The 576,716-nt window shown below is 36.5% G+C and overlaps 2 protein-coding genes and 2 long non-coding RNA genes across 11 annotated transcripts in view; 3 read left to right on the top strand and 1 right to left on the bottom strand.

Annotated features, from left to right (window-relative positions):
* Nucleotides 1-22,695: 22,695 nt before the first annotated feature.
* FER (FER tyrosine kinase) lies at nucleotides 22,696-181,874 on the bottom strand. 7 transcript variants are annotated; one of them, XM_039733403.1, is made up of 21 exons: nucleotides 181,556-181,874; nucleotides 171,743-171,856; nucleotides 169,197-169,305; nucleotides 163,743-164,001; nucleotides 160,118-160,291; nucleotides 156,704-156,803; nucleotides 142,461-142,644; nucleotides 139,407-139,544; nucleotides 138,447-138,566; nucleotides 132,659-132,781; nucleotides 129,147-129,336; nucleotides 106,183-106,275; nucleotides 99,558-99,761; nucleotides 95,975-96,097; nucleotides 75,355-75,411; nucleotides 72,266-72,381; nucleotides 70,003-70,097; nucleotides 56,157-56,280; nucleotides 36,661-36,815; nucleotides 32,843-32,965; nucleotides 30,583-30,725 (listed from the first exon to the last, which is right to left on the bottom strand). In XM_039733403.1, the coding sequence occupies exons 4-21, from the start codon at nucleotides 163,947-163,949 to the stop codon at nucleotides 30,583-30,585; spliced, it is 2,469 nt and encodes an 822-aa protein (XP_039589337.1). In that variant the 5' UTR covers nucleotides 163,950-164,001; nucleotides 169,197-169,305; nucleotides 171,743-171,856; nucleotides 181,556-181,874. The 7 variants fall into 7 exon arrangements, with proteins under 7 accessions (XP_039589338.1, XP_039589339.1, XP_039589337.1 ...); XM_039733399.1 differs by lacking the exon at nucleotides 171,743-171,856; XM_039733401.1 differs by lacking the exons at nucleotides 171,743-171,856; nucleotides 181,556-181,874 and adding an exon at nucleotides 177,284-181,533.
* Nucleotides 181,875-253,435: 71,561 nt separating this feature from the next.
* On the top strand, nucleotides 253,436-533,600 carry FBXL17 (F-box and leucine rich repeat protein 17). Of its 2 annotated transcripts, XM_039733406.1 has the most exons (9): nucleotides 253,436-254,297; nucleotides 268,344-268,466; nucleotides 270,960-271,217; nucleotides 271,931-272,062; nucleotides 343,459-343,566; nucleotides 352,011-352,141; nucleotides 438,281-438,357; nucleotides 518,880-519,022; nucleotides 531,697-533,600. In XM_039733406.1, exons 1-9 carry the CDS (start codon nucleotides 253,566-253,568, stop codon nucleotides 531,832-531,834), a joined length of 1,842 nt encoding a protein of 613 aa, XP_039589340.1. In that variant the 5' UTR covers nucleotides 253,436-253,565; the 3' UTR covers nucleotides 531,835-533,600. The 2 variants fall into 2 exon arrangements, with proteins under 2 accessions (XP_039589340.1, XP_039589341.1); XM_039733407.1 differs by lacking the exons at nucleotides 438,281-438,357; nucleotides 518,880-519,022; nucleotides 531,697-533,600 and adding an exon at nucleotides 369,709-370,425.
* A 20,679-nt stretch (nucleotides 533,601-554,279) lies between these two features.
* On the top strand, nucleotides 554,280-556,651 carry LOC120513743. The gene is made up of 2 exons (XR_005630346.1): nucleotides 554,280-554,455; nucleotides 556,452-556,651. It is a non-coding gene; the product is annotated as an uncharacterized LOC120513743 (long non-coding RNA).
* Nucleotides 556,652-571,412: 14,761 nt separating this feature from the next.
* LOC120513745 overlaps nucleotides 571,413-576,716 on the top strand; it is a 20,084-nt gene continuing 14,780 nt past the window's right edge. Inside the window, exon 1 of the long non-coding RNA XR_005630352.1 lies at nucleotides 571,413-571,534. This is a non-coding gene — a long non-coding RNA (uncharacterized LOC120513745). The remainder of the gene's footprint in view (nucleotides 571,535-576,716) is intronic.

The raw sequence follows: 576,716 nt of genomic DNA, 5'->3' as shown, positions 1-576,716 counted from the left end.
TTGAACAATATCAGCGGGCCACAAATAAAAACCCTGGCGTGGGTTCCTTCCCTAACACATGCACATACACACACACTATACACATTTCAGTATAAGTGGACCTTATATTGAAATGAAAAAATGCTGTGTTATTTTTGCATTAAGATTCAGGTCAAGTGACTTGCTGCATTCAGGCAGTTTCAGGTTTCTACATAATTGTAAACCACTCTGCTTTTAAAGACAAAACTAATCTAGGAACCTTGAGGTGCTATTTCTGGATTGGGTTTTTTTGGGGTTTTTTTGAGTGTTTTTTTTGTTGTTGTTGTTGTTTTGGTGGGGGTTTTTATTTGGTTTTTTTTGTTTTTTGGGTTTTTTTGTGGGTTTTTTATTTTGTTTTGGGGTGGTTTTTTTGTTGTTGTTTTTTTACTTATTTTTTTCATTACAGTTTCATAACAAGTGCTGGAAAATAAACACTTTTCTTCTTTCAATACTGAAGTTGCTGCTTAATGCTGCTGTCTAACAATAATTTAACCTTAAAAACAATCAAAACTTTCTGCTGTAATTTCATAGACTTCAACATACCCATCTGATCTCCAAGGACAGAAAGAATTATTACTATTCAAGGGAAAAAAAAGTCCACTCTTATTTTAATTAAAAAGATACTGTGTTTGTGCTGGAAATTACTTCAAAGTTTGAATTAAAGATGAAATTATTTTCTTTAATAGATGTTATAAAACATTTATGTTATTAGTGTGAATGCCTAAAAAATAATTTGTTTTGCTTGTTCCAAACCTTTGCTGAGGAGTGGAATGTCAGGTTTTTTTCCCTTATTGCTTTTGGTTATTTACAGTATATAAGTCACAGGTCCTGTAACATGAGTTCTACATTAAAAACACCTCAATCTCATACCACCAGCAGCTGGGAATTTCTACCTATTTTCTTTTTTAAACCTAATTTTGCAGAGGACTTTAGCTCTTGTCCTTGTTTTTTTCCTTGCAAGGAGACGCCTTGAAGCAATATCTGATGTAATATTGAGGTTTTGAAATCCTGAATATTTAGAGATTCTATCCAGGCCAGAGGGTCTAAAGATGGTTTGGTGCAGATGCTGCAGGGGTAGCCCCACTGGGCCTCCAAGGAGTGTTCAGGAGTGACAGCTCTTTTGCCTCATACATCATGCTCCTTAGCAACCACTGCAGTTCATTTTTCCCCACATGAGAGTCTTCAGTCAGAAGTTGCTCCATGCAATGACATGAGCTGTCACACAAACCTGGGCTCTGACTCAGATGTTGTCTCTGTCCCTGCAGTGATAACTCAGGCACATGTCACTTCAGCTCTTTCCTTGTCTGCCTTCTTCCTTGCTCTTGCCAATAATCTACCTCAGCCCTGAATGTCTGGCAGCTTCCACTATTCCACTGAACACCTGCAAATTCCAGAGAAGCATCCTCTGTGCAGGAGGGAGTAAGACCTGCACATACCACAGGTCCAGCACAGCATGGCAAATACTACATTTCTTACCAAGATCTTGAAAACTACAGGCAGTAACACCCTTGTTTAGCAATTCCAAACCTGCTGAAAGGCTTCACATACTTTTCTTTTACCAGTGATTAGCATGCTGTGGAAAGATCAGAGGAAAACACTTCTGAAAAACTGTCATTCCAATTTCAAACTGAGGAGGACTCAGTCATAGGAGAAACCATTTCTCCAAGCCTGTACACTGAATTGTGAAAGAATGAGAATTAAAATATCCTGCTTTTATTCTTCTCAAGTGTTGCTGTTGCCTTTCATCTGTATCTTTTCTACTTTCTGCACTGTTGCATATTTCCTTGACTTTGTGTTTCTTGGTGGTGTTCATTAAACCAATAATGCAAAACTCCTTCCTCCCTTCACTTATTGCCTCCAATTCTTTCAGGTCCCTTATCTCCCACCTCATATTAATTGAATCACTCGCTTCTCCAGAGTTTAGCGCTATCAAAACTAATTAATGTTGCAGAGCTCCCTGTTTGTTTTGGGCTGAAATTGTGACTTATTAATAATTGCACGTCTATTCTGATGAGAAAACTAAAATACTTGAAAAGCTGAAGCAAGGTGATTAACTTTTAAATAGATCTCCATTTCATCCTATCCAGATTTTTGAAGACACCGTGAAGTCTCACTAGATCATATTTTTTTCAGGCTGCTCAGAGAACTTGTGAGTAAGGATGCCCGTGAAAATACTTTTGAAGGTGCTGGAGTCTATTAGTGTTGGTCACTATTTAAGTACCACCTCCTAAGAGCAAAGGAACAGGTAATTCCAAAATGTTGGAAGTCAAGCAGGTGAGGTAGAAGGCTGGCTGACTGAGCAGGGATCTTTTGGAGCTAAAGCAAGAAAAAGATGTGTGGCCAAAATCAAGAGACATGGGAGGGAAACAGAGATATTCCTGTAAGGGAGAAAATTCATGCAGACAAAAATACTGGAGTTAAAGCTGCCAGAACTGTGTGGTACAATTAAAAGAGTTTTTTTTTTAAATAGCTCAAGAGCAAAAGGCAGTGCTGAGGTAACATTGTCCACCACAGGCTAAGGGTGGTCACCTCCTGAACAGGGACAGAGACAAGGCAGAGGGGTTTAATGCTGTCCTTGCCTCTGTCTCTGGCACTGCTGATGGGCTGAGGGGGTCTGAGTGCCCTGAGCTGGAGGACCATGACTGTGATAATGACAAACTCCCAGCTGACCCTGAGCCTGGGCAGGTTCCATTGCTCCAGCTGGATCTCTACAAATCTATGTCTGAGAATAATCAAAGAGCTTCTGATGTCATCATGAGCCTCTCTCAATGATTTTTGAACATTCCTGGGAATCCATAGAAATCTGAGTTGATTGGAAACTTCTGAAAATTGTCCCAGTTTTCAAGAAGGGCAAGAAGGATGACCCAGTAAACTGCAGGCCTGTCAGTCACACATTCAGTTGTGCCACTGGTAAAATTATGGAGAAAATTATTCCTGAAGGTATTGGAAAATGCCTGAAGGACAATGCAGCTCTTGGCCGCAGCTAGTACAGGTTCATGAGGGGAAAGTTCTGCTTGTCACACCTAATTTTGTTTTGTGACAAAGTAACCCACCTATGGGGATCAAGGGAAACCATGCAGTTTTGATGAAGTCTTTTGGATTTCAGCAGAGATTTCAATACTGTCTCTTCCAGGACCCTTCTGGACAAAACACCCAGCACACAAAACACCCAGCCCACAGCTGGATAAACAGATCGTATGGTGGGTGAGTAACTGGCTCATGGGTCAGGCACAAAGGGTGACAGTGAATGGAGTGAAATCACACTGGTGACCTGTAACTAGTGGGATTCCACAGCGCTCCCATCTGCACTTCAGATCTTCATAAACAACTTAGACACAGGATTCATAGGTAAATTAAAGAAGTTTGCTCCCATTAAACTGGGAGGTGCTGAAAGAGGCTGGAAAGCAGCACAGAAACAGACCTGGGAATCCCGGTCAATGGTAAGTTGGATCTGAGTCAGCAGTGGTGGTCAGGAGGGACAACCTTGTCCTGTGGACATCAGGCCCAGCATCACCAGCTGGGCAAGGAAGGAGATTGCCCAACTCTGCTCTGCTTTGGGGCAGCCTCATGTCAAGTGCTGGGGGCATTTTTGGATACCACCATGTTAGATATAAAGGTATTAGAGAATGTCTAAAGGAGGGCCATGAAGGTGGTAAAGGGCCTTGAGGGGAAGTCATACAAGGAGAGGCTGAGTGCACTTGATCTGTTCAGATTGGAGGAAAGGAGACTGAGTTACATTGCAGTTACAACTTCCTGTGAGTGGAAAAGGAGGGGCAGACTTTGATCTCTTCTTTGTAGTGACCAGTGACAGGACCCAAGGGAATGGCCTAAAGTTGAGTCAGGAGGGGTTTGACTAACTAATTATCAGGAAATTTTTTTTCATCCAGAGGTTATTTGGGCACTGGAACAGGCTCCCCTGGGCAGTGGTCACAGCACCAAGCCTGGCAGAATACAAGAAGTGTTTGGACAATGCTCTCAGACACATGGTGGGACTCTTGGGGATGGTGCTGTGTGGGGCCGGGAGTTGCATTTGATGGTCCTTGTGAGTCCCTTTCAGCTCAGAATATTCTATGACTGTGTGACTTTTTTTCTACATTTCCTTTTCCAAGCTAGACATACTCTTTTTCAAATGCTTTGGGACTGCTTTATAGCTTTTTTTTTTACATACTTCTAAATTATTTTAAAGAAGCAAAAATCCAGTGATACCACTTAAATGTTAGTTTGGATCTCTTGACCAGGTAGTGAAATTTTGTAAGGCATAGTGCTGGCTTTTACACTAATAATGTAGGATACCACATCCTCTCTAAAGCTTTCTGCTCACATCAGTCCTAGGTGGCACAGAATGAAATTGCAAGCCCAGAAACACACTACCCAAGAATTCTCAAATTCAGAGCAGTGCAGTCATTGAAATATTGAGTGGTAATGTAATGTGCCTTGTTTTTAAAACTTATCTGTGACTGATCAGCCTCTGTATGCCTTGTTCCACTAATGTTCTTGTCTAAAATCACAATGCTCTAAATGACCCTGGTGCACATGGCAGTGAGTGCTAAAGCTGTACCTCATGGTGCTTGCTAGTTCACATTTTGATCAAGTGTGGGTAATAAGTGACCTAAAGCTAACTAAACTTATTGTTTCTTACAGGTCCAGCTGAGTTACTGAAATGTGTCTGCATGCCTCAGGATACCAAATTTGTGACTTTTGTGAAATACAGGTTATTGATTATTGCTTTGGAAAAAGTAGCCAGAGGCAATTAAGGAGACATCATATAACTTCTAAACTAAATGATGGTTATCCATGATAATTTTCAGCTGAGATATTGGCAACTTATTAGAAGCAGCTTTGAGATAAAATAAAGTGTGTAGGATTTACATATCTGAATTTGTTTCTAATGCTGTCCTTCAGCCAAAGAACAACATACTCGTTTCAGGAAGAAGAGATTATTTCATGAGAAGTAAAATGGTAAATTTGTCTTGCACTTTATTTTTTAAGCTGGCTTTGAGGTCTTTTTGAGGATATGGATCCTCTTGTCTAAGCCCTGTAATATCCTTGCCTTGAACAATGTATGAGCCATCTGCCACAGTGACAGCAACCCTTTATCTTTTGGGTAGTCATGCTGAGATTGATGCTGGTATTGAATAAGGAAATCTGTGGGTTTTCTTAATTCTTTGGTTTTGTGTGAGGAATGAAAGCAGAAGGTGGTCCTTGCACTTGTGATAAGCACAATGCAATCCTACAATGGCAGTGAATAATCCTGCTTTGTCTGATCTCCTTCACCCAAAACCAAAACTGAAACCAAAATCAAACCAAACAGAAAATTAAACTTTCACCAAAGATGGCCCAAACTTAGGCCTTAGTGACAGATATTATTGTCCTCTACTTTGTACAGCCCACAATGCTGTAAGAAGCTTTTCTTTTCATGTGCTGACTGGCACACTCACTGCATAGTTTAAGTCCTAGGATATGTATACAGGGGTTGTTTTCCATAACAAAACAGTGCTAATGCCTTCATATTGTGGATTTTTTTTATTTTTCCCAGAATTCCAGTTAGCATCAAAATTTTATCAAAAAGTTCATTGATTAAAGTTAAACTATACTCAGGAGATGGGATGCTGTTAGTTATTGTATGCTCCCTGGAAGTGATATTTAGACCAGAAATTCTTCTGTACAGACTCCCTGTGCAGTGAACTCCAACAGACCTCCTGTTTGCTCTGGCTGATGATAGACTAGCCTTCATTTGAGGACAAGTTGATAAAAGCAATTTTTAAGAGGCAAAGAAAAGAAAAAGAGCTGCTGAGTTATTTGATACAACAAATTCCAGAACTGATGTAGCAAACCCTAGGCAGAAATAGTGCTTGAAATCCTAAATCAACACTTCTGATCTGTTGCTGGATGATGCAAATGCAGGAAAAAGGCTGTTTTACTATTCCTTTACAATCTAGGATCAATGGAAAACAAAAGTGGAGGACATCCATCACAGTCAGAGAAACCAGTACTACTTTTGGAGGAGGAGGAAAAACTGTGCATTAATTTTTCTCTAAACACCCTGTGCAGAACATTTGTCTTATATCTGGATCAAAGAATGGTATAAAGAGACAATGCAGAAGAGCATGTTAATTCACTAACTCATCCTTGCCCTCAGAAAAATGGTTGCTTACATACTCTTAGCCATATCTTCTAAAAATGCAGCTACAACTTTTAAAATAGGGTATTGACCTCTAGCATGAATAAAACATGCTGCCTTTCCTTAATATATTTGTCCTGCTGTAACAGTAGTAGTGCTGATGTGGCTAGAAGGGACAGCAAAGATCTAAGACAGCAAAACTTCATAGAAGCAGACAGTGCTACATGTTCTTTCAAGGTACATCTCTACTTCAGAGCAGTACTCACGGACCCTGAGAAAGTAGTATCACTGTATGATACACAGACAATATTTATGGTTGAATAAAGTTAAGAGGTTGTGCTTCTAGACCTAAAATTTACCTCTTCCAGCCCTCTAACTTCCCATGTCTCCTCTTGGTGTTGCCCTTTGCTGTAACCAAAGCAGGAAGTTCTTCTTCCAAGTGAGCTAGTGGTATATTATGCTTTTCAATCTTCCTTCTTATTTTGCACTTTAAAATATTAATGTTCCTTAATCCTCCATAGAATTGCTCATTTTACTGCAGAGCAAAAAATTTAGGCTGGCTATTAAGTGTAGTTGGAATGCTGCTTCTTACACAGGAAACAACTGGCAAAGAATTTCAGTTTTAGTAATAACTTTTGCTGCAGCTGGGAGGACATGAGCTACTTGATTAAAAGGCAGTTGTTTTTTTCAGGATGCTCCTGTGTGTTTCTGAGGAAGAATTGGTACCTTTGTCTACATTTTGTAGCAGAGTGAGAGATGCTGTAGATTTCAGGAAGGGATGAAGATTGCTCTTGGAACATTGTGTGGATACCAAGGATTGCACCTCTAGTTGTTTGGTATGGTTTTCAAGCAAGCAGCATTTTAATTAAGAGATAGTTCTGTGTGTAGTACAGTGCAATCTGTTTTATCCCTGGTGGAAATGTGGAAAGGCATGGGCAGGAAAGAGAACACTGAGGGATAACTGGCGAATCTCTTTGTCAACTAGAATGGAAACATCTTGATGCATGAAGTATTACTGATGATTTTCAGAAGCAACGACATGAGAACCAAAGTTTTGTGGGTTGCCAGAGTTGCCCTAAGAAAGCTGCAGAAGCAGGGAGACATGAAGTATGCTCTGGAAAACTTGTAGTGGGCTGTGGAAAAAAGTTGGGACTAATTTAAACATAGCAGGGGATGTTTTTCCTTTGTTCAAATACAGAGAGGTAAAAAAATCAACTTCTCTCTGTTCCTTCTTCACATAAACCAGACTTCTAGTAGGTCAGTTAGACTGTATTTACTGTAACATTGATTTCCAGCCTTTGCTTCCTGGAATTACTATCTCATGTTCTTGCAAGGATCATTCCAACTAACCATGTTGGAACAAAATTTATTCCAGCCTACTTATGCCAGGAATTAGATAACTTCTAATGTATGCAGCTTTTTTTTTTAATTTTTATTTTTTAAATATGTGGGATTTTTTTTTCTTCCTAATTCAATTCCCAGTGCTAATGCCCCACTATTCCGGACTGTGTTTGCATGTAGCTGGAGCCTTCTCAGTGACAACATAAGATGTTCTGGAGCAAACAAGGTGTTGAGGGTCCCAGGCAGAACACTGACATGGGAGAAATTAATATAAAAACAGTAAGAGCACGCAACTTCAATGTCTTTTCTATAACAAGGGCACCCCTAGCATTCACTTTTAAGTGCATCGGTGCTATTTACCAGGGGTGCAGAATATCTGACAGCCACCTTATTCCATATTTAAAAATTAACTTCAGCAGTTCAAGAGTGTTTCATTTTGGTTTTTTCTCCTTTTGAGTTTCATCTTTCATTGTGCAGGGTTTGCTGGCCCTTCTCCTAGATTACTCAAACTTTTCTCAAAGACTTACTGGCTTGAAATGTTCTTTGCTCCCTCACTACCTAAAAGTGTCTCACATTCTTTCCTGGAAATCTGTTAGCTATAATTCTAGAGTTCCTGGAGGCTTTAGGTGCCTGTGTTGTGCACTGGATACATTTAAATTTCAGTAGAGATGTTCAGTTCAGTATTAACTACCTTTGCCTCATCCTGCAGTCTGTGAATTTTGTCTGCAATATACCTGCATAACAGTGACTACAGTAAAGTTTTTATCCCTCATTCCCCATCTGGATTTGGCTGGTTGCTTCCTCCTCCTTAATTTGGTTTTTGTTGTTGTTGTTGTTGTTGGTTTTTGTTTTGTTTTGTTTTTTTTTGTTTTGTTTTGTTTTTCAGGGTTTTTTGTTTGTTTGTTTGGTTTGTTTTTTGTTTTGTTTTGTCTTGTTTTGTTTTGTTTTGTTTTGTTTTTTCCCCTAGCTCTTTGAACTTCCCATTTATTTTTTGGCCTCCACGGTTTATTTTCTCTGCCTTTGGTTTCCCCCTTGCTTTCTCCTTGGTTAGGCTTAGTCACTATTATGAGGTTCACTTCTCTTCCCTGAGAAAGGAAGCAAGAGATTTGGGACTGTAGAAAATGGGTTTTGTATTGGTTTGCATCCTCTACTTGGTTCTGCACATACAGCATACTCCTCTTCTCAGCAGTGGTAAGCAAATCCAGAGCAGTGGTAGCTCCTCTCCTTGTTGGTGTGTGGCCATAATCCTATGGCTGATATGGGGATCTGCAATTCCCAAATCATACAGAATCATTCCTTCAGTGTGCCCAGAAAAGATTATTAGAGCAGGAACGTGTCTTGGATTGGAGAGAGAAATGACAGATTTCTTAGGGTAGGCTTTTTTCCAGTTTCTGCTTTCTTTTCCCTCCTAACAGAAATGCAAAAATTCTGACCTTTTTAACCCAAAGAGAAAAAAAGCAATTAAAAGGTGTGAATCTAATTATTGCCTTGGCTTAGAGTGAGTTTCTACAGGGAATGAAACTAACCTGGCAGGAATTGGGATTATAAAATTTGCATAGGACAAAACCACTGCTGCTTTGAGTTTTGGAGGAGCTGATAGCATGCTTTTCTAGACTGCATGTGCTTCTCCAGTTTTGCGTATTGACCTTTTAGATTAGTCAACAGTGACTCATGATAATTTGCACTTTGAATGGTGGCATTTTATGCAGAACACTTGTTGTTTTTTTTTTCCTTTTCCTAAATTACTTGTCCATTATGGCCATAGACTGAGCAAAGGTTGGGTGAATATGGTCATTTAATACATTCCAGACAATTTCTATTTTACAATGCAAGAAACTAGAATGTCCATGTTCCTAACCCTCTCTTTCTTGCTTGTATTGGCTGTTGGATGCTACAGCAAAAGTCCAAGTAAAACCAGAGCTCCACATTTGTTAGCCAGATAGGTCTATAGATGCTGCTTTACAGGCAGCTTTGCAGAAGGACCTTTAGGTGTAGCTGGGAAAGGTGGTTGTGCAGCTCCCTGGAGTTCAGAAGTTTTCTTTCCCTCAAGGCTTTTGTAGTGTGGCATGCAATGATAGCAAAACTTCTTGAGGCTTTTGCATGTTTCATCATTTTGTTCTTTCAAAACTTAGATGCTCTTTCAAAAACTGCAGAGGAGATGTTACCAAGTATGCATACTGGAGTCATGCAGTACCCTAAAATACCATTCCATTTTGCTGTAAGTTTTGTGTCATGATGAGGAAGAAGACTCATTGGTAAGGGAGAAATATGTCAGAAACCTTCAATTTTACACTCATTTTGCTCCAGTCTTTTCACTGGACAATATTTGCCCCTGAAAAGCAACAGGGGTCTTGCTGTGGACCTTCAAAAACTCCATTTCAAAATGTCTGAAACAGTCTTTATTGTGTAAGATCTGTTTCAATTTGTTGTTATGTGAGGTGTTTGCACTAACATAAAATAATGTTTTTTCAGAAAAAAGACATAATGTAAAAGGAAAAGGGTTAGTTGATGAAATACAAAAGAATAAGGCAGGAATGCTGACTTACTGGCTTGCTCTTCTGTGTCCATTTAACCTGTAGAGGGGGGATTGGTTGGATGCTCAGCTGGGCTCTCAGGAGAAGACACCTCAGGCTCCCTGTGAAACATAGCAGGGAAGGGCCTGCTCTCTGTCCTGTCCATCACTGCAGCTCCACACAGTTTTCAGGGAGCAGATGTTCAAGACAGCCCAAGCCATTTATTCCCTCAGCCTGCACAATGTGTATACTGCAGAAATTTATCACCTATGTGGGAGCTTCAGCTACTGTTAAAATACTTTAAACTGCTGTTTAACTACTGTTCTCTGCTGTTCTTGGTTGGTGGTTTAATGATGCTGGATCAAACCCTGAAGGGAAACTGGCCAGGGTTGGAGGAAAGGGACTTTATGACATGAAAGACAATACCAGCACAAGAAAATGAGAGGATGAATTGGGGAATAGGTAAGAAGCACTGCCTAATCTGCACAGAAGGCTCAAAAACAAGTTTCCATGAATAGTGGGGTATTTAATGAATAGTGGGTTATTTAAGAGTATTTATTTTGTAAGACAGATCTTGAGCGGTTTATGACTCAAACTTGTTGAGTCATAAACTTGTGTCAAACTTATGACACATACATATTTCATGTATGTGGGTGCTGAAAGTCAGGATTCTTTTCTTCTTTTTTCGTTCAGTGCAAAGGTTTTAAGACTTAACGTGTCCTTTTAAAATTTCCAAATTGTGCACACAATATTTTGTTGGAGGGGTTAATATGGGACTTGATTATAGTGCAGGTGTATGTTTTATGATGTTATTGATGGATGTGTCCTAATTGTGCAGGACAATAAGGACATGACAATTTTCATAATGAATGACTAAACACTGTAAGAAGTGCTTGAATAAATAGTCAAAAAGAATTTTAATACCTTATCCATGGTAGCAGGAGCAACAGAGGAGCAAGGAAAGAGAGAGCATACTGTAGCGTGGGTGCTATTTTGTATTTTAACATATTTTTTTCAGTGGATTCTCTTTGCTCTCAGAAGAGTAGATTTGATTTTCAATGTGGTTATGGGGCATCTGAGAGCTTTTAAATGATGATGAAATATGGGAGAGTTGTAAAAATTGACACTTGCTGATGGTATCCACATCCCTTTAAGAAAATAAATTTAGAACTTCTGCGTCTTTCAGACACTTGTCGAAGTGCACATGGATGTGGGAAAGAAGAGGGTTCCTGTTTGCAAGGAAAATGTTTTGTGGTAATTGGTGGGTGCAAGGGGTATAGATGTATTCTGTAGGGAGTTACAAGCGTAGTGACAAATCAACAGCCTTGGAAGGTCCTTGACAAATCAATGCCAGGGCTTGACTGTGATCTAAGAGAAACATGTAATGTTCTTTCCAGTCTTGAAAACTGAGTCTGAAGGCTACAGAAAGGCTACACCTTGAAATAACTTTCTGTCATCAGCCAGGCCAATTCCACTTTCAGCAAGGGACAGTCAGAGGAACCTGGAGATGGAAGACCACTCAGTTACCAGATACACTGTGTTTTCATGTTCAGCCTGATACAAAGTGGATTTGTGGTGTAAATGAGCCTTTCGTAACTCTCCTGACCTCAGCAGCTCCATCAGCACCAGCAGCAGTGAGAGACACTTACTGAGACAGCCTGTCTGGGATCCCTGCTAAGGGCACAGCTTTCCCGAGAGCCAGCTTGGTGACAGCATTACTGGAGGGCGCACCCAAAACCTCCTTAATTCCTGGATGCTACCACATGTGAAGGTGATACAAAACTCTCTAAATTCAGAAGCAATCTAACCTTAACAGCATCTTTTGTGACAGAATTTTCTTTAGCTTACAGCATCAGAGGATGAATGCTATTTTCAAAGGGGGAACTAGCCCATATTTGAACTACTCCATGTGGATTTAATAGTGTCATAGTAGTGATAGCAGAATCACACCTTCTCTTCCCTCTGACTCTTTTGTAATGCATTTATGAAGCAAAGTTTACAAAGAAAGAAAAATGAAGTGCTTAATTTTGACCTCCATGAACAAGAAGGTAGAAAAAGGCAAGACGCTTAGGATACTTACAATAAAACGTCTTCCAGGTTATGTTTGCTTTTCTGCAAGCACTTTGCTGTTCTTTGAGGCTGCATTTTACTGCAGCTGACATTGGATTTCTATAAAACCCATACCCGCAGCTTTATGCATGAGTGAGGGGTGAGCAATGAAAGGTGATGGATGAAGCCATGGGACCATCTGGAGAGCAGCTGCCACCTCTCTGCTCTAAGCCTGGGTGGCCAGAGCTGGCTGCCCACTGCACCCACCTGCCCCAAGGGCTGGCCTCTCCTCCACAGGCCCTGGATAAGGCCCTTACCCAGGACAACCCTGCCTTGATTTGGTGTGTGGTGCTTGCCCAGTGGCATCACCCTTTGGCTGGACAGAAACACTAGCAGTTCATGCCTGGCTTAATTAAGGCAAAACCTACAAATTTACATGGAAGATAACATTTCTTTATTTTTCTCAACCTATATTGTTGCACTCTCTTTTTCCCATCTGTGCTCAGTATCACTGAAACATAGTCCTGTCATCTGAGCTGGACTTAAAGTGTTAGCATTTGAACAGGAGGGTATTAGAGAAGCTCTGACTCCTCCTGCTCACCTCTAATAATAATTTTCTCTATACCATTTTTTAAAAGTATGTATGGATATGTAGTAAGATAACAGCTGTGTTTTGTGACAATTAATTTCTCTCAGAAATAATCAGCTGTTGCATGGCTCAAGCACTGTAGCAGAGGTTGAAAGAGGAGTTTCAGGATAAAAATACATATAAAATAGATAAATTGATGAAATGAAATATCATTCTTTGAGAAACACAGTGCCTGTGTTTTGGAAAAGAAAAATAGAAAGAAATTGTTGCGTTTTGAGGTTTGACCAAACTTTTCTACTGAACTTCCATGTATTTTTTGACACTATGACAAGAAAGGGGTCAGTTGAGATGGGGAGGATTTGTGGAAGCATCACGGTAATGTTTCATGTATGATTCCAGACTTGTTCTGTTGCAGGCTTTGAGCAGGAGTGATCTTTGGGGGCCTGTGCTCTGTAACTCCACCCCACCTAGCATCAGGAAATTTAATTGCTTTCCTTTTCTGCTGGAGCAGTGACAGGGCTCACACCCATCAATTAAATGCCTTTGATGCATTGCCTACTGTGTAATCAATAGCAAGGAAATTCAATGTGCTCACAGTGCCAAGAGGCAAAGTAATAGTTATGGGAAGGGAAGGAAAGGTAACAGCAGTAACATCCCTGGCCTCCTCTCCCCCTGGCTTGCCTACAGGGTGACCACAGAAGAAAAATGCTTGATTGAATAATGTTTGCACAGAAACCAGCTGTGAATTCCTTGGGCAGCGCAGTTAGGATGCAGTTTGCAAGTGTGTCTTTTGTGATTGTAGCTCTAACAAGAGCTCTGCTGATGTGTTTTTCATCTAGCGAAAACTACATTGCCTTTATTTGCCCTCTGTTCAAAGACCAGCTGTGAGGATTGCACTGAATTATTGAATAATCTCTACCAATGCATAAGTAATACTTGCTGACTTATGTGAGAGTTGGTCCTATTTCTTACTGAAAAAACATTTCATTATTATTAGGTAAAGTAAAAAAATCCTAATAGTAAAGACTACAACTCAATACAGGTTTCACTTTCATTTTGCTGCTCTATTTCCTCTCATAATCATGTAAATTGGTGGCTACCTTCTTTTTAAAAAAAAAAAAAAGTAAAAACCAAACACTCAATAACAACAACAACAAAGAACTAATCCTACCAGGAACTTCTCACAAAAGATTAACTAATACTTGCAGCACAGAACTCCTGCTGATTGAGGAGGAAAAGATTTGTTGGTGGATACAGGCAGACTGCTGAGGAAAAGTCCTAAATATTAACACAAGCATCAAGATGCCATTTTGAAGAGGTGGCATGCAGGTCCTTATTGGAATACACATGTTTTTTCACATTGCTGGAACATTTTCCTCTAGCTTTTACTGCGAACATTTCCTATAGAGCCACTGAAATCCTGAGACACCGGTCGACATACCCGCTATCAAATGGAGTAGAGCACAGCTGACCTCCTGCATGCACGGGCAGGGTAATGAGGAAATTTGACTGGGCACTTAATTATGAGCTTCTTAATGAAATTGGTGCCAAATGGGTCTTCTGCCTTGGAAGGCAAGGCACCACAGGCAGGCTTTCCACCCCTCTGTCCTGCCCTCCCTACAACACAGACCAGTTGCACATGTGAAAACTGGGTTTGAGAAACAGCTCTTACCATGTGGCTCACAGTCCTAAGCATCACCCAGTTTGCTCATGCACTATAGGTTATTTACCCTATCAGCCTTTTTCCTTTATAGCTGTATTTGTGCCCAAGCTGCCTGGTTATAACCTGCTTCATCTACTTATGAAACTAAAATTGTATTTTAAAACTATCTGAACCTTAGAAAATTGATGGCCCTTTTTGATCCTCAGAATTTGCATAGGTGGGCAAATAAACAGCCATAGGTATGTAAAGAGTTCTTGTTCAAAAAAACCCAAAAACTCTAAATATCTCAAATATCTGAAAATTTAACATCTTTTTTGTCTTTTTGTGTGTGTGTGTGAGTAATAGCATGTACATAATCAGAGAAGAATCTGGTGACTACAGAGTCTTTTGTTCATGACATCAACTGCTGTCAGAGAGAGTGATAAAAGAGCAGCCTTTTAGATTTTATTGAGAAAGTAAGACTAGTGTTCCTTTTCAGGTCCTGCATAATGCCTCTTACTAGGTTACATTGGTTTCCCCCTAAATAAGAATTAAAGACTAGTGCCATCTATTCAGAGTTTTTGCTAAAGGGAGGAGCAAGAACCATACAGGAAAACATATTGTTCAGAATTACTAGTTTGTCCCTAGACTGCTTCTGTCCTTTCTTCTGAGGACTTGATCTCCTCTCTCCAGCTTGTGAAGTTCCAGATTTTCTGGAGAGCCACTCCCTCTGGCAGTCCTGCCACAGCCAAGACTCTGTGACATGACCTGATCCAAATGGCACACAATGTGTCATCCTTCTGTCATTTTTCCACTTGGCATGCTGCTGTGCACTGTTTATTCTTGAAAACAACAGCAAAAGAAGAAGACTTGTAAATGTGTTCTGACACACAAATTGGCCTCCCTTTGGAAAACAACCTTGCTATCAAAAGGGAGGTGCAGATAAGTCTGCTTGCTGCATGTGGGGTGTCAGTGCTACTGAAGTACTATAATGCCCTCCTCAGTCCTAGATTCTGGAGCATTTTTCCAGAAATGAGACAGAAACACAGAAAGAGCAGGCTCATTCTTAGTGAGGCTGTGGTAGTATTTTTGAGTCAGAGCAAGTTTCCCACATGAAGAAATATCTTGATTGTTTAGCAACAGATTGGTTCTTGTCTACAGCTGCCTTTAAAAATGTATTTTAAGACTAATTACTTAGTAGTCAGATAATTAACTTGTTTAGAAATTTAGAAAGAAAGTACTTCATGAAGTTTTTGTGAATTCATGATGTTAAAGAAATCAGTAGTTGATCTGAGGACAGAGGAAAAGCACAGTTGAGTACTCAAGAAGCAGAATGCAGAAGTGGAGGGGCTACCTGGCTGCTCTCAGTACAAGGCAAACAAGATCCAAGAGTTGCCTTGGATGTGCAGAACTGAGCTCTGGTGCCCTCTGAGAGGAGCAGCTGCCAAACCTCAGTTTGGACCTCAGATCCTTGTCTTCATACCTAGAACAGCAAGAGGAAGAGAAGGGATGCTCAGAGGTAAAAAGCAGGCCTTTTTATCCATGCCTGGCCTGGACATCTGCCAGCTGGAGAGCAGTGTTGCAGCAAAAGTCATTGCCGGTTTAGGAGCTGCCACTAAAACAGCTGCTGTGCTTGCTTGGGACAGCATCTGTTGGTGTGTCAGTAGCATGAAACTCTGTTTCCCAGCAGAGCCTTGCAAGCTTTTGGTAACAGCCAGGAGCATTAATTACATGCCTGGATTGTTGCTCAAACGTTGGGAGACCACACAGTGGTGTGTTATTCCATACAGGGCTTCCATCCTTGTCCTCATGGCTGGAAAGAGAACTTATGTGCCAAGGTGTCGGTATGGTTTTCTTTGGTTCATATAAAGGTGTGATGCTTCAAGTCTTGACTAAGTTTATTATATTCCATGTAGTGAAAAGAGGAAAGTCACCATATAAGCGGTGATGCAATGGGACCATTGGATGCTGCATTTAATTTTGCATCTCTCTAGCATCAGAAGCTGGAAGTGTCCAAAAAAGCAGTTGAATGTTAAAAGCTCTGCAGAGAGAATTATTGGTGTTTTGTTCAAGTCATTAGAAATTGCAGGGATGGAACAGGCCCACAGCAATGTCATGGGGCCTGGTGTTGTGTGCTGAATTCCTGCAGCACATAAGGAACATCAAGCCTAGAACTCTTTCTATGTGCTCCCATGGGTGTACTTTTTCTCCTGTCTTATATTGTTGCTGAATATAGTTTGCACAGCTTCCACCACTGTTGCCACGACTCTCTTAAAACACCAACACAATCAGAAAAAAAAAACAACCCACAGACATCTTGCAGCCAACTCTTAGCAATGATGACAATTCCCTTAGTGCTGTCTTACAAGTACATCTGGTAATAAGAAATTAAAATGTAATTGTCAGTGAAATCTCATGGGGCACGCCTAGGAATCTCAGGAAAGGCTTGGTGTGGAAAGGACAACATTTCCTAGGGGCTGGAGTAGGGCAGCTGAAGTCAGATTTATTCAGAGACTGTCTTGTCAGGAAAAAAAAGTATATCTGAGTATGAATGTGCCCCTGTAAAGATGGTCGGTGCTCTGTTTCTTACTTTCCACATTCTGTTGCTTTCCTTCCTGCTTGCTTTCTTGTGAGGAGCAGCAGGCCTGTCATGCCTGCCCATTTGAAGCATTGCAGTAGCCTATCTGACCTCAAAAGATGTGTCATGTTGCAGCTTTTGCTGGAGGCTATATAATGGATGGTTTATTCTCAATGGGAATATGAGAGTCACAAATCTTTTCCACACAGAGACCCAAGAAATCACATTATAGACTTAAAGGCCAGTGGAAAGTCAACAAAATGCCCTTGGGCCTGAGCAAACTTTTGTCCTGGATCACAGAGATCACTAAGTTTGAGAGAAATAGATGTGGCATTGGAAATTGTTTTCATGCTTCTGCAATTAAATATTTTTGTTCGATATAGAAATAAATACTTGCCATTTAGCTGAGATTATCAATTTGTTGGGCCAGCAAAAGGTAATGTCCAAGGCTGGAGCTCAGGCTTATTGATAGCTGTCTCCAGTGAAGGATTCACAGGGTCTGGGCAGACTGACATGCATGAGCTTTTGACCTGGGTGCCTGACCATGGCTCATGTCTGGGAGCCTCCTCCCAACACGGACTCTTTCTGGTGGTGTTTACCATGGCTACAACACAAAAAAGTTTGGTACACTAAGCAACAGCCAGGCATTAGTTTCTCTTTCAACAAGTGAAACAAACAAGACTTAGTCATATCAGTTTCTGAGAGGAAAGCCAATCTTAATGCAGAGTATATCCAATTCATTATTCATCTTTGGTAAAATGCAGAGTGCACCTTGCTGTGCAGGCCAGCTGCTCATTTATAAAAATGATTATGCATTCTCTAAAGCCATCTCTAGGGAGCAGTTAAATTGCATCCATTGCCACCAAAGTCTTTGATATCCTTGTGGCTGAAAAATATTATAATAACAAGGAATAAAAGAAAGATAGGCCATGTTCTGATTTTTGATGTTTGTCAGATTTTGCTTGCCTCAAAATGTTTCAGGAGAATGTGTTTCTGGCATAAAAGCTGCCCTTAACCTCACGGCAGGAGCACTCCAAGATATCTTGGAAATTGAAGGCTACTTTTATTATAAAAAATGGTAAGAATTTATCTGCTTTAAATTTTTCCCCATAATAATCAGGTGTGTGTTTCAGATAATAGCATATTGACTCCTTGATTTTGTTGCTTTAATCTGACTTCTCCATTACCTCTGTGATGAGTAAAAGAGAGAGAGAAAAAGGACTGTTGGTGATGACAACACTGCATGAAAAGATCTAGCAGTTTAGTATTCACTCTATATATCAAATAGCTGACCATAAAACTGCCTGAACTTTGACTTTTCTGTAATTTTCTGGCACACATTTTTTCCTGAAACTAATCCTTAATGAACTGTTCACCCTTCCCTCAATAAAAGCTTCCTTATACCAGTGTAGGTGAGCATCAGAATATAAACCAGATACTGCTTGCAAGTGGATCATGAAAAAAACTGCAAAAAAATTAAAAGGCTGCATGGGTTTTCCCATTTGCTAGTTTGAAATTCACTTAAACCTTGTATTTCAGTGATTTTGTAATTAGGCAAGTTATAGCTATAAACTTAATAATCCCTGAGTGACAGACTGTGGCATATGTTGTTTATGCTTTTCAAAGTAATCTATAGTCTCTGGCTTTCAGGAACTGCTTTAGGTGGTATTTTCAGCTCACAGGAGACAGGCTGTGGAAGAATGCAGGATGTGGGAGCTGCCAGGGTCCAAGACAGCTGTTGGCATACACACCAGTTTTGAAGGGGCAGATTGAACCCCTTGGGGGGAAGATCTGGTGCCACCTCCATGCTTAGCCAAGTGTCTCCCACACATTTCTGGATTAAGTACATCTGTGAGCCTCAAAATGGACATTTCCCCAGTTCAGTGGCCAGAGCCAGAACTGGGTCTGCAGGGAGGGAATTTAGTTTGCTCCAAGGCCTTTCTCTGCACCCCTAAAAGCTATGGTCACAAGTGCTGGACAAGGGCTTTACTCTCTACTCCTCCCTGTTGTACACACAGACTTCATGGGGTACTCCAGGGACTGATGTAAACACCTACAGGGTGCTTACATTGCTTATTTTATTTTGTCCCTCCACCCCTGCCCTAGGAACAGCCCTGACCACCTGCTTCTTTAAACCAGCACATCTGCAGCTCTTTCAAAAGAGACAATTTCAGACTTGTGGGGTCAGATTGTGAAATGTGACTGCTGCTGTGAGCTGCACCCTGAGGAGATGCATGCACATCCCCTCAGACCTAAAATTTTTCTGTGTGCTCTCTTGTGCTGGTTTGGCCTGGATAGAGATAATTCTCTTCACAGTAGCTGTGGTATTTATTTGTGGTGAAAACACTGTTGTTAACACAAGGATGTTTCAGTTATTGCTGAGAGGGCTTGCACTGAGGCAAGGGCTTTCCTGCCTCTCATTCCACCCCAGCAGTGATCAGGCTGGGAGTGCACAAGGACTTGGAAGGGTTTTTTCCATAGTTCTCCTGATTAAATATTCTTGCTGTATTTAAACAAACAAACAAACAAAAACCAAAACCAATCCACCAAAACAAACAAAAAAAGAACCCCAAAAAACAAACAAACAAAAAAGGCATTTTATCCTAAGGTTTACAGAGCTTGACAAAGCCCCTGGTCCACCGCAAGTATTGGGGAAAGTGGGAAAAACAGAAAGTCAAGGTATCTCTCTGTGAATCAGATGCATTGCACAAAAATGACCCCTGTTCAGGCTCAGATTTTACACCTGACCCTCTGGGTCCATAGCTGTGAGTGAAATAGTGCTGTCTATCTCCATCATATTTCAAGGTTCTCTATTATATTTAGCTAGATCTAGGTCACTGCATTATTTTCATTTCAGACACAGGGCAACAGAGTAGTGGAAAGGATTTTTGAATACACAGGGCTGTAGGTTTACTTGAGTGAAGGTCTTTATGACTCTTGGGGGTAAGGGCTTAGTATGTGTTTTTCTGACTTTATAGGGGCTGTGACTTCCATGTCTTAATGTTAACAGCATGGACTTTCACAACTACAGACTGCAGACTAAATTTTAGCAACTGGATTATCCTACTAACCCTTCTCTGTACTTTCTCTTTAGCGAATTGCACTTGCCACTGCAAGCTTTTAAGAAAGTATAAAAATATTTCAATATACTCCAGGTGTTTCTAATGCAATCTCATTTTTCTTTCAGCTGACAGAGAATTAATCCGTCATGAGTTGGAAATGTCTCTTGAAAATAAATGCTTCTTCCCATTACAGCGTGGTCAAATGCCAGCCTGTTCCTTTGAGAATTCTTTTGAAGATTCTAAGCTAGTTAGTCGCTTGATTTTTCTCTCCCCCAAGTTCTTTTGCAGCAGATTAGGTCATTGAAAGCTATGGGAGCTTAGTTATTAGAAAAATAGAGCAAAGTGTCTCATTATTCTGTATTCTCAAGACAGAGCTATTTCTTTAGTCCTGATGCATTTCTGCACACAGTTTAGCAGCCTTTAGTGCCTTTAATGTATCAGACCTGCAAGAAATGGAGGGTGATGGAGGAGGAGATGAATACTGATCAAATTACATCAAAGACCTCTGTGTGTTGTAGTGTCAGTGGTGTGTGCATGTGTCATTGACTTGGGTATTTTCTGATTTATCTGTATCATGTCCCTTGAGGTGTAAAGTTGTAATCTAGACCATATCAGTGAGGTTATGGTATTTTTGCATTTTTTAATGGCTGGAACAGGAGTTCAAGGAGGACTGAACAGTAGCTGCAGTGTGTGATGGAGACAATCCTTTAAACAGTTTTCATATCAGAAGCTTATCAGAAAATTCTGGACCTGGTGACAGTTCATACTCAGTGATCTGTATGACCCTCAAGCTCCACACTGAGTAAGTGCATCTTATTGCAGATTTCCTCAGACCTATTTTTAGGGGGTAGATTTACCAAAAATCTTAAATATGGCAATACTTGGCTTTTGATCTCTCTATGGTCCTTGGCTAAGTTAAGCTTCCAGAGTGTGGAGCTGGTGGAAACATAGGGATCTAGGAGAACATTTATGGAAGTCAGCAGACCTAGTGTGCCTCTAAACTGAATATGCTGAAAAAGAAAAAAAACCCACATCCCAAAACAACTCTCTCCCTCCCTGCTTTTCCACAAATTGCCCACATCGCCCGGCTGAAGGCAGGCACATTCTTCTGCTTGGAGTCTTCAGATGTGAACCTCTTCTGTGTCTCTGAGCAAGATTAATCTCTCCCTCATTCCACAAAAACTGCCAAACATCAAGAGAGGATTTGCATCCAAGTATCAAAACATCTTTGCATGCACAATATTTGGATCTAAAAGGGAGAAAAATAACTGATCCAGCTTTGACATGCAAATGCTGGCTGTCTAGAAAAAGAACCCCAAAACAGCATTGCTATCCAGGATCAAAACTTCTGTGCCCAAATGTCTTCTGTGAGGAGTTTTGCCAGCTGTACAGTACCAGCAATATTAGGGCTCACAAGTCAGCAAGACATAAAGAGCCCCAAGTGAAGAACTTCAGCTGAAATACAAAATAAGGTGCAATGGTCACCTGGGAGTATCTGCCTTGGAGCACTTTCTCACTGGAGGCCATGAGGTTTGTTAGGATAAGATGTGCCTACATGGCTAAATTTGGCATCTCAAGAATAGGGAAATGTTATGATCTGCCATTTAAAGTGGTCCTTGTGCACCAGGGTCCTTTGGGATCTGGTGAGAAGTCTTAATCAACTAAATCTTTTCAACAGCAAGTCTTTTAACTGTACTTCTAAACTGGAGAAACTGTAGGATTGTTCAATGGCCCTGATCTCCTTCAAGGCTCCTTTCTTTAGCCTCATTTCTACTTCACTGCAGTGACACTTCAAATGAGAAAATCTGATCATCCTGTGCTGCTCAGTTTGGTAGTCACAGGTTTTCAAACAACATATTTCTATTATTTGGAGGCCAGGCATTACTGAGCAGAACGGATTTAGCTGCAGTAGCTTTTTCTAAAATAATCCTAATAAATTAGTCTCAGCAGAATTGTACCAGACCTGTGTGCAATCCCATGTGCTGTCCCATGCAATCGCTGTGCTGTCTTCTGTTCCAACACACACTGGGGAAATTCAGTGGACAAGCTTTGGACTTACACTTAATCCATTCATGATTACTGGGAAATGGTGGGGAAAAACACCTCAAAGGCTTTGTAAAAGGGAACAACTCTATTCTATCAGAAAATAATCGACACAAACCCCAGGTACCTCAGTCCCACTTAAGAACCAGAGCTGTAAACTGCCTTATGTGCTATAAACTCCTTCACAGTCAGGCACTGAGTCTTTCAAATCACAGTGCTGTGCCAGTGTGCAGAGTGCTTAACAACACTGTGTAAGCTGCAGGTACCCAAAATCACATCTTTCTATATGGTTTTGGATCTTCACACAAGTTGCACCTGCAAGGAGCACTGGGCAGTGGAAGAAGGTCTTCATATAGGGGTATTCATACTTTCTGTTACCCACAGGATCTAAAAACATTTATTTTTTAAGGCATAATAATGTTCTCATAACAAAGTTCTCAGCTCATTTCAACATCTCCTTTCCTTTCTGTCCTCTAGGTTACCCCTTGCTTCAATTTCTTCTGATATGCAAAAGGTAAACAAAAGTAATGCAAAACTGTGAGAGAGGCTCATACAGAGATAATCTCCAGAAATTAAAAAAAATCAAATCAAATTTGGTCTCCCCCTGCTGTGTGAAATAGGGTATTTTGAATTGTGTCTATTCCCAAAGGCAATGTTACTAAAGTTGGTCTTCCACTTGATTACAGAAGCAAATGAAGAAACACAACTTGTAAATACCAAATAAAATGAGACCACTTGATACAAGTATTTTACATTTATTGGAAGAGTACAGTAAAATGGGGACTGCAGACTCATTAGTGGTAAGTGATCCAAAGGAGAAGAAAAAGGACTATTCAAAAAAGGTCTGCAGTTTACAAGAGTACTGAAAATCTCTTACATAACAGCCTAGGAAAAGAAACAGTTAGCTTGAATTGTAAAGTGTAACTTGAAGTATATAAAAAATTGGCAAATAAATAAAGTTAAAATGCAGATCTATTTAAAATTATAAAGGACTGAAAACTGGCAACTGTATAACATAGTTATAATTTTCAGACTTGATTAAAAGCCAGATAAACTCACAAAAGTTGTTTGGGTCTTTTTTAAATTTTATTTTATTTTACATGTACTTTAGGGAAGAAGGACCAATTTCCAGTGTTATGTATTATCGATCTGTTTCACAAATATATCACTTTTAAACAACAAAGAGCATAAAAGGTGCTTTACCTGGTATTGCTGGTGTGTATTTTGGCACAAAATTGAGAACTGGATACTTAAAGACATCTGCAAATGGCATCTGTGCCCACTCAAGGCTATTAGTGACAAAAGTCTGACTTGTGATGGCAGGCCAGTGACGTGAATTTCCCTCCTTCCCTAACACCCCTGTTCCATCTCCAGCTGCCAACAGTTACACAAAGGAAAAGCAACACATGCAATTTTAAAATCAGCAGTCCTGCAACCCCAGCCCAAATTTTATCACTGGAAGTCCTTTAACAGAATGTACAAGGCAGGTGCTTAATGCTGGCTTTCACTCCTCAGTATTTCTCTGTAGGAGTCTGCCTGCCTTTTGTGTCCTGTGTATGAACCTGTATCATGGATTTTTTTTCTTATTACATGTTTTCAGCATTTTAGTAAAAATTAAGTGGGAAGCTTGGTGGAAAAACAAATTAACTTGTGATTTACAAGTAATGGTACAATTAACACTGGAAACAGACGTAAAAAGACGTTTCAATTGATTGAGACATTTCAAAGATCAGTTCCCTGAACACAACAATAATGCTTATCTTCTGGAATTGCAGGTCTCAGCACTTCATAGTGGTGGGGGTGTATAATTATTTCTGTAAGTAAATGTTGTATGACATAGTGAATTCAAACTCCTGAAAGCAAAATTATGAAAATTAACACCGTCTGAAAAGGTCTTTTAAGAAGAAGGAAGTTCACAATAAGGCTTAGGTGGAATTAAGTAATTGCTGTTGATTTTGAAGATACTGTTCCAATCTGGCCTGACAGCAAAATGTCAAGGAACATATTTAGCTTTTTAATTCTCCCTGTGTGGAGCAGGATGTTCTGTACTGTAAACCAGACAGTAACCAATGTTGTTCCTCTGATGTAATTTGTGATGTGGACAATTTGTGACAGAGCTAGGGTCTGCAATTTCATTAAAAATGTGATTTGAACAATATGCTTCACACCTTGATTCATGGTTACTTCCATTTTTATACAAACACATTGCCCTAGGTTTTAAAGTATAACATTACCACAGTACTTCTGAATTAAACAAAAGCAGGAATGTATTTGGACTTTGCTGTCACCAGAATAACTTCATTTGATAAGTGAAAGGGTGCCATCTGTGGTACATGGAGCCTTCAGAATTAGGAAATATTTGAGAGATGCAACAGTACAGATTATTACAGCAGAGCTCAGAAGGAAGTGTAAGATTACTGCAATCCCCTTTACAGAGCAGAAAGATTCTTTGAGAATTGAGGCAACAGCTTACAGTCAATTGTTTACATATCAGTTACCCAAGAATTTTGCATTATTACTTCTATGTAACAACAATGGAATTCTTCATATGTTGAGAAAGACTGAGCTGATTGAAAAGAATACAGTGCATCTTTTTTTTTAGTAATGGGAAGTTCTGGCTCATACTTTCAACATCTGTAATGCAAAGGGAATCACTGATCTGATTTTTGTTTTAAAAAGTCTAATTTATTGATGAAGAGTTTCAATGGCTGGCTCACTTCCTGTATTCACAAAACTTATCAATAAACATTTGTGTTTCTAAAACTAGATGACAGAGCCAAATAGTAGCAATTCAAGATTTTTTTCCAAGTGTTCTCTGCTCAGTGTGAATCCTAGGTTACCATACTGGTTCAGAGGCTGTATCTATCTATAAACAATAAATCAATTAAGTTGCATTTACAAGGCATTCCACACTCTGAGACAGAGGAATAAAGAATCTAGTTCATGGCTCTTTTATGTTTTCAATTTTTGACCTCAGTCAACTAGATTTAAGGGTTTTATTTATCCATTTTTTCTAAGTATGCCTAACAGTTTTTTTGTTTGGACAAGGCATATGGATCTGAGATCTCTAAATGAACTACACTTCCATAGCTACAATCTCAAACACCTGCAAAACAACAATGTAGCTAGTGAACTAATTAGCTGTGTAGCTCACACCGCTGCCCCCAAATAAACCATCTAAAAATTCTAATTTAAGTCCTGCCTAGATGATGCCTGAGAAAATGGTGCTCTGAAATAGCCAATAATATACAACTGCCTGAAAATGAAACAAGTCTGAGTTAACACCCAAGCTCTATAGCTGGACATATATTCCAGCTGAAATTTTACATCAAAGAGAAGTGGACGTAGTAGTAACTTAGGGTTGTTGGTGGAGGTAGCATTCCTTGGGAGAGAACAGTAAATACATCTCTGAACCTTTCTGTTTTATAGAGTAGTGCTAAGGCTGAAAAACAGAAATTTCTTTTCCTCATGTGACAGAGAAGCAAAATCAAGGTGGATTCTAAGGTCAAAATTTTGAAAGTTTAAAGTCAGGGGCTTCCAGCCCTGTTCTATGTGGTACTTACTATAATGAACAATGACTCTGATAACTGGATGTGAAAATATGTAAAAATGCTGGAGCTACCAGGCAGATCTTGCTGGAATTTTCTATGAGAGAATCTTCCCTTCTTTGAAATTTCAGGTCTCAGCAAAGTAAAGTTGGGTACTAAACCACACTAATAGGCAATTCTGCAATGTGTATAGGAGTTGGAAATCACAATTCAGTACCACTTTGAGGAAAGAAATGGTAGTAATACTTGACTGTTCATAATGTGACATGTGGATTCTTCCACTGAAATTTGGAGCTTTCTACCTTTAAACTTTATTTGTTTCTAATGGGAAGCTACCCAGGGAATAGTTACTCTTAGAAAACCTTGATAGGCTCCTGAGGTTGATTCACTTTCTTAGTAAGTTGTTGCTCGTTGTTAAGCACTGCTTTTTTTGATGTGTTTTGTTTTTCAGTAAATCTGCAGAAGGGAACTGAAAAAAACCATTTTTAATAGAGCTGGTATTTCAAATTGACCAGATGTCTTAAAAACTAATGGTTGTCTGGAACTTCAGGAATACTGGACTTGCCCTGTACTTGCCATGCACCTTTTAATTACTAACTGAGGTCCTGTACTACTGTGAAGTGAAGGACGGCATGAAAACCATCCTAAGAAGAAAAAAAATGCATAACTTCATTGGTAGCAGGGCTGTTCTTCCCTGAGTTGTCCAGAAAGAAAGCTTCCAACAATATCTGAAGTAATTTTTGCTTTAGAAGAAGAAAAAATTAACTGTCAAACTCTTCCTTTAATAGCAAACTATTTTATGCTTAGCCGTAAAAATGTTACAAATCCAAGTGTACTGGCACAAACTAATGTTTCTAGTGCCTAAAAATAGGACAGCTGTTACAGAAAGAGGACTCTCAGCTTCTTTCTCTTTATTTAATCTTTATAATGAATTATTATTTGTGACAATCAATTATTCTCAGAACTGCTGAATACCATGTTTGATGACACTATTTACACACTAGCTTAGGTCTTCAAATATTGCACTCCCTCAAGTCTGTGAGTAGCACTGACATTTAGAGGATATGACAGCAAGAACACTGGAAACAGGGCTAGTATTTAATCACTGTTGTTAATATTTGTGCAGCAGCACATCTGAGAAAACTGGAGGGGAGACATTTGTAAATACTTCTGAGACTTGGTTACACTGTTACCTCAGAAAAATGTGGAGGATTTTTCTTCTTTTTTGTTTTCTTTATTACCTTTACATCAGGTGCAAAAAGGGTAACAAAATAGTTATAAAGAGATAACAAATAGGTAACTTCATATTCAATTTTAATGATGTGCTTGTAGGATTTAAGTAAGCATAACAGGTGGTCAAAAACATTAATGAAAAAATACTTGAGTATGAATACCCTAGTATTTCCTTAACCAGTTTTCTCTTTCCTGTCAGTGAGAATGGGCTTTACCAGCTGCAGTTCTCACTGATGGCCTTCTGGTGATGCACTGACCAATAACAATGTCCAAAAAAGTTTTTTTTTGGCAACTCTGAGGCAAAAGAGGCAACTCTGCAAAAGGAAATATTTTTGTTAAGAAGAAATGCAATATAACTGTAGTTGATAAACTAAAAGCTAGTTCATTGGTTTTCACAGAAACTAATGAAAATGCACATTTCAAAGATAATGCCTCCATGGGATGCTAACTCTACATCACCACTCTTTGCTGAAGAAAGGTTGTCTGGAACTTCAGGAATACTGGACTTGCCCTGTACTTGCCATGTACTTGCCCATGTACTTGCCATGTCTTGTTTCCAGACAAGATGGTTTTCACTATTTCACTTTTCATAAAATAAGGAAGCTTAGAAAACCACTGAGGACTGGACTTGGAAGCTAACAAGCGCTCATTTTCTACTAAAAACAAACTAAGGATGCACTTTTTGCCATCAAAGAAATTTTCTTAAAATAATGAATGCAATTCCTAGGAAAAACATGAAAATAAGAGATAACCTGTTGAATTCCCTCTCACATTACAAACTGAAGATAACAGTATTTAGAGTTTCCTACGTTTAACAATGTAAAATAATTCAGGATTCTCTCAGGGTCCCACTGGTTGTGACAATGCCAGTGTAACAATCTAATCTGAATTCCATGCTTGCAAAAGAGACTGAAGCTTAACTTCTTTTTAAGTTCTCTATGATAAACACAGTTCACAAGCCAAACGACCTGGCTAACCTGGTACGATTAACCTGACAAGATAAGTCATCAAAAGGCCACAGAGAAAAGATATTGCAGCTTTGCTTCTTTAGTGCCAGGTCTTTCTTTTAAATTGCATGGCATGGCAGGCTTGGTTGTGAATGCTCCTGTGAGAAGCCTGCAGTATCTATAGGTATGGATTCCACTTCCTAAATTGAACAGTTTTAACAATTACAAGTCAGACATGATGAACAAATTCTGCCACAAACTGTTGAATTAATGATATAAAAAGTTTAAATAATTGAAAAGACATGTACCTGTGTTGAAAATTATTCTATACTTATAAAGCCATTCTGGTATTCTCCCAAACTGTTACTAGTTTTCAACTGAACTGGTGCCTACTTCAATAATAGTAATAAATTTTCCTAATGCTGTAGTAATCCCCTGTTTTAAAAAGATTTCGAATTTAAACAGAAATGAGATATACATGTATGGAAGTTTACTATTCCAGAATAAAATGTTAGTACTGTTTTTATCCTTCTGTGAGAGTCAGGATGGTGACTGGTTAATTTATGACAAATACAACAGTATTTTATTTTATCTGAATAAAGCAGTATTTCTTGCTGTCAAGAGGGCACATGGCAAAGAAACAGCCCATCCCTCTAACAAAAGAATATTAACTCTCCAGAAAAGCTACGAATGCTGACACTGTTATCCTTCCTTGCAGTCTTCAGGAATGCATATGTAACAAAATGCAGTTGGATGGATTTTCCCAAATGACTGTGAAACATTTCTTAGATCTTAGTACACTTGCACTTGCATTAGCATACTAGCAAATTAAGGCACAGACTCTGTGTACTACTTAGAAGCATACAAGCTAACAAGAATGTTTCCTATTGCTCTTGAAAAATATCTCTGGGCTACTTGAAGTACAGAACTAAGTAAATAGATCCAGTACACTTACAATTAAGTTTTAATTTATGCCACCAAGTTTTCCAAGCACTACACTTTAATGGGTATGTGTATATAATTGCTTCCTTATCTCCAAGAAAAAAATTACTTAACAAAATGCAAGAAGCACTTACCATTCCTTACAGCTGGATACTGACAGTACCACCTCAAATGCACGTGATGTGATCCCACACAACCATTCACTGTTGTAGTTGGACACTAACTCCTATGTAACAGACAAATTCTTCTAGACTACACATATTTTGATCACACATAGCCCTAAACCACCACTCAGCACTACTGTAAATATACTTTAGAGAGCAAAAGATGATGTGGACAATAGAAAAGCCACCCTAAAAGAAATAAAAATGTAATGTAGCCACTGAATTCACTACATCTCAATCCCACTGTAACACTAAAATATAAGGCTAATTAACAATCCAGATGCTGTGTTACTTACAATCCCTGTTTCTTACTTGCATTAGCAGCAACTAGTATCCCTTGATCTGGATATTTTAGTAAATTCCTAGAAGTATTTAAAGCACCTTAATGCTGGAACTCAGACAGGGATACAGTAACTTGTTCCTATTTCTATTCAGAGCCCTAGAAAATTCCAGCTGCAAAGAGGACCCAGAGTCAAAGTAACAAATGGTGCACTTCCTCCCTCCCCTATCTAGTAAGGTTTTTATTCTTTCTGGCTTTTTTAATTTTTAATATATATTTATATGTATATATATACAAACACAAGGTTTATATTCTTGGTGCAGTTAAACCTTGTTTATCCCCAGTCTTTTGATATTTGATTGCAATAATGTAAGAAAAAGAGAAGGTTAGTATTTCTACTCTGCTGCTCCCTGTCAGAGGCTTTAAACATACTTCTTTCCTTTTGTTTGTTTGAACAACTTCCTAATGCCATACAGAAGTAGTATTTTCCTTTGGACACTATGCATAAAATGTTATTTTGTTCAGAATAAACTTTTGCATGCTCCAGTTGCATTCTGAGAATTTCTACCAATTTAAGGGAAAAAATCAGGGTTGAAAGCATATCTAGCAATATATTCTTTAGTGCCTCTAAGATCAATGATATTTGTCATCTGCTGCTATCATTAGTAAACCTCTTTTTCTTGGCCTAGTACTTTCACATATTTTTTGGAAGGCAGATAGTTGGCAGTATTTCTTAGCATGTGCTAAGAAATATACTTTATATTAGTATTTTTTTTTCTAAAATAAACATAGGTCACCATAAAAGAAACATGCTACTGAATTCTGATGGCATTGAAGAAGAAAAAAGGCATTCTTTAATGCCTTTTCACATAAAATGTGAAATGCCTAATCACATAAAAAGTCAGAAGTATTTCTACTGTATGGTAATAAATGTACAAGTAATTCAACGTCAAAAAAAATTCTGGATTTTTCAATTCAGTAAGCATGTTTGCATCTAGAATCTAACTGAGCTTCATGCTTACAACCAAATATCACCTAAATATATCAGATGTAGAAAGAATTTTAAAAAAATGTTGTAGTTTAAATACTTGTCAAAACTGTCTTCAGTATTAAGGCCAACATGTATGATAATCCCCACACTAATATGCTGACATACAGGACAGCGATAGCAGAGTGAGAGCACAGCTTAAAGTAGAATACCTCTGAAAAATGTCACTAGCAGTTATTTGCTGTAAAACAGATAGAAGCCACAGTCCCTTAAATTTATAGTATGTGCTTTCCTATGTACATGTAACCTAAATTACAGTACTACTGTGACTGTATATATAGCATTTTGTGGTACATATCTTTAATGCAGGTGTAAACACCATTCAAGATGGTACACCAGTTAATTTCAAAGTAATCCTAGAAGAGTATTGCAAATAATGCTATATAAATGCATAGTGTTTGAGGGAAACAATTACTTCACTGGAAAATAAAGTCCCAGACACTGAGTTTGGCACTTCTTTATCACTATGTCACTTTCTTTTTGATTGAAGACAGCTCTTTCTGAATCTCACTGAATTTTGGCCGGTTTTCTGGCTTGTAGTCCCAGCATCTCTGCATTATTTTATATATTTCTTCTGGACATTTTTGTGGTGCAGACATTCGGTACCCTGGTAGACACAAAAGGTGGAGAAAACTTTTAGTACTGAAAACTGATGCATATTGACAAATCTAAAAAGAAAAGAGCAAAGTTCAAGACCATTTCATTTATAAAGACCTTCAAGGCAATATGAGGAACATTTTAAATACATATCCTCTACATGAAAGATAACTATGAAACTAATTAAAGCTTGGGTACCAGTGACATTTAAGTTGGGCATGCTGAACTGTCTGTTTGCTGCTCATCCCTAATACCAGCAACTCGCAGAGATTTCTTTCCTGTATCTTAGGAAGTAGCTACCTTCTGGTTTTCAGTTGTATTTCCTCACTTCCCTGCAGTGAGGAAACTGATTATAAAAATGAAGATGTGAGTAAACTTATTTGCTCTTTTTGAATATGTATCCACTTTTATTCCCATATTTCTTCCCTTTTTTGTCTCCTTAAGGAAGTTCTTCCCCATTTGCACTTTAGTAATTAATTTTTCCTCCGTGTATTCTTAACTTTTCTATCTTTCCATCTTATCTCAAATCTCTTTCTCTTCTGGTTTGCTTTGATAGGCAGTGGCTTCCACACCTCTCTGCTGCCATCAGCCGGAGTTCTCTGACTTGACAATGCGCAGGAGAATGGACAATCAGTTAAGTAAATTAGCAGCTAATCATTCAAAAGTGACAGGTAAGTGGCTATTCATCCTGTGCCGCACCTTGGCTGAGGCTGTGGATGCGGGGCAGGGGCGCCCGGGCGATGGTGGCACAGCAGCAGGGGGCCCCTCGCCGGTGGCGCCTGGCCGTGAGGGGGCTGCTGCACCACAGGGCCGCGGCGCTGTCCGGGGGACCGCGACAGGCTCGAGAAAGGGGCTGACAGGAACCTCAGGCCGTTCAGCGTGGGAAGAACCGAGTCCTGCAGCTGGGAACAGCCCCAGGCACCAGCACGGGCGGGGAATGCCCCGCTGGGAAGCGGTTTGTCAGGAAAGGCCCTGGGGCTCCTGCTGGACACCAGCATGAGCTCTCCCAGCAAAGAATGCTAAAGGCACACTGGGCTGCACTAGAAGGAGCACTGCAGCAGGTTGAGGCAGATCATCTGCCCCCTTTTTTTAGTACCGGCTGAGGCCACATCTGGAGTGCTTCGTCTAGTGCTGGGCTCGCCAGTACAAGACAGACACAGGCAAATGACAGGCAGTGCACAGTCATGTGCAGTGGACTCTACAGCTAAATGCAACTCTGTGACTCCAGACTCACTGCACAGGTCTCTGTCTCTCCTCTTCTAAAGAATAGTGCCATCATAAAACAGGTAAATCTATGAAATATTTTTGCTATTTTTGTACTGCATGCATCTGCTCTAGGTACTAGATGAATGCATGTAAGTTCAAACAAATATGGCTTAGGCTCTAGGACTTGATTTGGCCTTTAAGGAGAAACTTTATTATCACCTACGGTGCTTTTAAAACTATAACAAACTGACAATGTGTAAATCAGCAAACCAGAGTTTTTTTGCTTGTCATTTGTTTTGTTTTAAATAATTTGGAAGTTTTACTAGCTTAGAACATATTTATAAATTATAAAGTAGTACTACGTAGGGAAGGAACACTTCTGAAATGCGATGAAAATAAATCAAACTCCTGAACTCCTACTCACAGTTATTTGCTATTTTAACGTTTCGATTATTTTATAAAAGAGAAATTCAGCTTGCAATGCAACTAGCTTACCATTCTCCACCATAATTGCTAAATCTTTCTGTGAAATGATTTAATAAAGAAGATGGAATGATAGAGATTTTTTCTGGCAGTTTAGAATATTTATACCTGCATTAGCATAATCTTAAATAATTCATTCTGTTCAGGCTTCTGCATAGCAGTAAATCCCTCCTTTCCATCTCACCTGTTCGTTCTGCAACAATGAAAGTCAGCATGCTGTAAATCTTCCAAACTTTAAGTTACTGGTCAGTGTATTCCTTTTTTTTCAGAAGGCCTATATATACCACCCTACTCCTCCCGAAGAGCTAGATTCAGTAATTTAGGAAACCTCATCTTGTTTTTGCTGAAGTTGCTACAAAACTTGTATGTTATTTCTTGGCTATTTTACATGGAATCCTTACAATTTATCCAGCATTTCTTCCACTCCTTAGAAATTACCTTTCTCAACTTGCTCTCGTGCTTGTTGGTTGGTCATTCCAGGGTATGGGCATACTCCTAAACTGAATGTCTCCCACAAAAGGATTCCAAAGCTCCATACATCACTCTCAGATGTGTATCTCCCTAAGAAAAGGAAAGCAAACCTTCAAATTAACATACAGAGAAATTGGTGTTTGATATAACTACGGCCCAAATTCCCTGTAAAGGTAAAAGTGTTACACTGGCAACCTTCAGGCAAAACAAAGCTGTAGCTACTAGTAAAACATTCTACAGATTTCACAGTCTCCAATATTTCAAAGAATGAACAAATTATATTAAAGCAAATACTCTGGAGTAACATAAGCTAACCTTAAGTTCTAGTTATACACAGACCACTCCAGTCTGTCAGGCAAGTTAAGAATTTCTTTCCTTCTTAATGCACAAAAATATTTTTCTTTTAATATAAAAGGACCAAAAAAAAAGTCAGGGTTTTCCTACTAATTTACAACTGCTTTCAATTCCAAATATTCTTTTAAATTTACCTTGTCCAGTTCTCCATTTTATCATGGCAGTGTTTATTCTGAGAGGAGCTACCACCAACACTGTTTCTAAGTGTGAAGAAGGCCTGGTTCTCATGCTTTGAGAAACTGATCTCTGAAAATCAAAGTAAGGCTGGATCCTGCAAAACTGACACACCCAATCAGTTTAAGAAAAAAAAAAAATCAGGCCTGCTAGTTCAATTACCTCCAACTATGCTTCAGAGATAGCAAAATAGATAATTGATAGACAACTAAATTCCAAGCCCCTCTGTGGAATTATAGCTTTCTATTACAGGGAGACGTTTTTGAGCAGATATTTTTATTGTCCCTGATGGATGCACATTAGAAAATTAAGACTCCTAGTCTTTTGCAGCAGAATCGGTGAAAATGTTATCTTAAAAATCCATTTTCAACTTCACTTTCAACATTTTTCATGACTGTTCTTCTTTGTTGCATACTATTACTTTGTATTTACATGTCTTTATTCTTAAAAACAACACTTGTGAATGTATTGTTTGTTTATCTCTAACCATCAAACAAGCCAAACTAAGCCACTTCTGACTAGGAAAAAAAGGAAACTACATGTAAATTATAGTGACAGTTGATGACAGTGACAACTGTTCTGACGTAAAAAATCTCAGTTTACTCTTAGACTAAATATCACTTACAGCTGTGCTGTGTTAGCTTGTGTGCCTCATAGTTGGCAATTATGGATATTCACTATGCTTTTTGGAGTAAGATTAGTTTTCTTGTCTGTGTATCAATTTCCCACAGTGGGGCATCCAGTAATTTAACACTTTTCACTGAAAGCATTCAGCAAATACAAGACAGATAATTAGCTGGGTTTTTTTTTTACAGAAAGTACAAGTTCTGTACAGTTAATTATATTTCATGCTATTATATTATCTGAGGGGAAAAAAAAGATCCATTTAGAAAAAAAACCCAAGTCCTCCCTACGTTACTATTAACATCACAACTCAAAATATTGTAGGGAGAAAACATACATATTAAATGTATTTTAATTTTCAAAGATCAGGAAGCAAAATTATCCCATAATCATCCAAAATATGTGCTGGTTTTGGTGGGGTTAATTCTATTCACAGTGGCAGGTACAGGGCACTGTTCTGGATTTGTGCTGAACCCAGGGCTGATAATTCAGAGATAGTTTTGTTATTGCTTTGATTGCACAGAGGCAAGGCTTTCCCTGCTTTTCACACTGCCATGCTGGTGAGGAAGCTGGGGGTCCTTGAGAGGGGACACAGCCAGGACAGATGACCCCAAACAGTCCAAAGGGATATTCCAGACCATGTGACATCAGGCTCAGTGTATAAAGTGGGGGGAAGAAGGAGGAAAGAGGAGACATTTGGGGTGACAGTGTTTGCCTTTCTTCCCAATAATGGTGTAGAATGGGTCTGAACAGCACCCACAAAACCAAAGCTTCCATTTCTCAAAAACTCCAGTGGCATCTGAATTTTGCTTCTGACTTCTGACACAACTTGCCCTAGTCTGGTTTCTAGCCTTCACTACTTGTGTTTTTTCTTAAATTAACATACTTTAGTGACTGCTCTTAATTTGTCATATACAGTGACTTCAGCAAAGACCAAAAAAAGAACTTTTTTGTAGCTTCTTAACCACATTAGCGTTCATGTAATGGCCAAATGACCCTATTTCTCATTTTCCTCCAACCTCTGAATCTTAATATTTAGGACTGACCCAGCCAGTGGTTACCAACTAGTTTTGAAATATGCAGATTTAGTTTTATTTTATTTTGATTATCTTAAAAACCTCCAATCTTATCTACACAATTCAATGCAAGTCTTACAACCTTATTATTAGAATGGAAAACAATAAAACATAATCCAGTAAGTTTTACTAATATCTTTCAAGGGAGTGGAAAAAATTATCCTTCAAAAATACACAGAAATCTTTCATGACATTCTGAAAGTTGAATATTGACTGCTGAACATATTAACATATTTGAGAGAGCTTATTTCCCAAACATTACAGAAATGACTTATAGCTGCTGGAATATGTATGTGCTTTAGGAAACACAAAGTAATCCCACGTTAATCAACAACCCCCTCTTCTCCAGTACTGTGCAGAAAAATCAGACTCAGCAGTACAAAGTGAAGGTGTTATCACAAGAGCCCGTTTCCTCCTAAAGGTAGCCAACTGGACCACATATGATTATAAGGATATCATCAAAAACATCAAGGATATAAGGATAACATCAAAAACACTGTATGTATTTCCAAAATAACAAAAATAAAAACGCAAAACACCTTTTATAGTGGATCAAACACCCAAAAGAGCAAAGCATTCACCAGTGAATGTTGGCAACACTAACACCTCTTAGAATAATTGGTAATACAGGATCAATTATTAAACTGAATTTACTGTCAAGCTTTTAAAGAGAAGATCTGCATTACTGTGTTATGTCATTAACTGCTGCAAAAGTGCTAATGAGAGGAAGCATTCTTCTATCAATCATAATTCACAAACTTATGATTTCCAATGCATGATTTCCAAAAAAGGCTAAATTTAAGAGATGGCAGAAATATTATAGACACTTCAAATGAAGAATTAAAAAATATTTTACTCTGCAAAATATTTTACTCTGCAAAACATGGCACAATATATTAAATGTGCTGCTTCTCCACAGCCCACTTTACCTAGAAAAACTTATTTTTATAGTTTCATATAAGCAAAAAAAGCTAAGAGCAGCAGCTTCTGTTTCTGTTCTGGAACTATTACCCATGTAGTGTGGACCACTTCCCTCAGTGATAAATAATGAACTTTTACCCCCAGTACAACAACCTAGTGATACACAAAAATGCACATAAATGAAAACTGTTGTTAAAAAAAACCCCCAAAATAAAACAATGACTGTATTTTTCACCAATGCAATGAATTATCTAACACAGTGTTCTAGTACATTAACATTTTCTACTGTTTTCAATGAGGGGCCATAAATATGCAGAACTTGCCTTTCATTTTGCTAACGATCATAATTTAGATGACTGACGAGGCTGTCTACAAGAATGAGTCAGCAACAGAACCAAAGCACTCTGCTCTTGCTGTATAATAGCAATTCTGATGTTGCTGCCCGATTGTTTTTCAGTGGCAAAACTGCATTTTTTACATAAATCAGACTGAAATATTAAAATTATTTTAAACATCATTAATTTGAACAGGGTGAAAATAATTGTATATATATACACTCAAATATTGTGGCTCTGGTGCTCTTTACTGTACTTTGGATTTTTTTTTTTTTGCAAGGAAATCCAGTTATGTTCTTACCATAGTTCAGAGCTTCTGGAGCAGTCCACTTGATTGGAATCTGCTTTAGGCCTGATGATGAGTACACGCCATCGTCCTCTTGCCGGGACATCCCAAAATCACTTATTTTCAAGATGTTGCTTTCACCTACCAAGCAGTTCCTTGCAGCCAGGTCTCTAAATTAGAAAAAAAAAAATAAACACCCACATTTTTACAGGTCTGAAAGTATTTGGAAGCCCTTTAAACTGACTGAGCCCCCACTTCTGACATAAGCCAAGAAGGTCGTGCCTCTCAGTGGCTTATTTACAAAAGAGTAAGAAATACTTCATGAAGTTGTGGGGAAACAGAAGTGAGGGAAGGGGGAAAAACAAGTCAGAAATAATCCTATGAAAAAGTGAGGGGAAGAGATGCTGGAGATGCTCCAAGTGCCTAAGCACAGAATCTCCTGCAGTCCACAGAGAGGAGCCACAGCTGAGCAGGGGAGGAATGTGAGGCTGAAGGACAAGAGCTAACAAGAGTTATGGACAGTTCAGAACCTCCATTCCCCACTCACCCCTCAGGGGAGAAGTGAAGACTTTCAGAATGAAGGAATGCCTCAGAAGAAGAGAAGGGGAAAAAGTATTTCAGTTTTTGTCTTTTATTTCTCACCATCCAACTCTATTTTAATTTGCAATACATTAAATTCATGTTACCTAAGTTCAGTCTGTTTTGCTATGATGGTAATTGGTAGGTGATTTCCTTGCCTTTATCTTGATCTCCAAGTTTTTCTGTCTTATTTTACTTCCCCGTCCTGTTGAGGATGGGGAGTGAGAAAGCATCTGTGTGGGTGTCTGGCAGCTATGCAAAGTTAATCCACCACAACTGCCCTCAATTTATTCCTCCACAAAAATAAATCCCAGATTAATGAATTGGATCCTATGTAAAACTAAACAGAATTTGAAGAAGCATCCTGAAATGTGTTCATGAAGTGTTTCAGTGAGAAAACTGAGAAGCAGCTCCATCTTCCCTCTGCCTGTTAAGAGTTTCAATCAAAAGTTAAAAGCTGCTCAGCATAGAAGAGGTATTTTGGCTCAGTGATGGATGAGAAGCTCAGAAAGTCAACTCCCTCCCTTCACCTCAAATTTATTTATTTTTCTAGATCATAAGACATGTAGTAATACCTGACAAAAGACCTACTGTGACTTCTCTACTTCTCTAATAATATACTACAGACATACTATATGTATATTAAATTTCAGTGTTTCGCAGTTTATTAAAATACAACATAATAAAATAATTATTATTCCCATTGTAATGCAAAAAAAAGGGAGAGATATGTCATGCAAAATGATTAATTCCATACCATTACAAACATCATGGGCAATATTTTTAAACTAAATTTACTGTGGTTCTGCTTACCTCAATAGCTAATATGCTCACAAATGGCTTACATGAATATTCCAGAGAAACTACATTAACTTTGATGTTTTGAATTGGACGTGTAACATAGTTCTGAAGTGAATCCCCTGAGCACTTAATGCACATTCATTGGTTTTTGAAGGATGAATTTGGTGCATGCAAAATACATTGCTCTTGGTAGAAACTAACATAGAATTCTGCTCATGATGATGTGCATGAAATTTGTTCCTCTAGCTACAGAATTTTCTTTTTATGGAATTTGTTTCTACAGCTAATGCAGAAAGGTCTGAACCAGTGGCAAACAGCTTCCAACATTACCCATGGTAATGACAAAGGACTGAACTACATTTAACCCAAACTAAAAGTCTTGAGCCACATTTAAGAATGCTGAAGCTCATACACCCACTTTAATTAGCTCATCCATATTGATACTGGGCTATGTCATTCAGTACGTAGACAGAGCCTAGGTATGATCCTAAATATCATAACTTAAGAATTTTAACGTATTTGACTCATGCAGCTTTTCTGCCACTAAGAACATTAATAACTCTAGAGCTTGAGTGATATAAACAAAGTTATTCGTGTGGTTTGAGAAGATGGACCACTAAAAAACAAATCTGAACTAACAGGCACCAGGTGAAGATGTGCACAAGTGCATAAAACAGCTCAGTATACACTGTGTTACAAAGCTTGATGTTAGCATGTGGTATCGTTATATACTGCTATATTGGTTAAAGCAAGTGAGCTGCAAAACAAAATCAAATTGTCATTGTTTATATTGTTTATATATACTTTATAATAAGTGTGTAAAAAGTATCACCATGGAACTCCAAGAATTTATGACTTAGGTTCCAACCATACTTCAGTAATTAGTTTTTTTATCATGTTACTCAATATAGTCTAGATTTTGCAACTGATGCACATAAGGAATGAAAAAAGCAACGAGGTTGTACCTCAAAGAAAATTTACAGTTAATTGAAAGCACAGGCATCTCCCTACCTGAAGTATGACCTAGCATTTAAAAATATTGAGTTGGGTTAAGCAAAATCTATATACTGAACTGCCTTAGGTTTATTCCTCATGCATAAGTCTGATTATTTGGGAAAGCAGATCATAAATAATATGCACAGTATGGTGCTTTTAATCAAAGACTACACTCAGTTTGCATAATTTTTGTCAGTCTTGTATACAGAATATATGAGTTTTCTTTTCCATTCAGAATCAACTAGAGAAAAAGCTTTTCATCCCTACTGAAAATTGACTACAACTTCCATGAAAATCAATGGGTATTCGTGGAAGTTCATAAAGACTGTGACACTCTGTTCAGAATATATGTAAATTAACACTACAAAGAACAAATTACGTGTTTGCGTGTTTTGAGTCTCACAGTATTAATACCTTTTTCCACTTTTAGCTAAAACTCCCCCATTTTTTATGCTATAATACTGTGTATTACATTCATCATTTCTGTTAATAAAGTCTTGTGAGCACTTCATATATTTACTTCTGACATAAGCAAATTTGCCTCCTTCTATCGTCCTGTGTATGATGTGCTCTTTCTGTCACTTATTTAGAAAATCCTTTAGGTGTGATAATTTCATTCCTCAGGCATGTCACAAAGTTATATTGTCTTGTTAGTATTTCTAATGTCATTTTACATCTAACTCATATCCTCAGTGATTTGTTGCTTAATTTTACAGATAATTTTTTCTATGTATTTTGCATGCTTAAAAGCATTTTTTAAACGGTTACACTGGAAGCTGTGGGTACCTCAGCTTTTGGTGGCTTTTTTACTATTATTCTGAGGGTTTGGTTAAGATTTTTGAGTATTTTAAAATAAACTCTTCACTGTTCCTCATTATATCTGATAGCTTCCTTTAAAAGGATGTTATTTTTCAATCTAGACATAAGAGAAAAACACAGAAGATGCTTTCGGTCAACATGATTTATTACAGAATTTATAGCCAGAATCTGGAAAAAAATGGCATCAGCAACTGCAACTCCCATTGCTTTAAAACAATAAATTATGACATTAATTTTCTTATAGTTTTCATAATTATAATTAATTTCTATTTTCTACAGACAGGAGTTCTAGTATAATAATCATAAGGGGTTTATAAAGACCCTTTACTTCTTAACCTTCCATAAGAAATCCACAATGGAGTTTCACTCCATATGTTAAGATAAACAACATAAGTTAGGGAAATAAGAAAATATAAATATAGAGATCTGATGACCAAAATTAACTACAAGAAGTCAGCATTGAAGATTACATCAGTTTTAAGTATTTATAGTGAATGACTTTTTCTACATGGACATTAAAAAACCAAACCAAATCAAACAAGTAAACAACAAAGCCCCCAAAAAACAACAACAAAACCCCTGCACACCAGCCCCCCCAAACAAAAAACTCCACCAAAATCAGCTACAGTCTATTTGTCTTCTTTCCCCTGAAAACCTGTGTGTTTATTTGCTTTCTCTTCCTTCTCCCTAATGTTCTCTAAAGCCAACATCATGAAGAAATACAGAGATAATTGCATGAAATTAGGTGTCTCTGTTTGGGATTTTTTTTTCTTATAAAGCATTTGCTACTCAAAGCAGTAATTTCATATAATCAGTATTTATTTTTAACACAGAAAGCAAGAATATGTTCTTTATTTACATTGTGAAAGCTCTACAACTTAGTCACACATTACACTGAGCTGCTATAGAGTAAATTCCTTAGTAAAAGAGAGGCTGACTCTCACTATATAATATCAAGATTATATAAGTTGTTACTACTGCTAGAAACAAAGTTTTTTTCCCCCAGCTACTAACAAGTAAAAACTGGTATGTAATTTGGAAATTTCCTTTTAAGTACTGCTCTGCAATCCCTGTAAATACAAACAGGACATCTAGGGATTTCAAACATGGGTCCAATCTGCTGAAACTGTAAGAGAGAGGTAATAGGACTTTTGCTAAAAATTCAACAGCCAGTTCAAGGAGGAAGTAGAGGCAATTTCTCTGTGCTGGCAGCTGTTACCACCTGGATGCACATCTGTCAGTAAAGACATAAAACTACTAAAGCTTTCTCTAAGGACATTGTTGCACTCCCTACCCACTTCCCCTCCACACCCCATAGGATCTACACCATAAGTACTACCTAGCATTGCAATGGAATTCCATGAGTTAAAGCAAATCAAAACTAGAAAGCAAACTCCTCATTACTAAACCAGCAGCACAGACTGCCTCACTGAACTAATTAGCCATTTTATATTCCATCACTGGATCCTGCAGTTAAAATACTCAAGGTGATAAAGGCAAGTAATTAATTAGTGAACAGGATTGGTTTATCTCCTTTGCACATTAAATTAAATGAAAATAGTCTATTACCTAAACACAAAAAAGGGCTGGGAAGTGAAACTACAAGATAAATTGCTGGGTTTTTGTGAACAGTAAGATACTACCTCACCTTCATACACCTGATGTAATTTCCAATAATGTCTAAATCAAAACACAGTAGTGCCTAAATCTATTTCAGAACTTTATCTCTTGATATGTATATGCTACTTTTGCTGTATATGGACGCTACAACAAATAACATGTGCCTAGTAAATATTAAAGGGTTAGAAGAACATCCTTTCATGCATTCAGTGTTTTCTTCCCCCTTTTTAACTTTGATTTAAATTATTTATTTACATTATTTTAACTACTATGAAAATATTGGAGCCATATTAACTACAATGCTAGTAACTGCTCTCAGCTCCTCATATATAATGCAAGTCCATCTACATCTCCACAGATAAACGGTGCTGGCAGAGAAACTCCAAGTTGGATACAGTGGATACAGTAGTGATTTTTCAATAATGTCAGGTGCTCTGCCTAACATCCACACTTTTGGATATTGCTCTGTTCCTCTCAACTAAAAAAATAAGCAACTTTACCCACCTCACAGCACTGGTGACCTTCAATTACTCTTTATAAAGCACTTTGCACTTAAGCGAAGGACTTGAAAATTTTGCAAAAGGAACTCAAAGGAGGAAAAGTAACTTGTATTCAGTAGCTGAACACAACTATCAACTTATTTATTGTCTGCCACCCAGATATGACTCAAGGGACTGTACAGATCTACTGACACATTAGGAAACTTTTATCTTTGAGTTTTATTTTGGTAGGCTACTATGTGCCCTCCATTTTCATAGCAGGGCAAATTTTCTGTACCAGCACTTTTAAGAAAGATAAAGAAGGGAAGAGAAGACAATGAGCACTTTCTGAGGAGAATCAAAGCAGTAGACTATGAAGATGGAAATGAAGCAGTAAATTGCGGCATCATCTATTCCTCCCTGCTTTTTCCTATTTCTGACATTGTCTTCACAATGCCTGCTCCTGGAAACAGAAACATTCCTATCAGCAGCATCTAAATGGTTTTTATCTGCATTGTTTCTCAACTGTTTTAGAACTTAATAGCCTGTATTCTTCTGAACAGTTATTTTGATGAAAATGGCATCACAGTCATTTTGGTCTATAACAGTCCTCTATGCATTGACATCGCTGCACATTTTTATAACCAATTTTTCCTGTGCACTGCTGATTATATGTAATATGCTGAACAAAATGTCTAATTATTCTTTTTCTTCCCCTTGTGCTATATCTTGAAACAAAGGTTTGCAATACAATTTCTTTTCTATGCCCATTTTAGTGAAAAACTAAGGGTCTGGACAGTCATTGGAGAGCAAGATCGGCAACTTCATGGAAATCCTACAATATTATAGTGACTGGAAAATGAAATATACCTTCTAGAAATCCTTAATAACAGGACAGACCCAGGAATAACACCTCTGCTGGGTTCCATGTAACCATTCCTAAGCTCTTGGATTTCAAGAGAAACATTACAGGACAGAGGACAAATATGGGTACATTTGAGAAACATATAAGGTTTGTAACAGTCCTGAAAAGTCTCTTTGATATTAACTGAATTACAGGGGAAACTAAGTGTCCAAAAATTAATTATCTGAGATGCACCAGAACACAAGTTTACATTTTGTGCTTGATAAAATTACAGTGGACTTAAATTACAATCACAATGCCATCCATTTCCATAACCAGTTATAAAAGTAGATTGTATTATTCATAGGAAAAAAAATACCACTTTCAAGCAAAAATTTTCACTGTATCATTCACAGAAGCAACTACAATGAAATACAACAGCAGAGCACAAAATTTTGCTACCAAGAGCATTTTTAATATAATATCATGGCTTTATTCAACCTGTGTGATAACATTAAGTCTAGTTATGATGAGTGGCCTCTTTCCCTTTTAGACCAGGAGGATGCCTCAATTTAGTTCTTAATTCTGAATTTAGTTTTGAATTAATCTCTTCCTTAGTCTACTAATTCTATAACAATTCTATTATTATATCTTATTATATAATATAATGTTGAAATGTAACTGATATCTCTGTACAGAAGTGTTAAATACTGGCTTAACTTGTTTACAAAACTGGAATCATCTGAAGAGGCAGACCAGATATGGTCAAAGGTCATATTCCCTTGTCCATTATATACCAGTAATAGAAAAGGTTGCATGCTGGATTTGAAGAAAATGTCTAAAAAGCAGAGTAGCTTCTATCACTGATTTTCTGATGAATAAGGTTTTTAGAAAATAAACTTTTCATTATATTTTCATTATATTAAACAAAGCCATTTGCTAGTGTTAATATCATAATGTATTAAGTACATTTAAGTACTTGCCACAGGTGAATATCAAAGTTCATCTCAGACAGGTAGCAACTCTACTGCTTTTTCAATAGCCAGAACCAATCATGTTGTATGCAACAGTAGCTGTAGTTTAAGTTATCTCTACACGCGTTTCCATCACTTAAATTTACTTTTGTTCCTACAGCAGGGAGGCATGGATTAACATCTTAAAAGTAACAGACAAGCATGGACTAATGTTAATGATTTTTCCAGTAGATAAAGTATTTTATAGGAACTAGGTCCTGAAACACTTTATTAATGAAGGTAAAAAACGGTAAAGATAATAATCAGGCTACAAAGAAATGAAGCACCCAGCATAATTAAGGTATAAGACACTACCTATTCATGAAAAGAATACACAAGGAATAAAAGAGAAACCAAATACATTAGGTCTAATTAGAAATCAGGGGGAAAAGACAGCAGAGAAGTAGCAGAACCAAGCAATGCTAGACAAGAGGATTGTGCTGCAGTCCTAAACTGAGTGGCTAGAAAGTGAAAAAAAAAAAGAATCTCCTGCATTTTTAAGAGACAGTCACAAAGAAAGCCAATAGGAAAGGGAGGAAAGTCAGCCACACTTTAACTATTCTTCTGGGGATGTTCCTTATTTAGGGAGAAAAGAATTTAAATGGATGGCACAGGTAGCATATGCCAGCTAAGCATTCTTAGCAATGGAAACCATTGACAAAGACATACAGTAATAACCTACTAATTCTTAATTTTCCAGTCAGAGAAAAAAAATTTCTAATTTGTACTTTACAATATTTCTTTACTTTTAATTAAGGATTGCCAACAAATACTTAGTGGCATCTTGAAATATTGCAGTATTATAAAAATAGCCTGTTTTGTAACTGTAATAAAATAAGATAAATGAAAATGAAGATGAGGAATACTAACTGTCCTAGATGTCTAAGAAAGATCTGCAGTTCGCTTACAGAAATTACAAAGGAAATTTCATGTGACTAATGCATTACAGAAAATTATTTATAGAAATTTAGAGGAATAAAATTACCTATTCACTTCCTGTAAATTACCAAGACAGTAAATAAACTGAACCTCCATCCTGTTTTTTTGTCACCATTACTTAAAATCCACAATAGTTTTCCCACTCAAAAATAAAACTTTTATGTGGAAGAAAGTATTTTGCACTTTTTTTATCACAAGAAAAAGAAGTCATGGAATCTTCATGGAATTACGGCGGGGTATTCAAAGTAGGAGATGCTGAAGAAAAAAAAGATGACAGTGCTGATTAAGGATCATGATTACATCTCATATTGATAGCAGGAGATAGGACTGGACTTCCACAGCTTTTAGGAGCTGGATGAACTCACATGTCACATGCATATTTACCATGGTAGAATTTCGCAGCTGGGCTGAGTCAAGGAAGAGATGTTAATAAGTCCAGGGGTTCCAAGTTCATAATATACTGAACTCTATCCTTTTTCTTCTATTAAACCGTTATGCTATCTTATGAAGTCATCTGTTTGTTACGACAATGTCATTGCCCTGGAAAATCCAGAGTTCTGTATTTAGAAACAGCCCCTCTGCCTCTGGTTGCTCTCTGTGGAAGCATGTTCATTCCTGTACAGGGTTGACTCCCTACGAATCTGAATGTAGCTTGTCCTACCAGGATTCAAAGTTTGTTGGAGGTGCACAAAACACTTTCCTGTGCTTAATCTAAAGACAGGAAGAGAAAACTATTAGAAAACTATTGCAAAGCTATGGATTTTCTGCATCTGGCTATTATTCTGAAATATTTCTGCACAAAAAACTATTCTACCACTATACTTCAGAAAGACAGGATCCTCTTTGCCATTTAATGTTACAGTCATTTTAGCATCTGTTGTGGGCAAAGGTTGTAAAATAACTGAAGTCCAGCTAGTCATCTGCTAAACATTTAAGATCTTCCTGCTTAAAGAATCATGGGTAAGAAATTTCTTAGAAGATGATATAATAGAGGGCAACAAACTGGAGTTGCCTGTTTTCATTTAACAGCTTTGTTAATGATCTAAGGGAAAAATCAAACAGGGATTTAATTACATTTCCAGATAATATCAAACTAAGAGCAGCTGCAAGCAACAATAAGTGCAAATAAATAAAAAGAAAGAAGGAAAGGAGAGAAGGAGAAAGAGAGGGAAGAGAAGGAGACGGAGGAAATATATCTGTTGAAATAAGCGCTAGACATAGCCTGTTAAACAGGAACTATTATATTTTTAAAAATTAAGCCTACACACAAACATTCAGTAAAAAACAAATACTACTAGGCAATCATGTAGAAAGAAAAGAGAACCTAACAAGATATGGATGCCAAAGAAATACAAGTAATGGAATTAAATTGAGCATTGGAAAAAAAATCATTATTTATTAGATTATGAGAAATCTGTCTAGGAAAATTAAGAAATTCTATTTTATTAATTAAGTTCCTTAATAAACCAAAAAACACAGACCACTGTCTGTTTTAAAGGGACACATTAAGTAAATATATCCAGAAAAGAGAAATAATTTTTTTTTTCTGGAAAACAATTTGGGAATTAATTATTTGTTACCACATACAGCATAAGAATTTCTCATTAAAAGAAAGTTGTTTCTAGTCTGAGATAACTGTGGTATAACTTCCTCTTTTGAATGTCAAGAATTAGTATCAGGAAGCCAATAAAATACTGAAGGAATATACAATATCTTAGTGCAATATACAGTATCTCAGACATACATCATCTTCCTTTCCAAAAACACTGATTGAAATTTTTTGCTGTAAGAAAGAGAACAGGAAAATACCTACACCACAAATAAAACAAATCAGTGCATGAAAGCGTATTTAGCTTCCCTGTACAGACACTGACACACCCTGTGGTCAATGACTTGTGCTCAAAGAGCCACCCTAAACCTCACTTCTGAAGCAACTGGTGTAGTTGACTGCCTTCTCCCCCTTTTCTTCCTCCCTTATTCTTCTGCTTTTGTCTTTTCCTATCATCTAATTTGTTGTTCATCATCCACTAATACCTCCTTTGCCCACTGCACCAATATATACTGAAGCCCATTTTTCTTAGAAAGTAATTACATTTCACCCACTGCTCACCACTGTACCAGGATTATGAGAGTAGAGAAAATATTATTTACACTATCCAGAAGAGCTATGTGACTTTATGGTCAGCACTATAGCTTCCACAAACACTAACAGCATGTTATTTTTATCTTAATTTCAATAGCCTGTAACTTTGATTTTTTTCCTTTTTGCTTTTTAATTAGAGAGAGCTTGTTGCTTTCATGGAGTGAGTAGACTTATTACACTAAAAATGTTATTCAAATTATTTTACTGAGTAATACTTGTAGATGCCTAATATTTATCACCAAGGAAGTGATACTGCAGTAAATAAAAACAAATACAGTACAATAACATTACACTCAAAATGTTAGTTTGTTAAACAGAATGAGAGAGTAAGAAAATTTGCTTTAAATTTTTTCAGCCTTATTTCCTTTATTCCTAGCAAAGGTTACTCATTTTTTAGTAGTAAGCTTTCTGTATCAGGGATATCTCATGAGAAATAGACTAATTCAACTCCAGTGGCAAGAAATAAATATTTTTCATACTATGCAACTTCTGTGACAAGAAAAAAAATCTGAATCTCCTCCTCTGACATTTCCTACAGATTGTTTACAACCTGAGAATTTATTCTGATATAAGCCTTTTTATAATTAGCTTTTAATATTTAATGTTTCTCCTCACCATCTATGAATACTAACTATTTAGTAACTATTCAATAGTTACTAAATTCTAATAATTTCATTTTGGTTTTACACAGAACAACTGCCTCCTCAGAAAAAAATAGATGCACTTCTAAAACAAGAGATCATGTAACAATATATTCATCACATACAATATTTTGTTACAGTATCTGGCAATATTTTGAACTTTGCGTTGGTTTTTTGGATTCTCTGATGATTTCTGAAACCCAAATAGGAATTCAGCATGGCAGAAAGACCAGACCATCATCTGATAATTCAGGGAACAGTTTTATTGCTTTTCACTTAAACATGTAACAGCAGAGGTATCAGCTAGTAAGTAATACAACCTTACCTAAACAATATGTACTTTACCTATGCAATAAGAAGAACAAAAATATTTTCTTCTTAACAAATTTTCCTTTTGCGTATTTTTTCCCTCACTCACTATCTTATCCAGTTGTGCAGTAAAATCTAGAAGGGCGGGAACAACATAAAGGAAAGGTGTGAAATCTCAGAAGGAAAAGCGCTGGAGAAACAGAAGGCAAAGGAACTTCAAAAAGTTTAGGGTTTAGGGTAATTTTTCTTAAAAATATTATCTTTAAAATGGTACATTTCTGCCCCTTTATATTTGTACACAACATATGCCCCTTAGCACGGATTTTTCATGCTCTTCTTTGTGAGACTAAGACCTCAGGTCACAATAAGTTATACATAAACGCTCAATATTCCTTAAAAATGTGATGACCAGAATGAAGAATCTGCCTTCTAATGGTAAATAACCAACCTCTAACTGCTAACTGACAGGTGAAATGTACAAAACAGAAAGAAAAAATAGAAGTCATTATAAATTTCTAGCTATTGTGGAAAGTAATAGATTTTCAGCTTCCCTTGTATTAGCAGTTATCAGTGAATTCTATCACCACATATATCTGAATTTTTACAGCTTAATGACAATATTGACACTATATTTTTAAGTACCTAGGTCTACAAAATAATTCTGCAATAACATGCCACCAATTTAACTATTACTATCTTTAAGTCTATGTGACATTTTAAATCACCATCCTAGAAAAACTGGAATACTGAAAGTTCAGAGGTCTGAAATAACTGGATATTTTCCCCATTTTATGGAGAACACACAAAAGATGATACTTACGCACATACTGAATAGGGACCACTAGGCAAACTTCGCAATAAAATGAAAATATCTGCCTTATTGAATATTTTAATATACATTTGAAAACATTAATATAAAGAACCATGCTTAACTGATCATACTGGATTATTCCTGATGCCATTCAGCTGATATACAGGCTGTGTTATCTTTAGACATAAAATGGAAGCTAAAGGAAATGTTAATTAGACAAAAATAAAGATGAAACATTCTAACAGCCTTTTCAAAAGAAAATACAAACATAGAAAGAAAAAGGTAATTTCCCTTTATTTATTTAATATGAAAAAATGTCCATTTGCCATTTGAAGCTAAGGAACAGCATAATCTAATGGAAACATTAACTATTAATATTAGCCCCAGAATGACCACAGTTGAACAAGAACTTTGTTTTCCACTAGTATGAATAGATGCCTTATTTTTTAATATTTTAAAAGAAGAGTAGTAAGTAGTAGAGATAAACAGTACTGGAAAATCCCCATGGCAAATAAAACCTGTCCTAATAGCAGCTGAATAAACTACCATGTTATTCCTAAAGAGGAAAAAAAAAGGAACCACAGATTCCAGTTCTATCATTAATGTAACAATCATTACATTAATGTAACAATCATTACGTTAATGTAATACTTTATGTAGTCTACTGCATGTTTATTTAACACGGTAACACAAAAAAGCCACAATTGTAATATGTATTTCCTGTACATTGTCACCACTAACTCCTCTGGTAACAGGACTACCTTGAGCATAAATCAGGAAGATAAGAAAGATAGCATGGTCTTCGGGAGACATAATGAGGTGGGGATTTACAATAAACAAAAACTTTCTTATATCACACTCTGGCCATCCAAACCCACACATGTTACTCTAATTACAAGCCTTGTGCCGCTATGGCAAAGATCAATCTGTGATGCTTAGTTTGCTTTTAACATAGCCTGGAGTGAATTTCAAATAAAGCACACAAGGGGAAGCAGTATCAACCAGCAGAACAATTGCACAGCGTCCACAAGGAAAAAACTGTATTTCTGTTCCTTTTAAATTCTTTTTTACCAGCCATGTCAAAATTCAATAGCTTAGGGATACAGATAATAGATTAGAAGAAAGTTCAATTTTTATTCAGAGGTAACTCTTCACCATAGCTCACAGGCACTTCCATTACAATCTACTTTGAATTCAATATTCACTCTGATTTATTATAATAAGTTTAAAGTATACAATATTCATGGGCTTAGATACTCATGTTTGCTGGTTTGTTGTTTTTTTTTCTCTAATGCTTTCAGAATAGATTCATTCAAGCTCACTAAAGAAAAAAATAATCACTCTGCTCGAATAAGATCTCAGACAACCAGAAGAACTAATTCAGAACTGATCCAAATTTAATTGTAAATGTAGTTCCCTAGGATCAAACCATACTAGCTAATGTGACTGCAGGAAAAAAAAAAAAAAGAGGCAGACATCTCTTAAAAATCTATTCTTAAAAGCTGAAACCTGGTATATAATACTCTATAATCTGTTCCTAAATGGAAAGCTTAGAGAAATCCAGCAGTGTTCAGCTGCCTTTCCTGGATGACAGCAGTTGGAGTGCCCTATATTAGTTATTTTAGGTTTGGAAACACCTCATTTTGAGTGAAAACTTTGACAAATAATTTCCTGCCACATTTGAAAGCAGTGACACATTTGTTTTTACCAATATTATGGTCTGAAATGCAGTTTTAACAGCCACTGATGAAAGAAGGATCATGGCAGACCAAGTGCCCCAACAGCATCCATAGAGTACTGGCATTAATGTGCTGAGAGGTGAGCAGCACCTCTGTTCTGGAAACAGTGCTTCCTTTATTTGTTTAGCAACAGCTGTGAGTCCCAAGAGCAGCTCTCTGAACTCAGTTTTTTTTGGAAAGAGTATGCAGACAGATCCTTTTTTACCCACAACAGAACCATGACAAGGAAGGTTTTTTTAATCTTATGGTTCTTTCATTAGTACATTTATGACCAACAGAACAAATAAAAAACAATAACATGTATAAAACTGGCAATGCTTTAATTGCACAGTATCTTTATAATCTAATAAAGTTAGTGGAAATACTCATTTTGGTGAAAAATCTTTACTGGTTAAAAGGCATGCATAAAGCATGCCTATATTAAGAAATAAAAGCTCAACACATGGTAATGTGCCAATCAAATTAAAAGTTTGATTAAAAATTATTTTATAAACATGGCAGAGTAAATTTTAGTGGATTTTTTTAAAACTAACAATATATCTTACACAAAGTGGCCTGTAGAAAGTAACAGTTCTTCATCAAAGTTTCCATTTGTTTTTATCTTTAGAGAGAAAAGAAATATTTCTAATATTTATATTGGGAAAAAATGCTTTGAAACCATTTTATATTAAGCAGAGACATCGTCTTACAAAAACGGATCAAAACTATGATTGTTCACTACATTTATAGGGTGTTTTAACTGTAGCACTCACCATAATGCTCTCAAAGACTTATTAATTGAAGCATTATCAACAGATATTATCAATACAGTAGTACATACTTTTTCATTCAGTCATAAATAAATTTTCTATGAAAGAAAGCTACAGCAATCTCAGATCATTGTTTTATACATGTAATTCTGAAGGGATCATAAAAAGATAATTAATAATGGCAAATTAATCCTTTCAATAAACCTTAGAGAGTTGAGGTGGTTTACCACCAAAATATTGCCTTTCTTTGTAAGCCATACATTAGCAGAGAAAATTACAGAAATTGCAATAAAGTCCTCAGGCATTGTAGTTGGCTGGGAGGAAATGCAATATTCAGAGAAACAAGTGCCCAAGCTGCTGCAGAACAGAACCAAAGCTGTCATTCCAAGGAGCACAGGGTTGTGTGGAGCCTCCCAAGGGCACGCACAGAGAAGTTTTAGCTACTGTCTTCCACGGGATTTAAGTAGAGAAATCAAGCAGACAGGTTTTTTCTCCTCCTTAGGAAGGAGACCTGTTCCATTTTGGAGCTAAACTGTCACTCTCCTGCTCCCAGGAGGCTCCAATCCCTCGTGAAACACACAGAACTGAGCAGCACCTTTGCTAAACTGAAAAGGATCACTTTTCATCCTCTTCATGGTAGCTGAACTGTTGTTCCAGGCAGAAACAGAAGATTCACAGGAAATGAAAGACCTCTTGACTATTTATTATAGTTCTTAAGTTCACGGTTATGAAAGGGTTCTGACACCCTTTTTCCAAAATTCTATACATTAGCAGTTACCAGACTTGAGAGGGGAAAAAAGCTCTCATAGCAGAGCAGTAGATTAGTAGCAGGGAAGCAAGAATGTTCCTAGCAATTTATATGTAGATAAATTAAATTATACATATCTAATGAAAAGTGTAGAAATCCTGAATTAATATCCACAGGGTCAGGATTTCATAACATGGAAGTAAACCAGATTTAACACAACACAGGGTTTTTCACAGGTACAAAACCAAGGCAAACAGAAGCAGTAGCAATATAACTAAAAACAGAAGAACTAGACTAGAGAACATGATCTTCTCACCAACTAACACATCTTTAATTCACAATACAGGAGACTTCCAGAAGGTAAATTCATTGACTAAAAGGAAAATTTGACACTGAATGCAAGAAACTTGGACCCTGTTTCCTCACACTCATAGTGCATCTACTGCAAATAAGTCAACCTCATCTTGTAGAAGACATCTCTCTACATCCAATAAAGTCCAACAGAAATTGTAGCTTCCCTCCCATAGCCCCCAAGACTGCTTTGAAAATTAAACATGAATTATGGACAAATGAAATCACCACATGCAAATCAAGTGCCGGAAAAGAAGGCCACTCCCAAATGCTTATTAAGCCAACTCAAATTATCACATTTTCAACCTTGTCTTCTGTTTCTAATTAACAGAAAAATTGAACTATCTAAACAATAGCATATGGTAAAAATGAAAGCAAGAAACAATTCTTCAACCTCATGTTAATTAAATGGAGATTAAATGACTACATTCTTCTGTGGATGTTCAACCACTCTTTTTATTTTTTCAATAACATCTTTTCAGGCAGCTTTTTGTCCCAATGAAAGTGCAGTCATCTCTGTTCTTTAAAGAGACAGAGCAAAGAACAAGTGATATCTGGATGCTAGAGAAAATGCAAATGTAGATCAAATAATCACTCAATAACCACTTACATGCCAATGTAAGCATTTTCATCTACTGAAATGGCTAACACATAAAAATTGGAAAACAAACAGCACATTAGTTGTGGCACTATCCCAACTACTGAAAGGGTAAGTTAAAGCGTAATTCAGACAATAATTTCCGAAATCCAATACAAATTTGGGTAGAATTTTAAAATATAAAGGCTATGTGTAGCTACTGCAGTTACAACTAAAGAGCAGCATCAAAAATAATGTGAATAAATTGATGAGTAGCCCTAATTTCCTTTAGCAGGTAGCCAAATATGCCTGGTACTAAATTAGTCACCTAAACTGCTAAAAATATATATGCAGGATTCTGAAAAAAATCCTTAAATAAAAGGACCTAAATTGAATACTGCAGAAAGACAACAGCAAAGCAAACCAATTTCATTTTCCTGCAATCTATATGACAGAAAATATTTCTAACTGTACATTACTGACCTTTAAGCAATATTAATCAATGCCTATGGACCTTTAAACAAATGAAAAAACTAAGGTTTTTTTAACCACTGCTAAGTCCATTAGTTAATTTTCTCTAGCTAATTTTCTCACCTCTTTTTTACCTGAGAACCACTTTCAGTAGATGAACTTTCTGACAAAAAAAGAACAAGTTTAACGTTCATTCAGAAAATCACCATTCTTTTTACAGTGTTAAAGCTTCTTCCTGCTATGAATTAAATTGTTCCATTCCCATTACCTCCTGTCAACATTAAAGTTGCACATGACTAATCTGTCCTACCTGACCTAAAGAGGAGGCAGCAAAGGCTCCCAGATTCCTTGTACAGACCATGAAGCCACATGGCTGGACTTCTAGTGCTTGGGAAATTCCAGTGGGCTTCTGAGTTAGAACACCCAAGAACTTGCTCAGGGAGCACAACACATCTTGACTTTTCCCTGCTTTCTGGGTTCCTGTGGCAGACAGGGGTTCTAGACTGATGCACCTCCAGTCACTCCCCAGGGTGCCCACAAATCCTGGATCAGTACTCAAACAGGGAACAGACCTAGCAAAATTCTTTGTATGCTAAGCCTACCAAATTGCAGTTTAGCCATTGGTCAAACACATTTTAAAACTTCATGAGCTACTTCCCCAGAGTAAGCATTTGTAATCAATCTGTGTTAGTAACTAAAAATAAAACCAGCCAACACAAGTTCCTTTATTGTTACTGCAAAAATCACTAAACTTGGTTGGTTGTTCGACCAATTCTGAAATTTTCATTAGGTTTACCTATTAAATTTAGAAGAATTAACTCACAAATAAAGTAAGCATATGCTATGACTAACCACAAAAAACAAAAAAGAATGTTGTATACCAAAGAAAATAAGACTGGTAAACTAATACTGGAAATGTGTATTTTGATTTATAAACCTGTGTGCTTCATAAAAGTAAGGACTTCTCCTGAACACATGGTTTGCTTGTTTGGTTACACTAAAACTCTATTCTTATTCAGTACAGGTTACCTAAAAATTCTGGTTTTTCCTTTAGGAAAGTGCTAGCTCTGTATGATAACCTTCTGTGACAATCTGTGATAACCAACAAATTTCATTAATATTTTACAAGTTAAAAAGTAAACAAGGGGGAAGAAGTTCTTTTCTCCTTGCACTACAGTAGGTGTAACCCAGCTGTGTGCATTGGCAAGTCTATGGCACTAACAAAATGTCAGATTTCATCTCTTTTTCCTGACTTGGGAACTACATGACGCATTTGTATTCAGAGTTCCAACTGAAAACTATGAAAAACTAAAATCTTAATATGATAAGACAACACTCCACATATCTTCTCTCTGAAACACATTCGCTAGATCACTATTAGCTTTGTAAACAGATTTTAGGAATAGCAGTTCCTATTCACCAACCAGCAGAGCAAATTTCTAGAGATACAGTGAAGCCACATTGTCATCTACAGCTACGAGAATAGTTCTATTTCACACATCTCTGCAGGCATACTCTTTTTCCAGTGTTAAAAATGAAGAAAAATAATAAAGCTATTTATATTTTAGGCAGCACAATACCATTTAATGAATAAATATTGCAATTTTTTTCAGTAATTGCCATAACAAACTTCAGTTATCCAGTTACTCTTTTTATCTTTGCTTTACTTAACTAAGAACACAAGAGCTTAAACAGCCACTTCAGATTTAACACTGATCTGAGTGTTACAGGAATTATTAAGCACTGCAGCATTTATGAGACTAGCGTAAATAACTAATGCTGTTACTTGCTCTGATTTTTATGCCATTATATTCTTGAAAAGCAGAGCCAGGTTGAAACACATTCTGTCATGACAGAATGCTTACAATCTCTTTCTTGGATTTCCCTAAGGGAATATTACATAGTTTTAGATAATGAGTTAGGATTTTTTTTTTTCACTGTTTCTTATACATCATGAACTTGCAGAATTGTTTTGATTAACCTGATGTGCAGGATTGCAACTGACCCATTCACTGCTGATGAAAATCTAAGAGAAATGCCACTCAGGTCTCTGATAAGAGCATTCAGCAGATAGGTGTTAAATCCTAAATGAACTGATTATGTAAATGAGGTGTCACACAGTTCATCTACAGATGTTCCACAAAGTGTAAGACATCAACATGAGAAATGAAAACTTGTTCTCCATAATTTTTCTGTGAAATAGATCATCATCATGCTTACATCTCATATTTCAGCTACAGCATTAAGCAGGGTATATATTGTGCTATTCTGAGAGAACAAAACAGGTGGAAACTAATTCCATCCCCTTTCATACAAATGGAGTATAAACAGCAATGGCAGTGTCAAACTGGAGAAGAAACAAGAAAAAGGAATGGTATGAACAGAAATAAGAAACTCCAACAGCATAATGCTCCATAATCTTCCATATTTCAGAGAGAGCAGTTCAGGCAATTAATATTTTAATATACAGAATTTTAGCTCTTAATACTTAAAATATTAATTTAATACCTTAATTTCTCTGTTGGCCCAGTGAATATCTGTAAATTTCAGACGTGACATAAGCCTCACAGACTGCTTCTTACTATGATTCATTCTCACTGTATCAATCAGGCTCCTTACAATGTATATCATTATGGTGAAAAAGAATTTTTAACTTCTATTAGTAGCACCAAACTATAGACATCAAATAATATAGCACTTATTTGTTACCCAAATTAGTATTTTTGAATTAGACAAGCAATAATGACCAACTCATCAGAAAAAGTATATTTTTTTGAAATCATAGAGTTCACTTCTGTAATAGTAAACACCATACACCTTTAAATATTTGCATTTCTACTGAGCAAAGGAGCAATAATGAGAAAAAAAAAAATCTTCCTTACCTATGTATACAGTTTTTAGATTCAAGATATGCCATACCAGAGGCAGCATCTAATGAAAATTTCACCAGCTGTTTGGTTTTCAGCTCATCCTTCTTTTTTCTTAGGAATGACAGGAAATCACCTCCTAAAAAATCAGACATATGGACAGTGAGACACACTTATAGGATATTCACATTTATCTCTCATTATGGATGCAAGGCCAAACAAAATGCAGGTTATTAGCTGTTCTCCTTATCCCAAGTTTGAGGCTAGTTCAAGAACAAGGAAGAAACTCATCTTTCAAAAATATGTTTTCTCTTAAATACTAGGTGCTTGAAAGTGAAAATTGCACAGCATGCTTTTGATACACCTAGTCTTCACTAGTGTACATTTAATACAGACTCACAAACTGTTGACAAAAAAACTGATAATCTATGTTACATATTCTTCTCTAATTACAGAACTACTAATTGTGAATTAAGAGATTAGGTCCTCTTAGCTACATGAAAGTAATTACTTTTTAATTGATCATTTGCAGTGATGTTTCTCTAATTCTACACTGATGTGTTGGAGGACTAACAAAGCGTTTTCTTCTTGGACTTTTGACCACGGCAAGTGGAAGGTGAACAGTTATTACTCTGCCTTCAGAAGAGCAAAGCCACTGTCCTCTTGTCTGAGAAACAGGAAAGGTCATGGTGGAGAATTTACAAAAAGAAAACTGTGTTAGCAAAAAAATTCTGAAAAACTGATTTAGGACAAAGGTAACCTGAAAGAATTTTATACCAACAGTGTGAAGCCATGTTCTAACTGATATAAATGTATTAAAAGACTTTTCCAAAATACATTTTATTATTTAAGGCAAAGAAAAAAATATATTTTATATTTTAAGGCAAAGACAAAAAAAACCACAGCAGACCATTTAATACTACACAATTCTTTGATAGTGAATAGCCAGTCATTGCCCCAATATTTGTTTCTGTTCATTAGGACTGAGCTATTAGAATTTGTTCTTACAATCTGTTACACGATTTTATATATTGCCTTTTCTTAGAAATAGGAAATGATGGTATTATATTAAAAGTTTCATATGTGATTTCTTTTAAGAGGCTATCTATATTTATATTTCATCGTGTAAGAAATAAAGTGAGACAAAATTAAAGAAAAAGTCAGATGTTATGAAGTGCAACTGTAATGTCTTCAGGCATTACGTTGGATCAGCCCTTTACTCCCAGACTGGGTGACACACAGATGGGAGAGCAAGAGATGACTGGATTGCCTTGATTCTAAAGCTAATCTGAATCATCCTATAGTGACTTTCAAACGACAGTGAAAAAGGACAGATGACTACTGCAAACTGGACTTGGCAATAATACCTTTCATTTAATCTGAGAAGTTACTGACATAGTCCAGTAACTGGTAAAAAGTAGGTATTGCCAGTGGAAAATAAGATAAACACTCCAATAAATAATGTGTCATTTCTTGTACATGTAAACAGAATTATTCTAGTTACAGCAGACAGCTAAAAAAAAACTTTTAAGTAACTCACTCCTCCAAGACACACACAACAAGCTGACAAAAATTTTGTTATTTATGTGCTGAGACCTTGCTACTCTCTACACAGGAGTCATCTTTGAATGAGAAAGTATGACTACAAGCCTCTATGAATATGAAGTCTTCCCCTCTTTACAAACCATGGCATTACTTGAATAAGAGCAGTAAATCAAGGCAGCTTATAAAAATGCATTTAAGACGTTAAAGACATTTAAGGTCTTAAAAAACACTCTACTGTCAATCAACCAATGTTTCAATATTGAAGATTAAGAATTGCTAGCAACTTCATTTAGGAAGAACTGAAAAGACAGATAAGCTCAGTGATATTCTGGGAAAATAAAATAGATAAAAGACCAAACAAACAAACAAAAAAGGACAAAACCCAAAAAAGAAAAAAAAAACCAAACAAAAACACACAGAAACAAATTCCCTCAAAATCTTGCAAAAATTCTCTATTTAAAAAAACTTGCTATAACATCAGCGTAAACTATAATTGTCACAATTCATATAAATTCTTCGTATAAATAAGTTAATGCTCTCCACATTCAACAGTGAAACTATCTGTTCTCAAGTAACAACAAGAAGGAAACTCAAACTTTAAACAATAGAAAACCCAACCATATCATTAAAAATTTTTAAAATAATACATGTTATAAATTCGTTTCCAATATGCTCAGGCAATCACACTAATATCCCAATTTTCAACAACTTGTTTCTGAATGATATTAAAAGCTGCTCAGTTCCTAACATGAGAACATGTCAAACTCACAAAGCACAAGCCCATTACTTGCCAGTGAAATTCACGACCATCAGAAAGTGATTTTCAGAGTGTGGCATGCAGTGTATGAAATTCTAGAGTTTCCAGGAAAAACAGCACCACACTTCAAGCTGTATACAGTGTACTAAATGCCTATCACCAAATTTTAATTACATTACTTTAATCAGTCGCAGGGTTTTCATGTTCTGTTTTGCTGTATCTGTCCTTGCATAGAAATGGCAAAAACATCTTCTAAATATTCTGTTTAATATTAATTTAAAAGCAGTGTTAGTAGCACTAACTAAAAGAGCCAAGTAACACCCATCTCACTCTGTACAATATATGTAATGTTTAGGGTAAATCTGATTATCCTCATCATTGTGATACTAAAATAGGCTTAAGTGTCTGTCTTTTAAGTAACAGGGTTACTCCTCAGTAAATTCTGACTTTTAGTGTGGTCAATGTTCCAACTATTCATCTTCACAGCAAAGCATCCACATGAATATCCCCAAGGCTGAATTGAAAGTATTTCTCTACAAACTCTTCAGTGCAGAACAGTGGTTAGGTAACATCTTTATGTACTTTTAAAAATAAGTTTTAATATGAAAGCCCTAATTCACTATTTGCAGCATGTAGTGTCAGAGCATTATTTCCAATTTAATAGCTGTTGACAAAAATGAAATAAACAGACCAATGAGACTAGGAAGACTACACAATAGTAAGCAACGATTTCTCTTTTATATGTAATTTCCATTGTATTCTGCACAGCTACCTGTTATTCCAGTAAATGGCCCACAACACCATTAGAAAATGAGGTACACTTTAACAGTGTTAAGAATTATAAAAAAAATTACAACAATATATGTATTTTATCACCTAGCAGAGATGGATTGCCTGTTTTTGGTTTACAGGAGGATAAATAACAGCATTGGAGTCCCTTCCTAGTACAACATAATTATTTTACTAAGTAGAGGACAAAATGAGATTCATAAGCAGAAGCTCCATGTGAGCAGCCTGTTATAAATGGGTTTCTGAACACAGCCCTTCATGTATTTTTCTGTGAATGGGAACTATGTCTTACTACATGCTGGAATTCTGCGAGTGTGAAAATACCACGCATCAGCATTTCCTAGTGTTGGCTGTGCTTTACAGCACAAACTTCTTGTTGTACAATAAGTGGCATATGGTAATAGAACAGTTCACTCCTCTGCACGCAAAAAAGCAAGCTGGTGCTTTGGAAGAGGAAAAAAAAAACCCTGTCATTTATGAGAAGAAACCAAGAAACAACAATGAAAAATGTTAAATGGGTTTATGAAGTATTAAGTTATGGTAATCTCTGATTTGACTGGCATTTATAATCAACTATGACCACATATTTCAGAGTTTTCCTGAGCCAGTGTCCACAGTGACACCTACCTACTTGCTCTAGGCACTCTTGGCATCATTCTGACAACCATTCTGACACTGAACACAACTAAAATATGTTTTGAAATGATGACGGGAAATCTCCCACTGAATTGGTATATAGATATACATTGTTTATATATTGTATCTCTATCTAGTACCCTAATAACATTATAAATAATTATACAAATATTAATAAATGTTCTATACAATACAAATTATTACAAATTATAGGAAGTTATATGTATTCTTATTCACATATAAATTTCAATAAAGTGGGGAAATTTCCTTTGTTAAACAGCCTTTTTAACTATGTTTGTTTAAAGTGGTTGCTTAATTCTTCTTATATTTATACACATATTCATCATGCAGATGCATCTTGCTTGTGGCCACATGTCCTAAAGGTCACCTAACCCAAGGGAGCTTTAGAACTCAGTATTCCTAATTGCTTTATGGGCCATTGCAATATTACTGAAATTACCTTTATCTGCATCTCTAAGTATTTATAAATTTGAGAATTTAAATGGTCAGTATTCCAAGTAGACTTAAAGCAATTTAGAATTTCCTTTATTGACCAGTATCTTAATCCTATATACATGGGATCAAAAACACAAGCCCAAATGGAGTTACTTCTATGAATTTAAAATAGTAAAAATGCATCTCTAGGGAATTCTAGGAGATATATTTTTTAAGTATGTAAGAAGCAATTTGACAAACTATTTAAAGTAAAAGGGTTTAAAAATGATAAAACACATTTTCAATAAAGTACTAGCCTTCACACTTCAATTAATGCATCACTTGTGTGCCATGCACTACTTACACCCTTTTTTTGTTCTTTTATTTTATATATGTAGTAACAGAAACTGTAAATAAACCCAAGGTTTATTTTTTCTAACTGCATACAGAGTACTATTGTGAAATTCAGTTAAAACTTTGTTCTTCCTGTAAAGCAAAGCAAACAGAAGTTGTTATGACAATGCCAAGTGCTGCCAATGTATTATTAACAATGGTAGTAATGAAGTATGAGTAGAAATATCTGTATGTTAAAACAAAATATGAAGAAAGAAAAAAAAATTAAACCAATAGTGTGCACTGAGAGCCAAGGACAGGAGCAGCAACAGCAAAGAAGTAAAGAGAAGAGAAAATGTGGCTTGTACCAGAACTGTGCTGTGGATGGCTTTTTAGCAGACAACCTGTGATGAGATCAGAACAGAGATGACTCATGAGCACAAAATAACTGCACTGTGATAAAATGAAGGTAAGAAGAAGGTTACAACACATTTATGCATGCTGTTTCACTTCCTTTCAACTGGATGACAGACCACAGACATATGATTATCAAAAAAAAAGGAAATATTGACAATGCTCAGCAGTCCTGCTTTAGATTTCAGGTGGATCAAATAAGGTAGAACATGAACTCAATATCCTATGTGATGTACGTGCCTGTCCAAAACAGAGTCTGCCATCACCTGTCAAGAAGAAACCAGAAATCATAGTGAGGCATCCAAAACTAGTATCCCTTGTCTTCTGTGCTGCCAAAACAACACTACCCAGACTACTTGGATTCTTTATGTTTTAGTATTGTGGCTGTAAGGATACCCACTGTGAGTGTAGAGATAAAACCTACTTCAGAAGCTACCTGAAAGGAAGACCTCCCCAGGAGGTCTTCCATTCTTCAATAAATAATTCCTGTAAACTGATTATGCTCAATAATCCATAATCAAAGGCCTTGAAAAGTACTGCAGATTACAGAGACATGATAATTGATGTGAAACAGAATGTACCTGAAGAACAGAAGATTTTTTTAATCTAAAGAAAAACTATGAACATTTTTTAAATGTAGACACATTAAATAGCTACTATAGTAAAAACTGCTCTAGGCAAAGTTGAAAAAAAGGGTGAATAACAACAAATAACAAGAAAGAAGTCAAATACAGAAGTTTTTGCAACTACCAAAACACTTCACTATTTTTTTATGTTTGGTTGTTTTTATTCAGTTTAAAAAATGAATTTTCTAGTTTAATCTACTTGCTGATTTGATTTTGTAGAATATTGGTAAAAAAATATAGTAACAGCAAAGCCTAGACCATGTGAAGAGATAAAAATTCAACTATAGCCTGAAATGCTACTATAAATGAGACCAGAGCTTTGGTCCTGTTTCACTAAACAGTAGCTCTGAGACAAAAGGAATTTTTAATCACCACCTACAAAGGAATCTGACTTTTCTTAATAATCTGGAATCCATGAAGCAAAGAGGGAGGAAGAGACACAGGAGCACCACAGGGTTATGAGCAAGGCAAGGAAGAAGAATCAGGGTCTGTGTGTGTACTGCAGGAGGCCTGGTGAGGAGAGGGAAAAGTTAGACACATGGAGAGAAGGAATCTATGGGAGGTGTCTGGCTCTCTGAGTGAAATGCCCAACAACAGGAGATGGCACAGGCAGAAGCACAGCCAGTTGCAGAGACACAGGGACAAATCAAAAGGGAAGCTGGAAACTTGAGAGGATAAAGTGAGAGAAAACCTAGACAGGAATCTGTGTGAAGAGAAACTGTAGGGTAGACAGAGGGTGGCTTCACTAACCAGTAATAATGAGAAGATAACGTATTTGACTAGAGAAAAATAGAAGAACAGAATAGAAAACAAAGCCAGACAATCACTATGACTGCACCTTATCTCTAATTGGAATTTGATGGACCCTTTTTTTTGTTGTTGTATTAATTTGACAGTGTACTCAGGATGTGACTGCAAGATAGGACTCAGATCCAAAATCTGCTCACAAAAGGCAGCTACAGAGGACGTACAACCAATACAACCAACAAGTGAGATCATGCAAAACTTTAATAAAGTTTAAGGGGCTCTCTAAAGAGAAGCAATTAGGAAAAAAACATTAATTATCTCTATAGAAATCTCTGCTTCCAAAAGTAGGAAAGAGAAAAAAAACACCAAAGTAGAAGACACAGCAGCTGAATCACACATTGTGATAGTAAAAGTTCACATATTTCCTAGCATCAAGCAGCATTCCTGATAGCTTCTGCCTGTGCCATCTCCTGTGCATAAAATCAGTGGCACTTCAGAGACAGGAGGTCTCATCTAAGGCTCAAGTAAGCCATGATATACATGTACTTCAGCTGGTCTTAGCATCTGCTCTCCTTTATCCAAGAAGATAATTAATTTAGCAAAAAGCTCAAGATAATAGGGATATTGCATTTCATATTAATAAATAAATTATACGTATCTCAGTCTCAGAACTGAATTTTTGGTTATAAATGGTTTTACTGGCTCCAGTGCAAGTAACAAGAGAAATGCATGAAGTCAGCTGTGATTTGGTGCTATGCTCAGAATTACCACTACATGCAGAAAATAAGAGCAGTTCCACAAAAGTAATTTAAGATTTAGTCAATTGTATCAGCTGCCCAGCACTACCTATAATGGACCTGTAGGAACTTGTACATTTTATGCCCTAGAGCCCTCCTTTCCAACAAAAGCCAAAAAGTGAGTCTGGTAGGTCAGGAAGACATCACGCTTTATTTGTACATGTTTCTGACATAACACACCCCATGGAAGTTAAAAAGTGCCTTAACATAGAAAATAGCAATGGAAGTCACATTTCAGAAGAAAGAGAGTGAATAAACTAAGCCAGGCCAAAGCCAACCACAGGTAGGACAGCATGAACAGGGTTCAGAGGTAACCCCACACTTGGGTTAAGTACCCCTTGGGTTGGAAAAGACTTCCAAGATCATCAAGTTCAACCTTCACACAAACACCACCATGCCCACTAAGCCATATCTTAAAGTGCCAGGTTTAGTCATTTTATGAACACTTCCAGGAGTGGTAACTCTGAGTACAGGCACGACAGAAATGGCTGTGCTCTTTCCAGGTGTGCCTGGGAGTCAGGGCACTTCACATCCAGCAGTGCCACACCTGAACTAATAAAACCTGTTGCCTCTGATTTGTTTCTGAATCAGCGGCACAGGCAATTTGCATCACAAATGATTCAGAACAGACCTCTACAGGTTACCTTGTCCAGCTGCAAAGACAGAACTTATGACCTTGCTGAACTCTCTCTTGGAAACTGGCTGCACATGTCTGGATATAAGCTGAGTACAGCTGAAACCTAATTCTGACAATCTTCCCACTAGACTACTGGATATATCCATAGCTGTTTACATGTACAGGAATAACTCTATCTCTTTCCAGCTGACAGCATTCAGAACATACCAACATGAGTTAGCTAAAACAACGAACACCAACTCCCTGTGAAGTTTGTTAAAAAGGAAGATGGTTTTTTTAAACCAGGTATCTATTATCAGAAGGAATTCTACAGTGGCATCAGGAAGGCACACTGGTACTCCAGTGAAATGCAATGCATTAGTAGGAGAATGAAAAATGTCCATGAACACATTGGGGAGAGGGGATGAGAATCAGATCAGAGCAGATCTCTGCTAGAAAAGGATAAATATGGTCTTTGGCCACAGAATGGATCAGGAGCCAAGAGACAGCTGCTGGGAAACTGTTTAGAACTGTCTGAAGCAAGGTCCTGGGACAGGAATATAATCTAGTTTTCATAATACCATAATATATAATATCCTCATCACGGATCATATTAGCATAATGCATATGCCAGAGGAAGCTATATTAAGACTCAACAGACACTTGAATTGCCTATATATGAATGCCTGACATAGCAGAAATAAAATTATTCCAAAATATTTTTGGGGTTTTAATTTTAACTATGTTGGTTATAAAAATATATATAGGTTTAAATATATAGAAACCCAAAACATAGAAAGCAAGCTACCAACTTGAGATTAAACATTTCAGCTTCGAAAAGGAGCAGGCCACAAAACATGTGACTTTAAGCTTCCATCTACTACCTTGAATCAAGCACTGAAACACACAAAGACGTTTGCATCTACTTTTAATTAGACAAATTTTTCAGATAGAGCTGGTGCAAGCACGATGATAGTGCTTGTTGTGCAGACTCTTTGCTGGAGGGACAGAGGTACCATAGAATAGCTATAAGATAAGATGGTGAAATAGTTGCATGAAGTAGTAACTGCACCACAGGATTCCACATCTATCCTCAAAATGCCCCGTTCTAGAACACATATTTCAGGGACACGCAAAGTTCCTACCTCTAAATTAAAATTCTCCTTTCAGGACTAACTAAGATTCAAGTAAATTGAAATTAACATAAAGAAGGAGAGGAAAGAATGCTGTAGCTTAGGATTGCTTTTTGCATCTTAGAGATTACATTTGATCTTGATTTGTTCTTCCCCTAAAGGAAGAGGAAAAAACACTCAATTTTTTAATGGGACTCCTGCAGTTCCTTTTTGATTACATGGGAGATTGAGTGATAAATTATAAGCAAATGAAAATGCAGTTAAATGATCCTGAGTACTGCAATTAATTAAAATGCATTTTGTCGCCCATGATCACTAAAAGAGAAGTTGGGGCCAGAAAGATAACAGTTAAAAAGGGTAAAAGATAAGGGGATTTTAGTTTCTTTTTTTTCCTGTTTTTTTTTTTTTCATGAACAGATGTTGAGTTCACTCTGAAAAGAACAGGAAGCAGCCCCTGCTGCAGCCCCTTCAGCATTTTCCTGATAAACCTTCTCCTCGCCCCAACAAAATTCAGCATCCATTTGTCTCAGTTGTCAGTCTGGACTCTGGCAGTATTCCAGGCAGTCTTTTCGATCATCATATAAATTTGCTAAAAATGAGCTGTTATGAAAACTCCTTATGCCCTGTGTGACATAAAGAGACAATGGCAAATAGTTCTTTCACTGTTCTGAATACCAAAGCAGCTCCTCGTAATTATTTCTCTTTCTTCAGTTTTAAGGTCAACAATGCAAGAAAAAGCACAGAAATTCCACTGGGACAACAGACACAGAGCAAAGAAAAATTAATAAATTAACACAGAAACTATGAGTATAATGCTCCGTTTTTCAGATTGACTTGGCATTACAGGAAAGTAATATTCTTTCTTACACAGCACTATAAACTCTTACACAAAGTTCTGCTCTTTTTCATGTAGGAAACAATCCCTAACAAATGATTATCTGCATTAGAAAATTCCAATGGTTGCAAATATGCATCAATTCCCCCTGAAAGCTTTAAGACTCATGTTGCACATTTACTACATCACTTTTCAGTCAGGTCAGTCAAGTGTACATAGGACAATACAAACTCATGGCTCTACACTATCATCAAGCATTTGGCAAGCCTCAACATACGGGGTTTCTTTCCCCAAAATTCATTAGCAATTCTCATTTTAACTTCCTCTATCTTTCTTAGGATAAATTACGTACTTAAAATGTATCACAACAGATTCAATTGTATTCAGTTATGAAACAGTGCAGTATTCCTATTTTTAGATCAGAAGATACCAGAAAAAAACTCCACCAAATGTGACCTTTGCAACACACCTTATCAAACCCATCCTAGAGAGTATTTACCTATAAAGCAGTAAAAATTAAGAGGAATATTACAAAGAAAATAACCTCTAGCAACCTATATGATGTTCAGAATCATACAAGACACTAACATGCTGCAACAGTCTGATTTATCTAAGCAGCATTCTTTTTAACAGTCCTAATATTTTCAAACTAGAAACAACACTTGTCATAGAGAAAGAGTCATAAGTCATAGAAGAAGAAGAAGGGGAAATCTCTATGCTAAATTCTCCACAAAATGTTTTAATAGAAGGATAATAATTTCCAAGTAGAGTTGTTTTTTGCATTTCTTAGTCTACTAAAAACTTCGCAGAAGAAAACCAGGCCACTGTAAAATTCAGGGGGTTTTATTATTACATGATAGTTGAAAAGCAACTACAGCATTGGGCCCTTATAAAGATCCACTCTGTCTATCCTTTCAGTTAGTATTTCAATGTCATTTAGGTAAAAAAGAATAAAATCAATTATTTGTAAGAGTGCCTTAAAGGTTATTGCAAATTTATCCATTATGCAACCATAGAAATTTATAAACCATCCGCTTAGCTAAATTCCCTTTTCATAGATGCTAGCTAGATAAAATTAAGCCTGCAAATCGGGTTCGTGTATAGATCTCAAATTACAAACACATAAAACATTAATAACAAAAATAGTAACAGTTTATTGATTTTTTTTTTCGATAGCTATCTTGGTAATTTTGGGAAGGTGAGGGGAGGAAAGGCAGGAAAATTTGTTTAGAATTTAAAAAAAAATTATCTCCTAGTAACTTGCAAATTCCTGAATGGTGGTTTTAGGTCACATTTCTTGCATACATGTAACTTTCCATATATACATGAAGGAAATTGCTGCTACATACAATTTAGCTTATGTTAGTATACGACAAAGAACATTTTACTTAATTTATTTCTTCAACAATTAAAAGAATAGCTTATAGAAAGCAATACTAAATCTGAATTCTACAATAAATAAACAGTGCACACATTCTGCTTACAAGATGTTCCTTCCCATTTGCAGAGGAACCTGCAGAAAGAGAAGAGACCTGGCCCTCTAAAAACCCAGCCAATGGCAGGGAGATCAGACACATTTTTCTGTCTGTGCATCCCTTAAAGTGAGATCTATATAACACACACATACAGTACATTAAGACCTTTCCCTAATTTCTTGATAGGTAGATTGTGAAAAGGACCAAGTCTCTCCTTCTGTACTGGACTAATCTATGATGGATTGACACTGGGAGGACATGTACAGTTGGTTCAGTATGGCAAATAGCCAGTGAACAGTAAGTAAAGGATGTTTTTTTCTTACAAGTATGTACTTAGTTGTGTTCAAGGCCAGGTAAGGTGGGGCTCTGAGCAACCTGTTGTAGCAGGAGGTGTTCCCTGCCCATGACAGGGGGGGTTGGAACTGGATGATCTTCAAGGCCCCTTCCAACCCAAACCATTCTATGATTCCGTGATTTGATATATCCATGATATGCTACATTGTTTATTATTTCAGTTAATCCTTCCTACATCACCCATCTTGCTATTTCTTTAGCACTATAAAGTGATTAAGTTCTTACTACAAGACATGTCACTTATGTTAACACCCCCTAAGAAAAGAGTTAACTGCAAAGAATAATTGTCTTTGACAACTTTGTTTCTCTGCTACTTGCTGGCAACATTTGGGCTATTTTTGCACGTAACAAAGAATGGACACATAATTAAAGATACATCTGCAACCCTTCTTCACTGTTTTCATTGATGCCTTTACCCATATGCACGGTTTTTAATCCCATTTGCACCTGCAACAAAGATATGTCTGCACAGCCAGTTCATAACAGAATCACTAACAGAGTAGCACCTCTCTATATATAAAGTGCTACGTTTCAATATACATTTCTAAGACCTGAATAAATTAAGACTGATTTTAAATCAGAATTTGCAATGCAAAGCAGAATTAGCTGCTATGGAACCACACCACAGGAGTCTCAAAAGACACAGTAGGTGTATTTGGGATACAAAAATGGCAGGAAATTTGGAAACAGTCAGAAGTCAGAAAACACAGGAAAAATCCATTGTTTTATGGAGATGCTTCTAATTTTATCTTCAGGGAAAAAACTGTCAGACATTTATAAATTACATGTGTTCTCAGCCATACATTCACAGAACACAATTTTAAGTTAAAACTTGACATTTTCAATTATTGAACAGAATGTCAGAGTTAAACTGCTTAAGCACGTTCAAGCATAAACACTTTTAAAACAAAACAATGAAGATACTGAGAAAGTTAGTGTCAAGTGGAAGACAAATTTACCACTATCCTGTTCCTCAAAGGGCAGCATTAAATACCAAGTCAGAGCACTATTAACTATCATTTTTTGTAATCTCATCCAAACTTGTCACTAGAAAAAGAGAAAAACAGTAACATCAGAATCTGCTTCTCTACTCATCTAAGTGATTTGACATTTCTCTGGCATCCTTATGTTTTCTGCTGATATGGTCAGTCTTTTGGTGTGCCAACATGTAAGAGCATGTGGGAAAGTGTGACAGCTTGAAGGCAGACACTTGTTTATCAGGGCTTGCAGGCAGAGCAGCCAGCCCAAGGGGTTTACAGACCATTGAATCAGGGCAACAATTCTCTTTGCAAGAGGCTTCTTTCTGAAGCAAATTCAATCCCAAGAATGTTTGGATAGACTTGAACTGCAAAATAGGCATAAGAATCAGAAGAAAGTTCTCACTCAATTCTTCCTCAATTGCGTTAGCCTGTTTCAACAACTTGTACAAGGCTCTGAAAAACCTGAACCAGAATGATGAAGGTGTCAAAAGATCAGGATTTACTTTTATCTTCAGAGATGTCTGGAGAAGCTGATTACTAAAGTACCCCTTAAAACTGAGGGCAATGCTTTCAGTTTCCATTTTAATAAAGTTAATTGTGCATACAAATATAACAATCTAGTATAATCTAATTTAATAAAGGCAGAAAACTCCACAAGGTCAAATATTTCATCTGTGCTCTCACTCTACAACCAGTATTCAAGAATTATAAGCAATCTAAGTCTTCCTGAATAAAATGGTTATTAAAGCAGCTTGCTGTATAATTTTGAAGATAAATTCAGTGATATAAAAACCAAATACAGTGTTGCATATTAAGCAGTACTAGAGACTACCAAACCAACACATTTTCCAGCAGCTGAGAAAATCAACAAAGAGGTAAAATTGCCCAAAAGCTGTTATCATCCCAGTAATTTGAAATTCACTTCAGCCATTGCTGAATAAAATGAACCCAATTCCAAAAATAAATCAAGAGCAACCCTAAAACCAAACAATACATTTTGGTGAAGAAAAAAAATGCATATTAATAGAGGTGACCCAAACAAGAATTATTACAACTGAGACATTACCCAGACATGAAGTTTCTTTAAATACTTATTAATATTCACTAACTAACTCTACTGTTAAAGGAAATAACATTTTATATCTCATTAGAAGAATAATGAAGCTTCTGTTGTCTTTAAAGGCTACAGTAAAATTCTCAACAGATATGTGGAGCTCAACCACTCCAAAGTAGAATCCAGCATTTCCAAAGGTTTGCCACACAGGTGACATTTGAGGTCAGTCATAAGAAGGCAGAATAAGACAAATAGAAAACAATACATTTCACATTATGGAAACAATGAAACCTATGGAAATATGCTGAAAAAAAAAAAGGGAAAAAAACAATTACCTGGAACAAGTTCCATAACAATATATATAGGCTGTCGTTGAGTGCAGACTCCTATAAGTTTTACAATATTAGGATGATCATATTGTTTAAGTATTCTGCAAAACACACAGGAAGTTTATTATATTAATAAACTTGACTGTACAGGCTGATTAAATATTACAGGAAAATATCTAAAACCTTTAATGTTACTTTAATGGAAGATGTCATTATTGTTATCAAAGAAAAAAATATCATTACTGTTATCAAAATCAATGTAACAAATCAATCACCACTCTGTTTGAAATGAAAATAATAACGGATTCATTAATATATCAGAAAATATTATTATAATTTTACCATTTGTCTATGTGACACTTATCTATAAACTGAAAAATTGCCTGATAGAACCCTTATAGAACCTACAGATATATAGGTATAGATATAGATACAACCTATATAATCAGAATTTCAGAGGTGGACCAGAAGTAGAGCTACATCAAAACAGTATGCACAGCTTGCCTGTATGCTTCCCCGCTGTACTGCTCAAAAGCACACTTGTTCCAATTTTACTTTGAGAGATTAATTAATACAGTAAGTTTTAGAAGACTATAAGGACATCACTTTTGAGAACTAAATGAAAAAATTACATCTTTTGACACAATTATTTAGTAAGAACACTTCCAGCCTAAAACAGCATGCTATGATTTGTAAGTGAAAAGAAGAGCAAGAAAAAACTCTACAAAGACCTTGTAACTTAAATGTTCCTTCTGATATTTGCTGACCCAAAGCACCTCCTCTTTTTCCCTTTTTCCCAAGGATCAAGAGTAAAATATTAACCTACACACACATTTAGCGAAAAATAACACATTCCATTTCTTCAGACCATTTTTTCTTATTAGTGTCAAGCTGCTTAACAAATGACATATCTCTGCTGTTGCCAAGTTACAAGTTTTTTTAATTATTCAATAGATAGGGTAGCTGATCCTCATTCTATAAACACAGATAGTATCTTTTTTTTTCCAATACTGATCATACTGGCTTGGGAGTGGAAGCTAAAACATATGAAGCCTCATAGCAAAAAGGGGCAATGTGGAAGCCCAGGGCACTGGGAATATTTCTCTGTCTGCTCTGGGGTGCCCTGACCCCCAGAGGAGCACTGACTTTGACCCTCATTCATGGAGAAGTTTACTAGACTTCAAGATAGATTAGAATCCACAAAAGTGTGACATAGATTATAGAGAGCAGTGTAGGTGTATCACTTGGTGAGAAATTTAGTTGGGATTTTTAGTATATTGTGGATGGAAGCAAGGTGAAGGGCGCAGGGTTTCTTCTTCATGCTTCTTTCTTCCTCTTCATGGGTTTGGGTGGCATTTTGTAATTGGGCAGAAAAGTCCACTTTGGGATCAGTTATTGGGTTAAAAGGGAAAATCATCTAGGTGTTTGTTCTTAATTGGATAGTTTAGTCTTAATATACTTTGTAACAAGAGATTATTAGACATCTTGTGCATTGTAATGAAAAGCTGCTGAACTCAAAGTAGTGAGATTGTTCTTCTGATGAGAAATAATAAACACCTGAGTCCAAACATGAATTACTGTCTCAAGTGCTCTCAATCCAGACCCAGAGAAACCAACAACTGGGACCCCAGCAGAGCAAAGTAGTTAAAAATTATTACATTTATCTCAAGACAGCCCTCTCCCTGGAGTCTCAGAATCTACCTATGCACATCAGCTGACACTCAGAATGCTTTGCACATTGTGTCATGTCTATAATTTGGAAAATAAGCATATAATCTCATGCTGATTGACACAGTATAAAATACCTCTATTGGAGCAAACTCTTCTTACAAAGAGAAAATTACTAAATGGGGTCTATACCCCACTAAGAAAAGTAATCTGGGCACATTTGATCACCCCTACTAGCCATGAATATAAGGCAGGAGTTAGGCCTGGTATAATCACACTTAAATTAATAACATCTTCTAGTCTTCTTATCCCAATCCTCATGGCACATCTTAGAATGAAAGCACAAAATTTTATTTTACAGGTGTGGCTTGCTGTGTTAATGAGATGGTTTCAGCAAGTGAAAATGCTACTGCATTCACGTGTTAAAAATGCCAATGCTTAGTTACCAGAGCGACAGTTGTGGATGTACTGAGAGAGAGAAAGGAAGGAAAAGTTTGACTTCTGCTTTTTTGAATTTTAAAGAAGGTCAGGTTTTGTAAATGCATCTGGTGATAAAAACTGAAAAAAAAAAACCTGCCACAAATAATTTTAGAGAACCTACCTGGCTTCAGACAGAAATTTTATTTTCAGTTCCTGAGGAAGATCTTCTTTGCAAGTTTTTACAGCAACAGGGGTTTTATCCTTTAATGTTCCTTTATACACCTCACCAAAATTACCCTGAAATCGGGAGAAAAAAGATCATTCCAGGTAAATAAAATCTTAATGAATTGCCAGAAAAAAATAATGCAGAGAGCTACTGAAAGTAGACCAGAACTCTAGGAAGTGTTTATGAAGTCTAATGAGAATTTCTTTCAGTATCTGCCCTAACCTAAGCCATTCACTCTGACATAGTACATCTACTATATGGACACAGCATATGAGCTCTGTTTCAACCTTGCTGGAAAGAGGAAAAAACCACCATTAATTAAGTAATTAGAATTTTCTCATAAAATCTCTTAGTAACTTTTCAAATCAACTGACATTGACTGTAGTACTTTGTTCTTCTTATTCTTACTCCTGCACTTTTTCATATTCACTCTATTGTATTTTGTAAATAGGTTTTAACTCCCAGTCTGGAAGAGACCAAAAACTGATCTCAAAAACTGTGACAAAACCCACCAAAATAACATAAACATTCTCATATACAAGAAAGAAAAAATACAAAATACAAAGAATGAAAACACTGAATATTAATTTTTATCATAAATTAAACCCACTGCAAAATGTATTGTTGGGTGTGGTGATTCAGAATTTCTTTAAAACCCAAGCTCAGCAGTGCTCTATAAAGACAAATCTGTAAGGCTCCCTTTGGACAAGACTTTAGAAAGCAGCTCCTTTTGTAATCAGATATTTTAGGAAGTGAACAACATACCCCCAAGGCACGTTAGGCTTTCTTTAGCTTTCATAGAAGAAAAATGAAGCAATAAATACCAGAAAATAATCCACCAAAATTCGAAGATGCATTTTTATTTAATAAAAAGGAAAATTAATCAGGACACAAATTGAAACAAGAAGGAAATTGTGAGGTATAAAACACTGGTATCAATGAAAAAAAAAACTCAAGAGAAGGAAACAAGAAGAAAACTACAGATCTCACACTTGTACTTAAGCTTTGTATTTCCCAAAGAAAAAACTTCCCAACTCAATTTTGAAACTACATCTGATTAATTTCTAGACATACTACACTTCTATGTCCTGGTGTCTGGGGCTGCATGTGACTTTAAAAAAGTCTGCTGGAGATTTTTTCCTTCCTTTGCTGAGTTATGAAGATTTAATTACATAATGCAGCTGAATTTAGTGTTGCCAAAGTAAGATGACAGAAAAGGAAAAAAAGAAACTCAGACGGAAAAGAGTAATGTGCTTCCAGTAATAAGGGAAGAAATGCAGAGCTGAACATGCCTGCAGAATTACTTCCTGTATGCTGGGACAAGGAAGATGTAGCTGGCAAGTGAGGCTTAGGATCTCTGACAGTCCTTCTAAAGCACTTCCAGAGGCTAGCACACTACCTCTCAGATCTGAAATGGCATGAGGAGCCCAAGGCAAGCAGGTGAGCTGCTCCCAGGTCACTTTTCCTCTACCATTCTAGTCAGAAGTATTTAACAGTGAAATCTAAACCCACCCTAATCTTTATTTAAGTCTTTATTGACAATAATCAACATTATTAGATGCATGATTTTTAGTATACCACATTCCCATTATGCACCTTTCATTTTGTGGGGTATTATGGAATTAATGCTGAGTAAATAAAATGACCACTCACCCCTGAAGTGAAGGAAAATCTTAATCTTTTTTAAACCTTGCATCTTTTACACATTAAAATTTTGTGATTTCTTCCTCATCTTTTCCAGGCTACTCAAGGTTTTGTAGACTCTCAGATTTCTCACTTCTGTGGTGAATGGCTATAGCTTATTTCACATTTTGTCACACAGATGCGGATGTTCCTGTCATTCTTATCTTTTTTAGTATGACCACATCTTCTTAGAGGTGAATGCATAAGAATCATGCTGTGTTCCAATAAAGTTTTTATCCTGTTCTGTATTTTTTAAAGAACATCTTCTATAATTCCTTTAAAATTCTGAGTTTCCTTTACTGAATGTTAAAAATGTTTTGTGCTAAAAACATGGAATGCACATGTAAATTGAATTTACTAAAAATGCTTTTCAAATTGCTTCAACTGTCTTTACACTAAATCGAAACTAATTCATATTTCTTTTTAACAAGTCAAAGCTTTTTCTGTGGCTGGAACATCTTTATTTTTCTCCATTGATAATATCCTGTTTAAGAATGTGAAGATCCTGCAGTACCTGTATTTTATGAAGGCACAACTCAATCTGGTCATACTTTTTGTCAACTTAATCTGCCAAAGAGCTTTTTTTCCTGGGAAACAGAAGTTTATGGCAGTATTTTATTTTCCCAATCTTGAATTCCTTACTAATTTTTTTAGTGTGTACCATAGTAACAATGCAATTAACTGCTTTGATTCGTCTCTTCCTCATTAAATCTTATTTTCTCAGCTTTTGGAAAATCTTTTCAAACTACTCTGTGTCCAGAGTAACACCCAAAATGGTCTTTGCAGGTGCAAAGGTGCCAAAAAGTGAGAAGTTTGCATGATTTTAAAGACCTGTAGTTTCTAAACAGACTTTGTAAACTACATGTTTATGAACTATACAAGATTTAATAAGACTGTGAAATTATCTAATTCCATCAATGAATGAGTGAAAATAATCGTGCACAACAATTAGTATTTGTTTTAATAAATAATCATTTAGTCATATCATATCAAATTTTATACACAAAAGCATAAACATACACCTGTTTCTCTACATGTTTTATTTATATTTTGTAACATTTTTCTCCAACTACAGAAAGTAAAACAGCCACATCATGCTTTATTGAAATCAAGTTAGCTCAAAACACTTCCAAAAGAGAAAAAATATGTATGCTAGTTAAATACTTTCAGCACAACCATTATAATGTTTACTAGCAAGTGTGATTTACACATGTTTAAAGCATAAGGCTGTCTTGTGTATTAGTGTAAAAAATGACGTAAAAATTATATACCAGAGCAATTTAAAAGAAAAGGTAAAGAGAAATAGCTTAATGATTACAGTATACTTACTCAAATGTTATTTACCTCACTTTATTACTTACTTTGCCCAGTAATTCCCCCAGTGTGACATCTTCATGATTGAGAACCCACTTCTTATCCTATGAAATGGAAAGCAGAATTTTCAGTCTGTGCAAATATGCAAGATACAGTTTCTCTAAGATACATTTCAGTAGAAATGGAGCTGAAGAAGTATTACATTTAGAACACTCAATCACAAGCATACCAAGAAATTTTAAAGCTAAGCATTTATAATTCAAGAGTTTAGAAATTTTGCTACACAACAAAATAGTGAGTGATACCATATAGCAAGTTTTTATTAGAAATTAAGCCTACAACATTATGGTATGTAGATAGATAAGCACTATGTAAAGTTTCACACAAACTCTGGAAATTATATTCTATTTATCTGATTTTAACAATTTGTCAATTGAAAATTAGATAAGAAAACTTCATTTTAGCATACAAAGTAACTTCCTACTAAATTAATAAAACTCCCACATTTTTCTCCTCAGTGCACATGGAAATGAATTGATCTTTTGACTTGTCAACAAGACACATATTTGCATCTCTTACATCTTTTCTGGAAGTTGGAAATATTACAGGCAACTACTTGAAAAGATAATACATGCCAGGTAATGCATTTGTCCAGGCAAATGCATTTGACCATCCCCCTGTGCTGGGCAGGCAAAATACCCCTACCACACAAAATGAACAATACCAGATGACAACCCTCTTTCACCAATCTGAAAAGGATGACAAATTCAGAAAGTCTTTTTTGGGAGTGGTTGCTTTACTGTCCGTCTCTCTGGCGCTAGGGATGGCTGCTGCAGGCCCAAAAGATGCAAAGTCTCGGTGTTTCCCAGGTCCCAGTCTGGAGCAGGTTTGAATGGTTCCAAAAAAAGGGAAAGGAAAAACAGTCCAGGGAAATATTTGGACTGCTTAGCTAAACTAACTAATGAGCAGAAGCAAAAGGCAAAAGCAAAGCAGCAGCACAACAGAAGCAAGAGCGAAGCAAAAAGCTGCACTACATACTGCTCCGTCTCTGTGTTTCATCAACTGTGGGGGAGCAGACAGACAAAAAACTAAAACAAAACATTGGCTCTTCAGAGCCAGTCTTGAAGGCACAGATATTATGTTAAACAGAACACACATACAAGCATCATAACATCACTTTAGGACATTTTACTCTTTATCTTCATATCATCAACATACTACTAAGCATCATGCATTTTATTAATGTAAAACTTCTGTCTGTTCTCTCTAAAAAAATTACAAGCTATACTTATCATGCTCTCATCGCATTCTCACACCGGACTACTGAATCTAGGCTCTATATCACGGAGCTGCAGGATTTTCCACTTCCATTTTACTCACTTAAAACTCTATCTTTTACTTGCTCAGACTTTCAAGACTTACACATTTCTTTCTATCTTATGTCTGTATGATTTAATATGCAGACAATGGCAGTAACATCTAACAAACAGTGATATTTGAATATCATCTTCACTTTAAAATTAGATCTCTCTGAGGCGCACATTGCGTTGTTTTATCTCTTTGCATTTTATCTACCACGTGTAACCCAGTCCTTGAGCAAAGACAACTCTACAAATGGGTTTGTCTGTACTTGAAGCAGAATTAATTTACACGGTCTTTTCTAACAAACTTCTGACATATACTACCGGGACTTTATCTCTATCTATTGTATTCAGGGATTCCGAGTGGGCAGGACTTGCTTGGTTGGTGGAACTTTGGGTGTTCCACTAACCAGGTGGCTTTTGTTAAATGTTGCTCCTAATTTTTGAAAGATTCTTTACTTAAGGCTTTTCACTGTGTTTTTAGTAGTCTATTGTACTTCTTTGCCTGCAGCTGGTGCATGATAGAGGATATTCACTCAATGTTATGTTTTTTAGCCCAGGTGTTGATAAGGTTATTTTTGAAAACAGTTCTATTGTCTGACTCAATTTTTTCAGGAGCATTATGTTTCTAAAGGATTTGCTTTTAAAGGCTCAGGACTGTATTACGGGTTGTAGTATGAGACAGAGGGTAGGTTTTTAACTATCTTGTGGTGGCTTCTACCATTGTGAGCACGTAGCGCTTGCTTTAGTGTGTCTGGGGCAGTGTGAAGTAGTTAATTTGCCAGGCCTCCCCATACTTGTACTTGGACTACTGCTTACTATAGTATAGGGGCTTTACCTTTCTGGCTTGTTTGATGGCAGCACACATTTTATAGTTGTGGCTAACTTGCAAAGTACTGTTCATGGTTAAATCTACTCTTTGGTTTCATGCTTAGTTGTAGGTGGCATTTTTACTTTGATGGTTTGAGGTATTATGGGCTTACTGAGCTAGGAATAACTTTATTTTGTGTTTTTAATTTCGGTCTATCTTGGACACCTTTATTTTTGAAGCTTGGTCTACCTGCTCATTATTTTGGCACTCTTTATTAGCTCTGTTCTTGATGACATTGGCATTTATATGGTGGACTTTCACAGGTAGCCTCCCTACCCTGGCAGCGATGTCTTTTTATTTTTCAGCAGCTTAAATCAGTTTTCTTCTACGCTGCTAGTTAGCTTCTTTCTACTTCTCCAGCCATCCCCACAGAGCACTGGCTATTATCTATGTATCTGTGTAGACGATCTTTGGTTACTTCTCTTTTTGCAGTGTCTAGGATCAGTTGAACGGCTTTGAGTTTTGCATGTTGGCTTGATCTAATTTATTTTAGTGGCTTCTGTGATCTCTCATGTGGGACTTTATATGGCTGCTTTCTACTTCTGAATTATTCTTACAACGCAACAGGAACCGTCAGTAAAAAGAGCATAGCATGTTTTTTTTTGGTGGCAGTTGGTTATATAGAGGAGCTTCTTCAGCTTGTGTTACTGGCTCTTGTTCTTCATCTGTAACACCAAAATTTTTACTTTTGGGCTAATTTGTAATTACCTCTAAAATCTTAGGGCTATTTAGTTTACCTATACAGGTGTGTTGCGTGATAAGAGCAATTCACTTGCTCCATGTAACACTGGTGACATGGTGGGCAGAAGGAACTTTGCTTTTGAACATCTACACTACTACTGGTAGTCGGGGTGCCAGGAGGAGTTGTGTTTTTGTATTAATTACTTCTGAGACAGCTTGGACTCTTTTATAGGCAGCTAAGATTTTTTTCTTTCTTGGAGTGTAGTTAGCTACCCTCTGTAGCTTCGACTTTAAAATTTCAGTGACTGACTCTGAGTCTTAGGTATTTTTTGCCAAAGGCTCCAGGACAAACTATGGTTCCTAGCTGCAGAGTAGAGCATGTTCTTCACTTCTGGTTCTGTCTTGACTGGGCCAAGGGCTACTGCGTGAGTGATTTTTTGCTTAATCTGGGCAAAGTCTTGTTGCTGCTCAGGGCCCCAGTGGAAATCATCTTTTTTACGGGTGATTAGGTAGAGAGGGCTTACGATCTGACTGTATTCAGGAACGTGCGTTCTTCAAAAACTTATGGCATCGAGGAAAGCTTGTGTTTCTTTTTTATTGGTTGGTGGAGACATAGCTGTGATCTTATTGATGACATCTGTAAGAATCTGACGCCATCTACCTTGCTACTTTATTCTGAGGAACTGAATCTCATGAGCTGGTTCTTTTACTTTGCTCTTTTTGATGGCAAAACCAGCTCCTAGGAGGATTTGGATGATTTTCTTTCGTTTCTCAAACACTTTTGCAGCTGTGTTTTCTTACACAATGATGTCATCAATATACAGTAGATGTTCTGGAGCTCTACCTTTTTTTAGTGCAGTCTGGGTCAGTCCATGGCAGATGGTAGGACTGTGCTTCCATCCCTGGGGCAGCTGGTTCCAGGTGTACTGCACTCCCCTCCACGTGAAAGCAAACTGAGGTCTGCATTCTGCTGCCAGAAGAATGGAGAAAAATGCATTGGCAATATCAATAGTGGCATACCACTTTGCTGACTTGGGCTCAAGCTCATACTGGAGCTCTAACATGTCTGGCACGGCAGTGTTCAGTGGTGGAGTCACTTCATTCAATGCACGGTAGTCCACCGTCAATCTCCATCCTCCTTCAGATTTATGCACAGGCCAAATGGGGCTGTTGAAGGGTGAGTGGGTCTTGCTGACCACCCCTTGGCTCTCCAGCTCTCGGATCATCTTATGGATGGGAATCACAGCATCTCAAGTAGTTTTATATTGTCGATGATGCACTGTGGAAGTGGCAATTGGTATCTGCTGCTTTTCTTTCTTTAGAAGTCCTACTGTAGATGGATTCTTAGACAGTCCAGGCAAGGTGTTTAATTGCTGGACGCTTTCTGTCACTACAGCCACTATCTTGAATGCCCACCTGAGTCTTTTTGGGTCTTTGAAATACTCAGTTCAGAGATAATGTATGCTCAAAATACATGGGGCCTCTGGGCCAGTTATAATAGGGTGGTTTTTCTACTCATTTCTAGTCAGGCTCACATCAGCTTCTACTAAAGTTAAATTTTGTGATCTCCTTGTCACACCAGCAATAGAAACAGATTCTATCTCTACATGTATTGATGGAATTAATGTGCACTGCACACCAGTATTGACTAAAGCTTTATACTCTTGTGGTTCTGATGTGCCAGGCCAACAAATCTAGACTGTCCAGAAAACACGGTTTTCCTGTGCTTTTCTTTGGCTAGAGGCAGGACCCCTCTAAGCTTGGTATCTTTCTCTCTCTGCGCATATGTCTTGGAGGTTCTTTCAAGGGGTTTGGACATGTCATCATCATCATTAAGCCTGGCAGTTTGGCTATGGGTAACTGGAGCTGCTTTCTTTTTGGTGGAACTTCTTCTCTGAGCTCTGTCTTCTTTTAATTCACACACTCGTTGGGCCAGAGCAGCAGTGGATTTTTTATCCTATCTCTTATGTTTTTTCCACAATGATGCAGGAAGAACCACAGCTCAGTTCGTGGGGTGTACCTTCTCTCTTCATCTACGGGACGTCTGCACTGGGTACCAGAACTTCTGATCTGTACTGCTGAGATTTGGATAAGGTCTTTTCTAATATTTTTTCTGAGCTTCTTACGATTCTCCTCTATCTTGTCTTCTAATTTCTGCAGACGTTTCTACTGCTGCGATTCTGGCATGTGTTGGGCCATGTACAGCATTTGTATAAGCTCAGAGCTTCTTTGCCATATCAAGCACGGTCTCGTTCCTGTCATCATGCTTCATTATGGCTGAAACAGAAGCAATTTGTGTGGCCCAACTTGTATAAGTTTTTGTGACATCACAGATGTACATGGTACTAAGTCTGGATTCTTAGTTATGTTATTTGAGAAGATAATCTCCGCCACTGCTATTTCTCTCAGGCATTGGATTTTTTGTTTTATGGTCTTCTACTGGGTTTGCTGCATATAGAGATCATCTGCACATAGGTATCTTTGTGTTATACTGTTTAAGACTTGTGTTCAGAGGCTGTAAGGGTTAGCTCTCTTCATCATTCTTTGGCTGATGACAGGATCATGTGACAGGGATTCCAGATGCCTTCCTTCAGTGCCGTCCAGAACTGTACTCTCACTTGCAGCATCTCAAAGACAGATTAACTAGCTAATTATGGATTAATCAGATCGTCAGGTGTAATTCTTCTTTAGGCCACAAAGGTCCTTTAGGGAAAAGGACTTAATATTGGCTTTTGACCTTGCGCTTTTTGCTTTGACTTTTGATTTTATGTCAGGAAGTGTTGCATCATCATCATTATTCACTGGTCAATCATTCTTGTTTGTGCACTTTCTACTTCTAGTGCTAGTAGCAACAGCCATTGGTTGAGGCTTATTGTCTGGTTTAGCTGCTGGCTTTGAGCCTGGGGTGTTGGCTGCAGCCTGAGTGACTGGGATAGCTGCTGATTTATCTCCCTGCCCCCTTTCTTCTGTCTGCTGCCCTAGAGTATCTAGCAGTGTGCAATAAGCATATGCCAGGGCCCAGCTCACTGCAATGATCCTTTTCTCCTTAGGATCACCATGGTACTTCTCTATCAGGTATTTCCCCACCTCAGCCGGGTTCTGAATTTGTTCATGGGGAAAGTCCCAGACTACAGGGTCAGAGAATTCCTTCAGGATTTGGCCTGTATCTTCCCATTTCCCACACCACTCAGGACCTTCTATGCCTGGGTCTACTCCTGGGTCAGTGGTCTCACCAGCCCCTCTAGAAATCTCAGCCCTCATTCTAGAGAAGACTGTACAGAGGAAGCTTACCAGGTTAAATACCAGAAAGATGGTCTCTTCAATATTCAGGGACAACTGAACATTCTCCAACAGTGATGTAACAAATTCCATCATCATTAAGCCTGGCAGTTTGGCTATGGGTAACTGGAGCTGCTTTCTTTTTGGTGGAACTTCTTCTCTGAGCTCTGTCTTCTTTTAATTCACACACTCGTTGGGCCAGAGCAGCAGTGGATTTTTTATCCTATCTCTTATGTTTTTTCCACAATGATGCAGGAAGAACCACAGCTCAGTTCGTGGGGTGTACCTTCTCTCTTCATCTACGGGACGTCTGCACTGGGTACCAGAACTTCTGATCTGTACTGCTGAGATTTGGATAAGGTCTTTTCTAATATTTTTTCTGAGCTTCTTACGATTCTCCTCTATCTTGTCTTCTAATTTCTGCAGACGTTTCTACTGCTGCGATTCTGGCATGTGTTGGGCCATGTACAGCATTTGTATAAGCTCAGAGCTTCTTTGCCATATCAAGCACGGTCTCGTTCCTGTCATCATGCTTCATTATGGCTGAAACAGAAGCAATTTGTGTGGCCCAACTTGTATAAGTTTTTGTGACATCACAGATGTACATGGTACTAAGTCTGGATTCTTAGTTATGTTATTTGAGAAGATAATCTCCGCCACTGCTATTTCTCTCAGGCATTGGATTTTTTGTTTTATGGTCTTCTACTGGGTTTGCTGCATATAGAGATCATCTGCACATAGGTATCTTTGTGTTATACTGTTTAAGACTTGTGTTCAGAGGCTGTAAGGGTTAGCTCTCTTCATCATTCTTTGGCTGATGACAGGATCATGTGACAGGGATTCCAGATGCCTTCCTTCAGTGCCGTCCAGAACTGTACTCTCACTTGCAGCATCTCAAAGACAGATTAACTAGCTAATTATGGATTAATCAGATCGTCAGGTGTAATTCTTCTTTAGGCCACAAAGGTCCTTTAGGGAAAAGGACTTAATATTGGCTTTTGACCTTGCGCTTTTTGCTTTGACTTTTGATTTTATGTCAGGAAGTGTTGCATCATCATCATTATTCACTGGTCAATCATTCTTGTTTGTGCACTTTCTACTTCTAGTGCTAGTAGCAACAGCCATTGGTTGAGGCTTATTGTCTGGTTTAGCTGCTGGCTTTGAGCCTGGGGTGTTGGCTGCAGCCTGAGTGACTGGGATAGCTGCTGATTTATCTCCCTGCCCCCTTTCTTCTGTCTGCTGCCCTAGAGTATCTAGCAGTGTGCAATAAGCATATGCCAGGGCCCAGCTCACTGCAATGATCCTTTTCTCCTTAGGATCACCATGGTACTTCTCTATCAGGTATTTCCCCACCTCAGCCGGGTTCTGAATTTGTTCATGGGGAAAGTCCCAGACTACAGGGTCAGAGAATTCCTTCAGGATTTGGCCTGTATCTTCCCATTTCCCACACCACTCAGGACCTTCTATGCCTGGGTCTACTCCTGGGTCAGTGGTCTCACCAGCCCCTCTAGAAATCTCAGCCCTCATTCTAGAGAAGACTGTACAGAGGAAGCTTACCAGGTTAAATACCAGAAAGATGGTCTCTTCAATATTCAGGGACAACTGAACATTCTCCAACAGTGATGTAACAAATTCAGAGGAGAAGAAGGAAAGCAAAGGCTGAAAAACCTCATTCCCTGCTCCTCCTCTAACAAACTGGGTGCATAACCATAGCCATGAACCATTCATACCTGGAACAGACCCCAGCATGTTTATGAACTTCTTACAAATCATTACCACCAAGCCCAGCAGAATAGCTATTCTGGTTACTGCTCTGCTGCTGTAAAAACTAGGTATTAGGGACAATACTAGAGCTATTTTTGGATAAGAAAACAAATCTAGGGACACAGAGGTATTAAGATCTCAAAAAACCCTAGGGACCAGAAAATGCATGCAAGCCTTCACCCCAAGAGCCATTACGAATTCAAAAAGCATGGCTATTAACTGCTTTATACCAACACAGAGTAATGGTAACCAAAATGCACTCAAAACAAGGTTTTTTCCACTCTCTCTCTTGCCTCACATTAGGCGCCAAATTTTGTCATGAATTAGGGCAAATTTTGGAGAAAACTTCCAAAAGGGCGCCCCCAGAAAGCAAACCTACACAGCTCCTTCCCCCTACCAGTTCAAGAAGGATTCCTCAGAGAGAAGTGGAAAGAACAGGCAAAATACCCCCAGCACACAAAATGAACAATACCAGATGACAACACTCTTTCACCAATCTGAAAAGGATGACAAATTCAGAAAGTCTTTTTTGGGAGTGGTTGCTTTACTGTCCGTCTCTCTGGCGCTAGGGATGGCTGCTGCAGGCCCAAAAGATGCAAAGTCTCGGTGTTTCCCAGGTCCCATTCCGGTTTGGATGGTTCCAAAAATGGAAAGGAAAAACAGTCCAGGGAAATATTTGGACTGCTTAGCTAAACTAACTAATGAGCAGAAGCAAAAAGCAAGAGCAAAGCAGGAGCACAGCAGAAGCAAGAACAAGAGCAAAGCAAAAAGCAAAGCTGCACTATGTACTGCCACATCTGTGTGTCCCACCAGCTGTGAGGGAGCAGACAGATAAAAAACCAAAACAAAACACTGGCTCTTCAGAGCCAGTCTTGAAGGCACAGAACATAATATACACCATAAACAGAACACACAATTGGGGATACAAGCACCATAACATCGACCTAGGACAAACAGTTAGCAAAGATTCAATTGCTCATCAATCCTTACTTCAGTGAGCATACAGTGGAGTTGTGTGCAAGGCACTGAGAACAGTTTGAACAGCAGATGGTTGCTGCAAAAAATGAAATCCCATTTTTCCTTTTCTGAGCTATGAGACTAAAATGTTATCACTAATATCCTAAACATCTTCAAAAAAAAGGGCAGTTTTTCTCCTGCCCATCTCCCTTCATTAGGAAAAGGGAGATGACTTTGATTGCGTCAAAGAGATCACAAATTACTATAACAGGAAGACAGGAAGAAAGCTTACAAATTATCTGCAGTAAATTATAACAGCTTTCAATAAAATAGAAAACATAATCATGATCTCATACTTAGTGTTCAAATTCCCTTAGGATTATTTTTCTATAATTCTCAGTAACAATTTCAATCATTAAGAATTCTAAAATGGTACTTTTTCAAATTAAAAACCGTCCATAAAGCAATTAGAAAGTAAATTTTAAAAAACAGATGTTTTGAGAATTAGTTGAATTTATGAGCCTCAGCTTAAATATTTGGTTTTAAAAATTTCACAATTTCTAAAAGAAGACAGAAAAGGGAGGGGGAAAAAAGCCACCTGTGCTTGTATTCAGTTTCAGAGAACCACCAAACAACATCAAGATGCTTACTCAAACTCCACAGCAAGATCTCTCGAAGAAGAAGAGTAAGGAAATCCTGATCAGGTTCCAACACAGTATGAGTACAACCTTTATGTTATCATCTCTGTTATTTACTCATCTCATGTTCTCTGTCACATTATTTACTCTTCCTAGTTCAGAAGGCAGTATCTATACCAAACACTGTCACTATTTTTAATCCTAATTGTAGATGTAGCAAAAGTGAAAAAGGATAAAAAACTTTATAGGCTGGAAACTTCAGCTGATTTACGGAGCCCCAGAAGGAATAAACCAATCTCTTATTGCTTTAAGAGAACTCAAAATGTATGACTTCCCGATGTTAAGAATCTATCCCAGCACAGCATGTGGCATTTATGAAAAACCTAAATATCCCTCCGCTTTCCCTCATCCTTAACATATATGTCCCAGGCTCCTGTCTTTTCAAACCAAGACAATATATTAATCCTTAACATTCTTCTAAAAAATCTCAAAATAGACGGATATTGTCAACATCTCAGAAGTCAAGTGCATATACACATATGATGCCTGTTTCTTCATGTTTTAAGCAGAAAAGATGCATCAAAAATACTTTGGAAAGTACTATTTGTTCTCCTTCTTCCAAATTAAATAGGAAACATCAGTAGTATGAATTACTGCAGCTAAGAGCTATTTCTCCACATCAACAAAAATGGAACATTAATCTTTCATTTCCAATACTAAGCATAATTGGAGTAAAATTTCTTTTTATGGCTACAAAAATCAGAATCGCAGACAATTTTCATCAGATGGGTATTCAAATCTCACTTATCAGAACTTGATGAACCAGAACCAGAAAGAAAAAAAAAAGTAACAGCTGTGTACATGCGGGTAGGACTTATCAATGTAGGAATGAGAAACTGCCTTTTTAGAGAAGTGCTATTTTTGATACCACCTATGCCAGTAGATCTAATGTTCATATCAATTTCATGAATCATAAATTATGTGTTTCAAGTCCTTCAGATTAAGTACAGAAATAAAGGTAGCTGATGGGTAAGATTTTTCATAAGAAAAAGTGGGTTATACAGGAGGGGTTTTGAAAAACCTCACTGGCAACTTCTTTAAAACTGTTTCAGAATAAAGATTCATGAGCTGTAAAAATTGTTATGGAAGCTGCTTTGCATTATTAACAGCACTGCATTAAGCCACACTGAAGAAACTCAATGTGAGCTGTAAAAGAGAATAATAGCACAGACAGGTTTAGCTCCTTGGGAGAAAAGTACTGTTTTATCTGACTTCTTATGTTGCGTAAAAACTTTGTGAAGTTCAACCCTTCTGCTAAACCAAATTCTAAATCATCATATAACAGGAGGAGAGAAGTAAGATTTGGAAAAGCTAGTGTGCAATTTATAAACTGCAGAAGTGACCTCAGATTACCTGCACAGCTGTTCTTTGACCATTCTTTCTTGAAGATCAGTAGACAAAGCGACTGTACAATTCACCATACAATACCCATTTTCCTCAGGATTTTTTTTGCAGTACCTCCCTAAACTTATGTTTTCTTATTCATATGAAAGGGCTAAAATGATGCTGAGGATATTTCACAAAAAAACAGGAAATAAAGAAAAGAAAGAAGTTTAAAAAAACAACCGAGAAAAGAAAAATACATAGAATGTGAAATCCTTTAGCACAGGAAAAGGAAAGCCAAGTTTATGTCCAAACCATTCTATTTCAAGCACATAAAAACACATACTACTCCCCTCAACTGAATACAGTAAATTCAGCTACCAAAACAAAGTACTCTGAATCATATGTTAACCAAACATATTCAAATAGAAAAATTATCAGCTCTGGATCAGGTATGCCCAACAAAACACTCAAAGGCAAACAAAACCATGGGTTTAACATGGTTTTCATTTAAATATTCCACATAATTTAAACAGAGAGGAATGGAACAGCAGAGTCACATTATGCATGCACAACACTTTCCCCAAACAATTATTACAATAGGCTAAAGTATTTCCACACATGTGCAAACACATTTTCACTTCCACCCACACATGAAAAAGTGTGTCAGATGGTGTTGGGGGAACTGCAGGTGTTTGTAACAATGTCCAAGACAGTCTCCTCGAACTATACAAGATACTTAGCTACATACTTAGTTCTATCCTGACTTAACCTCAAAAATATCCAGTTGTTTCCAGTTAAAAGATTTCTTTACCCCAGAAAGAGAAACACTTAATTCATCCCTCAAAAATAATGTCTAAGTTTCACTGGTCAGCATTCAATAGAGTGCTACAGTTCCACATTAGAGTTTCCACCAAATTACTGTTTTGTTCAAAGCAAAACCCCAAGATCCTTCATCCTATGTTTTTCTAGCCACACCTGCTCATTTTGCATTGTCTTTCATAATCTTCAGACAATATGTTAAAACCACTGAGCTGGAACAGAAATAACCTGTCAAAATTTCAAATAATCTGTTGTATTAGCTAATTTGTGACTTTGAGAGTGCAGTAAAAAGGCAAAGCCACAGTAAGGAAACTGCAGCCTTAACTTAGGAGATTTCAGTGTACCAGTGAGCTTGGCCTGCATTCCAAGCAAGATGTTGGCTTTGAATCAGAAGTCATACAACATTACATAGATGCCAAGAGTTTAAAAAGTACATGGTGCATTGGGTTTTCTACATCAAATGTATACAGTTCTTTAACAAGATATTGGTAGTTTCTCACATACCACTACCTCATTATTCAAATAGCAAAAGCACTGGAAAATGTCTTAGCAGCAGAAAAAAACCCTGATCAATGAAGGACACACAATGGGAAGCAGCTCTGCTAGATATTGCCAGATTCTATTATTACTTTAGTAATCTTCTGAATGCTGTCTTCAGCAATCTTTTTTTCTCCTGTATTAGTGACAAAATTTGCATGTGTGGCCTGTAGCAATCTACGCTTTGTTGCTGTGCTGGTTCTGGCTGGGGTAATTTTGTTCACAGTAGCTAGTATAGGCTATATTTTAGTTTTATATGTTAAATTATTCTTTTGATCACGATGATTACACATGAATCAATCTTTATGGCATTCATGTGTGCACATCGTCCTCTAAAATTAAACATGACATGTAAACAGTGAACATGAATGTTCTGAAGAATTTACCACCTATTCTAGCAGCTATAAAAGTAGGTGGGAGGGGACAAAGTTAAGACAACTGACACCAAACAGACCAAAGGGGTATCCCACACCATACAGCATCACTCTTGGCATATAAAGCTGTTCAAAAAGAAGGGTGGAAATGTTCAGAGTGACGGCATGTCGTGGTGCCTGGAGTTGTGCTCCCCCAGTTGCAGAACTTGGCTTTCCCCGTTGCTGATCTGCAAGAGGCTCCTGTTAAATCCTTTCTCCAACCTATCCAGGCCTCTCTGGATGGCAGCTTGACCCTCTGGTGTATCAGCCCCTCCTCCAAGACTGGTCTCATCAGTAAAACTGCTCGTGGCCTATCACCCAGTTTGTTAATGAAGAAGTGGATGAAGGAAGGATTGGACACAGTACTAACCCTAGGGGTGCAGCAGTAGTTGCTGGCCTCCAATTAGACTTTGCACCACTGATCACCACCCTCTGGGGGTGATCTCGACTTTAGTAATACACCATGTAAAGCATTGGCAACTCTCTTAGGAAGAAATCCAAGCGACAGGAAAGATAGAATTGCTAATAGCATTTACTTCATTATGAAATGAGCATGACATCCATGCACTACCCTCAACAGTAGGATAAGTACAGTATTTACCTTGCAAATAAGGAATCCTGAAGCCTTACCTATTCTCACCCCTGAATTCCTCCTTAACCAACATTTAAATAAACAGATCTTCTTGAGAATTCAAACACTATTACATACACCAGATGCACTAACCTGATTTAAGAAAAACATACCCTTCTTACCCTGTAGCTCTTTTTGTGTGTATCCTTTATTACTCCACAGCTGAAATGTCATTTCACTCCTTTTTTTTAACATTTTGTTCCACTTAAATTGGTGGAGGCCAAAAGACTCAAGCAACCACAAGCTACTTCACAGTAGCCCACTGTGCACATATGTAACTCTACAAAGGAATTTAAGAGCATAGACACTCATTCCTATTCTTAATCTACACTGTGTTTTCTGACCCATGTTTAAAGAAGGTTGTGTGCTTGTCAACCACACACTATGAAAATACTGAAAACTCAAAGCATTAAGGTCACCCTGACTGCACTAGTGAAAACAGGAAGAAGAATATAATTAGAGGACTACATGAAGTTTACAACTCACAGTCTTATAGAAAATAATTATTAGGGAATGTCTGAATTCCAAATATGGGGAAGAAGTCAGAATCCATAAAAAATCCCTAAGTATGTTAGTTCAGCAGAAAAGCTGCTGCAATCATACACAATTCTAGGGTTGTTTTTTTTTTGCACTGTATTAATATCTGGTTATAAAGCTTCTGATTAAAAGCCTCAGTTTTTACAAGTGCTCCACAAGGCACAATTTACACCTAGAATATTACAGAACACAATCAGTCCTTTGATTTTCACGTGTATAAAAATGATCAGCAACAAAATCTAGCAAATCTACATCTTTGATGAAGGATGCTTTAACTGAAGTAGTTTATTCTCTTAGGTATCAGTTGTCAAAAAAATTAGTCTTAAATCTTTCATTTAGTAATTTTTACCCCTTCCTAACAACATACCTTTTTATTTTTTTGTAAGAATGAAGGGCTTGCTTCCATCTCTTGCTTTATAAATTTTACTTATTTTTTCTACTTCCTAGTGTTTCAGTTGTGTTTGAGATAATTAATTTTATTCAATTTGCACGGCACACAGCAATATGGCATTCTGTAATTTTTTAATATGAAAGTTGTACAGAAAATAGGAATGAATATGTTGCCGAGGTTTTATTTAAAATTTCAAGGACAGAGAATTTTCTTTATGAGATCGGTCAAAAATTACATTGTGTTTGCTAAAATGAAATTAATATACTTCATAAAATACTCTTTTTTCTTAGGTTTGAGCGTAATGCTTACACCCTTTACGAGGGTTATCTTTCAATTTTAATCTAAACCTGATCATGGAAATACCAGAAAAACAAGACTGAACCAGAAACATTCAAAAGAGCAGATGTTTATTGCCATAGCATCTAAAAAAACTATAAAAAACTTTGATCACTGAATATAAAACAATGCTTGTTACTCTTTGTTCAGGTAGCCTTATCTGCCTCCATTATTATAAGGCATTTTAATGAGATTTTTTGAGAAAATAAATCCCTTCAATTTTGAAGTACTCAATATATCTGAACCTATACATAAATTAGGTTCAGTACTTTGTTAGCACAAAGAGTAAATTACTCTCTTTTTTCCCTTTTCTCTACAGGATGACATGCCTTGACAAGTACAGGCCACCATTAAGGATGATGCATTCCTCTTGTTACCTGACAGAAATATTGCAATAATCTCTGCTAAAAAATGTTAAAAGCAAATCCTGTGACACTTCTCCAAATTCTGAAGGAATGAGAATGTAATTGAAATGCACCTCTAATATTAAGATATGAAACTCTGCTCTCAAATGTCAATAGCTGCAGGCTATATGCTCATTTAATGCATATTCAATAAATATATTTATTTCCTGTAAGTATGTCTTTTGCATATTATAAACAGTCACTTTTAGTGGTGATCAATTTCCTTAAAGAAAACTGAAGACATATTTTGACATTTAAAAATGCATGTATTAGACTTTAACCACACCCATGAGAATTACAGCTATAGGCCAAAAACCAACACCCAAAGATCACTACCACCAGGTGCATCTTGGCATTATACAGAATACCTGGCCAAATTAGTGGTATCATACAGGTAATCCAGGGTGTCACAGAAATCCTCTTTGGAGTTACAAATCTAGCCAAGGTAGAGCTGCAACAACTGCATCACTCAATGCGACAGGCTGCATCTGCCTTTCAGATTCCTGCTCCTCAAGAGCTGTCCTCAGGTCAAACAGACTCAAGGTGATCTTCCCCACAGGCAGCACCATTACTGCCACTGCATCCCTCTGCAGCACCTCAATTTTCTCCAGCCATGAAATGAGCATCTGTAATTGTGTGATAGCATTACTTTGTGACAGACTTGGCCTTTGCAAGTCTCCTTTTTTCTAACCAGTATCTCCCAGCAGGCATAAGAGCGTTTCCCTGAAACTGAGACTGTTCAGCAGCCTCCTTCAATTCCTCCTCTTGTACTTTGCTGGCCTGGGGGACACACACTACCTGTACTCTAAGCACAAGTGTTGTCTGCAACAGTGAACCAGCTTGCTTTGCTAAAATAAAACAAACCACCCAATTTTTTGCCAAAAAAAAAAAAGCATAATTAGATTTTCACTAATGGATTTTCATTAAGAAAATCTAACTTAAATTTATAGCTCCTCAGAACTTGTTTCCGTGTCTAACTCATCAATATATTCATACCTTGCAAGACAGTACCAGATCTGCAGAGAATGCCCATGTCACTTGCGAACTTACTTATCAGCACCAGAAACACTACTAAGAAATGCCTGGGTTTTTTTTTCTTTCAGCACTTTTCTGTCACCCCATCATTTATGATCCACCATTTTCCTATGTACATAAAACGTGTCAGACCATATCACAGGTTTCTTTGTCACATAAAAACAGATCCAGAATTTTTAAATTAAAGTTACTAGTAACAAACACATGGCTTAACTCATCTGACAAAGCAGCAGTTAATTTTTTTCCATAAGCTCAGAATTTGAATTAACCACAGCATTCATATACCATGACTATTTCAGCACTAGTGAAATTGTAACAGATCTCCAGAGCGAACCAATTGGTGCTCAGAATCTGAAACAAGTATTTGGGAGAAAAGCATCACTTCAGGCTAAATCTTTCCTGGTTCTGAAAACTGAGCTCCCTCCCATGAGCAGCTGTGCATCCTGGGCAGATTTGCTTCAAAGGTGTATTTATAATCCAAGTGAAAACTTCAATACAGGTACACTTAAATAAAAATGGTATTCCTTATTTTTTTGATGATTCTCTTTTCTAGTATTCAAACTGAAGCCCATTCACACCTTAATACAGGTTTTGTAATCTGTAAAAATATAAAAAGAAATGATATTTCAAGAAGTCTAAAAACCTTCAAAATAGGAGGTCAAAGATGTTAGAAGGTTAAAATACCTCCAGTATGGTTAAAATAGCATTTTTATATAATAAAGCCCTTGGATGTGCCTTGAGTAACTCAGTGACTTTGTGTACTAGTCAATCCATCAATAACAACCTGAAGAATATAATGTACATTTTTTCTAGAAGATTATAAATAAATATGAGACACTTTTCCATTAAAGGAGTTACTTGCAAGCATCTTCTTAATGCTATCAGTTTTTCTAATTTGAATTCTATTATTATAGAATCATTAAAATCCAAGCAGACCATTCAGTCTGCATGAAATGGGACATGGGATGGGCCTTTTGTTACACAATTAAGCCTGTTCCTTTCAAGGGTAATGTCACAGAAGGTGGACACTAATTTTACTAATATAGTAAAGGAGGATGAATGATTGTGGGAAGGAAGGAAAGCAAAAGCAAACTAATAAGGACAATGTTAGTTTTTTTGCTGTGAAGTTTGTCATATTTAACTTTCAATTTCTAAATAGTTTATTACAGGGACATCAATTTGCATAAGAAGATCAAAGATTTCATGAAATGACAATGACTGCTCTGCAGCTATAATGTGAACAAAGCAAACACAGTCTTTGCAGATGCCAAATGAACTTTAAGGTAATGATTAAAGACATCTTGCTAATAGCACATGATGTATAAATTACCCCCAACACTAGGTGTCAGAATGCATATGCTACTTCTGAAAATGACTTAAAATGTCTTTGCTCTCTCATATGAAAGCCAGAGTTCCATGCAAATTAAAAAGGAAAGGTCACATCACTCTTTTACTTCACTCTGAAGTACTTCTTTCAGAATACAGCAAATAGTTTTTATCAGATGGGAGAACTAAAAGCACCATAAAATTATAGCTCAAACAAAACAATTTAAATATTTTTGAGAACAGCAGCTCTTAAGAAATTCAAATCACATAGCTAACACCCTTTTCAACATTGCCTTATTTGGCTCAAATTGCTGGTATTTAGTGCTTTAGGAAGCACTAAATACACTATACATGGGTTTCAATTTACTCCAAGTATATTAGTAGCTATAGAAACTGACATCCTCTTTCACAAATTCATGAAAGCCTACATGCAATTTCAACATGTATATTTTTAAAAGCCCACACAATCAGTTTCCCGTCACCCAATACTTTTCTTAGTACTAACAGTCACCCTTTCCATTGCTTCACGTAATATATCAGAATGGAAGCAGAAAGGTTTACTAACCCTAAAGGAAGTACTCTTTAAGAATATTAAGACTGATGCACACTGTTTTGAATAGAAAGTTGTATTTTTTTTGAGTTTCAGAGTTAAAAACAAGTCAGACCAGTCAGACCTCTTTGGTTTCGCTGCCAAAGAAAAGCTCCTTAATTACCCGTTAATGGCCGGTGATTAACTATTGTTTCCCTGATGCTGGCCGCTTGCCAAGAAGACACCAGGACAGACCCTCCAAGGTAAAGAGAATAGGAGTGATGACGTCAGAGCCAGTATGCAGATGAGAAATGCATTGCGCCCTGAATTTATACAGTTTTTATAAGAAAAACCCCTAAAATCACGAGCCAACAAGTGACTTAAGTGACGTCTAAGGATGGGAGCGTAGTCCCGTACCTGCTTGGACCCTTTTTGCTTCTCACCCTCACCTAAAAAGATACTGATTAAAAAGACACCCCGGGGTGTTAGACAAACAAGCTAGGAATCTGCGACTCTCCAGTGAGGACAGAATCCCCAGCTCTGTCTGCAGACCAGCGCACACAGCTGCATCACCCGCCTCGTCCGTGCTCGCCTGGGAGCAGCGGCGGTGTGGGCGTGACCCGTCGATTTCTCCCCACCTGAGCTGATTCTTCTTAATAAAGGCATTAAAAAGGAGAAAGATCTCCTGCCCATTTATTTCACACACCAGGACAAGATAAGCTTTATGAAAAAAGAGATGCAGCCTGTGGATTTTATGCATAGATGCTGATTACTTGCATAATTTTTGGGAAACCTGAGTAATTGAAATAGTTGTCCACTGCAGCTCAGATCAACTGCCAACTAGCACAATCCAAGAGGAAATACTATTCTTTCCATTAATTTTTAGTTAATACGGAGTTTAATTGATACTAACTCAAGTCAACAAACCCGGGGAGGAGTGGACCCACTACATTTCCCCCTGAATAGAAGAAAAACAAAAGGCCTGTGGGAAGTTTGGGTTTTTCCTTTTGTTTTCTTTCTCTCAGATAATTATCTCCCATTTTGTTGCTATGAGACAATAACGACCAGGTACTTAACAGAAAAAAGAAGTTGTCCCGGGAAAGATGCAGTTGACTACTCTCTTATCTGGGGGTTTCTCTCGGAGGGGCAGTGATACCGTAAGAACTGAGGAAGAAATAAAGAGTGCTGAGGCAGCTGCGAGCTCCCTCTTGCTCTCTTGGTTTTGGAAAAAGGTCGGAGCTGCTGCTTGCAGGGGAATTCGCTGCTGCCACCGGAGTGGTAATGGTGGAATGAACAGGAATGCCATTTGGGAGTATGTTTCCAGGGACTAGAAAAATTATTCGGCTATAGTTACAGAAGCCGATGGTTACATTAAACGCTAACTCCATGAAGAGAAAATACAAAATGAAACAAAAAAGGAAGGAATAAGAAACTCTATCTTTAAAGTAATCAACAGAGAATGAAGAATGAATGTTGTTTTACAGATTAGGTGATCTAGTTTATCAGACAATACCTAAGATTATGTGATGATATTTTATACTATCGTTTTACATGTGCTAAAACAGGGCTGCTCTCACATTATGTATGGTCAAAAACCAGAAAAAGCATTACACATTTAAAACAAACACGGTATTAAAGGGAGAGAGAGAAATTTGCAAACAGACTTTCAAACAATTTATTTTGAGTTTGACTACCCCTTATTTGTAGCCTAAACCATTTATATAAAAATAATTACACATCAAAATTAATGTCCTATGCTTTCTTACATGATCTACAATGAATGCAAGCAATAACTTAGGTTCAATGAAGCATCAGTTTGGTAATCAGCAAGATATTAACATAAAACACGTATTTCCAACGTCCCATTCTTAAAATTTTAAATTTATATAGAATAGTTGAGTGCAGATTAAGTGCAATTTTGAGAAAAATAACATGCTTGACTTTCTTAAGATTATTAGTAGGAAAGAACTAGGACCCCGGAGAGTAGGTAACTAATGGTGAAATACAAATTGTCATACTTCCTAAAATTTTGCTGAACACAGGCTTGAAACCAGTCTTGAAAAAACAAATATATCAAGAACAAAAGGCTTATCCATAGGTAAGATGCAAAGATACAAGTGGAATTGGCTTATGGAATTGGCTTAAACTAACAGACAGATACTAACTGCACAACTCCTGGAAGTAGTCAAGGAGACTCTTAAAACACTGATACAGTTTAATACTTAGCCCTTTTTATTTCTATCCTGAAAGACTTCCTGCAATAGCTTCCTGATTAAAAAGTGAATTTTTGTTTTAAATTTTCATTGCTGCTAGACTATCAGTATCTTTTGTTGTGTCTAACTTATTTTTGCAATACAAAATAGGGACAAATTGCAGTTGTCGTAAGTCTTCCAAATTACATGAGACGTTCTCCATTACATAAAATAAGTTTTTTACTTTATAGAAGGAATGGCAATGAACTACTACGTTGAATTACTTAGTAGGAAAATCCAAATGTGAAACCAAAAATAAAAGTATGGTGATACTTGGTAAGAAGTTGAATGCCATTCTTTCAAAATAACAAAAATTAATGGTAAGAATCAGGATGGAGAGTTGTTTTAAGTGAATATACTGCAGAGAGGTGAGAAGTCTGAAACAGATCAGGAACAGACTCCCAAAATCAACAAAAATGAAAAATCTTCAGAGAAGTTCCATAGAAGCTTACTTAAATTATAACAGAAACCCCCCAAAGTTACTGTCTGTTAAATAAAGGTTCTGGAATGTATGCATTACCTTAACAACGGGATTAAGCAGAACAACACTCGACTTCTTTGTAATGACTTGCTTTGTTGTGTAATGATGTTCTATGAGCTGAGGAATAGTTGGAAACCCAGTTCCCTCAAAACGATATTGATTCTGTATGAAGGCAAAAGGAAAAACTTATTTCTCTATAAGCAATAGTCTGAACAAGAAACTGCGAAAGTGCTTGACCAAACCTTCTTCATTAGTAACAACACAGAAAAAACCGTACACTTTTATAGCTATTTTAGATTCCTTTTCTGACCTACTGAATAGCATTTATACTAAATTAACTGGAGTGATAGTTAAGAAAATGATAAATTAATAAATGCAAAATTACTGTATCAGTCATTTAAGGCAATATGATAAAATAACTATTTAAACTCTTAATTTAAATATATAGGCCAGTTAAAATCAAAACTATTACAGAGTGAAAAAACAATATTGTAAACCAGAAAAAACAACACCAACTTCCTATTTATTTCTAAAAATTACAGCAAGCAAACTAAAAAATCTAAATTACAGAATACAAAAAGTGATAAAACAAACAGGAGGTACACAATACTATCCTAATCTCATCTCCTTTCATTTATTGTCTCCTAAAATTAGTAAATCCCTGGCATAGAGTAGAGAATGCATGACTGGTCTTTAAAAAGAGTATCTATCAGGCATGTCTACACGAGCTAGAGACAAAGAAAATTTGGGCAGGACCCTGCAGCTAATTGTGAAATATGATAAAGTCTCCTGCTTTCATAAGTCTCAGCATCTACAGACAGAGTTTTTCCCACAAGGCAGTAGCTGCCATAAGCTGGCCTGACAACGCAACAATGAACAAGTACTGCAATTTTAAAAACTCAGAGCACAGGTAGTGATTAAAGTTCATTTACACAAATGGGCAATGAACACCTCTACCACAGGCATGCCTTCTTTCTAGCTCGAAGGGCTGAATTCCTTGCACGGTGCAGTCTAAGTTCATTGTTTCCTTAAGGGTTAAAGCATTAACTTCCTAAAATGTGTCACTGCTGTTGGTAAAGACAGAAGGCTCTTGTCAGCTTTTTTTAACATTCACAGATGGCTATCATAAAAATGTTTCCATAGTCTGAACGTTTTGTTGTTTGCTAAATAGTGACTCAGGTTAGATTGACCACTAACACTAGTTCCCATCCCTGTCAAGTAAGCTCCTTCATACTTCTGTCCTGATGATGCAAAAAACCTGCCGTACTAAGTAAGACTCTCCTCAGCACAACCACCACTACTGCCTATTATTTCCTCATTCCAGATCCAGCCACTGCCCATCTGCTGCCATTTACGTAAAACCTTTAGAGCAGCCAGTGTCCTTTCATTCTGTGTTTACACCCAATCCTGACCCTAAGATCACTAACAAACAAAAATTTTTCAATGGCACAGCCTCAAATAAGCAGAAGTGAAAACAATGGTAGCCTTGAATGATAGCAATGAATTTTGATGCTTAAAGCTGAATGATTAATTATTTATGAATTAATTTATTAATTTATCACACATACTTGTATCAAGATTAGCTTTTAAAATAATGGTAAAACCAGAGACAGAACACTTATACAACTAAAGGATTGTTGTTAATATAGATGTCCTACTCTAACCTTCAGTACTTGATTCAGAAGAAAGAATGGAAATCTATCAATGATCCAAGAGTGTAGTTTGACCAATCAGAAACCCAATTCCACATTGTTCATACTAATGTAAACAAACAAACAAATCCTTTGTACTAAACTCTCCTTAAACTTGCCTACAAAAATGTCCGTGAATAAATCCCTCACTACATGACCCTTGCATTCCCAACACCTATTTTCTAGAGCTTAATAAGCTTTTTCCTCATTCTCAGAAAATTCACCTCATAGGAATGCATACAGCAGACTGAACATCTTTAAGGAAAAAAAAGTGTTAGCTTTCATGATTGACAAGAAAATCTACTACAAATTAATCCCAAGAGCAGATGAACACAATGCTCTATTACTAAATGTACAAGCAGGTAATCTCGACCTGACAATGCTGGGACTATCCAGGCCATGCAACAGTATCAGTCTTACATTTCAAATTTAACTGCTAAGTACAAAACTATGGAGAGAAAGATAGCTTCTTTTGTTTGTTTTGCTTTGGAGGAAACTTTCCCCCCACCACACACAAAAGAGTTAACTTACAGGTAGGTCCCAAAGTAATAGTTGGAACTTGGACCTGAAAGTCCAACTTATCTTTTTCAAGATCTATTTGCACATATAATGTGCAATATAATGATATATTGCAAATATAATGATTTGCATTAAGTTATTTCAGTTAGACTATGTACATAATGTGCTTTTATTTCTGCTGGGTCAGATCAGGGTGCACCAAGAATCTTGTAAGACTCTAGGTATGGGTAATTTTACTGCTTTTATTTTCTCATTTAGCAGTCTTACATATAAGAATACTTTAAGGCCATACAATCAAAATAAAATAAACATGTGTTCACTTCTACGAAGAAAAATCTAGATGAGAACTAATGAACACTCTCCAGCATGACAAGTGTCTATAATCATTAATCCTAGAGAAGCAACCTCTGTGATGTCTGAAAAATATTACTGCTTCTCAAAAGAAAGTAAACCAGGTACACAATATTGAGTTATCCCGGACATGCTGCATCATCTGGGGATTCAGACAATGAAATTCCCTCAGTATAATATCATTATGCAATTAAATGTGCGAATTTTTCTGTACATGGGAAACTTTATTACAAGAAACTGAAGAGACAGCACTACTGAATCAAAATGGAGAATGATTTGCTGCAATTTCATACTTTAAGAAAAATTTCTAGCAATGGTATGGGAACTGTCACATTCTGAATAAGTTTCAAATTCTGCAAGGTAAAAAGAAAATTTATTCAAGGTAAAATGAAAATACATTAAAAAATCAAGCAAGTCATTAAGAAGAATAAAAAACTCCACACTGTAAAAAGGTAGATAATAATTAATATATTGTTCATCAAGTCATCAATTTTTCCTCAGAGCAAGGTGGGGGTCAATTCTGGTCCTTAGAAGCATACACACTGTGCAACATCCAAAAGTGTTTGTGTTATACTGAACAAAACAATTACCACAGGACTAAAAAGAAAAGAGACATCACAAGTGCAACAGGGACTTCAATTCCCATGTGTATAAAAACCAACACAGATTATTTTCTTCTGCATGGCTGTTTAAATTTTTCAGGAAGATGCAGTGGGATCTTTACAATCTGAATTAGAAATAGCCTAATTTGCACCAGCTATGAAAATGGGTAACCAAATAATCAATAACCAAATGTAAATGCATAAATAAAGAGTAACAATTTCCACATTTGAAAACATCTACAGAAATATCTTGGCTTTTCAGTATAAGACAAAAGATACTGAATAACCTGATACTTCATACTTTTCCTTTGTTTCCCAGAATGGCCTTTACCCCTAATTTCAGCACTGATGGTAATATTTCTAACAGCTTTCATATTTGCACATAAAGGCTAAATCCATTTGCTACAGTAAACTATGTGGATCCTAAATTGAATATTCAGTACTATATCAGAGACGTACATCAGCATATTGTATGATAAAGTGTCTCCGTTGTCCATCTGAAAACACAGAAAGGACATATTCACCAGGTTTCCCGTGGCTCTCTCGCACCAAGAAGTCTCCTTGCTGTTTTAACAGCTCCTGGGCTTCTATTCTTGGAATTGCACCATGATACCAGTCTTGCTCAGCCAATGGTTTCTCAGTGGTTGAGATTACATCAAAGAACTTGGGAAAAATATTGAAGAAAAATGTTACTATAATAGCACACTTTTAGAGTTCACTTGTACATTAAAACAATCACAAACAACAATAATTTCTCTTTTATGTATCAAAATTAGATACATACAAAGATACATACACACAAGATCAAGGCTCTTACACTTCCACAAAAGATTATTGATCACTCTATTTTCTGTTTACCTGAAAAATCAATATATCAAAAGCAGAAGTTTAAGGAATCATCCATAAACCATTCAATATTTTTTATCTGGCTTGTTATTTTTTGTAAGCCATACCGACTAAGTCTTTCTCACACATTCTGACATGCTGTTAACAATTGAAAATTCATAATTTCTCTATCCAGACAGAAACTTCTTAGACGCAAAACCATAATATATTGACTTATACAAATCACCTGAACTGGATAAACTGTTTTCACAGAATTTATCAATTGCATCCCAAATCAATTAATCATTATGAGCCTTTTTTCCTAGCATGTACCCTGTAGTGCAGAGTACACACTTGGGTGTAGTGCTCTCATGAACTCTATAGTAAGACACAAAGATTGCAAGGAATTGTTTTCACTACATGGAATTGGCTGCAAATGAAAGCTACTAGCTGTAAGTGGAAGCTCATGAGTTTTAATCTATGATTTCACACATTAATTTTAACATGCCTACATTATTTTAAAAAACACTTTAGAAAAGTGTTTTTTAAAGAAAAAGAAAACTTTATATTTTGTCACTGACCACTTAATATTTATTTGTTATGGGTAGGAAGGCAATCCTTCATTTAAGCTGTATGTAATTCAAAAGCAATGCCAGAGCTCATAGAAATTCTCACAGGCAGAGTGGTAAAGCTCTGAACAACATGACACAGTGCATGCTGTGAGTAGAACAGGCATGTGAATGTTCCCCAGCCTCCTGAATTGCACCTAGGTAACAGCATAGAGATCTACGTCTCAGTGAAGGACAATCAAACATGCAAGCAAAGCAACACCATTCTGAATTAACCTGTGCTATTGCTCTGCCCTGATAACAACCCAGGCTGGAGGGCATCTGTACATTTAAGTTCCCTCTCAGAAGATACTTCAGTAGTACCTCACCTAGTCCAAAAAATACTAGGAATGGTCTCGGACTCTGAGAGTGGAAATGAGCAGACCAGAGAACAGGAATCTACACAGGAATTCTTGTTTCGAAATATCTGCAATTCTTTAGTGTTTGTATACATTTTTATCAGTTAAAAAAAAATATCATTGTTGGCTTCTGGTTGCCTAAGTTACACCTCAAAGGACCAGTTCAGTCCTTTGTCATGATCCTTGGTCAGGATCTTGATGGAAAACCGGAGAACATATTTAAGAACCTGACAGACCCTTGTCTTCTCAGATATTAACAGACAAAGAGAGCATCATCATGGATGAATCTCTCAGCAAGGAGAATTTCAGACCTGAGATTTGAAACAAGCACTATAACAAATAGGCTGATCACTAGAAAGAGCGTGCTCTGTTACAGAGTCAGAGATAGGAAGTACTATGTAAGAAATAACTACAGCTTGAACAGAAATTGCACAGGGATTTTAGAGGCAAAAGCTGTACTCCAAGGTCAAACGTTTATCAGCACAATGAGCTGCTAAAACGCAGAGATATTGATTGGCCAAGGAGGTAGTCATAACTTTCAATTTCATCAACAGTTAAAAAACATCCCAGGTGAAAACTGCTCACCACTGTTAAATGACATTAGGAGATTTTCTTTCACAAATTTCTAAAAGAAAGAGAAAAGCTTTCAAAATGTTAGACAATGTTATTTACTTAAACATTTATTTCAAATAAATATTTTATGTATTTATTTATTTATTCAAAGATTCTGAGCTTGACTTGAAAGAAAACCTAGACCTCTGTTACGTTCAGAGCAGCAAACCCTTTAACAGGAGCAGATTCCTCCTTGAGAGGGAATGCTTCTAAGGATAAAAGGACAGTATAGGGTTGCTAATCTACTTCATGGCCTTCATGAAAGAAAGTTTTAAAAAAACCAACCTGACATGCAATTTATTTTATAGCTTAGAAACAAAGCCACCAGACTGTAACATCTGCTTATGTACAAACCAGGTGCGACCTGAGGCATCATTCAGACAATCAGTATAAAATCCCCAAACAAAGCATCTTAAGAGCCTTTATGACAGAGAAAGAGTTTATGGAAGGTAAACAGAGCATTTTAGACATAGATAACAATGGCATTGTCTATCACTCTATCACAAATTTTCCCTCTCTTTGAAATTTCATTGAAGTATTACTTATTACTTCAGGAAGAAACAGTGAAAGAAAGAAGTGAAAGAAGTGAAAGAACAGTGAAGAAATTACATGGAGTCTTCCCTGTTGATTGTCCTCCACTTTACCTTACCTTTACTTTTTATCATATCAAGATGGTTTTTCTGATGAAGAAAGCATCAATTGTTCTTGTCTTGAGTGTTATTAAAATCACATTATTTTTATGAACAAGTCTTCTGATTCCAACATATTTCCTCTGTGATATAATATTGACCCTAACTGGCTATAGAATAAAACATGGCTGAAAGGCCAGAAAAAAAGAATACCAATGCAGGATATATATCTACTTTAATATTGATTTCAACTCAGTTTACCACTATTAGTACTAATATTTCTACTACATTTTATAGTTAGAATTAGAAGATAGATTAGTCTTTGAGGAAAACAGAGGAGGGAAGAAAAAGCTACCTGCACAAAATGAAATTTCCACCTCTTTAAACTCTACTTAAATCAGCCAGCAAGTTAATATGACAAGTTTATATTCTAGGCCTTAATGTTTTACAATGTCATTTGGGGAATGGATCTCTTGCTCACTTGTATGTACACTTACAGAAGCACTCAATGATTCAATAGTCTAGAGGAAGAAACATTGCTTCTAGGAGTTTTGTTGTTAATTTTGCTGGAATGTAACAATAATTAACCAAACTGTGCAGAAAAAAGGAACTCACACTAAAAATTTCAACTCTCCCTCTCCCCAACTTTTTGGGTTTTTTTCCTACCTTTAAGATTTCCACTGTCCTTTAAGATTTCCATTTATTGTCATATTTCACTCAGATTATTGGGTGGTGCTGGGGGCGGGGTGTGCTCTTATATATTTTTTAGAAGTGTGAACTTTTTCTTCTAAAAGGAGATGGCCTCATGTATTTCATCATGCTCCTCACGGATCTAGTACTGTCCTCTTTACTTATACTGAGCCCTTTTCTCTCACCCTGCTTAACACTATATTAAAACATATGCTCTTCTCCGAGAGTAAAAAGAAGCAGTCCTCAGCTGCTTCCCTTATTTCAAGAAAAAAACTGATCAAACAGCAGTGTGTTATTTTTAACTCAAAGAAATGTATAATATTCCTGCATGTGCACTAACAATTAAATAAAAATAATAATGGGGATGATATTTTATTACACTAATAACGTGGTCAGTATTGTATTTTTGTATATATTCTGAATGCAAATGTTCAGTAATGCTTTATTTTCCATCTTTAAGCAAAGAAAACATTTTTTCAAGTATTTTTTCTCTCATAGTGTAAAAGAGTAGCACTGACACAAGTGAATGCAAAGCAATAAATTTAAAGTTGATAATTTGAGACAATACCCTATGGAATATGCCGTCTCTGTGTACCTGGCTCATTCCCACATGCTAATAGTACACCATCAGAAACAAGCATTAATTCCACCTATTATCCTATAAACAGTAAAAAAATCCTATAAACAATAGCAGATGTTTGTGTCAAGCTCAAATGTCTAATACAAAAAAAAATATGTAGCACGTCAGAAGCTGGCATTCATGATGCAATTTGTTCAGACTCTTCATTCAGATTATTCACAGCATTTCATGACTGGTACATGAAAGTTACCCCCATGGTTTTGTTTCCTCTCCTCCTTTGATTAAACTTACATCTCTTGCTGTTACAGAAAATTGGCTTTCATTTTGTCCCAAAAAACCTACCTGAATCCTTAGCCCTGTTTCTTTCTCTTCAAATGACACATTTTCCCTATATTAGCTTCTCATTCTGAGAGCATATATAGAATTTCAGTGTCAACACACAAAAACTCCTGCCTACTTTTAGAATGGCAGTTTCCCCATGACTTTTTCCACATGATGTACAAAAAATTAGTTCTCTCCAATTTATACAAACAAAACCCAATTTATCCCACCAATTAAAAATTTCTAAAGTTTTAATATATTTAAAAATTAAATACTTAGAAATACTTTGAAAACTTTAAATGCTTAAAACAAATAATTTGAAAACAGGTAGGTAAGATCACATTTTAGACTAGACTATATGAGAAGATCAGTACTGGTCCTTTTCCAAATCTGCTCTGACATCCTTTTTGTACTGGTCTATCTATTTTAAAGAAATAAATTTTTTTAAATGTATGTTAATATTACTTTATAATACACACTCAATAATAATTTTTAGTATTTTGTTGATGGATAATAAGTTTTAAGTATCAATTTATATATTTAGCAATTAAACATGCTTATGTAGTTGTCAGCAGGAAACAGGTGACCACATTTAATAGCTAAGTACTAATTTGTGAAGCAAATTTGAACTGTATACATATGGTCAGCTTTTCTAACACACACAAAATCACTAAATCAAAACAGAAAGCAAAACTGAAAATTGGCTAGAAATTTATATATTCTAATTCTGAAGTAATTTAGGTGTAATTTAAGCAACAGGTAATCAAGATTGCACTTGTTACTCAGATTTTACTTTCTGGCTCAAATGAACCAATGCCAATCTTACTTCTTCCAAATATATTCCAAGGTTTCACCAATCATATCTACCACAAATCTACAGCCGGATTTACATCAGCTTCCATGGAATGAAATCAGAGTGTGGTACATAGACTATTTAAAATGACACTTTAAGCCAATTAAGATTTTGACATTGACTTTCCCCGATTTAATCTAAGCATTTTATTTTCATCTTCCTCTTGAGATTTTTTTTCTCTTCCAATTTTTCTCTGAAGTAATTTCAGGTAGGTTTTTTTTCTGGGGTTTGCAGATGCTTTTTGGTTTATTTTGAAGTCATAAGCTTTATAATACATAGAAACAGATGAATGCTGTGTCTCACCTACATAAAGACCAGAGGTCACAGAAATACACATTTTAATTGGTTTTTAATACGAAATGCTGATTTTTACCACAACTAGAACTTTAATAAAATGAAGATCACAACAATGTGGAAATTTTGTTTAACATCAAAGATACTTTAATATTTTAGCGAGGTTTTTCTTGTTACATTTCAAATGCCATGCAACTTTCATGTTTGTCAGAGGAAAAGCCTTTGTACCCTAATTTTATCTCATGATTGTATTTATTTTTCTATTCCTTCATCACTATGTACAGTTGTCCTCTGTGTATACATGTATCTTTACACATATGTAATTTTTATCTCTTCCACCCATTCTGAATACTATCTAGCTTAAATATGGTTTGCTGTGTCTGTTAATGGGTCCTTGGATGCAATCCTGCAGCATAAAATAAAAGATGCATTGCTTCTGAAGTTTTCTCAAGAATGCTACTTTGAGCTTGTATTTTAGGTGGCAAGATCACAATTAAAAGGCTATTTTAAACTATTTTAAAAACTTCACCCAACTTTCTTCAAGTTTTTTCTTTTGCTCTGTTTTTGAGTTGTTGTTTTGGTTTGATTTTAAGTTTGGAGCGTTATGGTGACCACATGTTCCACTTCAAGAAAAAGGCAGAAGGTTTTTAAGTACAATCTGATGCATCCACAAGTAGGTGCTTAAGGATTCTACCTAATCTTGCAAGCTACCACATGAAAAAAACAGAAGGAAATACAAAAGTAAAACAAACAAGAACATTTGTCCAGCAATTACAAAATTTTAACAAAAGCTAACTATATCTCAGAGATACTCAACAGCCATTTTTAGTGGGGTTTTAAGCAAGATTACTTAAAGTAAATTAAATAGTACCAGCAGTAGTAGCAATAGTAACAATATGCTTATACATTGAAGCTTTATAAAAAAATATGGTAATACAATTATTGCAACAATTGTACAAATTTGTAAAACACGTGTGTCCATCTAACCTAATACAGATTATTATCTTATAGTGCATTTCAAGAAAATCAGCCTTGTTGGGAAGAATATTCTGAACAATATAGCACCACTCTGGGAGCTGCAAAGAACATACAAACTGATTCTCCTGAAGTGAGACAAGTTGTTCTGACATACCATTGTATCATGATATTATTTTGCATGCTGATCAGTCAGAACAGTGTTTATATGCTAAAATTTTAACGTAATTGTTGTCCATTCAGATGGAAATGCATGCTGTTTCAAGGAAAAAGAAATCTTATTTAAGCTGAAAAAATAACAGAATATATTCCAACACTACAGTATTGGTACTACTTACCGATGATGAACCCAACATGGATTTTGGAGACCTTATAATTCCAGCTATGGAATGACGTATAGTGTCAAATCTTGACACTTTATCCTTCTTGTCCTAGGAGAAAGGCCAGAATCTTTAGTGAAAAAAGCAAATCTATAGGATCACTGATTTATTGGAGAATGTACAATATAGAATACTGAATTTTATGGAAATAAAGGATAGGGGTTGAACTGCTACTGACACAAGCTAGGAAGTGTCAGAATCAACAGGATTAAACAAAATTTAACCACTTACAAATTCTGTATTTCCTAAAATACTTTGTGCAAATACTTCAACTATAAAGAAAACTGAAATTCTTTTATATTCCAATAACAAGAGACTCAACTCTTTCTCCTGAAATACCTCAAATTTTAAAGGGACAATGATTTGAAAATATGTAATAAAACTCCCCACATAGTAAAAACTCTATATATGTGCATTATCCTTACTTAAAGGACATCCTTACTTTCTCTTTTTTAACAGGCCTTTCTCTAACAACAGACTACCTATAAATATTAGCACCCATTGGTGCAAGTAACAGAAGCCATTTCTCTTCTGGCATTACTGTAAACCGTACGTGCCACTGTCACTTCTGACAAGCCATTGTCTGTATTTAAAATTCTGCAAGAATAGGGCTGTGGCTGGAACACAAACAGCCTTTAAGCATCTCTAATTCAGCAGAAGTCAATATAAATTCCAAGGTCTCAAAAGCTGACTTAGTCCGAAGACTATATTTTTCTTCATCTCTTATTATCAGCTCTCAAATAAATAACAACCTTAAAAAAAAAAAGTATTTTAATATGGACAAACTGAGTTTATTACTTGTAAACCACCTTCAGAAACAGCCAAGGTACTTTGAAGCAGAAAAATCACACATTAACAACCTCATTCTAATTTGCTTTACGTTAACTAAACTGTAAAAAACTGATAATGAAGAGAGACTACAACTGTTTGCCAGTGTTACAAAGAAAAATTGCTTTCAAGTTTCCACCTTTGACAGAAGAAATCAAAGACCTCATATTGTAAGAAATGCAGCTTCAGTTTATTCCAGGACTTCCCAACAAGCAATAAATCTGCACATCAAATTTAGCAGTCTCTGAAAATTATTTCCAAATAGAGTTTATTTTGCAAGATACAGGTTAAATGCTCTCTTAGCAAAATAATGCCATTCATTTGGTAGCAGAAGTCTGCAATCTGCCTTAATTTGTACACTAGTGAATAAAAGAGTGCAATAGCCAGCCAAATTGTGAAAACTCTAATAGGGAGTGTATCTGTCACAGAAATACTCATTAACTATGTGTCCACTTACCCATCAATAACATTTTTATACATTTTATCAGACTCAAATATTGTCATATACTAAATAATTTAATTTTAGTAAAATAACTCTGTGCTGAAACCTGATTTTTATTCTTATGATGCTGCTGAAATAAACTGCTTACACCAAAAAAATCCCAAAAAACCCTAAAAAAATCAACCAACAAACCAAAAAAAAAAAAACCACCACAGAAAAACCCAACAACAAAAAAACCAAAGAAACCCAACCAAAAAAACCTCATTAACAACTAAGACACAAATTCTACATTAGCTTGCATGATGGTTGTGGAATAATCCACTCCACACATCTCTTCAGAAGCGAGCCATGACATTTAACACCAATTAAATGTATACTTCTTACGTAACAGGAGAAAATAAGTTACCAAAAGACGCACAAACCCTACTTCCCTTCCCACAACCAAAACTCAAGAGCTCCCTTGCTAGTGGACACTAACAGCATGCTTATCTAGCAACAGCAACAAACTACAAGTAAGGTTCTACATTTACCAATTTCTCATTAACAAAAAATATTAACAAGAAGGAGCTTTTTTGACCCAAAATATCAGACTCAACTTTGATAAGCACCACTGAATGACATACAGAGGCAAACTGTTGCATTAAATAGAGCGAGTATTGAAATCTGCATTTAAGGGATAAACTTTGTTCAAAATGTAGTACATGTCCTGTTCCAACTGCAGCTCTTTTATAAACATTATTTAGCATTTTCACAGTTCTTTCCCCTGACATATTGAAACGAGTCTCTATCTTACAGATATGAAGATTCAGAAATTGCACAGCAGGCGTAATCAAACATATGACAAAACACAACTGTAGCCAGTACTGAGTTTATTTATTCCACTCAAGTATTTTTAGGGCAACCAAGATAACACTAAAGAGATACAACAGCAGTATTCTTGTGACTTTTTTTGCCATTGCCCAGCAGTGTGCCTTAGAAGGAACTACTTCATCTTGCAGGAAACCTGTTTTTCACTCAGAATATTATATAAATCCATATAAAGGGATTTTTTTAATGCACATTAAGTATATATTTTTTTCTAAACTGGTGTAAAACTGCAACACAGAACACCCCAACTACTTTTTAAATGTATGTATTTATGTACATATGTGTGTATTATCTCACTAGTTAAATCAGGGTGTTATTTTAAGTTTGATTTACAAAATAAAAGCAAATACACATCACAGCTATCTTTCAGTGATCTCATCCCAGCCACATCAAATTTTGAACCTCTCAGTCAAGACACTCCCAATTCCACAAAGGATTCAGTAGCTGAAAGGATTATTTCAGAATATTAGGTAATTTAAAATTTCTGAAGGAACCTAGCAGAGAGCAGAGGCACTATTCACTCAGAAAGTCCATTACAATTCTACACAGTGCTCATTCCAACAGACATCATGTCACCAAACAAAACAAACATGCCAAATATGTAGTCATGACAAAAGTTTCAAAGTTGTAAGACATGTGACTGTCAGACTAATTAACCTGAGCTAGACACTGGAAAGGTACTAGGAATCTGCTTCACGGAAGCTATAGAGAGCATTATGAAGTATTACACTTACTAGCACACACAATGCAGCTACTAAAGCATACTAGCTAATTCAGTTTCATTTCCGCTCAAATTAATTGGTTTCAGAGACATCAAGGAAATGGTAGCATGATACCTCAATTCTTATTTTATACAACACCAATTTCACTAGAAAGCAAACTAACCTGTAGATCATAGTATTTTATGCAATAACTGAATTACTACAGAAAAAATTGTACTCTACCATTAAGAAGCTAGGTATGTACGCAAATACAAGCGGTCATTAGAAAACATTTTAACCTATTTCTTTAAGTGTGTTTAAACACACCTGTGTAATGAGAACATATAATAAAAAAATTATGAAAAATGCATGACTGACATTTCCCTTTTTAGGACTAGCCATGTTTTTAACGACTTCCCAGAATTAATTTAAATTAACTATATCATAAACTAGATATAACAGGTAGAGGATATCATCACATTTAATAATGATAGGCTGTGGGAGCCATCCCACTCACACCATTGAGATGCCCAGAGCCTGGGGTAGGGAGGCAGGTCAGCAGGAGAACACCTGAAAGAGCACCAGGGAATTTCAGCCACTCCAGACACAAGGTCCACTTCGTTGGGAGCCCACCAGAATGCCTGTATGCTGACAGTAGACAGCAGGAAAGTAAACAGGAAGAACTGGAGATGTGCTCACACTTTCATGGCTGTAACCTTACTGTTATCACTAAAGCATGGTGGGGCAGCTCCTATGGAGTGTCAGAACAATAGGATGCAAGGCTGCTCAGTTTTCCATCCTTCCTAAGAGGGGAAAAAAATCACTTTAGCTTTTTTCAAGAGATGTCACAACAGAAGACAACCATTCTGACACTCCTAATTTCCTTTCCATTCTTTCTCTTCTCACAAGAGACAGAAAGAAGAAATTAAGCATAAGAACCAAAGCACAGGATTCAGGTCAGTTGAAAACCATGAGTGAAGCACCCGCTATTTTACTTGAGGATTTCCTCAATTGCATATTTATATATTTATATATTTATATATATGGGCTTCTGTGTTTCCTATGTTCTCTTTGGGGGATCTTGTGCAGCGTGAGATCCTGTGTGTTTCAGTGGATTTTTCACTACAATTTATCTTCCATGGTCATGCCCTTTAACTGATACATTTCCGCAGACAGCAAGTCTCTCATTTGCCAAGCACACAGTCCTGTCACTGAGCACAACCACTGCAAATCTTAACAACGTATAAGAAATAAAACAATATACCCAGCCAAGTGACACAATCAAAAAGACAGATCAGATGAGTCATAGTCACAACAGTATTTTCAATGAACATAGGCAAGAAAAAGCAACAGGAAAAAAAGATTTTGCTTAAATTGAACTGTGTGATGTAAAAGCCCAGAAGAGTTTTTTAGCTGTATAAATCCAGGACTAGGGCTGTATTTTAGAGGTTACTATAAAAGAAAAATAGTCTATACTCTTTTTAGAAAAGCAATGAAGTAAAGGGCTGGAGATAGATCTAAGATAAAGATAAAATAGAATTAATGCTTCTGAGAGACAGGTAAATATTAACACTACCAATCAAAGGTGGAAGATTATCAGCAACAGACAAAGGACAATGCAGCATATATTGAATATTCCTAAAACACTAGTCAGCCATGTATGTACAGTGATATAAATAAGCTCATACTCTAATATTATTCCGTTCAAAAAAAAAAATGCCTCATGAGTCAGATGTGAACTGTCCACATGGATACAGAAGTTGAACGTGGGCTTGCAAATTACATCACAAAACCTTCACAGAAAACATAGAGGAAATGTGATGATGACTCTACAAGTCAAAGAGAAAATGCTCTCAAAAGAAAAGGGATTTCAATGAAAAGAACATAATCAGTGATATCTGAAAGATGAGAGTGATAGCACTGATTTTCTAATTTGGGGAGGGAACTGGTCCTCAGATATTTTGATAAAAACTCAGTAGGATACAAGGGCTCTAAGATAAATTTAGACAGGGAAATTTCAGCAGCTACTGCAAACGATATGTTCAATGAACATACAGATGAAACAGGCATCTGCCAGAGTAATCAATACAGTTTTTGCAAAGTGAATGCTAGCTTCCTTTCTTGTTTGAAGATACACATTCCCTGATGAAAAAGGTGCTGAACAACATTAATCTCAAAGCTTTAAATTTAGACAATGGGTAGAACAAGGAATATTTTTGAGGTCTATGTATAGAGTGAGAATGAAGTTTTGTCATTTACAAGTTTTGTCATTTACATCTCTATTTTGTCTTCAAAATAGAGAAAATGATCACTTCAGCAGTGGAGATTAGAAGTTATAAAGGAATGGCCCCAAAAGCACGTCATAAACTTATACAGTGATAATAACTATGGCCTGCCAATTCATGAGTGAATATACTAATCACAAAAATCTTTGAACGTCTGTTTTACAGCTTTAGCATTTACTGAAAGACACATAAATGCTGACATATTAAAATTTGAGCAGACAGCAGAACATGGCAAATACCCCCAAAAGCCTATCACTTGGTTTCAAAAAGAAGACTAATCTTGTTCCTCAAAACACCATTCGCTGTTTTTTAATTTTTTCTTTTGGTCCCATTTATGACAAAACTAAGTATCTCAGAAAGACCACATGTAGAAAACCAGATAAAGAATTATGACATCTTTACAAAAAAACACAGAGTATTTTAAAGTATTAATATGGCACTCACACATGAAAAGAGCTGCTGGTTGGATATGAGATGATTACTTGAGTTGAGTAGATCATCTCTTTGGAGTCCCTTTCTAGGAATTATAATATGCATTTTCTTAGTTTACTATTGCAGATATCTAGAACTGTATAGAACCATGTAGATATAACAGTTATAAAAAAATTTAAACATTCAAAGCTAATTAAAAATATCTCAAGTACACAGTGAAACCAGTTAAACAACTTAGGTATTCAAAAATCACTTTATGATAAGGCAGTATTTTCTGTTTTAAACACCTTCTAAAGCAGCAGAAATGATGCATAGTTGATGTACACATATTATAAAACACTGCACTGGATGCAAATTAATGTTACCTATCCTGAATTGCAGGGGGTAGCCTGAAAAACAAAACTTACTAGTGTGAAATTTGATAACTGTTATAATTTCTCAGACCAAAAGCATATCCTAGACTATGCCAGTGGAGTAATAACCTGTAAGAAAAAGAGAATGGCAGCTCTTCAGAGCAGGTCTTTGTCCTCTGAGGATCTGTAGTATAAGATCAGCCTTATTAGTTAAGGTCTGGATGTTTCTACATGCAACAGTCAAGGAAGGATTTTCCTTTCATATTTTTTAACTGTTTTCTGAATCTATATAACTTATTACAATGCCCCACTGTAGCAACCAGTTGCACAAGTTAATTACACATTTTTGAAGAATATGTTTCTGTGCTTTTTTTGAATCATTTGCCTACTGTGGTTATTTGATGAGCCCTACTTCTTGTTTTTGCAAAGACAGAGAACAGTCATTATTCCTTATTCACTTCCCCCATGTATCCCCACACACCTTTATCACATTCCCTTCATTGCACTTCTGAAGTCTGTAAAGCCCAATCTGCTTATTCACTAATTCTACAGAAGCTCCTCCACATATCTGAGCATTATTATTTCGTTCTTCTGAATTCTCCTACATCAGTTTTCTAATTAAGGGAGCTGAAAATATAATTGGTTACATGAAGCCAAACTCTTCTGTAGTACATAGCAAAAGGACAGTTTGCATTAAGAAAAACTAGTTAGATACTGAAAAAAACCAAAAATCTCACAATGAGGACGACAGTGATTATATACGGAAACAGGTTTCCCAGAGGGACTTCCATTATTGGAGCTGCTAGAACCTCAACATGCACAAGGCATTTTGCAGATTGGTATAACATTAAAGATGGCTCTGCTCTGAGCAACAAGCAGGACCAGATGGACCCCCTGATATATTTTCCAATTTAAATTATTCTGCAGTTCTATGGTATTTGGGAAGCAGGTGCACAATACAGCAACGTAATGTTTTTCTGATCTCTTCTTTCTTCTTTTCCTGAAAATTTCTGGCATGCTTTTTGGTTTTGATCACTTCTAGTAACTTGATCTCTTCAAGAACATTTAAACCTTATTTTGAGTGTTAACTCAAAAGTTATTAATGGTATATGTTAAATCAGGCAGTGTTATTACAGGCTGGTCTACAGGAACGTAGTAACACAATATTATGTTAATATTAGAATAATATTAATATAATTAATAATATAATAATATGATATATAATATATAATATAATATATTATATCATATTAACATATAATATTAACATAATATAATAATATATTTAATTTGTAAAAAGTTCAGGAATTTAACTTGTAATCAAAAACATTTGTTTTCTTTCAAAATAAAGTTTTTTTCCTCTTATGATTACTTTTATGTATTTCATTCCTTATATTTCAGATTTTAAAATTACAACAGAGGCTATAGAGTAATTTTTTTTTCCAGAAAAACAGCAGCAAGAAAAAATATTAAGCAAGAGTCTGGTGAAATATTTGGTAACAAAAACCTGAAAAATCTTTGGCAGATTTTACCTCGTAAAGGTTTGGCTATCAGCAAACACTCTGTGTAAATAGATTAATTTTTAAAAAAGAATTATGAATACTACAATATGATTGACCCTTCACTTTCTTTTTTGAATCCCTATCTCTAATAACAGAATGTACAGTTAAGTTGTCTGCTCTGTTTTCTGTCTTAATTAAGACTTTCAGAAGACTAATTTTTCAAGCTACATATGAAATGTCAGGGAAATGTCACCTTCATCTTTTAAATAATTAGTAAATCTTCCAAACACACCAACATGTATCAAATGTCTTAACGAAAGTTGAGCACCTCTTAATGGGGGTTAGACATAATGTTTCCAGAAACACAGTACATGTTAACTCTTATATACGCCTAACAGCATTTTTATTTTTAAAAAGATGATATTTGGATTTCACCAAATTATCATCAAGAATGTCAACAGCTCTCTAGAGAAAATGACTAAACGTACCTCAACACCTAAGCTGAGGCTCTGAGATCTTGTATAAAAACTGGTTTTGTGGAAGGAAAAAGTAATCAGACAAGGACTAATGCAGTTTAATGACTGTATCTCTACACCACAAAATCCCAAGACACCTCCATTCATTGATCACATTTGTGATCAATGACACCTGATTTAAATAAAGGCAATTTAACAAACCAATTAAGACTTTTGAAAGTTTGCGGACAAATTTAGAACAAATAAATACTTTTGAAAAATAAGTTTAAATGCTATTACCATATTTAACTTTGGAAATATATAACAGGGAAAATTAAGACCTCCATCCTTCAAAAACCTCAGGCTTGTCAGTATATTTTCAGATATTAACTGTTTTACTGATTTCAAGAGCAGCGTTACTGATCAACAATGCCATTATTAACTGAATGTATAAAAAATTATTAATTCTCAAAAAATCATTTTACTTGTTTCAAGTAGTAAAAAAATATAAAATTTCAGTCTGTATGGCACTTGCTATATATGAAATGGAACTACTGTTTCATGGCATGGTCCTTCTCTTCCTTGGTTGCCATTGCCATATCACAGTAACACATCTCCAAACATACTCACGAGTTCTCTCTTGCTGTAATTCTGTGTAAGCTCATTAAGTTGCAATGGGAGAACACAAAACAGACTGCACTGATACTCATAGTTTTACTGCAGTACCTAATGTTCACAAAAGCAAGCAAGTCAACACCTTAGATCCAGCAGCAGCTAATAATTCAAAAAAACCAATGGCATGAAAAAAAACAATGGTATGATGAACTGGCTGCTGGTGAAGATCAGCATCTGCTAGGACAACATGCTCAACATTCAGGCTGTGCTGCTGCTGCTGCTTCAAGAGAACCAAGCCTCACAAGTCCAAAAGTAGTGAATAAATGTGCATCCACAAACCATTTCAATGTTCAAATTCTTAGGAGACTTTTTGAATCAAAGAGCCTAATTTTATTCTGCACTTTAATACTTTATTTCATATATCCAGTTGAAATAGTTTCAGGGTTTTATGACCAGAATTCTCAGAAAAACAGAGAAATGTAGTAGTGTTTGATGCTGCCCCAGAGTTTTAATCAAGATCAACACTACAGTTGCCATTTGAAGTGGAAAAGTCTTCAACTTGAAGTATATTTTTGAACTTGTAATATGCATCTATGCACAAAAAGACTGGTCTTGCCATCCCTCTTTCCAGTTAAAAAAGAAAACACAAAACAAAACAAAACCTGAACTAGAATGAAAATTCTTGCTAAGGTAATGGAAGAAATTTATTTTTTCTACATAAACACCTGATTTGCAGCATTACTCCTATTTGGAAAACTGCATCTCTATTTACCTAGATTGTGATAAAACAGCAACCAAGAAATCAGTATTCCTCCACTAGAGACACAATTAGTGTAGGAAATAAATTTTATGTCCTGATGTTTTCAAATACTCATTTACTCACAAAAAAAGTATAAAGGTAGAGAGTGGTTTTGGCACTTGTTAAAAAATTACAGTATTCTGTAATGACACTTCCTCAATGGAATGGTGAAGTTTCAGGCACACAGTAGTTAGCTTCAGTTTTAAAAAAGTTAACATCAAACTTTTCAAACTGGTAAATATTACTCAAGGACCAAGAGAACCTTATTACAACTACTGGCCTAATAAAAAGAACTGGAGTCATCACTCTGTGGGCTGATAACAAAAAGCCACAAGTGAAGAAGCTCTAGGCTACATTTCACAAGAGGCATGCAAAATTTTCCAGTGAAAGTGCCTGAAGAACTAAGCTATGCATGAAGTTTTCAATACAATTCAGCAGACCAAGCAAATACAATGTCCAGGACATTTTTACACAAGGATCCAGACAGGTAAACATAAAGTCTTGCAAAAAAATATCCAAAATATCTCAACTCCTAATGCTCTCTGCAGCAGTCTGCAGCTGAAGTGAGGAAGTGATGAAGATCACCCACAGCTACCACAAGTTGACAAATTCCTGAAGAGCAGTGTGCGTGCCAAAGAATGCCATCTGGAACTGGAAATTGTCTTTACTAGCCACAAACTTAAAATAACAGTAACAGGCTTGCCAGAAATCCATACATACTTACACATTCTGCAGGCTGAGAAGCACAAACCATTCTGCTTTTCTCATTACAACCCGTGTTAGTTATTTTAAAACTCTAAAACCCCCCAACAGAAAGCCAAGCCACATTTCAGCAGAGAACAAAACAAAAACAGTTCTCATTCTTTTATTCCAGATCTGCACAGGCAAAGCTTCTCTGGTCTCACTGACTTAAAATGTCATCACTATCTTGACAAAATGTGATCTCATAAAATAAATCTGTATAGCAGCTCGTAGGTGGGGGATTATAAATCAGCACAGAAGAAAATTACAGCTATGAGCTACAAGCAGGCGATTCATTTCTGCCATGGAGGTTAGCTAAAAGACACTCAAGTAAAGTACAGGGGAAGTGAAAAATATAGAACTAAGGCAACAGGTCAGTGAGAAGGACAGTTTGGGGAGTTTCTTCCTAGAGATTCTGAAAAAAAAATATTTCCTGACCTCAACTCAAGCAAAGGTTCCATCCAAAACATGGTTTTCTAAGGAGGACTGCATCTCTTTAGATGCATTTTGTATCCAAAGACATGGGAAGACAACTGAATCAACTAATCGGATGCTGTACCAACTGCATAAAGGGAAAACTAAATCTATGGTAGTAAGTACTCTGTGCATCAGCAAATGAAGCAACTGATGCTGTTTCCAACTGTGCCAACTGGGGGTTAGTTAGCCCAAAACATATCTAAATGCAGTATTTATAAACATAGCATGAACTGACTATGGCATTTGTTAGTGACTGCACTTACTACATTGGTCAGTTATTTTAATTAGAATGCATTACTCACTAACAGGAGGAATGAGAGTCTTTCCAGATCTCATTACATAGATTTAAACACTGATGGATCTGGTTGGTTATCAGACACATTTACACTCAGTAATACCTGCTAAAGACAAGTGCTTTACACAGTTAGTGGTGGAGTCCAGATCTTAGGCAATAAGTCAAGAAAGTCTGGTTCCTGGAAGGTATTAGATGTATTGGAGTAGCTGAAACCTGAACAGCTGTTGCAGAAGCAGTGGATAAAAGTCAACATGTAAAGAACAGAGAATGTATAGTGATGCTGTAAAGAACAGCATCACTATACTGCATGACCCTGAAACCCATAAATCCTCCTGTGGTTCACAGGATGCCAAAAACTAAATATCCAATAGGTGCGGGATCCCAGACTGCAGGCGGGGACCTGCAGCTCAACTTCACCAGAAGTCCATGCCAACCTACAGAAAACACTATTCTCTAGGGGGATGAGGTGGGGAAACCACCAAATTTTTCTCTAACTTCAAAGGAAGTTCTTACGGGCAGCAGAAAAATCCTGTCTCCCCAGCCAACTACCATGTCATTGTACCAGAGGGGGATTGTCTTTATCTTTGTCATCACACTGTTCTGACTGGTACAAAGTAACATTTCTTCACTTCTGCCCTTTACACAGTGGTATCTACTAATCAATATTCCTCTTATAATTCGTTAACTGGCTCAAGCTGACTCATTGGCTCTAATGAAATCACCTGGCAAATGCTGCGTCAAACACCAAGAAATAGCACTACATGTTAAGCGATCAGGAAAGAAGTGAAGCTTTTTTCTTCTCCCAATAAACAGTGTTACTAAATATGGACTGGTGATTGTAACCTGTTTGGAAAATCATACCATCAGAGGATGCATTTGTTTTATCACAATAAAACAAAGTTTCATGGAGTTAACCCTGAAGAGCTTCAGTCAAATGGGACATGACAGGTTCTTAGCCAGATCCATATTTACATTAAATGTGTTAAATAGTGAAACTGAAACTTTCATAACTGGAAAGAGCTTGCAGTATGCCTAGATTCAAATCTGAAGTGACGAAGGTAAGAAATATCAGGTATTTCTGTCTGACAGCTGTTTGGCAGGGTAGTCAGAACGTGATGTTTACTTTTGGTTTTGACTGATACTGTTTTGATGCACAAATAGCTTGCATGTTAATAGATAAAATGATAGAACAACTTTGTGACAGCTTGAACACAACTTGAGCACCATAACTGAGATAAGCTTAATGAGTTATCTTTGCAGGGTGCCAAAACAACAAGTATCTGCCAATTTAAACAACAGAACAATAAAAATGCAAACCTTCAAAACTGGCAGTGTTCAAATTCAACTCCAAGTAAAGCCAATGGTTCACTGAACTCATGCACAGATCACAGCTACAAATCACAGACACAAACAGATTATTTTGAAAATATAAATATCATCAATATAAACATGGAGGACAGAGTCAGTGTGTATATCTCAGTAATTGTACCAAATAAAAGATTTCAACCCTATTCAAGCCAAGGGTCATAAATTTTATCTAGCACGATGAACCAAAATAAATAAGGAAGCACTTTTTCTACAGAAATGCAAAGACTTTGAGTTAGTAGTTCAGTCAACAGTTTCTTTTTTAATTTCAATCATTACTTATTAAAAAGGGTCTGAACAACCAAGCAGTGTTGCCTCAAAGTTCGTAAGCTGTACTTATTTGGCATGCTCAAGCTGTCTGTTGAATCAAAGACCAGTCTCCTCTGTTACAGAAGAAACTCTTTATGTGCCACACCCCCCTTCTCATAAAAAAAATCAATAATGTCTAGTTTATGCGTATAGTGATACATGATTCAACGCATCAACTTCTTAACAGTTGAAGAAAATAACTGATGAAATACTTCAGTCATGTTGGTTGAAAACCATGTTTTCCTCACTATTTTTATTACATCTTATAAAGTTACAAATTTCATTGTCACAGAGTTCCTGAAACACCAAGATCAAATTGTACATACAACTATCCACAAAACCAGTGTTAATTTACAGGTTATATATAAAAATCTCTATGGAGTGAACAGATCAAATGGCCAAAAGCAGCAGCAGTCTGAAGCAGACCAACACACAGCCATAGCTTTGCATACTACTACAAAACAGCCTAAGAAGAAAACAGCTGCATTTTTGTCAAAAAGCCACCTCATTTGCCCTTATAAAAATTACTCGAAAACAAATCATTCCTTCATTAATGGTCCTTATGTAGTTGTCACATATTACTGTGGCCTGCAACTTGAATCATCACTAAATGAGCACAACCACATTGTAACAGGATCCTATTAGATAGGAAATATTCACAATTCCCACTTGCAGGTTTGTCTTTTCACCACCTCCTAAAGAGAAAACACCATCTCCCCTTTGTGCTATAAGAGCCAACAAATTAACATAAGAAAACTGAATTTATATCAGCTGCACTGAACTTTGATTTTCCTTGAGGATATGTGTTTTTCTTTCAGACTATCAAAATACAAACCTAAAGTTTTTTATTTTTTTTAAACTCAGAGTTACTTCTTCAACTTTTCTGGTTTTATAAGCCAGAAGTTACCTTTTGTTTGTTTGTTTGTTTCATTGTTTCTAGCTCAGAAGTTACTTTTAAACTTTTTCATTTTTAAAACTCCAAATACATCTCCCCTCACTTAAAAGCCATACAAAAATCTGCATCGCCTTTCATTACAAACGCCTATAGCCAGCTCAGTCACATCAGCTCCTGCTGTACTGCAACATTCACTGTATTACACTGAATTCAGTACAAACAATCACCATGTTCAACTGCTCTAAACAGCAACTAGCACAGAGGACAAAAATTTCAGGTTAACATGATACAGAAATTGTCAAGACTGTCAAGCATCTCATTGTAGCCCTCCAAACCCCAAATCAATACACTTGTGTTTCCATTTTATTTTCATTTTTATAGCAGTTGCTAAGTAAATGTTACAGGTTTCCAGAGTGAGATAATTTCAGTTAGGTATTGTGGAAGTCCTCATTGTTACAAAGTTCTAGCAAAACTAAGTAAATTTAATCTAAAGGGGAATGACTGATGTTTGTATTACACATAAAGCCAAACATTAACTGATTTTATTTCATCTTAGTATTCTTAGCCAAGGTCTAGAAATAAAAACAAGTCATTCTGAGGCACATCAGAAACAAAAAAGAAGATATAGCTCAGGATATATTACTTCTATACTGTATTTTTTTTAATCATATCATTTAGGCTTTGATTTAGCACTCAATTTGCCACAGTGGCAACACATGTTGATGAAGTCAATCTCATGATGATGAGCCACAGTCTCAGAAATACTGTCTCATGAAATTATACTGACAACTGCTCTGTCTCCAGCCCTTCATCCTGGATGATTCCTATATGAGTATGCTGTAGGTTTCTTCAATCCTATGTTTGGTCCTGTGTCCTGGACAGACTTTGGACCCACATGATAGTCTTGTCCTCAGCACTATTCCTGACCTCTTTTCATTTTGTTCCTGATAGGAATCCTAGGCACACTCTGACCGTGACTAAACGCTCTGCTGCCTCTGGAGCTGCCAGTGTCTGGCTCTGCCACTCTATCCTGTATTTGGTTTCTTTCTTTTTTTCCCCCTAAATTTTACTAATTATACTCTTATAATTAATACTTATAATAATTACTTTCACTAATCTATACTCTAGCTTCTAGACACCAACAACTCCTGCTTTTCTCAGAAACCTGACAAAAAAATCAGATTTAAAAAATAATTTTGCTTGCAGAAATATTTTGCAGTAACTTCCAGAAAATAACCTACTTTTGGTCTATGAATTCCTATAGTGCCCTAAAAGCAAAGACTTTAAATCATTTTCCAAGAATGACAAATTTCCTTGCATCTTGGCTGTAGCACTCCAAACTTTCTTTCCTCTAGGATGAGGACATCAGTTTCAGAAACTCTTGGATATCTGCTATTACCTTCATGCAAATGTCACTGAGTTTCTCACATTAGCCTAACACCAGCCAAACAGAAATTAGGTTTCTGATGACCTGTTTCTATACCTCCCTGTAAAGAAACTGAGATAAGTATCATGGAATTTTTTGACAAGGTTGCAGTGACTACCACTATCTCACACAGAACTTGAATTTTCCCTACCATTAAAGACTATTTTGAATAAAGAACCTCAATATCTGTTGGAAAGAGGGCTTCACCTGTTTGAATATTAATATCCACTGTTCTTTATGGCCTAGGAGTCACAGCTTCATGCCACAGGCAGATACATTAAGAAATTTAAAACTGGGCATTAGTGCTGATGTTCAGGCACTTGGATCCCAAACTGACCAGAAATGTTTTTCATCCATCTGACTGCTACATGAAAAAAGGAAAAAAAAAAGGATTATCTGAAACATGCTATTTCACTTACCCCACTGTTAAAAACCACCAACAGTAATAACCAAAAAATAAAAAGGAGAACCAAAAAATAGCTCTGTAACTTAAAGACAGTAGTCTGAAAACTAAATTGCTACTCTGGTTTCTCAAGTCTGTAGCAGGCAAGAACTTCATAACATGGCAGAAAAAAATCACAAGCTAAGCATAAAAGCATACACTTCTATCTGCCAGAAAACTACCAGTGACACTACATTAAAAACATAAATCCTAATTCCAATAATTATTTTACAGCAGATTTTAGGAGTTTTAGAAGCACAATAATTGCCTTTAAGGACAATGGTATTTCTAATCAGCCTCTTAAAAAGGAAGAGAGAAAAGCAGAGAAGTGATTTAAAGCAGCCAAATTCTATCACATTACTTCCTGTGAATTGCCTAGAGACTATGAGAAGTTAGCAATCACACTAATTTGGTGCCATCACTATGAAAAAGATGCAAGAAGGCAATGACGATGATTCTGGCAAAAAATGACTACTTTTCTCCCTGCTGGATACTAGCACATGATTTCTGTTTGAAAGGAAACTTCTCTGTGAAGCTTTCTTAATCCACAGAGAAGATTCACACTGAAGTAACAAATCCCCAGTGGGTATGCAGTTCTGAACACTACTATGGTGAAGCCTGCTTCCTCAAGGAAGAAATTAAAGCTCTTGAAATATTTTTGGCAGTTCAAGAGAGGTCTAGGTATCTCAAGTGCTTATAACTCTCTTTCATACAGAGAGGGTAAACTAAATCTGCACTTCAAATATTCTGAAGAGTTCTGTTTCTGTGAATAATGCACCTCCTTCAATTCCTCAAAAAGTGTGCTTATACTAATAATTCCACTTTTCCCCAAGACCAAGTTATTTCTCAACACATTTTTGATAGATAATATGCTAACTTTAAGAAGTACTTAAGTTCTGAGCCTTAGTGTGTGAACTTAGTCCAGCCTTTTACTTCAGAAGATTCTAGGCATGTTCAGCGGCAAGAGTCTTGACAACTCCACTGACCTCTTATCCTGTAAATTCTAGATCAGAGTGTGGGACAAAGAATGACTGATTTTATCTGCCTACTATCTTATTGTCTCCTTTTGTATTGTTCTTTCTCTGATATATGTCCATCAGGCAGTTGGGATTTACAAAAACAAGAAACAGAAGCTAGAACATATTCACTAAGAGAGAAAGTTGAATTGAATTAATACTGTCCACACTTCTTAAAAGCATGTGACATTTGGGGCACTTTTGATCCATGTCAAATTCTGGCTGTAAGCCAGAAACACAGGCCCAAGCCAGCAAGCTTGGAAAGCGGCCATAAACAAAACTGAACTTCAGCTGTCCACCAAATAAAACTGTTTATTTCCAGGTCTTTAATGAATAAATAGGTAAAAATTTCTACAGCATGACTGCACTGGCAGCACTTCCTCAGTAGAGACTAAAATAAAAGAAAGATAAGGATACCAATGCTGCACAGACTAACTCTGGCCCAGGATCTATTGACAAGAAAGTTAAGATCTTGCAACATGGTGGAAGTGTACAAGATTCATAAATATATAAACTAAATTACTGTGAAGGGCTCCCCTACCATGCTTTAATACAATCTTACTTTTATATAAATGTCATGAGTCACAAATCAGTAGAGAATTACTTACATGGACAGATAAGGGAGATGTTTGGTGATGCATTACACAGCATAAGAATGTGTCTATTCTTCTAAATCAGTAAGAAAAATGACAAATTTATCTCTACTGTTATGCTTTCTGCAATTGCTGCAATGGCCTGTCACAGAAGGCAATCACTTCCTTGCATCTATTTCAAAATAAAGAACCTTCATAGTCTGACACAGCAGGGGAAAAGGAACCCCTAAGAGTGTGGTAGTTCTCTCAACAGATTATGTTGCTTTGTGATCCAACATCTAAAATGTATGCAATGAAGCATCTTTAATGAAATCGCAAACTCCTGCAAAGCCTCTTTCATATCTGTGTAACTGACAGTGAAAAAACCAACACATACAAATTGATTAAATTTGTCAATTACTATTTTAGTGAGTGTTCTGAACACATTCTCTTTAAATCCAAACCTGCAGAACAAGACTCTGGCTATTGGTTTATTGATCGTACTAATTAAAGCACAAAGTATTGGATTCTAGAAAGCAAGGATGGAAAGATAAAACATTCACATTAGGTAAAATAATTTACAAATAAATAAAGTAGCACTTCAGCTCTGTTTCATGTATTTAGTATTTTTTTCCTTCCGTAATGACTGAGATCTAATATTTTAATTACCATAACCTTCACTAAAAGCTGGATTATCTTATTTTTAAAGCAAGGACACTAAGGACAACATCTCTAAAGCCTTTTAAAAAGGAATAACAAACCACAAAAGTGATTAGATATGAAGTGAACTTCTGTATTTTTTTTCAAGTAATTATGCTAGAACAGATAAAACCATTTTCTGCTGTGTACACTTTTAAGCCTGGAACTCTACTGGCACCAGGCATTACACCACCCCAATGCCTGTACCAGGGTGCTTCAGCTTGCTTCTGCCCTGGGTACCTCTCCCAAGTTCATGCTAACTGCTTTGGCGTATTCTGTCATAATTAGTCTTCTGGCACTGAGCTCCACCTGCTGACAAGTCTCTCAAGTGTTGCAGAGCTTGCACACCAAGTCTCAGTTTTGTCAACCCGCTCCAAGAAAATGCTGCAGTATGCAAAATAAATCTACATTAAACACTTCTACTGTAAGAAGAGTATGTCACTTCAAACACATATTCTTAAAAGTCATGAGTTTATGCCTTCATAATTTTTTTACCATGTACGGAAAAAAGAAAAGACATATTAAAGTGACACAGAGATTTCACTGTATGATTGTTAAACAAAATTACTTACTATTTTATATTAACTGAATCTATTGCCTGGTTTAAGAACTCCCTGAAGACTCCCTGTTCTGTAACAATTTCCAAGGCAATACTGATGCTATAAGTTTTAAATGCAAATTATCATAACTGTATGCAATTACCTGAGTAAATGTTTAGCTAGTACTGCAATATCCAGAAATTAATGATGTTTTTATTTCTAAACTGATCATCAGACACATAAAGTTTTGTTTTCTTCATTTGAATTACCATGGACTACTGCTATGCTTTGTTGATCATATTAACAGCAAAAATATACCTTATGTAACTCAAGACAAATTACAGGCCATACATCCACTGTCTGAACACTTAAATGTGGAAAAGTTAGCTCAAGTAGCTTTGAGTTAAATTCTGTGCAGTGATATAATACATAACACTTTGGATACTGCTGCATTTTTGTCAAAATATATCTGTTTACAAGGAATAACCAGCTTTTTAAAAATTATCTCCACAGGTTAAGTACAGAAGAAAATGTGAACTATAAATCTCCCATTAACATAGTAAATGGCACAAAAGCATAATTCTAAGTGGCTCAAAACCAAGATTTTAAATTTCTAGTGCCATCAGCATTATAATTATATCTGTCTTGCATGGATAAGTCAGCAGAAAAGTATAACTGCTAGTAACAATAAAATTTTTCATTTTTCCATACAGAATGACAAAACCGTTAAATGCAGTGTTCAGAAGTTTTTGCTTCACTCCCTGTAATATCTTGATTGAAAAAAAAAATGATTGTTTGGCAATTTCCTTTTTTCTTTAAATGAGTCCATGACTATCAATACACAGCAAATATACTTAAAAAAATATATTGACAAAAGAAAACCATAGGGAAGACACTAACAGAATACGAAATGTCTTACATTTAATAGAGGCAAAAAAGAACAAGGAAACTAAGTAAAAACACTCACATAACATTGCACTGTCTATAAAAACATATCTAACAGCATTTCAGATTTTCACTCCTTATTAGTATTCTATTATACAGTTACCTAATGCAGGAGAAGGGAAACAAAACAATTTGCAAACTATTCCACCATGAAATTGGCTCTATTTATATGATATAAATACTTAGGAGATATGAAACAAAATTGCTTTGCATATCCCTCTTTTAAATTTTAAATTACAAAAAAAAATTTATTTGTGACTTGAGGACACAAAAATTTGCTTCATATGGATGCTGACAACACAAGCCAACCATGATTTTGTAATTCTTAGGAAAAAAAATGCAAAACAAGGGTTCACAATTAATTTCTGAAGAGGAATAAATAACCTTATTTGAGTGTATCAGAGTAACATTTAGATGAACTGCTCTCAGAAGAAGTGGAGAAAACTTGATGAATTTATAGCTGAAGAAACAGTCATCCTCTTGAATGATACCAGGATGAGCAATCAGCAGCAAGAACATTTAATTTCTGATATTTTACAGCCCGATATTTTCAAGGAGTTTTACGAAAAAAAAAAAAAAAACCTTTTTAAAAATCACCACTATATTTATTCAAAGAAACAACCCATCAGAATATCATTTTTCCATCCTGAGATACAGCCAAGACTGACAGGTCAGGGTGATGCCAAACTGGGAGAAAGAAGAACATATCAAGAGCAACCCTGCAGAAGAGGACTCTGAATTGCTGGTAGACAAAAAGCTGAACATGAACTGACACTGTGCACTTGCAGTCCAGACTGTCAACTACATCCTGGACTATACTCAAAGTAGCATAGCAGCAGGATGACGGATGCAACTTGTTCCCTCTACTCTGCCCCTGTGAGATTCCATCTTGAAACTGCACCCAGGTCTGGGGCCTTCAAGGCAAGAAAGAGAATGGAACAAGCCCAGAGGAAAGCCATTAAACTGATCACAGCACTGGAGCACCTCTCCTGTGACAATAAGCTGAGAGAGTTCAGCCTGGAGAAGGAAAGGAAGATCTCCAGGAAGATCTCACTGAAGCCCTTAAGTACTTAAAGGAAGCTCCATAAAAAAGATGGAGTCTGACTCTTCATGCTGCCAGACAGTGATATAAGGGGAACCAGTCTTAGTCTAAAAGAGGAGAGGTTCCAGCACCTGAGCAGAGTCTTACTCTGATGGGAACACAGCTCTGGCACAAGCTGTAAGAGAGGAGACACCCCCAGTACTCACAGTGACCACCCAACACCACCTTAATCCTCTCTGCTCCACTGCAGGGTGCCAGCAGTGGTCCTTTCATGTGCAGAGACAATAGGCCTGACTACTTGTAGCTCACTGGAGCAACCAGCTGTGTGAGAGAAAAATGCCCCAGAGTCTGCACTACCTCTCAGCCCTTCTACTGAAGCCCAGGTGTAAGGGCTTATCCAACATCACAGGCATCAAACCATTTAATGATCACTTCAAATCCCTTCTCAGAAAGCAAGGACAATACCAACACCATCAGGTATGTTTAGTTCCTGTCTTTTTTCAAGTCCAAATCTGGTAGAATTTCTTACTGAAGTGCAGGAGCTCCTTCAGGTCCTAAGAGAAAAAATAGCATAAGCAGAAGAATGAACAGGATCCAGTGCAGGCTGCAGTAGACCACGACCATTTCCTTCTGGGGCAACATGTGCTAATCCCAAGGTAGCCTCAGTACCAATGGCCTAAGTGTAAATGCTGTATCCTGTACATGTAAATGCTGAACTTGACTTAGCTGTGGAAATAAGCACGCCTGCTTTCACAGTTAACCCTGTTTTCAGTCCTATTCAGTCTCCTATTCCGGACTTCCACATCTGGCACCCACAAAATAAAGAGTGCACGTCCAAGAGTCCTTCTGGCTCAGTCCTTCTGGCAAGCTTTGCCTTGAAGAAGCAAGGAAAGAGAAGGCACTCCGAACTCTCAGATAACATAGGCCAGATGGAACTGCATAAACTAGAGCAAGTTACTTAAAGTACGCAATCCATGTTAAAAATGAATGTTAACATTATCTCTAGAATACAAATACATATTTGATTTATTTTCTCAAGTTGCCTTAACAGTAAATTTTACTTACTGGTTTAAAAAATAAAACAACAAAACATTATCCTCTATTTCAGTTTACACAACACCAACTTAGTGTGTTAAATATTTCTGCCTCCTTTTGTACTAACTTCCTGTTTCTGTTTTACTTTCTCCCTGTGAAGCTGATCAGACTGCCTCTCATCATTAGGTCCCTTTCTCTGCAACCTTGGCTTTTCTCTGCAACCTTGCATTGAGTTAAAGTGGCAAGATTTTGTAACGTGGTGCATCCTGCTGTAGTGGAAGGTGTTGAAAGGGACTGGAAGTAGGCAATCTTCGAAGTCCCTTCCAACCCAAACCATCTTATGGCTCTATGCTCCCCCTTCCCCTGCTCAAGTGCAGAGGCCACCATGCCCCGAGCACAGAACCAGCCACCCTGTGCCATCTGCCCTGGGGCACTGCGGGCCCATCAGTGGCTGCAGTGGAAGTGATGAGCCTTCTCACCTTGAAGGTGACACTGGAGGTGACACAGTGCTGGCAGTGATGGAGCTCTTGTGTCTCTGTCCTTTTGGCCCTGTGCAGGCCTGTGCTCAGCACACAGGCTTATTTTCTCCCACTCACTGAAACAGAGGTTTAGACACCAGAAAGCAGTAATCTTGAGCTAAAGGGGAAGAGTACCACTCTTATGATTAGACTCATCATCTCAACTAATACTAGCAGACAATAATCACTAACACTACTACAGGATATGGTATTTAATAACTAACAACATAGCCTGCCTCAAAAAGATTCAAAGCCTCCTAATCTTTTGCAATCATTATCCTGATCCTTCTTTTCTCTTTCTTCATCTTTTTGTACTTTTTTAACTCCTTCTAAGTCACAACAAGCATTTGTAAAATAACTTTTTGTACCAACGTAAATGACAACCATTTCATACTGCCTTTTAAATATTAAATAGCAGTGGAAGCAAGAGAATGCTGACAATCAAGCATAATTGTAGAATGGGAATCAAACAGTTCCACAAATAGAGAGAGGAAGAAAAGCAGCTCTCCCCTCACAAACAACTATTTAATTATCACTTCACAGAGCTACTGCCCCATAGGCCAAAAAGAACGTCAGGCTAAACCTCAATGAAAAGAAGTCGCAAATATCTCCTACATGTCAAAACTAATCCACAAAGGCAAAAACTGTTTGTCCCTTTAGTAAACAGGCACTGCTTGTTTGCTTTTTTATGTGGCCTACAAACTCTGCACGTAGCTGCACACAACTGAGAAAATGAAATCACACAAAATATTAGCAAAGTAAGGTACTTGTTTAAACTACATGAGGTCTCATCAGACCAAAAAAATTCCTTTTAATTATTAAGAGCACACAAACATTTAAAAACAAGTTTAAAGAAACCAGTGTTCATTTCTGTTGGAGAAAAGAGTAATTACAGTACATAAAATTAATTTCTCAATTACATAACATGTGCAGCAATTCCAAGACCTTTTGCTGGTAATTTTCTATCTACAAATGTAAATTTATTTCTTCAACACAGTCAAGGAAACTACCAATAGCTGCTCAGTCACATTTACTAAATCTATGTAAGGGTTAAGACTTTTCTTTATTAAACAGTGTAATGAAAATCTAAGCATCAAGCGTAAACAAGACTAATCCAAGTCCCCACAGACAGATCATTATGAGTTACTGCCACTTAAAAAGAAAAAAATATCATGCAATTGAACTTCTTGTCCAAACAAGTGTCCAAAAATGCAAAGTGAAGTCCATTCACTTTAAATCCCTTCAGTGAGTAGCTTGATACTCCAGTCCCAGATCTGAAGTACAATGGCAGGGCTACACAATTCAGTAAAACAGATGTAAAACTTACCATAGAAGTCACTGATCTGGCATCTTCTTCGTAATTCACTACAGGTGGCGGCTCTTTCCCATCATTCTCTTGAACCTTTTGTTCCAGTAGTTCTTTTTGGGCTGCAAATTTTGCCTCAGAGCATCTTAATTGCTGAACTGTTTGCTTAAGCTCTTCAAGCGCTTGCTTTTGGCTCAGCAAGAGTACAATACTGCAAAGAAAAATAAAAATTTAACAATGTACATGATTCAAAATAATCTATTTGCTTCATAAAATCTGAGAAGAAAGCATGACAACTCCTCAACATAATAATTTATTCAAAGGTGAAGAGATTCTAGAAAATTTTCAAAGCAACAAGATAATAAAAGTAAGCACTCGTTCTATCACAAAAATCATGTATAATAAATATAGGCAGAACTCCTGTTTTCATCCACTTTTGACTGAATTTATAAACACTGGGGTTCCCCCTCCCTTAGAGAATAAGTAAATTTTAGATAATGCTTTAAAATGATGAGAAATTCACTCCAATCCATGTAGTTGTTGCAGTAATAATATACAATATCAAACTCCCCTCACATCCAGTATAAATTCATATGGCATCACATAAGAGACATCTGTTTTTTCCTCTGCAGTGTAAGTATTTCTGGACTGGGTTACAACTGTCTTACAAAGATAAAAACATTTATCTTAATGAGGAGCTAAAAGCAACTTTTTATCTTCTGCTTATTTTTATAGTTCTTCTCTGAATACCACTTATACTCGTGAATACTCGAGACAGTCATGATTAAATCATATTGAAAGACATGTGCATAGAGTATCTGCAGGTACCCATATGATTCTATCATCCCAAAGAACTACCAAAGCCAAAGACTGACAGAAGCTGACTAAGAGACAGTATCACCCACAGTATAATACAGACACCCTTAAAAGCACTCAATCAGTGCTCAGTGACAAGTGGTCTACAGGAGATGCAGACTTCTCACTGTCTCCAAGAATAGATGGAGGAGGTAAATGGACAAGAACTATGAAGAATGAAGACAATATGAAGAAAAATCACAGTATTGGGTTACTCTGTATCTTCAGGATAATCCCTTGAAGACAAGCCCTCCTGCAAGCTCTACCCTTGAAGAAAAAAAGAAAGGTAAAAGTTGTTCATACAGGTATTGATCCTTCATAAACTGATGCTCAGTCAAATGAGTATTCAAATGGGTTTCAAATTAACAAGGGAACCACCTGTCATAAAATCCTCTTTGGCAGGAAAAAATATAAATTGTATTCATATAGGCAAGTATTATATCAAGTCAGTAATCAGCAAAACTCCTCACCATCAGCAAAATGATCTTTAATTCAAAAAGAGTAAGTGTGAGGTATGCAGTCACAATTCTCAAATCCGAAACAGAGATTTGGCATGAACTTGCACATATTTAAAAACATCAGAGAAGCAAATGAACAACTATTCTGAAGTTATCCTGAAGATAATGTGTTTTCATCTGCTCTCCTTTTTGTGAGAAAAAGGACATCACCATGTGAAAATAACAGGTGAATACACTGGTGAATACACACTGAATGGTTTCAACTGATCAGGACACAGCAATAACACAAGATATCCTGAAAAGTCACTCACAAGCTAGTCTCTTTCTGAACTGTGGCAAAATGGATTACAATCTGATTTGGTTTCCCAAAGCCAATTTTCAGTGCTTGCCACTCCAGTCATGCATGAGGAATTAGAATCTATAAAATTATTTGCCTGTGGCTTGCATGAGTGCAAGCTGCAAAGTTCTTGCTGCTAGTAATAGCTACAAGCAATTTCACAGAGTGAGATCTTCTATGAAGGATCCCTGCAAATCAGAGCAAAATATCACAAAGCGCTAAAAAGGTGAACTAAATCAAAACCCAAATATTCAGTATGCTATCATGTTGTAAGGGCAGTTGGTACACTTGACATATACATATATAAATAAAATATAATTAAAACATTTCCTGCATTGAAGGTGGTATCATCATTTGAAGATGGAAAGGGATATTAGTGTGGGGATAATAGTACCAAGACATTGTCATAAGGTATTACTTTATGCAGTCATTATTAAACCAAATGCAACAATGGACAAGATATTCTGGGTACAGTAAACATCCTGAAACATCCTGATCACTCTACACTGCAGCTAAAAGGTGAAAAGGGAATTTATTTGAGGCAGGCCTGATCAATGACAAAATCAGAACAAAGATGATTTCAGGGAAGCCTTCACTGTACAGCTAGACATCTAACCCAGATTCCCTGCTTTTAATAAGATAAACAGGTACTGGTGCAACTTGAACTGAAATCATCTCCTCAACACCACAAACATCTGCTACAGGATCAGTCAGAGAAGCCTTCACACAGTAAGAAATACTGTGATGGTCTAAACTATTTTCAGGGAGTGATAACTGGTAACAAAACAATACTGAGAGGAAAAAACCAAACAACACCCCATCAAACTCAGCTGATTCAAATATAGTTTATCCTTCAAGTAGCATACAGCAAAGAAGACAGATCAAGAAGCTAAAAATGGAAAACACACTGTGAGTGCACGTGAACTTCACCACAAAAAAGACACAAAATATCTATTTGAAACACTGACAACAGATACATAGAGGTTTTGGATGAGAAATAAATACTATACAATGTTTCATGTGACAATGTTCCATCAACAATGAGCATCAACACTTTTTCAGTAAATGAAGGATTACCACCTAAAGGACTGGAGTATCAATTCCAATTCACTACTGGTATTGTAAACAAATATTTATTACCATATTAATAAGACTAGGACTGACTGCAACAAGAATCAGAAAAATATTACTACAGACAAAAGGTTTCTTTATCTGTTGTACTTGTACCAACATCAGTTTAGAAGACTATGTGAATATTTTTTCTAACCAAAGGTAGAAGGAAAACCTAAAGATGTTGCCCAAGAATGATTCTTTATAATAACGTTTTATTTATGGTGCACTAAAGCATTCACTAATCTCTCACCTTTGGCATTTACTATGCAGTACTACAGGGTATGAGATTAACATACTTTACATTTACACTTCTGTAGAGAAATGCAAAGAAGTATGAATTTAACCTGACAAGTTGCAAACATATTACTGCATAAGAAAGTCTCGCACATGACTCTGAAAGCCTTTTACAGAATTACACCTCCACAAGGAATTCTGCCAAACAGAGAGGCAACTGAACTCACTCATCTTCTTTGAGCAAGTGGAATTGAATTAATGAAAGTCCAGCTCTTGAGCCAAAAGCTCTTCCCAAACCATAACAAGTGTATTAAACTTATGGGGCTGCTCAGTTCTTCAATGAGTTGGGGTCTGCAGTGGGCAAGATTTATTTTAGAGACAAGAAACTAACTTACCATTGTTTTTCACAGTAATTGCTAAACACAAAAGCAGAACAAGATTAGTGAAGGGTATTTCTTACACAAGTTTTAGGAATGGCATTATAGACATTTTTCCCCTGCAAACCACTGTATTTTGGAATTTAAATTTCAACTTACTCAGATTTCTTTTCACATGTCTTAGATGACTCCTCTATTTTTTTCTCTAGTTCCAAAACAAGCTCCTCTTTGCTCAGAAGGGTTTGCTGTGTCTGCATCAGCTCTTCTATTACTGTTTTCAACCTGCAAACAGATTTCAGTAACCCAACCTGTGAATGCATAAACTGTATATATCTGGGAACATTGTCATCTTTTTCCTGAAGATGTAAAAGAGCATTATTTCTTAGACTATGTTACTCAGTGCTAAGTGATAGTTCTTTTTTTGTATGGCTGGACCTGTACATTGCTAATCTGCATTTTTAGAGACTCTATGTGAGCCTCTGTATACACACAAGGTTACAGAACAATCTCCTGCCTGCAGGTTCTCCTACAAGAAAATATTTTTCCAGAATATGCGATGAGTTCCATGAATTAATGCCTTCTTAATATACTGCTAATATATGAGATGCTTTAAGAAAGACAAAAGCCTTCTGACTCACAAAGCATGTGTTAAATAAATACACAGAATCGATAGTTGGGTTGTATTTACTTCTAGAAATAGCAAAAGTACAAATTATCACCTTCTGTTGTAACAGTGATTGGATCTTTCTTTACAATTATCCTTTTGAGGTTACAATCTTTGGTAATGGTTAATTCAAAGTAAAGTACAAAACCACTCAATATTAACAGAGAAGGGGTATTACACTTTAAAACCATTACTAACACTTCATAATCATCCTGGTAAATACTCCAATAACAAAAAAAGAAATTCCATGAATGCAGAAAACATTTGCATTCTAAACAATGCATGTAAATAGCTTACATAATGACAACTTCTAAAACATGTATCAATCCAGAAACCATTAAATCAGAACAATCTGTTAAAAATAAATAAGCATGTACATCTTGTTTCCTTTTTGTCATTTATCTACACATCTTTAACTATCTTACTTTATTTCCCCTGTATTTTCAAGCCAAATTTTGATAAAATTACTGAAGTAAAAAGTGGAACACAAGCAAAATACTTGTAGCAATTACCACTGCACAGATCTACAGCACAAAACCATTCCAGACCAGGGAATGGTACACCCAACTCTCTAAATATCTAGGAGGCACATTCCACACATCCATATATACCAACCTGAGTTATTTGGTTCTAAACACTGAATCAGTCCTCTCCTCCCAATATATTTTATACATTGTTGATTTTATATGATCTGTACTCAGTCATGCATTTTATTCGAGAAGACTAAAATCACAAAAAAAAGCCATAGAGTGAATGACGAAAATTTATTTCCCAAAAGACAGACCTTCTGCATGTTTATTTTGAGATAAGATAAATATTAAAAATATTTCTCTCAAAATAACATCATCTCAGCTCTGCTTTCCTTATACATTTTTATTAGTTTTAGGCTGTCAAAATCTCTTTGCTGAACTTCTCTATGTTTTCTTATACTGGGTCTCCAACTTATTACCAACTAACTTTCTTATTTTAATACCTTGCTAAAGTAAGTAACTTTTAAAAAATTAACTGCTTTTTGAACAGCATTCTAAACAAAATTTTAATCAACATTGTATTTACTTAACAACTGATTTACAGGAAGCAGATGTTTTATATAATAATCCAGCATCAACAGTCAGGAAATTAAAAGCTACTGAGACTTCATCAGTAGAAGGAATGAGTATTATACATGCAGATACAACATCTTTATTATTTCACAACGTCAAAAACCTTACATTTTATATTTTATATTGCATCAGATTAAAATGTCACGTTGATGTATTCTTCCTGAAACTTCTGAGATACTTGAGAGAGATTTTTATTTATCTTAGAAAAGAAAAAGAAGCTACCAGGTACACCAAAACCACTCCTTGCACTCCACATGTATTCCCTGTTTAAACCATAACTTTCATTCAGACTGGCTACAGCTGACAACTCTGCATCTGTCTTGTAACATTTTGGCCCTTGTCTGCCAAAGGAATTTTCTTGTGGTGTAATGTTTGCCTTCTGGATACAATCACTTTACAAAAGGGTTTCTACGACTTAACAGTTAATCACTGTAACACTTTAAAAATCATACAATACCCCTACTTAGAAAGCTTTCTTTCATATCTCTTTAGTTTTAAGCTCTGTTCTGCTGCAACTATCAATTAAAATAAATGCTTCATCTTAGAAAACTCTTATTTCAGAATAATTGGATATTACTATGCTCATTGATCAAACTTTAGCTTATTCTGGTTGCCTCCTCTCAGCTTTTAATGCATGTCTCTTTAAAGCATAAACTCTTATTCTGCTACACTTTTCAGAATTTCTCGGTATTATTCAGTGACATCTATGAATATTTATCAGGAGACACCATAACTCATTCCTTAGAAAGGCTAGCTAGTCAACACTGACTTGTAACTACTTCCCTTTGTCAAAATTTTATTCGTAAGTTCATCTTAAAATGTAAAAAACAGTTTTTTCACCACGCTCCCTCAAAATATACGTTGTTAAAACCATTAAACAGTTATGTATGCAAAGCTGTAGTTTTTCCAGTGGACAGTCAATAAAACAGCTGATTCAACCAAATATTATTGATTATAAATCAATATAAGTCTTTGAATGTTTTAAATGCTTGCGAAATAAATCTGCCATGTGCACTTATTCTATTTGGTAGATATTGAAGGTAGTTCTCCTCTGTAAAAACATAATGCAGCATTTTAAAGCTCTAAGGCCATGATTTTAATACTGAAGATCAAAAGTCAAATTTCTATTGTTTCATCAAGTACAGATCTAACTTTTTAAAAGTCATCAGCTGTGGATAAATGATGTAGTACACTTCTCTTGCTTGCAAATTTCTCGTCATACACAGTTGATAGAAATACAGGTGGGGATTTATTTTGGCTGCAGTGGCTTTAAGGCAAGCTTGTACCAAGACAGCTCAAACACAGTTAACAGGAGATATGAGTAAAGACAGTTACCAAGAACTGTAACAAAAAATAAAGGGTTCTGACCTGCATTAAAAAGCAAGATGACAAACAGGATAATAATAAACAGCTTTTACAGTACCAGGGGACAGTGGAGCTTCATAAACAACCTGCACTACCTAATATGTTCATAATTATCCAAATAAAAGGACAGTTTGAAAAGTGACACAGAATGCTGATCATATAATGTTATTTGAGGTAGAGGGAAGGCTGAATGTGAAGAATAAAAAAGGATTATTCTGGACTTTGACACTCTATACCTGGGCTGTCATTTCAATACATATGGAAATAGGCAAATATTTAGTGGGGAAAATATAACCCAAAGCTTTATTTATGTAGAGAATAGAGCATGGGTCTAAAATGACCACTACCACTCAGAAATGAAATCTTGGAGATACAGTTGATGATTGCCTGAAAACACTTGCTTGATGACCTGCTCAGACCAGAAAATCAAACTGAATGCTAAAACTAAAACAGAGTAAGAGCACAGGAAACCTTGGAAGACCTCCTTCTAAACTGTGTATCTGGATTACCTGTGAAATTCTAGTCATTCATCTCAAAACCAATACAGCAAATGTGAAAACATTCAAATATAGATAACCAGATGGATAAAGGATGACTAAACTTTGTTAAAGATAGATGAAAGCTAAAAGATCGCTCTGAAAAAAGGGATGACAGAACAGAGGTTGAACAGAAATTTACATTATCATAGGCAGAAAGGAATAGATTGCTCCTCTTTCTCTGCCAAAACAAAAGCTTAAGAGCCATAAAATGAAAAAAGCGCAGGTTCACAAAATAGGAAGTTAATTTCTGGAATTCCTTGACCTAAAATTCTATGGACAACAGATACTTTTACACACTGAACCTGACCGAAAAAGATCACAGAAGAATATTATAAACTACCTCCACAGCCATTAAAGACATTTATCTCAAAATACTTCAGAGGTGAAAATTATGGGAAGCTGAGGAAATAGCATTCTATGATCATCCCAGTTTTGTTCTCCTCTCACGATTTCTTCTGTTGTCTAACATGGGAATGAAGAAAGTTGAGTGTGTGTCTTTGGTCTGACCTAATATGGTTTAACTGTTTTTCTCAGAACCCTAAATCTATACCAGAAAGTGAACACCTTAAAGACAGCAACACTTAAAAAGGCTACCTGACTTGTGTTCCAGAAATAATGCCACACCCTAAAATTTCTCCAATTTGCAAAACCATTTCAAGTGGATGAACGGTTGGCAGCAGAACACTACGAAAATGGTACTGAAAATGTATATATGTAGGTGAATATATAGACATACATTTATAACAAAATTATATATCTCAACAGAAATGTTTATTAGAAGAGCAAGATTTTATCTCTTTTATTTAGATATGCTGCTGCCTTATTTCTAAACAGCTGGATACAAAAGGCAAGCCAAAGTCAATATCTTTGAAAAATTTTAACATTCTATTGGAACAGGAGTATCTATTTCTCGCTACTGTGCTGAAGTACATCAAGATGTACATCATCTCAGAGTTTAGGCAGGAATAATCTCAATATAGTAATGATGCAGAATATATTAAAAAGAGAAACATGTTTAAAGGAATTGGGGGGGCTTAATTATCATGGGATCCATTCATAAGGTAAAGCTGCTTCATGACTAAGTAGGAAGATAATTCATATTAAAAAAATACTTCAATACTTATCAAAGGAATACATTTACCAAAAGTAATCAAATTATACAGAAAAAGAGAGGATGATTAAGAACCTTAAAAAGGAATTAATAAAATCCAGAGTTTCTGTCATGTTGAGAAAACACAGGGATAAGAGTAACCTGCAGAAGACACTGCAATATGTTTACATTTGAAAATACTTCATACTGATTTTAGTTTTCAGAAAAACCTACATGAAATAACGATCATAGTTTGATTAAGGAAGTGAAATTGAAGAAAACTAAATGTAAAAATCCCCACAATATGTCACTGATGTCTTATTTGCATCAGTAATACTTTCTAAGGGGAAAATACTTCAAGTCCCACATGAACTGAAATACAGTAGACACAGCAAAAACATCAACCAATGTAATTCTAATTTCCCGTTTTTAATGCATGATTAACAGTTGCAATCTCAGACATGACCACCCAGGACCATTTAATGTCAAAAGTTGAGGCCGATAATACACAAACAGAATACCCTCAGAAGTCAATTTGTTCCCCATAACAAATCATTAAAGGTGAACTTGGTAAAAGTAATGAAAATATTTAATTAGGCAATATATTAACAAAACACAGAGAGGTAGTTCATCACCCTGAATAGCTAAAAGCTCTGTGAAACACTATACAACAACTACATCTGTGTTACTAAGTTAATGTACTCTGAAGGTTACAAGAGTGAATAACCATCTCCTTTAGAAAACAGAAGCAAACACTTAAAAAACAAGATAAATTTATTCATGAAAATTTTCTACATGGTGATTTAAATCACTGACCACATAACTCTACTCAATAGTTTCATCAAAATATTTTGCTGTTTTTAATAGGTTAGTGAATGTGGAAACAGTTTTGGGAAAATGAACCAGCACCTTCCTAAGGAGGACTCATCGTAGTTTTGGGGCATTTTATGAAGTGGCACAGAGAATTACATACTTTGAAAATAAGGGCAAGTTTTTGAGGAGACTAAGGAGAAGAATTTTGTGCAAAGAACAGTACAACCAGCATGGGAAAGAGTCTGTAGCCTGAAAATCCTACACTTCAAAACTGAACCTTAAAAATGGAGACACAGCCATGCAAGGATCTAAGTGAGCATAGATATAACACAGAATAGCATTTCCAAAGGATGAAAGATTTATAGAGACTTACATGACTTGCAAACTTTCTGCTGTTAAATTATTCCACATGATCTCATTAGCTTGAAGGTTTTCATTTTCTTCTAGTAAAGATGTATCAAACTCTATTTCTTGTTCAACAACTTCTGATGACCTAATTTAGTAAATACTTGATATAATTTCAAAATCAACATGTATCTTTGAGTAGATCATAGAGCAAATCATCAGGTCTTGAAGCATTTCATTAACTAGATTACAGTTAAAATTATATATTAAATATAAGAATAGATAGCAATTGTATACATATTCTTTTTCCTGTTAAAAAACATTATTCTAAAATCTCATGAGATAATAAAACACACTACAGTTCTTTGAATCAAGTTCACAGCAAAATCAAGATTCTCAAAAACCAATGTGAATGGGTGACTCTTACCTGCTTCCATCACAAACCAGCACGTGACAATCACCAATTCACACGTAACAATAATAAAAAGATAATGAAAGAAGTCTTAGAGCTATTTCTTCATACAGTAAAACAGAGTAATAGTTCAATAAATGGGAAATACACCTTTTAAGCAAGAACTTTCTTGCATTATCTGCATGCTCTGAAGTCTCAACCTGCAATAACTGCAGAGTACAAAGGTATCTAGAGTTGACTTTAAACTAGAACAAGTTTAATCCAGAACACAAATTGCATCCAAATAAACAGTAAACTGGCTCACACTGAGTCTAGACTGTAATGCGTAGTGTACTGTCAGTATCAAAGTCCTGGCTCTTCTCATGTGACTGGAAATGTGTTTTTCTAGAACCAGCCAAACAGACTGTTCAGCCAGCTTTCTGTACGTGCAAAGTAAAATAATTTTCAAATTAGGATTAAGTTGTACAAGAAACAAGGTAAAAGGAACCAAACGGAAACAAATTCCTCTGAGCACTTAAGCAGTTGCAGTTGAATGCAGGGTTTTCTCAAGAAGAAACATGAGATGAAAATGCTTACCTGTGAGTATCTATGAAGTCATTATACTCAGAGTTAGGGTCTATCTGTTCCACCGAGGTCTGGATCTCTTTATGGACATTCACAATCTCTTCTGTTACAAGACTGGTTATCTCGCTATACTCATCCAAGATCCCTTTTCTAGAGAGGAAAACAAAATCTAGTGTATAATATGGCACTGAAGACATAGATGGCATTGAAGATGCTTCAAATTTTCAGTCTGCTGCTTCTACAAAGTCTTGTTCCAACTGGCTATAAAGGGAAAAATACGACAATATAATATTCAAAGAAGCAATGCATCACCTGAGGACTTTCCCCTACAGACTGAGGGTGGCTAGAGTCTCTTAAGACCATGCTCCTTGTGTTGATTTCAGTGCACCAACATACAGCATAGCTAAACTAAAAACGGGAGATTGTAAGGAAAGGGAATTAATAGAATTCAGTGATAATGCTCTTCTTCACACAGGACTTACCACACTTGTAACCTATACTGAAAGTGAGAAACAACCACTCATGTTAAAATTTCAAAGGTTTTTTAAACCTCAACAAACACAACCAAGGACTGAATCAGGAAAAAGGCCAGGGTGGCTGGGAGCATACCCAACTGCCAGAGGCTCATCCTAAACATGATTGCTCCACCTTTTATACCCCTGGAGGTCGCGTCAGCCAATCCTGGCCCCTCCCAAAGTCTATCTGTCAACTCTTATTCAACATCTATTGGTGGAGACTGCTTTCTTGTAACCTGACTGGAGGTCAGGTGTTGCCATGCTGCACGCCCTAGCAAGCAGCTTTTCCATTCCCAAAGGCCCCATACAAGGGGCAGGAGTGCATGCCCTCCCTCCACATGTCCTGACTACCAAGGCTGTCCAATGGCAACAATACAGGGAGGAAAAGGGGACTATAAGCAGAAGAGAGGGTGTCGAAACAAACTACAATAACATAACCATACATCAACAAAACTTCTCTTAACATACACACAATATTAATCTCTTAATTGTGAGAGCAAATCATCACATTACCCATTTATAACACTGAAGATTTTCATAATTCATGACAAAATATATTCTGGGATAAAGCAAAATTATTTACAGAAATGTGTGCATTTCCTTTCAACACTGGTCTTCCATCTTTTTCTAGCATTTTTTAATGTATATTATTTATCATTCAGACAAAAATAGGCATAAATCACAAGTAAGAATATATTTACAAGTGGAGAGAAAATTAACTAATATGTTGCTGTGAGAAAGTACAATCCACCCAACCTTGTCTTTACCTGCTTCCAAAAGTGGGAAAAACCAAATGAAAAATTAATTGCAGAGGAAGAGGTGGTATTGTGACACTACTCTTATAATAGCATACAGTGACACATACTCGGAACACCCTTCTATTCTTAACTTTTAGTTTTCCTTCATAATGTACCTTCATAATTATTTCTTATTTCATTTTTATCTCTGATGAATTTGCTAGTTTGCCAGGATCCAAAGCATGATGGCCATTCAAAAAACACTGATGAATTTTGGCTAGTCCAATACGCAGAGGAAAAAGTGTAAATGCATTTTTCCTGGATAAGATCTCAAGTTATATTTGCTCTATAAAAAAGAATGGTATGATAGGATTTTTTCAGTGCACTAGTTCTGAGCAAGAGAAGGCACTAAATCTTGTATTTTCTGAGAATATCATGTGTGAAAAAGTTCCAGAAAAGTACTTAATGGAGTGTGATTAAAAGATAGCTAAACATCAACTATAGCAATGTAATATCATTTTGTCATTACAATGACAAAAAAGAAAGAAAAAAATCATCAGCAATATTAATCTATGCTTTATCAGGTTTAAAAAATTGGTTCACCTGCAAAATTAGGGTTATTGAGGAAGTTTTGCTTCACAGTGGTTGTCACACTAAGCTCTACATCTGAAATCAGCATCTCTATATGTTAGTTAGTATAAGTTATTATAATAGAATCATTTTCCAATACATATGGAACTCACAAAAAAGTCTATGTAGAGACAAAAGTATTTTTTACAGGTTTTAACTACAGGAAGAGCAAAGATAAGTTTCAATAAGCTCTTGTTCCATCATAAATTTCCTCAGTTAATTATTATAGCTCGTGATTCTAAAACAATCACCTGAATTAGAGCACACACATTTAAATGTAGCCTTTTCCTGTGATCTTACATACAAAATTAAAAGGACCGTACAGGGAGTACTACAAAGCTCAATACCAATACCATTACCTGAAGCAAAAAAATTAAAATGTTACTGCATAGGGAAGCTAATGATGCCTGCACCATATAAAGTGTGGAATCCCCAACTCCCCCTCACTTCCTGTGCACTGAAATCAAGACAAATTCTGACTTCAGGATAGACAAGAATATGGACTAAAGAAGAGTGTCTCACATCTGAATTAAGAACACTTAAAAAAAAGCTAACCGTCCCTTATTCTAAATTAAGACAAAGAGGCAGCATGGTGGTTACAAATCAGAAAGGAGGGCTGAAAGTCCTCAATATCCTGTCTCAGATGTCATCACTTTGACATACTCTGTAATGATGTAAGAATGATCTTTTAGGAAAGAGGTCATAGTATTTTTAAGGGAGACTCCTTACAGTGAGATCAAGTTTACATAATCCTGTTAATCCTCCCACCCATACCGTTAACTGTGCATCTGATTGTGGCTCCTCCACAATCACTTTTAAGACAGTTGGGCAGCTTAAAGAAAATTTGTTGCTGATGGAATTTCATAATAATGACTACCACAGAGGCAACAAACTTGCCTCTTGTCTATAAACTGAAGAAAAAAATCATGTGCTCAAATATAAACACCACAGTCAAGCTGTAAGAATTTATAAGAAGATGGTGTCTTGCTGGTAGGCTTAAGTGAGCACTCACAACTACCATCTGCATCATTTGGATAGACTTTTTTCAACTGTTATAAATTAATATATATATTAATGATATATAAGTAATTAATCACAGTTTCTTATTTTCAACTGTTATAAATTAATTAGAATAGTGCACACAGAAATTTTACAAGTCAGAAATATTTGAGAATACATCTTACAGGGCTTTAATCATTTCTTCTTGCATCTTCTGTAGTGAATCAAGTAACAGAGGAAGTGTTGTATCATAATATTGGTGCTGATGTAATTGTGCTCCTTTCAGTGCCAACACATACTGGTTATGCAACATATGAAGTTTCATAGTGGCTTTTTCACAACGATCTTTGGCTTTCTCTGTCTCCTTTCCTGAGAGAAAACAAAACAAAAATGCACATGGTGATTTAAAAAGTATACAGGCCTATAGATCACACACCTGGTAAATTTATGTCAGGTTGCCCCTTTTTCTACCGTTATTTTTAAGGTACTTCTCTGAGGAAGGTAAAATCCAACCACTTTCAGATAATGAGTATGACCAAATGTTAGGTTTACTAATTAATAAACTTTGTAAGAAAAAAGTTATTTTCTTTGAGCAGAAACTTAAGAATTCCTTATCTAAAAGTATACAAAAACCACAAGTATAAAAATAATACAACTATCAACAAGAAACAAATCTCAGATGCATTACTATCTCAAAGCTTTTATTTGCAAAATCATGTTTTTAGAAGAGAAAGAGATGTCCTCCTACATTAGATGCACTAAAAATATATTATTTTTTTGTATTCAAGTATTCCTGTTGCTACCTATAATCCTAATAAAGCAAAGATGCAGTCAGTCTATATATAAGCAGCTGAACCCTCACACTGTTACTCCCGCTCAAAATGGGCAGCTTCTCTCCTATACCTTAACATTTCCCTATCACACTGATATCCTGATCAGGATTGGCTCTACAGCCTCAGCTTTGCACCACGGACACTGGAAATCCTCAAGTTCAAGCTGACAGGACCAGCTGAGGGTTGATTTGCAGAGCTACAAGGCACTTCATGAGATCACCTATTCAATTCTTTGCCACAGTAACTGCACAGCTATGTGGGGTATGCTATCAACACTTTTTCCACCACAAATCCAAAACACAGCCCCAAAACAGCTACTGTGAAGAAAATCAACTCTATTTCAGCCATAACTAGAACAGACATATAAGCCTTTAATGACATCCTTGCTGTCTTCTTGATATTTACCAAGTATCTCATTACTTTTTCAGGAACTAAAACTATTTAAAATTAATCTCATATCTGCAAATATCAAGCGCAGAGTCACAAGTACCAGCACAGATAAACATATGTTACCTAAAGCAACCTCATTCAGACCACTGCATTTCTTATAAACTTAAAATAATTTATGTAAGTAGAAACACATCTACCACCCATCAAAAAACAGTCGAGAAGAAAGAAAATGTAAGCATTCACAGCTAAGTGGCAAAACAGCTGCTTGAAAGCAGACCTTGAAGAGCTGTGTCATATAAGGTATACATAAGGGACTGTGAACTGAAAATGATCAAAACAGAGCAACATTAAAGGCACACTAAAAAAAAGTTGAGGGAAAATCAGTAACAAATCCTCTTTCATATACATTGGAGTCAGAAACCTTGTCAGAAAAAGTAAACGACAGTCGCTATATAAAAGGAGCTGGTACAAGAAACGATTTTTTTTTTCCTTCTGTGATCACTACCTCAGACCTTCAGAGATTTCCACGATGAAATATTACTTCGTGAAAGAGTCAATGAATCTCTTATTTCTAAGCTGTCAGAAAAAGAGGTTGTTGAGAATAAATGAAATGAGAACAAATTATGAGGACTGGATGGTGCTTAGCTTTGAAACTTCAAAAGTACTTGAGAAAGTTTTAGCTAAAATATTATGATTAGTTTATACAGGAGGAAGTAGGCACTCAGTGGAGAGTCCCAGGAATATCAGCTGGACAGATGAGGTGATGTAGATGATGATGATGAAGATGCTGTCTGAAAGTAGCAATCAGGGAAACCAAATGCGAAGAACTGGAAAAAAAACTGTTGTTTGACACCAGCCAAATGCCAGGCACACACGAAAGCAGCTCGCCCACCCTCCTCTGCCACAGCTGGGCAGAGAGAAAATAATTTAATGAAGGGTTCATGAGTTGAGATAAGGAAGGGGAGAAAACACTCCAAGGGCAAAACAGGCTCAACTTAAAGGTACAAGGTGAATTTATTACTAACAAAATCAGGGAAGGATAATGAGAAGTCAAATAAATCCTTAAATACACCTTTTTCCCTCCAACCCTTCCCTCCTTCCTACAGACAGCGCAGAGAGATAGGGCATGGGGGTTTTGGTTAGTCCATCACCCACAGCATTCTTCCACTGCTCTAGGAGAGGAATCCCTCCCCTGCAGGGCCATGGGGTCCCTCCCACAGGAGACAGCTCTCCATGAACTTCTCCAGTTTGGGTCCACTCTCACGAACTGGCCCAGCTTTGCCCAGCAGGATGTCCATCTGCAGAGCCATCAGGGAGATTGCCTCTGCTGGACATGGTGGAAGCTTCTGGCAGCTTCTCACAGAAGCCACCTCTGTGGCCCCCCCACTGCCAAAAACCAAGCCATGCAAAACCAACAAAGAAACCTAGAGAGGTACTGACTATAACACAGTAAATTATAGAGTGAATATGTAGAGAGGTGCGCATGGGTAAAGAGCTATTTCAGTTTAGTAATCCCAAATGCATACAGAAATGAGATCTTGGGGTCAGTACAGCAAGATTGATGGAAACATAAACTCAGTGTTCAGCAGCTGCTGAACACAATATTATTTAGCGAAGGAGCAGACTGGGTTGTTATGCTACTGATTAAATCCACTTAAAAGTAAGCAATTTGTTGACCTCAGGGAGAATACATCTGACATGCAAGAAAGTTTAGAAAGGTTTAGAAAGGGCATTACCATCAGAAAGGTAGGAAACAAGACAAACACAGAAAGAATTACTACAGTGAAGGATCCTGAAGCACTAAGGAGTCTAAGGAGGAACATGTAAGAAGAGTTAACAGATCTGCACAACCTCTTTCAATGTAGAAACTGTACGTTATATGGCATTATATGGAAAGAGTAAAAACAAAGACCTTCTTCAATGAGCACGCAGCTAACCTATGTATTCTTTTGATAAAAGTTATCATAAGCAAAACAAAATCTTATGTGGTTTAACAGTGAAGGGACAAGTGTATTAAAAAAAAATCCTGAACAGCTACTAAGAACTAGGACAGCACTTCTGACTCAGGAACTCCCTAGGTAACAAATTACCATGAAGCCAAAGCATGTCTCTATCAGTTTGTACTCTCCTATGGCTCTCTAGACACTTGCTACTTCACACCACTGTCAGCTACATTTCAAGTACAGATTAATAAAAATCACTTTAAAAGGATATTGTGTCTTTCATTTAATTGAAAACAATCCAACTGCTGACCTAATTTTGTACATGAAAGGTACAGATTTCTTGCACTACAATTTATCTGAGTTACTCCGTAAAACAAAGACAAAGCATGTCTCCAGAACTGTCACCAGAGAAGAATTTTTCATGTAGGTATGAATGAAACAATCCACTTTAAACATTTCTGCAGAACTGTTTTGGAGAGATAACATTTACATGTCTATCTTAAACTTTAGCCAGACATAGTAGGTTTTGTCTTTGGCAAACCATCTAAACTCATGTTTCATGAGGAGACCAATTGTTTTTTATTTCCCACCCCCAAAAAGCCCACACTATTTATTTCTAAATAAAATGTAGATAATTTATAAGGGGAAAAATAATCCAACACATCAGAATATCTCAGAAGTTAAATACCCCAACATGCATGTCTGACATGAGCACAACAACATAACAGGATGGTGTAAAATCCTATTTTCCCATCTGCCTTAGGAACTAAATTCCTCCTGGATATACATTATTCCTGACCAGAAAAGCTCAATTAATTTCAGAGTATCATACACAGTATCATACAGACTTTTTTCTAAATACAGTAGGCTACAGAGTCAATCTGGTCATCTTCGGAGTAAAACATAAATACCGTAAGATCTTTCTGGAGAAGGAAAGGTATGTGGAGCAGGAGGAAATACTGGAAGGGGACTGAAGAGAGTTTGGAAGGGAAGGGAAAGGTCATGTACAGTTACAGGATGAAGACTGGATGAAAAAGGAGAGGACAAAGCTGTTGGAATCCAAGGCTGAAATGTTTTGCTTGCCAGTCCACAGTGAGACACAGTGTTGAGGGAAGCCAGAAGAGTCAGGCAAGGTGGTAGCAGAGGCAAAAATGCTGCATTATTTCTTGGGTTATTCTGTGTTTGGCTATTTCTATTCAAGCATGCCCTAGATCAAATAATATAAAGTTATCTCCATATGTCATAGTTTAAGAGCTATGAGTTGTCTATGCATGTGTTTAAAATACAATCCTTATCAGTTTTCAGCTTATGAAATACTAGTACATCTGAAGTCATACCATGTACCATCAGTATGGGCTTGTGACCTGTGAACTGCAACAAACCACCTTCAACAGCTAAACTAAACTGAAAATTTACACTAAAATTATCAAATCCCCATAACTCGCTATTTAGTAATACTATATCTCTTTCAGAAACCTCATTAGCATCTAAACTGATTTTCCCATCTGTTTTAAGGACTAAATACCTTTGCTACACATTATTCCTCAGCAGAACACCTCAACTAATTGTGACATAAATCAAATTATCATATTCACTCAACTTTAAAATAGAGCCTGTAACAAAGTTACAGTATTATTTTCATATTGTAATTTATTTTTTATAGTAGCAAAATGCAGTGAAGCAGCATACACAGTTGTTCTACCTGTCAATTAGCACAGAGGAAAACATCCAATTTTCTTTATCTCTACAATGAATTTCATAAATAGATATAATTATAATTCTACTGCCATCAGCTGTTGACAAAACTGTTTAATGTTAATAGAAACTGATGGGTATACAATACGTCACACCATAAACTATAATGAGAAGCTTGCAAAATTCAATTATGAAAGTTTTATATTTACAAGGAAAAGGCTGGCATTCTTTTTCACTCATTCTGGATTCTGGTGTTTCAATTTCTAATAGAAATTCATTTAAGATTTTACTACCTACAGTACAACACAGCCATCCAGGAAAAGAATGTTTTGGTCTATTTTCAATTAAAAAGGCAGATTTGCTAATCCAAAGTTCTTGCAATCATAATTATTAGACTCTTGTCTAATAATCACCTAGAATAGGAGAAAAAATACTGGATGGGACAATAAACTGAGGAAAATTTCAGCTCATAATGTTCACTTCATCTTCAATGTACAGTGCAAATGCCTCAGGGAAGCTGACCTTAAGGAAATAAACACTGCAGTTTTCACACATATTTTGGCTTTAAAAGAAATAATTATGTCAGTGGGCTCAGGTTTTTCCCCTCTTTCCTAGGTTTTCCAACTCCTCCCAGCTAGATCTTCAGCCATTCCAAAGTGAGGACAAAGTATTCATAAAAGACACAATACAGATCATTATAAAGGCTTAGCTCACAACAGACAAACTAAATTTCTAAACGTATAGCTCCTGGTATTGAAACATGACCTTCGGCTTCAGCACACAATGAATGCCATCCCATGTAGATACACCAATGACACAATATTACACAAGGATAGTTTTTGAAAATTAATTTATTTTCAAAAGGAGCCAATGACACATCTAATGTCACAATATATGGTTACATCCCTTTGAAAGAAACACACTGAGAAACCTTAAATATGCTAAAACTGTAGAAACTGAAGGACAAGGTGAGTATCTACATGAATAACAAGAAGGAAGAAAGTCTTTATACATAAATAAAACTGTGGCTAACAATCCACAGAAACTGAGGACTAACACATACACCAGGAACATAACAGCCTTTTGTAGTTCAGGGACTACAAAAAGCAAATCCATCCAAATTTCTGGGTATAGGTAAGTACAGGGTAAGAGCAGCAGAGGCAATGTCATAAGAAATGAGGGCAGCAATGACAGTGCCAGGGGAAACCTGGACAGTACCAAAAGTGACTACAGAGCTCTAGGGGCAGACATGAAAAGCACAAGGGACCAGGCTGTGTCCTCCTTAATCCTGCCGTGAAGGGAAAGGGTGCAAGGAGAGCATTGACAATACAGGCTGGTAGGTAGCTGCAGAACCAGTGTCAGCCACATAGGTCTGGATTCTACAACCATAGGACCCTTTTTGCAGACCACCATCTGCTTGAAAGACAGAAAGCCCCTTCCATTGTCAGTAAAATGACTGACCTCATTAGGAGGGCTTTAAACTAGGAACTACACAGGATGGAGAGGGTGACCCACAGTCCTGAGGAAGGAGACTTTCCTTAAAGGGCATGGTAAGATGGGAAAGGATCAATCACAAAGAAAACAAAACAGGAGGTGCAGATGGGCAAGAAGGTTCTTCCAAAGCACCAATGTGAGAAGTCCCACAAATCCTTTCCAGGACCTCGACATGCTGGGATGACATGCCTGTGTGATCCTGCATGCAGTGTGGGTGATAAATGTGGTGAGTTGGGGGTCTGTGTGCAGCTGTAGGGCCAGCATGTTGTCAGGATCACAGAGGCAGGACTGGAGCTATGCAATGAAGAGTTCAGACTCCTGAGGAAAAGCAACCAGGAAGTCAAGGAGAAAGTCGCCCTTTACATCAGAGAGCAGCTGGTGTCCATGGAGCACTGCCTCAGGATGGATGAGGAGTGACAGAGAAGGAGTGACCTTATGGGTTAGGATTGAGGAGAGAACAGGTAAGGTCCCACAGAACACTAAGCAGCTTGGCTCCAGAGTTGCTGCAATTTTCTGGATTAAAATCTCACTAAGTATCACAGCATTTGATTTCAGAAAAATTTTTAAATAGAAAAAGATGGAAGAATCAGAGCTTATGCTATTTTTCTTTTGTCTTTTTTTTTTAAGGAAGTAACAATTCTCCCCTGAATAATGGGAATTCTCCCCTGAATGAATGGAAATATTGTAATAATTTTTAAAACAGAAAAAACTTTTCTTCTTAAGTTTGATTTAGAAATTTTTATTTTTGTAAATACCAGCACTAAACTATAAAGCTGTCAATGCATTTCCCATTATTTATGACTGCAGTTTTTCGATAATTTTCCAGAACTGCATTTCTTTCCATCTACACATTTTTTTCAGCATTTTCAACAACATAGATAATTTCTGAGTATTTTGCTGTCTTTACAGCAAATTGATTTTGTCAATACCAAAACTCCAATCCAGTCACTTCCTTATTTATTTCAACTTTAGAGATACACCTTTTCACGGAGCATTATTTAATTGTGCCGGGAAAAGAACACTCCATTACATCATTTGCTTACATTATGGTACTGAACACACAGAACACATTCTTTACACTCATGAATGAGATGGCTATGGCTTTCAAATAGCACTTTTTCTAGAAATATATTTTTTAATACAATAAGATATTTTTACATTAGAATCATAAAACTTGACTCAGCTGCTCTACAGACTGAAACTGGAACAAATACTAGTGGGACATGATCTTTATCTCAATTGAATTTTATTATGGACTAAGCACTTAAATTACAGCAAGTAATTTAAAAGCCTAGAAATGATAAGGAAAAAACCCTACTTTTATACATCAAACCAATGTAACTATGTATATTTAATGCTAATTGACTCCCAATACTGTACAGTACACAATTTACAGTTAGTTCTTGAGAAAAAAATCATTGCACCCTGCTTTTGGAGGCAACCTTCTAAATTTGCCAGTCCTATTTCCTCATAGTTTGTTCAGCTTCCTAGATTTTCATTGTGCAATAGGAAAGACACAGGTTGTAGAACTTGCTCTGTAATTGATTATGCAATATTACCCACTTAACTGATTTCAGGACCTTCCTGACCCAACTTATCTTAAATTCCGTATTTCATACTATAATGCTAGAAACATCTAAATACCATAGGTGATTATGAAAATTACTTCTTCATACAATAGTTCTTATTGATCCAAAAAAACCCACCACTGATATGACTTTTGAATCATTTGGACTCCCATACTGAGCCCAGCTTCATTTCCCTAAGGCTAGGTTATGGTATTCCAGTTGGAAGGGATCTACAAGAATCACGAAGTTTAAACTGCCTAATCAATTCAGAGCTAGCAAAAAACTAAAGCATGTTTTGGAGGGCACTGTCCAAATGTCTGCTAAACACTGACAGCCTTGGGGCATCAACCACCTCACTGGGAAGCCTGTTCCAATGTTCAAACATTGGAATGTTCTCTCCATGAGTAAATGTTTCCTAATGTCAAGTCTGAACATCCCCTGGCACAGCTGTGAGCCCTTTCCACGTGTCCTGTCACTGGATCCCAGGGAGAAGAGATGAGCACCTCCCTCCCCACTTCCCCTCCCCAGAAAGCTGCAGAAAACAGAGAGGTCACCTCTCAGCCTCCATTTTTCCAAAAAGGAGGCTGGACAGCCTTTCCAGCCCTGCCACCAGTTCCACCGCCCTCCTCTGGGTGCATCCCAGTGCCTTCACATCCTTCCTGAAGTGTGAAGCCCAGAACTTCTCTCAGCGCTGCAGGTGAGGCCTCACCAACACTGAATACATAAGACAATCCCCTCTGTTGACTCTCTGGCTGTGCTGTATTTGATGCACCCCAGATGACACCTGTCACTCTGCTGACAGATGTGGAGCCTGTCATTCACCAGCACCCCAGGTTCTCTCCAGCCACTCCACTCCCAATTTAGACTTTTAAATATTCCTATCTACAAAGCAATTTTTATGCAAACTGCTGCCATTAAACTAGGACAGCTCTGACTGTTAGTTCTGTCTCTGGAAACATGCTCAGAAGTTTAGTGACCAGCCTTATTATCACTCTGCAAACCAAGCGATGCAAACACAGTGGTCTCAATTAACACAGGTGTTAATAGACCAAAATCACAAAGACAGACAGAAACAGGATAGGATCTTTACCTTCAATCTCAAAGATCTTTTCTCTTTTATGTCTTGTAAGATTTTCTTATCAATGTGTTTCTTCAACAAGTAAAATCAGTTATTCCTTTCTCCACTCAACCAGTTTCTGAGAAGAGAATAGGTTTCTCCCAATTATTACTTAACAAAATAATGATTGAAAATAATAGTTTCCTAATGGGGGGAAAAAAGCCCCAACACTATTTGTGCATATTTAAAGAGTTCAAATTTACAGAATACCGCATCTAAACTTCTGAGTTAAGAATTAGTTCACTGAAGCAATGAGCCTAATTTTAAGTAACATAGCATAAAAACAGTGAAAAGAATGTTCTAGCTTTTGAACTGCTGTCAGGGTGAGCTATTAAGCACCTTTAGCCAATTCTCTGTCCTGTGCCTGCTGGTCTGTGAGGAGAGCACATCCTGGGGATGCATGTCTGTGTTAAGAGGAAATAGTATGTGCAAGCTAGTCTCACACTCCCTAAGAAGTCACCAAAATCTCTTTGCACTCCCTGGGGTTTCCTGCTCTAGAAGCTTTATTTCACACAGCAGAAACAACCCCTACCCCTTCCAAGCAAACGCACTGGTAGTATGTATGTGTTGAAATACTTACAGTAGAACACTAATTTTAAATCTATGCAGGCTGCTGGCGTCTCTGAGTAAGACAGACCAGTTCAGCCAGTGCTACTTGTTTCGTCTTAGCAATATGAGAGCCTCAGTCAAAACTAAGCTTAAAAAAAAAATCTTACTAGGAGTTTCCCTCATTGCAGCAACAACTCCAGGAAATGTAACTGCATAATAACAATTTTAAAGGCATCTCAGAATGAATGCACCATCCACCTGCTAAGTATTTTCTGACCACTTGGCTATTACAAAGAATAGTAGGACAATTTGATTTAATGAAAGCCTTTTTAACAGCTCTCTTATTCATCACAGATGTGAGTTTATGCTGCTGTGAAACTTCAGTATGTACCACAGAAGTCACATCAATTCTGAAGCATGAAATCACCTGAATTGCAGGGAAAACATTCTTACAACAGAAGCAATATGGTACAATGTGATACGTGTACATTTAATATTTCTAGGCTCCTCTAAATTACAATGGTGTCAGGGAACACAAGCCTAGAGAAATCCAGTGAAATATTCTTTATGCTGCTGTAGCAGCATAAAATGAAATTATGATATTAAATACTTAGAATCCATGTATTTTTCCTTTACTACTTATTTCAGATCCACTGTGTCATGTAAGAGCACTGAAAAATATTTTCTGCATTCAACCAGTAATGAACCAGGAATAAGACTACAAGAAACACCTGTAATTAATGTATTTACACAAAAACTCTAATTTTTTCTAAAGAGTCTATTGTATTAAAACCTCCCAAAGCTACACTGGCTCTGTTCCAACTTGCAATATTTACTGATATATGAGCAAGCCTTTCACACTACAACATATAACACCAAAATTAGCTACCAAAATTGATGCTAAACTTTATTGATACATTTCAACTTTTTTTAAAACCTGTAATGGACTGAGTAAATGATTGTTTCATGCTATCATTATTTCCTTACTTATATAGCAGTAAGTAATGCTTACTCAAAAGGTTCAAGGATGAAAATATTTGAAACCCCACCCAGACACACTGAACTATACTTAGAGATGCACAATCCTACAGAAACAAAAATAATTGTGCAAACACCAAACTTAAGTGGAAGCAGTTACTGGTCCAACCAAATGAGATTCAAAATGTAATGAAATATCACACTTGATACTTACAGTTGTCCTACACTCTTCATTTTGTATTCTTAATACATTATTCATTAAATTATTTCAGAAGATTTGTGACTTCTTTAGTGAAACCGTGGTTTTTCCATCTGGCACAAACTTTGGCTTGATGTGTTTTTCTACAGCAGCAACATCCACATGCCACATTCTGATCACCTTATTACTCAGCATCACTCATTAGCACAGCCCTGTAAACTCAGACTCATATACACTCTGAGACTGTTACTTTGGACTGCTGTTGGAAGATGTTTACACTGTGTTTTGTTAGTATCACATACAGAATGTTTCACAGGGCTGTCCATTTCATTACAGAAAAATAATTTAAAAAGCTTTTTGTCATATATTTTGTTCCAAAGACCTCTGTACACCCTATGACTCCAATACCCCAGTTATGCAAAGGAACATGCTCTGCATTCCCACTACACATACCCTGTGGAGTTTATTTTAACAAAGCTTTCTAATCCAGAAGAGACTATTGCATCCAATCTGTCCATAGAGTCCCAAAAACTAAAGCACGCCTCATTAAAGAGGCACTGGACTAGTTCAGCTTGCTGCCTTCATCCTCTCTCTCCTTGTTATCTCTTACCATACATTAAAAAACATAAGAATGAATGTCTGGGGAGAAAAGGGCAGAAAATTATTATGCAAATGACTAACATCAACCAGACTGCCTGACACCTGGAGCCTCCATGCACAAGAAAAACCAACCAGATTGCATTTGTGATTCCTATGGTAACCACTGGTCCAGAAAGGAGCAGCTATGCATGACTTACTGGGGTAAGGGCTAGAACAAACAAAACAAATCAGTCAGACACTGGTGGCCATAACAAGGCAGTGCGACCCAGCCCAAGGTGAAAGTGGCAGCCAAGTCTCAGTGGTGCTCCTCCTGCAACACAACTGTCCCATTGCTTCCCTTGATGCACAAGAAGAAGCAGTCCCAGCAGAGGATTCCCCAGAACAGCTTCTGGGACACAATCTCAGACACTTTCACCTTCCTCCAAATTTGGACAGCACAAAATCTTCCATAATGAAGCTCCTGTATTCTTTCAGAAACCAGTTCCCTGTCCCTCACTAAAAAACTAACAAAAAATTCCCACCACATGCTTTACACATTGTTCAAACACTAACAAAACCTGTAACTAACCAGTATCATTATACAGTCCTTAACACTTACTAATCTTTCCAATGGTCCTCCTAGTATTTTCACCAAAAAAATGAAAACACCTGTAACTCTGCATTAGGGTGTCATTGATTCAAAGTGACTACTTCACTGGTGCAAAGTAGCACACACAGAAATTCAAGTTTACCTGAGACTGCTTCCCAATTCCAGAAAATCATAACATCACTTTCCACTGTACAAATTTTGCTAGCCTTTACCCTTATCAGTTAACATCCTGTACCATGTGTGTTTAGCCCAGAGCTTAATATAATTTTTAATAACTCAACCAGGAAACTGGGAAGCAATTGTCTTCACAAGCTGAAGAACCAACTGTACCTTTTTCACTAGTAGCTCTAATAAACCTACTGTCTCACCAGAAAGCGGCTTTGCTGCTCTAAAACAAAGCAGAAAAAGTAACTACATTTCATAATCATTACTCTTGCAAAACAGAGACATTTGTCAGACTACTTTGTGTGATTTTCATTTTTTTCCTGGGACCAGCTCATACAGGTGCTCCATGACTTTACAAGCAACCCTCAGGGTAAAGCTAAAATTGTATGTCCTAAGAAGCAGTTTTCCCCTTTGGCTCCAGAGAGGCAAAGCCAGTCACTGTCTTACAGACTTGTACAGTCCTTACAGAGGAACAGGCTCTGTTTAAAACAACATTTTGCAGAAATGAACCTGGATGGGTTGTTTTAACACATTACTTGCAAGAGCTGGTGTCAAAAGGTTTTCATTTTTTTGTCTAACAAAATGGTTTTCAGCTTATTTTTCAATATTTGGTTATGCCCTCCCACTATTCTGGTAAGCACTGTTTCTTCTCTTGTTTTCAATAATTCTTGAAATCCTGAAAAACTGAAACAGTTTGTACATTAACAAAAGTAATATATCTTAATAGCACATAATCTGAATAAGCTAAGCTTACTGAATAAAGAATACCCTGGAATAATGAAGCATTGTAATTTTAAGACTTCCCTAACTTTTCATTTCACCAGCAACCAGTTTGACAACTTAAAAACTCAGAAATACCACAACTTAGAAAAATTCAAGTGTCTTGACCTGCAGCTGTTAAACAACTGTAGTAGCTCATCAAATGCACAAGTATTTGTAAACAGCAGGGGATGCAGCAGGGGAGAAGCAAATCTGCAACTTTTGAGAGAAAAACATTTTTATGGGCATCAGTGTTTATCAAAGCAAGATTTTAGCAGAAATTTAATTAAGTATGAATTATAATACGACAAATATTATATAAAAGTCTGAAAGAGAAGGTCAATGAAAACCACAGGAGTTAAGTGTCTTGAAACAATTTATGTTTGCTGTCTATCTGAAGAAAGATTAATTCAGTTAATCAAAACCACATCAAAGCATCACAGCTGCTGACAGACAAAATACTGCTTTATTCCAATGGGAAAGTTTGGTACTTCAGAAATAGAGAATGACCAGATTAGTAACAGGAAGAGAGGATAAAACAGGCTAAAAATAACATACTAAGATCCAACCATCCTATTATATTTTCCATGATACATACTACATATTCCAGTGTTAAGTAGTTATTTGAGAATAAACCAAGTAAATCAAGTTACATACAGAAAACATGGAACTGAACGAAATTAACATCAAAGTATGCATTTTTATTTTTAAGTGTTATGAACTTCAGTAAAAGAAAAAGAACAGTAAAAGTTCAACAGTGCTAAGTGTAACATTTTATCCCTGCTGTTTTGTCCACATTTGAGAACAAATTTGGAAAGAAACAATCTCTCCTTACAATCTCAATATCTCCTGAGAGCTACTATAATTATACTACAACAGAACCAAGAACATTAACTGTCATTTAGACTCTCATACAAAACCTTAAGCTGGATCTTGGAATTACACTTACATACTGCCATCCAATACATATGGCCACTCAATTTTCACTAAAGGAAGAAAAGAAAATCTAAGAAGGACACATAAGAACAACTTATTAGCATGATATTTCAATACATAATAGAACAAAGGCTCTCTTTTATCTCATCATTCAAGCACAATTCAACGGTAATAAAAATCCACGCAGACTGAACATATTGCTCCCTAAAAAAAAAATCTCCGTGTGCAAATTTTCCCCTTTTAGATGAGGTTGACAAAGGTTTGATGTGTCATCTGATGCTGTTGCCACTGTAGCAACAGTAATAATTCACAGGCAAGTAGGATGCAGCTACAATGCAGGTGAGACCAGAGTTCATCTGAGCAATTTTAGATTTCAAAAACTGAAGGAATAATACAAATACTTAAAAGAATCACCATTTACATTTTATGACTTTTAAGAGGTTATACCAAGCATACATTATGACAACCAGCCTGGCTGACTTAAGACAAGAAGTTAGCTTTTAAATTGCAACCAAGCAGCTCGAAATAAAAAAAAAATGCCTTGTTTCATTGTAACAGTTTTAGCAGGTTTGAAAAAGGCACTAATAAATACACAAAATGAAGTCAATCTTACCTTTAGCCACAGCTTCTTTATACTTTTCTTTGGCAGAATTTACTTCTTTTATTAGTTGCCTGTAACTAGATTTAAGTTTCTCTAGTTCTGTCTTTGTGACCTTTAAGAAAAGAGAAATATCAAAAGCATTAAAAAGACTTATTCTCAACACATTAAAAAACATAGCATTAGTAAAACAGAATTAACAGAATTTATTATTGAAAATAAGGATGTTACATTTTCCACTGGCTTGAGAAAATCTTAATAGGATGGTGCAAATTACATGATGTGAAATCAAAATCAATAAATGCAAGGAGTTAAGTAAGAGGCCTAAGACACAAACCCCCATTCACATCAATGTAATTAAAAATATATTTAGAAAATCCAGCTAATCATCAACAATATTCCATTCCAATTTCAAGGCAAAAAGACCAAACAAAAAGATGCTTAACAAATCATACTGGATTAAAATGTCCTACGCATAAGAAGGAGTTTCTTTTGCACCTAAAATAAAGCAAAATTTTTAGATATTACACTTCATACAAACGACTAAGGAACAGCAACTTGGCATGAAATAAACTATCAATGGTAAAACTTAAATCCTTAAAAAGGAAAACCAAACCAATAACCAAAAAACCCAAACAAAAACCCAGCTACAGAAGCAACCCCCAAATAAGAAACCTCTACCACGAACCTGAGCACTGAACATAACATTTTTGGTCACAAAATTAAGTTTTCTCTTCTACCCCCAGCATTCATTCAGTGTGTGACAAAACTAGTGCACTGTTCAGAAACAATCCCAAATCATGAACTTGCAAACGAAACGCAGTTACAAACCAGACATCACAATACCAAAAAACCTACCATGCATTGTAAGAAAAAAAATTTCCAAAAAACAAAAATTTAATTGGAAAATCACGGAAGAGAAATTATTAATTACTTTTAATGGAAATGCTCCTCTCAGTGAATGTAGAGAAAAAGAAGTTCATTCTACTGAAAAATTGTTCCTCTTGCAGCTGGCAGGAAGAAGGCTGAAGTTCACAATTTCCCCTTTTTTTCAGGAGGCAAGGCCCAGATAACACTACTTTCACCAACATCTGAAAACTTAATTAAATTCCTTAAAAACCCAACAAAGTGCTGTCTACAGCTTCTATTTTTGGGCCAACTGTGTAATATTTAATTTGAATAAATTAAACCTTTTCTCCACATCAATTACATATACTCATATTTCTAACCTCTGTAAATTATACACATCTGCTGTTATTATACACCAATAGAGGCAATATAGGAGAAACAACTTTATGACAATTTATATTTAAAGACATCATCACAAATGGAGAAAAATATGCAATTAAGAAGTAGTGAATTAAGACCTAAATAATAAGAACAGCTTCTCTTACAGAAAACTGAAAAATAAAAACAGGGCACTAGCATGACGAAACCTTTATAATAACTACATTATGATTCTTAGATTGTGTTTTTCCAACAGATAAAACCAACACCAAGAGCATGTCTGTTCCCAAAGAATGCTTAAGGAATTGAGACGGTCAAGGATTACTTTAAACTCCATTTTTATTTCAAAAGGTCTCACCCACCTAATCATAACAGCACTCTACTATTTTCCCCTTAAATTTCAAGAAAATTATTCAATATCTTAATGGAAACTGGAATAAATCTACAAGATACAAATCCATTACATTTGTGCAAAAGCCATGTTATTTACTGTTCTTAAAAATCTTCCCTGTAAGATTCCTCATTACAGATGTGTCTAGAATAAGAAAGGATGACACATATGCATTTCAGCTAAACACATTTTTATGCCATCTTATCCTAAAATAGGAGCTGCACAGACATTGATGTTCACAAACTTTGCATACTGTCCTGAAACATAATTAGGCATCTTACGTCTGTGCATAACAAAATCAGAAATAATACCACAGAACATGAGAAGTATTTTGAATTTCAGGGAATCATTCTCAAAGTGCTACAGGTACACAAAACCTTGAACAATGTCAGCTAACTATAGGAGAACCATATTCAAATACTTCTTTGCAAATTCAGGAAGGGGAAAAAAGGCAAACAACCCCAAAAAACCTCTAACCAAACAACAATGCAAGCTTAATCAGCAGGATGCAAAATACTTTTGCAGCTATGCAGCCCATAATAAATAAAGTTAATATGGTTTGGAATAATCATTTGGCAAGTGCTCAGTATGCATTATATTTTTTTGGAAAAGTCTTATTTTAAAAGACATTTTTATTAGAGGTTCTGTTAGAGTTTGGCCTATTAACAGAAAACAAAACATTGCATAGTCTCTTTTCAAAGTATACCTGAGCTTACAGCAGTCTTACTCCGTTCAGCCTCTCTTTCTTATCTTTTTCTCTTTCTGCAATTCTTCTGTTATTTCTAACACATGCTACCAGCTTTTCCTCTTCTTCCACTCCGACTTTTTTGAGGTGCACCAATTCATAAGTAGCAGCAAGTGATTATTTGGCTTGAAGTTTTATTAGATAATGACAGCCTACTGACCATGAATCAAAAAAGACATCCCCATAGTCCCTACTTGAGGAAGATGCCAAGATTCCAGCATATTATAGAGCAATCTTATTAGAGCCAATATGTTTAACTTAAAATAGCCTTAGTTTAAATTACAGAATAGCTCCAAGTACTTCTCAGAACCGGCCCAAGAATCTTTTACTCATCAATTCATGACAGTGTTACTGCTTTACTCAGATGTTACATTTAATTGCACTAGTTCAAATACCAAATTCTCTGCTGGAATAAAGAAGAAACAGCACTTCTCCTCCTCTCAGCAGACCTTTCAGACTATTGCTCTGCTATTTGACACCTGTAGCTAAATTTCCCCCAGAGCATCTGAAACTGTGATTTCTGTCAGCTTTACTGACAAGATACAGCACTTTGAACACAAGCAGGATATCAGATATGTCATGGAAAACTCTCTGAAGAGTTTCACCTGCAGCCTCAATCTTCGGTTTCGGTTTACACCTGCTTTATATTTTAGACTAGAGACTAACACTCTGTCCTCTCCCAAAAGAGTCCAGACTGCCAAGAGCACTCATTAAGGACAGTTTCCAGTGCCCTGGACCCATGAATGTCTAGAGAGGAATTAGAACAGGAAAAGAGATGGAATAGAGAAGTATCACACAAGAATTCATTATCCTCTACTAGAATAACATTTCCAGTTCTATCTGTCCACGGAAATTCATATGGAAGAAACTTTTTAATCTTTGCCTTATCAGCTAGCAGGAAAGAAAATCGGCGTAGAAAATTATTAAAATTTAACTAAGCATTCGACATACCACCCACTACGCTTTCACCACAGCATGAACAAAACCCAAAAAAGCCACTCTTAATTTAATATTTTTAAACATAGAGAATTATAATCAATTTATCAAGCACAGATTAATAAAATACCTTGTACATCTCCGCTTCAATTTGTTGATGAACACCTACGAAACTCTTCTTAACTTGCTGCTTATCTTTGATCATCATTGTAAGCCTATGCAAGGGCCCAGAATTAAGATCCTCTGCATGTGTCTTCATTATTTTGCTCAGCTGTTCTGTTTGCTGTACTACGAGCAACCAAGACTATAAAAAAGAACAAAAAAGCACTTATTTATTTCAGCTCAATAATAACCAAACAATTAATAAGAGCTGTGGGAAAAGATGCATCACTGTTTAAAAAAGTTCAGTAAAATAACTAATTCTAAGCTCACCCAAATGCATTTGAGATCCTCCTGGAACAGCAAAATCATGCCTCAATCTCACTCAAAAAACCATTAAAAAACGTCAGAGACAAAAATACAATATTAAATATTCACCCTTCAGCATTGTCCTAGTATTTCGGTACACCAAAGAAAGCACTGCAGCCTTTTTTTAAAATACACCCCCAACACCCCTGAGAACTATGTTCCTACACCCTCTGTCCTCCTGTTTTGCCCCAGAGTTGCTCTGCCTAAGCTGACTTCCACCTTTCTCTGAATACCTGATAGCAATACTTGAAGGGTGGTGGTTTAAGAGGACACCATTACATCAGCTGCCTCACACAGTCAAGCCACCAGTACCAAAGCACAGACACAACACCCATCTGTCACTGGAACCCAGCATCCTTCTGTACCCTGGCTTTAATAGCTTCCTTGGACATTCTGTCAGTTTTCAGGACAGCTTAATGTGCTGTGTGTGGCTTTGAATATGGATGAACATCTACAGATATCAGAGACACAAATGTGAAATTAAACTTCAGTTCAAATAAAATCTTGGCTACCCTCAAGACTGCTGTCACACATTGGATTCCTTAAAGATAACTCCCTGACAATGAATGCTGTGCTATAGCTAAGATTTCAGAGTGGCTACATGCCACAGAATTGCAAGGTTTTAAAGGCAGCTAGCATATGAGTTCTATTGGTATTTATTGTGGTTCTTACTAAAACAGAAATTAATCCGAGATAAAAACCTTAGAAAATAATTTGTTTCTTAGCTTTGAGGTTTCTTTATATAGAGTATGCAAACATATATACCTAATATTTCCATTTCTACATGACAATGTTGCAACAGAAACTCGATTATAAAGAACAAAACAAAAGACAATTGACTGCCCCATATATTGGACTATCTTTAATATTTCTTCCAGCTTGTAAATATCCCACAGATTGGCACAGAGATATCTGGACTGCTTAAAGTGTCATGTTATAAAATGTCAAGGCCTAAAGCTTTCCTACTGTGGCTGGAGACCATTTCAGAAGCCATACTGCAAAGCTGCATAGGATAAGGGCACTGAACATTTGTGTGAGAAGAGTGGGCCTTTGTGGTTACAGAAGAGTTCATAAAAGTGCTCTCAGAGGTGAAAATGTAGTCAGAATCTATTTTCCATAAGGCTGATTTATTACCGATGAAACAACTACTGTTTGAATCCTGAAAAATCACACCAAAAACATTTTTCAACAGTACAGGTATTTCAAAGAAATGCTTAGTTTACAAGTCATGAAATGAGCTTAAATAAGCCAGAAACATAGCAATTACTTCCCTTTCTACTAAAAAAAAAAACGCCTATTTCCCTGTTCTTCACATCACTCTTTCCATCAGGAAAAGGGAAAAGCGATGTTTCCATATGGAAATAGCAGTAAAGCAGGATTTCTGTGCTTTGTATTATTATATTTTATTATTTTAAATCAGGACAAGGTCTGGAAGCTCTTAAAAAAACAGAGCACAGATTTTCCCAAACTCCATGTCTCTCTAAGTGCTCACTCTTACTGCACACTTAGAGATCAAATCAAGCCAAAACAAACAACCACAACAACAAAACCAACCAAACAAAACCCATTAAAAATTAAACATCTTGCTATTGGGTTTTAATGCCACAAAATGCCAAATAATACCACAATAACAAAAACAGGTGTTTTGTATCTTAGAAGATGTAAGAAACTAGACTCATTTTCTATAATATTTGCATCATTCTTTGGTTCTTTAAAATGTCAGGCAGAGAGAAAAAAAGTATCACAAAATATTAAAATAAATTAGAATGAGATCAGTAAATAACCAATAATTCAGGCTTTTTAACGGCCAAAACCAGTAACATAATGTGTCACTACATATCTACAAAACCCAAGGTGTCAGTGAAATTATAAGGTAAGCCCATATAAAAGATCTGCCAGTCCAAATGAATATTTTTGCTGTTAAAATGTAGAAAACAGAGGAAACATAGAAATCAGAGATGCAACTTCGTGAAAAATTACACCGCCTTAAGAGAAAAAAAAAAGGGAATGAAAATGATGCTGAAGGACAACTTGAGCGCCTCTGTCCAAAATAAGATTTCAAAATGTGACATGCACACCTCTTTTCGAGCCAAGAAGAACATGGTTAAGTCAGATCTCCAGATTTGTTCAATTTATCTGCTCTCAAGAAGTGCTCATGTTATTAACATGAACTGTCCTGAACTGAGATACTTATGTGAAGGTTAATGGTTGTTTAAACCTTATAACGCTAAATACTCTGTGCCAATGAAAAAAAAAAGGGCAGTATTTCAATTTGCAAGGCTAGAATTATTGTGAGGGAGGGAAGCAACAACAGAACATGTTATATATAAACACTACACAGTGCTGAAGCAGCCCATCTACAGTAGCAAAGCCTTCAAGTCTCCCACAGCCAATCTAACACTGTATACATCCATCCTGCCGCACACGGAGCAGTCCTGTACCTAATGCTACACCACAGCCACTGTCCAAGCAGCCATCCCATAAGCCCACAACATAAAAACTGCTCTGTCTGAAATTTAACCTGACCCAGAAAGGGTGTTTTCCTGCAGAGAGAAAATGAGGATTCATGCCAGACTGAATGCACTGTGTAACCACTACTGAACAAGGGCCAAGAACTGAATAAGCCATCAGAACAGAATAGTCTTCTCTTGTTAGTAGAGAATCCTGATCCAGAGTAAAACTTTCAAACAGGTGATAAGGGAAGTTTGCTTCATTATTACATTTATTTGGACTTGCTCTAAATCTAAAAACCAGTAATTTGGAGAAGAGAAAGCCTTACCTTTTTAAAAAGTCAACACAGTTATTTTAAACAGAATACAAAATAACCTCACAATTACAAGAAACATCCTGAATTAATGTTTTGTTCTTACAGCACATGCTGCAGTGTGAGTAACAGCTGGAATGCTAGGCTTTGACTTGGTTTCCTGGCATTTTTCTATTTCTGTCACAAATTCTATATAACATAAACAATAGTTCCTATCTTAAAAGAAAAGATTACTATAGCATACTTGATTTTCAAAGCACTAAACAAAGAAGCAGGCTCAACCCATTTATGTAAAATACTGATTTTCAAAAATCAGGATTGATTCTCATTCACTTAATTTTTTCAAAAGAAGATTAAAGCACAACTTCTGTACATTTCACTGAGAAACTAAAATAATCCATTTTAAATACTTTGGCAACATTAACTCTCAAGACTGAATGGATAGGAATCCAACTCAAACTAAAAAAAAAACAAAAGTAAACCCAAAACCCAAGGAAATTCCAAATTCAAACTTCAGACTTACCTTGGACACATTGCTGATATAATCCAATTGACAAGCGCTCTCTTTGTCAACTTGGTTACAAAGATTCTGTAAAGTGGACGCATATTCTTTATCACTTTTTACTCTCATAACCATAAATTTCTTCACTGTTTCCAGCAGTCGTAGTTCCCAGTCTTGCAGTTTTAATAAAGCATCATGAGAATACTTCAGGTCACCTCCAAACCCCATTTTTTAAGGCACTATATACCAGACAGGGGAAAATACAGGCTCTTCACCACATCTGAAAGGAGAACAAGACTGATAAGACAATTATCAAAAGAAAAAACTTCTGGTGAGACAAAGACTAGTGCCTAAACCCTGTAATTACCTAATCATAAGGTTAACCACATACATTAACCTCCTCAGTATAAACTAAAAGGAGGCTCAGAGCACTGTTTTGAACAACAAACTCTGACTGGAAAAGATTTCAGCCTTAGAATTTCAGTTTCCATTTCTGCAAAAACATTCCTCCCTAACTTAAAGTACAGTATGAAAGAAAACATAACGAAGACAAGCACTTAAGACCAATCTACATATTTAACCAAATAAGCACAGCTAACAGTATCTCCAGACAAGCTGCCAGCTGCACTTTTCTACTCCTGGTGACCTGAAACATTTGTTTCTCATGTTTACTCTCCTAACAGCACAGAAAAATCCAGATAAAACACCAATTCTCAGGCACTGCATCTGTGGGAAGTTGATAACTATTGAGAAGCTAGTTTGCTCCTAAACCCTGTCTTAACAGGCCATTAAACCTGCAGATTCAATCTCCCAAAAACCAGAAAATATCCCTAAGTAGGTTTCCCATCCAACCATATACTGGTTCCCTGGGTCAGAGTTCTTTAGTTCACACCATTTTACCCTAGGACACTCCAGTCTTACTGTACCAAATTGACATAAAGTAAGATTGATAAACAGATAAAATATCCTGCCTTATGAAATTCTGTAGCAAAACCAAGGGTAAAGACACATTGCTAGAGCTAGCTCTGAAATACGTTCATCTGATGCTGATAAACACACAGCTACATTGTGGAAGAACTGAAACCACACAAAGAAGTAATTCCTACACACTCTTGCACACGGTTTTGTAATGTGGGCTGAACCCTCTTTTCTGTGTACACACCAACCACCTGTTCCTATACTAATCAGCTTCAACTAGGTAAGATAAACTTACATAAACTGCAACCCTTATCTCTAGACTGTAGTGCAGCCTCAGCCTGTACACTGCCTATTCAGTAATCTCTGCACTATAGCAAAGTCTTGGCTCTTTTTAACACAGAAATACCAATTTCTTCACAGGCTTTACAGATTAAAACTTAAATTAGCAATGTTCCACAAACATTAACAAATTTATCTTCCTAGCAATCCATTGAGGGAAGTAGGACTAATATTCTTATCTTACACTAAGAAATGAGAGACATAAACTAACGTCAACACTGTGGCAGCTCATACCAGTATGTACAAGGCTTAAAGACAGACTTTTCAGAGTGCCTAGCATTTTTAGCATGCTAGGTATTCAGAAAAAAAATATGTTACTGGCTTCAGTTACTGCACGAAATTTCTGATTTTGCAAATCAGAACATCAAGCAACCCCTGAAATAAGCCTCATGTACTATGTGTTTATTCTTAGAATATAAACCATGCTACAAAACAAACCAAAGATCCAATAAAGAAAATTAGAACAAGTGCCACATTACTACATATCTACACAATACAGATAAGTCAAAGCTTAAACCTGTAAGCTTTCCAAAGCACCTTAATTTGAAGCTGTATATTTTAGTCAGAATACTTCTTGATGGCTAGGAATTCAATCATACACAGTAACAGTAAATAGTTTATGTTGGCTGCATTTATGAACTATGTCATTATTAGTAGCATTAGGAAAATACCTACACAGTTAAAACTGAGGAACACTTGCAGAACCACAAACATTTTAGTAACATGAACAAAAGGAAAAAAATCTTAAAATGCCTGTTTATTAACATGACTAAAGTTGCAGTACTGAATTTTCAATGCCCTTTAGATCTAAATCTATTTTTATGTCTTTTCACCTTTCTCCTACCTCATTTTAGTACATTACCTAACTCTCCTAGCCAACAGCTGTGAGAAAAGATAGTATCCTTGTTTTCTTACATCAGATTTAGGAAAGATAGGAACTGAATCTCACAGTGAAGATCAGCCTTGCATTAATGAGCAAAGTAATAGCTTGCTTGCTTTTTCCCTAGCCTCTGTTTTCTACTGAGAGACAGTATGGCAAGGGAAGGAGGAAATATTCTCAGCATGTGATATTTTAGTCTGCTTCTATTGACTTACAAAGGAGATACAGGATTACAAAAATCAATAGAACAAAAGACCAAACAATATCTCACTCCAGCCTGCTAAGTTGCTCTTAGCAGCAATCAGATTTTTTCCAATTCCACTATGAGATGTCTGGATACATAGGCAAAAATTGTAAACACACTGGACTCCAGTCTTTATTTTAAATTATTCCTTTATCTGGGAAAGAAGCAGCACAGCATAAAACTGTTTTGCAAAAGTGGTAAAATTTTGATTTGCTAAAACTAACAAGCAAAAAGTCTGAGAACTGATGATTCCCAAGTGGGTAGCCAGCTGCCATGTGACTTCCATGTAAATTGAGAAAATGTTCAACCAAGACATCCAGCCAAATTCAAGTGCTTTATTGTGGAGGCACAGAAATGGTGAAGAAGTATTCAAGACCTAAGCCCCTTGACTAAGCTTAAATTTTGATAATCTAAAAACCAATTCTGTCACTTAAAACCACTTGGTTTTTTTAATGTTTTTTAATATTTTTTTAAAAACTGAAAACAGTACAGATCACACAGCCATTAATTTGAAGTCAGAACTGTATGACTTACAAAACACATGAACACACAAGTCTGATTTTCAAATACTCTTAAAAAACACAAGCATATTTTGAAAGGCCAGTGTTCAAAAAAACAGTATCTGGCACCAACACAGACAGGTATTTTTTCAAGTTTGCTATCTCCCTCATTAGTGACCACAGATGAGATGACAGCTGCCCTATAGGGTCAGACCAATACAACAGAATATTTCAGTCAGGAGGGACCTACAGTGATCACCCACCCACAGTAATGCATTTAGATCAGCCCTGTGTCTCCAACCATGGCACCAGAAGACGTTTAAGAACAGCAGACTAGCTGGGCTGCCACTCATGTGATTCTCCTTGTGCTTCCCCACCTTCACATCTACTGGATTATGGAGTACTAATATTCCCATATTTTTTGGCTTTATCATACAATATTAAAATACTCACACTGAAAGATGGAGATCCCCAGACAGATTTTGCAATCACACAACACTAGCAAGTTGAGAAATCAGCCAAAACAGCAAAATCTGAACCCAGAAAAAATTTAATGTGGAACTGGTATAAGATATGAAGAGTTTGAGACACAAGCATGCCTTCTTCTTTAATGTTCAAAAGATGAAAATAAGTGTGAGAGCTATTCTAGGGGGGAAAAAATTCTCAAAAAAACATGGGAGAGTACTTTATCTTAATTGAAAAACCAGAGATACAGAGATGGCAGAATGTTTTAAAACAAGCTAGACAGAGAAGTGATAACAACAAACATGATATGCTAAATTCATACAGAAATAAAAACCTTCAGGAATTGCTTTACTCTTACTGTGAAGAGATTTCTTCTGCTTCTGGTAGATACCCATGACGTTTATCTCTTTTTCCACATGTGAACAAAGCTTGCATAATTTGACATGCCAGTGAAGTTTCAAACAGAATTGTACCATGTCTTGTAAAAGCAATAAAATACCAGTACCACCAAATAAGACAAATGAGCTTCAGCTATTTTTTTATATATTGAAATATAAGAACATATATAATATCTTACAAGATATATAACAGAATATCCTATATTATCTATTATGGACATAGATACAGATGGCTAAAAAAATTACTGTATATGCAGTACCTGCAAATTAGCCAAAAAATATTTGTTAAATTTAGGAGTAAAACATGTCTCAGTCAATTCTAAGGAAGTAGGACCTACTTTCTTCATAGTGTTATACTCAAAACAGCAAACTAAACATTCACAGGAAGTGCACACTAAATGTACATTTAATAATATAGTGTGAATGAGCAACCAGATCTCAAACTGTTTTAAATTTAAGCAGAGTTACCAAAGACAATTTAAAATTTCTCTCAACCACCAACACAGTGGTGCAGTCAGATTCCAAACAAATCAATGTTAATTTTTTTTCAGCCTGAAAGTGAGAAATTTCAAGGAAGTTGCTAGTCACATTATCCTTCAATATTGTAACACTCCCGTCAGGAAAAAAGCCAGTATTCCAATTAGTCATGCTGCTGGATTCCAGCAGCAACTCTGAAGAATGTAGTTTCCATAACCAATGTACATTTAATTTAAAGATTGCAATCTGTCTGTGATACATGATGCGGCCATACTGTTTCAGACCAAAGGTCCTGTGTCTGACACTGCCTGAAATCAAATGAGCAAGGAAGAACAGAGCATGCACAATGCAACACTTTCACAAGGTGCTCTCCTACGCTTGTAATAACTGGTGTCTTCTGCTACATATTGCCATCAATTATATCCAAGGTTATGAGTTTACAAACTTAAAATAATGATGGATCTACACATCAGTTGGAACTTGTGGTTTCACCGTACCAGTGACAAGGTAGGCAACTAAAAAACCACAAACCCAGAAAGCACACCTAGCGCCCAGTTAAATTCAGAATACGAAAGCACATCACAGATCTGGATTCTCTTCATATGCTGACCCTGAATTTAGATTGTTCCTAAATCTGCATGGGCTCCAAATCATAGAGAATACAGAACATCTTTTATTCTGTAAACACTTTCTACAAATATTAAAAATATCTCAGAATCAGAAATGAAAGAGGATTTGGATTCAGGAGACAAATCCTTAAAATCAAGGCTTTTATACTAAACTAAAAGCATTTTTACAATAGATTATCAATTTGTTAGACAGTCCTTCTCAATTTCTCAATGTGAGGCTTACAGTAGTTATATTCCATTAAAATAATGAAATAAATTGCTCTTACCACTCCATCCACACCTTAAACAAAAAATAGACATCAAACAATTGACATTTCTGTTAGTGTAGGATTTATTCCTGGAATGCACAAGACCATGAAATACAAAACACATGCACTATCTACCATTTGTTTACACTAATCTCATATTCCTAAGAACATCTTTGTATGCACAGGTATGATGTATACAACATAAACTAGCAAAACTAATCCTTCTGCACAGCTTTTGTGAACAATAAACATCTGAAGGGGTAATAAAAGTTTGTCTCATTATTTCAAAGCTGATTTGAAATACCGGTCCCCACAAAGCAAAGCAGGCAGCTAATTTTCAGGAAGGCTTTTCTGCAAAGCATAACTTGCTCACATACCTTATAAGTTTTCCTTTAGAAATGTCCTTTAGTACAGTTTCCTATGTCAGCAGCTACTTCCTTTGATTTTCACCTACTGAAATATACTTTTTTTTCTTTTCTGGGGACTCTGTGAAAGAAAAACATATCAAACTTCTTTTAACTATCTCACCATTCTCAAATACATTGCAAAACTCAAACTTAGGTAAGTTGCCCTGCATTTTCAGATTACCAGAAGCCAGTTTAAAAAAAAATAGTTCAACTAAGAAAAGAGCAGATTTCTCAAATGACTGCTAGCAGTAGTATGCGATCACTTCATACACATAATTTTAGTGAAGAAATAATTTTGCCTCTACACATGTAAGAGAAGATTTTTCTTTAAGTTCCTGGAATTTCTCATGGCAAGTGTACTGTAGCTGAAAAATTAGCCAATTTTATTTAAGGATGAACCTTGCCCTTGGTAAAATGAAAACAGAAACCTATTAAGGAAAATGACAGCATGGAAGACCCAAGTTTGTTATATGAAAGACCAAGTTAGTAGTGGTATTTTCACAAAAGTGAAAGAAAACAAGTGCAAAAAGGAACCACTCAAGACACTTAAATTTCTATCTGGCTCTAACTACTCTGATACCTAGAAAAGTAGGAGGTCAGGAAGTTAGGATGATTAGCAGGACCAAAACTTCATATTGTAACTCTGGACCACAATTTAGGTAAAGCAAACTGACAAAAAAGGGTTTTGAGGGTTTATATTAAGAAAAAAATATATTTGATTTAAAAAATGGTAAGGAACAAGGTTTGCACACAGCTTACAAGTGCAAGGTATAATGTATAATCTCTACATGTGGACCCATGATAAGCATTCACTCACAATCTCACACCACAATGTCCAACTTCAAATGAGACATTCCACAACAGTTTAGCAATGCCCTCAAAAGGAAAAAACACATAAAGCAAAACTGAAAGAAAGACACAATGTGTAGGGGTGAAGAAAGCAAAACTATTTTCAAAATCTCCATTATTTAAAACAAAGCACTGATCACAGACACATTCATAAAATCTTCCAAAGAGACAGTTGCTTAATTCAAGCAGGCATTATTTAGTATTCCTTTCTGGTTACTTAGTGACATTTGAGAAACAAAGAACTGCCTAATATAAATACAAAACTTCTATTCTCCATGACCAAAAATAAAAAAGACTGATTGATGCTAAGATTCAGGCACTAAAAAGGAACAACAGCTATGCAAGCAGATAGGAAAGGAGAAAAACAACCACAGGAGGTTACAAGCATTATAAAATTAATCACATTTCTAAGAAACAGATATAAAATCATCTGTTCCAAAGTTGCAAAGCCCAAGGGTAAGTCTCCACTAGCAAAAAAGTACAAGCAAGAGTAAAACATTAGAGTAAATTTTGCTCATCTTAGTAACACAAATACAAACTGGGTGGAAACACCAGACTGCCACTGGACAGGAGCATAAATCCTAATCCCCATTCAAATGGGACGCATGATAGTGGAACAAACATCACCACCAGCACCTGGGTGCATTCAAGTTTCATGCAGATGTTAAGAACTGCATGTGGAAAAATGAAGCCCACAAAAAATTCCATTTATCAAATGAAACAACAAACTGGAGCCACTTCAACACAAAAAAGTTCTATCTTCTGCTCCCTGAATACGAACAACAACAACCTTTTTTTCTCTTTTTAAGGAACTACGCTATCACATATTTTAGAGTGCAAAATTTTGTTTGTGAATAAGAAAACTGAATGCAAACCCAAGTTTTCTTTAGAATTCCAGTCACTGTTAACTTTTTACCTATGTGCATTTTTTCATCTGCACACAGGTCATTAGTAGAACTTAAAGCTAGTAATGCAAGTCCAATACAGGTCTAATTGATAGGCATAGACTAGCTAGTACATGGAAGCATAAAAAAATCTTTCCAGTGAATTGCACAGCCATCTGTCAGAGAGCAATAAAATCTCAAAAAAATTCCATTCTTATTTCTGAGCTCAAACATACCAGAATGTGATACTAAACAAACATCTTGCTACCTCAATGCAATAATTCACTATTGCTAATGGACATATAAAAGACAAATTTTTAAGAAGATAAAGTCAGAACAGAAAACTTGGATGACCTGTTGTTTTCTGAAACTACTAACAAGACAGTTAAGGCCAACCCCCAAATCAGATCCTCTTCAGATTTAGGATATATAAGGCATTTTCTAAAAATGAAACATCCGAGAGGCAATTAAAAATATCAAATTAATAGTATGAATTCACCAGAATCAGATGCTATTGAGCCAAAGCACTGAAGCATCAGCTATCAAATTTCCACAATATGAATTCTGCAAAAACTTAGGCTTAAGGTGAGCCAAGAAAAGAAGTATCAAGAGCAGAAAGAAAATTAAATTTTCTTCAGATGGGACAAGGTAATCAGAAGCACAACACAGTTTGACTCTGATACTGCACAAGGCGGTTAAAAGCACGCCTGTAGACTAGAACCTGTAGGCTAGAACAATTCAAAAGAAAAAAAGAACAATGCAGCTTTTACAGAGCAAACTCACGTTTCACAACTTTAAGAGTTTTATGAAGGCATCAAGTATCCAGTGGGAAAACGTGTTGAAAGTAGAAAGTTTCTGCTGATGTCTTTGATAGGAACCTATCAGAGAACTGAAGACCTTGCAGGGTAAGAATTAAGAGATGAAGATTAGCAGGGGAAATAATCTGTGCCAGGACTTGGGCTGCTCTTCAGAATGGTTACCTGCCTATACATCACTGCAGAAGCATCTGTACTTTATACAAAATTATTATGATTCATCAAAACCAACATATCATTACAAAACTTACAAAACCTCAGAACACTGAGCAGCAAGCACAGAAAACAGCAGATGAAGTCACATATCAATAAATGCAACATAATACACTGGTAGGAGTTATTTAATAACAGTACCAGAAAAAGCTGTAGTAGTCTCTGAACAGACACCTTCAAAAGCATTTGTTCAGTGCTTTCAAGTAGTCAAGTTAGAAACCATCCAGAATATTAAACTATTTTTTTAATGAAGGGAAAGGAAAACCTAACATGTCCTTATGCTACTGATACATTAGTGGTATTCCTGTATGTTCAGGTTCTTCTAGCTAAAGAAAAACATAAAGCACAAAAAAATACATAGAAAATACTGATCATAGCATGGAGCAGCTTACACACAGAAAAAAGAAAATTTTTAGCTCACAAAAAAGGTAAGAATGACAGGGGTAAGACCAAAGTACACCAAAAGAAAAAATCATCATAGCACAAAGCGTTATGCTATGTCAAATGCCTCAAGTATTTTCCAGAAGAACTTGAGAACATCAAATGAAATTTTTTAGAAGTTGCTCTTTGCCCAGTAAATAATTAAATTAGATAAGTTAGATAATTCAGTGCCTAAAGACATATGTGAGACCATGAAACAAAGAAATACAAACATTATACAAACATTATAAAAACTCATTCAAAAAATCAGATTTGTAAAACAGCAAGAGTTCCATCTTAAGATGTCTCTAAACTGTAAAAGCAGAACAGGAACTATACTTACAGCCCCTTCTTATCTGACAGTAGCAAGTACTGAGCTACATGGATTTTACTTGGTAATGCAATAACATCCTCAGACAGTACACTCTCACTTTCCCATTCCTGCACCTGTAGGAAGACTACATTTTTTTAGCAGTTCCTGTAGCTGTGATGTTATTAAAAAGAAACGCAAATCAGAAGCAGTGGGTTTCATCAAAAAACAGCATTTATACTTAGCAGCAGTCCAAAAAAAAAAGGCAAAACAGATAGAAGCCCAAAAACATAGCTCACAGATTCTCTGCCTAGAATCACAAGATACAATTCTAATTTTTTCAATCTTTCGTTTTAAACCATTTTCTAAACCACTGCTGTCCTCTAAACACCCTGCAACCGGTCTCCATCTCACATAAGAAGTCAGAAGTTAAAACAGTGGGATACTGTAGAACCAACCAACTCTGACAAGAACAGAGAAAGCAGTTCAAATTACTTTCAAGCTCCTTGCTCGTGTGCTTACCCTCTAACAACTTGATAATATATCCTTATTTGTTCATTATCCAAAAATTCATGTTCTTTTTCCACATAACTTCATCTTCCCCCACCACACATCCATTCTGTCCAGCCTACAGACAGCCAGTGAGCTTTCATACTCACTGACCCCTGCTTTGCTCCAGATGACATCTCCCGTTTTCTAAGACTATTCACAACAGTAATCTCATTCTCCTCCCCACCTTCAGCTGTTTCCTACTTCCCACGGCCTGGTAACTTTCTCAGCACGTTCTTCATCATCTCAGGCCTTCTGTGAAAGAATGGGCAAAGGGTGGAGCTGACATCTGCTAGCAAACCAGGCAGTCAGTACTTTTTAGGTGCAGTTACTCAAGCCATTTTGTTTCCACCCGACAGAAACTTCTACTTTACAGTCACAGCTAAATAGCAAGACTGAATCTCATCAGGCAGACAAACAAGAAGGTGAAAGCAGATACAGGTTAAGAAGAAAAGAGCTAGTCCAGCTGACACAAGTCATATCCTGTCACTAATGCTTCAAGACCCTTCTCTTGTCTTGTTAACTCTGAAAAAGTGACAAAATCAGCCATACTCCCTTCTTTTGGTTCCAAAGGTAAACATGCCTAGTTTCCTGTTACCTTTCATGTGTTTACAAGGGAAAAAAAAGCTTTCCTTCCTCTATTTTTCCAAGAATTACACTTTCCCTTAATTCAGGACTCAAGGAAAGGCAGAGAAAAACATGGCCTCAATACAGAATTCCTGACTGACAAATTTTTACTGACCTCTCAACTTTGCAGTATTGCAACATGTATCTTCACACTAGAACCTAAAAGGAAAATGGATTGAGCAGGATAAGGCCGCTACAGGTGACAATCACAGGGCAGGTACTGTGCATTTCCAACCCTGTTAATCAATTCTACCAGCTAAAAAGAAAGGCTGCTCCGGAATTACAAAGAAATACATAATGTTAAAATGTCCAATAATTGGCCACAAATTGAAAACAGAATAAAAAATACATCAGTGACTAAAGCTCACTTAAAGTGTGTATTATATAGTGTATTAAAGAATCTCCTGAGCAAAAAAGGGAAGAAAATTAAACTATTGCATTTTCAAGGGATTTCTTGTCTTAGACGACTAGTGAAGATAGAAACAACTTCTAAAGTCATCAACTGAAAAAATCAACAGTAAAATGAAAAAGTACCTGTAGTAACCATCTCAATTGAAGAGTTATTTTAAGCACCGTTAACTTATTTCTCTGCTGATTTCTCTCAGATATTTAATTTCAATTAGCTACTGAGTTCTTTAGTCTGAAGGTAGGAAGCAATCTTCCGTATTTGAAAAAATACCCCAAACCTCCGAAAGTAGCATTTCACATCTTGATATTCATCTGTCTCGAGATGAATACATAGCAAGTGGGAACTAACACACACCTAAAACCCACATGCGAACCCTCAGTCCCAAGGCTACCTCTGTAAGCATTTCTTCAGGGGAACAGGATTGAAGAATACTCCTACTGGGGGTCTCTCATCATCACAAAGCTACACCCAAGACTCCTCCTGAAGACTTCAGGTCCCAAAATTCACTGGCTGCTGCCATTCCACATTTCAACTTAGAAATCCGGAGTACTACCAGAAGCTTCTCCCAGTAGCACTGTCTTAGCTCTCAGAATTTAAGAACAGCCACAGAAGAACATAAATCCACAGGATGTGAAGTACTTTAGAAAGTCTAGAGACATTTAATTTCTTCCTATGGCCCAATATCAGCCAGAATGTCTTACTTCAGACAAAACAATTAGGTAACTCTGCCATTAGTCTGTAATATATGACAATAGTGGTCTTCTCAGGAGAAACATAATCTTGTTCCAAGTATTTATTGGTCTTTGGACAGAGCAATCAGAATGCTTCTTCCTCTTTCCTCCTTCATTAAACTAATTACATCCTTCTGGTTCATTAAACCCTATACTTAGTTAACTCACTGCTCATTCAGTTTTCTCGAGGTCACTTATTTCCTTGGCATCATCGTACCACATTAAATGTAGCTTGATTACACAGTATTTTGTACAGAAAATACTAGCCATGAGGTTCATTATATGGTTCTGTCTCTTCCTAACTATTGATATTCCAGGCTGTTGCACTGCAGGAAATATATCGTGTGGTTCAGTAAGAGGTGTTGCCTCAAGCCTTTGTTTGCTATTCCTGAGCTGACATCTCCATATCCTAAAAGATACCATGATAACTTTCTGTGTTAAATGGGATACAGGTACTCTCACCAGAAATGCAGATGACTGAATGATGCATTTGTACCTTCCTGCATGCTTTAAGCGTGTAACAAATTTTATTGCACACATTCTACAAATATATACCAAAATATAAAACCTAACTATTCTTTTCTTAATTCCAGTCAGTTCTGTTTGGGTATCATCAGCCATCCCAGCTATAACGAACACTCCTTCTGCAGGATACTACTCTCATTTGAAAATGTATGAGCTTCAATTAATGGATGCTATTACAAACAGATAAAAGTGGTAGAGACTTAATCTTCCAGGTGTCTGGACAACTGGTCCTGAAGTGCACATACATGACTGGATTCTTCACATGGAAATTTATTTGCATACATAAGATTCAGCCTATCTGATCTTTATTGCACTAGATCATTATTTCATATCCAGTGTTTCCTTCTGCCACTCAAAACTGTTCTTTCCAGAGATTATATCAGGCAGTCAATATTTCAGTTAAAAGGACAATATTCTTCATATCATAGTATCATTCAGAAACAAGTTAGAGATTACAATAATGTTGAACTGTAAACAAGGGTTATTTTGCTCCCTCAGAATTCTTGCCTTACTGTACTCTGAGACAGCTAAACGGAATTTGACTGCATCTCTAAACCTGAAATCCGGATTTTATCTGATACAAGTTCTGTAGCGGGACACAAGCCACGCTACTGTAATGGCCAAATGTTGACAAGTATCTGGTTAATCAGAGGTTTGGAAATGGCAGCTCCCCCACCACCAAAAGCAGACTAACCACACCCACACTGCTAACCCCTATATCCCCACTTAGGCTCCCCAAGCCTGGATGGGGTGACTTTGGTGATGAAATACTAGAGCACAAGAAATCACTGCGTCACAGCCCACTGGACTGATTTTTTGCACAGGGTATGCACTGCATGCTTCCTGGAAACACAAAGTCTTGGGACACAAGGTATACAAGGACAGGATACCTCCTGAAGACTGCTGTTCTGCAAAGGGCACAAATCTGCTACAATGAGTTTCCATGTTGTGTCTGAAGCAGGGCCTGGAGTAAACTCCCATCAGTTATGGGTTGGCTTCCTTTCAGAGGGTACCACCTGGCTCCAGAGAAGGAGAGCTAGAAGGCTTGCAGCGTGGAAAACTAAGAGACCAGGAAGGAACACAAGGACTGACTCAAACTTAGATTTTGACTTCAGTAAGAATGGCATATAATTACCTTCTCTCATTTAAAAAAAATCATTTAGATAAATTAGATTATCTGGTGCCAATTAAATTTATTAAAATAGTAGCTTCAAATTTACTTAACACACTCACTGATGAGAGGTTTTATGCTCAAATTTCAACATTCACCTAATCCAAAAGGCAGAAATGGTTTTATACAGCTTTCCTCTATCTTTGTTACATACCCTTTAGAACAGTTTGCTTTTTCAGATGCACACTTCAACTGACAACATTTTTTTCTGTATTTGGCAAATTAGGCATTTCCTTTTATCTGATGAACTTCAGTTTATCAACCATATCATAGAAAAGTTGGGAGGTAACACAGCATTCCCAGCACTGACATACAACAAATATACGTAAAATAAACAAGGTTGTGTTTTTCTGATTCCATGTTTTTGTTTTCTATTTTGTAATCAGTAAAAAGCTAGTGTAAAGTATGATTTTTCTCAACATTGCAATTCTCATATTTTTACAATGCTTACGCTGTCACTTTTTTGAACTTAACCACTTTGCCTGACTGTAGCCCTTATCTGTACTTCCTGAAACTTAGGGTACAAATGTTGTGGCTTATTATTTTATACTCACGAACATTTGAAAGCAGAAGCCACAACTAGAAGTCAGATGCTATCTGAAAGATACACGAAATATAGAAAGGAGGCTTTAGCATAATTCTAAAATGCTGTACTTGAGCATACACAATAGTAATACACTGCAGTGATCATAACTTAACAAATTTATACAATGTAACAGCAGATAAAACAAGCTTTATGTATTCAAAAAATCAGGATTTATCCTAGGGTGCTACTCCTACTTGTTTATACGTTTACCAAAGGTGAATTTTGTGATTTGCAAGTGTAGCAGCTAACAACCCCCACCAGCTCAACCATTATCAATAGGTTATTTGCCTGAGTATTAAAACACCAAATATGCAATAAAATAACTCCTGTCTTATTTAATAACCATTAAATCACTATCCTTTCCAGCTCGCTATTGCAAGAGAGAAAACAACTTATAACTGCCACTTTCAATTCAAACAGCAAACATTACAAATGTGATTATATTGTAGCTTACAATGTAAGCTACAATATGCTGTCAATGTATGGAGTAAGATTTTCCAAACTTTCTAAAGCAAAACGTTAGGCATAAACAGAATTGACAAAAAGCAGTAAAGCTGACAAACCATGTATGAAATTAAGAGATTCCCAAAATGAGGATGCAAACCCAAATTCCACCCTCTTTGGAATATGCACTATGTGATTGTATAATTACTTTCACAGCGCTTTTATCCAGAAATGTCCAACCCATTTATTAGAGAGGATGGAGTGCTCTGAGTATGATTCAGCACTCTGTCAGAGGGGCTCATCTTCATGACTTTTATCAGGCTCATTGCTATAATTGTGTGTCTCCCATTTACTAAACAGGCAATTTCAAGGAACAAATGCCTCATGATTAATGCACTTTAGCACTGCTCTGGATTTAACTTCTGCTTCTGGCAAAGAGTGCTTATGTAATATGCAACAACTCACAAACTTTTCACAGGTTGTCACTACTTACAAGATAACTGGTTTTTCATTAAGACTTAATTATGGCAATTTAGTTTTACGCTTAAGCGTAATTTCTAAATGTCTTGGCTCCTCATGTTGAAATAAATCACTCACAGAGTCACAGTACCAAAAAAAAAGTTGTGAGATTCTTAAGATCAAGTAATGACAATTGCAAGACAGCTACCTGTCTTCAGACCATGATTTGAATGCCATATTGAAAAATGCCAAATAAGTGAGAACCATTAAGTACTTATTCATTAAGTATTTTCTTCCTAGTTCATACTAAGAGGATTGAAAGTGGACTACAGTATTTTGCAGGCAGTATTGTACAGCGTACCTAAAGAACAGATTAACTGTATACACATGATTTTTCTATTTCCCCCTCAACAGCTGACAGCATGTGTTTGTCTTAATAGAGAGCTACATGGCAGAAAGTTCTCACTGTATGCAATTAGTGCTGTTACTCCACATTCACCCTGTCAACAGCCTAAAGGAATTATCTGGTCCAAGCAGTAACTGTCCCCTCAGCAGAAAATAAGAGCAGCCATATTAGAAATCCTAACAAAATACGCTTTTTGCTCAAGGTGCAGGCCCACAACATCAAGAACGTTCTAAAGAACCAACTAGTATGCTCCAAAGATCAGTAATTCTGTCAAACATATATATGGCAACAGAAATCAGACATTGAACAGCAGCAAAGTTATGAGTACAGAGGGTTGTCTCTACAAACTGCTATGGCACACATCTGAGTCTTGTAAGCAGGTTAGTAAGAAACCCAGATATGAAGAAGAAAGTTTGAAATTACATGTGGTTAAAACACCTGGCATTTTCTCTCAAATGTAGAAAGCAACAATGCAAGGGAAGCTGGTTAGTATACAGCAAACAGCAATCTGAAATCCAAAGCAGAATGATGTCATGAAGTACAGTTCACTCATGCAGATTAAAAACAGCATTAAGCCCTAAATTATTGGGAATTTTCTTTTATTATCATCAGGGAAACACACAGAAATTTTAAAATTCCCTATTATTTCAGACTCCTTACCAAACTGAACTTTGCACTTAAACTTGCAGGAGAAAATAGAAAACAATTACAGTAATGGTCACAAATATGATCTCATGCTATAAGCTGCAAGCAATCAAAGCCTTCCATCCAGTGAAGCTGTCCCACAAGAAAAAAAAAAAATTATAATCCCAAACACAAAAATAAAAGCCATTTTAGAAGGACTCTTGCTGGTTTTTAAGAATCTTTACCAGAACTTCCTATGTACTGTATGAGAGCATACACATGGCTCTTAAAATGAGAGATGACTATCTTCTCTCAAACCCTGGAAACAAAGCTATGGTGTTTGATTCACCACTGTGAAAAAGTTTCAAAAATAAACCTTTGTAAAGAAATGCTACATTTACCTGACACAAATGTTAAACAGCAGAAATTTTCTGCATATTTTCATGCTCCAAATTTTAAATCCTTTAACTCCCTAATAAAATGGTGAATACTTAACAATTTCAGGACAATCTCTACTGCAGAATAAAGCTCTCCACTAGGTTTTTGAAATCCATTTTCACAAGGCAAATATAGCACCAATATTATTAGGCCAGGACTAAGTGGACTGTTTTATCTTAGAATAGGAGCATATATGCAGTTTACTTCCTACTGGAATGCATTTAGGATGCATTTAGGCTTTCTTCTCTTATTGCTTTGCTTCTCCTCCCCGCCAGCAAGCAAAAAGGACTCTTTTTCCTAGAGCTACTTCCCACACACTGCAAAAGAAAACTCCTCCCTGTGAAGTGATGACCTCATGCTCCCAGCCCATCTCCTTGTATGGAGCAATTACAGACTTGCTGCCAGCTCTCTCTGCCTTCAGCCTGACATGGCCAGCGTATCTTCCTTCACCCTGCTGCTTCCCAACTGAGAGAACACCAAGGACAGGCAGCAAGTGGGAGATGAGACCGGGCAGGGAGAGGGGATGACCACCAGATGCTGCCCTGCTCTACCACCAAAGCACCTCTGCTCTCCACGGCAGGAAAAATGACACTGAACTCTGAACATTCTAAGTACGGAAATACATCCCATGTTAGCTAAACGCAGTGTACCTCCTGTAGCCAAACCTTTCTTCCTTTTTTTGCTCTCAGTTAAATACCTCTAATCTAGTGAAGCAAATGTCACTTCTCTCTTAACAAAGGCCCATCTCACCTTCGCATCACTAAAGTTCTTTGATACCGAAATTGGCCTGACATCCTGTGCACACACTGATACATTTTTTTATCTTTTTTGCTAGTTAATCTTTAAGCTCTATCAAAGAACTCCAGAGGAACTGAAAATTTCTATTCTCTACACTGTCCATTGCCTTCTCTTGCTTTCAAATGTCAGAATTATTTCTACATCATCACTTTATACACTGGCAATCCAAATACCAACTGACAAAGGACAAAGGACTCAGTTGTGACTTGAAGTTACAGTTGTAGAAAATCAGGAAATCTGATGGATAACTGAGCTTTTGCTCAGCTAGTAAGTGACATTGTACATACGAGACTTAATCTGCTCCCTCAAAGAAATACTTCCAAAGCCCAAGTTTACTAGGGTTAACATTCCACACATGTATATTTTAAGGTTGTAATGTCAATTTCTGTCAACACATTACAAGGAATTTATAAGATGAGCGAACATATACTGGTCTCACCAACAATAATCATTAACTCAACCTACAATGTGTCCATCATTTGCAATTTGCTTTGACTGTGAGCAGATGATGTGTGAATGTCCTATCCCTCTGAGATTCTCAAAGACTACCACTTGTATAAAATAAACTGCAGAAGAAATCACCTTGTTAGGTATTATTAGGAAGTAAAATTAACTTATTTTAACACCAAATAACATTTTTGGCCAGTTTCAGTTTGTCCAGTTTCACACATCACCCATCTTTTTGCACACTGCAACTTCTTCCAAGCATCTGCAGTACAACAGAGCACACCACCAAAGCCACTTTGAGCAGGTCTGTTTCAAAGTAGGGAAAAGTTACTTCACCTACATGAAAAACAGTGATGCCCTCCTGCAAAGAGAAAATGAGCTGGCTTGTTTTAAAGGTCTTACAAAACCCCCGGTGTTCACACAGGATGTGTCATTTCAGTCATGTAAAGTCTAACCAAACAGAAACATACTCCAACATGAAAAGGGATGTTTAACGTTCTTCTGTGTAACCCACTCGAACACCAAAAATGAGTATTCAGTACACGTGCAAATACCAAGATCTCAAACACAACGCACTAGAACGAACACGAAAAGCGCCAGGGCAGCGACATTGACAGGCCTCACCATGCAGGCTCCAACACTAAGGGACAAGTTCACGCAGCCAGCCGCTGTGCTGTACAGAACTGTCAGGCGGCACCAAGGAGGAAGAGAACTCAAACCCCCCAAACCGACTCCCCGGGGCTGCTGCATTTATTGGGAAGCAGCGATGGTCACACATGGTAGCTCCTGGCGGCGGCCGGCGCGTCCTCCCGTTACTCCCAGCACTTCCATTACGGCCGGAGTAGGGGAGGGGAACAGACACGCCCGGCACCGCCGGACCCGGGCCGAACCCGCCCTCTCCCTCCCCCCGCCGGACCTCGGCGGCGGACCGGGGGAAGGGGCGGGATCCGCGCCCGCCGCGCTGCCCCTGCCCCGCCGGGCCGGCCAATGGCGGCGCGGTCCGCCTCCCGCTGACGCGCGCGCGGCGGGGGGGCGCGCTCCCGCGCCACCGCATCCCGCGCGCCTTCGTCTCCCGGCAACTGTCCCCGCCCCCCGCGCAGCCACATCCCTGGGGACGCCCGGTGAGACACCCATGGGGACAGGCCGGGGGACACCCCCGCGGGTCCCTGCTGCCCGCGCCGCCGGCAGGGAGGGAGGCGTGCGAAGCTCAGCGGTGCGAGATGCGGAGAGTAACTTCTGCGCACCGCGGCTGCCCGGACAGGTGGACAAGGAGTCCCTGTGAATTGGTGCTTCGGCAGCTCAGCGCCAGAGAGAGGCAGCGAGCAGTGAAAAAAGAAAGGGGGTGAAAGAGAGAATTGGGTGTGGAAAGGAAAAAAAAAAGGCGGGGGAAATTAAAGGGGCAAAAATTAAAAAGGAAAGGGGGGAGAAAGGAAAAAAAGAGAAAAAGGGGGAAGAAAAAGAATACAGAAGAGAAAAGAAGGGTGGGTAATGGAAATAAAAAAGAAGAGAAAAATGGCATAAAAAAAGGGAAAAAGTGGCAGGAAAAAGAAGGGAATAAAAGAAAAAAGGGGATAAGAAAAACTAGAAGCAAAAATGAAGGGCAAAAAAGATCAGAAAGAAAAAGGGGGGAGGGGGAAAAAAGAGAAAAAAAGAAAAGCAAAAAAGAGAGGGAGGAAAAAAATCCACTAAAAAAGAAGGGAAAAATACCCTTCATAGTTTTCAGGGAAACCCATGAATATTTAAGCTTTTTATATAGTCTTTTATAATAGATTATACTCAAAGCAAATGAAAAAATATCAATTTAATGAAGTAGCAGTAACAAAATCTGATTGCACAGTCTTATTTCACAGATATGCACAGTCTTATTTCACAGATACTGAAGAGCCCCTTAACAGTTTAGATTAAACTTACAAAGAAGTATCCTTTTTTTTATTTTAATTATGTCTGAGTGGTTGGTATAGATTGGTATTCAGGACTCTGAAAACTGAGATGTGAACAGAGCAATCATATTCCAGTTCATGGCTTCATTTTAGACTGAAGTGTTTAAAGAACACTAATGAAACTTTAGTGTGTGCAGTTTTCTACCCCTGTTTAAGCCATTCACAGGTTTTCTTCCCAAACAGCTTATAAAAATATTTTCCTTTATTTACCTGTTTATCAAATAAGAAAAAAATTACATTCCTTTGTACGTCATCTCTATGCACCTTGAGGCGAATTGAGACCTATTTACAATAATGAACAAATTTGCATGTTACTGAAGAAAAAAAAATTATGTAGTTGTAGAAAATGGGGGCTTAAGATGTAATTTACATTTGTAGATTTCCAACTGTGTTAGATGTGGGATAAATATCTTATATTCCAATACTGAATTTGCTGTAAGTCATCAGTTGGAGTCTTTTATGACAAATGCTGGTGCAAACAACATGAGCCAGTCTTGGTTCAGCTATATGCAAACACAGACTATTTTATTGGGCAGGTATCTTATCAGTCTTATGTGCCTGCAGAAGATGTTGCATGGTTTTTGTCTACAGTCCAGTAGTTTACCTGGCCTTGAGACCCTTCAACTTTGTGAAAACTGGTAGACAATGGTATGAGGGTAGAAAAACCTTTCCTTGTTTGTTTTCTGATTAGAAATTTTTAAACTTTATCGAAGAATCTACTTGATTTTTTGAGGAAGAAAGGATTCTGTGTGCTTTTTTTATGTAACAGTGTTGGCTTTTTCCCCCTGAAGCTTTCATATATTTTTAAAATAAGGATGAAAAAGAGATGTTTTTATACTATACTCCAGTGTAGTGTAGACATATGCAAAATATTTTGAAAATTAAGTTATTTTATATAGAAAGTGCAGTTATTAATTGAATACAAAAAGCTTTAGAAGTTTATCACCACTTGCAATTAAAATCCAAATTAGCAAGTTTATTTGCAAAAGGATTCTCCCTATCCCAGTCTTCCAGTTCTGCACATATTCATTCACTCAGCCCAGTACATATTTCCTTTGCCCTTTTCCTCCCAAGCCTGACCCAGGGCCAACTGCCTAAGTACAAAATTGGAGAGGTTGCTTCCTGCAAATATCCAGAAGAGACGAAAAGGATCAGGGAAGTGGATGTGTTCTTGCCTCAACACATCCTGTCTGTACTTTCTTCCAGCCTCTCCCGTTTGCTCCTGTAGCAGGATGCTCTGCCTAAGTGGGGGTAAAACAGCTCAAACTTGATCCTATTTGCAAAAATTATCTGTAGTGAATGGGGAAGGGGCCTCATACTGTGTTTGGTGTTGAAGAATCAGCCTGAATCATCAGTCCCAAAGTGAGAATGTGAAGAACATTTCCTGACAGAAACTGGCACTGGTGAGGATGTGCCGGGTGAAGTTGGTATTAGAGGCACCATGAAGTCATAGCACTGATAACTTATTTCAAGCTGCTGAGGTGATGCTGCAGGCCCAGAGACATCTGACTGTGAATCACTTTGTACCACAAAAGCCCAGCCCCTCTTTTTAATTGCAGAGAATTCTAACACACCACATCTCAGAGCAACTGTGGGTATTCCACCCTTGAGTGGGGATGCCCCTCAAAGCCACTCCTCAAGACTGACCAGAAGAGATTTGTCCTCTGTTGTTGGTATGGGTAACATCAATCTCTGCTTAATAATTATTAAGCTGGCTTTAATATTATTCCTTCAGTATTCAATAAATCATGCATTATACTAGTAATTATAACTATTTTCACTGTGTAGTAACAAATTCTGATTAAAATCCCTTAGTTTAAGCATTTTTATCATCAGTTAAAATGAATAATTTTTCTATATTGGCTTGCTATCCTTAACTCTGCAGGATAAAGCTGTGTACTAAGGTTCAATTGTGCCTATAAAAATCTTCAGACATAAGCTTTTGACCAAGTCTGGAACTGGATTTGGATCCAGCCATGCCTAATTTCCTCTTTGAGGAGAACATTCAAAAGCTAGAACCTTTTTGAACCTTATGATGCATCAGGAGGGTTTTCCTCATAAACCTCGTTGAAACTTTCAATTCTGTCTTCAGCAGCTTCTAACGTTAACTCCTACACATTATATCTTTATGCTGGACCACAGGTGATCAGCATCAGTACTTAAAACCTGCTGGTTTGGACTACTGTGGAATTGAAGCATTATTTCAGACCTTACTGCAAAACTGCCTCCCAAGAAACTTGGCAAAACCTGAACACATGCCAGGTTCCATGGTGCAGCTCCTTAACAGCTACCAGGCAGATTACTTCATGGCCCAACCACCTAAAACAATAGCAGCTGTCTGGTAAAAATACCTGAAGAAATTAGTTCAGTATCCAGGGTCATTCTTCACCTGTCACATTACTCATTTTCTATAAGCTCATGCTTCAGTTTCTTCTGGCTTTCTAGCTACTGGAGAATGGTCAGTCTATCATTATCTATCCACCCACCATTGTGACCCTAGAAATACCAGGGAGTTGCTTCTTAAACAGTAAAATTCTGGTCCTATTTAGGTAAGCTATAGGTTTCAAGAATTCTTTTCCCTTTGGTCTTCTGTTTGCTGCAACTCCTCTGGTACACTGCAAGTCTGTAATTCTGTCAGCATATTTTCATAATTTTTAATACTTCTTTGTAGCCATGATATTTTATGAAAAATGAAAATATTTTATGAAAAAAAGGATTTTTCCCGTCCTGAGTAGCCGTGAGCCTCAGGAAAGAAATGTAAACAATAACTGTCTGCTGCTGTGGAATACAACAGGTGCATCTTCCATTGGTCCATGTAGATTGTTTTCAATTAGTGACCAATCACAGCTACTTGTGCCAAGGCTGTGAGCAGTCACAAGATTTTGTTATGCATTCTATTCTGTTCTGTTCTTGTTCTTTGTAGCCTTCTGATCTTTCTTCTCTCTCTGTTCTTTTAGTGTGGTTTTAATGTAGTATTTTAATATAATATATAACATAATAAATCAGCCTTCTGAGAAAAATGGAGTCAAGCCTCGTGTCCTCACACTTGGATGGTCCGCCGCAACACTTCTTTTCTACCTTTTATCTAGTTGCTTTGTTTATGGCTCATTGCCTAAAATTCCTGGATGTGACATGCAAAGTTATCTGTTGTTCTATAATGCTGATACTGATGTTGAAAAACCTCAAAGTTATTCTTAGGAGACATACTGTAGCATTATATTCCTTCAAGAATAATGACTGTAAGCTAAATTACATACCTGGAAGGGAAATATAAATGTAGGAAATAGAGAGATGGAAAGTTCCTCATTATCACTCCATCATAGTGCTGAGGTAAAATGAGAGTCACTGCAAAATTCAAGATTAAATAAAGCTCCTGGATATATTAAAGGATTCTATTATATACAAATCAGCAATACAGAAAGATTAATATAGATATATACTCAGAAGTAAAGACACTCTTAAAGAGATGTCTGTGAAAGATAAAATAATAAATTTTCAAAGAAAACCCAACAAAAACATTAGCTCAGGCATTTAGCCTGCCATATGTTTCCTTGATCCCCAACAAAGGCATATTAATTCCTTCCTGTTGAATTAGATTTCAGTGCCTTTATGAGTTAGGCATGAATGTCTTTTTCTGAACTATTGAACATCTTTGAAAAAAAATTGTAATTTACAATTTCACTCATTCTTTTACCATTCTCTGTCACTATTATTGTAAGGCAATACCAAGAAAGCTTTAAATAACTATACAAAATGTGTATTAAAGCAGCAGAGCTTTTGTGTCAGAAAGAGAACAATGTTGCCACCACTCTTGAAAATTATTCTGGTTCTTCTATTGCATATCCAGATAGTAACATCATAAAACTGAGGCATGTTAAAGCAATGAAGCAAAAAGCATGTGAATACAGAGCCAAGCAAACAGCTGAATTATCTTTTTACGTCTGCCATAGGTATTATACTTATGCAAAGCACTCCCTGCCTCAGTATTCCTATCTGTAAATAACAACATCAATACTTTCCTTGCAGGATGTTAGGTTTAGCTTGTTAATATTTACAATGCATTTTAAATTTTTTGTGTGGAAAAGGTGAAAAAAATGCAAATAATAGTAAGCAGAGTAAGGATATTTTGGTTATTCTATCACTGATAATAGAAGTCTTATTTTCATTTTCTTTTTAGAGATTTTCATTATTACTTGCTATTTTTCTCTTCTCTACCCTTCTTTTTCTCCCACCCCCATTTTGTACTCCATATTTTGAATTTCAATGCCTGTTGCTATGGCAACACCACAATCTGACTAGTGATGCCTTCAGACCCTTTTCAAATCTATGCTGTGCTATGTAAAACTACACATTTTGTGTTTAAGGGACCTGGAGGTTTCCTTAGAATAACCTGACAGGATTTTCCCAGCTCTAAGCTGTAGTGCAGATACACATTGCTGAATCCTAATACTTGCCAGTGCTTTTCCATCCCAATTCACATTAATTTGACTATTTTCTTCTCTATGGTGCCTAAATAAATGATGGTGGAATTAACAGAAGTAAGCATACTTTTATTTATTTCCATACATATTTACATATATGTACATATATGTGTATATACATATACAAAAAAGCAGGCTCAATGTGCGCATACAGAATTTGTTTTTCATCTGTGTAAACTGTAATCTGCCACAGAACTTCTCAGAGAAGTCAAATAAGCCAGCAAGTTCAGTTTAATTTTATAATTAAAACTCAGAAGACAAAAGGAAAGATTCCCAGTGGTGTGAGGGAATTCAATGGGTTTTTTTCTTAAAAGCTGCTACTGATCCTTGCTAATGCCTGAGTACAAAGAGCGAATATGCAGTGGAGTATCCATTCATAATCCAAAGCTAAAGACACACATTCAAATTTCTGATTTTACATTCAAACACCTGATTTCCTAAAACTGTCTAAAGTCCTGATAAATTTACTGCTGTTACCATTAATTAGTAATAAGCTTCAGCCTAATAGATGGTCAAAGATACACTGCTCAAGTACTGGAACACACAGAAATCAAACAGGGGGTTTGAATAACATCCTGCACCAACTTGTGATGAGGGAGGAGACCTATAGATAAGTTTCTGAGCATTTAGATCAATTAGAAAATTAATTACAGAGTTCATGCAATGTTATTACAATGATCCCGCATTCCTGATATGACAAGCCCAAGTTTTATCCTGGGATAAAGTTTTATCCAAGTTTTATCCTGTGCATCAGGTGGCATTACAGACTGACACACTGATTTAATTTTTCTACCTCTAGCTCTGTGAAGCAGCATTGCTAATCTATGTTATTATGCTCCTGACTAATTTAAAAAAAAACAAAATACACACACAAAAAACCAAACAACCAAACCAACAAAACCAGAGCTCATTATTACTCTTAAGCTAAAGGAATAATAATTTCTCAGCTAAATGTCTCTCCTTGAAAATCATGGGATTTATATCTTGTTACTTAATTATTCCAACTGGAGAACAGTGTAAATGTTTAACATTCAGAAGCCACCTTAAAATATTTCAGTGGTGTTAAAGCAAATTCATTTTCCAGCTGCAGTAAAGCAGGCCAGCTGTATGTGAATGTACAGATAAAAGCCCACTGAGCTTTCTGTTGCTTTTGATTGCAGACTGCAGTTAATGATTTTAAATCTTTGGATACAATACCTGAAGTCAGCATTGATTCCTCTGCCACCCTTCCACCTTAGAGGTATTTCCCTCCTCAATCTTCAGCATTTTCCTCACTTCTGCTCCCAGAAGTGTATCATAAGTTTATGCACCTGTTCTGTAAAAGATATAAAGGAGATGTCCAGGCTTTTAAAAAGATTGTTATTTTAAAATGTACATGATTTCATTGTGTAAGTCTTGTTATGTTTTTTCAAAAAAATATGTTCGCTATCTGCTGAACACCACAGCCATAAAGGTGTTGGGCCGGCACAGCTCAGCCACACAGTGAAGAGTCATGGAAGGAGGATGAGTGTGGCAATTCTTCAGGCTACTATTGCCACTAAAGCATGCCTTTCCTGAAGCAAGAGGGTTGAATTGTCTGTTTGAATTTACCATCATTATGATCCCTCCAAACCTGGGAAAAGAAATGTTTCTACTCTGAGAAGACAGAATTGTAATGCTCATGCTAAGCTACTTTATATAATTAAATAAATAGTGGCCTTCACTGTGAATATTTTTGTATAAAACAATTTTCAGTGTATTAAGAAAACCCACCTTAAAAGGACAAATTCCAACTTAAAGTATTCCTGCATGTCACAGACAATGTACATTCCTCTTCCCATGCTGCAATATGCTACTACCCTAGGTTGTGCTTACACAGCTTTTGGTAGGATTACATTGTGAAGAAAACTGATAAAAGTAAATAAAATCCTGTAAGCAAACAATAAAAAACCCTTCAAAACAGAACTTGTTAATCCAAAAGCTCAGCCTTTGCCTTGAGACAGCAGAACAGGTTGATGATTTAATCATTCTGGATAGATTATATCTAATACAGTAAAAAAAAGGAGTCTTTCTAAAATGTTAGCAGCAGCAGAAGATAAAGGTAAACTTTATTAACTTTAAAATCCCCAAGAAAGCAGACATGAAACAGAGTTTATAAGATTGCATATTTCTTAAGTGTTGTTCCTTTAAGGCAAAGATTTTTATAGGGTCAAGCATTTATATAAATTTGTCTCCACAGCACCATGTCTGATTAAGTGACTTGACAACTCTATAGGAAAGTGATGGAGGTGTTTTCTATAGCCAGTGTACAAAGAGATGCAGCTCTTCCTCTAAACCTCTCCCTAGATGTGACAAAAAAAGTTGCATGGATTTGATTTGTGAAATTGGATTACTCTACTGTTATTTTTACCTTTCTCTGGTGCCAAGGGTAATTTCAGTATTAAAACTTGTTAAAATATTTTTCTCACTTCCTCATTTTCATACTTGGGAGTTTTTTTCTGAGTGGGGTATAAGTTGCCCCATATTTTATAATTTTGGCTATGCTATCTAGATAGATCTCAAGGGAAAAGCCAAAGTATTATTGTTGTCTTGATGTCAGAAACATGTTATTAAAATCCTGTGTCTTTTTGTAATAGAACTGTCCTGTCCAGTAATATTTTTTCAGTACCTATTCGAAAGAGAGTACCTGGAGGGACACCATGTCATTGCAAACCATGGAGCTGAAAAATTTAGGAAGAGACAACAGTAGAGCTCCCAAGGCAAAAAATGTCAATTTTGCTGTTATTGACTTTGAAGCGTTTATGGAGAGACACAGGGATTTCTTTAGAAGTTCTCTAAAGTGGAATTTCTGCTTATCAGAAACTGCTTTAGATTCCTGGAGCTCAGTTGCCTGGAATACTTTACACAGCATTGCTCTTTTTGAAGCAGAGTGTATTTCACAGCTAAAAATGTCTTTTAAGTGTTACTCAGCACAGCAATAATAACTGGGTACAAAGAGCTATCTGCCATACAGTTTTTGACTCTCAGAGTCCATCCCAAACTGCTTCTAACTATGTAAGAAGTCATACATCTTGCCTGGAAAGACCAGCTAGTCAGGTCTGTGAATAAGCATACATACATTAACAAATAGATTCTCTCAAAAAGTGGGTTAGGGGAAAATATTTTTTAAAAAATATTTTAAAATAAGAGAGAGAGAGAGAGAGAGAGAGAGAGAATGCCGACCAACAGTTTTCCCAGATTTTAATACAAGCTCGACTGCTAGCTGCTACTGGTAAAATTATGGCCAGCTGACTAGATATTAGCCCTGGAAATTAAGCTGGTGCTTGCTGGTGTATCCAATATGTTGTGCCACTAGACATATAATGAGTATTTAGTAGATTATATCATATTTATACAGTTTAGGGCTGTGAGGCCTACACCATGTTTTAAGGATGGGTGAGTACACACACAGTGTTCCATGGACCTCTGGCAAGTGAATCACCCTGAAACCAGCAGTAGGATTTGCAAACAAGGGTTTTATGCAACAGCATCCATTATTCCACACAGCAGGAAGCCTTTCCTGGGAGGTGCTGATACCCTGCCTATTGAAGCCACTGTATCGGCACTGACAGAGTGGGAGCACATCAAAAGGCCAGCACTATGGATTCTGCAGCTTGCAGCAATATGCGACAAATGAAAAATAGGCAGATATCCATCTTCTGCTCTTCCAGCTCTGAATACCTGTAGGTGAAACTGTAAAAAATGGGTTACTAGGCTTTTACTTTTTTTTGCCCTTGTCTAATCACCTGCAGTAAATCAGTTGTGCCCTCTAGAATTCATAGCAGAATAAAACAAGCTCTGACTTGATTCTGTTTCATTATTTAAATAAAAAAGTCAACAAAATATATTTTAAATTAAACATTTATCAAAATAGTTTGCTTTGTTTCATAGATGATGACATAATCTACTTTTTTAACTTTGTATGTAATTGTGCAGCATGTGTCTTGTAAAACATGGGATTTTCCTTGCTCAGTAGATATTCTAGGATCATGTTTATACCATTTTAGTTGAAGCTGGTCTTAAATTGCTGATGGAAGTGCACAGAATATAATATCTGTAGCTCATGAGCATTCCTCACTTTCAATATCAAATTACAGAAAATTCTTGGCTAGAGATCTGGTTTGTTTGTGCTTAGTTAAAAAATAATCTTTTTCAACTGTAGGAAATTCTGTTTTGATCTGATTTATTATACTTCTAGCTGGTGAGAGAAGTATATTTAAAAGATGCATTCTCTGTGCTTCATCTGAGTGTCTTCTTATATTATTTATAAATGCAACAAGATATCTAACCTTGAAAGGAGTGTATGTAGCAAGACTGGTTTTGCTGCATTAATCCAAGATTTTTGTTGGCACCTTTTCTATGGATTATTCAAATAAACATCTTTAACTATCCATGTCTCACATAATTTTTCTCCATTCAAGCAAGACATGTCAGAGTTGTTACCTTGAACTGTATGTAGTAACACGGATATCTGTGAACTCCACACGTGTTTGTCACCATGTGACAATGCCTTGTTTCCAGTCACCTATGTCTAAACATTTGAGTTGTGAGTGCAGAGAACCAGCCAACTGAAATTGTTATCATGACGAGGTGCTATAGCACAGGAGAGGACCAGGATCTCCCCAGACTCAGGGAGACAAGGGGAACCCATCTCTCTCAGGACAGAAATCTCACAGCAATCAATCTCAGCTTTCCAGGGCGGGAGCAGGGCAGTGCTCAGTGTTAGATGGGCTATACATGGGTCATCTATAGCTTCCCTAAGGAACCAGTTCCAGTGTTTCACCACCATCACAAAAAATTTCTTCCTTATCAAGCCTGAATCTACCCTCTTATAGTTTAAATCATCACTGTGCTATTACTACAGGCCCTGTTAAAAACTCTCTCCTTATTTTTCTTATACAGCCCATTTAAGTATTGAAATGCCACATGAAGGTCTTCCCCAGAGCCTTCTCCTCTCCAGGCTAAACAGTTCTGACTCTGATAATTTTTGTGGCTTCCCATGGACTCTCTCAGCAGCTCTGTGTCCTTGCTGTGCTGGGAGCCCAGGGCTGGAGGCAGCTCTGCAGGTGGGGTCTCACCAAAGCGGAGCAGAGGGGCAGAATCCCATCCCTCCCCTGCTGCCCACAGGCCCTGGGTGCAGCCCAGGACACACTTGGCTCTCTGGGCTGGGAGTGCCCATGGCTGGCTCATGTCCAGCTCTCACCCACAGCACCCCCAAGTCCTTCTGGGCAGGGCTGCTCTTCATCTGTTCATGCCCAGCCTGGGCTGGCACCAGGGATTGCTCTGACCCAGGTGCAGCACCAGCATTTGGCCTTGTAAAACCTCATGAGATTCCCATGGGCCACTGCTTGAGCTTGTTCAGGTCCTTCTGGATGGCATCCTGTCCCTCAGCTTGGTGTCCAACTGCACCACTCAGCTTGGTGTCATCTCAGAACTTGCTGAGTGTGCACTCAATACCATTGGTTATGCCATTGATGAAGGAATTAAAAAGTATTTGCCTCAGCACTGGCTCCTTGTCTTGGGGTGTATTTGATATGTACTTGATGAGTACCTGATGTGTCAACTGTAGTGAGCTCATACATAGGTCTTCATATGCAATTAAATAAAATACATCTGAGTTTATCAAGTTCTTCTCTTCCCTGCGATTCTGGTTTTTATGAAACACAGAAGTAACTTTCTGACTTTGACTTTAAGCAGTAAATTCTGTATGTATTTTTTCTGCTTTTTAAAAACAATAGCAGTATTTAAAAATGCTCCTCATATTCATCTTCAAGTGCCATATGAATAGTCCAGTTTCAAACCTGCATATGGCCATCTGTCACAGTTTAGCATGACAGAGAATCTGGTATAACTTTGAAGTAAGCTATGGAATCATATCCATCCTTAAATCTAAATTCTCTTGATAGCTTAGAGATGCAGCTATAGTCTAATTCAGAAATAACTAATTACTTCCTTTCATTGCTTGGCACAAATAAGCTTCTGAAGATAATGAATGTCGAGTCTCACCGGTGGGCAAGCTGAAAAATTAATTCAGTATTGTTAAAGTCTGTAGCTTTTCTTCAGAAGGCCTGCAAGGTTTGTGGCATATTCATTTGGGGTTTATGTTAACTTCGTTATACTTTTTCTGGAAGAAACTTGTAGACAGCTGAAAATTATTGAAAATTATTATCTGATGAACTGGATTAATAAAAAAAAAAAGGCTCATAATTGTTTGTCCTAATTGTAACTTGATAAAGTGAGAGTGAGTATAGATTTAATGGGCAACAAGATTCTGTAATTGTAAAGTGGTCACCAACTTGGGCAGCTATCAAATTCCAATTGTTCATCTCCAAAATTACTTATCTTTATTTAATTGATAGTCATTCTTCTAATTTTCTTATAAAATAACCTGTTCTTTACATGAGAAAAAGAAAGGTGAAATATAGCTTGAATCCACCTCTTATTTCAGAAGGATAAATGTCCACATTCCACCTGTGTATTAAATTTTTAAACTTTCTTCCCAGGCTCCTGGGTGATAGCTATGAATTCTGACATAAATCTCTTACTAAGACTGCATAAATCATGCAATGATTTTTAAAATACTTTTAAGATTGGAATGCCAACTAATAAAATCTCCAAAATTTATAGAGCCCTGAAAGGAGCAATGCTATAAAAACAAGCAGTCTTCTATTCCTGGCTTGCAGTAATAGCAATGCAGTCAAGATCTGTGTGTGAAGTCATTTCTGATAAGCCACAAAAGATCCTTTAAAAGCTATTAGATCCAAAACCTGCTAAACTCTTTGGATATGCCTATCCTAGTATATTTCCTGGCATATTTTTTGTCTATTGCTTAACATTGCCTAGAATTATCCTTGAGCATGATTTGGGAGTCAGAATTCATCAGGCACTTCCACCTCTGGCAGGTAGCTTGCTTGCAGCTCCTCTCTTGGAGATGTGTCTAGAGACTTGACTAGAAGACCTGCAGTCCTTTTGTACCAGTTGGCCTACATTATCACAAATATTTTCCTGGTACCTTTATTTACTGGTGCTTCTGAGCAGGTTGACAGGACTTGCAGTTTTCGTCAGTGCTGTTTCTGGGTGCTCTCACATCTACAGGACAGAGAATGAGTTTTTTCTAAAATGGACACCTCTTTGTGCATGCTTAACTGACCTAAAAATTACCCATCATCATATGACTTCAGAATACCATAAAATTATATCCCAGCTACTGATTCCCTAAATCCCAATCTGCAAGTCCCGTAAAGTTTGCCTACATTGCCCTCTATCATTATTTCCTGACACTGCAGAAAGGGAAGAATATGAGAGCATGTCGGCATCACTCAGATAGCAGAAATCCTCCTGACCAGTGCTGACTTCATGCATCAAATATTATAGAAAATATGAGTCATGCAACAGCTGTGGGATGCTCAGTGTCTCTGTTGTGCTACAGGCTCTCTACCGAGGGCAGGCAATATGATTGTGATCACAGAGTTGATTATAAGCTGTTTTGCTTGGACAAAGTGTTTACCCTTCATCCCTCTTTTATTAATGAGGCCTCTGGGCCACAGTCCCAATGGACAGCTCCATCAGCAGGACACAAAAACTCTTTATTTGTGGCCATATACTGGGACTGGTGAAAGGTGTCATAACACTGAGAGTATCTGCTAAGGGCACATTTAAACTTTCTTTGTACAATCAGATTAACCAGGATCATCTTAACAGATTCAATTCAAGAAGTTTTGGTGTGTTACGCCTGGGGAATAAAGTCTGTAGTTATGAATTATTTAGTCCTTTGTTGTATATGTCTCATTTTAAACAAAAACTGTTTACCTACACATGGCAGTAATGAGGAGAGGAGAGGAGAGGGAGAGGAGAGGAGAGGTACAGAATTAACATCAATTTATTCAAAATTGTAAACACAATCTGCTTTAAACAAGCACTCCAAATTGGAATCTGGTTAATGTGAATTTTAATAATGGATCTCTTGAAAGAGTGTCACAAATCCTTTAGTGACAGTAAGATAAAATTATTGTGCCATATTGTAAAAATTTTATCCTTGAACTGTATCTTACTTTAAAAGTACAGCATATGGCTGTATTTTATTTCATACTCGTTTTATCCCTTTTATTTCTGAAGATAGGAAGAACCAGTCTTGTTTTTCACACAGGTAAGTTTACTAAAGAATATTACATTCTGATTAAATTTTGCTACATAAGGATAATATTTTAAGTTATATTGCAAAGGTAAGGAACAGAAAATAATTACTAAATGTCAATTATGCAAGAGCAATTTTCTGCTGTAATTTATTTTCTGTTTGGCTGTGCATATTGATGGCATAACATACCCAGACTGCGCTGTTGTTTTTTGCTGATGCAACCTTTCTATGCACTGACTTATCAACACACTGTTGTTCTATAGAATCTTTTTTCTGCTTAATTTTCAATTGTATTGTGTAGGGGTGCATTATTGAATTTATTTTTTTTTACCTTTTGCTTTGCTTTATTCAAGCTTGATATTTCTACTAAATGATTACTGAGTTTTTTTGCTTGCCTTCTAATTCTGATGGTGTTGGTTCACCACCTTACTATAATTAACAGTATTTTATGGTACCTAGAGGATTTTCAGTTTTCATGACACTCATGGTCTTCATGGACTCTTTTTTTTTTTAATAAAAGTACTTTTCAACCATAGTTAACAGAAAGTATTCTGGTTTTATAAATATGTGTTTTCAAAATTTGGATTTATCTGATTGATAAATCAGATAAAGTCAAGACAGTATGCCTCATGTTACACTTCAGAAATCAAATTATATTTTTTTCCCTTGGCTAGCACCTGTGATCTGACAAATTTAGAGAGCTGCTGTTGTTGTTGATTCCTCCATGCAGGGATGCATGCTAATCCCACTGGAATAAAAATATAATCTGTGTGCTGCTTCCCAGAACCATCATATGAATGAGACATGTATCTTATTACAGCTTTATAACCATTAGAAATATCTGGAAGAAAATTTGCTGAGGAACTTATTACCTAAGATCTGCTTCACCAGAGCTTAATCTTGTAACCTTCTGTACGAGAATTTCCCATACAGGAATTCTGGTCCTCTCTGTTTGTTTTGACCTGCCACTCGGATTTTATGGAGTGACAGTAAATTCTGGCTGTTCTGCCCGTTTGGCACTTGTTTCCTCTCTTAAGGTCAGCCAGGCTGCTTTGTCAGTCTGGCTGAGTAACGCAGACTCTAGAGGCTGAGACGCAACTACTTAGACAACTTCTGTTTGTGGCAGCTCCTCATTGGTTGCTACACAGGGCTGGATACAAGCTCATCAAGGTTTATAAATTTGGGGTGTATTTCAATATTCCTAGTTTAGGTGTGCTTGGCAAGAGTCACTTTTGATTAAAAATGTAACAAAGCAGGAGTGAAAAACTGGATCAGTACTTAGTAAATTGCTTGTTTCTGAAACGTTAATTCTCAGGTTTCAAGGGAACACATTGTTTCAGCAAAACAAGGACCTCTTATTATTTAGAAAAACTAATGCTTTTCTAAATAATGCAAGATAGATGTGAAAGAAAGTTGGGAATCCTTCATCATTAGGATTTAGGTGAGCAATTTAATACCTAATAGTCCAATCTTTTGTTTTGAAGCCTGTCCTGCATCTCATCACAACAGCACTTTTGTTTGTCAGATTGGCTTGATAATGAAATTACCAACAGTAACGTCAGATGCAGGTATACGAGACATATTTACAGAATATCTTTTTACATGTTCCCTTCATTGTTTTCTAGATATCAGAATATACAGAACTATTAAAGTAAGTACAGCAGGTATTACTAATGCAGCTTGTGACCTAACATCTGCAGCCATTTACATGGCATTACATTACATATTAGAGTTTCCCCTCAGGTCTCTTGAACATCCTTTTCCCCTTTGCTCAAAGTGCAAATTCAGATCTGAATAGTTGTTACAGAATTAGATTGAAAATGATTTTGCCTTTCATTACAAGTGACCAAAAGAGATTTCAGAAGTACTCAGGGATGCTGAAATTCCTTTGCTATGCCTGGCAACTTCTTGAAGCTTCTTAGCAAACATCTGCCAGGGGCTGAATTTTCCATCTACCTCTCTAAAGCATTCAAATTTACCTGGGGCAAAGGATTTCTAAAATTCATTGGAAATCTAAAACCTATTGTCAGGGCAATAAAGTATGAGAACTTCCCACTCTATTATGGTAATTGGTGCCTGGAGAACAAAATGACATGCTATATATTGTCACATGTGTCTTCCTAGACACATCTGTTTGTACTTGACTGGCATGATGAGTTCAGAGAATTCATCATTTGGTTCCACAGAGAATCCTTCTTATCTCAATCTTTATGATTACGGCTGGTCTTACGCCTGTCTCATTCTAGCCTTGCTTCTGGAAAGATGCCCAGTGATTCAGATAAAGTTAATACAGTGTCCTATATTAGGAATACTGCTTGATGTCTTTCAAAAATGGAACATTTATCCAGTAAAGTGTGACAGACTTACTTAACTCCACCATTATCTGTATTTCCATAACATAAAATCTTACTGTTTTAACCTCTGTAATTTTTTTCTTCACAGGTTACAGTAATATTTGATGTTTCACTAGAGTCCTATCAATGTAGGAAAAAGATAAAAATGGAAAAGCACTAAACCCAGCAATCACTGGATGCCAACCACAGAAGCATTCATTATATGTACTAAGTAACTGCTCATACACACGGACTCAAAGTGGTTTTGAAAGGGGATAAATTGAACCCCTGTTCTTTTCTGTCACTTCAAAATTTTGTTTAACTTTTAACCTTTAAACCCATATGAAAATAGAAAGGAAGCCTAAAAGACTTAAATTCATAAATTAAAACACACTTTATCTGTATCAGTCTTAATTTACTTTATAGCTTGTGAATTCTCCTTCATTTTAAAATTAAGTTGTTTATTTTATTTATGAAGTACAAGACTACTACAGAAGTACTTTTATCTAAAAAAATATAATTTTAAACTTTTTTCCCCTTCCTTTCTTGTTTACATCTATGAAAAATTATGGAATATTAAGATTGTTCAGTACTGTCTGGGAAAACCATACAAACAAACACACAACAAAAACAAAAACAAACCCCTGGTATTGTGAGGAGGAATTCTAAAAATTTAGGAAAAAAAGTATTTTAAATTACTTACCCATCTCTGCTGCTTTTGTAGAGATCTTGAGAGCCTTTCCCCTTTCTAAATAATTTTTTAATAAGAAGAAAGAGATAACTTCTTTCTAAAAATCCAGAGTCCCATATGTGTAAGGATCATTAGTCTATGTTTGATTAAAAGTTTTCTGTGAAGCAAGGGGATATGGGCTACTGGAACACCATGAAACATGCACAGTTTCCTGATTGACTTATTAAGGAAAGATACTGCAATCAAGGCAATCAGAGCACTGCCAACATAATTAGAAAGGTGACTTTCTGAAGGCAAAACCAAACTGTCAGTGTGAATTTTAAATCTAGTTTCTATACTTACAGATGCCAAGAGCAGCCTTTTGTTTGTTCAACTTCGGAGATTTAAATTTAAAAAGAAACGTATATAGTTAGGGATAACTTATTCTCAGGTGGGATTAATGTTTTCCAGAAAATTTAGCCAGCAAGTTTTGGGTTGCATTCATTTTACAGGTATCGGATTGGCACAATTAACTTTTCTTCAGATTCTTTTAACAGCATTCATTTTACTTGACACTGTTACATTAAAATTCATCTGTCTCTGGTAGTATCCTACTGTTTTAAAAGAAGGTATTAAGCTGAGTTGGGAGAAGGAGGAGAAATACTACCTCAAATCTATTGAATTAGAAGATCAGCTGTAACATTAGACAAACTATGGCTGCTGTCATGTCTTGATGAAAGGATTTAAGGGAGATAGAGATCTTTTAAGCTTTCTACATATTAAACATAAAAACTATTCTGGAAAAAAAATTACCATGTATTTATAGCTAAAAGCTCAATTCTTGGCATTCCCAGGCTTTGGATTGTCCACCAACCTCTATTTTCCTATCTCCTGGCATGCACTAGAAGCCTGTTTTTAATTAACTAATAACATACATCCCAGTCCCCACCTGAATTCCTGTTTCCTTTGGTGCACAATACACAGATAATGCTCCCTGAATGAGGAACTATTCATAATTTTGTTTCTTTGTTATTGTTCAGTGTATGGTCCCATGTCACATTTTTAAGTTCTGCTCTGAATGCAGAATTTTAATTTTCTCTTGGGCTTTTCCGTGGTGCTCATCACTACAGTGTCTGAGTTGCTTTACAAATCTTAATGAATTTATCTTCCCAGCATTTCTGTGCACTGAAGAGGAATTATTATTCTAATTTGACAGAGAGAGAACTGAGACAGCATAAATTAGAAAATATCCACTATTTTTGGCAGTCAATTTGAGATGCTTACAAGCTGATTTTTCAGATGGTTTAGATACAGGATATGTTTTAGTTTAGACATTGTACTGGATACATTCAGTGCCTGTTGCCTGTGTTGCAGGTATAGATACCTAATGTTTTGAGATCACAGGTAGGGCTTGGAGTTGCAACAAAGAGGAATACAGACGTGGCCACTTGCCAAAAGTACTATTTAGGTGATGTAGTTGTGATAGATCCATGAGAGAATGAGGGATACACTTACTGAGGACACCATTCCATTTCCCTGAATTTTCAGATCATCCCTTTTTTTCATCAGGTTTCTGCTACATGTCTTCTAACTTCTGCAAAATTAATGGAAGGATTATACAGCATCCTATGCTGTATAATTCTGATTTGTCCCTAGAGCAAGACTATTCAGACAGCACTGGATGGGGAACAAACCTTGTGTAAAATAAATTTCCAAATTATAATGCAAAGACACAAGAGGGATTTATTAAGTTTGTATAGGAAACATCGATAATGCTTTAAGATGTGTTTTTGCATGTGATCTTGCAGGTTTTTTTAAAATGCCCAAGCAACAAAACAAAGCCGTGGACTGTATGTCACCATACAGATACCCACCTGGATCATGGTGGATCTTTATGCAGCTCTGAGCTGAGCTGCAGCATAGTGTCTTCAAAAATTGAGTGATAAAAAGAAAATTTGTGAAGGATTTGCTGATAGTCTAGGGACTCTGAGACTTGGGAATTTGTAGTTTAAATCTAATTTCTAAAGAAGATTGTGTCACTGTGAGTTCACACCCCTTTTGCAAATTTGGTCCTTTCTAGTCCTTTCCCTCCAGTCTATGACAAATCCAGTTTTGTTCCTTTATTCCCACTTTGAGTCCTTTCTTCCTGTAGATGCCTCTTTCTCCCCATTTATCACAGTTCTTATTAGCTTAGTTTGCTGACCTCTGGAGATCCTAATCAAGTCTCAGACTCCACAGACAAGCCTCAGAAAAAAATGGCTTTTAAATTACCCATGGGTGCAGATTTGTCATAGTGCTGTGCCTTAAGTGATACCTGTGTGCTCACAAATCTATTTTTTATGCTTCTGTTTAACACATTGCAATTCAGAACACTATTGTTTCTATGCTGTATCAGCTTAAACCTTAGTCCTCCTATAAAAGGAGCAAAGAATAAAGATCCATAAGATTATTTACTGAAAAAATACTGTCTGTGTCATGAATTCCTTATGTGTCCTGGATAAACCATGAAAATTTGCTGCCACTTTCTACCCCACAGAAAAAACAGGGGCAGCAATATTTTCTTTCTTTAATCCACATATTTCCTTGTCCATTTCTAGCCTGGACCTGCTTAAGATTATTACTGAGTTTAATTCCACTCTTTTCACAGGGTCAGAAGGTGAAGTGCTTTTACCCCATGGCAGTGCTATTGTAATAGGATCCTGATCTCAGTTAGGGCCTTTGAACTCTATTACAGTTCCAGCAAATAACAGCAAAGTTACAGGACTTATTACATAACACATAAAACATACATGGCACTGTGTGAAAGATTAGTTATAACAAAATTGCCTTTCTACCCTGCATGGAAAAATATGAAATTATTCATCTCAAAGTCTGTTTGATAAGACAGTCATTATATAAGTGGATTTTAAGAATTTATAGCATTTATTCAAGAAGGAGAATATTGTCTTTATTTGAGAAGGAGTACATATCTGATATTGCCTCTGACTATGTCATGGTGTTATCTACAGCAGCAGACATATGAAAAAATAGGACTGCTGAAGAACACAAAAATTAAAAGCTTGTTCAAACAAGGCAAATTGCTTAGGGAAAAAAGAAAAGAGAAGAAGGTACAGAGGAAAAATTAGTCTCTTGGAATAATGCAAATAAGACTTAGAGATAAAAGAAGGACATAATAATTAATACAAGTCTGTGCATATATACATATGTATTCTGTCACTGTGTCTTGCAGACATTCATTACTGATAGATATTATTACTGGCTTCTTAAATAAAATTCACTGAGAAATCCCACAGCCACCACTGTAGTACCAATTCATTATGGTTTCAAAATGTGAACGATTTTGTGTGGCAATGGGGGACATAATCACTACAGCACAAAGGTAAAATACTATAAATCATTTGGAAGAGGAGAGGACAGGAAGACATGTCAGAGAATTAATGCATCTAGTTAAAAAGGCACCCAGGAATGTTTCATTTTCACTACTTTTTCAGTAATATTTTTGATTTTATTTTGCTGGAGGGTGGGGTGATTATTGCACCAACCCACACATAGTAAGAATCAATCTATGGAAGATGCTTTTTACTAACCCCCACCTGGCTGCAGCAATTCTATCTTATCATCCTTGGTTGTGTGGAGGTATTTTATTTTCCAATGTAAGCAGTTAAATTCAATAATCCTATTACTGTAACAAAGTGGAATGCAAGAATCCTCTAAAGAAAAAAGAAGACAAAATTAAATTAAATACATTTTGAGACATTAAAACAGCCTTTAAAAATCTGCTTTATTTGATGCTTGGATTTGTGCATTGATTTTTGTTATTAAATAAGCAAGTGAATAATCATTAAATGAGTTGTAGTTGTTCTAGCATGAAGGACACTTGATGAGATCTTGTCATGGTTCTGCTCAATAGAAGGATCAGGCAATTGCAATTAGGGGAGTCTGTGAGGGAATTTTATATCTTCAGCATCCTGCACAGAGAGTGTGATCAAGCATCTCATTAAAAGCTCGGTAGAGACTGTGGTGCGGCTGAGAGCAAATTGATTTAAGATCTGGATAGTAATACTAGATGACAGCAGGGAAAGCAACCAGATGTAGAAAAGATGTGAGTCCTTTTCCTGAGCATGTACATCCTTCAGCTGCCACTTCATCTGACTTCTGAGTTAGAGGGCAACTTACTAGATTTCCTACAGCATTTGCATCATTGTGTAGATGCATGGATCTGGATGGCATTTTTTTTATTGTTATCCCTAGATCAGAGCACAATATTACAATGAATTCTTGAGTTTTGAAGCTGATGAAGAATTAAAATGCTTATTTCTAGAGCACAGCATCATACTATGAACACTTTTCTGTAAGGTGTGTGTGCTCAGCTTCTGCTGGTTCCAGATAGAGCAGGAGTGCTGATTTAAGCTGGTAATACAGAGCACTGAAGCTTTGGTAGAACAGGGTTTGACATCTATAAAACAAGAAATAGGGAGATTGCAAGGCATCCTTGCCATGCAACCTTAGGACCATTCAGCTCTAAAATGGGAATAATGCTATTCATTGTGGCACTTCTCATACTAAGTGGAAGGCTCTATGCATTTTCTGGGTTGGAAATTATTTCTTTATAAAAACAGGGCTGATCATAGCAATTTTTTCTGTGGAGCCACTTGATTATATCATTCAGTGAGCTCTCCTGTATCACCTTTATCACCTTCATCTGAACAAGATCTGGTTTGATGGAGCATTTAACAGAATTCCATGGTCAGACATTATGGCACTCCACAACATATTGACAAAATATAAGACTGTGCTCCCACTCAGTGATGATAAGAATAAGATAGGGGAAACAATGTGCAAATATCCTGAAATATGGTTTTTAAAACCTGGTGCATTTTATGATGCATTTAATAACCAGTAGCTTTAATTCTGGAGCTAATATATTCAAATCCTTCCTTATCCAAATACTAGTAAACGAGAAATCAAAGCAAACAATATTAAGGAATAAATTGGCCTGGAAATGTGTCCTTTTTCCTCTGTGAGTTCCCATTGCAATAAATTCCTTGTTAAGCCTCCCTGCTCAGCTTCAGAAATGCCAGAACCTGTGTGAAAAATAGTTTGAAAACAAATGTAAGCCTAAAGGAACTGCAGAGATGCTTTCTTAGCAACATTCATTAATAATTTGTTCTTTTCCATATTCCAGTATATGAGCCAGAAGAAAAACCTCTGTTTTGTTAGATTTTTTGAAAACATACCTGATTTCTAAATGCTAATGACAACTTTTTAAATTGTCATTAAAAATACAGATTTAAAGTCCATCAAAATATCAGAAACAATAGAATTCCCATGAAAAAACCTACACAGTTTCATTTCAAACTAAGAGGAAAGAAGGAAATTTCACTGCACCAGTAAAGTAGGAAAAGCTGACTGCTGAGTTTGTGCCTTTTCCCTCCAATATGGAAGCAGGTACCTCAATCTTTACTTGACTGTCCTGAAAGCACAGCAAAAAGGGGCATTAGTTTTCACAGAAGTCTCTGGATTCTGCTTTGGAAGCTTCTGAACTGCAGCGATGTGGTCCAAATCACTACAGAAAACCCACAAATCTCTGAGAAACCTGATGGTTCCTGCTGCTGCTGGGTGGGGGTGAGGTGAAGGCTGGGAGTTCATGATCCTGACTTCAGCAGGAAGGCTCCTGCCCTACCTTAGGTCTTAGAGCCACAGCACAGACTCCAACCTGAAAGGGAAAGAGGAGCCAAAAGGAGCCAGATATGCCTTCAAGTGAAGTGTTTGGGCCACCTGGCCCCCAGACTGTGCAGGATGACCAAGAAGAAGTGATTGTAATGGGCAGCTCTGTTGTAAGGACAGAGATACTGAATGCCTTTCTTGTCTAGCAAGGCTGGTCAGAAAGGAGGAAGCAAATAAAATAAAGGAGATCCTATTCCTTAGATTTGGCCAGTGAATACTTAGAGTAAAATGGACCTCCATCAGTCCATGGGCTGTGGTGGGATGGACCCACGAGTGCTGAGGGCACTGATGTCACTGCAAGGCCACTCTCAGTGATCTTTGGTTGATCATGCTGAGCGGGAGAAGAGGACCTGGGGATCCCAGTGAGCACCAAGTGTTGAATATGGACCAGCAATGTCCCCTTGCAGCAAAGAACTCCAATGGTATCCTGCGTTATGGACACCTTAGGAGTATTGCCAGCAGGTCGAGGGAAATGATCCTCTCTATTCAGCACTGGGGAAGCCACACCTGGAGTGTTGTGTCCAGTGCTGGTTCCCCAGTACAAGACAGACATGGACATACTGGGAGAGTCCCATGAAGGGTCACTAATATGTTGGACTGGAGTATCTCTTCTAGGAGAAAAGGCTGAGAAAGCTGGGACTATTCATGGTGGGCAAGAGAAGGTCTAGGGGAATCTCATCTGCAGGGAGGGAATAAAGAGAACAGAGCCAGGTTCTTTCCAGTGATGCTTAATGACAGGAGAAGAGGCAAAGGGCTCAGACTCTGAGGGTGACCGAGCACTGGCACAGGTCGCTGAGGGATGTGGTAGAATCTCCCTCCTTGGAGGTATACAAAATCCATCTGGATAAGGTCTTGGATAATCAGCTCTAGGTGGCCCTGCTTGAGCAGAGGGAGTTGCATCAGGTGACCTCCAAAGGTCCCTCCCAAACTCAGCCATGGTATGGTATGATGAGGAATAAATGACATTGTACTTTCTGTTTACTTTTTATAACTTGCAATTATTTTATAATCCATTAAGGTACAAAATGTATGTATAATACTGTTACAGTTTTTCCTTATGTTGACAAGACACATTTTTCTTGTCTATTTCTTGGAGGGGAGACTAGTGCATGGTATTGGGTACTGCAAAATAGTGCCTGATATAGAATGCTTTCCCCTCATCTTGGATAAAGTTCAAGACTTTGTTCTTTAGGAAACTTTTTCAGTTCTAAAATTACCAGCAGGTAATTTAGAGGTAAAAAAAAATAAGTTAAGCCAGCAGTCACATCTTATGCTAGATGGATGGGACTGGTTAAACCAGACAATATGAAATGATTCAGCTTGATGTGAGGGGAAATTGCTGTGATATGTCTATAAAGCTCAGAAAAGGAGCACTTTTGTAGGAATTCACAAAGGGAATGCTAGGACAATTCAGTACAAGAGAAAAAAGTTTGCAGATTGATGTATGTCTCTTTGAGTTCACAGAGGATGAGTCTGGAGTGACTGATGGGCTAATATTGACTATTGAAACTGCCTACATTTCACATTTACTGCAAACAGTGACATTTCTAATGCAATATGGGCAGTCTGGCAGTTATCCACCCTTCAGAAAAAAAACCTCCAAACTTTCTGAATGAAGAAGAAATACCTTGTTCTATTATGTAATATTCTCACATTGATTTTCTTTTCCCATTAAGATGCTGCATTCTGGCCATCTGGCTGCCTTGCACTTCCTTTGGATCTGTTATTGAATCAAACAAGGTAGACTGTTGAAAAGACTAATACTATTTAGTGTATTATTGAATCTCAAAGACATTCATACTCAAGTTTTTCATTCTTCTGATAAGCTCTGTTGAAAAGAAAAACAGGATGGATTTATCAATGTTCGTTTACCGTGAGTAGAACTTGCAAAATTTCACAGATGAGAACCCGAGTCTCTGAGACTCTTAAAAATTATCTCACATTAAAACCAGATTGCCAAAATTATGCTAAAGAATTTTTAAACACCTCTTCTGTTTTTTATATGACTAGTTATCTAAAGATAGAAATATGCACTAGCTCCTACTTTGAGAAGGATCTGTGTATAGCATGTTCCTAAATCTATAATCATGTGTCTGTTAATGAAACATGGTGGAATGATTAATGTACAAGATGAAAAGATATTGTCACAATCTACTCAGAAAATGCTGATTGTACAGAAAGAAATAGGATGTGGTCTAAATGTCATACATGCTTCAAATTATTTATAACCTTGAGACAAAGTTATCTTGAATGCATATAGCTAATTTTGTAACAGGTAAAGCACAGAGCAGCATCTTTTATATATCATATAAGTACCATATATCACTAAATGTCACTGAAATTCTAGGTAAGCAGCTCATGGCGAACAGTATATAACATGTAGGGTAGAAGAAACACATGAATTACCATTCATGTCTGAATGACATGAAATTCATGGAGCTTTTCTACCACTACTCCAACATCTTTAAAAACTTTGAAAATCCTAAAGAATAAAATCTTGAAAAAAATTCAAGATGAGGAGAGAGCATTCTGTATCATTCATTATTTTGTAATATGACAAGTGTATTTGTGATGAAATATGAGTTTTGAACTGGATAATTGCTTATTATATCTGATTACCTGTGTGTGAAAACAGAACTCAGCCTTGCAAGATACACGTAAGACTTCACCAATGCATTTTTATATCTTAGTAGTTGTCATACCAAGCCACTTAAGCCCAAAACTGTGACCTTCTAAATATCAAGTAACCTGCAGCCTAAGAGAAATATAAAGTCTATAATGGTATCAGTTGCTGACACCAGCACGCACTGGGTGCCTAACATTGATTTCTGCACATTCTCCTCATAAAGCTCAGCTTTTCCAGTGCTGAGAAGTTCATTGCCACCACCACAGCTTTCTCTGGATCTATGTCACAAACCTGGCAGGGTTGGTGGGTGCCTAATCCAGCTATTTACACACCAAACACAGTCACAACCTAAAAAGAGATGCAAACTTTAAGCACAGCAAAAAAAGAACAGTAAAAACAGTTGAAACTGCCTAAACATTAAGTTTGTGGTAGAGTTTGATGATGAAATACATTATATCTGCTTGATATGTAGACGCAAACCTGGCTCTCCCTCAGAAAGAGGAGACACCCAATGCTGTCAAAGACCAGGGAGTTTCCAGGAGGCCTTCAGAGAGAATGCTCCCAATGATAGGAAAGCAGGATATATCTCCAGGTTTTATGTCCAATTCTCACTCATTTATATCCACGATAATAGGTTTATGAAAGTAATTAATTCTAAGTGTATTGGTGAAATGCAATTACAATAATTGTATTGCAATTTAACTTTGGGAGTAACTTGAATTAGTCTTTCTTATAGGGCTGCTGACTTGCAAGTTAGTAAAGCATAGAATGCCTATCCAGTGGGAAGTGCCTATCATATCTTTAAACAGAGAAAATCTCTTACATAAACCACACTTGGACTCCATAGTTTATACTGTCCATCTTTCTAAAAAGTTACACACCCAGGCATCTTGCTCACCCAGAGCCTGTGAATTATTCTCCAAGATGCTTTTAGACTAGTTTAACATTTAATAGAAGCTGTGATGCTTGAACATTTAAAGCATCTTCTTGTTCAATCACATTCAAATGACAAACACTTTCCTGTTAATTTTTATTGCAGTATGAAAGAAGGCTGGAGACACTGGGATTTCAATCTGATTTAGTCAAAGAGATAGAACTGGGAAAACATATTCTGAATGTGCTTTAAAGAAAAGTAAAATTTCTTCCATTTAAGCAATTAAGTAACCTCTTGGTCAGGATTGGACATTCATTAAGCAGTAGAAATTGCAAAGTATGTCTTAGATCTGCTGTCCAATATTACCTTTCACCAAATGCTTCACTTTTTAGTTATTAGTCTGTAATCAACATGTAGAATTGCAATAAAAAATGAGTGGGCTTTAGAAAGCCATTTCAAATAGGCATCCTTTGCACACAGGTATTTTTTTCACATCTGTTAAATTATTCAGATGGATCCCCTTTTTACCAGGTTTGGCTTAGTGAAAGGAGCTGGCTACAAAAGCATTGCTCTGTTCTTTGTACCTGCTTGGAAGATTATGTCATCATTACCCTTACCCCCACATATCAGTTAATAAAAACAGAGAATGGCTTAATTTCAGGCAAATTAGCATACTGTATTCAAAGGAAGGAATGTGGAAGCTCCCCACAGGTTTAAGAACAGAACAGTCAGCCAGTCTGTTCACAATTATACATCTTTACAAAAGAGTTTGCAAGCAGTTGCATGTTACTTCTATTTCTAAAAACATTTGAATCCAGGTGTATCTGTATTTCTGCTTATAAACAGCAAAAATACACAGGAGCAATTTTCATTTAAGTATTGTCAAGATCTAAGTATAACTTTTCGTTCAATAGTATTAAAAACAGCTGAGATATGAAAATGGTTATAACCAGCTGGGAAGCACTCTTTCTAATTCCATGACAATTTCCATTGATTACTCTAAAGAGATCCAAAAGCAAATTTCCACTGGCCTAGGAATCTTGAAATCTCTAGCTTCTTCAAGGTTTGGTCTAGCACAGGTCTATGGAGAGGAAACCTTCCCTAAAATGCTCAGTTATTAAGTTTTATAAATAATTTTGCGCAGGTGTTCTACTTGCCTCAAGATCTTTGACAGATGAACTCCGGCAAACCCTAATGAAGTGCTTCAAAACATTCTTTTCCCAGCTATCTAACTGATCTTGTTCTGAAGATTATCCCCAGTAGCTGAGATGGAAAACAGAAGCAAGTGTTTGAGCTTCAGTTGCTCTGTAAGCCAAACCTTTAATGTAAAATGTGGCTGACAAAGCAGAGCTGTATTATAGTCCTGATCTGTGTACAGCTGACTGTGAAGTGTGTTGACTTTGCCATGTCTAAGTGACTTCTACCAGAATTGTGGTGGGAAATAGCTGCAAGTTGGTAGAATCATAGATAGCCACAGCTGTTTGATCATGTGTTTCAGAGTTCCTGGTCTCGTTTCTGTATCAGGGATACTCAGCTTATTCCCCATGAGAGAAACATCTTTGTAGTGCATTTCCCACTACCAACACAGCTCCTTAACATTGAAATTAAAGACAACTGATATATTTGTTAATAATTTTGACTGAGGGAATCAATAATTTTAGTGACTGAGCTGCTCTTTCGCCTAAAGTAGAGATGAACTACAGCATAGATATAGCAAGAAGAATTAGTTTTCAGTAATTTTTTATTCTAGGAAAATATGTTTATCTAAAAAATATAAATTTTCTACTTTTTGACATATACCCCAAGTTAAATGAAGAGTCTTTAACCACCTGTTCTAGCCCAAAGATTCAATTGCTTAAATTAATTAAAGAAATATCAAAGCAGGGACAGAGAGAACGCTGCGTATAGAAACTCCTTTTGAATTGATGAAGAGCAAATGAAGATGCTGAGTTGTTTTCACAAGAAATTTATGAATAGAACTTCTCTAATACCAAGCCACAAAACTGAGAACACAGGTGTAACAAACAACATGAATTTGCCTCTTTACACTAAATTTATTCATTTCTTTGACCCAAGACAGAGGGAACAGACTGAGAAAAGTGCTGGAAGGGATTAAGCAATATTTTCTGGCTGCCTCTTCATTTTGTCTCAGAAAAGAGAGAGAGTTAAAGACAAAGGATGGTGGCTACCTGAAATTGCTTAAATTTGCTGTGCAATTTTTATTTGAAGAATGAAATGGAGGGAAGGGCCTGGATACATTTTGGGCCTTCGATTAATTCATTTTGGAATCATATACATAGAAATTTAAAGACTTCTCAGAAAACATGTTCTTCTATCAAATTATATGTTGAGCATGTCACGAGTACCATGGTCCTCGTATGCATCATATATCCCCAGAAAGGTTACAGTGGCAAGACACTAGGACTTAAAGAAAAAAAATTATAATCCACCTTACCACAGAATTTTGTTCAATATCTATCACTTCCTGTGGCTATTGAGTCCTTGCAGACCATGGAAACTCTAAAAAGGAGATAATTTGTGAATGGAATGGTACTTGAATTCATCACTTTCCTCAGAGTGATGAATTTAAGGAAAATTCAAAAGCAGAGTGGCTTTTTCTTCTAGTCAGTCCTTTCATTCTGCTCACTAATCTGATCCTCTGTAATCTTGCATTGGAGATGTGCATCATTCATAAGTATATTGCTAGTTTGGAATGTATTAATTTCCAAATGTGGTTATTCTACCTGTGAAATGATCTTGTTGCCTCCAGTACTATTTGGTCAAATTGTCAACCACACCCTCTTGGCTTTGACCTTTGACAGGTCCAGCTGCTCAGTCTCAATCAGCACAGGCAAACAAATTTCTTTCCAAGTCATGCAAAGCTTCTACCATGTACCAATTTACTCCTCCTTCTTTTTTTTTTTTTTTTTTTTTTTTTTTATCCCAGTCACAGCTTAGTCAGCCTGAAGTTGGCAGGAAGGTTATTGCTGTGCACCTGAAGAAAAGTGTTACAGTATAGGTCTAGGACAATTGGTCTCTTGGTAACTAACTTTATTTTTTCTCTCTGATAAAACAGCGGAAACAATCACAGTTTAATAAGTTTGGCAAAATAAAGCCAGTACTGCCCTTCAGCAAGAGTTCACTTTCAAAAAATGTTACTATATATTTATACTTTCCACTGTCTGTCTGCTACCATTTTAGATGAGATCCTGAGCTAGTGGACCTTCAGTCTGACTGAGCAGACCTCTGGTGTGACTTTTATATCTTCACAAAAAATTACAACATTGATTAATCAGGAACACAGAAAAAAAGAGAGAAGGACTCCATAAAAATTACTTAAGTCTTCCATATATTACAGCCTCTTTGAAAATTTGTTGCACAAGAAGCCAACACAAGAACAAATTCATGAGAAAATGAACTGAGGGCAATGTTTTTTCTCTTCAAAGATATTCTAGGAATTAATCATCACTACAGAAAACTAAGTGCAAGTTTAAATCTTGGTTTATTACTCAGCAGTAGATTAAAAATGTGTGTTTTACTATAAGCTGTTTGTTTTCATGCTGCTCATTCCTTTGTCTCCCTGTGGTGTAAAGCCATATGTTGTGTTAACAGAACTACCTGGGAAAGGAGGACAGCATGTACAGACATTAATCTGAATACTGAAACTTCTATTTTGCCATGTTTTTTTTGTCAGATTACTCCCCGGATTTAATCCACAGGATGTCTCTCCAAGCAGTTGTGCTGGCCATAGCAAGGAGAGGATTTTATCACGCAGAGGCAGGGCTGACCCAGTGCGCTGGCTCTGGCTGGGGTAGAGTTAAGAAATGAGGAACAGCTGAGGCAAAAGTAGAATCATACCGGTGCTGAGTGCAGACCTTTATTTTCAGGAAGAAGGCATTCAGCAAAATATGTGCAGCCTATGGAATTTCAAGCATACCTCAGGCTCTGATGGTGAAATTGAGTTTATAGAATCTACTGGCTTTTTTTTTCTTTCCTCATCTCAGAGATCATTCAGAATAATAAAATGATTAATTTTTCAAGACACCAGCAGTCTTCTCTCACAATACTTTCAATGTAAAAGCTTTATTCATAGATCTGCTATGATACCTCAGTACTGGCAAAAGTATAAAAATGATGCCATCTGTTGTTGGATTAGATACAGATATCCATTTCTTCGACTGGACAACCAAAATAAATTGTTCACAGCAGAAGCAAGCAGGGCATCCTGAACATCCGCAGCCTGGATTGTGTTGTGATCCAATAGGTACTCAAGTACTATTCAGTATCTTAGAAGATCTCATAAACACAAGTTAGACAAATAACTGTCAACCTTTTAAAAATTCTAACAGGAAAATTATTAATGTGAGTAATTAAACATGAGTTTGCATCTGGCAGCTGAAAATCAGCCTGAAGGCTTTATGATCAGTGAGAATAATACATGGCAATAATACATGTGAACAAACTAGTGCACAATATTCTATTCCTGCATGTCAAGTTATAATTTAGTTTTCCATCACTCTTTCCTAAAGATTCTTTAAAGAAGCCAGTTCCTGTAGCAATCAAGGTGAAAGCACAAATACCATAATATAAGATCAATTTTTAAAGAATTAATGAAAAATCTGTGAGCCCAAAGACCATCTTTAAACTCAATGTCAACACCCTGTGTCTTTTGTACCATGCCAGTTCAAAAATACTGTGAGAGATAATGTTGCATTACATGTAAAAATACTATGATAATAATCATTGTGATATTGACTGTGATGTTTATTTTGCATTACATTCAAATAATTTCAACTCTTTTGACCCAAGAAACTAGACAACTAGACAACAGCCTGGAGTATTTCCAGTTCTTCTTAATCAGGACAAAGAGTGGTGATGCCCTTTCTGCACCTGCATTTATTTTATTCAAAAGTAGCCTGAAATTTATTCTTTCCTGTATTAACTCCTGGTTTCTTGAACACTGGAACAACCGAATAAGAATTATTATTCCATGTTTGCTATCTCATGTTATGTCAGCTGCACCTATGTACGGTCTTATTCTCTTAGCCATTTTTTAGGGTTACATTTTAGTCTTCATGTAAGACTTCAGCTTTACCTGAGGCTGTCAAAGTTTCACACCATGAACATTAAATGCTTTTGGCTTCTTCTTCCCAGCCCATCTTAACAGCACTGGCATCTCTCCCCTCACCTGGGGTATGCAAACCCCAAAACTGAAAAACCTGTGACACTGGTGCTGCAGCCACGGGAATCCCAGTGCAGCACAGGCTCAGCTTGTCCCCGAAGGCAGATTCTCACTTTTACTGGTTTAGCCATTGGAAAGTAGGTTACAGATCACTGCTCACTAGGTAGAGAAGAGAAGTTCTCTACTTCATACAGAGGCTGCTGAACTGTGAATTATGTGAGACCCTTGATTAGTGTAAGGAACAACTGGATTTTGTGTTTAGAGCCAGTGGTGTGATCACTGCACCTTGACAATAATTCTTGATTGATTTTTTCACTTTTAGCAGCAGAGAGAAAATTACTGAAAGAGGTATAATAGGGGAATAGAGAAAATATGCTACAAAAAAAAACCCCTTTAAATTAAGCTATGCAAATAACTTTGAACTGACTCTTGGGTGCTTTTGCTTACATTTGTCTCCCACTTAAATGAGGTTGAGTATAAGCAGCTGTTTCATAAAATGGAAATAACTTGTATCAGTTACTGTAAAATTTGGGGAAAACATTTCTAAATTAGCATTTGCATTTAAAAATTTTAAAGGAGAAACAAATGCTTATCTATTAGGTGTGATGTCTTGCAAAGAGGAAGACATCAATTCAAGTGCCTAACAGAATCAGGTAATTGGTAACTTTCAGCCAGGATTAGAATCTTCCAGTTCTGTGGAATATGCTGGGATGGGCTTCCCACTGCTGAAGCTTTCCAGCTATACATGAAACCTTGTCACTTGAGAGCTCTTACCTGAAAACTTCTATTTCAGGTAGCATTTCTTTTTTAAATATGTTAATCAGCTTTAGTAGAAAAGGCTAAAATGGTTAATCACAACAGAGTAACTAATTGACTGTCCAGCTTGTGATTGGTGAACCACATCTGGCCCACAGGCTGCTTATATCCTGCCTCACTTCAAAGGCACCTAAGTGCCTCAGAAACTTGAAAAAATGATGTGACTGGGGCTGCTATAACGGAGGTGATGCTGCTCAGATGTCCTTCTATCCTTGAGGACAACAGCATGAAAAACAGCAGCTGCACAATGAAAATGATCAGGGCTCCAGCCCTCAAGTGCATCCCCCAGGGGATTGCATGCAGGGTAAAACTCATAGTGGCTGCATCTATGAGTAATTTTCCCTAGTAATTTTGGTTTTAACTACATTCAGGCATCCCTGAAAACCCTAACCTTAAATTTTTATTTATATTCTTAAGATAAATATTTTAGTCAGTGTCTGTCATTTGCTTTTAAATTCTAACGCATTTTTTAAATTTAGGTACAGAAAAAGAAGGACTGCCTCTATATCTGGAGCTGAAAAGACAGTCTTGCCTGTTAAAGGATGTAATGCTGAAATACAAGGAGAATGGTCTGATTTCAATCAAATGACATTTTAATTATTTAGTCTGTTTAATCTATTATTGAAAAACGCTCATAATGCTGCTCTAGAAAAGCTTCGTATACTGAACTGATTTTTTTTTCTGGCATTCTGGTTTCCAATATTCTTAATTAATCATGGCTAGATTATCTCACTATAATATTAACAATATATGAAGCTTCAATATTTCATTTCATCTTAGTAAAAATGGACTACTTGAGCCACTGAGTCATTCAAAATGGATTAAGGTACAAAACCCAAATAATTAAACACTGATTTATTTTTAAAAGCAGATGATCATTCTCAGATTACTTCAGCACCTTCTACAATTAGAATATTAGTATGTAAAACCTAATTTAAAGCTTGATTCTCCCAAACACATTTCCCAGTGAAAAAAAGCAGTACTTACTGATTGTGATTACTTAAATTCTTTGAGGCTTTGGAGGTCTGTAACTCTGACAAGGTTATTGAAAAGGAAGGTGATTGTTTAAATTTCAGCAAGCACATATTCTCATTCAGTCAATGTCACTTATCAATCAAATGCATGTCATTTCATAAACACCCCTGAACAACTGTGTTCTATTATCCAAATGGGAAGGAGAGGTGTTAATGGGTGTCTAAGGGATGAAATCAATTTAGCTTGGAGGCACTCAGCTGTTAGAACAGTTGTTAACATGTCTGGCTGCTAATATATGCTGATTAGTATTAATATCACATGATGACTGAAATGCGACTGGCATGACATTTCTAAACCAATGAATGGTGATTACAACTCTCTTTTCTTTATCCTCTTACTTGAGTAATCGCTTCTGGCTATGTGGACTATCACATCTGTGCAACAGGCACAGCACGGAGTTTGAAGATCTGTATCTACTGGCACCACCTCATCACAAAGATCCTGTTGAAGAGGAAAATAAAGAGCATTTGACCTGTTATTTACTGGCAGCAGAGGATCCTGCATGGCTCACTGAAAAAGTAATAAGGACCTGCACTGAGGAATTGGAAATACAGGTTTCTCATAGATACTCGTGCTCACAACATATCCTCAATGTGTTGATGCTAACAAGTGAAAGTAGAGTTTTCAAGTGCTGAACAGAATATACTAAATGAACTTTTTTTCTCTTTGTGGTTTTTTTCCCCCTAATATGATGTCAATACTATGGAAATGTTTCGTGCCAGAAGGGAGACAACACTGATTAAAGTTACCAAAAGCCCACAATAAAACAAAAGTTTTGTTGTCTTTGTAAATGAGGAACTTGTTTACTAAGCTATTTGAGATTACAGAGCTGAGCTATTGAGAATGTAGCGGGATCAGGAAAAATCAGGAATGTCCAGACTCTTTGCACCCCCTTGTATAACATAAATATTCCAGTGAAGGCAGCTTTGCAACTAGGGTTACCTGTCTTAGAAAAAGAATCTCTTCCATAAAACTTATTCAGAAGAAGAGATGATTAAACCCATTACTAGAAAACTCCCCACATTGATTTAAGGGTACTCAGTAATTTCTGAAGGAGTAGGCAACAAAAAAATCAGAACTTGGGGGGAAGAGGAGAAGGAAGGAAAATATAGAGAAGTTATCAACATTGGAAAAGCTCATTATTATTATAAAAAAAAGGTACAGGTAAAATTGGAAGCAGAAGACAGAATTTCAAGGCCCTACAAAGAAAATAGGATCCTTACAGAAGATAGGTTTTCAGATGTCTTTATCTCAGCTTGATAATGCAAGTGGGTCATAGAGTAACAAATTCTTGAAGAACTTTACAAATCATTCCATTTTTATACATAAATTCCTTATATGTGAAAACAACAACGTATACCTAATTTGCGCGCAAGAGGAAACAACTTCCAAAATCCAAATATTTATAAATTTTTTTTAATTTGTGTTAAATAAACTGTATCATATAGCTTAATTTAAAATTGACTAATGATTAATAGTAGACTTCATTAAAAAAAATGGAGAAATTGAAACAATTCAAATTTGTGGTATCTGTTATACTGTCTTGAATATTGTGTCAGCCAAGGTCAAGCTGGAAAATAGCTCTGATGTCTCAAAAATCTAATTGTTAAGCATCAGTTCCAACCTTGTTTCCCCCATCACAGAGGACTGAGAGAAAGTAATATTTCTGTGATGCTGGAATGCCACCAGGGAACATTTAGGACAGTACAATCCATCACATCGCCTTGCATGAAATACACCTTTTCTCTGGTCTACTTGTCATACCAGGAAGCATAGGCAATTTGGAGAGAAAAAACTACATGGGACATAAACAAAAAAAACCCCCACTTTCAGCATATTTGTGCAAGAAAACAAGATCTCTGTTAATTGCTAGGAATCAGTCCTGAAACTGTATAGAACACAGAAATAATTGCAATTGTGTTTTCATGGGAAAACTCTTCTCTTCTATATTTTTAACTTTTTTTTTTTCTCAGATTAAGGTAGTTTGCACATACATATCCCACTTCAAAGAAAGTAAAATTCTTTGCATCTCAGATGTGTCTTAATACATCCAGCAATTTTGTATATACGTATTCAGAAGGATACACTGACAGCCTTGCTACTGATACACAAGCATGGGCTAACCAAGACTACAGGATGTGGATTTCATTTCTTTATAATTACAGCCACTATTTACTGTCTATTTTTTGCTTAATGTAATCCAGATAACATAAATATTGCAAATTACCTTAAAAATGAAACTAAAGTTATGATACAGATTTAAGGCAATAGTGTAGGTAATTCAGTTCTAATTCTTAAGCCAAAAATGTAATTATTCCTTTATTGTCATTGTTCTTAAGTAAAACTGTAGGTAGAGCTTGTGAAAGAAATAGAAAACAAAACACAAAAAAGAGATTTTAACACACCACCCCCCCCCCAAAAAAAAAGAAAGAAAAAAAAAGAAGTAAGAAAGTTTCAAATAAATTTTTTAAAAAGAGGATTCAATGCAGAAAAAGCATCCTTATAGTCTTGTGCCAGTATGGTAAGTGCTAGTAACCTAATTAAGGCATTATAAGATTTAAAAATTAACATTTTCAAAGACAATTTTAAAAAAGCATAAGAAAGAATAGAAATAAAAACCACTTGGTTTAGAATTAATCTACTTTTCAAACAGAATTTTGGATCATGGAGAACATCAAGGTTATACTATTACTGGCTTTCAAAATAATTTAAAAAATATGGATTGTGCTCTAGTGTTTCTTTTGAGACAACGTGAAGACTTTGAAAGTCATCTGTCACAATTTGATTCAGGAGTAGAACTGGACATCCCTTTGTTTGAATCACTTCAGCTGTGTCCTAACTCATGCATGTAAAACAGATAATATTGTTCAGAGCAGCATTCCTGAATTTATATATACACACACACACATATATATATATATATAGCTTTGAAAATAGAAATAGAGAAAACAAAAAGAATTAACAAAATAATGTTTTCAAAATAAGAAGGTAAAAACCCCCAAGGCCTGTAACTTCATTATATTTCTTGTTTCTTCTAATTTTTATTAGATCAGCAACTTTATATATATATATATATATATATATATATTTCAAGTTGCTGATCTAATAAAAATTAGAAGAAATAAGAAATATAATGAAGTTACAGGCCTTGGGGGTTTTTACCTTCTTATTTTGAAAACATTATTTTGTTAATTCTTTTTGTTTTCTCTATTTCTATTTTCAAAGCTATAACTGCTAATCAGTAAAGCATCTTAACCTAGTCAGTAATATTACATTTTTCTAGATATTTAAATTTATGCAGATCTTAAAACATATTTTTAAAGAGGTTTTTAAAATGCTAGTCTGATTTTGTTTTTTTTGAAGCAAACAGAAATTATAAACCCTTTAAGCAGAATAAACACGTTCTTTAAGAAGGACTTGCAATGATGCATTCTTAAAAATGTAATTGTTTAGCCTTATTGTAGTATTTAAAACCATAGGTATTTTTACGAATACAACATAATGGGGATATGCTGGAGAACAGAGATGGATGAGAGGGAATCATCTGGACAAGTGGGTACCTTTCAGGAAGGCAGGGGCCTGAGAGAAGGAAAACTTTCACTGCTCTTTTGAAAACCCTCTGTATCTTCTCCAAGGAGACCAGCATGAACATGGGGCAGTTCCTTTTCCTCTTGAGAAAACCTGAGGGGTGTGGCAGCCACACCTGTAAGCACTTCTTGAGTGAGTAAACAGCCCTGGGAGCAAACACCTTCATCGTGGGGCAACTTTCATGTATTTCATGTTGCACCAAAGTTTTGCCTTTAATATTTTCAGTAGCTGTTCTGTGAAGAGGTTCAGGATGGAGAGAGCTTAACCTGCCCTGTGACATTCATGGACTTGTGTCTTACTTGGGAGTACACACCATCTCAATCAGAGCAAATGCCCTGGATCATGAAATAGCAGTGCCAAATTCAGGCTTTTTTGCGGCACCACTGTGCTTGTTCAGTGCACTCAGGGGACCCACAAAGCTTTGTTCTTGCAGTAAATGATGACCAGGGAACCACGTACTTTTCCTCTAAGCATCCATAGAAGTGACAGGAGTGGATGCCCTCCTAACAGAATTGATGCCTCCCCTCTGTAGTTCTACTGAACTGAGTTTTGTTAAATCTGTAACCCATGGTCCATATCTTATCCTATCTTGTGGCACATAAGACATATTGCTCTGAATTCCTGTGTGCTAGCCTGTTTTTTCAATAAAATTGCTGTCACACAAATAGTCCCACCTGAAATGGAGGTCTGTATGATATTCTTGATGTATGCTGAGACAAAAAAAACCACCACCACCACCACCAAACAAAAAAAAAACTCCAAACCAAAAAAAAAATCCAAAAAAACCCTAACTCTGCTCCCTCCCAAAGGAAAAAAACCAACCAAACAACAACAACAAAAACAACAACAACAACAACAACAAAAAAAAAACCACAAAAACCCCACAACCAAAAAAAAAAAAACAACCCCAAAATAGAAAATCCAAAAAAAAAACCTCTGGGAAATATTTTATCTCCAATCTTGGTTCTCTAAAAATAAGGAAGATTAGACTCTGCACTTATTTTGGTAGACGACTTCTTTAAAATAAAGGTTTATTCAAAAGAAAAGCTATCTAACTTGTCCTACAAAAATAACTAATTTTTATTACTACTGTTTAGCACTGTCTCTGCCCCATGATGTTGATTGAAGCCTTACTAACCTAATTTCTGCAATATCTATTGGGACATTAATGCAGTGAAACATGAGCAAATGAAATCTTAATACTAAAGAGGTCAGATCAGTTTTAATTTCAGAGATTCTTCTTCCATTTTATTTACCAAATGATATTGCACAGAAGAGCTTTTCCACAAAGGTCTTATACATTGTACTTCTGATGCCTGTTGATTTTTGCCTTTTTTTTGTTTTATGTATTCTCTGTATTCTTACACATATATTCATAGCTTTGTAGCCTATTACTGGATTCATGGCTAGTTTTACCTGTACTTTTCCCTGCCTTGATAGGCAGAAAGACCAAGCATATTCCAAAGCCCCTATCCTATCTTGATTCTCCTTAGAACCCAAGGCTGAAAAACAGATCTTCAAGACACATTTTCATCACCAAGTTCAGTTTCCATCTGAGGAAGAAGGACTTAGAAGGGGCTTGGCCTGGAGGGGGAATTAGGTCATCCCTAGAGCTCCTAATTGGTGATTTTTGTCAAATATGCTAATTTGCTAAACTTACAAAAACTGTTTTCACCCCGTGTTGGTGGGCTTTTCTGGACATTTTCCATATCTGCCCCTGGAGGCCTCCAACAAATACCAGCCTTTACATTACCCCCTATACCAATATTATCTGAAAAGAATGTTGTTATATTTCTACATTCTTTAAGGTATCACCTCTATTCCAGGCATCAAAATATCAGTTATCTGCAGTCTGTCACTGAAAGAGAGGAATGGCCACAAAAAAAGAACACAATGAAGAAACAAAAAACATACAAATGAAAGTAGTGGCATGGTATCTGGATTTACTAACATTCAGCATAACATATAAGACACTAACTGGATGCCTGGGATGAAAAACATCCTTTTGTATCCCTATCACCTCAAGTAAGAGTTGTCGTAGGATCATTGTACATAAAAGTTAATATATAAATGTGCTTTTCACCTGTCCCTCATGCACTCAGTAGTGCCAAGCAGGATTATAATTTCATAGACAAATTACTGACAGTTGGGGGTTGGGTTTTTTTCCTTTTCCTTTTCCTTTTCCTTTTCCTTTTCCTTTTCCTTTTCCTTTTCCTTTTCCTTTTCCTTTTCCTTTTCCTTTTCCTTTCTGTTTGTGGAATTTTTTTCCATTATGTTGCTAAGAAGCACTGATGGCTGGGTGCATGAGAGGTGGGGAGGGGGAACTCCTCTGTGTTTTCGGAGTTTCTCTTGGAGGGACAGATATACCACAAGAACTGAGGCAGGAGAAAGAGGAGGGCTGGGGAGTTGGGGATGGTCTCTTGGGCTTTGGAGGAGAATGGTCAGACCAGTGGCTTGGGGGAAGGAATTCTCTGCCACTGCCATAACCCATCCGGGAGCTGCCTTTCTTCTGCTGCTGGGCCCTGAATTCCCTGCCCTGCTGGGATGTGCTAGTATCTAGCTACTGCAGTGGAGCTTCTGATACATCTCGTCCAGCCCGGGATTTTTGCTCATTCCTGCCATTCCAGCTTGGTGCTCCTCGGAGTCCTGCTGGGGTACCGGGATCGACTGCCACAGGGTTTGTGAAGCAAAGACTCTCCTCTTTTTTTTTTTTTCTTTTTTTTTTTTTTTTTTTTTGTGAGGAAAGGTTAGCTTTCCATGTCTTAAGAAGAATTACTAGAGCAAAGAAGTTTTGTAAATTGATCCTTGCTCTTGCCTTTGTGTCTGTCCAGGTATCAATGCAGTAGAAGGCCGGCAGTGACCAAGCTGAGACAGAACACTGCACAACTCTACCTGCTGGATACAGACATTTGGATGTTACAATTTTTACTGTGACTAAAAATCATCACATAAAAGAGATGATCATTGTCTCCATTTTGGCCATAAGCAGAATACCACTGACACAATTTTGTCCAAGTAGTTTATGCTGATGAACAGAATTTCACTACATTTACTAAGTGTGCAGGAGAAAAGACAATTTAAATCTGCCATAGGTCTTAAACTGGTGTCTTCTAAGGCTTTCAAGTCTGCAAGTAGATAAAAAAACTGGTCTGTTGTGCTGTGCCCTAAAGCAATGCTGGAACTATGTCTAATCAACCTCCTGATAAACCTGAAATGTCAGAAAGGAATAGCAATAGACTTCAAATGCTTTTTCACTTAGTCAAAAACCCATGGGTAGTACTCGTTTTTCTAGAATTCATGCCAATTGCTCTAAAAATTGACTAGACAATAGTGAATAGTTACATTTAGAAAAAGATAGTATCAGAAAGTACAATCTAAGAACTACATAATACATTTTAAAACAAGATTATGCCAGGAGGAAATTCTAAATTTTGTCTACATTGTCAACATAATGGGTTGGGCAGAACCTAATACATGAAATTATTTTTCTGCTCTTCAATTTTAAGAGTGAGGTTTATTTGTAAGTACTTGTTTTTTCCTAGTGTAGAGCTTTCTCCTTCTGTAAATGCCTGGAAAAATTTTAATTAATATGAGTGTGGAAAAGGGAGGACATGATGTATGGTAATGTTAATCTGAATGTTCTATTTTTTGGATATAATTTAGTTAGATCTTTGTTAGTGGAATCTTATGCAAAAACAATGATTAACATTTTTCCACATAGCTTAGTAAAACCACATGAGAGGCAAAAGTAAAGGTTAGAAATTAAAATGCCCTCTATGAATATCTGCCTGGCTAGGCGTATATTAGATGTCACATATTGATCTTGCACATGTGCATCAGGAAATAGAGAATATTAATTTCAATATTTTAATTACTTGTGGTCAAATTTACATTCCCATATGCAAGAAAATTCATTTTTTCATTAAAATCAGATTTTTTTACTCAAATCCAGGAACTCAATGAACAGGGAGGCATATATGCAGTTCCCACATTTGTCTTTTATTGTTGATGAATTATCTTGCTCATATTCAAACAATTTTCTTTTGGGAGGCTCAAGTTTAATGCAAACTCACCCTCTCAGTAAAGATTCCCATAAGGACTAAAAAGGCTGGTTACTTCCCCTGCCACCCTCCCCACTAATCTCAAAAAGCCCCAACTCCTAGCTGTATTTTACCAGCATTTTCCTACATCTTAAAATACTCTAGCATTCCCATTATCTTCTGTAACTTCCCAAAACTAACCACTGCAGAAATGAATGGTCCAGTGGTTGAGGTCATGCATGAGGAGGAAGTGCCTGCATCTAAATAATCTATGGAATTATGCATGACTTTTTGGGAAATGTGTATAACCCCTCACAGTCTTCCAGAATGTGTAGAGAACCTACCTCTACCTTCAAGCCTTAATGTAATGGATGAGGATAGAGATTTAGTTTGAGAGAAATCTCTACTGCCTACAAAACCAGAAGATTATGGGCTTTGCTTCCCAACTATTCTACTGTATCTATTGTCAGTGATAAAAAATATCCGAGTTGGCTCTGAATGGTGCCAGTCTGGCCTGGCTTAGCAACAAAAGAACATGAGAATACTCTTTCTGAGACATCTGCCTAATTCTGGTTCCAGAAGGCTTCAGCGGTTCAGGACTAGACTGACAGTGCCATCAGAGTCTTGTGTGCATGTTTATCACATTCCCCTGTTTAGTGCACTGACACTGACACTGATGGCACTGTTATCAAACTTTGGTTGGGCTGCAATATTCAGGTATCATGCTTAAGAGAAAAAGTGGTAGGAATGAGTTATTACAAATCCACTATCTCCTCAGAGCAGAGCACTGTGGTTTAAAATGTGTTCAAAACCTCACTAAAATAGCAATTCCTTGCCAAGTTTTACAGAATTTGGTTCATTTCACAGGTTTATTTGCACACATTCTCTTGCCCCCTCACCCCTCGGAAAAAAAAAAAAAAAAAAAAAAAGAAAAGAATTGAAAAGTCTTTGAAATCTGAATTACTTTTCTGTCCTAAATCCTAACATTCACTGTTTTCCACTTAGAAAATCCTGCAATATAATTGCACTGAGCATGAATGATACAAAAGGGGGAACATAGAAGTTTATTCTGCAATGTAATAACAGGAACTGATCGTGCCTGAGGACTTCTGGAGTCACCCTGTGATTTCAGATAGCAAGTGATATCTGGCATCCATGGCAGTTTGTGATAATACACCATGTATCTTCAATAGCATGCTTTGTATTAAACACTGAAAACAATTACAATGGCTGCAGAAAGTGACCCTTGACATTTCTGACAGGGTACCAAAACATTAGGAAAATAGAACTTGGTGGGATGAGTACAGAAGTAAGAAGCACCTAGTGCCAGTGTTTGCCCAGAAGTTTTTTGGGCTCTTTTCAGTTAACTTCCTGGAAACATTTGTGGTGCACTCTGCAAGACAAATGCAAATGGGTTGTAGATTAGCTGAGGGCACCAATTAATGAGAAAATACATCTGCTATGTTTGGTTTGGGATTTTGAAACAACTCTGTCTTATCTTCTATGGCAAAGAGATCCTGACTATGCATTCCTCAGTTCTGGAAGTCAATATACTGTCTGCAGGCCTTTCTACTGTCAAGCTACACTGCTACAGTATCTTTAATCTGGTGCCCATGTTTTCATGGGTTACCCTCTGTCAGCTAAAATACAGTTTTCACTTCATGGACAAGATTAATGCAATGAGCCCCCAGTCATTTTTTAATACCTTGAAGTACATGCCTAGATGTCTGGTGATTGCTAGTGACACAAAACAATGTTGATTACAATCAGTTGAACAGATCTTTGCTCTAAATTTAATATTTTAATTTTTATCTCTGTTATTTTTTCTTGTCTTATATACATGACCAAATTTTAAAGAGGTTAACAACATATGACAAGAGTACTAGCTCTTTTGTGATTGTTTTTAAAGAATTTGTAAATATCTCAGGACATATGTGAGTAGGAACCATTACTCAAAAATCATTTTCAATACCCAAAACATTATGGATACCTGCCTTGCTTTTTCCTCTCTCAGAGAATCAGTTCCTGAGAGAATGAGTTAAAGTGAAACAACTTTTAAAATGGCAGTGAGATTTTGAGAATGCAGCTCTTATGCATTTTTTATTTTATCAGCAGGTATCTGTTCTGCCTCCCATAAAACCATGCAAATGAGTAGGGGAAAAAAATATGTGGGAAATATAGCTCTGACTGGCTGAGTTAGAGTTATAATTCCTAATGAGATAAATGGGGTTTATATTGAAAATGTCTTAGTTACCACTTTTTTGATAACAACTCCCTAAAATCTGGCAGATTAGTGGAGCTCCCTTCTGGGTTTTGTGTGTTTATGCTTCACCTTTGAAATTTGAACTCAAGTCTTACATCTACAGGAGGCATTTTCCTCCAGGCCCCAAAAATTTCCACTTAAAAAGTAATTTTGAAACAACCCCTCTCCCTGGGTCATAACCAGAAGGAGAGAGAAAGGGAACTGGTGGTTAGATCTGACCTAAGAGTACAAAAATTACCTTTCTTCCAGTACAGATAAGCAGTCATGCCTTGCTCCCTTCAACTGCTTCTCACTGGGGTTGTGTTTAAAAGTAACCTGCGTGCAAAGCTAGACTCTCTGTAAGCAGTCATGCCTTGCTGCCTTCAACTGCTTCTCACTGGGGTTGTGTTTAAAAGTAACACAAACTGCGTGCAAAGCTAGACTCTCTGAAGAATAGACTGACAAAAGAGATTGCTAAAAATAGGAAGAAAAAGTGAAAAGCAAGAAAACAAAGCTTTAACATCTGCTGTAACTTCTGGTTTCATTTATTAAACGCATAAACACTGAAGTATGAATATAAATGGAGTTCTCCAGTGTGATGAAGGTGTGCTGAGAGGGATGGAAACCCCTGGTAACTACAGAAAACACAGCCATTAGCCCTCTGGTGAAACAAGAGTACAAATAGATCTGCTTCATAATTTCAGTAGAGCTTCTGTATTCAAGGGATCCCCTTGCACTCCCAGTCATTCCCCCTATAGTTTTCCTCTTATCTTGCTCTTGGGAGAAGAGACACAATCTGGCTTAAGATCCCTTTTTATTGCTTGCATAGAGGAGAGTGCTTCAGCAGACAAGGGAAGCCACCCAACATGCTGAGGAGATATTGCGCCAGCCAGGCTGCTAAGAATGGGGACTGCTATATTTTTAATTTTTTTTCTTTGTGTTCAATTTTCTCTTTTCACCTTAAAGAAAGTAAACTCAAAAAGACAATGGATCTGTCCTAAAAAAAAACCAACCCCCACCAAAAAAAAAAAACCAACAAAAACCAAAACAAAAACAAAACCATAACCAAATTAAAAAAAACAAAAAAAAACCAACCCCCACCAAAAAAAAAAAAAACCCAAAAAACAAAACAAAAACAAAACCATAACCAAATAAAAAAGAACCCCAAACAACAACCCCCCCACTCCCAAAAAATCCACAAACCCAACACTCTCTACCAAACAATAACTGTAACTGTATTCATCACAGTTTTCTTATTCCACGTGTAACCTAATGAAGAGAAACTAACACGGCTGTGGATGGAAACATGTTGCAAGACCTTGCATGTTTACACTAGATTATCTCTGGTTGTACACAAAGGCTGTAACATGTTAGCTGCCGGTGGTTTTGCAAGAGGTCCTTGGTTTTCTGCAATTTTTTTTCCTTGTGTCTTCTTTTTATGCAACCTTCTTGGGATACATCTGCATTTTAAATATGGTACGGCAGATAAAGTTTGAAAATAACAGTCCAAAACATTTTTTTTTATGAAGTAACATTCACAGCTCCGTTTCTGAAAATCATTCCCCAGTGAATTCACTTTAAAATGCTGACCTGTTTACTTCTCCATATCAGTGCAAGCACTTCTCACACTGTCCCCTGTCTGTGCTCTGAGTGGTTCTAAGTCACTGATTTGCATAATGGCTGTGTTATTATTTCCCTAGCTAAAAGGAAAATGTGCATCTTGCTAAACTGATCACTGTAATCTCCCTGCTCTGACTGACTCCGAGCATAATTTCAAAGTCCTTTGTTCATTTGTATAGTCACGCATTTTCTGTTCCAGCTTTCTAGAATTTAAAGGTAAGAAATTATTTTCATGAAAATAAAGTGATGGTTGAAAAGTTGAAAAATTTAGAGTTTTGATGAGAAAACTGAGAAAGAATTAAGATTGAAAGCAAGTGCTTTTATTACACATTTCATTCTGCCTTTTTTATCCTGCCTTTTGATTACTTTCCTTCCAAATTCTTGTTTTATGAAGGTTTTTCTCTGCAGAGTTTTTTGCTTACCACAGTTTGTCATATAAGAAGAATCCCAGACTTTGTTCAAAATTATAATTCTCCAAACACACTATCACTTAATTTTCTTACCAGATTTGATTCTCCCATTTCCGTTTCACTAACACTAGTACATATTAGCATTTTTTCTTTTTTTTCCCTTTTTTTCCCCTTTTTTCCCCCAAAATATCACACTTGGGTCAATACTAGAATCAAGCCCTAAATGCTTGAGTTAAGAATACTTTGTATTCTTTGTATAGAATTAAAATTACTTAATATATTAGAAGAGTCAATACAGTGATTTAAGACAGAAAACTGGGAAGTTGTAGAGGAAGATTATTAGAATAAGCAAGGGAAAAGCCCTGTAGATAATGCTGTCAGAATAACCAGTGGTTATAAAATGCTTAATGGTATATCTGGGTTATAAACTAGAGGATTGTTCCTGACTACTGAAAGTATTCTGAATATTGAAAGTATTCTGAAATAGCTTTTCAGTAGGAATAGCAATGGTTTGTGCTTATTTACAAAAGTGATGGTATAGCATTCTTGTCTAAAATAGTTGAGGATTGGATATGATTAAATTATCTGAACAATGAATGCCTAAAGCCCAAATCCAAAAGAACAGCTGATAAGAGTAAAGGGACTACTGAAAAACCTATCCAGATTTGCTAGATTTTTGAAACAATTTTCTCTCTTTCTGACTGAAAGTTGTTGCGGCGGGCGTTGTTCAGAGTGCTGCAACCTTCCTGAAGAAGCATCTTGAAAAAGACACCTTGGGGGCACATGCATGTCTGTGCTCACACCAAGCGATTTCATCTCTTCTGTGATCCGGGAAACACAGGAGAGACAGGGACTGCATGTGGAGTTCCAAGGAGAGCCTTTATTGAGCTTCTTCCTCGAAGAGCCACTCAGGCAGGAAAAGCAGGGGTTTATATAGGGATGTTGAGGGGCAGGACAGAACACTAGGACCAGAGGGGTAGAAGAAATCAACATGCAGTCGCAAAGGGCTCTGGGGGCAATTTTCTTGCTCTCTCTAACCGCAAGGGTTTTAGCTCAGGGATTGGCCCTCCAGAGGAGTGCAACAGGCTTTCCCTTTGCTGGTTCTCCAGCCCCTACAGAAAGTATCCAAGAAAAAAAGCTGGCAGAGATTAGTCAAGCAGAGAACACCAAACTAAGTTTGTATGTCCCTTCTGACATGCAGAAAGAAAAGTCTATCTGAACAAAACTCGTTTAACTATGCAGTATAGGGAATTCATGGAAACAGAAAGAAAATACAGCCTCATTAGCAGTATAGAAAAATAGTGAATACATTTTTTCATGTTAGGAAAATGCATAGAAATTAATATCCTGATACAAGGACAGGATATACAAGTGTAATTAATGTATTTAATAATGATTTTGAGGATGATGTTAATTGAACAATAATTAACTTTGCCAATGAGAAAAAGACGGCAACAAATACAAAATGTTCGATGTACACATAGTCTTACTTTTCACATCTTGTTCTGATGTATGTGCTAGATAAAGGTTAAATACTAGCCACCTTGTTGTGATTATTATTTTTCCCTGTAATCTATATTTTTTCTCTACAGAAAAATCAATATAAACTATGCCAGAGAAAAGGCTGTGTAGGACAAATTTCAGGAGTGCAATTTTTTATTCAATACTCTGCAATTAAAATATTTTAAAGTTATTTTATACATTTATTACTTCACATAATTTAAATAATTCAAATCCTAGTACATTCCACTACCTCAAACCCATGATACTTCTCTACTTCTCTTTTTATCTTATTTAAGATTTATCTACAAAAAAAAAAAAAGAAAAGGTATGAACAGATATCAAAGCAGCTATAGACAAAAGCTAGGGTCTAAACAAAGACTAAAGCAGAGAATGGGAACTTGTTTTGGCTTAGTTGTTATTGCTGAATAATTTTTCAAGTGTAAAAATGAGTAAGATTAGCTAGTTTCATTCCTTTCTCCTTGGGACAGTTGCATGCAGGAATAACTTTAAAAAAAAGTTTGGAAGAGAGTTAATTGAAAATCAAAGCAAAGCGCAGTGAGAGAAAATATAGGTTTAGCTATATTAAAAAATATGTATTTGACAGGGCTTTCTGCCCTGCTGCTTTAAAGTTTAGCTTTAAAAAGGAAACTGATCTAACAAATGTATTTGAACAATGTTTGTTAAATCTACATGGACAATCTCCCTGTGAGTTTACATTTGGAAGAAGAAAATAAGTTCTGTGAAAATAATTGTGTCAATTCTGAAATTGATTGAAAATCAAATTCACTGAAATTATTTCACACTAGTGAAATGGAAGCTAGAGCCTCCTTATTTCATGAAGATACAACTTGTCATGTCTAAGAGCAGAAAAGAGTCCCTGTTCAGAATGCACCTGTTTTTCCCCTCTGTATAACTTTACATACATAGCCTAACTCAATCCAGCTTTGGAAAATCATTCTGATATTTAAAAACTTGTCAGTGTATTCAAGGTAATTCTTACTAGAGCTCATCACAGCTTTAATGAGAAATTACGGGCCTTCCTCACTTGCCTAAGCTCAAATAAGTTTCCCAAATGGTCCTTTGATTGAATTTGTAGTCTTGCTTTAAGACCAACTGCTCAAATATGCTGTGGAAACAGAATAAACTTTAAATCAAAACATATAAGGAAAAGCAAAAGCTCTTTCATTTTCAACGATTCTTGTTTCAATGGAAACTTTGGTACAGAATGGTACTAAAGCAACCCAAGTATAAGATGAAAACTACTGGACAGAGAAAAATCAATTCTTTCATCTCTTCAAGGCAACACCCCTTAGGGGATAGGATGAGAGCAGAATGTAAACAGTTTATTACTTGATACTTCAGTCTAATGCAAAGGCGCACTGATGCTGACAAGTCAGCATGCAGTAAACTGTATCAAACCACTTACAGTAGCCCAGCAGTCCCTCCACTTGGAGCCATTAACCAATAGAATTATACATGTGGAGAAACAGAGGTCGATATATAACCTGCTGTTTAATAATGCAGGGTAGAGTGAATAGAACAAAACACAATTTTTTATTTCTGGAAAAGAATCAAAACAGTGTTAAGTATGGAATTTGAAGTAAATGAAGAGAAGCTATTAGTATCTACTGTCAACTGAATAGAGAGAGGGACCCCTTAACAAAGGAAGCAAACTTGTTTAATGTATTTGGATTTTAATTTGTGAAATAACATGGATATTTTAGAAATATTTCTTAAAGTACTAACATGCTAAGGCAAAGGGAATGCTCATAGCAGTTACTATGTCAATTGCTTTGCTCAAGTCAGTAAAGGCAGCTGGAGAACAACATTTCTGCTCTCCATGTTGACTGTACAATACTTTGGCATTGAGCGAGAATCTATTAACACTTTGCAATCTTTTTTAAATGTACATACTACCCTCACACACAATGTCTGTAGATGGTATAGTGATTCTGTCATTGTTGTGCGTTTTAGGGCGGATTTCACTGTGGTGTAGCATCAGCACCTATTGCTGCTGGCAGCTCTTGCTGAGCTCCACTGCCTTTTGCTGTTGTGGAGCTGCACTTCCACTTCAGGACATCAGCATGCCGGTGACCTCTGAGGGAACTGATATGGCACAATATTTAGGTTATATCTTCCATGTTTAATCTTAGTAAGTCACTCTTGTATTGCTTCAGCCATTTGATACCCATGGAGTTCTGCACACTTGAGGGACAGGTATTTTGAAACTGTGTTGGTTATGCAGCAGTACTTTCTGCACCTTTTCCTATAAAAATATTCCATATTAAGTGAAGTGGAAAATGGCATTACAGTTGCTTAAATACAAGTATTGGGCTGGTGTTCTTTCAGAAAGGTAATGGCTGTGTGAACAGCAGAAGTTGTATTCATATAAAATGCTAGGCTTCCCTTTCTGGAAGGAGGAAAAAGGGGAAAATTCTTTGTCCCCACAGATTAATTGTTGAATGGCTTTCTTTTTGAAAACTTGGGGTTGCTGGGTTACATAATGCTATAGGATGCATGCCTCTAAGGCAAAAGCTATTACAATAAATTTCCATACAAGGAATTTACTCAGATAAGAATGTATCTTGATCCTGCAATTCAAATTGCCTAAATTCTCCCACTGATATCTCTTTTTTATCCATAATCACTTCAAAGTGGTCTCACTCAATATGCAAACTCACTCAGATTTGAATTATAATCTCCAGTATGGTTATCACCAGGGAATAAAGCTCAATATTATTATAACTTGGAACTTGTACTTTATATGTTCTCTCACATTTTTCCAGCAGCAAATGGCTCATCCAAATGCTTCAGACAATGCAATATGGCTTTAACCTTGAGCTCACCATATCTGAAGCTGTTGCTCTAATTGAATTTTAAGTATAGAATCTGTATTTATGTGTAAGTTTACAAGTGCAAATTGTTTTCCTCTAAAATGATAAGCAGCATTTGTTCGAGATGAATCTGTTAGATTTCAGGCAACAAACTCCCAGAAAATAAATACATTTTTAAATTAATTACCAACAATTTTTTTATTCAGTTCAGCAAGGTTGAGATTCATTCCCAGACACACATATATGATATTTCTCATAGTTCAAAGCTGACCATTTAAACTTCTGGTTCTTCTCAAATATTCTTATGCAGTCATTAACAAAGGTGTCTGAGAGTTTCAAATTATATAAAGGTTTTTTCCTTTTAAACATCAAAGTCTCTTGTTTTGCATGTGGTAACACCTATCAGATATATGCAGAAATGAAGCACTGAAGCTAAAAATTAGTGGCTGCCTATAGGGGGAATGATCATAATTTAATTTTATATATTCCTTATATAAAAAATGCAGTGCCGGCATGCAAACCCCAAGTCTGAATCTTCTAAAAAGACAACTAAGCTTAAAGCAACTATTATTCTAATTATTTGAAACACTTGTAAACTAAAAAAGTGAAAGAAAAAATTAAAAGTACTGTGCTAGTTTAGGCTGGCATAGAGTTTATTTTCCTCACAGTAGTTAGTGTGGGCCTGTGTTTTGAATTTGTGCTGGAAAGTGTTGATAACACAGGGATGTTTTTGTTATTGCTGGGCAGGGCTTGCACTGCACCAAGCCCTTTTCTGCTCCTCACCCCCTCTGCGAGCAGGATGGGGGTGCACAAGGAATTGGGAGGAGACACAGCCAGGAGAGCTGACCCCAACAGACCAGAGGGATATTCCAGACCACGTCACTTCATGCTCTGCATGTGACACGATCTGTACTAAGGACGTGATTCGTGAAGGTTCTTTTTCACTGATCTCAAGGTGCAATAACTGACACGACAAGGGGATTTTGCAGTGAAAAAGGTACAGACGTACTTTTATTGAATAGCCACAGCAAAGATGCGTTAGAAAGAAGGGGAATGAAGAAAAGGGAAAGAATAAGGAAAAGAAGAGAGGAAAGGCAAGGAGGTGTATAGCTACCAGACGTGCAGATGACAAAGTCCCTCGAAGTCCAGTCGATGAAGAGCCTGTTGTCTTCACGTCAGGGGAGATCTCAAAGGTATCAGTCAACTCTAACCTCTTTTGTAGTCCTTTTGAATGGGGGAAGGGGACACATTTCAAAATAGTCTATTGATAAAGGGTACAAAAAGTCCATCAGTAGTCCATCAGCAGCAGACGTTGTCAGCTGCAGACGTCGTAGGCAAGAACCATTGTCTTCTCGGTCCAGTGGTCGCTTGCAAAATTTGCTTCGGTCCGCACGCATACCTTCCCTCACCCTACGGTAGGGATTTCAGTCTCAGTCCTAGGGGTCGCATGTCTCAGTCCTTGAGGGGAGAACCTTCTCCCATCTCAGTCCATCTGTCATGGTGGTTGATGTATGGTGAATGGAGGGTCTTTCAGTGGAGATGATAAAGTCATTCCAGAGAGAAAGTCCAGCCAAGTCAGAAGGGTGGAGAAATTCCAGGACTAGTGTTGCTAGGTGATGCAGGCAAAGGAGAGCACACTGCCCCTTCTTGGGTGCAGTGTTCCATGAGTTGAGCAAACACACCCGTAGACAATAATTTGTCTTGGTGGACCAGTCAGACCTGGATTTTCAGAACAGGATCTTTTCCTTTCCCCGGTGGTCTTGGCTTTCATGATGATTGAGAGGCAAAAAATGAGGGAAGTTTCGGACAGACACTCACAGCATGTAAAGCTAGGGGAGAGGAAGTAAGGTGAGAATGATCAGAATGATGGTGTTTGTTTTCTCAAGTTACTGCTGTGATGCAGCCCTGCTCTCTTGGGCATGGTTGAACATCTATCCAGCCATGAGAAGGGGTGAATGAATTCCTTGTTTTGCTCTGCTTGTGTGTAAAGCTTTTGCTCTCCCTATTAGACAGCCTGTATCCCAATCCATGTTTTGTCTCACTTTTCCAACTGTCTCTTCCCATCCCACTTCATTGTTGGCTGGGGTTAAACTACAACAGTCTAGAAATTCTCTTGGATGATACTTTACTCAATATGAAAACCCGCTATTCTTCAAAGAGAAGTTAACACTCATTTAAGGCAGACATGGTGATAAAGCATTTTCATTCAGGTGAATGTGCTTTTAAATAAAATATGGAAACAAAATGTCAGCAAATATACACTTAATATGCAAGCACCTGTTACATGTGGAAAACTAAATGCAAAACAATGGCCACTGCAAATAAGGAAAAAATATAGGTCTCCTTAAGTCCTATTTTTAAAAAAATAACAGAAATCCTTGTCATTTAATTTTGTGAATATTTGACTTGCATAGCGTAACTGGAGGAAATATCAGTGTAACTTGCTGGACACTGGCTGCAAAAGGTAGAAAATACATTTTATCCAGTACCTAGCCCCTCTGACACTACAGGGCACAAATGTGCCCTTGACCTTAAGCACTGGCTGTAAAGGGCACACTATCCCCTGCAGGTGTCGTGGGATATTACACCAAAATTTTTCAATGGGAATATCAAAGAGCTGAAGATTTTCCAGTAATCTTGTAACATTTTGATGATGTATCTCTGAATTTCTCAGCACGATGGACAGACACCACAAAATAAAACTGTTGGGTCAACTATTGTACTATATATGCCTCCAGAAGCATGACTATGTCAATGACAGTATTTCTTTGATAACACATATTTGAAACGCAGACAGAGAAACTGCAAATGGCAGTCTAGAAAATGTACAAATTTCTGTGTCGTATTTGAAACACTCTTGGAGAATATAGCTGTAAAGAATGGATGGCTGTGAAGAATGGTATTGTGGACAGATGGATCCATCCAATATCCTTTTTTATTTAAAAAATAGCTGTTTTAATTTGAGGTAATCACAATAGTACTATTCCTTAAGAATACAAAAGGCAATTAAATATAGAATTCCTCCTAGCCCCAAGACTGGTAGCCTTGAGAGGTAGGACAGTATGATAGAGGAATGCAAAGGAAGAGGCCAAGAACCAAACAAATATGTTCAAAATAATTTCACTGTAAGGAAAGCCCTGTGCTTTGGACAAACAAAAGAAGTTTGGACAAACTGTCAACCTTTTGGACAAACAAAAATAAAAATTATCCAAAAGATTGACAATGTATTGATGATTGCAGACCCAGATTTTTGTAGACACTTTATATAGTATCTTCTTTATCTTCAGTTGCTTGGCACAACATTACATTTGTCCATGATATTTTATAATTCCTTTTTGTATGAACTACTAATAGTGCAAGAAGTACTCAGTTGGATTAAAAATTCTTTCTGGCAGAATTTAAAATGATGTCAGATGTGCAAGGACACTAAATAGGCCACAAAGATTTCTCTGAAAAAAAAAACTTTGGCCCAGAATTTTGATATTTTTCTTAATAACTCAGTGGAAGCCAAATCTCTATAAAGCTCTGATCAGAGCTAGTGAATCAACTATATCAAGTTGTTCAGTTGAAATCACTTCCTTGACTAAATGTTTGCATCCCATGTGACATACTCGTACTTCTGGTGGTTCTATCAAACTTGTGTAGGGAGAGGAAACGAAGTCCCAGATTGTGTTTTAGATTTAGTAATATTTCCAGACTTTTCCTTATTAAAGGAAAATTAAAAAATAAGTATTTTGGACCTTCCTTTCACAGCAGGAGACAGACCTTGCTAGGTAAGCCCACACAAGCACATTTGGCCTAGGAGCCCTCTGCAATTGCAAAGTTTGGATTTCATTTAGCACTCCTTTTTGGTACTCCAGTATCCTCTGTGATGTCTTCCTGGAGTCACTGGGGCCTCATCAGCAAAAAATAAGAGGAAAAGAGGGCAGCAGGGGCAGCAGACACAAGCATCACAGATAGTTCACATCAGCAAGGAAGAAAGCACTGTAAACAATACAGTAATGACATCTCAGAAGAGGGGGAAAAAAACCCCAAAAAACTGCTGCGCTGTATGTACTGCAATAGACCTACCAAGCACCTATGGAAAATGGGATCTGGAGTGGGATTCAGCTTTTAAATTCTTGCTCTCTTTCCACCCCTTATTTGTTTTCTAAAGATAGATTAAGCTTTTTAAAAGCTGTAATACAAGGAGATGGTTTGATGTGGTAGAAGGATGGTGGGTTGGGTTTTTTTCCTCATCTATAGATCCCTACTTCAATTCTCTGTGAGTTACTGAATGTAGCAGAAAATAATTTGGTGTTAACCCCTGGCCTATGGTGTTCATTTCTATCATCTGTGAAGATATAAATAAAATGAAATCATCCTATTCAGTTATGTTCAGCTGCTTTGTTCACTAATGATATCCCTATCCCAGTCACTACTGAAAGTCCCTTCAAAATGTTTTACAAAATACTCAGGAAAAGACTACAAATAATAAATACATGTTATGCAAAGAACATGTGCAGAGACCCACAGGGAGAGTATGATCTTTTCCCCTAAGAGAAAAAGCAACCTCAGGCAGAGAAAAGAGGAGCCTTCTCCTTTGTGGCTCAGCCACCCCACTGAACATGCCCATCTGTCAAGATACAGCAGACTCTGAATGAATCAGCAACTGCACAAATTTCTTTAAAAGAAAAGCTTGCCATCAGAGCAAGAAGCTGTGAGGACTGCAAAACAGTAAGGTACTCAGGTGTAACTTTCTTGATATGCAAAATGTCTGTCTGTCCTGAAGGATATGAGTACTACAGATACTGAAGAAGTATTCATTAAAGAATGCATACAGTCATATGATACCTTTTGCTGTGTAAAGACTTTTTCTGTGTAAAGACTTTTATTGTGTTGCTCACAGCATCCTTCTGTAGAAGTGATCAAACTGTGAGATGAGCTGCTCTGTGGTGAGCTGGGTGAAGAAGTGGCTGAAATGCAGAACTCAAGTGTTATAGCAAATGGGGCAACACCTGGCTGAAGACCTGTCACCAGCTGTTCCCCTTAGGGCTCAGTACTAGAGACAGTACTATTCCATACATTTATCAATCATCTGAATGCAGAGGCTGGATGCATCACAAGCTGATTTGCTGGAAAATGCTATTGAGTCTCTTGAGGGACAAAAGGCTTTGTAGAAGTACCTAAATAGATTAAACATTGGCTAATCATCACCAGTGTGCAATTTAACAAGTGTCTGATTTTGCATCTGGGAAAGAATAGCACCAGGCACGAGCTTGATTGACAGCAGATCTGCAGAAAGGGACCTGGGGGTGCTGGTGGACAGCAGGCTCCACCTCAGTCAGTAGGAGAGCAACCCCATCCTGGGGTGTGTCAGACACAGCACAGCCCAACAGCCAACAGAGAGGATTGCACAGTGTGTAGTTCTGGCACCAAAATTTAGGAAGGATGTGAAGGCACTGGGATGCACCCAGAGGAGAGCAATGGAACCAGTGGAAGGGCTGGAAGGGCTGTTCATTGAGGAGCAGCTGAGGAGACTGGGTTTTTCCAGTTTGGAGCAAAGGAGACTGATGGGTGACCAAACTGCTCTCTGCAGCTTCTTAAGGTGGGGAAGTGAAGAGGGAGGTGCTGATGTCTTCCCCCTATGATCCAGTGACAGGATGCCCGGAAATGGCTCAAAGCTTCACTAGAAGTTTAGACTTGACATTAGGATGCAATTCTTTACTGACAGAGTGGTCAGACCCTGGAACAGGCTTTTTAAGGAAGTGGTCAATGCCCCAAGTCTGCCAGTGCTGAATAGGTATTTGCACAATGCGCTTCATAATGCATCTAAAGTTCTGGTGACCCCTGAGGTGGTTAGAAAATTGGATTGGTTGTACATATCTTCCAACCAAAATACACTCTTCTATTTTGTTCTGTTCCATTCTGTTCTATTCTATTGTATTCTAAATGGGCATTTATGGCAGTTTCATGCATTATTTCCACAAACTGCATAAAGCAGCCTCTAACTTCTCACAGAGAAACAAAAAGGTTCTCCACCAAGCAATCCATTATTGCATTGGATGTTCACACCCAGGCACTGGAGCCATCAGTTTTGCCCATGATGGTGACTGGCAAATAATATCCTTGTCTTTAATCTTATCTCTTGAGCTTTAACATCTTATTTTCTCTCCTGTGTGTGGAGGAAGTGAGAGAGCAGCTGGGTGATCATCCGGCAGCCAGCCAAAGTCAAACCCCACAATTACTGTCTCCAAGGCCAGACTAGAGGTAGTTCTTCAAACAGTTTTACTCTCATGAGTAAGTTGCCTTCAACTTTTGCCTGATCCTTAGCAAACTGTGGAGCAAGTAACATTATAATGGCAACACACTAATTGCTGTTCCAGTCAGTGTGAGCTGTAAGGAGAGATGATACGTTTGTTCACAAAGTCTATTTTCAGAGCTTGTGAGTAATACATTGATTGTGAATCAAAAGCTGGGAAATACTGATAAAACACCACAAAAGGAAAAAAAAATCCAGCAATGACTTTAAAATGCTGTCAAATCAAATACAGTGCAGATGAGGAAGGAGGATGGGTTTATAATTTTCTATCTACATACTAATTAAGACTTGATTTTTTTATAGTCTGAAGCCTTTCAGGCTGATAGATCACAAGTTGTGTGTCAAAAAGTAATATAAAATTGTCTGAAGTCTCAAAATAAATCTCTTTAAACTGGAAGTTGTTCTCTTTTCATCTCCAAATTATTTCACACACATGGCATCATGAAGTCTTCAGAACATTTAATCCTAATGAAGTAGAATCATCTCACACATTTTAAGACACTCCAGCATTTTAGGATTTGTCTCAGAGACTGTGTTATTCAGGGAAGTAAGACAGTCCTGAACACTTCACCTCTCTTCCCCCACATGAAGTTCTATGAGTATTAAGATGTGGAACTAAATTAATTCTCAGCCGCCATTAAGAGGGCAACGAAATAAGCAAGTAGATAGTGGGAAATGACTGATAAATTTTGTATCCTATTTCTTATTCTGCCACAGATTTCCTGTGTGACTGTAGGCTGCCTTATCCTGTCTGTGCTTCATATTCACCTTCTGTGCATTTAGATAACAGGTTTTTTTCTCTCTTCATGGTAACGTGAATCTGAGTTCATTAATCTTTAGAAGTCACCTTGTCCTGCAAGAGTCATACTTGCTATGTATAGCTCACTCAGTAAACTCAGGAAGGGCTCACATGATTCTTTTTTCTTCTTCCCTGCACTTTTGAAGCCATTGATATTTCAGTGTTGGCTAAGATTTCCAAATGGTCAGGACAGCAGAAAAGCCCTCTGTCCTTCTCTTACTTGTGGCCATGAGTGCCAGTGCCAACATTAAACCTTTTCCTTAAGCAAAGCTGTTTGAGAACTATGGACACAAAGAAGAGAAGGGGAGGCTTACCTTTTCACTTAACTCCCAAAAAGAAATATTAGATAACCACTACTGAGGAATACCTTTTTCAGCTCATCTATTTGTTACAAAAAGTGCTCCACTGATGTGTATGAAAATTCTTTACAGTAAATAGGAAAAGTGGTTTATCTCATGAACAGGCAAGTCAAATGATGAGCATACAACACATTGAAATGTCTGATTTGTGAAGAAAAATTGAAATACTGTTATTGACAAAAAATCCAAGTTTCATGGCTTACTGTGTTCCTGTGGTGATATACCTGTAATTGGTGCACCAGCTCAAATGAGAAAAAGCAAAGTCAAATGATGCTATTTCACTGTTCTCTTGCATTCAGATCAAAGCTTTAATATGCAGCCTCTGATTTTAATTATATTTAAAAAACTTTAAAAGAAAAAGTGTTTTTTTCCCTTAACTTGAAATGCTATTCCTCTTAGAAAAAAAGTGCAAAAGTGCTTTGAATATGAAATGCACATGTCTTAAGGAAGAAACACAGGATTACTTTGTGCATGACCTATTACTACACCTGAGGACTTGAAGAGTTGCAGGTAGGACTAATTGACTAATTAACCAGTAGAGGTTCCCACAGGAGCAGAACTTTCCTAATAATCATGCTTCAACTTGTACTGCACTATGTACCTCACCTTAGTACTGACAATCCTAAATCTAAACACACAGAAGGCAATGCAGAAAAACAGTAAAGCGACACAGGCCAAGTGCACCTCTATTTTGATCTTTATCCTAGGTTATGGTTCTCTTCTTTTTGAAACCACAGTTTCATGCAGGTTTTCTCACCAGACTCTCCATCATTTGTACATCATTCAACATAACTACACTTCATCCAACTGATACAACTTGATTTCATACTGATAATTTCCAACATCTACTGCTAGATCCTGCACAGAAATTGTCATGATACATCTAAGGCACCTTAGATGTTAAATAATATGTTTTCTTTTCAAAGACTTGTCAGTGTCTGTTCTGGAAGAGCATAAGGCACTACAGGGCCATTTAAATTATATGTTAATTATACTCAAAGTGATATAGCTAATTTTAAACACATATATAATGATGAAAGCATTTACATGAGTAAAGAACTTCAGTCTGAAGATTTACCAGAAAACATAATCACAACCAACACAAATTTACATTGAGGTACAAAGTGAAAAATAAGACACAGGAAAAATCAATTGGGAATACAGATTTTTAACAAAAAAACTAACAAATATTAGGTACTACTGTCCAAATTAACTGCAGCTGAGAGAGTTCTTCCCAAGCAGTAAAGGAATATTGTATGTGACAATTTGTGCAATTACTTCTAAATAATCCCACTTTGCAACAAGACAGTGTGTTTGTTTCTGAGAAGAAGATGAATAAATGCTAAATTTCATAAGTCATGTCATTCTGAAAAATTAGGTAGCCCTAGTTCTTGCAAAAACTGACATGAAGTTATTTTGGTACTGATTTTCTACAATAGCATGACACTTCCTGCAACCACCACAGCCATGCCACACTGATTTTCCCTTGTATTGCAGAATTGAATCATCTCTCTCTGAATCCTCTGAATGATATTTGCCTGCAGAGTGGACAGTTTCCTGCAACACATACTGGTAGAAGAGCAATATACTCTACTTTATGGATTGCAACAAGAGTATTAAATGTACATTTAGAAGAAAGCAGACATTGCCTAGCAGGGTTCAGTTAGGCAAAAGAGCACTTTTTAATTTATATGGAAAGTGAAATAACAGATTTACTTATTTTCTTAGGTACTTTGATGGTCTGGGTTTGTATGCCCAAGACACACTTTCAAAATCTGAGTTAGACTCAAGGCTAAATGTTTTTCCCAAGTGATCAAGATCTACAATGGACAACAGTTTTCAAAAATCCTCTGAAGCACCTAAAGAACTTTTCAAGGTGTCTGCAACACCCTGAGCAGTTAAAACAAGAATCACATTTTCTATATAACATTTCAGACAGTTGCTTTGTGGTTTTTTTTTTCTTATGAAGAAGTCTAAATGAACAAGCTAAACTTTTCCTGTTTTAATACATGGAGAAAAGCTTCTCACTCATTATTTCTATCACTTACTTCTCATTGTTCCTTTAGTCTATTTGAAGCCTCACAATCTTTTTTTTTTCCTCTACAGATTCTCCATGACTGCACAAACTGCACAGTACATCTCTGACAGAGAAGTAGAACCTAAGCAGCAAAAAGAGCACATCTTTTACAGTGTATTGATGCACAGGCAGGAGAGAGGGCTGTGGCCCTGTTCAGTTCCTTGAAAGCAGCATTATAGGCTTTCTCCCAGCCTGGGATCCCATTCACCAGGCACATACAGCCAACAGCTAATGCCAGCCAGCTGCATCACAGGCTCTTTTTACTCCATGCCCACGTGACAGATATTGTTAGACAAATCTATCCAGAAAGCAAATCAGCAGCCAATTCTATCAGTCCCACGTGCAGCACAGGAGGTAGCAGCTGTCCACAGCTGTCTCTGTTGGTCCTACATACTTGAGGTAGTTTTGTGGCAAGGTCCCTCATTTAAACTTCTAGTGCAGGAGTATTGTTGCAGTACATAATTCAGGACTTGACCTTACAACCCAAAGTCCCACAGAGCTCTGCTGGACCTTGTACATGCATAAAACCTGATGAGTCGGGAACATCTATCCAACACTCAACAAACTGAGTGCAGTATGGCAACAACTGGGACAGTTCTGTGCTAAGGCAAGGCCTTGTTGCCTTCAGACAATCTCTACAGAAACACACTGGTAGGAAAGGCTAAAAGGTGCACATGAAATATACAAAGCTTGCTTTGTGCACTTTTTAATTCAACTAGTTTTGTTCTCTACCATCCCTCAGCCATGGGACACCATGGAATCCAAAGAGAAATGCATTCTTTTTTTCGTGTTAGGCTAGCTGATCTCATAATACATATCATATGCATTTCCCTGGCATACTGATGGGAAAGATTGTACATTTCATTCAGTATAGGTCAACTCTTTAGCATTATGTCTCATCTTATTAACAGGTGCAAAATGCAGAAACTGTCCTAACAATAGCATTAATATAATCTGCCAAGGTGCCTCTCATCTTCCCCAACTTTTTATATTTGCCTGTTATATATTTGTTTAATTTTAGGGATATGCATTTTGCAGGAGTACTAACATTTAACGGAATTCCTCTTATGGGAGCAAGGTGATGAAACCTTGAGAGGTTACTGAGGGATATGGCTCCTCTGAAATGTTGGTGCTGCAGCTGCCACTTCCAGATAAAGAGCAAGTTTGCCTGCAGGTTTCTGCCAGCAGTAGTTAACACAAATTCTGGCAAAGGCCCCAATTTCTCTTCAAAGAAAAAGACAGAAGGGAGTTGGCACTGCTCAGAAAATGTTGCTACAAAGACTACCTTTTCAAAAATATTTAATCAAATTTTGATTATATTTAATATATATACATACATCTGCCAAGGTTTTAAGTTTATTCCATCAGCCTAATAGACAGACTTTAACTATGCAGAAAAATATGGCAGTGTGAGTCATCTATTTTCAGCCATTCTATTGTTTGGCTGCTTGAAACAAACATTTATGGGAAGGACAGAGAAGAACAGTCCAGATATGAAAAAAATATATCATTACCTGAATGATGTTATTAATTTATAAATTTATCATAAAGATTTCTTACAAATTTTCTCTGTAAGTGATTACTCAAGCATCCATTTTAATGGAAAGGTAGCATGGACTGTTTACTTCCTATCTTAGAGGCTATCAAAATAGAATCCTCTAACTTTTCCCACTTATTTTCTTTTTAAAAACCCCAGAGAACGTTACATTGGAAGGTGTTGTTCTCAGAAAGTTTTATCATCTACTTCCATATTCAAACATCCTATACCTAGATAGATTGTATTCTCTGTCTGTGCCTGCCTGCAATCTAATTTTTCTACAATGTAATTTTCCTGCCCCTCTTCCTTAGAAGAATATGGCAGAAAGAGCAATGGCATGGGTGTGATGTGGTTGGTTTGTTTGCTTGTTCTTATAAGTACATGTATGAATCCTGCTTGGTAGCCATCCCCTGAAAAACTTCACAGTTTTAAAAAATTCCTCCCATCTTTTCTAGTGCTTTTAGATTACTTCAATAACCTCTAAATTACTGTTCCAGTGCCCAAACACCCTCCGGGTGAAAAACTTTTTTCTCGTGTCTATTGTAAATTTCCCCCAGCACAACTTCAGGCCATTCTCTCGGGTACTGTCACTGAGCACCCGAGAGGAGAGATCAGTGTCCGCTCCTTCTCTACCCCTTTGTGAGCATGTTGAAAGCCTCAGTGAGGTCTCCTTGCAGTCTCCTCCAGGATGAACAGAGCAAGTGACCTCAGCTGCTCCTCCTGTGCCTTCCCCTCTAGAACACTATCTTCATGACTCTCTTTTGGACACTTTAATAGCTTTATAACCTTTCCACATTGATACACCCAAAACTGCCCTCAGGACTCAAGGGGAGGCCACCCCATCCCAGAGCAGAGCAGGACAATCCCCTCCCTCTCCCAGCTGGTGATGCGGTGCCTGATGCCCCTAGGACAGAGTTGGCCCTCCTGGCTGCCAGGGCACTGCTGGCTCACATCCAGCTTGCCATTGACTAGGACACCCAAGTCCCTCTCCACAGTGCTGCTCTCCAGCCTCTCATTCTTCAGTCTGTCTGTACAGCCAGGGTTGCCCCATCCCAGGTATAGAACCCAGTACTTGTCCTCATTAAATTTCACCAAATTGGTGATTGCCCATCTCTCCAATTTGTTGAGGTGTCTCTGCAGGGCGTCACCACCTCTGAGGAAGTCAGAAGTTCCTCCCTATTTTGTATCATCTGCAAACTTAGTGTACCTTCAAATCCTTTGTGCAAGTAATTTATCAAGATGTTGAAGAACACAGAATTTAAGATGGAGCCCTGTGGAACCCCACTAGTTACCATTCTTCTGGTCTTGCAAGACTCAAACTCCAGCTTAACAATCACAATTCTACTTTGGATGCAACTATCATAAATAGTAAAAGGTTATCATACTACCAGAAACTAATTTCTCAAGTATGTTAGCAGCCAGGAGCATTGTAGTTATTATGTCCACTTACAAGTCGTACTGACCTTGGGAATATTGTGCAGTCTTTAATCAAAGCAACAAAAAATTGGTTCTTACACTCATGTGACCCTTTTAAAGTAATTATATGGAATGGTGAAAAAAGAATACATGCATAATAAAAACAGGATTTCCATAAATATATAGAAAATAAGACTCCCCCAAGATTTCTGTTTAAGATAACTTCTCTTTTTATTTGTGCTGGATTGTTTATTTGCACGTGATTTTTAACATAATGCTCCTGTAAAGAAATTTTCAACAAGACAACTGTAATTATTCTGTGAATTAATGAAAGAAATCTAGAGAGAATAATGAGTAAGTTATCTTCTTTTTTTTTTGTCCTAAGATTGCAGCCCTTTTGTAGCTGCATAAAATTTTAACTTAAATATGGTGGTTCATAGCTAACCTTGAAATACCTGGATACAAAATGTTTTTTAAGTACTGTAAATTCAATGTATGCTCAAACAGAAAAACTGTGAAATGGAAACTTTATAGTGCTGATATTTTTACCTTCATCACTTCATGAAGGGCAAATCTTAATTGAAAATTTATTAAAAAGAAAAAAAAAAGAAATTAGGGATTTCCTATGTAAGGATTTCTGGAGGCTGGAATGCAAGTGTTGTAATGCCTGAAAATAGATTATTACTACACACTTACTAGAGAATCTTTATGCGAAAAGAGAAGGAAAAATTATGGCAGGTCAGAAGACTGTGAAACATGTGCCCTCTCTTCTCCTACCCTCCCTTTAATTATTGACAGCCTGTCACTTAGGTGCCATGGTATGATGAATAATAAAACAGGATCCAAGCTGCATTTCTCTCCAGGATTTATTCTTACAAACCAAACACTGCCATCTTCAGGCAGACCATACTTCAAGTTTACAAGTCCGAGGGTTTATTCACTACTGAGGGGGTCATCACCTCACACAAACAAAAAACTGGTTATTTTGAAGATCTTTCAGATTGATACCTTATAGGAGATAGGGAAGGGAATCTCCAAATTTTGCCTTCTCCCTTTTGTTATCACTACCTAAACACACCTAGATGTTATTTTCGGCAAAACATGAATGAAAAAATTCAATTATTTCCCTTGTTGTAATGAGAGATAGGCAGTTAAGATTACAGCCATACACGACCCTGACTGCTAAGAACTTCCACATATACATACTGTGCGTTGTCAATACACAGGCAGGTCATTGTGGAAGAAGAATCTAAACTGTTGCAATTCAATGGATTGAAATTATGTGTCATATTTATACTTTTTTCCTTCCCGCAAAGTAGAACTTGAAGGTGACATTTGAGCATCAGATGATTATACCTGCAGAACAAATAACAAAAGGCAAACTACCCCTGCAAACAGATTATTCACAGTATATACTACACAAATATTGATCAGAGTAATGACATTAATCTTCCTTTTCCTCTTGATGTGCCCTGAAATTGAGATTTAGTCATGAGAATCACAGCCTCCATTCAACCGTGAGAATCACATGAAGAATTAAATAATACAGTGGTTGCAATGAGGACTGTGACTTGCAAGGTATTAATAAATAAGTAATAAGTTAAGTTTCATTTAAAGACTACTGATTTTAGCCAAGGTAGAGTAAATTTTCTTCACAGTGACCGGTATGGGACTGTGTTTGGGATTTATGCTCAGTACAGAGTTGATATTACAAAGATGTTTTAGTTATTGCTGAGCAGGGATTGCACAGTCAGGGCCCTTTCTGCTTTTCACACTGCCATGCTGGCAAAGTGCCTGGGGGTGTGTGGGTGGCTGGGAGGGGACACAGCCAGGACAGGTGACCCCAAACTGACCAAAGGGATATTCCAGACCATGTGACATCAGGCTCAGTGTATAAAATGGGAGAAGGAGAAGGAAGGATGGGATGTTTCAGCTGATGATGTTTGTCTTCCAAGTCACCCTTGTGTGATGGGCTGTGCTCTTCTAGAAATGGCTGAACACCATGGGAAGCAGGAAATTCATTCCTTGGTTTGTTTCACTTGGGTGCGTGGCTTTTGCTTTCCCTATTAAACTGTCTGCATCTCAACCCATGAGCTTTGTAGCTCTGATAGTTTTCAATTCTCTCCCTGATCCTTTTGGTGGGGCAGTTAGGAACTGTGTCCATGGGGCTGGGATGTTGGTGGGACTGAACCATGACAAACACTGAAACATATTTTTTAGAATTTCTTATTAGAGTACAAAAGCAGGTACTTCTATTTAATTTTTTTTTTCATAATGGGAACTGCTGTTGCTATCTTACTGTACTGGCAGGATACGGTATTTGATAATACATAAATACTTTACTATAGTGCAAACACAACAGAACACCAGCCAAAAAAAACCAAATCAAGAACAGCCAGCTCCTGACTGCCATTTTCAAATAAGTATGCAAGTCAGTTAAAATTAGATAGACTTTTTCTATTCCTTACTATCCTATAAAGGAAAAGGATATTAATTCTAATTAATTTGACTAGACTCAAATTCTAGACTATGTCCTTACAGATTCCATGATGTTTCACTTTTTGCTTGTGCTGTGTCTAAAATTGTAATCTGTTACTAGGTTGGAACTCTGATTTCAAATAACTCCTTACCTCATCTCTATGCTGGAAAATTCTTCTTTATTGTCATATACAGCCTTGGTGTTGAGGGAACTTATCCTTTAAAGTATTCCTCAAGTCCTCCAAAGAATCAGTTTTTTCCAGAACAGTATTTTTAGTTTTATTATATAATTTATCAAATATATGACTTAAGAAATCTTGCCAACGTTTCCACCGAATCCTCAAAAATACAAACCTCCAACACTGCACAGACTAAGAGCTTCTATTATGTTTTCAGGATAATGGCCATAAGGCATCAGTCCCCTTAAACTGTTTTATCTCTGGGCTTACTGTGAGAGGTAGCCTGTCTTACTGTTTTTCAAATGCAGATTTAAAGCTGATGGAAGTTATCTGCTCTCTCCTTTTTTAGCTTTTCTTCCTTCCCCTTTTCCTCACTCCTATACCTGAAGTTCTTTATCACTGCTCATCCAGTGCAGCACGGTGGGCACTCTCTCTCTCTTTATTGTTGTGAGCAACCACTTATTCTTCTCTGTGCCAAATTCAGCCAGGAGGAAGACTACCTTCTCCATCTCCAATGCCCTGCCTGTGCAGAAGTGAGAATAATCGAGGGACTGGGTTAACCTAATCCAGTCTTTTAAGTGAGAAGATCTACTCTCCACTAACAATACCTTACTGTTCCATAGTGGTGCCACTTTTGAGCTTGCTAAAAATTGTAGGTCTTTGGGAATGGAGAACTGAGGAAACTTCATTCATACCCACACAGACCAAGGGCACTGCCCAGGTGCAACCCCAGCCAGCAGCTGAACCCCACACAGCCCCTCATTCACTGCTCCCTGCAGGATGGGAGATGAATCAGATGAGTAATGCTGAGAAGATAAAAACAGTTTAATAGGTAAATGTACAAGCAAAGCAAAACAAGGAATTTGTTCCCTTCCCATGGGTAAGCCATTCCCAGGAAAACAAGGCTCCATCACACAATGGTGACTTGGGAGGAAAATGCCACCCCTCTGAATGTCCCTCTTGTCTGCCTTCATCTTCCCCCCACTTAACTGCTGAATGTGACGTCATCTGGTCTGGAGTATCCTGTCCCTGCTGAGTCCCATCTCAGTTCCTTTCTTGTTCACTAGTTGGATGGAGAGAGAAGCAGAAAAAGCCTTTGGATCTCTGCAAGCCCTTCTCAGCAAAAACCAAAATATCCATGTACATGTTTCAGTCACCAATCAAAACACAGCCCCTTACAAACTACTGTGAAGAAATTAAAGTATATTTCAGCTAAAACAAGCACAAATCATGAAACAACTAGGATTTTACAAAAGAACTTGAAATCTCTTTCTATACTCAAGATAGAAACTCTGCTATTTCCTTCCATCTATTTCATAATGGCATTCCTATCACACCACTTCAAAGCAACTGATGCTAAGCAAGTAAAGATAGGCAAAGGGAATAACTAAACAATATAGTGTTATAACTTTATAACTCAATGAAACTAATTCTATGTTAAACTTACTTTTTCAGTTAACTAACTATTATCTCTCAACATTGGCAATATGGCCAAAGATTACAGACCCAGTTTTCTAAAGGTCAGTCCTGAAATACAGATGAACATACACTTAAGGGGTATCAGGACTAGATACAACACGGTAACTCAAAAATTTCTTGTGGTCCCTTGAAGCTCAAACTTAAATATCATACCTACCTTGGGTCACCAGTCTTTGTGGCCTATTTAAATATGCACAGAGATAACAATTAAAAGTGTCATAATCTATTGCTATGTGTGTTATAAACCCTTACTATCATAAATAGAGGGGATTTTACTGGTTAATTCCAAGACTAAATTGTAGTAGCTTTCAGGCATCTCAGATTACTGGTTTTATGACTTCTAATTTCATGAAATATAAGTAGTGCTAATGAAGAAATAAACTGTTAGTTACATCTGCCTTCTGACATTATGTAGTGAAGATTTCACAGCTGATATTTGGTCATGTAATATTCCACTCTGCTTTTACTCTACAACAGGTGGTTACTATGCTTGCCTTTCATGAAGCAACAGTGACACTCAGTGTTAAAATGCTTACATAGACCGGAAGCACCCTCTGCTCCTCTGTATTTCTCATCATTCATTTAAATCTCATTTAAATTACCATAGTAATTTAAAATTTGTTTAGCTCTTGCAGGCTATTAGAGAAAAACCAGTCCACCATCTTGAAAAATAAGCTAAACTCTCTCTTTATGTTTGTATCTAAAAAGTTATGCCTAGATTATTTAAAAAAAAACCCAAAAAACAACAAAACCCAAAGCTTTGTTATGGTACTTACAAAATTCACTTTTTGAATGAGATCTTGATTAGACTGGATTGCAAGGTTCAGAAATTGAAGCAGGTGGTGTTTTGGGAGAAGTATGTTTCGACTTCAGATGGAAGACTGAAACCAATAGAAATAATTTCTCCTTCTGCCTACAGATATTGCAAATCTTTGGGGAACTTTGAAGATCTACTTGAAGCAGCTAGACATAAATTTGTAGGTTTAGGTAATAAAGACATTTGTGAACAACTGGGATGTGATAAAGTTTGTCTCTGGTCACAGCTGGTGAAGCCCTGTCCTGCCCTGCCTGCTGCCCTGACCCCCCATGGCAGTCTGAAAGCATAATTGCCTTGGAACTTGTCTACTACAGTGATAAAAATTTTATACATGCAGCAACTTCAGAAATTCTGTAACTTCTGATACACATTATGTCTGCTATTGATGATCCAGCTGTACAAAGTAATTCTTAGACACCAGTGGCATAAAAATCTCCTGCTATAACCAGGTGATCACCAGGGGGAGGAGAGAAAGGCTGTGGTCTGCCTGGACTTCAGCAATGCCTTTGATCTCCCCAGAAAAGCTGGCAGCCCAGGGCTTAGACAGGAGCACTCTTTGCTGGGTTAAAAACTGTTTGGATGGCTGGGCCCAGAGAATGGTGGTGAATGGTGCTATCCAGCTGGCCTCTGGTCATTGGTGCTGTCCCCCACAATCAGTGCTGGGCCCAATTCTGTTTACTATCTTCACTGATGATCTGGATGAGTGGATTGAATCCACCATTAGCAAATTCATGGACAACACCAGTTTAGGTGAGTATGTTGGTCTGCTACAAGGCAGGAAGTCTCTGCAGAGGGATCTGGAAAGCTGGATTGATGGGTTGAGGCCAGTGGTCTGAGGTTCAACAAGACCACAAAAACCCCTGCATTGCTGCAGGCTGGGGCAGAGCTGCCTGTTTGTAAAGCATCTGGGGGTGATGGTTGACAGCAGCTGGACATGACCCAGCTGTGCCCACACGGTCAAGAAGGCCCAAGGACATCTTGGCCTGTGTCAGCAACAGTGGGGCAGCAGGAGCGGGGCAGTGACCATCCCCTGTGCTGGGCACTGGTGAGACCACAGCTCAAGCACTGTGTCCAGCTCTGGGTTCCTCCATTCAAGGAAGGACATTGAGGGGCTGGAGTGTGTCCAGAGAAGGGAAAAAAGCTTGGCAAAGGGTCTGGAGCACAAATCTGATTACAAGCAGCTGAAGAATATAGGTGCATTTAGACTGGAAAAAAGGAGGTTTGGGGGATATCTCATCACTCCCTGCAACTACCTGACCTGAGGCTGGGAGGTGGGGTCTCTTCTCCAAAGCAACCAGTTACAGGACAAGAGGACATAGTCTTAAGCTGCTTCAGGGGAGATTTAGACTGGACACTAGGAAGAATTCCTTCAAAAAAAGGGTGATTAGACCTTGGAATGAGCTGTCCAGGCAGGTGGTGGAGTCACTATTCCTGAAGGTGTTTAAGGGAAAGCTGGATGTGGCACTTAGTGCCATGGTCTAGTTGATACAGTGGTGTTTGGTAAAAAGTTGGATTTGATGATCTCAGAGGTCTTTTCCAAACTAATGGATTCTGTGATTGTGTAATCTACTTGAAGGAAAAATTCTATAATCATACCAAATATAATTACAACAAACACACTTCTTGTGGTTTAACCTTAGCTGACAACTAAGAAAAACACAGCCGCTTAGTACCTCTCATTCCCCCATCATAGTGGGTAGGGAAAGAAATGGAAGCATGAAACTGAGAAACAAACTCATGGGCTGAGATAACTAACAGCAGTTTAATAATTTATAGCAGTAGCAATAGGAAAATTGCAAGGAAAAGACAGAAATTAAGACAAAACAAGGAAATAAGAAATAAAACTCAAGAAAAGCAAGTGATCAAAATGAAAAAAAAGAACAGCTGCAGTTATACCATGTCAGTTGTTTTGGCACTTAGTGTACTGCATGAAGGGTTGAAATAATGGCAGATTTGACTGAATGTGCTGCAATGAATTTGTACCCGTTACTGCTGTTTAGCTATTAATTGGCAGGCTACTGTGCTTGCCAAGGGGCTTGTTTTCCTGTCTGTCGGTTGGAACCCAGTGCTTGTTAGTGGCTGCTTTGATTTTGCTGCTGGCTGCACTGCTGGTCACCTCAGCATATTGTACCTGGAACACTTTGGTGACAGCCATGGCAAAGTGCCTGGGCTGGAAGGTGCCCAGGGCAATCTGTGCTCCTGTGCTGCCATACTGGACAGGCTGGAACTCCAATGTGAACTTGAGTCTAAGAGACTGTGACCTGTGGAGGAGTCCACTGTAGAGCACAGAACCACTGATGACCCATGGAGGATCCCATGATGGGGCAAGTGAATGTCCAAAGGCACACGTGATCCAATCAGAATCCTGCTCTGGAGCAGGCTCCTAGCATGAGATCTGGACTCATGGAAGGGCTCCACTCTGGAGGGGTTCTTGAAGTACTACAGACTGTGTGGGAAGGAAGCACATTGGAGAAGTTGAAGGCACCCAGCATTTATTCTGAGTTCAGATTGGTTTGAAGATTTGACTTGGACTTTCATCTTCTTTTAATGTTGTTTTTGTTTTTCCTTACTGAAATAAAATTTTGCAGTCTCTGGGAGGAGGGAGTGTGTGAGCCGCCACTGGCAGGCAGCTGGGACAGGCACAAACCAATGGCTAAGGCACAAAGAGTGAATTTATGTCCATTATGCTAACTGGAGGAGTCCTGAAGCAACACCTGGGCTACACATGTGCAGAGAAGGCACTGTTAAACTCAGTCCATATACGAGGATGACTGGCCAAGACTTACTCCCAGCTGTCTTCTGCTTTTCAACCCATTCTCCCAATGGAAACAAGATTCTCCCACCAGAGCAGAAAAGGCCTTGCCATTTTTTTTGCTAAGATTTGCTGTGGTTTATATTGATGAAGCTCACTGAAGTATAAATCCAAACAAAATATTCTATTGCTCTGCTTTTATCCAAAGGCATATTTAGTACTTTTCTCATAGGAAACATTTTTACAGAGCTGCTGAAGACTAATAATAGAGGTAGCAAACAAAAATAATAGCAGCATGGGTATTTTAATCCTAACATAACTCGTTCCTGGGCAAAAGGCCAAAACACGTGCTACACGATATAAAATACTGTGCATTTCTTTTCCTGCCCTTTGTTGTTTAATATTAGTACTGAGTCATATATACTCTAGCTATAGCTTGCCTTCTCCTTCCCCAGACACCTTTTACTAAAGACAAAATTGCACATATATTTAAACTACATATCTAAGACTATATAGCTAAGTCAACTGTTTAGAACTGAATGCTGAAACAAATTGCTTTTGCTAGGCACTAAGCAGAGTCTTAATTAAAGCAGTGCAGCCTCCAGCAAGGATTTACAAACCAGGGTACCTCTATTGAGGTTCAACACACTGCAGTTAGAGATGAGTGTCTGCAGGAGGGCATAGAGGGTCAGAGGTCCCATATGAACCCTGTTTTGAGATGTATAACGAATTAAAACAGGAGAAAACAAGTAGTTTCTGGAAAGTGCTGGTGAGAGGATGATATTGACAGAAGAAAACTTGGAATACTGCTCTTGGTGGTCTCCAAGCTTGTGTTGGTTTGCCACTGCAAAACCTCAGCCACTGTCCTACATATAATCTGAGACCAATGGGAAGGCGTCTTCTCACATTTGCCTACAAAGTGTGTTGGTTTCTCTGGGTCTGGATTGAAAGCACTTGAGACAGTAATTCATGTTTGGACTCAGGTGTTTATTATTTCTTATCAGAAAAACACTCACTATTGTGAGTTCAGCAGCTTTTCATTAGAAGGCACAAGATGGCTAATAATCTCTTGTTACAAGGTCTTTTAAGACTAAATTATCCAATTAAGAACAAACACCTAGATGATTTTCCCTTTTAACCCAAAAACAGATCCCGAAGAGCCCGCAATGTGGACTTTTCTGCCCGACTACAAACTGCCACCCAAACCCATGAAGAGGAAGAAAGAAGCATGAAGAAGAAACCCTGCGCCCTTCACCTTGCTTCCATCCACAATATACTAAAAAACCCAAAACCTAAATTTCTCACCAAGTGATACACCTACACTGCTCTCTATAATCTATGTCACACTTTTGTGGATTCTAGTCTATCTTGGAATCTAGGAATCTTTCCCCATGAATGAGGGTCAAAGTCAGTGCTCCTCTGGGGATCAGGGCACCCCAGAGCAGACAGAGAAATATTCCCAGTGCTCTGGGTTTCCACAAAAGTGTAGCACAAAAAAATTGTATATCAATTCCCCAAAAATATGCACATATTTAAAATGTTTTATGTGTACATATATAAGGCAATGACCTAAGGGAGGCGGTCCAGCAGATGCCAAAAAGATGATGATGGGTCTGGAGCATCTCTCTTGTAAGGAAAGACTGCAGGAGCTGGGCCCGTTTAGTTTGGAGAGAAGTGAAAGAGCTCTCAGTAATGTGTATAAATATCTTCAAGGCCGGTGCCAACAGGATGTCTTCAGTGCTGCCCAATGACATGACAAGGGGCAGTATAACTAAACTATAACTAGCATAAACTAAAACACAGTAAGTTCCACCTCAAAAAGAACGCCACGTTGAGGGTGGCAGAGCACTGGAATAGGTGAGCCGTGGCGTCTCCCTTTGTGAGGACATTCCAAACCCACCTGGACGCCTTCCTGTATTACCTGATTCAGGTGACCCTGTCTTGGCGGAATGGTAGGTCGAGATGATCTCCAGAGGTGCCTTCCAAGCCCTAACGATTCTGTAGTAATGCATACACGCACATATTACAGGTGTATGTGCCGTAGGCGGTCTGTAGACCCGCGTTCACACAGCGAGCGCACCGATGTGACACACGGCGCGCACGTACCCGCACGCACCCGCGGCCGAGCCTCCCCGGGCCCAGATCGGCCGCTGGCGGCAGCAGCACCGGTCCAAGGAGCGCCGCCCCTGCTCCTCGGGGGAGGTCAGGCCGGCGGTAGCGGAAGCTTCTCCCTCCCTCCCGGCGTCCCGGAACCAACCCTGCCGTCGCCACCGCCTCCTGCCCCGGCCCGCCGGCAGCATGTCAGCTCCCGGCGCCGCCTCCCGCAGGTGACACCCGCCCTTCCGCTGCCGCTGCTTCCCCTCCTATATGGGCCACCTGCTCTCGAAGGAGACAAGGAGCCTAAGCCGGGATCGCCGCCGCCCACGGGGGAAGGTGCCTCCGCCGCGCAGCAGGAGCTGCTTACTGCGCGGGCCCTGCATGCTCTGCTTCATCGTGCACGGCGCCAGCCCGCCCGCCCCGGAGCAGCCGCTGCCCGCCGGGGACCCGCTGCTTCCGCCGCCGCCGCCCTACGTGTCGCTGACCGCCGCGGAGCAGCGCGTCGCCCGCCGCCTCCTGCGCCTGGCGCCCGCCGCCTGGGAGCCTCCGGGCCGCTGCCACCGCCTCTTCCTCTCCGGCCTGCTGCCCTCGCCGGTGCGGGGCCTCCTGGGGCCGCCCAGCGAGGTCTCCTCCGAGATGGTGTGCAAGCGCAAGGGGGCCGGGCTGCCCGCCTGCCCGCCCTGCAAGCAGCCGCGCTGCGCCGCCGCCGAGCCCGAGCCCGGCGCCTGCCAGTGCCCGGCGGAGCCGCAGCTGCTCGCCCTGCCCGGCGGCGCGGGGGAGAGCGGCGGGGGCACCGCCGAGCAGAGCGGTGCGGGACAGCCCGCCTCGCCGCCGCCTCCCACTGCCCAGGACGAGAAGGAGCAGGGCCGGGAGGAGGAGAAGGAGCGGGGCGGCGAGGCGGGCTGCGAGGAGCCTCTGGAGTACCCCGGCGACAGCTGCCGAGAGTTGCCGCCGCCGCCCACCCCGGATATAAACCAACTGCCGCCTTCCATCCTCCTCAAGGTGGGTCGGGATGGGGGATGGACGGGCAGGCTAGCCCTCTCCTTAAGGATCTGGGAAGGGGCTGTGCCAGCCCCCGAGGTGCCGGTGTCGCCGGGCGGACTCAGTGTAGGGGGAAGCCGGAGGAGGCCGGGCCACTTCGGAGCTGGCTCAGCGCCTGGCTTTTGGAGACGGATAGGGTTCTGGGATGTTGTGTCCCGTTCCGCGACTTTCTTTGTTTGTCATTTGAAACGACATTGTAAGGCATTACCTGGAGATGCAGACACACAAATCAGCTCCAGAAGCTGTCTCTGTAAATGTTTTGACTGTACCCATTAACTTCGTAAGATGGCCTTTTTTACAAGTCGACTTTTACTTGCATCAGTGTTGTAGTACTGGCCAAGAGGGCATGTCACTGTATTTAGTGCTTCCCTGGGTGTTGGAGCTACATAGACAAGTTTTCAGTGGTGGTTATTAAACAGTTTGTATTGCAGTGTATTGTGGATCAGTTTTCAGTGGTGGTTATTAAACAGTTTGTATTGCAGTGTATTGTGGATCAGTTTTGGCCTTAGTAGTTCCACAGTGTTTGCAGCCTTCTTAAATTACATGCTTTCATAACCTCTTACGCTGTATATCCAAGCAACAGTCTCACTTCTGTCCCTTTTGTTCTCTTTCTGTTCCTTTAATGCTGTTCTCCTTTGGAACTACTTTCCCTTTTTAAGCTACACTTTTGACTTCTGTGTGACTTCCCTTCAACTAAACATTAGCTAAAAAGACGAGTCTAGCTGGAACTGAGCCGCTGATGTTTTCCATATTCTGATGTGAGTGTGCCTTTAAATTTTGGGAATAAGTTTTCAGGATTGCAGGAGTTCTCAGAGGTTAGATGGCTGAACTTAAAGCATGATATAGTAATGGAGGAGTGAGAGACATTACTATTGGTGTTCATATTTTGCTAGTTGTACATCCAGTGTAGAAAGTACTTCCTTTACTCTCTTGTTGTCAGACAGTAACAATCTACTTATCTGTCTGTCTTGCACTTAACACTGGTTCTGTGGGAGGTTTAGTTGGTTTAAGGTTTTGTTGTTGTTGTTTGTTGGTTTTGTCTGGTTTTTTTTTTATACTCAAAAGTGTGTTAGTAATGATAAGCATGTTTTATAGATGTGCTATGCAAATTAACTCTAGGCAAATAAAAATCCATGAGCTATCATCTGAATTAATTTCATCTGTGATTACAAAATTGAAACTTTGTCTTGTAGTTCTTCTAGAAGGGAATCCATTTGTTAGCTACTGTTTTTGGAAGATAACTGTTTTCTTTGATTCTTGGTTTTAGGATTTGAAACTGGACTCATCTGATTAGTATAGCTGAAGTACTTTTTGATCAATAGCATGAATACTTTTCTGTGGTTACTTTTAGTACTCAGTTTCACTTTTTGAAAAATATCTATATATAACTGTGCTATAATTTTAATAGTGAAGATGTCATGTCCATTTTACCTGTGGACTAGTTTAAATGTTATTTAGTGTCTATTTCATTCTTACCCTTGTGGGGGTTTTATGTTTGGTTGCTTTTTTTTTACAAACAAGGGGTTTTGTTTTAACCGCAGGTAGCCACGCACACACCGCATCCACAGACTGGTTGAATGGAGAATTCAAGGGAAAAAAGTGTACCTTGTGGGTTGTGATAAGAACAGTTTAATAAGTGATGAAAAATAAAGTATGCTACTAACAATGTTTGTATAAAAAGGAGAGCAAGAAAGAGAGATCGAATTGATGTACTAAACATTTATTTTGTATGAGCTACAAAGCACTGTTACTGGCAGCTGGGAAGAACTTTTTCCTAGCTGAAATCAGGGCAGACATCTACCTTCCTCAGTGATTTTGTCTCTACAGTTGTCCTGTAGTCAGTTCCTTCTGCAGTGTCTGAAAAAATAGGCCACTTTTTCCAGCATTGTGGTAGGAGCCAACCTACTCACCCCCAAATTTGCCCTTCAGTCCATAGCTGTACTAATGAGTTGGGTTTGTGGTTTGGGTTTTTTGAGATTTTATATTTATATATATATATATACACACACATATATATATGTACACAAGATATGTGTATCTTTATCTATATATCTGTCTCTTAACTATTCAGTTGTTTTGGGTTTTTTGGTTGCTTCCAAAATATACTACTCTGTTATAGAACTTTTAGCTTCACATGTATAACCAGGTGTCCTGTCAACTGGATTTACATCTGCCTTTCTTATGATGGATTTTGATACATATAGGTTTATATTTAGGATATTCTTTCTCCAAAGGTGTCATTTTATTTTGATAAGGTGGAAGACAAATATACCCAAAATCTTTACTGAGCTTTTTACAGTAGGTGTAGGACACACAAATCTTAATACAAGGACAAGAGATTTCATCCTGGGAAACATCAGGAGACAGATCCTGATGGTTTTTTCCTTGATTTCTGTGTCTGTGACTTTCTGATACAGTGGTGCTGGTGCAGTAGTGGCTGTCACCAGTGTCTGTAGATGGGCTCAAGACAAGCCCAAGGAAATATGTCAGAAACTCTTTTATGACGAGCTTGCCACTTTGTCTGCTCAGATGCTGTTTAGCTGTTTACAGTGATTCTGTCACCTCTAAGCCAAGGGTTTGGGATGGGTGGAAGGATTTGCCAGACTGAAGCTGGCCAGCAGATCATTAGATAGGCCCTGCTGGATTGGGATGTTCATGGTGCAGTGTGCCAGTTGATCCTGTTTCCCTGGCTGGTGAAGAGGTATTCTGGTCGATATGAAGTGATAAAAGGATGGTGCTTCCAGATTCAGGGTTTTGCTTTTCATTTTGCTGCTGAAACCTCTATGAGAAAGGAATGTTATACAGTGGGCAAAATGTCATCTTTAGTCTTGGTAGAGGAGGGTGATTATGTTTGACTAAAGGATAATTTAAAGCCATTCCGGTTAAAACTTGAGGAGATTTAAGGAATTATAGATCAGTCAGCTATAGATAGCTTGATTGTGACCATGATATGTGTGAATGAAAAAAAAATACCCAAAAAAACAAAACTGTTTCTAAGCACTTCAGAAAATTACAAAATCTGCTGCATGCAACTTTGAGTTGTATGTCACAAATTTGTGCCTATTGAAGAGTCACTGCTGCTTATTCCTGGAAAATAAAAGAGAAAAATAAATCTTCCTGATGTGTCCGTTACCTTTTTGCAGTGCTGCTGTTTAATCAAAAAAGGTGTAAAATGGTCTGCAGGCTGAGCCATGAACTTATGAGAGAATGCCAGTTCAAATACTTCAGATTTCCTTTTGAGGTATATTAACAGGAGTTCTGCATGTAAAACACAGAAAGGAAATTCTCCTGTGCTTGGTGCTTTTAAAGCCTCTGTTAGAGTACTGAAGTAGGTTGTGGGCACTGGGGTCTCTGGGAAATACACACACAAATGTGAAAGGCATCAGAGATGAGCTAGAGGTCATGAAAAATATGGCTTATTGCAGTTGTTGAAAGATTCTGGACAAACTGAATGACAGTTAGAAAGAAGACTGAGATGCAATCTTTAGTTAAGAGAAAATTGATAGAAAGTTCAACTGTGTTTCTGTCCCTTGTTGAATAGAAGGAAATAATAAGCTTAATTTGGGTGAGATACTTTAATGTTCTTTCACTCTATCATTTTACAGACCTTGGCAACAGTGGTTTCCTGTCTAAGGTTATCTGACTGATGCCTAGAAAGGCTGATTAGGAACAGAGACTAGACAGCGCTAAATGGACAAAATAGGTATTTATTGAAAGGCCTTAAAAGACCTTGGGCAGCACAAGAGCCTGGCCAGGGCTGTACAAAAATTGAATCCAAGATGGATCCTGGTCACAAGTTTTTACACTTTTATAAGTTTGGGTTCGTCTACATAGTGGGTTCAATTGTCCAGTTACAGCTCCAGGTCATGAAGTCTCAACCCCCTGGCTTGCCCCCTTCTCTCCACCATTGTTTATGCTTTTTGGGTAATGGCTGTCGTTGATTCTGTAGCTGGGAAGGGATTGTTTCGGCTGACTACCCTGTGAAGAGAGCTTACCTACACCAATATGAAGTTTCAGAGTTACATACTAGACAGCAGAGAATCTGAAAAATGTGAAAGCTAAAACCGAAGGTATCATGGCAAAATGGGATTTCTATTTATTGATTCTGTTCTTAACATCAAGGGGAATGCCCTTATCAGGAATGTTTGGGGTATGCTTGAAATTGCTACAAAACAAGAGGGTCTAGAATAGATGATGTCTTCTTTTTGAGATCCTCTTTCTCAGTTTGCAGGTTTTTTTTTTAATAAAGCATGAACATGTGCTTATACCACTAACCCTGTCAGTTCTGGCTTAGAGCTAGTGCACTATAAAGGGAAGATAAGTGTGTATGTGAGCATATATGTGGGTATTTTTTAATGTAGGGTTTTCATAAGTATATTATTAGTGTTATTTGAATCACTATTGACTCCTTTTCTCTTTACTCAATGGTTTTTACTTATTTTTCTCATTCTTCCCTTATTGAAATAAGTTACAGGTTTTCTTTTGTTGCAATGATAACATGTATTTTTATAATAATGCTGATTGAAACAAGATGCATTGCTGCTGTCATTAAACTGCTAGCACTGAATTTAAGGTAATCTGAGTGATGTGAAGTGGGTTTGGTAGACCTTTAATTTTTTCTTCTGATTTTATGAATTTATACCTGAAAAGACTGCATGTGCATTTTATAATTACACTGTGATTTTCTTTTTTTAATTTTTTTTTTAAATTTCTTTTGGCTAGTCAGGAGGAAGAGGCGTCAAAATATATCATTTGTATTGGACTTTAGCTGCGAGGTCATTGAGTCACTTTTGTAATACTAGCTTTCTTTCCTATTTATGCTAGTGTTCCAGCTTATTATTCTGTCTAAAGTTCATGTTGAGTCTTACTTTTAAGTGTAGCACTAAGAGATATGGAACGGGTTTTAAACCTTTATGACTGATGCTGGGAGGTAGAATGTCCTTTAGTTTCCCTATTAATTTGCCTGAATTAATTTTTCTTTAGCAATAATCAGCACAGCCGTATGGTTTGTTATGGATTTATTTTGGTTTTTTGGCTTCTTGACTGTTTTTTGTTTTTCCCATGAAGCTTACTGTTACCCTATGATTATAGTGGGGAAATGAACTTGTCTGAGATTGTCATGGTTTGACCCTGGTACAATGCCAGGGCCCCCATGAAGGGTATATTTCTAAAATGGTTGCTGTGAGATGTGACCCGGGAACAGAACAAAGCAGGCTCCCATTCGGGGATGGAGGGAAAAAACACACTTTATTTATTACAAATCTAAAAAGGAGCACATACCAAGCTAAAAATAAAACCCTTCCAGATACCTTCCTCCTCCCCCTCCTTTTTCTCCACAGATTCACCACCCCTCAAATTATCAACCCTCAAATCCATCAGGGAGAGAGGAGTCTCTCTTTGCCTCATAGGACTCCTCTTCCTCCAGGGTCTTCCAACGCATTCTATGGTGGTGCTCCTGCATTCTCTCCCTGTGGACAAACCTCTCTCTGACACTCATTAAAAGCCGCTCCCAGAGAGAAAGGGATCCTGGCTTCCCTTGGTTCACTGTGGTGTTACTGAGCTTCTGGAATGCAGTTGAGGGGAAAAATTGTGAAGGGAAGGGTGCCAGTAGACTAGTAACTAAATGCTTATTATCTCAATGATAAATTTCTGAAAGATGTTGTGAATTTTATAATTGATTGCAGAATTACAAAAACAATTGTTTTCCTTTGCAGAGGTGTGTTTGAAAAGGTGTTTTTTGTTCAAGCATGTAGGCTTTAACATCACAGAATGAGCTGTGCGATGAAGAAGAAATGCTGTGGAATGAAATTTCTGGTTTCTTTGACAGGGATAGATGCCTTAACACTCATGGCCAGTAAAAGTTTCCTTGATGTTGTTCAGGTGTTGGCTTGGCTTGTTCAGCATCTCCAAACCAACATATTATTGCGTGGAGAAAACGAAGAGGTTACAAGTTTTGCAGTGTTGAAATGTAAAGTAAATTAAATGTAAGATCTGCTTTCATTCCCAAATAATTTATTTGTTTATTTTGTTTAGTTTGCCTAACCCATGTTTGATCTTTCACAGATTTTGCTTTGTTTTAATGTCTTTGTTTTTAAACTGGCATGGTCACTCAGAAGTACTACCTGGTGTCTTTTAGTGAGGACAGTTGGGTTTCTGAGAGTAAAAACATGGTCAGCAAGTAAAGAGACTCTGCTTATTGGTCAGGACTCTTCCTTTCCATTAGGAGGACAGGCATTTCTTACAGACAGAAGCTAATATTGTGGTTTACCTTGAAGCTAAGGCAGTCTGTGAGTAAGCGGCTGGTAAGGGCAGTGTCTGTCTCCTTTTGTAACTTCTGGCTGTGTGCTCCTGCCACTCAGTTTGTCCTCTGTAGAGTGATTGTGCAATTGCTGGGGGAGTAAATTCATCTGGCTAATCTGACACCAAATCTAATATTGCAAAACTTTTCCTTAGAATCAGCTGCCTGATTCCAAGTCCTGCTTAGGACTTTCTCTAAGCACAGTCACTAAATCCAGTGCTAAAATTCAAGTGACTTGAAGTAGGGGACTGGTTGCTGTGAATGGCAACTTGCCAAGAGAATCCTGGCTGTGATGTGAACTCACATCATCACTTTCCCTGGCTGGCACATTTTTCTTAATCACAAGTACAGTTTGAACTTGATTTCCTTCATAGGTGTACTGAGGCTCCTTTCAGAGGTGTGTGAGTTCAATGCTCACATCACTTTCATAAACTCAGAATTATTTGTATTTCCCTTGTTCTTTTTAAGTTATGTGTGAACAAAGTGAAGAAATATCTTGAAAACAAAGGACATACTTGTTCTTCCTTCCTATTCTCTTATGTATGATTCTTGAGTTTTCTGAAACAGAATGAAGCAGCCTTTAATAAACATAAATCTTAATCTGGTAGTTTAACTGCTCTATGCCTGCAATTAGCAAATATTGTGTTTTACTGTTCATAGTAAAATGTCATGTGCTAAGCACATTCTATTTGTCAAATGGTACTTGAGAAATATTTTTGTTAAAGAAATTGTAGTTAGTTGCTGAAAAAATTGATGAAACAAAGGAGCAGTTTTCCAAGAATGAATGTTTCAAGTTACTTAGGCACCATGAAATGTTTGAGTGTGCATTTTATTGTTCCTTTGTTGTTAATTTCTTAAGATTTTTGGTTTCAAACAAATCTACCTGATGCAGTGTAATGAAAACAATTTTGTAGATACCTGTTCTTGAATACAAAAACTTCTTATTGATAGAGAGCTTCATTCACAGAAATGAAATTATTTCTTTCGTATAAAAATGATGGACAGAAATAGAGGGTGTTTAGATTCACCTTTTACAGTCCCTTCTGCTGTGGGGCCTATATTTTGTTCATGTCCATAGAAGTATACCTGTTTTTTAACATTAGCAGTATCTTTGAATGGTATTAGCAATCAACTGAATTCTCTTGCATCCTTTCCTGTGGCAAAAGTTTCTTTAGAATATGCAATCAATAATTCTAACTCCTTGATTACGATTTAAAATTTTTTTTTATATTGAGATTGTCTGTTGATAAGTTAAAATTATTTCTCGAATTATGGTCATTTTTATATTTGGTCTTGGTGATGTGAATTACTTCTTAGAGAACTTCATGCTGATGATATTGTGTTGGCAACCACATAAACAATTTTCTACTACCAAACTTCCATTCATAGTAACATTAATGGTTATGGTTGACTTTTCATTATATCCTTTGATTAAAAGTGCAGGTTTTCTTCTTCACTTTATCACTTTGTGGAACTTTATTTAAGGCCACAATTACCAAATAGTTAAAGACACACTAAATGAATTTAGTACATGGATTCCTGATTTTTTAAAACTGATCTTTATTATTTCAAAAAAATATATTTATAGGATGCTTTGTGGTGTTTTTTTGATTTCTTGTTTTGTTTTGTTTTTTTCTCCTCTGTTTCTGCTGAAATACTTTTAACATTTGACACAAGTGTTCAAAATAGTCTTTTTTAAATATACAGTCTGAACTCTCTAGCATACATTTAATATAGAAACAGTGGGGAACTGTTGAGGGTATAATGTCTGAGGACCATTATGCAAGGACTTAGTGGTAAAGGAGAAAATGAAATTAATAACTTTATTTCTAGTTTTTCTGGTTGGACCCTTCACTAATATTAATCAGCATTTGCTTTCTCCCTTTCTAATCCATTGTCTTACAAAATATTCTAAAAAGTTGAAGAAAACAGGAAAACTTCATCAGGCACATTTTTGGTGGTCTGAATTGTGCTGTGCAAGGACTTGGTTTAGTTGATTTAAAATCAATTGGACATCACTTGATTCAGAATGGTGGATTGATTCATGTGGGGTGCTGTGGAATTAGCTGTGGTTTGTTGTTTAAAGGTAAAACACTGTGGCTTTTCTCTTCTAAAGGATTTGTGTGGGTGTATCTATCAACATAAAATTAGACTGTTTGAATTGAATGAAGCAGATGGAATGTGATTTGGCTGAAAACTTCCTGTATATGTTAGTTGACTTGCTGTCATGGGCATTGCATTTTTGTATTTTCTTTTGATGTAGGATCACTTAGGTTGGAAAACATCTCTAAGATCATTAAATCCATCCATTAACCTGGTACTGTCAAGTCCACCAATAATCCATGCCCCTAAGTGCCACATCTACATGTCTTTTAAATACCTTCGGGGATGGTGTCTTCACCACTGCCTTGGGCAGCCTGTTCCAGTGCTGGATAACCCTTTCAGTGAATAAATTTTTCCTGATGTCTAAACTAAACCTCCCCTGTCTCAACTTGTGGCCATTTCTTGTTGTCCTGTCAGTTTTTGCCTGGGAGAAGACCATGAATCCCCCTGAATCCTCCCTCCTTACAGGCAGTTGTAGACAGCAGTAAGGTTCCCCCTGAGCCTCCTGTTCTCATGGTTGAAAACTCTCAGCTGCTCCCCATCAGACTCGTGCTCCAGACCCTTCACCAGCTCCAGTGCCCTCTGGACACACACCAGCGCCTCAGGGTTTTTGTTGTAATGAGGGATCCAAAACTGACCACAGGGTTGAGGTGTGGCTTCACCAGTGCCCAGCACAGGGGAATGGTCACTGCCCTGGAGTACCATGATGCAAGCCATAAGCAGACATGGCTTTCCCAGTCTCCCTTTCTCCAGGAGAGTGCTGTGTCAAAGCAAACTGTGGCAGACAAAATTCACAGCCTTTCACTCAGGTGAAACCCAACCACACAGGTTGCCAGGTCATGGGAGGAGACCAGGTTGATCAAGCAGGACCTGCCTTTCACAAACCCGTGCTGGCTGGGCCTTACTCCTGGTTGTCCTATACATAACAACACTTGAGATGATCTGCTCCATACCCTTATCCAGGACCAAGGTCTGATGACAGCATTGTAGTTCCCTGGATCTTCCTTCAAGCCTTTTGCGTAGATGAACATCACATGTTGTAGCATTCAGTCAACTGGAAACACCCCTGTTACCAGCTAGGACTGCTTATAAATGATGGAAAGTGGCTCGGTGAGCACTTCCATGAGCTCCCTCAGGGCCCGCGGATCTCATTTTGCCCTGTAGACTTGTGTGGGTCTTAAGTGGTGTGGTGGGTCACTGACTGTTCCCCCGTAGATTATGGACAACTTCATTCTTCTCCCTGTCCCTGTCTTCAAGTTCAGTGGGCTGGGTGCCTGGAGAGCAGCCAGTCTTGCTGTTGAAGACTGAGGCAAGGAAGGTATTTACTGGTCTTTAATGAGACTGTGTGAACAGTTTTATTTCAAAGCAAGAGCTTGTGGTTGAAGAATTTACTCTCTCTGGAAGGTATGATAAGGCTGTCAGTGGGGGAGATCAGGTATCCTTAAATGGGATGTAGCCTGAAGGCTCATAGAGTCTCTTGCAGCCATTGAAGGGAAAGATAAAACCGCTAATCTTAACAATGACATGAAAGAGTGAACCAGGAGAAACTGACATCTACATTAGGAATTTGAGCTGAAAGAAGGTGAGATGAGAGAGAAGGAGCTCCTTTTCCAGAGCTCTGCTTCCTCTACCTCTGCCTTTTGCCAACAGGGAAAAGAATGTAAAATGATTCTATAAAAAGCTATTAATTTTTTTTTCTTTACTGTGCTGAAGGATATTCTGGTGTTTGGAAGAGGGATCAGACAGTTGAGGGGGGAGCAAACTGAATGGTCGATATGAAAGATGTTTGAGTACAATCCTCAGGAATTAAATGTGCTGACTAGTAGAACCATTGCCGTCCAAATTATCTGTCATAAGTGGGAGTTAAATTAACAGGCCTGTGGGTAGGAATGGTTTTAGCTTTCAGCTGTATTTATACATCCTTGGGAATTAGAAAATTTAAGGCACAATATCAGTGTGTGTCTAGAGAACAATACTGAATTAAAGGGTGGTGAAGTCATCAAAGTGAGTAGAAGTGTTTTATGCACTAGTGTAGTATTTTAATCAGTAGCTCAGCTAATCGCTTAATACAAGGGTGATGTGCCACCACCTGGGATGTGTATAGTCCTTGTTTGTAAATTCCATTTAGTGTAATTCAATATGTCATTTTTTGCAATTCAATATGTCATCTTTTAGCAATTGCAAGTTCTGAAGATAAGCTGTTGTTTTACATGGCATTATTCAGAATCCTTTTGTAGCTGGAACTTTTAGAGCTACTGCAGATAATAAAACTGGCAAAGGCCTTGTTTTTGAGCACATACCGGTTGTGTAACTTACATAGCTTCTCCTATACATGCTGGAACTTCTGCAATGATTTGGGTCTCTCTTCTCATCCTGGTAGCCTCACTGTTTTCTAAGAAGTCAGTTTGCATTACTTGTACTCCTTAATTGTCTCTGCTTCTAGACTTAAGTACAACATGAAGTAAAGCATTACTACAAATGCTTTTGGACATTTTAAAGAATATTTTCTATGCAGCAGTACTGTTTGTGTCAAGTACTTAATCAAACTTGTTTCTTTTTTGTTTTGTTGTTGCTACAGTTGCTTCATGCAGGAGAAACAGGTTAGCAGTAGGTCTGTGATTTGTATGGGTTTTCAGCTTTTAGTGGGATGGTGGCATGGTGGGTTGATCCTGGCTGGACACCAGGTTCCCCTCCAAAACCCCGGCACTTCCCTCCTTGACTGGTTAGAGAAAACATGAGGAAAGGGTAAGGAATTAAGGGCAGGGAGGGATCACTCAGTCATTACTGTCATGGGCAAAACAGACTGAACTTGGGGAAATATTGGATTATGAAGGGTCCCCTGATGCAGGGAAGAATGATGCATCTGACTCCATGATATCAGAAGGCTAATTAATTACTTTATTATACTATGTTATTCTATTGTATATTACACTACAGCTGAACTGAAACTGTGCAAGCACCCAACTCCACTGAATTTTGTGACTGTCTCCTGACAACAGTCTGGACACGCACTTGGCCCTGATAGGCCAAGGAAACAAAACACCATCACTTTAGGTAAACAATCTCCATATTGCATTCTACTTTGGCACAACACAGGAGCAGCAAGTGAGATAAGAATTGTTTTGATAATTCTTTTCTCTGCTTCTCTCACTGCTTCTCTCAGGTTCAGAGAATGTGAATCCCACAGGGAAATTGGGTTAATTTATTACCAATCAAATCAGAGTAGGATAATGAGAAGTAAAACCTACATATTTCCTAACTGTTCTATCCTTCCTTGGCTCAACTGCACTCACAGTTTTCTCCCTCCTTCCCCCAGCTGTACAGGACGACCAGAGTAGGAATTACACTCAGTTCATCATACCTTGTTTCTGCTGCTCCTTCTTCATCACTCTGTCTCTGGTTGCGACTTGCTTCTTCTCAATGACATTTTTTTTCTCCTTCTTACGTTTTTCCAGAGATGCTACTACCATCACTGACCGTCTTAGCCTCAGCCACTGTGGGTCCATCTTGGGTGCCAGCTGACACTGGAGGGAAGGTTCTAGCAGCTTTTCAGAGGTGCTGCCTTTGTAGCCCCCCAGATCTCAAAACCTAGCCATGCCAACCCAGGATAAACAAAATAAAATACAGAAATGATTTATCGGCTTTCATTTTAATAGTGGCAGCTGTATTAGCAATGGCCTTTACCAGGCGTACTATGTTCTTCAGTACTGCAAGCTTTGGTTTCTCAAAGGTGGTATATCCGCAAATAAACATATTTCTTTCCCACTTGAGTAAAGATTAATTGAAGTATTGTATAATGCCAAGCTTGGTATCTTTTGTTAATATTAATTGGAGTCAGTCAAATGTTTGTCTAAACATAATGTGGATCATGTTGCTTTGTTCCAATTTAAGGTTTTCATAACTGTTAAAAGATTCAGTCTTCTGTTTCATGCCAGTAGCAGGAATTCAAGTTTTCTACTGCTCTTACTAACTTAAAATTACTGAGCATCATCAGACTGTCACCTTTTCTCATGTTTAGAATTACACTTCTGCGGGAAATGTCAGATGCCAAATTACCACTTACTATTCAGTGCTTTCTTTCTGCTTGACTGAAGGTGATGGTATTTTTTTTTAGTGCTGATTGCAGCCACCTCCTGGTCCTGTGCCTGGTTTCACGAGTACAGACAAGAACTGCAGGGAGAAAGGAGGCAGTGATTGTTTGCTCTTCTGTCTGCTGTGTTTAACTGCAGACACTGACTCTGGTAATGGCCAAGCAAAGGCCTGTGGGGAAATGGGGTTCACGCACAATTTTTCAGCACTGAGGAGTCTCGCATAAGAGATTGCAAGTTTCTCATAGCTAGAAAAAGAGGAGAATGATAAATCTTACAAGCATGTACAGAGCATCATAAATTTGACCTCCTCCTCTCTTATTAGAGCTCTGCTTCATCAAGGGGTCTTGTTGGGATATACGTATTTAAAATCCTGGGATAAGCCATCCCCTTGAACAGGGGGTACAGTTTATGGTTGTTATTCTTGGCAGTTCGTTGTCTTGTCTGTTCCAAAGACCACCCAATGAACAAAGTTCTTAAATTACCATTATAGTTCAATGCTTCATTATTCCTTCTTTTTTTCCCCCCTCTTTGTCATCCGTTTTCCTTGGCTAAATAGTACTAGTAGTTTCCTTGAATGTTCTCATATTTGCTAGACTTCAGTGCTTTCCTATGGACACTCTTCAGTGTTTTCATATTTTCTTGAGAAAATTGACTTTGAGATGGGCAGTAGTACTTTTATTTAGTACTTGATGTCCTCAGATCAGCGGGAGGACTTTTTCATGTTTTGCAGTCTGTGCTCCTGTCTAGGCATAATGCCACTACTGCCTTTTCTCATTATAGGATCACATATAGATTTAGGTTCATTTGTGCTGACAGGGTACCTTCATGTGAACTCTTGACAGACCCTCTTTTTCTATTTATTAATAAACAACAGTGTTTTAAGAAAGGGATGAATGTAATACATGCTAGGGCAATTTATGGTCTTGCTGTAAAGTTATAGTTTATTCTTTTTTTGCCAGCTGCTCTAGTGCTCAAAACCTTGGGGTATAAAAGGATAATTTTGTGTTTCAGTTCTCTTCTATGATGCTGATTTACTCTGCTAATTTACTCTAGCATCCCATGCCCCCTTCCCACAAGACCTGATGCTGTAATACCTTTAAGACCCTTCTTACCGGTTCAGTTAAAAAATAGAAAATAAAAAGAAAGGTTTCCCATCCCTTTCAGGATGGGAATGAAAGCACTTTTTAAATGGCTTGCAAATAACACTGAGCTAATTTGTAATTCTTTAGGTGTGCCATCTCAGAAGCACTTCTGAAACTTAGTCTATGAGATGAGTACTTAGGATATATTCTATTGTTGCTTATGCTAATATGACTTACTAATATTGTCAGTTCTTGTGGGATGTAGGTTTTGTTGTTATTGTTTCTGACTAATCAATCAGGGGGCAAGTTGTAAATTGTGTATTATAATGCATGCTAATACTTTTCTGTCTTTTACAAGATGTATTCATAATAAAATATTTCTGTCTCTAAAATATGATTACATGTGACAAATTTATTTTTTCTTTCTTTACAGATATTTTCCAACTTATCTCTGAATGAACGTTGCCTTTCAGTGTCATTAGTCTGTAAATATTGGCGTGATCTCTGTTTAGATTTTCAGTTTTGGAAGCAACTGGATCTCAGCAGTCGTCAGCAGGTATGAAAATATCATTGTGGAATTATTGTTTTCATGATTCAGAATTTGTTCTTGGAACTTGTACTTTTGACCAGGGGTCAACAAAAGAAATACATAAAATGGTGATATGTATAGTTGCGCAGATTTTTCTGTTATTCGCTGAAAATGTCTGGACCTTTAGATGGGTTCCTTTAAATATAGTATATTTTATCTGAGATCAGTTATTAAACAGTGTGAGCACAAGTGCTGTTTGAAATGGGCTGTGGGTTATCTGTCTCAATTCTGCATCGGGTAGTCTAGAGCTGTGAGACGTCTTATTAATTCAAAGACAAACATGAGCATTTCTGAGGATGCTCTAGTTGGAAGAGCGGTCACATATGTAGTGCTTGCTCCGTTTGTTTTAAAAAAATTTATTTTATTCTTCAGCTGGTATGGCTCCTACTCACTAGAAATGAGACTGTGTTTGTTATTTTGTTTTCAGTATTTCTTTTTTTTTGGCTTTTAGCTGATCCTAGAATTAAATATTTGTGGGTTTAAATTAGTGAGATCTCTAGGAGACTAGCCTTAAGTTGTACAGGGTAACTTCCCTCATTGGAAAGCTTTAGGGATGCCAGTACTGTTTGGCTACTGCCCTCGGGTTTCTTGTTGAGTAGTGACTTACGGGGGTTTATAAACTGCACCTTGAGCGTTTAATGAAAATACAAAGTGCAGAGAAATAACAACTGGACGGTTGCATTTGAAGAAGGATTTTTTTTTTTTCATTGCAATTTGGCTTTGTTGTGGTTTAATCCCAGACAGGCAGCCCCTTCCTCACTCCTCCACCAGTAGGGTTGAGGAGAGAACTGGAAGAATAAAAGCTACATAATTCATGAGTTTAAAGAGTTTAATAATGAAAGCAAAATTATACACACATATACAAAATAAGAATTAAGAACAAGACAAAGAATTAATTTGCTCCTTCAGCAGGCATCCCCAGCAGGGCAAGGCCCCTGGGAGGTGATGGATTCCCTGCTTGGCTACTGCACACCCCATACAGTCAGACCACTTTCCTCACTGCCTTCAGATTTCTCAGAGCAGAGTCTCAGACCTCAGGGTCCTTAAAACAACATAGTCATTGTGCAAGAGCAGAATAACACCTCAGGCTGGAGGAGGAGGGATCCCAGCAAAGGGTCCCTGTCTTTTATACCCATACAGTCTGTGCATGGGTACATCTGGGGGCTCTTGGCTCTTGCTGCATTTCCAAGTGTCCGTCACCTGACTGTGCCACAGGTCTCTTGTGCCCTTTGTTGTACAAAGGGCTGGCACCAGTTCATGGCCTTTTGCTGATGGCTGTGCCACCTAGCTGGCTGTGCCACAGCTCAGCTACACCCTGAGCTATTTGCACTGAGTGTATTCCTCAACAGTTCTCCCTTTGATTAAATGGAGCATACCTGCTAGTACATTAAAATGAAAAAACAAAAGTTGTAAGGCATTGAAACACTGCCCTTCCATACAGCATTACTACAAGGAAAAAATATAATAGAATGAAGGCTAACACAATTGCCATAGGGCACAAATGATTATCAGTATGAAATCGCATGTATTTCAATAAACAAAGGCAGTAACGTTTGGTGGCTACAAGTTACATAGTTTTGTTATTAGTTGGTATTCTGTTGGTTAAATGATTCCTGCACTTCTTATGCGAATTAGTCCATATACTCAGTCTTTCTGGTCTTTTGGATTGGTGGGTTTCTTGGTTTGGTGGTCTGTGGTGTTTGCCATATCCCCTTGCCAGAATTGCCTTTTACTCGAACAACTCAGTTGGAGTTGATTCAACACAGTTGCTGAGTTTGCTTTGTTAGTTTCTTCCTCATCTAAGAAGTTCTGCCAAATGTTCTTGTGGGCTATGAATGCTGCATTCTTTGTGTCCACTATCAGTAGTACATTACTCTGTCCGACCTTTAACCTTTCCTAGGAGCTGAGGTCACTGAGGCACATCAAGCCCTAAACTTTAATAAGGCAAATCTACGAACAAGTTATTTATCTTTCTAAATACCTGGGCATCTCAGATGGTCTGTTCATGGCTAAAAAGAGAAGTAGGTCTGTGGTTACCCTTCTAACTCTGGAGCTCAGTGTGGTGCTTGAGAACTTCTGTCAAGCTGGGCAGCCATTTGGGATTCTTTTTGTGGTGACATAAGTTCCTGCAGCTGCCCATATTTTCTGTACTTGTCCAGCTGTTGTCTCTCCCTCTGTGAGCTTTATCATGAAGCCATCTAGCTAGAACCTACGTAATATGTCAGAACTGGCTTTCCCCCAACTGACCGTATTCCATCAAAACCATCAGCCCCTCCCTGCCCCCGAAACAAACCAGTTGCAGTAAAATATTCAGCCATAGGTAGTATTTGTAAAGGAGGTGTAGTTTCATTTTTCCTATAGCTCATGGAGATGCATCTTACAAACAGCTATTTTTGTTGTAGTGACATTAAATATTTTTATGGAAAAAGTTATATGTGAGTATTTGTTTTTTATTTGCAGGTCACTGATGAGCTGTTGGAAAAAATAGCATCAAGAAGCCAGAATATTACTGAAATCAATATTTCTGATTGCCGCAATGTATCTGATACAGGAGTATGCATATTAGCAATTAAATGTCCTGGGCTCTTAAGATATACTGCCTACAGGTGTAAACAGCTTTCTGACACCTCTATTATTGCAGTTGCCTCTCAGTGTCCTCTTCTTCAGAAGGTGCATGTGGGCAATCAAGACAGACTCACTGATGAAGGCCTGAAGCAGGTAACCATCCATTCCACAGATTCCTTCTGAAAATTTAGCATATTTCAGCTTAGCAAGAAGATACCCTTTCATAGGATTTAATTAAAATTATGAAAAAACTTCTGTTTTAAAAGTTGGTATATGGAGACCTTTTTTTGGTACAATAAATGCTGTTTTCTAGAGACTGCATGTACATTTTTATTCTTTTTAATATCCAGGGGTTGAATGATCACTTTTGTAGTTAAATGTGCAGTTTGACATCCTATACTTCACTTCTGTCGGATTCAAGTTTTCTGAGCTTGGTTGCTATTCAAAACCTGTGTTTAAGTAACTTGTTTTTGCTTCGTGAATGTTGAAGGTGTCTAAGATCTTTATTTGTTGGATGTGCAAGGAGCTTTCATCAACTCTCAGAGAGTGTTAAAGGAGCATTTAGGAGTTAGAGTAAATCAAGTAAGCTGTTGAGCACAAAGGCATTGTTAACTACCTGTACACACAGTAAATAACTTAGTTCTTACGTGGTGCTGTTGGCTCCATTTAGTTGACTGTAGTTAGCAACTGCATTTTGTTATGTATGTAATTTGAATCTTTCTTGTTTGCATACAGTGTTTCAAAGCCTGAAAAGATAGATAATTTTTAATGGGGGGTGGAGAAGCAGAAAAAAGTCTTTTCTCCCATTTCTTAATTTCAGTCAAATTCTGTTGTTATTTTTTTCACTTTGATTTCATTAATTGCAGCTCGGCTCAAAATGCAGGGAATTGAAAGACATACATTTTGGGCAATGTTACAAGATCTCAGATGAAGGAATGATCATTATAGCTAAAGGCTGTTTGAAGCTGCAAAGAATATATATGCAAGAAAACAAATTAGTAAGTACATATCGTGATTTTTTCTTCCCAAGGAATTTTTTGATTGTCAAAGCTTTCTCTTGCTCTTTATCTTTTAAAAATTTTATTTAGAATGGCTGCTTTTTGCAAGTGGATTGCTTAAAAATGTTTCTGGCTGTGAAAATTGCAGTTTTGCAGAGATGGCACAGAAGATGATGCAAAATACAAGTTAAGCTAAATGTATTAACTTCTTGTTTTTAACATGGTATTTCATAAGTAATTGTTTGGGAGGTGTGTGGTTTGTATAGGAAAACAGTTCACACAGAATATTTATTTTGTTTCTACAAGTGCAGTAAAAAGTGCAAACAGCTAAAAGATTTTTGGAGCTTGAGTTCTTCATTACAAGTGATACACTCTGATAATATTTTCTTGAAATATGTCACTTCCTCATCAGGGTGGAGTAGTGTGCCTGTGCTAGTAGAAGGAAGTTGTTCAGAAGTAACAAAACAATCTTGTGTCCTAATTCTAAGCAGTCTCTGAAATGACGATTTCTAGTGTAGAGTGGCTTGCAAATGGTATAGCAGAACACTGACTTAAGTTTTTTTCTAAGTTTCATTTTATTTAAAAAATTTATTTCTTGCAAGAAAGTAAAACTTGCTTGCAGTTGAATTTTCAACTGTCAGCTAACTTGTGGTAATAACCTTTGTTTCAAAAGTACTGAATTGGAACAAATAAATTGTGTTTGTAGGAAAACAGCATACCTTGTATTCAAGAATCATTTAATATTTAGCTTCAAAAATACAAAGAAATGGTAATGCTCAAGATTTTTTAAAAAAATATAAGGCATTCTCAAATCAACAAAGAAGGAAAAAGGTAGTGTTATTGGTTTTGATCAGAACTGTAGAAAGTTGAAAAATTGGAGAGAGAGACCTAAACTGATTTCTCTGTAGTTTAAACACTAAACTACAGAAAAAGGGCACGTCCCTCCTCTTGTATTGAAACACAGTCTTGAATACTGTCAAAGTTAGTCCTTCTTACCTTAATACATAAAAACCTTTAAATATTAAAAAGAAAAATAAATCATCTGAGAAGTCTGGAAGGAAAAACATCTTCGTTCCTTCTCTGGAAAAAGAATTAATTAATTAACCCTGTCTTTGAAAGGAAGAGGAAAACCTTTGAGATTTACATAGTTGCATGTAATAGATGGCCTAATTGTAATTAAGAAAGTAGTGTGTTTAAATATCTGCATAAGTACTTGATCACTGAAAAATTTGGAGGGAAGCTATTAACTTAGCTTTCCTTGTAGATGCATCTTAGAGTTCTCATCATTGAAGTTTTTGTTCTCTTTATAGTGTGAAATGCAACCTAAGAAGTTGTTATTGCAGTTATTAGCACTTAAAGACTTTGTGGTTTTAGTATCTGAAATATCATTGAAGTTCCTAGTTGAAAAGGAATATAGGGAGTATTTTAATCCTTTTAAAGGCAGTCATGAAATGTGCTCTTAACTTGCACTCTACTTGGTTGCTTCATTGTTGAAAACGTAACACTGATCTTTGATTGCAAATGAGACAAAAATATTTGCTGTCAAATAAATAGGAAATTTCTCTTAATTTTGCCCCTTCTGGTAGTTTGTCTAGTGACTTACCAAAATTGAATAACTGAATTTTTATTGTTTTTCAATAATTTACTTTCTTTCTTTTAGTATCTAATTGTACTTAAATTCCTCCCCATCTTTAATTTTTCAGGGGGAAGAAAAAGTCGTGGGGCAAACTTGGTATAGCTCTGTAAAATTAAAATTCAGATTCATAGATCTTCATAGGTACAAATGAAATAAATTTTGAAGCTGTTATGAACTCCAGGGTGTTGAGTCCTTAGAATAAAATAACTCTTGAACAATGCCATTAGATGACAAGGCTGAAGAAGCTGCTATGCTTTCCCTTTGCTAGGGACAAGAGACTTTAAGGTCTTGCTGGCAGTGTAGTTTTGTATGATGAACCAAGACAACTTTTAAGAGCTTCTCATGCAATTGTAAAATAGTAACTTTTACATGCCAAAATAAATAAAAAATAAAGGGATTGTTTAGTTGTGGAATTGCCTTTAAAGGGAGTCATGGTTGGCAAAAGGTTTGCCAAGTTCTGTGGGTTACTTTTCTCCCTTCCAAAAAATTTCGTTAATATTTGGTGTGGCACATATTACTTTCTGCTCCACTGGTGAAAGAAGGTGGTTTGGGAAGATATGTGTCGGTGTGTGTGTGTATTTTCAAAATGCATAAGTATTCATTCTCTGAAATAAGAATATTTTGTGGCAAGATAAGTGTACTTGACCTAGAAGGACTTGGTCTGTGTATTTAAAGTTCATACATTGTCAGTGTGCTAGAAAGAGGACTCCTATCCTCCCCTTTTAAGCAGCTGCTGTAGCATTCGTGTAAATAATGTAAATAGTCTTATATTTTGCATTTTCTTGTTTATTCCTTTCTCAGAGGTACTTAAAATCATGTGTGTGACTCTTACAGGCAATTTCTGTTAATTTCAAAATGTGTAGTGCATTACAGATAGTCCATGATAGTTGAGTTTTCATATAGGCTTGTCTCACACTAATGGATTTTACACTTCAAAAACACATCTAGGCAGAGGCAACCATCAGCTAAATAATGCCTTTGTGAGTGCTACTTTGCAGTTAAATGTGTATGGATCAGGCAACACAATTCAGTTGCTTCATCTGTTGCTAAGTAACTACGTTATCAGACTGCTGGGCAAAAGCAGAGAAAGGAGAATTTATGTTCTGATTGTTGAATATGCTAGACATTTCACAGAAAAATAGACCCTTTCCTGTCTTTGGAGTGCTGATTATGTCATGGTAATAAGCAAAAGCTGCAATTAATAAATGGGACAAAGGACGTAGGAGGAAAAAGTTAATGTTGCATGGCTAACTCAACAACAGACAGCTGTTGTTAATTGCATAACTGTTTAGGATTTGTATCCCTTCAAAACCTGTTTATTTATCCTCTGTCCTTTGAATGACAGAAAATTATATGCTGAGCCTCTTCTCTGAAGCATACTGGCTGAATTGGGAACCTAGTAAAAAAAAAAAATAAAAAAAAACCCCAAAAACAGCAACAACAAAAAACCACCCCAACTTTGTAGGACTTATGAAGTGTGGTCTCTCTTGATCTGCCCCCAAGCAGTCTGATGAACTGAACAATTGAATAATCTCACAGAATTTTGGTGTAAATGGAAGAACAGATTATAGCTCTGTCTGGACAAAACTAGAAAGCTTGTTAATTCCTTGTCTGAATTTAGTTGAACTTCTTATTTTATGGTTTTGACTGGTATGGTGTGCTGTAACTTCTGTGTTTGCATCATGAGCATGTTCAGTGTGAATGAAGCTGGTGGAAGGTGGATGGTTTAATTTTGTAATTATCTTTGTACCAATTGCTCTTTTGAATCTTTCCACCTGACACAGAGAGTACCTAGCTTAGGTGCAAAGCCAGAGAATTGTTGCACACTGACGTGTAGTATTCTAGCTGAGACACAGAGTGGGTGGTACTTCACCTGAATGGTTTTAATTATAATAGAAGGGTGGAGTCCTAAAATATTTTAAAGGTTTTGTGAGATGCAGAACTCAGTGACTACAGTGCACCCAAATGAAAGGGTTATCTCCAGAAGCTTTTGTACAAGCTGTCTGTTTTCCTTTTTTCGAATAGAGGAAATATAGATTTAGGAGCTCAGTGTAGAGCTGGAGAAAACCCTTCTCCTCTTAACTAAATTGATTTTGTACACCAATTTATTTTTTAATTACTTTTCCTTAACTGGGTAACTTAATGGCTGTAATTATGATACAATTGTTGATGAAACTTCACCAGGTGGTTGTTACAAGTTCATTCCTTCCTATTCTACCTAGTGTCTCTGGATTTTTGTGGTGAACAAGATATGGATAATGAGAGAGAGCTTTTAAAGATAAAGCAAGGTAGAGTTTTAGATACTGTAAGAGAATGTCAATATTCCTACTTCTATAATTTGTTCCCTTGCTGTCTTTTCTCTTTTACAAGCTCATTTAAGAGTGGATGAACTAGTATAGTAGCTGCTATGGTAGCACTTCTCCTTTCCAATAAAATGAGGTTGTGAAGTAAAGGCAAATAATATGTTTGATGGTTCCCAAATATGTTCATTAAGACAGTTAGAATATAACTTGACTGTGTTTCTATTTCTTTGTTAGACTCTGGAGTCTTCAAGATGACCAAGTTTTGGCCCAGTTGGCAATATAGTTGATATGCGATGACACTTTTTAAGTACATATTTTACAGGTGGCTATTTAGCAGTTTTTAAGATGGGTATTCTGTAAGTGTTCTGCTTACCTTTGCAATTTGCAGCAGATGAGTGTTTAAATTCAAGTTAACTGTGATGCTATGTTTGATAGAAAGTACAGTGCCTAAGATATGTGAAAAATATGCTTTAGTTTCAGTAAATAATTAAGGTAGACTAAACAGAATATTACAGTTTTGTCACACAATTAAACAGTTAACATATGCTTTTACAGCATTGACTAGAATCAACTCAATATACAATATATAATAAAAAATAAACTTAATTATCATATTTTATGAATAAAAAGTATTATGTAAGCTGATAAATTTATTTTTGTCTGTTAATGATATTCTCCTCCCCAGTTCTGTTTTTACTTTGGGAACCATTTCCCTTCCTGCTTCATACTTCATCTACAAAACACTTACTTCATCATTGTACCTTGTGTCACAAATATTGAAAGGAGAGAGTATTTTACTTTGAGTTTAGCCCAGGCAAATTGTTTTAGGAAGAAAGTATTATAAGGCATATAACCTGTCAAATGAAAGAAATGTTTTGGGGAAAATATTCCAAAAGAATGTAATTTCCCTGTCCTTTTTCAATCCCCCACAATATATTCCACATGCTATTTCTCTTTTTACATGCAGTTGCTTGAAACTGTTCTTCTACTTGAAGAACTTTCAGAAAAAAAATTAATTTCCCATGTTTCTACAGGCATACTTTCGCAAAATACTTTTGAACCACTCTATATCATTATTTGAGGTTTTGAAAATAGCTATAGTTGTTCCAGACTTTCCCCTTCAATTAGTATTTTTACAATTAAATCCCCATGTTCAGAAGGACCCCATTTCTGGTTTTCTTTGCAGACACAGGCACCTTGTTCTCCTTTAGACGTGACCTAGGTTTCCTGCAGGAGAATCTCAGACACTGGATTTATAAAAATAACAGGTTTAATAGAGATACAGTATCAGGTCAGTGAAGGTTGGATGCTTTCACAGAGACCCAGAACAAAGAAAACCCCAGGCAATTACACCTTTATGACTTATGCCTCCACCTCTCACACACTCTTCTCATGCCTTGATCATTATAATGGTGAGTTTTGGTTTGAAACAACTTTCCTGGTTTCTTTCTCCATGTCCACCACACATGCAGGCCCTTGATTTCTTGTCTCATTGTGTTACAGCTTCTACTGACAACTGTAGCCTCCTTATTTTCTGTGTTTTTTCAGGTGCATCTGCACACTGGCGGAGGATGGAAAGCTAAAAAACCACAAGTCTTAATATAATAAACATTGCCTAGCAACATCCACAACATCACTATGTTATCAATATTCCTGTCATACTAAAACACAGCACTGTACCAGTTCCTAGGAAGATGACTAGGCAGATTAATTACTCTGGCTGAAAGCATATCTAGGTCTAAGTTCACAGCTTCTAGCCTAAGCCTTCAGCAAATCCAGCTACTCATGCTAAGCAAAGCATCTCAAAGCTTTGTAAGTTCATGTAGCTCATCCTACTCAGGACTTGTTTATGGTGAATAACTAGCATCTCTCAATAACTAGTTGCTTGCTAAAAGTTTATATGCATATTCAGGAAGATTATGGAGTCATGGAATGGTTTGGGTTGGAGGGGGACTTAAAGAGGTCTGGTCCCAATCCCACTACCACTACACCAGTAGGCCATGTAGCTCAAAGCCCCATGCAACCTGTCCCCTTCCAGGCATGGGGCAGCATTTCTGGATAACCTGGTCCAGTGCCTCACACCCCACACTGAAGGACTCTATGCATACTGAGATGGATTTCTTTCTTGTGTACACTATATGTCATAGCTTCGGATAATGATGTTTCATCTTCTGTCAAGTACTAAATTAGAGATTTCTGAAGCAAAAACCAGCAGATGGCATGCTGGTAGTACGCACTAGTAATGATGAAATCCCTCTTGTATTTTAGTTTCTCATACACTTTACATACACACCAGAACCACTTAATGTACCATAAAAGTAAGGTTCAGCATTTTAAAAAAGTGTTTAACAGCTATACTGATACTAAGATGAGGTGTAGGAAGTCATGCTTTCGTAAGAACTACATGAGACATCTGTCTGGTAGTAAAAATGCTATGGAAAAGTTTGTCTTTTGACAAGCTCTTCTGAAATATTTACTTTATTAACTTTTTTAGCAACATAAAAATGATTTAGTCAGTTTCTTAGAAACCTAACTTACAGAACCTTATCCCTTAGAGTTCAATTTTTTTTGTCTTTTGTCTTTTTTGTTTCCATCTGTTGCATTTTGTCCTGGGCAGTTTCTCTAGTACTGTTCCTGCAGTGAAACGTTTATGCCAAGTTTCATGTTAGTAGAAGGGAAAAATACAAAACTTGTGTATATGTGCATAAATCAGTACATGTATCTTCTTTAAAGGCATTATCACCACAGTGCGGACTTCAATTTTCAATATAACTTTCTGGAAGTACTGTGTCAGTAAACACAGTGTGGTGTTGTCACCCTTAGGTGGCAGCATTGGCTTTGTAGTGGTAACAAGCTCCAGGCCCGAGCTTGGGGAACTGGCAATGTGTGGCACATAATTTCTGAGTATTGTGCTGGTTCCACAGACCCTGTGTTCCCCTCAGCTGCCAGGATTGCTGTGAGAGTAATTCTTAAGTGTCTCAATAAAATCAGCTGGATGGTTTCACCACTTTCTGCTTATTTTCTATTGTTTCTTCTTAAACAGGTACTGCATTTTGATGTTGTGAGTTTGCTTGGCATGTACTATGTGTGTGTGTATACATTTAAAAGCCACCAATAGCTGGAGTTGTAATCTGTATTGCTGAATTAATTATACTTTTTGACTACTTTCATGTCACCTGTGGTTGATTTATGACTGTACCTACTCTGCTGTTTAAAAAACTTCCAGTTTAGATATTGATATAAAATTACGCATTACACCACTTGAAGCATTTCTTTGGGCTGTAATTTACTACTTTTAATAAACATTCTATGTATAAAAGTGTGTAGTACATATGCTGTAGATTAATACAATGACAAAGAAGTGAGTGATGGAATGAAAGTGTGGAAAAGTGGCTGTTACAAGACTTTCTTCTACTGTTTGGTCCGCATTATAAGGTGATTTTTCATTTGATACTTGCAGATGATGTATTTTGCATATAATTTTAATAAAGGTTAAATACATTTATTTATACATTCAAGTGACATCTTTTTATGCCTGTGCATTAATGGCTTGCATGTTAGTGTTGTACATCAAACTTAGGAAAAACTATAACAAATAATGTTACAGTTTTGAAGTATTGAAGATTATGATATTGAAAGTCCAAATGGATGGAAATAATGCAAATATCCTAAATGGAATATACAAGAAAATTTCAGGAAGTTGTGACTTTTAAATTTTGAGTTAGAATGTAGGCACTTCTGCTTTTTTGTTTCTTTTGTGTGTTTTTTGGGTCTTCTTGTTGTTAGAATAAGTTATTTGAGCTTTTAAGTAAAAACTTGATGACCAGGAATTGGTAGCTGGATATGGAGCCTTTTCAGTTGTTCGAAATATCCATATTTAGTTGTCCTTTGGGATCACTGCTATTACAGTACTTGAGTCACAAACCAAAATCCATGATACTAGAGTGAAAAATTATTCCACTGAAATTTAGGCCGCTAGATATTAAACTTAGCTAAATGGACCTGAAATTTCTGTAGTTTGTTTGTTTTCTTGTTGGTGTTTTTGTCTACTTGTTTTAATCTAGTGGTATCTTGTGCCAAAGAGAGCACTGGCAAACTCCAGATGAATCACTTGTAGGTTCTTCATCTGTTAAGTTGGTATCTTGACTCATGTTGTACTTTTTAAGATTCTTCAGCCATTCACCAAGCATAGCAATAAATCAAAACTGATACTATTTCTCCCAGTGAGCTCTGATACTTACTGAAAGAGATCATAAGTATGATACTGTAAAGCAAATCCCTTAAAAGTGTCAGTTTCTTTATTTTAAAATAGTGGTAATTTGCATCAATCAAAGATAATACAAATACATTTTTGTTTGCATATGACAGAGACATGATTATGTAAAAGTAATGAATGACAGGCAAGCATCTTTGTTTATATAATTTCTTTCCAGCAAATTCCAGTTGAACTTATTTATCTTTATGAAGCTAGAAGAATGAACTTATCAAATTGCTGAAGCTGTGGGAAAACACTTTTGTTTCCCAGAGAACTTCACTCCAACTTACGTAGGTTACAGTTTTCAGTATGAGAGGTCAGATCATTAGGGTACTAGTTCTACAAATGTCTGCATTCCCTCTTCTCATCTTTCTGTAGTAACTGGTACCTGGGAGCACATATATAAATGTGTGTTCTCTGTGGGTATCTGGAGGTGCTTTTCCAGGTAGTTGTATTGTCCAAAATGCTATATTGTTGGTAAATGATGTTACTGGGCAAATTGAATAGACACGGAAACTGAACTGCTGAAACCATCCTAAATACTGTCTTTTCTGAGTCAAGGTTAAATTCTTCCAAGATTTGAACTGCAATATCAGTCCCCCTGGTGGGTCAATTTTTACATTTATACTTGGATTTACACTTAAATTGCAGATTTATCATTCATGCTCACTTTATGCACTTTCATTCTAGGAATTACAGCATTACTTATTTTAGAATTTGCTATGGCCTTTCAACTGTCATTGTTTTTTTAATCCAGAATGATAATGTTTAAAAAACTGTTTATCTGAACTGTAGACATAGGTACTGTAGTACTTATTGTAGCAAATTTTGAACATCCTCTTCTGCTTTTTAGAACTGTGTGTAGCTTTGCCCCAGTATTTTTAAAAGTCCTTAGCTTAGTATTCCTCCTTTTCCTTGTTTTGTATAATTTGGTTTTTTTAATTAATTTTTTTAATTAATATTTTTCAGTAATAACTATTAAAAATTCCGTTGTATCCGAGGCTTCCCTAAAAATTGTCTTGCTGTGGTGATCCTCAGACACCAGCTTGTGTTGGTATGGTTGTCTCCATTTGGTCTTCTTGTTCCGTTGCATCCAAATGTGGTTTGTTCAGAGTTTTGGGGTTTTTTTTGTGTATGTCTCTCTGGGAATTGTACATATTCTGTCATTATGCAATTAAATTGCAGTTTTCTACAACAGCAAAAATTTTTTAAGTCTTTCAAGTTTTTGTGAGATATATACATACATATATATATATATGTATATATACACACACACATATGTATGTGTGTGTGTGTATATCTGTGTATTCTCACTGTTACCCTACTCCTCCCCATCCCACTGTGGGTAATGAGCTGCTGCCTGAGGTTAAACTACAGCAATGGAGAAGATTGTGCTGGTGTTCCTTCTCCTACAACCTTGGAAAAATTACAAGTACGCCTTAAGAATATTTTCTATCTGAAACATTAAAATGTAAATCAGAAAAAAAATCTAGATTACAAAATCATGAAAAATATCAAATATGATTGGGAAGTAGTTATTTTTAAATATTGTTCTTCTTGAACATAGAGAAAAACAAACAAAATACCTCCAAGGATAAAGTTTTCATAAAGTATTTTTATTTTCCTCACTCCCAAAAAAAAAACCTCCTGAATTTGGAAGTGGGTCAATGGGCCAACTTTGTTGTGGTTGAGTGTGCATTGCCAGCAGAAGTTTTCCAGAAGACTTGCCGAGACTGCTTCCAAGGGCTGCATTTTTGCAGTAGTGATCACACGTGGTGCTGCTGTTGGAGGCGTAGCTGTGCCTCTGCCATGATCTCCCTCATTAACACATGAGCTGCATGCCCAGAGGATTTGTTGCTAGGCCTTGTGTGTCTGGTGATGTCACCCTGCTGATGCTGTCTGTGGTTTTGTGCCTGAGGTACATCCATACTGTTCTCCACTGTCGGGCTTTGCAGCAAGGTGTAGGTGTGACAAAAGTGTTTGCTTTGCATAAAATGTCAGCTTTGCGAGACTTCATCTGCATAATTCTCTTTTATTGTATTTCCCAGTCTGTTCATGTTTGGAGACTTTAAAGTTTTTAAAAGATGCTTTTATAAAAGCAATTTTATAGTCTTCTTTAAAGTAGTCTTGATGTTTTTTAGTATCTTTTTCAATTTGCTGTTTTAAACATGTGAAAATGAAAGTTGTTGGTTGCACTGAAGTTATTGGATTGTTTTGGTGGGAGACAGAGTGTTTGCTGTTAATCTTGTGCAGTTTCTTGAAAATACAGGGAATTACTCAGTTATGTAGAGAATATTTATATTGTATAACATGAGTGAGAGATTTGTGATTGCATTCTTGAAATTGGATGATTTCAGCTACTACATAAGGCTGTTTAAATGTATTTGTTATTTCAGAAAGATGGGAATTTCTAGAATGAAATAGAAGTTGATAATTTCTGTAGTTTTAGGCGTTTCTAAAAATGCCTTAATGGTGCATACTTCAAAAATTTATACTTTATAGGTTTTAGAACAGCTTTATCTTGTACTGTTTTCCTTCATTTTTGGTACATCTCTTGCATTTCAGACTACCTTAGAAAATTTATTCTTCCTATAAAGTTCATTCTTGACCTAAAGGGCTGGGGCTTTTTAAAATGTCTCTTAGCACTGTACAGTCTGGAAAACACTGTGCTGTTACTGTTGCTCCTAGACTACAATTTCTCCAGGTTTTGAAGTATTTGCAACAAAATTTCAGGAACTTTTAGAGTGCTTTTAATGAGATAGAAATAGTGTCAGTGTTTGCTGTATGTACCTCTTGTAGATGTTCTGTGCTTTTTTGCTTTTCTTTTTTTAGTCTTGCTTGGGAAAGGTATTGCAAATAAAGTGTTATGGAAGAATTGCTACAGCTGACCTTTTGTTTTTTTCCATTGTGATACTAGTCCTCTGTGAAATGATGTGAAACTGCAGTGCCTGTAGAGATAAATGGTTGATGTTATTTTTTTTTTATTGGGAGAAAAGCTATGTGGACAGTGAATTTTAAACTTGAATAGCACTACTTTCTAACTACTTCTATTATACAAACGGAAAATTGGGAGGACAGTCATCCTATGGCGGAAGTAATTTTTTATAAATTGTAGTGATTTTGTAAATTCAAGCAAAATTCTTGTGATTCTATCTGGTAGGACTGTCACATCCTGTGAAGGCCACTACCTGCCTCCTCTATATGCTTGATTCCGTGGTGGTTCAAGTTATCTGGAAATTCCAAACTTCTCTGAAGGTATTCCTGCCATTTCAGATACTTTGGTAGTGGCCTAGTTGTTGTTTTCATGCAGGTGACAGTTGTGCTGCATTACAACATAAACTCAGCTGGATCATTGTTTTCCTGTCCTATAAAGCACTCTGTCTGGGACTGAAAAGTATTATAGAAATGGGATATCCTGTATTATAGAAAATGGGATTTTCATGGTGAGATAGTGCTGATTTAGTTCATTGGATTGTGCTTTTACATGGCAGTAGTGATTCTTGGACTGTAGAAAGAGACATAACATATTTGTGAACCGACACCCTCCCAAAATAAAATTTGGGTGAGGTAATGCAAAAAGCTGCTATGCTAAGTTCTTTGTTTTTATTGCTAACTTTAGCTTAGCTAGTAGTTTCCTCTAGTCTTATGAAAATGATGATAGTGCAGATTCTACATTAAAGTAGGCACAAGTTGAATATTAAAACAAATATTTTAAGCTCCTGCCCTCAAGCTACAAGTTTTTGTAAGGAAAATTTCAAGTATGTTTTAATTAAGAAGTATATCCAGATGCCTATTTTTGATTATTTTTGTAAATTTAAAGCTACCTACTTAATGCATAGAAATGTGGTGACACTAATTCAATCATTTGTAATGTCTAAGTATTTTTGTGTCTGCAGAACAATGTCTACTTGCCATTTAGCAACAGATTTTAAGTTTGAAGATGGACAAGGTAATAGAAGGTGATTAAAAATACTAAATGTGCATTAAAGACAGTTGAAAACTGGGTGGTTTTTGTGGTATAAGCACTTTTGATCTGAAGAGTATCTCTCTAAATGCAGACTTATTTAGATGCTACTAGCTGTGCAGAAATTTTGTAGTGCAATATGTATATAAATGCTCCTCCATTTTTAGCATGCTATTTGAAGAAAAAGAATTTAAATATTTTATTCCATAATATTATATGGCTTATATTTTCAAAAAATATTTGCAAGTAAAAATGTAATATTTTTGTCCAGCAGTTAAAAAAAATTAATACATTCTTCTTGAATTGAACATGTTTCATGTCTTTCTGTGTCTGGTGTTTTTAGGAAATGCTGCTTTGAACGAAGTCAAACTTCAATTCATAATTAAAAGGCAACAGGCAGATCAAATATTTAGGTACCATGGCTTATGAATGTGTTTCTCAATAAATTGTTCTTTTAATCTGGTAATTCTGTTAAAGATGTCATTCTATATGTATCATATCTGCCATGTATGAAGTGGTGTGCTAGGGCTGTGTTTACCAGGACAGGCACCTTCTGCAACTGTTAGTCTCTATCACAGGAGACTGCGCCCCTCTTTCATCTATATAATTCTCCAGGCATATTTGTTCCAGGCAGATTTGGCTATCTTAAAAGTAGATTCAATTTTTTTTTTAGGTAACACTGCAAATTTTTTTCTTTGCTTAACATAGTAGGTGGAATTATTACTGTTTTTACTGGTTAGCCTGTTTGTAATTGTATTCAGAAGGCATATGATTATGGTTTTCTTGATTTCTTTTTCTGACTTGTTTTCTTGTCTTGCAGAGAAGACAGGCCCCTGAATGTAAGGAGTAATTACTAATATTGTATACCACAAAGTCAACATTTTTGTAAAAGCGGCTGTTGATTCTGAAAACAAATATTATTGGAGAATTGCCAATTAATTTCATATTGCAGTCTCTGCAATTTGTAGTACTTGCATAAGTGTAGCATTACAATTTCAGTTTTTCTTGCATTTTCAGTTGCATATATCTTTCCATTGCTTTTTACTTTAGACAGAAATTCTCCTTCTAGCTGGGGAGAATGTGTGTGTGCCAATCTTTCATTTAGAGAAGTTCTCATTTTTCACAAAAAAATAAGAGATCTCTATGAATATCTCCTTATGAAGCCTTAAAATTCAGTTTTTTTTCTACACTAGTTAACAGAGGAACCCGCAGCAGTACGACAGATGTGCTTTTGCTGTTTTATGATCCTTTAAAAAATACAGCTTGCCTATGTTCAAACCCAGGTTTGAAGGGAAACATTGTTATTTTCTGTATATACATGTCATCTATGCTAAAGTAGTTTATTTTATAATTTATGGATTACTTAGATGGATGCAGAGCAGTGTGATGTGACTTGCCACAGGATGAATTTTCTGTTCAGAGTGTGAAAAGGTTTGGTAGGGCTACCTGGTACTTCTTCCACTACATGCTATGATCTGCCCTAAGCGTAGGATCAAATAAAAGCAGGCAATGGTGGTTTTGTGTCGTCTTGTCTTAGTTTACTTTTGCTCATCTATGCTTTATTCTTTGGTGGTTTATGAGAGGAACATGGGGAAATAAGGAAAGTTCTTGACTCTCTTTGGTCTTGTCTGAGAGGCTTTCCATCCCTGTGGTAAAATCAGTGGATGGCATTGATTTTTTTTTGGCAGCTTTAACTAATATATCTAGATTTTGTCTTGGAAAAACAAAAATTAAGTTCCTTGGTGATGGGTTTTAGGTGGTATTTTTTCTTGTTTGCTTTTGAGTATTGGGGGTTTTTATGATCATTTGGAGAATATGGCTTGGGGATTAAAGAAAGTGAGAGTTCAGGAAAAGCCTTGCTGCTGAAATCTGCAAGATGATTAAAAAAACTTGCTTTCCCAGAAGTCATGTGTTCTCTGATACTGAAAAGAGACTTTACAATGGATGCTGTAAGCTTCAATCCTACTTTTTACATGGTTCTCCCCTAAAGTTGAAGCTTGGCCTAATCAAATGACAGATCAGTTATAATTGATGCTGCTCTCCAAATGCATCCAGTCTTAGAGCACATTCTGGCTTTTTTTCTGCTAGAAAAGAGTGGGGATTAGCAGTCAGATTTTCCCTAAACTCATGTTTCTTTGCCTTTTTTTTTTTCCCCACGGGAAATGGGACATGTTTAAGTCATTGGTGTTACTAGTACTATTTCTGATAGTGAATGTAAGCTATTTTTATCATAGGGGATTGCTAATTTGAGCTCCACATGATCTTGTCTTTAAAATGAAAGATTATTAAACTGATAGATGAGTGTGGAATAAAAGGAATAGATTATCAGAGCATCAGACTAACTTAGAAAATTAATTCTTGAACATGTTCTCTGGTGTATAAGTTCCTCAAAATAAAAAGGGGAAAGGGAAACTACATCTTAAGACAATGAGTCTGAGGATAGGAATTATGAAAAGGTTTATGGATTCATCCTTAGCAGTGAAATCCCATGCAGCTGTAAAACACAATGTGAAAAAATATTTCACTGCTGAGCTGAAATACTTTTGCCATAGGTAGACTTTGGCCATAGAGATTGCAAGTCTAAATTCTCACTGATATTTTTGTGTTTTATTCTATGCTACCATTTTTTAAACACTTACTGATGGATTTCAGTGGTAGAAAAATGTCTTTAAAAAGACAAACATGTTTAGCAGAGTAAAGATGAAGAAATTACTAGTGGACAGATGGTCACTCAGTGATGGTGCACCATTTATAAATTTGTGAACTTATCATTGAATTGACATGTATTCCAGTGCCTTGATGAAATCCAATCTATTGTATTAACACTATGATTTTTATCAACTAAACCAAATGTGTTTATCAGTCAGTTTTGAATTATTTCTGTGTGAATTTATGAGCCTAAATCAGTACTGTTTGAGGTGAATTAGACAGATGGAGAAGTTTTAAATTACTCACTATTGCGTAGCTGCTCTTTGTGCAGTTCTGGAATTACTGTTGTGATTAAAGATATTTTGGTATCCCATATGCATTTTGTTGTTTGTTTTCCTCCTAAATACTGACTTAATATTATGTAAATAGTTTAAATATCAATTTATAAAATACTCCAATTTAATGTTAATTGGGGTGAATTATATGCATTGGGGTGAATTATATGTGGTGTAAGGTGAAGACTTCCCTTTTGTCAATTTTTTTTTTTAAGGCACAACAGACCACATTGTTTGTGAGTTGCGCAACTCACAAGTCACAACTCATTTCCAATGTGTGAGGAGTTCTGATGGACGGAGGCTGACAATTCAACCTTAATATTCTATTCCTGTTATTAAGAATGTGTTTTTTCTGACCACTGTGGACTGCTTCAGGGGATGGTGTGGTGTGAGGGAGGAAGGGTGCAATTTTCCTCTACTTAATTATTGTATCTTTCAGGGGAACTGTTTACTTGTTGCTGTAATCAAAGTTGGTCTATGGAATGGTTTTAGAATCACTTATCTTTTTGAAAACTGTCCCTGCTCTCCAATCAAGCAAAGGAAAATAGAGTTCCAAAGATTCAGTTAACCAAAAAATTAGACTCTTCTGTTGATTGAGAATTTTGGTTTAACAGTAACAGTATTTAATGCTGACCTCAGTTAAAAATTTTAAAAATCCCTAATATATTAAAGATATTATTTTTTTGATTCCTCATAAAGCTGTATTTTTGTGTAGCTATGTTTTTTCTTTACCATTTCTCCTCTGAAATTTAAATGGTTTTTTTTGCAAAGGTTTTGTCCTTGTTATTTAGTCTAATCTAGTTGTTACACAAATACCATGTCATTTAGTAGCTAACATTCTTTTCTATATAGTGCAAGTGGTATTGAAAATGTTTACTGAAAGTTATTATTTGTCTCACAAAGATTTTAGACTTTTTTTCTTTTTATTCTCTCTTGCAAACTGTTTGAAGGAGGCACAGGGCTTCTGTCTTTGCAGACCATAATTCCTTTTCAAATTCAGGTAGTAGATTACAATTATGATGCAACCCGTAATTTTCATCTCATTGTTATTCAGTGTTATTGCAATCCTTTTAAGTTGACTGAAGTGATTATTTTCCCCCTCCAGCATTCCTTCTGTTGAAGACTTTTGTCTTTGCCTTATGTACTTTCACAGTTTATTTTCAGTTTTCACTAGCTGACACTGAGTTTGTTCAAGGTCAGTTTGTTTAGCTTTATCTGTCTAATACCATTACCACTGGCATCCTCACCCAGTAACAATAAACAAGGTTTCAGAAAGATTGTTGTTTTGCATCAGAATGGGTGTTAAGACTTTGTGAACAGGGATGAGAAATTACAAGCAGCAATCCCTGAGGTAGGAGGTATCACCCGAGTTTGTATTAAGATCTTGTCTGCTCTGCATAAAGCTGTTACTCAGTAGGATGTGACCTGCAGAATCAGTCATACCTAATTTCAATAGACTTTTAATCTGTTTCTGGAAAAGTGTGTATCTCTAAATATCTGCTGTCTTTTTCATTATTACTTTAATTGTTTTTCAAGAATGCTGAACTTAAGTTTTGTTATTTTTTCCTTTGTCTGAGTTTTGTTTTTTCAATTCCAGATCAGTTGAAGTATTTGTTGTTTAGGCTATATTTAAAGCTTCACACAGGCTGCCGTATGCAAAGATATCTCTTCAGTTTGCATCATGTGCATTTTGTTCTATTCTGTTTGGATAAGGCAAGAAATATTTAAGATATTTTTTGTCTTTATTTTTCTCAGGTATTTCCAATGGTTTTCTCATCCTTACGATTTTCTTCTAAATTCTGCAGCTTTGTATTTAAATTCAGTTTAGAGAGAGATCTGTTCCAGTTTAATTTTCCCGATTTTGTATACTTGTCTTCCTCTATTATTTTGTTTTGAAGACCTATTTTTTTGCCCATTAAATTCATATAGTAACTCACTTGTAGATTAAATAAAAACCCATTTAGAACAAAGATGGTGTAGGCATAAACACTGACATGTAAGAGTGAATTGTCAGACAAAATGTGATTGTTTTATTTGAAAAAGCTGAATTTTGTCAAGAAACCATAGTTATATTAAAACTTATGAAAATAATTGTTTGTCTTAAGGGAGACAGCTTCTTTAAATACAGTGCAGTCTTCCTTAAGGAGAAATTGTAGTCCCCAATTAGTAGTTCCCAATTAGTGCCTTGCACAAATTCTGACAAATCCATCTGTTGTCATGACTTGCTGTAACTGCTAAAGTTGTTGTGTGACCTTGCAAGGATGGACTTGAATAAATCTTTCTGATGCTAATGTAGTGACCTGGAGTTTCTTGATGGAAAAGGGCTGAAAATAAGAGAGCTTATTTTCTATGTATTCTTTCTGTTCATTTCAGAATTATTCCAGGGTGCATGTGGGAATGTCAGCAAGTTATGGTGCTCTGTTATTGTACATAATTTTCTTGCCATGAGGAGTTCAGCAAGCCTCCAAAGAGTCCTGCTAGCTTCTGGAGTTTGAGTGATACTTTTGAGAGACAATAATTGGAAAAATTAGTTGAATTTTCATCAGAACTTAGTTAAAAATTAATACTGACTGGAGGTAGTTATTTCTGAATTATGTAAGAGATAATTAGATCTATAACTCTTCAGAATATCTGATTTCAGTTTTGGAAGTTAAGCAGTTGACATAATTGAATTTCTATACACACACACTTAGGACTTCCAAAAAGTTATTTCAAAATGCTTTTAATATGTTCCAAATACTTTTAATATGTTCAGTTTCTATTAATTTTGAAGAATGATCATGCAACACTCTGGAAGTCAGGAACTTCTTATTTAGGGTATTAAATGTGTGATCTTTAATATTAGGCTGTGACCCATGTCATGCAAATCTTTTGACCTGTGATTGTGTCCTTTGTAATATGAGTTTCAATTCTTTCACTGGACTTCCAGACTCAAAAAGATTGTATGTCTTTCAAATACATACTGCACTGAAATTTAAACAACAATAGCACGTGTAATTACAAAGCTAAACCAAAATTTATATTATTATTGTGTAAAAACCTGTATACGTCTGTATTTTGTATGTTCTCCAAGTAACATAATCTGATTTAAAGTCCTCCTCTACTTTTCTTTGCCTTCTGTGAAACACCCAGTTGCAAGGAAAGAGTGGATATAAAGAACTTGTTCATTTAACTCTCAAACACCTACTGCCAGTAAAACAAAAATCATACCCTGCTTCTCACACCTGTGCCCTTCTGTGGTATGAACCAGCTGGCCTTCTGTCACTTCCTGCAACATCAGTTAGAAAACTTTAATAATAATAATAATATTTGGGGAAAAAATGTGCTTCTCAGTTTAACTCGAGGAGATTTGCTGGCTTTTCTTTTGCAGGGAAAAAGGATTTAAACAAACTTTCCATAACATTTGTTGGTTGTGTATTTCGTGGCAACCACCATGAAGTTCACTGCATTTAGGGAGACAGTGAAGCCGAGATGAAAAGATCTAAATTCATGAAGACTCAGTTTCACAGCTGGTGTATAATCCTTTCTGTTGTCACTGGTGTCCTGGCCTCAGTACCCAGCAGAACAAAGGGAGCTGAATTGGAAATGGTGGGAGCTGGGGAGCCTCTCGCTGGCAGCACATCTCATGGCCATAGGCCTTGTCAGGGCTCAGTGTGATACCCTTTATTCCGGGTGACAGATGTGAGGTGGGTTCTGCGAGGGGGAAGTCATTACTAATGTGAGGGCAGTGTCAGATCAAAAGTAACCAGCGATCAAACAAGGTAAAGGGGCTGCGGAAAACAGGCTTTCTGTCTGGCCTCAGCACCTGCTGGATCACTGAGGGGAATGGGCCTGTGTGTCAGGTTGTACTGATTCCCTTTGATCTCCAGTGAATGAGCAAAGATGGGAACTGAAGGGGAGAGGGAAGAGTTTTATTTCCCATTTCTTCAGGGCAATTGAAGGTGGTTTGCTATGTAATGCTGGTATGGACTTCACAGCTGAAAAAAATCTCCAAAAGACCCCTGTCGGAAGTAAAATGTTCAGGGCTTGGATTTTTTATTTCTAGCGTGATCTCACTGATGAATTCTTCGATGGTGTTTAATGACTGGTGTTTGATGACTGAGGATAAAATCTGAAATTTATATTAGAACACATTAATATTCTAATATCAATTAACATATTATCTAGTACTATAATATTAAAATTAAATATTTGAAATATTTCTATTTCTTTAAACAGAGAGATGTAGCTGCATATGCTATAAGTAGATGCATTTTTTTCTGTGGAGACTTTTACTATAACGCATAATTTAAAGTCTAGTTAGCTATAAAGTAACAATAAGGAATTACCTGTAAACATTTCAAGTATGATGATAAACCGTATTTGGTGTTCCACAAAGAGTGTTCCATTTCTGAAATACTTACCCATATGTACGCATACCTGCAAAACCTAAGTAATTTTGTAGTTGTGATTTTTTTATGGTGTTCGATGACATAATTCTGTAAATCAATGTATTTTATTGTACAAGCTTCCTTGTACTTTAAATAATTCCTCATGTCTGCACCTTTTTTATTCTGTTAAGTAGATTTTACAACTAATTTTTTATGGATGACTTTCTTTATACAGCTATATAGTAATAAAAATTTATTTTATTAGGAGGCATACTTGTCACATTTCAATTATAAATTTTGTTTTCTGCACTCAAATGAGGAATATCTGCATCTTGTAGAGTGTATACTGAAAAAAATAATACTCAAATCAACTATTAGAAATTGTTTTGTAATTTAACAATTATATTGTCTTTTTTTCTAACTATGATCTAAGCTTTCTTTGTATTTTAGAAAAGATTCGCAACTTACCCTTCCTTTCATCCCTCTTTTCCTCCCTCCTCACCTTCGCCTTCACCTTGCCTTTCCCCTTCCCCTTCCACTCCTCCTCCTCTCCTTTTCTCGTTTCCCTGTAGAGTCATGGAGTGATTTCTGTGGCAAGGGAGCTTATGAGTCACCTGGTTCAAATTCCCTGCCATGGACAGGGACACCTTCCACCACACAAGGTTGCTCCAAGACCCATCCAAGCTGACCTTGAAAATTTCCAGGGCTGGGGCAGCCACAGCTTCTCTGGGCAATCTGTGCCAGGGCCTCACCACCCTCACAGCAAAGAATTTTTTGCTAATATCTGATCAAAACCTACTCTTTTTTTTGAAGCTATTCCCTCACGTCCTGTCATTCCATGCTCTTGTAAATAGTCTCTCTGCATCTTTCTTGTGGGCTACCCTTTGGGTAGAAGTCACTCCAAAGCCCTTTGCTTTCTAGGATGAACAATCCCAATTCTCTCAGCCTTCCCTTGTAGCAGAGATGCTCTGTCTCTGATCATCTCTCCTCTGGACTCACTCCAAGACATTCATGTCCTTCCTGTGCTCTGACCTCAGAGCTGGCTGCAGCAGTGCAGGTGGAGTCTAACAAGAGTAGAATATAGAGTATTTTTATCTTAATGAGTATGTTTTGTGGTTTTTGTTAAATCTGAAAGCATTACTGTGTATATATTACCAGATATTTCAGAGGTTTGTTTTTTAAGGTGCATAATCTTCGTTGATAACTTAAATTACATTTAAAAAAAAGAAACCTAATTTAAAAATACTCCAGAAGTTTTATTATCAGCTTGAAAAGTTTTTCATAGTTCAGTACTGACTAAGCTAAATAGTGGATACTGACTATAGTAATTTCATAGTTCAATATTGAAGTGTCCTGTGCAGCTCTGTAATATTTGTACTGTTACTATGGAAAAAACCTAACCTGGTGTTCTGAACTCATTCTGTACTTCTATGGCTGGCCTTTTGTTCTTGACCGCAGCTTCTCAAGCTTTACACTTCCATTAATTGGTCTTAGAGTCTTCCCTTTCAAGTGACCACATGGCTTGAAATCAAAATATTACTCACACAGTAATTAGAAGAGTAACTAGTGTTCAAATATTTTTTAGAAAAAATATTTAAATCTGTTTGTTCTTCTCATCTCTGAGATAAAGAAAAATAACTACACATCCACACAAAAAAATTCAGAATAAATTTTTATATTCAGAGGGATAGTCATGTATGGTTTTCATCCTGCTGCAGTTTAGACAAATGGGAATGAATGCTATGCATTTGCTACTTCTTTCCTTTGTTATTTCTGTTGTTTTTGTTGTTAAGTAAAATGGCACTTTTAACGTTCCTGTGAGCAGTAAAGTATAATAAAGCTTCAGCTGCAATGCCATCTGAGTCCTCCTAGTAATCACTTTGACCTAAAAATTTAAAACTCTATTAGATTTTTCCTATGGTTTTTGTTCTTCAGCAGATTTATCATTTAACATGTAGCCTCAGGTGACATGTTTATCTTCTGGAATCTTAATGTTCCAACTGGCAAAAAGAAAAATCCTAGCCAAAATAAAAATATCTTCCTGCATTTGTTCTATACCCTGTCTTAGATTTGCAACCATTTGAATAAAAGCAGCGCAAGACCTGTCTGCAGGAGATTAGGTATTTATCTTTTATTTATTTTTTTTACTTTAATTTTTTCTTTCCATCAATATAGGCTCTAGTCCAGCTATTTTATAAATTTTTTAGCTTACCTGCAACTAAACAACAACAACAATGAAGATACACCAAAAAATGGCCCAGATTTTATAAATAAAGCAGCTTTCTGTGTTGGGCCAACTTTGTTTACTGTGCAGGTTTTTTTTCCCGACTACACAACTAACTAATTCTTTGCAGTGTTAAAATAAAATTTCTTAACTTTTAGTACGAACATTGAAATCTTCTGAGCATCTCTTGGATGTTAGAATTAGAGAAATTTGAGTACACAAAAAGCTCAGAAAAATACAACTAAATAATGTATACATACAAATATCCCACAGGTGGATGACAGGAGGATGCTGCCAGGTTCTTTCCAGTGGTGCCCAGTGATGGACAAGGAGCAATGACTGTAAATTAAAGCACAAGAGTTTCCACCTCAACATGTAGAAGAGCTTCTTTACACTGAGGGTGGCAGAGCTATCAAGGGAGAGCGTGGAGTCTCCCCTGCTGAGACATTCCGACCCCACCTGGACACGTTCCTTTGTCACCTGCTTCAGGTGGCCCTGCCATGGCAGAGGGGGTTGGACTGGATGATTTCCAGAGGTCACTTACAACCCTGACAGTTCTGTGATAAAAGACATGAATATTTTTATGACATAAATACAGGCTAATCAAAACATTTGATCTCAGAAGGAATCAGAAAGTCATTCACTCATCCTTTTTAGCTAATAAATTGCTAGAAGGATCTGAGTCAAATATTTCTGTTAATTGAAAATAAACAAATGAGCGAAGAGACTTCCATGACCATCCAAGTCCAAAATCAATGGTTCCCTATATTTACGTAATTGGAGAGGGAAATACCAAATTAAATGTGTTTTAACTGAGGCCACTTGGGGGAAGATGAAATGGGTGAAGTTCTGAGTAAGAGCCATCTAATGGTCATAATTACTATTAATACATTCAATATTGTTTTTAAGATACTGGTTGTCTCTTAATCTGATATAAGGCTTGATATGTAATTTACTTTACGAAAGCGTTGCTGTGGTAGAGGAGCAATAAAAGCTTAAATAATTCAAAATGGTCATTTTTCTACTCCGGTTCAATACATAGGACAAAACTTGCCCTAATGTCATTTGAATGTTTTGCATTGGTATGTATGGAGTCATCCATTAGTAATATAAGAATATATTGTTTTACTTACTAAATGAGTTCAGAATTAATTTGCATACTGACAGATGTTTAATTTTGTAGTCTTTTAAAAAGAGTATTGAGTGCTTCCCCTGTATGTTCATCCTACAGTGTCTTTGACTCTTCTGAGCTATCTGATAAATGTTTGAGAGAGTAATTTGAAGTATTAATTTGGGCTAATTAATTACTTTGGATGTTTTGAGAGATGTTCTGCTGTGTCCACCAGATTTACTTTTATTCATTTGACTCCTTTTTATATGTAAAATTATAAATGTTTCCAATTTCAGTTTTGTCCTTCTAGCAAAAACATGGTGTGTCCAGTGCCAGCTGTTGCCTATCTAATCCTGAAAGTACAACTCTATGTGTGTTGGATTCTTTAAGTACTTACTAAGTACTTACTTCAGTAAAATTTCTGTAACAATGATTCAGTTCATTTTATGAACAAGATAGATTCATATCACAGGACATTGTGACACTGTTTGGTAAAGCTCAGTTCCAGAATGAATAATAATAGCTTGTGTGTTTTGGAGTATACGAGGGCATAATTTAAAAAAGGCTCTAACACAAAATCTGTGTTGTGTCCTACTGATTTTAGTGTTTTGTGTGTTGAGGCTTTCTTGTGGATGTTTTGGTTTTGTTTGTTTTGGTATGATTTTTGTTTAGTTTTGTTTGAACTTGTGTGTGTGTTTGTTTTGGTTGGTTGGTTGGATTTTTTTCTCTCCATAAAACCACTGAGCTAGCACAGTGTGCTTTCTTTATTGTTGCTGCAATACATTTGCGCAGAGTCTGGACCTGTAATGCAGGGCAGAGCTTATTGTTAAATATTCCCAAGCTATTGTTAAATATTCCATGAAATTTTAAATGTGGCAAAAATAACGTTGGAGTCTGGCACAACAGAAATACTGTGGATAAAAATATGAAAATACTTTTCATTTGCAAGCATGCCCTTTTGATGTGTCAGCTGTTTATGCACTAACTAATGTCAGCATACCTCTATTTTGCATTAATTACATTGGGTGTGTAACTGATTAAATGGTGTCTATTACAGTCAGATGAACGTATCTGTATGTTTCCCCTGATGACAGCATTAGCGGTATTTGTAGCCTGTACACATTTTCAAGGATTCAGTTAAAATTATTATTCTAACAAAATTTCAGGAAATTTAAAAGGGCTATTAAATTCTGTGTTTTGTTAACAGTGTGTACACCAGTGATTGTATTTCCAACATAAGGATGGCATTTGCAACTGCAAAAAAGGACTGCAAACTGACTTTAGAAACTGCACTGCAGTATATCTTAATGATCCTGCTTGCGCATTCTGTAGTTCAGTGAAAAAAACAACTCCACATTTTTGAGTACTCTTTCACAGTTGGAGGGGCATCTGTTTGCAAGAGGGTGTCATTCAGCCAGTAAGATAAGACCCTTGAGGTGTACTAAAGTGTTGACTACCACTTCAGTTTTTTATCTATTTGCCAGAGTGCAGAGAATGAACAGGAGGGGAGGGGTGGGAGAAAGGAAAGCTTGGGCATTTTCCAAGGCCCCAGTGTCTGTGTGTGAAGGTTTATAATTATAGGCTGGGAGGCTGACTTTTATTGGGCAGGCTTTTCTGTTGGACTTACAGCCTCCCTCTGTCCCCTCCCAGGTGGTAGCTGGCTTTCATAGCCAGAATTGCTTGACATTCTCAGACATGGCTAAATGGGACCTCAGCCCCGGGGTTCACATGCTGCCAGCTGGAAGAAAGTAACAAATGAGAGCAGATGACAAAACAGACGTGCATAGTAAGAGAGGGAAAGAAGGGAAGGAAAAACAAAGGTAGGAATAAGAAAAAGAGAGAAGATAAATCATAGGGGAGGAAGGGATGGTGGAGAAATGAAATGGTGGCAAATACTGAGCTCTAGGAAGTTCTGTTTCTATGGAAGGAACTCTTTTTGTTGCTACATAAAATGCAGTAGCATTTTGTAATGATAAAACAGCTATCAGGATGGTGAAATTGGAGGGGTATTTAATGGTATTTCGTGTCAAGGCCATGTGGTTGTTGATTCTCTTGTAATAATTTTGCTGAGTTGCTTGTAGTATTCCTTTTTGAAAAGTTTCTTAAAATACTTGTTCTGGACCTGCTTTGGTACTTACGTAAACTATATCTTTGAGGTTGCAAAATACTCAAAATTTAGAGATCCCCTTAACTTTGAAAATGGATACTAATTACCATCCGAAAAATTATTTATGAAAAAAGAAGACGGAAATTACAATGGAGAGCAGCAGTTCTGAAAATGAATTGAAAGAAATCCTGCACTTGATGTGCTAGCATGTGTTCTAAATTACTTGGTTTTATGTTATGTTCAAGTCCTTGTTTACTGTTCTGAAGGGAAAGAATGCTTTGTTTTTTAAGATTAGAATGTTTTTCACATGAACCTCCTGTTTCTAGTTAATGATGCTGTTACCTTTAATTCTTTTTGGTCTGTCTGGATTTTGTAATAAATTATGTACTAACCCTAACAAATCAAGTCAGAAATTTGACAGATATTGCAAATTTGAGTATTGATCTCATCTAAGATGCTATAAGTTAGCTTATCTATTAAGTATCAGAAACATCTCAGATTTTTTGAATTTAATTTTTTTTAAATTCAAAAGCATTTTAAGTCTCTGATTGTGTTTGAGCATAGTAAATATCAGGTTACACTTTGCTGTCTGCACTGGCTACTTTGAACATGCTGTGTTTTATCCTTTTTATATTTAAAACTATTCTGTCATATTGGCTGCAATATGAAGTAGGTTTACTGCATGAAACTATAATGTGGAAAACTTTAAAGTACAAGTATTTGTCTGAAATTCTAAAATGGTAAAAGGCAGTAGGTATTAAATAAAAAGTGCCATGCATTATGCTTTCAACTGTAATACATAATGAATACAGTCTGTACATAATTCAATGGTGCTGAGACCTATCATTCATGTCTGAATTTTTAAGCTCACCTGGAAACCTTTAATGATTTAATAAAACAGAAAATAGGTAGTGTAGATAACTGTTGTAGATAACTGCTCATCCATTGCTTTTCTATACCAGGCTTCATGACCAGTCATGTTCTGGTTTGTCTTGCACTTCTAAAACATAAGTAAAAATTTTTAGAGACTGATTGAGAAGGGCGAAACGCCAAGCTGTAATATGAAGTTGGTTGGAAATGGGGGAATCAATATTTTAAAATTTATCTTGAGCATGAGTTATAATAATGTAAGCGATAGAAGACATCCTGCTGCAACTGTACTGTTCCAAAAACAGAAGTGATTGTGGATGGGAGATCTGTGAGATTTGGGAGATAAATTTTTTGAAGGTGATTTGCTCATCAGATTCAGTGAAATCTCTAATACTCTGTTTTCCTCCACCATCTAATCTGCTTGTACTCTTTAATTAATAAATTTTAGCAATTAATGAAGAAACTTTACAGTAAAATACAGTGATAGAACATCAGTCGTGCAGTTCTCCAGTTAATTCCAGTATAATGAGTTTTGCTGCCTCACAAATGACTAGTTCATCATCTTATGAATATGTTTAATTGCAAATTAGTACTGGTCACTTTCATACTGTCAGAAAAGCTTTTGCACAAATTCACAGTGAAAGTATGACCAAAACATGTTTGTTTCTCAGCTGTAATTTGTCAGAAGAAGGTTGGAACCTGTTCTTACATTACAGTCTTGTATAATTTACTGTACATTCTTTTTCATATTACTGGGTTGTTGTGGTGCTTCATGTTTTCAAGATATCTGAATGAGCTGGTTATCAAAAAAGAAGAAAACATAGGAAAATGTGATTTGGTGGTCATGCTTCTCTTCCTAGTGCTGTTTTTGTGACAGACAACCCTTTTTTGTAAACATGTTACTAAGATCTCACTTATATTGTTCATATATGTATACATGATATTGTACATTGTTCACTTATGATGATTTGATTCTTATTCCTGGAGTTCTACTCTCATTATTCTTCTAGAATTTTAATATTAAGCATGAATGTAATAGAAATATATGATCATATACATTAGGTGTTAAGATTTTTCTTTTTCTTGTAATTTCCCTGGGACATACATTAGCCGTATGTGTGCATTCTATTTCTTTTTTCTTCTTCTGTAACTGTAATCTACACTTAAAATATTATGGATATATCAAACAAGGCTCCAGCTTTTCTTTTACCATTCTGATAAGTCTAATGAACATAAACAACTCACTTCAAGTAAGAAATGTTGGCTTTGTGTTATTACATCACACCATAAGTGTCATATTTTAAAATGAATGTATGTTATTTTCTTTTTTGTATTTACTAGTTCAAAAATATTAGTTTGAAGTTGAATGCTAAAAATGTTAACAAAAATATTAAAAAGAGTGAAAGCTTAAAAATGTTTAAAAATAATGGAGAGAGATGTCCTGTGTTCGCTTTTCTTATTTGATTTCTATGTTTTGGTCTTCTTTTTGAGACTCTATTTAGCTATATGAAAAATTTGATATTTTTATTAAGCCTCTTTGGTGTAGCCCTTTAGGATCAAGCTTTCATTAGAGGAATGATTATCTTAATTTTCTTCTTTAACTAGAAAATTATTTTTATTTGTTAGTCAAGAAAAAACTATTCTATTTTCATGTGTGTGTGTGTGCGGAGAGATGCTAGAGGCTATGTTAAATTTATTAAAATGCTTATTTTTAAAATTAAAAAAAGTTATTTTGCAATTAATAAATTTTATTTGAACATACCTACACAAAACATATTCTGTTTGGTATTCAGTTTTTCCTTTACAAAATATTTAGTTTTTATTTTGCTTATTTATTTTAATGACTTTAATGTTGCTGTGTTTACTGAGCTTCCCCATGAGCAAGAAGAAATTGCAGATTATGTGAGTCCTATCTAGAAGTATGATTATTGTGAAAAAATTGCCTCTTTTTTTTTTTCCTGTTTTCAATTGCAATGCTGGGGATCACTATTAGTGAAAGGCTTCTTTTTGCTCGTGGTACTTATTGCTGCCTTTTGTGAAGTTGGTAAGATGGAAATTACAAGGTCATAATTGTTTTTAATACCAGTGAGCTCTGACTGGGATTCAAAATACTGGTATGTGTAACAACATCTTTTCAGCATGGTGTTTAGTTTGTATAAAAGATTACCAAAATCATACCATTATGCTTAACTGTCTAGTTAACAATCTAGCTACTTGCAGTAAAATCTAAAAAAAAGGAACAAATACCCTTCTGCTTCCTAATATTTTCTGTATGCGTGCATTTAACTATTGAATTTAATATTCTTTTTATAAGAGGTGTAAATGTGTCAGTGGTTTTGCATAGCACAGAATAATTTTCTTATACAGTTAGATGTGTAAATAAATGTAGAAATTAATGTAAATATGTTCAATAGAAACTATTTAACATTTGCAGGCACAGATCAGGTTAATTTCTAAGTTCGTACAGTGTTTTATGAAGATGAAAAAGGCCCCTCTGTGTTTGAATGTGTTTGAGTATTTTGAATGCATTATTGAGTCTCTAGCAATTGTGAGTTCAACACAGACATGCGCACAAGGCGGGTGTGGGCATTACCTTCATTGTAAGCTTTGTACATGCGGCAAATCCTGAAAAACAGGGAATTAATAAATTAATGCAAGGACTGGATATTTACTTTCTAATAAATTATTGTAAAGGAGAATTTTGGGGAATAAGTGCAAGTCATTTTGTAGTACATGTGTACAATTAAATAACTGAAAACAAGATTGTGATGAGCATTTCTATTTCCTTCTGAATTGAAGACATGGTGTACCACACTCTTTCTCAGTGAACTGTCTCTTATTCACTGTAAATTGTACATGTAACAGAGAAGATACTTTAAATTAGTGGAAAGAGTATATTTTATATAATAAAGAAAAACCTTTGAGTCAGAAGTGCAGCTAATTAGTCAGTGTAACTACTGTCTGGTTAATATGAAATGGTGTTTTCCTTTTAAAATTGTTCCCAGCTTTTCTGAACAGTAATAGAAGAGCTTAATAAATTTGATTCTGTTTCTGACATTTGTTTGTGATTAGCCATTTTATGGTTGTTCTTTGAAACTGAAATTTAATGTATAATAAATAAATTAAATCATTTAAAATAGAAGCAATAGTAGTTAGGCTATCACAATGCTATGGCTCTATAAAACAGTGTCATTGTTGTACTCTGGAATTTTGGAGGTGTTTTTCTACTGACTGTCAGCATACATTGTCATCAGAGTTTACTTGTGTAAAGTTTATTCTTTAGTAATACAATAATTTATATAGTAGTATTTATGAAGCATTAAAATTAATATGTATAATAGGTACCAATGGAAAGAATATCAGAATATTTTCTGTCTCTTAAGTTGCAAAAATGACTTTGAAGGTTAATAAGTAAACAGTTAGAGGTTTTGAAGCTTGATAGTTTTGTTTTAGAAGTCAGCTGTTTGTACTAAAGTATATAATGTAAAATTTGTATTGCTGCAGAGCATTTAGTATGCTCATTAGTTAGCAACACAATTGTTGAGAAGAATGTTTAAGGTGTCTTAATGAGAGAAATGGTGTCATAATACCTTGTGTGGTTTCATGTCTCTTGGGATCATTAGCAGTGGGAGACTGTTATTTATACTATTTCTGTGTATGTAATATGAAATTGGTTTTTCCTGTGATAGTATAGACCCTCTTGCTTCTGTGAATATTCAAGCAGCTTTTTTTAGGTCTTATTTTTCTCTTTTGTTCTATAGTGTAGGTAGCATCTACCTTAGGTTCACTATTTTGTGAAGGCCATTTAAAATATGTTTACTTTCGTTTAAGTAAAAGTGACTCAATGTAGGTAAAATGAGCTAATTATTAATTCTACAGGTCAGGTTGTACAATACAAAATATATCCTTACATTATTATTTCACAGCCTGTTTTTGAATATTGGCTGTTTTATTTGAGCAAGTACTTTTTTAAAATTTTGTTCAGGACCAGTGTTACACGGCATGATACATATAGTGCTGTAAGAGAGTAGCTTCATTGCTCTGTTTATATCTCAAATAAAACAAAACATATTGCCACCTTGCTGTTCACTGGTTTTATCATAGTGTATAGATAATAATAAATCTGGAGAAGAAGAAAAAAGTGCATAAAAGAAAGCATCTCATCACAAGAAAAAGGCTCATTTTTGAAGAGGCACTAATCAAATGACACTCATGAAAAGAGGTCTTTGAATCTTCATTATCTGATGTAGGTGTCTGAGCTCTTGAATTTTGTACTTACAAGTCACATTTTTCAATGCAATTTGTCAAACCAGAATGTGATTAATCTGTCTGTGTTTCTGAACTGATATCAGGGAACTTGTCAGAGTATGCATAATGATGTATGACGTTGTCAGCTTTCGATAGTAATATTATATTTACCACTAACAAAATTTAAGCATGCATCATGTTGACCTTGAAATGAACTTATTCTGTTCCCTTGATTTATGAATACACGTGGCTGTTGATAAAAAGAAAATGAGCACTTTGTTGGAAAAACAGAGGTTGTTTTGTGCTCATTAATTAATATGCTTGTTCTTGCATACCAGTTCATATACTAAGAGTTTGTTTGAATTTTTTTTTTGTATTTTCTTGCTGACTTTGTGTATGTATCATTTGAAAAAATTATCTTAGAAGTATCTTGATATCATCTATAATTTGAATTTTCAAATACTACCTAAAGTATCAAAATAGTATTTTGCAGTTTATATAATGCAGTCATGTGCCTGAGTCAAGTTTAATACTGAAGAGAAGTAGTCAATAAATATTTTTGATTTTTTTTTCTTTTTACATTGCCAGTAAAACCTGGCTAAAATCCTGTAGAATGTCGAGGCAGAGGAAGGCTCTGTTCTTTCTCTTTGATAATATTCTCTAGATACTGTAACACTCAAATTTTCGAAATTAAACAAGCTTTTCTTGAAGTCTTGTATAAATCACCTAACTGCTTTGTGCATTGACTTCCCCACTGATATATTATTAGCTAAGAGCTACCTCAGAAACGGTTTGAAGAGCAGGAGTATTCTCCTTTGAAATTGAAACTTATGCCTTATGGAGGATATTGTGTGAATTGTCCATGTTTTAGCCTTGAAAATATATTCGTTTAGCTGAAAATCCGAATATATGAAAATATATTCATTTAGCTGAAAGAATAGCTGTTAAACTGTATGCTAAAATGTTTGTCAGTTAGTAACAGTAAAGGAAAAGAGCCTGCTCATACAAGTCCTAGAATTGTCATAAAATCATATAGATTAAGCTAGAGCTTCAGAAGTTACCCAGTCCTTTAACCTCCAGAAGTCATCCAGTCCAGTCTTCTGGTCAAGGCAGGTTTTTCAGGTCATCCTCAGGCGAGTTTTGAGTATTGCAAGGATGGAGATTCCATATCTATTCCAGGCAACCTGCTCCAGTGTCTGGCCATCTTGATGTTGTACTCTTGCTAGCCCAGCCTGTTACTCATTCCAGTGAGGCAGATATTTGGAATATCCAGTAATCTATTGTACTCCCAGTACTTTGTCTCACTGGTGAAGATGGATAAATTGCAGTGGGGCAATAGTGCTTGATAAATTGACTTATGTTCCAAAAATAAGAAATAATTTTGAAAATCAAAAGCATGACTTTTATTTCTTCCAGACTTCCAGTGTGTAAGGGATAAGAACTTTACATATCAGTGATTAAATAATTATTATCAAGAATAAGAAACCAGACAAAAAATTTAATATGCTTTCCAATATTAATCTTTACTTATATGTAACTAATTATATTAAGAAACATTTAAAGAAATTATTAGGGGTAAATAGAATGGAATGGAAAATAGTACTTGGAGGTTGTAAGAATATGATTGTCAGTTCGTGGTCTATGGTGTGTTGCAGTCACAGAATTGTGTGTGAATAGTTCATCTGGCAGTTTGGGGGAGCCTGTTTAAAATAAAGACAAATGGATGTGAAATTTCTTGTGTAATTTTAAGACTAGTAAGCAAAGGATGTTGATGTTTTCAATGGATCAGTAAGATGGGAGAATATAAGCGTTTTATAGAATGTACATTGATACTGCCCTATATGGGAGAATTTATTTGCTAAAAATATCTATGTAAGGAGCATGAAGCAACTAAATAGATGAGGAACTCTGAAAGCTCTCCCTTCAGGACTGGTAGTTGATTATATTGTTTTCAGTAAATGAAGCTATTTATGGGGGCAGTAGCTGGTTTCTTATACATACATTTATTATGTTGCTGATTTACTGTATGAATTTATGGTGGGAGGAATGATGCTTCTGACAGAGAAATTAGTTTATTCTTTGTGCTATCTTTGTATATGTGAAGGTGCCAGAAAAGAAAGAATAATCTTTTGTAGTAATGGCAAATTCAAGAAGCGGACAACAAAAACCCTCATAAAACCCTGAAAGTACTTATGTAACAAATATCATTTCCAATGAAGTGAATGGTATTATTCTGTAATAAGGAAGCCTTTTAGGAAAGTCTTCAGAAGTGTCTGAGATGTGGGCAGTGGTAATTTATCTGTAGACAGATCATACTATTAATGAAGGTAACAATACTATTAGACACCTGCTCCTACTCACTTCCTCCCCATCCACTCCCTCCCACTTCCCCCAGTTATTTTGCTGACTGAACCACTCTTTCCTCCAAGGTTTTAATTTGAAATGTAGAAATGAGTGGAGGTAACTTAAGCAAACCACATGAACATTAGGAATTATGGGTGCTGGAAAATTTGTGGTATTTGTGGCTGGCAGTCTGCTTTGTAAGGACATTGACATGAGAAGAAATGACAGGGGATTCAGGTGCTCTTAAATATATAATTTTTCAATGTGAAAAAATAGAAGCCTTAATTGCAACTTGCTGGAATTGAAAATTAGAATGTATTTGATTATTTTGCTGTACTTTTAAGTATCTGACAAAGGGAAAGTCAAAGGCAAATTATGTGAGTAGGTGCTTCTGCTAGAGTTTGAGGAAATTGTTAAGCTCAGTTCTCTGGATGGTGAGTGTTTGTGATTATAAAATTATAATGGAAGCAATTATTTTTATGCTAGTGGGATAGATATAGGAATTTTTAACCTACTCTAATGGTTGATATTCTGATTTTAAATTAAACTATTATATTGTTCATTACTTTTATTCTGTATATAGATAAAACTGTCATTTTCAGAATAACTCTCACTAGCTTTGGTCAACTGAGATTTATTTGATATTGTTCCACTCATGCACTTTGACAGTGTAATAAAAAAATTATTTTTATCAAGTTTAATTTATTCTGATTAGGCCAAAGTCTACAAAGTGTGTTTCTTTAAATATACTACTTTATGTATGAAAAACATAATAAAAAATCTTTTTAGGAATGAAGAAAAATTAAGATCTTTCTTCCAGGAACTGAAGTCCAGTAATTTTGAAAATCCTCTTTATAATGCATTTAATTTTTTTCTGAAAAGGACAATATCTTGTCTTCAGCTTATTGGCCACAATGCTTTGAATTACAATACCTACCTCTTAGATGATTCTTTGCATTTCTAAAGTATTCTATAAATATGTAGTAGTTAATCCTCTTGAAGTGTTTCAGTATTAAACAATGAAAAGCTTCATGAAATCCAGACATTTTCTGATGTCTCAGATTCTCAGGCCCACAAGTATTAAATCTTCTTTTGTCTTCTCAAAGTATATTCTCCCCACACTTTGGTGGAGAATATCTGTAATTAATGTGATCTTTTAAAGAATATGATAAACACATTTCTATCCTAGGGATTTATTTACCTCTCCTTACGTCTTTTACAACCAGAGGATTGCATACATGATTCCCATTCTTGTAAGCATAGAACTAATTATAACTGCAACAGAATCATGTCAGGGACTTGGAATAGTACCTACGAAAACATTGATTGTATGATTTAAATAAGATATTTGTTCTTGCAAGTCATCTGCAAGTAGTTCATTAATAAATTTATGCTCTAGTGCTAAAATTTTGGTGGCCTTAAACTCATGATTGCAAAGCAAGAGTGAAATATGACAGCTTATGGTTCAAGTGGGTAGCTGCTGTTTTCAGTAAGATTTGGAGTGTGAAAGAGAAAAGAATGTACTATGTTAAATAAACATTCACAGTGAAAAATCTTATAATTAAGAAATATTTCCTAAGATGCATTTGTAATGATGTTTCTATATTTTGTGTGTCAAAATATGTCATTTGTTTTTTTGCTTAAAATAAAATTTGGGTAATTTCTTTGTGTATTGCAAATAATTACCATGTGTATGACTTTTGCTCTATGGCAGAAGCTGTCATGGTAAAATTTTCATTAAGCTGCACATATTTTTATCCAGCTTTTTTTTTTTTTTTTAATCCAACATAATTTTTTTTTATACTGCATATTTTTTTATTTATTTTACCCAGCATATTTTTAGTTAAACGTGCTGGATATAGCAAGGAAGTGTTTAAAGCAGAGATGCAAGAAAGTGTGAATCTTAGCAGTCCACCACAATAAACACATGGAGCAGATAGAAAAAAATTCTATAACAAGCTTTGCTTTTTAAAATATCATGTGCATTTAAGTTTTTAACCTGTGCTTCAAAAAATGACAATGTAATTATGTATGACATTGAGAGGGAAAGCTTCAGTTATATGTCAGTGATTATTTGGCAGCATGGATGAAGAATCCTTTTACATTTCACTTTATTATGCTCTTGGAAAGATCAGGCAGGCATGGCTATGAAGATCTTTAAAATTGTGTAGGGAAGATGTGCACCTGATAACGAAGCTTTTATTCTTGTGTGAGGTAAGAGAGGTAGTTGATACTGGTTATTTTACTGGTCTACAACTCTACTGGTCTATACTCTATATAGAGTTGGCAATAACAAGGTAGGATTCTTTACACCATTTCAGTAATGCTTGAAACGATGGCATTCTCCAAATGTGTGATGTGTTCATAATAAAATCTTTCCTTTAGTGGCAAAGTTGACTCATTAAAAATTAGGGAAAGCTGACTTACCACTGTGCATGTAACCTTATTTAGCCTTATTGACTGTTATAAAGCATTTAAATTAAAAGGTAATATTTTCCATTTTTTTATTTTGGAACTTCATTTTATTAGCTAATTTTCATTTTACAGATGTTACTTGTATTAGTGGGAATTTAGACAATACTTTCTTTTCACTTAGTTTTCAAATTATGACCAATGGTAGTGTTTTACTGTTTGCTCCCCTGTTCATATGCTTTTCTGAAGGCAGAATGTTTTCCTCTCCTGTTCATTCTCAATTGTTGATGCTTCACAAATAGTAATTGACTAATTTAAAAATATTACTGTTGAATTAAGTCAGAAGTGAGGAAAGGGTTAAGTCTCAAGGATTCAGCAGTCAGGGTGTCCAGGCTGGGAGCAATCAGGAGAAAGTTTTCAGCTTTACTTCTCTATCAAGTGCGGAAAGAAAGGAAGAAAGGTCTTCTGCTGAAGGATGAGGATAAAGATTTTAAATTTTCCAACCTGTTCTATGGTTTTTTTCTCTTTGTGGTTTTAATGATTTAGTATTCTAAATGGAGGATAATGAAAAGAGAAAAAGGTGAATGTGTCCTAGCTTATTAATATACAGAGGTCTTTTGTTCAGATGATCTTCAATAAAATAAGGAAATGTTGCCATCATAAAAGCACCAAGAGCCAGCAACTGTATATTGTTTATTTATACAGTGGAATTATTTATTTATTTATGGGATTGCGTAGTTCATAAATAGGTCCAGGAAGAAATCAAGAGTTTCACTGAGTTTTTATTTCATATTCATGCCAGGAGCATTTTGTGGGAAAAAGGTTCCTGTTGTAGAGAGAAAGAACTGTTTTATTTCTGTGTCAGTTTAGGGGCAAATAGATTAAATCTTGGTTCACTGTTGTAGCAGGTTTTGACTGAATGTTTACTAGATGTTTTAAAGTAGTAATATGATCTAAACTACTACCAGAATGACAAATTATGTTATTTTGTGACAAAGGTATATAAATTTGGGTTTTTTTGTAAAATAATAATCTAAGACAATGGATTGAATGTACTTACCTTCTTGTCTTCATTTAAGATTAGAATTGCATCAAATAGACTATCAGATAAATAATTGAGAAAAATCCTATTTTCTGTGTAAACGTTTCAAAAATTTGAAATACTTGTTTCAGAACATTTAGAAATAAATTATTTGGTTTGCTCTCTAATTTTCCTGTTCTAATTCTTAATTTTCTAGAGGCAAAAATACATGTCCCATAAATGGAGTGTCACTATGAACTATGCTAAACAGAACTATGCTAAGAAATAAGTGTTTTCTCTTTAGAAATGTCATAGAGGGAGTTGACTTCAGAGAATGCATACATGGATACCTTAATTAGAATTCTTGAGTTGTTCCACCCAACTGTTTTTGGCAGTGAGGTTCCACATAATCTTAAATGTATTAGATGTTTATAGTTCCAAGGCAATGCCTTAGGTAGCAAATTGCTCTTAAATTCATAGACATAAGAATATGAGGGAATGACACAGTCCAGGACAAAACCTCAGATTTTGATAGGGTCTTCCTGAAATGCAGGATATTTCTTTGGCAAGAGCTATAGCTGAAGATACGATGGTGATAATGGTAAGTTGATGATCATACTTGACAAGATAAAAATATCTGACAAGTGTTTCTGAACTATGTGCTTTGAGTTACCTTTGTCAACAGGTGTAGTGTTCAGTATTAGCACACTTACAGGTATTTTCTGTAATATTTAAACATGATTTGCTGTATTTTCCCTATTGGAGCTTCATTTTGTCATAGACATAATGCATCAAACCCGCTTGTCATCTGTCAAGGTTCGAGCAAACAAATTTTGACACAGATCAGAAAACTGTGACAGTTGAGTGACAAGCTGTCAAAGGTTACAGATCAATTGTACCATTTATTGCCTTAACTTCTGCTAAGCAGATAAATATCAGGAAAACCCCTGAAATCAATCATTGCAAATACTGCAGAAGTTTAAGCAATAAAAGACTAATAGATACAGAAGATCTTAATTTTTATTTCAGGATTAGAAAAAACATTTCAGCAATTCTTTTTATAGGAAGCATCAATGATGAATAACATTTCATGTCTTAGAAATGCTGAATATTTTCAGATTGTAGTAGAAACATGGGTTAAATTTTAAGATTTAAAGAAAAGCATGGAAACTGAAATGTCAGTTGGCATTTTCATATGGAATCACAGAATGGTTTGGATTGGAAGGGAGTTATCCTGGGGAAAAAAAAAGATTAAATGTCTTCAGTTAGGTTTAGGACCTTAATCAGACTAATGAATTAAATATTTTCTCAGTACTTAATTTTTTTAGTTTTCCTTGGAGATGATACTGTCATTATGAAGTTAAGCTTAAATATCTGATATTATTTATTATTTCTATACCATTTTGAAAAATATTGAAAGAACCGAGGTCTTCACATATGACTGTACAGTGTATATCTTCCCCAGTTTTCTTTGTTTTTCTCTATTTTTAAGGAGGAACAGCTGCTTGACATTCAGTAGTTCAGTCAATAGAACTGCAAATGTAAGAGTTTTGCTCTGTAGGGAAGAAATAAAACAGTGTGGTAAAAATACAAAGCTTGGAAATTGTTTTAAATTATTGAAATTTGGATGTCAGCAAGATAAAATTCTTCATTCTTGGATTGCTATAAAATAAAGACTCAGTGGCTACAATTTTTTATCTGTCTTGAATCAGATGCACTTTTGGATTTGGAGAAAAATGTTTCTCTCTGGAGTAAATGTCTTTTTTTTATAGAATTCAAGCTGTCTGAATTTGGAAAGCTAGGAGTTCCAGTTTGCATGTTTTTAATTTGTTTTTGATAAGGTGCCGTAACGGTCATAAATTATCGTTCATGCTAGCAGAAAAAGGGATTGAGAAAACAAAGGATTGAGAAAACATGTAACACTATCAGTGTCTTGCAAATATTTTTTTCATTTTTCTTTATGGTGCTCTCCAGAAGATCACAAGTGTCATTTCTGCATTGTGTATTTAAACCTGATGTGAAGAAAAATTTCATTTGTCTAAACCAAATCTCAAGGTTGTTAGAAGAGTAAGGATACAGCTTGAGTTCTTGACAGCGTACTTGACTCAATGTGCTTATTTCTGATTATCCATGCATAAAAGATGCTCATTGACATCTTCAATAATCTTTATAAATGTTGATATTTTACACTAACCTTCCACCCCTAATTTTACCTTTTTTGTCTTTTGCTAGTCTTTCTCTTTTGTTTTGTGTCATGTGACTGAATTTTCTGGGCTAGAAGCAGAAGGGTGTTTATGGGCATGGAGTCCCTCTGTCTGCTGGTTGTGGTTTCATTTAGGCAACTGGCTTCTAGATTGTCTGTTTGTATTTAGGTATGCTGTCAGCTATTGTGGAGGATTATTAATAGGACATCACACCATGACCAATATGATCAAGTGAGGCTGATTTATTACAAAAAGCGAGCTATACTTATACTGTTTTCTGTTGTTCACACCTCAAGCTAATATATGATTGGTTAAATCCTTTTTATGCATGCATTTTAATATATCAGTTAATTTTAGTTAATCTTCCTTCTTCAGGCATCTCAGTGGGGTTTTCTTGTCTGCCTTTGCATCCTGAGGAGCGTGTTCTTCTCCTTTCGTGTCCTTCAAGGGCATGGTGACCTTACTCAGTTTCTATGAAGGCTGGATTGTGGATATGTTGTATGTGTCCACTGTCCTCCAAAAAACTCTCAACAATTCCTCTGTCTTGTTTTTGCACAAGCCAGACTGAATTAATAGTACATTCAGTTATTCTTTGTACACACTGTAATAAGCAAGGTACAATAAGCAAAGTCACTAAAATAATGCAAAAAAGCATAATGCCAAAGTGAACTAAGTCTTTAAGCCAACCCCAAGTAATGTCCCAAGATTTTAACCACTCATCAAAGAGTTATTAACAGCTGTAAGTTTTCTTCATGTTTTAAGTTGTGAAAGTTTCTTGTGAATTGATTCAAAGTTATCAGAAAGATTCATGCAACACATCCCTTCAAAATCTTCACACCTGTGCCATTGCGCTAGTAATAAAAAATCTATGGCAGCCCTATTTTGTAACACAGCATGGCATATGCTATCAACCATCAGTAGTGAGTTCATCTAGCACTGTGGACATGATGTTAATTTGTTAATTTGTTTCCCTGCCCAACACCCTAGTCGCCTTAATTGTGTGAGGGCTTGTGCCGAGGCTACTCCTGGCATGAGAAATGATGTCAATATAACTGATGGTGGGTCCCATAATTGTACCTCATCTCTACATTCACGGCCTAACTGATGCGCACTACGTCTTGAGCGTTGGGACTTGAGACTGATGTTACGTGTCTGGTGGATGTTAGGGGCAAATAATGTTAGTTTACCAAAATAACATGGTCCTCCCAGTGCTTTCTGAGGCACTGCAGGCCAGGCCCTATCCCTACAAATGAGGAAAACCCCAGGAGGTAGCATTTTAGCTGCACCTTGCTCTGTTGGTAAAGGCCTTATCCGGTTGCTGCAATAATCTGCAGTATTCCAGTACCATGAGGAGCCAGGGGATATCCAAACGCTATCATTTTTGGGTCATCCCTCTTTTTTGTTAAACAAATCTGAGCCCATAGAATAATACCCAAAAAATAGACAGTAATTGCCTGGCATAGAACTCAGGATGTCTAGTTCCTGTGGCTCCATGCCGGTGACATTCAGTCCCTGGGCAATTGTAAAAGCTTGTGCTCCCAGGGGGTTCGTTGAAATCCCAAAAGTGTCGCACCAATTTGCAAAGGTCGGTCTGCTCTGGATATTCTACCCTTGGACCGTGCACCAACTTGACCAAGCCTCATTAAAATTTTGTACACTGTGGCTTTAGTCCAAGGTCCAAATTCTTCCATAGAACCTAATGGAACTCCAATTAAACAAGTACGAAAAGGATCAGAAGGTGTAGCTAAAGATAAGCAAATTGATTCCTGCTCTGTTTGATTAGCCCATGTAACATAATGTTTGCTCAGTGATCAATGTTATGCAATCCCTGCATTTTTCCTATTATCATAATGACTAACTAATTTTTGCTTTTTCCTGTGAGCTATAAAAAGATTATTTTCCTGACGGACTTGTTGTCACCACTTCAGTTTGCATTTAACACACTGGACCCTGATCCATGGTTTGCAAAAATAGCCATGAACAGAACAAGCTTGTTCAAGTTGGTTTAAAACCCCTATTGGAAGTGGTGGTAAGCTAGCGTTACTGGTTACCGTAACCCCAGGTCCACGTAGTTGGCCTGCATCTGTTAATAGTTGTGGAAGCAAGTTCAATTGGTGTTCAACCGTCAGGTGCTGGGGTATTGGGTTCAGCTGCGTCTGGAGTCGGTGTTGTCGCTGACGTTCTGCTTCTGGACAAAGCATTAGCTGGCAGGTGTGACTTTAGGTAAGGTTTCACCCACTCAGCCAGAATCCAGCTAATTCCTTTATCTGTAATTAAGCACATGTAACCTCTTCCCATGAATTTCACTGTCGGGAAGGCTGGCCCTTCCCACATCCCCATTTCAGGGCTTTTAAACATGACTTGAATACCATCAGGCAGGTCCTCACTTGACCTACATAGGAGGGCATGACGCACAAGAATAGGTGGTTTGTCCCTATCTCCTGTTCTGAGATAATAAAGTACAAAGATAGCCTTAGCTCTCCTTTCTTCCGGGGATAACCCTATCATTCCCCCCTTTTGTTTTTGCAGCATGCCCTTGAATGTCTGGTGGGCTCGTTCAATAATTGCCTGACCTCTAGGGTTGTGTGGAATACCAGTATCATGTTGAATACCCCATAAGTTGCAGAAACGTTTAAACTTCAGAGAACAATAAGCAGGGCCATTATCAGTCTTAATGGCTGAAGGGACTCCCAACACTGCAAAGCAATTGTACAAATGTTTCTCAACATGATGTGCTGTTTCACCTGTTAAAGGAGTAGCCCATTTAACACAAGAGTAAGTATCAATACAAACATGCACAAGTTTCTTCTGGGCAAATTCTGCTACATGTGTTACATCCATTTGCCATAATTGCAAAGGTTAGGTACCTCTTGGGTTAACACCAGTGCCTAAACCACTGCCATCTCTTTGACAATCTGGGCAGGATCGTACAATGCCAGTGGCATCAGTAAGGGATATAAAATTGTTTAACTAGCATCTTTGCTGATAGATGCAAAAAGGCATGAGAATTTTTTGCTTGTTGAAATTTATTGAAGGTTGGCATTGGCCAGACAGTGGCTACCAACCGATCAGCTCGAGCGTTAACTTCAGGCAGACTATGGAGATTTTGGTGACTGTGAACATGAGTAATAAAATACTCATGTCGGAGTTGGTTCAAATTTCTTGGTAGTCAGCTTAAAAGTGAATACAAATGTTTGTTGTTATTAACTTCCTTAACTACTACCCTTTCAAGGCGTTATACACAACCAACCACGCAAAGTGAATCAGAAACAATGTTAATAGCCTGATCATTCCAATTCTCAAAGGCCCAAATAACTGCCTTCAACTCTAAGGTTTGCAATGTATCTCCTACCTCCCCAGGAATTATGTGTTGGTTCCATGAACCCTTTTGCTGCCACGTACAGGCAGCCCGTTTAGACTGTTTGCCTACATCTGTAAAGATTGTTTGCCCTAGTACTGGACACTCAGATCGCCATGGCCTGTCCTCCAGCCGCTGCTGCTCTAACAAGGACAACACACAATGTCGTGGATAGGTATTATGAACTCTTCCACCATAATCAGTAAGGGCTATTTGTAAGGGTACATAATGCCTAATTCCCCATTCTAAATACCAATTGGCTAAAGGTACTGCAGTTGTGTATGGTTCCTGTCCCCAGATTTCTAGTATCCTCCCTCTGCCCTCAATGATCCATTGAGCAAATAGTTCTAGGCGAGCGGTAATGGTTCTAGGCTGTCGCACAGGTAAAAATACCCACTCCAGAATGGTTAAAGGATTAGCCCGAGTCTCTGTCCATTGACAAATCAATGCAAAAGGATGTTTGGCATACTGGTCACCCTCCTTGCTATGGTTGATGATCGTGAATTGAACTGGAACACCTTCAATCAGGCGATGTGCTTGTGCTGTGGCAACCTTTGAGGCTGTGTTCCAAGGCCTGTTGTTGCAATTGTGATCTTTAGTTGACTCAATATGTCTCTAGTAATTAAACCTAACAAATTATCAGGAGTCTGCATGACATAGGGTCGTGTTGTTACACTCACTCCATCTGGGAAAGTAAGGGGAATTACTTCCCTGCTTAACCTGCTTAACCGAGTTGCTTGAGTTCCACCAGTCCCTGCAATTCCAAAAAACAGGATTGACTACTGGCCATTTTTTGGGGCCTATAGTGCTTGAAATGATTGTTACATCTGCTCCAGTATCAATTGTGAGTCTCTTGGTAATAGAATTACCGTTGGGATGTGTCAAGGTTATGCTTATCCGGTTTACCTCTTGTAATGTCTATTGCCCAATATACTTCTGGGTTATCTGTGGAACCAAAACCGCCTGTTCTCCACGCCTTCAATCCTGTACAGGGAACACAAGACTTAAAAGGAACAAGTTGAGTAATTTGTGATCCTTTAGGGATAGATACAGGAGGAAAAATGTCATAACCATAATTTTGATAACCCCTTGATAGTCTGCATCAATAACTCCAGGAATTACATCCAATCCTCTTTTACTAGCAGATGACCTTCCTGACATGAAAGCACTACGCCCACCCGCCAGAGGTCCCTTTACATTAGTCTCTACCAGGTGTACTGCAGAGTCAGTGATGGTAATGTCTACTGTGGTTTCCACATCCACTCTGGTGCTTCCAGGAGTTGTGGATTGGAGTGAGTGAAGTTCTCCAGAGGGAGCTCAGCCACCCATGCAGCTCTCTGAGCTTGTGTCTTCGCGCGGGGGGTCGCGCTCCGTGGTCCATTTCCCTGGAACCTGCAGTCTCTCTTGATGTGATTATCCTTCTTGCAGGTGGAACAAAATTTCTTTATTGGCACAGGTCGTCATTGACTCCATACATGTCTGACCTTCCCGCACCCAAAACATTTGACATTTTTCCCTTCTGCCTTCTTTTCTAATTTTGAAAGTAGTGGCTTTACGGCGCCTTGTACCGCAGCAGCCATATAGGCAGCCTTTTGTCTCTCTGTGGTTCTAGTCATTAATTTTAGCATGTCAACAACCTCTGCTCCCTTTTGCAACGTGCCTAAAAACTGCTGAGTCTTGTTGTTAGCATCGTCAAAGACAAGCATCTTAAATAGCTTCTGCTTTGTTTCTGGATCCAAATCAGGGTGATCATATGCAAGCGGTGTATGAAATTATCAAAGTCCTCACTTCCCCCTTGACGTATCTGCGTAAATGCCTGAGTATGCAGCCCATCAGGCAATGCAAGTATTGAGTTATATGCAGGTTGTTGGCTTAAATGCAAAACTTCATCAATACTTTGGGCTTGGACAGTTGCTGTGGACCAGGGACCCTCTCCTAATAACTGTTGTGCTGTGACTCCCTGCCTGAGGTCTTGCTTCCTCGTTTTAACGTGCTCCTTCCCAGTTCTTATAAAACTGAATCTGCTGATAAGGGCGCATGATTAATCTAACCAGAGTTTGAACATCAGCTGGAATAAAGGTATGTGCGGTAAAAATGAATTATAATAATGATTGTGCTAATTGAGATTTGAAGCCGTATTGCGTGGTGGCACTTTTCAGTTTATCTAATATCTTCCAATCAAATGGCTCCCATCCTCACCCTATGGCTTGGGTTACCACGGGGAAGGCTTCTCTAGTACTAGGGGAGAATGTCCCCTCAATTATTGCTTCAGTGATAACTCCTTTCCACTTTCTTTTTTGTGTTGTTTCTGTTTCAGGATCTAGCTCTAACTGCGTATTTTCCATGGTGGAGGGGGGGTATCAGTCTTCCCCTCTGCTCCTCAAGAGCCGTTTCAGAGCTCAAAATAACTGGCAGCTCCCCCTTTTCAAAAGAATAGTCTTTGTGGGAAGCAACTCGATCACTTTGTTGAATTGCTAACGTCTGCAAATTGTCTACCAAAGCTCTTAATTCCTCCTCTACCGAGGCAGGTCCCAAATCTGTCTTTTCTTCTTCAGCCTCATCTTCAGATGATGAGTGCATTATTTCTAAAAGTTCACCATCAGCTGCTCCCTTTTCCTCAATACTTTTATTATTGGGTTGGCAGCTGGAACCTCTGGGGGAGACTGCTTCCTGACTGTGTATCTCATCTGAGGGTTCTGAGGTTTTGAGTTCCTCTTTGGTTAGTGAAACCAGGCTAGAGGGTCCTGGGCAGCGTGAAGAAACATCTAACATAGTTGAAAATAACTTGCTAGCAGTAAAAGCCTGTGGCTCAGGATAGGGGCTTGGGGGAAAAGCAATGCAAGCTGGTGTAGTGGCTTTCTTTTCCGCCTTCATTGCCCGTAATACTTTTACAATGTTTTTCCACGGGGTAGCATATTTAGATACCTCTTTAGCCGCACGTCCTTCTGAAGCAATACATGCTGCCCACAGCTTCCCATGTCGATACCTCAAATCGACCTGTGCTCCTGGTATGAGGTTTTGTTCCCATGCCCAGTAAATAAGTCCCTTCAGAGTGGAAGCATCATATTTCTGTCCTCTCTTAGAGAGAAAATGTTGGAGGAGTTTCTGGACCCCATCTCTTTCAGGGTCCGACCTCATTTCTCGCCCCGCTCACCTGATCAGGGCGAGATCAATTCTTCCTCACTTGGAGCTCCTTTATTCACCTTTTCTTCTTGCCGGGGCAGTGAGGATACTTTCAACCGGCTTCTCTGCCTCCCGAAGGTTGTCGCTGAACCTCTGCACAGCAGTGAAATAGCTGTCTTCGGGTCCCTCTCGTTTGGGTACCAAAATATTGTGGAGGATCATTAACGGTACATCACACCATAGCCAATACGATCAAGTGAAGCTGATTTATTACAAAAAGCAAGCTATACTTTTATTGTTTTCTATTGTTCACGCCTCAAGCTAATATATGATTGGTTAAATGCATTTTAATATATCAGTTAATTTTAGTTAATCTTCTTCAGGCATCTCAGTTTGGTTTTCTTGTCTGCCTTTGCATCCTGAAACTATCTGCTTTGGAGCGTGTTCTTCTCCTTTCGTGTCCTTCAAGGGCATGGTGACCTTACTCAGTTTTTATGAAGGCTGGATTGTGGATATGTTGTATGTGTCCATTGTCCTACAAAAAACTCTCAATACTCAGGAAGAGATGAAACAGACTGCATTTCTTTGTCATTGTCTAATTCAAAAAGTGAGAAAACAACAAGCAGCCTGCACCCCCTGCCACCCCCAGTGCCTTCTGTTTATATTCAGAATACCTTGTTTCATTTATTTAATGTTTCTAATAATGGATATTGTCAGATATAAGTATTATTTTCGAAGTTTCATTTGTCTTTTATTAAACTCAGGGGTACCAGGAAATATAATATCCTGACCATGAATTTGAAAGCATTTCCCTTTCTTGTGTAGCTATGGCATCTGTGTAAAGGAAGTAAATAACTAGTGCAGTATCTTTGGGTGCTCCAAAAGTGTCTCAACATACCTGTGATACAATATGGAATAAGTCCAAGCCAGCAGCTGGTTGTGGCAAAAAAAAAAACGGCATAAAGGCATTAAAAATATTTATTGTTCTGTATGGTGACAAAGAAATTTGTAGCTTTTTCTCTGCCTGCTGCTAACATTTTAGAACTGCATCAAAGTCTTAATCTGTATCAATGGCTGATAAATAAGTATTGTAGATTTTTTGTTGTATGCTTATATTAGACTGTTAATACAACAAAAATGGATCTTGTAAGTAACATTTTTAATTTGAAAACTTTGGTAGTATTAATAAAAATGGATATAGGCTTGTAATCAGAAACTATAGTTTTAAAGGAAGATGTGGGGTTTATAATTATTACTGCATACTTTCCATTCTCATATGCTTCTATAAATAAATTTTTTCCTTCTAAATTTGAAATTAAAATATTTCATTTACTAAAAATAAAAGTTTAGAAATACTGCAGTCATGTTATTATAATAATGTTTTGGAAACAAGTTTAAATAAGTACATTAATAATGAGTACATTTACTTATTCATTTGGAGTTCTGAAGTATGCATGTAATGGTTTTTTTTCTGGTTTAGATTTTATATTTACAGAAGAAACACTTTACTGTCCATGAGTGTAAAGCTCTTTCGAGAGTTCAAATTTGTATTCACTGGCATTTAAGGGGGAAATGATCCTTAACCTTGATATCCAGCAATTTTGTGTATAGAGTGTAGAAAGTTGTAGTTTATGAGCAAGAATTGCACTGTGTACTATTTGTATGTGACTTCAGGATAGGGAAGGACAATTTATTTTTAAATTAGAAGTGGGGTTTTATAAATCTAAATTTATAGTCATAAATACTTCTTATTCATAGTGAATTTAGAATAGCAAACCTTTTTGAATTCTAGGGTTGTTTTAAACAGAGTTTTCAGGAGCAGCAAAAATGAGGAAATACTGAAAATAAGGGCAGAAAATAATGAAAGGCACGTAAAGAAGATGCACTTAAGAAAAAAAGTGCATCTGTGTTTATTGCATGTTTATTTTCTATTTTAGAAACATTTTACATTTATTATATATTCTATATTTGTCAATATGAAATTCAAGACAATCTGGTATAGATTGCTGTTTCTAAACCTAGTAGTAGTGGGTGAATATTTCCAGTAGTCTGCTAGTTGAACTCTTGTTATATAATTTTGTAAAGAAAGGCTTTTAGATTATATGTATGCTAGCTTTCATTGAATCTCTTTTGTTGTAATAAAAAATACAAAGGGAAAAAATATTGGTTTTTTAAAAAATCTCAACTTTAGTTGGGTTTTTTATGGGGTGCATATTTTTTTAGTGATTTGAAGTTAAATTTTGTTCTTTACTCTAAGGGAATTATATTTTAAAGTGAAATCCAGAAGAAAAATAGTTTTCCTGTTATAGGAAAATTGTTATGGTCGCTGGCTACATGGGACATACTGAAGGAGATAGGAGAGCAGGAAATATGCTCTTGAACTACAGTACTTGAGGGAGAGGATGTCACACTGAGATACAGCTAAAGTGAGATATATAGACTCTGAGTGATATGCCAGAGCAGATTATGGAACATGTAGGAGATTTAACCAATGTTGTAGTGCTAAGTGAAAAACTTTCAATATGAGCACCTGTGTTGCAAATCAAAATAAAAATTGAAGGACAAAAATCCCAAAATTAGCTGTAGAACACCCCCACGCACCTGTTTGTGTGCATAGCTTCAGGAAACAAAATAAAACAAAACAACTTACTGAAAAGAACAGAAAATGTACAGTAAAAAAATATTAAACCCACATAGTAGTTAGTGAAACATTCTTAAGGAAGAAGAGGAAACATGTCATTAAAAAGATGTAAAAATGTGGCAAAAGGTTAACAAGCAAGGTTAAACAAGTCAACGAGATAAATCATTGGAGGCAAGAATCTGTTAAAGGCAAGGCATCTGTTAAAAGATGAAGTTTCAGTCAGATGAAGGAATCAGCATCATAAAACAAATGCAATATTAGGTATTTTGCCTGGGTTTTTTTTTCCTGGTTTAATGGTTCTGTGCATGATGTAGGAAATTACAGGATTGTAAGCCATGTAAATGCATTGGACAAAGTAGCTGAAAAAAAGAAGAGAGAGCAGTATTTTTGGACACTTGAGTAAGATCAGTTTGGAAAAAGTGTTTAAAGATAGAATTATTTTGAAAGGATTAACAAACATAGAAAAAAAAAGTTTTGATTGATGAAGCCCATTTGGAATTCCAATTTAGAGCAGTTAAAAGGTGCTCAGGAGACTAAGCATTAGTAGGATAAGACATAATATTTCTGAATTACTAAAACTACCTTGAAGCATAGTAAGCTAGTGGTAGTGGATTGTAAGTTAAGTTTAAAGTGTGAAGTGACAGAAGCACTTTTATATAACTTTCAAGTCATGTTGTTTAGAAAGCAATAAGGATTTCATTTTTTCTTTTACTATCATCCTTTTTAAGTGTAGTATAGTATAGAGGCCTTAGTAGTTTGAATTTCTTTAGTTGGAGAGACCAGAAAATTATATTTTTGCTATGTATGCAGTTAAAGGTGTTGTTTCATTGTCATCATCACATAAGATGATAATTGCATTACTGCTATGCAAACAAGAAAGTAATTTTTATGCTTTTGTATTGTGATAGTGATTATAGCTACTCATGTGTGGAATAATTTTGTTACTAGTGCTAACTGCTCTTTAATATACTATTGTGTATTTAAGTTTAGTTTTATTTGATGCTTTTTAATGTTTCTTTCCTTTTATGTTTAGAGATCATTTCAAGGCATGCTAGAAAATAAATTAGTCAAAGTAATTAAATTTTAGTTAAAATTATTTAGTGTATTTTCATATAGTAGTTGAACAATGAAGCAAGTTTGAGAAGAGGCATTACTTAGAAGCTGTGACTAAAAAATGTTTGACACTGTTTAATGCCTTCAATTTCTATGTGCCAGATATTTAGCCCTAATTTTTAAAATGTCTTTTCATTTTAGCTATTTTAAACAAAATGTAGTGATGTGTAGAGATAGTAATATACATGAAAATATTTTACTTAAAGTATAGCCAGGAGTGGAATAGAAGATTCTTTTTTATTATGGAATAGTTAAAAATACAGCTGTTTTATTTCCCCAGATATATACTGACTTCAAATGGACACTGAAATTATCAAGAACATTTGGGGTTGGTGTGTTTTCATAATTAGTCAGCTTCTTGCATTATTAGTATTTCTACTAATATCCTTAATTTTTTTCACTTTAGGAAAATACTTGGCAACAAGTGTAGCAACAGTAGTTCGGGTACTTCTATTATGAGAAAATCATACAATCATGGAATGGTTGGAGTTAGAAAGAACCTTTCAATGTGATCTAAACCAATCTCCCTGCCATTGGGACATCTTCCACTGGAGCAGGTTGGTCAGAGGCCCGTCCAACCTGACTCTTAATGTTTCCAGGAATGGAGCATCTCTCAGTGCTCCACTGTTTCACCAGCCTCATTGCAAAAATTCCCTCCTTAGAGCTGGTCTCAGTCTACCCTCTCACAGTTTAAAACCATTACCCCCTGTGCTACTAGGCCCCAGTAAAAAGTCCATCCTCATGTTTCTCATGCATCTCCTGTAAGCATTGAAACGATGCAGGTGGAGAGGCAGAAAGAAACATCACACCAAAAAGGAATCCCCAAAAACCCTTCCCCCAAGCAAAAATTATTACTTCTCTCCTAATTTTTGTATTGTTCATGTGGGAGAAGTGTTCAAAACAGGAATAGGTGCAAAATACCAACACATATTTTGGGCTATAAACCATTTTGTTTCCCAGAAGCAATTTAGCACTTGAGAAGAGTCTCTAAATTAGGTTTATCTGAATCCAGCAGCTCTTCACATACCTCTGATGTGCTCTTGTGTTGCCCAGAAAAATTACATACTAGTGAATATTTTGGAAGAAAATGCTGGTTTATTGTATAAACTCTTACATCTGATTTTAAGAACAAGAGGAAGAACTTGTGCTTTTTTTTTTTTCAGAAGAAAAAATTGTTGCTATTCCTAGTTTCTTGCTGTTGTTAATGATGAGGGGAAAGTAGTTCAGTCCTTCCCTGGGGCTGTATCATGTCTTTTTGTGTAAATTTTGCAAGTAAGAAGACAGGTCGGTGTTCTTTCACCTTGCATCTGCAGCAGTGAAAGGAGATATGATTTATTTGTTTACAACAGTATGTCTTTCAGAATTGGAAGATTCTTCTGGTTTTGACAAAGGCATTTGTTTGGGCATGTATTGAAATCTAGTTACAGGAGCAGAAATAGTCACTGATGTTGATGAATCCCTGTAATCAGAACATTATTTTCAGTTTTCCAAACAATCTGGGTACACAGTTTAACAGGCACAGTACAATGTGTCTTGATTAGATAATTTCAGTGAAGTCCTAATTTTGTAATTACTTACACCTTTAAGCTTCACATTTTTTAGCAATACCATTTTTCTGTAAGCACTTGAAAGTTGAGGGACTTGAAAGTAAATGTAGAGGGACTAAGTGACTTAAGCTTCTACAAAGCAACACAACTAGGACAAAATGCACAAAAGGTAAGGCAATTTATCTTCAAAAATATTGAGCAAACCTGCAGTGATGTACTTACAGCAAATGTGTTTCCACTCAGCTACTTTAGCATAACCATATTACTTAGAAATTTTAGGTGAATTGTTTGCCTGTGCTTTACCTTGTATCTGCCCAATGACATTTGTAGCACCATTCTGCATAGAATGCAAGGACCCAGCAGGTTCTTTTAAATTGTGATCCCAATAGAAACAATGGGATCCTTTGACGAACTTGCTTTGGAAAATTAATAGAGATTTAAACAACTCTCATGCCACTTAATGGCTTGTTTGAAAATGTGTATAGTTGTCCCTGCCTAATATATATATATTTTATATATGCATATGTAAAAAAATATTTAAATATATATATGTATGATGTAGTTTACACTGTAGTGTATGTATTATATTTTTATAAGTCAAGATATTGTTATGCAGTAGCACAAAAGAATTTCTTAACCTGAGGTTTTGTGCATAGGTTTATATAAAGGTTTTCAATCCTATAGATAGTTTCATCTAACACAAGTATTTGGAAGAGCTAAAGGAGAGAGAGATAAGATGTATTGAAAAGTAAGTGAAAAGTTATTACTACCTTTTTAATACTGGATTTGTTCATAGTTTTATGGGCAACTCAGTTTTCTTGTGTAGTTTAGCTTCTGAAGTTACTGCTTTAACCTTTAGAGGAGCCTAATTGAAGTATGTGAAATTATAGTTAAAAATATTAATGTATAGGGTACTGTGATTTGAACTGAAAGATATTTAAAGAAAGATATTTAACTGAAGCAGTGCTGGTAAAAACAAAGGAGTGGAATTAAACAGATTTGAAGTCTTTCATGACATTGCTTTGACTCAGATATGTAAAGCTGAAGCTCTTAAGTCTGTGTCTGTGTAATGGAATAATACTGTACTTTTGCTGAAAACTGAGGAGTTTGGCTAGTGAGCATCAAAGATATATAATACGGTTTTAATAGTATGAGCCTAATTATGACTTCTGTGAAATATTCTTGTATATTACAACCCAAAGGTCTATGTCAGGATATGGGTTTGAACCTAAGCTTCCTGGACCCCAAAGTGATGAGAAGCAGTAATGTAGAATGTAGTAATGTAGTTACTATTGGAAGTCTACATCTAGTGGCCACCTTCTTGGTGCAGTGTGTGCCTGTGGTGAGATGTTAGCAATGGGGTGGCACCTCTAGTGAAGTGTATTCTTTGAAAAGCATAAAACTACTGCGCAGCAGAATGTGAGAGGGGAGTGAGAGCAAAGTGTGAGAAACAGCATTGCAGACCCCGAGGTCAGTGAAGGAGGAGGACAAGGGTGTACTCCCCATGCTGGAGCAAAGATTACCCTGCACACCATGTTGAAGACCACTGTGGAGCTCATTTCCACATGGCACTCTGTGGAGATGCCTTGCAGGACACTGCTGCCATGGAGAACACATGCTAGAGCAAGCTCCTTCAAATGTGGCCTATGGAGGGGGAGCCCACAGGTTTCCCAGCAGGAACTGTGGCTGTGGACCTCATGTGGTGGAATGGAGCCACATCGGAGAAGTACATTAAGGACTGTGTCCAGTAGGAGGGATGCCACACTGGGTGGAGAAGAATGTGAGGATGGAGTAGTAGCATAAGGGAGCTGTTATGGACTAACCTTAATTCCCATTCCCCATTCATCAACTTCCTTCACAGGGGAGAGGAAGATGGAGGAGTTGAGTCTCTTTGTCTTGTGACAGTAATTGTCAGTGGTCTCCTTAACCTGACCCAGGAACTTTTCTGTGTAGTGTTCCCCCAGTCTTGCTGAGGAGAGGCTGTCGTGGATTGGCTGGTTACATGTCTGACAGCCAGCCAGAGTCTGCACAGCATCGTTGTATTTATCTGTAGCAGGTACAAACCAGTAATTATCATGCCTGAACCTCTTCAGATTTCAGTTTCTGTTGGAGGCTGTCTTCTTTTGAGCTCATTTTTTAATAAAAGAAGTTGATCTGCAGAGAAATTTCCTGGCAATTCTCTCAACTTTGCCTTTGTGAATTTTTGAGGAGAGAGCTCCTTTTAGGTCCTTTGGATCTGTGACATTCAGGAACCTGGCTGTCAATGAGAAAGCTTCCTGATCCTGTGCAGATTTACTGTCCCATGCAGAGATACGGTTGCTTCCTGAGTGCTCTACCTGAAGTAAGCTGTCAGCATGACCTGATTATCTGTGTTCCCATATGAATTAAAGATGTGCTGTTTGCAGTTACTGAAAGTAATGCAGACATTTTTATCATGTCTGTGAGCCACAAGAGTAAATGCTCTGAATATTTTCTGTCTCCTTTCAAAGCCCTGCTGGTTATTATTGCATTGTGCATTCCACCTTAACTCACTGTGAGGGAAACACAGGTCAGGCACATTCAGGTAGCTCAGCAGGACAGACCATTTGTTATCAGGCATGTAGAGAAGACACGCATTGATTACAACTTAATGACTAATTTTTTCACTTTCTTTTTTGTCCATTGGATGAACCACAAATCACCAGCACTGGGTCCTTCTCAGAATCTGTGGGATTTTCCGTCTGTTCACAGTGCTGGATGCTTGTGAACTATGTTTGAAGTTATTTTCCTGTTACTTATAATTATGTTCTCTGCTAATGCTCTGTTCACAGCTCACTTTAAGCAGAAAGATTACAAATACTTTTTGTTAGAATGCAGTATTTTATTCTTGCACATTATTGATCCATAAACACTTTAAGTCTATTGTGAAATCCCTTTTGAAAGATTGAGGAACAAATTAAGAAACTGTGCTTAGAGAAGCCATCGTTATAATGACAGGCAATTTAGTTTGAGGTAACTGGAGCAGTGAAGAATGCAATCCATCATATCAGCAAGTATATTTACAAATTTTATTAGTCTGACAAACGTTATGCAGACCATCAAGGTCATTTAATAGTAAAGATGGGATATTGTTTTCATATTCTTACAGCAACAAGAGTGGTTTGCATAAACTACATGTTCAGTTCCCTATGGTTTTTGCAGTGCAGTGATGCAGTGAGATGGGAAATAAAAACAGCTGCAAAATTAGACATTTTCCTGTTTGTGCAGGGCACATTTTCAGGCTAACAGTTCTAACTTTGTGGGAAATAGCCCTTTTAGTGACAGTCACCTTTAAGCATTAAGGTTTCCTGTTTTTCCAGTCCCTGCTAAATGACTTCACTCCACTGAAGGACATTTCACGGCCCTTGAGTTAAGCATGTTTGCACAGAGCATTTACTGGATCTGTTTCTTAAAAGAAAATTACCACCATAGTTCATAACAATTGGTAGAAAAGTGCATCCCTTAGATAAGATCTCATGAAATAAAAATTTCAGTTGAAAACACAAGAAGTTTATTAATATGGATGCAATTCTGATTTTCCTAACATGAATTTTTCAATGCATAGCGAGAATATGGAAGGTTTTTTCTTTAAAAAGCAGGTTTTTTACTTACTGCACTCCCTTGGAAACCATTACCCAGTAAGCTTTTGATGTTGTATATATTTTGGGGAGATACAAAATTTGGTATTTGTCTGCCTATCCATTTTAATTTTTCAAAAAATTTGCATATATGTCATATACATATAGTCGCTCTGACTGCAGATCAGAGTCCCGGCCTAGTGGGGGCAGTTGGTTTTGTAGGGTTTTTATGTGATTTGGTTTTGGTTGGTTTGTTTGTTGAGTTTACTTTTGCTTTTATGTTTGAGTCTGATCTACTTTCTCATTGGATTTTTAATTGTGATCTAGAGGAATACTTGACAATTTAAGTCAAATATTCTTCTAGACCACAATTAGAATTGTGAAGAAGAGTGAAGCAAAGTCATTAAGAAAAGTAAAAACCACTAAGCAGATTTGCTGCAGCCATGACTACAATTATGTTTTTCTCATTAAAGTCTGATGTTCCTAAAATCTATGAGACTTAGCTAATTAATCTAACTAGTGTAAGGAATATATGGAAGCATATGGAAGAGAGACCCATTGTGTGAGGAAGTCTCATGACTTGCTTCCATAGCTAATCTCATTATTTAGAGGTGCTTGTATCTGTTTCAATCCAATAAATAGATTTATTATACTTTTAATACTAGGAAGTTGAATTGCTGTGAAATTTGAAACTTTATTTGAATTTCAGAACTTTGTTGTAAGTATTTCCACACAAGAGTTGTGTTTATAATTATGCTTAAGTAATAGTTTTTCCTTATGTTTTTGCCTCCTGATGTATCTCAGGTGAGAGATCAGATCTTTGATACACACTGTGCTCTCATTTACTTCAATTCCATTATTTTGGTGCCTCTTTTCTATGTTTGTCTGGTGCAAAGATGAATAAACAGAATTGCAAAGGGCTTTTACATCTTTTTACTGAATTGTGGAATTGTGTTTCTTCTCTGTTCTAGAAGACTTTACTTATATACATTATAGGCCAGTTATTATAATCTGTGTTGATTATACTCCCAGCTTCACCAGTAAAGTTCATGGTATTCTGCTTTTTGGGGATTTCACACCCTTCTTGGTAAAACCCTGTAATACCCTGTTTAAAGACTGTTACACAAAATGTCTTTGTTAACTGTTCAGTCCCCTCAGCTCAACTATTCTCCTTTCAGTCTAGTTCTTTGCTATCTCCATCATAGCTGTTTTTACTTTCCTGCCCTTAAATTTCTATATTGATTTCAATCTTCCTCAGAGTTTAATAATTTTTTGTTGATATTCCGTGAAAAGCATTAGTCAAATAAATGGTTGATGTTGTAGCTTCTTCATCCATGGAAACCCCTACAAATTTGTAAAAATTAGAGATGTTAAATAGACCATAGCCTACTTCAGATAAATGTGTGCTTCAGGTTTTTCATTTACTTCTGCATCCTTTTTCTTTCTTTAAAATGTATTCTGGTAATTGTTGGAATAATTTATACTAAGGAAGTTAGGAGAAGAGAGATTGAGTTAATCATAGCCAAACACTGGCTCTGTAAGTCTCATTTCAAGGTAATGAGTCAAAGACAGCTAACAGTCTAACTATCCAAGGATAAAGAAGCAAGGTAAGAGGTGAATATTATCATTGTTCAGCTGGTCATTCTGTTTGTTTCTGAAGAAAGATGCTGCCAAGTCTAAAGAAGCCTGAGGCCTTACTTATATTCTACTCATTCTGTGGAGGTTATGAGGATGGGAGAGTGAGTTGGGGATGGAGAAAGACAAGAAAGACAAGGAAAATGCATTTCTAACACCTTCCCAGATATTACATTAGGAATAGGAATAACATAATTTTTCTTCTGTTTTTTCTACTTGTGTCAGGAAGTAGGAAGGACTTCCTGTAGGAAGGGAGGACTTAATTCTTGCAATCTTTGTCTCTATCCCCTGTCCCCCAGCAAAAAAAGAAAATAAAAATTGCTGATACAGTACAACTGGAAGTCATTAAACAGTGTACTCAGGCACTATTGACAATCATTTGAGAGCCCGCCTAATTGATTGCTTTGCCAGAAGCTGGAAATATTGAAGATGCATTGATTATGCAGAGCATTGGATGTTGAATAGTTTGCTGTTTCCACAGAATTGCAGCCAATTTGTGAAGGAATTCTCAGAAGGTTTAGAGGCCTGGCAATAGCTTGTGTGTTTTTCAGTAAAGTAATGACTCATCTCCCCTTATTAATTTATATAGGTTGTTTTATAGCTCTGGCATAAAAAAAAATATTTCTGCTTGTAATTGTTGTATTTTACCATCCTAGAAGGGTGAGGTGAAGGGTGTTACATTGGGAAAAATTAGAATGATCAGGAAAAAAACATTTTGTTAAAAAAAAATCATGTCAACAACTTGGATTCAAAAAATTTACGTAATATGTTGGGGGTATTATGTATCTATTCACAATTGGGTTTATTTGCTTAAAGGTGTGTTGGTTTTAGGGTGGTCTTGGGGTTTATTTACTTAGATTTTGTAGGTTTTTTAAACCTTTGAATTTCTTAAACCAAAATGAGAGTTTGTGATAATACAGTGCATTAATTTTGTCTGGGTTAGAGTGAAATTCACAGTACCTGGCATGGGGGCCATTTGGTTTTGTGTTGCAGACAGTGTTGATAACACAGGGATGTTTTTGTTGTTTCTGGGCAGGGCTTGCACTGTGTCAAGCCCTTTTCTGCTTCTCACCCCACCATGGAGGAGGCTGGGGATGCACAAGGAGTTGGGGGGACACAGCTGGGAAAGGTGGCCCCAACTGACCAAAGGAAAATTCCAGGCCAAATATCATGATGCGCATCAAGAAAACTCAGTTGGATAAAGGTGAATGGCCAGACTGACAGTGGGACTTGCTGGTTTAATTGTGAGCAACGGGCTTGGGTTTCTTTACAAAATTTGTTTTTTTAGTTTTGATTTTTATATTTTACATTTTTTTAAAATCTTATCTAAATTTTATTTACTTAGCTCACAAGTTTCTCACTTTAACCATTCCGATTCTGTTCCCCACCCCACAGTGTGAAGGATTCAGTGAGTGGCTGGGTGATGTTTCACTGCCTGTTTAAACCAAGATATTGTGACATATTTAAGCAAAGCTGAAGATGCTTAATTTTTTTTTCTTTTTACCCACTTGCTTGCTGCTTAGTTTTTGGGATGGTTTGGGTTTTTTTGGGTTGGTTTGGTTTTTTTCCATGTTGACCTAGAGATTTGCAGCAGTTATGATCTTTGCTTACTGAATGTGCTGAGCCCTGGGAAGAGAAAACAGGTGTTAATTTTTCTTTTCTTAAATCTAAATTTATGAACTTCAGCACCCTCTTGTGCTCGTCCTGCCATTATCACACAGGAGACAGAGCTTCACACAAGCCTGGCAGGCACTGGGTTCTGCATAGGGGTTAATCAGGATTGTAGCCTGCTTCCAATCAAAACTAACACAGCAGTCCCACTTGGATTTCTCATTAGGAACGTGCTGATCTGAAATGCATGTATGCACTGATAGATTGATGTAATCTGAACAGGTATGCCTTTGGACAACATGTAAGGATAAAAAATACCACATCTAACTCTTGTTTGTATTCATATCATCATCGCCTAGTTGCTTCTAATACCACCATTTGTAATGTCTCAGCCATGATTTCCTGGCCCTGTTTTAGGTTATGCCTTGATAGGATTGCAGAGAGCAACAGCAACATTTCTAGTTTCTGTATCTGTATGCGCATGTTGAACCTGTAGATTCTGACTCCTTTGTTTTCTTCTGTGTCAGTGAGGACCCTTATGGGATGATTTGTCTTTCTATTTTAGTCTTTGGCCTTGAAATTGTAAAATTGTTTAATCCAGATGACAAAAAGGCAAATGGATATCATTAATACATTTAAGTACCTCCCTGACTACTTTATTTGTTCTTGCTGTGTATTCTCAGGGTTTTTTTGCCATCTGCATCCAGGCAGCCTCTTCAGGCTTTAATAGATCAAAACTAGCAACGTAAATGATGACAGCCAGGTATACTAATGTATATGATTTTCTTAGCAAGTAACACCAAGAACTTCACTGCCCATTCAGAAAAGAAAAAAAAAATCAAGATTGCTTTACATATTATGAGATAAAATAAAGCACAACAAAACGATCCCTCTTCTTTTGTGTTCTGATAATCTACTTGCTGAGAGGTCTGTTAAAAAAAAAACAATTCATAGAAATGTTTGTTATGAATAATTTGATTATATAGTCTATTACCAGCTATAAACATATTTTCTTTAATGCCTGCTGGAGGTAATTCATTGTCCTTGCTATTGTGGTTAGGGCAAAGCAAAGCTTGTAGGCATTTTGTTTCGTTTGGGTATTTTTGTTAGTGTTTTTTAGTGCAAGAATTAAAAAAAAAAAATTAAAAAGAAATTTCTATCCTAATGATTTAAATTTGTGTCACTAGACATCGTAGTGTATCATTAGCAGCTAAACAAAGAAAGGTGTACAAGGATTGTAAAGAACTTCCCATTGGTTTGCTTTTTTCTGGGCTAGAGATGATTATTTGCTAAAAACGTATAAATTAAATTTCCACTGAAGTATTTGCAGGGATGTGTGTATGTATCTATGCAATATCAACTTTTTTTTTTTTTTAACCAGAGTGTGTCTGGGACCTGAGTCTTTGCATACATGCATATTAAAATTCTATTTTAGCAGCTTTATGGGCTTTTTTCTTTATTGTTGCTGTGTTTGGAGGTTGCTCCTACCAGTTACGGCTGGTATCAAACTGTGATTGTAATGAAGTAGTCAATCACAGTAGTGAATGCAGAAGATTACCATTTTAATGACTAATTTTCCTGCAACTTTTCATTGTTGGCCAGTCCCATTTATGTAATAATTCTCATAGGATGTAACATGTTTACTTCCTACCATAAAATTTTATGTAGAACTCCGTATCAATTTGTAAATGTAGGGAGGACTCTAAAGCTGCTGTGAAGAGAATCTTGATGTCCAGTTTCTTCCAATAGTGTCTGTGCTGAATAGCCTGAATGTCCACTGGCAGCAGTGCTGACTAGATCAGAAAGCATGTAAACAATTGTATTTCATAGAAGTGGAAATCAGAGAACTATATTAAATCACATCCTCTTCCTATCCATCTTTTCACCATGTCTGATGCATTTCAGGTTTTTAACTAATTCATGCCTTAAAGCTGATTCTGCATCAGATTGACAGAATATGTTGGTGTCCTGCTTGATCAGACTAATGTAACAGAGGTTTATTTTAAATTAAATTGCTGGTAATGCATGCAGTTCACTAAGTAAAAAAAAATTGTGAAGAAAAAACCCTCTTTGTATTATTTCTTATTATCAAGAATTTTTGTTTAGTGTGACCTCTGTTTTGTGAAGATCATATGTAAATAAAATCAAAACAATTTCCACTTCTGTGCAATATTTCTCATTTTCACTGATTGTACACTGATTACACTTCCCAAGGGCATCTGAGTCTGAAATTGTGATTCTTTTGAAAGGTGTTTTAAAAAAAAGTCCCCTCCAGTTAGGATCTGAACTCTGACTTTATCTGTTTTGTGTGCTAGAATGGTATGGAATATTACATATTTTTCATTAATGATACGTGAAGACTTCTAGTACTTGCAACAGGATTAATAAACATGGGTACTTAATACCTAATAACTGGTCTGTTAGCCAGTAATAAAGGCATAATACCATGTCCATTCACTTCTATTATAAGAAATCTTTTTTTCCTGCACTTTTTTCTTTTTGGAAGGACTTATCATAGGGAGAATGTAATTTTGTTTTAGCAGCTTACAATATCAAGAGGCGAACTGTAGGGCTGGTTAAATTTGCTAAATTCTCTGTTGTCGTTAAGAGGCAAATTGAAATATTGTCAGCCAGTAACAGTATTTGTATCTGAAATTTGAGTGACATTCTGTGTTTTGTTTTCTCATTTGTTTAAAAAATAATGGCCTATATTAAATTATGTGTGGTACCCAGGAAGACTAATACATAAAGATTTTTGAGCAAGATATAACTATTTTAAAAAGCTCTTGTGGTATTCCAGTGAGTAAGTCCATTAAATGATTTGTATTTTTTGTGAGCTGTAAAATGCTGTTTTTTAGATATTATTTTGATTAATGTAGTATTTTTCAGTAAATAGTTATATAGTAGTATAATAGTAGTATAAGAAAGTTTATAATTATAGTATGACTTTCTTAGACCTATGCAGTTGCAGTCATAGTTCTTCTGTATTCATGTTAACATCTATTTATTACAATATGAAGGAAATTATCTTGTCTTATTTATTCTCCTGTTTCCTGTGTGACATGAGAGACCTGTTGGTGATTAAAAAACTTCTTAATACTGCTCTTCAGTTTGAAGAGCATAAGCAGGTTAAGAATTTTTCCTTCCCCCTGCCTTTACATGTGCATTTTTCTTATGATTTGTAACAAATGGTAACAATTTGATTTAACTAGAGTCCACATAATCAGAACTGAAAGTTCCCTCTATGAAATTTGTATTGGTGCATGGGGCAGCCAAATTTTGTACCTGTGGCCTGTAGTGGAAAATTTGGGAAAATGTTGTCCCTCTCTGCTTGTGAAAGAGGGAGAGGAGATGAATCTGTAAATTGTGGGATGCCATAGGATGGGGATATCTAGAGGCTAGATTGTAAGAAAGCGTTTTTGGTATTTTTGCCATCTTTCAGTTTCTGCAGTAGCAATCTAGATAACTGCTGGTGGTAAACTTTGGTAACTATTGCATCTGATATCAGCTTCATGATGTCACACTGTATTTCCATTGTGTATGGCTAGTGTGAAACCTGAAAAATAAAACATGGTTAGTTGTTTGAAAAACAGATGCAATTGTGAAGATATCTTCATTGTGGGTTGTGATATAGAATGTTCTGTGTATACATCACCTTACATGAACTGTATGTATATATTTCCTTATATTTTCCACTGCTACAAGAGTTTCCTCAGTCATTACAATTACATGGTATCCATGAAACTTGGAAGAAGAGATTTGAACAAGATTTTGTAACTCTCTAGTTCTACTAAATGTTGCAAGTGTCTTAACTTTATAAGAGAAAATGGTCACATTGTTTTAAAATAACCAACCTCGTGGCCTTTTGTGTTGAAATGACTACGCTATTGGACAGGGAAGGGGTTACAGATGTCATTTATCTGGACTTCTGTAAAGATTTAGACACAATTCCCTTACAATATCCTTCTCTGTTCAAATTTCAGAGAGATGGATTTGATGAGCGGGTGTTAAATGGGTAAGGAGGTGGCTGGATAACTTATCCAGAGGGTAGTGATAAATGGCTCAGAGTCCTAATGGGCATCGGTGACAAGAGATGTCCCCCAGGGGACAAGGTATGGCGGACCAGTGTTATTTAATATCTTCATCAGTTACACCGGTGAAAGGATTGAATGCACACTCAGCAAGTTCTGAGATGACACCAAGCTGAGTGGGGCAGTTGACACTCCTAAGGGACAGGATGCCATCCAGAAGGACCTGAACAAGCTCAAGCAGTGGCCCATGGGAATCTCATGAGGTTTTACAAGGCCAAATGCTGGTGCTGCACCTGGGTCAGAGCAATCCCTGGTGCCAGCCCAGGCTGGGCATGAACAGATGGAGAGCAGCCCTGCCCAGAAGGACTTGGGGGTGCTGTGGGTGAGAGCTGGACATGAGCCAGCCATGGGCACTCCCAGCCCAGAGAGCCAAGTGTGTCCTGGGCTGCACCCAGAGCCCGTGGGCAGCAGGGGAGGGAGGGGATTCTGCCCCTCTGCCCCGCTCTGGTGAGACCCCACCTGCAGAGCTGCCTCCAGCCCTGGGCTCCCAGCACAGCAAGGACACGGAGCTGCTGAGAGAGTCCAGAGGAGGCACCAAGGTGAGCAGAGGGATGGAGCACCTCTGCTATGAGGGAGGAAGCTGAGGGAATTTGAGTTGTTTGGCCTTGTGAAGAGAAGGCTTTGGGCTGACCTAATTGTGGCCTTCCAGTACTGAACAGAGCTCTCAAGAAAGATGGAGAGAGACTCTTCACAAGAGCATAATGTGACTGAGCAGAAAGCAAGGGACTCAAACTTGAGAGTAGGTTTAGATCAGATATTAGGAAGAAATACTTGACTGTGAGGGTGGTGGGTCACTGGCAAGAGCTGGCTGGAGAAGTTGTGGATGTTCCATCCCTGGAAGTGTTCAGGGTCAGATTGCTTGGGACAGTCTTCAGCCTGGTCTAGGGCAGGGTGTCCCTGCTCATGGCAGGAGAGTTGTAGGTAATGTTAGAGGTCCCTTCCAACCCAAACCATTTTATGATAAGATTACATTTTCAGTCGTATTTACTAATTTCTAAAATAAACTTTTGATGTCAAGGCATCAAACCTGTTTTTACTCTTAAAATTTATGGTGGTTTTGTAGGCCTAAGTATTAGGTATTTGCTGTCTGTGTGTGTGTGTTAGCCTCAGTTTACAGTGGCTCTGGTACCACTGTCATATATATATAAATGTTATGTAGATGTCACAAAATTGTATTATTCAATGAATTGCATACTAGGAATATGATTATGTTGGGGATTATGTTGGGTAGATGAAGGAATCTGGTTGTAGATACATCACTCTTATATTAGTATTTTGGATTGCTTAACTTTTTTATCAATTTCTTTAACACTTTGTTTCACTGAGGAAACTTAGACCTAGTGAAGAATGTGAAAAATGTTTATCCCTGTAGCATACCACACCAGAATGATGCATATAGTTACTTTGGGTAAAGAGGGAGTTACAGTACTTTATACTGTTCTGTTTCTTTGTAATGAACAAAGGTTTTAATATGTGCAAATCTGTCAGAAGCAATTGTTTCTGAGTTGGTAATATACAATAGCAGTGAGAGCATTGTCTGTGTTGGTATTTAAGTTTTTCACATGAAATAAAAACACTACAAGAATCATAGATTATTTTTACCTATGAGAGGGATATGATGACAAAACAAACTTATGCTAGGGAGGTGATTGTGTTTTTAATGAAAGGGACATGCATTTTTTCAGATTCTTGACCAGGGAAATTGAAGGGTTTATTTAAGTATCTAGGTGGCCTTCAGAAGGTCATCAGAGTAACAAGGCAAATGAAATATGTTTTTATTTGTGAATGCTCTTGGAGTTAACCAAAAGGATGCAGACATAATAGTATTTAATGATTTACATTACCAAGACCTCCACTATTTGTGAACATTAACCATGATCTTGTGAGGCCATTTTAGAAGGGAAACTGTATGAGGATAAAACACTTGTTACATGAATGTGTACTGTAAAATAAACTTCCAGCCACTTTAAAAGCCTTGAAGTTGTGATAAACAGATATATTTGCCTGAGTAAATAAATTTAATGGGAATGTATAAGATCAGATTGCACAGAAGAAGTGAAAATAAAAGTTACTTTCTTTTAAAAATATTTTAGGTGGTAATGAGATTATTCTGTTAGGATGAACAGTAAAACTGTTGAATAAACTGGGGTTTTGAGAAGGTTTTTTTTACTCATAATATGGAATAGGAAATATGCCTCTATAGCTCTGGAGGCATTAAAAGTGAAGATAATGCAAAGTCATCTTTGGTCCCAGAGAGAATAGATATTTTATTCACACACTTCTTAGACAAGGAGGAAATACTAAGCTACTAGACCACTGAACCATGGACCCATCTTGTGGAATTTTTTTCTTCCTTTGTATTCAGAATGGTACTAAATAAAAATACTTTATACATATTTCTTAACATGTGGACACATTAGTCTTTTTGATTGAGTATTGTAAAAGCAAAGGAGAATATTATTTTTAATTTTTTAGAAATTATTGTGCATTCTTCTGCTTAAAAAATACGCAGAGAAACATTCAGTTTTCCTATAACCTTTTGTGAACATACAGTATTTCTGGTGTGTCCCCTTTGTTACAAAATTTATAATGCAGTGTTACTCTCTTTTTTAATTTTTTTATTTATTTTAAAATTTGTTTTCATTTTTATTTTAATTTTCTACTTTTTTAAGATATCAGATTATAATATGTGCTGTTGGTGAAGGATGTTTAGTTTTGGAAGCAGTGTTTTCTAAGTCCAGAGTAAACACATTTTGATAATAAATTTTCTCTCTTGGTAGGAAGGCAGTATTTTATAAGACGAAGAATTGCTTTTACAATTGTATTTCCATTTTTCAACAAATGAATTAGGGTGTGCTAATAGTCTTGTTTAATACAAGTGCATGTGAACTGTACTTAATAAAATTGTGAGATAATGGGAAACATAGGTAATTTATATTGAGAATTTAGATTTGTTTTCTAACCCAGATATTTAAACTGGTTTGAAGATAGTGGTTGTCCCCAGTTATTTAGTATTTTAAACTGTCTATGTTCCAAGGGTGTTGTCTTGTTTAGTACGAAACAATTTGTGGGGTAAAATAGACCAGAAAATCGTTTGATTCCTAGTGTCATCAGTAACAAAAAGAAAATAAGATTAAAAAATTATACTCTCCCATAGAAATGGAAGGAATACTTTGTGTGGCCTTTAACAAAGGTAGTTAAGAGTTTTGTATCTAAAAATCATGTTTGAGTAATTAGGAATGATTTGTATACCCTGTCATTATTACCAAGATAAAACAGGAACACTGGTCTTGATAGCCAGTTGTTCAATCCTCTTATAAACCAGGGAGAAACTTTGTAAATCCACATGCATTCTAAAAGGGTACCTTATAAAGTGATGATTTCCCTGAGTATTGAATTGAGTATTCCACAAAATGTTGGGGTTGTTTTCATACTTTAGGTGTTTAAAAGAAGTTGATGTTACCATTATGTAGGTGATGAGGCCTGCTGGTAAACATAACGTAAAATGCTCTTTATATCTCTTCAGCCCTTACACTCTAGTCTGTCTTCTCTTGTGTCATGGGCAGATTAGTGATATTAACTCCTGGAGTGATGCATAAGGATGAGGGCAAGGACAGCAATTCCATTCTCTTCACTTTTCCCCACCCCTCAGATGTGAATCTGGGGTAGTGAATTGTTACAAAATGCCTCAGAGCGAGTATTTATTCTCATGAGGTCTGAGGCAACAGGGGTGCACAGGACATCTAAAACTTAAGTTGATTTTAAAATACTTACAAAAAATTTTGGTTTTAACTTGTTTTTAAAAAATCACTTATGTTGATGGATTAATGAATCCCTTTCAGTTAATAATGGAACATGTTTTGAAGCCATTAGTAAGCAGCAACGTTTTATTTTATGAAAGACTACACATTTGTTTTGGAAAATATCTTTTTTCTAATGAAAAGGAACCACTCAAAGTTATAAACCAAAATTGTGAAAAGATTGAAGATCTAACTGTGAAATTAAATAAATTAAAAGTATATGTTAAAAAATGGGAATAATTTCCTTTTCAGTTAGTTTCCTTTAAAGATGCAGGATTGGAAATACTTACACTTCACTTTTGAGTCCTCAAAGAAATTGGTAGTACTACTGGAACTTAAAGATGGAAGTTGTTGAATTTCTGTTGTGATTAAGCAAATTGTTGAATTTACTGAAGGTGAAGAAATACATTCTGGCAGTTAGTTAAGATGAGCCTTGCCTTCTGCTGTTCACTAATGAAATTTGGGTGTCCTAAGAACTTGGCCGTGATGACAGATTATCCATGCCTTATTTTTGTCAGTGTTCTGTAATTGCAATATGAGGTCATAAATTAAATGCATGTTTGCCAATAATAATTACTTTGTCACAGCTTTTATGACAAATATAATTTAAGTTGATGCTTGTGGAAAGCAGGCAGTGTATCAGTCCAGTTGAATAGGAAAGGTCCTTTGTAGTTTAATCTTAAAATAAATCTTTGGAACATAAACATCATTTTCTACCATTTCTGCCTTTTGTTTTTTGAGGGAGGTATGGCAAAAGAGCCCTATATTTGTATATAGCAGTCTTTATTTGTGTGTATTTCTAAGATAAGTTTGTGCTGAATTGCCATTAATTTAAAATTAGTTTTGTTTATATTTATGGTCAATCTAATAGTATAATGTATTCCTAAGAAATTATATTAAAATATTTTTGGGAACTGATGCTAATGAATGCCCTGGTTCCTTTGGTGGAACCTTAGGACTAAATCTGTAAGTAAATACTTTGAGTTTTGCAGCTTCCTGTGGAAAGTAATTTAAAAATGAAATTGAATTTTTACTTAAATTTAAATGTGGTTAAATTATAACAGAATTTACTTGTCATTTCCCACTCACAGGACTAGGAAGATATGTATAATCTTAAATATTTTTAAGTATATGCTTTAGTTTAACTGTGTAAAGTTTAATAGTGTTCTACTGTAATATTTTGATCTTTCTTTTTCCCCTTCTTTTGACCCCTTTTGACCCTAAAACATAGTTTTGAAAGTGTTAGTCAAAAAAGAGGCATGGTAATCTATCCCTTTGTGGGAAAGAGGCATCATCTTATAATTTTAGTACAGGGATAGTAATGCAAATGTTAAGCTAAGTAGGAAATACCTATGTAAGCACACACATGTTGTAAAGTGTCTTCTCTCAAAACTACTTCATGACTGTGATTTTTTTTTAAGATGTTCATGTAATGATATTTCTTTCCTGCTGATAGAACAGTGGTAGCCTGACTGCCTCAGTTTACAGCATATAGATATTTTTGTATATCAGCAATCTTTTTGCTTTATATTTATCTTTTTGTATATATTGCATAGTTGTGAATTTAGTTGAATTCACCTGTGATCTAAATTAGTCCCTTGTAAATGTTTTGCTTTGTGTGATTTGCCTGCAGCTTTTGAAATTAATGTATTCTGGAAGTCTTGGTAAAAAGGAATTTAACCAAAACTATACCAGCATTTAGGCTAACTGCACATCATTGTAGGTTATGGCACACAAAGATTTCAGGGGAGACAGACCAGGGAAATGCACCCTGAGTATGTGAGACCTTAAACACTGTATTGGAGGGTGTAGCCACGTGCTTCCTGCGGGTCAGATTTCAGAATGGGTGGCATGTGAGCCTCAATCTGTAGCAGATAACAATGCATAATGCAAGAAAGTTTGAGGACTGAACTGGCAGATGAGATTTTTGCAAACATAATCTCTTTTCAGACACAAAACTGTATTTGGCTCTTTCCTTCTTCCTTTGGTGCCCAAATAAATTTTGCTTAAGCTGGCATCTGACCAAAATGGAGAAAAAATTTATGGAGTAAGGAATAAGGAGAAAAATGGTTTATTCTACCATTAGTATTCCCTTGTATGGTGAATACTGAGTTTCATGATCCTTCTGTATTTACACGACAGCATATTTTTACTCTAGCAAAATATGCTTTATTCTTCTGAGGAATATTTTTGCAACTTTTATATATGTATATTTCATGGAAAAAAAATTGCATATTAAGATCTACTTACAGACAATGCAGGGCACCTGCTAAATAAGAGAACCGGGTATTTGTTCTGTGCTAGTGGCTTTTTATATTCCCATCTTTTTTTGCAGTTTCTTCTGTTTGAGCTTCTGTAGGTGTTCATTAATTGTGAGGTTTTTTTAGTTGGAATTTGACTGGCTTTTATTGCTGCGCCTCAGTCTTTCTTTTTGAATGATCATCTTTGCTTTTTCCTTTTTGCACTTTCATTTATTGAATAGAATATAAAATAAACTAATACTTACAAAATCTAATTCAGAGTAGGCAAAATATTGAATTTCTGTAAAACAATGCAGAACTGGAATTCGTATATAATAGGCTGCAATACATAAAAAGAAAATTATTAAATCATATCTCACTTATCATAGATTTTTGATAGAAGCAAAATCTGTGCCATTTGTTCCAGACCAGCATATTTCCCATTCACAATGCTTTAGTGCATAACTTATAAATCTATCCTCATCATCTTATATCACTTTTTCAAAGCAAGTCTAACACGAAGCAAGACAACGATGAATGAAAGTCAGTGAAAGTCGACAAGACAGTCCAATTACTAAAGATTCTTGGAAACACAGTACTGTGATCTGTAATAGAATTGTGTGTGAATGTCTGTCTTTGTTGACAAGGGTCATTTCTGTAGAACTGCAGTATTTTTTATGGTAATCTAGTTTTAGATTATGGTAGTTTAATCTGTTTGTATAATACATCAGAATGCCAGTTGTTTAAAAATTTGTTAGGTCACACAAGCCATATTTATAATACATGTTTTATGGACCTGTTCTATCTCCTGAGTAGTAAAGATTTAACATACAGCTACACATTGCATTACAAAGAGGCAGTGTTAAGGTGCATAATCATTGCATACATATCTCTGCTAATTTTCCATGCTTTTCTTTTCATCACTCACTTATTTTTCTTTCATTCTGCTGAATAGACCATCTCTTGCAAGCATAAAACACATTCATATGGTAAAAGAGCTTACTATTTCTGGCACCTACTTCTGATAGAAATAGTGACCCAGGCTGCATGTTGGAGTTAGTACAGAAGGTTAAGTCGGTATAGAGACCATCCGTGCTGGACACTGCAGATGATGAATCAGTAGGAACCCTAGTTAAGCAGAAGAGATGTTTCCAGTCTTAGGAGCATCCTTGAACTTTAACTTTGTTGCTTCTGTATCACAGATCACAGAATGAGTTAGGTTGAAAAAACTTCTGGGGTAACTAAGTCCAAGATTTGACCAAACATTTTGTCAATCAGCACTGAGTGCCATATCCAGTGTTCCTTTAAACACCTTCAAGGACAGGGGCTCCACCACCTCCCTGGGACACCCATTCCAATGTCTGATCACTCTTTCAGATATGGCTGAACTTTACCTACTTTTTTTTTCCCTTGGTACAAATAGGTCTAATGAAAAAAAACCCAAAACCAAACAAACTTATGCATACTAACATTGTGTCGTTATGGTTTTGAGCCATATATAAATAAGAACTGATGTGATTTAATGTTCTGTTGTTCTAAATGAAAACTAGGTAATTTTACTTGACTGTCAGTTTATACGTAAGTTTTAAATAAATTCCAAATCACTACATGTTCTTCTTTTCCCCAAACCCTGCAAAAAAAGAAGAACAAAAAGGTGTAATGTAAATTTTACCTTTTAACCTTTTAGCAGATGTTTAGATTACAGGTATTTTGATCTGGGGTTTCCGTGCATAGTCTCTTACATTCATCTTAGGAGACGCCATTTAATGAAATTGCAAGTGTGTGTGTATGTAAGTAGAGAAATGCATATATGTATATTCTTTCCTAGCTAATACAATCATAGGAAAGTGGAGTCATATTTAAAGTGTTTATCCAAACAGAATATCAAGTGGTCTTCATTACAGGCTGTCTGAATGGGAAGTATGTTATTTTAAAAAATCAATTGCCATAAATGACATAGGATCTGAAAAAGAAGTAATGAATTCCTAGATACTGGTATAACAAAGGATACTGAGAGGAAGGTACAGTTGATTGAAACAATTTTTACGGTGTTTTCCAATAAAAGTTGAAGTAATCTTCTCCAGATAGTGGAGTTTTATTGTTTGATAACAGAAGACAAAAACACTGCTTTGTATTTCTAAGTCAAGATTTAAGAACAAGTTGTTTGTGGTAGCAAAATATGTGTCTAAACTACCGCAGTAATTGTAAAGCACAATCAGGTTATGTCACACTCCTTTTGACTGGAAAATCGTGAGGCATACAGAAGTAATGAAGAATCTTTTTCTGATTTAAAAGATGCTGCCTATTTAAAAAACACAGAAAAGGTTCACTGCTGATCTGTAAACTGTTTAGTAGAAATGGTCATAATCTACTGCTATTAATTTTTATTAAAACCATTTTTTTCACAGGCTTTGTTTAGATTACAGAAAATACTATAGTATGGAAAGAAGATATTTTAAGACATACTAATTATGTTATTTGCATTCAAAATGTCATTTTTCAAAGTCTCCATGCACCTAAATGTTAGCTATAAGTAAGAAATTATTTGTAGATTGAAGTTTTAAACTCTGTAATGAATTTGCAATATTAGGCATTGATGGCACTGATTGTCTGTTACTACATTTTCTTGACAGGTAGGACAAAGCTGTTTGTAACAGAGAATTACACTTGAATATTCTGTAGGGAGGGTAGACTAATAGTCTTCTCTGAGATTATTAGCTGAATCAGAGGTTTTAATTTATTTTCTATAGGAGATAAACTTTTTTTTTCAGCCTGGTTTGGTTCTGGTAGCATCATAAGTAACTGTACTTATGGTACTACAAATTTCTAAGCCTTTGACTTGTGATAGTATTTGTAACAGGTTTTTGGTAATCAATATCTCAAAAAAAGTAATAGTTGGTGTGGCCTTCCTTAGCTGAGAGGAGTGGGCCAAAGTAAAAATGTAAGACTGTGTCAGATCAAATCAGAGAAGAAATTTCTTACCTTAGTGGTTTGCTTTTGTTCAAGCAGGCAGACCTGAGACATGGGTCTCTGCAGATACCTCATGATCACTACCCAATTTGTGATTGAATCTCTTCAGCTCATCCTTTTTCCTTTCCTTTTGGCCTTTTTCATTTAATTGGGTTCTAAATACACAATACTAAAAGGCTTGCCTTTTACTTTTATCTGGCAGATGTGCAGCAGTAAAAATCTCTGCTTGGTGAGAAATTGTTGCTTTGAGAAAACTGCACTAGGTCTATAACAATTTTCAGAATTGTTACAGACCCCAAAGCAATACAGCTTTTATGAGATAGTGGGCCTATAAACACATATCTCTGGGTCATGTTTTCAAAAGTTGTTCTGCCAAAGTCCTCACCAAGGTCACCATATGCTGCCAGGGTGCAGGAATGTGACATCTTGGGCAAGTTGGAGCTCTGGGTGATGGTTATCCAAAGCACAGCAGGAATAGTGCTCCAATATGAATTCACCTGAGGGTCAGCTGTGCGCTACATCTTTCAAAACTTGTTTGCTTTTCGTTCTGTGGGAACAGGAAGACATCCATAGAAATTCTGAATGTTCTCAGCATTCAGGAGTTAGGATTCCGGACACTGTGAGACGTTCCTGAGCCATGTAGCTGGAGAATACAGGCTTTGTTCCACAGTCAGTATATGGTTTTTCGTTACTGCCATTTGCACTGGGAATATATACTTCTCAGAGGAAAAAAAAAAAAAGAAGAAGAAAAAAAAGAGAAAACAAACCTTATTGTTTAAAGGAACGTGTGTAGGTGTTGTAAGTGTACTTATATCAGTATTACATTCTTCACAAAGTTGCTTTTGATCATTAGTCTACTTAAAAAGCAGTGTATTTATGCAATAGATTGTTTTATAGTTAAATTTTACCAGACAAACTTAATTGTAGATGAAAAAGAGTTGTATAAATAAATAAATCTCAATAATAAACTATATAATATCTCCATTTGTCTGATAACTGACAACGTGCTATATTGCCATGAGATTATCTAGTCTCATATGAGAAACAGATTTACTTTTAATACATATTATTAATTCAATAAATATTAATTTAATAAATATTACTTTTAAGTTGAAATCTTCAGTTGCTGTGTTTTAGTTAAAAGGAAATATAAGACAAGGCATATAAATTTAAGATAGCACACCATTCTTTGCAAAGTCAATGGGAGTAGTATGTTTCTACGGGATGACAATAACTAATTTGTTATATTTTAATTTTTGTATATAATTCATTAAAATAGTGAATAGAATTGTCTCTTGGGTTATTTGCACATAAATAGGATGACAGTAAGATCTGAATTTGTGGCTATCATCTCTTGCCTTGTGTTTCTTTTTTCTCTGGCTTCTGCCAGTAATATTTTTTCATCCTAATTTTCATGTATATATATCCATGCACATCTATGCAAACTGTGCAAACCAAATAATCTCTCTCAAACTCTTGAAACAAATAATAGTAGTGGTAATTATAATACTAAAAGTCTAAATGAGCCACTTGCCAATGTTACATAGACATTTCTTAAGCTGTATTAAGTATGTACTTATATCACCTATTCAACTGTTACCTGTTTATCTTTTCTGTAGGTGACAGATCAGTCTGTGAAAGCTTTTGCGGAACATTGTCCTGAGCTGCAGTATGTTGGTTTCATGGGCTGCTCTGTTACTTCAAAAGGAGTCATTCATCTTACCAATGTAAGTATCATAACAACTTTCTGCTGGTCACTAGTGTTTTGGACTGTAGCCATGTCATATGTATCAGCCAGGATAAGATTATGTGTATGATTTATAGCACTGACATGGATAGAAACAGGATTAAGTGAGTGAACTTTGCATTATTTAGATTTTACTGTATAAAAACACTTTACCAAAAATATATTTATGGGATTATACATTTTCTCGCAAGTAATAGTGATGTTCAGGCCAAAACTCTTTAAAATGTGTAATTGCGGCTGATTCCATTGAAAACAAAACAAAACAAAAATCCATTTTAAAATGCAAAATTCTAATTGCAAGAGATTTAGACAGACCTCTGGTTGCAGAAGTGTACCCCTGTGTACATACATTTTGACTATATTCATCTCCTTATTTGACACAAACAGTGTGACAGATACATTTTATTTTTTTCCCTTTTTCTTTTGCATAAGAGAGTGAGTGATGTGTGTGAAAACTAACTTGAGTGAACCTGCAGAAAGTAATTTAAGTTTTCAATGAAATGGATGACGTGAATGAGGTGGACAAATACCATCTAATTAAAATTTGTAACTGAAAGTAAATCCAGGGATCATGAAAACGTGAAAATGGTTAAAGAGATCTTGAGGTAGAAAGTAAAGAGCATATTTAATGAAAATGGAGTGTGACTGGTGAAAGCAAAGGTTTTCTTGATGCAGCTGTGAAAGTCTCTTATTGCTATACAGAGCCATTCAGCATATCTATAAATTACTTTCATAATTTTCATAATCAGAGCTTCTTAGCTGAAGCTACAGGAGAATAGAAAACATTTTGGAACGTATGCAAAAAGAAATAAGCCAGGGAAATTAATTTGTATGGTAAAGTTATAGGACCTCAAAGAATGACATTTCAAAATCACTGTGTATTGAAGCGATGATGAAAAGGTGTGCATGTCTGTTGGAGAAAGGAATTGTACAAATATTTTCATGTCCTATGAAAACTACCTATATATAACTATAGGTTATGTTTATATATACAACATAAATACAGGAGGTACAAAATATAGACATTTTACATAGAGAGGGTGTGTAGTCCAAGGCTTTGTGGGAAATTCCACTAAGATCACTTTTCAGCTACATGTTTTGATTACTACATTATTCTGACCTAGATTTATTATTTAATAAATGTTAGATGTCTTATCCTTCAACAAAATGGCTTTATAATCACATTTATTAGGTTGAAGAAGAGTCAAGAGCTTGACTTTTTATTAATATGTTTCTGATTTTCATGTGCTTAATAATAATAAATTATTAGAAATCCTGATTTACATTGGAGCGACCCTGTTGAATATAGTCCTTCAGAAAATATCTAAGAGGGTGCTTGGACTTATAGTATGTAATTACTTTGTAAGTAATTGGTGCATGTTGGGACTTGAGATTTAGGTATTTCAGTTTCCTTCCCTCAAGCTGTATCTGTACAACTTCTGTAGGCTCTGAATATTGCAAAGACAGTGATGTAATAACACTGAAAGTTAGGGATTACTTTAACGTGGAAAGCGCTCAAGGGAGACCTTGTTGCAACCTTTCAGTACTTAAAGCAGGTTTATAAGAAAAATGGGGACAGGCATTTTAGAAAGAACTGTAGCAAATTGTAACATTATCTGCTGTGTCTGTCTTTCCCAGAATTCATCTGTTGATGACATAATTTTTTGTTCTAACCATCTATGGTTGGTTTTACCTTGAGTACTTAACTGGTGTTTCATAAGCGTTTAGTAGTAATTCCAGTCTGGAGTTCCTAGAGAATGTAGAATCTGGGTTTGCTCTCTGTGGCCTGTGAGTGTGTCCCTCCAGGCTGTGCATAGCTAGTTGCCTTCTGTCCTGCTTCCTGTGTGCAAACTGGAGATAACAGCAGTGGCCTCGGTTGTGAAATTGCTTTGGGGCTGATGGATGTATAAAAATTGAGTGGTTTATTATTACTGTGTTTTTCCCCTAGTAATGTTAGCTCCCTTTAAAAATATTGCCACTTGAAAAATTCCAAATTACAGTGCTGCTGCATCACAAAACTTTTTTTTAATAGCTAATTATGGGGTATGGAAGAGAAAGTGTTGTATACTCAAGAAAAAGAAGAAACATTCAGTGTTTATTTTCAATCATTTTCTACAGAACACAATGACAGTAAAAAAAAAATTTGTGAACAAGACCATGTCATTATGTTGGTACCTTTTTTCTTTGAAATTATTATAAATGAAAAAAACCCACAGATAAAGTAAATAATGATTATTGGGTATGATGAGAGGCACTTTATGTACATACACAGAAAGAAAGGGGAAAAAAAGGAGTGTGTTCATATTCAATTCGCAGTTAAACTCTCAATTGAAACAAGTTGTTTATTCTGATGACCCAAATGTTTCATTTTCTTGTAATTTTAATGTGTGAAACATTGTTACAAAAGAAGTAAATTACCTCTTCCATGACATCAGAGTATTTAGTCCAACACTTATCTATGTTGTTTCTGTGGAGGCGGGAAAGACGTGTAGTGTTTTAGTTTATCTTCTGTTTTCACTGCTTCTCCACTGTTTTCTTGTTTTATTTTAACTTATTTTATTATTTAATTAGCTTCCTGTGTATAATTTTTTTCTTGTTTGTGCTCTTTCTCCCATCCACACATCCTTGTTTCTCAAGAGTTTCTCCTTGGTTATTTTTTACTTTGCTTTTCCTGTAAGTGTGAAGATCGACACAAAAGTGAAAAGTGTCTGTGCACATTAGGTGATTGTGTTGAGCACAGAACAGCCAGAAGGATAATAATTGGTAATTAACTATGTGGGAATAAGAAACTTTGTATTCTTTCTAGTGAGGTAGTGATTTTGTAATGTTACATCTTTGACCTCAAGAGCAGTGGCATTTTCCTTCCTGTTGTGGTAATTGCTTCTCAGCAGTTTAATTGTTGCATTTTTAATTTTAACAGCTGACATCAGCAAATCTTGACATCTAGATATAATTTTATTACCAAGCCACTTCCTTGGCTTCTTCCTTTGGTTTCTGGTATATATTCAAGGGTAATAGCTTTGTAGCAATATACTCTGTGCTTCTACACCATGTACTTCTCACAGACAGTCTGGTAAATTTTGTTACAGACATCTATATATGTATGAGTCCTTGTACAGAACCTTGACAAAAAAAATTTCTAACTTACCTTGCTAATCACCAATACATGAAGACAGTTAATCTAAGAACTGGTTTTGGAATAATGTGATCTTCACTTCTTTTTCATCTCATAATAGTTCCCCGTGTCTAGTCCAATTTATTGATACTTGTAGCTGAGTTGGTGGGCAGTATGAAGTCAATCAAAATTTAGATTTATGGAGCAAATGTTTTGGGCTCATTCAGTGTAGACATCATCAGCATGACAGATACATAATGATAATCTACACATGACAGGACTGATTTTACAAGAACCTTTCTGAATAGGTGTAAAGCATGGTTTCTTTCTAGTAAATTATTTGCTTTGACACCAGGTGTTCTGCTTTTTGCTCTTTTTATGGTAGCATTTCAGCATACACTCTGATCTTAAAATCATTAAGCTTCTTGACTAAGGGTATGGTTGCTGTTCTTTGGCTAGGTACAGAGAAAACAGTATCTTAATCAATTTGTATAATAAGCTGCATTTCATAAGATTAAATATAATATATTTCACTCTTTGCCTTTAATAATGTGTCCTTTTAAATATTAGTCTTCCAATGACAGGAAAAACACATTAAGTGAGGGATTTTGAATACAGTGATTCTGGGACATTCTTCATGAGTGTGGGCTTGAAATTTTACCTGATGTGGTGCTGTGTGAGTGAATGTTTTTGCATCTTGTGAAACTGAACCTGATGATTTTGTTGACTGAAGTTAACGGTGTCCCTCTTAGGAGATTCTTGTTGCTATTTTGAAGAATTCAATGGTTTTACCCAACTGCTGTTTCTGTCAATGAAGTAAAAAAGACATTGCAGAGAAGACTGCATGGTTGAAAGTGTTGAATCTAGGAAACTTCCACTTCCCCTCTACCACCCCAAAAAAACCAAGAAGTACTTGACAATAAATAACATGAAGATGGAAACTATGAATCAGTAAAAATGTAATTCTACAGCAACTTCTATAGTTTATAAACTGGAAATGAGTCTTGTAACACAGATACTATACATGCAGTTTATGTGTTTATATGTGCAAGTCAAGTCCCTCCTCTAGAGGTAATTAAATCTTTGTGCTTGCAACACAGTTTCTGATTGCTTGTTTGTTACTTAAGCAGTTACTTAACCTTAATATTTCACATTACCTAAGAATTGAAATTAAAACTTATTAATATGCATAACATTTTGATCAGTCTTTGGGAAAAGTCTCCTTTGTAACTATTCAATAATTTTCCAATTCTTTAAGCCATGTATGATTACTGTTCTGCGATCACAATATATGTCAATTGTGTAGCTCTTCAGTAAAAATTAATGGATGTGAATGACTTTTAAAAAAATAGTTCATTAATTCTATTGACATTACAATTCAAAAAATGTGGTTTACAGATTTTTTCACCTTCCTGTTTTTCATTTCCTGAAATCATACATTTACTTTTGGAGACTTAAGTCAGAGAGCAGTTTATTCCCTGAAGGCATGTATGCACAGATTGTCAAGAAAATTAAGCTTAATTAGCAAAAGATCTGAGTTTAAAGCTCATTAAGTCCTTTTAAGGACATTCCTTCAGAAATTATTTGGCTGTCATACTGAAGAGGGTTAATCTTAAATGAATTGTTTAGCGGTGGACTTGGCAGTTTTAGGTTTCAATTGGACTCAGACTTAAAATTCTTTTCCAACCTAAATGATTCTATAGTTCTGCTTTCTTCTGTGCTTTTTAGGGCAGCATATCTCTACAGGAACTGTGGAAGTGTGCAGTGGGAAAAAAATTGTGTACCCATTATATTAACAGTTTCAATACAATTACATCTAAATATTCACAGGAGTTCATACACCCACACTTAAATTACCTACGATACCAATGGTAATAGTAATTTTCTATCACTTAAAGAACTGCACATATTTTAAAATTCCAAGTTTCAGTAGTCAAGATAAAGATCTTATTAATTGCATGACATTCAGGCACGCAAACAGTATGATAATCTCTGCATCTTCAAATATATCATTTGACATAAAATTTTAATGTCATAACATTTAATTTAAGCCAACCAGCAAAAGTATTTAAAAACCCCAAAGGTTTTGGCATATTTTAAAATATTTGAGATCTAAAAGTAATGATACCATTACTTTTGTGTAAGTGATAATCAGTGATTTCAGCAAGAATGTGTTTATAAGTACCGCCCAAAATTAAAGTGTTGCTACTTTTTAAAAATTCCATTATTTTCTGGTTCGTATTTTAAGCCTTCTGCCTACTTATTTGCGTTGTGTGTTTTGTCACATTAAATATTCTGTTTTCCATTAAAACATTTTGACTATTGTAGCTAAGTTCAAAGTTTAAATTCTGCTCATGCGTGATTATTTGCAAATAAAATTAAGATTTTAAGAAAAGCTTGGATGTCTACAGAAGAAGGGCCCTGAAATTGCTCAGTAAAATGGTGTTGCCTTATGAACAGAATAAGTTTGGTTTAAAAAAAAACACAAAAGAAAAAATATTATGCATCCTAATTCTGTAAGATTGAGTATTTACGTCACAGAATATCCTCTTTCTCTTGAAAAAGTGCTGTTTAAAGGTACACTATTTTAATATTTTAGAATTTAGGAATGCATTGTAGAGTCTAGCATCTGTGTTATAATTGTCTACTTTGTAGTAGTTTGATTTTTCTTTTTAATATCATGCTACTTTTATCTGTGAGGATTAGTATGTAATACTTACATGTGTTTCTCTTCCAATTGTTTCATAGTAGTGATTGTAGCATTTTTCCTCTAAAATTACTTCTCAGGTAAGATATAAAGTATGAAATTTGTCATTAAGGTACATATACTTTTTTAATTAAAAATTATTACATATACATTTATTACAATTCTCTGACAAGTAATGAGATGTTGATACCTATTAAGTAAGCAGGGAGGTATTCTTTTCACTGTCATATTCAGATTGATCCAAAATTGTCTCAAAAGCAAGTGTATATTCAGTTCTGCAAGTTCTTGAAAGCCACTGACACTTCTGTAATGGCAATTTCGAGGTTGTAGGGACCAAATTATACTTGAGTATGTATCAATCTGAAACAGTGTCTTCAAACTTCTAAGACACAAAGGTTTTCTTCATTGAGTATGTTGTGCCTGAGAAAAGGAAGAATTAATCTGTGAAGTAGGTCAGGTGTTTAAAATGAAGGAATGTGACAATAAGAAAAGGCAAGTGATGGTTGAGTTATTGAATATTGAATATATTAGATAGACTATTACTAGTGTGAAGGAAAGAAGCAGTGAGGGAATGTTCATTCTCCTGTGATGGTAAAAGACAAAATCTGCCTTGAAAATCCTATTAATTTGGTGGACAGGAATACTAGGAAGTCAGTTTAGTTTTTGATTCCAGCCATGCAATGCCAATGGTGTTTTTTCCTGGGAAACCACAAATGCTTTCTGTTGCATTCATCACTGCATCATTGAGGTAGATAATATACGGTTGTTACCTCTTACATAATTTGAAGCTGTGGTTTTTAGGCATTTTTTAAAGGAGCAGTGGCACCTTTCCATGCATTGATACTTCAGTGTAAATTAGTACGTTTTAGTCTGTAAGTAATAATAATGGCAAAGGAATCACCAGTATTGTCATCTTTTGATAAGAAGAATGTTGTTAAGAAAGAAAGCTTGGGGTTTTCTTAAGTGGGAAGATTTTCTTCTTGTCTTTTAAGTCTCCTTAGTTGTTTAATGTCACAGAACATACTCATTGTTGAATTGTCCAGCGGGTGTATTCTGTATTTCATAGGCATAGACCACATTATTGCCTGCATGTTTTAAAGGCTGAAATATCTAGTATGAATAGCTGTATGAAGGTGAGGAAATTTACAGCTGCTGAAAGCTTCCCCTTCTTGCAATTTATGCAGGAAAAAATGAGAAATTGGTTATGAGCTTTTTTCCGGCACATAGAAGATAAACTTCATGGTGGAGCAGCATGTATGAAATGAGAACAGAAAGAGCTTGTAAAAGGTGTCTATTTTACCAACACTGTATCAATCACGATATGCTCTGCTCCCTAATACGCAAAAAAGTTTATCAGAATTTCAGTGAGAGTGCAGCAAGTTATCTCCACAGTGATACCTGTGGTAGTATCATAATAATAAAAATATTGTCCTACATTCTGCAGATGTACCCTGCAAGTGTTCCTCAGAGTTGACAGTTCCTGATATTACGCTTGCTTTGTATAATTTTTGGGGTAGTTTATCTTCAAATTCTGTTTGGAGCCTGTTAAAAACTTAAAGAACAAAACTCCATTTTCTGTGGAAGGCTACCTACATTTGAAGTCCTTTCTCTTCCTTTTCTTCATTTCTTCTCACCCCATGCTACCATCTCTCCCCCTACCCACCTGCTCTGAATACATTGACTTAATAATTAACTACTGAAGTGGACCAATTATGTGATCTCAGTTGGATGTCTTTACCTAATCAAATCTGTAGTGACTTAAATCACTGATGAGGATCATTTTTTTCTCTCTTACAGAGAAAGTAAATTTAATTAAAGTGTCAATATTGCCTAATGCAATTATTTTTCCAGAGTATAACAGAGATTATTTCAGACAGCTTGAAAAGCAAACAGTACTTGGAGGTTGTTATGACTGGAGTGATACTGGAGAAGTCTGTAAATTTATTTTTTTTAATCCATAACTCATAAAAGTTGTAAAAGGGTTTGCTTTTGAAGGATACAAGAATGATTAACACTAGTCAGTTTAATTAGTGCATAACTCCTAATCACAATGTTTTGTGACTCCAAGTTTTGTTGTTTAGCATATCCAATCTGTTATTGATAACTGTGCAGGCGAGACTACGTTATAAATACTGTATTTTCCAGTGAGTTTGTATTATTTGTTTACTTTGAAAGTCTTATGCTCTGGAGTCGTTAATTGCATTAATTTGAATATAAGCACAAGCCTGCTATCTCACTTCCTTCCATGCCTTATTTTTATTATGCCTAAATGAGTTGATATTTTACCTTACCTTGGTGTCTTACACTCCATGTATTTAAGAGGATGAGGAGGGCCTAGGCCCTTATTGTAGGTTGTATGACATCTTGAATGAGAATGTCTGGATTTTATGTAGTGACTGAGAGCCTGAATCACAACTTTACTCAATGTGAACTCTGTGAATATCTCTGATATGTTTGCTTTTTGTAAAATATATAGTAATAATATCATTCATGACTAGCTTGCACATACTGTGCAACTTTCAGAAAAATTAACAGTTTTTTCAACAGTTATGTATGTGAATGAATTTCAGATTATTTCTTTCTCTCATATTTGTCTCAATAGCTAAGAAATCTTTCAAGCTTGGACCTACGTCATATCACAGAACTGGACAATGAAACCGTGATGGAAATAGTAAAGAGATGCAAAAACCTTAATTCTCTCAATCTGTGTCTGAACTGGATCATTAATGACAGGTAACTTCATAAGAGCATCTAAAAGCAGTGTAATGCAAATTAACTGGTTCTGTTAGTTGACAATAATTCCTCATGGCTTGGGGGTTGGAGGAGATTGATTAAAGTAAACAGTATTTGCTGAGTTCTTGTTCTTGCTTGTTTTGGGTAAATCATCCAGACACCTATTTTGTGGAGTGTTTGCCTATTTCTGCAATGGAGAACAGTTTGTTTATGACCAGATGGTGGCACTAATTTATTTATGCAGATTTCAGGAGAATGTGCTCTGTACAAAGAGTGGTTGAAATGTTCAATTGCTATTGAACTGACTCATTCAGTAGGTGTCCAGGATTTAGATAAATTTATGAGCACTCAAACAATGAAGCATACATTTGACTATATAAGTAAAAATAAACTACTTGTGAATTAATAAGTGGAATTCCTGTATTTTTAGAAAGCAGCAAGGTTGTTTGGCTGGTTTGGGGGTTTTTTTTGCAAAGAACTTCAGAATGAAGATGGAACAATGACTGGGTTATTACCTAGCCTTTTCCTTCTGACCAGAATACCTCCTACCCTGCTGTATTCCAGTCTTTTGATCAACTAATTTATTTCAACATCAAGTATGTGGACAAAGATTATGTATAATTATATCACAGATCAGATGAACAATGAGAATTTTTAAAGTTAACTTTTTTTTAAACAAAAAATTGAGCAAAATCAGTGCCTTAGGGTACACAGGAAAGAGTATTTTTAATTACTTCTGCCAGACCATTTCATTATAACTGCTGTTTTAAACAAAAGGAAAAAGACACTTTTAACAGAAAAGGGTTCTAAAGCAGTTTCATATAAACCAGAACAAGGTATTCTAGCAGTTGTACTTCTTTCCCATGATTACTTTTTGGTTTTTGTTAATAAGATATGCTTTCAAGGTTTTCGAAAGTCATTAATGGTGTACTGATGTGTAGGTGAGCTCAGACTTTGATGAAAGTGTAGTATTGTAAAAATAATAAAATTGTATTGTGTTCAATAGCAAGTACAAGTAACTTTTGCCATAACTTCTTTTAGCCCTTAAGTTCGTTTCTTGGATTTGTTTGTTTGGATCAGACCTTTGATGAGACTTCAGTGGTTTTGAAAGCATTTAGTTGCCTCATCTCTGTCTATAGGGCCTTATTTTCACATGTGGAATGAGGTTACTGGAAAATTCCAGGATAAGCTAGAAAAAGTAATAAGAATAAAAATTCAAATAAAAAAACAGGCAGTTTTCAGGTTTTAATTAAAGTACTTAGAAACATATGTCCATCTGCTTGGATGTTTTGAGTACAGCAGTCTGCTAAGTTTGATCTGAGCTGCTGCTGTCGAACTGTTCTTGAAAATCCTTTATTAGAATTACTATAATAGTAAGTATATATTTTAATTCTATGAATATTACTCTGAAACGACACACTGAGTATGAATTATAAGAATTGTGAATCTTAGCAAGCAGAGGAAGCCCTTTCAAAACATTGACAGATTATTTGCTTCTGTATGTAACTGTGAGTTGTTTATTTTTGTTTCTTAAGGTTTTCCATTTTGTGGGGTTTTTTTTGATTGTACTTATTAGTACTTAATTCAAATTTACAAACTTTAATTGTTATACTATCTTCTGGTTTAAGGAAAAAAGAGAGAATTTAGAAAAGAATTAATGCCTGTAAATCTGAAGGAGTTATTTGACAATTCAGATATTTTTCTTATTTTAAAAGTGGCATGAAACTCCAAATACTAGTCTGAACTGAATAAATTTGGTTGCTTTACTCCTCCTAAAAGCTCAATTGAGAATAATGGAAAATTTTATAAAAGGAACATGATACAACCACATGATTTTATTTGAAGAAAACACCAGTTTCGCGGAGTATTTTGAGTGTATCCACTTTGAGAATACAGGTCGGCTTTCAAAAGCTCACAGGACTGTTCAGGCGCTTGGGTTAAAATGCAAATTAGTTTAAATTAAGTAAATTAGTTAATTATTTAAGTTTAACCTTTTTTTTTTAATTTTATGCCATTGGGTGGGCTCCTAGTCAGAGGGAATGTCAGAAGAGATTCTGTCCCTTGATACCTTCCCAGTGCATCTGAGATAGTAGCAGTCTAATGCTTTTCCTGATTCCTGGTTTTAAAATAAAGATTAGTTCCACCTCTCCCCCACTCCCCACCCCACTATCAAGCAGGTTTACTTGTGAGATCCAGCTACGCAGGACTTGTATTCTAGATCTTTTCAAACTTAATAGGACAGTGTTCTGCTCACTTTAGAGAACTGAGGGCTGAGGCTTCTTTGTGCATAATATTGAGTGTGAAAGAAAACCAGAAAGTTTTTAAAATACCAGTATAACTTACAAGAGCTAAGTAGCTTTGAAAGGCAGTTGATTATGGCTTGACTGAAATAAGTCACTACTTTTAAAACTTTCTTTTAGATTTCATGATTGTTTCTAGAAATCCATGAAAATTCTTTCCATAAGCAAGAGTGTAACTCTAGAACACTTACAGTTCATTCTTGGTTGTGACATGGTGTTAGAGTTAATCCTGTGATCATTACATTTCTTCTTAAATAACTTAAATTTTCATAGTGTAAGAGTGCTGCTTGGCAGGCACTTGCTAAGGTTTTTGTTGCAGTGATTCTTCTGTATATGCAAGAATTGATGAAGACTGTTGTTTCTGTGTTTTGATTAGAGCTCTTTTTTGTTTTGGACACATGCATCTAAAAGGCTTATATGGGCCAGTAAAAAAAATTAATTTACCTAAGGCAAAAAATATGTTCAGCTGAGATACCCTTGGCATTAGTTTGCAAATGAAGGAAAAAGAAGTGTCTTCTGATGACTCGTAAAAAAGTTTCTACAAGATGTGAGTTAAGCAAGATCATAAAACGCTATTGAAGTAATCTAATGTAATGATTTCTTCTCTAAGTATTACAGCTCACTTAAAAGCTTCATATACTCTTTTTCAGATTGGTTATGTTTGTTATAGAAACAATCCTACTTCTTTCAAATATGAACAAAACCAAGCTTGCAAATTCTTTTCAAGTCTTTGCAGTTGGAAAGGATTGAGTTTTTTGTACATGGTGAGGTGAATAATGTACTCTATAATAAAGCTTGCTTTCGACAACCTTATCACCTTGAAGTTGTTTTTATGGTCACTGCCCTTGTTCTTTGGAATTTCACTTGATGAAGTAAAAACAGATAATCTAGAAATAAATCTTTTGGAGGATTCAGGAAATGTAGTATGATATGTTGGCAAAGTTTTCAGGCATATGTGGGTTTTTTAATAGTTTAAGGAACATCTCCTATTATAATATCCGTAATGATCAGGAAGCAAACAGCAGACAGTCTAACTTTATTTTGTGAATCTCATCACTGTGGACTGAGAGTTGCAGTTCATTTCAACATCTGTGTAACATAATTCAGTTAGGGACAGTCATTTAAAAGCTAGGCAGTGACTGTGAAATCTTAAGAGTGTTTCTGCTTGCTTCAGTCATCATCTTACTAAAATATTTCCTTATATTTGTGTAATATTTGTATAGAGGGTGTTTGCCACCCTCTACTGTATCTATGTTTCTTCTTAGAAAGAAGGAAATAATGCAGACAAAGAAAGGAATTATGTTTACAGGTACAGTGAGACTTTTTTGTGCCATGGCACTGCCAGTCACCCAGGATAAGATTCCACCTGCAATACAAAATTATCAATTAGTTTTGCAGTCAAAGGACAATATTTTCCCAACCATTTACGAACTTTGGTTCTTCCTCTGTAGGTGGTGCTACATGTTCTTGTAATAATGTCTCAAGAGAGCTGTATTTTTTCATGTAATTTATTACACACGTTGTGGGTGACTTAAGTAGCCGGTGTTAAGGTTTGCAGAGCATCTGGATGTTGTTGAGAGCAAGTTATGGTTATGACTTGGAGGATAATATACAATATCTCCATGGCACAGTAAAACGGTGAGAATTTTGCTTATTTATCTTGTGGTGGTGTCGCTAATCATCATTGGACTTCTGACTGGTGATGGCGGGGGGGGAAGAGAGGCATTAATGTGCACCTCCTTGAGCTGTTAGCACGGATGGAAAACTTGGATGTAGTCTCGTTATTCAATTTCTGAGAAAACGTCCCTTTCTTCTTTTGTGTTTCCATGAAAATCCACTATGGATAAACCAGAGTAGGTAGTGTAATAGGACAGTCTAACCACACTGAAGGAATATAGTTGGAGTCCAGGACGTAGGAACTTGAAAATACAGACATTTCACAAGGTCCGCAGTCAGGAAGTCAACAAAAGAAATTCAGTGGAAACATGGAAACAGGCCATAAACCTGAAAATCAAACTGTTTGTACAGTTTGAGAGTTGGAAGAAAGGAGAATTCTCCTTCAGAGACTCTCCATCTACTTTATTTGACTAGATCACTAATGCACTGCTGATTTCTCAGATCTGTGTATCATAGTTGTTGGCACAGAGCGTTTTGGTGTTTCCACATTGTTACTTAGTAGAGTAAATTGTTAATGTGGTTTTCCATACATTAGAGAAGTGTTCAAAATTTTATGTTGACTGCCTACCATGAGTTCATGTAGATACTTGGGACCATCTGATGAGACCTGGATTTTTTGTGGGTAGAGGATACAGTGCTGAAGATTATCTCAGCAGGAGATTAACTCACTGTGTTTAGTCCCAGAGCTGCTGGTATATGTGAATACCCTACCATTTCACTAGCAGACATGAGAATCACAATAGTAGGTCAGTTCTTACAGTGTTTTTTTAATAAAATGCAAGATTAGTGAGCACTAGAATTATTTTCTGGAAAAGTAGAAGAAAATGTTTTTTCCTCCTGAAAATAAATGTCTCTGCATATTTGATGTAGAAATTATTTTAATGAAGTTCCTTCTAAAGGAAGAATTCAAGGCTTTCATCTTGCTTATGTTTTTCCTAATCAAAAATGTCTATTTTAAGTTTAATGACTACAATGCTACTATAGCATCTTAGTATTCATCATTTTAGGTGTGAGTGAAGTTGCAATGTGCTTCAAGAGCATTGATATTTATTCCCGTAATATTGTATAATCTGGACTTGTGGATATAGTAAAGGTTCCAGATAATAACTGTACTTTTATACAGTATTTGTATAAAATACATATATGAATCACTCTAGGTGAATTCTAGCATTTCTTTGTTCTAATTTAATTTCAGCTATTTCGAGTTATCTGAGAGATCTCCTTAGAGTATTCTGCATATTTATCAGATGTTTAGTCAGCTACTATTAAATATTTGAACTCAATAAAAACTGAAATAATGTAACACAAATCAATTTTACTTTTAAAATTACTTACTGTTTTGAATGTCATACTTTTTAATTAAATTTAGAAGAAAATTTGCTTTGCCCTGCAGATGTTTTGTGAAATGATTTGAAACTGACTGTCAAGTTTTTTTTTTAAAATTCAGAACAAAGCATAGAAGTTGGACAAAGAATACACCTAAGCATGGCAATTTTCTATATTGACTTTAAGTTCTGGGTCTTGTATTTATTTTTTTTTAATTACTATTAAAAGAAGAAAAAAACACCCCTTTTGTGATTAGTCCAGAATAGCAGGATAAAGTGAAATGAGACACCCACACGGGAGCAGGGGAAGAGTATGAGAAGAAAGGAGCAACAGAGAAAAGTATTGTGAACTGACTGCGACCCACATTCCACATTGCTCTGTGGGAGAAGAGAGAAGGGATTTGGAAGTAAACTTGGCCCAGCAAAAATGGCAGCAGAGGTTTTTTAAAATTTGTTCTTATTTCTCATTATCCTGCTCTGTCTAGCAGGACAGACAATTAGCAGCTAGATCAAACTGCTAATTTCTCCAAACTTGGTTTCTCCAAACCAAGTCTGTTTTGCATAGGTGGCAAGTGATTTCCTATTCCTTATCTTGACCTACAGGCCTGTTTCATCTTATTTTGTTCCCCAGTCCTGCTGAGGAGGGAGGGCTGAGAAGCAGCTGGGTGCTCACCTGGCAGGCATTTAAGGTATCCTTACCCACACTTCCATTCTCTCCTGCACAAAGTACTCGAGTGTATGTCCTATCCGTGGCCTGCAGTTCTTCAAGTACTGCTCCATTGTGGGGTTTTTCCATGGGGTGCAGTTAATAAAGAACAGGTTGCTCCAAGTGTGGATTCCTCACAGCTCAGTTCTGTGACTCTGTGAATGCCGAGGTAGCATTTACGTTTCAGTGTTTCCTTTTGTAGACTTGGGTGTTATCACTCATACCTTATTTCAGTGATGTGATATCTTGCATAATTTTGCTCTTGTTGTGCAGAATGGCATCTTGTGGTGTGAGAATGGCATCTTTCATGCCCATGAGTGCAGGATGAACTTGCTCCAGAATCAAGCAGTGGCCATATATTTGTGCTATTCTGGGTATCTTTGTTTTAAATGTTTTCTTACTCATCAGTGCAGTGGGAAAAGAATATGGGGTATGATTCCACACAAGCTCAGCAGTTCCCCCAGCAATCATTAACCTTACCAGTGTTAGTCATCCTTTCATCTTCAATTAACATGCCCCGAACCCACTTTATAAAGGCTTCCGGGAACTGTTTCTTCAGCATTGTTAACAAAGAAATAATTTTTTACAAACATTTGATTAGAACAGATCGTTCTCATACTATTTGCAGTTTAACCAGTGATAAAAATTAGAATGCATTTTTTATAATTAGGTGTAACTTACCATTTATTAGCTTTAGCCTGCTGATTCTACTTATCTCTATAACTGAGATAAAACTGGTATTAAAAGAAATAGTTTTTTAGGGACCATTTTTTGGTGGAAGTGGATGTTATTGGAGACAGTAAAACTTTCAAGCTCTTGTCATGATTTGCCATGCTTTTGTCTTTCTTAACATACTTGAAAAATGGGGAAAATAGTCCACTGTTGTCACATTGCTGAAATGTATGATAAATGACAGTCTGTAAATAGTGAAAATAGGAGGAGGGTGATTAATTCTGACAATTCTCATGTATAAACTTGAGATGATAAATATCTCCTGTGATTAGTTAGTAATTCAGTGCAAGGGACAAACATCTGCTTAAACAATTTTATGAGTTGTGGCATAAAAAAAAAAATTCTGCAAGATAGGTATGCACTTGTTAAACCAAAGGAGAAATTTCTTAAACTTAGTTGCTAATAATTAAAAATGGCAGACATGACACAAAATGTGGCTTGATGATTTTCTGTATGACATTCCTTACAGAAATTAAGGAAGTGCAGTACTCGCTGAAGGCATGGAAATGACAGTGTGTTATAAATCTGATTCCTTAATGCATCACAAAAACAGAAAGGTTTTGTGTATATATATCATTTCTGTACAGATAAAATACTTCCAGTGTTATAATTTAAAGCAGTACAGAAAATTTAAAAAAATCCAACCTGCCATGTCTCAGAAAAGAAGATGTAGTCTTCATTGCAATTACTGTTATATTCTGAGTTTGCAACCTATAATTCACCATGCAGTCAGAATAGACACAGTACTTGAAAAGATGAGAGAAAAAGGAATTAGTGTCCCAATGATTTACTGCACTGACTGTATTGTTTACAGCCTGTCAGTATATCCAGTATAAATACCATTTGAAAGGAACATAGCCATGTTCTAAATTCACTTTAGGCTATTTCCTGCTTCATGGGTTCTAAGCTCAAAATGAAAAAAAAAAAGGCAATTATTTGGTGGGTTTTTTTCCTTTGTATATGTGCAGGTGAGCATAAACTTATGGTGGGATCATGCAATCATATAAACAGGAAATGTGTCAGATGCTGCATACTAATTATCTTCAATCGTGATCAGATTACTCAGTGAGCCCTGATTTTCTTTTGTTAAAACTAAAGAAAGCTGATGTATTCTGAATTTTCTGTGATGTTAAATGTAGGAGCATTTTTTTTATAGAATTCAAGATTAACCAATAGGTACTGACTTGTAAAGGATACAGGAATTTAATGTACCTTTAAAAAGTTGTAGTCAGCTGGAAGAGGAAGATAGTGATGAAGTGGAAGTTGAGCTGACAGAATGAATGACTTGCAGTAATATAGTATTCTGCATTGAAAGTGCAGTAATAATGTGATAAGGAAAATAAACGGTAATTTAAAGTGGTGGTCATGGTGATGCCTGTAGATATAGTCAGGGAAAAACAAGTGAGCAACACAAAGAATAGAAGTTTTAAAAGGCTAAAACTGTGTCCCTCTGCTTGAAGTCTTGTTGACTTCTGTTCATACCTTGTGATTGTGATTTGCTGTTTTTCAAAACCGTGGTGAATTGGTCTGAGACTTCCTTCAATCAATGTATCTAGTTTTTAGTCTCATGGAGTAGAGAAGAAACTGGTTAATACTCACCTCCATGTGACTGAAGGGAGCTAGGACACAGCCAGCTTGTCCAGCTACCTTTTAGAGGGGCAGAATGTTCCCAGACCTCACAGTTCTATACAGACAGAAAAGACATGAAAAATCCTGTCCAGTCATTAAATATAGCCTGAATTTTTCACTGTCAAAACCACTTATATCTCGTTTATAACTTCTATAATTTCTGTGATTCTGGCACGCTGGGAATGCTGTATTCCATTTCTCAGTTGCCCAATACAAGAAAGGCATGGACATACTGGATAGAGTCTTGCAAAGGACCATAAATAAGATGGAAGGACTTGAGCAGCTGTCCTGTGAGGGCAGGCTGAGAGAACTGGGGCTGTTCATCCTGGAGAACAGAAGATTCAATATGTGCATAAACACATGAAACAAGGGAGCAAAAGAGCAGAGACAGGGTCTTTCCAGTCGTGCTCAGTGACAGGTGGTGGGCAAACACTGAGACACAGGAAGTTCCCTCTGAACATCAGAAAACATTTCTTCACTGTGATGATGGCTGACCACTAGCACAAGTTGCCCAGAGAGGCTGTGGGTTCTTCTTCCTTAGAGACAAGGTTTCTAGGGTGCCTTCCAGGCCTCTTCCTAACTTATACACTGTGACTCTCATACGAACCTCTTGTGTTACTGTGTATTTTGATTGTTAAGGTAGATGGAGGTACATGAGGTGAGGTCCACCATAGCAGCCATATTCCTTGCATGCTTCTGATTTTTTAAAGTTTGTCATGTTTGAACAGACCATTATCTCCCGATTCTGGAAAATGTATTGGTCAAGGAAGTCCTAAAGAAGGCCCACAAGGAATTAGAGATATATTGCTATCAGCATCATTGATGTTACTGCTTATAGTGAAGAGTGGGAAAAATTGTGTATTGCCCTCATTCTTTCCATGTCTTTCCAGTACCAATTGGTACCTCCTCCTACTTCGTTTTATTTCTTGTCTTAATTATCCCTCCCCTTCAGACTTTATCTGATAAAGCTAATTTGACTAGCCTTTGTGGCATTTAACAGATGGTTGTGAGCCTGGTAGTCAGAGAGTTAAGAGCAATTCCGAATACTGTGCGTTGGAAAAAATTTGACAAGTTCCAGCCTGCACCCCAACACCAGCCACTCCAGACTGAGGTTTGTAGTCTGCTCCCTTGCAGCACAATATCAAAAATTTTGTTTCCAAAGACAGTGAGTTTTTTCTGTATTTATTGTCCTTGCAACACCTCCCAGAGCAAGAGAGGAAACAAACAGGACTTTCCGTCTTGTTTTCAAAGGATAGAGTTAAAATAAAACTAGTTTACCTGCTCTTAGTGCTTTGTATTTCAAATTTTCATAGTTTTTTTCTCAATTATCTTAGAACATTTTTATAGGTGGTTATTGCCTTTGACATGATAATTTTTTCTGATGTATATCCCATCTGTGCTTAGCTTCTTAGTTTCACACAGGATAAGAGCCAACTTTGCTTTCTTGGGTCTGCTTGGTTCTATACAATAGTACTTCTCTTTCCATTGAGAAAAGAAATCCTGTTAGCTCTTGACATGCTGTAGCTAGCCAGATTTACCAACACCTGCCAGCTTGTCATTAGTAGAGGTGTTTCGAAGTATACGGGTCTCTAGTAAATGAAAAGTACTCCTAATAAAAAGAATGGTCTGGAGGCAAAACACTATTGCCAGTAGTGTTTTCCTGATTTGTTCCCTAAGTTTCCTACAGACAGAGGGAAGGCAAACTGCAATGAAATGTTAACCTACCAAACCTGTATATAGTAAAATAAAAAGATAGGTCTTCTGTTTACTTTTAGAAAAGGAGCCTTCACAAAGAGACATGACAAGTCATTAATGATTAATACTTTATTTCCATTCTGGTAAAATTAACTAGTATACTTCTAAATGGACATTTTATAGAAGTCAGCAGAATAACAAGCTGTACATGATACATATGGTTTCACACAAATAAATTTATATGCTAAAGTAACACACAAATAATACTTGTTATTTGAGATCAGTGCAGTTACAGTTTCGGAATAACTTTGTTTTTTATTTATATTTTGTTACTTTTCTTTCAAAAATAATGTATTTTGAAGTTTATGTTTTGCCTTTATATTTAATTTTTTGTATGCAAATGTACACATACATATATAATATATTATTGGGATGGTTCATAGCAGGTTTTTGCATATGAGTAGGTCTGCTGAATGTGTTGAATGAATGAGTGCTTCCTATTTAGGGAAGTCTTAAGAGTTAAGGAAGACTTAGGGAAATCCTAAGAGTTATATCTAGGCAAGTTTCTAAGTCTGATTTCCTACAATTTGTTGCTTGAGGAGTAACATATCAGTCATATTTTTTTTTTTTGCTGGAGGCACAGTACATTTCAGTCAGACTTTACCAAGAGTTATTGATGCTAAACCCTTTGTTTCAAAACCTGAGGCTGGATGCAGCATCTAAAAAATCTGGCTTCTAGAAAGATTAATCAGCTGTTTGTGGACCATGCTCAGTGCAGAAAAGAACAGAGCCCAAAGGCTAATTTGTGTTCTCCATCTACTGTTGAACAATGGGAATTAATTCATAAAACTGAATTTCAAACTCACAGATGTGTATAGTGGATTATCTAAGAATTGTTCTGCCCTCCTCTGATTCTTTCCAGATACATATTGCTATTAGCTTGACTTTATTAGGAGTTATGAAGTTCTGCCAGTTCATGTTTCTAAGCTCCTTGAAAGTCCTTTTCAATGCTACTGAAGTTGCACAATTTATTTCAATCTGGAAAATCGAGCATGAGCTGATATAAAAGGGAAAAAATCCAGCCATACCTGGATTGGAAGAGTACATTTGGGAGATACATTTGATTTGCACAATACTAACAGGAGACAAAAGGCCTTTTATACTCCTTAATTAATTCTATGCTTGGTATATGAAATACATTAATTCCAACATATTTTCAATATGTTTATAAATCGTGTGTAAATTGACTTAGGATCTAACAAACTTAATTTTTTAACGGCTCTGATAACTGTCACTGCGAAGATACCCACTCTTGAAATATTTATGTTCTTATTGAATTGATTCAGATAAATTTTCTTCTTGAAGACTGGATACCTTTCTATTGCATAAATTGCATTTCTATGCTGCTCTTGGGAGCTTTTTATCAACAAGACATAACAATTTGCTTGTTAGGCTGAAAAGTGCACAAAATGTTACTTAGAAAGGCCTGTCAGATGGCATTCAAATATTAATTCAGTTTTTTCTGATACTGAATATACTTGCCTATTGTGAAAAATTACTTAAATTAGAAGATCTTACCTTGTATAGCTCTATTTTCTTCCAGTCTGTGTATGTCCTTTAGCTGATAGTTTTCAGTGGTTTCTTTTTTTGCATGTCTGTATCTAGTGGTTTTGATTTCTTTTAAAGTGGTCCTTTGTATTTTGACATATGCAGGCTGTGTTGAGCGGATGCCTTTCCTCACATGTGTGATATAGTTTATTAATGTATAAAATATATATCCATTTGCTACCCAAAGTGTTTCTCTAATCTGTATTACAAACTATAATTCCATTTCTACTTTCAGACCCAGTAGTTATTAGCCAGCAGAACTTAGCTTAGAAAATTTGTGCCATCCTTTGGCATTTCAGCAGGACGAAAATAAAAAGTGCATGCTCAAGCTTTTATCCATTAATTGTCTTCTGGCTTAGAAGACTGTGTCAGGAATTTTAAATGACATTAGACTCTCCTGGGACAACCGAAGAAAAAGGAAAATACATTCTGTGTAACTTAGTTGTGCTCAGTGATCTCCATTTGGACTGCTTTCTTGCCTGTTTCTGGACTCTTGTTGATGACAGTAGCAACACAACTGCCAATAATTATTGTAGCTTGGAGCTAACTATAATGGATGCTCTTGATTTTACATAATAGCAGGAGTAACTGAGAAATTTTAGGTTATATTCAACCCTCAATTCAGCATAAACCCACAAAAATCCATTCTATATTAAAACTGTATAAACTTCCAAGAAAAATAATGTTGGTTTGTGTTTGTTTTGGTTTTGCATTTAGTGTCCAGAAAAAAGATAATTGAAATGCTGTTATGTGGAGTCATGGGCTGGAGACAGACACATGACAGAATGCTGTGGATAATCAGCAAACAGCAATGAGTTTAAAAGGCTACCCTTTTATATGGGCTTTGGATTTCCCGGGCTCAGATAATTGATTGGATTTGACCTCTCTGCCAGCTCTCTGGCCAGTGGTGTATGTATATCTCAACTAGAACTAAGGTCTTTACTTGGGGTTGAATCCAACCTATCCCCACCTTATCTGGGGACTTGTTTTCATCTAGGTTGATTGAGTTTAAGGGGCAGCTTCAGATCAGCTGCAATGTGAAAAAAAATACAAGTAAAAACTAGCTTTTCTAGTAATATCTTAATCTAGGTATCTCCTTACCTGTGATGCTAAACAATTGTTCTAAACATCTGCTCTAAGCAAAAGGATAAAGATTTCTACTATGAGGAGTTTCTTGTATAATTCTCTTCTAAAAGATGTTTTGTTTATTGTGGTTACTATAGGTTACTGTCCTGGAATGCTGTAATAAACATTCTTCTTTGATGTCCCTGACAGATTTAATTTTCTAATTAAAACATAATTAGAAAAAATTTCTGTTGAAAAAATGTTTTGACAAAATCCTACCACAGAATTGAGGGCTGTTAGGTATGAGCTTAAACACTTCAGGTCAAATTGTAAAATAAGCATTTCAGAAGAATTTTTGGTAGCATATAAACTTTTATTTTTGCTTGTAACATTGCTTTGACCAATTGTTCTTCTGTGTAATGAATGTATCCCAGTGGTCAATGCTGTCAATTATTTGCTGAATTAAGTTTGCAGAGATGTTTCCTGATTAGCCCTGGTCTGAATGGTGGTATATTCATATATCTGTTAATTTGAATACCTGTAAGATCTATGAAATAAATCAGATGAGGCAATATGAAAACCACAGTTTTTGTAAAAAGGAGTACAAAAGTTAGAGTTTGACTTTTCACTGCTGTAGCAATTTTTTACTAGCATACCAATCAGAAAACATTGAAATTGCAATTTAATATTTATTTCTTATACAGCTATGGATAGATTGGTCTCTTCAAGTACTGCTCCAAGTAGCTCAAGACAATGAATGTACAATACTGTACTGTAACATACAGTAAGATAAAACATGAATCTTTCAGAAGTTAAAGGAATATGTAGAGTTTGAGTTGTTTTTATTTTTCCTTTGTTCATAAAATTGTTTTCTAGAATTTTGCATTATAAGTGTCTGTAAGTGAATGATAGACCTTTAAAAAACCTTCTTGAAGCATTTTTTAATTGGCTGCCAAAATGGAAACTGCTCGGAGAGAAGTAAGAACAGGTGGTAGGGTTTTATTCTTCTCTAGATCTTGCCCTAATAGCTGGTCTTTCCATTTACAGTCTAATTAACACATTAATATAGTTTAGGTGATTAGGGATTTCTAACCCTATTTCTAACCCATATTTTTGCAGTCCCCAGGTCCTAACACAAGGGCTCAAAAATGGGTTTACAGATAGAATTTGTCACTGGATCTTCAGCTTTATGTCAGCAAATCATTTATCTCACTTCCCTTTCAGGCCTCATTTTACATCATTATTTTGAGCATTCAAAGGGTCAAAAAAGTATTGCAGAGCAAAGTAAAACTTCTCTTCCTGAGACTGCAAATTATGCTACTCATTTTTTCAGGAGGGAAGACCTTAGAAACCCTTCTTCATATTCTGCTAGTTGCCTGTCACAATTAGTCTTTCTCAGCAAGTGCCATGAGAACAATGGTGTTAAATAGAAACTTGCTTTAAACTATCTTATTATAGCAAGTCATATGTCGTATAAGATTCATATATGTTGTTCAATTGCTTATTAAAAGGGCTACAGAAAAAAGAAATAATTTTTAGGTGCTATGGCTGAGCATCAGCTCTCAGCTTACAGTATTTTAAAATTCACTGTTGGTATAGTTTACATAGGTAACCCAGCTATGTTCGAATTAAAAAAACAACACTCAATAGTGGTACGCCTGTAAATAGAAACAAGAGTTGCACAAATTCCCTCCACTTTTGGAAAATAAATTCTTACAACAAATACATAAGGTGAGGTGATGTTCTACAATTTTCTTTATAAAGGTTTCATCATTCAATAGAATGCTTTTCTATTGAAAACTTTTCAATAGAAATTTCAAAATCTTTCCTGAAATTTCAAAATTTTTCCTTTGAAATTCTGAATATTGGGTAGCATCTGTATATATAAAGATATATACATCTTCATGCATGTTATGCAGAGTTTGTTCAGGAACATCAAAGTGAATTTTTTTACAGAATCTTCCATAAAAAAGATATTTTTCAACATAGAAATTTTACTAATAAATGTACAGTGTCCAGACTTAGTCATACATTAAGATGAAACCCTATTCTAGAAATACAAGGTGAAACAATGATATATTATAAAGTCTATATTATTAACTTAGTCTTAAAAAACTGATACAATTTTACTTTTTAAAAGAGGATTCAAATCCTAGTGACACACATTATATAAGAGATTAAGTTCAATGTTTTTCAACATTGCTGGTAGCTGTACATTTCTGTCTTGTGAAGAAATCCCTTAATAAAACAAGATACTCTGCAATTTCCCAGTAACAATCATGGGCATTTTGAATAATAGCACAGCACAAAGTGTTTCATGGTTTTGTTACTTCCTCTTTGGAGGTGACAGTAAATACCTGCAGAGAAGAGGAAGACGAAATGAGAAACAAGGAGACAGTTATAATACTGAATTGTTGGATGTAAAATCCAAATGCTACAAATTCCTGAGTATTTTTGATATGCACAGGTGTTTTGGAATGTCTGTATAAAAGTATCTAGTTTAGTACTGGTTACAATACAGGGGCTCTAAGTGAGCCAAAATATAAATGAAAATATGAAATGTTATAAAAAAAATACTATGGTAATAGTGAAGGATGCAAATGTTAATTTACGACACAGTATTTGGGAAATAAGAGGATTTTAAATATTTCTGATATTTCATTTCTATATTTGTCACTTTTCATTCATTTAAGTATATGATTTAAACAAATTTTTTCACTCCAGCTTTCACTCATGTATGCAATTGTAAAATATTGTACTGCAGTAACATCAGTATAAAAAAGTGATTAACAATCTGCTTTTTTCTGCTTTTGCATATTATGTGTGGGAAATTACAGAGGTGACGATTTGTCTAATTGCTCTACTGCAGTTACAATTATTGAGAAAAGGTCAATGTAGTCATTGTCAATTACACTGCTAAAGAAAACACGTTTTGTAGCCCTGAAGAACCATTATGTCAATTTTATGCCATTCATCAGTGTGTAACAGAAGTGCTAGGATATATAAATCTTATCTTTCATGGAATTACAGCGGACTTGCTCTATTACAGGCACTTGGTGCTGCTGAGTAGAGATAACATTAAGTACTCTCTGTTAATTGCATGTTTTTTCATTGTCTCATGTTTCTCAAGATCTGTGTGCAGTAAAACCTGGCTGCTTTAATGAATAGAAATGGATATGCTAGAGTGCAATTTAACCCTTCTATTTTCACATAGTTAAGAGATGATGAGTGAGAGAAAAAAGATCTTTAGCTACAAAAGCTGCTGTGGTGTTGGCATCAACTTTAACAAATGTAGTAGTGTCAATATTGAAATACATACACTGAATTTGGTGATATAGTGCATATACAAAATAGTGCAGTGGTATCTTAACTATTGCACTCTTTTATCTACTTTCTTTTCTTTCCCTGTTTTTTTTTCTTCAGTCTTGGTTCTCATCAGGATACACACATGAAACAGAGGCCAGTTATAAGAATGATTCCGTATAAGTACAGTCCTGACAGCTGTATTGTGTGGTTAAGTTTCTATAGGTTGTCCTGAAGATGTGCTGTGCACTGAGAAATTGTTTTTATTAAAAAGATGCTTCAAGGACTGTTGGGGTATGGTAAAATTTTATGTACGAACTTAGTTCTTATTCAAATAATCCACAAAACAAAGGGGGTTTTTTTGTTAGTACTCATACCCGGAAATATCCTAAGAGAAAATTTAAGTGTTTCATTACACCTCTAAAAAAAAGGGTCTCACTGTGTCAGACCACATTATATTGCCACCATGTAATAGAGCTGTGTATGTCAAACTGGGACATTGAATCAATATTAATTAAAAAAAAAACCAATTTGGAAATTTACTTAACCTCTCAATTACACCTTTAACATAAGGAGTTATTTTGTTAACATATGACAGGAAGAGAGGAAGTGTGAACACAGGAAATGTACTGTTGAAAGATTAATTGCTTTTGGAGTACACTCTTTATCTGTGTGCTAGAAGTACTCAAAGAGATATATATCAAAAAGATATATAGCTGTGGAGGTATCAAAAATACCTAGAAGACAAAACAGCAAGTACCAAGACACCATATTTAGAATGAGGGTCTAGAAGAGTAGCAAGAGACAGAGGCATAGACAGCTGCTTGTGGCTGGTCTCAGAAGAACAGTCAGCTGATTTTTTTTTATCCACATGTGTAGATTGGTATAATTGAGAAGAGCACTGACTGCAAATTTTAACAGACTTGTCCTAGGGTGACACTTGGGGCTGTCCTCCCTAAATTTACCCTATAGCAAAGCTCTTTGTGTATTCTTCAACAACCTACCTTGGTTATATTTGATTAAAGCAAACTTTGAACTAAAACATAATTTGTTTTATTTTGAAACAGCATTTTTGCCAAACAATCCAGGTTTGTTTTTTTTTTAATCTTTCTAGGGTCACGGGGAAAACTTGAAAGCACAAATCACAGGTGGCTAGACCATGATCATATCTGGTTCCAAACTCTGTGTACATCTAGTTATCATATTTTCTTGGTTGTGTTTAGTCTTTGTTCTGATTTTTAAAAAATAATTAAAAAAACAAACAACAACTGCAACAAACTGGTGAGATCTAATAGAGCTGGTGTTTATAGGAGCTGTGCCTCAGGATTGTAGGTATTGCGAATTTGAAGGAGTAGAGAGAAGGTCTCATCATCTCATCTCTGTGTTTTTCAAAATAAAGAATAAACTGATAGTATGTGGGGCTAGATTCTATGTCTAGATATTTATCTTTGTATTAATTTACTTTGCAAGTGAAACTGCAGTTGTTTATCCCATTTGTGCTATGTCTGTGTTACCTTCTGATTACAGAGTCAAACATTCAGGCAGATAGATAAACCTTGTACATTGAGCAGAAAGCTCTGGAAAGACAGTGGATGAAGAAGTGCAGGGAGAAGAATTGTGCCCGGGCTTGGAGTCACTGTGACCGCTGCACTTTTCTGTTGTGTGGAAAACAAGGGACAAGATGGAAGCTATTGAACTGATTGTCATTTCATAACTTTGATAGGTCTGAGTATGTAGGATATATGCTGTTTGGAGGTTTGATTGACCTTTTAAAATAATTTTCCATTATGCAAGTATGTTTCTGATTCTGACAAAGGAGGAGAACCTGGACGCCTGATGTGCTTGTCTTGAGCTCTTGATATGCAGAGCACAATACTGGACTTTCAAGGAGGGTCTGATGGAATGAGACACTTAAATTCACAGGCTGAAACAGTGTTGTGCATGATATCCAGTAGTTCAAGTTTAACCCACACATTCTGCTAAATATTCTTTGTTAAATAACATGTGCTGTTAAGTTAGAAAAAGTAGTTGAATCTTTAGGTTTTAATTAGTTTCACACTAGATGGCAAGTACATGAAGAAGATTTTATTTTTAGCATGATCCTCTACTGCAAGCAGAATTAGTTTTATACTTTACAAAAAATTGAGACATTATGTAATTGTTTGCATAATAGATTGGTTAAAAAAAATTTATAAATGCTTAGATATTTTGGAAAACTGTATGGCCCTGTGAATAAAGTGTCAGAGTTGAGTGCTATTGTAGGCTTTACTGTCTTGTGTTTTTAATCTCTCAGTGATCCCATTTATTCCTTTACAAAATAATAATAAGAAATTATCTTTTTAAGGACTACTAATTAAAATGTCAAATATTTACTACAAAGCATAGATAAAGTGAAGAGAAACTGTTCATTGTATAAATTGGGAATTGAATTTAGGCTATATTTCAGTATCTCATAATTTAAATATATCTTAAAATTTAAGTGTCCTCTACCATACATCAGACTTGCAGTATTTGTAACTCTGCCGGATTCTTTTAGTATAATGAAAAAAGACTAAATGGAGTAGAGTCTAGTATAATTTATTTATAAAGATAGTATTTTATAGATTTGAGATTAACTGAATTCATTTTTTATATTTGCCGTGCTTCTCAGGAAGAGGATTAAGAATCTGTTAATACTTTGAGAAAGAGGCCAGAATGCATTACTTGCTGCTCTAGCACTGAGAACTCTCTAATACTTAACAGAAGTTGAGATTTGTAGCTGTAGTATTCTGCTGCAAGGAACATACCGCTTGATTTCTCGGGAAGTTTCTTCTTCCTGGGTATTCTTGTCACATTAATTTCTTTCTCAAGCAGCAAAAGAGGGGCTAAGAAGTATTTATTTATTCATGAGAAGACTAGTCTAGCTCATATTTGTAAATCCACTTTTTATATCCCTCCGAATGAAGTTAACATCATCTATCTTTCATGTTAGAATCTTACTCCTACTTTTTCCATGAATTTTGGTTTCTTAACTTGAACTTAGGCTGGTGTCATATATTGAAAGAGACTGGGGAGAGATCAGCATTCATTTGTTATTTGTATGCATATCTTCTAGGTGTATATAAAATTACATCTGTTGAAATCTTTGGGTGATGCAAGAAGAAGAGAGGGAGTAAATAACACTGAAGATAGACTGTTGCTGCCAAGCAATCTAGGTTATTTTAGTGAACGAAGATCATGCTGGGAAAAATGAATTTCAGTATAGCCATATACGAAATTGTATATTTAGTAACACAGAATGCAGGATGTACCTGCACAATGGCAAGAGTTGCAACTTTGAGAATAATGATTCTCAAACAGATTTAGCGATTACAATGAGTAAAATGAACTCACGCTATCTAAACATCGCAAAACAGTTGAAGAGGCCTGGGGTAAAGAAACTTATTGAATCTTTCTGTACACCCTTAAAAATGATAATATAACAGTATGACAAACAGCACCTGTATTAATATTTTTTAAGGTAAAGGAATATGGGCTTACAACTCCAAAAAAAAAATCAAAGACAATTGACTTGCAAAAAAAGTGTAGAAGAATTTTAAGATAACAGCTGGTGACATTTTAAAATCTAAGAATGAAAAAACTTGCATTTGAAAATATACATTTACATGTGAAATTAAATACATTTTAAATAGTGTGTCTTAGAATGAATTACAAAGGAAAGTGAGCTCTGCTTGCTTTTTTATTTTCCTCCTAGATTGTAAATGATGTGTTTTAACTTTTCCAGAAACCCCAGGCTTGCTAAAAGCAATATAATTAGAATAGGATCTGGACCTCAGGGCCTCTTCTAGTCCACTCCTCTGCTCACAGCAGGATCAGCTGTGAGCCCAGACCAGGACAGTTCTGTATCAAAGTCTCCAAGGATGAGGTCTGCACAACCTCTCTGTGCCACTGCTTGGCGGTCCTCATGGGGAAAAGTTCTGAAGCAGGCGTCCAATATGAAACTCTTGTTTCAAATTACACATTTTTTGCCTCATTCTCCAGGCATGCATCACTGTTGGAACCTCACATTGTCTTGATGACCTTGTAGGTACAGGAAAATTGCTTTATGTGCCCTCAAACCACCTCTCTAGACTGAAAATGCCCCTCTGCCTCTCAGCAGGACCTGTGCTTCAGCCCCCGACCATTGTGGAGGGATAAGGCTGACCTCCTTTACTCCCCGAGTGCACTGCTGACTCACATGCATTTTGCTGCTTTCCAATATACCAAGTCCTTTTCTGCAGAACTTTTTCCCACCTAGTTGGTCCATAGCCTCTGCTTCTCCTTGCAGACAAGTACATATTAAGATCATAGAATGGTTTGGGTTGGAAGAGATCTTTAAGGGACTTCCAGTCCAACCTCCATGCCATGAACAGAGATCTTTAACCAGATCGGATTGCTCAGACTTCTGTCCAATCTGATGTTGAATGTTTCCAGGGATGGGGCATCTGCCAGCTCTCTGGGAAACCTGTGCCAGTGCTTCACCACCCCCAATGTAAAATAACTTTCTTATCTCTAAATTAACCTTCTCTTTAAAACCATTACCCTTTGTTTTATCATAAGAAGTCCTGCTGAAAAGTTTGTCCACATCTTTCTTGTAAGCACCCTTTAAGTACTGAAAGACCACAGAGAACCTTCTCTTCTTGACACCATTTGTTGCTGATGCCCACTGGGACTCTGAGCCATTGACTGTTACCCTGTGGATATTACTGTCCAGCCAATTCCTCATACACCAAACAGTCCACCCATCAAATTAATTTCTCTCTGATTTAGAGAGAAGGATGTTATGGGGGTCCATGTAAAATACCTAATAAATCAACTGACCATGACTGATAAATTATTTGACTGTGTTAGATGGTTATTAAATTTCAAATTTATTTAGTGCAGTTACTTCATTGTTGCAAACTGTGCTGCTGTTTGAAAATCATGAGAAACAGAAATTCTTCTGTAGGTTCTTTGTGTCACAAGCTTTAGAATTGCTTGCCATTTATATCAGGATTTCAGTAGCTGCGTAACTGCTAACCTCTCTATACCGAGATAAGTTAAGTTGAATAGCAGCTAGTTCAGCAAGTAGTAATAGTGTCTTCTGAGAGGAGAGTAATGTCCACAGACTGATGGTTGGTACTGTGCCACAGAGCTCAAGAGTTTGTTAATACAGGCTTGTTCAGATGAGTAGAATAGCTAATTTCATTTTACTGCTATTCCTGAAAAATAGTCACAATTTTCCCATAGTGACTTAATGCATATTCTGAGCATTTGTGGAAGTATTTATTTAATATATTACTTTACAAAACTGTTTTCTTATTTTTTATTAGTAAATCCAGATCAGTTTCTACCCATTTTTGGGCTATTGTTTTTTAATGAATTTTAAATGTATTATGGTGCTCTAAAAGTGACCCCTGCAACTTCCTGGAACACTCACATGCCAGCCAAAATTCAGGCAAGAATGTCTGTTAATTATTTTATCTATCTTCATTTACCAGCTTTTTTTATTCATATAAGTCAATCAGTGGTTGTAGTGGGTATTACATAACCAACAGTACCCTTTAAAGAAGGTATCCTATAATGTATGCTTCAGGCAGTGATTAGCCTCATCAATTCTGGTTCACAGTACTTCTATGTAATTATTGTTAAAGCCTTAGGATTTTAGTAGGGCATTAACCAGGCCATCTTCTTTTCTTTACATATTGTGTATTATTTCTGTAATTTCTCAGGAAAAAAAAAGGTATTTAGATGTAATTAACTTAAAGAGCTTTTAAGAGATTACGAGCTGAGCTGGGTAAAATGGCATAAGCCCTTCATGTTTTATTAAAGAGACGCCTTGAATAGCTTGTACTGTCCCATGGCTTTAACAACTTAAATGTGATATTCTTCATATTCACTGGGTGTAATCATGATTCTATTTCATGTTCTATGCAAGCAATGTCTTATGCAATCTTTTCAATTTGAGCCTTGTATTTAACTTACTAAAATTTAAGTTTTTCTTATGGGAAATTAGAAATTCAGGAAGAAAGTCGAGTAGCCTAAGTAATTTGTGAAAGCAAATTTTTAAAGGAAGTATTCACCATGACAGGATGTAAGGACTTATAGTAGGATTTACTACTAGGAAAAGTTATGTATCTTTTTCTAAATAGAAACTATATAATGCTTATTGGAATACTTTGAAGGCATTAGAAAAACAATGGAACTGATGAGAAACTAAATTAAACTTATTTCTTCAAGAAATAATTGGAAACACTTTTTTTCAGTTTGCAACATTTGATATGACTGTTCAGATAAGATGGGTGCAGCACCAGTTGTTTTTTCTTTTTACAACAAGAGGCTGATGATAATAGACCAGTATCTTTCTTTGTGTTTTGGGAAAAGTTGGAACTTAAGCATTTAATTTTATTAGATCTCACCTTTCTTAAAAAAAAAAAAATAGGGATTATGAAGACCATTGATTGTTATGCTTGCAAGTGTAATTTATAGAATTTATTAAAACCTCTAATGTACTTTATTTTCTGGTCATGGATATTGATTGATTATTACAGATAAAGAAATACTTTTGCACTCTTCCTGTAACTGACACTTAATGATAAAAAAGTTTCCTGAAAAATCTTCCGGTGTCTGTTTTGTATCCTTTACCCTTATTACAGAATCAGGGAATGGTTTTCAGCAGAAAGGGACCACTGGATCCAGTCTGGCCTCCATGCCCAAGCAGATTTATCCTAGAGCATGTTGTACAGGATTGTTCAGACAGCCTTTGAATGTGTCTGTCCACAATCTCTCTGGACAATGTGCAGTTCTTAGTCACCCACACAGTAAAGTTCTTATGTTCAGGTTGAACTTCCCTTCCTGTGCATCAGTTCCTGCCCTTTGCCTCTTGTCCTGTTGTTTGGTACCATGGAGTGGAGCCTAGTCTGTGCCCAGATCCTTCCCTGCAAACATGGACAGACATGGATGAAGTCTCCTCTGAGTTGTCTCTTCTTGATGCTGAACGGGCCCAGCTCCCTCAGCCTTTTCTCCTGAGATGCTCCAGTCCCTTTATCATCTTTGAAGCCTCTGCTGGACCTGCTCCAGGAGCACCTTGTCTGTTGTCCTGAAGAGCCCTGAACTGGATACAGCACTCCAGGTCACTACTAGGACTGAGTGGAGCTGCAATTACCCTCCCTAGACCTACTGGCAGTGCTCTTCCCAATGCACCCTAGGATCACTTTTTTGTCCCAAAGACATACTGGCTCATGGAGAGCTTGTTGTCCACTCCCAAGTTCTCCTCATAGCTACATTCCAGCAGGTTAGTGTACCTGTCCTGGTGCCTGGGGTTATTCTTCCTCAAGTTAAGGACCTTGCATTTGCCTTTGTTGGATTTCAGATGATTGCTGTCTGCCCATCTCTCCAACCTGTTGAGTTCCTCCTGAAGGGCTGCCAGCTCTCAGGCCACTCCTCCCAGCTTTGTGTCGTCAGCGAATGGGCTGAGGCGTGCACTCTATCCCTTCATCCAAGTTAAACAATACTGGGCCCAGCACTGAATTCTGCAAGACACCACTAATGACAGGCCTCCAGTAAGACCCTGTGCCACTGATCACGACCCTTTGAGAACTGTCCTTCTGCCAGTTCTCAGTCCATGTCACTGTCCACTTGTCCAGCCTGTACTTCCTGAGTTTGCTTATGAGAATATCATGGGATACAGTGCTGGAAGCCTTGATGAAGTCCGGGTAGACAACAGCCACCACTACCTAGTGGTGGCTGTTATCTACCCGGATAGTACTAATGATGACTAATGCTATCTTTGGAACTCTGGAACAGGAGTTTATATTGATATGGCAAGTATGATGTCTTCTTTGCCTGTATTTTTATAGTACTTATTTTCTGTTCATGTATTGTTTGTTCTGTATTTGGAAATTAATATATAGAAATTGTTTAGGGCTACATTTACCTGAGCTTGGTTTGGGTTGTCCAATAAATTGTAGTTAATATTTAAATGTAATTGGAGTTGCAATGTTTTTTAAAAAAAACAAAACAATAACAACCAAGCCCAAAAACAAAACATAGTACATGTAAGTAGAGAACTATTCAACGTTTAAGCTGTTACCTTTCTGTGAAATTGCTATATCTTCTGATGTAGATGTATGTGTTGTAATACCCAAATGTAGTATCAGATTATTAAAATGAAATTGTTAAAACATCTAGGAAGGAACAGGATATTCAGTAATTTGCTGTCCCATAGTTGTTATCTGTCATTCCATAGCAGTAACTTGGTGCTTTAATCATTGAAATCTGTAAGCTGATCATATACAAACTGGTACAGAAGAGAAAAGTTTCATTGTTCCAGTGCTCATGGAGTACTTGGCAATCTTGTTTTGCTTTGAGTGGCTAAGAGCTGGTGGCATGGTATTATGCCCCTCAATAAGTTTATTATTACTGTGCTAACAGCAGTCATATGTTCATGCCCTCTGTATAGTCAAAGTGGAAAAAAGTCTTTTGAGCACAAAAGCTGAGGAGAGGTTTATTCTGAAGTGAAGGTGATGAATCAGGTTTGAGTAGACCAACCTGATAGCTCTTAGACAAGCAAGAGAAGAAGCTACCTCCTGCTATTCGTCTACTATTCATCTGCTAAAAATAGTGGTGTCATGTATTGCTAAGAGGAACCTTTGGTCTACCACAGAAAGAAAGTATACCAAAGTTTCATTGTGTTTAGGGCTTTTAGTGCCTGGAGAATAAATTGGTCCTGTTACTATAAATTCACTTTCCAAGCAACCTTTAGCAAGACACTCCTGTACTGCTCATTATTGTTACTGTCTGAAGATGCTGCATGTGAGACATTTATACTTCCATTAGGTAACACCATGGATAATCATTGTAGGGAGTGTGAAAAAATAAGAACAGTAGGGGTCACTTGTTTAATGAAAAGGTGATGAGCCAAGAGCTTTATGGTTTCTGGGAGATTGACATAATAGGGACATATATTCAATTAGAGATTCTATTACTGCTAGAAGTCTGATAGAAGCTTAAGATCCCTCACCTGATGTGTCAATCTTGTTTTTTTCTGCTTGCTTGTGACTGCAAGTCAGAAAAGTGCTTTAAAAGGAGTACATGAATAATTTGGTTGCTAAAATCTTGCTAGTCTCATTTGGATATATTCAAGTGATTAATCTGAGCACATGCTGAATTACTTTGTTGAATTGACTCTTAAATTGATAGAGTGGAAGAAGGAGTTATAATCTCTTTTTTTCTGCAGTATTTTATCTTTGAAAAAATGGATTCGAATGAAAATGCTATTGTGAGGAGTATTTAAAAATCAACTTCTATTTCATAGGTGAATTGATTTAAGAAAGAGGATCACTGATGTTAATTTAAGTACTTCACAATGGTTTATTGCAGGCTATAACTTCTTTACAGTGACAATCAAGTGATTTTGGAATATCTGAACTAACATTTATAGTGATTAAAGTTATATTGCTTGTGAGCCCATTAAAACCCAGTTAAGCATATTGAATTTTAATCTGTGGAGACAAAGGAAGTCAGATGCTTATTGGTTCTACAAGATCCAGACATATGTGCTTCTTCAGGGCCTGAATCTTATGGCCACACTTGTTCCCAGATCTCATAAGATCTGCATTATGTTACTTCTGTTTTCCCAGTTAATTTATCTACTTTATAATAGCATCAAAAATTCTGATTTGTTAGCAGTAGTTCTGCACTGGTTTTTCTCTGTAAATCTCAATGACAAATGGCATTGGAAAGGAGATGATTTTCTTCAGAAGTAACTTCCTTTGCATTATTTTTCAAAACCTTTTTTTAAAAAGTAATGTTGATCTAATATTTATGAATTTTGATTTTATTCAACCATTGAAATCTTATCTTAGAGTTATCTGTTACACAGCAGATATTTACAGGGCAAATATTTGTTTTTATTTCATAATGCTGGTTGAAAAATTGCTGGAGCTAGTGCAATATGCCAATTGTCACCTTAAAATATGTATATTCACAAAAAAATCATACCTCAAAGAACTATAGATACCTGACTTTTATGGATGTAGTTAAGCCATGCTGCTTTTGGTAAGTTTTCTTCAGCAGCTGCTTCTCGAAGCTGTGACACCACCAGCGTGTGGGGTTTTTCAGGGCCCTTTTCAGCTGGGGCATTGCTGGACTAGATTTTGGCCAGCAGCACCCCCAGTAGCTCCAGGCACCCCAGTAGTGGAGCATGTTCCTGCCAAGGTGTATCTGCTCTTGTCAGTTAGACTTTTAATGAAACCTGATGATATTCAGCAACTTACTTGGAAACACATGTTGGAAGTTTTACTGTGCTTCTCAATATAAGAAAGCCAAAAAGTTTCTAAGTTGTTGTATGACAAAACATCGCCCAGAAATATGTGACACCTAAATAATTTAAAAGAACTCTTCAAATAATAAAAAATATATTCTACCTTGATCTTAGTGTTCCTTGAATAAACAACAAGTATCAATTTTTTTGTTTAATATTGCATTTTCTGTACAGAGTGCTGTCTACTAATGTAGGCCGCCTACATATGTTTCGTCTTGCCCTCATACTGTCTCATTTTTAATTCTTTAAAATACAGCAAAATAAAATGAAACTACTGATGTATAGCTTTTCTTTGGTTTGAGGTTTGTTGTTTTCAATTTTCAAAAAAGCAGTAACTGCAGTTAACATACAGTTAATTACCTATTATGTAGAGGCAAAAGGAGTCAACAGATTGTAACAAATAGACATTTTAAGAAATACTTGCCCAGTATTTTGTGGACCCAGATTGTCTCTCGATGGTCTTTAAATACACTTGCAAAAAATGTATGGAGCATTTGGAAGTTTAAAACACAACTTGCTTATAATTCTGGAAATTAATACAGATTTAGCTCATTAAAAACTATTAAAACTCTCCTGCTGCTCTAATAAAAGTGAGAGGGAAAAATTCCCAGAAAGGTGAGGGAAAGAATCATTGATTGCAAAGTAGTTACAATTACAGTGTAACTTCTAACTTTGCCCATGAAGTTATGATACAGCTTCTAAGAAAGATACAATTGCCAATAAAAAAAAAAAGAAATATTTGTGATTAATAAAATTCTAGATATTCTATTACCTTGCCATGAGATGGTGATGTTAATTCTGCTCTGTGAGCATCATACAGCCACAATTTGATTCTAAGCTAGATCAATGTTTCTTTTGTAAAAATCTTCCTGGGAATGTACCCACTGATATAAAAGGGAAATAACACGTTATCTAAGTACAACTACTTCGAACTTTGTTAAGACTGTTTGTGACTACAAGCTGGAAAATACTTGGAGAAGAGTCTGATAGTGGAGCATTTAGAGATTTTAAGTAGGTTTCCAAGGCCCTTTAGGACATTTCATAGACATAGATACTTAAAGGATTTGGAGCATTTTGTTTCTTTCCTCTAATTGTTTCTTATGCAGTGTTATTTTACCTTTCTTACAGTAACACTCCTTTATCTTTCCAAGAAACTTTTAGTAAAATAGTATTAATCTTATTTTATATTCAGACAGGGAAATGGGACATGCCAAAGGAAAAGAGTCTGTGTAGACGCATTCTGAACTCGTCTGTGCTCACTGTGCTAAGTTGCTAACTTTTTTTGGCTCATTTTAACTTGTACAATTAAGGATGAAAAAAGTTAATCCCGCAATCCTGCAAAAGACACACATTTTTATCTGCAAGAAAGTATTTGCAGGGGAAAAGTCTGTGCATACAAAATGGACATCTGCTAGATGCATAATTAGATATATTTGGCCTGAAACGTGTCCACATTCATTGTGTGTTTCAATATTTCAGTCCCTCACAGCTACCACCAAAACCTGTAAAGACCTAGAGGAACTGCCAGCAGTTGTACCCAGAGAAACCTGAGCTTTTTATTCAGTGATTTTAAAATGATAAGCAAAGATAGGGCAGTGCTGCCAAGTGCATGTGCTGTGGACTGATCTGCTTTCTGGATCTGCCAGCTGCGGACCAGCTGTGCTGGCCTGAGTGGTGCCAGAACTGCAGGCAACCCTGCAGACAGGCTTTGTGCAGACAGGCAGCAGCAGGGGGAGCTCAGATTAATGAAATATGTTCTTCTGTGACCTCTTTTGAAGGAGTAAGGGAGGCAAGCTGGGCTCTGGTGAAAGCCCAGCTTGGCATCCATGTGACAAACCAGAATTTATACATGATTTCAGGGAGTACTGAATGAATCTGTTCTGAGGTTTTTTTTAGAAAGCCAGACAAAGTGGCTCTGTCCAGTGCTAGTATCCTGGTGTTCTAGTTGGAGTGATGCTAGTAGCACTGCTACGCCTAATATTGTATTCCATTCTATATCTGTATCTCTGCTGCTGTGTCCATGATTTCCATGGAAAAAAGTTCTGGTTTAGCTTTCCTTGATTTATGATTAGATAGGGTTTGCTAAAATCTCATTTCAGAATTCTGTGTTTGAAAACAGAGAATTATCTGCATATCAACTCTTAAACTGAATTTTCTCTTCCCTGCTATCAGTACATTACCAACAGGATGATAGGAAAGGAGGGGATGAGAGACAGAGGAGACCTGTAGGCCCAGCTGCATAATTAGGTTGTAAATCCCTTGAGGCACAGGCATAAGACGAAAAAGGGTAGGACCAGAACAGGTTATTTACCAATGTTAGCAGTTTAAGCATATTCATCTGCTGCCTCCAGAAGGCGTTATAAGGGTCTAATAATTGCCTTCCATTAGTCCCTCTCCCAATTTTTTAACTCTAATATTAATGCACTTAGTCTAGATTAAGTAGATTTTGTAATTTACTCTGTCTTTTCTTCATGTTTTTTATAATTGGAATTCATGTGTGGAATTCATGGTAAGTGCTTCTTCTGCTGTTCACATGCTGCTCCCGTAATGGAGATCAGCACTGGTAGAGGTCAAAATCAAACCCATCAGTGCAACTTCAAGCACAGCTAGAAGTGTTTTGCAGAGCTATCATTTGGTTCATCATTTTATGTCATGTTTGCCCTGAATGATGTCTTTCCAGGAATATGTACAACACACATACACACAGACAAAAAAAAAAAAAAAATTTACACCCTAAGGTGCCTTTCCATATCTCCATATTCACAGTTTCTTTGGAAACAAGAGAGATGATTTCTTTGTCGGCATAGAGTTCATTGCACCAAATATTTTTACACTTTTTTTTACACTCACTTGGGAAATTGTGTGGTGTCTGTACCTTCTGAAAGCTATGGTTTTGACTCATGCTGTTCTTGTATTAGCTGCAGGCTATGAGCTTTCCTATCATCGTTTCTGCATTTTTAATTGACCTTTGGCATCCCATGTGATGATGACTTTTCTTATGCTTGTCCTGCTGCTGCTCATACATCCTTTCTTTCTTGCTTCACATCACAGTAGCATTTTCTGCTTGCTTTCTTTAAATTAGGTGCATGGAGATGGCCTATAAAGTTCTCTGCTATGCTAACCTCAGAGGTTTCTGCTCTTTGGGTATTTCATGGCTGGTTAGTGTTTTGAGATGAAGAGATTTTGTTGAGTAGTAATTTAAATAAGCTTCTCCTGTTTGATCAACATTCACATACTGAAATTAGGTTTTTGTTTGTATACTTTTCAGGCTACTTACTGCAATTTTTCACACAAAGAATTCTTCCCTTATCTGATGTTCTTTTTATCCTTCTCAATGGCATTCTTCTTCAAACCACATTCTGTACCTTCTACAATTAAAAAATAGTACAACTCTGTCCTCTTTGCTTAATCTATTTTTACTGTTCCATTCAATCACCTCTATCACTGTAGATTTTATATTTCTTGCTTTTTGGAAAAACTCATCTGGGTATCTTGATGTTGCAGATTTTCTAACCATTGATAGCTGTCCCAGTGGTGCTAACTTGGTTGGTTGCGTAGTGAGTATGTGGCATGATCGCGTTTCTGTTTAGGTTGCATTGGTGTGCTTGTGAATTTAACCAAACTCTTCCAGCAAACCTGAACTATGACATTTGGAAAAAGGAATTTTGAAATATGGTTAGAAGTACCAAACGTTAGTGGCTAGTAAAAATGAAACTTATGTTAATCGACACAGTACTGGCTGGTCTTTCAGAATATGTTTATGACCCTGTTGGTCCATTTGTTTGTGACTTCGACCAAGTTATATGAAAAAACAATCATCCATGTGCATTGGTGCCTGACTTTTTTCACTCTCTTGCACTCAAGCTACTTAAACAAGTATGATAGACATTTCACTGCTTTTGAGAACTGTCGATCATTTCATAGATCTAACACTATCTTAAAATTTCTCAACAAATTTGATGAAGGCTGTCTGGTAACTTTGATCACTTGGAAAAGCTGTAAGTGGAAAAAACAGTTTTGAGACCTTAGTTGCCTTTAAAGGATTTCTAAAAGAGTTGTGGTATCTAATTTAACTTGAGTGAGTAATATTCTTGCCACAACAGTCATGATCTAAGATTTGTGTAATGCTTGTTTACATTGCCAGTACCACAACTGAGACCCGTTCTTTGATGTCTTGCTTCCAAAATGAGTGAAGGCTGTGTGTTAGTTGGAAACCCATAAAATTTCTTCATTTTCAGGTCTGAATGCCAGTTTCTCACAATGAGGTAGCATTATTACTAGTTTTTAAAAAAATTGCTGCTTTTTCCATAATTCTGAGTTTTTCAACCAAAGTCAGTCTCTGTGCTTGATTAATCTTGAGAAACAAGAAGAATGGTAGAGCCTGAAATTGTGCAGGTTGACAAAATTGTTACAAAAATTGTATTCTAGTAATCTTTTTGAGTATGTGCTAAATTACAAAACAAGACAGAAGGTACTGACTTCTCTACTAGTAAAAAATGGACTACTCCAAAGAAATATTGGTCAAAAGGAGAGTCATTAAAGGAAGCAGTAGCAACTCAATGGATGTAGTCTTTCTTATGGCACAGATGACTAAATGCACTAGTTGGAATATGTAGTTTCCTTCACCAAAGGAACTCAAATACTCTGATTAAATATTTCTTTCTACTCTTTGGCAAAGCCTTACTTATTTCAAAATTTATCAACCTCTGTGATGATATGCCAGTCTGTTTTTATTCAGAAATTGGGTTGTGCCTTAGATTGAATGTATTGGAAAACAAAAGGCTTGCATGTCTGTGGTTGACGGGCAGTCTTATAATGCATGATAGGTTTTGCTACCAGCTCTTAAAATTCTTTCAGTTCATGTTTTTTCCTGTACCAAATGGCAGCATCTCTGTGGCATTCCACTGAAAACTTATAAATTTCACATGGAATTTAGGGTATCAGTACCTAAGTGGGATATAACTGGTCACAAATCTGGTTCAAATTAAAGTATTTGTCACACAATAAACATCACGTGTGATAGATGTTATGTAAAAGAAAACAAGTCCTGCCTTCCTATTTAATTTTATCGGTAAGTGTATTCTTTCAAAATAGTTTTTAGTTTTATAATAAAGAAGAATGTAATCAATCCAGGAAAATTCTTCGGATTAATTGCTCCCATCTTGTAAGGTATCAGATAAGTTTTTTTTTTCTTTTAAATCTTACTAATTAAACATGGATGCAGCAGTTATTATTGTGATAGCATTGCTCTGGCAGTATTTGATTATACATTTTGTGTAAATAGTCTTGGTATGTTTTTTCCCTTAAATAATATGTAATGGAAAAGTGTTTCTTCTGAATATATGACTTCGTATTCTGGTGCCTGTTGCTGGAATCATCATCAGCTGTGTACTGAAGTGTCTCCCTGTTGCTTCTTTTAAAAAGTGATACAAGAAGTCAACATCTCATTACATTTTAAAAGTGTGTTGGGATAAAATGGTGCTATGGAACTTACAACTTTCAGCTGTGCTTTTTGGACTTCTATTCCATTTGAAATTTTATGAGTGAGGTGTCAACCACCAGAAGATTTTTCTTTTTTTTGCTTCAGAGCAAGTTATGTTAAGGTGACATATCAGTGGGGTGTTAACCTTGTGAATTCTCCATTGATTTTCCAGTTCTTCTGGTTTTATAATAAAGCAGTGACAAAGCTAGTTTGACTGCAAATGTCCAGTATTTTGAGCTGTATATCAGCAAACCTTCCTGGAAATTTTCTGCTACATGTTACCACAAAAAATGATGGAGAGAAACAGCAATTTTTGCTAAGGCATATTTATTTCTATTTTACTGTTTCAGTGTACTGCAGAACATTAAGTCATGCTGGCTTCACTGAAGCCTACATGAATTTAAAGAATTCTTTGGAAGTCCTCTAATCTGGACATTGCAGAATGATCAACTGGCACTCCATGCATGCTTTAAATACTTCTTCAGCACAGAAGGATTTTAGACAGATGCCATATTTAGCAAAACCATCCCCTTATTGCTCTTCACTCCATAGTCTAAGTTTGATTCTGTCATTACTTGATCATCTATAGTGAAATGTGCATGCAAAGCAGAAAAGGAACATATTTGTTTATAACTGCAGATTCCAATATGTAATTTCTCATTGTGTCTTCTTTCTGTGTCTGATATTATGAAAAAAAGCAAATGAGAAAAGCAAATTTTGTTGGACAAATTTAGAATGGTGGTTAAAGAACATTGGGACTCGTGTACGTCTTTGCCTCTTTATTTTCTTCAACCCCTCAACAGAGGGGATTATCTCACTATGCTCAGTGTTGGTCAGGCCTTACCTGGAGCACTGAGAGCAGTTCTGGGCTTCACACTTTAGGAAGGAAGTGAAGGCACTGGAATGCACCCAGAGGAGGGTGGTGGAACTGGTGGAAGGGCTGGAAAGGTGTCCGGTGAGGGGTAGCTGGGAGGTCTGGGTTTGTCCATTTTGGAGAAAAGAGGCTAAGGGGTGACCTCACTGCTCTCTGCAGCTTCCTGGGGAGGGCAAGTGGAGAGGGAGGTGCCGATCTCCTTTCTCTGGGATGTCATCATCCAGAGCATTAGTGAAGATGTGAAATAGGACCCCAGTATTGGCCCATGGAGTACACTACTAGTGGACTTTGTACCAATTATTGTGACTCCCTGGACATGATGTTTCCGTCACTTTTCAGTCCATTCCACTGTCTGCTCATCCAGCTTGTGCTTCACCAACCAGCCTCTCTATTGAGGATCTTACAGAAAGCAATGTTGGAAGCCTTAGAGAAGTCAAGGGTAGACAATATCTGCTGCTTTCTTCGCATCTACCAAGCCAGTCATTTCATCATAGACAGTGAGAAAGTTGGTCAAGCCTGACTTTCTCCTGATGAATCTGTGCTAACAATGCTTGATGATCTTATTGTCCTTCCTGTGCCTGCTGACAGTTTCCAGAATTAGCTGATGCACTGCCTTTTCATGGATCAAGGTGAGGCTGACCAGCCTGCAGTTCCCTGGATCACCTTTCCTGTCCTTCTATGAGACATTTGCTTTTCCTTGATACTTGATAAGTTGTTTTCCTTGATTTCCTTGATAAGTTCTCAGATACTTCTCACAGCTGCTATGATTTTTGAGAAGTTACTGAGAGTGGCTTTGCAGTTCTGTTTGCCAGCTCCCTGAGCACTCAAGTGCATCCTACTACACTGAGAGTCAACACCTCTGTATTTATTGGTGTTTAGTTTGTTTTTGTGCTCTTAAGTAACTTCCACCACAGGTACATTTTCTTTGCTCCAGACTTTTCCCCTGGTCTCTCAGAGCTGGGATTCATCAAGGCTTACTCATGGAAACTGAGAAGAAGGCAGAATTTTCAGTACCATTGTCTTTGACATCCTTGACTGGACTTAGCTCCATTTTGGCTTTGACTTTCTTAACCTCATACCTGGATTATTAAATAATGCTTCTGCATTCTTCCAATATTCTTCTGTTCCTGTCTTCACTTTCTGTATGTTTTCTTTTTATGTCTGAGATTTGCCAAGAGCTCCTATTCCTGTTACTCTTGTAGAAAAGGTCTACGCAGAATGGCTGGTTTTCCTCTGCTCCATAAAGAATGTTAAACACTTATCAGAGAATATTTAAGCAAGCATTCTTTATTCCATTTCTTTCCAAGAGGAAAGAGTATTCCACTTTTAGGAAGAATACTTGGAGCCAGTACCTTTGTCAGCTGCATAAAGTGTTGAATTCCTGAGATAGATTTATTGAAATTTTATATAAATGTCTGTGTGTATGAAACATCTTTGTTTAGTGTGGGATTCATATTTTGTGTTCTTAGGTATCTCCACTTATTTTTACAGATCATAGGAAGTTGTGTAGGAGCTTGTTTGAAATGTGTAATGGTACCAGAAAAATTTGTATTTCTTCCTTTGAAGACTTTTCTATTTTTCTCCATAGCTGGACAAAATGTTCTGCCTCCCAGGTCAACAACTTTCAGGAGTGTGTAAGCATTTTACAGAAAGTGAGCATTAAGGGTAATACTGTCTTATTTTTGAGAGCTTGACTCTTATTTATGTAGTGAGAAGTCCTTTAAGATTTTTTTAACCCTTTCACAGGCATTGATTTTCGCTAGAGACATGTGGGAATTTAGCTTGGATGGTTTTGGCTAGTTATTCTTTTATTGTTTTGTATGTGTTTCTCCATTCCATACAATCAGTTCAATGAACAAGGGAGTTTGGGCTTTTTTTGTTTTATTGTTTGTTTTTTTCTCCCCCAAGATTATAATCCAAAATAATAGACCTCTGTAGAGGGAACACTTTCTTGAATAAGCTACATCTGTGGGAAAGGAGTTTTTATGATTTTTTAAAAAGATGATCTTTCTAAAGCTGCATTGGCCAGATTTTCTGTTGTCAGCAAATTGAGTATTGTTTTCATTTCTTTGTCTTTTAAATACTGTCCAGAGAGTTATGTAGAACACAATAGATACATGCAGAAAGATACAGAATTTTGTATTCTTTAGTGTGTCACACTTATGTGGAGTAGATGAGACTAGGAAAGATACTTTCCTTTGAGAATGATAGAGATTTGTGCCTGATTGTTTACACTTCCTAAACCTGTTTTGCAGTTTATTTTCATACCAAGCCAGTTATTTAGCCAAGATGTTATTATGGAATAATTTTTTAGGACAGAAAAGACATTTTCAGTTGTTTCATTAATACAGTTTTAATGCAATCTGTATTTATGTATGCTATTTTACTTACAAAATTCTAAAGGTGTTTTGGGACAAGAGACACCATACAATAATTCCTTGCCCTCTGAGTGCATTGCTGTTTACCACATAAAGATCTTACAGTTTTGCTAACAAATCGTGAACTCTTACATTGCCTCACAATTGTTTTCAGTAGATGATCAGCTTAAGGGAAATAATATATAGCAAATGTGTGTAGGGAGCAATGATGCCTCTTCTTAAAGCATTTAGGCTTTGTGACAAAAGCCATTCCTTTACTCCATTGTCAGGAAGTATGTAAAGTTTTGGCAGGGTGTGAAAAGAAAAAAAAACCATGGTTTTTAATGACCAGAGCTTTTGCCCATTCTAAGAAAATTTTCTTAGGTACTTGAATGATTTGCATGTGATTTGTATGTGTATACACAAAGTCTGTGATTCCCTACATAATATCAGAGTACCTGAGTTGCAGAGGAGCTTCTATGCAAATAAGTTCAGTAGGTACATCAGAGTGATAGTCTGTTTTCAAATGCTCCCTTCAAGGGAAAACAAATCATAAGGCAAGTTCAGCTTAGCCCTGTGCTGTGAAGCGTGGAGACTGGTGTCTATGGTATTGGGTTTTTGGTTTTTTTTTCCTTTAGTAACATGTTATCACATGTATGTTCCATTGCAAAGACAATCAATATGACACCCTGGCAAGATTAAAGTATCCAGAATAGAATGTCAGTACACTAAAAGTGCATTTATAAAGTCTAGGACAAGGGAAAGAAAATAATACAAGGTAGAAAACATTTAGTGGGTACCCACAGAACCCACAGCATTAAATACAAACCTCATAGTGTCACACAAATAGAAAGACCTGAATCTGTACACTTGCCCTATTCCTATAAGTACTTTTCTCACATTGAGCTGAGATGATATAGATAAGGAACTTTGATATTAATGAAGAAGAAATAAAATAATAAACTTTCACATACAAAACCAGAAATAGACAATCTTTCTTAGGGGAAGAGAGAAGAAGTAAACATCTTTTGTCAAGTCAGACCATACTGTACCATATCACAAAATTATTCATCATAGCTTTTGCCTCTCCTTCTTTGAATGTCCCCACATTTTAGAGTAGCAAATAATATTATACTTAAGACTACTTAAGTTTACAGTTCTAGGTGTCATATATATTTTCTTTAGAATTATAGTTTGGGCAAGGTACCCTGTATCAGCTAAGGAGTTAGGTGGTTCAAAATTAATAGAATGAATAGAACTAGGTGAAAGAATTAAAGTATGGAATGACAGAATGCACTAAATTAGTATTTTGTGTAGTTAATACTTTATAGAGAATGCTTTGCAGAGGTAAAACATAATGGATTAATAGATGTGGTTTATGTTCGCAATGACAACTTCAGTATTCTAGAAGTTAGGTGGAGTTAAAGCACTGAATTTTCTAGTACTGAGCTAGTACTTAAAAGTACACACAAAATATAATTTGTTCTCTTCTACATTTTCTACTAAGTTTAATGATGAAGATGATTATGGGTTTTTAATTTACAGGAGTTATAGTTGCCTCCATTTTCTGTACTAGATGTGAGTTCTTGAGTTTGTTTTTTACCCCATACTCGAAATTAGACATAAAAAGCAATAACCTTATTTCTGTATTTATGATTAATTTTTAAAGTTACAGTGGTTACTCTGGTCTTCTGTAATACACTGTCTTATCATAATAAAGGGGTTTAAACTTAGTTCAAAAATATTTCCTGATCAGCAAAACAAGCAAGCCTCAATGTAAATGCAGTAACTTAAAGTCAAGTTCAAAATTTTGTTGAAAAAGGATGAACTTAAACATTCTGCTTGCCTGATTTCACCCCTAACAAACTGTAGATCAATGTAGGGCCATATTTTTGTAAATCTACAATGCTCAGTGTTCGTGCTTTTACTTTCTAAAGTATTTGACCCATGCTTTTTCAATTAATGTCTATATTTCTTTATTGCTTTTTTGCAGTTTCAACTGTTTCCTAGCTAGAATCTTCTGATCTATTTTTAAGCTCATTGTACTCTTCCCACAGCCTTAATTTTTCACATGAATGGCTGTGCCTGTATGAGCAGTGTTCAGCAACTTATTAGTTGCTTTCAGACTTGGTGAACTCAGTCAGGATCACAGAAGACCCAGGCCCTCTACTTTATAGTTCTGTTACAGTTGTGTACTGGCCATTCATTAGTGTTGTTTTTTGAAATGTCTTATCTTTTACAAAACTAGTGTATATATAAGAATAATTTTGAAATATTTCTATCATACTTAAACATAGGCTAAAAATTGTGGAGTTTTGAATCTAAGAGCTTTATTTCATTTTACAGCCATGAAATTATTTTCTTGCCTAATTTTCATCAGTCAAACATTTAGTGATGTGTGTCCTCGAAGAACAGTGAAATTCAGTTATGAGAAATGGTGATTAACCTTTAATATTCATGCATTTACATACTTAATTTATGATCATTTTAAAATCAAATAAGTCATATGGAACTTAATACAATTATACAACTCACTTGTTTATCACTAACAAGTGAAAAGTACCTTTAAAGTAAGCAGATTTTGAAAGCAGAAATGCCACAAAATATTTAAATGACACAATAAATGGAGAAGCAATTGTACAGTTTCTAAGAGGTGGGATAGGCAAAAATTAAATTTGTAATTACAGCATGAAGTGCTGGGTCTGTTAGATTTATCATTTAGTAGTTATTGCACTAGGAATGATCAGAAAATCAATTGACTGGCCTTCACATTTTGCATTAGTTTATGGAAATTATTTTATTTACTATTCAATGCAGATTCTTCATAAAAAAAGCAAAATGTAGCTTTGATTGAAATATTATCTAATAGGCATGAGTGATTAAAGTAAGATACTCTATAATAACAATGCATCTTAAATATTTGTGTAACTCAAATATTCAAGTTACACAATATAATACTTAAATATTTGTGTAACTGGCTCAAATTTAGGGTCATTGGTTTTGTATCTCTAAAGTAAAGTGAGGGTTTTTTAGGATATTTTGAGTCTTCATATAATAAGAATACATAGCTTTTCTTAGGTAAGCTCAGTATATCTTTGCAAAAGCTGTTTATTGGGAAATATATAATGTATTTTAAAAAATATGTAATGAAGTCTGAATTGAAACTTATATCTGTGCAATTTTGAAGTATATGCAGGCAGATTTTTTTTGCTTTTGATGAACTGTTCTTGTCTTTAAAAAGAATTTTAAATTAGAGGTTCAGAGCAATGTTTGTTTTTAGAGTAAGTCTATGTTAGCATAGATTTAAGGAAACTTTTGAATACTTTTTAGTCAAATCTACAAACTAGTGAAGACTAGAATTTTTAATGCTCAAATATATGCATTTTAGATGTAGTTCTGGTGATACAATATTCTGAAAAATAAATTGAATGGTAAAGTGATTTTTTTCTAACTTAGTTCTTTAATTTGTTGTGGAAGGCATTATAAAGCTACTATATCAGCTCAAATGTTCATGTTTTGATTTCCATTGATGTGTGCTAATTGCTTAAGACAAGTAATTGAAATTATTTTAAAAATCCTTTAGAATTAAATCAGTAATGAAGGACATAATGACTTCTATTTTTCATTTTAGCCAGTTGAAAACGAAGTAATTCTTTAATTGGGTTTTAGTCACTTAAGCTTTTTGCTTTGTTTTTTTTTCTCATGTGAAAACCACTGTTTGCATATAATTGTTTATCTGTATTTATGTAAGAAATTCTCCAGTTCTTTCTAGTGCAAAACAAGTCATTATGTAAGAAATATTACTGAATTTCAAACATTTTTCGCTACTCAAATAGTTGTGTTCAAGTTGGAAAAACTTCAGATTAGTGATTGTTTGAGATTGCTTCTGTTGTCAAAGCTGGAAACATAATGATAGTCAGTAAATTGTCACCTGACTGTACATGCACTATAAGAAAAGACTCTGTTCTAATAAACAATTGGATTAGAATAATTTTAGAATTATTAAACTGTTACCCAAAGTTTCATTTTTTTTTTGTTTTCATTCTGAAGGGAAAAATGTCAATCTTTGACATATCCAGTTTCTGTGTTTTCTCCCAGTTTTGACCCTCTAGCTGGTAACACCTTTTGAAGAATTGAGCCAGTATCATTTGTGTAATTAAACCTGTTGCTTGACTCTTGCGTCTGCCTTTCTTAATCATAAAGTTGTGCTTCATTTTAAAATGCAAGAAAACTATGTCTGTGATTTTTGTTCTGTCAGTATCAGCTTTCTTTGTGCTTCTTCTGCCTGTATTACTAATGCATGTGATTTTGGGAGTGAGGGCAGAAAGCAATAGACTGTGATAATGCTATTGAACCATCAGTGAGGTGCCTTCACACAAGCCCGTAGCTTCTCTGAGCATAACAGAGCTCTGAGTGCAGATCAGGGATTCTGATGTGAGCAGGAATGTAAAAAAAAGTATTTTGAACTTAATTTTCAGATTCAGAGGCTAATCTTAGAGGAAAAGGTGATAGGCTATAAATCAAGCAATAAGATACAAATCATGTCAGGTGTATAAACATTTATTTTCCCAGCAAATTAATTAAATGCCACTTGTTCCTCACAGGGCTTCAAGATGCATCCAGGAAACCTAACATAGTCACATTACACATATTCAAACACTAAATAGGGTGTGCTGTGTTCTGTTCTCTTTTCTATTTTCTGATAAATGTATGCGATTCAGTTATACCAATGTGATTGTTCATTGGGCTGTGTTTACTCAGTAAGTAATGAAAACTAACATGTTGCTTACTTGTAAATAATGGATTTGAAGGTTTTTTGGCATCTACAAATGTGACACAGAACAGTAATCTCACTGCGCTTTTCTCAAGGAGTATCCTAAAAGCCTCCGAAGCTTTATTAAGGAAAGTCATAATAAAGAGCAAGTGAATAGCAACTTCCAATTTTTTTTTCTGTGAGTTCTGATATATTTTTCTATAATTGTATCAAATATATTTGTTAATATAAAAATGAAAGCATTATTAATTAGGTGAAAGCTGAATACTTGAAATCTAAGAATCCCATAATATCATACATGAATTTCTGCCTTTTTCTATTCACATCCTTATCCTTATCCTCTAATGAATGAATTTTGCTTGCAAAATTAGTATTTTCCGAGTACTGTGCAACTTTGTTCTTGTTTTGAGCAGTGGATTAATGAAGCATACAATTTTTCTTTCATAGCACATTTGCATATAACCCAAATTTAAACATATAAATTAACATGTAAATTTAATGAAACTTTCCTTTCTGAAAGCTGAACTAGACAATCTGCTTTTTCAGTCTGCTTTAACATTTAATAATTGTAGAATTCTTTCCTCTTTGTTTTACTAATTTCCTTTTTTCAAGGGAGTAGATGAAGTGAAGAATTCAGTTGAGATATTGTCATCAGCAAATCCTATACATAAAGTATTATAAAATAGTATATAAATGTCTGATTTGGAGTTTTCGACATTGACTCCTCTTTCTCATTTCTGATGTAGAGAATGTCCAGAATCCAATCTGTAAGACAGAATACCTGTAGTTACATTTCAGAGGTGTTTCCAGAAATGGAATGCTGAAGGTCTGTGGCTTTGAGTGGAGATAAAGTATGGAGGTTTCAAGCTGACTATTTTAGATATCCGAAAGTTACAGAAATCACTCAGCTTCCTCAAATTTACCTTAGTTGTCTTCTGTTTTTTCAAATCTCACAACTGAGCACACTCAAATCTGAATGTTCTAATCACCTGATGAACTGGTTTTACTAAGGACAACTTCAAACCTCACCTGAATTATATGTGTTTGATGCTGTAAAAGTAACTGGTAGGATATGTTCCCATTTTTAACTAAGTTTTAAGCAGACTCAATTAATTTTTCGTTTTCCTGGGGCACTTAGGTAAATTTCTAGTTTCTATCTGATAAATGCAACTTCAACATTTACAGGTTAGTCACATTGCTGTTTAGGGCACTGTGTGGGATCTTTATCATCCCATTTCTCCAGAAAGTAACCCAGAAATAATTTGGTGTGCACTTTGAGGCTGAGCTAAGTTGTCAGTGTGGGTTTTAATCTATATTCCTTTCAAATGCCAGGAATATGTTTCTGAAAGAAAAAAAGAAGGAAACTATCAATTGTCTTTAAGATCACACAAAACTGTGTACTTTCTAATGTTTATGTACCTTCTGTTTCCTTTCAATTTGTCCAGATACCATATGGGTTTTCATTTCCTTTGTGTACTGTCGGGCAAGTTAAAAGTTAATTTATTTTCAAATTTAGTAATTATTTCTCCACTTTCTGCTGGATCCACATCTTTGTGGATCCAGTTCTCTTGAACTCCACATCTGCAGTTCAAGAGAAAATTAACTTCATGTAGTTCAAAAGTAATTTTGTAATTCAGAAGAATTAACTAGGAACAATACTGCATTAACTATATTGTCTACATTTGATACTGGAATCTAATACGGAAATTTATGGAGTTGTTCATATAGTGGTTTGAATTCTGTAGTAAAAATAAAATTTGTAATTTAAAAAAGTAATCTGCAGTACATTTATATGCTGAATAGTTCTGAATTTGTAGTCAGACTTCTAACCTACCTCAGAATAAATTTGAAGAACCTACCTTCTAACAAAATTCTTCTGCATGAGGGTAGAAGCATATGAAAGAGAAGTGATTATCTAAGGTTGTGAAAACTGATCTGACTTTCATTTCTAGAATTCCTCCTTTACCTTTTCTGCACTGCTTCTGTTATCCCCTGAACTGAATAACTTAATAGTGTGAGAGATAATTGAGAAAAACAGTCAGGAAATAAATGTAGTCCTTTTACTGTGCATTTCAGATATGACTCACTGTTGTATTCAGTGGTTCTGCAGTCATAGAATTCTTTGTGGAAAGTATCAGTCTTTCTGCACAGCTTCCTAGATCATAGAAAAGATGCTGAATTTATCTAAAGAAGCAAATCATTACTAGGCATAACTGTTGAACTCTGGGCTAACATCATGACGGGTGGAATTCAAATGTTTAGGAACTCATCTTACAAGAAACAGTAATACTTCTTCATGAAATAAATACAAATTTACACAATGTACGTGATTTGTACTCTCCAGCGTGTTGCTAAGTAAGTGGCTGAGGCAGAGAAGTCATACAGACACATTTATATTGTTGCACGCCTCAAGTATTTTTCAGTTACACAGGAAATGTTGCTGGACTTTGCTGCTTTGAGAAAAACTATAATTGCCTTGCTATGCTTGCTGTGTAAATTCTTACAATTGAATAATTATCCAAACAAATTAAGAATTTATGTTTTATGGGTTTTTTTAACATACTGAAAAATACTGGTCATATTTAAAGAATTTCACATCTCACAACTGCCTTCTAAAGTTCACCTTTCAGATCTCAAATTTTCTGAATTCTTGCTACGAACGTCTTTTCGTTTCAGTGAATAAGCTTGTGACTCTGTTATGGTGCCCCTGTTTTATAATAGACGAAGTAATAATAGGAGAGAGCTGTGATTAAAGTTCTGTGAAGGTAAAGAGCTGTAAAGAAATTGTAATCTAATTGTTCTGACATATTTATGTAATTGCAGTCAAGCAAAATTAGCAGTGTTCAATCAGTGCAATGAATATTATGGGGGGAGGAGGTGAATTTAAACTGAAAACATTATTCTTGGTTACACAAAGTTACCTTTTTAGTGGGCTTTAAATATTACATTATTTACTTATTTATGAAGAAAAAAGTTACTGTAAATAATTCTGTGGGGATTTCTTTTTATTTTGAAAGCAAAGCTTGTTTCTCTAAAAGTGAGTGGATGCTTTTTACAATGTTTTGGAATCATAAATTTCTGAATAGCATTTGCGGAGTTTAAACTCAATTTCAAGTATTGTAGAGTTCAAACAAGATAGTTGGTTGTACTGTAATTAAAAACAAAGTAGTCTCAGTGATGGCAATCCACATGTGTCATGGAAAAATGTATGTCTGACATCTGATATTCAACTAAGAATGAAAAAGAATCCTTTATGTGAAATTTTTCTTTTCATAAAATCACTCTAGAAGTCTTACTGATACTACTGCATTTTACTCATAATTTTCCTAACCATCTACCAAGTTTTTAATTTCTCAAGCTTTGTAGAAGATTCAAAGTAGCACCAATTAATACACTTTTTTGCTTAAAATATTTCTAAAGGCATTTTTAACTTGTTTATGCATGGTACATGTCTGCTAGTGAATAGTTACAGATTGGTGCTACAATACTGTAAATTTCTTAGAAAACCAAGTATTTCTTCTATTTTACTTACCATTTCTGGTAAATGAGCTACCTATATGACTGTTTGAAAGTTATGGTAGCATACTTAGTCTTTTGTGCATTCCACTTTATCTAATAATCTCTTCTTTGTTATTGAGCACAAATGGAAATGCTAATTTTTGGAGTATTATGTGTTGTCCAGTGATTCTGATTTCATGTTTATTTCAATTACAGCAAACAATTCAGCTGGGTTAGCTTGCAGAGCATTTCAATTACATCTAAAATAGAGTGAAATATAAGAGGATGAATTGCTTTTTCCATGCTACTTGCTCTACTTCAGTGTGACTTCTCTGTGCCCTGTGATGTTCAAAATTGAGACGTCCTCAGAATTTAGGACTTGAAAGCTTGTTGAACATTATTACTTTTGGGTTACAGGTCTGTCTGTATAGTCTCTTACAAATCAAAATGCAGCAAGGGTACAGCACTTGTAAAAAGCTGTGAAGAAAATCCTGCAAGAAGTTAAAAGTTTTCAGATTTTCTCTTAAATTATTAAGGGCCTAGCATGTACTCTTGCTTATTTTAGAGTTTGTAGCAGTACAAGTTGTGTTTGTGGCTTTTAGCTAAGTTACAAGATGCATTTTGTGTTCAAACTCAAAGGGAATACTTTTTGCCACCTTATATTAGTGTGTTCGATTTGCATCTTTTTTACTATGTCAAAAGAACAAATGGCATGCTTTTTTACTTTGTTATAGAACAGAGCAGCAGTTCTGAGAAATAACACAAGCCTTTTTCACTTGAGTTATTTAGATCATATTTCTTTAAAGTATAAGTCAAAAATAACTGTGAAGTGACTAGGGGGAAAACTCAGCTGTTCATGGCTTTAATTGTAGTCAAAGGTGGTTGTTAGCTGTCTATACTTATTTTTTATTTTGATGTACATTTTAAAATATTATTCGAATCATAGGATCATTTAGCTTGGAAAAGACCTTCAAGATCATTGAATTCAGCTGTGAAGTCCTTCACAGAACCATGTTCACAAGTGCCGCATCTGTATGCCTTTTGAATACCTCTGTGAATGGTGACTCCATCCCTTCCCTGTGCAGCCAGTTCCAATGCCTGACCAACCTTTCCCATGAAGAAATTTTTCTAATACCCAATCTGAACCTTGCTGATACAACTTTCCTCTTGTCCTGTCACTTGTTACTTGTCCTGTCACTTGTTCTTGTGCTGTCTGGGAGCAGAGCCCAACCCCTATCTGCCTACACCCTCCTGTCAGAGAGTTCTAGGGATTATAAGGACCTCCCCTGCAAGCCTCCTATTCTCCAGGCTGAACACCCCCAGCTCCCTCAGCTGCTTCCTGTCAGACTTGTGCTCCCTTCCCCAGCTCTGTGTCGGCGATGGAGAGAGACGGGGAAGACTGATTTGGTGATCAGAATCAGTGATCAGGTTTTATTGTGGAATACAAATGCTTATACTATTTCAGGGAGACTAGTAATGTGTACTACGAAGTTCCGTTTGCTTTTGCCAAGGCATCCTGTTATCAAATCTCTTATATTAACCAGGTCCAAAGTCCATCATCTGTCTTGTGTCCCCCAACATTCCAACAGCTCTGTTCCCTTCTTGAGACATGCTCCAGCCCCTCAATGTCTTTCCTGCACTGATGTGCCCAGAACTGGACACAGGATGCAAGGTGTGGTCTCACCAGTGCCAGGACAAGGGGACAATCACTGCCCTGCTCTTGCTGGGCACAGGATGTCCTTGGCCTTATTGGCCACCTGTGCACAGCTGGCTCATGTTCAGCTGCTGTTGACCAGCACCCCCAGGTCATTTTCTACCAGGCAGCTTTCCAGCCCCTTAGCCCAAGCCTGTAGTGCTGTGTGGGTTTGTAACTGTGTGTTACCATTCTTATTCCTGTGAAATGCTGCAAGGTAACAATTACTCTTCTGGGAAGAAAAAAAAATCAAATTTTAAAAGACTCAGTTTGTCAGTACACTTCAAGAACTGGTACACAGCTTTTAATGTAATTTAAATTTTCAGGTTTTCTTTTTAGCAAACATTTTTTTTCTTTAAATGTCAGTGCAAATTATTTTAGATCATTAAATATGCTCTTCTGCTTTATCATATATTCTGCAAAAAGATTAAATCATCCATCTTTATTCATAGAGGAAACACAGTTAAGGACTCCTAAAAGCATCTTTGATTTCAAGACAGAGCAAGGCATTCCCATCTTGTTTTCATGAAAAACAGCTTATCTTAGCTGAGCCTCAGTATGGGATACAGAAGAGGTATCTCTTCCTTTCTGGAATAATTTGAAGTTCTGAAAAAAAGCTAGAGTAGGGATGACAATATTTCATCACTGTATTCCTGTAGAGAAATTGTAGAATATAGAGACAATCTGTGTGCTGTATAGATAAATATTTTTTATAATTATTTTTACTAAGTCTGTCTGTTTTGTATATTTTGATCATATATCAATACAGATGAATGACAGAAGGCTTACAAAGCAAGCAGAAGAATCACATGCCATGATTAAGGAGTAGTAGTAAAGAGTAATCAAAAGTCAAGAAGGTTTTAATACCAGTACTTATTAAATTGATTGAAAATACATAAAGGGACATGTAAAGGTATAATCCATTGTATAAGCCTTCTATAATGATACTTAAAAATATAATCTTATTTCTCTGTTGAAAAAATGTCATAGCAAGTGGTGAGATTGCAAGCCTAGTCGCACTTATTAATTATGCTAATTTTTTTTTTAATTAGACTAGCTCTTTTGAGACTAAATCTTTTACCATTAGGCTTTTTGAAACCTATGAGATAAAAAGGAAGAGTTTTTTCAGAATATTATTTACATGATTTTAATTAATGGTTGTAATCTCCATGGTCATTTTTGAAAAAGAGCACTTAATCTCTTAACCAGTTTTCATTATTTGCATTTTACAAAAACATGTAAGCCCTGCAGGCTTGTTATCTCTGATTTTTTCCAAACCAAACTTATTTTTAGAGAACTGTATTTTGTTTCTACTCCAAGTCCCATTTCCTATCATAACACCTGTTTCTCATGCAGAGTGAACTGATTGGTAGAAAAGTGAAGTTTGCTTCCTTTTGCCAAGACGGAACATAGCCCTTGGCAAGGTTACCTTTGAAAACAGTTTTTCATGCAGACACCGTATATAAGCACTATTGCTGTTGCCAAGATCCTCTGACTAATGAAGGGTCGGCGCAGTAGTGTATTCTTTCTCGTTGCTGGCGGCATGTATATGTAGCATTTTTTCTGAGGAAAGGCACTCTAGTGTTTCAAACAGAAGCTAGAAGTTTAACCTTCTAGGAGGAAGGTCAGTGTTAGTTTTTATTGATAGCACAGAAGAAAGCGACTGTATAGGAATATGAAAGATAAACTCTGTAGCAAGCTGAAACTCTTTAAAATACAGAGTTTTCAAATGTTTTTAACAAAAATTAGTTCTAAAATGTTCGTGTTTGCAAAGTTACTTCTTTGAATCTCAAAGCAGGATTATGTTTAGTTTTCCATATTGATGATTTGGGGAACCGATTCCTAACTAGGATGGATTAGCATATAGACTGAATTTAAAGGTCAGAACTTCAGGTGCTTACTTACAGATTATTTTTTTTTTTCTGTTTCCCACTTAATGGAAAAATGTGTAGCAAAAAAGATCAATATTGCTCTTAGTATCAACTGCATTTAGAAAGCCATTAAAATTCCATTTTTTTCAAATGTGTGGAGCAAATAATCTTCTCTGTGACAAAGAATAAATGCTCAGGTATCTTCAGCTCAGATTTTTTAATAAAAGCTTTTGGTAAAACTTACTTTAAATGGATAAGCTATAATCTACTTAAAATCCAAGAATTTCTAATGTAAAATTTGAATTAAATATTGTGTCTCACAGCTATAATAATATAAAGTATATATTCTAGAAACAAGTGAGGAAATTAAAACAAGGTGAGGCAAGTTACTTCAGATAATTTGTGGATATACTCAGATAGCTCATGAAAGGTTTTACCTTGCAGAAAGTTCTTGGAGAACTTCCTTTATGTTGTCATTCTTAAGGAACTGTTGTAGTCCATCATATGCATCACTTACCATGAGGCTGGTAATGAACTTAAGCAGCAGCACTCACAATGATTAAAATTTGCTGCATTATTAAGAGCAACTGAACTCTTCTTTTATAACTGTGTTTTCTCAGACAGTTAATTGGAAAAACCTCTATGTCACATGTCTCAGACTAAACTTGTTGTAGTAGACTTCTTTCTTTGTTTCTGTGATAGCACTGTATGTCAGATATAAGATTTTTTGTTTGTTTTCGTTGTACTAAGTTTGCATATCTGTACTTCATCTTGAAAGAACTTATTTTTATTGTAATAACTTCTATTTTTTCATATCAAATACATTTTTAAATTAAGCAAATCATCCCTGTCATGTATCTTAGCTTAAACAACAACTTTGTATAGATGCAAAGTAAATGTAACCATTATTAAGAAGTTGCAGGAGTATGTTTTTTGGTTCTAGCTTGTCATTTGTTCTTTCAAAGCAAGGAGCATCTCCTTTCCTGGTTAAAGCCTTTTTCTGAATAAAAAAAAACATGTTTAAAACTGCTATATATAGTTCATGGGCTCTTGTACTTCTTACTTCATTGAACCACGTTCGTTGGTTTGAAACTGTTTCTTCTTCATAAACTTGGCATGCACATGGTTGGGGCTGGGGTAGAGTTAATTTTTTTCACAGCAACTCCCTTGGGGCTATGATTTTTATAATATTCAATTATTAGAATTTTTGCTGAAGACAATGTTGATATTAGAGGGTTGGGTATCTTAGTCATAGTTGAGGAGTGCTTACATAGAGTGAAAGCCTTTTTTGCTTCTTCTGTTTGCAGTACAAATCCTAAACATAGCACCCTGATACTTAACTATGAAGAAAATTAATTCCATCACAGCCAAAACCAGCACACAGAGTTAAGTGTGTCTGAAGTAATTTTGAAGTTTTCTTTGTGTGCTCGTAATGATATTTCTAATTAAATTGACATGGCTTTTGACTAGTAGGACAATTAGCTCATTGTTTCAGTTTTTTCAGATAGATTTTATAGGTATTTTCAAAACCAATACATTTCCTTGCTTTCTCAGTGGTGCGGCAGACATGAAGCTCTTGCTTACAGTGACGCATATATATCCTATTATGTGTGTAAAAAATAAACTGTTGAATCTTGAGCTCAGTGTCAGTATCTTGGCTTTTGATTTTTATTGGATGTTTACTCTTTGGGCATAAGGCCAAGAACAGCAACGCCACAGGAACAACACTGTTTCTTGAGCAAAGTTAGTTAGTGGTTTTTGAGTTCCTCTAAGTCACTTCTTCAAGTAGTTGTTGTGTATATTGGACCAATGTCTACAGCAGTGATAAGGTAGCACTCATATTGTGTAATATAGTGTGTACCACATATTTAATAATTCTCCAACTTTAATGCTATAACCAGTTAAATCTCTACATATATGTAATGATGAGTTGATTCTGTAGTTCCAGTTATTGAATTAGCTATTAAATGCTGTCACCAAATGTTTGTGATGGTGGTTTCATATTTCCTGTAAGTTGCTCCTACTGAGTACACTACAGTCTGAAATACCAATAGCTACCTTAAAGATATTTCCTCTCAACCCTACATAACAAAAGTAAGTGTGTGCTATCCTAAAAGAGGACTAGCAAAATGATAGTCTTTTGGAAACTGTGTGTTTTGTTGCTCTGGTAGTATGCAGAAATCTTTGACTTTGTTATTTCCCCACTAGAAACTTGAGGCATGAACGTCTCAGGTTCAAACAGCAACTATTTTGCCAATGATTTAACAAGCTTTAGAGAGATTGGGTCTACAACCACTGAAATCACTCAAGTGATAACTCAGCTGGTGAGAAATTCTTTATGTAAGATTGGTCCGTGGAAAATCAGTGGGTTTTTTATTTACAAATCACTCTGGATGTTCCTCTGAGCATTCAAAACTCCTAGCTTTTGCAATTTCTTTACATTATACTAAAGATGCATGCATGAGCCCATAGTCTTTCTTCACTTGCTTGTCTAGTGACCTTATTCAACCCTAACAACTGAAATACAAAAACAGCAGGAAAAAAGGTAATTAGTCAATTTCTTATTTTGAAATTTAAAATACAGAAGCAACACTTGTAGCAGTTTCTTTGTTTACATATTTTAAACTTTTCTGAATGTTTGTTTTACATACTACATTATATAAACAAGGCAGACAGTAAAAGTGAAGCTTGCAATGATAAGGTAAATTCTGAATTTAGTGCAGAATCATGAAAAGTCTATGTCACTGGTATCTGTGGGAATCACCTGGTCCTACCCTTGTCTTCATAGGGTTACCTTACAACATTTTGTAGAATGATTCTCACTGCCACAGCTTTTCAGGTAGTTTTTCGTGGTTTAGCATCACAGCACTCTACTGGTCTTCTTCAGCCCACTGCAGTTGTACTTCAGGATTAAAAAAAATGAAACATATCCTAATGCACTCTGCACAACACCACTGATATACCTTATTGTGTTGCTTCCTCAGAATCTATTGAGAACAGTCCAGTCAGTGTGTTCTTCCTGCAGCTGTTTTTGACTTAAATTGATGAAAAAATCTGAGGTACAGGCTCAGAGACAATCTCAAATAGCTACAGTAGTCAATCAGAAGAGAGCAGCTGAGGCCTCTGGGCTGCGGGAGCATGGGACCTGCAGCTGCAGTTCATGAGTAGGCAAAAATCAGTGTGAAGTTAATGCAAGTACTGGATATTTTGCACTGGATAGCTGCTTATCAGGGAGTGAAAAGAAGGATGAAAGTAGATTTTGGAGTAGTAACCATTGTGTGAGACTGGCTTCTTGGCACTGACCTGATTTAGAGATTTTTCTAAAGGCAAATTCAGACCACAGGGTTGGAAGGATTAGGGAGTTCAGCTTAATGCTCCTGTGGTGAGTTCCTTGCTAAAGAGGTCAAGTGGAATGAACAATGGGAGTTGTTCAGTTAGTTGGGCTGCATTCACTTGTGTCTCTGCATTAACTGCAGTGAGGCATTCTGCTGGTCTGTTAACACTGCATGGGAACCTTGCCTACCAGTAATTTTTAACTTGTGATTTGGAATAGCTCTAAAATAATCTTCTATAATAATAATTTAGGTGCTCACTCAAAATACTCTTGTACATAAAAGACATGGAAGTATATAAAAGAAAATAATATTGCCATTTGAATTTCTGTTGTAGAAAAAAGAAAGAACTGGCTACAGTATTTTCTCTGCTATTATATACCTTAGTATATTACTTGCCTCTTGTCCACCTAACATTTTTCCTTTGAATTCTCTTATCCCTCCTCTTCTCCTTCCTTGACCATATGCAAGAGTAATGTGAGGAGTTAAAAAATCAAAAGCAACACACCAAAAAACCACAAAACCATAATCATGGAGATGCATCTACTTTTTCTATGATTTTTCCAGCAAACTGCAGTAGCTATGGAAGTATTTTACAAATATCAAGTGATGGAAGTCAAACTACTGAAACCTCTTCAGAAGCAGCATAATGTTCCATACCCTGTGACATTTTCCAGATTATGGGAGTGGTCACTATCCAGAGGTTTTCAGAGCCACTTGCATGTAGAGTGTGACAAAGCCAAATAAATGAAGCTTGAAGTTCATCTCTAATTGAAAGTATTCCATTATATCTTTAAAATTCTTTAAAATTACCTTCCTGTATATTTAATTTTATTTATAGACAATCTATTGTAGTGTCTTATTTTCTCACCAGTGGAAAGCTTATGTTAACATTATCTGGATATTTCTTGCTGCAACTGAAGACCACCTCACCACTGATGAGGAGCAAGATTTCTTTTTGATTAAAGATATTTTAGTCCAACATCCAGGTCACTATTTTGTAATTGTTGTAATTGAGTTAACCGTCTGGTGGTTGGTGAAGTTTAGTGAGTCAGAAGTAAAGAAGGGCATTTAATTCTTTCAGAGTCACATTATGACAGATTTCCTTAGCAGTAGAATGATATAGCAATCTTTTCCCAGGTTTTCCTGTAACTATTGAGCATACTTTTTGCATAATTTGTATTGTTCTTTGCCCCTTGCCAGTTTTGTTTCAGCTTGTGCTTGGTTCTTTCTGATTTTGTCCCTAAATTCTCAGTCCATTATGCTTACACATTTGATACAGCATCCATTTCTTTTAAATCACATCTGAGTTTAAGAACATGAAGAATTTTGCATTGTCTGCAACAGGTTTTTCTTGCCATCCTTTCTCATTCTGTTAAATTTTGTTTCATCAGAATTTTGTTTTCTTAATGACTGGAAAATAAGAAGAAAAAAAAGAGGAGACTACTAAGTTCAAAACTTGGAATCTAGCAAAATCAGAATGACTTTGATTTGAAGTCTTATTTCAAGATCACTTTCATTAGTTGACTTCAACTTTATATTCTCAGCCCTCTGCTTAAAATGTGTCTTTAAAAGCCTCAGTTCCAGTTGCCTGCTTTGTCAAAAATATGTACGAGCACATTACAAACCCTTTGGGAATCGCTTGTTGTCTTCTGCAGTTGACTGAAGTATCAGGTCAGCTAATTCAAACCATGCTTCTCATAAAAAGCCTGATTCATGATGCTATTCTTCAACAGGTTCTCCCAATGAAATACAAAGTTCTGGCTCAGTCTTGATTCAGTACTTCAGATGGTTCCAACTGAATAGTGCTCATGTTACCTTTTTTGTGGTTTATTTGCTTGCTTTTTTATTTTTTCATAAAGTTTGATGTTTTTAGAAGTTGAAAATTACTTTTCTATCTCATAAGTCATAAAGTTATATTCAGGACAAAAATAGCATTTATGTCCACAGTTACTACTATAACTTACACCCTTTAAAACCCACTTGAGATACAGCATAAGAAAATACCATTACTTACTGCATAGAAAATCCCAATCACTGCTGCCTGTGCTGGGCACTGTTGAGGCACCACCTCAAATTGTGTGTCCAGTTCTGGGACACTCACCACAAGAAGACACTGAGGGGCTGGAACATGGCCAGAGAATGGCAGCAGGGCTGGGGTCTGGGGCATAAGTTTGATGAAGAGCAGCTGGAGGGACAAAGCCTGGAGAAGAGGAGGCTTAGAGGTGACCTTATCATCTCTACAATTGCTGTAGTGGAAGGTGTAGCCAGGTTAGGCTCTTGTCCCAGCAAACAAGTGACAGAAGGGGAAATGGTCTCAAATTAAGGTAAAGAAGGCTTAGATTGGATATTGGACAAAAATTCTTCATGGGAAAGTTTGGTTTGGCATGGGAACAGGCTGCACAGAGAAGTGGTGGAGTCACCGTCTCTGGAGGAATTTAAAGATGAACACAGATGTGGCATGTGGGGCATAGATTAGTAGTGGACATGGAAGTGTTGGGCTAATGGTTGGCCTTGATCATGAAGGATGTTTTCCAACCTAAGTGATTCTATGTTCTCTAGAATCAGCAACCAGTAGCCTGACTTGGTGTGATGGAGAACCCTAAATAACTAAGAATGTGGCATTTTATTCAAGATAGCAGAAAGTTTTTGATGGGGCTGAACTCTCTAATGGAAGCTATATGAAATAATTATTAAATAACTGTGTAAGATGGCCCTAATATTGTGAAAATACAGCTAGAAAGGTCCTTTGATTCCAATATTAGTAAAGTGTCATAAATTTGCATTTCCCTGAGAAAGCCATTATTCATTTTTAATATAACATGTGTTAATGCATTTTCTTTTTCATGTAAAAGTAAATATAGTAATTATCTTCTAAATAATAAAAGTAATATTTTTTTCATTTAAGAGATTGTAGATAATTGTTTTTTTTCCCTGCAGTTGATTAATAGCAAATGTTCAATGCATTTCCCAGCCTAGCGTAGTGCACTTGCTGATTATTTTACTGGGGTTCTATGAAAATGGCAAAACTAAAATTCTCATACCAGATAATCTGTAGTTAATTGCTTTGAGAAGTAAAATGCTGTTGGATCTTGATTTTAGAATACCTATATAGAAGAATATTCCACCTCAATCTTAAAATAACACTTTTAGAAAAATGTTCTTATTTGCGGGAGTTTCTTTTTCTTATACACCCATTTAGCAATCAGTTTTTCTTTAAGTGGAAATTGTTAGTTTTTGAAAGTTATTCTGCCATTAGATAATGGGATTGTAACAAGTGGGTGTTGTGTACTTGAATTTAGAGGGCCTTAATGTTATGAAAAGGATATCCTCAGGATGTTTTACATATATCAAGGCATGGAATTAAATTATAAATGAAATAAAAACATTATGAGCATCTTAGTTACACAGTAAAACTGATCTGTCCAACAAACCAGTCAATATGGCTGAACAATGGTACAGTAAGTGGTTTCTAACTAAGTTATACATGTATTTCAAACAATAACTCAGTTATAGCATAAGATTTTTTCTGCACTGTTATTTAAGATAATGGAAGTTCCATCTTGTTAAACTTCGTGAAATTAGGAATTAGAGATTACCAAGACTGGATTGTAAAACTTCATTTAATGGAAGATTTCAGCTGGTTTAGAGTTCAAAGACACTGTGAAGGATTAAAAGTGTGTCTGTACATTTAAACACTATATGTTCTTCTTTAGTTGTGTAAAAGCAGAAATTAAAACAATGGTTAGTAAACTGCCACTGCTTCAACATATTTCTACCAGCCTGCTTTCCAAGGGAACCTTTTGTCTATTAATGAGATCATCCCTGCCAGAGAAATTGATTCCCAGGTAGACAGCTTAGCAGGATCACTGGTGGGGCAGGAGGGAATGTTACAGAGCTGTACAGCAGTACTGCAGCCTGTGTGGACAAGGCTCGTGCTGCTGTGGGTGCAGAACAGGGCTCCATCCAGCAGCAGTCATGGTGCAGCATCCTGGGACCTTCCTCAGGTGCTTGTGGCACAGCAAGGTGACAGGGGGTGATTGGCACGGTGACACTGCCCTGCCGTGCTCAGGGTGCAAGGGAAAGGCTATTGAGGGTACGCTGCTGCACTTGTGGCGGGGCACATTTCCACACAGCATTCAACAAGGATAGTGAGTTTTGCCTGGAGATGGAAGGGTGTCATTACTCTTTTCTTTCCCAGAAACATATTTGCTTACCTTCAAAGCAGATAGTCTTTTCATACTTTATACTGCTTTTATCTTTACTGTTAGGCTTAAAGAGCATGCAGAGGTCAGCTGTTTGACCTATGGAGCACAAAATTTGAATGATGAATTTCACAGTGAAGACCATCAAGTTCAGTGAAGTTGTTAGGGAGGAACAGAGGGGTCCCAAGGAGCTGTCAGCATAGGCAGGGACACTGGTCCTCCAGTCACCTCTAGGTGTGCCAGCCTTCCCTTTCATTGGGGTCCAATGCTTTTTTGGTTCTTCCTGCCTCTCTTCCTCTACTTTGTAAGAGTTTGCTCTAATAGCTTCTGCCTGTGAGAAACCCACCCAAGTCAGTGTCTTCCTTTTATCCCTCTTTAAATCTTCAAAAGATAAATCCTTGCCTTGAAGGGAATGCTCTAAATGGCTTGTGGTATTAATGCTCTTAATGGCTTGTAGTGTTCATGCAACAGAACTAGCAAGAAACAGACAATTAAAAAAAAACTTTTGAAAGGTATAGTAAATGGGGGGATAGAAAGCAGAATGACTGTGTTTATTGTTATTGAGTACCATAGCCACTCAGTAATAAACATAATTATGGAAGCCCTAATGTGATATTAACTAAGTAGTTTCGTTTATTTTGTGTTCAGAAACCCCTTTAGAGACATTGTCTTCAAACTTTTAAACATTCATGTACAGTGCAGATGAAGAGAAAAATAAACATGAAAATAATTTATTTCTATGGTTTTTAAATTTATAGTGCTTGAGGTATCCCTGGGTATGGGTACTCCCATACCATCATGCCTAAGAGTATCACTCTGAAATATAAATAGAAAGAAACATAGAGTAATACCATCTTCTCTGATTGAAAGCAATGTTACCCCAAAGATTGTGCATGTTTTTCAGATGTGCACATGAATTGCACTTAGATTTAATGTTGAATACGTTTCTGCAAAACAATAAAATCCTGATTTTTGCTCTGGTTTCCCTGGGCTTGACTTTTCATCCCTGCACCAGAGTTAATGTTAAAAATAATATTGGTTAAAGGCCGCTTCATGGTCTCTTCTCTTAATTATACATCTGGTGTATCCACTTACCCTTCTAACATGTAAGCTGCAGGTGGTTACCTCTGTCTATAATATTAACCAGATAAGTCACTTCTAACACTCTACTAACAATACAATGGTCAGTCTCTGTAGATGAAATATAAAATTAAAATCATTACTCAAGACAGAGCTGTAATAACACCATGTATCATTTGACATAAAGTGATCAAACTTTGTAAAGTGCAGAAGTAATATCTCTCCCTCTTTGGTCTTCATTTAACAATTGTGTGCTTTCACAGGCTTTTCAAGTGAACATTTTAGATAGTGGAAGTGCCTGGAAATCAAATCTTTATTAAATATTTATGGGGGAGGACACCTAATAATTTCTAGGGGACCCTACAAAGAGATTCAGTATCCATAGAGTGCACTTATCATTGTTTGTTGTTGCTATTATGGCTGATATTAAATATTTAAGTGGTGACAATTTGCTCAAAGCTGTACAAGACCAAAAAAACCCAACACATTATTTCAGCCTTTAAAAACTTTGTCTTAATCAAACAAATGCAGAAAGTACACTAACTCACTATGAAATATACCTGAAAAACAAACCTGAGTAGAGCAACTTTTCACACTGCCCTTGCTTTCCCTCTGCCATCCTCACTTAGGTGCCTTGCAGCAGCAGGAATTGCTGCAGGAGACAGGTACCTCCTGTTGGGGAAGGTGTAATCAAAGGCCACTGTTTGCTCCCTCACCTTTACAGTAACTGCAGGGACAGCTGTTTGACTTTATTCATTTCTCCTGTGATATCGTGCTAAAGATGGGAAAGGGCACTGTTAGCATCTCCTGGAAGAAGATCCCCAAAGGCTTCACTGATGTAAGATGGGTCACAACACAAGAATTTGGAGCAAGAGTTTTTGGTTCAGTGGATGAAAACAGGAGATTGGCTACTTGGCATACAGGTACAGAATTGTCATCACATAAGAAGTACAGGAAAGTCTGATGGGAACTGAAGGAAAGAGATAACAAAAAAGGCATAGTACCCAATGCTGCTGGTGAAAAAGAAGGGATGCTATTTTTCAGAGCTATTCAGCATCCATGCTAAGTAGATCTTCATGATATTCTTAAAAGACAAAGATAAAAATTATCATTTTATTATTGTCCTTCCTCTTTGGAAGGACAATACAATTTGACAGAAGGTGGTACTTTATAGCATGTGTGTTGAGAATAGTGTACCAAGCAAGCAACTCAACATTTTAACAGTTTCTGTGGATAGAGACAGGGAGAGACAATGTGGAACTGAAACCTCTGACCGTAAGTAATGAAGATAGTATGCAGAATAAAGTATTGTCATCTTCCTTGAATAATACTGTGTAGATTCAGATTCTTAGTTTGCAAAACAGATTAGCATAGGAGAATGGAAAAGGATATGGAAAGAAGTTGGACAATCATCAGCAATGACCCAAAAGCAGAGGAAATAATAACAAATAATAGGAAATTGGAACGACCATAAATAAAACTAGAAGATAGAGAAAGTATCACAAATTTGATCACTATAATCCCTAAGCCAAGAGGTGTTCAAAGCCTTTAGAGAAAAAAAAAAGACTGCATGCAAAGTGGCTCAGTCATCCTGAAGGATTTTTTACTACAGGGAAACAAGTGCCTGTGAGAGCACTTCGTTTAAACTGAACTGGAAACCAAAAATTCTAAACTGGATGCGGGCAGTAGCAGACAAGGAGGTGGATATGTGTGCATTAGTTCCTCCTCCAAGTGGTGTTCATTCCAAGTTATGAAAAACTTGAACCATTGTGTATAATAGATCTTTTATGTTAATTAGGAATTGATTATGGTTTACTAGCACAGTCCTGATCTATGACTCAGCTACCATGGTATTGATATGTTGTTTAATGTGTAGCTGACAGTTGGCAAAGGAAAAACTAACTAAACCAGTAAAACATTTGCAATTTGGTGCACAGTTACTTTGGTTTTGTCCACTGGCTGATTTCCAAATACTATTTTAAAATAGAAAGCTTTAACTTCTTAGAATCAATGTATTCCTCTTTCAGTTTATTTGACATCTTCTGATAATTTAGTTTAATTTAATTAAAATGTTTGCCTCTTTAAAAACAATGACACTGATTTTTAATATTCCTTTAGTTTGTAAAGGAGAAAAATATGTACAGATTTGAATTCTTTTGTGAATTTAAACAAGGAAAGGTTTTTCAGATATTAAATGCATTTAAAAAATAATATGTTGCCCTTCAGTAAAGTTTACAAAGGTGCTTTCACTCTCAGGCATCATTTTGCATAATAAGGAAAGAAAGGCAAAAAGCAGTTACTAAGTTTCTAAAGGTTAAATTAGAAATTAGAAATTTTTAAAAATTATAGGATCATAGCAATATAAACCTGGAAGACCAATAATTTATTTTAAATTCATTATTTCTTTGAGGCAGTACCAGGACATCAATCCAAAATTATGTCTAACCTTTTATATAATGTTGCTTCGTAGGAAACCTGTTTTAGCATTCCACTGTTGTGACAGTAAGGTGGGGGAACACAAGGAGAGCAGTCTTTATTACAATTTTATTTTTTTTTCTTGCAGAGATCATGCAGAATAATATATCAGTGTCTTTTTTATAGCTTCATTTGATACATAGGGAATCTGTTACATGTTTTCATCTTAGCCTTTGAATCAGATCACCAAAGCCCAATAACTTCAACCTGACATTTAAATGCTAATGTCATATCTAGAGCTGATTTTGCCTGTTTTGAAAATGAGTCTCCTGTGCTGCAAGCAGAAGGCAGCGTGAAGCACCTCTGTTGTGCCTCTCCCATTTTAGTTTTATTAATACAAGATTCACTTGTGTCATGCTCTTGGATAGTCTGTAATAAGTTGAAATATTTCACCAGTCTTTGTTCTGTTTGCTTTTATCTTTACTAAAGCAGGAACAAAAATCCCTGTTCATTTTCTTTGCTTTATTTTGAAGAGGAGTCTAAATTTTTATATATTTAGAAAGAAAGATACAATTTGGTTTTATTGTAGTTTCATGAGTAATAAATTATATTTAATTATTGAATGCTTGCCAGTGAACTCTTAAGTACTTCTCACCATGCTATGAGTTAGGAAATGTGGGAAAATAGTATTTAAAGTTTTTTACTATGTATAAAGCACAAAGTTTATCTCTTGTTTAGGCAAGAACCCCTTGTGTGAGGACACGAGGCTTGACTCCATTTTCATCAGAAGGTTGATTTATTATGTTATATATTATATTAAAATACTACATTACAACTATACTAAAAGAACAGAGAGAGAGGGATTAGAAGGCTACAAAGACAAGAATCTAATAGGAATCAATAACAAAATCCTGTGACTGCTCACAGCCTTGGCACAGGTGGCTGTGATTGGTCACTGATTGAAAACAATCCACATGAACCAATAGAAGATGCACCTGTTGCATTCCACAGCAGCAGACAGTTATTGTTTACATTTCTTTCCTGAGGCACTCAGCTCCTCAGGACAGGAAAAATCCTAGCAGAGGATTTTTCACTAAAATAGCATGGCTACATTTATCTTCTTAATCAAAAAGGTGAAGGATGTGATTAATACAAGTTTTGCTGTCAATTGTGTGCACAGGGATGTTTTACAGTAAATTTTGGAAAACCGATGTTGTGGATCAGGACAAGTGTCTAAAAAGCTTGTAATCAGAATATTTGAGTCATGTAGTTGTTAATAATATATTAAATCTATTAAATATGTGCTGCTACTCTAACTGTCAACCTTTCTGTTTCCACTTTCGTATCAGACATACTTGCTCCCTCCCTCTTTCCTTGCTCTCACTGTCATTCCCCTCCTCTGCCTTAACCCTTCTATTTTCTTTCCCTTTCTCTCCCCTTTGCTCTTCTCCACCCACCCTCCCCCTTTGCTACACCTTCAGCAATACAGCAGTGATTTTCTGCACATGGGTTGTGAGAAAGTGGAAGAAAGTTAAAAGAAATTCTGCTAGTTTTTTAGTATTTGCAGTATGAAATGCAGATCACTCTTCTTACAAATAAATTACCAGGAGAAGCTAAAACAGGTGAAAAACTAGTCTTGTTTTTAAATTACTGCATTTAAATACAATTAAAAGATTGAGGCCAGAGCTGGGTTAGGATGGAAAAATTGAAAAAAATAATTTGATTGTCCAACTCTGAAAATAACTGAGAGCTCTATTGAGGCAAAGTCATCACGCCCAAGATCATCAGCAGCAACAGGCAACATGGTACACTTTCTCATCAGAAAACACCAGTTCATGCTTATCAAAATCAAATTAGAAAGCAGTAAGCCAGGATTCAAACACTGTTGGTAGCATCTGTACTTACAGTTCCTCACCTGATGTATCTCTTCACATGCCAGCTATCAAAGCATGGCAATTTGTGACTAAATGCTGGAGAAGTCTATATTTATATGACACAGTGCAGTCGTCCAGGTAAGCAAGTGACCTCCTGTATTACTGCAGCCCGGCACAGTAGCTGATTGTCCTCCCAAGGAGCCCTGTCCACCTCTACACAGCACTTCACTGTGCTCTGCAGGGGGAACTTGCAGTTTTTTGGGAGTTTTCATATTTAATTGCATTCTTATTGTTTACATTTTCTTAGAAAATGATTAGGACAAAGCTCAAGAGCTTTTTTATTTACAAGGAGAGTGTGGGTAGCTGTGTTTGAATGAGCATTAGATTTAGTTAAAATCCACAAAACAGCATTTTCTAGTATTTTTAATATGATTAGTAGTGATTTTTGTTTATGATATGTTTCACTTGTTGATAGTCTATTTTAAATACCTTTATTTCTAATGCAAAGATCCATATAATAATATTTTAAGTAAGTCTGACAAAGTAATTGGAGGTGTGTGCTTGAATATGGTTGTAAATCTGCATATCTCTTTAAATACATCTTAACATTTAAACAAAATCTCCTCTTCCCCAGTGTGAAAAATACAATTGATAGAATTGTTCATCCCAAATTGAGGACCAAATAATAAAAATTTGCATAATCCATCAAGATTGTGTTTCCTGCACAGAGTCACTATGTATGAACTTAAAATTATTTAGATTTCTTAGAAAATATGTTTTCTGCAAATATGAAGGGCACAAAACTGCCTTTTAAGAAAAATTTGAGCCAGTTGACTGACTCTTGCATTATTTTTCACCATTAGAAGTACTGTATTCTCTGGGGTGCTCATGGTGTAGGAAGGAAATACACAAAAGAGAAAGTTTTCTGAAGAGATATGAAATATGAAGTAGTTTATGGGTAACATTTTAATAATGGAAATTACAAAACCAGCTGTTTAGTTGATCTCTGGTCCTTAAAAATTATGAGGACGCATGCAGTTTCTTGGAGAAAATCACATCAAGGAATAGCAAGGTCATTCAGCAGGTTGTTGAGGCAAGTCAGATTTACTTCTTGTTATAAAAGTTTTTCTTTATTATTGATGCTTCATGTTCTAACATTTCATATTGGCACTGTGGCAGGTTATTGCCTTGTGTTCTGTTCCTGTTTTTCTGATTTGCAGCGCTGGAAAGGCTGTGGGGAGGCAATTCTTGCTGTGTATTGCTGCCCCTAAGTGGTTTTGGTAATCATCAATTTAAACACTGAAATAGATATGGAAGGAATATTTTATTGTTACTATCATGGGTATCTAGGATTGTTAGAGGTCAGGTAAATTGCTGAAATTAGTAGGGGTGTGTGTGTCTTCTTTCTGTACTGTTGACAGGAGATTATGGATTCATCTGCAAATCATGTAGAAGGACAGGGAACAGCTTAGATATGTTTTGACTTTCTAAATCTTGTTGTGGAGATTAATGAGAAAGTGCTCAAGATCCCTGGAAAACTTCCTGAGCATTACTCTGTCTTGAAATGCTTTTCAATATTAAGCATTTCATGAATAAATAAATGAAAATGGATTATGAATGATTTTATTGTGGTTTGAATGAAATGCAGGCACAAGTAAGCATTAACTACAGAGATTGTGTCTCTGCAAAAGGGAAGTTGGATGTAGGAGCAAGCACAAGGCAAATTGGGACTTAATATTTATTCTTCAGGTATGTTTCTTCCATCATTGATCAGTTCAAACTAATTTACTTATGAAACCAGTGTTTGCCAAGCTGGTAACTGGAACAGCTGTAATCTCTCATTGGTCTGTAACACTGAACAAATACAATATTTTATTTTAAAATAGGGTTTGGGTGGTGGTTTTGGTATTTTTTGGGTTTTTATAAATTATTTATGCTGTATTTATAGAGTTGACAGCATTTAAAATGAAAAACTTCATAACTTTCATGTTTTGTTTGCTTCTTTATTTGGAGTGCCAAGGGAGTGCCTTTGTGGTACTGACTACAGCTCTTCTCTGCTCACTTTATCTTGGAGAAATCATGGAAATTATGGTGGTTTTGAAAAACAAAAATGAAGCACTGTGATAGTTATGTAAAAAAAATTGCAGCCTTTTTTTGCATGTTTATTCTTAATATTTTCTTCATGCTTGGTGTTTTGGTAGCCAGTATTTTTTTAATTCATCATCATAATTTGTTCTTTCATGGTTTAATTTTCTTTAGTCCCTTAAAATTAAATAAATTAAAGTATTACTGACACAGGAATTAAACTTATGAATGACAAATGTTTTCAGATAGTAGCTCTAATAAATCATTTCAATTAGCATTCACAAATCAAACAGCTGTGGTATCTAGGTTTTTAAAAGGAGCTTTAGTTAAAAAAGAAATTACACCATCTTGCCGTGTGGATTTGCTTATAATATCTGTCATTAAGCAACTCAGAGAAAATTTCCACCCCCTGCCCCATGAGGTGGCCTTAGAACTAAGGTCTGCTAGAACAGAGCTTTATCATTTAATGTCTAATCTAAAAAATACTATATTTTCATATGTTTTCAGTGAATTCGGTATAACAGATACATCAAAAATATAGTTACAGGATTAAAATAGTTTTACTATTAACTGAAGGTCAGATTTACTTGTTGTAAATCTGATCTCATACATTACTATAGGTTCCATTTTAATTAATTCTAATTTTATTTTATGTTTTTTCTGCCACATAATCATATGTTTCTGTGATTTATATTTTTCTTGTCCTTCTTGCAAGATACATTTATAATCATGAAAATATAAGAGAGGGTAGAGCAAGCAGAGGGAATTTTAAGCCTTTATGCATTCTTTTATGTCTACACTTTAAAGATTTAATCAGACCAATAAGCAAATTATTGGGCTTTCTACATGTAAGTGTAAGTAACAGTAATTATACAATTTCGTTTTCATGGGCTTTCAGTGATTGAAAAAATAATTTTTATATTAATTGCTCGAGAATCAAGTCATTATGAAAAAGTCACTTAAATTGGAAAATTAGGGTGGATACATGGACTTGTGCTTTCTATTTTTTAAGCAGTGCAGAAAGTTCAATAAATTCCATCTTTTGTCATAAAATAGTTGTTATTAGAGAAGCCACTATTTATTCAGCAAAAAGAAATATTTAGGTTCTCATATTGTATAATATGTATTCTGTTGGTTTTTTTCTTTACACTGATGAGCGGAGTATCTGTCTCAGGTAATCATTTGGACCACAAGAGTTCTGTACCCTGTCTTTATTGATTTTTCTACTTGATTCTTCTTTTGTTTATATTGAAGTATTTGTAAATTTTTAAAAACGTTTAAAAGTAAGTAATCTTCTTACGTGAGAAATAAAACCATATAATAGCCTTTCCTGCAGTAACTCACACTAATATGCAGTGCAGTGGGGCAGTTTCTTAATGCTGCTGCTATCCCAGCAGTCTATGAAAGATAGATCCAAAGTGTAGGATTGCAGGTTTTCTGCTATTGTTCCAGATATTTGTGACGATGTGGTGCAAGACAAGGGTCTAAATAATGTTTTACTTTGTGAGAATGGAGAACTGAAATGTATTAAAATTTTGGTTTTGATGTCAGTTGTACAAACACCTGCCTGAAATTCCAGTGATGCTTTTAGATTGTGTGAACACTTTTCCATCTACAAGAGTCTGTATTCTGCTCGATGTTTTTGTAGTTTGATCACACTTCAATATTATTTATTTTAATATGTTCTGTAATGACTTAATAATCATTCATACCTGTTCTATAACTGACAGCTAAAAACAAGTTATAAATGTAAATTATTTTCCTGATGATTAATGTGTAAGCCAGTATTAACCTGTGTAATCTGTATTAACCAGTACAGTCTTTTTGCCAAGACTGGCATAAAGATTGGCCCTGTATAACATTTCTGTCTGCACTGTCCCTTGACCAGAAATGAGAAAATGTCACATTTACACCAGGTTGCCCTTTCTCTTCATGCTTTAAGGTTACAATTTTTAACAGCCAAGTAAGCTGAACAGAGCTGCTAGTTTCCTTCAGAATGTTTTTCCTAGTTTCCTGTGTAGCTATTTGATTTTATTGATGATAAGGCTTATTAAGGTATAAATGAGAAAAGGCAGCATTTCTCAAATCACAGAAATTAGTGAAAGCACAGGCATGTTTGATGTTTACTTTGAATGTGGTAATTTGTGTAATATGTCGTACTAGAAAATATTTTTGCTTTAGTTTGTGTAGACTATATTACAAAGTGTCTGTATGTTTTGAGGGTTTGCACATTTACACATTACATTAGAGTTTACACACTATTGAATCAGCTGCAGCAGCTTTCACAGGTGCATTAATTTAACAAATGCATTTATAGTTAACTGCTCCCTTGACAATAAATGGAAATGAGCACCAAGTCCCAGAACTAAAAACCTGTCCAGATTAGCCAAGTAACCAATGCTTTCTAACTATGAGTTTCAGCAGCTCATACTCCTGGGCACTGGGACAAAGAGGGACTTGTATTACACAATTACTTGTGGGGAAAATACCCAGTTATGCTGGAGCCATGCTGCAGGCAGTCATCTCCCAGAGATGCTGGTTTGTCTAAATGAGGGAATGCCTCTCTCAGTAACATGCTGGTCATCCAGATATGTCCAGAGTAATAGAGCCCTTCAAATCAACCAGCATGTTATGCTCAAGCATCTGTTTGGGGTGTCGCCTTCACCTGAAAAGGACTTCCATGCAGAGTACTTGCAGCAGTTCTTGAAATATCAGAGAAGCGTCACTGGTTTTGGTTAACGCAGTGAACAAAGGATTCCTGACAAGTTGGGATATTTTTCACTGAGCATTTATATGGTTGCATGGATGCCATGCTCATTTGGATGACTTCTGCATAGAGAGAATTTTTAGTTTATGAGCTTTATCTCACTTTAAATGTTTTAGGGTGCATTTTAAGTAGTAGTCATATACAAAAAAAATGCCCAATTTACCATGTAAAAGTAGAAAATATTCATGCCTTAGTTCCAGTCAGCAACTACGTACCGTGCAGCTTGAACCCCCACCTACTCCCACCATGGGATGGGGAAGAGAATCAGAAGGAAGGCAAAACCCCAGGGATGAGGTAAGAACAGTTTAATAATTGAAATAAAATAGCAGCAGTAAGAGTAGTAGTAGTGTTCTACAGCACTGCTGTTCCGTTATTCCAGTTGTAATGAAAAGAGAGACAGCAAAATGAGACCAATAAAACCCAAGAGAAAGAAGTGAGGCACAATGCTGTTGTTCACCAATGCCTGTTCCCCAGCAGTGCTGGGCCCCTCCTGGTCAGCACCCGCTGGTTTTTATACTGGTTATGACATTCTGTGCTGTGAATATCACTTTGGCTAGTTTGGGTCAACTCTGCTGGCGGTGCTCCCAACCAGCTCCCTGTACACCTCCACACTGGCAGAGCTTGGCTTCTGGTAAGCACAGTTCAGCAGCAACTAAAGCATCACTGTGTTATCAGCATGAGTCCCATGCTAAAGTGAAAACATGGCACTGTTCAGTGTCCTTTCACTCTACTCCACCCCAAGGGATCTGTTATTAACAAGAACCTCAGTAATCCTTCCTCCAGAGGCAGGTTTTAATATTAAATTGGTGTCAAGGACAGTCTAGGAACATTTCAGCATGTTAAACCACGTGAGGTTCTTGCTGGCTTACATGGCTTGTCTTTTAACCTCGTGTTCAAATTACTTAAATTCTTAACCCTCAATATTTTAATATTATGCACGTTATGTTTTTTCGAAGGAACAGATTTACAGTTGATACCTATGGTCTTCAGGAACTGCAAGGAACTTGAGTGCAAAGAGTTGAGGTAGCTTTCAAATCCTATGATTCACTTGTGTAATAGGCCTTTAGAGGAGTTGCTAAAGGGTAAGGACCTGTAGATTGATTGTTTCTCTGCTTCTTTGGCAGTGAATATGCTGTATTTTGCAGAAAGAATATTGCTACTGGACCATGACAATTTTGTTCTGATACCTTCTTTTTCTTGCAATTATCTGTTAAGATGGTGGTGTTCTTTTCATTGGCTGATATTTAGAAGCTTTTCTTTTATTAATTTTGGCTTGGATAATTGCAGCTGTAATTTGGATATGCTCAAAATTTCTTTTTAGGCAGTCTTACTAGTCTTCCAACAAGCTTTATTCTTCAGACTTTTAAGTCAAGGTGGTTGACGGACCTGAGGTTTTTGACTGCAGTCAAAGGATTTCTGTAGGCTGTCCAAGATGCATGAAAGAAGAAAATAGTTTGTCCTCCTCATATAGGATTTGAACATTTGGTGGCTTTTTTCTGAGTTGTTAATGGATAGTTTTCCATATTCCTTTATAGAAAGAGCCACTTAAATGTTCTTTAGGTTCCAGCTAATTAGAGTATAGACAAATAGTTTGCTCATCCCAGTGTGAAACTGGAGGAACTATATACTTGGTTTTGCTTGGGCAGAAGAAACTTCTTGATCATTTTCATCATGAATCTGAACCAGCAGCAGAGTAAATACATGAGGTCCTGGAGGTGAAATTGTGGAATTCTTTTTTTACATATCTGTCAGGAAGACTTGTCAGCAGTTATCTTCCTTATCTTTCTATTCTAACCCTCTTTGTATCATAGAATCATAGAACTGAATAGCTTCTTCCAGAGCCTGTTTAAAAAAGGGCAAACAGCCAGGTGATAAGGTGAGAAGAAAAGAATACAGCAGCCTCAGTAGTGTGCTGATCAAAAACTGAAAAGAGTCAGCTGTTTTCAACTCATTGGCATGGCCAAATAGTTAAAAAAGTAAAAGGATGGCATTCAACATATTTATAGGCTGGGGACCCTTTAGCCCTGATAGAAGGAGATACTAATCCGGCATGCTTCCTTTTCTTGTATGATTCTTAAACAGACTGAGCTGTCTAGATGAAGGTCTAGGGTCCTTTATTTGGAACATAGATTCTGATTGTGTTTGAAAGTATTTTGCATTGGTTAATTGTAGTGTGTCTTCACTGGCTTTCAGTTTTGTCCCGTATTCCTGTGTAGATATTACTATTTTGTATGCTACCAACAATAATTGGTGAGTTTACATGTAATACCTGGATATACATATTACAAGTCTTGTGGGTTACTGGACCCTGGGTTTCTGGATGGATATCCTTTCACTTTCTGAGCTAGCTGTGGCTGAAGGCATTGTTGTCCTTTCTGGTAATGAAAAGCAAAAAGTGTTTGAAACAAATCTTTAAAAAGCCACTTAAAAAAAAAAAGAAAATAGAGATGAAGATATGCATAGGACATGTGCCCCAAGTCATATGTCGAAGGATCTTTGCTTCAGAGTATGCAATACAACACAAGAATTGAATGCAGGAGTAAAAGTGAGAGTTGTATCCATTCTTTCTGTGATGTTGAAAAAAAATTTAGCTGGTTAGGACCAAAACACTTGCATAATGAATGGATGAAAGGAAAAATCTATTACCTGTTCAAAATCTGTGACAAAATACTGCTGAAAATATTTTTGACAAGATGTCAGGAGTAATTTTTAGTTTTCTAGGAGTGTTCTGACTAAAGCAAAATGTCTTATTTGAAACATAAAGCTCAGTATAGCTGTAAATCTTCAACAGCTTTGACAGAAAATATATAAAAGTAAACATTTTTTCCTTCTTTCAGGTAATGCTTTTCCATGTACCCTGAATTATTTGGAACTTACTGTATTTCTATGGGTTTACCATGAAACACTGAAAATCAGATGTTTTCAATACCAGTTCAGGCAAAATGGATCTTCTTAGAATAACAGATTTCTCTAATAGTCCTTGATTTCCTTTACATGGCTTCCTCTAATGAAAGCCAGTCCCATTCTCAAATACAGTTTGAGACAATACTTATATGAGGTTTTATTAATTATTCTTTCCACTGGAAAAGAGCATTCCTGACTTCTGACAATAGCCACTGTACTGTTAAATATAAATATACTTTTATGATATCAGAAATTAATGAAAATTGGCCTAAGAGTGTTTCCCTATTTGGCATTGTAAGCTGAATTATCTTTAATTTTCTTTTTCTTAAATTGCTGCTATAAAGAGGTTTTCTATTTAGTTCAACTGGCAAATAATCACAAATATTCCTATTTTTATACATAAGGCAACCTATCTTAGTTGTAAAAAACAGAGTGCTGGAGCATCTGCTTTCAATACACTTAAAAGGAATTGCATTGATGTTTTTGTTTCAAAAGAGCAAAGAGTATGTATTTTTCTTATATTAAATAAATGAACTGATGTTGAGGCTGTGATATTTTTTGAAAAAGCTGTATGTAGAAGGCAAATCATATTTGCCATATTTATTTTTGCAGTAAACTATCATTGGCTATGACATGTCTAAATGTAGGATGCACAATGTGCTCAGGTTCATTTGGAATCTTGGTTTTTACTGAGTTTTCCTGAGGATTTTTAAAAATCCTTATCCCTCCATGTAAGGGTTATCTGTATGGAGCAGGCAACCTCTAATTCATGGCTTGAAACCCTTTGATCTGCTACAGATAGCAGCCTCTATCATTTATTTTGAGCTTCCCACCTATTTTGGAAAGCTGGACTGATTTTCTTCTGTGTCCTGCATTCCTGTTGGATGTTTTAAGATTCAGAATTTCAGCTGCTTTCCTGAATACTGAACACTGCTACAGTTTTCTGAAACATGAGTGTCAGCATGAAAGGCTTGGAGAAGTGTTGAGACATCTTTCTGGAGGACTAGGAGGAAATCCTACTTTTGAACTGAATGATGGTAAAAACCCGCTCAGGGTGCTGTTATGCAATAGTTTTCTGCAATTTTTAAAGTTTCAAAGTGAAGTGTAAAGTCTCTCTGCCTGCTTCTCTCTTGTAAATAAATAACAAAGGAAGGAAACTTCATGTAAAATTCTTCCGATAAATTTAGTTTTGCATCTCATTTGTGCACATTCAGGGGTTTTTTTTGGCTCCTTGTCACATTTCACAAATTCTTCTATTTTACTGTGTAGCAACTTACATTTTCAATAAAAATTTTAATATTTAATGACCATACATTGTCATACATATTTATCTGGCCTGTATTAATAAAGATTATTGGGAAGCTATGTATCTATTTGCAAATCTAGTCACATGTGCAAACAGATGTTAGAGTTAATACTGAGTTCAGACTGCTTTCCACAACCATGAGCTATTACTGTATTAAGAACTTCATTCAATATTTAAAGTATTTTTTTAATTTATTTTCAAGATACCTAACTTTTAACAATTTCTTTATGAAAACTGTACATCAGTTTTCATTATTCCCTAAAGGTAGAATTATTTTTTTTTCTCACTGGAATTACATATAGTGGGTTTGGTGTTGCTTTATGGTGTTTGTTTTTTGTTTTGTTTTGGTTTGGTTTTTTTTTAATTCATATTTATGCTTAGTATAACAAGCTGAAATAATCATGAGCAGGGCTATTTTTTGCCCTGTATAAGGTCTTTTAAATAACCCTGAAATCTTTTATGAAGCCTCACAGTATGTTTGGGAAATACATGCATTTAATACATAATTACAGGGGAAAATCTACATTGTCAATACTTTCATGCAATTGCAGTTCTACAGCAGTCATAAGATCTAGTGTAACCATCTGGCTGTTGACTGGTAGATTCAGCATGTGGCTTAAAAGGCTTGGTTTTATCTTTGATTTTTAATAGTACTGTTTCCAAAGGCATTATTTTAAACATTATTTTCCTCAAGTGTTTTTAACTATGTAAGAATTTATCTAGCTCCTGTATTTTTGTATTAGGAAATGCACTTTTCCCTGATGCCTTAGTCTTTTCTGTTGTTTGTTTATTTGTTTGGGGGTGGGTTGTTTTTTTTTTGGGGGGGGGGGGGGGTTTTTTGGGGTTTTTTTTTGTTGTTTTTGTTTTTTTTAACTTGATTCATGTATTACACTGTTTACCTGGGTCTGCAGTTTTGGAAGCTTTTCATGGATTATATCTCTCCTCTATGAAAGAGAAAGACAAATTATTTATTTTCATGTCATTTTGTTTTCCTGTTGAATGCCAGAGTGTGTATTTGTAGGGGATTGCAAAGTATGGTAATGTTTTTAATTACATTGTTGTGATTGGCCACTACTGAAGTATTTGAGAATTCTTAGGAATCACTTATTAAGAATCTTTATATGCCTTTGACTCTAACTTGAGTGCTTGTAAAGATTAGTGGCCACTTTTGTCTTCCTTGAACTTGTTGGGTTGAGAGGCCTGTGAAGAGTTATTTGAGTGGGGATTTGTAGGTTTGCTGAGTAATTTTATGTGAGGCATAAACAAAGTTTAGAACCATGTTATATAAAAACCAGGGAGTATATTTTTATTTGTTGTTCTTCTAATACTCTATTTTGTTATGCTAAGAGGAAAAACATACTTTAAAATTTCTTGGATGTTTGCAATGCAGTTTTTTCTTCATGACTTCAATACTTGGACAATTTCTTGATAAAACTTTAATTCTTTACATGTTGCCGATCTGCCTAGCTTTTCCCTTTGTTGTTAGTTGTAGATACAAATTCTTATTTTGTGACTGTTTCTGATATATCTACCTGATTAAAGAAGTTTTCCAAATTATGTAAGGAATCAAAAACTCCCACTGTGTGAACATAACCTGAAAATCCTTTTTCCACTGTGTTTAACAAACATTACTATTTTCACCCTTAGTAATCTTCAAACTTTCCACATGTTAAACAAAATTAGTCTGGATGAGTACAAATGAAAATTATTTTGAGTGTAAGTTGACACAATGGACCCTGTAGGGAAAGGAGGATGATGGTTGAGAAGAAAGAATTCCAGCTCTTGAGTTAGCAGGTGCTCCTACATGCCAGCCCTTCCAAGCCATCTCAGGCTACAGCCACCTTTGCAGGGATTTAATCGCCTTCCTTGTTGTCAGGGTATAATGCTACAGTACACAGTCATTATCTAAGACAACTAGAGGAAATGGATGCAGACACTGAGTTCCGTCTCAAGAGCTCTTCGTGTGCTGCCACCCAAGGCTCCTTTTAAACCCTGCCTCTTTTTTTTTTTTATTTAATAAACACCCCAAACCCAAAACCCACAAAACAAAAACCAGTTGAGCTTCTCAGATATTTTCACAACAGTATCATAAGCATATATTTAGTATGGGAATGGTAAGCTCTTAGTGACAGGACATGTTTTCATCTGCAGTCATAAATAAGTTGTGAACATTTAGAATATATAACTGTTTTGTAGTAGTATAGCCTTACCTTTATTTCTAGGCTTCAGATTATTCTAACTGGTCTTGGTTTTAAATCTGTGCTGCAATATAATCAACAGAACTGTAAAGCCATTTGCCAGAGATCTTTTTGGAGGAGAAAGGTGCTGTGTAAGTAGGCAGTACTATATTTAATAAATGTGTGCAAGATAGTGTGTGTCAAAGCATCCTGAAGTCTATGTCACAACTCAGAGTCTTACTTTTGAAGTAAGGAGCCCAGAGGGTGGCAGTGAAGGCAAAGTTATTCAGCTTTGTCCAAGCATTTCTCACAAAGACAGGCCATGCTGAAAAGTAGAGACATCTTAGAAATCACCAGGTTACCATTGGTAAAAAGAAACTGGCTAAGGGGAAAAGGGAAATTTTTTGTGTGTCCAATTTAGAAGCACAAGAGAGGCACACATGAAACCAAGATCTGAGATTATTGTGATCACTGTTGTATTTTTGCAGGGACAGACAGCATTTTCATAATTTCTTATACTAAAAGAAAGTGAGAATGGTTCAGAATAATCTGTTGGGAGTTGGTGGTAATTATTGTAGCTGATGCCAACTGGTAGCCAAGAATTATGTCTGTTTCTTGATTCCCACACTAACAGAGTTCTTAAAGGACAGAATAGTTTTGAAATCTGGCTTCAACTGAAGAGTTGCATGTGTTTCAGTTAGCTCTGTCTCAGTTGTAAGTGCTTAGCATGATCTCAGTTTCTCTTCAATCATGCTAAAAATTGTGGATTATTACTCATTATATTACATGAACAAAATTTTATGGATTATTTTAAGATGCCTTTTGTGTTGCATCCATTTCACTGAAATGCTGTTCTTGTAATTTATGAATTAGCAACTTTTCTTTATAGCCAAAATAAAATAAATTAAAATTCACTTTAATAAGGGGCTACCTTTTATAAACACTGTCAAGTAATTGATAATACCTAATTATCTGAAGTTGAAATCAAGGTGAGCTGTGTATAGAAAAGTCCCATTGCTTCTAATCATTGTAATATCCTATAGAATGCCTGAGTCATGATGACTGAAAGGCGTGTATGTTTGAAATTTGGTTACTTCTGATGAATATTGAGGAGTAGTCTAAAAAAGATTTCTTGTCAGCTTTTTATGTTACTTGCTCCTCTTTGTGCTGTAGTCAAAGTGTGACTGCAACCATCTCTGTCCCTGACATGAAACAAAATACTCTATGCATGGTTGTGGGAGTTCTTCATAAGAGAAAAATAGCATCGTTTTATGGACTGGGTCACAAATGCCTAACTTACATACACAAGGTGGCAGTAGTTTGTTTGTGGGTGATAGTAAGGGGTGGAATTATATCTTGTAAGACTTTTTCCTCTATAAATATCTGCACACATTATTTTACTGGTTTTATATTCTTATATTAAAAAATGGGAAAAACCTATATTAACATAAGTAGAAATATACATAGATACTGTATATTTGGTATATTTTCACCTATGTTACTATTTAGAAATATTAATGCATTAAAATACTTTTAAGTACATTTCTAAAGTTCTAATATTTCTACCTTGAAATGTTTACAGTACATACAATAACCTTTATCTGAAAAACCTAGCATTAAAGAAGATAGTAAAGAGAGCAAACTGTGACATAACAATATCATTTTAGTCTAAACTGATGTCTGCTTATTATTTGCTCTGTGGTCTACAGTTCAGAAGTTTTGGCACTGCAGTGATCATACCTGACTCTGTGATGTTATCAGAATTACCTAAATCTTTAAGAAAACGCGTTAACCCTCATCTAGAGGTCATACAAATGAAATGTAAATACTCAATTCAAAAATCTTTTCCTTACCTTTCTGAGACAGTGGGCTTCTGACTGTATGCAGTGGAAATTAACCTTTTTTTAGCCAAGATTCATAATTTACAATGCAAAATGTAACTGGAAGCCAAGAAAATTACAACAGGAGAATTTCATTAGGAAACAGTCACATTTTGCAGTACTTACAATTTTGGAAGGTTCAGAAAATCGTGGGTTTTGAGATTCAGATATATAAGCAGTGTATTTGTAGGAAAGAAATACTTGAAGAAAAACTTCTCCACAAGGTGTAGGTAAAAAATTAATTTGGTGATGGCTGAAATAAAAATTAAAGATATGGATACAAATGTGTTCTGTGGTTTTTTACCTATGATGGTTTACATCTTGTCTAACCACACTGGGCTCCTGCTGAACTGAAGAATTATTGACTGGTGACAGGTGTTAATTGGTTGATGTAGTCACAGGAGAGAATGTCATGTTGGTTTTCTGTGATCTGCTACTTCCACTTACTGCTCCATCTAGCATAGAAACATTATTTTACACTGATTTAGTCTTACTGCTGTCCCAAACTTCATCACAGAGAAGGTAAATTTTGTTCAATAGATTAGTGGGGATGGACCTACACATACAGTGGATGGTAAAGAAAACAAGGTGTCCTTTAAATACAGATTTGTTACTGAAATCCTGAATGTGCTTCAGAGATTTCTTCTTATTTTTTTTTTAATTTGCTGTCACCCCAGTAAATGTGGTGGCAGTGAGAGAAATTCTGAACACAGTGGATGTCAGAACAACTTGGCAAATGGTATCTGTTTTGAATTCTTAAAAACGTGAAGCATTGTGTTGGACAGTGGACATGTTTGAAGATGCTCAGACTTTGTTTCATCGTGATGAACAAAATCATGTCTTGAGGTGCCTAGGGTTCAGTGAATAAATCAACTAGAGCCACACAAACAAGTCAAACAGGAAATGGGAATCACATTAAAGCCAAGGGAAAAGAATTTGAGCTGTGTGAGTTCTGCTTACTGATACTTCCCTTGGTCTTACTATGACAGAAGTTGAACTACTGTCATAATTTTCTAAAAAAACAGTAGTGATACCAAGCAGCTTAGTCACATGAATAATTCATCCAGAGAGCAGGAGGAAATAGTAAGTGAGCTCTTCTAAATCCAGGATTAAACCTGAAGTCACTAAAATCAGAAAAGGCATTAGGATTCCACTTACTAATGAAATGCCATAACTGAAAACTTCATAGAATGGGAATATGAAGGGTCTTGTTCTGCTTTTTGGGGCACAGTTTGGTTGTTTGTTTTAGAGGAAACTGATACATATCTTCAAGCAGGTAAATGGTATTAATTAATTTCTTTCATGGCTCCAAGCAAAAGATTTAGCCTGCCATATCACCACTTATATGTTTCTTGCTATGTTCTAACATTCGGCCAAGATGAATGTTAACTAAAACACATCTCAGTAAGCACATTAGGATGCTAGCTGGTGCAGAAAATATTTTAAGATTTTGTCAACACTTTCAAGTAACCAGTGTTGGAGGTAATTAATTCTGTCAATGAGCTACTTTGAAGGCCTAGTAGTGTTTGAGGCCATTACCTGGAGATTTTGTACGTGGAGTTAAAGATTTCAAACGACTTGCCATGGCAAATAATTTTGCATTTATAATATGTGAACAAATGTTACATATTTTTTTTCCCATGTGGGAGGTCATTCTTTCTCAACCAGTGTCATCCTATGTACTTCTGCTGAAAGTATTAGACAAAAAATGAAATTGGAGCAACAGGTAAAAATTTACCTTTCAATCCAATATGAATGCATTACTTGTGCTTTGTGAATCACTTTGGCTGACAATTTACCTTCTAATGGAATTAGGAGGTAAATCTAATCATGCCATTAGAAAACAAGCTTTCAGTCCTTCTGTGGATGGACTGAAAATTGACCATGTCTATCATAGGTACAAACAAGTCAGTAAAAATATAAAGAAGGTTTTTATCTAGATAAAAATTTGAATTAAAATGTTACAAGACTGTGTCCAGCAATGCGTTACCCACTCCTTTATGTGTTCTGCCAATAATCCAGGAAGTATTAGGAGTTTCCATATGAACTTGAAAACTAGTAATTTAATTGGAATTAAGAGAATGAGAACATAATCTTTTAAAATCATTGTTATCAGTACAGCCTGTGAATATCTTAGCATACAGTGGATGGTAAAGAAAACAAGATGTCCTTTAAATACAGATTTGTTACTAAAATCCTGAATGTGCTTCAGAGATTTCTTCTTACTTTTTTTTTTTAATTTGCTGTCACTCCAGTAAATGTGGTGGCAGTGAGAGAAATTCTGAACACAGTGGATGTCAGAACAACTTGGCAAATGGTATCTGTTTTGAATTCTTAAAAACGTGAAGCATTGTGTTGGACAGTGGACATGTTTGCTCAAGCTGACCAACTGCATGCTCTGTTGTCTGTGTTGCTTATCTGCCTAAAAAAGTGTAAAGCAAACTTATGTGTCTGTACACTACTCCTTCTCTGGTTTCTCAAAGTTCCACATATGGAATATATGTAGCATTTTCCTGCCCCACACTGTTTCATTTCTATCAAGCACGCACACTAGTTATTTTGCTTTTCCCCTAACTTCCTTAGGTGAGTGGGGAAATGTAAATGTGCCTGTGTTACTTTTATACACAGATGACTTCTTGCACAGAGGGGCTGACAATTCCAACTCTGTTTGACCTGGTTTAAGTGACTGCCAAATTTTAGAGCTAAGATTAATAGGATAACCCTGTCTTTTCTTTGGAAAGCTTTAACTATCAGCAAAATTTGGTACTTCAACACTATATAATATTACTGTGGGAAAGTAGGTAAAGTTAGATCTGCAGTTAGGTGATTTCATAGATTTTTTTAAATATTGGTTAGCTAGAAAATCTGTGAAATTATAGTTATGTATAATGAATTATGAATTCATCATAGAATTCTTGCCTGAACTCTTCGGAGGTGCAAAAAGGCACCACATGGAAATTTCCTTAGGTTTTTTAATATGTAGATTTTAATTAACTGCATAATTTCTCATGGTTTAGACAGTTACACTTTTGTGGATATAAATGGATCAATTTAAGAAATCATTTGATGCTGTTTGTCGTTGTCCTGCAGCAGAACATAATAGTCTCTGTATTAGATGAAATGCCATGATGTAATCACATGACTATTTCTGTTCTGTTTCAGTGCAAAGTTAGTTGAGGTTTGCTGGGAAATCATCTAAACTTAGGCTGTCAAGCTTTGATATTCACATCAGTGAACCAAGCACTCAGAGGATTATATTGTACCATTTGGTTTGTTAAACGCTTCTGAAAAATTAGGAAAAAAAAAATCAAATACATACCATTTCAGTCAAAACCATTCTGCTTGTTCTTAAGTTGGGGTTTTTTTCTTACATTTTTGGTGGCAATTTATTACCTTTTAACAATTTGATAGCATTTGGGGTAGCCAGTGAGACAACACTGAGATGTAAGTGCAGGCAGGTAACACTAAGTCATATTTCTTTTACAAAACTAAAAGTATGTTGTGATACAATAACTGAATAATTACTAACCCTCTGAATTCCTAACAAAATCAGAACCATATCGACAAAACTCATGGGGCCTAAGATAGGAGGGAATGAAAAAAATTTCTTCACTTATTTCTGAATGTGTTTATAATTGCTCAGTTATGAACTTTCCAGCTATTGAAAACTGCCATATTTTCTCTCTTCATTTTGAAGGGACACAATATATTCCTAATATTCCTTCTAGACAGATTATTTTGCAGTAAGATTGCATGAAGTTACCCTGTTAAGTGCTTCCAGAATTGAACAGCATTAGGTGAAGTTTGTGCATTATTAGATGGTATTAATATCTGCATTTAGAGACTATAATTGGCAATCTGTTAAGATCATGATAATAGAAAGGCATAATGCTCTTCCAGCTTCCAATAAATATATTTGCTACTATATTCTCTGAGTTAAAAGGAGGCAATTTTGCTTCATACAAATCATATAGAGCATCATCAAGCTTATTTTCTGTTGCTTTCTCCAAGCAGTGTACCAGTAACAGAAGTGCTAGCCAGACAGCCACATGGAAAGAAATTCATTATCATTTCATTAAGAGCTTCTGAAATTTGCCTTTAAACTGGTTGTTTTTTGGACGTGCATTTGTTTGTTTGTTTTTAAAGACATTGCTATGTCAGTGCATTCTTTCCAATTAAAAAAAAAAAAAGTTTTAAGAACCTTGGCATTCTTACCAAGATTTAGACAGTAGTTCATGGCAAATCAAGAGTTTTAAAATTTTAGCAGGCATGGAGATTTTTTCCTATGCTTAAATTTGTACACTAAAATATATCCAGTAAGGTATTATGTATTAAGTATTCCAAATTTCTCATACAAGCTTTGCTGTGATGCTGCCCTTTGGGTGAGACCTGAGAACTGCAGAATTCAGTTATTGCTCACATTCTGCAATCTCTTTTCTTTATAGCATTTGTCAAAAAATGCATTGAGCTTGATTTTTTCTTTCATCAGTTTTGCTAACTTCAACGGACTTAAATGACTGTAACAGATCTACCAACTTGCTCTAATTCTTAAAGTATCAAGAGAATGGACCCCAAATCAATTTCAAAGAAACATGAATTATAATGAGTACTGCTTTTTATTTTTTTCTCTTTGATTATCTTAGCTCTTCTCCTCTGTCATTGCTTTGTATAAGCAGAAATTCACTACAAACTTGAATGTCCCTCAGCAGTAGAGGAGAAACGTCAGATGTGATGATAAGACAACAGCTTATTATCATCATTTCCTGTGGAAGACTTCACTTCTTCTACTGTCTGATGGAAGAAGTTACCCATGTAAACCTTGTTCATCTCATATCCATTTAGATCATAACTCTCAGGAATACTGCTTTTCCCATCAATAGGATTGAGAATATTTATCAGACTTTTATAGGGACTTGATGTTTTCACAGAACTGAGCCTTTGCAATATTTAAATAATCTGTTTACAACTCAGTAAAAAATAGATTTGTGGAATATGTTTCCATTTTGGAAAGGAGAAGCTGAGGCAGTGGTTTTGCTGTTTTGTTTTTTTTAAATTAACAGGAGACACCCTTGATGAAATCCATTCTCAGTCGCCATGACCCATTGACAATTATCTGCAGTGTCATTTCAAGAGAAGGCAGTCTTTAAAGCTGTACATTAATGAATACCTGGTAGAGGTTAGGGGGTTCTTTTTTAAATTAGAAAAAAACCCCAGAGATACAAAGGGGTTTGAAAGGGTAAATCTCAATACATAAGATCAGCTGCCTATGTTCAAAGCTAGCGAAGCATGTGTCAGCCCCTGTGGTATAAAACTAAAGCAGTGAATGTGGTGAAATATTTTCTCATATGTGTGTACTCCTGGTTGTGATCAAGAAGTACAGAGCTGTATAAACACAGTATTTTATATTCAAAATATCAGGTGAGGTTTTTTCGTTCTTATGAAACTATTTTAAAGTTTATCCAAGCATTCTAAAAGCACACTTCAAGGAACATTTATGGGAAGTTAGAGCATTGCAGTACAGTTCCTATTTCTTATTTTTGCTATATTAAACTTGGAAGCTTTTTTTTTTTTGTTTTAAAGGGCTATTTTTACTCTTTCTCTATACTAAGTCTTAATGGAATAGAAAAGACTACTTACAAAAAAAGAAAGCTCTTTGAGCCTTTCCTCCTGGCAGAGGACCTCCATCCCTCTGTTCACCTTGGTGCCTCCTCTGGACTCTCTCCAGCAGCTCCGTGTCCTTGCTGTGCTGGGAGCCCAGGGCTGGAGGCAGCTCTGCAGGTGGGGTCTCACCAGAGCAGGGCAGAGGGGCAGAATCCCCTCCCTCCCCTGCTGCCCACGGGCTCTGGGTGCAGCCCAGGACACACTTGGCTCTCTGGGCTGGGAGTGCCCATGGCTGGCTCATGTCCAGCTCTCACCCACAGCACCCCCAAGTCCTTCTGGGCAGGGCTGCTCTCCATCTGTTCATGCCCAGCCTGGGCTGGCACCAGGGATTGCTCTGACCCAGGTGCAGCACCAGCATTTGGCCTTGTAAAACCTCATGAGATTCCCATGGGCCACTGCTTGAGCTTGTCCAGGTCCTTCTGGAATGGCATCCTGTCCCTTAGGAGTGTCAACGGCACCACTCAGCTTGGTGTCATCTGCAGATTTGTTGAGGGTGCACTTGATCCCTTCATCTGTGTCATTAATGAAGATAACATTCATTATAATAAACTAACACTGATCCCAATATGGACTCCTGAAAGACATCACTTGTCACTGGTGGCCATTAAGATTCTGTACTGTTTGACCACTGCAGTAGAGTAATTCAACAGAATCCCATCAGGAATGCAAATATTTTGCCAGTATTTTAGTGGAAAAGCGTCACTGAAACAGTTCAGGAAGGAAACTATTGCTTATTTTTATAGTACGAAATAATGTTTACTAAGGGGCTTGCTGGTAGTGAACGCTTCTTTGGTTTTCCTTATGACAGTAGACAGGTTGCCACAATAAATGTAGGAAGCTATATTTGAAGGGCTGTATCAGATAGGCCTTCTCATTTAAGTCTGAATTCCAAAATATTTTAGAGTTCTTAAAATGGTAAGAGATGCCATTGAATTTTTTTCAAGACTTAAGCATGATTATCTGTGGCAAAACAGATTTATGAAGGGTTCAGGGTAAGATTTTTTTTTTCCTAGTAATTTATTTCTGTTAAATTTCCATTATGGTATCTAGTTCCTCCAAGTCAGAAAGGAGCTGCAGGCCATCTGGAATATTACTACTTGTAAAAATCCATCAGATAGTAGAATTACACAGTTTTCTAAATTTCTCCTTTCTTGATTTAATTGCTTTCTGGATTTATGTTTGTTTGGGGTAACAGGAGGCATTTAATTTTAGATAACACTACTAATAAATATTTGAAAATAGATATTTATTGCTGAAAGACAGGGCATAATAGCTTAACAAAGAGCTGATTCGTTTATCTTTGTAGCTCTCTGATTGGAGCTTGCATGCACCTGACTAGCTCAGAGCAAAAGCAGACACTGTGGGACTTGACTGCCTTCACCTTGGTTATTTATAAGCTCCAGCATGAAAAAAAATCTTGTCTGTTTTCCTGTGCTGTAAGTGGCAAATCTGTTTGGCAAACCTTATTTTAAATTACATTGATTATTCTAAAGAATACCTCCCTGCTAATCACAACTTTATGACCTCTTAAGATAATTGCTGTTAACTTGTATAACTAGTGACACTTTGCATATTAGTTCCAGACAAAAAGTGCATTTCAAATTCTTCTTGTGCTTTTGATTACAAGTCTTATCCTTTGCTGTCTCTGTGGTTAATATTGTTTCTTTTAGATGCAGTTCTTGGTCTTAAAATGAAAAATCATTTTAAAACATATATTTTAAATGTGATTCAAAAATGGCAGTAACAACTATATACAAGGGTAACTGAAAAACAGGTAAAAATCATACTTCTTATTAGTATAAATTATTAGGAAACAAATATATTGGAAGAGATTTAATTTTCATCATGCAATTAAAATGATCAATGAAAGAGAATCCTGAACCAAAAATATGTATCCATCAGGGTATTAAGTTCATAATTTATTGTTATGATGTTTTACAATGGTTTATAGACCTGTCAGTAAAATTTTAGTATTTTCACTGGTTTAGCCTTTAAATTATTCTTTTCTAGTGCAGTGGGCCTCAGATTACATCAGTTTCTTAAGACTATATGTGTTTCTGTGGTCAGAGGTTTGGTTTTGTTACAGGAGAAATTTGGTTACTATATTGCATTACTGCCTTCCATTGGAATACTTAAGTCATCAAAACCAATGGCTTTGAGTGTTATTTCATGTGCAGCTGATTTTTTCTGCCTGAATTTAATGCTTGAAATGCTAATTTTTGGGGAGTGCAATATATTTCTTCATGAGAGGTTTATGGTTTCCATGGCATGTTCTAGTGTTCTTGTTCTTTCCAAGCTCCCTCTTGCTTCCCAGTAGTGTTGTTGGTTATGATTTGAGGGATGGCAAGATGTTCGGTTGACTGCTTAGAGACAAATACAGTCAAATACCAGAGAAGATTTGCAAGCAGACTGATGTTCATTCTGACCCTTACCAAGGTGGTATGCTAATGTTTTGGGGGTTTTATCCCTCTTCTGTGGGTGGAGCTCACGCACTCCCTCAAATTGTAGACTCATAACCAGTAATTGGCAACTCCAATTAGCTCCGCTTAGGGCTGAAGAGTCTCAGACTGTAACAAGGTCTCCCAGGACTACTTACACCACAAATACTGTACTCATATTTTCTCATTAGTTCCTTTCAGTTGACATGAATACAATTTTCCAATGTTTTCAGATTTAGATCAGAAATATAATAGCTCTGTGTTTGTATACAAACACACACACATATATAAGATACATATTCATACACATACATACACATATATCTATAAATACAGTAATTTTTCCTAACTTAAGGATCTATATTATCTTACAGGTAGAAGCTTGCAGTTTACTTCATTTACCTTAAACTTTTACTGAGGGATCTTCTCTTGCCTAAGAGATCTTGCCTAAGAGAAGAAAAATTTCAGGGCTTCAGATTGCTTACTTTTTCTAGTCTGTTAGAGTTTTGCTATTATTTTTAAGCTCTTAAGTTTTGGGAAGTCATAAAGCTTGACTCTGAGAAATCATTGCACATATTCCTACGTGTGAAGTTATCAAGAATATGGGCCTAAATTAGAAGTTGCCAGCAGACATAGTTGTGTTTCAGTCAGTTTTGTGACTTTTGAAGAGATGTTTTAGCAGAGAAGCTTTATACCAGTAATCTTTGTAGACCTAAGTAATTTTTCCTGTCTGCAGACCAGGTGGCAAGAGCAATATACAGAAGTACATGCTAGTGGATAAATTTCTGTAGTTTCTGTAACCCAGATGGAGAGTTTTCTCCTGAAAGCAATTGTTAAAAGTTGAGCGGCATTATAGCTATGTTGTTTTTACCTTGAGATTTTTTTTAGTTTTTGAAGTAGCAAGACATCTTAAGAAATTGAAACTGTAAGAGGCACTCTTAGGTTTATTAGTCTCTGAATGTCATGAATTTTGGGATATTTTCAGTATGGATGTGTTCAACATCACAGTGCTCAGTTATCTTACATTTCCAGTTATCTTGCAGACTTCTCTGGTCTTGTAACTCTATTTGGAATTGACAGTATGTAGGTACATTTTTAGTTATATTCTTGATTTCATGTTATTGTTTATGTTTATTGACTGGTTTATGTCAAACCAGTTTCTGCTTTTTGTGCTTTTTGCCTTTTTCTTGCTCCTGATTGCACTGCAAATTTCACAGTATGTGATATTCATTTCTTACTTTCCAAATCAAATGCAATAAAACTGAATTGCCCAACAGTCTTTCAGAGAACAGCATTCATAAACTATTGAGTTGATCTACGGAAAACTTGGTGTAAGCATTTATTGGATAATATTTTCAGGTTTAATAAATAAGCAGTGTCTTCCTAAAATTTTTCATGTTTTCTGTTTTGATATTACAGTGTGTTACATAGTTCTAAATGATACTCATTTGCAAAATAGGAAGTGAAAAGATTTTAACATTGGTTAGCTCTGATCCAGACATCTGTTTTAGCAAAGCTCTAACTACAGTTTTATTTCTTTATTACCTGGCTCATTTTTGGTAGTAAGTGATTTTGAGCATAGAAATCTCTTTTCTTTCTGGAAGGGTGTTGATATTTTAATTTGTTTAGTACAATTGATAAAAGCCTGCTCAATAATGTTGGGTGAAGAGATTTAAGAAATTCTCTCAGCATTAGTGCAGAGCTGTTGCCACCCTGTCCATGTTAGCTCCCTGACTAACTGTCCTGTTATCCCCAAGTTTTATGGGGATCAGTTTTCTGGTGTGCTCACTTCTGAAATTTGCCACAGCTTTATATTTAAAGTGACTTTTCTTCATTTTTTTTACCAGTATAATTCTGGCTCTTTTTTTTTTGTTTGGTTTGTTTTGGGTTTTTTTGGTTTGGTTTTGGGTTTTTTTTTAGTTTGTTTTTTTTTGTTTGTTTGTTTTGTTTTGTGGTTTTTTGGGGAGTTTTTTGTTTGGGTTTTGGGGGTTTTTTGTGTGTGTGTGTGGTGGGGGTTTTTTTTGTGTTGTTTGGGGGTTTTTGTTTGTTTGTTTTTGTTTGGTTGGTTGGTTGATTGGTTTTTTTTGTTTGGTTTTTTGTTTGGGTTTTGGGGTTTTTTTGTGTGTGTGTGTGGTGGGGGGTTTTTTGTGTTGTTTGGGGGTTTTTGTTTGTTTGTTTTTGTTTGTTTGTTTGGTTGATTGGTTTTTTTTGTTTGTCTTCTTTGTTGTCTAATTCTGCAACATCATAAATATACACACTTCCAAAGATAGATATGACAACAATCTGACATCATTTCGATGGATTATTGCAACAGAATTAAGATGATCCTTGCTTTCTGGAAAAGGTTAATTTGATTTTTTTCTCTTAACCTTTTTCTTTGCTGTCATGTTTAACAAAGATTAAAAGGTAAAAAAATACACCACTACTCTTATTTTTCCTTATGTTGTAAAGAAGTCAGTTTTCACAAGCAATTATGTATTGGGTGACTGTCTATAGCGCAGAGGCAAATGAGGCAATAAAAAGTGTTTCTCCTGTCTCTGAAGGTCGATTTACATGAGGATGATCTATAGAAAGTATAATAGAAATTAAAAATGGAATTAGATTGACTCATGCAAGGTATAGAAAGCACACAAAAGCATATAAATTCAATCCAGTATTTTAGCTATATATTATTTTTTTCCAAACTAGATGTGCCATTACCTCATTCTTCTAGATGCTAGATAATTTTCATATTTTCAAAAAACAGGAAGAAATGAGGCAGTCAAAGCACGGGTTTTTTAGCCTTTTTTCTTTTTATATTTTGGCTTTTTTCTTCCCTGTTTAATGAACATAGCTGAAGACTGTGAAGGTTTTCTTTTCCTAGTACGAAAAGTGAAGACTATTTAATTTAGACTCCAAGATGTCACTGAGAACAGGACTGGAGTCATTCAAGCCACTTTAAAAAACTTTAACCCTTAGAGCCAGCACTATCTGGAAGTATTAAAGGATACATTTAAAAGGGCCACACAGTCAAGTGCTTCTGCATTTGTGCAGATAATAGAACTTTGACTCTGACCGACTGAAAAGGTTGCAGCTGAAGTTATAGAGAAAATTAGTTAGTCTTTTATATCACCTTGAGTGCCTTGTGGTTGTATTTTTAGACCGTGATTGCCATACTTCATTTTTGTTACATTGATTGTCTCTTAGTGGGTAAAAATTAGCAAAAATAGTTTGAAAACCTTTAGACTCATTTAATGTAATTTACAAAATATTTTTTAAGTTCAGAAATTTTATCCAAGGGTAAGAAGTGTTTCATAATATGATTGCTCTGCTAAATTATATGTATGATAATAAAAGCTTCTTTTAGTCTCAGTGTCCATTGACTCTTTGATTATATCTTGTTTGCTGAAATGCCTAATGAAAATGGTACTAATGAACTACATGACAATGATTTTCCTTTTATTCCTATTACCAGTAAAGAAATAAAATCTCATTATTATGAAGTATTTTCCTGGAGTAAATAATAAACATATTTTCTCATAGTTCAGTTGTCTTAATAAGCCAGTTAACAAAGATTAGTATGTTTTTCAAAATCATGTCTGGCAGGAACAGAATAAATTTTTCATGTATTAAGAGTGTGTTTAGTGCTCTAAATCTTACCTTACTTTAGGAAAATAATGTTGTTCTGAAGTTATCTTATACTAAAAAACATAGTCTTGGTGCAAGTATTTCTTTTCTATGTGTACTCACGAGGTAAGACAACCTTTACCTAATGATAAGAATTGAAAATTCCAAATATCAGGCTCTCACAATTTTCCAGGGTTGAATATTTAGAATAATGTTAAAGAAACTGTGATTAAGATACTCTGTCAGACACATGCTGTTTATTAGTATTATTTAATTTTCATTGTAGAAAATTAATTTCATTCATTTTCATTCATCTTTTTAGAAGAAGGAAGCAGGGAGAGGACAAATATGTGTAAGGGCTATTGTTCAGTTATTTGCCTTATTGTAAGCTGTAAGAATTAGGTGGTGGTTGCTTTCAAAGTCTAAAATTGCCAGCATGAACAGTTAGATCAGATTAGGAGATAATCCATTGGAGGTAGTAAATGAAAGAAAAAGATCCCTGAGGATTTAGGTGTATCTTTCAAAAGTATGACAAATTCAGCAATACTTATTTTCTTATAAATTGGCAAGTAATTTAATTTTGAGTACTTTTCAAGGGTTGATTTAAGTGTCAGAGTAAGGGATTGGGTAATTGACCTGAAAATTAAAGTTGAGTATATGGGATCAGAAGAAATTCTTACAATTCATCTAATAAAATACACTTTCAAAAATGTATCTATGTAGAAAATAGCACAATAGTCATGCTAGCTGATATAATAAACAACTGATCTACATTAACAGGATTAAAAATGTATTTTATGATTCTGTTTATACACTACAGTTGGAAACGTAGCATTGTAATTAATATAGGCTTGGTCACAGGTACATCATAAGCTTCTATTTAATTTCATTAATTAATTAATATTCATTTTCTTGCTTGCAAAAATCAAACAGCTAGATTAACATAAAAACCTCTATATTTCATTGCATTTCATTCTTCACAGTTATGATAAGGCAAGTGAACGAGCTGTTTTCTCATCTATACAAGCTTCTCCAGCAACATGTTGGAACATCATGATCGTGTAGCATTTCATGACCTGATGAATGCTGACTCATGCAGTAATCACTGAAGAAATACAAACATGAATTTAAAATTACAATTTCTTATATTTTGTCCTCATTACAGTGCATTTATAGTTCTTCCTTTGAAGAAAGCTGTCAGAGCTTAAAATTTGCAACAGAAACTTTCCAAAGTAATAAAGATATGGGAATTCACATTTGTGTAATTTTCCAAAGTGCTTGTCTGTATATATTTTCAGCAACTCACATATTCAGGGACTTAGGGGAATATCCATATAAAGGCATTCAATTTAAAATAATATTTTTCTGTAGTGTAAAATGTATGGATCCATTTGCAAAATGAAGAAACTGAGATACGGTACATTTTTTCTGTGGATTGTACTCTTGATATTTAAAAGTGATTTACTGTCTTATAACAGTGATTTTACTGTGTCTTCCAGATGTGTGGAGGTGATTGCCAGAGAGGGACGGAACCTGAAAGAACTGTATTTAGTATCCTGTAAGATCACAGATTATGGTATGTAATATACCTATATCTTTATTTTTTGTGAAGATTGAGCCGGAGTTCACAGGAGTTGGTATCAAAAGTGTTGGAAATGTAGAGATAAAAATTTTCAAAAGCTTTACCCATAAAAATAGGAAATTTATAAAATGTGTTTGACTTGCTTAAAAATATCTGTGGCTGGAAATACAAAAGTCAGTGTATATATTTGCTCCGAAGTGTACTTATAGAATTGGCAGTTACTGTGCAGACTGGGTGGCATCCCCTTTGAATAGTCCTGGAGACCAAGAGAACATTTGAGAGAAAATGAAAAAATATATATGTGTTTCTAGATGCTGTAAAAGCATAACTAAGCAAGCAAAAATGTGGATTGATCACCTGCTGGTGGCCATAAAATTTGAATGAGGTTGATGCTCATTTAAAAATGCTGTTATGGTAAAATAGAGAGGAGCATCTTAGAATTAACTGTCCTCTCTGATAGGCCACATAGAAGGACAGATTTTTTATTTAGAATAGGAAAACTTGTTTGGAAAGGCTGCTTTGCTTTTTCAAATGAGATATTGACCTTAAATAAGACACTTATTTTTGCCATAAGGCCAGATTCTGAAGTGTCTGTTTCCCACTTGCATGCCTAAATTTCAGTAGGATTTACTAACTGTGTATTTGAGATGTTCATTTCAGGCTTGCTGATTTTTTTTAATTTTATACTGCTTAGATTTTAATAAAGAATTACTATGTCAAAGTGATAAATTACCATTGCAGTAGTCACAAAATCATTCTTGTATTTTCCTTTTCAAATTCTGCACTTCACTGGGGTTTGTATTGTGCATTCAAGGTTATGTAGTTCTGCAGTGTTCTGCTCACATTATGTCCGCAATATTGGAACATGAGGCCACCGTGCAGCTGCTGCAGCTGCAGAGCTTGGAGCATGGCAAAGGAAAGGGAACACGGGTCTTTACTGCCCTTTCCTCTGGTCTGCTGTTGTTTATACTTCCATGGGCAGAACAGACATTGTCAGAGTTGAAAATGGATTTTCTCAGCTCGACACTGCTTGTCCAAGATGAATTTCTGAATTTGTGAAATGTCTTATGGAAATTTAGGGAGGGAAATTGTCTGTAGTAACAAGGTGATAATAATGAAGGTGCTTCTTGTTCTTGCTGAAGGGCAAGGGGTGCAGGACAGGGTCTGAAGGCACACATGTCTCTTCTGTCTGTGTACTGAGGATCTATGGGCCCTGCTCTTGTCCCTTCCGACTCTGACAACCCATGTGGAAAGAGTTATCATGGGCATAACGGAATGCATGTCTTGAGGATCAATAATTTCTCAAACTGATTTCACCCTTCATTCACTGCAGTTACTCAGAGGAAAACATGATTTTTCCCAAAAGTAGGGACCCAACTGAAAAACTGAAGCAAAGAAACCTAGGAGAAAGAAAACCTTGCTTATGAAAGAAAAAAGAGCGAGAAAAGGAAGTGTCCATAGCTAGACAGAAGGCAGAAGGCATGTTTCAGAGAATGAATGAGTGGAAAATAAATGTAGTGTTAATCAGCGTTTGGCTGATTAACTCTATCCAACCTCAGCCTCTCTTCTGTATACTTAGGCCCATCTGTCACTATCATGTTGTATTCTGCAGTCACATCATTGCACTCAGTTACTGGGAATTTGAGAATATTTTCTGTTGATACTGTTGCTACTAAGCTTTACTATTGCTTAAAAATTCAACTATTTTTGCTATTAAGGATCCAGTAAAACAGCTGAGATATTGACTGATTTTTGATACATTGTCGACTAATCGATTATCATTATAATCTTCAGCATGTCTCAGCATGCCAAACTGACAAATAAATTCTTCTTTTAATATTTGAGCTGAAAATGCAAAGCAAACTGTAACAAAGTAGAATTTATAAGCATAATTTATGGTTTCTGAGGAAATAAACATTTTGCCTTAGATTAAAAATGTGATAGCAAGTGAATATTTATTAGGTTAACAAGAGAGTTGCATGGTTGAGCTGGCATCACCCTTTTCTCATTTATTTTTTTCGTAATTCAGTTGAAGACTTTCTCTCATTAGTCTTGGTTGCTGGTAAGTTAAAAAGTGAGCAGCTTACAGCAAGCTTTGAACCTCTTTTATCAAAGAGTCTGTCTCTCTTCTCAAGGGGAGAAGAGCAGCTGCAATTCCCCAGAGGCTTTTGAAGCCCTCATGTCCTCAGTAAAGGAAATCGGCTGAGGAGCACGTGCGTGACTTCTCAGGGAGCCTTTCAGGTGTTGTTGCATGGTCTTACAAAGACTTAACAACTTCACTCACACAGTTCTTCAGGCTCCATCAGAGAGTGTCTGAGGCTCTGTGAGGCTGTGACTGGGTGAGAGAACACCCAGTGCTCTGTTTTTGATAATCCTGAGGGGGAAACAGAGTTGTCCTTGCTTTGACAGTTAAAATCTTGACACCAGGTTTGTACAGATGCAGGATTTTGAAAGCCCTCTTTGAAACTGTTCAGTTCAGGTTTCTTATGGTACGAAAGTTAGTGGAATTTTCATGTCTGGGACAAGATCATAATTGCTTGGTAACTCAGCTGGGATAAAAAATGTAATATTGCTAATTTCCAGGAAAAAAAATAACCATTTGATACATTAATTTATCAATTATAACTTCAGTAAATAAAGAAAATAATTACAGCAAATACTGTTATTGGTATCCTTCAATTAACTCAATAAAGTATGTATGAGAGGCAGGTGAGGTAATTTCATGTCCACTAGAGAAGGCTGTGAAGTGTGATCTCTGTCATTTTATTAATTTCCGCCTTTTGCTTTTCTAATTTCTGCATAGGATAGATAGTATACAACACTAACAGGCATACATGGGTTTTTTTCTAATGTAATTAGTATTTTTAAAGTGCACTAAAATACTCCATTTTCTTTGGAAGCCTAAAAGATTAAATAAAAACTGCTACACACTGATAATGTATCCATTGGCTGCGTTCCTTTCTCTGACATTTTTCTGACCAGAAAAATATTCTTTGTAGTATACAGAGAGATTAGGATTCAAACAGGAATTGAAGTATATTTACATACTTAGAGCTGTTAACTGATGAGACAAAAAATCATTCTTTATTAAATGTTACATTACAAAATGAATGATTTTGTATTTTTGTATACAAAAAATGTGTTTTGTTTACTTCTGAAAGAAATTATTATATCTGGTTTTAGGTCTAGCATAATTTTCGCAATATGTATTTCTAATTAATGATGTTTGTTGGAGTGTTGTGCACGCTAGGACATTGACAATTAGTTTAAAAGTTTCTTTATTTCCAACAAATAATCACTAGAACACATCTAGACTGTCAGGACAGACTAAATTACTATAATCTTCGAGATAAACACCTATTTGCCCAAGAGCACAGACAGAGTGAAGTTAAAGCTAAACATTAGTTCCTTGTAACATTTTGCCCTTTTGTTAGGCAATCATGAATTAAGCATGGATTGTCAGTATTATCATTGAATTTCCTGCCTTTTGTTGATTTGTGTCACAACCTTTACTTAAACATAGCGGGTTTTGTATTTAAGCTTTTCCTAAGAACTGGTAAGGAAGCAGGATTTTTTCAGCTATGGGGAGAGTGTGTGTCAAATGAATTAGGCTGATGTGAAGATGCAGAGTGGTGAGCTAAGGCAGCAAGCACACACAGAATTGTGTAACTGTCTCTTCAATTTTATGCTCTACTTCAAGGTTTTATTGATATCCTTAGTGCTGGGAATTTGTTTTAAGCAAATTATTACTTACCAAGTTTGTAATAGTGCAGAGTGCTATGCACTCTGAAACACAAAAGTGAGATTTTGTGTTCAAAGATAAAAAGATGCTATGAAGCTTGTGGAACAGGAGTCGATGTTTTAAGGGTCTGATCTTGCAGTAATGCTAAGTGTATATTTACTAAGAATTACTTTACAACCACATTCTTTTCCGTAGTTAAAGTTAAAAGGGGAAGTGCTTTACTTCTACTTTAGAAAAGCAGTCTGACCAGTGTTTCCTCTGTAGGTGCAGAAAATAATTTCAAGGCAAGTTCTAAATAGTAGACTTCCACTAACAGAACACAGGGGAAGGGAAAAAGCAAATCCAAACACCACCACTCCAAAAAATACACCCCTAAAGAAGTCACCTTTGAAAAATGTTTGAAAAGAAGTGTTCAAATCCAGCACTTTTTCAACTGTGCTTTGTAAAATCACTGAAGAACTTCCTGAAAAAAACAAGTGCCCAAATGGTTATTACCAAGTGTTGTTAGCAGAGTGCGGGGAATAAATTTATCTCACAGTGTTGCCTGTTGAGTTACCTGCACAAGATGACAATTGTCTTCATAGTTGTCTTGTAGAATTTCTATTACGTTGTAGGTCTGAATTTTGCATAACTTTAAATGTCTCTCTTTCTAGCTGTAAAGTAATTGAACAAAGCTTTTCAGAAGAAATACTTGGCACAAGGAGGCTTAGATGAACTGTGGTCTTTTGCTGAAAACTCAGGATTCTGAGTATTGAAAAAGAGCTCTCTGGATATGTAGCCTTTTTCTTTTCTAAAATGGGTACTATTCCTTTTTCATATTTGCCTGTTTTCAACATTTAATGATGTGTTTAGTGTCTGTGAAGACACATAGAGGTTTTTTTAAAGGTGTTTTTTCTGCTGAGGGTGTTTGCTGAAGCAAAAAAATGAATTACAACAACTATAATGGAATTATATAGTTTTTGTATTAAAATGTTATAGATAAGGCATAGCTGTTACAAGTAGAAGTCTGGAGGAATAAGATAGCATTTATACTGAATCAAGTCCAATTGTCACAAGAAAAAAAACATAACTGTAACTTGCACTTATTTTTTCATAACTGGATTATGGATTCTTTCTCAGAAGTGAGATACCACTAACAATGTTAAAATAGTTTCCCTAGATACTATTAAATTCTAACATTTAAAGACTTAGGATACATAAGCTTTCTATTTTAAAATAAAATATTTTAATTATCAGGGGATCAGGTTGTCCTACTGGGAGTTTCTTGCATTTTCTCTCCAATATTTACCATTTCTCATGTAAATCATAAAGAATAAGCATAGTGTGGGAATTTTTGCAAAAAAAAAGAATGTTTAATGTCTGCTTCTCACATGGATTAGCAAATCTCTCTAAGGCTTGATCTCATGAAAACTTTCATAATATTAGCTTTTTTGTATCTAGTTTTAAAACACCATGTCTTCTGTACAATATAACTCCGAAGGCAAATACATACTTTTTTGTATCTAGTTTTAAAACACCATGTCTTCTGTACAATATAACTCAGAAGGCAAATACATTTTTGGGGAGATAAAAGCAGCATTTATGGATAGACAGAATGGAACAGGTGGTAAATACATTTCTGAGTTTTAAATATTTCATCCTCACCCATTACTGTTTTGCAATCTCTTCCTCAGTTCATATAATTTAAATAAATGCAACTTACTTTTCTCTTTCAAAATTATTTTGAATTGTTGCTGTATTAAATTCCAAATTTCTCTTTTTCTCTGAATAAATCTTTCCCCTATTAAGTTTTCCTATCCTGTGTGTGGTTCTTTCTCTTTTGCAGTCTTTTAGTGGTGCAATAAGAGCAAGCAATGATCACACTGACAACCATGTTTATGCTTGTAGATGAATGTACAGATAATCTTTTAAGGACCAGGGCCTCTGTTACCTTCTTTAGTGATGCTGTGTATATATGTATGTTTGTGCTTCTGTAAAATGGTGGTAATATATTACAGTACATAGTAATATCTAACTACTATATATATACATATATATTGCTTTCTTGTAAACTTTTTCCTCTTTCTTTTCACAATAATATTTCTCTTTAGGTTTTGTTCTGCTAGTTATTCAGAAACCTGACTTCACTGAAGTAAGTCAGCCAGATTGTTGATGTTTAGTGCCAAATTTTGAAGTTCTTGGTTTTGGTATTCTATTTTTTGTGCATAGGTTGCAAATTTAACTCTAGTAGACTGTAAGAATTAAATTACCTGAATAGTAAGTAGGTGGGAAGCAATCTGTACCTGGTAGTATGTATTAACAATACTTACTTCCATTCACAAAATCTAGCCGCTAGTAAAGGGATTTTGATTGCTTTTGGCACTACAATATTCATATTTTCTGAATGCTGAAGCAGATATTTCCAAACCCTGGTAATTACGAGGATCAGTGCAAGTTTATTCTGGAAGTAGAGGTGAGTTTCAGAGTTTTATGTAGTTTAACAAACCAACAGTATCTATTATAATTTGCTGCCTCTTCCTCCATTATAATGGCATTACTGTTTATGTTGGAGTGTGCAGGGAGAAGTTGGGGTCTTTTCACATATTTCAAAACCTCTGAAAATTTCCCTTCAGCTAGGAGGAAAATTACAGTGTAGAACTTTTGTAAGGACATTGTAAATCTTGTTTAGTTTTATATCTATTACTGTTGTTTTAGTTGGAGTAGTTGCTCACATAGCTTCTTGCAGGTATTGACACCTGATTTTGTTTCCATAGGAGATCCTGTTGACATTTAAACCAAGAGACTTGTTAATGTGAGGAAAGATAGCTGCATATTTATGTATTTTGGGAATGAAACCCTATCAGAGGGCATCTTTTTTCAGTTTTCCTAGGAACTTCTAGGAATGTTCACGAGTGAATACAAAACTTCAGTCACCTGTCTGTGGAAATCATTAATAAGGAAAAGTCAAATTAAAACTTTATAAAAAGTAATCCCTGAATCATAAAAGAGCTCTTGAACAATCTTGTCAGCACCATATATAATTCATAACTATAAAACCCCCAAATATTCTTTTTTGTGTAAGTTTTATCAGTATTCCCAGTGTCACAAAAATGGCATGCAGTTTTCTCTAGAAGCTGATTTGAGATATCTCTGTGCATCTTCAAGATGCATACAGTGAAATAAATTACTGAAATAGCATATTTCTCAAATAATAGACAGTTGCAAATCCTTTGTCCTATGGTACATAATAAAGGATTTTCTGTATGAGCAATGAGATGAGACAAACTTCCAAACTATTTTTTGTCATCCTGGAAGGTGGGCTGTCTCCCTTAACCTGTACCTTTAAAAATGAGGTAGTATAATAGCCAGATGGAGGAAGCTGGATATAGATGCAACTTTTGAATTGTCAAGATGAACAGAGCAGAAGCCTATGATTTGTACACAGTTTGTTCCCAGTTACTTGTTCTGACAGTGGAAAACAGAAATGCGTTGTACTTCAGGTTGGGTTTGTCTTGTAGAGAGATACACAGGTACTACTATTTTAATTTAAGCTTTTCTGTGGGAAACATAGTGCTTTGCATTGTTATTTCATGTCTTTGGTGAGAAATTTGGCAGCAATTTATCAGTCATAATAGAAAGTTTAATTTTGTGCTGTTTTATCACTAAAGAGAAGTGCTTAAGTTAATCTTCAGGAAAAATGCACCTCATTTCTGAGTTCCAAGACACATATTTCTGATACAACAAAAATTGAAATGGCCACAACCTCTTCATGTACTGCCAGAAGTACATGTTCAGGTTCTTGCTTTATTTACTGGTAGGAGACTTTAATATAATACCAGAGTTCCATTGAACTCAAGATCTGACTTCTGTCCTCTGGTGTTAGTTATATTTTCTTTTTTTGTGTGATCTGAAAGAGTAACTTACAGCTTTATTCCTCCAGTGCTCATGTTAACCCCTGTATTACAACCAGTGTGCTGGGTGCCTCCAGAAGTAACATACCTAAACACTTGCCTTTGGAGCACAAGACTGATTTAAAGGGCAAATAAATTATTACATGTAAATTGTACAACTATGATCATATTATGAACACTAGGGTCATTGTTGCTGGTTTTGGGGGTTTTTTTAATTTTGATTTTGCCCCTCCAAAAACTACCAACAAAATGTATTGTCATTTTGTACTTTCATTTCTAACAGTATCTGTTACGTCACACTGCAAGGAAGAATACCAATTCTAACATAAGATTTGATTTGCAGTCAGAGGTAGATTTACTTAACAAAAACAGTTGTGAAACTTTATTTAGTATAAATTTATTTCTGGCTTGGATAGAATAATTTAATTTACATATTTAAAACATGTAATATTTTCTGATAAACTCCAGTTACAACTCATATTAGCACACTGTTGCTATAATCCAGTTTTATATTTAGTTCATTGTACTTCTGAATTTCTTTAAAATTTGCCCCTAAGCCACAATATTTGCTGAGTAGCTATTAACAATATACTTTTAAAAATCCATACATTTGCGACATTTAAAATTATTCATATAGACATAGTATTAGTCTCAGAGGGGATTATTCAACATTCCTTCTCATAATTCTAAATTTTAAAGCAGTATTTGTATTTTTCTCTGAGAGAAACAGAACTCAAAAAGAAGAAGAAAAGAAATAATTTACCAAGTCTTTATCCATTCAATGGGTTATGATACAAAAGTCTTGTTGTTATATGTAATCGTACATGTAGAGAGTTGCACCATATTTTAAAAGGACTGATAGTTTGCAGTTGCAATTTATTTCTCCTAAGTTCTATGGAGCCAGTTTTATGATCCTCCTTTTTACTGCACTATAAAATATATTTTAAAAATTATATTTTAAAGTTTGTGTGTTTCTAACAGTGTTGCCTAAATAAAAGTGACTGTTTTCTTCAGCTGGCATCCAAAAGGGAGAAGCTCGTTCACAGTTCTTAAACATAGAAACCGTTGTTTAAACTTAGCAAGTAATGAAGTTGTTTCATCATAATTGCTCAAACTAAGTTAAATCTTTAAAAACATTCATTTATTGGTGAAAGAATGTCCTTTCCATATTCTGTTTTGTACATTCTCTTGGTGTGTTGTTGGATTCCAGTATTACTCAAATTACTCAAGAAAAATCTAATCTGTCTGCCTGCCTTGAAATATTAAAATAAAGTGCTTTGTAGGCATACTATTAGTGTAGTTATTTAAAATGCGTAAGTTTAAAAAAAATTATTATAATGATCTCCGTAGTCTTCTGTAGAAGGATTTTGCTAAGGGAATGAATACCTAGAAAAAAGTTTTTTCTTTAAATGGATGAAAAAATAATGATTTAAAGATTTATGTAGTTGTCTAGTATATAATGGAAACTAAATTGCTAATGTCCCAGCAATATGATAAATACTGGTTTTGAGCTTTATTTTTTAAGTTTAAAAAATGAAATGTTTAATTTAAACAGTTCACTGCCTGAACATTTTTAACAGTTGGAAGGAGAATATGTATACAAATTCTAACTTTACTACATATTGGCCTTTTGAAATATTTGTACGGTCTTACTATGAATATGCATTAATAGATCTGTTATGTGTAAGTATTGAATCTGCCAAATACTGAAATATCAAGTAGTAGAGACTGGATCTTTCTTAATTCATATTAGTTTGAAACATGAATTACAACTCAACAGCAAAATATGTAATAAAAAAATTTAATAACATGGGTTTTTATCAACTTGTCTAAGAAATGAGGATGCATCCAAAAAACATTTTAATTTATTTAGTGAAATGTAATAAGTGGTACTTCCCCTCTGCATTCCTGTAATTTGGATTCTGGGTTAGCTTTATTATTACAAAAGCATTTGATTTTTACATCTGTAATGAATTATACAAAGAGGTTCGTGCTGTCTTTGTAGGCTGTAAACTCTTCACAGCATAGAACAGAGTATAGAAACTGTTCTGTTACCAGTGGATGGAATGTGATTCACTTCACAAATAATCAAGTAATCATTGTCCTTTCAAAAGTTAATAAATTAACGTAAAAATTATGTTTTGGTCAACTTCAAATATTTGAAGAGTTTTCTATAAAAAATTAGTCTCAAAGTAGCTTTTAAATTATGTATTTTAGTTTCTCATAAGTCAAGTGGGATCATTTTAGCTTTTGAAATGTCAAGTATCTTTCTAGAACACTTAGACAGCAAGATTGCTTTATTTTCTGTTCTCTTTGGCTTGGTGCCCTCATCCCTTAATTTTAGCTATGCACACTGAACAATATTTCTTCTAATTACAAGATGCCTAATACAGAAAAGTAGGAAAGTATGTCCCAAAATGTAATATGGAAGATTGTTAGCACAAAGAGAAATGAATAAATATAGTTTAAAAGAATTTTTGAATAGTGGAAGAAAACAATTGTAATAGATCTGAAATTCTAAAAAATGTGTGGTTTGGGATATTCGGTTCATTTTTACATTTCATTTTGTAATAGGTAATTGAAATATATTCCATTATGTCAACTGGTTTAGATACTTTTAAAAAGAAAGCAATTGTGGGAATGTTTAAATGTTATTATCTAGGCATAATAATTCAAAGTACAAATTTACCAAACTTTTCAGTAATCTAAAGACATTAATACTTTTTTTGGGTGGGGGGAGAGAGGTGCTGATCAATGTTTTGTTGGGTTTTTTTTAAACTCTTTTTAATAGAATGTATGATATATATATAATGCAACTTAATTATTTTTTGTGAACTCAAGAGCTCTAGGAACATGGTACTTTTGCTATGTATGGATATTAGAATGAAGATGAAATGGAAAATATTTTTTTCATACTACCAAACTTTGATAGCACTGAAACTATAGATTGTGTAAACTATATTTTGTGTAAATAATTTTAATTCCATGATATCATAAAAGCATCCCCCGTGCTTCAAGTATGAAATCAAGTATGTTCCTTGATTAAATCTCTATGTCTACATAACTAAAAATTGTCTAGTGTTGAATTTACGCTTAAAAATGCATGTTCATTATTTAAAACATCTTTTTTTATGAGTATTTGAATTAATGCACCTTGAACAGGACTATTTTGTCAATTTCATTGGAAAAAATTACTGTTCTGAAATTTAGTGAGGAACCAGTAAACAAAAAAGTCAAGTATTAATCATCATTGTTTATTGTTTGTAAGGGTTTCTCAAAGGACTACGTCTTGCATTAGCCTCACTATTAGTTTGATATAATTAATAAATCATAGAAATTTTGATTGAAGGGGACCTGTGTTGAGCCACTCAGTCCTGCCAGGCATCCAGGGTGCAGATGTCACCAGCCTTTGATCAGGTCCACTCTCTGTGGCTCTTCCTGGATATTCCTTAAAGACCTCCAGGGACAGAGGCTGCACCATGGATATTTCATGACTGCTTCACTTACACTGCTAAAGATTTGTTTTTTCCCTCTAATGCCCAACCTAAATCTCACATGCTACACTGTGGTCATTGAGCTTGTTGCATCTTTTGGTAAACTGTGAGTCAGCTTTGACTCCATCCTTTTCATAATCATCTATACAACTCAGATCTTACCACAATATTGTATTTGTGGGAAAAAGAAAAGTGTGTTATTTTTTTCATGTGAAACAAACCTGCAACTTTTTTAAAAAAGATGATTGACAAGTGCTAGCAACTAAGAATAGGTTTCTATTTCTTGGTTAGTCATCCAATAGCTCCACCTATTAGGAACTTTTTATGCTGCATATTTATAATACTGAATTTTTCCTTAGGCCACGAGTACTTGTTCCACCATTACATTTTAACTTACTATTTTGAGAAAAAAACAAATGCCTTGTGAATTAATTATATTTGTTTTGTTTTTTCAGTTAATATTGAAATGTCATTAAAAATCAGTGACAGTGTTATGTTGCCTACAGCTTTGTTTAAATCCAATGAGGGGATATTGGGAAAAAATGTAAAACCTCTTTCTGGCTATTTGGATACATTTTCATGATTTCTTTAACTTTCATTTTGATTTGAAATCACTAACAATGAAGAAAACTCATTAATATTTGAGCAGCAATAAGTGCTCTAACATCCTAACCTGCCAGTTTTGCTGGTACCATCTCTGTTATAAAAAGTGTAATCAAGGAGACAAGCATTTAACTGTGGCTGCCTAATAAAAGGATAATGTAGCATAATTAACTATATCCAGTTGCTGGTCTGGTGCACCAAATCCCAAATTACGTGTATTGTACATCTCCTATGTTCTTCTAACTTTTCATGTGAATCTCTGCTATTTCCCTAAAAGCATAGATTTGTACCTTTTTTTACCAGTGAAGTGGAAAACACCAGTGGAATGTAACCTTTATGGTTAGTCTGTACTTGGCTCTTTTTCATTTCTTTCACCTTAAACTTTGTTATCTGACTTGATGTACCAGTTTTTCTTGATGGATGTTTAAGGGAGACAGAAGTACTCTAAGCAATTGGAAGCTGTTTTCAAACCGTTGGGGAAGTGTAGTCATAACTAATGATGTCCTAAAGTGGCCCTGCTGTACCTACATTTTAGACAGAGGAACAGGAAACTGCTGACTGCAAACATGGTGTCCTTCAGGATTTTGAATAGGCCAGGCAGAATGATAATACTGTAAATGAAAAGGTATTTGAAGCTATGTTTTTCAGGAAAAATGAGCTCAGTAACACATTAAAAATTTCACTGTCTGTTCTTTGATTTGTGCATTTTAGTTACATCACATTCATCAGTCAGAATTGTGGTGGTGGGTGTGTTTTGTGTTAGGTTTAGTGACACTGAGGCTTAAGAATAGTTCTTTGAGGCCATGTACTATAATGACTCAGGAAGGACTTCTTTTTTTTTGTGTCCACATGGGACTGTTCCTGTATATGCCAAGAAAGTGGAAAAACATGTTGATATGGAATTTCACTGAAAAAGACCTGCTTTTTTTAGAAGGTACTTTTGGCAGCTATGAAACAGTACCTACTTGATCAAAATCTTGAAGTCTCCATTTTTTACTGGTAAATCCCTGAAGTGATGCTTGTCTATGTCACTGAAAGAAAACAAAACACCCACTAATTTCACTTTGGCTGCCTAGATGATCTCTTTTATTCTTTTTTGTAGTTTAAGGGCATATCAGTTATTTTTCCTAGACATAGTTCAAAAATTCTGTGTAAACAGAACTTGTTTTTTATTACCATACTGTGTTCTTGTCATATAATTAAAGGAGCAGGATTAAGAAATCATTCTGATCAAATGTAACTGCTAAGAAAAAAGAAACCAGGAAGAAATCTATTTTGTCCTTTAATAAATAAATATACAAGTCCACTTTAATAGAAACTGCAAACTGAAAAAGCCTGATTCATTGAGGTTGCTATTCCCTGTTCAATCCATATTTTCTTACAAGCTATAATTTATGATTTATTAGGTTTTACACAGTTTTTGTAAAATAGGCTGAAGATACACTGGCTTTGTGTATATATTTGTGTATATATACACAATACCTTTTTTTGATCTTATGTAGATGGGTTTGCCACTAGCCATGTGTTTGCACATATATTCAGTTATCAAGGCCTGCACATTCAGGTACAAACATACACAAACACCTTGGATTATGTTTATTTCTTATGCAGTCATAATTGAAGAAATACCTTTAGAGTACAGACATAGCATGCATCTTACAAGGGCATCTTTAAGGGAAAGGAAAAAGATTAGATAGTGGTAAAAATAAATTTTTTTTGCATATTTGACTTCTAATGCAGCTGAGCATTTCATAAGTCAGATACAGTACTGGTAAATTTTGCATGCATTCCTGTTATTTTTAATAAAAATTAAAAGGTCAACAGTGTAGTCTTTCTAGTAAAATAAAGTACAATTTGATTACTTTCTGCTAATGCATATTTCCCTTTAATTTGATTTTTAGGAAGAGGGAGGTCTCTAATAGAAAGGAAATGGACTGTATAAATTAGGTGTACCCTCTTGCATTTGCCTCTCTTCATGCAATTTTAAATATTGTTGCTAGTGCCAAACAAAGAAGTAACAATGCTTGAATTGTAAGCAATATACAATTTCATATATATATTTCATCTATATGAAATGCACAAAACCTTTTTCAAATTTGCAAAGTGTCATAATCTCCTCACTGAGATATCTATCCAAAATGTGCAGTTATTTATTGTAATAAATAAATAAAAATTAATTGTTACACTCAAAGCTGTAGGGTCTAAAGATATCCCATATCCCATAAGAACAGAGTTCCCCAGTCCATGGAGATGGAATTGTTTGGCTCTCATGGAAAGAATGTTTCAGATAAAATGCAGAAACTATTTAATACTTTTTTAGCATGTGTACACAAAGCTGTTCCTTTAGGTGGGTGAAATTACCTAGCCACACATCTCTGCTCTGTTCTTCAGTAAGATGTTTATGATGCTCTAATCATCACAGTTGCAACTTTGTGTATTGTCACTCATCTGATTACCAAACATTCCAGTACTAGAGATTTTGCAGCACCTTGCAGTTTGCAGATAAAAAGTCCATAATCTTGAAGCAGGATTTAACAAACAAGCATTTGTGTAGTTCCTATGGGAAGTGGCTTAGAACTGCACACAGAAGTTAAGCTTGTTACTGTACTTGATAATAGAGCTGCTGACAGGTCTTTGTTGAATGAGAGTAGGTGTACATCAGATTGTGAAAGATGGATGCCTTGTTGGTTTTCTGGTTTGGTTTGGTTTTTTTTTTCCCTGACATAGACTTTAAATCTTGAAGATCTGCTGATATCACATAGGGAATAAAAGCAGCTTTAGATGCATGGGAATAAAAGCAAAAGAATTAAAAATAAAAACCAATCAGTCAAAGCAATAACATGTGCAGCTACAGTTTAGGGAAAAAGTCCTTGGATTTTTTGCTGTCAGCTGGAACCTTGATCAGTTTAGGAACTCAGAAAAAGTTTTCTCTCTTCAGACTTTTAATTGATTATGTAAAACATTTTCAGATTCTGCAATGCTGAATACAGAGTTTACAGTACCTTTCAACTCTCTTGATAGTCTCGAGGCAACCTTGATCTGTTTTGGAGACAGCAGCCATCACTATTATATTTCATAATGCGTGGAGAGAAAAAAGAAAAATTCAAGTGTTAACTCTGGCTGTTGCAAACTTTGGATATGTATTGCTGAAATAAGTCACTTTGTATGAGGAATGCTACTGTAGATGCCTTCTTACCTACACCTGGCCTGTTTTCCCTTTCCTAGTATTTTCATAAGTGCAATGCAGGTATTTTCAATCTCATCCAAAGTTAATAGGCAAACCACTTTGAGACAGCCCAAGCAAGACAGCAGGCTCACCTAGTAATAGGTAGTGGTGGCCTTTGGGAATAAAGAAGAGGGACCCAGGGGTTTGGTCACTCCCACAGTTTGGCTGACCCATATGGAGTTAGGATGTAGTTTCAGCAGGAGGAATGTGGGCTGTGACAGGGGTAGATGAGGAACTCTGAGGTCAGGCACTCAAAAAAATTACAGAATACAGGATCTCTGGGATTGAAAGTACACATGGACTAAAGCATAGATAATTTTATCTCAGGAAAGGAGAAATAGTAGGTGTGGATTTTAGAGTGGAAGTACTATAATGCTCTGAGCTGTGAGAGGGTCTTCAGAGGGGTTAGGGGTTGCTTGGGGAGAAGAATACACACAACAGGCATGTACCCATATCCTTCTTGTTCCCAGTGCAGGAATGTTAATTCCCAACCCATTCAGCTTCTCTGTTCCTACCAGAAATGTTGTATGAAAAAGTACTTTTGTAAATACACCCTCTTGGCCGCAAATTTCAATATTTAAATGAATCTTATCTCTATTATGATTAAATTCTTCCTTTTCCAGATGGCGGCTCCGTATTAGAAATGGCATCAGTTTGTGACAATGCATATATTCCATAGCTTTTCTTTTCATTACATGCTTTAGGTGATCAGTGTTTCTAGTCAGTTAAGAGAAATGTTTCAAAGAGTCAGATCTGTGTTAAGAAGCCCTGGAAACTTTTACTATACTGCCAGTATGCAAATTGTCAGGAAGCGGTAGGATATTGGAGTCAGAAATTTACACAAAGTCAGGCACTTTTCATTGATATTTTTCTTTCTTCGTGGCTGTTGTAAAGTCAACCATTTACATTCACATTGTCTTTAGTTCACCCTTTAGATTTGCTCAGTATTATGGCCAGTTGTGCTCAATTTCTTTATCAGTGATCTGGACAAGGTGATCAAATGCCCTCTAGCTCATATTGTTGATCTGTGGGAGGGCAGGAATGCTCTGCAGAGGGATCTAGACAGGCTGGATCCATGGTCCAAGGCAGGTGTTCTGAGGTTCAACATCGTCAAGTGTCAGGACCTCCCTTGGGTCACAGCAACCTCATACAGGCGGGGAAAGAGTGGCTGGAGAGCTGTCCTGTGGAAAACCTGGCGGTGCTGGTCAACACCAGTGGAATATGAGCCAGCTGTGCCCAGGTGGCCAAGAAAGCAAATGACACCTGGCTCAGATCAGCAACAGTGGGGTAACAGGAGCAGGGCAGTGACCATCCCCCTGTGCTGGGCACTGGTGAAGCCACACCTTGAATCCTGTGTCAGGTTCTGGGCCCCTCACTACTAGAAGGACACTGAGGGGCTGGAGTGTGTCCTTAGAAGGGCAGCAGGGCTGGGGAAGGGTCTGGAGCAGAGGTCTGATGCGGAGCAGCTGAGGGAGCTGTTCCAGACTGGAGAAAGAGGGTGTGGGGTGGGTGGGGGGCGAGTTATTACTTTCTTAAACAGAAAATATTGTAACTGGGTGAGGGTCAGATTCCTCTCCCTAGTAACAAGTGACAGGACAACAGGAAACAGTGCCGAGTTGAACCACAGGAGGTTGAGATTTCATACCAGGAAGAATTTCCTCACCAGAAGTGTTGTCAAGCTCTGGAACAGGTGCCTGGAGCAGTGATAGTATTTAAAAGACATGTAGAAGTGCCACACAGGGACATGAGATGGGTTAATGTCTGGACTTTCCAACCTAAATGATTCTGTAGTATTAATAGGTAATTTTGTGTGTCCAGATATGAAGGATTTCTACTGTCTTTATATTCTGAGATTGGGAGCTTTAATAAAACATCAATTTCTATTTTCCATTTAAAGTGGCATTACAAACATCAGCTTTACCTCACATTCTTACTTAGCAAGTGCATAGAAGACTAAGAATGTCTGCTTCTCTTCATTAGTTCTATGGTTGTTGTGTCCACATTACAGTGTCTGTAATTTGCCATTGTTACCTGCAAATTTGCAGAAAATGTCTTAGCTTTTGTAGGTTTAATAATTTTTTTCTTCAGATATGCCCTGTGCTCTCAATTTTAATTTATTCAGAAGAAAAAAATCCCTATTAAAAAGTGACTTCTTTATGATGGGAAAGAAACTTTAAAAACTAAGTTTTTCTTTCCATCTCTAAGTATTCTAAGTACTCTAAGTGTTTAATTTAATTTTCAGTATTTGGTATTTATATTTATCTTTTCCAAGTATCTGTTTTCTATCTTTCTTCTCAGAGTAAGAACAAGCAAAATATTTGAGCTGTGGTAATGAGGACAGAATGCATCTTGAAGTTGGGGTTTGCTTTTGTTTGCAAATAGCAAAAGAATAACAGGTGAGGAGTTCTAGCTTATTTACATGTGAATTTAGTGACTACAAAATCAGTAATCTGATTAAAATTAGATGCAGTACTTATGGGTTCTGTACAAACTCTTGGATACCAAATTTTTAAGCAGATTTCAGAAATATTGTTGTGTCATACGGTGTTTAAAACTGTTTTTGTGAGCTTCTTTTGAGCATCATAGTTGTCAATTTAAAATGGAATTAGCTAATAGACATTTTAAGATGCTTCTCTTTATCCAAATAGCATTTGAGTACCAAGAGACCAATATTGATTGACACAATATTTGTTGCGTTGTCTCGAATCTTTCGCACCAATTAATTGTTCTTACTGAAGAAAACATAGGCTAAAATTACATAAAACTATGTTAGGTGGGAAAAAATAACTGCATTTGTGGTAGAGGTATATAATATTCTTGGAGCTATTTTATATAATTATGAATATATGGATTGTTCTTATAAGTAATCAAGAGTGACATTTAAAAGGAGAAACAAATATTAAAAATAAAAAAGTGATATAAAAATTATGTGGTCCAGAAAACTCACAAATTTATCTGTTATTCTCTTACTTAAAATAAAGCTCCTTTCTAATATGTCATGAACAAAAGAAAACTTGTTATAGGAAGATGTGAAATAATAGGAAAAACTCTTCATTGAAAGGACCCTGAGAAATAATTCCTTGGCTATCAAGGTCCAGGAGACATCTTTTCTGTCCTCTAGGCAGAGGTAATCCTCAAACTGTCTGGCAGCAAATAAACAGGGAAAATTATGCACAAAATACATGTCTACTTTAGATTCCAAATTAGGCAAGCTGACCCTGCAGAGTCACCACTTCAGAAAGAAAAATTGAAACAGCCTAATCTAAGAAGCTTTGCAAATGCATTAGTCAGACAGAAGTCACCAGGAAAGGACTAAAAAATAGGTGCAACAGAGAGAGGGATTTATTTTTTTCTGCTTTGTAGAAATCGGCTTCCTGAGGTTTTGGGTTTGGATATCATAGATGACTAGAATAATTTGAAGCTTATCAAATCTCTCTCAGCCAGCAAAATAACTAAGCATTAGAACATACGATAAAAAGAAGTTTTCATGGGAAAGACCACAGTATTTTGTATATGAAAAATGTACAAATTTGACTGTTTTCATAGTTGCAGACATTGGCTTCACTATACAAGAATGAAGGCAGTCATTCCTGCTGCCTAAGTGTTTCTCTATTGTCTTGAAAACTGACATCTGATATTTCATGCAAAATTCTGCATTAATTATCAGTCCAAGACACCTCCTTTTTGCAACTCTTTGGCTTCCTGCAAACTTGTTACAAAGTCAGTGATGAAATCAGTTCTTGTGATGTTTACACTTGAAAGGTAAAATTGCTTTAAGTGATGGGATTTGAAGAGTCTGAAAATTCATCTTTTTCAGATCTTTCTATCCTCTATACTGCAGTGGTAGTACAGTTTTGAAGTCCCCGCTGCCTTGGAATAAAAATCCAAGCCTGCCTGCCATGATTTCATGGTTGTCTCTGTAAAATAGAATATTTTTCTGTTTCTAGTCTTTTATTCTTGAACTGATTATTTTTTGTCAGGTTATTGTTTCTGCCCACTGTTGCTACATGTTTGATTCCTCCTCAGCCTTCTTCATGTGGGTATGCCATTTCTTATTGCCTCTGGTAGGAAGGACAAATTATGCATGTTCTGAGATGCAGAATAATTGTCTACTAAAGGAGTTTATGAAAGATAAAATTCAGTTTGGTGTCTCTGTTGAGAATGATTTTGGCTTGGCTTTATATACCAGAGTAGGTCAGAAGTGTGTGATCAAGTCATGTGGAGAAATAAGAGCAGAAACTGAGAGAAAAGTTTTGAAAAAGAAAAAGGTATTTAAAGAATGATGGAGGAGGGAAGGGAGGGGGAGGAGGTATCAAATATTACATGATAGAAAAAAATCAAATTGTGCTGCAACATCTGTATTTGATGGATGGACCGCTTGGGGAATAAGGAATTGTCTGGATGGTTGCACTTAAAGGGTTGTGGTCAATGACACCAGGTGGAGACTTGGTGGTCATCAGGGGTTGGTGTTTGGACTGGCCCTGCTGAACACCTTTGTCAGAGCACCCACAGCAAATTTGCTGACAACACCAAGCTGTGTGGTGTGATGGACACACTGCAGGGAGGGGATGTCACCCAGAGGCACCTTGACAGACCTGAGAGGGACCTATGTGGATCTCATGAAGTTCCAGAGAGCCAAGTGCAAGGTCCTGCACCTGGGCCAGGTCAATTCCATGTACAACATAAAGCACAGGCTGGGCAGAGAATGTATCAAGAGCATCTCTGGGAAGAAGGACTTGGGATGTTGGTAGATGAGGAGCTCAACATGAATGGGTAGCTGGGCTCACAGCCCTATTGGGCTGCATCTGGCTCCTTGTGGGCAGCGGAGGAGGAAGGGGGATTCTGCCCCTCTGTCCCACTCCAGTGTGATCCCACTTGCAGAGCTGCCTGCAGCTCTGGGAGATCCACACTGAGAAGGATGGGGAGAAAGTCTAGAAGAAGCCATCTAGATGTTCAGTCTGAGCACCTCTCCTATAGAGACAGCCTGAGAGTGCTGGGATTATTCAGCCTTATTAGAAACCTTTCATTACCTTAAGGGAGGTTACAGAAGAGCAACAGGGAGGGTTCTGGAATAGTGATAGAACACTGATTAGTGATAGAACAAGGAGTAATGATTTTAAATTTAACAAGAGTGGGTTTAAAATTACATATTAGGAAGAAATTTTTTACTGGAAGAATAGTGAGGCCCTGGCACAGATTGGCCAGAGAAGTCATGACTTCCTCATCCTTGGAAGTGTTAAGGCCAGGTTGGACAGGGCTTTGAGACATTTAGTCTAGTGGAATATGTTCCCGTGTATGGGAGCAGGATGTGAACAATTTGATCTTTAGGGTCCTTTCCAACCCAAGGCGTTCTGTGATTCTACGATCGACCTTACTTCTCTGCTTTTGAGTTGTCTTTTCATTCATATTACCTGCTAGGAAAAGGAGATTCCAAAATTGACTGCTGTCACTTTTCATTTTATTCTACTTCTTTCTGGCAAAAAGAAATAAGATAAAAGCTTGGTGTTTGGGGTTATTTATATATCTTGTAACTTACATAATGTCCTCTGGTGTTACTGGTACTGTCCATGAGTTATTCAAGGAGCTTTAAATGCTTTATGTTCTCTATGTGTAACCAAGACTGGTTATGCATATTTGGAGATGCAGGATAATTGTCTACTCAAGGAGTTAATGAAGTATAAAGTACAATTACTAAATTCAAATCCGCAATTATTTTGCTATAGCTTTCCTGGTTAAGCAAACCAGAAGAATTGTAGAGCTATCCTGCACCTTCTAGATCAACACTATATCATGGACCATGTGCAAGAAAAACTGTCTGAGCTTCTTTGTGTGTAATTAAATAGTTTAATATCATCTCTTAGTTGTAGCACATAATGAGTCTTCTGTAGGTTAGAATCTTAGTAGTTTTTAGAGTTAATGCTTCTGGTTTATGTTTCCGTTTTACATGAACACTGGAAGAGAGGACAGAAAAGGATACAAAAGGAAGCATTTTCTAACTTTTTCATTTCAATTGACTGAAAGAATTTTTTAAGCATGATTTTATCATTGGTGGTCCTTTTTTTTTTGCAATCAGCTTTCACAGCATATGTGAGGGTAAAGCCTAACCAAAGCATTAAAATGGAATTGTGACTTAATTGGTCAGCAGTGTTTCAATTCCATCACTTTAATATCTCATATCCAAAGAATACAGATGTATTAAATAGATAAAATGGATGATGATTTTATCAAATAAGCAGTCTAGTAATTGGGATGAGATACTTCAATGAACGGAACGGTTTTCCAGATATGCAGTGATTCTTCAGCAGATTTCTACCTTATGATTTAGAAAAGTAGAAAAGTGTTTGTTGAACTAGCAAGGAAAAAGACCAATTTCTAGTATTGCAGGAAACATTTTTCTTACAAATAAATGATTTATACTGAGGTAGCAATTTATCTGGCATTGAAGAAAACAAGCTGTTTTCGGGATTTTCTAGCAGTTAAAAAAAATATATTAAAGCGAAATGTCTTCATACACTGGGTTCACAAACCAGAATTAGCAGCTGTACTTTTGTTTGCTGTGCACAGAGTTCAGGAGAGCATCCCTGTTCAGGAAAACTGAGAAATAGCAGTTGCTATGAAAAGAGATTGGTTTAAATGCAGTTTATCTACTATCTGAAATTAATGTTTGCATTTGCTAGATGCAAGAACATTACTAGTTAAGTGTGGTGCTTCTTTCTTTATTGGTGGTGTTTTTTAATAGCCCTAAAATAAGAATACCTGAAAAAGTTATGTTCAAAGCCGCAGATGATTTATCTTCTCATGACTTTTCTTCACATTATAAATGTTCTATTATACAATGCAGCCCAAACACTGGGCAGGTAAAGAAGCATTTACTTCTTGGGTCAGAAAACAAAGAAATGTGGCATGTGGACTAGAGCAATTATTGATATGTATGTTTTCAAATAATGATGTAATCTGAGTTACAAGGAAATGGAGTTAATAAGCAAAGATAAAAACGTTTAGATGTCTTGAACTCAGTAGAAGACACATTCTTTTTTATTAGATTTTATTTCATTGAATACTGATTTTGATGTGTGGCAGGTTGGGGCTTTTTATAGTGGAGGATAATTTCATCAATTGATAGCATTTTCATTGCAGATCTTACCAAATATTCTCTATAAATGTACTCTGTTCATAATTTATATATATAGATACTTTTTTGTGACAGTCATAACTGGAATACAGCTTTGCAAAGATGTCAACATCATCCCTTACAAATAATGTCTAACAACATTGTTAAAATAAAAATATATATAGATTAGGTAAAGCTTTCCCCTCCTACCCATGCAAGCATGCAAACTGCATGCAGTGACCCCATGGCTTTCTTTCTGCAGCATCCTAACATCTTTTTTTACAGCTGTCCTTGAACATTTTTTCCTAGTGCTCATACGCACATACATACATATGTACCTCTGCCCATGCATCCTTATGCAAGCTAAAATTCTCCTTTTTGTCTGTATGTATCATCTTTAACCAAGACAACCAACCCATCCCACTAAACATTTCCTTTTATTCTGATTGTGTCCCATGCAGATCATCTATTTGAGTTGCTATATTCCTCCGTTTGAGACATAGCTTTTATTTTCTCCTATAGGATATATTGGAAAATATCAAAATAATTTTAATGAATACTACTTATATTGATTTCTTGCTGTGGGGAAAGATCAGAAGACTATGCTAAAAGAACTAGGAAGCAAGAGGAGTACTTAAATAAGCAGCTTATGAGCAAATAAGTAAAATGCACAAGCTAATGTACACAAATAGCTGCTTGGCACCAAAGTTATTGCAAAAGCAATAACTAGGGGTTCTGTAGGGAACATCCTGTCTATTCTGATTCTGGTACGTTTTGTGAGTAGTAGATTTGCATTTTGGTGTATACATTTGACCAGCTTTACATACTTGCTTTGTATGTATTGCTAATACTATTGCTGTCAGTTGTATAGGTTTTAATTATACAGCCTGTCCATACTTATCCTCAATGCCGTTCATTTTGCTGGGATTTTCTTTTATTGAAACATGTAAGTTTCAATAAGAAGTAAGGAGTGATGTAGACATGCACTGTAGGTTTTTCAATAATACCTTAGAAGCTGTAGAAATAACATTTCGCTTTAACTTTGCTAGCAATCTACTTTTTTGAAATGAAGAAACGATGTATAATACCAATTGATTGTCTACAAACCTGAAAAAGTTAATGATATGTCAATAAAAGCTAACATATTAAATAGTGCTGTTTACCACATCAATGTGTTATTGGTGATGTGAAAAGAAGAAAGCTTCAGAGACCAAACTGTGATGTTTGCTAGGACAGTCAGAAACTTACCAGGGAATGACATGACTTCAGAGGAGTCAGACTGTTCTCCAGGATAACCTAAGAATAGCTACTCCATCTGTACCTCATGTACTGAATTTTCGTTTTCTCTTGAAACAGCTGGCAATGTGCCATTACAGCCTAATGCCAAAAGCAAATGGCTCATCATCCCTGAACACCCTTACATATCAGCTACAGAGGTGTATAGCAATCTTTCAAAAATAGAAATCTGATCACAAGACTGAAGCATCTTTTTTTCAATTAGTTTGGTCACTGAAGTTTATCTGTCATCTTTATGCTGTCACAAGAATTTGTGATAAACCTTTTTCACATAGATAGACCTAGTTTCATGTGAAACTGGGGTGCCGTGGTTTATTTTTTAGCAATTTCCTTTTTGACCCTTTTGATTTAAAATTGTCCATGTGGTTAACAAGAGACCTGACATTTGCAAAACTGCTTGAGAAGGAATTGGTTTTTACCCTGCTGTAATGACACAGTGAGTTATAATATGCTTCATGTTAATTTGTTCTGGTTCCGTAATAAAGTTAATTTGTTCTCCTTTCGTGGTTGATTATCTTTCTAGGATGAAGAAGGAAGGGTGGTATAGTGAGAGAGAAGTTACAACTTTTTATGTCCTGGTCTAAACCCTCTATTTGTTAAATACTGTCATTTATTGTCTCACAAAAAAAAAACAAAAAAACAAAAAAAAAACAAAAAAAAAAACCACAAAAACCCCAAACCACCTAACAGCAGTTGTGTAATCTTCAATATATCATACTGACTATTTAAGATTAATTTACCAGTTTCTACCACATATCTGTTTTGGTTGGGACTATTTCTGTGACAGTGCAGTCTGGAGTGGATATGGACCTAAATTGAAATAGACATGTTACTTTGGGTTTTTAGTATGTTAGCATCCTAGTACCTTTTCCTAGCATCTTGTTCGGTAAAAATTACATCAGCAATAATGAAGATGCAGTATTTTCATATGATTCTAACTATTGCATGTATAACCTGTTTTGCAAGGGACATGTGCTAACTAGGCAAGCTGAGCCAGAAGTGTTAATGTGACCTTTTTATTGTTTATTAATTAACCAAGATTTGAGTTTCAAATAGAGAACCCTCAACTGACTTGATATATAAGTGCCAGAATTCAAGATGAATTCTTAAATGCCTTAAGGCTAAGTCTGCAACAGTAAACTATAGCAAGTGGGCCTTTTGTTTGGATTGTTTCAGTTTGTTTCCCTCTTGATTCTTTCTCACTAAAATTTAATGTTACAAGTTATTAGAATTTTTTGTAAATTTTAATTTTCTTTCCCATGAATATGCTTAAAACTGAGGTAAATATGTATGGCCCCATCTATTTCAAAGGATGTGTATATCCCAGAATATTAAAAATTGCAGATTCTTTAGCATGTCTGATGGTACTTAATTTCTGCAGATTCTGGCTTTAGGTGTGGAACCTCAGCTTAGCTTCAGTCCTGTATTTGAGTGTATTAATCTCCTTACATCAAAAACAGGGGGGAAATTGTTATGCAAGGAAGATGGAAAGATGTCTAGTGAATCTAAAGAATGTCAGCATCAAGATGGAGGTACTTCTTGAAAAATATTTGTTCCTGTAAGGATTTCTGCCTGACAGTTTAATGATTGGGTCAGGAGCTACTAGTTCTTTAGAGGAATTTTGAAATTCATCCTTCTCATGTTAATATTGCTTGTTACTCCATCTCGTGACTTTCTAGGTGCTTATTATTTAAAAGCTAACATTCACAAATTATACATCTAATAATTTATGCCTGATGCAGGTAGAAAGTAAAGACATTTTATAACGGAAATATGACAGAACTTTAACTGGAAAGGCTATGCAGGTCATTAGTATAATTCATCACCCTTCTGTACGTTCAGGCTGTTTTGTAGAAATCCATTAAATATCATAGGAAGATGGATTGTGGTCTATTTCTGAGTGACATTATCATCACTACACATGGTAATTAAGATCCACTTACAGAAGTGTTGTCTGCAGGGTCCATCAGTTGACTGCCAATTAGAAATAAACTGTGATGGGTGAACCTAGTGATTTCAAAAGAACTTCTGGTTGTAGAAATAAATATGGCATACAGCAAATATTTCTACAAACTTTGAATTTCTGTTAAAACATTTATCACTTCATTAGAACATACTGAAGCTCATAGCAACATTTCTGATCCTTAAATATGGACCAAGGGGCTTTAGAACTGTAAAATCAAACATACATTTACAAAAACATAAAGAAAAAGATTGCTGTTTAACCAATGATACCTCCACTGAGAGGTGAGATCCTTGTACCATTGTCTCTCAAGTGGACACCAAATGGCATAAAATATAATGTTGTCATAATATTGTGCTTTCTTTAGAGTAACTTGAAAAACATGCAGAAGAGCATGTGTCAGACCACAGCACAGCTGAGAAATGACTCTGCAATTGTTTTGCATTAAAGTAAATCCACACAAATTTGTGCATTTAACATGTCACTGTTTTTTTATTCCATAAATGTTAGTGTTAAATGGTAAGTGTTAGTGTTAAATGTTTCCATAAATGTCTTACAAATGTTTCCAAAACAATCTTACATAAATTCAGGTATTAAAGGCAACCAAATAGATAAAATAATTGTGGAGGTAAATATATATATATATATATATATAGTTTATGTGCTCTGCAGCCAGCTATCAAAAGATGAAAATGTTCCTTTGAATTGTATTTTATTTTCATTCTTCAAAGTTTTTTAATGGACTGTTTGGTTAAGCTTCTTTTGTTTTAAACTAAAATCCAGCAGCTGAAAAATGTAGTCTCCTGTAATGTTCTTTCTGGCACATGTCATAGGAAAATAAATGAGCCTGGTATGCCCTGAAGTTTTATTTAACACAATTTTGAACCTGAAAGAGAAGCTTCAAATAATATGTTACTTTGTAACCTGTAGTTTGAATACAGAAGACTATATGTCACTATATTGGCTCAGTTTTTGTTACTTCCAGCAAGTCCCTATCCTGAACTAGGACCTGCAGATAGAGCAACATAAATTTGTTGCCGTCCTACTTTTAGAGGGACATGCAATGAGAGTGCTGAGGATCAGGTACTACCATGTGGTTCTGGAGTTAGGAAGTGTGTCCAAGAAGCATCAATGCGTTTGCATCCAAAGCGCTTCATGAGGAAAAGGTTTTTATTCCTCCTGGGGAGAGATTCAGCTGTTCACAGCTTGGTAGCCAGATAAATATGTAAAAACACTGTGAGGGAGTTAAAATGTGGGACAAGCCTATTTGTGTAACTGGTCATTCCCTTTATTAAACAAGGTTGTATCCTCTGTCATCAGAACTTAATTTAAATAGGTATATGACTTAGGAAACACATAGTTTGTTTTGTTATGTTTTTAAGTTAGACTATGACATGTGTCATATTTTCTAAGTTTTTATACCTATGATTTGCATTATGCACCATTTGCCAAGAAATTGGGAATGCAATTTAAATGTACAAAAGCAACATTTCATTTTTGGTGCTGTTGGTTAAATAAAACTGCTGTGAACGCATGGAATGCATAAAAGTGCTTATCAAAACATGGATCACACTAACAGTCCAAACACACTGAAATTCTTTAATCTCTAGCTAGGGCAACATTCACAGTTCACTGCCTACCCATTGCCACAGGTACTAAAAGATAAATAAATACCAAATAGTAGGACTTAACATATGGCAAAACAGATCTTAAACTCTTACTTTCTAAAATACTTTCCATTGGTTTTGAGTAAATACAGGAAGGAATGTGCAATATGAGGAAAGGGGAGAGTTTCTTTATTCCCTTGTGTTTCCATCATGTTTTCCTTTTGTAAATGTTAATAAGGTGGTGCCTGACATTCCTTAGCTATTCAAGAGTGGCACAGTGCATTTCTTTTTATATATGAAGGGAGTTTTTTCATGAACAAGTTGTTAAGTAGAAAATAGAAGTCTGTTTGTGAAACATGTCTGGGCAGTAACTGTGGTGCTTCCATGCCAGAACATTACAAGATAGTTATAGGTGCTTAAAATACAGTACCTTCCCTTTTCTTTCTGACAAAAGTACATACTCTGCCCAACTTTGTCGGGCAACTTTTCTTTCTTTCTTTCTCCCCAGGCTTATTTAAATGCATATATTTATTTTAATGTAATTTTTCTTGTGCTATTTAAGTAAATATATGGTAAACAACCTTCTGTATTTTACCTTGAAATATTTCAGAAAAAATACTATTAAGTGTTTAGGGAGTACTCACCCTGAGAAGGTTTCTTGCTAAACCCATTGTCTGTGTAGGTAGGATAGGTGACTGATTACAGCCAGACTTTTAGTTAAGGAATTAAAGATTGTTTTCACAGTAAAAAGCCTCATCTTTAAACTATTTCCTAGGTTTCTTAGGAGGCTGTATCTTGCTTGATCATCAGTTTTGGGATATGCAAAAGTTGGCAGACTACAGTGTGCATTTCACTTGCAATTCAGTAAGATCTGACTTCTAAGGCTTAAAAAATCTGACTTTGAGATTTAAAGTGCAGTGTTGCAACATTTTGGAAAGTCCTGGTGCAATATAGGAGGAGGCTATTGGACCTCTTTATAACCCACTTTACTCATGTTTGGTTCTTGGCATTCACATATTACTCATTAATTGAATTGCAATTCAGTTTTATTTTCTGGGCAGTATGTGGCTTTTTCTACCATTTTTCAAGATCCCAGTAGTATTACAGAATTTTCTACAATATGTAGATATCACAGCATTAAGCATTTCACAGTACTTGGTCAGTTATTTCTAATCTAATGAGTTAGTACCTATCAGCTTTGTGACAAAAATGGCATTGAGCTGGTGTAGTCCCTTCTTTAGAGCACCCCTCTGTGGGTCCCAGAAAGTACATTATCCTCCTGTGCACTGCAGAACCTTGTTACAGCTTTTGCTGAATACCACGGGTGTTTTCACTCTTCCTCTGAGAACCTCTTGGCTACCAAGGGTTGATTTTTTTTTTGGTGTTTTTTTGAGTCTTCTTAGACCTGCTTGCACTGCCACTCAACTAGGAAAAAAAGTCCTATTCCTTACATTTTTGTGTTGTGTTAGATTTTGGTAAAGGTTCCAGAGTAAATGCAAGTTAGCACTTCAATTTAAAGCACTAGATTGCATAATACCAATCTATAGTAATTTTATTTTTAGTCATTTATATCAAGATTATGAAGATTATGTGCAATCTATCTAATAAGAGGTCTGCCTAATTGGGGAACGTTTAACGTTCTTTTGTTACATGGCAGTAGCTATTTTGAATCCATTTTGACTATAGTCAGTGAGAGGACTGGAAAATAATGAAGACTAATTTCTGTTGTTGTTAGCAGGCAAAAATGTTGTTTGTGGCTGATTATCAACCTTGCAAGTCAGCATGTCAGTAGAGTTAACTAATCTTGCGATGAGTTTTTCAGAGAGATGTTTTGCAAAGTGCTTGCTGGTCATCAGACATTCTTAATGGTGGAGACTTGGATTGGGTAATAACACTGGGGAAAGAGAGAGCTTCCTTCTTTTCATATTTGCAAAGCATTTATAATACTACAATTTGGATACAGTCTCAGTGTTTGCCATTTATAAGTTTGCTACAAGGTGCTAAAAAGCAGGTGAGGGCATGGCAGCCTCCTCATTACTCTGTCAAAGCATTTGGTTTTTTAGAATAGTGGTATAACGTATATGTCATTAGTAGTGACGCACCTGTAGCTTCCAAACTGAATGTATGCCATTTAGGTTTTGTTCTAATGCTTGTTACTAGAGTTAATAGGTAGATGTGATTTTAAAAGATGCCCCTAAAATTTAATTAGTATCTCAAAGCTGTTTTAATCATGTTTATAAATGCTAAAATGTTATGAATCAAACAATTGAATGAATCATTCCATCATTGTATAATTAAGACTGACTAAAAGTAAAATTATATTTTAATGGCCCTCTTTTTTTCCATTGAGGCCAGTGGCAAGAATCCCATTGACGTCAGAAAGTGCAGGATTAGGCCTTAATATGATCTGCCTTTTTTGTGAGTAACCTCAGTATAAAATGCTTTGTCTTTTCTTTTTAGGGATAAATGTTTAGCTGACTGTTCAGTCACTTATTCAAAGCTTGTAGATGGCAAAAATGTTTCTGAGCTAACATAAATATTTTTCTCAAAATCTAGCAGATCTTATAATTGTTTTTTCAACCCTGAAAACAGATCATTAAAATATTGATCCAGTTGCCTGAGGTTTGTATGTTTAACTATGTTACTAAAACAATAACTTTTGTAGTCTGTGTAGAACTATTTAGTGGGAACAACAGTTAAATTACCTGGTTGACTTGGAAATGTATATTCCTCTGATTCTGTTCAGTGGCACGTGGCAATGTGACACTTAATGCCATTGCAAAGCAGCAGCTACTTTGCCCTCAGCTAGTTGTTGATACAAGTTTGGATTGCCACAACTGAAATCTCAGTAGCGTATCAAGTTGATAACCACAGCAGGTGAAATTTGTCTCAAGCACATCAAAAATAATAGGTCAAAGGACTGTGGTAAACTGAGAATACTGAAATTGCTGTTGAGATTCACAATTCTCCTGACATTCAACCCATGCTCTGACTGTGAGTTTAATTATTAATTAATTGATACTTTTTTCAACTCCTGGCATAGAAAAGACAAAAGTAGTATTTTTTAATTAATAAGGTTAAGAAAAAGAAATACGAAGTTTGTTACTTGTTCTGTTGTTGTTGTACATTGGTTCTTCTGTAAGAAAGACAGAAAAAGCTTCTGTCTTATATCCCAAAGCTGGATTTCTCACCCCTTTCTAAAGATTAATCACTATTTTTCACAGTTAGCTAAACGCATTCTTAGTGTTTAAGCATTTTATACTAATCAAATCCCACTAGGGAAAATTGAGAAAGATAATATATTGAATATTGTATGTATGGGAGTGTTCAAGTTATTATCTGAAAACGTAAGATCTGTTTTGAATTCTTGGCCTGAGTCAGGTGGACATCACAGTGATGTTTCTGTATTGCAGAATTAATTCTTGAATTACAGAATTAAGAGAGACAGGGAGAAGAACAAACAATGGAAACTACCAGTTGCATTTCTGACAGCTTCATGCATACAAAAAGCCAACAAAAATCACTGTGATGTTCACAAATGCTTTAGGATGGTTGGTATTATTTTTTCAGAAAGGTGTTCTATTTTTCAGAAAAATTGTCTTGTATCTAAATAGAAGTGTTTGTCTCTTACAAATATTTTAGTCTAAACATTGCAGCTGCAGCATAATTAAAATGTGAATAAGTATCTTCATCAAAATACTGCTTTGCAGTAGCTGGAACAAAATAAAAGAAGGTTGCTTTTGTTTTCTTTTCTTTTAAAGTTCTGTGTCTGTGAGAGATTCCTTAAAATGAAATAAAAAAAAAGTAGTGGAACATTTTTCCCATCAAGTGTAATACTAATGCATAAAATAGTTCATATGTTTGTGTTAATGAGTTTGCATTTGAGATCAAAACATATGTTTTAACTAGCTCTTCTTTTTTGGAGGTCAATTATACAGCCAGTACACTTGTAGCTATAAGAGTAGCTTAGAGGGAGTGAATAGTGGTCAAGACAACTGGAATAAGAATTATTTGATCAGTTCATTATTCAGTGTACTTCTTAGAGTCGACTGGAAAAAAAACCCAAAACAACAGATATAAATCAAAACTCATCTTTTCCAGTTCAGAATGAAAAAAAAATTAAAAGAGCAGATCAGTGTAATTGTAATTTATTATTATTCTGCATTGTCTCCTCTGTTTCAATGGAATCAAAGTTTTAATATTATCAGTGAAGGTATCCATAAAAGCTCTAAAACCTAAGAAATTTGTTTCATCTGACTAACATGTTTTACATATTGTGCATTTAATAATGAGTAAAGTAGCTAGGCCAATAATAAACCAGTACAATATAGACAAAAGAGAACACTGATTTAAGGTCATTGTGTCAAACGCAACAAAATACTGTTTATAGCATGTCAGGAATAGCTTTACAATTAGCACTAATTACTGAGAAAAAAAGTCAAAACATCAGCTTTAAGAAAGGACACTTTTCAGTGCAAGATCAAAGCCATATCTCCATAGAATAGCAAAGCTATTTAATTGCAACAAAGTGCTAATTGGATTTTGAGATGCTTTCATGTGTTTTCCCCCAATTAGCCAGTCATCCCTGACCAAATCCACCTAAGAAAAGATTATGAGTTTTAAAACTCTTGTCTGCACAGTTGCAACTGGGGGTACCCGTGTAAAAGCAGTAGTGCCTTATTTTTATGTAAATTGAGGTCTTTCAGGTCATGTTACAAGGCTTGCAGGGATGAAGAGAAAAGGAGCAAAGCAACCCCACACTGTGTGATAAACAGTTACTTAGATATTCTGTCGTCTTTATATCAGTGCAAGAAAACAGAAAAGCTACAGCTAACCCTCTTTTTTGTTACGTAGCTCATCAGTACACCATGTTTAAAGAGAGCTTTTGATGCCTGAGGAAAGACTTGTCATCAGAGGCTTTATCTGTGCTCTGCATTTCTGTTAATTAGAAAGAATAATTAACTTTTAATGTTTTTTGAGGTAAAATTTGCAGTCTTTTCCTAACTTTTTAAATAATTTAATTTGTGGGTTTTGTATTCATAGAAATTAGTGCAATGATTTTTTCACTACCCTTATTTATGAGTTTAATTAACATCCTATACATTTATAAAAACACAAAAGTCAAGATAATGGTGACAGTTGATAAAACCCATACAGTTTCAGAAAAAGCTGTTATTTGTCAGTAATTGAACTATGTCAAATACTCATAAACCATGATCTCCTGAGGCAAAATGCATATGCACTATTTTCCTAACACAATTTTTTCTACATTTTTAAGAGTCCCCCTCAGAATGCTTAGACAACTTGCTGTCATCCAGTCACTGTAGTGGGATCCTGAGGAAGCAGGTAGTTTTGATCTTGATGGAAGAGAAGCATGTAGTGAAACCCTACAAGAATGTCTTCATGCAACCTTCAAGAGCTCCAAAGTCCCATCAGAAATTGCTCACAAAAGTTCTATTGAGATTTTCCCTAATAGAGGAAAAGGACTTGTGTAAAGGAGACTCCACCCAGGTCGCCAATCTCCTCTCTTTCCATTGTGGTGGTGGGATTCATGCCAGGGCCACTCTGAAAGGTATCCAACCGGAATTCTGAGCATTGACACTCCAGAGCCCTGCTCTTGTCGTCACAGTGTTGTGACTGGTCCTGTCTTCCTTCTGTGTGCCACTGAGCCCTTGGAAGAGTCCACTGGGTTTGTACTTCCTTAGAATGAGTTTTTCTTGTCAGTTAATTAGTCACAGCAGACCTGGACCCTTTGTGTGTGCAGTGGAGTAATTATGGGAATGTAGGGTGACAAGATCAGTAGTCTGGAGCATCCTTTAGATGCAGGAAGGAACTTGGGTGCAAGCCAACTGGGTGCTCGCAACATCTGCATTTTGAGACCCTGTACAGAAAGGACTGAAGATTCGTGGAATCAGAAGAGTGAGAAGGAACCATTATGATTCTATGACATGTAGATAAGAATAATTGAGTTTGGTAAAAAGTGTCCTAGTTCCTTCACTGCATTTTGCAGTGCAACTTACAACACTTTAAACACATAATTTATATCAAATATACACTGATATACTATCATATGGATACAGAGTTTTTCTCTCAAACTATGATATTTATTATTGCTGTTGGTTACATGGTAAATTTCAGGGTTTACTATTATTCTGATAGTTCTTTGAAATTGAAAAACTCAATGGAGCAAACATCCTTCACATGTCCTCATGCTGTATACTTGACATTTTATTTGATTAAGGTCTTCCACACCAGGCTCCCATAATTTAAGAAGGAACTAAAGAGGCAGGTCTGTCATGCTGATTTCAAGATATTTTTTTCTTTCACAGAATTACAATAGAAAATACTTTTGATTAGTCATTTGAATATTTGCTTGAATTTAAGGGAACATACAGTTCCCTTGAAACCATTTAGTTTAAATTTTTTTAGTTGAGTCTGAATTTGAGACACATTTATTGCTTTCAGAAATTGTTAACTTCAACTTGTAGGACCTAGCTTCATTGATTCTTGACTGCGAGAAGACACTCAACAGAGAACATCACTGGGATTAATGGTGTAGGACTTGCATGCAGAATACATATTTGCACATGAAGTGTTCTTTAGTTATAGTTCATTTTTATTGCGCTCAGACAAGAAGATACCATGCTAATTAAATGTGAGGATTTCAGGTCCTTAAGCACATTATTTGCTTACCAGACCAATAGGCCAATAAGTCTTGCATCTAAGAATAACTAGGATCACATTCTTCACAAGAATATAAAAAGGAAATAACATATCTGTAGAGCAAGGTTAATTCTAACCCCAGCCTGCTACTCTTCAGGCTATAGCATTTTCTAACAAGTTGCAACATGATGAAGTAAATGCTATACTGTAGTCTTGACATAGTTCAGTTGTTTACACAAGAATTTTAAATTTTTTGTTATTTACACATTTTGTATTTATAATTGTTATAAATGAAAAATGCAAATTAGCCAATTTTAATAAAAATATGAAAAATAAAATTTATTTCGTGACCGTAAAAACAGTCTCAACAGCCACCACCAAATCGGACAGCATATCACCCCCTTGGTGATACGGGTGAACGTGAGGAAAGGACCAACTGGCACCTAGACCTCCCCATCCACACCTACTGCTTCAAGGCAGCAGTTCTTATACAGTTTATTTGGCCTGCAGCAGAAGTCTTTGTTTCCTTCTGAGTTCTTCATATTCAAGTTGGTTTCTTTCTCTGGCTTACATATTTGCACATGAAGTGTTCTTTAGTTATAGTTCATTTTTATTGCGCTCAGACAAGAAGATACCATGCTAATTAAATGTGAGGATTTCAGGTCCTTAAGCACATTATTTGCTTACCAGACCAATAGGCCAATAAGTCTTGCATCTAAGAATAACTAGGATCACATTCTTCACAAGAATATAAAAAGGAAATAACATATCTGTAGAGCAAGGTTAATTCTAACCCCAGCCTGCTACTCTTCAGGCTATAGCATTTTCTAACAAGTTGCAACATGATGAAGTAAATGCTATACTGTAGTCTTGACATAGTTCAGTTGTTTACACAAGAATTTTAAATTTTTTGTTATTTACACATTTTGTATTTATAATTGTTATAAATGAAAAATGCAAATTAGCCAATTTTAATAAAAATATGAAAAATAAAATTTATTTCGTGACCGTAAAAACAGTCTCAACAGCCACCACCAAATCGGACAGCATATCACCCCCTTGGTGATACGGGTGAACGTGAGGAAAGGACCAACTGGCACCTAGACCTCCCCATCCACACCTACTGCTTCAAGGCAGCAGTTCTTATACAGTTTATTTGGCCTGCAGCAGAAGTCTTTGTTTCCTTCTGAGTTCTTCATATTCAAGTTGGTTTCTTTCTCTGGCTTGGGCTGCACAAAGCCTCCGTCCCGGAATAGAAAGATCCACTTCCCTGGTTCCCGGAATCTGGCATTCAAATTCATGGTGTTGGTGGTCCTGGTCTCGTCAGATAGGCATCTTGTCTGGGCCATGAGCACCTGGCTTCTTTGGGTATAGGTGCTGTTGAACGCTCATCCTGGGTGCAGATGGACTCCCCTTTCAGATGCAAATGCCGTGATGTCCATCTGCCGAGGCTCCGTGGTTTTGTGGTTGCCTAGATTTCCCAACCTGAAGGAAAAAGGGATTCTTCCCCACAGTTTATTTCATACACATATATTTTTATACAACGTTTATTTCCACGAATTACTAACTATCTTCCTAACATAATGAAATTTAAATAGTGTCAGTGCTTACTCTTCTGAAAGTACTCAACAAAGTATTTAGCATATGCACTGGAGCCTTGTAAATGTTAGTAAATTTACCATTTCATTAATTTTTTCTTTTATCACCTACAGTTGCTGTTACCTTACATTAACAGGAAGCTGTGTTAGAATTATAGTCTTAGTTTTAGTACACTGTTCATTACTCTAAATGTAGCAGTGCATTCTGTGTTTTTTCCTAATGCAATCTAAAATTCTTTTAGATTTAAGACGAAGTATGCTCCAAATATATGCATATCTGGATCTGCCAGTATGAACTGTACCCATGCCACATGCTGTATGCATATTTTTATCCTTTTTAAATTACTTACACAAAGATCAAGTATCATGAAAACAGTAATTACACTATAAGCTTTCAAGAAAAATTTGTCCCATTTTGCCTTAATTTACTGCTGAATTGTTCCTCTTTTAATAAACAGGTCCTCTTTTACACTATAAGCTTTCAAGAAAAAGTTTGTCCCATTTTGCTTTTATTTACTGTTGAATTGTTCCTCTTTTAAAAAACAGGTCGACTCAGCTGTAGGCCATTTCTCAGTTGAGACTGGCAACAATTAAGGACCTGTGATTCAGTGAGTTAAATTTATTTGTTAAATAACTTAAACGCAGAATTGAAAAGTCTAAGCATTAGGAAGAGATACTTTCAAATACAGCTGGGACAGTAGACATACATTTTGTATTTAATGCTTATTCTCTCTTTAATATATAAACACTTAGTGTTTTGTTATTCCAGAATACATGCTTTGCACCACAGCTTTTATGTCTACTAATGTATTGGAGTTTATTCACTGTTAGTGCCTGGGTTCAGTCAGAAACTGTGTCCTTGTATGACCTTGGTCATTGGCATTTTCATCCTTCTTTGGTGTTCAAAAACATATTTTTAAAGGAAACTTGAAAAGCACCAGCTTAACAGGAGCTGTAGTGTTTGAGAAAAATTCTAAAGTCTATGAAAAAAGGTTAGGTCAATTTGCATTAAAAAACTGAAGTATTCCACTCCTTTATGCTTCTCTCTTTCTCAAATGATCTGGTTTTTCACACTGGCTGTGTGAACATCATTACCATATTGCTCTCAACACGTCAGATCCTGCCATGGTCTGAGCATAGAGACATACAATGGAGGATACGGGTGCTTTACAACTCCTAGGAACAGCCTTTGTTTGAAAGGCCCTGAGGATGAGCATCTACTTTTTTGTTTTAACTACCATGAGGTCATAATCCTTTCAGTTTTCAGCTCACCATCCTGTATGCTGAAGTACTGGAAGTGATTGGATGGCCAAGCCATTCTAAGCATTCCTTATGCAGTTTTTCTTATTCTGAAGAAGTTGAAGTTGGCTATCACCTTTTTTACATGCATACATATTGCCCTTCGTTTAGAAGGAGGGGCACCCCGTGGAGTCATTGGAGGGCCCCCTAGGCTGTGAGTTGGCTGGCAGCAGCAGGCAGTCAAGGAGACTCCACACGGCTTCTGAGGATGCTGATTAGATGAGGGTTTATTGGAAGTCCCATTCCCGGGAACACCATGGTTACTGAGGGAGAAGGAGGGAAGGGGGAGGGAGGGGGAGAGGGAAAAGGCCAAGGGGAGGGAGAAGAGGGGAAAAAAAAGGGCTAAGAGAGGAGAAAGGCTAAGAGAGCGACTGGTCTTGCTCGCATGATTTAAGAGGTAGATTGAAAGTGGGCGCAGAATCAAGTTTGTATGGATGGAATGGAATAACAGATGATTGAAAGTGGGCGCAGAATCAAGTTTGTGCCAATGGAATAACAGATACAGGACGCTTCAGGGCAGGACCACAGACTTGGGATACATTTTGGAGGGGTGAGACAGAGCATACCATTTAAATAAAATGCAATACTACACATACATACACATACATGTAAATATACATACATGTATATATATGTGTGTGTGTATGTGTATATATATGTGTGTGTATCTGTATAGATATATGTGTGTGTATATATATATATATATATATATATATATATACACACACACAGACATAAAAATAGTTATCTTTAGTATCTTTTAAATCTGAACGTATCATAGAGTCATTGAATGTTTAGGATTGGAGGGCCCTTGAAGACCCTCTCACTATGGGACACTTCACTTGATCAGGTTGTTCAGAGCCCCATCCAATCTGGCCTTGAACACTGCCAGGAGTAAGGCCTCCATGGCTTCTCTGTCCAGCCTCTGCCAGGGTCTGACCAACCTTGCCTCTAACCTAGCAGTTCGTATGACTCTTGAAGAGCATCTTTCTAAGAATAGTTATAGAGGAAACTTATGAGTACAGATCTGAATATTATCTTCAGAAAATTAAGCTCACTTTCAACAAAAGTCACACATGACCCTCTATCACTATGAGGCAATTTTTTTTTTTGTTTAAAATAATAAATAACAGCTTTCTGACAAGTTGGAGCATTTTTCATGGAGAAGAGCTGTTAGTGACACTTTCTAAAGTGCTGCAACATTTTACTAATTTAAAAAATCTGCCTCAGATCGATTGTGACCTTATCAATAGGATGGTCTCATTCATCTCCTACGCTGGCTGCTATCGCATTGCACACTAATGGCTTTCAGCTGCAGTTACTCCTTTTAGGAGATTCAACACTTTGTAATACTTTCAAATTCTTTAGAGAAGGTGAAGCAGTGTTGGTGGCATGCTTCAAGACAATGCCTTTCCTTTTATTGCATTCCTCAGTTGTATCATGTGAAAATGTAACTTACTAAATTACAAATTACTTGACAGTAAGTGTTTTCTTAATGATGGGTAAGAAAAATATGGTAAATTTCTACCATTTTTCTATTCAATAGGTAATACTATCAATAACATACTACAAATAGTTTCCTATTTGTAGGGGATAGTGTGTTCCACAGCTGTGACTGGCATTCTTCATTAGATGCCTGTTTTGAATGCCTTTGCAATTTGTCCACACCTTTGGGAATAATTTCTCCGTGGGAGATATATTTTTCAGTTTAACCTTCTGGAAAATATTTGTTCAAACAGTTCAGCAGTTTTCAATAATTAAATTATGTTGTTTTGTCCACGTGAACCATTAATAAATTAATTTCATAGAGTAGCTGTCATGACATTGAAATTGGATGAAGTTTGAAGTCAGGGTCAGTGTAATTTCTCTCCTTGTAAAAAATCATCCACATATGCCTATATTGTAAGTATATGTTTGCATATATTCATAGAATACCTGTCAGAGGTTGGCAGTGTTTGGTCTGTAGGGGGTATTATGTATCCCTTTACAGTTCTCTATTTAAATTGTCTGGAGAAAGGGCACAGACCTTTAAGGACTCTCTCATCTGCTGTTGGCAACTGTGAAGTAACAAACCATTTGTCCAGTGGGAGAAACCAGCAAAGAAAATACTTTTCCTGTGCACCATGCACTCCTCCATCCAGCACTCTGGATCTGTGAGGAGGAATGATTAGACACATTCAAAGTGGATGTCAAGGGAGAAGCCATGCAGAAAAATGCTGGGAAAAAAGCAGAAAGTTTTTGCTGGAAACAGAAGAGGATAAAATCAAAGTGAGGGTAGGTGTTAGAGCTACAAAGATACGGCAACAGTTTGAAATGTTTGAAGGAAAAAAAGGACAGAAAATGTTTGGAAATAGGAATCAGGAGTTGATCAATGAAATAGGGGAAAAACATGAAGTAGAAACATCAAGAAAAGAGCGTGGGGGTGGCAATGAATGGGGAGTGGGGATGCATGCTCACTAGAGCATATTCCTCCAGAATCCTGAGGTTTTTTATCAGCTTAGTCTCAAGAAGGAGAAACAAGTTGTTGCATGTTTGTATGAGAACCATTGGTGGTAGCTGTGGATTGTTTTAATTTTATAGTTCCACAAATCACACCAGGGGGGAAAAAAAAAAAAAAAAAGCTTATTTAACTTTAAGATTCCAAGTGCTTCTTAAGATTAATGCGCTGGTGAAGAAAGTTCTGCATGATTAGTTGCATGGTTATTTTGTGTACATTGCACGATAGGTTTTAAATATCTGTTGCATAATGCATTCCATTCTCTCCTTTGAACAGGACAAATTCAAATGTGTACTGGGGACACATTAGGGCTGCAATGAGGCTGTTGTCTGTAGTACATCTGCTTCTTTTATTGCGGAAGTTGGAAGATATGTGGTGAATGAATTGGAGACTGTAGAAAAAGGCATAGTGTCATGCTAAGACAGCCAAGTGCTCTGCCAGAGAGCTGAATTGCTGCATGCCTCTGCCAGAGGCTTACTGTGTGGTACTGGGCAAGGCATTTAGATTTTTACAGGCCCCTCTGTGTCCCAGTGTACCGACGTACTGTATTCAGGGTGCATAGGTGAAATCAGGATGCTCTCATGAGCTATGTTGAAAACTTCTGTTGCCAGGCACTTCAGCATTGTTTGATAGTTTCAACCCTCTGGCCCTTTCTGGTTTTAATCTTCATCTCAGTTCCTGTGTGTAAAATTGTGATGATAATACAGTTCAATCTAGCTCACAGTATAATTATGGACATACCGTCAGATCTTAATTTTTGCAAAGAAAACACAGTAGGTGTGTTACCATATCCCTAGGTTGTAAGCATAAAAGCATATTGTGTGCAAAAATAACAGTGTATTTTTAAGTTAGTGAGAAATTTCATTCAGTGAAAAGCAGTCTGTTCTGCACATTCAGTGTGACAGGGGTTTGTTGGGATCTCATGCTTAATTACCATTCTGTCATCATCACATGAGGCATGAAGGATGAAATTAAGCAGCTAACCTAACTAGTACTAATTTTGCCTCACTTTTGTGTGTTTGGATTTACAGTGTTCCATGTCACTGTGTTCGCTTGCAAATTTGCTTCTGCTTTGACCCTTCTACAAACATGCTTACCTTTTAGGTCTTCAATGAATTTGAGATAAGTCTCAGATGTTTAAAGTTCCTATAAATGTTGTTAAAACAATCTTCTGGGTGAAATGTAGAAACACCAATAGTTGCCCCAATCATCAACGTGTCCAAAATGCTGTATGCCAGTTTTTATTAGATGTTCAAAGATCCAGGTAAAAATAACTACTATGAATGCTCTAATTTTTAAAATGAATGCTGTATTGAATGTCAGAGTATCTCAACCTCAGAAAGGATTTCTGTTCTGGTTGAGTTCCTTACTCATTAATGGCTTTTCCTTCCTATGTTGGTTCTTTTCATACATAAAATAATAGAGGTTTTTTCCTAGAGTCTTACCATAATGCAATTAAAAAATCAGCAACAACATAAATCCTTTGGAAACCAGGCTTCATTAATTCATAAGATGTTTCTTTGATTTTATTTTCTTTTTTTCTTTTCCTGTTTAATTAATGTGATTTTAAAATAATTTCATAAGTATTATGAAACTTCAGTGGTAGCAGGTTGTGCAGGAGCTCATGATTCTGTAGTGCATACACTGACCTAAGGCAAACAGATCATGCACATCCCAGCTGCAGTGTAGGGTTCCTGAGGTCTGGGTCTGAGCCCACCACCACTACTCTCCAGTCTCTCACCATGTCTGACAGTGCATTTTGTGTCTTTTTCCATCTAAAACCTGTATTGCTGACAAGGTTTCTGTTTCCCATACTCTGTAGAGAGCTGGATTCCAGGGCTGCATAGGAGTATGTTTGGCAGAGTGTAAGAACAGAATACACAAACTTGCAATGTCTGAAAGCATTTATTTTTGCTTATTTGAAACAGTTTATTGAATTTGTTACTCTCTCTGTAAGATATGCCTTCACTACCTGTGGTAAAGCTGTTGCCACGATGTTGCTGTCCCCACTTGCACTAAGCTGCACAAGAGCAAACTTTAATCTGCTGTGTTACTGTGCTGTTTATTGCAGCACTGTGAGTGACTGCAAAATCTCTGGCAGCAAACTGGGGAATCCACTTGCACTGGATGTCGTTTAAAAACAGAATAAAAGAGTCTCTGGGGTCCTTACCCTTCAGAGATTACATTTGATGTATAAAACTGGAGGTCAGAGGTAAATAGAATGAAACTGGAAAATACAAAGAACCAGTGAGGTGGTCATGGTCAGCATGAAAGACAGCAGTCTCAACATGCCAGTGGCATGACACAGATAATCGTTTTTGAGAATCTGTGATACTTACCATATTTGAACTCAAAAAAGTTACTAGAGTCTGGAGGATTAGAGATTTTAAGAGAAGTCTGACATTTTTATTGTATGGGTCGCATGCAGTTTCATTGGGCTGGTGCATATTTAAACTTAGTTGAGAATGGTTTTTCCCAAGTAGCTGTTCTTGAGGGATTTTGTGTATGGTCCAGAATATGTTCTGCTAGTTTGCTTATTGTTTTATAAATTATGAGGCATTTTTACCAGAGTTCTGAGAGTTTCCTTTGTGCTGGTTAAATTGTCTCCCCCTTTACAAATTTCTGCCACTCATACTCTTGGTTGAGTGGTTGAGATTTTTCAGCATGTTCAGTTTAGATAGCTGTTTCTTTTTGCTTTTTTTTTTTTTTTAACAATGAAAAAAATATATGCTAATCCTTATGTTGTAAAATATTTAAATCAGTGAGTTCCAGTCTGTCTTAAATTTTTTTCTGCTTCTGATGAAAAAATCTGTTTGGTTACAGTGGACTGTGGAAATATTGAAGAGAAATAAACAACTTCAGAAGTCTTCCCTGTAATAAAACTTCAATTGTTGATGTTTCAGATGCTCTTTTAAATCTGACTGTGCCTGAATATATGGAACATACTGGATACAAGGAATCCTTCTAATGTTAAATCTTTCTTACAAGATTGTTGGAAAAAAAGGATCAGTATAAGGAAGATAATAGCTTTTTTGATGCTCAAAGAACATGAAAGAAATATAATGCCTGGGAAGGTGGAAAGATACAAAGATTATACCCTCAGTCTCATTTCTAGAGAAGATAGTGGATGAGACTGAAAGCAAAATGAGACAAAATTGATCAGTGAATCTCAAAATCAAACAGAAACATGAATTGACATACATTATTTTTGGGACAGAAAAATAAACAGACAAAAAATATGTCTGGGTAATTTTCTGGAATATCCTGTCAATACATAGAATAAGAAAATGCACACTTGCACAATTTATCCTATTTTAATCTTGATTTTAATCTTGATTTTTTTTCATTTTATAATTACATAAACAATTACAAATAATGGAGGTGTCTTGTGAAAGAATCCTTATTTATTTACTTACATATGAATATAGTGTCATCACTGTGGTTGGTCAGCATCCTTGAAAACAGAGGTGGCAACGATAGCAAAAGTGCATTGCTGGACCTGGAAAACAGGATGGACAAAAAGTGAGTGAGAATTCTCAAACACATTGCCCTGAGCCAGCAGTAAAGTTTATTTTATGCCAGTGACCTCTGACTTGAAGCAGGGTTGACTGGTAAGACATTATCATCTGTCTGCTGCTTGAGAGAAGGCAGAGGACCTGATGGCTTTCTCTGCCCTTAAATGTGACCTCAGAGCCAGTCAGTTCTACAAATATGTATGTTTGCTATAAATGGGAAAGGTAGCAGTTTTGAAACTCATCATTATGATTCAAACATCACCTGTATGAATTTATAACTTCTGGAATTGCAGCATGCCTTTATGTACATGTGATGATTGTCACAGATTATGACTCATGAATCACTGCATGAAATATGGCTTTCAGTTACTCATTACTAAAATTCTAATAATTTTCCAAGTGTTGTATATACTTATATGTGTACAATACAATATTATTTTTAAATTACAAAAGATCCTTGGCACAATCCTTCTATGTTAAATATCTCAAATATAAGGAAAAATATTTGTTAAATTTAAAAGGCCCAATGTAGTGTCTGAGGACAGCACAAAGAAAATTATTGAGAATGAACTAACTGCAAAACTGGCAAACAAGATTTGTAAATCTAGGAAATGCTAAGCATCTTGGATAAATTATATTTCTAGTATAATGGAAATGAATGTGAAGGACATACATATATGTATAAATAAATGTGTCTGTGGATGTGTGTGTGTGTGTGCATGTGTATATATATATAAAAGTAATGTATATACATAAAGTTCAAAGGAATAGTTTTGTATTTGACAATGTTTGATGGTCATAATTTCTATTGAGGAAATATTTAACAGTATCTCAGAATTAGGGAAGGACAACTTTATGGCACTCATTAAACTGTCTTAGAGCCCTATGCAGTTTTATACTAATAAATAGCTTCAACCATATAAGAATATCAGATTAATTTAAGATAGATATGTGTGTTTCTTTGTACAAACATGGTATATTCTAGAAGATAATTGAGATTTGTGTTCACACTGATCTCCCAAAATTATGGGGATTTTTAATTTTTTTACCGACGTTTCAATTACTTCATGCCAAAAAGAGTTACCTACCTCCCCATGTTAAAAAATGAAAAATGAATCTCTTGTTGTGGTGTAGATGCAGCCCTACTGTGAGTGGTGGGAAATTGTGTCACAGTTGATGGGACCACAGAACAGCATTAGACAACATTCCTGAATGTGTTGCTGTGTCCTAAGGCAGTATATGTATTGACAGATATGTATGAGTTGCAAATAGACATGAAAAATGTCATACCTTGAAAATTTTCTTAATTTATTATCTGTATTTCCTGGTATGAAGTGAAAATATAATTTCTGACAATGCAGCATTGTTTAGCATGAATTTTAAAGCAGCTAACAAAAGAAACACAGCAAGATAACACAGTGATGTTATCTGCTGTGTTTCTTTATGCATGCCTGCTTTTTCTTCTGGCTCAACAGACCATTTAGGAGGAGAGACAAGGAAGAATTAAGCCATTCTTCTGCATTTTGCTGTTATGTGAACATCAGATGGGTAAAAATCACTTAGCTTGAATATTGAAACCATATTAAGATAGAAAATACCTGTTCTGCGTGCTGTACTACAGAGCAGTTTACTCTGGACTAAAAAACCCAAGTTATTTAAAACTGGATATGCATCCTCTGTAAGCTGATATTTTATGAGACGTCAAAGAATACCACTCTTTTGTGCATCACTTCAAAGATATTGAAAAGAAACTTTCAGATTAGTCATTTTTTTCTGTTCTATTTAATATTTCTATGTTACACTACATGGATATTTCAGAGGAACACTGCTAATGAAGCATGATTTGCTCTGGGTTTGCACTTGTGTGCTAAGCTCAGGTTCATCAGCCCCTGATGTCACGCTGCAATTGTTTCCTCCATGTGAGCATTGATGGCTCCTCAGAACAGAGTACTCAAAACCTCATAGAAAATTGGCAACTTTGAGATTACTCGTCTGCCTCACTTGACTGGAATAAAACAGCAGGTCATGTTGAAATGGGGCATTGGGCTTTTCAGGTTTTGTTAGTTTGTTGAGGTCAGGAGAAGGGAAACGTGGCCACACTGACACAGGTGGGAACTGAATGTGCTTTGTTTACCCTGTGTTCTCTTAGGGCACGATATTGAAGACCTAGTGCTGGTTTTTGGCAGGTCTGATGTTGGTCCTGCTGCTCCAAGTGACCGTGTTGACTATATGTTTAGGTGCACTATACAAAATTATGAAGCCTGGAATTTACCACAGAAAATTTCCTGCAGTGACATGATTAAATATGGAAATCAGTGTGTCATGGCAGTCTTTATATGCTGTAATCTGTTCTTTTGTTCTAGTAAATGAATTCTGCAGTCAGCTCTGCAAGTAAATTTACTTCTAGTTTTCAAAGATACTGTTTTACATTGTTACGCAGCTTTGAGGAGAAAGAACAATAATCAGAATTAAAAGCACTGAAACTTAAATTTATTTTTTTTAAATTCAGGAATGAAATATTCAGGAACAGTGCAGGAATATGTTCAATTTGTTTTGTATGTTGGACTGTAGGAATATAAAACAGATGGCAGAAAAGACTGTTACTGACTGGGATACCCCCTAATTTCTCTCCTAGTAAATTCCAAGTTTTTCTGAGCTAATTATTTTTATTTCTGAAATAAGTATTTCAATTACATATCAGGAGACGTGTGATGCAAGTGGATCTCAGGCTATAAGCAAATTCAAAATCAGCAGTTAACACAGTTTTACACAATTTTCTTTATGCCTATATTTTATAGATAAATTTTTTTTTCAGTCTTACTTTAGTAAAATAATGAGTTATTGTAAATGAGATTGGTAGTAATATTTTCTCATTTATCTTTTCTGGTTCTCAAATAAAACAGATGTCTGAAATCATAACATATTGTGTTAATATACTTTAGGGCTTTTCTGTGCAGTGATGAATTAGTGTATATAAACACGCATGAATGTGGGAACTATAACTCAAATTAAATTCATCATCTGCTGCTGGCATAAACCAAGGGCAGAAGAAAAGGAATAAAATCCCGTTTGATATAGTGTTGTGTTATATAAATTTAATTTCTATATTTAGAGTTTAATTTTGCAGATTTCTTGCTATAAGTAGTCCCCACTGAGGTATATTATTTTCATTGTGGAGAAAGATGCATATATATGCAATGTTATGCAGTAACTGAAGTTTTTGTAATTATTCAAATGTAGAACCTCTGCATGTGTGTTAATTGTGTTTACAATCACAACCTTAATTGGAAACTTGTATTTCATTTTGAGCAGAGTAGATAAAAGTGTAGATGGAGACATCAGTTTCGAAGCAAAGTTATCTGTCTCTTAATATCCTGCACTTTTATTATCATTTTCACCTTGTGTAGAAAGGAAAGAGAATACACTACCTGACAGCTAGGTTGCTCTCTGTTCAGGAGGATTGGTATTTCAGCCTAATGTGTTTTACTTCACATAAACAACAGTGATAAACAACAGTGTAAATCAACTGAAAAAATAACTAGCTGACTTTTTTTAATCCACCTTTTGATAGAGATTTTTTAGTAATGCATAATGATTAGTTTATAAGGATTGTGTATTTTTAAGTAAGCGTAAAACTGAGATTACTGAGATTAACCATTTTATGAATTGCATACGAAATAACCTTCTGATAAATGTATTTGTTCTCTGTGGAACAATTTAAGCAAGAAATAGTGACATAATAGTGAAACTACACAAAAAATACAATTGTTTGTCAATAAAAATGTCATGCTGTGAAAATGTTTTTACAAGTGGCAGTAAAGAACTTCTGATTAGACTCTTTCACTGGACAATTTTTATTTTTATTTTTATTTCAAAACCAATGGATCAAAGTGTTTATAAAGATCTTACAAAGTCAATAACAGCCTAATTATTTCTTTAATAAGCATCTGTGATATTTACAGTGCCTAGACTAGCAAAAGTTACTAGAGACTGGAGGATAAGAGATTTTAACAGAAGTCTGCCATTTTTTTTACATGTTGGTTTTGGGTTTGGGTTTGGTTACCTGTTATAATTTGAGACATGGCAAGTAAAATGTGGCATGAAAAAGACCATAAGCTTATTTTACTTTTCCACAAGGACATACTTTTTCCTCAATCACATAGAAGTTCCTCTGCAATTGGATTTCTTAGGAGCTCAGAAATAGCTCATCTCCATGACATCTGTTTCCTCAGGAATTTTCTAAGTTAAATGCTCTCTGCCATTAGTAGCCTGCACACTATCTTTTCCTATACCCACAGTAGGTCTCTATCCCTAGGAAGAGACAGAGCTATACAGAAGTAGGAGAGAGAGTTATTCAGTAGCATTCAATTGAGTTCAATTGCATTGTATTCATTGTGTTCTCTTTGCCAGTGTGTGTGTGAGCATTGTATGGATTCCCTGATCAAAATGTAAGCCTGCTTTTGTGACCAACACTCCTGTGTGCTGGAAGCAGACAGATGTGAAAGGGAGGGAGAGTGGATGGAGAGGACAGTCCTCATCCAGCCTGGTCCTGGACAATACAGTTTTTCAGTTTCTCATGGCTTGAGCCTGGCCCAATAGGCAAGATGGATGTTTGGAGGCCTCTAGTACTCCAGAGCAATGCTGTGGCTGCACCGAGATGCAAAGTAGTGAATTGCCTTCAGTGAACCAAAGTTAAGACTGAATGTTCTTTTGTCTGCTTTGTGTTATATTCATAAATACTCACCCCACTTCCTAGGAATAGAGGGGGAAAGTGTGCAGAGTCAACACTGAAGTCAAGAAATATTTATCTTTTGTTTTTTAAATCATTGCTGAAAACAGCAAAGTGTGGAAGCATTTCCAATTGTAGCACTGTAGTGCGATATAACATTAATTATTGTCATGCTACTTAACGCCCACAGGTATTTCAAATGCACAGTGAGAACAACTGTAAAAATACAAGCAAGTCTTCAAATTATGCGGGTTTAAAAGTGAAACATATGGCTATTTCCTAGAAGATATGTTACTGGTAATGTAGCATATGGGTGTCCATATGGAAAGGATTGCACTGCCAGTACTGTTGAGATTAAACTAATATATCACTACTAAGGAGATAGAAAAATGTGTCTTAGTCACTTGCTGATTATTAGTGTTGGTAATGCAATTTTTTGTTTTGTTTATTTTTTTAAGCTGTAGGGTAGACAGTTTGATGATTTGTAAAGACATATCAAATTGTAAAACATAGCTATAGAGTATTTGAATAAATTCATAAGCTGTATCTAATCCAATTTACTGCATTTCTATGGCACTGTACTTACTGTATTCTGCATCAAAACCCAAATCTGTTTACATTCATTGAAATAAAGTGATTCATGCTACATTGACCCAGTTATTCTCCAAACCTGTTTCTTGATCCACTCATGATATTCTTTCACATATTCTGTCCTTTCACTGAGAGGGATCCAGTGGGGCATTTGTCTTCTCCCCCATTTTCATACCTGGCAAATAACTAATCCTCTCACAGAATGTTTTTCTCCACCTTTTGTATTTTCTTCTTAGTTCAGACTCAGACTGCACTTGTCTTCTTGCTATTTTCTGTAGATGACATCTGAAGCAGCAGGGTTTTCCTCTATATGGACTTGCGTCATTGGGAGAAAAAATCCAGGCTGCTCTGACACTGCACTCTGCCAGGATCATGAGCACTTCCCAGCAGCACCTGGTCCATCTTTGAGTTAAAATCAAACTGTAACTGCTTAAACCTGTATTGTTATTGTTATGTTATATTTGGTCCATCACAGACAGTAGGTGCTTCTGAAAGACATGGTAGTCAGGTACAACACATTCTTACTCATGCCTAGGATGGATATTCTCCAGCATAAGCACTTCACTCAGTGATTAGTTGGCAGACAGGCTGATTTAGGGATTATTCACGTTCATGCCTACTTTTATTGTAAGCAACCAGGGATGTCAGTGATGGCAAAAATCAAATTTGCTGGCAGAACTTGGTAGCAGTTTCATCAAAGATCTGTATCAGATATTTTTATTAGCCTTTTTAAGGTTTTCAGTAAAGGAAGTAATTTTAAAGTAAAGCCATTTTGGCAAACAACATTTGTAGGATCTAAGGTGTGCTTGAAGGTATTCTTGCAGGTCAGGCAAATAAAAAGTGCCGTATTTCAATCTGATGGTGTTAGTTTGTGCCCAGTACAGAACAGCTAAGTGCAAAGCACGTAGCATGTTTTCTTTTTTTAAAGCTGTGTAAATGGCTTATGTATTCATCATAGATGTATATCTGCAGCAACCTTCTAGACAATACCTATTGCTACCTAATGTAGCAATTAAAGCAATTATGTTTTTGTGGCATGCTAGCAAAGAGCTAGTTGTGCAAAAAAAGCTCTTCATGCTTGTCCTCTATTGGTTCATACAAAGTATACACTAAGATGAATGACAGTGTGAAATACAGTAATATTTATAATAAAGCAGAAACCTAGTTTCTAAAAAAGGGCAAAAGTATGCTGAGCAGACTTAGAGTTTGAAGTGGTTAAAGCTCTCTAAACAATAATATAAGATACAGCATAAAAATAATTCCATAAAAGAATTTAAGTTACACTTCTCCTTCACTTCTTTTATAGAAACCCAATCTTAGGTGTTTAAACCTGCAAGCTTTTTATTGTGTCTTGGTTCAGATGCATCACAAGCGTCACATTTTACTCATGTGGATTTTGCTAATTATAAAAAAAATAAATTATACTCATAAAAATTGCACTTTCAAGTATGGCATTGATATCTTATGACCATTCCCATATATTACAACTCTATGCAAATAACAGTAATTTGCATAGAAAATATGTAAGTAATTTTCAATTTGCTAATTGTTCTATTGCCTTCCATATTTAGTCAGATAGTGTGGGATACACCTCATCTTGTGCTAGCCATGAGTCATCTGTACCTCTTCAGCTGATGAGGAGCAAGACCTGTGGTCCACAAGGATAATTCATCTTTTTCAGACATCTCCAGAAGCTTCACTCTGGATCTTTTTCAGACATCTCTTCACTCAGCTTACTACAGAGCTTAGTTAGACCAAGAGCAAAGATGAGGTTTCTCACTTTACGTGTCTAAAATTAGATGAGATTAATCCATCCTTAACTTCATTCTAAATTTTATTAGTCTGTCTTTAAAGAGAGAATATGGCTTTATGTTGGCGCACAGTACATAGCACATAACACACATTTAACTGTGAAAACATCTGGTGACATCATAACAAAGTCCTTTCTTTCAAACTTAGTAATATCAGTAGTATTTGAGAGTAAATGTAACCTTGCACTTAGTTGCCTGATAATTTAAAAACAATTTACCAGAGTTAGCAAAGAATACTGGAACAGTTAGCTAAAGACAGAATTGCTTGATAAATACCACTTAAAATATTCAGCCCCTCTTTAAAATCACATTTTGAAATTGCAGATATATTTTTCTGTGTCATAAGAAATCATCAGCATACACTGCCATATTTTCATAGACATCTTTTTTAAGGCACTGAAGTTCAGCAATTCAGAATTTCCTTTGAGAAATTTTAACTACAATTGTTTCTTTTATTCTCCTAAAAGTTGAGTCGATACAAGATCTAGTTCATTTGGGAACACATCATTACATGTCTCTAAATGTGTCAGTTTTAAGCTTATGCAATCTCTCTGTAACTTAGTTGTTCATTTGCTGTATGTCTTAGTGAGAAACATAATTTTGGATCCTTAAAATTAGACCAGCAGAGACCAAGCAAGTAGCAATTGTGATGATCTCAGGTGTCAGGGGAGGGATTTAGTCATATATCCCACACAGAACATCTTAGGTAATTCATCTAGTAGGATTGGTGTCAGGAAGGGAAAAACATATTTAAGCAGTTTTTTAGCCAGAGTCATGATTCATGAGTGCCAATAAACTTCAGGAATGAGAGAAGAGTATCTGCAAATTCAGAAAGAAAAGACAGAAGGCAGTCTGGTGGAAGTGTTGTGAACAACGTTGCCAGCTGCAGTGAGTTTAGATTAGTGTTTGCGTCAAGATTAATGGGAATGAAAACCTCTCTGCTGTAGCTACTCTCTGTATTCTAGTAGTTGTAAATTCTTTTAAAATCTTGAGCTAATAGACTTAGGAATGATAAAGTCAAAATGTGGATATGTGCAGATACCTTGGGTGGCTGTAGCTGCTCTGATCATCACTGATTCTGCTCACATGCCAAGGAGGGGGAATAGGTGTGTATGTGCTAGCACAGAGTGGGACACTCTCACCTCTGAGCTGCACGTGTTGCCCAACCAGCAGGTGTGGAGGACTGGCTCTGCACCTCTCTGCAGATCCATGCCTCTCAAGACTACCAAGGATGAGCCAGTATGAAAGTTTGCTTAGAAGAGTGCAGTGATTAATGTTTTGATGGGCAGGAGAAAATTGATCTCAATGCCTTTTGCCACTGATCATCCCCCTTGTGAAGTTCACTTTTAAATAGATGTGATGAGGCTACCACACATACATACCATGAAGTTCCAAGACTGGCTGAATTGATATAAAAGACATAAACCCTTTTTGAATACTGCACCAGTATTTTTTTTTTAAGTCTTAAACAGATACATTAGTTTTCATTCTGAGAGCAGACTTTTTTAAATGCCATAATAGAATGGTACTTCTGTTGTATTTCATTTTGTAACCAGGCAAAGTTTCCTCAATACTTAACTATGAATTTGATATTTTGGTGGGTTTTGTTTTTTTTCTTTTTTCCTCCTTTTTCTGCTGGTCCCACAAATCTTCTGGCATCTGAAATTAGTCTTGATTCTACTGTGCCTCCTCCCACATGCTGGTTACATAGCCTATGTGCCCTTAATCAGCAGAGGAGTACCCAGGACAAATTTCAGTTTGCTCCTTTTCTTCTCCGCCTTGGGGATTTAAACCTTGTCTATACAAGACATTAAACTGTTTTAATTAAAATGTTTTTAAGACAATACAGTTAAATCTGTTCAAACTCCTTATACAGAAGCACTTAAACCTGCTTAACCTTTGCTAGAATTGGTTTAGCTAACATTGATAAATTGCTGAAGTAAGCTAAATTAATTTAAGTGAAGTCTTAGCTGGGATAAGTGCATTTACATTAGATGTTTGCACCAGTTTAACTAGATTTAAAATCAATCAGTTTAGTTAAATCAATGCATTTTTCTTTGTATAGGCATGACCTTAGTTAAATAATTTTGTTGTGTGCAGCACAAGTCCAACTTTCTGAAATGCGTATTTTTATTCTAAAGTAAATTGATTAAAGATTTGAGTACAGAATTGAGCTTAAGATAGGTTTGTGATATCTTTAAATCATATTTAAGATTTCTTGGTGGTTCTACTAAGTATGGTTTCGTTTTAGAGACAAGAAACTAGTCACAGTTTTGAAACTGACAGATCTGGAATCCCTGCCAGCTGATGTTGTAATTTCTCAGTGTTTCAGCCATGATAAGGTGCACAAAACAACAAATAAGTGGCCACTGATCTACTTGGTTCAGAATCAAAAGTACACTTCTGGAATGATTTCACCAAGGGAATCTGTTCAAGTTATTAAATAAAACCTCTGGTTTATAACTGTTATCAGTGGATTTACTGAGAGCAGTAATGTAATGTGTATAATATGAAATCCTTGGTGCTTGACCTAAATATAAATTCTGAAAACTGATCCAAAGAAAATCATTGCTGAAATTATTGTTGAAAATTTTTCAATATTTCTGCATTTTGGTTCAGTATGAATTCTGATAGAACTTGGTATCTAGAGTCCAAATCTAAAATCTAATGTCCTTCCATGTCCAAAAATAAATCTCAGACATCTGAGGAATAAAAGCTGATGTCATATGTGAATTTTGTTCCTTTGTGAGATGATGCATGTGCTTCAAACTGTGATTGTAGAGTAACACTTAAGTGTTGCTGTACACTTTGCAACAATTAGAATTTTCTAGTTGTGCTTGGGTTAAGGTCACACTCTTTGAAATAGACAAAGAAAAACTGAAACCTAATCTGGTTGAAAAGCTGAATCTAATTTGGTTTTTTGGTTGGTTTTTGTTGTTTTTTTGGTTCGTTTGTGGAATTTTTTTGGCTTTTAGGGTTTTTTAGTTTGGCTGGTTTTTGGTTTTTTGGGTTTTTTTTTTTTGAAAGTACTTTGGGTAATAGCTGGAGAAAACACACTCAGCTTTGTTTTGCAATCCAAAAGTCAAACAGTGTACAGTAAGCAGGGAAATGAATTTTTATTTTTTTTTATGTTCCATCCCCTAAGACTCAATTAACAAGCATCTAGCTTGTTTGTTGGGGGGTTTTTTGTTTTGTTTTGTTTTGTTTTGTTTTGTTTTGTTTTTGCTGGGAAGTGAAGTAGTTTTGATCTTTCAAGTCAGAGGCTTGACTGCTTTCATTTTACTTGCCAAAAAATTAAACTTAAACTGTGGCTTTAACAAGAATATTTACAATAGATATGCCTTGCAGAATATGCTTATGTATGTTCCTGATCACCAACTTTTACACTTACCAGTACTCCTGAGCCAAGCTGATTCTAGGCACCAGATAAAAAGGCAATAGGTCCTCTGTGTCACCTTCTGAAATACTTTGGAATATGCATGCTGTGTTTATTTTAAATGGTTTATCTTGCTGATTTTGTCAAAGATTGCATAATAAAGCTTTTAATTCATTATAATTTGTTAAAAAAAAAAAAAGGAAAAAGAAAGATGTCCAGTGATTCTTTGTTATACCGAGCATCCCAGGGGAAAGTAATAGTAATTATGGAGTAGTACAGCTCTTTGGAGACATCATTTCCAGGGGACCTTATGCAAGGGGTTTCAAATGTCACATTTTGTTTTCTCATCTCATGAACTACCACCTGCAGAAAGCAAACAAGACTTAAAATCTTCTTTTATTACAATAAATACTAATCTCTTGATCACCTTAGAAATAATTTATTATTTTCCTGAGATAAAGGTTTATTTCTTTGTAGATTTCAAAATAGATCTGTAATGCTGTCTTACTGTAAGTCTTATGCCAAATTACTGCCTTCTCTCAAATGTCTGTAATTCTTTTTAATGGGCTCTGGATACTCTGCAGTACATGCTGGGTACTGGGCTTCTGTCCAGTAAATCTTGAAATCTGAGCTATTGCATGAATGATCCATCTCTCTTTGTGTTCAGCAGATGCACTTTGTCAGGATTTCTGGTTTTTTATCAAAGTTCATGATGAGGATTCTGCAGTACTTATAATGCATTTGTGCTGAATTCTGCACTCTGAGTTCTTCTGGTGCTACTATGCTGAAATAGCCTTGAAAATGTTCCAGTGAAATTTTGCAGCTGCACATACATTCACGGTATGATTGAGGAAAAAAAATGAAGAGTGAAAGATCCTGGGCTCATCCAGTTTGATCACAAACATGCAGTTTGCATCTCATTCTTAACTTCTAATGTAGATTTCTGCAGTTTGTTGTAAAGGTTTGAAGAACAGTTTGAGATTTTGGCACACTCTGGCATGTTTGTCACAGATATTTTCCCAACTGTTTAAATCAGCCTCTACCAAATACTCAGTGTATATGTGTGGATGCTCACATACAGCTCAGGACTCTTACTATCCACCTGTCTTATTATATCTACTTGCACTTGACAGTTCAGCATTTTGTTTTGTGTTTAGTGTGTTTTTAGAGTGAATTTGAAGGCTGACCATTTAGCTATGCATGTGCTTCAAACTGTTCAAGCTGTTGGTAATGTGTTGTTTTGGTGAAAACTCCCACGAGGTGAAGTATTATAGATACACAAAATTGATACATATAAGAGTTAGCAGTGATAAAATGTTTCACTTTCTTTCTAAAAAATGAAATAGCAAAATGTGTCTTTTATGTGTTCAGAGTGCTCGATGTTTATAGTAGGACTTCTTTTTACTGTTGATGTGGCAAAACTGGGACCAGAGAGAGAGAGAGAGAGAGAGAGGGTAAATACCTCATTGACAGTATTTTTTCCTCTATTAAATGACCTGTAGATATATAAACCATAAAAGGCTGTGTTTGACAAAGCAAGGTTTGAATTATATCTAAAGATATGCTGTATGTAATTGTAGATATTTGCTGAATAAAGTATATTTTTGGAGAAATCAGTATGCAACTAACTAAAAATGTAGAAGCACTCAGAACTAGGAAAATACTGATCTCTATTCTTTTTGTAAGAGGTAATTCTAGATCAACAGTAAGTCTAAAGAAAAGAGATCCTTTTTCTGAAAGCATGGCTGTCAATCCCGCTGCTGTAAACTTTTTTTAATGCCTGTGACCAAAGAAACTGCAATGATTTTTTAAGGCTTTTGACCTAGGTTCATTTTTAAAAATCAACATTTACTGGAGGAATAAAATTGCTTTTCATTTAAGGATAGTGCCTGGTCTATAGGTAAAATGCAATTTTATTTATATTGTTTAGAAAAGAGATCTCTAGTGAAAATTAAATCAACTTCCTGCTTGACATATCAAATCATAAACTAAAACTATTTTACATAAATACGACATTAAAAATTTTTAGAACCCTGATTGGAATGGATTGCTTCTGTATACTCACTTCACTGCAAAACTAGTCAAAGGTTCACTGAAAAGCTGGTCAAAGGATTTGGTTTCATTTCCCTTTTTAATCTCGGTAAAAGCTATTCCTGATAGTTTGAACATGCACGATAGGCGTCCTATTTTCCCATTATTTGCCTTTACATGCTTCTTCCCTTCATGAGACTTTATGATACAACCAGGTTTCCTACACCAGTGGTCAAAGAGAAGCAATATATTCTCACACTGATTATTATTTAGAATCTCTTTTGTTATGGATGAGAGTATGTCCAAAGGCTGCTTTTCCCAGGACAACGCTAATGTTTTTAAATGGCCCCTGCAGGCAACCGGAACTTCAGATCTCTGAGAGTGACACATACAGCCCTGAAATACTTTCTTTTCTGCACTTAAATGCCAAAGAAGGTCAGGAAAAAAAAAAAACTAGGTGGAAAAAGTGTAATTCATGATGTTGTGTGGGAAGAATGGTAGTGCTTGCAAAACAACTGCTTAGCTTTGAATTAAAAAAGGTGTTTTATGATTCCCCTCTTCCCTTTCTGGCACTGCAGCAAAACTTGGAGTGGCTATGCATTGATTCTAAAAATGCAGAAATTATTGAAGATAAACATTAAAAGCAAGGAACAGTTTATAATAATGTCCTATAATTAATGTCAATTCAACTTAATTTTACATTTCTGTTGCATATGGAGAAAGCAGCATGTCAAAAGACTAAATTAACTAGGGGAAAAACGTCAGGAGAGCCATGCTTTTTTCCTGTACATGTCACACATTTCTTTAAGTTTTGGGAATTACACTTAATTTGGCTTGTTCTTTTTTCCTAACAAATAAAAACACCTTTTTTGAAATGGCTTTAGATGGAATATTTTACCTATGATACTAATGCAAATAACCTTTTCTTTAATCAGGAACATTTTACTCTAGTTACATTATTGCATTGGAATAGTGCTTCACAGCACTTGCCATCACTGAAACCTTGAGTTGGTGCTTCACAAGGAAGCATTCCCAGGTGGTCAAATGCTTTGGCAGTGCGACACAGCACATGATCTTCAGGCTTCTGTTGGTTGCCCTAGTGCAAACACTAAATTTAGATATGGGTTCACATGTTTCTGTCTTCTGTGAGGAAACTGATAGACTGAAAAAAAATGCTAGAAGCAGGAGAGTAGTGGAAATTTGTCCGGGGATTCGTTATGTGCATGAAAACGTTAAGTCTGCTATGTTCTCAGTCTTTTTATATTTTATCATTAAAAATAGAGATATGTATTTTTGATAAAGAGTGTCACCAATGGCTCCCAGCTTTAGGGACAATATGTGATTCCAGATGCACTGCATATATTGCAGGAAAACCTCTTTCTAAACTCCTTAGCTAACCTTGAAAAACGATGAGGTTTTTGAAGAGGTGAACTATGAATGAACTATGCCAAACCTTGAGGATTTGGTGCTTTGATAATGGAGAAAATCTACTTCAAAATTACATTTGTTATTTCTCTTTTAAAATATTTCCAGATAATAGCTATATTTGCTGGTATAGCAAATATTTACTAGTGTAGCAAATATTCAGATTAAGTTCATAGTCTTTCCCAAGTTGAAAGATGGTTTTTAAATTGTGTAAAACCACATTCAATTTGTCCCCTTAGCAGAAAAAAAAAATCAATGAATCCCACAAATTAGTTAGGTGTGGGTTTTTCTATTGTTCCTGGAAGCAGAATTCCAAAATCTTTCTAGTTGAAACAAAGAGGACTTGATCCCACTCTTTTCCAAAAAAAATCAGTGGTAACTTCATAGCTAACTGTTGGAGAGGTATTGACCCTGAACACATCACTATTTTTGTAAAGTGATATTCAGAACTCCACGTAATAGTTCATCAATTGAGGAAAAAGCCTATAATCAAAACCTATGCACATACACAAGAGGGAAATCAGCTTCATCCTGATTCTTTGACATTTTCTTGCTTTTGAGTAGATATAAATAAAAGTGTGTGTGTCAGCTTTTTGGTAGTTACCCTGCAATCAGCTGGCCTAAAGAGACATTTCACAAGTTATATTTTTCATCTTTTTTTTTTTCATTGAACATTGCACTTGATCTTTTCCTTTCACTTTGTTTCTGTCTCTATCTACACATATTCATAAAATATGGAGGAGAAAGAGCTAAAAACATAATTAACAGAGAGAAAAGTTAACAAAAGAAGCTGTTGAAATTGTAAATTATTGTACTTATTAATCTATTATTAATGCAACAATTTGACAATAATCTTCCAAGTTTGCAATAGAGCAGCCAGATTAAAAAAAAAAGGATAAAAGAAAAAGAAAATATTATTTAATTAATCATGATTTTTTTAATCTATGAAAGCTCTTTTATAAAGGACATAGCCATTCCCTCACAATTTTGTTTAAATAGCTGGCTTTGATTCAATCTACATGTATTTTATGTTCAGATTTTAGTTCTTTAGTAAGGAAAATTCTTATTTCAATAGTAGTCTAAATTACAGAAAAAAATTCATTGAAAGAACAAACATTGAAAAAACTGCATGTGAAGTTGTCTCATTTATAGTCAGACAAATATTACTACTAAGGAAAAATTAATTTTTTGAACTTTTAATATATTAAACTTTTTAAACTTTTTAATATATTAAAAAGTTTAATTATTAAACTTTTTCATATATTTCACAATAAATTATATGTTTTACCTCTTTTGTTGTTCAGTTATAGATATATTAAATCTTTTTAATTTTAAAATGCAGTGTAAAATCTAAGATTTTGTATAGAGGAATGTCTTGAAAAGCAGTGCATTCCAGGAAAAAGTAAGCAAATTGTGCCCACATCCCAAAGGTTTTATTTTTCATAAATAGCCTCCATTAGTGTCTCAACTTCGTATTCTTGATTCACTCAATTTTCCAGATTTCCAAGTGGACAGGTCCATATGTAATCTGTTATAGTGCAAGATGTAAGTGTAAATTCTTTCTTGTCCAATAAGCTTTTTTGCAATTATTTCCACTGTCCTTTTTGGCGGTCACTTCAATGAAACTGGCTCTGAGTAGTGTTAAACCTTTACACATGGCCAAGCTTTAAAGTATTTCTTCAGTTATGGTGTCTGACTTTACACTGTCCTGAAAATTAAAGTTATCTCAGATTTTATTTTCTGTAATTTTTTTTCAGTTCCATTATTTATTTGTCACAGTCCTTCCCAAGTTACTTACTCAAGCTTTCAAATTTTCCTGCTTCAGGGTTCTGTAGCGATCAGATACACATAAAACAGAGTAAGCAGTCTTTTAATGACAGTGGTTGTTGGGTTTTTTAGTTTATACATACATACATACATATATTTATTTATTCATTTTTATCTATGCATATTCTACTCATTGGTAATGAGTGATATTCTGGAATCTCTCATGGGAATGCGGGAAACCTTCCTTCTGAGGTAGTGCTTTAGAGAAAGAGAGTGTAATTTCGTGCAGCCACAAAACGGTCCAGGTTCTTGGTCATGAGAATCAACATAGTTCCATTGAAGTGAATGAAACTTCAGATTAGGACGGGTTAGGTCTTCCTGAATGAGGAAGGATAATGCCTATTATATGTTCTTCTGCTGCCATACTAAGTAACTATTTTCAGTCCATCTGGGAATGGACTACAGGTGTGACTGAGAGCAAAAATGTTTAACAGAGACAAAAAATTTCTCATGTTTTACATGAAGCAAACTTCTCTTTGATTATAACTGTTCCTACCAGCCTTTCATGCTGAATGTAACTATTCTTAGAGGTTATTTTGTAGCATACAATTCATTCTTCCTAGGGAATAACCTTCACTTGTTGCTGACAGCTGAAGCCATTGTCTGTCTACATGCATAGATCTTCTTTTGGAAAATTTAATTTAAAATATCAGTGCTAGGACAATTTTAATTTTTGTCTTCCAAACATAATGCTCAGAGCAGAATGGCTTTACATACAAATGCAAAATACTTATATACAAGGATTTTGCTAGAAGTTCTTGAATCCCAGAGGAATGTTGAAACTAAACTCTTGTCAGTTCCACTTGACCATGTGCATAACTTCTGCTGCGGCAGGCCTTTAACTAAATAGAAGGGGTCATTATTATCTCTGTAAGGTTACATGAAAGGAACAGCAATTTGTGAAATCATCTTGTCTGAAAGGGTCCTTAATGTGCTTATTGAACGATACAATTTCTTGATAATATATTATCAAGATATATGTATTGACATATATATTATAGCATTGATCTCTTGATACTGAGGGTAGCTGCATGCTGTTTGGCTGATGAGTTGCTGCAGTGGGAGTTGTACTTGTGGTACCATCACTCCAGTGACCAGCATCTCACTTCTGGTGTCATGTCTGGTGCTTCAATCTGAGCTGTTAATTTACTTCTACCACATGGCAGAGAAGCGTTATTTAAAAAGAAAAAAAAAAGTTTATTTTGCATTTATTAAATAAAAAAGTAAGGGAACAAATCTTGTTATTGTTTTTATCATGAAACATCATCTTATTGATGTGAAAGGTGGTAAACTTATAGTAAATGTTTTTTTCCACTGACTTGTTACTCCCTAGTATATGGTATATGGTCTAACTAGCACAGGGACAAATATAGTTTAAAAATCCAGACAACTAGGACAAATGTGATTATCTATGTTCACCAATACATTTTTATGTCCTAACATTGTCAGTAACACACTTTTACTATGATTATGTGTGAAGTTTATGTGAGTGTAGCTCACATAGCTGAAATATTCAGCTCAGTGAATATTCAGATTAAATATTCAGCTCACTAGCTGAAATACTTCAGAGATCAAAATGGATGCATTTGTCTGTACAGTTTATAGTCCCTGTAGAACCAGTTTGCAAATGATTGCAGAGGTGAAATTGGCCTTACATCTGAACTTTCTGAATCTATTGGCAGTGACTGTATATTCTAGGGAGATGAGCATCATCTAAGTACTTACTAAAAATACAGAAAAGTGGTAAATCATGTGAAACCTGTGCTCAGGCCCTGTGGACTGGGAGCCTGAAGTATTGCAGATTCCTGCAGTCCGAAAAAAAATGCATCCCTTCTCATTGTTCCAACACAAGGAACTCATTCAGTTCCTAGTGATTCTGTGCAACTACTTCCACAGTTTTAAAGCTGCAGTCAAATTTTTTAGAACTGACAGATTATGTTGTGGAGGTCTGTTACACATTTATACACTATGAACACCAAATATGCCTCAGCAACAGGTTAATTTCCCTGAGAGGTGCTTGTTTCAGATAACTGGGATGGATGTATGTGTAACTGGTCTGAACTGGTGAGCAGTTCACTTGATACAGAGTGAGGTATTCTGAGCATATCATTTCTGTAAATTATCTTTGAAGTCTTCTAATGTAGAATTGATGTTACTCCCTGATCGCGGAAGGACCAGTGGTGCCGGTCACCCGCGTGCTCCGAACTCCTTTCGCTTTTGGCATGTGCGCGCCAGAGCGGCCGCGTTCCGACTCAGCCACAGGCAGGCAGGAATCGCAGTTCAGCCACTGGCTGGGATCCAAACTGCCAGGAACAGCTGATAAACGTGGACCCAACATCTAAGGATGGAGGCAAAGAAAGAAGGAAGGGCTCTTTGCTTGTTTTCTCCAAGCTGCCTGTATTCTTTCCCGTTACGGGAGCAGAGCTGGGGCTACAGCACTGCGCAGGAGCGGCGCGGGTGATGCAGAGCCTCGCAGGAGTGGGTGAGATGCAGGAGTGGCATGGCTCGAAAAGGGACAATGGCAAAAGAACAGGGAAACTGAGAGAAACAGCAGTTTTTATGGGGGGGTGGGGGGTGTGGAATCACGGGAGGACATTGTCTAGCGAATTAATGGCTGGATAGGAGTGACCTGGGGTGACAACTGTAAAAATAGCCTAAAGCGGGAAAGCCACAGACCAATAGCAGTAAGGAAAAATCACAACTGACAGGGAATTCTCTAGATAAAGCTGGGGTGAGACAGACAATGACAGACATTCTACAGGGGCAGGATTTTTGAGGAGAGACAGGGAAAAATCTGGAATTCTTGTAACTGCCACGGTGAGACGGGATCAACAACTTTAGACACAGACTAAACATATTCTTCAAACCCCCACTGCTGCAGGCAGGGAGAGACCAAATATCTTCAAATCCCCACTGCCACATAAAATATCTATCATTTTAACATATTATCATACAGTGCTCATTAAAGACATTTTAAACTATGTGACTACTTCCTAAAATTAAGCAGAAAACCCATTAATATAAGTCTTAAATAGCTGGTTTCTTCACTCCTAGTGTTTGGCTTCTTTGAGACATTTGGAGGAAACTACAGGACACAGACCTAACTAGGTGCTTTTTTCTGATGTCCAAGTGTTGGTTAACACAGTAAAGTAAATATTCTTCTGGAGATAATACAGTCCATTCTTCAAGGTCTTTCATTGATGGCCTTCAGTTAGTGAGGGAGATGCTTACATTTTGGTGTATAATGGAATCCAAATAATCAAAGTCAAGTTTGCACTTTTCATTGAGATCAAAATAGATATTTGTTTCCAGTCCAAGTGTATGATGGAGATATGGAAGAGGGCTACCTACATGACCATTGAGTTAGACTACATAAAAGTGACAATTTTCAGAAAATGCAAGTAGTTTAGAAGAAGCACCAAGACTGTTGATTTTGCAGCAGATGATATTTGTTACTTGCTGGTAAAGCATTCTTTCAATATTTTTTGGTTATTTTCTGCTTTGAAATGATTAAATGAAAGTAAACGAGCAGTAATTACATTTGGTGAGGAGGTTTCCATTTTTTGCCCAGCTTTGGTCTCCACCCTGTTTAGTGGTGTAGACATCTGTTGAACTAAGAGTTTATTAAGGCAATGTGTCCTTCTTGAAGCTATGTCTTAACCTATTGTAAAATTCTGAATAAATTACTGCTGGCTGCTCCACTGGATTATTTGCAAAACTTTTCAATATATGCCCCAGACCATGCCCTAATTCTATGTAGTTTTTAACTTCCTTTGAGATGTTGCTTTACTGTAACACCTTGTATGAATTTGTTGCAAATTAATTTCTCTGAGCATGTCCAGGCCTATAAGTTAATTTTAGTTCAACAACTCACTTGCAACAACCAGAATAGAGAAAGATATTACAGTATCTCTTTAGAAAAGATGGATTATTTCATTCAGTGTCTCAGGATCCTGGACTTTAATCTCCCAATGAACCATTGAATGTCTGTCTTTGTAAATGTAAAGTTCACATTTTTATCTTTCTGTTAAATCTTATTAAAGAAGTGGGTGTGTGTGGAAGGCATGGGGACAGGGAGTGTTTTTCTTTTAAATTATTAGAAATGTTCAGCCAAATGATGAAGCAAATGATTCTTTGGATGCATTAATAATCTTTTGAAGATGTCCATGCAGATTTCATTTGTACATTTCTACGTATGTGCACTTAGAAATGCCTGCTTTTTTAAAATTAAGCATTTTTATATGTATAATGTTGTCTATTTGCTGCTTTAAATGTGACAATATTCACTTTTATTTTAAATATACCTCCCTCGGTGTAAAATATACATCACTGTTGCAATTCGCACTAGTGGTGTTCAGCCTTCCTTGATTTGTGGATCTCTACAAATTTTGTAATGAAATATGGATGTTCTACAAATATTTGTAGATTACTGTATGTCATATCTGAGTCTTCCATGAAACCCTTCAGAAGTATTTTGTGTTCCTACAATCCATAAAAAAGTATTTGAAAATTACTGCATTATAATAACGAAAAGCTTGTGTATGTTCATGCTCTCTTAACCATGTCATGCAGTCATAAATTGAGTGGTATTACAGAACTTTGGATAAAATTTGGCTGCATTTAGAAAAGGAAAAAAACAAAACAAAACAAAAACAAGACAAAATACAAAAAGCCCTCACTTTGCATTATAAGCAATTTTTAGCAGATTTACAGCATAATTCTATTGAAATTCTCAATCATCTTGCCTCTACTGTTTTCTGTAGGTGGTATGATGTTACTTATGGCTGTTAGAAAGATAAAGGGAAATTTTGCCTAGTATAATTCAGGTCTCTGTTTTACATTTAACAAGTCCAAAATTGCAACCAAGATCTAATTCTGTACACAACAAGATATATATTTGAACATGACTGGATGAAATAAACAACAATCTGTTGCTTCTTGTATTGTTTATCAACCTTTACACAGGCCATCTGTTTATGACAGTAATGACTTGTCTCTTTCTAATTAATTTACCATTCTTAAAATTTTCAGTATAAATTTTTGCCAGGAAAAAAAAAATTGGTTTTCTTAACTTTTTTGAGTGGGAATAGGAGAAAAGATTACTTTTATTTATATCGACATCCCAGAAAGTGATTATTTATTTTTAAAAAATTAGTTTGCATGGAAAATGAAATTAAATCTTTTACAAAAAGGAACCATGTCTTAATGATGTATCTGTAATTAGAGTTTAAGACTAAATTCCTAACTTGAGAACTTAATAAAAGGTTTTCATTAAAGGAGTATGAAATACATTAGTAGTACCATTCTCCAATATAACCCATCAGAAAAGTGCTCAGATTCAAAAAACCCAGCAGGATGCATAAGCTTGGGTTTCTTTCATTGAAATTATTAAGTGAAATTTAAGAGTTTTCTTCCTAGATTGGACTGAATTTTGGAAGAAAAGGTCTTGAATTTGGGATTTTGTTTCTTGGAATTTCAGTCTTATTAGAGGCTTTGGGAATGACTTTGGTATAAATTTAGTCTGTGGACCTGAGAAGCAGAGGGATAAAAAAATGGTGAGGTCTCCAAACCTGCAGGTACTGTTGTTCTTTTCTCTTTCCTTGCCTTTCTTGTCATCATCCCTTGGATATGGATAAGCCGGTAACAAGGGAGTAAAAAGTCCACAGCTTTCTTCTGCTTGCAGCATTTGCAGGCAAAATCTGTTAGTGGGTAAAATGAAGGTCAGCTGTAGAGGGGATAGTGTCTCCCACCACTAGCGAAACTTGTAGATGTTGTTCATGTATGAAACTTCTTCTGTCTGTTAATAATTTTTTTCCTTTTCCCCCTCCATGATGAAGCTTTCTTTACTTTACTTTCCTGAATTTTTCACATTGCCATTTCATTGAGTGCAATGATAGAAGATTATGGCTTTTGTTCAGGTTAGAATTCTTAAAAGTGCTTCACATGGCTCTGAAATACTATCTTCCCAACAGCATTTTACTCATTTCCTGGGTGATTCTACAGCCTGACAAATCTGTGGGCATAATTTGTTTGCCAAAGTAAATTAAAGTGTAGGTGTGTGAATAATTTCTAATTATCCTAATTTTAGTGTCATTTTCATTGGAAATAAATCAGTAGTTAATAGTATAAGCTCATTCTTCTTTTGGGTTTGAGTCCATGTTGAATTTTACTGTTCAGTTTACAGAGGAGTCATTTACTTTTCATAATTACTTAATAAAGTAGGAGTTATGATGCTCTTGAGCATGACTCCAAGCAACAAATGGGCTGAAAGAAACAAGAAAAGTAACAGACAGAATTGACAGTAAATATTTTAAATGGGGAGGCTTCAGAAGTCTGGAAGAGGAGTTATCACATATAGACTTAACAGAAGATTCAGTTACCTAGCAGTGACCTGACTAATGTCCTAGCTAATAATGGATTTTACAGGATAGGTTCTATGCAGCATCATATTTTTTTGTACAAACAAAAGGCTTTAAGTACAAGGGTTAGGGGTTTACAGCTGTAAGCACAGTTCTAGCACAAGTACGGTTTGGAATGGAAAGAAATTTAAACACCTTTTTTTTTTTTTATCAATTACTGTCAATATGATTGAGGACAGACATACTGAGGCAAAAAGCAATAACAACAAAATGTGGTGGAAGTCCGTGTCAGCTTTGGGGATGTATTGTCTGCAATATAGTAGAACAAAAGATATCCAGGATAAAAGCAGTGCTCATAACTGTGGAAAACAAAGATATTGATTTATTGCAAGGATCAAAATTATTTTTTACACTACATGCACAAAGGTGTGTTCACTGTTGAAATTTATCTGTAGCAGCACAGTTGATATTTCTGAGCAATGTTCATGGAATCTTGTGGCTAGCAGGGAGGGGGGGAAAAATACTTCCTTGGAAAAAGTTTGTCTTCTTTTTCTCCTCTTACTGTTGAAGAAAAATGGAACTGTTGAGTTCAAATGTCGTCATACTGACCAGTTGGTTTTGTCTCATTCATGCCTGGTCATGCCTGGTCAACTAAATAGTAAGAGTGGACTTTAGCAGCATAGAAATTAGTTACAAGTTCGGAAATAACTCACCAACATATTTCCCACATTGCCTTTATTAATGGATACAGGTGGAATACAGCTGTGATCCACATTGTGATCCACAAGGACTGGGATCTTGTCACATGTACACCATGTCATTTGTAATGGAATGTAGAGCAGGTCAGCCCCTGTAAAAGGTGTCAGAAGACAAGGCAATAGGAGTGAATTTAGCTGCTGAGATCATGTATCTGGAAATTTCAGTTAGTAGCAGTTCAGTTAGTTTTGTTTTCGTGGTCACCACTCTGCTAACACAACTGCTTAGCCTTCTGCATTATGAAACAGAAAATGATTCACCACGTTTTCTTCCTCATAAAATTCTAGAATTCATGCTGCTCAAAAGTATAAATAATATTGAAAGTAATTATTCTTCCGGCAGAAAGGAGAAAATTTGTTTCTTCAGCCTGTGTGACTGCTTACACATCAAGAAAAGACTCAAAACTGCTGCAGATGTGCTACAGATAAATGTTTGCCACTCTCTAACAAGATTCCATGTATACCATCTTCATTTGGATAGTGTCTGACTATTTGGTTCCTTTCCATAAACTAAAATTTGCTTAATTTTTTACCTGATAGTAGAACAGACTGTGTAAGCATTCCCAGAAAGATTGTTTTTACAGAAAATATGACACTATTTTGCTTTATTTTTACAGAAAAAAAAAGAAAATGTATTCATTTATCTGAGTGATACCACTGCTGAAGGAAAGGACTTAGTCCGTGATAAAACTAAGGGTTTTCTGAAATACTCCAGTGTTGTTCAAATAGATTTTTGATCAGACTGTTTTAGGCTATGGGCTTTAAGCTTTATTAATGAGTAAATTAATACCTGAAACTTCCAGTGGTTGTCTGTCTTAAAATGTGGTTGTTTGTGACTGTCAATAGCCATAAGATGACTTCCACTTAAGTTTGCAAGCATGAGTTCATTAAGTGTATATAGATTAACACATGTGGTGTCGTTCATACAATTACAGGTAATTGAGATCCAAAGTTTAGCAGGGACTTCTTCTTCCTCACAAGAATACTCATAAACGTTGCTTATAATTTATGGCAAATATGGTTTTAATACTATTTTTACACTGGCGTAAAGAAAATGTAATACTTTGTGCATCAAAAATTGTTGCTGTCATATGAGCACAAGCTGTAAAAAAAACCAAATAGACCTTATTATAGAACTGTGTAGCTCCCACTATACAACTTTGGTTGAGCTTATATTTGGTCTACTGGTTATATCCCAATTCACAAGCAAACAGTGCCTTCTTCAGTATTAAGGCGTTCTGCTTTTTGGAAAAGTAAACACCTGATTCAAAATCAGATCATTTTATCTTCTAAAATAATGTGGTCTGTGTGCATACCAATTCTTTATCTAGCCCATTAAAATCTTCATTATACTTCATTATTTCAGTTTCTAGTTTTCTTTTGCTCAAGGTGTCCTGAATGAGGTTATTAGGTAAGCTATTGCTTTCTTACACAACCACATAAAAGGGAAAAAACTTCATGTTTATTAAGGTGTTTATGTTATGGAGCCGAAAGGAAAATTAAAGCCCACTAAGCAATTAAATAAGCAGTTATTTTAGCGTGGTTGTGCATTTTTCCTCTGTCAAAACCATATTTATATTTTAAATTTGGCATTTTCTTAATATGTAGTACTAATAATTGGACATGCTCTATTTGGCATAAACACTGCTGTATTTTCTGATCCAGTTGGATTTTGTTAGAGAGAAAAGGTTCTACTGTACTAAACTGCTTTGCTGTAGAGTTCCCACAAAGTGGCCTTTATTTTTAAGGGAATGGATTAGATGCCTGAAGAAATACTTAATAAAACAAGTATTTTTCAAGCCCTTAGGAACTAGCATTTTTTGTTTGCATTTCACCATGCTAATCATTGTTTAAAGAGTTCCTTAGGTGATTACACTTGGCTCATTTTATGAAGTTTAATTCTATTCATTATACAGGACAGCTAATTAATTCTGGAAGTGTTGTTGTTCTAGAGAGATCATGTAACCATTCAACTACAAACATCTTGGAGATGCACTGTAGGTATCAAATATTGACACCTTGCTCTTTAAGGAATTACAAATAATTTATAGTTTTTCTCATCAAAACTCAGCTTTAGCTGTCATAGAAAAATAAACACGGCTTAATTTAGATATTAAAAAGGAGGATCTTCAAAACAAGTTTTCTGAAAGTTGTTCCCTTGGTTTTTTTTTCAAGCCAACTTTTGATTTTAAAATTATTTTCATTTCTCCCTGTTAGCTGTGCTCACTCTCAGCATCTAATTGTATTGATTTATATGAACAAGCTCAGTTGCATTAGTCATAATGAAATTAGTGGCAAGTTACATCACTTTTCTCTGTGTTTTCCAAAGCAGAATAATATAACTGCATTGGAATGTATTAAATGTTATGTTAACAGACACAGAATCCTGTGTTAAAGTTAGTTTATGTTGAGCTGTGTATTGATACATGCTGACAAAACCAGGAAAATGCAGAATTGAGGCTGACAGGCTCTCCTTCCCTGATTGTATAGATTTGTTGCAGCACAAGCTGTATGTAACTTCATGCTGTGATCTGAGAGCTAAGCAACAATTGCTACAATAGGAAACAGTCAAAGCAGTCTGTCAGCCACTGCATCAAACCTTATTGTCCTTTTTGGATACCTTTTAGATCTCTAAAGTTACTTTCAGTAATATACTTTAACTCAGCAATTTTAAGAAAAACCTTATATCAATTCCCAGCTTCAGTGAAATAAAATAAATACCTATAGATTATTTATAAAAACATGTGTTTTAATCTTACTTTATTTTATTTTACTTTAAAAATCACATAGAGTTAACATCTTGGCAATAGTTTAAACTCTACTTTGGCAAATATCTTTGTGATATTTGGGATACTAGGGATAGCTGCACATCTGGAAGGGTAACATGGACCTTGCATTAGCTGTTTTTGTGCCTTCTACCCTGGGTTCCCAGCCTTCTCTGCATGTGAAGATTCATTTCTCCTTGACAAAATACAGTGTTTGCACTTCCGCTGATCATTGCAAAGCCTTTAACAGCAAATGCTATTCCCAGAGCTGCCTTAAACACTCATCCACAAATGTACTCAGGCATAATTAGATAAGAAGTCTGCACAAGCTTAAGGTTGTAAAATAAATGCTATCCCTGCCTGTGCTCATATCATCCTGGCTGTGTCCTAGCTTCCTACCCCTTCCTGCTCAACTAGGTTTTCTCCCTTCAACAGTGGAAACAGAAATATTGTTACCATTTTACTTGAACTGTGTGCCTTACTCTTAAACTAATTGCCTAGGCTGATAAGTGTCTTCGAAATTGTTGCTCCTGGAAGAACGGTGTTGTCCCTTAGCTCTAGCTGTCCATATGCTGTATCTTTTGAATCACAGAATTGTTTAGGTTGGGAAAAATCTTCAAGATCATTCACTCCAACCATTATGCCAACCATGAACTGCCAAGTCGAGCACTAATCCAGGTTTAAGTCCCTGAGTGCTACATCTGAATGTCTTTCAAATACCTCCAGGGATGGTGACTCCAGCACTGCCCTGGGCAGCCTTTCCTGGTGATTGACAATGCTTTTGGTGGAGAAAGTTTCCCAGGATCAAATCTAAACTTCCCCTCTCTCAACTTGAGGCTGTTTAATCTCATCCTGTTTCTGTTACTTGGGAGAAGAGGCTGATCCCCACCTAGCTTCAGCCTCCTCTCGGGGAATTGTAGAGAGCAGAAAAGCCTCCCCTGAGCTGTCTTTTCTCCAGGATAAACACCCCCAGCTCCCTCAGCTGCTCCCCATCAGACTTGTGCTCCAGACCCTTCCCCACCTCCAGTGCTATTCTCTGGACACCCTCCAGCATCTCAATGTCCTTCTTGTAGTGAGGGGCCCAAAACTGAACAGAATTCAAGGTTATACCTGCCTAAGTCTACATCATCAGTGAAGCTTCCTAAATGTAGCAGTCATAGTAGCATTAATTATATAGGTAACAATTAGTTGTTGATGAAAGAGGGCAAAACTAGTGTATGAAGACATTCTAAAGAAAATTAAAGTAGCTTAAAAGTAAGAAACAGCTGAAAGTGCGGTGATGGTGAACATGGATTATTTTGTCTGAATGTTTTTTATTCAGACTCCATTTTTAATGTTGTGGAAATGCCATAATAGTTAATCAGTCAAATCACTAGGTAATATCAACTGTTGCTGCTATTTTTCAGATTGCTTTTCTAATACAAGCCTAAGCATTTCTTCAGTATATTATAGACTAATTTTGACTTTCTTACCACCATCTGAAGTTGAGTAATTTATTCCTTCTCTTTATGGACCTCTCTTTGAAATAATAGCTTTCAAACTGTGGTCCTGGAGAATGTGGGAAGTAGCTGTTGGACTGGTATTAAACACAGAGGTCTTTTACAAAGAAATTTGACAATCAGGATGTGTGATACTTTATCAGATATATTGAGGGTTTGCATTGGTTTGTTTGTTCACATTTCTAGCAGTTCACTGCACAGCCAGAATGTTACAGATGTGCACATAGAAAGCATTCTATTATGTTCGATGAAAACTTTTTTATTGTTATAATTTATTTAGGAAAAAAAGAAAAACAGTTAAGGAGGAAACATAATGTGCCAGAGAATAACATTCCAGAGCTATAAAGAGTTTTAATAAAGATGTTAATATTCTGTCTTATCGAATGTTCATATATTTATGTTGACTATACAAATATGTCTACATGTATATGTGTACAAATCTTCTCTTGTTTCACTTTTTAATTTTTTGTTCTTTTGTATTATCTTAATTTCATTCAAAATGTGTTATATTTCATAAGACCACTCAGCTTCTGTTCTGTCCATCCCTTTAAAACATAGCTGCCTTTTGAAAACATAATCCATAGTGTCTTGAAAAGCACAGAGATTTTTTTATTCTGTTCAGTGCTGTTCTGTCTAGCCCTTGATCTAAGTTTCCAGGCATATCACTATAGAAGATTACACAACAACCCTAACCCTATTGCATGAACCCCAGTTTTCCAGTCTTCATTTACCATATTGCAAGAAGACTGAGTAATGAGAGTGAGTATGAACCGTCTGGGTTAGAGAAATAAATATGTGATTCTTATCACTAATAACCTGTACTCTTAAAGTAGAGGACAGTAAATACTGTATCAATGTCTTAAATCACATTGGGTTTTTTCTGGGAGTTAAAAAGTACTGCATGGTTATTGAAGTACATGAACAGCCTGTCTGCTGTAACACCTCATGCTCTGTGGTTTATTTGGGTGCATTTGAGTGTAACAGCATAAATGCCTGTTACATTTTGAGAAAGTATTGCCTTTTACTTTTCATGTGTTCTGGTGAGCAAATGTCTAACCTCTTGTTGGGCACAGAAGAGTTATACGTCAGGAGTTATACAATGAAATTCTAAACTTTCAATAGCCATTTTCTTCCACTTTTAGGTTGTGTACATAAACTTCTATTTTTGTAAACAGTTTTTATCTTCTAGTAAGTATTTATTTGGCTCTTTTGTCTCAATTTGATTCAACTTTATGTACTAAAATTATATCTATTGTACTCTACTTGCTGCTAAGCTTATCAAAACTTAGAAGTTGTTACACTGAATCATGATTTAAGTAGTTATTGTTCTACCATCAAACAGTGTGAAATTCTTTAGTGTGTGACAGAAGTAACATGCTGTCATGCATTAATTAGATTTTTTTCATCCTTTAGTCTTTTAATCTTTTTGATGTGAACCCTTTCAAATTGATGAATTTATGACTCCTCTTTAAAAAGGCAAAATGCATAATTCGGTTGTTATTGAGCTTAGGACCTGTGTTTTCAACATTTTCTGTCTTTGACAGAATGAGTACAGACCTCTGTCACAGATGTCATCCTTTGTCTCGGCAAGTATTTGCAGACCATCAAGCAGGCTTTTCAAAGTCACTATTTATTAATCAGAAGAATACAGTAGCTAGATTTCTTAGGATAAAAAGACAAAGCTAAATGTACAAAAGGGTGTGTTCCCACATCATTTAGGATTACTTTCTGTCATTCTCCAATGAGGCACACTCTAATCTTGCCTGATCTCACAATTGAACAGGCTAAACCGTTAAAGTCCCTCTCTGGGAAAGCATCTTTAGTTTCTACCCCCTCTTTTACAATCCCATGTGACTAAGAGCTAAAGTAAAATTCTTCTTTTTTTACAACCAGCATTTCTACATCCTGAATTTTTATTTCTTCTGTGAAATTTGGACTTGAAAAACTTAACTCATTAACCAGAATAGTTTGTTAATTGTAATATTTTGAATTATGTAAGTGTACATATTACATATGTACAGTGTACATATTCTTGTCTAGTAGCCTAAAATTGTATATTAATTATTATTTTTACACTTTTAAACACTTATTATTTATATTATTGTATAATATATTATTATGTTGTATTATGTTATATATAAATATTACTATTTATATTGTTTTTTAACACTTCATTATGTAACACTTTATTAAGTGTTGCAAAGTGATTTTTCTAGCTTCTGCCAGTTTATCATCTTAAACTGTTCCAGTAAAACATTAAGTGGTTGTTACATCTCTCCATATTTGATGTTCTGCCTTCTGTGATTGTGTCTATAGCCCCTGGAGTACTCTAAGGAATAGCTTTTTGGAACCATTCACAGAAGTTTAGGAGCACTTCATACACCAAATATCCAAACAACTCAGAATTGCAAAACAGGTTGTTTCTTTCCTATCTCTCTAGGTTAATGCATTGCATGCACCTCAGATCATTCAGGTTTACAGATCTGGCTAGTGGCTGTTGTATCTGAGTGCTACTAAGCTTCTGTATACAACAGCAGCTTGGAGTTACAGCTCTCAGAGGTTAGATGTGTGTTCTTTAAATAAGTCCAAGCCACATTATTTATTTTGAAAAGACAGTACTTAAATTTTGTTGTTCTTGATTAAAAGGGTTCAGTTAATTTTTGCCATCTTTATTAATATGACAGAAAAAAATGGTTTTGTCTGTAGACTAGAAGAAGTAATTTTAAAAGCCCATAGCACATCTTCTCAATACTCTACTGATGTAAAAAAAAAGAAATTTACATATCCCTGTCCACAGAGTCAGTTTTTTTCAGAAAGGAAAATCTGACAGAAAGGCAATCAGATTGACAAGGCTTGGTTTGCCCTTGCTACATCAGTGCTGCCTGTTCCCAGTCATCTTTCTGTGCTTAAGACGTGGCTTCCAGGAAAATTGGTGCCATGATTTTCTTGAGGATTGAAGCCAGGCTTACTGTCTTCCATTGATAATCAGACTATGTGTGTGACAATGGTGGAAATCACTTCAGTGTAAAATAATACAAAGAAAATGAGTTATGTTTTAGTGTCCCCAGGAAAGTGAAAATTGAGCTGGTATATAACACCTTGGTCCATAGGGGCTATTTTAGCTTAAGACCTAGGGGTTAAAAGCAGCAACTCCAACCACTTTTGCAACCCATTTCTGAAATGGTTATTTTTTAATATTTTTATAAGAGGTCTGCAGTCAGGATAGAAGTAAATATGCTGCATGCCTTTCAGTTTGTAATACTAAGGTCTTTTTGCATCCTTGTTTTGAAGATTTGGGAGGGGGCGTGCTTTGTTTTGATTTGGTTTTTTTGTATGCATTGAGTAAAAGATACTGAAATGGCTGAAAAGTCACAGAGCTTATGTTTGGGATTAATAGATTTAATTTAGACTGCAGATATATTTTTGATTAATTCATTGTTGTCAGTGTTGGATTATTTCTTGACAGACCTGTATAAAACACAACAAACCATTTTCTATCACTATCCATAGGTTAGCTTTGTTCTTAGTATGGACTTCTGGGGAAACAGGTGCTTAATAGTTATAAGATTTAAGATAATTTTGAAAGATCATTCTTTTCTGCATTTTCAATTTAATTTCTAGTTTAGGGCAAAGCTTTGCTTACATTGTAGGACAACAAGTAATAAACTTTGTACAATGTACAAATGTTTATGATTTGTACATACTTTTAGTTGCATCAAATAGCCAAGATTAAGAAGTAAATCAAGCAATAAGATAAATTTTACTTGGTGCTCTCTAAGTGCTATGTGTTTCATGAAGCTTTATCTGTAGGATAAAAGTTGCTTAGCAGTTGCACATTTTCTTTGTATCAGTTAATTAAGTTGGCATTGAGTACAGTAATGTATACTGTACCAACTTAATGGTAACTGTAGTTACCATAGATCATAGCCAAATAACTCTATACAATTTATTTTTGTGACTCTGAAAGAAAAAATATTTGCCTATATTAAATGCATTTTATATAAAAAAATAGAAAATAAATTATTTTTTCTGCATGAGAGGTTTCTGTCATCTTTCCTCTCACATGAGGTCTTTTCAGTCCTTGGGACTTTCTTCCTGCAGGCATTTTTCTTTCTTATGGTTCTTTAGGTAACAAATATGTTGAACAATGAGATTTTATTTTCAAAACTTAAACCAGAAATACATAAAATTATGTGTTACCATTTCTAAACAGCTTCTTTTTTTTAAACTTACAGTGGTATCACTACATGAGTGGTTTTCCACCATACTCCCAAATTAAGGTCAAAATATTATTTCAGAGAGAAGAGATTTAACCAGATTTTCTAAACTCTTAGAGGAAAAAAAAGGGTTGCTCAAGGAATACAGTCTGTGTCCTTATCATTTCCTTGAGGCTTCTGGTTAGATTGGTTTCCTGTTGTGGTCATGCCAATCCATCTTTCTGCACTTTGTTGCAGTCCTGTCCTTCATTCTCTAGAAATGTCCAAGCGACTTATGCACAAAGGTTCAACAGTAAAATTATCACAGGAGACCTCAGGCAGCCTGAGGCAGATGAAGACACTAGGGAAAAGACTAAATACACCAAGTGTGTTAAAATGCAGGTTGTCCATGCTGAGAAGTGATACAGCATTCCACTGGGAAAACTGTTGAGGTTGGGCAACTTCAATTCTAAACATCTCTTAAGATTTACAAAAGATGAAATATTTATTTCTTCACATACCTTTCTGGGCACTGTGTGTTGTGAGCACTTGCTATAAATATTAAAACACCAGTAGTGTAAAATATTTTTTAAATGAGCACTGACCAATCTGCCTTTTGCATCACTTCTGTACCATAGGGAAAGGATTTGCTTGCTCCTCTGTATGTTTATTACATGGATGTACTGTATGGGAATTTAGTTAGGGAATAAAGATTGACATTTGATTATGAGAACAAATTAAGTTCAGGGTTACGTCCTCTGTTTATGTTTTTACTTTAGTTTCAAGTGAACTGCAGTGAAAACCAGGAATGTACTTAAGTGCATGACTGTTAATGGAATTGGCTGAGATTCCTGGTAGAAGGCCAGGTTTTGTACATATTCTGTCTGTCTGGCTTTGCTGTTTCCTGGTGGCACTGAAATGTAGCTGGTATGAAAGGTCTTGATTATAGAGGAATTAAAAACTATGTCGTACTACCTGTCAGCTGGATGTACAAAAGCCTGAGCAGAATTAGAGTTTTTACCAGGAAATCAGCACAAAGTGGAGTTTTGGACTGATACATCCATGGTAGCCTTTATTTGCTACAAGAACTAAAGGGCTTGATGCATGATTTATGTCAGGATATGATGAACAAACATATATTTAATCATCAAAATACCCTTACAATTTCAAAACAGAAATAAATAAATTGCATAAAAAGCTGTATCATTCAGTGAGTCTTTCATTTGAGGCATAAGCAATATGAATTGTGAGCTATGATTCCTCTGCTGGGTGAGCAAGGTAGCAAAGCAGTGATTTCTTCCACTGCTGTGCATGGTTGCAGCAGCTAAACACCTTTTGACACATGGAAATGGAAATAGGCATGTACTGCCTTTCTGCACATAGCAGATAGCTAAACTGCAGGATTTAGTAATTTGCATGGCAGACAACCACCAACCTCATCAGTGCAGGGACTAAACATGCACAGTTAGTATCGTGGGCAGAATGATGGAGCTTCTTCTCATGGCATCAGGATTTGCTCTGGAGAATAAAATTCTGTTGCCCTCATTTAAGTTTTTATAGGCATGCATTTGTAAATAAAAGCCTTTCCTATGTATAAGCAATATTTAAGCCATACTGTAGGGAGTGTTAGTAACATATATATCTTAAGGTTTTTATTTGTAAATGTTAATATGTTAAGATCAGATGGCAGTGTATTGTCTATATTCAACAGTATTTTACAAATTGCAAGTGTTTGTGTCTAATTGTGTGCTAATTTTTAGGTTCTTTTCCACAAATCACTTTAAATGAAGTATCAAAATAATTTTGGTGACTGTTAAATCTTCGGTGCATTCAGATATTTATAATTTACCTGGATAATTTTAATCTTTCTCTTTTGTTTCTAATTCAATAGAGCAACGTAAATAAAAGACAGAAAAGACTTTTTACATTGCCTATTTTTGGTCTATCTTGTAGAATATTTTCTTCTCTCTCCAGAGCTTTGTGCATTCATATTTTAAATAACTCAGGCAAATGAGAGTAACTGCGTAATGCCAACAGAAGCAGAAGATTATTTCAAAATCCACTAAGCTGATCTGTTACACCATATTTTTAACACATGAATGTATTGGTTTCTTTGCTGATTTTATTTTTATTTTTATTACATCTGCTTATTGCAGTTTTAAGTCTCATAAAATTCTAATTTTTTTTAATAAATTAGGCTCCCCAGGAGTTAGTAGATAACTGTCAAAGCCACCTTAATAGCTTTTGGCTGTAAAACAAATTAAAAGATTATACAGTATGTTCTTTTGTATAATTTATATTTTATACAGGTATTAATAGATAAAAATATATATGTATATTGCATAATATATACATATGAAAATAAAAATATAATGGAAAGTTTTCTAAGAGGACTGCATCTTGGTAATCCTTGGTTAACTGATTGATTTCTCCTTTGTCTAAAACCCTTAGAGAGATTGGAAATTTTGAATTCTAATTCTTGGACATTTAAATGGTTTTGACATTAATGAAAAAAAGAAAGAAAGAAAGAAATGCAAAAATCATATATGTCTATAATGCCCTGGTGTAAGGATTATATCAATCATAATTAATTTTTAAAAGCTTTTTTGTCCAGACTTCACTGAAGGCTGACCAAATGCAGTGCCTTGTACATTTGCATTTTAGGTAATAACAGGAAGAAAACAGAAACACAGTTAAGCCTTACAGAGGTTTATTTTCAGTTAAATTGAAATAGGACTTATTGATTAAGGAAGCACTCTACAGTGTAGTATGTGCATGTCATTAAAAATATTTTTAATTGGACATAATTGTGTTCAATACACCAGATTTTCAAACACTTGTATTTGGTAATATTATCCAAAACCTGGGGTATTTGTTTCCAGACATAAAAATTAGTTCAAATTAAATTAAGAGTAGGCCAAGTATCAGTTGCTTTAATTATTGCTTAAATTTTTATTTTTCTGTTGTAGCAACCTTAGACTTGAAGCCAACACCCACATAGCAGCCACTAGGTTCACAGGTTATGCACAGTTGAACAGAGACCTTCCCCCTGACAGACATTTCTGTCTGTAGCAGCAGATGCATTTATATGTGTCAGTTTAATTTAATCAGTCTAAAATAAAGTGAGATTAAATTACAATTTGTTCTTAGTGGTAGTGCACTATGGATGGAATTTGTCTGGTTTTCTCATCCAGAAGATGTTTCCCTTTCCTACAAACTGGTCCTTTCAACTTCAATAGCCAAGTGCCATTACAACCAAAAAACCAGTTTTGCTTGATACAGCTCAAGGCTGTAGGGGTGATTTTCCAATTCCAGTTAGAGACATTACACTTTATCTTCTGCAGAGTAGGAGCTGTACATCAGTTGATTTCCATTCCACAAACCTAGCACTGGAAAAAGAAATATGGTTGCTTTTGCCAAAATAAATGAGTCTATAAAAAAGAGAAAAAATAATTGGATGCCTTGTTAAATATTCAAAAAAAAGCAGAGGCTCATATGTCAAATCCAACATCTTCAAACTACTTGGAGTATTTTTGTACGTCCTCAGCTTAATTTCAGTGTGTCAGGTTCTTCCCTTTGATCACTGACCATGTTCTTAAGCTTGGCTGTCATTAGTGTGGAAACACACTTTTAGCTATTCACTGATGATTGTGCTACAAGTTCTCAAGTCACAGAATTCAAACTTAGTTTTGTAATGGTTTTGCTGCATGTTTCCTCATTAAATTACTGCCAGGCTTTTGAAGAATAGCAGTGTATTCTGATTATTGCGGGCCAATGCACAGAGGAAGAAAAGCTGTTGAGCAATGCAAACATTTTCTTAGCTGAAACTTGTGGCTTGAAGTGTTTTGCTCATACAAGCAAGAGATGTGTGTGTACTCAGTAAAAGAACTTGAGGATGAAATAGCCAAGCTCCTAGCTGCGCTGTGTAATCCTTCACCTAAACCTGCCTGAGTACCGCAGGATTGACCTGCAGAAGTATTTAAAAAAAATGTTTCAGGGAAGGTCAGAAAAATATTAACTGATAAATCTGGTGTCTGTATAAGGTGAATTAGTTATTATACAGAATGCAGTTAGTGAACATGTGAAAAAATGCAACATATTCAGGAAGAGTTGACACAGCTGTTAAGAGAGGTACTTCAGTACTTTGGAGAAGTCAGGAAGCAATAAAGAAGACCTGGTTGATACAATCTGTTGAGATTTCCAGGAAGCATTTCCCACAGAGGAAGGTGATTTTTGAAAAAGGAAAGAATCCTGAACTGCAGGATTCCTTGCCACAGGATGTTATGGATGTTATGTTTTGTGGGCTATAAGACTGATCAGATGAACTTATGAGTGTACAGAGGCATAAACCCCAGTTAAAAAAATTCTTTTGCCACATTTTTCATGTGAGGAAAGTGTTCTGGAAAAGTATTGTTACATTTTCACTGGTTCTTATGGCCTTTCTTTATCTCCCACTGCTGAATGCTGATAGAAACTGCATAGTGTGTCTTTAAGCCACAGTGTTCTCATAAGGGTGCAGTTCCAGAAAAAATTTCCAGAAAATTTCCAGAAAATATGGTCACTGGAGTTTTCAAATGGCATACCTTCTGTGTTTGATAGATAAACTGTGGTAGTATATGACTGCAGTATAATATATAACTTCAGTATAACACTCTTGTCCAAATAGTTGGTTTTTCAGAGAGATGTCTGCTAACCTCGTGGCAGATTTTGCCAGTGTTTTCTAATGGACTTTAGTGGCACTTTCATGAAAGTATTCTCTGTTGATTTTCTTCTCTTTGTCAGTTTTACATGAAGCACTGGAAATAGCAAAATATGGTTGTAACTTTACAAACAATGGCAAAATATTCAAATGAACTTACATTATTCTAATGTAATGGAAGGTTTTCATTGTTTTTTGCACTACTTCAAGTCTATAATATTTTGTGTGGAGGTACAATAATCTATAATTACTATAGTTTTTCCTATTGAAAAATGTATTCAGAAAGTTTCTGACTATCCATACTGTTTATTATAGTGATATTTTAAAAGGTGTCTGAAAAAAAATATGAAGTTTATTTTCTGCTATATATATATTTATATTTTGCAAAATGAGGACTTCTTTTCAAGAGATGTGCTGGAAAAAGACCAGGAAATTGGTATTGTCCTACAAATATCAGTGAAACCATAAAGAAACTATGTAGGTGCTTTTATCATACATTCAATATGTCAGTAACAAAATTCAGTTAATATTTTGGAAAACTGGTGCATTATGCACTACTTCCCCTTCCACAGCTTCTGAGAATGTTTCTGGTGTCTTTTGGCTCATTTTGTTTGCTAATCAAGTTCACCTAGATATTTATAAATAATCCAAATAGCCTCACTGCTGTACACCAGCAATACAGTTCTTTGCAGAACCACTGGAAGGTGAGGTGGGTTCTTTTTCTCTTCTTCTAGATCTCATTTACATGCTGATTAGCTAAAGTCGATATCTTGTATATCAAGACCTACCAGCTCCTTGTAATTTCTCTTTTTTTTTTTTCCCTGACATTTGGGAATGTAGCATGAACAAAACAACCCCATAGCTGCTGAAAAATCAACTCTTTAAAGATACGCACTTTACTTGGAATAAGTCACTCCATCTTCCTTTTCAACAGCTGCTTTATAATTGGAGTTAAAAACTGTGTGAACATCCTACGCCTTGATGATATGCAAGTGGCTGACTTCTACACCAGAAACCTTGGCCTTTTTTCTTAGACTGATATTTTAGCTGCTAAAATTTCTGTTAATAAATCCCAGCTTGACTTCCTGAGTCCATATTTCTGAAAAGTGCTATAGTCCATGGTGACCAGGGTACCAGTGATTTTTATCTTTTGTGTCATTGTCATGTCATGACAAAAGCTTCCCAGCCAGTTCAGATCCTTTGTTTTTTCTCCTACAATCTTTTTTTCAGCTCATTCAGAACTTCCACATCCTCTTTCTTTTCCTTTAATGAAGGTTCAATTTTTTCTTTAAATTCCTTATCACCTTTTTAACTATTTAATTATTTTTACTGGGAAAGTGTTTGTGAAGAAAAAGTGAAAGTGACAGACAGCATTGTTCTTACATCACCAATATGAACAATGAGAAAAAATGGAATTTTAGAATATAATTATAGAATGTATGGCATGAGACTTCCTGCAGGGTTTTCTAAAACTATGTCTTATTGACTCACAAAATGTCCTGTTAATCTCAGTGCTGTCTTTGTAGTATTATTTTCCTGGGAAAAAAAGTGTTAGTAGTATAAAGTCAGTTATTTTCTCTGAAAAGTGAGATAGAATTGTTTTTATTTTGCATTTATTTCAATTTTATTCATTGATCCTTGCTTCTTCTGGAAAAAGTAATTAAAAGAATTTTATAGATTATGCCCGAAAATTGGTCTTTTTATCTTGATTGGTAGAAAAATATGTTGGAAAATATTTATACCTGTGTGTTTGTATGTGTTTGCACATGTATGTACTTCCAATTTGAAGAGACAGCTTTTACATTGTTGAGAATTATGAAATATAATGTCATTTACAAAGTGCATGAAAACTGCTTCTCAAAACTCAATTTCAGCATTATTCAGTGTGTGCATGGAACTGAGGTTGCCATCTGCAGAGCTTGTATTTCATGCCTTTCATGTCTTTCCAGCGCTGATAGCCATTGGGAGGTACAGCATGACAATAGAGACGGTGGATGTTGGATGGTGCAAAGAGATCACGGACCGTGGAGCCACCCAGATTGCTCAGCGCAGCAAATCCCTCCGATACTTGGGACTGATGAGATGTGATCAAGTAAGGAGCCTTTGCCTGAGCTGGTGCCTGATTCTGAGTGTGATAGTGTTCCTGTGTGTGTGAGGGAGGCAGCAGGATTTATGTTTTTCTGAACAAAAATGTTATTCACTACTGTAGCAACTGTTCTGGTGTGCTGTGTTCACATTGGCAGCTCAAAAGGCGCACAGAGGACTAGAAGGAGCAATATAAATGTTTGCTGATGTAGATTTTCAAAATGCATTTGTAGGTTACACTCACAGCCTGAGGTGCTCACAAGTTTTTTGTAAAATCTGCCCTCTGACAGTTTTGAATACTTTTGTCTGAAAGTGGTTGGTATGTCATGTTGTAACTGTGACAGACTACTTTGTTTCTTAAAAAGAAAGGAAAAAATATTTAGTGTAACTTCAAGAGTGATTTAGTAGTTTTTTAATATGTCTGTGCTCTTGATTGTATATAGATTTGAAAACAGAAGGACAAAGATTTGAATAAAACTGTAATGCTAAAAAGAGAAAAAAATACTGAGTTTCTTACTGCATAGCTTTATACTTGGAGAATAGTAAGAATGTCTATAAGTTTTAGCACTTTATCATTAGGAAAAAAAAGGAGAAGGCAGTCCATCTCCACTTCATCCTGTATTTAGCCTTCAGAAATCACGTTCCTGTTTAGAAGAGAGATCAAGAGGTCCAGGAACACAGCAGAAATAACTAAAAGAAAAATCATTGGAGGTCCAGAGTCTCTGACCTTAAGTCTTCACATAACTCTGCAGGGATTGTTTCTTTTCCAGCCATCATCAACAAAATGTCTGCCTTGTGATGCCCATCATAAGCATTTCTCAGGCTTGTGGATTTCTGATTGGATACACTCTATAGAAAAACAGGTTTTAGTCTAAGAAACTTCATGCTCCAAACCATTACCTTGCATCCTTCACAGTGCACTACAGAAGACAGTGACAAAACACAGTATTTCAAATGGCAAGGAATAATAATGTCCAGGTCAGTGGTAAAATTAGAAATAGCATTTTGCAAAGCCAGCCTTAGGCAGTTTCCAGTTTGCAAGGAGGTTGAGCACTTTGGCAGAATTGCTCTGTCTATCAAAGCTGAGTCCACTTAATCTCCTAAACATTAGTGTTTTATAAGAGCCAACAGAAAAAAGAGTGTGTGAATCTCTTTGATGGATTGTGTTAAGATTATGTACTTAGAGAATGTTAAAAGGGTAACTTGACCTTGGGAATTAGACCTGACCCAGAACCATCTAACCACTTCTGCACATGTATTTATTTTGTGAATTTAGCTAATGTTGGACAATCAACAAGGATCTAATAAGTGCAATAATTTTATCCTGTCTTTAACTGCTATAGAAAATCAATGATCTTGATGTTGAAAACGAGCTTTGCTGCCTCGTAACTTAAACTATATGTAGTTTCCATAGACATGTACTACAGTCTGTATTCCTTTAATTGCTGGTAAACACTTTTCTTGTTCTTGAGAGGAGTGTACAACATCTTTTGTGTTACAAAAGTCAACTGCCAAAGGAAAAAAATATATAACTTAAGAAAGCTTCAGGGAAGATATAAAAGCACTGTTGACTGTGTGCCTGCAAGTGAGTGTGTGAATCTGCAAGTATCCAAAGTATGGCAGCTAAAAATGTGTAAACACTGTTACAGTGAAAAGTATAGTAGTGGGACTACCACTGGTAATTATTTTCTTGTTTGCAAAGCCTTGATGGGAAGAATAGCTCCACAGACAAAATGATGTAAGTATCTTTGACTTAAGGGATTTTTGGCAGCTAGAAGAATCCAACTCCCTTTTTCCACTGCAAACGAACAGAGAAATTACTGAACAAAATTGTGTTCTCAACTGTCTCTCCCCAGTATCATGCAGAACTAATTTTTTCCAGGGGCTGCTCTATTAAATTTAAAATGTCAGTGTCCAGCACATCATTAAAGAGAATTCTTGGGTGGTGCAGAAGGGTTTATTTACACTCCCGGATGGCCAAAATTCTTGTCTTTGTACTGGTGTCAGCTTGCAGTGAAGAGGTTTGAAAATTTGTCCCATCTAACCAGGCTTCCTTTTCTGAGATACTGACTGTTATGCTCATACCAGGTAGCTTTTATGCCTTTCTAAGAATTCCCAGGCATTTAGAAGGGAAGTACTTAAACATAGTTACATAAGGAACATATGTAAGTAGACTTCAAATGGGTACCACTAAAACGCTCTTTATGAGCCAGGCTTTTTGGAATTTCTTTGATATGCACTTGACATAAATTAGAGGCATCAAGGGTCCTCCTCAGAAAGATCAAGAGAGGCTGTGAGCCTGGGTAAAGGCAGTCTCTGTTTTATGCCATTGATTATCCAAGTGCCTCCAGGCAATGTGTTTCAGTAGATGCAAAGCGTTATTGATCCACACCATGAAAATAATCAAATTATTCATTTTTCATCAAACTGCTATTGCCATGACCTTTCTTTTTATCATTTTTCCTACCATCTTACATACACACCACAGGAGCAATATGGTCTTTGCCTTAAAATAGATGACATTGTGTTGAGAAATGTCATCTAAAAATGCTGACTTTACTATGAGGTCATCATAATGAGAGCATATATTTCAGTTGGAACTTTTCTGTGTCAGATGGAATACATCTGAGAGACTATCATCCAGACCTCCTGAAGTGTGAAAGTGATCTAGAGTAGACTCTAAATGTTTTTAAATACCTACATTCTGGACAACAGAATTCCCCACTTGTCTGCATACCAACATGAACAGGTACTTAAAGTAGCTAGGCCCCTTCTCCCTTCTGATTTCTCTCACAGGACAGGGTATCAACTATGCAAATAAATTTTTGTGTACATGGGTATCTGTACATCTGTGCAGGCACCAGGCATCACTCAGGACTGCACAAGTCATATGTTGTTCCATAGAAAGAAAATGTCGCCATTCTGAGTCTCCATTTCTTTTGAAAGCAGTAACAGATAAAATCAGTAGTTATTTAAGGCCTAAGCAGGACGTTTTAGAGGTTTGGAATTGGAAAAGGCATGAAAGAGAAGGTATTCCTGTTTTGCATTCCGGTGTTCTGCCTGTGTTTGCACTGTGCCACGCAAACCAGGGGTAGCAGGCCAGGCTTTGTTCCTTCTTGTCACGTCTTCATAGTGCTCTGGGAGCAGGGTGCAACCACAAACTTCCCATTCCTTTGCACAGAGGAGTGCTGTGCTGCTGGGGGCTGCAACCCAAGGCTGTGTTTTAGAACTTGATGTGGCTGTGTAGGAGCACCAGGTAGGTTGGTGCTGCTTGGGAGCCCAGCATCTCTTGGTTTGTCACCTTGGAAAGTACCAAGGAAAGCATAACAAGGGCTATGTTAAATTCACTTTAGGTTAGTTCCCCACAGCGGAATGAGAACCTGACTGTTCTTTCTTCCAACCAAATTTTAATTGTAGCCCTGTATTTTTATCACAGCTTAGGAAAGAGGATATTTTAAAGATAATTGAACCTTTCCTTTAATAACTTTAAGTATCTTGAGAAAGGTGTGGGTAGTTACAGGATGCTTTGTTTTCTCCCACAAACACTGACATCAGAATTGTTAAGAGCTTTTCTTGCATCCTAAGGGCATAAAATGATGTCTGCATCAAAATAACAGATTTAAATACACATTTTGAGCTTTTTTTTTCTGAACACAGTGTACTGTACATTCCTATCATTAAACTGACCTTGATCCTATTTACTTTTTCTAGTTAATGAATTAATTAATTAATTTTGTATCTTTTATATTTCATACTTTAAAAAATGGAGGAAAAGGGTGATGTTCTCCATACTATTTATTTCTAGAAATCATTTGAAAGATGTCTTTATAGCACTTCTTTCTTGTGCTCTCACAAGAAGTGAACAGCTTTAAATAGTGGCAGCTTGAAATCTTTACCCTTGGGGAAAGTAGATGGGTATCAACTAGGAAATAGGGACTAAAACTTTGTTGTTTATTGTTTTGGGGTTTTTTTTCTGGGTGATAGCTTGACTGGTTGAACAATGTGTCACAATAATCTTCCTGCAAATTTTCTCACACACAATTTTCATATTTCAAGATCCTTTACCTATAACTGTGGTGCAATTTGTAGCAGTTATCGAGTGTTCCCACATAAATGCAGGAGATATTTCTTGGGAAAACAGGCAGAAAAATGACACTGAAAAACAGAGGCCACAAAATTCAATATTCTCCACTATGTGTGAATGAAATGAAACGTAGAGAGTCCAACAGAGTTGGCTATGAAAGGATACCAAACTTAGTTAATAAATCATGTTGGGCCTTATTCCTTGCTTTTTTTTTTTCCCTGGCTTTTTTTTTTCCCTTGCTTTTTTTTTTTTCCATTTTTTGAGACGAATTTCTCAGAAAAGACATGATTGCTTTTCATGAAAATACTTCTGAAAGCCTGTAGCTTATTCCAGAAGACTTTCTCAGATAAATTGTAGTATATATTTCCTATTCTAGTTTTGCTGAGATATTAGAGCACAGAAGTTGATGGCCAGTACAACTGACAAAATGACAAACTATTTTACATTCCCAGAGGAAGAAAGATAGATGATTCCTAAAAATAAAAAATGGTCAGTTAAGAAATCATTTGCATCTTAAGTAAGAATAAGATTTTTAGACTATATGTGGATTTTTAATATAATTTATCACTTTGTCCTTCTACAAAACCTGTTTTACAAATATTTGTAAATGCATATTCAGTGAAGACCACAAATCATTAGCAGAGTTAGGAGTGCAGCTCCTGTTTAAAAGAAACATTTTTACCCATCACTCACAAGCTTTTAATTTACACAGTTAATCTGCAACTGAAGGTAAGTAAAAAAGAGCATTAGCTCTTTCACATATCCTAGGTTCTAGAGATACATCTTTCAATTTCCAATATATTTTTGTGTTTAACTGTTTTTAAGCAATGGCAGAATAGTGAGAATACAGAGCCATGGCTTGTTTTAATGTAATTATCACAGCAATTTGCCTTCCACTTTCAGAAAATGCTATCATTAGCCTAATCAGAAAACCAGCCAAATTGCTACCATTTCTTCTTTTATATTACAAGGGTTCATTTTGAGATTTGAAATTATGGTTTTATGATTTGAAGAGGAATGAAAATATCCAATCCTTCTCTTTAAGAAAAATTCTGTAGTCCTTTTTTTCTCTTAAATTACTATAATTTGTTCAAGAACATTGCTGCATATTAAAAAAGAATTGCTGTATTTTTTTAAGTTTTATATATACAATGTAGGAGCTGCAATTGATACATCTCTCTATGAATAATAAAGATTTTAGATTCATGAGATCTGTGAATTTCATTAGAAGGAAACCACAGCTACCCACAACAAAAGAAGAATAGCATTTATTTCACTTTGGTTTTCAATACAACAGTTTTAAAAGTCTGAACAGTACTACTTTTGGCTTTTCCCCCCAGCTAACTAGGGTAACAGATCCATTATGTGTGTAAACGAAAACATCTGCTAAAACACACACAAAAAGAAAGGGTTTTTATACAAGCTAAAGATTTTGCTCTTCTAGTTTAACTGTTTCTTTGCTAAAAGATTTTTATTCTCCAAGCTGATACCTCTGTAGCAGTTCCATGGCACAGGGATGAAGATAGAATTTTCCAGAGTTAATGAAATTGTCCTTGCTTCTAAAAAGCACCCACCTGAACCACGTCATTCTCTAAGAGAAAGATGGACCCTCAGGTGTTGATCAACAGTTCAAAATTGTGATAAGGCAAACTATTAAGGAAGAATGCAATGTGAACTGGTCAGCATTTATGAATAAAAAAATAAAATTCAGAGAAATTTATTTAAAAACATTACTCCCTGGAACTTCCACTTATTTTTGCTGGCAACTTTTGAGAAAGACTTCTTGTTAGTTTTACATGCCGTCATTTTGACAGGTATTACACTAATGTGCTCAAATTATTGCTAATGTAGTCAAATAGGAAGGAAAATATTCAGTGTTATTAATTCAACAGGCAGAAAGTAATCTGAAAAAATATTTATCGCTATATAAATTACCAGTGTAATTTCACTGCATCTGGGTCTTTATTAACTGCAATTTTTAGAAGAAAAAAAATTTTGAAATGTGTGTAGTACTGGTAATATTTTTACCTGGAAAATATTCTATAGGTGGAGTCTAGAAGTTCGTCTGTTAAAATGGGCAGAATTAGCAAACCAAATAACCAGCCAAACTGAAGGGCTCCTTTAAAATTGTTTCTCTGCTTTAATAGAAAAATAAACCCTCAAAATAAGAAAGAGAATTGAGAGTGAAACCTTTTTTATTTACACAGCTTAAATAAAAAATATTGTGTTGCAGAAAACTGTGCATCCTCACAGAGATCTGAAATGGGTGTTGCTAGTTTTTAGTAGACTGGCAGTTTGAGGCAATAGCATTCACATGAGAAAACAACTACAACACTGATTTTCATTCTTTTCAGGTGAGATTTAAACAAGAACTCTAAAGTAGATATACTCCACAAGCAACCTTGCCACTTTCTGAAATCCTTCCAGAAGTGCTACCATGGAATATTAGAAGACTTTGCATTCCATTTATTTCAATTCGTATGGCAGAAAATATTGCAGATATTTACCTACTCCTTTACTTATACAAATATAAATGGGTAATTAATTGCTAGGATTTAGCACAATTTAGTTGTCAAATGTCATGATAATAATAGCACTGTACAGACTATACTTGCCGATTTCGTTATTTATGAATCTACAAATACAGTGTCTGTGTGTGTGTACATATGTGATCTTCATTTTTTTCAATAACAGCATCCTCTAAGTCAAAACACATTATTTTCTCAAGTCATGAGGGACTTTATTTGGACTATAGGATGTTGTGCTAATATTGGTAGTGCTGTTATTTTGTTAAAGTCCTAAACAAGGGTTCTGCCCCTGGGCACAAGGGCAGCTGAAACTCTGTGGAATATGTCTGCCTTAGCTGATCAACTGTACTTCACACAAAACGTTTCCAGAAATCTTTAATTTTGTTATGGCTACAGGCAACAGTTATAATTGGGCCACCTGAGAATATAATTCATTCAACTATTAGCAGAAAAAAAATCAAAGTACACTTTTTATAAGACACTCATTTGAGGAAGCAAACTACAACTTAGAGAAGAGAAAGACTGTGTGAAAATGTTTTGTTTATAACTCTAAAGTGTATATATACTGGATTTTTTTGTAAAACATTAGAGAAATAGGAACATAAAGAATTTTCCATATCCATCATTATGGATACACACAATGACTATAAAGTCATTTCTTTGACCATTGCATACAAATTTGGCTTTCATGCAATACTTTTCTATGTGGATTGAGACAGAAGTGCACACAAATTCCAGTAGCCCTAATGCTGAAATAACACTCCATAAGTAAAATGCCAACAGTATTGTAGGAAAGCCCTTTGGAGACAAATTCATTTGCATTTCTTCTGTGTGAAGTTGATTTTGTGGATGTTTATATGTAGAAATGTTATGATAATACTTGTGCCATTTTTCTAACCTGACCAGCCAATGCCCCTTCCAAGAGCTATGTTAGATGCTATGCAGAAATTATTTTAACTGTCATCCCTGAATGGTGGTCTGAGGGACACAAGCAGGTTTTTGTATGAAGTTCTAGTTATGCATCCTTGCACTAATCCAGTTTCGGAAGCTTTAGTTTTTTTATTTATATAACTGCTTATTGGTTTCATTTTTTAACTTGGAATGGAGATAACATTTTAATTATCAAGTGAGTTGGTCATTAAACTTCACATTAAGATGTGAAGATTTTTAGGTTTTGTTGTTGAAAAAGACCGATCAAACTCTTTAGATTAGCACTGAATACTCGTACTCTGTGGAGAGCTGCATAAAACATGCAATTTAAGTGATGAGTCTACCCTTGCTTTTCAGTATCGCTCTAGATAACACAGACATTCTTGGCAGATTTTAATAGCTGTGGAGTCTGATCCTAATGCACCTATAGGACGAGTTTTGGAGATCAGTACGAAATCTTACAATTCTTGGCAATTTAGTGAAAGAGTATCCAACTCCAGAGAAGATTTCCAAGACATGATATCAACTAAAGACAAGCTAAGGAAAAGTAACTAGGAAAGTCCTGTTTAGGAAGAGCCCCTCTGTTTCTGTTCCTGAGCAGAGCAGTGAATGAAGGTGTCAGTGTCATTAAAAATAAATGCCTAGTATGGCTGATGGTTTCAAATGTGATCTTTAATTTACCTTAACAGGGTTAAGAAAACTTTAATTAATCCTTTCAATTTAATAACATCTGTTGTAGGAACATAATGAACATAACTAGGTTAAAAAAAAAATTCTAGCCCTTTGGAATCATTTTATATCTTCAGAAATTCCTAATTTTAGAATCTAGAAATTAAAGAAAACAATGTTGGTATTGTCACAAAACCAAATGACACAGCAAATTTAAAAGAAAAAAAAAAACAACCTCATAACTATTCTTGCTTGCATTTTTAATTTTTCATGAAAACTTGTGGAAGGTGGCATAACATAAATTTCTGAAGGTGTTCTGTGTCAGACAAGTAGTGTTCCAAATCAGTAAATACTGGCAATAGGACTAGATGTGTAGTATAACATGTTATCAAAATATGAATGAATATTTTATTGTGAGTAGCTTTCAATTTACTCTGAGCCTGAAAAAATCAGCTCATAAGTGTTAGTTACTTTATTCTAGGAAAAATATTTATAAATTGGCGGCAGTTTTCAGGATTTCTATTATGGGCAGACCATTTTACCTAAAGGAGAGTAAGAGTGTTGAGCACTGATTTCCCATTTTTCTCAGTATTTCAGCCATATTTTGTCTGTAATAGCAGAGTGATGATGAAAGTTCTCCAAAGAGGCACACACAAGTCTCTTTTGCCAGTGTACCATTTTGCAGGGACTAGAACGGTGTTCTTGTTCTTCTTTCCAAAATGAACTCCTATTTATCACATGAGAAATGTTCTCTAGCACAGATAATATTTAAATACTGTCTGTACAACCACACTGTCATTAGACAAAGAAGAAGTTAAGGAGGTCCTGCCCCAGATAACATTTGTGACAAAGTCAAGTGCATTCTTCTGGGAAATACACCATATGTGTTCAAGTGTCTTTAAGCAAAAAGTATTCAAAACTATGACTTCTAGGTCATAATCTAGGCACTAACTGAGTTAAAGGGAGATGATACCACTTGATCTTGCCATTTTCTGTAACCCATCTTCTCCTTGGTTTTGTTTTTTCAATCTATTCCTTAGCCCGGGATAAATTCTTATTTCAGGAAGAAAAAAATAATTTTCAAACCGGTCTTTGTGTTATTTTGGTTTTTTGTTTGATGACCAGGATTTGCAAAACTATTACTTTGTTCTTAATGATATGGGCTGCATTCTCTCATTATGTGTTAAAACATAATTGAAGAGCTATTCAAGTTCAGATGGATGATTATGTATTAGATAATCTAAGTAGTTTATGTCCAGAAAAATATAACATTCTACAGCATATTAAGATGTGGAGATTTTTACTTTTCATTCATTGAACAAGAACATTTAAGCTCAGAAGGGAAAATTGTTCTGTTTGTGTAATGAACTTATTTTGGGAATGACATTCAGTACTTTTGTTTTATCACCAGCCAGGCTGATCTTAACAAAGAGACAGAAGCTTGTGTTCTAATGGCTGGGCATAAGACTTCTTTTCATCTTAATCCTACCACTAGGGAAAAGATGACAAGGATACTAACAAAGTTGACTTAGATATTACTTTTCACATGCATTAACAAACAATAAAATTTTATTTCCTTTTTTCCTCTTTTTTAGATAGTGAAGTTTTAGTCCAGTAATATGGAGTGTTTTAAATACTAAAAGTTTTTCATTGTTTTAGTGTCGGACCTGACTTTTCTTGTGGTATAGAAAAGGTATCAAAATCTTTAAATAGGGAATACTTTTTTTCTCATCTCTGGATCCAGGTTGGTTGTCCCACTGCCAAGTTTTTTTTCTCCTCCTTCTGTTGTGTAATCTTACTTTGAATTTAGTTTGGCATAATGTTTAACTCCTTGCATTTTACTCTCAGGATTAAAAACTTTTATATTTAACTTAAAGTTACATACCTTCATTTATCATGAAGCTTGGTAAGATTTCTTTTTCCTTTATCATGAGAGTAAACTCAGTTTTTCAGACTCAAAGTAATTTTTTTCTGTAAATGTTATGGTTCCAAATACATCCATAGGATTTGTCATTACTTTACTGTTTAACAACAAATTATAACACAAGTTGTTCCCTAGGATCAAACTAATAATTTAAATATTTGCTTAATGTCCAGTGAAAAATGGAGAAAGCTTCTACTCTTCAGACTTTAGTCATAGAACAGGTGCTTTTGTCAGTGGCACTTCTGCAATGGTTTTATCTGCCTTCTTCATACTCATGTTTATTTTGGAACTGTATTTGGCACTTGATACCAAAAGATTCCTGCTTCTGTTTAGCAAAGTACTAATAGGCAATAGCTAAAATTTAACTAGTAATAATTATGTCAGAAAAAAAACTAGGACAAACAGTTAGAGGTGGTTTTCTTCATAGGTTTTTGTGACTAAGATATACCATTTTAACATTCTCTGCCTTCCTAAGTGTCCTGGGCCATGCCTAAGTTAGCCTGGTAATACATATATCAGCTTAAACCTAGCTAGGCTGTATCTTGTGTACATGGCTTGAGTCCAATACGTCAGGGCATGGAGAGTGTTTACTACCTTCCTTTGTAATGAATTTGCCTTATTTGTTTCTTGTAACAGAGAATATGCATATAACACTGGCTCTAAAGCCATTATATCCATGCTGTTTTAACAAATAATGCCCAACAGCTAAGTGCTAAATCATAATAACTTCTATGTACTAGTAAAATTTGCAGCTATCTAGTAGATAAATAACGCATTTTATTCAAGCTTCCCATTAAGAAGGAGCAAAATAAGCCACTGTCAGTTGTAAGCCTCTTTGTTGTGGCTGAGTTAAACATTAAGAGGACTTTCTGGTAGCGTGATAGATTCTGCCATGGGTCTCTGCAGCATAACTCTAATGAAAAGAGACTTTGGACTATTTTTTGCTAGGCATAAAGTAGCAAATTACTGCTACTTTGGGGATTCTTCCCTTCCAAGCAATATTTCTGTGAATTGTAACTTACAATTTGCAAGTATGTATTCAGCTGTAAATATCAAATATTATGGGGGACTTGTGCTATCTCTGATTTCATTTTGCTTTTTCAAAGTCACTTCTTGTTTTTCAGCACTGAAAGATATTACTGTAACATAGCAATTTGCCAGAGAAGTACAGTTTGTGCTGTGAAGTTAAACCAGCTTTCTATCCAAGTTAGTCTCAGCTAGATGAAATTTCCAATGAAGATTGAGTATTTCTATTATCAAAATAGAAGAACTGGATATTAAACCTTTCATTTATCCTTGTCATTGGGTGCAATCACTGTTCAGAAGGATGTTCTCCTTGTTATCTTTTAAGGACAAAAATAGGATTAGATACTGTGATTACCGTGCTTTAAAATATTTTTCGCAAGACAGATTTTTGTAATGGTAGTAAACTTTACAGTCTGGCTTTTTACTTTTGGCCTTGAAAGTGGTACACTGAGGGAAGAAAAACAAACAATGCCACAAGTTGTACATGCTACTGATGTAGGTGATTCAGTAACTGTAGTATCAATGCATTTTAAAATGCCCAATTGTTCAGCAAAGATTTCAGAGAGAGCCAACTAGAGGTCATGGTTCTTAGGTTAATCTTTTATTTGTCTAAAGGCTGAAGAAAGCCATTTACCTCTCTGATATGAACTGCAATCATCTTTAAAATAATTGAACAAATTAATCCCCTTGCAGCACTGGAGTTCTAAGGGTGTTAGGTTTAGCTGGGTTTGATTACGTTGTGTTATGAAGAATAAAGGTGCTAACTTTGATGTCTCAAATTTAAGAGGGACATCCCAGACCAACCACCTTTTAATTATTGATCCCAATTCTGCAGTGTTACCCTCACAAAAGAAGGCTAAAATAAAATCTTCTGCTAGTGATGTATGTGAAGTCATGCAGGATTTTTACCTTTTGGAAAAAGAGACATAAAGGAGTACTTGATCTACCCACAACATAGAATAGTTAGTATTTTTCCCCTATCTTTAGTCACGTTATCTATTACTTTTTATTGCAGACCTATTGATAGCAACCATACAGTGCAAGTTCATTTCAGGAAAGTTAATTCCGCAGTTACTACTTAGCATTTTTAAATGTCTCCATAACTGTACCATAAATTAATTAATAGATGTAATCTATTTTCATTTGCCAAAGCCAAAATAATCTCACGTTTTTAAATGTATGTCTGCTTGAGCAACTTTGAGTAAATAGCTTCTATTTCAAGTAAGAAATCTATTACTCTGGGCATCATTTTGTTTAACCGGGATTATAAAACTTCCTCCTCTACAATGAAATCAAAGCATGGGGTTTGATTTTGGTTTTTTTTCATTCTCTAACCGGACATTACATTCTGTATATTTATTTTGTGATAAATGCACCAAACTTATAGTAAGGTTTATAATGAGGAGCCTCGTGCTGCAAATCCACCCAGGAGTCCAAAGCTTTTCCATTCTTCTAGCTTGCCTAATGTTACCCTTTTCATTCACTTTCTGCACATCACAGGTTCTGTTCTTTTGTTGCAGGTGAATGAGGCCACAGTGGAGCAGCTGGTGCAGCAATATCCACATATAACCTTCAGTACTGTGCTGCAGGATTGCAAGAGAACACTGGAGCGGGCTTATCAAATGGGCTGGACACCCAATATGTCTTCTGGCTCCTAACTTTCTGTACCAACATGTTCCACTCTGCTGCATTCGGTAGATCTAATGGGGATTGCAGAAGGGTTTATAACCTTTCATATGATGCAATATAGTTGTGAGTTTACAGAGGTTACAGTAAAATGGCAAAAGCTGTACACTGACTTTAACGTACTGTACAACTAAGTACAAATATTGAAGCAAAATTTTAGAAATGCATTGTGGTTTTGTGTGCATAAAAGTGATAAAAGCCTTTGGCAAATTTCTTGAAGTGGATTCCTACTAGTTCTCTGGATAGTTTGAGTTATAGATGTTAAGCTTGTGTTCCTCTGTTTATTTTGCCTTGGTCATGTGTGTTTCTTTGATCTGTAAATGGTAACTCAGTGCTAGCATCAGTGCAGTTGATCAACAGAGGCATATGTTGAAACTGGGAACTAAACTTGATGCTTTTTATTTACTAAAGCTATGCCAGTGGTTTTAAGATACAGAGTAATAAGAAAATCTACGGTGAACTTTCTTATCAACATCTTTGGGGTTTTTTTCTTTAAATATAGGAAGCTGTAGTGATATTAAAATCTTTCCCACCTTGACATTTTGATAATAATAATAATAACATTTTAATAATGAATAATACTGCTTACCCTAACAATAATAACCAGCTACATTTCATGAAGACAAAGAATAGCTGAATACACCAACTATCAGAAATAAGTTGGTGATGCTTATTATATTTGGCTAAAAAAAATTTATGTCTATTGTAAGTGAACTTGTCTCCTCTGACTATGCTGTTCTGTTGATGAATTGGAAAATTCTGATGAATGGGTATAAGTCAATAACAGGATCCCTCTCATTTCCTGTGTGGTTTTATTTTGGAATGGATCTTCCAATACAAATAGTGCTTACCTTGAGAAGGCCATCATGAGGTCATCCCATTGTGGGTATCTTTTATAGGATCAGATGCTTCTTAATACAGTGTATCCAAGGAAATGTCCAAATTAAACGCATAAAATTATTAATTTTCTTTGTGGGACTGATAGGTTTTAATCCCAAACAGCAACCAAGTGTCACACAGCCTTTCTCTCACTCTCTCTCACACATTGCATTCTAAGGAGTTAAATTTGAGCAGGGAATTGTGAAAAATACAGACATTGCAGCTTCAATTTGGAGTTGCCTTAACCTTTAGAGTATTACCATTTGGTTAAGAATGTTGTCAGGTATGTAACACTGGATATTTCTTTTTAAGAGGTTACAGCATTTTAATCCAAACTATGAACTCACCTGGATATGATCCTTGAGCTTCAGCTGAAAAGTCGCCATTATTGTCAAAATGTTTTGCTAATCCAGAAGGCCTAATGCAGCATAACATAGAAGCTTGTTTAGTATGGCTGTATAACCCTGTAAACCTATTTGTTGATTTCCATAGCATAATTTTTTACAACAGAAACATCAACTCACATTACTTCCAGTGAGGATGTTGAATGTTTTCTTTATAGACTTTTCAAAATGGGGATGAACTAATTTCTCTGGAAAAAAAGTATATGGTAAAGATTTTGTTTAAAATAAGTGGTAAATACTTGTGAACATGTGTAATGCTATGCTGTTTATTTACTCCTAAATGGTAACAATATTTTAAGAATAAAGCCTGTGAATTATATTGCAGATATAGTACAGAATCTTAGTCAATTTTCTTTTAATGTCTCTTTATGAGTGCATTAAAACTATTCACACAATTTGTAAGTTTCTATTTTTTCGTGAGACCTTTGATCTTGCAATAAATTTTAATAAAACAATAAGGATGTGATGTTTTCTGTTTATCTGTGCTGCTAACCATACTTAGACTGCACTAACAGAGAGTCTGAAATCTCCACTGTTGAGTAGATAGAACTCACCTGGATATGATCCTTAGTAAACTGGCCCTGCTGTGACTGACAGAGTTTAATTACACGACAACTATAGATCTTTTTCCATCTAAGATGTATTGTAACTCTACAGATTTTTAAAATATTATGGATCTGACTGGTCATCTGTATTCACTTCAGTCATTTAAGTCACTTCCAGTAGTTTTGCCTTTTACTGACTATTCATCTCAATTTTATGAACATACTGATCTACAGATCTCACCACGACTAATTAATTTTAGTTTTATGTGGTATAGGAACTCTGGATGAAAATATGTTTTTCTAATTGCAGTGTTGACACAGATAGTTCCTTAATATCCTTATATTAATAGTTTACAAAGTAGTTTTAGAGAATTAATAATACTGCACACTCATCTTTGACATGTCATACAGGGAAAATATCATTATGGTGGAAGCTACTGCCTCTTGTAAAAATAAAAATTATCTCTGTTTTTTCATATGCAAAACATAGAGTGAACTGAAAAACTCATAGGTGATTTCTAGATTCCCTAGGTCCAAAAGGCCTACTTTACTAGAAAAAAAAATGTCCTTTTTTCCTTCAAATTCTTTGTGGGAACCTGTTGTTAAGATAGGGTAACCTGTGGCTCAGCACTTTCTTATCAGAAACATTTCTAGGATGGGCTTGTTCAGCCTGCAGGAAAGGCTGAGACAAACTCTTAAATGTTTCTTTAATTAAGGGGTAGGTGGTTATAGGAGAAAGATAATGTTTATTTTCTCTCTTTAAATCCAGATGTAATTAAGGCTTAAAGCAAACTCAGTTAGTTCACCTGGTGGTCATTCCACTCATCTCTCACCACCTAAGGGCTATGTGGAGGGGAGTGTTTGTGTGCAATTTGCCTCACCAAGGAGAATTGGTGAGTGTGATGCAGGTCTCATGCAGGTTCAAAATCACTTTGCCCAGGCTCCCAGATTAGTGGGAAATTTAGTGAAATGCCAAATCCAAGATGGCATACGTCCCTTGCTAGCAGGTTCTCTGTGCAGTACTTGGCATATTCTAAAAGTCCTGGAACAGGGACAAAATGTATTTCTCTCAAAAATACCGAAACTATGTACTTGAGCCAGTTATGCCCCATCAGATGGGATGAGTGTCTTCAGGCTTACATGTGAATGTCCTGATACCCCAGGTGGGAGTTTTACACGTGATCCAGTTGTGCAAGGGAGGGCATGGGCATGGTAAAAAGTTTCTCCCACCTCACATGATCTGCTTCTTATCAGCCTTCTCTATAACCTGGCTCAAAATTCAGCTTGCTGCCAAACAAAGGTTGGTTTGTTGTGGCTGTCCTCCACTGGTGGTCATCCTCCACTCGCTCACCCCCTCTGCACCTTGGCTGTTCTTAGACAGATCAGAGATTTTGCCGCCACACACCCAAAAGCTCACCTCCCTGCTATGGTTGGGGGTGCAAATCTGCCCCCAGCAAATCATGTGCTGCTTTTGCCAGTAGCTGATTGAGTCTTAACCTTTCACATTTTGGTCTCTCACACTCCCCAGCAAAGGACACACATGGACATGTTGGAGCAAGTCCAGAGGAGGCCACCAAGATGATGAAAGGGATGGAGCACTTCTGCTTTGAGGAAAGGCTGAGAGAATTGTGCTGGCTCAACCAGAAGTATAGAAAACTTCAGGATGAGGTAGCTCTGCTCTTCCAGTACCTGAAGTGAGCCCACAAAACAGATGGAGAAGAATTTCTACAAGATCATGTAGTGACACGTCAAGGAAAATAGTTTCCAGCTGAGGGAGAGTAGGTTTTGATTAGATACAAGGAAGAAATTCTTTACTGTGAGGGTGGTGAAGCACTAGAACAGGTTGTCCAGAGCAGCTGTGGATGCCCCATCAAGGGGGTATCAAGGTCAAGATGGAGTTCTGAGCAACTTGGTCTCTGCCAGTGTCAGAGGAATTGGAACCAAGTGATCTTTAAGGCCTGGTCTAACCCAAGAAATTGTTTTATTCTATGAAAAGCTTTAATCCTTTTAAAATGAGAAAATAGCCCTATTAAGAATAATTAACAAACAGGTTTTTTTTCAGGCTTTCAGCTGGGCTTCTCATGAGCTCAATGATGTCCACACAAATTATTAAGATAAATATGGCCTTGGTGATTATTCATAAACTGTGGTGTTGACAGGAGCAAAATCAAGAGAAGTAGCAGGTCACATACACTTTGGTTTTATGAAAACAGATGCCCAAAGCAAGCTTTCTTCAGGTCATGGGATCTTGTACAAGGAAAGGAAAAGTACTGTTACGTCTAATAAATAATTAGGATAGGATAGGATAGGATAGGATAGGATAGGATAGGATAGGATAGGATAGGATAGGATAGGATACACTATTTCTGTTGCAAGGCATCTGTAGTGACCAACTAGTCCAACTATCTGACAGTACTGAGCAACAAAGGGCATTGTCCAAAAGCCTCTTGAACACTGACAGGCTTGGGTCATTGATCATCTGCCCAGGAAGCCTGTTCCTGTGCTTGACCACTCTCTTGGTAAAGAAATGGTTATTAACAAAGTAATGCTTTGCAACAACAATGGTAGGAGCATGTGTGAAAATAATATGATGATACCTAACCTTGTAAACATTCATATTTGTATTTTAAAGCAGGTGAGGGCTTATGCTGCTTATTTATGAAACCCCATATTAACAGAAAGTCACTTTAAAGCAGATCCATTTAAAGAGTCCATTACAATAAAATATTTAAAACAATGTTAACTTGCCTCCTGTAATTTTTTTCTTACAGATTTTCCCCTGAGTGATATGTGATATTGGCAGTATATAAGTGACTGAGATTTTTATTTGAAGTTCTGGTATACTTAGAAGCAGAGATGTGAAGCTCTTTTTTCAAACCACAGACACCCTGGGAGATGCTCCAAGCTTAAGCATCCACCATAGATTGGCACTACTGAATCTACCATAGACTGGCACTACTGAAAAGCCAAATAATTCTTTGTGATAATAGCTGTGCTCTGCCAATCTAAGCAGGGTAGGTACATGGTCACATTTTGTGACCCATATTTTATGGGGTCTTATATTTCCAAGTCCTGCTTTACTAAAAGCCTCCTTGTGCTAGGCTCTTTGGATGTATTTTCAACATACGCAATCATTGTAGATTACATAGTTGCTGAAAAATTGGGGAAAAGTTCAGATGTTCCTCTGGCTCTTTGTCTGCATTAGTCTCAGATTAACACAAATTGGCTGAATCACACACAGCATTGTGGCTGTGGTTGCTTAACTGGAGCTACTTTCACAAACTGGAGTAAGTTAGCGTGGAATATAGGTCTGCGTAACAGCGGCATCTTTACATCTGTTAAAAAGAAACTGAGGCAAGAATTCTTTAATTTATTTTTAGGGCTGGGTTTTTTGTAAAGGCTGTTAGGATTATATAAATTAAATCCAAGTTTCAACTTTATAAAATTTTGCTAATGAGTTGTGTTTCAGGTTTATTTGGGGGCAAAATTCAACAAAACCAGCGAGCTGAACTGTTTCCTCTTCAATATTTAGGTAGGTCTTTCTATATATAGCTGATGAAAAGTGTTTGTGTTTAAATGAATGTTAGAAGTCTTGAAATGAAAAATTTTACAATGAGGATTATTGGGCATTTTCAGCTGCTGTGAAATTATAAAGATTTCTGAACTGAAAATTTCATAATCTCATGCTTTCATTATGTACCCTATTGCAAAATGCTACAGCCTTTGGTGTTTTCAAAATACCAGCTTTTAGAGAAAGCTGCAAGAATATTCTCAGCAGCACTAACTCTCAGTGCACACAGTTAACTTGCCCCAGGTGCCTTGCTTTGGCTTCTCCTTGAACCAAAATCAGCATCTCAGTTCTTACATTTAAAGGACTAAGAGGCTGTCTTTGTGCTGTTGTTTTAATCTCTGGTCACCTCTCCCAACCACATAATGTGAGTCATGGTCTCTGAAGCAATATAAACTAATCTGCTGTATGGGTTGGGTATTTTTTTCTCTTAAAGAGGCAGTCATATTTATATACAAAGCAAAATGCTTCATATCCTTCTTTCCTTGGAGACATGAGAAACAAATGTAGTGAATGTTAATCACCTTGCTTGTGTCTTTCATGGGTGTTCACATATTGAGGTCAATGAGAAAGCTAGAAAATAGAAAAAAATAATTTTCCTGAAAAGAAACACAGCAAGGATTTGCTTGCTGGTTAGGGAGTAAATAAACCTGGAAATCTTTAATAGTAACCAAAAAGGTTGTAGCTAAAACAAAATTACTTTTTAATGGCTCTGCAGAAATTTGAAATTAAGTCCAAAGTTCAAGAAAGTCATGCCTTCATGTCTTCTCAGTAGAAACAATGGAATGGTTTGTTGTGGCTTCCTGAGGGCAGGAATGGCACAGGCATGAGTTGTCTCATGTGTGTCAGCCTCAGAACTAGAGACCTATCCCAGGCAAGTTCAATCTTCTCACAAAGACATAGCTCCATGGTTCATCTGTTTTTTGCAGGGCATGGTTATCACTGCTTCTCAGTATCATGGGTCCCAACTCAGCCCTGCTCCTGCTCAGCACTGTGCCCCAGAGCCCCTTGCTGCTGCAGTGGATCTCACTGTGCAGGGCATCAGTCCTTTCCAGCCCTCCAGTGGAGCAGAGGCCGGGGAAAGCCCTTCACCCATCCAGAAGCCATGGGCCAGCTGCACCCTCGACACACAGCTCCCTCCTGCCTCTCTCCCTGGCTGCCAGGCAGTCCAGGGGGTGTGTGGGATGGGACAAGGCAGCAAAGGTTCTGAGCCAGGCTGACGGGATACAGTGGGTACAGTGCTGAGGAGGTGACATCACCATGAGGGTTCCTGGATTCTTACAGAGCAGGAAATGCTGGCAAACAAACCTATAGCTTTATCCCCACAGCTTGTTGAGCTTTCCTGCTGTAGACCAGACTTTGTCACCAATCCCCTTTAGGGTCTGAATGAATCACTACTTTTTAGTAAAATTTTCTGAACACAGAACTTAAATTAAGGAATATTTCTACATTTATTTCTGCATTCTTTCTGCAACACTAGAGATATTGAAGTTCTTTTGTTAGCAGAAAGAGCAAATTACCTGCTGACTTTTCTGTTTGAATATATGCCATATCCTTTATATCCTCTTGTGTTTGGCTTCAGAAACAGTTAACGGCAGGACGACTACTTGTATTGCATTAGCCAGAGATAGAAGAGTAACACATTTATGAATCAGTGTAATCCAGTCATTGATTTATGGATGCAAAGTCCTTCAGGGACTGTCACAAATTCCCAACTCTCTGTGAGAGCTAGATTTTGCAATTGCATCTCTGCGCTATCTTCAAGGCATGTAAAATCATATCTCTCCAGGCAGCTCTCTGTGACTTTGCATCTGCAAAGAATTGAGAACTATTCCAGCAAGGATGTGCAGTAAATTAAGCTCAAGAAATTTGCCTGTAAAAAAATTGCCTCTGAAAAATAAATCTGGGTAAATCTTCCATGGGTGGAAATCTCCTTAGCAGAGGTAGGGTTGAGCAAATGCAGACAGCTGTTAAATACTGAAATTATCACCAGCCCTCAGAAACTTTTTTTCCCACCTTTATATGTTTGTGTCTGTACTCATAAATTTTTCAATGAAATTTTGTTGATATTTTAGAAAACTGGAGAGAAATCTAACATCTGAATCCATTTTAAAAATACATTCACCCACAGACCAAAAAAAAAAAAAAAGAAAGAAAGAAAGAAAGAAAAAGAAGCAGAATGAAGCAAAACCCACCAAAGCTATCACTTGACTTTCTTAAATGTTCTGCAGTCCAGTGTATCATGGCATAAGGATAAGATCTGGTACTTGGCAGAAGCAAGGATGCCTTTGATAGGATCTGTGTAGGATCTTTGCCAACATGACAGAATATTTTTGGGAAGTGGCAACGGCAACAATAAAGGAAGAGAAATTTTCTGTAAGATCAGCACATTTTTTCATTTCTAGTCTGGGAAATTGCCCTTTATGCCTAGGAGAGGATAAAATTGCATTGCCATAGTGTGAATATGTGGGAATAAGAGAAATAGATTAATGGGAAACAAACAAATAAACCCCACCCTTGATACAGATAGTGACTAAAGGGTAATTCTTTGCATCATCAGGATATAACAGACAAGAACCACAGGTATAAGAGAAAGGGTAAGAATTTCCAAAGCCTCTGCATTTAGATGGGTAAGTCCTTGGGGCATATTGGAAATTTAACAGGAGGTGACCATATACTGTGATGATAAAAGCTACAGAAACTTCTGTCTTGTAAGTCAAGCTTGCATCAATAAAAGCAAAAAGGACTTCCTTGCTTTGTGTACATCTGTCCTTCTCTCCCCTTGTTGGTTGCTGTCTAATAAAGGAAAAAGTCTTTCCTCCTGACAGAAAGCACGAGTGAAATAAATGAGAAACAAGTGATATGTAGATTGTGCTTCCTTTTAGAATGTCTGCAAACCCACCAGCCTAACTTGCTGGCAGCTACATTTCAATGACTTTTTTAATGTGTTGACTTGCCTAGACTCATCCCTGAAGTATTTTTTTAACCACAGTCTTCAAGGCTCTGTTATATTCGCATCTAAAACCATTGATACTGCACTAGCATTTTAACATCAGTGAGCTAAAACATACTATGGAAGCCACTTAGTTGTCATTATAGTGATCTATGTTCTTATATATGTGTTAGTGAGATTTATCATACACCTTGTTCTTGACCCTTTGCTTAGAAGATACTTAGTGTTTAATACTAAGTACTCAGTATTAATATTTGTACTAGCATCAGTAGAAGGGCTAATACTCAGTAACACTGAATCTCCTTTGTAGCTGAAGTCACAAGACATGAAGATCTACCAAAATCTTCCATAAAGGAGTGGAACTGCTACCCTTCTAATTTTGAGCAAACTTTGTCTTTATTCCCTTAAGAGTGCCCACAGATGCACAGGGCATCTCTGAAAATTGTGTTACCTATTGTAGTCTCCAATAAGCAACATACAGGAGCTGGCAGCTGGAATCACTAGCCATAATATGCCACCTCTGCTCTTGGATCAAGGGATCAGGCTTGAGGGGTTTACTGAGGGCTAACCATTCAACGACCCATCAAAACTGAGATGTGGATTTGGGTCCCCTTGGCCTCAGTTACAGTCTTAAAACTTACTTCCATACTCCCTAACTCAGAATTTGCCTTTTTAAGTTAGATAGTCTAAGATGAAGACCTACCTAAAAATCCACAAGCATGGGTGGTCTACTATTGAGTCTAACCTGAGTTTCTGCAGACTTTGAGGGGTCTGAAGTTTTTAAAACCTGTAAAAAGCATAGCATGTATAAAGTTCTTGCTGGTGAAAAGAGCAACAAGGTCATTCTCAGGTCCATCAGAAAGTGAGAAAGTAGTTAATACTACTTTATAACAAGTTTCCAATAAGCCTTAACAGTGACTTATACAAAGAAAAAAAATTTTTACAAATTACTGCACTGCTGAAATAAAGGTATCTCTCATAGTAGTGCAGACATGATTATAAAATAGGTATTTAATGTAACTTTACCTTAAATCTTCAAACTGAGAACACAGTATTAATTAAGACAGAACTTTTTACAGTGCTGTCTGTTTGAGCAGTTGGTTGCATTTTATCAAGAGCCGTCGACACTACAACAATATTAATACTTCCAACAAAACTGACAAGAGACCTTCAGAATTTTATGCCTTTTGTATTTTAAGTTGTTACAGATGTAAACCTTCTTTCCCCAATATGTTCTAACAAGAATGGTAGAATATCACTTAGTCCCTTCTGAATGAAAAAATAAGCTGTTTGCCTCTGCTCTCTTCCTAGATGCAATTCCTTCTCCATGTGTACTTTTTTCCCCCACCCCCCAAAAAATGCACTATCATTCATCTTGGTGTTTCATTCTTCATTCTTTACTACACAAAATAAATATTGGTCTCTCACCTTCAATCTGTCTAATAGAAAAATCAAACTATAAAATGGAAAACCAGCAAAGAACCTGGTACAGATCCTCATTCCACTGAAATCAACAAGAACAAGACACATCAGCAGCAGGATGCATCACATAACCCACACCTACTCCAAATCAATAGGAGACAGACTACTGTGGCTACTGTGACACTGTGACATTCTCTATGAGCTTGCTAGTTAACAGAATGTATTTAGGGAAAATTAACCTATTAAATAATATTTCTGGGCATTTGCACTGTAACACCCATCAATCTCAATAAGTCTTGGTACTTGAATTTAGTTGATAGGCCACATTTCTACTGCTCTTTCTGCTCAGTTATAGAATCCATCACTTCAGACTTCAAATATAACAGATCTGGGGGAAAATTAGTCTTTTATTTCAGTGGTGCATTTAATAAAATAATGAAGACAGAAAATCCAAAATTCTCTTCTTTGGCCATCTGCAGTTCCATCTCTCCCTCTTAAATTTTTCTCTACCTATCTTCAAAGTTAAATTTCTTTCATCTCTTGCATTATTTAGCATCTTCCCTTCCTATCCTATTCCCACTCCACTTCCCCAAGGAAAAAAAATTACATTTAGGGTCAGTTGAGTACAGTTGTATATCTTCCATTTTGAATACTTCTCTGTTTCACTCTGTGGCCCGTGGCTGTGAAAAGTGGCACAGTTTCATGTTCCTAATAGAATAAAAATTATGGTGTGCTGTTTTTGCTACCATTTCTTCATTCCCCTAAACTAGAAAAACAATATACCTTTGCCTCAGAAACATTATCATGGAGATTAATTTGGTGACATGTAACAAGATGAGCATTTTTCTTTTTTAACCTCACAAATCTTCTCTATTTCCAATCAAAATTTTAAACTGATCTCTTTTTGTAGCATTTATACTGACAAGCAAGTGGGTTTTTAATAATTTACCCATGTTGCTGCAAAGAGGCGGGGAAGGACTGCAAGTTTAAAACACGAAGGAGAAAAGTTAATTTAAAGTGATGTCTGGTAAAAAGTCCCCTTTGAGATCCTGTTGTGTAATTGAACAGATTAAGAGAACTGACAGTAACTTCACGGTATGCCTAAGTGGAGGTCTCTACGGGTCAGCTCTCAGATCTTGTGCCGACACGTTAAACAAGTTTGTCAATTTTCCATCAGATTGATTTTTCTCACAGGTCTGGAAGCCTTGTCTCATTTCATCTTATTTCCACAGGGGTCCTTAACATTGCAAACTGCCATTTACTTTTGTCTCAAAGTGTGAGGAATGATTTTTATCTCTGAGTGGCAATCACGGCAGGCAGCTCCAGCACGGCTTATAATGTTGCACATTGTCCTCTCTCACCAACTGGGGTTTCTTTTGTGTTTTTCCCCTCTTTGGGAATGATGTGGATTTTTAGAATACAATCAAAATAATTATTAACAGAATGTACTTAGGGCAAATGTCTGTAGTCTCTGAAGTGAACAAAAAAAGCAACAGAAACCGTGGAGTTTTTTCTTTGCAGTTTTCAGCATAATGAGAGGTCAGCTTGAGAAAATACAATGTCTCTGGGAAGGTCACAGGGAAGAGTATTAAAACCTCTCTTTACATTTCCATGTCTATTATCCCCTCCTGTTAATGTCAAGGGAAGTTATGTGCACAAAATAGAGAGCATGCTTCTGAATAGGTGAATGCTGCTGAAGATTATAATGATATATATTTTAATTAATTGCACTAATGACAAGAATCTACTCTTACTCCACACCAAGTTAAATAAGTGCAAAATTTGTCTGAAGGCCTGTGGGACCTGGTGGTATTCTCAGATGGGTTGTGCAAACATGCAGTCCCCTTGACATAAATTAAGCTACTAGGAGCTTAACCACTTGGTTGACCTAATGACCTCTTGATGAAAGAAGACTGCCATTTAGATCAGTGGTATGAGGATGAAATCATAGGACACCCCAAGCCCCATGTTTTCTATTGCTTCCACCTTAGTCCTTTCCACTTATGAAAACTGGCTGTAGTCAATCATTAAAACCATAATTACTCTGATATTCTTTGTAAGAATTTCTCACAAACATCAGCATCTAAGACAGATACAAAGTAATGAACCCAGTTCTGAATTTTCCTACATTGTCTTGCCTAAAACATGGTAAGATTCATCATCCCTTCTTTTGGAGTCTTGTACTACATTCAATTTTTAATACAAATGCAAATAAGTTTCATTAATTTTTCTCCAAAATGTGATATACTCAACCTAGTTAAGTGATCAAATACAATGTGGAAGTTACCAAATCATTTGGTAATTCATCACTTAATATTTGCCACAATTTTGAAATCCATGTAAAAAATATGGAGGAAAAAAAAAACAACCAACAGTAAAACAGACCTTGTAGTGATGATTTTTACTCCTCGTGTGACTGGACAGGAAAGGAATTGGAACTGCTGAACTGGTGGTCCATGGGGCACTTCCAAGCTAGGAGGAAGCACTGGATGCCAGCCCAGCCCTACACAGTTGGCAGGGAGATGACAGTCCCTGGTGGGCCAGGTGTCCATCCAGCTGTGCTGGTTGCTCAGGGGCCAGGGAAAGGGGTGGATCACCCAGGAAAGCCCCTGGGAACCTCACAGCTGGAGCCACATCAGGCTGAGTCTTCACCTCAGACTATGGAAGGGGTGGTGCAGACCTGACCGCCACCTGCAAAGATCATGGGGGGAGGATGGGGAGATGCCCTTGGGGTCAGTCCATGGGGGCTGCAGTTACGGAGGCCAGGCCAGAGGCTCAGGAGCCAGGGTCATGATGAGGAAGTGAGGGGCTGGGAAAGAGTAGGGTATTGAATGTTTCTGCCCTCCCTTCTTCCTTCTCTCCTTTCTTGTTGAACTTTTTGTGGATAGTAATGATCCCAGTGTGTTTTTACTGGAGGAGACAACAACGTGCACAGCCCCAAATGTCCTCGAGACATTCACTTGCCAGAGAGAAGTGTGTTCAATGAGTTAAGCTTAAAACCCTGCACTGCTTATCACACCTTACAAAAGGAAAGGGATGCCTAATACAGATTTTTATTAATTGTTGTATCTGTACTTCCATTTTGTATTCCTCATTACTGCTGATAGGTAACCCCCCAAACAGGAGCTGAGCAAAATTCCTTCATTTCCATATTGTATCTGAGTTACTTGACCATAGTGAATAAGGAATGACTTTGTTGTGCCAATAGTTGTGTTCATGATGTTCAGTTTGGTTTGCACAGGCTGGCACAGCCTATCTAATTTTTTGGTAAACTCTCTGGAGAGTCTCCTGGGTGAGCACTGCCTTATTGCCTTGATGCAGCTTAATATAAAAACACACAGCAGCATATTGTGTTAGTAGAAGGGCATGTAAACAAGTATTTACAGGATTTTGATCATGGTGTAGGTGCCCAAACAACACTGCCAAAAATGGTCATCTGTCAAAGAGGTGGCATGAGATAGTTAAATGAGATTTAAAATAAAAAGCCATTTTTTTTCAGCTGTTATCAGTTTCTGTGCAAACATTTCCCGAAAGCTGAGACTTCACTATGTGAATGAGGCACCATTTCCACTGCATCCAGGCTGGCAGAAGGACGTGCCTCAGCACAGCACCCCCAGCTCTGCCAGCCCTCATGGGAGTTTGGGTTCCCCAACTCGCCTTCCCCCTCCAGCCTACGTGGAAAAAAGCCCATTTCCCTGTGACTATGCAATGGCAGTAAGAAGGCTCTCTGACCAGGCCCTGGTCTGGATTGTAAGAAGTAGAAATGTTTTTTGTGTGTACTCCATGTATATCCCTGAAAGAGAAAATCACAGTCTTCTAGCTCTTCAGGCACCTCAAACCTGGCACAAGTGTTTAAAAATCTTATAAGTTCACTGCAAAGTTAGCTTAATAGACATTACTCACAATTAAATATTTTAGACATCTTACATTTTTTCCCATAATTCCAACAATAATTAGATCACAATATGGATTAATTTCTTGTCACATCCAATTTTTTGTTGCAAGATGTTTTGAAGGAGTGAAACACAAATAAAAGTTGCTGACATTTGTAAACTCTCCCTTTTGTTGTACACACAAACATAAAATAGCTGACATTTGGCTCTTTCATCCTTTCTTCCCTGCTTGTTCTGTGCAAATATTATCCAGACAGATGTGTTAAACAAATATCATAGTATCTACAAACAAGGATATATAAATCTCATTGTCCTGGTCAACAGCTCAGGACTAAACTACCCTCCTAAGCCATTCTGATCTGCAAGTGACCTTGAGCTAATTGCTTTCCTACAGTGTTACATGAAGGTCATTATACTTCCTAATCTCACACTGTTTACTTATTTATTTACATGTAGCTATACTGTATCAGTAACCTTTGAATTTTATTTGTATCATTTTATGGGGTGGAATTACAGTAGTTTATAAACTATGTGATTATTGTTTTCTGGTTACTGTGTTTGTATGAATGTAAACAAGATATAATGAGTTTTTTCATCTGGCTTTTTTGGGATGGAATGGGGTGCTGAAACTAACAATTTTCTGATCAACAAGAACTGCAACCTCTTTGAAAATTATCATGATCTATGCCTGCTACAACTCCTTACTTCCTAATACAAATGTACTCTGCCATGTATTTCTTCAGAGTTTGTGTCTCAGTGCTGCCATCTTTTAAATAATATCGCAAGAGGGTTGGCTAGTACTTAGAGTGTGATTGTTCTCTGCATTCATTGCTGAATACTAAATGTTCCAGTCTCTTAACAATACTGCTATATTTTTTGCTTTAAGATTTCTGTTGGCACGTGAAAATGTGGATAACCAGAGAAGCTTACGGTTTGCTTTAATGACAAGTTACCTGAAGTTGTACAATGGCCTCTATGTTGACTTCTCTAAGTACTGTCAATGCTCAGCATATCCCAGGAAACCCCTGATGAGAATGGAGTGAATTGATTTACTGTTTCCTGCTTTCTTATTCAATGCTTTTATATTCTTTCATAAACTAGCAAAACTCCAATCATACAAAATTAAGAGGTCATGGTGAAATGACCGAAGTAGCTAATTAGAAGAGCCACTGCATACTTTAAGACCCTGATTCAGGGATATCTATCAATACAGTGGATACTGCTTAATCATGAAATCAATACTTCAAATTAAGCACACGTGCTCACCACTTGGCCAGGAGCTGATTTGCAATAGCATTTCCATAGTGTTTAAGAACAAAGTGTTAGCTGGCTTGAAATGTTTTCTGATTACCTTAGTGCTCAAACTTCTACAGAGTTGCTTTCCCCTGAGGAACCTCAAAAGAATCTGAAGAGATTTCTACCAATTGTGATTTTGGAATGTGTGGATAGGGGAAATATTTGGCAAAATATTTAAGTGGGATCAAGTTTGCAATTCTTGGCTACCAGACATCTTCTGTAACCAGGCACTGGTAACAATGGAGAGCAGAGACAACAAAGCCTCAACAGAGGTTTTGAGCCTCTGCTGAAATCTCAACTGCAAGTGCAAAAACTAACAGGTGAAAAAAATACTTACTAAAAATAGCTGAAAATATTCCCCCTGACCCCAAACCTATGACAACAAAAAGAGTTTTGGATGCTGAGATTGACCTTTAGAGATCCCAAGCTGGTCCATGTTGCACTGAAGCTTTCTTCTTACATTGCCAGACTTTGGCAGCCTGCAACACCACACCTGCTGTTTATCCTGCAAGCTGGTGACCAAGTTGTTTGTGCCAACCCACTGCATTTGCTCCATCCTGGTCTGCCCTCACAGTGATCAGGACTCTAAGGTACAGAACTTTCACTGCACAAAGGGTAAGAAGACTAGAAATAAAAATTTAAAAATAATTGTGTATACATTTTCTAACTCTAAGCTTTGATATTTATGTGACAAAAATTCTGCATATGATAAAATTTGATTAAAATTAATATGTGAAAAGGTATAAGGGGATAAAATTACACACCAAAGACAGGCTGAATTACTGATGTCTGAAATATTGAGCTACAATATATAAGGATAGCAGTGGTAAAAGAAACATTTAGACTACAGATGATGATGCTTTCTAGGAGAAAAACAATGTTCTTATATCTTATGGGTAAAGATGCCTCCTCTTAATAAATTAATCTTTCCTCAGATGAAGTTGTGCACGGAAACTGTGACAGCATGCAGTTTAGGTGATGGGTTTCATGGATGTCTGTAGGGCAGTTACTCTTTCAAAGCAGGACAGTTCATTTCAAAGTGACCACAGCAGAGCTCACTTACCATCCACACTGTGTTTGCAGGATGCTTGCCAGCATTCTTGCTCTCAGTAGCCCGACACTGGATCTCCGCCTTCTGAAAACCAGGCTGTTTCTTCAAATTTGCTCCAAAATTAGTAAGTGATTCATTCTGGCATGCTATCAATGACACCAGCCTGAGGACACCTGGAGCAGCATCTTCTGGAGACAAATGCACACTATGTATTAAACCTGAGTCATGATCTCACACCTCAGGTAGTATTAATGAAGAAAAAAATAAGTTTGAAGCCCATCCAGAAATACCCGTCTGTGACAATCCATCCCTTGCTCATTTCTAGAAGCACAGGGTTGTGATGAAACTTTTAGCATGGCCTGCGAGGATGTCATCTTGTTGGCAACCTTCCCCAGCCACCCGTGGCCTCACCATTTGGAAGGAAGCCGTGAAGAGCCCATGGAGAATCTGCATGGTTATTATTAGTTGTCTGGTACTTCTACTGCTGTATTCCTGGTATCTTTCGTCATGTTGCTGCACATGGTCACATGTTGGAATTTCAGTAGTGCATGGAGAGAGAACTCTGTGTGTGTAGTGACAGGGCAGGAGCTCTGGAACCACATGCTGAGGTCAGGTGCCCATGGGGCTCTGATGCACCAACCTCACCTGGCTACCAAGTGCCCACTCCTCCTCACCAAGAGGATGTTGGTACCTAGTAAGAAGGAAAAGTGTTATGGATGGAGACAAAGACAGGGAGTTCAGTCACCAGTCACTGCCAGAAACAAGCCAAGTGCCACCTGGGGGAAACGACTTAAATTTCTTTCCATTCCAGTAAGTTTGGAAAGCGAGCAGTAAAGACAAAAACTAAAGCACCTTTCTCAGCTCACTCATTCACTCAGGCTCAACATGTCTCCCTGTTTCCAGATTCCTTCACCCCTTTCCTACAGCCAGAGCAGGGGACAGGTAATGGATGTTGTGGTCAGGTGTGACAGTTCCTCTTCTTCCTCCTCAGGTAACTTTCACACCTTCTTCCTCATGCAAGACTGGCCCAGGATGAATTTTCCAGCAGCCTAGCTGAGCACATAAGGAGGAGCCTGGGTAATGGCCGTGCTGGGGAAAGCAGCGCGCCTTGCAGACAAAGACTTAATATGTGCCACTCCCAAGGCCTGACAAGAGACTAAAAATGGATGCATGCACATTTCTTTCCCTTCCGGATTCTGCAGGGCTGTTTGCAAGCATTTTGGAGACGTTAGTTTTCTCAGTGGGGAGCGGACCACTGGGTAGCAATCAATAAAGCAATTCTTTAATATTCCTCTGACTGGGCAAAAAAAAACTGTGTGTACTATAAATTTGTGTTGAAAAGGAGCTGCCCCTCCTTCCTCTGAGGAAGAGCCTGCAATAGAGAAAGATGGATAAACAAATAATCCTCTGGTTTTAATGAACACATCCATTATATCAGCAATAGTTATGGCAACAGGAGTTATGTACGTTGAGGCAGCATCTCTTGTGCCTTGTAAACACCTCAGCCTTCTGTCAGGGCCCCCACTGGGGCTATTTACAGCTTCAATATTACAAGGTAGCTACTCTCTAATTATACACAACTGGATTGGTTTCCACCACTCAGGTCCTTGGCTAACCCTTAATAATAATTAATTTTTTACTGTTACACTGTATATCAGCTTAAAACTTTCAAGATGCTAAAGTATCCCAGCAGAGTAGAAAACCTATTGAGATATCAAGACATGCATGCTTTGCAACTTCTGTTTTCATTAGTGGCAAAAAGCCCCACAGAAAGAGAAAATAAAATAAAAAGGGAGCAGCACAAAGACACTGAAACTGGGACTCAGAGCTTATACAACACTTGCATTGCAAGAGGTCTGTTGGCCTCATTTACTTTCTTTTTCTTTTTTTTTTTTTCACAAAGACCAGTGCTCAGGACTTGGTTCCAACATATGAGTATGTTAATCAGAGCTACATTAGTCAGTCTGTATGTGACACAAAACTTGCTCAGTTGCTTGAGTTTTCCTAGTGCTAAGCTTGGAGGGATTTTGTCTTGTCTGTGAGGCCTGCAGTTTTTATGTAGGCATTTATTTAAGTTTTCTTGTAAACAGCAATGGCCTGCTTAGAGCCGATGAGGTGAAAAGAAGGGAATATCCACTGCCAGCACAGGACAGTGCTTCACAGTGATGACCTTTGAACAAAATGATCAAAATTACTCTAGGACTTTCTAAAGAAAAAATAAAGGAAAAGGTGAACGAGTGGGACCAGGAGAAAGAAAGGAAAAGAAAAAAAAAAAGGAAGAGGTGAAAGAGTGGGAAAAAAATGGAAAAAATCCCTCTGTTAATATTATTCTCCCAAAATTCCTCCCCTTTCTTCCCATAGCATCTGATTAGAGCCATAGACTGGGCTCTGCTTTTTTTTCACATGTTGCAATCAAGCAAATCAGGGAACATGCATTTCTCTCAGTCCAGGAAATATTCAGGAATACAGAAGAACAGCTGGTGAGAAGTGAATGTGGAGCCATTTGACAGGAAGGAAGATCTACCCCTGAGAGCAATTCCAGAGGAAATAAACATCAAAATGAATAACTTACAAGGCACTGTAACCTCATTTGTTGGCAAATTGAATACTCTTACCACACATAAATATTCTTGAGCAGAGATCTGATCTTGTGGACTCCCAGCTATTAAACAGCACAGTTTTAACAGCATGCAAGGAGAGGTTGAACAAACATATCGGCTGTAAAACTCATTAATGAGCTACCCTAAACCAGTAAATTTGATAGTACAAATGCTAGAAAATCAAGTCAGGTCTCACTGTATTCACACATGGAAGAACTGAGGAAATAGCAGGGAGATCACCCCAAATGAGGTGAAGTAGCTCTGCTGAGTGAGCTGTGAAGGGACAGGATGCTCCTGCTTTTCAGAACTAGTCACAGGTCCTCTTCAGCAGGAAGTGCAGGGATGATGCATTGCTCAAATTTGAAAGGTTTGTAAGCAACACACAGGCATTTGGGGGTGACCTCTTCTGCACTTTGGTAAGCTGAGAGTGCAACAGGGGGATGGTGACTTCTGCATCGAAAGCTGGAAGGAGGTAAAAGCAGATGGACTGGTAGATTTATAGCACTACACCCAGAGTGCAACTGTGGTAGATACTGGAATGGGAGACTGCTAAAACAGGAGGACTCTCAGTTTCTCTTCTATGTGTCTTCAGGCTAAAGCTGACTAGATATGTTTTCCTGTACCACCTAAAGGGAAAGGCATTAAGGGGAAAACAGCCTATTTAGGGTATCTTCAGGAAGACAAATACAGATTAAGATTACAGCTTTACAAGTTCTGGGAGCCATTTCTAAAACTCTGTTTTAGCCAGCAAACTTATTACATTATTAAATAAGCCTTAGGGTATTCATGGAAATTTGCTTTTCTTTCTTTACTTTTAAAGCTTCAAAAACTGTAGCAAGTGCATGTAGCATTGTGTGTCAGTCCTGACAATGCAATTTACAGGATGCTTTTGTTGCATCCTCTCTCTTCAAACCCAGGAGAGATGACTGTGGTTTCTTTAATGGTAAGGTTTTCTTACCATTAAGATTTATCAAAATGACTAAAACAAGGGGTTTTTTTCCTGTGGATGTGAGAACACAGAAGCTTTATTGTCACATTTTCAAAAGGCATATTTTTAGAGACCATAAACTTTTCAACACAGTTTCTGTATTTCTGAGCCTCGATCATACTACATTAATTGTATAGTTGCTCATTTGCCCATGCAAATGTCGCCACTGGGTATCTATGCTTGTGGATGAATAGGAATGTATGAAAAATGAAAGCCATTACAAATTCAGCCTCATGTACCTGAAAATACACAAGAAAGAACAGCTTTATAACAGCTCTTTTCTACCAATATATTCAGGGTTTATTTCTTATATTTTTTTACAGGGAGGTATAGTAAGGTTTATGAGCTTTTCTGAATTTGCTAATGGACTTATCTACTAAAGCAGGACCTTGAAATATGCATGTTCTTTGCTCTAAATGAATATTTTTTGCCATTTTCTTCTTTGAAAAAATGCACATTCTTTAAATTTATTTAAATAACTTCCAAATCAATTTTGGTTTGTTTTTAATTTTTCAGTTGTATAATGTGGGTCAGAGGCAACAAGAAATAATTTGGCTTTTCCTAAATACTACCTTACAAAATTTTGCACCAACGTATTGAGCAAAAGGCAGGATAGAGGGAGGACTGTGACAGAAATAGCAAGAAAGCAGCTCCAGAATGTCTGGCAGGGATATGATGTGCAGCATTATAATGCCATCATATCCTCTCAGCATGCTGCTTTATATAAGTTGAAGATGGTTGCTCGCCTTGCCAATTGCAGCTTCCAAAGGGAAAGGAGTATATGGTAGGGTTCTTCTATCTAATGCTTAAAATCAATTTTTCTCTATGAAACTCAGGTTTTGGAAGTTTTTTTTCTTTATAGAACAGCTTCAGATATTGTTTTTTGTTGGGTTTTTTTTCACTTCTTTTTCTGCTTTTTCATTTTTTTGCCTATGTCTAGGCAAGCTAGCTTTCAATAGTTCTATTTTTGCTTTTCTCCACCTTTCCATATTCTATACCTTTTCATGCTTAGTAAAAGTTACAGTGACAAAAGAAGGAGGTGATGCAGAATTTTTGCTCTGCAACTTGAAAACACTGCAGAATATTTGAAAACTGGATAAGCAGAAAAAAATAAGAAGATGAAAACAAAAATTTTTAAAAGTTTTGGTTTTATTTTTTTAAATTTTTTATTTATTTTATTCAGAGCAACAGAGGGAAAACCACACATTTATTTTTTAAAAATGTTTAATTTTTTTAAATACTGAAAGAATAATATTTGTGTTTCCAAATTTTTCCCAAGTTCCAAGGTGAAAATAATTATGGTATTTATAAACCCAAGTAAATCCATCTCTTTAAAATAAAGTTCAAGCATGAAGGGAACATTTAGTTGTAAAACCTTGATCCTTCCTACTAAACCCTCTTACTCTAGTCACTAATACCTAGATTCTCAATCATGCTTCTATTTCTGTGGTCCCACTGCTGAACAGAAGCTCAGTGGTCGGTTAAAAGCACAACGTCTTTCATATGTACTGGTATGATGATTTATAGTTCATAACCTATATTATAAGAGAATAAACTGTATTGCCTACAGGCAAAAATCAAAGAAAAGCTTACTGCATAATCTAATAAAGTGCCAAATCATAAGTCCGTGAATTGTTTTGTTATTTTAAAAATATATTTACACAAAAAAATCTATAGGCAGTCACACAGTACTTAAATCACAGATTTATCAATTAAGAAATTACACTGCAGTTTAAGACACGAGCTCAAGATTCAGACAGTCTAATGTGTATCCCTGGGTTCTGCCAAGGGTTCATCACTGCAATTTGTGAACTCTACTCTCTGCATGAGGAATGTCAATAGCCACCAGGTTGTCTTCAGGAGTGTTTGGTAAAATGAAGGTTAAATAAGTCAGTGTTCACTGGGAAACTGTTTCAAGCAGAGTACACTCATCCATGCAAGTGGCACAGGTATGGCATTGCTCTGCTGTCAGCCTGAGTTAATGGCCAATTTGGCAGCCCTGCTTCTCATGAACCATGAATGAAATCCTGGTCCCAAAAAGGTAGTGGTGAAACTCCCACCAGGTGAGTAAGAAGGGAATTATGTTACACCTGCCACCTTCCAATGAAATGCCAAAGTTTATACTCTTATCATACTGCCTGAAGCTGGATGTGAGATATTGTCATTATATGATAATGACAATGAGATATGTCCTTGGCTTGAGTTTCATCTATTTTGTTACTATAATCAATTTGTTTGTAAAATAGGTGTAAAGTTTACAATTTCACAAGGAATCTTACTGCTTTAAATTTATACTTCATGATGAAAATGACTCTGTGAATGCAAAAGAGTAAAAATTCATGTGAAAGTTTCAGCTTCTACCCTCAGAGTTCATGTTTATGTAGCAGCAGATTGAAAACATTACGAGAGGCACTCCAAATATAGACCTCCAGAAGTCAGTTTAAAACCCCCGCCAATGCACTCCCTAGCAATATTCTCCTATTGCTCTGCTGAATGCTATCAAATGATGTGATAATAAAAGAGACACTGCAAATGGAGCCACAGCTAATAAATTAAAATAAAATAAATAATAGTAAGTAAAAATAAATAAATTTTAAAATCACCCACCACCACCACAACAAAAAAATAAATGAAAAAAAACCCTGTAGCTCTTCATTGCCATTTGAAAAAAATATCCCCTAGTGTTTCAGATAAATTCTCATCTTCTTGAAGTGATCTTTCCACGAGATGTATTAATATATTTTTAAAAACAAACTCGCTGACACACTGCAAATTCCTTGTTGACTTATTTGGCAGCCCCTGAGAGAACATCAGGAGAGCTTTATTTGGAAGGACACTGGGGGAGAGCAGATTAAACAGACTTTTGACTGTATTCAATTTTCTCTAGTTTGGGGAGATTTTGCACCTTTCTTGAAGATTGTATCAACTGGGATTAGCGCATTCCATTTCCTGCACTCCTCATAAGGCTGAGAACTAAAGAAAATTAAAATAAAGGTCAGTGAACTTGGCTACGCTTTTCTCTGGCTAAGAATTTGTCCATATGTTTGCTTCTTTTTGCCTTGATCACACTTTATTTTGGCAGGCTCTATGTATGCATGCATGTGTAGTGCTTTTATGGTTTTCCACTATGGAACTGCTGTGTGAATTCATTAGAATTCAGCTCACTTCCATTCACTTTGTGGAAACAATTTGTGTGTAACTTTGCTTTTAGTCTTTCATCAAATTTGCTCTTACTCAGTGATGGAGTAGCCCAAGGTATTCCTTTTTCTGGCTTTGAGCTGGCAATGCTTCTTTCCCCCTCAGTCCCCCAGGATCCTGCATGTCCTCTCCTGTTTGGCCTGCACAGAGACTCACTGTCCTGCCTGTCCTGCTGTGCAAATCATTTACAGCCTCCCCAGGAGCCTCCTTCCTGCCACCCTGCAGTGTCAGCAATGGGATTTTGGGAACACTTGTCCCTTTTGTTCCAGACCAGGGCCACTAAACCTGTGTCACAGTCCATCAGTCAGTTGCTTGGTAGTTAATTTGGGTCATTTGAGACTGGATTTAAATCACTAACCCAGTTGTCACTACCAATGTCCCGAGCCAACTGCTAATCTTTGTGTATTTATATACCTGTTTTTTCTTACTGTAGTTCTGAAAATATACACAAAGGACTTTTTTTTTTTTTTTAATAGATACCAACAACCACCCCTTGGAACAGGTCTGAGATCAGGCCTGACAGCTTTAACCTGTACTTGCTGGCTTATGTACAGGCTCTGGAGACTATGTGGCAAATTCACAGAGGATTTCCATTGTGAAGGTTTCATAGCTAAAACAGCCCACAAGCACCAGGCAGGAAGGAAGCAGGTCCTCAGCAGTGCCCACACAGGGAAAGGAGAGCAGGGGGACATGAGGGGTGCCTTCACAGACCTCCCTGGCCTCAGACCAGGCTTCCTGTGCTTGCCCGCAGTGCACTGCCCTTGCCATTTTGCTGAGTGTTCTGAGGCTCTTTGCCAGTTCCCCATTAGTCTATCATAATGAGATTCAGCTTCTGTTTGATTTCCCTGATGAGTCTGAGCAGCAGAGCCCAGGAGAAGTCAAATAAGGGCAGGGTACTTTGGGCGACCAGAGCTGAAGTGTGGCTGAGCTTGACTAAACCTACAAGGGACAGCAAAGGGTAAAACAGCTTACACTTACTTAGTGCTTTTCTTCCGCCTGCCTCTAAGTCCACATTCTAAGCATCTTGGGTCTACAAGGAGCTTTACCACATCTGTTCATTAGAGATTCTTTTAATTTCCTTTTTTCTTTCTCACTAATATATTTCAAGTTAATTTCGACTTAAATCTCACTAACTCTGAGGTTGCCAGCATTCCTCTGTGAAGGGAGACCTGCTCAAAAAGCTCACCCTCCAGTTTCACCCTTCCATTTCACCATCCCATTTCACAGAAAGTCCAGCTGAGTGAAAAGTCATGTGAATTCTGTTCTCTGGGCTGTACCACAGTATCTGTAACTCAAAACATGGTAAATCTTTGGGAAGTACAAAACATCTGGCTCCCACTGCTTGAGTTCTTGCTTTATAGTGCAGCTCAAGTGAGCAAACTAATGCATGAATTTGCCATCTGTAATTCCTGCTTAGCTAAGAGATTAAAAAGGAAGATTAGGATCAGAATGAGGGAGATTTGAAGGTATTATGGGCAGCGAAAATGTTAAATATTTGAGTAAGTAAAATACGGAAATGAATATAGGGTTTAGGACTTTAACATATGTCAGGAAAACCTTCTTGTCAAAGTTCCTGCCACAAGTTCAGGAGTCCAATGACAACTGCTGAAAACATAATTCAGTACTGCAGAGATTAGGAGCAGTTTGCAGACATTTTGTACTCAAGGCCTACTTAGCTGCTTCCATTCATGGAAAACCTGGCACTAGGTTAAGCACCATCTGCAAAGCTCAGTGATCTCATGAGGCACTTGGGAAGATGTCTATTTCTCATCACATGTGTAATTTTTACTAGAAAACAGGCCGTGGAGAAACCTGCAAATCATCAAAACCTATGCTGTCCGAGGAAGGCAAGAAGAAACACTGCCCACAATGGCTAGACACTCTCCAACTGCAGCATGGAAAGATGTGACTTACGAGAGAGATGCTACAAAAAGTGATACCTGAAGCACTAAATGCTAAAACATAAAAAATAAAGCATGCATAAAATGAAAATGGATTGTTACCAACCCACTATGCTGGGCCAGGACTGGTGGTGTCAATATATCAGTGATCAAGAATAACCAACAATTACAAGGCACTTTTGCTACTGTGGATGCCACTGTGAGACACTTTAAAGGGCATGACAAAGCTAAGGCAATTTACAAAAGAAATTAGCTGGTGGAAAATATATACTGAGAGGAATTTTTTAAGCACTTGTGCTAATTGTTTTGTTTTACAATAGTAACACACCGTATCAGTCACATTAGCTCATCAAATCCTCATTTTGGTCATACAGCTGCGGAGAAAAAGTTTGACTTACAATGCGTTAAAAAATGGAATAGAAACTAATATTTAAAACTTCATCATGTCATTATATACAGTGACACTGAAGCACGATCACTTGGTATTCTGTTCTGCTCATTTTCCTGTGTCAGTTATACGGCAGAAATTAATAAAGATGCAGGGTCTGGATATGAACTAATATGTAACTGTCCTGACACTTCTGAGTTCAAAGGACAGGCTCTCCTTTTGACTTCATTGTGAACTGATGAATGTAACTATTAATGAAAAGAAAATGAACCTGAGCAACAAAAAGGTAATGCCATTTCTCTCTTCCTAATCTATTGAAGAAATTATGTCTTCAATTACATAAATTAAACTATGGCCACTTCTTTTCCCAGGTCAATGACCACCCACGTTACCTTCTTCTCCCCAGTCTTCAAAGTTAAGAAGAAACACAGTACTAAAAAAATCATACTTCATACATTCCTACAAAAAAGTCCCACTATAAAAAACTGTGTCAGAAGGCCACTGTTTTCCCTGTGGAGTTATGTGATGACCTGCAGCCTATTATTGGAATGGATGGCAGACAAAGTCTGAGTAATTGGAAACTGTGATGTAGATGATGGTAGTGGTTCTGTGCCACAGCCATGGTGTGCTAAGCTTGCACCCTTTAGTTACTGCAGCTCTTGAAGGATTCAGCTAGGCAATCACATATATCAGGAGCTTAGTGCAACCAAGTGACAAATAGGGATAATTGGTGCAGATCAAATGGGCTTTCATAACGTCCATTCACAGGCATGGGCAGACAATGTCTTTCTAAGTAAGGAGATGGCAAGGCATGTGTGAAAAATTATCCCTTTGGCAATAATTCTGCTGGTGACAGATAATCAGAAATTTAAACATTATTCTCATCTTTGGAGAGCTCCTAAAATAATGGAGGATGCATGACACCATTTGTATTTGAAGAGAGAAGCTAAATAATTTAATATTATAGAGCAGGATGCACAGCCCTGGACAGAAAAATGATGAAATCCCAGTGCAGTCTATCTCATGCTCTTGCCACACTAATTACAAATCAATTACTTTTCAGTTGTTTGCAACCTTATCAAAGAATAGTAAATTTACTGAAAGCAAAATGTGATAAGATGTCTTTTCATTATTATGGTAGATTTGTTGAAACAGCTCTGGCGTTGAGATTAATAAAAGCTTTCCCAGAGGTAACATGATCTGTATATATATAGTCTGAATTTTAAAAGCTGAAAACTTGATCCTAGGCAGTATCATAAAAATTTTTGCTTCTATTAATTGTTATCATGAAAATATCCTTAGCACAGAGGAGGTAGAGGAAAGAACAAAATTAATCTGTTGATAAATTGAAAGCTTGTTATTAAAATATAAGTGTACCTTTTGCCTTCCACAGATCAGATAATTAATGAAAGTGAAGTACAAAAACTGAGAAAATCTGCAATTCATGTTTTGAGTAGGGTGACAACACAGAGAAGTGCAGGAGAAAAAGGGATGAATTTTATAGAATATTAGCATGGAGGGAAGAAAGCAGTGAACCTACACAGTATAAAAAATAATTAAATAAAGTTCTGCAGTTTTAGAAGAGCCACTAACCAGCAAAATGTATTGATTTTCCCCACAACATTTCCCATGTCTTGACCACTTCACCAGAATTTCCATTGACTTGCCACATAAATACTGAGATCTCTCTTGGCATAAATTGCACATCAGCAACATTAAGTTGCACTTTCTACACTTGCTCTGAAGGTAAGTGTATACATTTTTACTGATCCCAACTTTTGAAATTCTGGAGAATTATTTTGATTGCAGTGCTAATGTCTTTCAGGTCTTCTACTGCATTCTGGATAGGTTTTGGTTTAGGTTCTGGTTTTTGTTTGCTTCTTTTTTGCTTATTTGTTGGTTTTTGGTGGATTTTTGGGGTGCTATTCCTGCCAAAATTGGCCAGACTTGAGAAAAAATAGTCTAGCTTGTAGGCATAATACTTTAATAATTTAATGTTTTTGTTGTTTTGATGACTAAAATACCATAACCATTACTTTTTACTGACCTACTCCCCTGCAACAACCTAGTCACTCTTATCAGGAGTGGATCCTACTGCACCATGTATGACTCCAGGACAGTTTGATGAACTGATGAGTTCAAATGAGACTGAAGCTCTGGTCATGTTCAGGAGAGGTGACACAACTGTCCCTAACTTTCAGCAAAGGGGACAATTTTTTGGCAGCCCTTCAGTAGAAAAACTCAAGAATTCTCCATGGCAGGACTCCAAATAACATTTCAGGAAGCTGGTGATTCAACATATCTGGTTCAGGTAAGAACAGATTTTTCTGCAGTCCTCATTATTGTTTGGTTTTATCAGTTCAATAACTTCTTAATTCTTCCAGTCTTAGAGTGGAAAAGTAGAGGTTCACTGATTTCTACTGGAGTTGGATCAGGTCCTCCATTTAGAAGAGTCTTTCCATTAACTGGCCACAGAGATGACATAAGTTGAAGCCATCAATACTGGATACTATGGCTCTAAATGCCCAGAAAATAACAATGGAATGATTCTTTACTCCACGGCACTCTGCCATGTATGAAAGGGCAATAAAAATTAATTTGTTAATGGTGGTAAAGTGTTTTAAAGATAAAAAAATACAATTGAGATATGATGTATTCAGCAATGATTTTTTTCTAAAGAACATTAATTAGGGAATAAAATGAACCATTATTTTAGTTAGCATATACCCCCGAAAATAGCAAAATAATTATGTTTAATTCAGCAATTAATTTTTTTTACTAAAAAATTGCAAACACAGTTTAATGTGCCAGAAATTTATCAAGGAGCAATTTCATCTCTTCAATAAATATGGCTTTCCACAAGTAAGTCAGAAGAATTTAGTCAAAAATTCAGTGTCAAACTCACATAGCTTTGCCCGTATTTTATCAGGATGTGTGAACCATGCTAGGAGACTCTGAAATAGACTTTGGGGTTTATTTAAGGATATAAAAAATAGATTCCTGAAACCTCCCTCATCATTTCCTGTTTCACTTAAGCAAATCTTTCTCAGAGGTTTAGATCAAATTTCTGTGTGCCTAATTCTTCTGCATTCAATGCAAGCTTGAAAGATAGGATTTAACCCAAGGAAATGCTTGGGCTCAGATTCTGAAAGACTGATTGTTGACTGATTTCCCCTGTCTCATCTGTGGATGTACCACCTAAGGATCTGGCCATGTAACTTCATCAAGGTAACCCTAACCTGTGTGATTTCTGGTGATGAACCTTGAATTGGAAAGATGCTTCCTATGCAACCATGTCTGAGGTATCATTGCTAACACTCTAACAGTCACTCACATCACTGAAAAAGATGGAATATATAGTATTTATACATTATAAATACTATATCAATGTGCAGAAAAGGTCACTTTTCCACCTTTGCCCTGCTGTGGAGGATGTATTTTGCTTCAGGTACTCTCAGAGGGATAAATCATCTTCTGGAACTAGAGCTTGTTTCAGGTAGTGGGACTGGGAGCTCATTCCAGTTCTGCTTAAGGACCCTGAAGAGTTACATTAATTTCAGGGATTTAAACTGTGGGAGACGGCCACGGGGAAACAAGGCTGGGATGCCCTGGGAGAACACCCTTGTCTAACTCTGGGTGACAATCTCTATATGGAGATGCGCCTCCATATAGATGGGCATCTGCTCATCAAATGTTGTTCACTCCCCAGTTCCAGTAAGTTCTATGCATCCAGCTTCCTCATTGGTTCTCCTCAGAAAGTCACTCCCCCTTCTCTCTCCCATTGGTCCCACCTGTGTCACCCCACTCCAACTCCTCCCCTAGGCCCATTTCCCATTGGACTGTTTGTACCCTGATTCGTCTTACCCTTCCACTGTTATATGTCCCAGCCCGTCCCTGCTTTCTGCTCTTGGCTCCTGGTTCGTTTTGGCAGAGGTTGTGCTCCTGTTTGTTCTCTTCACCCTCCCGCCACCTGGACCCCTGGTCTGTCTCCAAATAAACCCTGCTGGATTTGCCAAGCCAAGAGTCCTCTTGTCTGTCTGGTGAGGCTGTCATTATGTCATTGGGGCTCAGGCGTCTGGTGGGAGTTGTCAAAGCAGCCCGAAGTGGAGACGCTCTCGGTGCTGCAGGCACCCTGACAGCACCTGCCTGGGGAGGCTACTCTGGTCAGTCTTACAGCTGGCGCCCGAACAGGGACCCTGGGCAGCCGTCCACTCCCGAAGAGTGAAGCCCATCGAATACGTGATCTTTCCTTTCCAAGAAAGGAAAGCGCCATTTGGGACCAGCTCCAGGAGGAGCTTTTCTTTCATTGTTGGAAGATTGTGTCTCCTGGCCTGTCGGCACCCCTTTGGATTCCTGAGTAAACACTGCAGCTTCGGGGAGGAAGCTTCCAGGACTCAGAGGACCGGCAGGAACCCACCACCCCTTCCAAGGTTTCCTTCATATCACCAGTGTGATGAGTGATGCAGCAGATGCTGCCAAGTGCCTTGGGATGGCACCACACACAGGCTCATTTCTTTTCAGTTAACCTTAGCCTCATGGAGGGAGTTTAAGGTTTGTGGGAAAAATGGGAAATTGGTTATCCCCAGCCCAACAAAAAATTTATACCCAAGTTAAGGCAACCCTGATGATTGAGGAAGTTTCTTTTAAAAAGCGGGACCTTAAGGCTTTTGTTCTTTTTGTGTTTCAACATTTTCCTGATGCCTCTCAGGAAAATGTGTCTTCGGTTTTATTTTGGAGAAGAGTGGGGAGATGCATATGTGATATCCAAGTTGGGAGAAACTATAGGGTGGAGAAATTTAATCCTCTTTTTGATTAGATTTTTAAGTTAGTCAAAGTTAAGAGAGAAAAAGATGGGGAAATGTATAATAATGGGGCCCCCAGTTCTTCTCCCCTGTGTTCCTCCCTCCCCAGTCATAACCCCACTTCCCCTATGAGTGGGACAGGATCCAGATCCTGCCCTCGGGCACAGGGTTGCCACCAGCTCCCTGCTGCCTCCTGCACCATTCAGTCCCTCTCTCAGACTTGAACTGGCCACTCCAGTCCGAGCCCTCTCCATTCCCTCACACCTAGCCCCCCTGTTCCTAGTTCGATTTCCAGTTCTGATAATTAATGTTGCGTAGTTCAAGATAATGCCATCCACATGACTGGCCACCCTGACATTGTTGATCAGACCAGTCCATCACAAAATGGCATCACTCCTCCTTTACCTTCTTGTGCTCCCGCCCCTCCACCTAGTGTCCCACATGCATCGGTTTCCACCCCTGCATTGGGTCCCTCCCCCTCAGCCGCATCGAATGTGACATCATTGGGTTTCACCCCTCCTGCCCCTGTGACCACTCCCCTTGACAAGCCTCCTGTGGGTGGTAACAGCCTCCAGGAAAACCACGCCTCAGTGAGTGGGTCAGGCCAAAAACTAGACCATGCCCCTCCCTCTCCAATCCTTTCTTGTTCCCACACCACCGGAACTGGAAGTGGGTCTGACCGGAAGCCGACCATCTTGGCCTGCTGGGACTCAAACCACCGAGTCCTCCTGGTCAGCCAGAGGATCAGTGCTTTAGCTCACCCTGCCCCATCCTCTGGTGAGGATGAAAACAGCAACATCCCCTGCAATAACAATAGGCCAGGAGGGAGCTGGACACGGATCAGGGAAGAGGCCCTGCAGGAGGGGGATCTGGGGTTTGTGCAGGACCTTGACTGCTTCGCAGCACCTGTCATCATGGGGGGGGAGCAACGGTGGGAACAGATTCCCTATGCAGAAATAAAGGAGTTGAGGAAAGCCGCCAAAGATTATGGCCAAGGTTTTTCATATTTTAAAATCATTTTAGGTCTCACTTTTGCCGGCCACTCTTTAATAGCCCATGATCTGCGGTACTAGCAACTTCATTGCTGTCTCACACAGAATTCCTTCTGTGGGAGATGAAGTGGAAAAACTGTTAAAGCCTCTCATTGCAAAACATAACTTAAGAAATTAGGTGAGGAAGCCAGTGAGGCTCTGGCGGGGGAAGAAGAATTTTGTATACCAGAAGATCAGGCGATCCTACCCCCGATGTATTAGATGATATTCGAGCAGCTGCGAAAGCCACACTGTTGAAAATCCTAGATGGCACCACCCCCCTACAAAACTTTTTGTCTATACACCAGGGGACAGAAGAAACATTTATCAAATTTGTCAGTCACCTCAGAGAAGCAATCAAAAGACAAATTGATAATGTGGAAGCCAGGGATGAACTTCTAAGAAAAATGGCAATGAGAAATGTCAATGCTGAGATAAAGAAGGTTCTTAGGGCATTGCCTCAAGAACCCGAGCCACCCATCCCCCAGATGGTTGAAGCATGCACTAAGGCATCATCTTTAGAAAATACTCTTGCACTAGCTGTAAGTAAAGGGGTGGGAGAGGCAATGAGTAATGTAAGATGTTTCAGCTGTGGCCAACTGGGACACTTCCACGCCAATTACCCTCACCTATTAAATAGACAATATAACTCAGCTCTTGTACCTTCTCCAAGACCATTTAGGAACCATCACCCACAATACTGTTCAGGAAACGGGTGGCAGAGCGCAATGCAGCCCCGCACAACGACATCAAATGGCCGGCTGCATCATCGAGGCCTCCCAACCATCCAGGAAAACTAATTCCCGGATGGTACATTTCCGAGGATGGGAGGCACAAAGAGGGACTCAGGTTCTTCTGGACCACCTGCAACTTAAATCAAGGAAACCGTTGGGTCCTGTACAGCCAGCTCCATCTGCTGCTGCCCGAAGAGGACCTCGTAAAGGCTACTGCGGGATCCCTGGGCCCTCCCTATCACGAACGATCAGCTACAGTGCTCCTCCTCCGAGACAGCCACCACACCCCGGACAAAATCACCATCCTCTCCGAGGTGGTAGAAATTCAACCAGGAAATGAGATTACTGTCTCTGTGATGTGTCTAAAACCTCCGTTCAGTTCATGTAAATGGTCTCCTTTTGCACAGCTGTATATTCTAGAAAGACAAGACTATTTAAATGCTGAAAACGATGATCCCATGTATTTCTCCCAGGACCTTACTAGAGAAAGACCCATCATACATTTCTTCATTTCGCAGAAAGGGAGATCAATCAAATGTAACCTAATGGCAGACACTGGAGCGGACATCACCATCCTTCCCTGAGCAAAGTGGACCCGCAATTGGGAGTTAGTGCCCCCTTGTGGCACAGTCTCTGGTGTTGGGGGGAGCTGTGAACTGTCTCAGGAGTAAACATCTGGTAAGTGTGGAGGGGCCAAGGGGCAGATTGCCACCATTCGGCCTTTTGTAGTTACATCAAACATTGCACTCCTTGGCAGAGACATTTTGTCCCAGTGTGGGGCTCACCTTGACATTCCTAACCCTAAATGGGATTTTTAGTATGGACCACTGAAGAGCACACCACCCTGCCCTTGAATTGGAAAACTGATACACCGGTGTGGGTGGATCAGTGGCCCTTCCCTGAGGAAAAATTAGCCACGTTCAATGATTTAGTAGAAGAGCAAGTGCACTTGGGGCATCTCTTACCATCTAAAAGCCCCTGGAACACCCTTGTCTTTGTGATAAAAAAACCTGGCAAAGACAAGTGTCACCTCCTTCCAGAACTCCATAGGGTTAATGATGTCATCAAGGACATGGGCCCCCTCCAGCCTGGCCTCCCCTCTCCCTCCATGCTTCCCCGAGATTGGGAGCTCGCAGTCCTCAACATCAAAGACTGGTTTTGTCACTTTTCCACCTTTGCCCTGCTGTGGAGGATGTGTCTTGCTTCAGGTACTCTCAGAGGGATTAATCACCTTCTGGAACTAGAGCTTGTTTCAGGTAGTGGGACTGGGAGCTCATTCCAGCTCTGCTTGAAGACCTTGAAGAGTTACACTAATTTCAGGGATTTAAACAAGCTCATGTGCTGTTCCAATTAATTTTTAAAGAGCAAGTGTAGCTATTGATATTTTTCATGGCTTAGGATCACACGTTAGGTGTTTTTTTTTTTTTTCTTGCTTTAACTCCAGCTTCGGAAGTTGGAAGTTTTTGAAGGAAATGCTCTGACTCCAGAACTGACACCAGTGCTTATGGAACTGGTTATAGCTCTGTTGCATCTGGCCCACAGATGCTAGTAAAACCTAATACATAAGAGAGCAATAGCAGGAGTTGCATAAAATCTGAGACAGACAAAAAATGCCTGTTGGAGGGATGACAAGACAAGAAAGGAAACTGCATCTAGAAAAAGATGGTCTAACTGTCATGAGAAAACACGCCAATGAAAAATGTGAAATTTTTCAAATAATTTCCAGATATTTGTGGAAGTTATAGTAAAACTGGAAACTCTTTTTTTTACCTTTGCCCCACAGCATGATAGAATACAGGGAGGTACAAGTACACTCAGAACACAAGCATGGAAATCACGATTCTCCTGGGGAACAGCCAGTCTATGAAGTTCACTGATGTGGCAGGGTTAACTACTATGGATATTTGAAAGGTCTTTATAGATTTATCACAGCTTAGAATATTAATAGGTTTGCAAACTGGAACAGCAATAACCATAGTATAGAAGCTCTGTGAGCTAGAAGACACCCTCTGGTGTGTTCATTGCACTTGGGGTGTCTCCCCTCTTTGCACACTGATGCACTGCAGCTCCTTCTGAAGGCTCTGGTATGGATTGTCAAATTAGGAGGGAAACCACTCTAATGGAACTCATGGAACTCATGCCATGATCCAGCATAGCAAATCCCGTGCTGTTAAATCAAGGCTTTAAAGCAATTTCTCGGTATTCAGAGAGGCCTTTCCTTTTTAGGCAACAATGGAAAATTATCTGGATAGACCCTGACCCTTAACCCACAACAGTGAATGTCTCAAGCATGGTACAACGGATCAGAGTTGTTCTTGCTGCCCTCTGCCCTTTAGCATATCTGAAAGGCAAACTTCTCACAGAATCAAACATAATCACTCCTGAAGTCTTAGCATCCCTGGGGTTTCAGCTTTAGGGCATGAGGGGTAGAAAGATGACCTCCTGAGGACCCTTCAGCCTTTTTCCTTGTAATTCTCTGATTCAAACTGTCATTTTGAGGTATTCCAATGAATTTTGAGTTGAATACAGGATGAAGGTGACTTACATAGCAAAAATATTGCTTAAACATTATTCATTAGCATGTAACTTCTATTAGTGAGCCAAGTTGCTTTCACTGATTGTTTTTGTCACTTGATATGCTATAAGCATGTCATCCTGAGCAGATGCTGATTCTGTGCATTGCAGGGTCACTTCATACCTAGAGCACTGAAAATCTAAAGTTGTTTGGAATTATCTGAAGTGTAAACAAAGTCTTTCATGATCAGCAGATGAATAATGGTACAACAGTCATAGTTCTGATTAAACTGTTTCACACCTATTACTTGTTACCACAGTGCATACAATCACCTTGCCTCAGGATTTGTCCAGCAGTTCTGGATTTACCCAGGTTTTGGGGAAGCCAGATGGAGAGCTGCTTAATATGGGTGGAGGTCAGTTGACTGCCAAAAGGACTAAGATTGGTAAGAAGTGGTATTTCACTTCTCTCCTATAGTTTAGGGTTTTGTGTTTTTTTGTCACGGTGCTGTCAAGGTCCTCAATTTGGTGCATATGTGGAACAACATTTATAACTGAGATGCCCTTTTGTGACAAAGGAAAGCTGCAAAGAGACAGCATGGATAAGCACATACCTAGGGCCTAATGATCCAAGCCTCCAGAGGGCTGCTGTGCTAGTCAGCCTTGCTTCCCTGGTGACCTGCAGCTTTAACTTTTGAGTATAAAGGATTTTTCCTTCACTCTCACAAAAATTAAAGGTCCTGACTTTTACAGTACTTAATAGTGCAATTTGGCATGGCTCTTGCATAGGAAGGAGGTTCTTCTTTTCCCTTCTTTCCTGCCTTGTTGTCAGATATACCTCATAGCTGTGATTGCTTGCTCTGGAGTGTGCTGTGGCTGCTTCTGACAAGTCCTGTGTGTATACAAGGAAACTCCTTTGTAGTTCTTCATGCTTTCTTTACCAGGTGAGCTTACAGAGTGAACCATCAAAAAGTGAAGCACAGCTCATTTCCTTCTATTTTCACAAGCAAGTTAGAAGACTATGTCTATGGGGTTTTTTTTGTCTGCCTGCACAAATATCCTTTCAGATAATGGCTGTACTTTTGTGCCCTGTATTAAAGAGGGAAGTTCTTGGAAAACAGGTCTCTTCTAAGTCTTTAAATTCTGCCTAGCTCCTTGTGAGAGGCAATATGAAGTACTAGGACCCTCTGATGGTCTCCAAGGAGTAATTCAGAGGACCTGAATGAAGCCCTGAGAGGAGGTTCTCCCTTGAGTTGTGGAGAGACAAATGGGATTTGAACTGTCCTGATAGGACACAAAATTTGTAGGGTTTGCTGCCCTGGGGTCTGTTGCTGTGAATTTTCACTCATCAATTTTTTTTCAGAATGAAAATCACTATAGAATTAATATAATGTAATTGCAAAGTTGAATATCCCTCAGCTCTCTACATTAGATGTATGTATTAACTTACCTAAATGGACCAGTGTCCAGTTAGGACAGCATTTTCCGGACTCCTGACTCACTGGTGGTCTGGGGCTGAAGTGAGCTAAGTAATATTGTAATAATTCTTACAAATTATTTAACAAATATTAAATTATTTTCTTGAAAGGTTACTTCCACCACTGCTGATTTCTATCATGGTGCCTGAAGTACTTTGCTTCCATTTAAAGCTTTTTGTGCCTAAGCCTCTGCCTTCTGCTGTTCTACCTGTCTTGATCTTTTTGCAGCTGCCACTTCAGAATTTGAAGATAAGGGGCCAGCTAACATAGCAGCATTTTCCCCCTTTCCATGGCCATTAACGTTTTTCCTTTCTAGTGCTTTTTTTTTTTTCTAAAAAAAGGTAGCTTTGTCTATAGCTTCCTGCTACAACTTCAAGGAAGCGACATTTATCTATTACCTTACTGCTGCATTGTGAAAGTCACGAATTATGTTCGTCTACTCGGATAGACTTTCACCCTGCTTTCAGTAGGTCTCCATTAACCCGCATCTGCCAAATTAAACTGACAGGTTTAGAAAAACTTGACACAACAGATTCTAAAATTAGGCCCGCTACAAAAATCAGAGAGATTGAGACCGTGGTTTCCTCCCTCTGTGCAGCTTTAGTTGAATCAGAGTGACATGATAATACAAAGAGGTAAAAGAGAGAACCAATGTTTCAGTCCTCCTTTATAATAGGGTTTTGTTATTCTTGCTTTAAGTTTCAGTGACAAAAGTGGTTTAGAAATCACTAACAAGAGTTTTCTGACATAGATGTGCCTTGTGTTCCTCTACTGGGGGCTTTATTATTTTTTTTTCCCTGACTATTCTGAAAACTTCCAAGGACAGTAGGTGGAGGGATTGTTAGAAAAGAAGGGAACATCTTAAAAAAAAAGTTGCTAAGCTTAGTTGGTCAAAAATGGACATGAGCTAAAGCCCCCCAAAAATAAAATCCCTGCTGACAGTGTGTGTTCACTGTGAAGTGCTGTCAGTGAAACTGGGAATAATATTTTAAAAGGATTTTGGTTAGAGTTCCCAAAAAACCAGGTGTTGTAGCAGAAGTCTTGGCAGTGAATTCACTGACAGATCTGAAAGCTTTCTCCATAGTGAGAACTTTGTGATGATCCCCAAGCTCTCCTGCTGTATGGGGACGCAGAGCTGGAACAGTTCCCTGGGTCTAGTACAATTTTATTAACTAAGAGTTACTGTCTTTAGAAAATAAAGGAAACAGACGAGACGCATAGCAAATCCAGACTATCCCAAGATCATACACCATTTTCTCTGTATTGAATTTCCTCTCTTCTATGAAGTTGCATAAAACTCCTGAAGGACTTGACTTGTTAGGAACTCTGGATTAACAAACATATGATGCCAAATCTTGACGTTTCTTAGCATCTCTTAGTTTTGTCACAGAATTCTTTATGGTGCTCTGCTGCTGAGGAAGCCTCCAAAATCCTCAAGGAAATGGAGACTGTGAATAATTTTTCTGTTCTTAAGACATGGCAAACAGTGAAACATGGCAAACAGTGAAACAGGCACTATCTAGAAATTAATATTTAATGCACAACAGTTGACTCTTAATTTTCATTTCTGAAAGTGAAAATGAAAAGGAAAGGAGAAAAATGGGAAAGTTGCTATGTCACAAGCTGCAGTTTGGAGCATAATTTATAAATGGATTTTATTTCATCAGGTAGAAGGATTCATGCTATACAGCACCTGTTTAAGTTTGCAGAAGGCTGTGCCTGTTTGTTTGCTTGTTTCAAGGAAAGAACTACTGAGATTAATAAATGCAGGACCTGGTTAAAGCTTCCCCCTTCAGCTTGTTTTCTGGTGCTGCTGTTTTACAGTTTCTAGAGAGGCTGGAACCTGGGAATCTTGGTACACCTACTCAGAAAATTGCTTAGCAGGATGTGTGTATCTGAAGGTAAAATCTGGCCCTTCATAGAGGGTGAAATTAAAACTGCACTTTGGATCAGGGAGAATGGCTTTTTATTCTGTCCTGCCTTCATGGACAGCAGTGTTTCACTGTTCTTCACTTGGGGTGATCTTTAATGCAGTGAATGTCGATATTTTAACATATTTATGTTTCGTATTAACTCATAGTCAATATTTAGCTAGCGTTACAGGATTTAACATTTTAGAGCAATGACAAAACTTCATATTGCCGTGTGGTTTCTCTGAAGCTCGCAACATTGATACAAATATCTGCAAATTAACATAAAACATGTAGTTATAAGAGCTCTGTCTGAGCAATTTTAGATAAATTTCATCCTAAACAAAATATAAAGGTGAACTATCTAGTGATTTCTTTGTCACACTCCAAACAAATAAGCAAATGAGTTGATACATTATGTAACAGAGTCTCACTGGACTTCTTTCTCTGGGGTCACCAAAGTTTTTACTTGGGTATTTTTAAATATCAATAAAATTGTACAGAGTTCTGCCTTCCACCAAAGAACTGTTAGAAATTTTGATTCTAAAGTCTAAACCAATAAATCTTCACTCAGCAGACTAGGGTTTTTTGGTTGGATCTTTCGGGGATTTTTTTCTTCAAAAATGAGAAAAGACTGTGTTGGAGTTTCTGTTTTGGAAAGAGATAAGTGCCATAACCCTAGAAACAAATTTTTATAATTTAATAGACATTTAAAGAGCAAAGAATTCTGTGCTACCTTTGCAAGTGGCCTGTCAAACACTACACTATATTGTAGAATGTGCAGGTCTCAGTATGTGTACAGATGTTCTTGTGAACATGCATATATGTAACTAGGTCTGACTGGATGGACATGATTTATTTATATCTCAGACAGGGTTGTATAGGACCAAAAGTATGTCTTTCACCCAGACTATGTTAACAACCTCTAGCCTAATTGCGACTGTGACCTGTGGAAGCCAGAATTCAGAGAGGGATACCTCTTTTTTTTTTGTATAATTTGTCTTTCTTCACTATTGTGTGATAGGAGTGTCATTCTATAGTCTCTATTGTGGTTTGGTTTTTTTTTACACAATCACATTCCTCTGTGTAAGTGTTATAAAAACTGTACACAACATGTTTATTTCAGTATTCAGTTAATTTAAAACTGTGTGCTAGTCCAATTTAAACAACTGTAGGAGATCAGGCTGAAACAAACAGAAAAAAATTGCTTCCTCCACTGTTGACTTTCAAATTGGTTGAAGGACCCCAGAGATTAAACGATGGATGTTTGGTATCTCTCTGTTAGGATCATTTTTTACTTTTAATAGAAAATTTCTGACTGAGACAAAAAGGTCAAGCAAGTTAGTGCCTGGCAAAGTATTTCTCATGTGGATAAGGCAGGAGGAAGATAAAAAATCCCAAGCACCATACAGCACCTCAATCGCCTTACACACGCCAAGAATTTTGAAGCTAGTAGTAATTCATTCATCTATGGATCTACATCTGTTAGCTTAATAGGTGACACAAAGCTAGATTTTAAATTAGTCTAACCCAATAACCACACTTATGTAATAGGCTTTTAAGGAAGACAGAGAAGAAAGCCTTAATGGTAAGAAACACTAGCTCAAAGTATCAGTTCCAGTAGCTCCAATGACTGACATTAAACCTTTCTGTCTGTCTTTCAGTATAATTTTCCTTTGTGTTTGCTCTACTCTGGCTATCACATTTGCACTAAGGCTCCTTTTGCCCTCCCGTTCACCTATGTGAATGCACAGGTATGTGCATAACACATTAACAAAGAAATATTATTGTTTCAAAGAACTTATTTTTTGTGGTTGTTGCTGCACAAAGAAATGCACATCACGGGCAATATTTTTTTTCTTAGTTACTCATAAAATGTTACTGATATTATGTATTGTACTCCACCACTTAAGCTGCATGAAAAACCATAGTAAGAAATAAGTTTCTCTAACTTAGTTGTTTCTAACAAAGATTGTATCTTGATTTCTTTTACAGGGCTGATCAGGCAGAACATGATTTTTTCATCTGTACACTGATTTTAACTCCTTGGGCTTCAGAAGAATTACTCTTGGTTTATTCTGGTGAGAGCTGGAGAGGCAGCTGATTTTCTACCCTAGGTGAGTTTCTGGCACAGAAACAGAAATATTATATGTGTGGGGGGAAAATATGATGTGCGCTAGCAAAATGTCCCTACACAAATCAATAAGTTTAGTTTAAGAAAATTTTCTCCTAGAAAATGCCAAAATAAACTAGAGTAACATTTTATTTAATGGTGTGGGAAAGTTCCGCATTATAGCCATATGAGAAATGTATTTAATTTTCTTTTTTTAAGACAGTCAGCAAGTAAGGCAAGAGTGCATATTGCTAAGTTTGCTAACACTGCCTAGAAGAGCACATTGAAAGATCCCCTGAAATGCACAATAGGATGCAAAACTAAGATGGAATGCTTTGTGCAACTGAAGAGCACTTTGATGAACTGACTGGCTGCAGATACTGTGAATCTCCAATCTTGTTATTGGCAGACATAAAAACAACAGTGTAAACCTTTTGTCTCTTATTCTCTCCTGATTATACTGGATGTGGTGGCACAGAATAAACATGGCAAGGCATCTTTGTGCTGGAGATGGTTTTAGCAATAAATACAGCCCTGGCACAGGGAGGCACAACTCTTGTCTCTTCAGCTGGTGCTATGCTGCATTACTCTTGGTATGGGTTTGATCCTCAGTGTCTTTCTAGTAATGAGTGCTCTGGCAAGAGCATTAATCACTGCAAGCAGAGAATTAGCAGCTCCAGCATTATCCATGTGGTCAACAGACATGAAGAAAAAGCAGGAGGCAGAAGGGAAATATTGTGTGTGCTTTACAGGTTTGCAAATGTACACTGATTAAATCAGCAGCAATACACTGCAAAATTAGGACTTCTGTCCCTTGTAATTGTACATAAATAATACATGGTTAATACATTTTAAGGAATTTCTTGAGATACATTCACTGCAAGGAGAAATACATGGTTAGATAGCAAGGGCTGTGAGAAGATTAGATGTGATTCTGTCTTTGAGAGGCATTCACAGTGCTGCAAAACATTTCATACCTAAAAGTTGCAAAGCAATATGTATCCTATCTTGAAAATATATTGCCGGTATTTTCACATTAGTAAGGAAGCTCACATTGGCAGTACAAGAAGTCTGGAGATGTTTATATATGTTCTTGTTAAAACTGCTGTCTTTAATTCCTGTCTGAGCTCCAAGTAAAGCCTTTTTGTTCAATATGATTTCATTTCATGACAGGGCAAGGAGGGCTACACTCTGAGAGAAAAGACTAAATCTTAATAACCTCCAAATAGAAAAAAAATATATTGAGACAGAAAGAAAAATAGAAAGAAAGGAAAAAAAAGAGCCATCAGCAGACATCAAATAAGACAGAAAGAAGTAAAAAGAAATTGACAGCCAGAGATAGGTGAGAAAAGTATAGTGACATGAAGCAGATGTGGTTGTGCTGCTTCATCAGGGCCATGCTACAAGTGTGGGAAATTTGGACAGTAACAGGATTATCAGGTTTTCAGAGACAGGTCCCCTCTCCCTCTCTTTCTGTCTCCTCTCCACACTTAGCAACAGGGCCAGTTGGAGACAGCACTCTCTTGCTGCTGGTGCATCCCTCTGGCCTGGAAGCAGCCGGACTTACACCAAACTGTGGCCAGAGAGAGGGGCAGAGGAGACAGCTGAAAAGGTGCTTGCCATGGCAAGCAGCTGAGGTTTGCGTGTGGGTCCATGAGAGCCAGTACCCAGGAAATGAAAGTCTGGGTAATCCACAAGACAGTGCTGTCAGCTGGGGAAGCAGCATTTCTAGAGCCAGGCCTTACCTCTCACAACTGCATCAAGCAAAGCTCAGTCTCACAGAGATGTCTTTGGATTGTTGTTCCTTTCTCTTTCTTCCCTTCCCTTCCCTTCCCTTCCCTTCCCTTCCCTTCCCTTCCCTTCCTTCCCCCTTCCCCCTTCCCCCTTTTCCATATATGTCCTAGAGCATCAGTCTGATCTTATCACCACACTTCTGGAGCACTAGACATGTCCTAGGATGCTGGCTAAACAACAGTCTTCTGAAAAGTCCTAATGTGGAATGTGGAGGATGATTTAACTGTCAGGGGTGTTTTTGATTTTGGTATTGGTTTCTCGCTTTGTTGTGTGTGTGTGTGTGTGTGTGTCTGTGTCTGTGTCTGTGTGTGTGTGTGTGTGTGTGTGTTAATCATACATAATCTTCTAAGCTCTAAGCTTAAATGACTATGAATAAAGCCTGGAGACTGTTGTTGAAAATATGAAAAGTATGTCTTAGCTAAGCTTAGGTTTCCTGTTGAAGTTCAAGGAAATCATACACTGAAGACAAAAGACAATAAAAATTTTCAGACAAAGAGAGCTGAGACCCAAATATTGTAACACTATAATACCCGTAAAGAAAAGTGCTTCCAACCAATTAAAGTTTGGTTCTGAGGCTGGATGAAGCTATGCAAGCTAAAAATGACCAATGAAGTATTTTCAGTATAGCTCTGGGAAAATATTCCAGGTATGTCTGCAGACTCAGTTTTGTAGGTTTATCTGTATAAATGGTTTATAGAAATAAATGTCACATTCAGTGGTAAAATGAGAGATACATGAAGTTTCTATTGTGAATGATACAAGCTTATCAGAGATAAAGGGACTGATGAATTATAGCTATAGTTTTCATATTTACTACTGCAAGCACTAATTTTTTATCCTATTAACAAGTAAACTGTGAAGGGATGGATTGATTTCTGATAAAAAAAGAGCTGATAAAAGCCCTGGTGTAGAATTGTCAGTATTTGGGTTGTTTATGCAATTAGTTTTTCTTCCTAATCTCCTGATCTTTGGTGCTGCTACTAACTTAAGACTATCCTCTCGTAAGAAGTGACACTGCAAAGCAAAGCATGTACTTTTTCCAGGCAAAGGGAATACAGGACACAACAAGATGAAAATAGGTTTTACCCTGAGCTATAGGTCTTCTGTCAAGGTACAGAAGCATAATTCATTTGCTAGTCTTTTCTTCAAGCACAGGAGATTTAAATGAACACTCTGGGAGTAGCATTTGAGCTTCATACAAACTCATCCATTTGCTGCAGTGGAAATGAAGCAACATACAATGTGTGAAGAAAATTTTATACTGAAGCATGAGGTAGTCATTGATTCAGAGAGTGTTTGTTGGAATTTTCTTCTGGAAGACACCCAGTTCGGCCTCTGCCCTGAAGCAAGTTTATCACCTGCTGTAGTGTGCCACTTTCCCTAGTCAAGTTGCACAATTTTTCACTACTCCTGTACTGTACTTACCATTTTTTCTAGGAAGATAGCCCAAACATTTAATCTGAATGTCCCAGCTGCAGTAAGGGTTCATTGTTCCTTCTGAGGTTATTTTCTTCTAAAGGAAGGAGTTTGACTCAAGAAATTATAAAATCCCTTCCAGCAGCCATGGACTGCTATTAGATGACCTCTGTATTATGCTGAACAAGCCAATATTTCTCTTTGAAGGTCATGTGCTCTATGATCCTACCTAGCTTGATACTCCTGATTGATACTCTTTCCCTTACCCCACTTGATTTGGTACCCAAACCTACCTGCATTATTTTAAGTCCAGCGTCACAAGATCAGGAAAGTGTGTATAGTCCCTCCCCTTGACCTGCTGGCCAGGGCCAGTGTGCACTTCCCCTTATTTGTGATGTATCTGCAATGCTGGCTTGTTTTCTGCTTGATATTCACTGCTGCTTCCAGGCATTGACACCAGGGTTGCTACTCAGTCCCAGCCTACCTTTGTGCATTAATTAGCCTTTTATGTCCATGTACAAAATTTACACTTGAACTGTTTACCAATCTTCATATTTTGTGAGGTCTGTTAAGAATGAGGTTTAACTTTCCCACTTAATAATCTTTTCCCCTTATTTACTATAATTTGAAAGTCACTTTCTTAGCATTCAAGTTACTGATTAAATTATTGATTTATAGGACTCACCTCCATTTCTTCCTAGCTGCCATTTAGACACCAAGGTGCTGTTTATTACTAATTAGGTTGTCTTTCTCACTCAACAACAATCCCATGTCTTCTCCTACACACATACTCACAAATGTTACATTAATCTCTAAATCTAGGCCTAGATTTAATTCCATCTGACCTTTGGCTTTTTCCCAAAATAGTTTAGAAAAATATTGAATTTTACCCAATCACTATACGTGGCTGAAGGTGGCATATGATATGTTTCTCCTGAACTGTTTTAACTTTTATTTCTCCAGGGTTCATCAATCTGGATCCAAAGACCACCAAAAGACTTCATCCCATCACTGTCCCATCAAGAAGCTTATACCAAATGCAATCCTCCCTTCTCTTTTTGTCTCCCTAAAGAAGACTGTGCATGATGCACATGCTGTGCCACTCAGTCTCTGTGACTGTGCTCACACAGTAGCCCTGAAACCAGACTTGACCTTACAATCCCTCCTGACTCTTTGCTCTTCCTGACTGCTACTATGCACACCAATGTAGAAGCACCACAGGCTGGTCTCAGAATGCATTTGCCGCTGAGCACAGACTTGATTCACTGGTCAGCAGATTCTGTCACAGAAATACACTAGCTGTGAGAAAACTAAAGGAGATTATCATAGATCAGAAACTTAGTAGAGAAATGCACTAAAGAGAAACAGTTTTGAGCAGACAGTGTTGATCTTTCAGAAATAGTCATTGGCTCTTGATCCCACAGAGAAGGCAAATTTTATGATGCAGACATCACTAGTAGTACAGGTGGCTGAAGCATGGGACACTTTTTCTAACCTACTTTCTCTCCCTCTCAAGTCTCTTTTTACTTCAGAGCAGACCACCTACCACTTGGATAACCACAGAGTTATCATCAAGTCACTGCATGAACCAGCCCTACTTTGTCTCTGGGTATCTTTCTGTGACCCCACTCTGACAATGAATTCTGCAAATATACTGAGTGAAAAACAACTGCTCCTTCTTTTGCTTTGTGTCATATTCATTACATTCAGCTTCCTCATTGCTGTTTCTATTATTTCCAAAGGCTGATTTTCTTTGGTACCCTTGGATGGGTTTTATCTGAGCCGTGTGATTTGCTGTGCTTGAACTACAGGACAGACTCCATGGGATTCAGAGTAGTTACAGCTCCATCACTCCTATTTGCATACTTGCTTTCCAAAGCCGTTACTCTCCTAAAAGTATCAGAATCCCTCTTTTCTCTCCTTAACCCTTTTTGCTATCTGTCCTGCTGACAGTGGTTCATTCCAGCATGCAACTG

Source organism: Passer montanus, unplaced genomic scaffold (genome assembly GCF_014805655.1).
Source record: "Passer montanus isolate IOZ18808 unplaced genomic scaffold, ASM1480565v1 scaffold87, whole genome shotgun sequence".
In the NCBI taxonomy this organism is placed as follows: domain Eukaryota; kingdom Metazoa; phylum Chordata; class Aves; order Passeriformes; family Passeridae; genus Passer; species Passer montanus.
Note: the sequence above shows the minus strand (reverse complement) of the source record. Positions and strands in the feature narration are given on the sequence as shown.

Bases quoted from the DNA above. Each gene is read 5' to 3' on its own strand.
- FER (XM_039733403.1), bottom strand. From the start codon at position 163,949: ATGGGGTTTGGAGGTGACCTGAAGTATTCTCATGATGCTTTATTAAAA. The intron at 139,545-142,460 runs GTAAGATGTATT...TTTCCTCTCTAG, and splicing joins GAAGAAATGATTAAAGCCCT to AAAAGGGATCTTGGATGAGT. The intron at 56,281-70,002 runs GTAATTGTTTTT...CTGATTTTTTAG, and splicing joins TGTTATGGAACTTGTTCCAG to GAGGTGATTTCCTGTCATTC.
- FBXL17 (XM_039733406.1), top strand. From the start codon at position 253,566: ATGGGCCACCTGCTCTCGAAGGAGACAAGGAGCCTAAGCCGGGATCGC. The intron at 272,063-343,458 runs GTAAGTACATAT...TCTTTTCTGTAG, and splicing joins ATATGCAAGAAAACAAATTA to GTGACAGATCAGTCTGTGAA. The intron at 352,142-438,280 runs GTAACTTCATAA...TGTGTCTTCCAG, and splicing joins AACTGGATCATTAATGACAG to ATGTGTGGAGGTGATTGCCA.